Raw genomic sequence first — 576,716 nt, 5'->3', positions numbered from 1 at the left:
GCAACTTAAACTGCTGACTCCATAGCAGTTTTGTTATAAGCATTGTTTTGGGCTCTTCATTTCCCAGATTTTGTAGGCACACAACACTCCATTCTACCAAATGTCTGCTGGTGTCCAGTGAGTTTTTAGATGTGTTGCAATGTTTAAAATAGACAGTTTGAGCCTGCCTTCAGAGAAACACAGGGTGGTTTTAAACTGCCGGCTTTTGGATAGTGGTGAGTACTGGTACTGCACCCCTTTTTGGGATTTAAGAAAATGAATTCCCAACAGTTATGGGTTTGCTTTTGGCAATCAGCATTGCCACTCCCGATGGTTTCAAACTACTGTGTGGGTAGTCCAATGGTGGTTTTAGGCAGTGTCCTTCTGTGCCCATAACATCGGCAAAAATGGGTGGCAGCCTATTCTTCATGCATTTCCCTGTGCATTTTCTGGGAAGCTCTGGCCATCATGATGTTTTCCATGTCAGTACTGCACAGTTTTGAGGTACGGCTCGGATGCATGGGTAAATACATCCCACAAGATCAAGACCTTCCTCTTCAAGGAATGGCTCCTCCGTAACACATAGGTCCACAAACCCTCCACTCCCCACTGTACCTGAGACTGTGACCTGCCCCACATTGTCTCCTCCCCTGATTGCTTGTAGATCCCTTGCTGCAAATTGCCCACCATTGCCCTCCCCTGTTAGCTCACACTCCCCTTTTCTCTGCTTCCCTCATTCTGTTATTCCCCCTACGATTGCAAAGCATTCTGTTGATTCCCGAAGCCAGGTTTGCGCTCACAAAATACACTAATAATATTAATAATAAAAGCATCACCCACACTATCTAATCTAATTATCATCACAAATATCGGATACTGAATGTAGGTAAACGGGCTACTTGGATGTAACCTAACCCCATGCTTCCTATTCTTAGTACATAAGTCACACAAGCGCTTGGAAGTGGTCCCTTGCATGTTAACACATTATAAAACTCAAATATTAATTTGCCCTCTAAGGAATTAGAGAAGACCAATGTCATACCCAGAGTGTCCTACATTATCACTGCTAACATTACTCTATAAGCGGATAGCAACATTGCAATATCATTTACTTGGCCTGCAAGGGATAATGGGCATGGGCTATGCCAGGTATTTCTTGTCTATAGTATTAGGGCAATGGATATTCAGAAAGTAGAATGCTTTTCACACAATCTGCATCCTTTCTACGTGTTCAGGGTTGCATTGGGCATAAACCTTAACAAATGATATTGTAACTCAATGCTATACAACAATGATTTCACTTATCAGTTGTATAATCCTACCCAACAATATAAGGGTGGAGTAACTTGCAAACGATCTTGTTTGCACTGCAAAACAATTGTTTACCTGCAGATTCATGACATTTTCTTAAAATGCATATAATATCATGGCAAGGCACTAAATATGTTTACTTGCAAAGTTCTATGGGTATGCAAATATCCCAATGAGAGTTTTACTGCTACAATCTCTCACGTTTTACAGTGCCCTGTCAACTAGTATTGGAGGCGAACACAGGAGCTGGGGAAGGGTACGGGTGAAAGGGCACAGGATAACACTCCTTTCAAAAACTTTCAAAAACCAAGTCCGTTGTTTTGGCACTACAGTACAGTGTAGAAAATGTGTTTGTTTGCTGAATGAAAAGGAAAGTCTAGTAACTGTCTAAAGCACTGCACTTTCTGTTTCTTTCTATGCTTAGCTGCTGAGGCCATTTCAATAAAACGTGTGTTCTGTGTTTACTCACGTTAGCATCCCCCTGCATCTTGTTTAACTGATAACAATGAATTACAGAGGGAACCCTAGTTACAGAAGAAGTCTCTCAAGCTGTTGTACCTCTGAGCATTGATGCTATTAACCTAAAAGGCATACATTATATGTTTCACTTCAACAGGACTCTATAAGAAACCTCATCAATACATCTCTTATTGAATTTTGTCTAGGCTGTGGTGAGGAAGGGTAGGCAAAACTATAGTCTGTATTATGAGCCCTGTCATTTTACATCTATGTCAGGGTTACAAGCAAGGCTCTGATAAGAATTTGCTTCCTACTTAGAGTGAAATATTTTTTCAGGGAGTAAAAAAAGTGATTAGCTTTGCCAAAAGGGATACTTCATGCTAATTAAAAAATGTTCTTTGCCCTTAAAATTCGTCTTGAGATTGGTCAGAAATATTATTAGAGGTCCTTCCTATGCCACTGCTCTGCTGGTCACTGATGAGAAAAAATATCAGTGGAGTTTTTTGGGCAGAAACCAGGGGTTTGTCCCTATGTGTTCCTTTATTCCCATTATAAATGGGCAAATGTTTCTGTTTTTAGGGATTAAAAATGGGTAGTCTATATGTCTCTTAGCTGTAAGGCTGGTGGTTTTTAGTAACTCACAGGTCAACATAATGTGCATAGTAAGCAGAAGCCAGGGAATTTTGATCATCATATTCTGTGGTACAGTTATTCTGATGCAATTATCATCCTTACACAAATTATGAGAGCCATGTTCTCATGGCCTTTGAATTACTTCATTTAAGTTGCACATGAACTCCTATTGGCATGTTTTCGGACACATTCCTTTTAGTTGCCTTTATTCCATCTGCAAATATTGTATCTGGTCTGATGTTTGATAGCCACATCAGTTATGAAATGCAATATTTGTTTTTTTGTAATACACATGAGTGTTTTCCAGTGGCATAAAGCACACTTTGTTCTCTGCACATGAGTACATTTGCTAGCTACTGTGGTATATCTTGAGGCCTTGAACTGGTTGATGTGTTCTCTTTATAATCAAATATAAAATATTTGTTTTTTTAACCTACGTGTTTGGAAACAGTGTTGTAAGATGCACCTTCTATGCAGATTAGTAAAGAATTGCAGTGGTTTGGAAGTGGCAATTCCTTTCCAAACTCTCTTCGGAGATGCTAGCTCACTAGCTATGCATGCTCACAAAATGGCTTACCTCGTGAGTCAGTTGCGCACATGGAAAATAAAGTGCGCACGAAAAGGCAACCAGTTCCACACTTAGAGAAAAATAATTAGAGGGAACAGTTGTCTTCTACAAAATAACAGTCTGTGAAAGAGATTTGTCCAAAATATTCATTGTGTCTCTGTAGCGCAATTGAAGATCCAATCCGACAATATTTGGGGGCTATCCCTTTGGTTTTGAGTCTGAGGACATCACTGTACCTGAAATTTGTATTTATGTTTTATTTTATTAAATTAATTTCTATAACGGGAACATGACCAACAAGAGCAGCAGGGCACTTCACAAAAAACATGTACAATATAGCAAAAGACACACTGTTACAAAGCATTAAAACAATCAACGCATCTTAAGAAAACAGCCTAAAACCCTCAAATTCACTAAAAACGAGAGATATCAAAAACAGTTGTTTAAGACAGATAATTGAATCCTGTTTACTATAAAGCTTGTACCCAAATCAGTGTTTTTACTTTCTTCCTGAGTTTGAGGTTGTTTTAAGTCTGCCGAATGTCTTTTGGCCGAGTTCAACGGCCACTCCTGAAAACAATCTTTTCTGTGTCAATGAGCGTTTAAAGCCTGGAACCTCAAGCAGCAGAAATTCTTGACTTCAAAGCCCTTTTTGGTGTCCACAGATTTTTTCGTTTTTGTCTTAAGTATTCTAGAAAGTGCTTTATGTACAATGCATAGCAATGTAAATGTTATCCGAAAATCAATAGGAAACCTATGACATTTAATTCAAATCAGAGAAATAACATTAAATGTGAGCGTACTCCGCTGACTATCCAGGCAGATAGCTGCGTTAAAGACTGATTTCAAAGGCATTTAGGTATTTTTGGGAAGCCCAGTTAACAAAACATTACCGGTATCAATTCTAGAACGGGCCAGTGACCGGACTAAAGATGCGAAAGTGCGACTCAGGGATAAATGGCTTTAATGTAAATAGCTGAAAATTCACCTGAAAATGTCATCTTTTGATCAATGCCCAGCCATCCACCTATAAGGGGGTAAAATGATGCTGGAGCATGTGTCTCTCCACAGTATCTTCTCCTGCCATGTGGTTCATTACTCATCCCAACTGATGCTCGGTCATCTAACAATACAGGCAGTTCATGCCAGCAAGATACTTCAGTCCGGGCCCCTGGGTCAGCCCGACAAGCAACACACGCAAGTCTACCTCCACCACCAACAACAAGCTGCATTAGTTAGTAGTAGTAGTGCAACAATGTCCTGTAGGTACATTGTGCACCTTGCACAGTATGCACTGTGGGCAGTAGTACTTGGACACGGTGTTGGACGGAGGAATGCGTGTGCTGGTGTGTGATCCTGTGAGGACAGTGTGAATCAACGTGTTGCTTTCCTCGCTGCTGGACAGTGTTTTGGCAGAAGGGTCACTGGAATGCCTGCTCCATGGCTGGTCAGACCACACTTCCGATTCATGTGCTTGTGTATTACCCTAGCTTCCAATGTGGAACACTTCCTTGGTACACAGAACTTGACCAGGTCCTTGCATATCTTGCATAGGTGTGGCTCACCTGTAGGGAGCGCCTGGGCAGTGCCGCCCTTAATTTTCAGAACCTGCTAGGTCTCAAATATAACACAGCAAAAGGGCGAGTGATTTTAACTCGCTCCATAATATTGCAAATGTCTCATTTGCGTTTGCAAAGAATATAAAAATATTTAAATTGTTTGCAAATACAAATATTGGATGTGTCCGTTATGCCTTGCACAGTTCCTTAGATGGGTTAAGGCTGGCACATTAAACCCTCATGCCTTCACTCATGTAGAGCTCTGTGAAAGAACTAGGCAGACCACCAGTGACATCAGAGCCTTCAAAGTCCTTCTGGGATGCTGGAAAATCCACCATATAAAGGATACTGAATGCCTCTTCGCCTCTCCATCTTCCTACCTGTCTCAGGCCCGGGGGGGCGGGGGCACAAAATGCTGAACATGCCCTCTGCCTGATCCAAAAACGGTAAGGAGGAGGGTGAAGGATGTCTCCAGTCCTGACCCCAAACTCTCTCCCACAAACGTGATGATGCCAGGAAGAAGCCCTTCCTGAAAAGAAGGTCACTGCTGCATCCTGGGTACATTGTTAAAATAAAAAAGGAAGTGTGAGTGCATGCAAGAGTGAGAGAGCGTTTATTTGAATGAAAAAGATGCGTTTGTGTGAGTCAGAAAGTGTATCTGCATGAGATGTGCGTGTGTTGGAGTCAACAGAATGAGAAGTAGGAGTATGTTCTGGGTGCTTGTGGGCATGAGAATTCAGTGTGAATGTTCTGCGTGTGAGAATGATTGGGAGAAGCTGAAGGGAGCATGACTGATTGCGTGAACATGTATGAATGTTTGTGTATATTGAAGACTGGTGGTTTGGGTGCGGCATTGGTGAGCACAGCCAGTAAGCAGAAAGGACATGTTTTCTTACTATGGCATGACCTTTTCATTTACAAAGGCCTTACATGTAAAGCCAAGATGATGAGTGTTCTTACATGGGGGAGTAGGAACCATTTCTGCAACAAGCAAAGGCATGTTTGTAAGAATCTGTGTCATCACTGCGCTGCCGGTAACTGCGGCGACAAAAATATTGATGCCAATTACGGCGCAGTGATCAGATAGATCACTATTCCCCTGCAATACTCCAACACCCATCCCACTTACCTTTACTGCAGTGAACTTCTGTGTGCGCTGCCGACTCCTTTGTACCCCTGCAGCGTCAGTTCCTCCCACTTAGGTGGGGCGGTGCTAACGCTGCTGGGTCAGGGACGTCATTTAGGGGTCACCAGAAGTCACAACTGCAACCTCTGAGGTCTCCCTTGCGACCCCTGTGATCTCCCTTGCGACCCCTAAAAAAAATATTTTTTGGGTTTTTTTTTAATGTTATTCTGGTCAGCACCATGTGGCTCTTTACTGCTGGAGTGGCTGGCTTTATTGTTCAGGCCTCTTAAAAAAAGAAATAAAAAAGCACAGGGGTGCCACAAGTCTAACACTTTCAGCACACTTTCAGCACTGGCCCTAAATAAGAAAGAGTAGGAATACCAAATAATGTGTCTTTCTGGAATTCTACACAATAATGGCTAGACTCATTAAAGGTTTGTTTCAGGCACACTTCAGGGGGTGATTCACTGATTTAGTCTGTTCTTAAACACCTCAACTCAGCCTTTCTTTCTTCTGAGGTTGATAAATATATTTTTTCTATATAAAGTGCTTAAGCATAAGTGCTATAAAATAACACATCTGTATTTAGAAGAAATGACCAAAATGCATTTCATCACACACACCAATTTGATCCTGTAGTGAAACTACGCAAAACTGAGTTGCGACGAGAAATAAGAGCGGCCCGATTACTCCCGATTAAAGATCAGCAGTTAGAGATTAGAAGTGCAAAGAACAAATACAAAAACTGGACTCGAGGAAGACAGGCCCAACTAGTTCAAACAGATAGTGAATATATGCTGTGGACCTTTCAAAATAAAAGCACTGCAGAAATATGGGCCTTATTAAATAATGCAGAACATGACAAACAAACTTTTTGTCAGACCAATGGTGTTAAGGAGTGGCAATGGATACAACACTTTTCTGAACTTTACAGTGATAAAGGTCTAGTAAAATCAAGCTATGCATATCCAGAAGCAAGCTCATGGGACCTGGACTTCTCTCCTTTAATTATAGAAGAATTAATAATGCGCTCAAGTCGATCTAGAGCAGCTGGCCCTGATGGCTTAAGCAATTTTATGTTTAAAGCAAATCCACCCTTGTGGGCTAATATTTTGGAGAGAATATTTAGATTTCATGTAATCAACAGAAGCTTACCTAACTCTTGGCGCACTTCAATAGTTGTACCCATATTCAAAAAGGGTGATAGGTCTAAACCAAGTTACTATAGGCCTATCGCCCTGCTAGATGCACCTGGGAAAATATTCGCAAGAATAGTTCTGAAGGAGTTTAACTCCTGGACAAAAACTTGTGGGAAACGTGATCCTAATCAAACAGGATTCGTCCCAGGTATGGGCACCGCTATTAATTTGACATGTATAAGTGCTATTAAGGGAGAAGCGAGAGCCAACAAACAGCCGTTATATCTAGCATTTGTTGATTTTAACGCTGCATTTGACTCAGTCTCTCTGTCTCTTTTGATAAATAAATTGACAGCAGCAAAATGTCCATCTACTTTAACATACATCATTTTTGCACTACATTCTGATACCTCAATACAGATCAGACTCAATGTTGAAGGGCTTCTCTCACCAGTGATAAGAACAACCAGAGGCTTAAAACAGGGGTGCATAATGGCATCAGTTATTTTTGGTTTCTTCATTCAGGACATTAAAGAGATCTTTATAAATCAAATCAAATCAAATCGTAGATGCACCAAAATTGGGTGGTAGGTCCATGGCTGCATTGTTGTATGCAGATGACCTTGTGCTCTGTTCCAAAAGCCCGGTAGGCCTTCAGAAGTTATTAACTGTTCTATGTCAGTACATTCAAATTAATAAACTAAGCATCAATTTGGAAAAAAACAAAATTCTTATGTACGCCCCGAAGCAGTCGACTCGTAATAGAATGAACTGGGTTGTCCAGGAAGTAAAAATTAACGTGGTGAGTCAATATATTTATTTGGGCATGACGATTGATACCAGTCATTGTAATCAAAGCCACATAATAAGGTTGTAACAAAAATTAGTGACAGCGGTTTCTCAAACTAAAATTATTATGAGAAAATATGGGAAGTTTACAATAATGCCGGCATGGACCTACTACATCCAAAAATGCACCCCTGTATTGCTATATGGTATGGAGGCATTAGATCTGATTGATGATCATACATTTGACAGACTAGAAGCCACCTACTGGAGACAAGTCTTAAATTTACCACAGAGAGTACTGGTTGCATGGATCCGTTATGAATTAGGCTTGATCTCTTTAGCTGCTCAATATCATTGGCGGTTGTGTGCCTTATTCAGAAAGTGCCTCATATGTAGTGATCCATTGACTCTTTTGCATACGTTATCAGCTTACCTGTTGTCATTTAATCACATTTTTCCTAGAAAGTGGCTGTGAAGCATTTACGACACACTAGTAACTGCAAACATCACTATTGATCTTCTTGTCAGCAATCCGACAAAAGCTAAATTGCACATTTTTAACACGAATTGGATACAGACAAGAGATCTTTGTTTGACATATAAACATTTTGATGGCAATTATATGTTACATAAAAAATTCCGGACAATGACATCTTATTTGGTAAAGAGTCCGTCTTTGGCAATTCGCATAGCAATTATGCGGTTGCGATTCAACTTGTGGCCAACAAGGGATGTTTTGGCCAATAGACGGATAATTGAAGAGTCTGAAAATATTTGCAGATAGTCTTTCAAGTAATGAAAAAGAAACCTTATATCATCTAATTATTGAAAGCCCGAAGTTGGTCTCTCTCAGGAAAATACACTTTGTAAATAATTATTGTTTTTTAGCAGAGGTAAATCGCGATTTGCAATGGAAAATAATTGTTTCTGCTCAGTTAGTAAGCATTAGAATAGCTACTGCCAACTATTTGACTGCTTTACAATTGTAGAACAGTCAATTTGTTAAAAGCCAATAGAGAAATCTTTTCCTTGTTTTATCCTTTTCACCTCTGTGTAACTACATTTGTTTGATTGTTTTGTATTATATTATTTGGAATTGTATGATTGATTTTAATTTGTTTTAAAAATTGTAAATAATGATGAGATTTGTAATAAGTTTGATACTAAAAGTTATATTGTAAAAGTTGAATGATTCAACTATAAAAAATATTTAAAAAAACATAACACATCATTACCATTTGGCCATGGACGTCTTCTTGCATTCCCAGTAATTTGGTAATATGGGCCTATACACACTGATCTTAACGATACATATGGCAATCCATTCTTCTGTGAAATGTACATCACATTATAGTGATATTGTAACCATATTTTTCATAGTGTACTTAGGAACAATGCTATGTGATGCTGCTTCCTGTTTTGTCAAGGGGTGAAAGGTCATGTTCCATCACTTCCCGCGATATCACTTCGGGGTGGGGTCAAATTACATCACTTCCTGTGATGTCACCAGAGGTCAAGGGTCGGGTGATGTCACTTCTGCTCCCCTGGCATTTTGGTGAAATGACGTCCCTGTGCTGGGTCCTTTTTTAGATTTCTTTTTCCTGTCCACCGCTTACCGGGACAACCCGGCGACCCCCGACTCCCATTACAGTGACCAAGGAGAGCAGGGGACACCCCCCTTAACTCCCGCTCTACTTGGACGCAGTAAAGGGAGTCGGCATTCTCTAAAATGCTGACAGTACAGTAAAAGCACAGTCAGAATTTTAGAGTCGCAGTGATGGTACGATTCCGCTTTTTACTGTGGCATGGCATATTTTACTGGTGGTAAGGCCAAAGCCGTTCTTACATTTATGGGATTGGAGCATTTGTGTAGACAGCAAAGACATTTTCTTATTGGGCATGGCATTTTATACTGATGCTGTCAGAGCCGGCTGTAGGCATAGGCCACCCGGGCGCCACATCGGCACCCCTGCCATGCCAGCACGGAAGTGGGGTGCTTTTCATTACAATAGGGCGCTGCAGCTAAACCAGCATGGGGCAGCCTTTCAAACTCCCTGTTCCAGCACCGGAGCCAATTAAATAGAGTGCTGCTGCTGATTTGGCAGTGGCGCTCTATTTAGCATAGCAACTGCAAATTTGGCATCCACACCCAACCCTCCTCCCCCTCGGCGGGCGCCAAGGGGGACACCACATTTTGTTTCCTCGCTCCGGGCGCTACCAGAGCTAAGGCCAGTCCTGGGTGTTGTTAAGGGCACACCCAACATGATGTGTGTTCACACATGGAGGAGGGACACGCATTTTCGCAGCAAGCAAAGGCATGTTTTGTTACTGTGGAATGGCATTTTATACTGGTGGTGTTAAGAAAAAAGCCAACATGATGAGAGTTGCTACATGGATTTGGGTGGGGGCATTTGTGCAGACACCAAAGAGATGTTTTCATATGTTTATACTGATTGTGTAAAGGGCAATGGCAACAAAATAAGTGCTCTTACACTTGGCAAGGGGAGGAGTATTTGTCATACATGCCAGCATTCTCCATTCCATTCTGGAGACATTTGTCCAGTCATGGTTTGAACTTTGCATTCTGGGACTCGTAGTCCTGGATTTCCCAATTATAAAACCAGGACTACAAGTCACAGAATGCAAAAATGCCAGTGTCTCTCGAATGGAATCGGTGATCTTGGTATGTATGATTTAGGCAGTTTTCTTACTGTGGCATGGCGGTATATACTGGTGTTTATGGCTGAGCCAATACAATGAGTGTTCTTCCTTCAACTATCCCTCTGTAAATACCTCCCCTCTCGAGCCCTTCGCTCCTCTACCTCTAACTCCCTGAGGGTCAGTCGTTTTTCAAAGATACGTGCTGGGGGTAGATCTCTGTCTTAGGCTGGGGCCTCCCTTTGAAACACACTCCCTCCCACCTTGAAACTTGAGGAGAACCACCTCTGGTTCAGGATGCACCTCAAGACCTTCCTCTTTGCTTCTGCCTTTTCCCCTCTTCTCCTCTGCTGATCTGTTTTCTCTCTCAGCACCGTTCACCTGGCCACCCTCTGTCCTTCGGGCACACGTACCTGCTCACCCTGCCACCTTCCTGCACTGTCTCCTGGCCACCCCCTGCACTGGGGTCTGTATCTGTACCCATACAGTCCCCTACCCACTTCTCTTCTGCACTTATCAGATATACCCTATCTGCTTAACCTAGCACTTGCCCCTTGCTGGCTGCATTACAACCTTTAATTATTTATTTTTATTTATTTATTCTGTTCTCTCCTCTGTTCCGCACTTTCCACTTTCCCTTCCATGCACTTTACCCCTTTTCCCCTTCCCATGCACTTGCGCGTTTTCAATGTCAGTGGGGCTAGTAAAATCGTTGTTTTTGTTCTCCCATGTTCCCCTCTCCATGCCTGGTTGTGCTCTGAAACACTTGTGTACGAGCGCAATATTCATTTAATTTCATTTCTTACATAGGGGGGCATTTCTGCTGCTAACAAAGACATATTTTCTTATTGTGGCTTGGTATTTTTGCCTGATGTAAAGGGCAGAGCCAATAAGAATGTTCTTGCATGTCCACACTGACCTAAACTATTGCAAACAGTATGTTAACAAGTATGTTCTTACATGGAGATACTGGTATATATTGGCAGAGGCTGCCTACAAGTGTTTTCCTATAGTATCATTGCTGGCTAGTCAAATCAAACATGAGTATGTTTGAATACTGACATATATTGGAGCAGGTAGCATGGAAAATTATGTGAGCAAATGTATCATGAACATTGCATCTGTGCACTGTTGGTGACATGGCATCAAAATGTTTTTTTCATGCCTTACCCTACAAAACGGATCATAAATTGAGTGGCTTTTTACCCAATTTTTCACAGAAAGAGTGCTGTAAAATGAACTATTTTAACTCATGATTCAAACATTTTCTGAGGAGAAGGACCTTGTTAAACCCCCATTAGGTGTTTCGGGCTCCCTCGCTGTGCTCGGCCACTCACACATATCCATGCCAAATGGCTACAGTGCCCAATTAAAAGACTTACTAACTGCCACTTGATTTATTTAATTTATTGGATATTTATAATGAGTCTATACACAATGTGTTTCAAGGAGCAACAAGACAAGAGGGTGGGAGAACAAGGAGGACAAAAAAAATGATTCTACTAGGCCATGTGACATTCAGAACGTGCAAGTGCAGTAAGAGAAGTGCAGGGGAGAGGGGAAGGGGGAAGTGTCGGTTAGGGCAGAAGGCTGTGAGGAACAACGAGTGCCAGGGGAGGCCAGGTGGACAGAGCCAGGGGAAGCAGAGAGTGCAGGGAATGGAAGGTCCATGAGCTAAGTGCGAAGTAGGGGGCTGGAAGGGCTACAAGGGTGCAGGCCCAGTCAGGCAAGTGCGCAGCCAGTCAAGAAGGAGGAAGGGACATTAGCAGGGGAGGGGGGAAAAGTAAGGAAGAAGAGAAAAGGTAGGGCTTGAGAAGCTTCCAGAACTTAAGGAGATCCAGCTCAAGTCTTAGAGGGGCAGGGAGACCATTCCAGAGGGAGTCGCCTGCGGAAGAGAGAGATCTACCCCCCTCCCCACTGATCTGCAGAGAGTTAGAGCTAGACGATCGAAGGGCTCTATCAGGGAGGTATTTAGGGAGAGAGAGTTGGATGTAGAGTGGTCCAAGGCCCCAGAAAGCCTTGTGGATGATGCAGAGGGTCTGGAACTTGATCCTCGCTACAACCAGTAGCCAGTGGAGAGATTTTAGGGCTAGACAGATGCAGTCCCTGGACTTGAGGCCAAGGATAAGTCTCGCAGTCCTATTCTGGATTAGTTGACAGGGGTGAAGGGAGGAGTTAGGCAGAGTAAGGAAGAAGCTGTTACAGTTGTCCAACCTGGCGAGGACCATAGCTCTGGAGACACTGTGTTTCTGGGGGAAGGTGAGGAAAGGGAGAATGCCTCTGAGGAGGTGCAGCTGAAAGTGGGCCTTCTTGGCAAGGTCTGTGTTGTGAGGAGAAAAGGAGAGAGAGGAGTCGAAGATGACATCAGGAATGTGAGGGTGAGGGAAGCGGCTCCATGGAGGGTGGCCAAGGTGTGGGAGGGAAAGAGGGAGCAGGGGTCCCAATAAGAAGGATCTCTGTCTTATTGGCATTAAGGCAGAGATGGTTAGGAGTCTACCATTCCTGGATAGCAGTCAGACAGTCAGGAATGAGAGAGGAAGAGGAGAAGGCAGAGGAGGGAAGCATGAAGGAGAGCTGCATGTTATCCGTATAACACTGGAAGTTAGGAGAGAAGGTAGATACCAAGTGGGCTAGTGGAGCCAGGTACATGTTGAACAGACAAGGAGATAGAATAGTGCCCTGAGGGACTCTGCAGGTGGAGAGTGAGATTGTGAAGAGAAAATGGTCTAGTTGAACCTGGGAAGGTCGGTTCAAGAGGAAGGAGGTAAACCATTCCAGAGCCAGGTCCGTGATGCCAAGGGTCTCATGAAGCCGATTTATCAGGGTGGCATCATTGACCATATCAAAGGAAGAGGAAAGGTCAAGAAGGATGAGAATGGAAGTAGAGCTGGAATTGAGAATTGAGAGCAGGTCTTCCCTTGTGTTCAGCAGAGCAGTACCTGTGCCTCTCGCAGCTCTGGAGCCAGATTGGTGGTCGTGGAGACAACCAACAGATTCAGTGTGGTGGATAAGCTGGGAGATGGCCAGCTTCTCCAAGAGTTTGGCCAGGAAGGGAGTAATGGGGATCGGGTGGTAGTTTGCCAGGCAGAAAGGGTCGATAGAAGGCTTTCTGAGGAGAGGGTGCACAAGGGAGTGCTTGAGGAGTGAGGGGAAGGATACAGTGGCAAAGGAGTGATTTCAGAAATTGACCAAAGCTTGAGCAAGGGAGACAATGTTGTCCTTGATAGTTCTGGAGGAGCAGGGTAGCACCTGTTGGATGAGACTTCCAAGTAGGAAGAGAGGCCAGGGGGGGGGGACCTGAGAGTGGGTGAAGGAGAAGCGTGAGGAGTAGAGGGGAGTGAGGACAAGATGTCCTGAGTTTTAGAAATGAATTGAGAGGCCAGAGAAGTGCAGAGTGCCAGGGAAGGCAGAGGAGAAGTGGAGACTGCAGTAGGATTGGCAGGTTCCTTGCAGATTTTGAAAAGTTCAGCCATGTTTTTAGGGGCCGCAGAGATGTAGGCTTGGATATAGGCCCTCTTCTTCAAGCAGATGGAGAGTTTGCATTGCCTTTGGAGCTAGCGGCAGGTTAGTTTGTCAGAGGATGTGCTCAAGGCCTACCACTTCCGCTCAGCCGTTCTGCACTTGTGTTTCAGAACGACCAGGTTAGAGTCATACCAGGAATTGCACTTGGGCGCAGATTTCATGTGGATCCTCATGACAGGGGCAAGGATGTCCAGAGTGTTGGAGTTGGAGAATTGAATGTTAGTAAGGGCTTTGTCAGAGTGAGGGTCAGTGGTAGGAGTAGGACGGGGAGTGAAGGTGGTGGCAAAAGCGTCAACTGACACTCGCTTCATAGGTTGAATGAAGGAGGAGGAGGCTGTAAGTGCGGGCTGGGGCTTAGCCAGGTGACACAGGAGGTCCAGGTGAGAGAAAAGGACAGCATGGGCAGTCCAGGAGAGTGGAGTAAAGAGAGGGTTGTTTGAAGAGATGAGAGCATCCAAGGTGTGTCGGCATGAGTGCTTTGGTTCGGAGGGAAGAATGGAGAGGGAAAGAGAGTCACTGAGGGTGCGACAGAGCCAGAGGCTGCATCAGGGGAGTCAAGGGGATATTGAAGTCTCCAAGGAGGAGAAGCTTGGAGGAGGAGGCAAGGAGAAAAGTGGTGAGTTCAGCCCATTCAGAGAGGAAGTGGGAGACCTGGCCAAGGGCCTATAGATGGTGGCCAGAGTCAGAGAGGGGCCAGGAAAGACACCAGGCATGCAGAAAGGCTTTCGAAAGAGGAGTAGTCCTGAGTGGGTATGATAGTAGCAGGAACCCACTCAGGGAAGATCAGACAAACTCTGCCCCCGGGCCGGTTAGACCTGGGTTTAGAGAGGATCTTGTAGCCCTCAGGGAGGATAGTGTCAAAACCCATGTCATAGCTGGCATTGAACCAAGTCTCAGTGAGAGCGAGGATGTCTAGGTCGAGGTCATCAAGGAGGTAGCAGATGTCAGAGGAGTGTTTGACGGCAGAGTGTGAGTTGAGGGTAGCTAAATGAAACAGGTTGCGACTTTTTAATGTTTTCCGAGGAGGGGTACAGGAATATTGTACACCCGTCGGAGATGGCAGAGAGGCCAGAGAGGTGACAGAAGAAGGAGAGGCAGGAGAGGGGAGGAAGTTGATGAGAGACGGAAGATGCCTATCAAGAAGGAGGAGGTTGGGCTGAGAGCCCTGGACCATGACAGTGCCATTAAGGTCCGGTGAAAGAACGGCAAAAAGGATGTCTGTGTCTGCCTGGAAGAAACATTTACATAGGTGTCAGCGATGGGTAGACCTGGACTGGAGACCAGGAGATCCTTCTTGAACTTTTTCCTTCCAGACGTCGTCAGAGGGATAGGATAGGTGATAGGGTTACTCTGCTGGGTTACTACCACATACATACTCTCCAACACCAAGGTTGATTAAGGCATTTCCAGAAACTTCTGCAGTCTAGCCACAGCTTACATGCCATGCTAGTCCATTAATACTGCTGGGACATCCCATACCTCTCCTGACACCATGCCAATGTCTTATACGACATCTGACAAAAGCACTCCCTAAATGGCTAATTTTGAAGACCTTCCCTTCCCCACTTCCTCCTTGTTCTCCTCCTTCTGTTTCACTGTCAAACCCTTCTGGTCAGTCCTGCCTCCTCTATTTCCTCAACTGTCCCCACGACTCTCCCACCTCAATCAACCCTTGCTGTAGATCTGGATATCAGGACGCTACAACCACAGCCCCTCATGGCACACCACTCTCTTCCGTGGCCTGAATGTGTGAACATCATCGGCTTCCTTGAAGTCATTCTCCTCTTCCTTCGGCACCTTTCTCTTCACATGCAACATCCATTCCACCTTTAAGATTTCATTTCCTTTATGAGGAAGAACAAAAACAGAATGGCTGACTAAAGTAAACAAATGGATTCACAGAAGGATCACAGAGGTAATTGGGAAGGGTTTTCTCTGACACAAAGGATGTGAATAAAACCAAGGATGGATTGTCTGGTTAATACGTAAATGGCGAGAAACAAGCAAGAATGCAAAAGAGAAAAGGATTTTCTTTTTTTCTTTTTTGAGATAAAAGGCAAGGTAGGGGAAAAATTTGAAGAAGTTTGAACAAACACACACCCAAATGAAATCACTAACATCTCCAAAATATCTTTAGTGGATATAGACCACAATTCTGCAGAGGCCCACCTCATGAAAGACCATCTGGAGAGCAAATAGATGAAGACGGTAAGGAAAGCTAGACGGATGGGACAGATAGACAGCAACCACCAGAATGTCTGTATCGTTGTAACTTCAACTATAGACACAGACGCCCATAAAATCCCAAATCGCAAGATATGAAATAGACCAAAACAAATGAGAACATGTCTAATTACAAGGTCAAGTGTCAGGAGAGGGGGGTCGGGTGGAGGTGGCTCTGTAAATACCCACTTACAATGTAAACCTTCAAACAGTTTAGTCATAAAAAGGAAAAATAGTTCAAGCAGTATGAAATGAACAAGGAATTCACATTGAATACCATATCTGATTGCTTTATACAATTTACCAGAGGATTTGAGGTTCTGCGTTATATATGAAACATAACATGTTTATTATTTCTTATATTATCCAAGAACGGTGCCGAAACCTCCAGCACTGGCCTAATGCAGAGCCGCAAAGAGGACAAAACAAGAAACATCCAGAAGTGTAAACAATATTCTACGTGGAAAGGCTGGCCGGTCGGATCTGCACCGAATGCTCGAAATTCATATAGCCGAGGGCTGTGAATCCAAGTGGGCCCCAACGAAAGAAGAGGGAATTAACCGAATAGCACAGAACAGCCCCAGTCAGAACCTATGAATGTTCCCAGGCCAGAGCAGGTAGCAGGAATGGGAGAAAGTCTGGGAGGGAGCGGCGGGATACAAGTGAAAGTCAAAGCATATGGAGAAGAGAAAAAAGGCAAGCTGAGTTACAACTCCATATAAAGGGAAACAGACTTACTTTAAACCCTGGACTGGTGCTCAAACATTTGCCTACAAAAATCGAGCACACAGATCCTTTGGAAGTTGTCCTTGAGAAGACCAAGTCCTGGATCCAGGGGTCTACAAGCGCATCCTTGGTGAGAAGAGTATCCTCCTGGAGTGCAGCCTGGAAACTGCCAGCCTCCAGTGCACGTTCCTGTGAGCCAGAAGATACCTTTTGTGACATATGACAGTTGAAAGAGATGTCTTTGGTTTGTCAAAACCGGATCCCGCCAAGAGTGTGTGGCCTTTGAAGCCAACGGGACACCCGTCTTTTCAAAAGAGGAGGACGAGAATGAATTGTTCCAACACTGAGCTAGAGACACAAGTTTTCAGAAGACCAAAGAGCAAATGACAAGCCTCTTCCTCATCCTAGTTGGGCAAGTTAAAGAAAGTAGAAACAAGTAGAGAGAGCAGCAAGATTTGTTAAAGAAGTTGAAGACAAAATAGCCTGGAAGAGGCTCACAGAGAACTGGGGAGCAAACTAGGAGTCATTCTCCAAGCACCACCTGCATATTGTAGAACGTTGTTTCTTTTGGTTGTGAACTTTGGAACCTCTCCTTTGTCTGCAAACTTTGGAACATTTCCTGAACGTTTTAAGAATGTTGAACTTTGAGAGGCTCATACCCAGTAGAAAGGAGTTGGTAGTCTTGGGTTGTAGAAATAAAATTTTTTTCTTATATTAGGATTTGTGTTTAAGTGGCAGGGATATAACAGGAGTTTGGACTGTGTACTTTTGATTTGGACTATACAGACTTCCAGACTGCGTGGGTTATAGTTAGTTTGAGTTAGGGATGCCACCTCTAGTTAGGGATACGTAGGTTTGATTATCATATAAGTAAATGTTTATAGCAATCACTATGCCACCGTTTGGTCAGACTCCTCATTCCATGCCGCCACAAAGCTAACGGGACACGTGTTTAACTTTACATGCTTTACATGCAGAATCCTTGGCGTTTACATAGAATCTAAGTTCACATTTAGTGAACACTTTAGGAGGAAACCAGAAACCATCTGGCCTAGCCATCTCTCTTCGGTACAGTCTTACCACCGTCCTTCACTTTAAACTATATACCAGGGAGAGTGTAGGAAAGGACCAGATTTGGTCTGGACAGCAGCAACAGCTGCAGTGCATTGGGGTGATCCAGGTGTCAGTTATTTCCAGAGTAGAGACATGTGGTGGTTGGAGCCATAGAAGTCAGTGAGGAACGCTTTGTTTGTTTGATAAATCTGACACCCAAAAGAAAGAGAGGTGAGTGGGGTAGATAGGAGTATAAGTGGCGTGAGGGGATAGCGAGCAGGAAAAATGGAGGGACAACGTGAAGCAAAGGATGAAAAACCAAAGAGACTGGCAGTAAGAGTTCCATGAATATGAGAAGTTGGACATAGAGACGTTCTTTAGAAACAGCAATAATTAAAAGTGAAAATATAGGCTGGTTACAACCAAATATTTAATAGATTGGAAGCAACCAAGAGTGTGAAACAATAGGCTAGTTGGGAACAAATACTTAAATAAAAGGCTGGTAGCAACTAACAGGGGAAATAGACTTGGTGAGGAATTCCAGTGGTACTGCATGGTCCCAATTGGTATCTTGGAGTGCTGACTGCCTGTATGAGTAGATGGATGAATGTTGCAGCAATTTTGAGGTGGAGGGAGGAGAGAGATTCAGGCAAACAGGTGAGACTCTTTGTGTAGCTTCCCTTCACCTGACCACCGATGGGCAGGGTATCATGGGGATTTATATTCCATGGCAGGACCTTGGTCTGGTGGATATGTAAGGACATAATGGAGCAGAGAGATCGTTGTCCCATGGCGTTGCATCTTTCTTCTGGTCCTGGACTGATGTAGATGCTGGGACCCAACAAGGCAAAGCAAGCGGTGACCCATGGCTTTTTGGGCCACACTAGTAGTGAAGCAATAAATACTGAGTGAAGAAGGTACAAGAACTTCTGGGCTTAGCTCGACAATTCCAAAATCACACACATAGTATTTGGAGCTCAAAGAAGACTGAAATTGTCCTCTCCAGTGATGCCTTGTCTGACCCACATGGGAAGATGGCAGTGTTTAACAGGCTCAAAATGGGATAGTCTGGTATGTTCATGTACGTATCTTCTCCCATGAATCGAGTTGTAAGCCCATGGACCTTTAGGAACATGATAAGTCTGTTTCAGCCGCCATGTGAATATGTATCCACTTGACTGATGATCACAGGGTGGTGTATGATGGAGAACTATTGAAAAAACATACTGAACTAAGTTGCCTGATGCTGTGCTCTGTAATAGGGTCCCTCCTGGGGGAGCCTCAAGTGATCCTTCCTAGATGTTCTCTGTCTCAAGAAGAGCTCCCCACAATTTGGAAATAATTGTCCTTTTCACATGCTCTGCACATTTGAGCTACAACTAAACATGCACCATCATGTGGACGGTTCTGTCCAAAACGTAGCAATTTTTGTTATGTTACCTGGCTGGAGAAGCAACTTCTTTAACTACAAGACCAATTGAGGTGAAACACACATGTCCCAGGAGTCTACAATCACCTCCACCTAGAAGTCAGCTGTCAAGGAAACCCTGACCATGGCAAAGATACCATTGAAGGAGCATATCTATTGTAGAGGTTTCTTCTTCGTTGCTGAACACTCCACTCAGTGATAACCTGCGGCTTCAAAGCCTTGCTTGGAATAAAGCTGAACATTGCAGTTTGTCATGGGGGAATTGAGTCTCATCACAAAAATGACCATGGATTCACCTTTGTATTGCTATGAGATATTGTATTGTATTCTATTGTATTGTATTTTTTTATTTATATAGCACTCTTTCCCCACTTGTGGTGCCTCAATGCTGCTTTTCCTTGGTTGAACACCCTTGGTGACCGTAGTAAATGTCGTTGGAGAGTTCTAGGGGGGTTAGTTTAGGAGATGTGTCTGTCCATGTTGCCGTTCTAGGACTTAGGTGGCTGGCCAGGCTCTACTAAGCAGCCCTAGAGAGGTCAGACACATGGGTGGATGCTGTTGAAGGTTAGAGATAGATTGCTATTGTTGAGAGAGTCTATGCGAGGCCAGCTATACCAAATTTCTTTCGGGTGGTGGTTGCTGCATGCAAGAGGTAGAGGTGTTGAGGTACGTCAGGTGTTTAAGTGTGGACGGCTATGTGTGCAGTGGGCACATGACAAATGAAGTCTTTGAATCCCACATTCTTTTGGGCGTAAACCAATTTGCTAGGCCAGTCTTCGGAGCATCAGCGGGTCTGCACAATATTTGGGAAGTTTAAAGACGATGTCACATTTGCATTGACAACTTTGGACCTAATCTTCCTTAAACCCATAGCCGTTACAGGAACATCTAAGCCTCTCATTCAGCAAGGACGAGATTGCTGGTTTCAGTGATGTTGAAATGAAGAGGCAATTGCGGGCGAGACAGAGGTATAGCCAGGATTGTTTAACAAGTGGGGCCTGGAGATAATGTACTACGGCCGACCTTAAAGTGGAGGGCACAGAGGGAAGGGGGTATGTTCTGCCCCAGAAGAATACAGAGGGGAGACTGAGCATAGGGAGGGAGTGTTAACTAAGGTGGGGGGTGGGGGAAATAATGAATTACATTAGTGCATTGTGATAAAAGTGTACAATGGGTTTTGGTGGGTAAGACATGAAAAAAACATGGGATGACAGTCACCAACAATGCACAGGAGCATTTTACAATGCATTTTCATAATGCCCTTTCCCACTAAATGCCAGTACTCTGCAAAGTGTAAAAGCATTTTCATAATGATTATGCCATGCATGTCCATTTTGGAGCAGCTGTATATGCCAGTATTCCCAGATAAGAAAATACTCATGCTTGCTTCGCTCATAATGCTAGTTTTGATAATGTATAACAAAACCTGTTCAGGCTGGCTCTACCAATATATGCCAGTATCCACATTTAAGAAAATGCTCATGTTTGCTTTGCCTTAATTCCGAGTAAACAAAAGCCATGTCACAGTAAGAGAACGTGTCCTTGCTGGCTACACAAATCCCCCCATATAAGAACACACATCATGTTGCATTTGCGCCTTAATGCCAGTAACAAATGTCATGGCACAGTAAGAAAACATTGCCTTGCAGGCTGCACAAATGCACCTGTGTAAGAACACTTATATTGCCTTTGACCTTAACAATAGTAACAAGAATGACATGCCATAGTAAAGAAACATACCCTTCCCCATGTAAGAACACTCATCATGTTGTCTTTGCCCTTAATGGTAGTACAGAATACAATGGCACATTAGTTCCGAGCCATTCCCATTGTAGTAAACCTCCCCACACCCCAGCCCCTCCTTCCCATATTAACACTGAAGTTGTCTTTGTTTTGTCCAAAAACACCAGTAAAATGTGCCATGCACCTTTTAAATAATGTTCATATTCAAATGCCCCTTCCTGTGCACCAGCCTTGCATACACAGACAGACACGCACACACAGATGCACAAGCACAGTCACACACACAAACACACACACACACACACAGACATACACACATAGAGAAAACACACAAATACACACAGACACCTACAGACACACACAAACTCATAGGCACGCATAAACTGACACAAACACGTACAAACACATAGATGCACAGCGCCACACACAGACCTACAGACAAAAACACAGACACACACACACATAAATATATCTACACACATACACGACACACACACATACACACAAACACACACATATGCATACATATTCACCCCAGTCACACAGCCACACAGCTTCTGTCCTTCACACGAGCACCCATAACATTCACACTGCATTCTCATCCACACACACACCCTCACCCATGTACACCACTTCCACTGCATTCATTCATTCATACGCATGCACTTACACCTCTCTTGCATGCATGCACGCATACAATCATACATACAATCCTCACACGCAAGCATACACACAAACATTTTTTTTTAATCCTTACTAGTTTCCCTCCAGATTTAACACACAAACGCCTCCCAGCTACTCTGTAGGCCTGGTGCACCCACGCTCCAAGCAGAGAGGAAGCAGGTAGAAGTTCCTGACAGACGCGTATATGAGAGTGACCCCTGCTGCTCAACCTGTACAGCGCCATCTGTACATTCCGATTCAGTGCTGCTGAGTGAGGATTAATAGGTTTTGGCTGGGCCTTGTTTGTCTACGCCTCTTAAGCGAGAGGCTGGCCCTGGCTGACTCTGCCATATCAGACAGTCTGTAGCAGTTGGCAGTTCACTGTGCATAACATATGCATGCCCAACGTCATGTGGGAGCAGTTGAAAATGGGAACAGAAACAAGGCACATGAAGGTGACCAGTTTGATTTTGTAGCTCAAAACCTCATCGTACTAAATGTTGCACAAAATGTGATGGGAGAGGGATATTGGTGCTGGCGACCTTGATGACAATCAGGAGACACAGGGTTATGACAATAGTAGGGCAGAGTTTTCTCTTTCAGTGGAAAATATCATGGAGGGAGGCATGCGCCTTGAAGTTCTGAGCGGTGTGGAACTACAGTTCAAGATGGCGTGGCTCAATTGTTAGTGTTTGCTTGCGTTTCCATACAGCATGGGGCCTGGCAGATTTTTGGCACAAGACACACGTTGCTGATCCTTGGAGCAACACTACCGCTGTCCCTCCCCACAAGCAGTGACAATGTCCTCTTTCTTTTAAATATCTTCTTTATGTTCACTGCCAACAATAACGTTTCCTTGTGGGGTGAGATGCAACGGGGTCTTGTCACGTTGACGTATCCATGGTTGTTGGGGAGGGGGGCGGGTCCTGGGAACGTGAAGTGACGTTCAGGGAAAGGGATATGACGGGTGGCGGGAGGAGGGATTAAGGCAGTTGGAGTTGGGAACAATAAAGAGAAGACGTGCTGCAAGAGATCTCTGTGTCTGTGTCTTTGTGCGTGCGCTACCCGCAGCGACTCGGCCCCACCCACGCCACGACACTCGCAACGAGGTGGGTGGCCTCCTGCTGCGTCACAGCCCGCTGCCCATACTGCCTTGACGAAAGCCGTATCTGTCGCATGCACAGGAGCGCATGTGAAACGCCAGAGGCCTGCTTTGGAGGGGCGGGGCAAGCAGCAATTCCGGGCTGACCCGAAGATTCCATTCCCGGGCCGCGGCGGTGATTAATGCAGCTAGAGGCTTTCAGCTGATAGGCATGTGCCCCGGAAGAGGAGAGGAGCTGCCCATTACACCGAGCAGCCTACAACATGGTAGGCCAGGGCTCCAGGCCCTGGGATGAAGGGACACATCAGGACAAGGTCCCACCCCCATGACCATAAAACAAGGATGGTGCTCGTGCCCAGAGGGGCAGCCATCCTAAGGAGCTGAGAGAGTAGAGGCTTCCTATCTCAGGATTCTGACTCTGAGAGGGCTGGGAGCCCTGCAAGGAGTGGTGCTCGTGCCCACAGAGGCAGTCACAGCCCAAAGATAAGGTACTAGTAATCCCCATGGGCACAGATAAGCCAAAGACCAGGCGGTCAAGATGTCTGCTTAGGACAACGATCAAGGGGCACAAGCCGAAGTACAAGGGCCACAGGTGGCAGACCAAGTCCCCTATAGACTGCCTGATATGCTGGCAGCCCAGATGCCAGGGGCATTTGATATCACTGAAACCAGCAACATGGGTCCGAGATGGAGCAAGTGGATTAGAGACTTTGACATGTACATGGGGGCACAGGGCCCATTGAAGATGCTCGTCAGATATGCCTGCTAAAGCTAGCAGTGGGCTCTGCGACCCGTTACATCATCAATGAGATGCCCCCCGACTCTATCGACTCCATTCAAGACCTAAAGGACGCACTAGCAGCATATTTCACTCCCCACACCAACGTGGACTACGAAAGACACCTGTTCCACAGCACCAAACAACACAAAGGTGAGGCCATGGTTGTTTATGTCATGCGGCTGCGCACAAAGATGAAGCACTGCGACTTCGCAAACTATTCTAACACCGAAGCGCTAAGGTCCCAAATCATAGCTGGGTGTGAACCTCAGACATTTAGGCGCAAACTACTCCAAAAACAAACCACCCTGGATGAGATACTGGCACTGACTCGTGCAGAGAGAGCCATAGACTCACAAGTGGAGAGATTCAACAACCCCACAGCAGGAGAAAGTATCCACAGACTACAACCTGAGAGAAGGTCCGAGGAACTCTTTTGCTATAAATGCTGGTTTGAGTACCCTCATGCACGGGTCTGCCCAGCTGTTGGTCAGCGATGTGCCACGTGTGGTGAAGAGGGGCACTTTAAGTCGGTGTGCAGACTCTTCAGAAAGAAGGGGAAAGATTGTTCCAGGGAAACACCATCCTGATACAGGACAAAACCACAATGCTCCTCGGGGAGCCACCCTGGTACCTCGTCTCAAGGGCCAAGTGCCCAGGCAAACCCAGACTTTCGAGAACAAGACTCAGGAGAAGACCGACAAAGAAGAGAGAGGAGAGACAGAAGGAGATACGTGATGAGAGCTAGACCCGAGCGACGATCACAGCGTCATGTACGCTACCTGGTGGAGCAATCACCATCCGATTCGGACCACAGCTCCTCGGAAGTGACCAAACAAAAAAGGCCTGCGTCTATGCGCTAGGGAATCCCATGGCCACAGCACACAGCCCCACATTAATTAGCAAACTTAACGAACAGCCCACTGAATTCCTGATCGACAAAGGAGCCACGGTGAATGTCATCAGCAAAGCCGTCTTCAAGGAACTCCCTGCGAGACCAAAACTGTACCCTGTCATGGTAGACATATATGCTTATGGTGCCTAAAGCGCCCCCCAAGTGCCTAGGACAACTTGAGGGCACGTGTAGATACAAGAGGTATGAAAAAAAAGACCTATTCATGTCTTGGAAACTGAAACCGACAGTGGATGTGTGCTTAGTTTCAAAACAGCGGCTGACATGGGACTCATCCACATCCTATACAACGTCATGGTCCACAAGTACATCGACCCTGTGGACATGATTAGTAGCCTGTATCCCCGCATCTTTCAAGGCATCGGGAAACTCAAGAACAGACCCATAAAGTTGCACATGGACGAGTCCATACATCCGGTGGCCCAACACTACCGAGGAATCCCAGTCACAATATCCAGAGGAAGGTGGAGGACGAATTACACAAGCTGCTCGAACAAGACATTATCAAGCCGGCCACTGGCCACACCACGTGGGTATCCCCAATAGTACCCGTTCCAAAAAAGGGATCAGAAGCAGTCAGGCTTTGTGTGGACATGAGGCGCCAAGCCAAGCCATACAGAGGGAGAAACACCTGGCCGCACGCATCACCGATATGATCCATCTCCTGAATGGGGCCAAGGTGTTCTCGAAACTGGACTTACAGAAAGGATATCACCAACTGGTATTAAGCCCCGAAAGCCGGAACATAACCACGTTCGCTACAAGAGGCCAAGCTTCGGAGTATCCTCAGCGGCGGAAATATTTCAGGCCGAGATACACAATGTAATCAGACATATACCAAACTGCCTCAATTGCAGCGACGACATCCTGGTTTTCGGAACTGATGTCAGCAAACATGATGAAGTCCTCATGAAGGTATGCAAAGCCTTGGAAGCAGCCAACCTCGCCCTTAATCGGGACAAATGCGAAATTCATAAGAACATGCTGGCATTTTTTGGACATATATTCTCGGAATCAGGCATGTCTCCAGACCCAGATAAAGTGGCTGCACTGAACGACACAGCGCCCTCGACCAATGTCTAAGAATTGCGTTCGTTCCTAGTACTCGCGAGCTACTGCACGCGATACAGCAAAGACTTTACGACAGTAAGTGAACCTCTGAGACTGTTAACCAGGCAAGATGCCACCTTCCAATGGACAGATGAGTGTCACACTACGACCCGAGTCGTCAAACAGAACTAACGGTGGACGCCAGCCTGGTAGGGCTCGGGCCATATTGGCTCAGGTGGACCCAAGTGATCCCTCGCAAATGCACATCATTGCATATGCCAGCCGGAGTCTATCGGCCACGGAACAAGCCTAATCCCAGGCGGAGAAGGAAGGCCTTGCCGTATTCTGGGCGTGCGAGCATTTCCATCTTTTCCTGTACAGCAAACCATTCCGAGTAGTCACGGACCACCAAGCATTACTATTTCTTTACGGGAACCCCCAGGCAGAAATGCCACCTCTGATAGCTTGCTGGGGGCTGCGGCTGTAAGACTACACCTTTGAAATAGTGCACCGACTGGGAAAAGGGGACAACCCTGCAGACTTCTTATCCAGAAGACCCCGGGAGGGGTGCATACATGAACCCTCAGTGGCGGACAGGTATCTCAGATACCTAATACATCAAGCCACCCCAGCGGGGATAGACATTGGGATGATAGCCTGAGGAACAGAAAATGATCCGGGCTGTCAAATCATCTGCAAGGGTCTTCAGTCAGGCATGTGGAGAAGGACCAGAGAAAAGGGGCGAGCAGCCCAGGGACCCAGTACACACTGAGGTATAATGGCGGGTACAGGTATGAGATGAACTAGCACTCTCAGATGATCATCTTCTGATCAAGGACTGCAAACTAGTAATCCCCCTATCCCTGAGAGCAAGGATCATCGAGCTGGCTCATGAGGGTCACAGAGGAATGGTGTCAACCAAACACATGCTGCGCCAGAAAGTCTGGTTCCCCAATATGGACACCATGGTAGACGAAGCCCTAAAGACATGCCCCACCTGCAGCCTCATCACACCAAACCGTCAACCAGAACCATTGAGGATGTCAGAACTTCCACAAGGGGTGTGGGAAGCCGTGGCGGCCGACTTCTTTGGGCCCATCGAGGGAGGCAAATATGTGCTGGCAGTCATGGATGAGTACTCCCGATATCCGGAGACCCACCTCATATCCTCAACAGCCGCCCATCATGTCATACCCACCCTAGACCGCATCTTCTCCGCATATGGTGTTCCAAGGGTGCTCAAGACTGATAATGAACCTCCATTCAATGGGCACCAGTTTGCACGGTTTGCAACCTACTTAGGCTTTCATTACTGCAAGATAACGCCACTGTGGCCTCAAGCCAACGGGATGATAGAGCGCTTCATGGCCAACTTAAAGAGAGTGCTCCAAATAGCCAAACTAACAGGGCAACCCTATTAACAAGTACTGAACGAGCTCATGAGGGATTATCATAATATGCCTCACAGCACCAGCAGGCAAATTCCCTCAGAGATCATGTTCGGAAGAAATGTCCAAACAAGAATTCCCCAAGCTCCGTCACCAGACCTTGTTGCTGACCTCGACCGAATGATCCGGGATTGAGATGAAGCTGCCAAGGAGCGAATGAAAGACTGCGCCGATCGGCGGAGAGAGGCCCAGCCACCCCAGATAGAGGTAGGAGACATCGTGGCCGTACAACAAACACAAACCCACAAACACACTCCCATCTTTCAAGTCGAACCACTGCTCGTCACGCAAAGGAAGGGGTCCATGGTTACGGCGCAAGGCTCGGGAGGCCCTATTAAAAGGAACTCTTCTCATTTCAAGAGCATTCCCTCGATGGGAACGCATCGACTCAGCAGGCGTGTAGTCATCCCCATTGACTATGCCTCAGATGATGCCTATCAAGGGGACCATGGAGATACCGATGATTCAGACCATGAAGGTCCCCAGGAGCATGAGGCCCGTAGAACCCCACCCGAGTTTGTAAGCTCCCGTCCGCAGCGGGCTACGAACCGGCCACGCCGCTGGATTGAAGAAAAGGGCTAAGCGGCCCACAGCAGACGTTCGCCTGTTGTGAACGTCCATGTTACTGTTTAAAAATGGGGGAGATGTCACTTTGAAGTCTCCATGGTTGTTGGGGGGTGGGTCCTGGGAAAGGGAAGTGACGTTCAGGGAAAGGGATATGACGGGTGGCGGGAGGAGGGATTAAGACAGTTGGAGTTGGGAACAATAAAGAGAAGACACGCTGCAAGAGATCTCTGTGTGTCTTTGTGCGTGCGCTGCCCGCAGCTGCCCGGCCCCACCCACGCCATGACAGGTCCATGGGTTCATATGCCAACTCAATGTCAGTTGCAAAATTGTCGAGCGAGTGAAAGCAAGACATGGTACGTGAGATTACTGTGATAAATCCGTTATTTAGTGCGCAGTAGGCGTAGGCCGGGAGGGACAGCATTCTCTATAACACGCGTCTGCTACCTCAGAGACGTCATTTGACCAAAATGCCAGAGGTAGCGGAAGTGACATCACACGACCCTGGACCTCTGATGACATCACAGGAAGCAATGCGATTTGACCCCACCCCGTCAAGTGACATCACAGGAAGCGATGGAACACGACCTTTCAATCCTTGCCAAAACAGGAAGTGGCATCACATAGCATTCTTTCTAAGTACACTATGAAAAATATGTTTACCATATAACTGTACAGTGATATACATTTCATACAAGAATGGATCCCCATATGCATCATTAAGATCAGCGAGTATAGGCCCATTTACCAAATTACTGTGAATGCAAGCAGAGGTCCGAGGCCAAACGATAATTATGTGTTATTACTTAGCACTTAAGCTTCAGCGCTTCATATAGAACAAATATACATACAATATCACCCAGCCTGTGTTGGTACTCATTTATCAACCTCATAAGGATGAAAGGCTGAGTTAACCTTGCCGGGAGCCGAACCTGCAACCTGCAGATCACATGCACATTGCAGCAGCGATCCCTCAACCAAATGAGCTATCTTGATGCTATAGCTATCAGAAAACCATCCACTCCAAAAACATGCTGCTAGCCACAGTGCAGGATCCTCTTTAAAAAAAAAAGATTATTTTTTTTAGGGGTAGCAGGGGAGACCAACGGGGTAACAAGGGAGACTAAGGGTTCGCACTTGTGACCCCTGGCGACCCCTAAATGATGCTGCTGTGCCATCTTTGGCTCTCCAGAAATGAGCAACATCAATGACAAGGGATCATGTGAGTTGTAATGTGGAGAACCAAAGTTTGCAGTCCACTGCTATATGACACCTCCACCTGCCCATAAATGTTCCTGCTCATTCTGCATCATGTCTGGGATGAGTTAAACGCCACCTAGAGGACAAAAAGGATATAACATTGGTTGGGGATCTTTTACAGCAGGTTGATGAATATTTGGCAAAATGCATTGAAACCGTTTCATCCCCCTTTATCAGTACTGTGTGCTCTAGTTCCAGACTATCCCAAGTCAAAACAGCCATCCAAGCCTGTTATGAGCCCTCCCCTCCTTCTTGGACATCCAATTGCCACTTTGGTCTACTAACTTTGGCGTATTTAATCTATTTAGACTCTCACATTTAGGCACATGGTTTCAGACTACGTTAATAAAGGTAAAGTAGATGTGGACCCCCTGCTCTCTGTCTGGAGTGAAGCTGCACCACGTCCCCACCTCACTGATGATGTCCAACAAGGCAGCCATCGCGGCAGCAACGGTTATTTGGCCTTGTTCGTTCTCAGTAGAGAGGCTCCCACATGTGTGGCAAATTTCTCTGGGGTTTCGCCCGGTCTTAATAAGAGTCTAGCAAAGAATCCTTTCTCGCTGTGTTTGAGGGTCACTTCACACAGTCACACCTTACCATGAAGGCAGGAACGAGTGGCTGGGGTTGCTTTTGGTGCTCTTGTTCAGAACATAATTGCCAAGCACTTCAATGCTGGACCGTTTGTGGGTGGGTCCACAGTGATATGCAAATGATTATTTCTCCTCTCGTGGCACATGGGCTAAAACATGACTGGAGACCTACCAGAGTGTGCCCGACTGCCCGTCCCACAGAACAGGTTAATTAGCAGTGTGTGGCCCCATTCGAGGGGCTCACACACTTTTGGAAAACTGTGGGCGCTTACACTGGGTGAGAACACCCTACTTTAGCAGGAACCAATATATAAGTTGTGAAAGCAGTAAGACGCTCAAAATAAGAGTACATCCATATTTGAAAAAGAAGCCCAAGTGGGTGTTCTACTGAATGATTTATGTAAACACTCTACGGCATATGTACTCCTATTGTAGTTGCAAATAATGTGACTTTGGCTGCAGTTTCTGAGTTAGGGTTTACAAATGAATTCCAGATTTTGATTGTCTTTCAAGCGAACGTGCCCAATTTCTTTTTGTAATATTTCAAAGTAGGTCTCTACATATAAAAGCAAAATCTGGCGCAGTTCAGTCATGTGGTTGCTTTTAATGCTACATTATTACTTTTAGAAAATGAGAAACAGCAGAAGAAGCGAAGCCCTTTCATGTCTTGCTTGTTCAGACTGTATATTATTTTTGTTTTCCGCTGAATCAAACATTGCTCGTAAGGGCACAGCCTATTAACATTGCATTGGACTCCGTTGCTTAAATTATGCATTCAAAATAAGTAAATAAGAGGCAACAGATGAAGTGTATGTGCTGTCATGCAGTCATAGGTCTAATGAGACCCCACACTATGGAGACCAGCCTCCTAAACATTCAATTTGGCACAAGCATACGTTTTACTTTATGAATCACGTTACGAATACTTTTTACTTTATGCATTGATAGTTTTCACGAACAGGAGTATTACTGACAGGGATAAAGTTTCCATGACATGATAGAACACATTTTTCTTGATGGCACTGTCGTGTACGGCGCGCTAGCATGCGCATGCCAAATGACTGCGTGTCTACACAGAAGGGCATTTAACAGGAACTGCTTTATTACTGTGTTTAGCGTGGTTACATCAACTTGTGTCACATGACCCTTTCCTGATGCACGTACCAGTGTCACCTGACACACCAGGCACAACATTACATCTCCCCCCAAAATAATAGTGTCCTACCCTATCTGCTCGATCCCCCGTTGCGGTCGCCGGATGATCCGGCATGGCTGACCATCCGTCCCTGGAGTCCTGGGATGCAGGAGGTCCCTGCTCTGTTCCTCTCCAGGTTCAGCATTTTTCTCCACCTGTGACTCCTCTTCATCTCCCATATACCCCAACTCTTCTCGTGCAATGCTCTTGTCGCCTCTCCAGTCCGACCCTCGCTTTGGTATTCCCCATGTAGCTTCTTGAAGAAGGAGGCGTTTCTTGTCACACGTTTGACGGTTCTCTCGGCTTTGATCATAGAGCTGTTCATGCTAGTAATGGCCATGGGTCAGAGGTCAAAGGGTGGTGTTCCTTTGTGGTAAGCGATCTGCTTATTGAGAACATGGTCCCCTCCCTTTAGGTGTGACTCTCGGACTCTGCGCTTGCGATCTGCATATTCCTTCATCCTGTCTGTTGCTTCTCATCCCTTTTCGGTTGCTCACATCATGGTCTACATTCTGGGGGTCGCGGGGCACTCTCGTTCATATGGAGTGACCAAACATTTGCTCCATGGGGCAGGCTCCTTTGTGGTCAAGCAGCGTGTTCTTGTTGTCCCACAAGAGTTGGTATAGAGACTGTTCTATCGGCATATGGATGACGTTGGATATCCTGATGGCCCTCTTGACTTTGGCCATAAATCGTTCAACTGTTGGGGCCATAGCGGGGTTACCGTTCTGTGATGGAAGCACATATATCGTGCACAGTCCTGGAAGTCATGGCCAGTGAAATGGGGTCCATTGTCCAACTTCACTACCTTCAGAATGCCATACGATGAGAAGATGCGATCTACCACTCGAGTCTCTGCGGCATCTAACAACTCGGCCGAACTCTTTATCTGTAAGGAGCTGGCCAACCCTGCTGCAGTTTCTACCCCTCCTGGTGCCTCCCAGGCTCTTTGCAATGCCCTTGCCTCTCACTTTAGCTCAATAACCCAGGACATCCTGTCCACCCTCTCCACCTCTCCCCCTCCTCTCCCCTCTCCGTCTGTGCTTGCTGACCCTCCTTCAGCCACCCCCCACACTCCTTCTCGTCCTTTCCTCTTTTCTCCCCTGATGAGGTTTCTAGACATGTCCGATATATGAAAGCCTTGTCAAAACATGTTCATCCATGTTCCCCTAAAACCATCAAGGATCACATTCACACCCTCGCTGCGGCACTTGTTGATTTTTGCAACTACTCCTATGCCTCAGGATCCTTCCCCTCCCCTCTAAAGCACTCCCTTGTGCATCCTCTTCTCAAGAAACCCACAGCTGATCCTTCTTGTCCGCTAACTATCACCCAATTTTCATTACTCCCTTTCTGGGCAAACCCCTGGAAAAGTTGGCCATCTCTCAGCTTAACCTTCATTCCAATTCTGTCGGCTGTCTCCATGACCACCAGTCTGGCTTCAGAACTGCCAGAAGTACAGAAACTACTCTCCTGAACATCTGTGAAGAACTGCTCTCCAACTATGACTCTAACATTCCCTCTGTCCTCATCCTCCTCAATCTCTCTTCTGCCTTCGACACGGTCAACCATAGCATCCTGCTCAACCATCTCCGTGATAACCTGGGTATCGCTGATCAGGCGCTGGCCTGGCTGACCTCTTTCCTCTCTGAACGACTATCGCAGGTCCAACTTGGGTCCTTCCTATCATCTATCTTCCTCTCTACCTGTGGTGATCCCCAGGGGTCTTACCTCTCTCCCTGCCTTTTCAACCAATACCTGGCAAATCTTGCCCACTGCATTGCCAATTTCTGCTCAAATTTCCAGTGCTACGCTGATGACACTCAACTCGTTTTTAGGCTGCTCTCGTCCACCTCCTCTCCCTCTTTCATCTCTGATGGCCTAACTGCCATTCAAGATTGGTGTGCCGCCAATTATCTTTGTCTGAATGCCAGCAAGACGGAGATCCTCCTCATTGGCGCACCTTCACCATCCTTTCTCCTCACTCTCTGGCCAGCCTCCCTTGGCCCTCCTCCTGCCCCAATCTGCGATTCTAAGAAACTCAGAGTCATCTTTGACTCCACACTTTCCTTCTCCACCCACATATATGATGTCTCTAAAAAGTCAAACATCCTACTGCACCTCCTCAGAGGTACTCTGCCTTTCCTCTCCTTCTCCCAGGAGCTCATGGTCTCCCAAGCTCTGGTTCTCTCTGGGTTGGACTATTGTAACAGCCTCTTTCTAAATCTACCTGCCTCTACTCTCTGCCATCTGCAACTAATCCAGAACAGGACTGCAAGACTTGTCCTTGGCCTCAAGCCCTGGATCCTATCTCTCCAGCTCTGAAATCTCTCCATTGGCTCCCAGTGGATGCAAGGATTAAATTCAAAACCCTCTGCATTGTCCACAAGGCTTTCTGGGGCATGCGTCCAAAATACCTTCAGCTATCCCTCCTCAAATACCTTCCCCCTCGAGCTCTTCGCTCCTCTACCTTTAACTCCCTCAGGGTCAGTTGTTTTTCAAAGAAACAAGCTGGGGGTAGATCTCTGTCTTCGGCTGGGGCCTCCCTCTCGAACTGCCTCCCTGCCACTCTAAAACTTAAGGAGAACCCTCTCTGGTTCTGGAAGCACCTCAAGACCTTTCTCTTTGCTTCTGCCTTCTCTCCTCCTCTCCCCTGCTGATCTGTTCTCTCTTGGCTCTGTACACCTGGCCACCCTCTGTCCTCCGGGCCCAGGAACCTGCTCATCCTGCCACCCTCCTGCACTGCCTCCAGAACACCCCTTGCACTGGGGTCTGTATCTGTACCCATACAGTCCACCCCCTTTTTTCTTCCTGCACTTATCAGACCTTCCCTGTCACTGCCTTAAACCCATCACTTGCCAATTGCTGTCTGCATTACCACTGTTTGTTATTATTTATTTATTTATTATTATTTATCTGTGTCTCCTTTGCTCTGCACTTTCCACTTCTCCCCCCTTCCATGCACTTTTCCCCTCCCCCTTTCCCTTGCGCGTTCTCAATGTCACTGGGCCTAGTAAGATCGTTGTTTTGTTCTCCTCTGTTCCCCTCCCTTGTCTTGTCGCGCTCTGAAACACTTGTGTACAAGCGTGATAGAAATGAAATATCAATATCAATACCGCCGGGATCACAGCTATGGCTGCTGTAAATTGTAGGATCTTGATCTTGGGGTACATGGAGTACTCGTCGGGGACCATGAGTATGTTTTCTCCTGATCTGAGCAAGTCAAAGAAGTCGATGGCTATCTCTTCCCTTACCCCATCATGGTGTAGTGTTATTTTCAGGAGTTTAGGGGACGACTGTGGTGGCAGGCTGAGGCATATGTTGCACGAACGGGGGGTGTTCTCGATGTTCCTGTTCATGCTGGGGAACAACACTTTCCTCCTAAGCAGTCATTTGGTTGAGACTATTCCCTGGTAGCCTTTGTATGCTATCTCCACCACTCTCTGGTGAAGGGGTGCTGGTAGCATGATTCTGTCCCCTTTGAGGATCAGCTCTGATGGGGACATAGACAGCTCATCTTTCGACCATGTGAGCATCCAGAAGAGTTGCACGTCCACAGCTTGGTTGTGCTGTATTGATGCCTCTGCTGACTTCCATCGCCTGCTGTGAATGCAGGTGGCCACGAGTTCCAGGAGTGCGTTTTTGGCTCTGCAGCTCAGAAGCTCTTCGATAGAGATGGTCTGCAGCTTAGCGTAGTGCACGACGTAGTTGATATATCCGTCCGCTCGACTGTGGTCCTGGTAGTGGGTTGATGGGACAGAAGATAGGCCGGGTTTTCTTCCTTGCCTGGCTCATGCAAGATGTTAAATTGGTATTCCTGCAGGCGAAGCCCCCAATGTGCGATGCGGGGTAGCGTATGGGCTGTAGGCTTTCCATAGATGGTGACAAGGGCTTGGTGGTCGGTAATGAACAGCTTGCCGTACAGGAACAGGTGGAAGTGCTTGCAGGCCCATACTACAAGGGCTTCCTTTTCTGCTTGCGAGTACCGTTATTTGGCTTCTGTGAGGTTCTTGCTGGCGTATGGTACGATTTTCCTCTGGGCATGTTCAATGCTGGAGTTTTGAGCTAGGATGGCTACTAACCCGACTGGACTCGCATCCACAGTCACTTCTGTGTGGGGTTGAAATACGACATGTAGACTGCCACAGTGATGTCCTTCATAATCTTGTCGAAAGCCTTTTTTGGGCTTGCTCCCATGCAAACTAGTGATCTTTCTTTATCAGAGTCCATAGTGGGGCGCTGGTGGAGGTGACGCTGGGGAGGTAGGGTATGCAGTAGCTCACCAGGCCTAGGAATGACCTCACTTGGGTGACATTTGTCAGGCGGGGGGCTTCAGTCTGCATCTGGATCTTGTCAAGGTCTAGTTCGATTCCTTTCTCAGAGAATATGTGGGCAAAGAATGTGAGCATGGTTTTCTTAAATGCACATTTCTCCTTGTTGATCGTCAGATTTGCGTCACTGAGGGCTTTGCATGCTTTCACGATCAGTTGCATCATGGGATTCCTGTGACTTTCCAAAGATGCGAATATCATTACTGTAGTTACTGCAGTGTGGTATGTGGCCTACGACCTTTCAGATTTCTTCCTGGAGTATTTCTACGGCTGACAAGATCCCAAAGTTCAATTGCTTGCAGTGAAATAGCCCAAGTACGCAGTGAACATCGTGATGTAGCGGGATCTTTCGCTCAGCTCGACCTGGTGGTTTCCCTTGTTCAGGTCTAACCTGGAGAAGACCATGGCCCCGTTTAGCAGGTGCATCGTCCCGGTGATGCGCGGGGACCGTTCGTGCTCCCTTAGTATTGCGTGGTTGGTTGCATATCCATGCACAGCTGTATTTGTCCTTCCAGGCCTTTCTTTGGTACCGGTACGACCGGTGAGACCCATGGTGTCGGGCCGGTTGCCAGCTCAATCACATCAGCGTTGTTGAGGGCTAGTAGTTCTTTTTCAACTTGATGTTAAATGGTGAAGGGTATCCCATGATAGGGCTACACGATGGGCTTCACTCACGTGTCAATGTGCAGTTGGATTTTACATCCTGTCTATTTTCCTATCCCTCTGAAGTGAGCTGGGAAGTTCGCTTCAACCCAGGCAGCCGGCGTAATGTACTTGCCTGACATGATTTGATATAGAGTGTGGATGAGCCCGTTTCGATTGCTGATTTGAAATGCAGTATGCACACACAGGACGCTTGGGTGTCAATGATGTGGATGAGTGTGCGGTGATGATTGTCTTTATATCTGCAGGTAGCCGTGAATGCACTAAGACCTAGAAGTGGCTGTTTCGCCCCATACACATAAAGTCCACTCAGGCTTTCTTCAGTCATGACGCTTGTGCTAGCTTTTGGTATTCGCATTCTGGCATCACATTAACTGTTGCACCTGAGTCGACGAGGAATTGTAACGCTTGCCCTTGTATGGTGATGGGCAGTGTTGGACTGTTTTCTGAGCTGAAAGGTTTTCTTAGGGCATATATTGGTCTGTGCTTGACTGGGACTCGGATTCACTCATTGACTGTGTGGTGGTGCGCAGGTGGTGGATACGTCTCCTCCCTTTTTGGTGAGCATCATGGGCGGGGGAGCCCATTGTCCTGGTGGTGTGTCTCTCCCGGTTGTGTCTCCTCTCCGAGTATCCGTGCTTTTCATCTCAGATCTGACAAGGGGGTTCGATCTGGAAGCTTTGGGATTGCGGCACATAGATCAAAAGTGGTCTTCCCATCTGCATGCAGAGCATGCCTGCCCGATTGCCGGGCATGTGCCCTCATGTGGGAACTCATAGCTGCACCAGAAACACTGCTGTTTCCCTGCCTTGTCATCTTCCATCGTGGCCAGCTGAGTCACAACTTTGTTCAGAGATTACTACTTGACTGTGGCTGCTGGAGAGATGTGCATTATACTCATGGTAGACACTTGAAGTTCAAGTGCCGTGGTCGTCCTCTCTAAAAGTCGGATCTCAGTCAGGGTGTGTGGTTTCTGCAGTAATTATTTCTTGAGGGCGACCAATTCACAACCTGCAATTACTTGGGACTTTGTGGCTTCTTTATTGGTGTACAGGTGGAAGTCACAGTGGTTCATCTTGGATCTGAGACGTGTCACACATTTGTCCATGGTTTCACCTGGGTGTTGCATTGTAGTGTGGAAGACCTGCCCTTCATAATCTATGTTTTTGTGGATGGCAAAGTCTTCATTTAGTATGCATTTCTGGTCAAGTTACGTGTATTCGACGTCTTCAGGCAATTCGAAGATGATGTCACTTACTTCCGGGAGATCTATGAATTTGAGAAGGCCAGTGATACGCTTATCATTTTGTGGGCCTAGATCGTTGAGGTAGACATCAAGCAATTTCATCCATCGGGACCACCTGGGGCCCAGTTTGGTGGTGTTCGTCATATCAAATGAGAGAAATGACGGTATATGGAATTAGCCCCTCCCTTGCTGTACCGGTGCTGGCAGGGCCTTGGTCAGGCGCTTGGTCGAACCATCCTCCGTCTTGCGGGTGGAGTATGGCGGTCCCTCTGGGCTGATTACAGGCACTTGACAGCTGTCTGCTTTGTGGGTCAGCTTCCATGTGACTCCAGGCTCTTATTGCCCTGCTTTTATGTGTGTTGCCCTTCTCTATTAGCCTCCCTGACAGATGGCCAATGTTGGTGCGCCCCTGGTGAGCTAGTGCGCTCTTAGCCCCAATTGATAACTCCTGCTGCTGGAGTAGGGGCTCTCACCTTGCACGTGCAGGGCTTGCAGTAGGGCTTCAAATGTCACCGGCAGGGTGGGCTGCCAACTCTTGGTTTCCAGGCAGGGACCCTTCTGGGCAGCAGTCACGGCCTCCTCAGGCCCCCTTTTGGCACTGGTCTGCAGTGCGTGATTGCGTGTGCTGCTGGTAGCCTCAACAGCTCATTGCTGCACGCTAGGGAGCAGCAAAAGAGGATGGCTTCTCACGCGAGGTCGACGGCTCATCAGCAATGTCAGGTCTTAACCCGGGTATGATGTGCTGCAGGGGAGAGCATTAAACAGGAACTGCTTTATTGCCACGCTGAGCACGGTTTCATCAACTTGGGTCACTTGACCCTTTTCCGGTGCACGTGCCAGTGTCACCTGACACACCAGGCATGACATTACAGGCACCAAGCAGAGCAGTGAAATAAAAACAGAGGATCAATAACCCTTCCTCTATCACAATTATTCATGATAACCCTACACATTGTCAGCATTACATGTTGCCTGTGCAGATATAGTATTATCTTCTGACTGAAGAATGCAGGCCACTCTTTGCCGGAATCATGTCTCTGGCAGAGTCTTGCCAGCGTTGCTTTTCTCTCTTCCAAATGTCATTGGGTGCCTTTGCCACCAGAGTTTTTCCTGCATTTGCTGCATCTTTCATGCTGGTGACTCTTTGGCTGCCAACGCGCCCACTTCCCAAAGCGCCAGTGCTCACTCTTCAAGCCCATCCAGAACTGCTGGATCCTGAGATGTCTGCATTTGGGTACCCTCTTTTCTGGGCCCCATTCTGCCTAGCTCTCTGTTCGTTTCCCTAAGCCACCATTCTTTCTTAGCTGTTGTTTGGCCACACGTTCCTCTCTCCCTGCTTCTCCCACTTGCACGCTGTCTGCAGCTTCTCTGGGCACGCCAAAAGCATGTTGCACCATACAGAGATGTTCCTGCTGACTCGAGAAAGCCGGTTATTCAAATACCAGCGTAGTTCACCTGGCAGAAAGGCCCTGTATAGTTCTGTGCACCTTCATATGCAGGGAATAATGCATGAATCCTTCCAGAGCTGTATGACAAGCCACAGAACGATGAAGAGGTAAGTTGCACAGAGAAAGTCTGGGAGAAGCAAATATAGCTCAAGATCTTATTGATGTTATTAGCTGCCCAGATTTGGTCTAGGCAGAGCCATGGGATTAATGTACCATTTCAAGCTATGTTTAGGGGTTCAGCAGCTGGCCCAGTTATGTGCACTGTGTTCGATATTGTTTGATTGAACGTAAAGCTTTAAGCTACACACTGTGAATATACAATGACTTTATGCTGAAATCTCATATAATTCATGTTAAACATACCCAGACCAAAGGTTTTACTCCAAAAAGACATTTGCTAAAGTAAAGGAGCAGCAATATGTATGTTGCCTTGTGTAAAGGTAATATCATGCATTGCCCAGCTTTTATTTTGACATTCTACTAGCAAATGATAAACAGATCACATGAGAGGTTTAGTATACTTATGAACAGAACAGTTTACTATTTTAATGTTATAAAAAGGACAAGGTAAATTACATTTCTGTTACATGAAACACAATCTAATGTAGCATTTATGAAGTGCAACCCTAAGCTCTGAGCTTTGGTTTTCCTGAAAATAAGCCCCATTATTCATTAGTGACCAAGTCATTGGAAAGGCTAATGGCACAGCTGTGTGCACCCAGGAAAGAGGCCTGTTTTGTAAAATACAAATACATGAACATGCATTCCAAACTCAAGGTTTCCATTGTCATTTTTTTCAACGCTTGCTGCTAAGGCCACCTGATATGAAATAGATGAATGCGTGGTCAGTCAGTGATGGGAACTTTAATGAAGCAGACCTCTACACAAACCCAGCCCTCCTATCTGGCAGACCAATAAGGACTTTAAGAGGGATGTGTCATGTAAGCAAGAAAACGTGCAGAGGTTGACTAACCTGAATCAGATGGCAAATCTCTGATGCTGTGAAAGATCCCCCTGAGAACTCTGCAACCCTAACCTGCAACCCTGTCTTATAAAAACAAGAACCAATTGAGGCAGAGACCCCAGGGAAACCCTCTGGGGAAGAAAGCCCTGCAGACTGGATTTGAAGTCGTAGATCTCAGGCCGGGTCTATATCTCTGCTGTCTGGACAGGATCTCCCCTGATTGGATGGAACTGCCTCTGCGTGTCTGTCAAGAAAAGGAAAAGGGTGAGAAGCCCTGATGCGGTGAGAGTACGGCTAGAATGGAAGGAGATATACCTTTCAATGGTAACGCAGAGATCTAATCCTGGAAATGTCCTTGGAACGGATAGGAAGTTCTGTGAGATGAAAGATAAGATTAGAACGAATGCTAGATTGAGGAAACAAAAGGTAATGTCCTTGGAAACCTACTTGGGGTTCTCGCAGAGAATCCTTGAAACTGATAAGCAATACGAAGCAGTTACGTTCTTCTATAAACACGGAACAGCGATATGGCGTTGTGATTGGGGAACGTTATAATTTGTCTCCAAGCGAATTAGATTGTCGATCTGCCACTATCTGTTCCGAAAAGGCTGGTCAGGGTCAGCGGGGAAGACCTTATTGTAAGGCTTGTTGTCTGCTGTTAAAAAACGGTTTGGGAATTTCCATACAGAAACTACAAACTAATAGACAGGACACACTGGTGGTTAAGCTACAGTGGTGGGATGTTGTTTTAAGAATATTCAAACTTGTTTATTGTTTAACATCTATTTCAATTTCAGGTCTGACGACTTTTTAAAATAATATCTCAGATCTTTTATATGAAGTCCCTGATGAGGGGTCTCATATTTTACTGCTGTGTAATTTTAACAGTGAATGTTTGGATCCTACATATTATTTACTGGGTGATCGCAAACAAGCCCCAGCCAATGCTAGAGACCATGGTCATAGGATTAGAAATTAAATGGACTTGTGGGATTGGCAATTGTTGAATGGCAATTTTGGAGATGGCCACCACACTACACTTGGCCCAATGCATACTCAATGCCTACTAGGGACCTTAAGAATCTCTATGTAAGGCTTGATATTATAGAATCTACAGTGAGTGATCATTGTATGCTGTTGTTGGCTATTTCTATACCTAAGGAACAGATTTACTGTGTCCTCACAGCTCTAAATATTGAAGTGAGGCCTAGTGATTGCGGGCTAGTTTGGAGGCCAGCAATCGCTAATCGATTTAATTATTTAATTAAGGACCATTTTGATACTAACTCTAGCAGATTAACTGACCCTAATGGTTATGCAGGCGTAATGCAAATGATACTCGGGGTTTAAAAGCCGGCAAGCAGTTATTAATGTGTTTTAATCAAAAGGTGAAAATGCTCGGCTTTGAAGTTGCGATTCAGGAATTTAAAAGGGAACTACAAAGAAGTTTTCGAAATTTGAAAAAACAAATTTGCACATTAAAGCAGTCATATACTAACTGGCTCACATTCCACAGGAAGGTGATGGCTCATAGAGACTGGGAAATCATGCTATGCTGTATTATGCAGAAGGATGCCAGTGCTTTCTGGACCCTGGATTCTTTGCAAGCTCAACCCATCTCAGCAAATAGAAGGAAAGATCATTTTTCGTCTCTGTATTCATGCCCGCTGATGGAGGGTGCTACTTTTTCATCGGATGCGCTATGGGCTGGTTGCTTGCAACTTAATATTGAGGTTATTTAAATCAGAATACAGAATTGTAAATCATCAAAAGCTCCAGACCCGATGGACTTTCTAACCCACCTTGAAATCTAACCCGTATCTTTGGACTAAAGTTATTTTGGGCTTATTCAATAATGTCATTTTATTACACACAATACCCCCTTCTTGGAAAGGTGCTTGGTTAATTTTGATTTACAAGCACAGAGACAGACTAGAGCCCACCAATTACCGTCAGATCTCGTTGCTGGACTATTCAACTAAGATCTTTGTGGGCCTCATTGCGAAAGAACTTCAAGGGTGGGCATCATCAGTGGGCTGCTTGGACTTGCATCAATCAAGATTCAAGGGGGGTAGTAGGGACCCCCCTGAATTGTTTACTGCTGCAACTGCTTGGTAATGAAGCCTGCTTGGAGAAAAGGCCATCGTATGCAGCTTTCTTAGACATCTCACAAGCTTTCGATTGTGTTATTAGGGACAGGCTTAGGGACAGGCTTAGGGACAGCCTGTGGCATAAATTACACCTACTTGGCTGTCCCCCTGCCCTGCTAAGCATCCTTGATGTACTGCATGCAGAATAAAAGAATTAAGGTTAGGCTTGGTCAGCATGGCACCTACACAGAATGGATCAGAACGTACTTGGGGTTGTTCCAGGGTTGCATCTGTCTCCATTCTTGTTTAACACTCATATATGTGATTTGGGCAATGTCCTTTAGCAAGTCTTGGTGAATCCTCCTAAGTTGGGAGGGATACGCCTCTGGCATTTGGTTTGTGCTGATGATCTTGTTCTATGGGATCTTACACCCATTGGGCTTCAAAGCTGAAGTTGAACTTCATGAAGTCCAAAATCGTATCTGAAAAGGCACTTTAAAAACCAGATTAAACCCAGTTGGTCTATTAATGGTACTCAATTCGAGGTAGCAAAGCACTTTAAATATGTTGGGGTGACCTTTTATGCTAATAAATTTAAACAGATCCAATATAATTCTGCCCATGCATCTGCTACCGCTGCTGCTGCTCAGCTGCGGGTACTTGATTAAAGGTAGGATCCATGCATCTGCTACCGCTGCTGCTGCTAAGCTGCAGGTACTTGATTAAAGGTAGGATCCATGCATCTGCTACCGCTGCTGCTGCTCAGCTGCGGGTACTTGATTAAAGGTAGGATCCATGCATCTGCTACCGCTGCTGCTGCTCAGCTGCGGGTACTTGATTAAAGGTAGGATCCATGCATCTGCTACCGCTGCTGCTGCTCAGCTGCGGGTACTTGATTAAAGGTAGGATCCATGCATCTGCTACCGCTGCTGCTGCTCAGCTGCGGGTACTTGATTAAAGGTAGGATCCATGCATCTGCTACCGCTGCTGCTGCTCAGCTGCGGGTACTTGATTAAAGGTAGGATCCATGCATCTGCTACCGCTGCTGCTGCTCAGCTGCGGGTGCTTGATTAAAGGTAGGATCCATGCATCTGCTACCGCTGCTGCTGCTCAGCTGCGGGTACTTGATTAAAGGTAGGATGGTTTTTCACCTTCACCTGTATTGAGATACTACCACCAGAAGATAATCCTGAAACTTGCAAATGGAGCTGAAACCATGGATTGTACCTTTGATTGGGCTAAGATCAAAGCACTGGTGTGGCGAAAAACTCTAGTCCTCTCTCAGGGTGTTCCTGTAGTAGTGATCCGTCACAAACTTGGCTTAGTATCGTTACAGGCTCGTATTAATTGGAAACTCTTGCAGTTGTATGGCAAGGTACTTTCTCCTCCCTTGGATAGTTTATTTAAAAATGTGCATGATGAATTGAGGGACATTTCCAGTAAGGTGTTGCAGATATAGAGGGTTAAATGTGATTCTGTATTTCTTTCTATCAACTTCTCGAAGGAGGAATTCAGAACCCTCCCAATGAAGGTAAAAAAAAAAAAACTTTTCGAAGTAGACTGGATAACTAATGGAGCATTACTAATGAAATATCATCTCGTTTATCATTTTCGAATGGAAATTAAACCTCCTAACATGATCCCAACGTCTTTAGCAAAACACCCCACAAGGATCTTTTGAAATGACATTCTAACAATGAAGGTTAATTTATGTTCCACGAGAGAAGTGGTAGGAGCAAGAACTAGCACGCCAAGATAGGAGAGACTATGTACATATTGTGACTGTGAAGTGGAGACCTTACGGCACTTATTTATTCAATGTATATTTTTAATTGATTTATGTGCCAAATTGTTTGGGACATGTTTACATAGTGTAGATACATTGTCCACACAGTGTTTTTGGTATCGTATATTAAATGCTGCTATAACATTTTTAAAACAGATTTTAAAATTGATCGATTGTAATTTGATGTTGTCGATTGTTAACTTTGATTTGTTTACATGTGAAATGTTTATTTTAAACTAATGTGCACAACAATAAATTCATTAAGATATCTAAATATTTTATCATGTTTTTTGTGAAACCGTCTGAATTAGTATTTTGTGTCACATTATAATTGTGTAGTGTCAAAAAGAAAGTATTGCATCTCGCATGATTGGTAGCCTGGAGTCATGTGTGGAGGCAAGACAAGGGTGAACCTATAATTAGAATAGGCAGGATGATATGCAGGAGCACATACTTAGAAGTAAATGAGCGGCACTGAAAAGAGACTATTTTTTAATTGTATGTATTCATATTGTAATTAAGATGTCTGGTGTTATTGTATGTTTTTTCTAATTGATGAAGGTTGTTTTGAGGTTTATGCTTAATGAAATAATTTCCCACCGGGCTGAGGCCGCCAACAGCACATCACTGCTCTCTTGCACTTTTCCTGCTTCCTCCCACTAACTCAACCTCCCCTCCTCATTCAGAGCCGCAAGAGCGCCAGGGGACCACTCTGGTGGTGATAGTGCGCGGTACAAATGTCCGTTAACATTAACATTAAAGATGATGATGAAGATGGTGAAGTAAGGTGTTTTTGACAATTACAAATGTTTCCAAACCACCAATATATAGACATCTATCTTCTTCCTAAAATAGGGACAATGGAACCACTGTCCTGCCTATTTTCTACTGTGACGTGGTCAGTATCCTGAGAGGGAACGTAAAACACTCTTGGCAGTGACATTCCTACCAAGGAGAAACCCAGAGCCAGTCCTAACCCTGCGGTGGATAGTGGCAGTTGAGAGGGCCCAAACTACTGCTCCCCCTCTTGTGTCAGTCTGTTTCTGAGCAGCCCACCTTTCTCTCATTCCATAACTCTTCACCACAATGTTTGCCAGTGTGTTTCTGTTTTTTCTAGAGCTAAATCTGCAGAGCCAGAGAACACCAAGAAACATCAAAGCAAGTGCATTTTCACAGACTTAGAGTAAGACTGCGTGCTGACCACCAGCGGACAGCCTCCCAGAGTTCAGCGATCTGATGCCAGCAGAGGAAGACCAGCACAGAGAGAAGATTGCAGCAACAGCATCTACATACGATAGACAGAGAAGGTGCATGATGCTGCTGAGAGATAGAGGTGATCACGCCCATCTGCCGCCGAGCGCCCTAGACCACCAGGGACTCAATTGAGGGCCCCAAGCCCTAACAACCATGGAACCTACGTTAGTAGTGCCAGGAACATGGCACCCTAACATAACAGCAGACCTTCAACACACTGGGTCACCACTGCTGTTCGGCGGTGGGCCCTTACTGAGAAAATGGGTGGGGTTTAGCCCACTACTTGTTACCTTGGCTGCCATCATCACATCCTGGGTGGGGAAGATAGGGCCAGATTGGCAAGAACAGAGAACTAATACAGGGAAAGGGAGGAGGATAAAAGGAGACCACAAGAAGCAGGAAGTGTGGGTTATTCAAGTGAAGTCAGAGAATGAGGAGGTGGATGACAAGAGAATAGCAGGAGGGAGGAAGGAGCAGTGCAGTGCGGAGGTTACTTCTGGATAAGGTGAGGCTTTGGCTAGTGAGCGAATGTGGTACTGCATTGGAGTGTGCGTGAAAGTGTGGCAAGTGTGGTAATGAGAATTACTGTAGGGTGTGAATGTGAATGTGAAGTGAGTGTGTGTGTGTGTGTGTGTGTGTGTGTGTGTGTGTGTGTGTGTGTGTGTGTGTGTGTGTGTGTGTGTGAAAGAAGCGTGTCTGAGTTAGAGGTGGGTGGAGTAGTAGTAGTTGGGTGTAAGAGAAAGTCATAGTGGTGTAAAAGGACAAGTAGTAGTTTGGACGGAGGAATTGAGGCATGGATAATACATGCATACATAATCAAGCACCTAAATACCTATGCAACAATTTCAAACTCAATGCTTCAGGATTTCTGCAAGGAACACATTCCCATACCCATTAGATTACTAACAACTGGCTAGAGTAGGGAAAGTTACACATTCCCTAAGGGACCTTAGTGAGATAAAGCCAAAGCCCTTCAGGTAAACATCTCAGTTCATTTAGCAATTTAGCATACTGAGGGTGAAATATTCTCTATTTACTAACCTGGCTCTAAGGGCATCCCGGTTAGGAAGGAGGTGCATTGAGATGAGAGAGCGAGAATGAAAGCCCTAGTGCTCATTCATATTTCAATAAAAACCCTTTAACCATCTCTCAGATTTGGAGTTATTGTTGTGCCACCTGTCACACTGCATAATTTATTAAAATACACCAGGTCCACACAACAAGCATTTAAGGGCCTCATTACTTTTGAGGGCATCTCTCAGTAACCTGGGGCTTGGACTAAACACAGCTCCTGTGATGCACTTAGGCCCCATCTGTTTGATCTTGCTGGAGGCCGACGCCACAATTATGGAATAAAAGTTGAGTGGGCCTCATTAGGAGGTTGGAGGTAGCCATGGCGCTATGAGAGCCATGGCTGCCTCCAAAATCGTTCCGACTCCGGTCTGGTGGATGGAGCAATTACCGGTCCATTCCGAGGGCGGCGGGACAGGTAATTCCCCATTCACCAGAGCCATTTCCCATTCCCATTTGAGCCCCCATAGGGCTCAATGGGAAAGTGGCAATAACGGTACTGCAAATTGCGGTACCGTTATTGACCCCGGTATCCCTTTGCGGGTCAAGTCCTTAACGCCTGGTAAAACCAGGCGTAAAGGGAGGACCCGCAAAGGGAACTTGTAGTATGGCGGTAAGGGATTACTGGCACCGGTGCCCTTACCGATGCCGGTAATCCCTTACCGCCCACCTTTTTTTCTGAAGCATTTGAAGCTCTCACTCATACACAAGAGCTACAAAGGCTGTAGAAAAAAGGCCTTGGCCTTTAGTGGCCTGCCTTTTCTTCTATAATGGTGGCGCTGGCATCTGCCAGGCACCCCTTTTACTTAGAGATGTAGCGATCACGGGGGTAGGGGCAGCATTTGGGAGGGCCCCAGTCCCTTTCCCCTTCCTTAGGTGCCAGCACGATTGGTAATAGTAGCACTCTTGATCTGTCCATACCAAGGTTTCAAGATGCTGACCAATATTTCTCTGCTTTCCGTAGAAAACTACAATTACCAGCATGCAGAGTTGTGGACCTGCAAGAGACCAGCTCACAGCAGTCTCCAGAATGGGATTACATATTAACACACCCCAACTGGCTGCACCAGGAAGAAGAACCGGTGCACAACACTGTCCAACTGATAACGAGTGTAAGCACATACGCGAAAGGCAATGTCCCGTTCCGGAAAGAACCATGGCTCACCTGTAGCAAAGCCATGGAGTGGCTCATCTGCAAAAACTCTGAAGTGTTGGAATTGCTAATGGGTCTCTCTACAGAACTGATGCCCAATACTATCGAGCTGATTCATGGAATAAATGTGCGCCGAAAAAGGGGAGCGCAAGTGGGAAAATCGCAGCACAAACGCGAAAATCGCAGTGCACGTGTGCCAAAGCCGTGCACATCGATCCATGGAATTAAGTGCACGTGTAAATCCTGGGATGTGCACTAAAATCGTGGTTGGCGCACGTGGGCGTACACGTCATTAAACGGTGTGCGCTACGCGCACAGTGAAAGCGCACATAGCGCAGCGCACACAACAAAAGTGGACGGAACACGGGGCGTAACATGCGGAATGGGGAACAACGTGCAAAAATGTGGGCGTTACGGGGGAAGTACAGTAGGTAAATGCCTGCAATGCCCACACGCGCGCCAACAACACATATTCATGGAATCGAACAGGGGAAAGGCGTGCGCCAAAAAAGACGCGCTAATCGGGAAACACGTACGCCATCAGGAAGCAGGCGTAAGCGGGCCCGCGCAGCATAAAAGTGCGCGCAAACAACAAACAAGCTCAGACGCTACGATGAATATACCGTTCCTCGTAGCAGTGGTCATCGGACACTGCAGGAGGAGGAGGATAGCCAGGCCCCACATTTATTGACCCAGGACCAGCCTTTTTGGGATGCCTGATGACCAGGTGTATGGGAGGTACAGGTTTCCACCACACATAATCCTAGAACTGGTCAGGGAGTGGGAGGATGACCTCACATCACCCACCCTGTGCTCCCAAGCACTGAGCCCCTTGGAAAAGGTGCTCAATGTACTGCACTTCTTGGCTACTGGGTCATTTCAGCGGGCAAGTGCCATAGTGGGGGGTGTGTCACAGGCCATGCAGTCACGCTGCCTACACCAGGTGTTGTCCATCATGAGAACACGCCCCTCAGTCCGCAGGCACATATACATGCCCAGAACACCTGCAGAAAGGCAGGCCGTGGTCCAGGACTTTTACGGGGTGGCACACTTCCCCAAAGTGCTAGGTGCCATTGATTGCACCCATGTGGCGCTACGTCCTCCCAGGGCCACTGAGCACATATATATCGAAACCGCAAACACTGACATTCAATCAATGTGCAGGTTGTATGTGATGCCAAGGGAATAATAACTTCAGTATATGCCAACTATCCAGGGTCAAGCCATGATAGTTACATTTTCAGAATGTCACCCCTAAACCGTGACCTGGAAGCTGGTCGGCATGGCAACACATGGCTAATTGGTGAGTATAAATGCCTCTGCACATGCATGCATATCAGAAACTGAGAAAAGGGGAAACCCCACTAATGAGAACCATAATCACATCCCCAGGGGACAGTGCCTACCCTCTGAGCACCTACATGATGACGCCAATTCGGAACCCCACCATACCACCCGAGGTAAGATACAACACAGCCCATATTGCAACCCGGGGCATAGTGGAGCGCACATTCGGAGTGCTCAAGTCACGCTTTCGCTACCTTGACCTCTCTGGTGGGCAGCTGCTATACGCACCCCCAGTAGTGTGCAGGATCATAGTGGCAGCATGTGTCCTGCACAGCATTGCAACACGCCGGTGCTTGCCGTGGACATGGTGGTGACCCCACATCCCCAACCACATGCACGGCCGCTGCGCATGGGAGGTGAAAGGACACGTGGTGAGGCAGCCCGTACCCAGCTCGTGGCAAATTACTTCACCTAAAATCACACAACCCTGGCACATACCAGCTGAGAATCAATGATGATGGCAAAAGGGACAGTCAATTGTCACAACCATAGCAGCCTGAGATTGTTCACCTGGAAGTGTTACACTGTGTGCATCCCTACCTACTCAAAGACACCCAATGCTGTGTCACAAAAAGACACACATTCATGCAGCATGAAAGATTACCCCCTTGCAAAATACCACATCAAAATACTGCCATGTCACCCAACCCCTCCCCATCTCAGATACCCAACACACCATGGCATGGCATGCAATGTGAAAGCAACTAAATGAATGCACAACACATGACACAAGTGTCACAAAGTGCAATGTTCCAAATGTAAACAGTCCACAGACAATATGCTCTCAGTAATCAATAAGAAACACCACACATAAACAAATACTTACCAGCAACACAATACATTAGTACAGGAAGAAAGCGTGGCAATATAAGACAGGAAAAAATCAAAGTAGTACAAGTATCACAACCTGACCAAGGCAGCACATCGACCCCTTCCAACTGCAGAGTGTTGCTGTCAGGCAAATGTGTCAGTGTGCTGCATACAACATGAACTGCATCTGCAAAGGAGACGGCCTTGTGAAGACATGAAGAACCTACATGTAAACAAGGAGAAAGACATGGATGCAAAAGCACATATCAATACACCATGCATTGTAGAGTCCAACAACAATCCCCACTAGGGATGTACACGCAGTTTTGACTACAGACTGCCCACACAACTCATGGGAGCCCAGTGTCACTGTGTAAGTTACTGTCACTTGGTCACACCCTTTGCAAGCCCATGGAAAGGGGAAGCAGGAGGGGTGTGTGTGTCAGGAAACCAAGCATCTAACCCAAAGACAGGACAAGCCTGCATGTGCCCAGCTGGAATACAGAGTGGATGCCCACGGGAGCCACACAAAGCAACACACTGTAAAACAAAAATAGAAAAAAAATCAAAAATGCCCATGTGTGGACCAGTGGGGGGAAGCCACCCAGGAGGCATGAGGTACAGGGTGCATCCCAAAACCCACATGCATGGATGTTGGAAAAAGAAATACCTACATGGGCTCATGGCCTGCACGGCTACGCTAGAGTGGGAGAACTGCCGTCGCTCTCTTCACCCTCTGCTGCTACATCAGGAGGTGGCCGTGATATGGGAGGCAGCCCACGCAAAGCCCTGGTATGGTCCTCCATGGCAGCAAGCATGCGGATCTGGAAGGTTTGGTTCTGCAGGATAATGGTACGGAGATCCCCATGCAGCACCTCACGGGTTGCCGGCATTTCTGCATGCATGGCCTCGCGTGATGCCCGGATCTCCGCACAGGTTTACTGGAGCTCAGCTGAGAGTGAACGTGTGAGTTGCTCCAGCTGCTGTTCTGACCTAAAATTCCGGGAAGCCTCAAGTTCACTCAGAGTATCTCTGAGGAACCTGTGTTCTAACCTCAGTGTTTCCCTGTGGGCCTGTGACTCTACAGAAATGGCTTCGCGCAGAGCCTCCAGTCCAGCCCGTCAGTCCCTGTTGGACGCCAACATGTCCTCCCTGTGTGAGTGGCAAATGGAGTCTGTTGCCTGCTGCTGGAGCTCCACCTGCCTTTAAGGGGGAGAATGGAAGTGGCCACCCTATCCATTGCCTGCGCCATCATTTCACACAATGCTCCCTGTTGTGCTGCAATACTGTACATGGAGTTCTCCCACACTGTATTGCCTGGTGGCGCACGGCCACCGCGTTGACGGGCACCACACCTGTTTGGGGCAAGGTGATCTGCACCTTGCTGTGATGGCACTGCCTGAGGCTGCAGGACTGCATTCCTCCTTTGATCAGCTGGCCCAGGAACAGGAGCCAACATTGTGGAGTGTGACCCTGCATCCGTAACCGCCACAGGCGGACTTTCCAACACTGACATCCCCATAGAGGGGTCTACCCCTGGTGCAGGTGGGTTGGACAGAACAGCATCCCTGCTAGAAACACTCACCTGCGATGACACATATGTCTCACTGTCAGATTCAGCACCTGAATAATAGAGGTCTGCGGAGGTGTACCCAGAGACATCTGTGGGCAGTGTGATCTGCAGGAGGAATGGGTTTTCACCCACCACCACCCCACGTCCTCCACTGGTGCCCGGTTATGGCTGAGATTCCTCCTGGGTCTGCACCATCTCCTCCTCCTCAACAGCATCAAGTGCCTCATCACCTGCAAAAACATGACAGACAACAAATGGAAACAGGCATGAGCACCATAGCACACACATAGGCCTGACAGAGATCCAGTACATGAATTACACATGTCCCACATGAATATAACTCTGGCATGCATGCACTGTCAATGAGTTGGAATGGGAGGCAAAAAGCACACACTGAGGACTCCAAGATGGAAAAGCAACACATGTGCAGCATGCTGGATTGCACTGGCAGCACATATTAGCCTGTGAGTAGCATGTCCAATACACATACATGACACATGCCATCACACAGATGTCACGTAGAATAGCCATGGTATATTTGACAACTACAGCCATATGTTAGTGAATGAGTACTGTCACCCATCCATGTGAGATGGACATGATGAGATGAAACATGCAAAATAGTGTGACAAAATACACATGTGCCACACACTGCAACACATCCAGTGTTCAATTATACAGTGATGGCAGGCAGATGGATACATAAATGGTTGGTCACTTCAACATGACAGTAGACAACAGTCATGTTCTACATACAAACAGGGCCCAAAAATGATTGTGAGCAGGCCATTACTCAATCAGCCTGAATGATTAAATCATTCCCATAACAAGGTAATGGATGTGGGCCATTGTGGGGTGTAATCTATGACAGAAGCATGTCACATATGTGGCGGTAGGGCAGAAAAATGCATCGTAAAAATGGCAAGGATTGAAACAATCATGCTGAATGAACAGGAAAACATTATGAACAATGTTGTTGCAAGATGACAGTTGAAGGCCAACTGCAGTAATCTGGTGCAAATTGGCTACTGTGGTCAGAATGTCATACCCAAACCCAAGTCCGGGGAATGGTTTGGAGGAAGCACATGGGTGACCCATACCAGTCATGACTACACACCCTCACCTAGCACTCAATCAGAACACATCACCCAAGCAACATACACATGGATTACACAGACATGCATGGGCACTCACCGGACAATGCTTCAAAATCTGGTAGGTCTCCTACACCTCGGATCTGTTCCTCTGTGATGAAGGTTCCAGCGACAGACTCATGTTCAGTGAGTTGGTCGTCCTCTGGTGGAGACCCACCGCCAGTCACCAGAGTAGAGGCATGATTGGAAGCCAGCTTGTTCTTTGCTCTGCGTTTCAGATCATTCCACCGCTTGTAGCAATCATCAGCTGTGCGCCTCACAAATCCAAGGGCACTAATGTGGTCTGCGATGGTCTGCCAGTGGGCCCTACATTGAGCAGGCGTAGTCTTGCACCTTGCAGTCACCACCATTTCGCGGCTATTGCCACCACATAGGCCACAAGTGCATCTAGTTTGGTGTCATTGAAGCTAGGCTTCCTTGACGTGCCGGAGTGTGTAGCCGTTTCTGGGGTCCCAGCCTGTAGTGCAAGAGCACCCTTCTTCTTCTTGGAAGGTGGTGCGGATCCTGAGTGGCTTACGCCGCTCTGGTTGGTAGGGGAAGAAGCGCAGGTGGACTGGATACTTGAAGTTTGCAAAGGCACAATGACCAAAGGTCTCGGTGCAGGCATTGGCTGCAGGGTGATGTTGGTCTGACCAACGTCGGTGTGATGGACTTGGACCGACACTGTCCTGGCTGGGAGACTCAGAGCTGGGGTGGATTGAGCTGCAGATGCCCCTGCAGCCTCCTCACCCTGGCTACTTGGGGCAGCAGATGACATTGCTGCCCCAGATCCACGTGGCCTGGTGACAGCAACTTTCACCGCCACATGTGGTTTAGACTTGGTGACCTGGAAGTCATCCTGGGAGTCATCCTGTGCCAGTTCAGTTGACAAAATGGGCCGTTTTAACAAGGACTGAGCTGGGATGGTGTCGGCTACATTTCCCACAACCATTGGGGGGGGCATAGGTGGCCCCGATTGGTCCTCCACACACTGGCCTCTTGAGGCACCCTGCACATCCTGGCCACGTCCCCTACCGCGGCCAACTTTTGGAGGTCGGCCACCTTTCCTTCCCTAACTGCTTGGTCACCTCCCAACCATGGCACTGATGTTGTTGTGCGCATGGGAGTTGCAGTAAACAATTGTCTTGGGCAATTGGGGTGAAAGGGGTAGGGTACTAGATGGAATTCGTACCCTAGTGCTCTAGCAAGGCTGTCTGTGACCCCTGGAGGAAGATGACGGGTCACGCAACGCACAGGCACCCCAAAAAGAAAAGTAAACGTGCACACAACCCCTGGTAGACCACGTGCGTGGAAAAATGAACCGCACTATGCTGCGGCACCCAGAAACACAAAAATAAGCGTTCGTGTGTTGCACGCAGCCTACAATGACCTCTGAAGGGGTACGCGACACACGGGGGCAACCACAGTTGGAAAATATGTGCGTGACTCACCGTCTGCCTGGAAATAAAACGTGAAAAAGACGCGCGTGTGCGAATTGGCAACACCCCCATCAAAAGAAGAAATGAACGCAGTCTGAGGAAACAGGGACTACGAACTGGAACCGTTGTGAAGTAATCGCGTGTGAACCGACAAGAAGTACAAGATTCACCCGCTCGCTCTCCACAAAAAGCACGTACAAGAAAATGGCGTCCTACACGTACCTTCTAAGCCAGCCCACACGTGCGACGTCACTTGGGCGCCTACGCGCTAAGGGCCTTTCCTCCAATCACACGCAGTGATACCCGGACGTGCAGTTTTTTCACGTGTACAATTAACATGCACCCATGTTGTGGGAAACGCCTGTGCGTCTAACGTCACAGGCGCGCTTACGCGCTAAGAGCCTTTCCTCGAATTACACGCTAACGTGCTGTTTTTTCACATGCCAAATCACTCCGTATAAAGCTGGCCACGCAATAACACACAGAAGACCATGCTCCTGCCCAGAATGCCAAATTACTGCCCCCCAGAGCCCCGAGCACGCTCCCACCTGCCATCTGCTGCTGCCTGCCTGCCTGCTGGCCATGTGCCCTACTATTTGGTGCCTGCACGTCAGCCATCTGCAGGGGTCCAGTTGCTGTGACCACCCCTGCTGGAACAGAAGACTCCAGACTGGAGTACCATCTTGCTCCACAGCCCAGCCCCAGGACCTAGTTGCCCACCCACACCTGCCTCGGGGGTTGCCATGTCGGAAACAACACCATCTGGCACCACTGGCAACCCCCAGCCAGAGAGGCAGAGAGCTACATGCTTCACTGCTGCAGATGTTGTAATCCTGGTGGAGCAAGTCCTGGGGCATTATGATGCCCTCTTTGGAAGTTCACGCGCCGACAATGAAGGACGGAAGAGGATCTGGACAGACATCGTGGCTGCCATCAACTTGGACGAGGTTGCAGCCCGTGACTTGCAACACGTCTGGAAGCTCTGGGAGGACTTCAGGTCCAGGACCCTCAGCAAGGCCCTGCGTCTCCTAAAGGCAAAGCATGCAAAGGGGCGCTGGGTCCGCCTTACCAACATGCAGATGAGGGTCCTGGAATGTATAGACCCAGCGCTCCACTTCCAGGTCCTTGGGAGGCAGACACGTCCGGAGTCGAGTGGTAAGTGTGCATGCATACTGATTGGATGCTGTGCATGCTGAGGTGTGGCAGGTGTGTGCAGGTTGCACATATGTCTTGGAAGGCCCATGTATGGATGTGTATGTACAGGGACATGAGCCTGCCGCATGAGAGTCCAATCATGTGTGAGGCACATCAATGGTGTATGTGTACAAAAGCATTTTGGCCAAATGCATGTTGGGGTGCACACATGTTTACATATCTGTGTGTGTACCATGGCATGGTTGGGGTGTGACACATGGATGCGGGTTCCAACTTCATGTACGTGCATGGTGTACATGTGTTTGTGAGGGTATTTGACATGTGTGCCACTGTGATACACCATGGATGCATGTGACACTGACATGTAGGAGACTGATTGGCAGATGTGACATGGATGCTGAGTATTTCACTGCAACAGGTGGTGTAGATGTACAGATGCATGTACGTCTGGTGGTGTGTGTGCATGTGTTTGCCAATCCCCGTGTTGCATGTGACGTCAGGCTAATCTTCGGATGGTCATGGTGTTGTATGTGTATGGATGGTGCTGGCTGCTGCAACATTCCTGTTCATTTGTGAGTGTGTGTTGCTAGAAATGATATGTGTGTTGGGGAGTGTGAGGCCATGTGTGAAGTTTGAGACTGCCACTCATCTGCTACTGTCATGTGTGTATCAGACCATTGTACAGTGCCCTGATGCCTGTGTTCTGTCTCTCCCTGTCTGCAGCGTCAACTGATGAAGAGGGTGGAGACGGTGCTGTGGAGCACACAGGCAGGGATCCCACCGCCAGCCGGAGAGCAAAGGCCCAGCTCCCCTCCCAGGTTGCCATCTCGTCGGGGAGTGAGGAGTCTGGTGCCGCCTCCGCGGCTGCAGCTGCCGGGGTAGGTCCAAGAGGCGGAGTCGGAGGTGTACTCCTCGGCAGCAGAAGGGGCAGCTGAGACCCCACAGGGCCCTACGGAGGAAGATGGCACGGAGTCATCCAGGTTGGTGGGGGGTTTGGTTGAGGAGGAGGCCGTGGAAGTCACACACACGGGGCCTGGAGGAGGGCATTCCACTGGTGCCAGTGATGCAGTCCAGGGGCAGGCACAGGAGGCAGCAGAGGCCGCCGCGGAGGTGCCTGTGTGTAATCCTGTTCCCGACCATGTGACTGCATCATCCGGCACCAGCAGGGATGCCTTCGTCCAGACCCATTTTCAGGGAGGGGATAGCCGCACAACAACTGGCCTTCCTCTCCCTGAGGACGTGGCAATCCGGGACCAGATTGAGCCTGTCCTGGGTGGGGTGGCGTTGCATGTTCGTGACATTCGGAATGACGTGCGGGGTTCTCGCGAGGTCAGCGCACGTCATTTCGAATGTCTCGAAGACCGCGTCAACCTACTGGGCGGGGTCACCAGTGCTGGGTTCCTCCGTGTGCTGGAGCTTCTGCCGACCCCCCCTCAACTGAACTCCCTATGCGCCAGTCGTCCTCCGTGCCATCTTCCTGCCCAAGTGTCACCCGGGCACCCTGTGGAGCTGTCCCTGACCCAGCGGCCAGGCTGGTGGAGGACACATCCCTGCCACAGTCGGGAGTCGGAGGTCCAGCAGGGGTGGCCACCCCAACAACTGGACCCCAGCAGGTGGATGACATGCAGGCAACAACGGGCAGGGCACATGCACGGCAGCAGCAGGCTCAAGGTGGGAGCGATGATGTCTCGGGGCCAACAACATCAGAGGGGCAGGCATCGGCCGGAGGGCAGGAGGACCCTGGATTGCAAGTGTCTTCCGTGTGGCAGCGGTTGGGCCAGGCCATAGATGCGGGGCGGGTGGAAGAGGCACGGCTCACAATGGTCAGGGCGGAGAACTCCATGCGCAGGGCGCTGAGTCGGGCTGAGTGCCTCGAGGCAATTCGCAGGGAGTTGGAGTTGAACATGGCATCGTCCCTGCGAAACCTCGGGGACATGCAAGAGGCCCGCCTGCAGGACATAGACCAGGAGTTCGATGATGCCCTGGCCTGGGAAATCGGAAAGTGAGCCGTCGGACTAGCCTGCCCCCATTGTATATAGTTTGTAGTGTTAGGTTTCATTTTCATTTTCATTTATTTTGGGGTGATTGGACTATGCCCCACACTTTTGTATATAGTTCTTTTCCTAGGTAGTTTTTTGGATAGGTTTCATTTCTTTCGTTGGGCTCATGGACCCTGGATGAAATTGGTGTACATAGTTGAACAGTGGATTATGTGAGGATTTTATTTTATTAATCACCATGGATCAATGGATTTTTCAATTTACGTTTCCTTTGGATTTCATTTGGTGGACCGTGATATTGGACAAATTTTGTTTTTCATCACTTTGGATTGGTTCTTCATATGTTTTTTTATTCTGTTTTGGACATACATTTCATTTCATGTTTGAAATATGTTTTATGCTTTCATTTCATTTCATTCATTTTGTTCATAATACATTTTTATTTCTTACTTCCATGTGTGGTATTCGCTCATTGGGTTATTGCATGTAAAAAAGTGTATTTAGACAATCACTGGCACCCAGTGTGTGTGTGTGAGGGACATGTTTTGATGTGCATAGTTGACTTTCGGTTTGTGTCATGGAATAGCCATTTCAGTGTGGGGTGGATTGAGGACTTGATTGCCTCTCGAGACTGGGGTGGCGTGCTGTGGGATTTTGGTGGACATGAGTCCCATGATTGTGCATCTTTATGACGTGTTGGGGGGACATGAGTTGGGGCCTGCTGGCAGGTGGCCGTCAATGCTGGGTGGGTGGGGGTGCAGGGGGACATGAGTCGGGGCCTGCTGGCAGGTGACCGTCAATGCTGGGTGGTTGGGGGTGCAGGGGGACATGAGTCGGGGCCTGCTAGCAGGTGGCCGTCAATGCTGAGTGGGTGGGGGTGCAGAGGGACATGAGTTGGGGTCTGCTGGCAGGTGGCCGTCAATGCTGGGTGGGTGGGGGTGCAGGGGGACATGAGTCGGGGCCTGTTGGCAGGTGACCATCAATGCTGGGTGGGTGGAGGTGCAGGGGGACATGAATCGATGATCACTAGTGGAAGGTGACATGTGGGCTGGCTGGGGGGCATGCCTATGGTGGATGGGCTGCCTGCTGGACATGACCAGGGGTGCAGGGTAGTCCCCTGTGGTGTGGGCTGCCTGCAGGGGCTAGGGAGGGGGTAGAGGGCACTCCTGGGAGGACCCACACTGCCAATTCACGTGTGTAACACCCCGTGCACCCCACTGGATACACGTACCCCGCTCTGCAAGCGAAATTGTGTGTGGTAGTACCCACGCACCCCTCAGTATACACGTACCCTGCTCAGACAGCGAAATCGCGTGTGAAAGTTCCTGCGCACCCCAGAAATACACGTACCCCGCTCGCCCAAGGCCTATTGCGTGTGAGACTCCCCGCGCACCCAACTGGATACACGCACCCCGCTCTGCAAGCGAGATCACGTGTGAAAGTACCCACGCACCCCTCAGAATACACATACCCCGCTCTGCAAGCGAAATCGCATGTGGTAGTACCCACGCACCCCTCAGAATACACATACCCCGCTCAGACAGCGAAATTGCATGTAAATGTTCCCAAGCACCCCAGAAATACATGTAGCCCGCTCGCCCAAGGCCTATTGCGTGTGAGACTCCCCGCGCACCCAACTGGATACACGCACCCCGCTCTGCAAGCGAGATCACGTGTGAAAGTACCCACGCACCTCTCAGAATACACGTACCCCGCTCTGCAAGCGAAATCGCATGTGGTAGTACCCGCACACCCCTCAGAATACACATACCCCGCTCAGACAGCGAAATTGCGTGTGAAAGTTCCCGCGCACCCCAGAAATAAATGTAGCCCGCTCGCCCAAGGCCTATCGCGTGTGAGACTCCCCACGCACCCCACTGGATACACGTACCCCGCTCTGCAAGCCGAATCGCATGTGGAAGTACCCACACACCCCTCAGAATACACGTACCCCACTCAGACAGTGAAATCGCTAGTGAGAGTACCCGCGCACCACTCAGAATACACATACCCTGCTCAGACAGCGAAATCGCGTGTGAAAGTTCCCGCGCACCCCAGAAATACACGTACCCCACTCACCCAAGGCCTATCGCGTGTGAGACTCCCCGCACAACCCACTGGATAGACCTACCCCGCTCTGCAAGCGGAATCGCGTGTGGAAGTACCCGCGCACCCCTCAGAATACACGTACCCCGGTCAGACAGCGAAATCGCGTGTGAGAGTACCCGCGCACCCCTCAGAATACATGTACCCCGCTCAGACAGCGAAATTGCGTGTGAGAGTACCCGCGCACCCCTCAGTATACATGTACCCCGCTCAGACAGCGTAATCGCGTGTGAAAATTCCCACGCAACCCAGAAATACACGTACCCCGCTCGCCAAAGGCCTATCACGTGTGCAACTTCCCATGCCCCCCAGGAATACTCGTTCCCCGCTCACGCGATTGCAGTGTAGTGGCCCTGTTAGCTGGTCCAGGGTCAGCACGGCCCTTTGCGCTGCATTGAGGATTTCAATGGTTTTTCCTTGCGCAAGGGGCGTTCTTGGGGGCGTAACTGGCGCTGCGGGATGTTCTCCGCGCCAGCGCTCAAAATGCCTTGGCAATTCCATGAATACACGGTGCGCCAGAATGCTGTTTAGCGCACACAGCTGGCGCACGCTGGCGCACGCTCCCTCTCTGCGCTGCTCGCGTGCGCTGCCTCTGTGCTGAAATCTATGAATTACCCTGTATATCTTTTTTAATCTAGTTGCTTCTAAAAATGTGTTTTAAGACTGAAAACAAACTCCTTAAAGCTGTGTATTTTCAAACATTCAGTGCGGACATTTACACCACACCCTTTGGAAAGTCAGCCAGTCAACAGAGATGATAAGAGATATGTCTTTGTAAAATCCGCTAAACTCTCCAGCAGTGCCCAGAAGACGTTGTGCCCAGAGGCCCAGTGGATCAAAATCCAGCACTATCTGGTACATAGGCTGCACATTGGATGCAGTGTGCTGCAATACCGAGAAGCCCAGACGTTCGATTCTTGATCCTCTAGAGCAGCAGTATTCAAACTGTGGAGCGCGACCCCACAGGGGTCCACGGGTGCATCCCTGGGGGGCCCTGAGAGCTCAGCATGAAATATTAACAAACAAAAAAAATGTTTTTTATTATTTTTTTAGATTGGAAGAAATGGGCAGAGGTGGCTCACATGGTCGGGCTGAAGCATGAAACTGTCTCAGGCAACAATGAAAAAGTGTATGGCGGTACGGTAACAACGGTGCCGGTAAGATACAGACACTGTTGCTACCGTACCGCCATTGTAAGAGTTGTGCTCGTGGGTGCTTGACAGCCCACCAGGTCTGTCCTGGCAGGCCGTGCGGCACCCGCGAGCTCAGCTCGTCGGATGCACCGGCACCGTTATTAACTGTGCCGGTGCATCCGAGCTCCCCATTCTACCGGTACCGGCACCCGCGAAAGGGCAATTATCAGGTCCGCCTAACTCGGCATGACCCGGTAATTGCCCATTTGTGGGTGCCGGACCCGGATGCAACTCCGGCGGCAGCCATGCCAGTTTTACCAGCACAGCTACCGCCAGGGTTGTAATGAGGCCCACTGTTTCAATAGTACGAAAGGGGGTGCTTTGTGTTAAAATGTAAGTAAATTGTGAAATATTCAGCAACAATGGTCAAAATTACCAACTGCATAGTTAAGTAACTCATCAAACTGGTCCACATTGGCCAAAATGGTGGCCCATTTTGACTGGCCCACACTAGCATTTTACATTTTTGGTACAGGCATTGCCCTATGGGCCAGTCGGAGCCTGGCGGCTCATCCATATTGGCGAGGGGGCGCCCACCCAGTGGCCCCTTACCCATTATGGAGGAGCTAAGGAGCCAGCCCAGTGAAACAGTGAGCACTCCCTCAGCTGCTTTTTCCAGCTGATGGAGTGCTCCTGGGCTGGCTTAACTGTCAAAGGGAAACACTGTTTCTCTTTGACAGTCCAATTTAGTTCCCCAGCCCCACATGCTCACCGAGCCATGCAAGTGCTGGGGCGTTTTGCTTAGCCAGCATTGCATAGCTCATTGAAAATGCTGGCTGGGGCACTGCATGTCTGTATGTCCGAGGGGGAGCTCTTGCGCCGCCTCGTACATACAGACAGAGCAGCCTGGAGCAGGGCGTCTCAGCACCCACACGCAGGCCAATGCAGAAGGTACGTTTATGTTCATTGTTTTTATTTAAACATGTGTATGGATGCGTGTATTCTCATGTTATGAGTGAGTGTATGCTGATGGATGCTCGTGTGAATGATAGAGTGATTGCTGTGTGAATGTGCAGCGCCTTCCATATCCACATAATCATGTTGATTGTGTTAGGTCCAATGGGGCCCAGGGGACAGGGATGGTATCTTTATACTGGAAATTTATCATAGATGTCCAGTAAAAAATGTCATGCCTACCCCCTGGACCACCCCAGCACCAGTTGCAAACTGTTTGGCTATTTACCCATTTTTTTGTTAACAGTATGCTCTACAATGCAACATTTCAACCCATTATTTTAAAAAAATTCACAGGGGGAAACCCCCCCGAACCCTCCTTTATTGGTTCGGTCTCCCTAAATATGCTAGTTCGCTATGACATTTTTGGGGGAAATAGTTATGCCCCTCCACTTAAAAAAATCACCAGCCGCCACTGGCCCTCAGACTGTGTTGGGAACGGGATGGGGGGAACTCAGGGACTATGGTGGGAGCACAATGGGCAGGAACCATGGGATAGTGGTGGGAGCAGAGTGGGGACAGCCCAGGGTGTGTGATGAGGTGGGGAGAGACCAGGGACTGGGTAGGAGTGGGATGAGGGAGCCCAGCGATTGTGATGGGACAAGGTGGCGGCACGCAATATATACTGTCCATTTGGCATTTCTGGGGGGTCTCGACCTGCCCAAATTTTGCTCAGGGCGGCCCCGGCCAAAAAAGTTTGAAGACCACTGCTCTAGATATTCATTTGATGCGGATTGCCCTGTTGAATCTTAATGGCAAATGCGGTCCGCGCTAAGCTTCCGGGTGTTATACAGTCTGCTTTGCTCTTCAGCTGGTGCACCACAGCAGCAGCAGCAGTTATATAACATGTCTGGGTTATATACAAAGGTCATGCCTGGAGATCCAGAAAGGAGCTCTGCCAAGAGCAAAGCAGAGACTTGTATTTACAGAGGCCCAGACACCTTGCAAAAGTCCATACATCGCTGGGGCCAGGGCCGCCAGAGCCTGGAAATGAACAATGATGCCCGAGGTTTAAAAAGTGCAGTTTGTTTTATGGTTATTTCAACTGGGATATACACCCCACCAGAACAACCACCTGCCTTGTTCTTACCATAATGTCACGGTTATATGTAGTGCTTCCTGCCAAATTACCGCCACTTCTAAGCGCAGCAATAATAGATGTTATTGCTCCCCAATTCAGTGGCACTCAATTTATCGACCAAGAACGGGTTAAAGGCCTGAGTCGGGGCTAGCAGAATTCACAGGTCTGAAGTACAGGCTGTCCCTGAGTGTGTGGCAGGCATTTTAGATTGTGATTTATCGGCGCAGACTCATCTGAGATGATCGATTGATTATGTTCAGCTCCCTTCCCTGGCAATGCCATGCAAAGAGCACTACAATGGTCATTGGATTACAAAGCGAACTGTAAAATGCAGAACTGATTGATTCTAAGAACCGGTAACGTTTGCAGTCATTTGTCCAAAGAGATTTTTGTTGCCATGGCATGGCCGTTAAAATGTCCACGTATGGAAAACATGAACGCCAAACAGGAAGATTATTTCCAAAGTTGCGCACTCCAAGGCAAGCGGCAGTTCGCTGTGCGGTAGCAGTTTTGAAGTTCCACTCATATGGTTATTTATCTAGTTTCCTTCAGGCAGGGCCGCTTGCATAAGTGAAAGAGAAGGACGTTTGCTCAGTTCACGCCTCACTGCACATATGCAAGCATGATTGTGTTTGTAGTGCACACTAGAAACATTGTGAAATAACCAAAGTCTGTAGCTTTTGATGGATTGCAGACGAAGCCATACGCAAACAGCAGAAAAGAGAGGACCTGCTTTAATATAAACATTCCCTGTAAAAGCTGTCACACTCACTAGCCTAAAGCACAGAATCTCAATAATAAGCGCGGAAATGGCACAAATGCCAGCATATGTGCTTTTTAGAAAAACAATGGCCCACATTACAAGTTTGGCTGCCAAAATCCGGTGTTACCGTGATGGCGATGACACCGGCTCTGGCACCGCATGGATGTGGAAATAAAGCCGAATTACGGCTTGTTGACCACGCACCTCAGCAAAGTGCGGAACTGGTGCCACCGGCAGTACGGTAACACCGACGGAGACGGATGCACCAGCCCAAATGCCTGCGGTACATACGTATCTGCCTTGTGCATGCCGGACATAGCGAAGGTGGAAACACTGGTTACCGTTATTGCGAAAACTGCAAAGAGAGCGGCGGCCATTGCATAAATCATAATCCACTGACATCCTCTGGTACCACAAGGCCCACAGCAAATGTGACAGCCTAAAAACACAGAGGAAGTTGACAACAAGGATCCCAATCCGCCGGCAGTGGAAACCCTGTTTCAGTGAGGCGGAACTCACCCTGCTTATCAAGCACATAGTCGACAATGCTGGGGAGTTGTTCCACACAGACTAGAGGCGCTCCATGCAGCAGAGACGAAAGGCCATATGGGCTGAGGCTGCCCAGAAGGTCTCATCTGTGGGGGTGACCCACTGTTCGGTGAAAGACTGCCACAAGAGGTAGGATGACCTGCGACTGAGGGTGCAGAACTTGCTGGAAGCCCACAGACAGCAATGCAGTGTCACAGGCGGCGGGCCGCATTCCCTGCTGAAGCTGCTACCGTGGGAGGAGAGGTGTAGCAGCATGCTGCACCTCGAAGGAATCAAGGGAGTTGGGGGAGCTGAGGCCGGAGCGGTGACACCTGGCGAGGCCGGTAAGTGAAGAATGTGCAAAGACATGATTGTGATTCAAGGTATACCTCCCCCTCCCAGCAATGCACAGAGCAGAGCCACATATCACAGCCCCCATAAAACTTTAGCACACCCTGCACCGTCATGGGACACCCACAGCCCCAGCCAGCCAGATGGCGTGCACAAAAGTGGAACTCCTGACTCACACACATGACCACAGCACACATCAATGCATGTAACCGCATCTAGATGAAGTTTGAGGAGAGTCCTGCATATAATTGTAACATACACATCCTGTGACACCACTTGTAGCATGCCTTACTATCCCCTACGGGGGACATCAGGTGACGTCAAAGGGTACTGAATGTGCCCATCGTCGGAGACGACAATTGTCATCCGGCGCAGGCACCTCCAACACCTGTGGTGTAACTACAGTCCAGGTGCACAGCGCTCAGGACACCACCATCCCTGCAGCACCAGAAAACCAGGAGACACACCAGACCATCATGCCAGTGAGGCACCAGGGTCAGGGAATGAGGGGTGTACCTCCACACCGGATCAACGGGGCACATTCAGCCCAACGGCCCTCCACAGTCCAATGCGCTCCTCTATGCCATGGCTGTAGGAGTTGACTTCATGCCTGCAGCGCATTGGACAACGTCAGGACACGCTAAGCAGACTTGTGGAGCAACACCTGGAGGAATCAAGGCTCCAACGTGAGGAGTTGCGGTTGCAGCGGGAGAGTAACAAAAGGTCAGTCCACCGGTTATCGCATGCAATTGGCTGTTGTGCAACATCAAACATGTTGATGTCCAGAAGGGTACGATAGGGCAACAGCGTGCAATCGAACATTGCGGAGACAATGTCGCTGCCCCCGCAAGCCTTTATGAGCTGCCTGCCCCCACTGAACACCGCTTTGCCCTCCACCAGCACCACTCCTTCAAGCTTCCTGGCCGGCAGCCCCAGGAGTCTGGACCAACTCCAAGGAATATTCATGGGCCCAAGTGTGGAAAGAAATAGGATGTACACTGAGACACTGCAGCTACACATGATTCCATTGTGTTTTGTGCCTGGGCAGTGGGTGGGTACATTGGGGAGGTGGGGGTGGTCCATAGTGGGGATATCTGGATGGGGCCTAGGTGGTGGTTGGGTATGTTGGGGAGGTGAAGGCGGTTCATATAGGGAATAGCTAGTTGCCGTAACAGTTTTATAACATGGCACACTCCAGCCAGGGACTCCTTCCACTGACAATGTTTGTGTATTTGTGGCACACAATAAAAACACTTTTTATCTTTAGTCAACTAGAGGTTCTTTATTTGAGTAGGCCCCCAACACATCTCGCACCCACCTTAACAAATACCCTGTGTTGCAATGGACCAGAAACCAGGCCGGTGTGTAGCGATATGATAGTTATTCATTTTATGGTCAAATGAAAATTCAAGCAAAATCAAACAATTGGGCAGCAGCCACTTATGTTGTGGCAATACAAATGCAATAATCCCCACAACACAGTTAATTCAAACTCCTAGCACAATATACATCAACCTTTAATAGCAAGCAAAGATAACTCATTTTTAAAAAGCAACAGATGGCATTCAGGTTAAACACTCCCCCTGCAACACCCCCCAAACATCTGCTAACTAAATTCTTTGTGGATGGAAGGCAGTGTCAAGGAGCCAGTATGAAGTGGGAAAATCAGATTTAGGATTCAGCCCACCACCCCAAGATGGGAGGCCAGAAAAGAAAATGAAAACCTTATTCGTGAGCAAAATTGCATAATCTTTTTTCACTTGTTACTCACACAGCAGTTTGCAACGGTGGTGGGATAGCTAGGACAGATATTCGTGTTCTACATCTGAGAGATAAGGAAGCTTACAGACTACTAAGCAGGGCACCAAGGCAACGTGAATGCAAGGTTGGAAAATTGATTTTTGAAAAGCAAAACAAATGCAAAAGCAAACACACGCGGCAGAATGGAAATTTGTTTCTACACAGCACTTGTAATGACAGGCAGCCACGCAAAGGGCTTGGCTGTTAAAAATCGAAAATCGGTTTTCAGGACAAGGAACAGAGGCACATAACAGATGGGATTCTGGTAGAAGGGGGTTACTCTCTATGGGACTACTGTTTGGGTTTTTCTATGGAACAAATGCAAATCGGAGTTGGTAGGAAAGCACACAATACACGGACAAATTCGTTTTTTGTTACACAAAGGTTAATTATGTTGAGGCTATATTTAAATGGCTATAATTATTAAAGAAAGGCACTTGACATGAGGTGGTTGATTTTGAATGTCAACCAACTCAGTGTGAATCTCTTTATAGGGGAATTAATTGATTTACTTGAAATTAATGCTAAGGATGTATACAGAGTTTTGAAAGATTTATGACAGGGATGCACTAACATACACAGGCTAATACAGATTTGTCTATGGAAAGGTGAACAGATTATATTGGCAATTTGGGATTTGAATGGGATTTCAATGGGGTGCAAGAGTCAAAAGAACAGGATATGCAGTTTGGGACTGGGGTTATGTGCTACTTGCAATGTAAGCTTGAGTTTGGAATTCTGGAAAGCCAGAAAGGTCTCTGCACAACGAGGCCAAGGGATATGGTCACTCTGGACGACTGGGCCAAGGGATCTGGTCACTGTGACAGCTGGACCAAGGGAGCTGGTCACTGGGCTCTCCTGGATGGGATGCTGGACAGCTAGGCAAGGTCTGGTCACTGCATTCTCTAGGATGGGATCAGCTGCCTCCTCTCCTTTCTCCCTGGATTCCTGGGTGTGCCTGGATCTGGATGAATGGATGGATCTGCCTGGATGGATGTATCTGGTTTCCTGGATCTTGAATGGATTTTGATTCTTGAGTCCTGAGTGAGTCCCTTGTTTTTCTCTTTCTATCCCTTATATAGCCAAAATGACATCATCAAATTTACCACCTGGGGGAAGTACGCATCAAAAATGAGTTATAGATCAAAACTTCAAACCTATACTAACCACTGCCGTGGGAAGTAGATATGCGGATTCACTTTGTCACAGGGAATTGGACAATCCAATCGCCGACCCTGTGCGAGGTCACATCGCCATTTGGCACATTTTCCCCTTTTTACGAATTGCATAATATTTAAAATCCTGCCAATGACTACACATGTTCCCAATAACACGTTGCATCATCCCACCCAGTTTCATATTTTTCCCATTTAGAATTGTGTGGGAGCGAGGGGCCATCAGGCCCCTCTCGTCCTCTACTTCTCCGTACAAAACTCAGACCAAGTGCCTCCAGTAGTGGGTTCGCCCCTTGCCCTTATGCAATGTTAACCTTGGTTGACTTTCACGTAGATGGGACCACTGAGCAGGACACGGGGCATCCATTTTTGTACCCTCTTTCGACTCCACCTTGGTGACTAGGCCTCACTGCGATAGTACAAAAACACTTCTCTTCCCTTTTCTCACAGCAGCACAGCCAGGCGAGCAGAGCACAGGGCCCCTACCCTCGTTCTCACTCTGGTTGGAAAACCTCACGGGTCCATTTTCACGCTGAAGCCGGAAATGTATATTTACAATTATAAATGTAACACATTGCTCTTCCTCTGAGATTACTGTCCCGGATGTGAACCAGCATGAGCTAAGCACATAGCTTGTCCATCTCCACAAACGTGTTGTACCCCTCCCACACCCTCGCCCCTGGAAATTCACTGCCATTGTGACCCTGTGTCCCTGCAAGATATTCCTTTCATGTGCCAGGCCGCTGACCATGCCATGATGCCCACCCAGCAGATCCCCAACTAACATTAGACCCCTGCTGCAATATATCGTTGCCTACCACTAACAAATGCCACATACCAGAGATTCTTATGTGCACGGACCTTAACTTCAACCAGTGTATTATAGCGGTCAAGACCCTTAACCTACGACGTGTATAATCCTATGTTATTGATAGTTTAGATATATATAAGTGTGACTTTTATAGAGACATGATAAACTACTGAAGGTCTTTGAACAACTTTTATTTAGTGCATGCCTTTTTTGAGAATATATTATGTTAGCTTAGATAGTGACCACCCTGCCTCCCAGAGACCTGACCTTCACCCATGTGGAGCACAGATGACTGACGTCAATCCTCCTGCCAACCAAGCGACCAACCCGGATGAAGAGATGCCACCCCACTGAGACATCGAATGAACTGACCAATCCGGGATCAACGTAGTATCCTATGTTAGTTGCGTCACGCACCCTATAAAACGTAATGTAATGATAATTTGTGCAGAGCGCTCTCAGATATCTCTTGAATAATATTCAATCAGATAAAACCTCTCCTTGAACTATCGCAGCCTGCTCTCTTTGCCTTATTCCCCATCAGGGGTGTGTTTGTTTTATTCTTTTGCACGTCAAAGACGGGGAGGGCACAAACAGAATTCACCCCGAAATGCGTCTTTCATGGCCATTTCAGTTCATCAAGTGCTAGAAACCTGTACTTGGTCTCTTTACATTTGCCTATAAATCACATGGAAAACTGGCATAGTCTTTTAATGTCAATGGGGTGGATTTGCCACATGTGTGGGTGGTGCTGCAGACCCCCAAAGCAAACTGTCCATGCCAGGCTCGGCTTACAACAAAGGACCTTTATAATGCCCTTTGAAGTTTGACAGTTCCTCTTTCAGAGTGGGTGCTGGAGGAAATCGCACCTCTTGGCCATACACCAGCCCTACTGGATTCCATTGTTCCTTCTTCCAGGGCTGCCTGCTAGTCTAGCAGGGCAGTGAATCTTAAAACTCTCTGCCTTTTCATATGTCATTGTGGGCTGGTTTACTCATGGATGTGACTTTGCAGTCGGAGGTAGGGCTGGCCATTAAATGCAGTGTCTGGGCCAAAACCCAGTTTTACTGGTTTCTGAGTCTTTTCTCTAAGTAACAAAGTCTTTGATGGGGACAATATAATGTACATTATATAACCAAACCTCCACCCACATATTCAATCACCTTTCTGTGCAAGCAAAAGCTGTCATTTGACATTAACGTTTAAACTGCATTTTCCTTATATTCAAAAGAGCAGATTCACACGTGTGTTAATTTCCTTTCCTTTCAAGTTTACAAATGCGGTTTCTGCAGACCACAGGATGGTTTCAATTAATCTTCTGGGGGGTTTCGCATATACTGTCAGTTCATGGACACAAACAATGCTAAACGGAATTTCTTTGATATTGACATGGAAAAAGAAATGCCACATAATGTCTTTCATTTACTGCAATTTGAGCGTGATGGTTCACAGCAAAAGGAAACAAAAGCGGTGTTGAGTGAAAAACAGAACTCTGTGCCCCTCGTGTGTTTTATTAGTAGACAGTGCCGTTCATGGGAGGTATTGCTTGACTTTTTGGCAATGAGATGAAATAAAGCACGCAGGGGTGTGTTTCAATGGAGCACACCTATTTGGTGGTGTTTTAAAAGAATGACAGAACTATTGCAGGGCTGTCTTGAATGTTGAATGTTGTGTGCTCACCCCACATGTACCAGGAAAAGAAAAGCACAGCCGTTTTTGTTGCATTATTTCAATCCGTTTTTCAGTTGAAGGGGATTTCTGCTTAGGGCCTTAAATTTACCCACGTTGCAGCCTGGGTAGTGGGTGGGTACTTTGGCAAGGTGGAGTGGTCCATAGTGGGGATAGCTAGTTGGGACGTGGGCGGTGTGTGGGTATGTTGGGGAGGTGAGGATTGTCCATAGTGGGGATAGCTAGTTGGGGCCTGGGAGGTGGGTGGGTACATTGGGGAGGTGGAGGTGGTCCATAGTGGGGATAGCTAGTTGGGGCTTGGGCGGTGGGTGGGTACGTTGGGGAGGTGGGGGTGGTCCATAGTGGGGATATCTAGTTGGGGCCTGTGCAGTGGGTGGGTACGTTGGGGAGGTGGGGGTGGTCAATAGTGGGGATAGCTAGTAGGGGCCTGGGCAGTGGGTGGGTACGTTGGGGAGGTCATGTGTGGGCATTTTATCTTATTGCACTTGTTCCATTTGTTATTTTCTTAATACCCTGGTTTGCAAATGGGAATCACGAGTGGACAATCTTCTCCCGTGTGTGTATGAATCATTTAATGTAAGTGTCACAAATTGAAGTGAACCTTGTGCATTTGAAGTTGATCAGAAAAAATGGTCAATAAGTGCTCTCCGTGCATGTAGTCCATCAATGGCACCCGGCCTGGTTGTACACCCATCCCATCATCATCGTCATCGTCATCATCCTCATCTGATGGCTCCATGTCTCGGGGCAGTGGAATGTTCCTGCATATGCACATATTGTGCAGCACGGCACATGCCAGCATAATTTTGCCTACCTTCTCAGGGCTGTACTGCAATGCCCCGCTGATCGGCTGAGGAAGCGGAACCTGGCCTTCAGCAGTCCAAGGGTCCGCTCTTTCATGCCCCATGTCCCTATGTGTGCCTGGTTGTAGGCCTCCTCATGCCTGTTTCCGGGGCCGTCAGATGGGTGTCATGAGCCATGGCGTGAGTGCATATCCGGCATCACCTGCATGGGGATGACAATAAGGAGACATGTTTGTGTTTGGGGTTTGTTGTAAATTATAGCATGTACAGACTCTCTGAATGAGATCAGCACATAACTCAGTACAGCCTACAGAAGTGCCATCTGGTATGACTCTGAATAACATTTCTGTTCTGCACACTTGGGTCACACATTGCTACAGGGACTGTTTTGTCTTATGTCGCCATTCGTGATGTGCTGCTTGGGAACTGCACATCTCATTCATTGCAAATTACACAATGATGTGTTCAGATGTAGTAGATGCCTCATGTATTGTGAGGTGCTGGCAAGATCTGCGTCAGGCAGATGCAACCCACACGAGTGTAGGGACTACTGCGCACAGCACGATGTGTAGTCATCGCGGACATGTGTGTAGCTCCTATTTATTCACCGGTGGGGATACTCGCACCCACATGTTGGCATTGCATGGTGTGCCATTCCATGGCTAGGGTATTTTTACAATTAGCCAGGGTATGTATTCCCGTGACATGGCATACTGCCATTTGGCTTTTGCAGCGGTAAGCTGGGTGGACTCTGGTGGTTGTTGTTACGCTCACCTGGCTCCCACAGGGGCGTCAATCGGACCCGGACAGCTGCGACCTCCTCCAACGTGAAGCGTAGTGCAGAGATGACAGACTGGACTGGACTGCCTAATCTCGTCTGCTTGACCCGTAGAAGTATTCTCCTGCAAGTGGAGAAAGGGATTTAGCCACCCGTGGATTCTAGTAATGGCACCCCACCGTTCTCCCCACTAATCACCACCGATATCCACTTTCGGTAAGCTCACCTTATGTTTTTAAATGATGAGCTCTCCATCCTGCGTGGAATGCAGGGGCGCGAAGATACCAGTAACTTCACTGGTTTGAAGGCGTTGGAAGAGTTCCGGATGAATATTGACTCTGAGGTTCCAGGTGAGAACCCGTAAGTATAAGTTCAAAGAGTTCAATATGTCCAATGTTCACTCTTGTACATTCCTTTCTTGTGTTGCAGCTGGGTCCAAGGGAAGATTGTCTTGTGGCAGCTGATGGTGTTCAGGTAAGAGTCTGTATTACCCAACACTGTCCGGTAAAAGATGCGTGTATTTAAATTGCTGGTTTCTCTCTCCTTATAGGTGCGGCGTAAGAAGTTGTGGTTTGTTACAGACTAATGGCTCCGGTTGTTTTTATCAGGTAAGTCTATGGTGGAGAGGTTGTATTTGTTGGCTCTCTCGGCTCACCTTATGTTTCTTTTGTCCTCTAGATGGTGGAATTCGGCAAGTAAATGATGGAGGCTGCGCGGATCGAAAAATGCTGTGAGGACTGGTGAGTATGGCGCGGCGCTGCAGCTGGCGATGCGACGTGTGTAGAATAGTGTCCTTTTCAAGTTCGAAGACGTGATGGATCTGGGATTCAGGTAAGGATTGAAATAATATCTGTGTTCTAACCTTTCCTTCTTCTTTCTTCTTTTGCAAGGAGCTCTGGATTCGAGACGGGCGTGGCTGAAGACTGGATGCTGACTGCAGGCACGGTGAGCGGTACGCTGCTGGATGCAGAATAACGCGAAGCATGTGCTGCTGTTCGGGCGTGGTTTAAATAGCCTCCAAAGTAGTTCCAGGTAACAAGTCCCTAGAACCACACCCAAGTAAAAAATAGTCCCTGTAGTAAAATAGTCCCATCCAGGCCTCACGATGGCTTGGATTCATTTGCAGCATGGTCTGCATGAGGTAAGTAATGTCTATGAGCCTGGCGCCTATGGCGCCAGGACTGATTTCTATTATAAGCCTGGCGCCTAAGGTGCCAGGACTGAACCCAGACAGCCCCCAACCAGGGCTGCTGGGATTTTATTGAATATCTGGATGCCTGCATCCGGGGCTGATGGGCTTGAACCGGATGCCCGGCGGTCGGCATCATGACAGTTGTTTATTGCCCCCCTCTCAACTACACAGAGGTCATGCATTGGTAGTTCTGCTCAACCAACAGGCAGCGACACTGTGGTGGTTGTCTATTGCCCCCCCCAACTACACAAAGGTCATGCATTGGTAGTTCTGCTCACCCAACAGCCAGGGACACCGTGGTGGTTGTCTATTACCCCTCACCCAATTACACAGAAGTCATTCATTGGTAGTTCTGCTCACCCAACAGCCAGGGACACTGTGTTGGTTGTCTACCCCCCAATTACATGAGGTCATGCATTGGTAGTTCTGCTCACCCAACAGCCAGGGACACTGTGTTGGTTGTCTACCCCCCAACTACATGAGGTCATGCATTGGTAGTTCTGCTCACCCAACAGCCAGGGACACTGTGATGGTTGTCTATTGCCCCCCCTCAACTACACAGAGGTCATGCATTGGCAGTTCTGCTCACCCAACAGCCAGGGACACTGTGGTGGTTGTCTATTGCTCCCCCCCAATTACACAGAGGTCATGCATTGGTAGTTCTACCCAACAGCCAGGTCCTTTCTCCCGCATAACGTGCCATGTACCCTAGCAACATGGAGTTCCAAAATATCATTGGGAAACGTGCACAGCAATGCGTTAAGAGTTGTTGTGCATCACAGACCATCTGCACGTTGAGTGAGTGAAATTGCTTCCGATTGCGATACACCGCCTCAGTTGCATGTCTGACAGTCAACTCCACATGCGTTCAATCTAATGCGCCAATGCAATTGGGCATGCCGGCAAGGGCATGGAAGGCCACTTTGGGGTAGGGCAATGTGGTCTGACACATGGCTCAGCAGCGCATCCAGTACATGGAAGAGTATCCCTGAAAAACAGGGTTGTGACAGCGCGTGCAGCTTCCCAACAGGGTGCTGATAGGTTCCAGTGGCAAAAAAGTGCAGTACAGAGACTACCTTCAGCAGGGGTGGGATAGCAGTCTGGATGTTGATGAGGCTGCTGCCTTCTTCAGTGAGGGTGACAATTGATAATATTGTGGTACTGTCAAGCCGGTATAATGTGTGTATGTGACTTCGGGTCAGGTTCCAGGGTGAAGCAGGGTATTGCTGGCTGCGTGCGGGGTGGTACCTGCTGTACATTGATGTTTGGGATGGCAACCAGGTTTCTCCTTTGCCTCCTGCGCCTACGCCGCCTACCCCTATGCCTCAGTGCTGCTTCTAACTCCACTGTTGCTTGCAGGTTCCCCATCCCAATTGCTTGTAGGCCGACTGCCAGCATGGTTGTGTTGGAAGGTCGGTTGGGTGTGGATGTGGCCCTTTTGTAGGTTCCCAGTGGCCTATGATGTGCAGCTGGCCTAATTGTGCACACCTGGGGCTTGTTGCAGTTCACCTGGCACTGTTTAATGCCTAGCCACGGTGCTGGTGTTACAAGCGTGGTGTTCACGGTACTACCACCATATTTTCGGCAGTGTTTCCGTGTACGTGGTTATCATAATGTACCCGGTATTATGCTGTGCTGGCAATTGAGAGAGCTCTGTTGAGTCATCCCACTGTTTGCGGTCACGATGCTACCGGGGGTTCGCTTTGCGGAGATGGTGTTTCCACCATCGCGGGTCAGAATGTGCCGGTCCAGAAAACAGTGCCGGTACAGTTCTACTGGCACTGTTGATTCCGGACCGCCGAATTTGTAATGAGGGCCAATGTTTTGCGAAGCATTGGAGGCATGTGTCATAGTGGGCATCAACAGGTTTCTTTAACAATAGCCGTAATTTTCAGTATGCCTTTTACAAGATGTTTCTGTCCCAAACCAGTCCATATGGAAGCAATGGTCTACAAGAAACAAAGTACAAGACTTGACATATGTAAGCATGTTTCATTCACACAAAGACAGAAGGGCAGGTTGAAGCATATAAGCTGTAGTGTCCTGTTTCTATATTGGCATTCTACCTGTCCCCTGTCAATGTCTGCCCCTAGAAACGAACAGTGCGAGGACACATCAAGTGGAGAGGGTTGTATCAGGCAGAGCAAGTTTAATAAATAAAGAAGGTTGCATGTCTGCAAGCTCTGTGTCCCGTATTTATTGTAAGTGCACGCACACTCGAGATCATGAAAGGGCTTGAGCTCTTTGATACTGTAACATTGGCGAAGAGTAAGAAAGCATACCCCATGTGCCGAGAGCTCCCGAGGGGCTCCATTATCATGGAATCAGAAAAACATGTGGAGGACTGTGCTCGGCCCGCGCAGGCCGGGGGGCCTCCTGCAGTGGGTCCTGTGGCACGCCATTTGTCCCACGATCCTTCCTATGGCACAAATCCATTATATGAACATTTAAGGAAGAAGAAGCGTTTGATGGGTGCCCGTTCCACACAATCGATGCTCATTTTGGTGGCAATCCCGATCTGCAGACAGATTTTCAGTCCCAGCACGTTCTCATGCAAGCAGCATAGATAATTTGTGCTGGAGGATATACAGGCTCCAGGACACAGTAAATTATCTACTCTCTCACTACAGTTAAATGTGAGGAGCAGGGCAGCTAAATATATCGCGGCAGAACATCTCAATCCACAGGTCAGGTGGCCTACAGACTCACACAACGTGTCCAAGATTGTGTCAAGTCCTGCCATCAAGACAGCACTTTGAGTATAAGCAAGCCCAGCACATAGTGATCATGTCTGAAAGTGGAGAGCCCAGCGTCAACGCCACCTTGTCATCATTTTCCCCTAGTTTGCCAAGCAGAATTGAGGGGGTCCATGATTACTTAGAGTTACACGCTGTCCCACCATTTGATATTTCAGACACCAGCAGTCTTCCAACACGCTGGAATAGATGGCTAAAAGAGCTATACATTTACATTGCCGCCACTGGAGTTAGGCAAGAACGACGTCTGACAGGATTACTCATGCATTCACTTGAGCCAACAGTGTGAGACATTGGGCTTCATTACGAGTATGGAGGGACCGGCATGGTTACTCCCATACTGGGTTCCAGATCCGGGTCCCGCAAAAGGGGACTTACCAGGCCGTTCCGACCTTGGAGGACCCAGTAAATCCCTTTCGAGGAACCCAGACCCAGTACATCCCCATTCCCAAATGAGCCCCCATAGGGCTCAATGGCAATGGGGAGGATGCTAACAACGGGCCCGTTAATGACGGGCCCGTTGTTAGCATCCTGCACAGCTAGCGGGTCCCGCTAAGGACGCCTGGTCTGACCAGGCGTTCCTTAGCGGGTCCCGCAGCAGTCCTCGTAATAGGGCAGCCCGTAATGAACGGTGCCGGTCCCATATCGGCACCGTTCATTACGGGACCGCCAGGGTCCTAATGAGGCCCACTGTATTTGAGATGACGGAGACTGCAGCGGATACAGTCACAGGAATTATTGACTCATTAAACACCTATTTTGCTCCACATAGGAATGTTGATTATGAGAGACATATATTTCATACCACCAGTCAAGTGAAAGGTGAGACATTGGACATATTTGTGATGAAACTGCATAAGGGGGTCAAGTATTGTGAATCTGAACATTATTCGACAGAGGAAGCTCTAATATCACAAGTAATTGCAGGGTGTGAGTACGCATAGTTCCAGAAAAAAATATTTTAAAAAACCAGGTCTCTAGGAGAATTTCTGATGCTCGCAAGGGTTGATATGGCAATCTCCATGCAGGTAGAGTCCCTGGGGAACATAAAAATACAACAGGCAGCGGCTGCAGCGCCCATATGTCAGGTCCAAGTAACTGACAAATCAGTCAACAAGGAACAATGCAAATGCTATTGGCGTGGATACAATTTTCCTCATGTTGTCCCGTGTCCAGCAATTGGTCATTTGTATGATGCCTGCAGTGGTGACAATCATTTTCAGTCCATGTGCAGGAATATTAAATACATACAACATTCTGCAGACTGCAGAAGCTCGGGCAAGGGTGCATAAAGTCCTTGCTCGATTAAATGTCGGTCTCCCATGTCAAGGCAGAAGGACTCTTCAGACAGACGCCAGGAGTCTCTGTGTAGAACCAGAAGATATACAGAGAAAAGGGCGAATATCAGAGAGTGTCTACTCCAGAAGAACCAAAAAGAAAGTCGACATGACAAAAGATAAGATATATACCCACCTCTCCTAAACGTCAAGATGACTCTGACTCATACTTGAGTGGTGATCGCAAGCAGTGGCGCAGCATTATCAGGAAATTCCCCTGAATATTCAAAAACAAGTAGAGGATGGAATACAATCGCTGTTGAACCAAGATATTATCGAACATGCAACAGGACCCATTCCATGGGTCTCTCCAATTGTCCCTGTCCCCAAAATGGAAAATAGAGGAAAAATGTGAATCTGTGTGGACATGCAAGCACCCAGCCTGGTAATTGTGTCTCCAAGAATGACTGATATGGATGAATCTACTGCATGGGTCAAAGTTGTTCCTGAAATTAGAGCTAAACAAGGGCTATCACCAGTTAGAGCTGCACCCCGAATCTCGCTATATCACCACCATCAAAACACATTTGAGAGTTTTCAGGTACAGGAGACTCAGCTTTGGCGTCTCCTCATCAGCTGAAATCTTTCAGAACAAAATCCATCAAATCATCAAACACAGTGCCACAAATATAGTGATGACAGTTACATTTTTAGGGCCACACAGAAGGCACATGATGACACTCTGCGGCGAGTGTGTATGGCACTGGAGAATGCTAACTTGACACTAAATGCAGTCAAGTGTGAATTCAGCAAATCAACACTGAAATTCTTTGGACACATATTCCCAAGCAAAGGTCTACAGCCTGATCCGTCCAAGGTACAAGCTTTAATTGCCACGCCAACTCCTATGTCAACATCGGCAGTACGATAATTTCTGGGTCTGGCCAGTTACTGCACAAGGTACATTCAAACCTTTGTCTTGTTTAGTACACTGTTACGACTTCTCACTGGCAAAGAACAAGAATTTACATGGACGTTGGAGTGTGAGGAAGCCTTCTGGGAGATAAAATCACATATTTCGTCAGCCTCCTGCATGGCCTGCTACGACCCTGATCTGGAAACAGAGGCAACCGTGGATGCAAGTCTAGTAGGTCTGGGGGCAATACTGACTCAATTCAAGCCGGGCTTGTCATCGCCCTGACACATTGTTGCATATGCCAGTCGAAGCCTATCATCCACTGAATGTGCATATTCACAGCCCAAGAAATTGAGCTGGCTAAGGTCTGGGCATGTGAACACTATCCTGTGTTCCCATATGGAAGGACATTTACAATTGTTACCAGCCATGAGGCACCCCCAATGCCAAGATGCCTCAGCGGATATCACATTGGGGGCTTCCATTACAAGAATACTGTTTTGACATTGTACAAAGGCCAGGGAAAGACAACAACCTGGCTGATTTCCTGTGCAGGGATCCCTTAACTGCGAAAGAAGAAGCCCAGTCTTCTAAAGAGGATCAGTACATCAACTACATTATAGACAACGCACTTCCGAGATCCGTGACCCTTCCAGAGATCATCAAGATGGCTTCTTCAGGACAGAGTTTTGACACAACTCAAGGCCATGGTGACATCAGGGAAGTGGTGTGAATCACGCAGAAGCAATGAAACATTTTCCAAGAGTGAATAGAAACTGCTAAAGACATTTTGTCTACTAAAGGATGTGCTGTCAATCTCTGCACAAGGACTACTGCTAAAAGAAAATAGAACTGCCATTCCTGCATCCCTTCAGTGCTGAAAGGGATCATTTCCACCAGAAGACAGCTCAGAATGAAGGTGTTGTTTCCAAAGATGGACCATAAAATACAAAAGTCATTGGAAACATGCATCATCTGTCAGTCAGTCACTCCTCTCATATTCCCAGAACCCCTGAAAAGGACACCAATGCCCCTGTAGAAGGGGGATGAAGTGGCCATCGACATTTTTGGGCCACTGACCAATGGCAAATACGTTTTAGTGTCAACGGATATGATCTCTCGCTTTCCGGAGGTACATCTAATCTCTTCTACCGCTGCTTATGCAGTAATTCCAGCTCTTGACAAGATGTTTGCCGATTATGGAATCCCATCAAAAGTAAAGTCGGACAATGGTCCGTTCTTCAGCGAACAAGACTCTGCCATGTTTGCAGAATATTTGATGTTTCAACATCAGAAGATCAGCCCTCTATGGCCTCAGGCTAATGGCACTATAGAACGGTTTATGGTCAACATAAAATGCAACATCACCCATGGGTCATTCACGCTAGCCATCTGCGCGTTGTTACGAGATTATAGAAATACACTGCAAAGCTCAATGGGAGTGTGTCCGTCAGAACTAATGTTTGGCAGAGTAGTGAGAACAAGGCTGCCGCAGGTGGTGTCCACTGAGCTGTTCAGACCTGAATCAGAAAGCCAGGATGATGGATGTATGCAAGTAAAAGGAAAATGAATAGGGATGCAGATGGAAGGTGAAGAGCCAAGGAATCGAGCATACATGTGGGTGACTCTGTGCCAGTACGCGAACCTCAAAGGCAGAAAGATGTGCCTGCCCTTGACCCCAGTTCATTGACTGTGACAGCAGTTCAAGGGTCCATGGTGTCTGCTGAAGGTCTCGCTTGTTCCATCACCAGACATTCATCATTCTCTAGGAAACTTGCTGGCGTAGACACTGATCACAGTTGCAGTGATGGACACATCGATGTGGCTGTTTCTTGGAGTCCATCAAAAAGAATAATCTGCAAACCAGCAAGGTGGATTGAAAACATTGGACAATGTGCCATGTATTGATTTATGTAAGGGGGAGATGTAGTGTCCTGTTTCTATGCTGGCATTCTGCCTGTCCCCTGTCTATGTCTGCCCCTAGGAGCAAACAGCATGAAGACAGATCACGTGGAGGTGGTCATATCCGGAATAGAAAGTTTAATAAAAAAAGAAAAAGGTTGCATGTCTCCAAGCTCTGTGTCCGCGTATTTATTGTAAGTGCGCACACGCTCCCGATCATCAATGGGCTTGACCCCTATGATAATATAACACCAGCCCAAACTGGCCTCACCCCCAGATTTCATTTGGCCAAATTTAAGGATTTTAGAACCAATTTGGATCCTGCTCCCCTATGCAGTAGAGCCCTCGAGAGCCTTTTAGAACTGCTTCAATGTGGCACTGGTGTGGAGTGCTTCTTTCACGAGATCGGCAGGCTTTCTGGGATCACACGAAGGTGAGGAGCGCACAAGCGCAGAGAGCTAGAGGTGAAGCAGAATGAGTGAGCTGAGCATGAAACAGGACGCTTGCGCTCTCAGCTCTTCGCCCGTGCATATAAAGGACTAGCATTACAAGAACTATTATATGTAATTATTTAATAATAACCATGTATATGGAATTAAATTAAATGCAGTAATAATCCTGAAGTCCTTTAATGATAGTCCTTTATTGGGAACTTGGAACATAGATATGGTACAGTTATTTTGGACAATGGTTTCAGGCCATATTTGCCCCAGACATCACCACGAAGATTGTAATTGAAATGCTAAAGCCATTGTTGCAAAAGGGGGGTTGCCCAAAGAGTTAATAACAGACAACGGGATCCAACTGACTTCTGTAGAGGTGACTCATGGAAAAGCACAATATAAAGCAAGAAGCTCTTTATCATCCACAAGTGAATGGGATAATTGGGAGAACTAACAGATTTCTAAAGTGACCCAGTCAACTTGCCCCATTTTCAGGCATTAACCGATATGACACAGTTATGGAAGCAATAGCAGCTTGTGTCTGGCTCAGAATGTCAATACAATGATATCACCTTTCCATATGCGGAGAGGCAGAAGAGCAGCATCAACGCTGGTGCCCCTGTGGCTCCTCAGTTTAAGAATTGTTGAGGCAATAAACATGGAATATGGTATATGGACAATTAAAAAAAGCAAGCACCAAATGAAATAGAAGAGCTGAAAGACTTTGGGAAAAAACACAGTCACAAGAAAACAAGGATATATGGAAGACCATAGAAAAATTATATCTGAACGAGATTCACACGTAAAAAAAAAATATTTTAATAACCAAATTCTTGATTCCCAAAATAATTCTAAGAAACTCTTTGAGATTCCAGGCCTTAGTTGTGCTTTATAAATCTTAAATAAATAAATACATTCTTAAGAATCTGGAGAAGCTTAGAGCCCAATTAAATCAGTACATCCCATCAAAAGAAGATTGTGAAGCATTAAAACAGCACATGCTAATATTACAAACAACTTAGCCAATATTTCACCAGCACCCTCTTCAACTGTTACTGATGAACCTTCACACTCCAGTAACCCTGCTTTTTCTTTTAAATCCACTGCTGAAGATTTAATGGCAGAAGTTCTTAATAAAATGCGAGTGACAACATGCTCTGGCGATGTTATCCTGGCTAAAATCGTACTTGAAAATGTTGAACTTTTTACCCATTTTTTTTCCACTTGGCTTACACCACGTTTGCTGATAACAATGTGCCAGATCTGTTAAAAAATGTGATAGTTACCCCATTGATAAAGAACCCTGGTCTAGATCACAAAGTATATAGTAATTTTAGACCTATATCCAATGATCCTTTCTTGCTGAAGATAATCGGCAAACTGGCTACTATACAGTACAGGAACATCTGAACATTTCTGAAACTTAACATCCGAGAAAGTCTGGATTCAGATTGTACCAAGGCATGGAAAGTGCCTTGTTGTATTTGCAAACAGAAATGTAAAAAATCATGGACAAAAGTAAATTGGGGCTGCTGATGTTAGACTTGTAGACCAAACATTGATAGCGCTGAAGAATAGCACAGACAATTTGGGAGCCAAAATTGACGCACTAACATGTAAAGTGGACATATCCGCGGTTCAAATTAAAAAACTATCCGGTAGGATGTCAGAAGCAGAACACCGGATTGGGGACGGAGAGGAAAGAATCGCAGAACTTCAATGGGGAATGACATCTCTACAACAAATGGTTAAAAAAGTGGTGGCCAAGAACGACGACCTCGAAGGGAGGTCGAGAAGAAATAATTTAAGAATTACGGGCGTCGCCGAGTCCACTCCCATTGACAATATGGAACTCTTTCTGAAAAAACTGCTTAGGGAAGTCCTCGACAACCCTCCGGTCACAGATATGTTCATGCTAGAGCGGGCTCATCGTTCACTAGCAGTCAGGCCTCCCCCAGTGGCCCCTGAGAGAGCCCTAATTACCCTCATATTCAAATATCGGGAGCGGGACATCCTGCTTCGAGCAGCGAGAGAAAAAAGGCCTTCGGATGGGGCTCAGCAACAATAAGACTCTTCCCAGATTTTAGCCAACAGGTTCAGGATCAGCGGACACCCTTCCAAACAGCGAAACACATTCTTAAGAAGAAAGTCATATGCTACTCAATGATGTACCCCACTAAACTCAGAGTCGTGCATGAGGGGAAAACTTTGTTCTTCACTTCTCCGGAGTCCGGGGAGCAATATGCTACAGAGGTCCCGGACCCGGGGGCCTCCCCTGCCGTCCCCCTTAGGCTGGCCTGGGCTGGTCCAAGTCCCTCCCATATGCGTAACCCATTTGCGGGACCCCCTGGCTCATCCTGGGACTCTGCACGGCATCTTCTGGAACCATTACTAAGTATGGAAACACCATGGTGAATGTTAAATGAAGTAATTGGGCCTCTTGCCAATAAGAGGCACAGCGGACGCCGGCAAGCCCCATGACCAGCGGCAACTAATTAAGTTAAGGTTTAATGGTTGGAGTTAAGTGGGTGGGGAGTGGGTTACATTGGCCGGTAGGTTGGAGTTTCTGGCGTGGGTGGGGGGAGTTTGAGGGTAGTTGCAGTACCACTCCAGCTGGTACACTTGCTTCATAGGGGAGGGTTGGGTGGGGACTTTCTTCCGGGCCTCTGGGTCCTATGCACATTTAGAAATCATAAAGCACCTAAAAAGCCATTAACCAATTAGAACACCTTAGGCCAATTCTTTAGGCACTAACTACAGCCCAGACATAACATGACACGCACCCAAGGGGCAGTTTCCCCCACAAACACGAACATAACCATGATCACATGGAATATCTGTGGCCTCACCAATGGGTAAAAGACATGTCTTATCTCTAATTACGTGAGGAACCATCACGTCAATGTCCTCTGTATGCAGGAAACGCACCTTGGGAAGGAACACAAACTCCCTGCTTTGGCTAGTTGGGGTATCAATAGATACAGGTCATCTCACACTACCCACTCTCAGGGAGTCCCAATATACATTCACCGTTCATTGGAATTCAAATTACACAAACTGGTGACTGATGACGAGGGCCGATTTTTCTTAGTGGCTGGGGAAGTTGCAGGATGGTCTGTTCTATTCGTAAATGTATATGGTCCTAACTACGACTCCCCAGAATTCTTCCAGGCATGCTCCGAACACCTGCGCACGTTCCCAGAATATGAGGTGGTCTAGGCGAGGGACTTCAACTTAGCCCTGTCACTGGCACAGGACAAGTCCGCATCAGCACAGACGACCCTCACCCCGGTGGCTAAAAAATGGAAGTCCATCGCTGCGGACTACGCCCTGGTCGATATTTGGCATCTCCATCATCCTGACAGCCATGAGTTCACCATCCACTCAAGCCTACACGGCAGCTTCTCCAGGATAGACTACATCCATATATCCCTAGAACTAGCCTGGTTGTCCAACAATGCGGTAATACTACCCTGTACCCTGTCCGACCACTCTCCGGTCCTGGTGCAGTTCACAGGCCTTCCCATTCCCCCCAAGCAACTTAGCTGGAGATTCAGAGCCCGAACACTAGAGGATATAGCTTTCCGCAGAGATATCCATCAGGCCATCTCTGAATTCTTTCGACTAAATATGGAATCCGTCCCGAACCCTGCAGTGGTCTGGGAAATGTTCAAGGTATACATTCGGGGCTCGTGTAAATCACAGGAGGGGGGCATCTTGAAGAGCATTCATTGAGCCATCGCATCCAAAGAAAAAGATATAAAGAGTACAGAGCTCCATCAAGCTTAGACAAACTCCCCCGAATTTCAAGCTGATCTAGAGGCTACGAAACTAGAGATGCACTCGCTGATGGACAGCGAGGAAAGATTCCTGGGTGACCCAGTTGTGGCCACTAGATACGGAGAGGGGGATCGCCCAAGTAGAACGCTGGCCTGGGCCATCAGACAGGACCAACATCTAGACCCCATAATAGAAGTAGAGACAGCTGAAGGAGAAACCACTAGGGACCCAGGGAGAATAAATGACATATTCTGACAATATTATGAGAAGCTGTATGCGACCCACTGTACAGCGGGTCATGATTATATGGTCCGATATCTAGATAAGATCGCCCTGGGATGGCTGGACCCTGAGGTCGGTACACTCCTCAACGATCTCCCTACAGATGAGGAATTCCTTAAAGTAATACGTTCACTCCCTAATGGTAAGGCCCCTGGGACAGATGGCATCACTGCTATATAAAACCTTCCCAACCCTACTAGCCACCTCCTAGTCCATTTCCAAGACAAAAGACATGCTATTTGATAAAGTAACACACTAGAAAATTATATTGACTTTGTAGAGAAAGGTATAGCCTAGGAGGAAGACACAATTGAGAAATTGGTATAGGCTAGGTTGGCGTTAACCAATGCTCTGCACAGGCTGAGTGCCCATGACCATGAGATGTATAGCGGTAGAATTTATAAGAGCTGGACCAAATCAGCCAGAATTTTGATGAACATCAATCATGAAGAAATGCCACAGCATGGCATACACTGTCTCTCCTGTGGAAAACCAAGCCCAGCTCACCAGACACCTGCCTCAGATCCATTGTAGAGGGCTTGGTCCATACCCACCAGCATGGATAAATTGCAATACTCACTGGACTACTTGTCACGATTCTTGTCCCTGACCCCCTGAGGTATCTAAAGCCCTTCACACTGGCCGCAAGAGCCTTAAAACTCCATCAGAAACATATATGGAGTCAGTCCTGGTGCCTTTGGCGCCAGACTCATTATCAGGAATAATGCAATACCAGTTTTGGACCTTAATCCAACATGGAGGCCTATTACACAGCTCAGTTCTTTAGAACCAAGCCATGCGGTCCAGTGTTTTGGGTGTGGCTGGGCCTGGAACTACTTGGTATGGAACTACTTTACCTGGGATGTTTAAACCACACCCAAACAGCAGAACACGCTTCGAGTTATTCTGCACTCCTGCAGCGTAACGCTCATCGTGTCCAGCTCCTGCTCATCTGCTTCTCCGGCGGCCCGATCCTGAAGCCCTAGATCCGGATTCCATTAATTACCTGGAAGAACAAGAACAGCATTAACGAGCAAGAGCGCTTACCTGTGAAGTAACCGGCCTTGAATCCATCCTGCGCTTCGCTTACCTCGCCCATCTCCAGAGTTCGCTGCAACCTGCAAAGGTAAAGAAACAAGGACAGCATTAATAACAATTCTTACCTGGGCATGCAGTGAGTCCTGACAGCACTCTGCGCTTCTCTTACCTCTCCCATCTCCGGGTTTCACCGCAACCTGCAAGGGAGAAGGAACAAGGTCAGCATTAACAAAGCACTTACCTGGGCAAGCAGCGCTTCGATCGCTCATTACTCCGGAACATCACCGCAACCTGTACAAAGAAGAGAAGAGAACACAGGTTAGCAATTAACACCAATAAACGGCGCAGCACTCCGCACATCAATAACTCACCGTGGTCTTCGCCTTCGGCGCAGCAACTCCAAGATCGCAACCATCCCTGTGAAAACAAAAGAGACATTGTTAGGGAACAGCGTAGTGGAACAAGACACAGAGAAGACAGAGGAAACGGAGGGAAAGAGACAGAATAAAGACGGAAAAGACATTATAACTCACCTGGAAGACTGCAAGCAGAGTCGGAGTCACAGCCGGTCTGGACCTGACGTAAGGGCACACGGACCAGTGATGTAACTAGGTCCACGGAACGCCCACACCAACCACCTGCCCCTGCACAGCGACGCAGGATGGAGAGTTCAACGCACAAAAATCTAAGGTGAGCAATAACCCCAAGGGAGGGGATTTGGACCAGAGGAAGTTGGGAGTCCACACATCACAGAACCAGTATCTTAACCCTCCATTCTCCTGTTATAGGCGCTACCCAACGTCTGGCACATAACCAAGCTGAGAGGGGGTTCGGGATAGCGCTTAGACCTCTATCCAGTATCGTGTGGTGCCCCCGTGGATGCCAGATCAGCGTAACACTACTCTTCACCACCCAAACATCCTTGAAAACCGACCTCCACAACAATGTACCCCTATTTTTACTGCTATTCCTGAATGTGATGTCATCCTTTCTCGTTCCCGGTCTCACCCTACTGGTGCTCCCTCCAACCCACTCTCTGCTTCTCCAATTAAAACTGTTTACCCTGAGTTTGCTCTGGTCTTCAGCACTTTTTTTAATCTCTTCTTATCCTTTGACTATTTTCCATCTGCTTTCAAAAAAGCTACTATTATCTCCTTACTTAAAAAACCCTCTCTTGACCCAACACAAGTCTAAATATTTTCATCCAATTACTCTTCTGCCTTATTTGCCTAAATTGCTTGAACACTTAGTTCACTATCAACTCACTGCTTACCTCAGTATCCATAATCTGCTTCCATCTCGTCAATCCAACTTGTAATCGAGTTTCTCAACTGAAGCTGTGCTCCTTTCTGTCTCAAACTCAATCTCCTAATATATTAAACTTGGTCTTGCTTGTTCTTAGAGCAGCATTTGACACAATTTGCTCTCCACTCTTTCTTCTATGGGACTTTTGGGCCCTCATCCTTGGTGGTTCTCATCCTACCTCTCTAAACGTTCTTTTACTATTTTATGGAAGGGTTTTTCTTCTCCCTCTTTCTCTCTTCCGTATGGTGTTCCTCAGGTTTCGGTTCTAGGCACGCTTTTGTTTGCACTTCATAGGTCATCCTTGGCCTCTTTTATTTCTTTTAATTTTCTTTTGCATTTGTTGTACACCCAAATCCTGGGGTATCACGGTGTAGTTACAGACATCTTAATTATGATTCAACAGTTTAAAGAACATACATATTCATTTTCAGGCTCAGGTTGCATAATAAGTATTACAGGTGTTGGTAGTACAGGCATTGGTTGATATGTACATCAAGCATGTTATTCTTTACATCATTAAAGAATTACTTGCCTAAAATTGATTGAACAACCAGGTTTTTTTGAAGTGCTGGTATTAATCTTCATTTTTTATGCTTACAGGCAAGGCATTCCAGTGTTAAGGGGCCAAGACTTGGAAGCTACTACCGCCTGCTCTGGCACTTTTCAAACAAGGAATCGCAAGGAGTCAGTTATTACTTGATCTGCGTGTTCTATTGGATTCTTTTTTACTTATTGCGTTGTTGATGTAGATGGGAGCTCTATTGGTGAGACATTTGTGGATCACACACAGAGATTTAAAAATGACTCTGCCCTTAATGGGTAACCAATGATTCTCTCTCCTGATATTAGATTATGATCTGCTCTTTTTTAGCCAAAGGGCTGCTCATAATGCTTTATTTTGCATGAGTTGTAGTTTGCTTAGGTTGGTATTTCATGTCCCTAGTAGGAGTACATTACAATAGTCCAGTTTGGATAATATTAATGCCTTGGCTAAGGTGATGCAGTTTGTGGGTGAGAGAAACTGGTGACTTAGGGCAATTAACTTCGATGTTGAGGAGAATAGAGCATTCACGTGTTTCGTCATCATCAAGTTAGCGTCTAGGTAGACTCCTTAACATTTTTACTTGTTTTGAAACTGGAATCAACGTGCGATCTATATTGATAGATATATAGTCTGAATGGATGGTGTTGATTTTGAATTGGGATCCCACAATGAGAATCTCCGTTTTCTAATTGTTGAGGCATAGACTGTTCAATGCCATCCAGTTTTGAATTATTGCATATATTTTATTGATGATTATAGTGTCATAGTCATAGTTTCCTGTGATTGGAATGATATGACACCCATAGCATCCAAGGCAGAGAACAGGAGCTCAGTGCATGCATTATATAAGGTCAGCATGCATTATATAAGGTTGGCGAGAGACATGACCCTTGGGGTACCCCTATGGGGACTGGTATAGGATCTGCAGCCTCTTTGCCAATGGATACTCTAGACATGCGTTGAGCTAAAAAGGATTTCACCCAAAGGGTGGCATCTTTAGAAAAGTTAAAATCATTAGCAAGTGTAGTACATAGTTTTTCAGGGTTCACAAGATCAAATGCTTCTGAGAGATCTAACAACAGCAGTATGCAAAGTTTGCAAGTGTCCCTGATGGTGTCCATCTAAATTTTCAGATCAAGGAGCACTGTTTCGGCTCTATGGTTAGGCCTAAAGCCTGATTGTCTAGCTCCCAGGAGCTGTTTTTGTTCCAAATGGGTTTGAATATGGGTGTATGCTATTTTGTCAATGATTTTGAGCAGAAATGGGACCGTGGTTATTGACCGGTAATTTGTGGGTATGGATGCGTCCAATGAAGGTTTTTTCAGTAGGGGTCACCCATGCTTCTTTTATACTCGCTGGTACTATGTTCATATTGAAAGAGGCATTTACAAAGTTGGTGATAATGGGAGTGAGAGTAGGGGCACATAGTTTCACTAAATGTGCTGGGAAAGTATCCCCTTTGCAGTTGGAGGCTTTGAGTTTGGAGATGGTGTCTGAAACTGCGTCTTCGGTAACTGGAGAGAAGTGGAACAGTATGTTTGTTTTCTTGTCTGCTGAGTTAAGAATGGGTTTGGGCATGTTTTTGTTGGCTAAGATTTTTCTTTTGGTGACGATTTTCTTTTGTAGTAATTCAATTTTTGAGGTTAACACATTTTGAATGCTGGTGCACCATTCTTTGCTAGAGTTGACTGTGGTGGTGACTGGGGTTGGATTTTCTAGTTCTCTAAGGATTGTGAAGAGCTCCTTAGAGTTGGAGGTGGCGTTATTAATGCAAGTGTTGTATGCATTAGCTTTGTGAGTTATAATTGGTGCTTTGTAAATCTTATTGGCAGCTATAAAAACATTAGCTCGGTCTGTTGTGGGAGATTTTTTGTGGATGTGTTCAAGGGATCTTTTAATCCGGCTGAGCGCGACTAGTTCTTCATTGAACCAGAAGCTTGTGCGTTTGTCGGCGCGTCAAGTTTTAGTTATGGTGGGAGCTACTAAGTCAATGATATTTGTGAGACACTTATGATATAGATCTGCGAGGTGACAAGGATTATTACTTATGGATAAGTAGCTAGGGCGTTACTGAGTATTGAGGAGAGTTTTCAACTGTTAGCTTGAGGATGTTCCTTGTTTCGAACTTGTCAGTTGTCAGGGTTTTAAGGGTGCAAGGCTCATTATTAATGATGGTGAAATTGATGCAGTGGTGATCGGTCTAGTCAAAGGGTACTATTGACTGAATTGTTACCTGAGAGTTAAGGGTGAGCACCCAATCTAGTATTCTTCCCTTGTTATGGGTGGGTGCCTTCACTATTTGTATGAAATTCATGTCTTGGATTGCGGCATGGAAAGCTTCTGCTTTGCTTTATGATCCTGTTTATCCTTGAAACCCAAGTTCATGTTGCCTAGTATGATACATTTGGTATTGGGTTTGATGGGAGGTGCTAGTAGTAGCGGTATATCTAGGTCTGGGTGGGAGCTGGTAGTAGGTGATCTGTAAATGGCCAGAATATTAGTTGTAGTTTTAGGGCTGGATGAGTATTTTGCTAGGAGAGGTTCGTAACCTGGTATTTCTTCAAAAGGACAGGATCTGATTTGCACATAGTTTTTAGCTCTTTTAGCCACACCTCCTCCTTGTGCATTGGCTCTGTCTGTCTGATAATGTTGTACTCTGGTGGAATGGCAAGGGTTAGTATTGGGCCGGATGCTTGGTGCAGCCAAGTTTCAGTAACTACTAGTAGGTCTAGTTGTTGTTCAATAATGAGGTAATGGATTTCAACAGCATGGGCTCCGAAAGAACAGGCATTTATGAGGGCTCCTTTGAAGTTAGGAAGTGTCTCTGTGGGATGCAGTAGAGTGGTGGTAGGTGCCTGCACTGCTATAGTACTATGGTGTTGTTCAGCGGCAGCGAAGGATGGTGCTTTGTGATATTTGCAGTTGGGGGGTTGTGCTTCTGCCGCATATGCTTATTAGGTGACACATTATGAGGTAAATGGGTCTGCATGGTGCAAGATCTGAGGCGCCATTGTCTAGTGCTGCCCATTATCGGATAAGAGGCATTAGTGTCCATGTTGGTAGAAGTGAGTTTTATGGCGGTCCTTAGTGGGCTAGTCATATATTCTGAAATATTAGGGAAGCTTAAATTATTTGTTTTCAGACCACGTCTTCCAGGTCCAATGATACACAGATTTTGCTTTCCTTTCCACCGTGTAATGATTCTATTCACCAGTAGCTTTGCTAATGTCGTTCTACAGACAGGCGAATCGTGGATGTCCTCCCATTTTTTAATGTCTCAATCAAAAAAAATAATTACATTCTATTTTTTCTGGCTTCTTCCTGAATGTCCTTACATTCTTTAATTTCTTTCTCTCCACTTCAGCTTTCTATTTCTTACCGAGCATGCAATCGCGGTTTTATCTTTGTTTCCTCATTCTCTCCACAGACCCAGATTGGTGTTGTTCAATCTTGCGTTTTCTCATCTCATCAAATCATCATTTGCTCACCTCTGCTTCTAATAAAATTCTGTTACAAACTATTGTCTTACCCGATCTTCATTATTGTTGTGCTCTGTGCGTGGGTCTTCCTAATTATGCTCTGTACATCTTATGTTCTGTCCTACACTCTGAAAAAAGGATTCTTTTTGGTTTACCTTTCCTTAGAATATTTGCACTTATCCAGCATGCCTTCATTGCCTTTGGGTCAAACAGCAATTTGAGTATCAGTTTCTTTGTTTAGTTTTTAAAGTATCCCTGCTCTGGCCCTATCTTTGTTCTGTGATTTCGCTTTATCATCCTACTAGAGGGCTCCTTTCAGCCTCACAAATTCTTCTGTCTGTCCCCTGTCCACTGTCACATTTTCTCTCATTTCAACTTCTTGCCCCAAAACTATGGGACTCTTTACACTTCGATATTGATTCTTGTTCCTCTCTAACCCAGTTCCAAAAGCGCCTATAGCTTTACTTTAGACTGTTTTCTCCCAAATTGTTATTTTCCAGTCCCTTCTCATGTGAACTATCTCTCTGGATCATGTTTGTCTGCTATTATTTATTATTATTGGACTGTTCATTTTAGTTTTGTTTAGAGCTTTGGTTAAAAATGATATATAAGCATTATTAAATAAATGTACACCTCATCATAGGTCTCTGGCAAATGCGGCCACACACTGCCCACACTCATTAAACCTCACTGGCTACTTCTACAAGCATGCATCACCCTCAAAGCCAACTCCCTCCTACCTGGCAGAGAAGGTTACCATCTCTGTTGGTCAGTGCATCACCAGATCTCAGCACTAGGCCGGACTAAAACAGACAAAATTAAAAGACGAAAGAATCGGGAACCGGACATTCTCAGTCTATGCTGCCAGCATGGGCAACCACATACCCCTCAATATCACCCCCCACACATTCATGTAACTCAAAAGAGATTTCAGACCCTCCCATTCGAAAAGCACCTTCTTCACGCTACGTTAAATAACCCCTGACAAATCCACACTACCCCGTGTCACTCTGATGATCACCCGTAATAAGACAGTCCCTTGTTCTTTCCACACATCCTTTCAGCAAAAGTTTACCCATTAATTGTAAATGTTGGCCCAGATGGAATGGTAGAAATAAGTACTATTTGTCAAAGACTGCTCCCCAGAAGCCATCTAATATTTGCCTGTAGCCCCTGCTGATGTTCAGCAATCAGTTGCGCCCTAATGCTTGGTGTGTACCAAATAAAACAGATAAATAAATAAAAGGAGTCCAGTTAGCCACTAACCAGGAATAAAAGTGGTATATTCCAACTAGTTTCGGAAACCGCACCCAGAGCGTGGGCCTGCTGGTGAATATAATACTGTGGCATGAAGTGCAATGTGCAAAGCATGAGGATGGTTAAGGAAACTGATTGGAAATATGAATTATGAGGTTACCAGTAAATTTGGAGGTAAAGAGGTAAGGAAAAGTCCACAAAAATGTCGGATGTAGACCTGTGGCCCGATTCTGGAGTCTTGCATGGAAAGCCAGAAATTACGATGCACGGAGTATCTATCAAACCATTCCACAAACCACCTAGGAGGAAAGAACGGCCCAAAGATTCAACAGTGATTAAATTAACCATGGCGTGACAAAGAAGAGGAGCAATTAAAAATGTCAAAGCTGCAAAACACAAAGCCTTGATGAATCAAGGGGCGTTTTAAACACATGAAGAGAGGGTCAGTGGAATGCCGTTCAGGGCCCCCATAAGCATGACAGCCCGAAGAGCCAGAAATGCAAAATGTCAGTCACTGTTTGGACAGTACACAGGAGGGCCAGTGACATCCACATATGTATACTGATATACTCCCAGACTACCATTCAAACCTTATCCAGCAGACGTCTTCCTGGATACAGGTGCCTCATTGATCATGGATGTGGGTGCCTCACTGGACCTGATCAACTAATGACAAATATCTAACTGCGCAGAGATCAGTAGAGGTACCACGATATGGCAACATTAGCCATGAAGCAAATTTGCATCCCTGAACGAAGTTACACGGACACACATGTGCACACACAAAGAACATGTTTACAGAGTTCTGTAGATAGAGGACAGATACATATAGATACTGTTGAAAGCCTTTATTATTTTTTCTCATTAGCCAATGCAAAGACACAAGAAAAGCAAGAGGTGCAGAGCAAGCTTGCAGCCGTTTATTGCAACTAACCATATGGAATTACACGATCGTATTAGGAATCTGGAAGGACTAAGTACCACTAACCCATAAGGAAACTGATACAATATAGATATATAGAAATTATAGCATAACCATAGTAGAAGACGGAACAAAGGAAAACAGATTTTGCAGCACAATGTCCAGGACTGGTGCTCGCAGCCAAGGTCAGAGATGAGCAGAACATACCTGGCATCGTCTTTCTCATCACCTTGAGAAGGTACACGGAGCGTGGAGAACAGAGCTGGCTCCCATGCCTGGGAAGACCAGCACCAGCCAATCAGGGAACACTAACCCAGGGGTGGATGGCAAAGGGCAAGGGCCAATGCCCACAAGGCTTTCTGGGGCCTGGGTCCAAAATACCTTCAACTATCCCTCCGTAAATGCCACCCCTCTCGAGCCCTTCGCTCCTCTACTTCAAACTCCCTCAGGGTTAGTCGTTTTGCAAAAAAACGATCTGGGGGTAGATCTCTGTCTTCGGCTGGTACCTCCCTTTGGAACAGCCTCCCGGCCACCTTGAAATTTGAGGAAAACATCTTTGGTTCCAGAAACGTCTCAAGACCTTCCTCTTTGCCTCTGCCCCCCTTCTCCCCTGTTGATCTGTTTCTTCTCATGGCATTGTGCACCTGGCCACCCTCTGTTCATTCGGGACCAGGTATCTGCTCACCCTGCCACTCTCCTGCACTGCCTCCAGGCCACCATCTGCACTAGAGTTCTGTATCTGTAAACATACAGTCCCCCTCCCACGTTTCTTCTGCACTTATCAGATATACCTTTCTGACTAACTTCCACCTGCCACTTGCTGGCTGCACTACCATGGTTTAAAGCCCTTATTTATTATTTATTCTATTTAATTATGTTTCCTCTCCTCTGCTTCGCACTTTCCACTCCCCCCAACCCCCTGCACTTCTCCCCCATTTTCCTTTCCCTTGCACTTGCGCTTTCTTAAATGTCACTGGGCCTAGTAAGATCGCTGTTTTCTGTTTTTTCTTTGTTCCCCTCCTTTTCTGCCTGGTCGTGCTCTGAAACACTTCTGTACGAGCGCGATATAAATAAAACATCATTTCATTTCATTTCATTTCAATGGTAATCCTGCAACCCTGCAACAATGTAATAGATAGTTTCTGGGGAAGGCTCAGGTAAAGCCACCTGAGATGAGAGGGCCAGTTAGCTAACATCTATAGGTGATAGCTATAGGCAATACCACCCAATCGTGAATGCTCTTAGGTTTTAAGGGGAAGAGCTCTGACTTGTGACGTCAGACCTCAACAAAAGCCCCTGACACAGGCCCAGGAGCTGTGATTGCTGGAGATCTTGCAATTACCTGTATGATCCTGTATGATCCTGTATGATCCCTGTCTGTTATGGAAAGGACAGTTCTAACTTGCCCTTGGCTGAGTCCTTCGTCTGTATACTGGGGGAGGGTTCATTGGGCCCTGGGTGCTCTGAACAGTTGATGCATAGTGTGAACCCTTTTCCTCTCTGGTATACCTAAACAACAATTGGTAGCAGAGTGATGGTTCACTACCCCCGTTCAGCATAGAGCCACCTCTTCCATTGCAGTGCCTGGAGGGCTATGTGGCGGCTCGCGGCGCGTAAGACCACACATGCTGTCAGGAGCCATCTTGGAAATATCCGGCCCCCGGTCTGTGAGGAGCCCAGCAGACCAGAAGGGTGGTATGGCAGTTTTGGGGAGAGCCGGTAGCCATGCAGCATCAGTGGATCATGGAGTGTAAGTATTGACTCAGCCACACAGCAATTGAGGGGGGTGGTAAAAAAATGTTGGGTGTGGGGTGGTGATAAGTATTGTTGGGTATCGTTGAAGTTTTGTCGAGTATTGTGAAGTAAAGTAGAGAAAGGAGCGGAGGTAGATGTCATTTGTTCATTGTTAGGGAACATTTGATCTTGAAGTAAAAGGTGCAGGCGTTTAGCCTAGACTATTGACTTAAAGGTATGGATGGCAGAAGTTATGTAAATATTGGATTTCCTGTGGATTGGCCATTTTAGCTTGGGTCGTGGATGATGGTATGCCTGTGTATAGGGTTTAGCAAATGGAGCAAGCTTAAATTTCGGAAGGTGTTCTTCTGGTTAAGTCGCCCGAGGCGTTTTATCTACAAGGCAGCACTGTAGGTACAGATTGAGCACAAGAAATATTGGTAGCCCCTGTTAGGAGGCAGGACGACGGCCTTGGGTATATGTTGGCTTTTTGAAAATATCTGTGTAGTGAGACCATATTGTTGTGAGCTCTATTAGTTTTCTATAATTGTATAAGAGCTGACGTCACCAGGGAGGTTTGTGCATAGGAAGAGGAGGGCACGAGGAGGTACAGAATTTGGTTTTGACGGTAAAAAATTGACAGAGTAAGCTGTTCTCGGGTGGTTTGCGGAAAGCATGCGCAAGATTGGTGGGTGTGCCTGAGGAGGCAAAGAGTTGCAGAAGGGCGGTGCACAGGGCACGCCTGAGAAGTTGGTTGGGAGCCAGAGAGGCTTGTGATATTTGTAAGGAACTGGTATCTGTAAAGTGCATGGAAAACAAGATTAAATGAAATTTTATGTCTGAATAACAACAGAAGTGTCGAAAGCCTCGACTTGAGGTCAAGTAAGTATTAAAATGCAATGTATTGTGGTAAAGGTGCGGGGAATACACCACTACAGCACCTATGTAAGGCCCTTCCACCATATAAGAACAAGATTTGTAAATATAGTGTGGAATGGACGAAGAGTGCAGAAAGTAAATTGACTAAGCCATGGCCAAAGGGCAGGAGCTTCTCCAAATATGTGCAGCAACCGTTACACACACACTTACAAGAGGTTTGTAAGGGAAAAAAGATGAGCAATCGTATGGCGATATTTGAGCTCTGGACAATGTTTCAGGATGACGGGGGATGTGGCGAGGCGTCAATGGATGCTGAGATGACAGTAGACCCCGGGCAAAAAGCCCTCTCCCTGTGCTTCCCCACCTCTTCCTGACCATGACAGAGAAGGGGCTGCAGCAGGAGCACAGGGACTGTACCCTATACGAGAATTGAAAGCAGCGGAGAGGTACACAAATCTAACATTTGCACCTTCACCATACATCAACGAGGGGGGGCAGAAAGGGGTCACACCAGCAGGAGGTGGAAAAGGGGTGCACAGCGAGACCCAGATAAGCACAAGGGAAGGGCTGGAGAATATAGCATCAAACGAGTGGGTAGGACGATAAATACTCCTGAAATTAGATGGGAAAACAGCAGGAGAAAAAGGAGGAGCAAATAGGGAAGTGGCTTTTGTAAAGAGAGCAGGGAAGCACGGTAGTGGGCAGGAATAATGGAAGAGGTGAAGAGAAAAGAAAAAGAGGAACAGGGGGAACTCGAAAAAGTGTGAAGGGAAAAACTAAAGGCAGAAGAGAAAGAGCAGGAACGGCGAGAGATGAAGAGAAACAGAGAGTTTGAAGAGATAGAGTGGAGAAGGGAGGAAGATGAGAAGTAAAGGTATGTTATAGTAAATAGGGACAGGAGGACGTGGGAAATATAGCAGCTCACAAGAGAGCGCAATCGCAAGGAGGAAGAGGAGCATGCGATGAGAGACATAAGAATAAGATTGGGATAAACCACTTTTGATGATAACGAAGGAAGGCAGAGGCAAGCGGAGCAAGAGTGCAGCAAGAAATATGATAGGGCAGCTACGGTGCCAGGCAAAACCAACACAGGGTCCTCCGTGAGGCGGGACTGCAAGAACTTTATTGACCTAGAAGGGGAACCACAGGGAGCAAAAGTACAGAGGAGACCGAGATTTCATGACAATTTCAGCAGTGACTTGGGCGACACCGAGTCAGAAGATGACTTGGTGGGGAGTGAGGACGAGGGGACAGGGCGACCTGTTCATTGGTTGGCAGGGAAATACACTGATCAGAGCTCCACATGGGGAGCAGACAGAGATATAGGGGGATTGCGAGGTGACAAGGGTGAGAGACTATGACAGTCCAGGGCTACATCGCACAGCATAGACAACATAACCCTGTATGCACAGAGACTTAGAGATCTTCCAGGACGAAGGAGGGAAGAAATGGCAAGGGCATGTATTGCCACCAGAGACACTGGGAGACTGGATGGGAGGCAGGGCTGTCACAGTTCCCCTTACTGGAAAAGGGAGGGGAGACCTTAATACATACCATGGAAACATACTGACAAGGAAAATTTGAGGTGTAAGTTACCCTTGTAGACTGCGGATGTGGGGAAATGGATTTACAAAATGGAAAGGATGACATCAGGACAAACATTTGCAGTAGGGGACATAAAAGGTTTGCTAGTGGCTACCCTTAGAAAGGCTGCCGATAACATATGGAAAAGGGTGGGGTACCCAGGAGTAACCACCCAGAACATGGTGCATTATGTTTCGCCATTTGCTAACTGCCGAGCGGCCGTATGGCAAGCTCTATGGGCGCAGTACCCAGACACATCAGATATCAGTGCGATTATGGCACACAGAATGGGGGAAGACGAAGACCCCATCCAATATATTCAGGTTATTCAAGAGTTATGGTGCCTAGAAACGTGAGAACCGTGGGACAAAACAGTGGCATTAGCCTAACATATTCTGTGCCAAGGGTTACCAGAGCAGGTGCAAAGGCAACTAAAGAAGTTGGTGTGGATGGAAACAAAACCATGGTCAGAAATATAACTTACAATAGTACATTATAGCAGGTTGATGCAAGAAAGCACAAGGAAAAAGCATGAGGAAAGAAAGCAGGAGGAAGTGATGTTAGTGCAGAAGAAACTGTCCAAATACACCTTGGAAGGGAAGTGTTAACAAGCATGGGAGGGCAAGGGACACCAGAGACACAATACGCATCGCCACCCATGGGAGGAGGGTTCAATGGGTCGGGGGATGCACAGCATGGGTTTCGAAGAACAGGGGGGCCACCAAGAGGACGCGGGTATGGGCACCAAATGCAACAAAGCGAAGGGGTATTTTCAGTAGGGTATCGAGGATATGTTCAACAAATGCAGCATGGTCCCGAAGGGTTCCTGGAGGGTATCAGAGACAAATAAGAGAACCTCCCCAGTGCTAGGTGTATGAACAGATAGGACATATCTCTAAGGTATGTAGAAGCAGGGGGGAGATGCCACAGAATGCGGGGATTCCACAGAATGGGGGATGCAATACCAGCCAGCATATCCAGGGGAACAGAATGAGTTCTATGCCCAGAACCAGACACAGCAACAAGGACAGGCACCAAACGCATGCCCGCAAACACACCTGGCCATGACACAGACACCACAAATGCAGGCTCCAGCGCAACAGTATTCAGAGACACCACAGATACTGCAGATGCAGAATAACACAGCCATCATACACGCACAGCCAAACAACGGGACACTGGCACGCACGGTCTCCATGACAACGACTCCCATTAGGAAACGAGGGGGGGTTACTCTAATGGGGTGCAACCCATTCGTAAGAAACAGGATGTCATTATACCCTCAATAGGGCAGCCCACAGGCGGACCTGATGTGTTCCATCCTATCGATTACACCCAACCCAGTGGAGGAACCACATATAGGGGTGACGATACGTGACAAAAACTTCTCCTTTCTTGTAGACACAATGGCGACTAGAAGGGAAGTATAGAATATCGGGCGATGCCATGAATACTCAAGGATGCTCTGGGGTAACAGAATTGCTTTCATCTACAGACGATATTGCTCTTTCCATAGGAGAGCATGACCTAGTTCTACCCTTACTATATGTACTTACTGTAGATATATACAACCTTAGGGATTAGAATATGAAGATGTCTCCTGAAGCTGCACCTTACATTGCTTGCTTACATTGTGTTGTGCCTTATGGTCGCCAATAGACCACAACTGATTGTGTTCTGCCCTGATTTATGTTGTGCCTTTAGTCTTATGGCCCTTGCCTTTCACTGCCAATTTGATCTTAGGTGGCCCCTGTCTATGTACATGGTTGTTGTGCCACCTAGCTCTTCTCTCTCACCTAGGTGACCAGAACCTTCATCATGCACGTCAGTGTACTCCTTCCACTACTCTACACACTATCCCTTCGACTTGCCCAAGTTCTCCAGCTACCTACGGTAACAACCTCCACACTCTGGGTTAAAATGGACCTGCCTTCTACCAGCATGGCATCCCCACGACCTCTCGCGTCACCTAGAATGAGCCCGGCAGCACCCACTGTAGGCCATACCAACAAATACCTCAACGACCCAGCTTTATGGCTGGATCACTTTGCTAGGAAACCTACACCTAACCAACCCTGCCCCCTCTCTCTTAGAAATAAGAGACTAGGCACCAGATTCCGCCTACGCCTACGCCACATCCGCCACATCACCAGGAAACAAACCCCCCTCTCTCCTGGATCTCTGTCAACTACCACCACATGCAAACCCACCACCACCGAGGTTAAACTGCCCATGTTCAAAGGTGCCCTCATTAATGCCAGATCCCTCACTGCACACGCACTTGACATAGCTGACCTCATCACCACGTCCGCCCTTGACTTCTTAGCTATCTCCGAAACATGGCTTCATGCCGCATCTGGTCCCTTACTAGCGTTAGCCCTACCACCGAACTACGGCATCACACGATGTGACCGCCCCACCGCCTCTTCCAAAGGCGGCAGTGTGGCCTTCATCCATAAAAATACTCTTGACCTAAGAGTGTTACCTGATTCCAAACTCACATCAGCCGAATTGCTGTCTGTCAAACTAGCACTCACACCTAACCAAACAGCCACCATGCACCTAATCTATAGACCTCCAGGACCCGCACCAACCTTTGTCAGTGAAATCTCCTCTCTCCTCCTCAACAATACAAAGAACAATTCGCAAACAATCATCCTAGGCGACCTTAACTTAGGTCTTGGTGACTTAAAAGATCCTGTGGCCTCTGACCTGGAGATCGCACTATCTGACCTCGGCCTTACCTTATACATCCAAGAGCCTACCCATATTAAAGGTAGAACACTTGACTGGGTAGCTGGCTCCAATTGCAATATCAAGGTCCTTAACAATACCCCCTGTCTATGGTCCGACCATCACATTATAACTTTCAACATTGAAGCCACACCACGAATCCCGTCACCATTAGCCCCAGCACTCCCAACTCGAAGCAAAAAAGATATAACCAAGGAGAAACTTCTCCCATTGTTACTCCCTTCCCTTAACACAGCCACCAACTCTTACTCTGATCGAACCTCACTAGCACACACCTACAACCAAACAATGCGAACTGCCATTGATTGTATAGCACCTCTCAAACTTAGAAAGGCTAAACCTCAAGCTTATCTCAATTCATGGTTCACACCTCAGTTAAGATTGCTCCGCAAAGCCAAACGCTGTGCCGAAAATCGATAGAAAAGCCACCCCTCAGACGAGCATAAAGACAGTTTCCTTCTAGCCTCACTCTCCTACAAAGATGCCATCATCACGGCAAAAAAGGAATCTTTCAACAACCGCATTATACAAGCCGACTCGAACACCAAGGAACTCTTTAAAATCCTAAGAGAGCTTGAAACTCCAGTCGCCCCCCCTGACACATGCGTGAAAGATAGTAAATGGTGTGCCAACATCCAAGCAGCCTTACTAAATAAAATCTCCATACTACAAGACAAAATCAAAGATAAACAGGACAGCCTGAACCGCGACAACCACGCTCTTTCCCTCACTAAGGCCCCCTTGCCAGACTCTACCAATATCACACCATTCGCATTCTCTCTGCTTACCGTGGCAGAGGTAGAAAATATAATTCTTAGAATTAAATCAACTAACTGCCAAGGTGACCCGTGCCCAGCCCCTACTATCAAGGACTCAGCGCATGAGTTGGCCCCATTCATCACGGCCTTCATCAACTCTTCCTTTCAAACAGGAATTGTCCCGGACAATCTGAAGGACGCTTGGGTTATCCCACTGCTTAAAAAACCTTCCCTAGACCCTAACATTCCCACCAACTTCCGACCTATCACCACTGTACCATTTCTGCTCAAGATCCTAGACCGTGCCGCATACTTTCAGATCCAAAATTACTTGGAAACTAATAACTTGCTAGGTCTACGACAATCTGGTTTCCGCCCCAGACACGGGACAGAGACCGCATTATTAGACCTTAAAACTCAAATCGAGGTTCTAAAGGATCAAGGCAAACTAGCAATGCTACTACTTCTCGACCTCTCAGCCGCATTCGATCTGGTCAACCATCAGATCCTGTGCGAGCACCTCCATTCAGCTGCCAACTTCTCTTCCTCGGCTGCGGCTTGGATCAAATCTTTCCTGAGCAACAGATCCATGAGAGTCTTTGCCCCATCCGCAGCCGCGGACCCTTCCCCGATTCACTGCGGCGTTCCTCAGGGATCTTGTGTGTCACCTACACTTTATAACATTTTCACGAAACCACTCTTTGATGTGCTTGACTATCTGGGTGTCTCCTATACTAACTATGCGGACGACACCCAGATACTCATCCCCATCAATGGTGATTATCTAGGTGACACCAAGGCCCTTAACGACGTCTACTTGGTCATCCAAGCCTGGATGGCCCAACATCAGTTGTGCTTGAATGATGACAAGACGGAGCTCCTGATCTTGGGCACTGCACAACGCCTGAGCAGACTAGAGCCATCCTATCAGTCATTCAACGTAGATGGTAATATCATTCGTGTCTCAAAAGACACCAAAACGTTAGGTTTCTACCTTGATGCCACACTCTCATTAACCCGACAAACTAATGCTGTCAGATCTGCGTCTGCATACACATGCAAACTTATCGCAGCTTGCAGACCATTCCTCACTACGTCTAACAGCGTTACGCTAGCGAGAACCCTTATTATGGCTAAAATTGATTACTGCAGTGCTCTCTATCTTGGCACCAGCCAAGAGAACCTGAACAGACTTCAAACGACACAAAACAACGCCATTCGTGCCGCTTTAAACATTCCCCGACACCACCACATCACAGAAACCAGAAGTAAGTTAAACTGGCTACCTGTCAAACAAAGAATTTCACTCAAAACACTCGCCCTTACGCACAAATGCCTAGCCAACAAAGCCCCGATCTACCTTGGTAGTCGACTGTCGCGCCACTCTACCTCCCGACCTCTAAGAACAGCCCAATCCCACTGTCTAGCGATCCCCAGATTTAAATTGCAAAAAGCAGGGGGCTCAAGTTTCCCCGTCTTAGCTTCCAAGTTATGGAACTCCCTCCCTGTTTCAATTAGAGCGGAAGACTCTTTCAATACCTTCAAAGCCAATACTAGATCTTGGCTTTTCAACCAGCTTTAAGGCCGGCTTCGCGCTTCTTCCTGACCTACCCTGACTTGCCGACCGCTATTATCACCTATCGGCACTGAAACTACTGTACATATGTATATAAGATCCTCTTGTAAATGTATATAATGATTCTATGTTATACCTGCACCCATGTGTAAATGTTTAATGATTCTCTGTTATGCCTGCATATCTGTAACCTTGTACAAATTGCGCCCTGATGCCTCCGGGCCTGTTGGTTTGCGCGTTATAAATAAATAAATACAAATAAATACAAATACAAATATTCACGACAGACACCAGTAAACATAATGGGGAGAGACATCATGAGTAAACTTAACATGAACATCTCATTTAAGGACAAGGGGATAGTGTGTTCCACACCTGGCTTACACCTTCTAAACGTGAGGGAAATTATTCAAACTTATTATGAATACAGGGTAGAGAGGGGGTGCCAGCAGATAAGGAGCTATTTCGATATGGGACTGAAATAATATTAGCATGGCTCCCATGGATTCAGGGAGAAATGTAGTGCATTCCAAATGAGTACTTGTTAAGGACAGAACTACCATTAGATGAGAAGGAAGGGACAATAGTCCCACTAGAATTAGAGGCAGTAATAGTTGGGGTCGACTGGATAGCAGTACATGGGACAGATGGCACAGGGCGACCATGGTGATCTGTGATCGCTGTGGCAGAAGGGTAGAAATTGACTACAGTTGCAGATGAAGAATTGTTCAAAGACAATCGATCAGATCACAAGGTAGTGTTTGAAATCATCATCACATACTGGGTAAAAATACATTACAGAGAGTTACCACAGAGAATGGTGATGATGCTAAAAGGACCGCCGACATTTCTCGAGGAAGACTTGGCAAAGTTCCGCAGCATTTTATGGACCACACGTCGCTATGATGTGAGGCTTCTGAAAGGGATAGGAGCAGTGAAAATAAAACTGAAGCCAGGAGCCATTTTAGAAAGGTTGAATACGGGTGCACACTTCAAATTCAATAAATATAAGAATATTCTTTACAAACTGTTTATAAAGAATATTCTTATATTTATTGAATTTGAGGTGTGCACCCGTATTCAACCTTTCTACTATTTTGTTCACAAGTTGTCTAGTGTGGCACAAACTATAGGTTGCACCCATTGTCTATAACTATCCTTATCTAGAATGTCTTTTTCGAGACTTAATGAACTTACTGACAAACACGTGACAACACTAGCCTTTAGTGCAGAAGAAGCAACACGCATTTTAGGTCTTATTAAAGACAGAAAAAACATTACAAAGCGAGGATAATCCTGAAAAATCAATTCAAAAACTTGAAAAACTTATTAGATGAGAAATCTCCCAAAAACTACATGCGAGTACACTGGTCGAATACTATAAAGCTAAAAAAATCCCCAGAGGCCTGAGAGTCTATCTTAGACCTACCTTGTGTAGTGAAAATAAAGCCTTCGTACAAAAGTGGGATCAAATTTTGAACAAGTGTTCTCTGGACCTTATCCTATTAACCATAGAAGAATTGTCTAAATCCCTTGAAACTATTGACTCTGAAATCAAAACTCTTCAAGATCAAATATCCAAATTTAAACCGGCAAAGGACCTTACAGAAATTTTGGAGGAAATTAATTTGAAATTGGCTAACTACGTAACCGATATTGAACAAAGAAAACTGCCTAAATTCAAGAGAGACACTTTTGATTATCTGAATGATATAGTATATAACAATATGGCAAGAATATTACCGTCAAAGGAATTTTAACCGTAATAAACAACAAAACAAGGGCCCAACAAACTCTGACAACAGCAGTGACAGCAGCATTGGTGATCATATACAAAGACCTACATCGGAACAAACCATTGAACAAGACTTATCTGAAGACACTAATAGACCTAGAATACCAAGAGTACCAAGTTCCCCGATTAACAAAGAATTTGACGCCAACTCTTCGACTGGGGCTTTTTTAGGTTTAAGAGAAAAACCAGGAGAGGGAAGAAAGCTACAAACAAAAAAGAAAAACAAATAGAGGCCAACAACTTGGTGGTGAACATCTCCAGTAAGTCCCTGTCAATGGACCAACTTAACCTACTTAATAAAGGACTGTCTTTTGTACCCACATGTAATACCTCATTATTTCAGGAGCAAATCTGTCTACATAGGCTACTGAGGAAATTACGATTAAAAATCTTTTTCGACACACAGCCAGAAATGACATCCAAACTAACTCATGATGACATGCTGGAAATCCGTCCAAAGAGTACATTTGATCCACATGTCCAAAATTCAATCTTGAATTTATTTGAGAATAGTGTTCTACAAGATCTGAGCAAAACCAACTATAAGAGAAAAACACCTATCAATATCAAGAATCGACAATTGGACTTAGTTGATGATTTAGCTAAAAGCGAAGAAATCACTATCAAACCGGCCGACAAGGGCGGCGCGATAGTAATAATGGATACATCCTTCTACAATAAAAAATGCACTGAACTTCTCAGTGATACGGACACTTATGCAACATTGGATAGAGATCGATTACCAGAAATCAGAATATCGATAAACAAAACCTTGACAACTGCAAGGGAAAATGAGTGGATTAGTGATAACACATACCAATACCTAACCAACTCTTACCCGGTCACTCCGGTCTTCTATGGACTTCCTAAGATTCATAAGGATAAACACAACCCTCCACTTAGACCTATTGTAGCTGTAATGGAGAGTAGTTTCGACCCCTTGGCTGTCTACACTGACAAATTACTACAACCCATCATACAAGCAACATCAACTTACCTAAAGGATACTACAGATTTTTTGAATGGACTTTAAGATTTTTCAGTCGTCAGTGATGACTGTATTCTATTTAGTCTTGACGTCTGTAGCCTGTATACTTCTACCCCCCATGGCAAAGGCTTAGAATCAGTTGAATGGTTACTGCATAACAATCCAGACATTCAGGGTAACCCACAGTTTGTCTTGGAATTACTTAACTTGATTCTATATAATAAATATTTCAGATATCAGGACAAATATTATCTACAGACTTCAGGTACACCGATGGGTTCATCGATGGCATCTGTCTATGCGAACACATTCATGTTTCGGTTTGAAAGCCAACATGAATTGGAACACCACACACGGTCACCCTATATCCTAACTTGGAAAAGGTTTATAGACGACATCTTCTGTATCTGGTGTGGCACACATGAAGAACTAGATCAATTTTTTGTATACATTAATTCAGTGCACCCTAGAATTAAGTTCACTATGGAAATCGGAAACCCTTATCTCCATTTTTTGGATGTTAATTTGAGAATCATCAACAACACAATTGTAACATCTATATTCCATAAACCTACCGATGCAAATAATCTGTTGCATTACACAAGCTTCCACCCAAGGGCAATGCTTCAAAGCCTCCCTTACAGTCAGATCATAAGACTTAAAAGGATCATCTCAGATCCAGAAGATTTAGTCAAGGAATGTTCTATCCTTGAAGGAAAATTGCAGAATAGAGGTTACCCCAGGGAGGTCCTAGAAGTTGCCAAAAGCAGAGCATCAGAAATTACACGTTCAGACCTGTTAAAAACAAAATCGAGTACAAAGGATACTCCACTACTGTTCATAACGAAGTTCTCAAGACAGAGTTTCCAGATTGCTAGGAGTATAAAGAAACATTGGAATATCCTTCACAATGATCAGACCTTACAAAAATGATTTCCGAGCCCACCGATGATGTGCTGCAAAAGGGGCAGAAATATCCGAGACAAACTAGTCAAGGCTGAAAAAATACCAAAGGAGAGGCAACTCTTCTTAACCACTAAGAAGTTAGGTACGTTCCCCTTCTTGGGATGCACACATTGCAACAACGTTATCAAAGGAGATGTGGTAACTCACCCAAGAAGTGGCCAGAAAATTAAGCTTAGAGATTACTCTACCTGTTTGCCATCAGGAGTGATATATTTGCTGAAATGTCCATGTGGGAAAGTCTACATTGGCCAGACGAAAAGACGTAAATCAAGACTAACTGAACATAAATCAAACATACGATGTAATAATCAATACTCGCCAGTAGCACGCCACTTCAACGCTGAAAAACACTCAATTGCACAAATTAAATTCCAGATACTTGAAGTTGTAAAACGACCAACAAGGGGTGGAAATGACCAATCCCTCCTACTTCAAAGAGAGGCGTATTGGATCGACAGAATGGACTCTTTACAACCATGGGGTCTCAATGAAGACTTTACTTTAAATTGCTTACTATAAATAGGAAACACTAGACTACCAGTGTTAGACCTATGGTTTTTGGAGATGATTAAACTATGTTTATATTATCCAATTGTGGATTCTGTGTCAAGAAGCAGCTTTGTACTGTAATTTGTGTTCCATCAGATATCATTTTATGATATGTCTCACTTATGGTCAAATTGTGTAAGAACACTTGAACATTTTGTCTTAAATTGGATGTACTGTACATTAGTCCATCTAGAACATTCTCTGCATTTTGTAAAAGATATCCATTTGAGTTTTCTGGAAGAAATTTATATTAGCCCCATATAGATTAGGTAGTTTCTCTGCCCGACGATTTGACAGCATGGACATAATTTGGGCTTACCCCATTTTTAGATAGGGTCACATGCTCCATCTTTTGGAGTACCTCATATATCTATTTATCTTTAATATGGTACCTAACACTCTATACCTTCTCTACTTGTTCTTCCTTATTATATTTGCTTTTGCTTAGAATGGGCTTCATATTTTTTCGGACCCTCTGAGAATAGCTACCTCTCCCGTTTTCTGTCTAACTCAGATCACCACTTACACTCCAATATGGCCGCCTTCTAATGTTATTACATCAGCCTAAGATGGCTGCACTCCGACGTTATTCATTAAGTCCGTCTTTTACCGTTACACCTATTTTTAGATACCCGTGAACACGTGCTGTTTCCATAGCTGCATAGGAAAGAGGCCTTACCTCACAGCAGTTGCTGTTTAGAACAGTCCCCCTGGATGCAGGTAAGAACGAGTGGTATTTTATTATCTCCACCCAGGAGAACATATGGATTATAGATTCAACCTGTCAGTCGGGTTAACCTATTGTTTCCTCCTTGCAGGGATCCAGATACATATACAGACAGATCATGAGTTTGTTCACTTGGTTATTTAACACCCGAAAGTGCATATAATCTGATCGGCGTGTTTACAGCCGCTGGGCAACCTGCCTGAGCACCCTGACTCTCAGCGCGCGGAGCGTGACTCCCCGCTCATCTAACCTACTAAGTTCTTGTTTAGGATATAATTAGAAGGTAATCTATATATCGTCTGCTAGAAGTAATTTTTTAACCTAATTGTATATATAAGGAACTTAAGGTACGCCTTTGTTATCCTTATGTACCTCCAGACCAATTTACGCATATCCAATCTTCCACTGGAAGCACAGCTGCCTTACGTTTGCCTGTACCGATGACTGTTCGTCTCTAATTACTCCCGTTACTAAGGATCTATCCTCAGCCATCATTTACTTTCCAGGTATAATCGGTGAGCACGTTTTAGTAGCTTTTTTATTGCTCTTTAGTTGACTATTTTTACACCATCTATTGTTTGTTTGTTTTCTGTTACCACAGTAATCTATTGCTCTCCAAGTTGAAGCATTTTTACCACGGAAACCCATCTTTTCCCAGGAATCGCTATCTCCATTTTTTGGTACTTTGAATTTCGGAAGACACCGTTTCGATTGGTAAACAGAATGTGTTATTTTTTGCCTATTTTCATCCCTACTGTGGGCTATACGGGTCTCTAGAACCAACATTCGGCATAGGGCACATTAAATGGATTTTCTTTCCTCCTTGTCTTTAAATTATGAGATACATTAAAAAATGACATAGATTGTTCAACTAAGGACACAGAAATATATATCTTATGGACGACATTTTAATGCTAAGACATCATTTGCAATTATATACAAATGTTTCTTCTTTTCCTTTTGCTTTAAGAATTTGATTTTGGCCTTTTGAAGAAGGGGAAAATTTCCTCGAAACGCGTCACCACTTCAATTGGATTCTACCACTGTTTCAAAATTGATTGTGATCTGTTGATGCAACAAAAGAATGTTTGCCTCTTTACCTGATATTGTTTTCTTGTGTTTTTTGTGAATGAACATTGACTATATACTTTATAAATCTTTATTCTGTTGTACAGAATTGAATTATATGGTCTACATTATTTTCTGATATTATTCTTTAAATTGAGTAGTGGACTTAGTCCGCACATTTGAAAGTGTGCAGGGGATGGGAGGGTTCCTATACTGAATCCTCTGCTTCTTTGCCAGGAGCCATTTTACCATGAGCTAGGCAATATCCCCTGTTGAGGGAGGCAGATAAGGGTATTTTTGAGACAATCGCAGCACTAGTGAAGCAAAGCATCCTAATATCATCAAAATCTCTGTGAAACACAGCAGTGTACCCTGTCAAAAAGGCGAGAGGGGGGGTCATGGCGTTTTATACAGGATTGCGCCCTCTGATCCTTATTGTAGAAGCAGATTTTCCTTTAGTTCCGAATGCAGTGACATTTTTGTGTATCATTCCCATGGAAGTTACCTACTTCACAGTAATAGATTTGAAGAATGTTTTCTTCTCTATACCTTTACACCCAGACTCACAAGACTAAACTTCATTTGTATATAGAAATAAGAAGTGGAAACATACAAGACTTCCTCAAGGGTACTGCGAATCAACTTCTATATTCAACACTGGCCTCCCAAGTCACCCCCTGCCGTGGCAGCCCCCTCAGCCAAGGACCAGAGGTTAAGGACAGCGTGGTATCTGCTCTTGTCTGCTGTGGTAGCACGTAGCCAGCAGCCAATCGCCTGCTGTGACTGATCAGGTAAGTGGAACCTGTGTGTGTTGTATTGTGCTGTGCTCAAAAACATAGCCTTTTTTCCCCCTCTTGGGAAAGTCGAATCTGTGTGTCTTGTATTGTGTTGTGCTCAAATATATAGCCAACAACTTGCCCCCCGTGCTGCCTCACATCCTAGCTCCCCACATCCTGTTCCGCTCCCCCTTCTGCATTTCTCTTCCTTGCTCTCCCATCTCAGCCCTTCCCTCTTTGCATTGACTGCATTCTTCTTCTCCCGTTTTGTTCTGTGCCTTGTTGACTGTATTGTTGATTGTATTGACTTGGTGTTTGCTCTCTACGGTTGTTGATATTGTGTTCCTATCCACGGTTTGTGGCATCACATTGCAATTGCCTGCATTCTTCACTTCTAGGTTCCCTGCTGACCTCTGTGTTTTGGTTTTGGTCCTGCATTGCATCTGCTTTCTTTACTTCCAGGTTCCCTGTTGTGATGTGTGCTTTGCCAGGTGGGTCTGTACTAAATCTGCATTCTCTACATCTAGGTTCCCACTTGTGCTATTTTCTTTCTAATGGTTCTGTACTGCATCTGATTTGTAAGTCTGTTGTTCTTGTTCTTTGCTGTGCCCCCTCCCCTTCGTGTCCCCCCGGTGATTCCCTCCTATCTGCCCCACTGCTTGTAGTCCCCTACCCCAACCCCTACCTGGGCTCCCTTCTCCTTGCCCCCCATCTTTCCTCCCCGAACCCCCTATGGTGCACTCTATCTGACCTATCTTTTTGAACTGCTTTTCTATCAATGATCCTATCCCTCTCACTAGGTCTGGCAGGAGGAAGTTCAAAGGGGCATCCTGGTCTCCAACCTAGGTCTCCCTATCGCTGATACTTATACCAGTGCTTCCTCCAGACAGACCCTTACCAACATACTCTTTGTTGTTTCCTCTCCAGACCTATGGACCCCCCCATATGGTCTCTGTTCTCTCTCCTTTTTCCTCTTCTCCCATTAAAGGTGGCCCCCTTCCACTCCTCTAAGACCATCATTAATGTCTACTTAAATGGCACCGTCTTGGTCCAGGGCGCTCAGGCCAATCTCCTCCTCTTTGATAGACACTTCCCATGCCTTATCAAATTCCTTTCCACTCCTGCTATCCCTTCTTACCCCTCTCTGGCTCTTCTGCAGCCTCCTTCCTCTGCCACCTCTTCTACACCCCCTGATGCTTCTCTGACCACACTGTTGCCTCCCAATTCTGCCACTCTCTTCTCCCTCTCTGACCACGCTGCCTTCTCTTCCTTCTTCCTCTGCCCATCCTCAGGCGCCTGCAACACTTGCGGAGGGTGTACCTCTGGCCTGTACCCGTCCCCGGAAGTCCTTCAAATGTGGCTACCTGCTCTACATCGCTACTCTCAACTCTCGTTCAGCTGTCAAACACTCCTCTGACATCTGCCATCTCCTGGAAGAGCTTGATTTGGATGTAGTTGGTCTCACCGAGACTGGGTTCATGGCCAGCTCTGTCACGAGTGGATCCCTGCTTCTAAGAATTCCGATGCAGCACTCGTCCTCCTTTGAATACCTGGTCTGCAAGCTCTCCAATTCCCGTGGCCTCTCTCTCACTGTGAGCCCTATCTACAGTCCATCTGGCCAGGTCTCCCTCTTCCTCTCTGAGTGGGCTGACCTCTCCGCCTTGCTCCTTGCCTCTACCTCCCAACTTATCCTCCTTGGAGACTTGAACATCCACCTGTATGCTACCAGCCCTTCTTCAGGATTCTTTCGCAACCTCTGCGATTCTCTCTCTCTCTTTCTCTCTCTCTCTCTCTCTCTCTCTCTCTCTATTCTTCCCTCTGGCCCGACTCACTCTGCAGGGCACAACCTGGATGTTCTGATCTCCTCAGACCTCGCCTTCTCTAACCCTCTCACCACTTTCTCTTGGAGTGATCACTATCTCATTTCTTCCCACCTCTCTCTCTCTTCCCCGCAGGTCAAGCCGACTCCAGCACTGCCAGCTACCTTCTCGGTCATCCGACCAATGAGGTGTGTGTCAATTGAGGCTTTTGCTGCTACTTTCTCTCATTCTCCTGCACCTTTGGCTGACTCACACCCTGACACAGCACTCTCTAACCTTCATCGCTCTATCTCTCACAATCTGGATGTCCTTACCCTTGTCATGAGGATCTGCTTGAAGCTCAAATCCAAGTGCAACTCTTGGTATGATTCTGACCTCGCCACCCTTAAACGCAAGTGTAGGGTGGTGGAGAGGAAGTGGAGGGACTCAGGCGCACCCCCTGACAAACTGGCCTTCCACCTGCTCCAAAGGCAGTACAGATTCTCTATCCTCTCTAAGAAGAGAACCTACATCGAGGCCCATGTCTCTGTGTCATCTAACAACTCTCCAAACTTTTCAAAATCTGCAAGGAGCTGGCCAATCCTGCTGCAGTCTACCTCTCCTTTTCCCTCTGAGGCCATCTGCACGGCCTTGGCCTCTCATTTCACTAGAAAAGCTCAGGACATACTGTCCACCTTCTGTTCCTCTACGTCCTCTTACTCCTCTACCACTCCAGGCCTGTCTTAGACAATCACTCCTCCTCCTCCTTCCCCCTGATCATCCCTGACGATGTTTCTAGACATGTCCAATCTCTGAAAGTCTCATCAAAGCAGGTTCTCACCTGCTCATCCAGAACTATTAAGGGCCACATCGCCATCCTTGCTCCAGCCTTAGCTGATTTCTGCAATCACTCCTTTGCCACTGGAACTTTCCCCTCCCCCTTAAGCACTCTCTTGTATACCCCCTTCTAAAGAACCCCTTGGGCCAATCCTTCCTCTCTGGCTAACTATTGCCCGATCTCCCTCACTCCTTTCCTGGGCAAACTCTTGGAAAAGCTGGCCATCGCCTAGCTTAATCTACATAATGAATCTGTTGGTTGCCTCCATGACCACCAGTCTGGATTCAGAGCTGCCTAGAAGCATGCAAACTGCTCTCCGGAACACCTGTGAAGACTTGCTCTCCAATCTTTGACTCTTATCTCCCTTCTGTCCTCGTTCTCCTTGATCTATCTTCTGCTTTTGACACGGTCAAACATGCCATTCTGCTCACTCATCTCCGGGACAACCTTGGTATTACTGATCAGGCTCTGGCCTGGTTGAATTCCTTTCTCACCGATTGACCCTCTCAGGTCCATCTGGGGTCTTTCCTGACTTCTATCTCTCTCTCTACTTGTTGTGTTCTGCAGGGGTCTAACCTCTCTGTCTGGCTCTTGAACCACTACCTGGCACCTCTTGCCCTCTGCATCGCTACTTTCTGCTCCAATTTTCATGTTATGCGGATGACACCCATCTCTCTTTCAGGCTCCCCTCAGCCACCTCTGCTTCTTCTCTCATACTAGACTGTCTGGCCACAATTCAGGAATGGTGTGCTGCCAAAGATCTCTGCCTTAAAGCCAGTAAGACTGAGATCGTCCACATCGGGACACCCGCTCCCTCCTTTCCTCTCTCTCTCAGGCTACCCACTCTGAGCCTTCTTCCTGCTCCTTCCTGTGAGGCTAAGAACCTGGGTGTTATCTTCGACTCCACTCTCTCCTCCTCTCCTCACATCTCTGATGTCGCTAAGAAGTGAAACTATCAGCTGCACCGCCTCAGAGTTATTATTCCTTTTCTCACTTTTCCCCAGAAGCTCACTGTCTCCAGAGCTCTGGTCCTCCCTAGTCTGGACTATTGCAACAGCCTCTTTCTAAATCTTCCTGCCTCTACTCTTCAACCTTTACAACTTTTCCAGAACAGGACTGGAAGACTTGTCCTTGGCCTCAAACCCAGGGATCGTATCTCTCCAGCTCTGTAATCTCTTCACTGGCTCCCTGTTGCTGCAAGGATCAACTTCAAGACCCTCTGCATTGCCCACAAGGCTTTCTGGGCCCTGGGACTGCTCTACCTTCAACTTTCTCTTCCAAAACATCTTCCTTCGCGAGCTCTCTGCTCTTCCACCTCCAACTCTATGAGGGTCAGACGCTTCTCCAAGCAGAGAGTTGGTGGCAGATCTATCCCATCAGCTGGGGCCTCCCTCTGGAACATCCTCCCTGCCTCTCTCAAACTTCAGCAGAACCACCTCTGGTTCCAGAGGCAACTCATGACCTTCCTTTTCACTTCCGCTTTCTCTATTCCTCTCCCCTCCTGATGCACCTGACTGCTCCGTGCACTGATCACTCTCTGAACTCAGACCCAGGCTCCTGCATGTCCAGTTGCCCTTGCACTGCCTCCGGGATCCCCAGCACTTAAGGGTCTGTATGCAACCCTACAGTCCCTTCTCTCTGCACTTGTCCGCCACCTGCTGGCTGCACTTGAGAGTTAACTGCACTTCCCCCTGGAAGTTCTCTCCTTCCCTCTTCCTCGCACTTGCACGATCTGAATGACACAAAACCTAGTAAGATCATTATTTCATCCTCCCTTGTTTCCCCCTCCTTGTATTGTCACGCCTAGAAACACTTGTGTACAGGCGTGTTATAAATGCCCCAGTATAATATATCATAACAGAGTACTTCAAATGGACTTGGGAAATGTACAATTAGGGAGCACAGTTATACAGTCAGTAGACGACATATTGACTTGCAGCAAGACAGAGACACAGTGTAGAGATGACTCTGCGCACATGTTGACAGTACTAGCAGATAAAGGGTACAAGGTAGACAAGGCTAAATTACAATATTGCCAGACAGACGTATTATACATTGGACAACTGATATCCCAAGATGGGCGAAAAGTGACACCAGAATGCGCAGAAGAAATACGCCCGACAGCCAAGACCACAACCATAAGACAAATGCAGCAGTTTCTAGGACTATGCAATTTCTGCAGGGCATGAGTATTTGACTGCGGCACTTACACTAGGCTCTTATTTAGTGCACTGAAGGAAGCACAAAGAGGGGAGGGTATGTTACAATGGACAACAGAGATGACTGAGGCATTTGACAAGCTGAAAGAAGCAATGTGCACAGCTGCAGTGTTAGGGACCCAGACTATCAAAGTGAATTTTTCTTATTCTCGCACTCTAATAGAGTGGTTATGACTGTAGTATTGACACAAAAGACGAGCTGGGAGCACAAGCCTCTAACATAGTACAGTGGGAAATTAGACCTAGTATTGAAAGATGCATTTCTGCTACCGCATTCGCAATAGACAAATCAGGGAATATTACCATGAGATGCAGCACCACTCTTTATGTGGAGCATGCTCAATATTGCAATATTAGAAAAGACCCAAATGTACATTGACAGCACAGAGAGCTTCAGGGTATGAGGTGTTACCGTCAAACCCAGCTCTCAAGATAGTGAGATGCTCACTTGTCAACCCGGTGACTTTCATCGATGAACCTGTAAAGGAGGGCGACTATGTGAATGACTACACAGCCAATATAGAACAATTCTACAACGCCTCTAAGGTACAGGAAACACACTTGAGCGGGGAGATGTGCTTTATATTGACGGGTCATCAACAATTGACCAAACGACTGGGAAAAGACATGCTGGGACAGCAGTAATGAGATTGAGGGAGGACGGGATGAGCAAGGTTGTGACAAGCGCATTTTTACCTTCACATTTATCATTTATCATATTCAAACAGTGGTCAAATGGCACCCCATTGTCAGTTTTTTGTGTGTATTATCACTGTTTGATTGTATATTGCCAAGGTTTCAGTTAGCATTCCGCAGATGCATCTGTGATTGCTGGCCCCGCTTTGAGTGATTCCCTTCACTCACTTGGGGTTCCATGTGATCCAGCTGCATTTGAGCGGCACAGACCGGTTAGCCGGTCTTTTTCTAAGTTAAGCACTTTAATTGTGATGCACTTTATTCTTATAAAAAATAAGTTAATATTCAATATGAGCTCATGCAGATTTAATATGTACTTTTTACCTAATGTTGAAATAATAATAAAATGATTATAGTTTTTTAAGAAAACAATGTCTTCTCTGGGTTGATCTGATGTACATGTTTTGGGTTCCTTTATTCTTGTCGGTTTTGCCTTGTCCAGTTAGTTTTGTTCCGCTTGACATGACCACTGTTTGAATATTGTCTGTAGCTTCCCCTCTGTCAGTGGCGAAGGAGTTACCCATCCTTCGTGTTATTGCCGTCACATTTATCAGCACAAGCAGCAGAATTACTAGCTTTAATGTTGGCACTGGAGAACAGCAAAGGAAAGGAAGTGACAGTGTATTCGAATTCAGCCTACGTGATATCAACAGTGCATTCTGTGCTGTCACGTTGGCTGAGGAGGTGCTTCATGTGTGCTGATGGGTCACCGATGCAGCACACACTATTATTGGGCAGGCTGATACAGGCTTCAGGACCCACTGCACATAGCAGTGGTGAAGTGATAAGCACGCATGGGCGGACCCTATCTCTAGGGGTAACAAGGCAGCAGATGCGGAAGCAAAATGTGCCGCCTATTTTGGGGACAGTTTAGACATTGATGTTTCGTCCCCAGCACGCAATTGCACAGGAGCAATGATACTAAAGGAAGGATATAACACATTACCAGTGACACAGATTATGGTATTGCAGGGAGCTTCACCCAGAGTAGAAATTGAGTTGTGGATACTGAGGGGATATACAGTGTCTCTAACAGATGCCTTATGGCAGCAAAATAACACAGGAAAAGTGGTAATGCCATTCTCATTATTGCACACTGCACTGACACAATTACACCATCCTAGCCATATAGGGAAGGAGGTGCTTGCTGCTCATATTGGAGAGGATTGGTTCTTGCCCAATTTGGCGGAACACATGGCTGAATTCATGACTAATTGTCCAGTTTGTAAACAATTTACAGCAGGTCATACATTAAGAGTATTGAGAGGAGCCATACATCGCCCAATGGGTCAGTTCCGGCACCTGCACGTTGGCTATGTTGACATGCTCCAAGTATGTCAGGGCTACCGCTACATGATAGTGGTTGTGTGCCATTTTCCCGATGGATCGAAGCCGGTCCTGTTCCCATCCTGATGTCCTTAGAGCAGTGAAATTCCTGGATCAAGAAATATTCCCATGATGGGGCTTGTGTGAGTTCTTGCGGTCTGACAATGGCTGTCACTTCTCCAATAAGATATTTCAGCACATCACAACCTTGTTGGGAATACAACACAAATTCTCTTGTGCCTATCACCTGCAATCAAACGGGGTGTGTGAGCACCTCAACATGCTGATCAGAGAAGGCATCACCAAAATAAAGAAAGACCCTCAAATAGAGTTGGCTACACTGTCTTCCATTAGCATTATTGCGCAATGACCCAGGGTCCGACCACCATTTAACCCTGCATGAGCTGGTGACAGGACGGCGCATGCGACTTCCCCTGGTTCCTCCCACTAGGGCACTGAAAGATTTGGAAAACATTTCTGATGTATTGGGTCAGGAAATGTACAAATACACTGCTTCTTTGATGGCTAGTGCCTCTTCTATTTCTCATCAACTGCATGGACAACGGGAGAGGCCTAAAGCAAGAGGAGAAAACAATGATCTAGAAGTAAATTAGGACCATTTGAAGTCAGCACAAATGTATCTGAGGGATAAAGTTTTGCTTCAGGGTTTCATAAGGTGGCGGTTTAAATTCTGCTTTACAGGACCGTGGACTAGGTCACTGATCGATCAGTCAAATTAGAAGGGAAGAAGACTTGCCACTATCTGGGGGGCAATAAGCCCTGCAAAGCGGTGGACTCTCCAAGCACCAACCACGAAAGGGCTAACGATACACAAGCAGAAGAAGAAAACAATTGTCTCAAAGCATCACAACCCAGCAGAGGCCAACCTATTATTACTCTCTTCAGAGCAAGAGAGATAGGGAAAGGACTTCCAAAACATCCAGAGTGAGGGCACACTGTTTGTTATTTTTCTTTCTGCCCACTGACAGCATTCGTTATGAAAGAACAACTGTTTTTATTGCATTGTCCCATGCTTCCCCTTGATCCTCATGCTAAGACCATTAAAGGCCTATTTGTAAGAAGATACAACAGCGATAGAAGATGCCATCCTTATGTGTTTTTCTGAGCGTTTATAGCTTATCTGGCACAAATATACCCACACCTAGAGATAGGAAACCTGCATGTGCTAGCAGTAGTTGGAGATCCCAGAATACACAAAGTTTGGGAACAACTATTCCTTGTTGCAAGGACCCAACACAGAGTTTGCAGTAATAGAATTAATAAAGCACTAATACAATAACACCTCTTTTACTGCATTTCAGACGGGCAACAAAACATCTTCAAGACCACACAGCAGTTCAGAGGGGTGTAAGTGATGAAGGGCATTATTAAAAGAATGCTTATTGTGTCCTGTGTCTTATTCCCATGTAGTATTTTCACCCTCATCTTTTGGCGAATGTTATATGTTGTTAGTAATATCACTGTGACCTCTAGTAACACAACCCCAACTCCAGCAGGTGGAACGACCATGTCAGTTGGAAAGGTAAGCACTGTAAGTACAGTAAGGAGAGGTGAACACATAAGGAAAGGTAGACGCAGTGCTGATGCAGACATGGTGGGTGGATCTCTATCTCTAATAACATGTGGTACAAGCACATGACTAAAGTAGGTAAACAAACCACAGGGGAGAGCTGCAATGTCTGCTCACCAATCCCCTATGCCATGAGAGCCGTTTGTAGCAACTGAAATACCAGCAGCAAGAGCACAATGCCTTATGTACCTGCCCATGTTTACAATCCAAGGAAAATTCCAAGGGAGAACAGCAACATTGAGCTGGATGTCCAAAGCAACATTCCCCTATGAAGACATGATGGACGAGTACTGGAAAAAAGACCAGGCTATACAATACATAACTGACGGCCCACAGAAGGGAGAGACAAAAACGATAACACTGAAAGAATTGCCATGTCCGAAGAAGGGACCTAAGGAAGTAGGAGGAGAACCAGGATGTTGGGAACGGCCACAGATGCTTTCCAAGTGTACACAGCTGAAGAATGGAAGGAGGGAGTAGTAGGTAGAAAATCACACATGCTCCTACAAGCTCCAGTAAACACAGTACAAGCAGAAAATGATAAATTCCTGAAAGAATGGGATGCAAGCACAAAGTTACTGACTTGGGTGGACAATGATGCTGGACCAATGCCCATAATACCACTGAAGAAAGCAGCATTGTGTTTCCAGAATGATGGTGCAGTAAAGGTTGGAGAAAACAAAGAGTACAAGTTCACAGAAACACATTCAGCAATGAAGGTTGGGATGGCAGTATGAGGGATCATTATTGGGCGTGCGAGTCGAAAGCGTATGAGAAGCTGCCACCCAACTGGGGAGGAGTATGTTCATTGGTACACATCAATACACCAGCACTAATAATACCACAAGAGGACATCAAAATAGATAACTTCCCTAACATGGACAATATGAGAAGAAAGAAGAGGTCAGTAGAAGTGAGTAGAGGGAAAAGTGAGGACTACTTCTCATCAGCATCAGAAGCATCAGTGGACGATGTACCAACTGAATGTCAATTGTTCTGTAGGACAGAGATGTTCTTTGCGCCAGTAGTTCCAGCTGTTCAGACATTCACAAACACAAAATGGCTCCAGATTACAAGATGAGAGCTGATGCAGACAATAAACTCAACTGTAAATGGCTGCAACGCAATAAAAGAAGAGTTTCGAGCAGTAAGGTTGCTGACTCTCCAGAACAGATATGTTTTAGACCGTCTCACAGCAATGGAAGGAGGAGTTTGCACCAAGATCGGGTCTTCTTGTTGTACATCCGTGCCTGCAAATGATGAAGCAAATGGCACACCGACAGAAGCAGTGACAAGATTGTCAAAAATGCATGCCAAAATGGAGGAAGAAGCCAAAATAAACAGGAAAGTATCAAAGCTGGCTGTCGTATATATTCTCATGGATCCCAACATGGATGGAAGACAGACTAAATGTATTACTAGGAGCACTACTATTAGTACTAGTAGCCCTATGTGTGATAAAGATCTGCATCATGCAATGCTGCAAGACAACAGAGAAAACAATAGGGATGAAAGTAATAGTAGGTATAAATACAAATGGTGAAGGAGATAAGATAGTAGAAGAAAGAAAGAAACTAAGGACACAGATAAAGGAGTGCCCGTTGTTCCTGACCGAGATGATAACATTCTATGATCCCGCAGACAACAAGGGGTAGTGGCCAAAATAGGTATGTTGTAACCCAGAAGTAGACTGCAGTTACATGACATGAAGTTTTGATGACCATGCAAATTACTATGGACATCTTGGAGGAATAACGAAGATATGGCTACCAAAAGCAACAGTGAGTAGGTTAGGTGGAGTGGTCGACAAGCCGACCAGACGGGGGACTGAAGAGAGGGTGCCTAGAATTCCCCTCTGGACCCCCATAAGCATGACAGCCTGAAGAGCCAGAAATGCAAGATGCCAGTCACTGTTTGGCCAGCCCCCAGGAGGCCCAGTGGCATCCACATATGCAAACATTCTATCAGACAACCATTCAAACCTTATCCAGATGACGTCTTCCTGGATACAGGTACCTCATTGATCATGGATGTAGGTGCCTCATTGGACCTGATCGACTAATGACAAATATCTAACTGTGCTGACGTCAGTAGAGACACCACAATATAGCAACATTAGCCATGAAGCAAACTTGCATCCCTTCACAAGGTCACACAGACACACAAGTGTACACACGAAGAACATGCTTACAGAGTTATATAGAGGACAGATGCATATACATACTGTTGAAAGCCTTTATTATTTTTTCTCATTAGCCAAACGCAGAAACGCAAGAAAAGCAAGAGGTGCAGAGCAAGCTTGCAGCCGCTTAGTGCAAATAACCATATGGAACTACAGGATTGTATAAGGAACCTGGAGGACCATGTACCACTAACCCAAAAGGAAACTAATACAATATAGATGTATAGAAATTATTGCACAAATATAGTAGAATTACATGAAGCCACAGGCCTCAGAAGACGGAACAAAGGAAAACAGATTTTACAGCACACTGTCCAGGACTTGTGCTCGCAGCCAAGATCAGAGATGAGCAGAACATTCCTGGCCCCAGAGACAAGGAGCCACCTGAAAAATAGCAGAATAAATCCTCACTAATTGCAGACCAGAAAGCTCAATTTTGCGGTCTTCACCTAGGTGGTGCGGCCAAGCCGAACAATGGCCATTCACCGTGGAGCAGTTCCCAGTTAAGTAGACACAAGGTGATAAATGTGTTGTTTTACAGCGTTGCAACCCGGGAGGCACTCTCGAAGGAAAAGTGGATATACTGATGGCAACAATGGGGACACATAACTTTGCCGGTCTGGAAACAACAGTGCCGGTAAGCTTACCAACACTGTTGTTTCTGGACCGGCAAAGTACAAGTCTGCCTGCTGGAGTTGCTGTGCCTGGCAGGTCTGACCCTTCCGGGCACAGCAGCAACGGTAAGCAGACATTCACTGAACCACCGGCACCGTTGATAACGGTGCCGGTGCTTCCGTGTTCCCCATAGCCATGGTACCCTATCGGACTCTATGGGTATGGGGAACAACATTTTACCAGCGCCTGACTTTCCTGACCACCAGGGTTGCAATGCCCCGGTGTTTCCAGTAAGCCAGGCACCAGTATAATGTACAAGTCCGGTGTCAACCTGCAGGTTTCACCGGCATAGTTACGAGGCCCTTAGTCTTTCTCATCACCTTGAGAAGGTACACAGAGTGCTGAGAACAGAGCTGGGTCCCAGGCCTGGTGAGACCAGCTCCAGCCAATCAGGGAACACTAATCCAGGGGTGGATGGCAAAGGACAAGGGCCAATTGTAATCCTGTGACCCTGCAAAACTATAATAGATAGTTTCTGGGGAAGGCTCAGGCAAAGCCACCTGACATGAGAGGCCAGTTAGCTAACATCTATAGGTAACAGCTATACGCAATACCACCCCAACCACCCAATCGTGCATGCTCTTAGGTTTCTAGGGAAGAGCTCTGACTTGTGACGTCAGACCTCAACAAAAGCCCTCAACAAAAGCCCTTAACACGGGCTCAGTAGCTGTGATTACTGGCGATCTTGCAAATTCCTGTATGATCCCTGTCTGTTATGGAAAATAAAGGACAGTTCTAACTTGCCCTTGGCTGAGTCCTCTGTCTGTATACCAGGGAGAGTTCATTGGGCCCTGGGTGCTCTGAACAGTGAACGCGTAGTGTGAACCCCGGTCCTCTATGGTATACCTAAACAACACACATAACAACAGAGATATTATGCATGGCATAATGTGGAAAAAGGGTAGAGAAAAACTGCATGAAAATTCCACAAACAATAAGATAGAAACATGAAGCCAAGAAAGGTAGAGCAGAGAAAGGCACTACAGATTTACTAATGAAATTAGAAGGAAAACATAGTTTTTAAGACTCTCAAAGAGCAGGAAGCATGGTGCTAGTCTAAACTCCCAGGGCAATGAATTTCAAATCATTGGAGCTGCTGCAAAGAGGATTTTGTATGACTGAATTTTGGACTAGCCTCATATTATCCTCACCAAATAGCCACCATAGATCTGAAGGTTGTTAGCTAGATAAAATGGCTGCCCCAGGACAAAAGCGTTGATGGGGATCCAGCACAAGGGAATCGAACGAATGCAGAGGAATACAATGCTAATGTGAGAACATTGGGGTAATATGGGTAGATGTTCCTGCACTGGCAATTCATGGCGCAGCAGACTATTCTTTCCCTGCCACATGCAGTAGGGAAAGAATAGAGTAAGGTTCTCTGGTAATTATAGCATTACAACTATGCAGCCTGGTGACAGTGGAGGCTCGCCCATAGGGGGGCACTAGAGCCCCCCTACTCCCAGCCCCACACCACCCATACATTTTCAGGACCGTTTGGGAGACCTCGGGTGATGTCAGCTATTCAAGATTCCTCGGGGGTGCTGTTACAAATAGCCTGGAGGCATCCTCAGTGGCTCTTCACCCATCCCTCTGACTGTCTGTCCAGGCCTCTGACCCTGTTCTTGGCCCGAAAGAGGAATAGCTAAGAGGACGGGTGAAGGGTGTCTCCTGTCCCTCTTACAACAACTGAATGACATTGGAGGAAGAGGGAGAAATCCTGGGCCTTCCAGATTAGATCACTGCCATGGCCTGCTCTAAGGTAAGTGTTTAAAATGAAAACATTGTGTGTCTGTTTGTATGTGTGTGTGAGTGAAAGAGGGTGTATTCACATGAAAGAAGTGCTCTGGTGAGGATAAGACGGCCTGATTGTGAGCTCTGTGTAAAATAATAAAAATGGCATTCCATGATGGAAATAAACTTTTATTATATTACACAAGGCATGCAATCAGGCGGTGAATGCATGTGTCTGTGTAATTGTTGAGTATAATTGATAGAATGGCTGTATGGGTGCGTGCCTCCATGTGCGGATGCAGTGTATGTGCATGTGAAAACCTGATTGTGAGCTCCATTTAAAATAATGAAAGTGGCATTCTGTGATGCAAAGATACTTTTATTTATTATTTTACGCAAGGCTTGCAATCAGGTGCTGAATGTGAGTGTCTGTGTAAGTGTTGTGTATGATTGAGAAAAAGGCTATATGGGTGTGCAAGTGACTGTGAGGATGCTGTGTCTGTGTACATGAGGGCCTAATTGTGAGATCCATGTAAAATAAGAAAAATGTAATTCTGTGATGGAAAGACACTTTTATTATTTTAAACTTGCTTGCAATCAGGCCCTGAATGTCTATGTCTATGTGGGTGTTCTGGTGGATGCAGAGTGCATGATGATTAAAAGAAGCTGTATAAGTGTGTGACTGCTTGTGTGCATGTGTCTATATGAATGTGTGTACATGAAGAAGTCAGGAACCCAATACGAAACCTTGCAGATCTACTCAATGACAAAACAGACCCTACTGAACACAACTCACATCATGAGAGTAACAAGGAAATCCACCAACAAGACCACCATAAAACAAAACCAAGAACAAAACAAAACACTGTTAAAAATAATACACTGCAATCTAATCAATGCAAGATTAATGTCCAAACATGCTACAGAGATCTATGATCTACTCGACAACAGTGGAATAGACATCTTATTCATCACAGAAACCTGGTTAGATGACAACTACAAAGTCACACTACACAGCTGTCTACCTGACAACTTCAAATGCACCACAGGTAAACAGAAAAGTAAAAGGAGGAGGAGGAATTGCAATAGCCTACAAAAAACACCTGAAAATAAAAACAGATGACCCACTGAACATCAGAAACGGCTCATCACTCTTCCTTCACTTGACAATGAACTCAAAAACAAACCTCACATTCATACTCATCTATAGACCACCGGCCTATGAAAACAACCTTCGTATACACCTTCAAAGAAGCTAGCAGGAACCTCGCCATCAAACACAATCACCTGATAATCCTCTGAGACTTCAGCATATGGTTTGCATGAGTAAAGCATTCTGCTGGGCACCATGCGAATGAATCATTCACTTACTCAAGTAGATGCACATGTTCATATATACATGCACACAGACACACCCATACAGCTTCTCTCAATCATTTAGTGATTGGGAAAACCTGTATGGGGGCATGAATGTGTACATGTATATATGAGCATTTATATCTGTGCAAGTGAAGTGTTCTGGTGGGTTTCATGTGCATGATTGAGAGAGACTGTATGGGTGCATGACTACTTGTGTACAGGTGCATGTCTACATGAGTGTGTGCATGTATGAGGTGCTGGGAGGTTTTAAGGGGCAGGGATGCAATTTCTTTACTGCCCATTTATGATAGATGGACTCTAGAAAATACCATTCCTGACCACTTGTCCCCCCAGTGCTTCTCATACACACAAAACCACATTGATTGTGTGCATGTGGGGTGCTGGTGGGGATGCATGGTATTTTTTTTACTGAGAATCTATGATAGACACCTAGTAAAAAAAATACCATGCCTTCAATCTGGGTCCAGCATTGCCTCACATACAACATAACCACACTGTGTGTGTGTGTGTGTGTGTGTGTGTGAGGTGCTAAAGGGCACATGTGGGAGACATGGCATTGGTTAATGGCCATCTATGATAGATGCCCAGTTAAAAATCACATGCTTGGGCCCCTAGCACCTCGCAACCACATAATTGATAATGGATGTCTGCGAGATGCTGGATGCCCCAGAGTGCAGGCCTGGCATTATTACCATGGCTCTCCCCTGGCACCCCAGCACCCTGCAGCCATAATCTGCCCTCTATGCCCCCTAGTGCCCCACGGACACACACACAGACATAATCTCATTCATAATTAATGTGATTATGTATGAGTATGAGGTGCTAGCGCACTATGGGGCAGGCACAGCATTCTTTACAGGGCATCTACGATAAAGCAAGCATGATAAGTGTTATTACATGGCTAGACTGGCATTTTGGTGCAGCTAGCCTAACCATTACTTAATGTGTCATGACATTTTTTTTTCTTTTTTGTTAAAAATGGTTTAGTTTAAAATTAAACTTTTCATTTTCTGTTACCACTCATCTTTGGAAGACATTTAGACAATATACTCAAATGTTCTCATTTTGTTGTAATTCATCCTATGGAAAATGTATCCATGATCTTGTTCCAAAAATGAGAAATTCTAAAGATCATCTTTTTGTCTTGACCCAACAGGATCGGGGCCCATCTGCCTTCTGTGCTCAGAATTTAATTTCCGTTTTTGAAATAGGTTCTGCAAATGTTTCTCTCATCTTGAAGAGCAGGACAGACCATTATAAGATGAAACAATGTTTCTGTGATGTCTTGATTTTTACAGGCCCTGCAAGGGAGTGACTTTTGGCCTTTTTGGTTTATTCTCGCTAGTCTTTCTCTTGTTGATAATATATTTAAGCGTAGTTTCATGAATATAGTTCTTATTCTTTTGTCTGGGTAGTTTGTTAATCGCTCTCACTTCTATTTCTGGAATCAGATCTTTGTATCAATTATTCTGTGCGTTGCTGTTTATCATGTCTTTGAACATGATCTTTTTCTTGGCGTTTTGTGGTCTCAGTAGTAACATTTCTAACTCTATTTCTTCTTTTGCTAGAATCTGTGACATCTGATATTTCCATTCTGTCAAAACTCTCACACCGATAGCATTTGTCTTGCTTCTAAATATCTCCAGAGTGGCGACTTTTTCCTCGCCTGTTATTTTTCTGAACAGGTCTAACTTTTTCCATGTTACAACTGTGGAAAGGGATTGCAATGCTATTTCAAAGTGGATCCATGCTCCTGGAAAAGATTGTGACAGCCTCATTATTATTCTCCTAAATAGAGCTTAGAGAATAGGCCAAATTTTATCCGGTAATTTTAGTAGTGTTTCACTACCATAAGTCAGGATCAGGATGACTTTGCTCCTGTAGAATGTGATAATGGGTCTGTATGAAAACGATCCATACTTTTCATGGAGGATGTAGCCTTGTCTTGCTAAGGCCATTACTTTGCTTCTTAGTTGCCCCTCTCATTCTTTTTCATCCATTGTATGAGAAATGATGATCCCCAAATATTTATACGAATCAACCACATGAATGAGGGATCCGTTTATAGTTAGCACAGGCTTTCTTTCCTTCTTTTTTGGTTTCATGATGGCCATTATTTTGGTTTTTGATGTGTTTATGTTTAGCTCATTTTTGGCCATATAATCTCAGAGAGCGTTGAGGTTGTCTTGTAGGCCTTTTGGGGTCTTATCTAGAAAAATAATATCGTCCGCATATAACATTACGGATAATCTCACTGAAGTTATTCTTGGCGAATTTGTTAATACTAGTATAATTTCTCTTTGTAGATCCGCAATGAATAAATTGAAAAGTGTTGCAGCTAAAAGGCAACCTTGTTTGAGGCCATTCCATGTCTCTATGTAAGATGTTAGCATTCCGTCTTTGGTTAGCCTTACTCGTATTTTTGTTGACAAATAGAATCGTTTTATTGGCTGTAAGATATGTGCTGGACATTTCCAATTTTCTAACTTATTCCATAGCAGGCAACGGTTGACCGAGTCAAAAGCAAGGTTGAGTTCTACAAAGGCCATCCAGACGTGTTGATTATTGGCCTTGGCTTCGTGTTTTGCGAGGTTCAGCAGGAAGAGGTTTATGTTGGTACCTACTGATTGAACGAAACCCGTTTGTCGTGGGGCAAACTTTTTGTCTTGTGTGGCCCTGTCTGTTAGATCTCTCAATAACATGGTTGCAAAAATTTTCCCTAGAGGATCTAACGGCGCAATTAGTCTATAGTTTGCTGGGTTTTGTTTGTCTCCCTTTTTAAATATTGGTATTAAGATCGCCTGTTGCCATATCGTTGGCATTTGCTGCAGATGGTTAATCAACTCTAGGATCTGTATCATGATTTCAGCCCATATTTACGGGTTGGCCTTTATTTTTTCATTTGAAAGCCCATCAGGCCCTGGAGCTCCCGTGGGATTAAGCTTCATAATTAGTTGCTTTATTTGGTCTTTCGATCTTGTTATTTGCCTTCTAGCCATTACTGGTGTTTCTATGGGTTCTTCTGATTGCCTCTTTCTATATAGTTTGGCAAAATGATCTAGCCAACGGGCTTCGGTAACATTTTGAATCAACAGGTGTTGCGTTTTTTGTAGTGGGTTTAACAGGTTCCATAGATCTCGGGTGTTCCATAGTTATTGAGGTATAAGAGCATCTTTTCTGAGTCGTGTTGCAGAATCATGCTGTTATGTGCCTTTAGCCAGTTACGATAAGTCTGTTTGGCTGCTTTAATTAAGAGTCTGGATTCCTGTGTTTTTTTCTTATTCAATTGTCTGCACAGTTTGTGCAGCTCAGTTTTTTCTTCCTTCTTTCTGTATCGTAACAATGGTTATGTTTCTTGGTTTGATTATTTGATCCTTTTGTTAACTGGTAAATTGGAGTGTATGGTACAGATGGAGTGCCCAACCTCAAACGAATAACTGATAACTGCCATATCACACTACCATGCTTACTCTCTCCTACACATCAACACTCATCTAGAACACAGCGATACTATGACACATTCGGTATAGCGGTTCTCATACTAACACCCGCCGCATACTCCCCATCATCCTGACTAAACATCAGCTGAGCACACAGCTAGCTTAAGCGTCTCCTCAGGCCTAACGCAGCCAAAAATCAGTCTGGGCGTCATCCTCCCAGAATGAACACAATTCTGACCTCTCAACAACTACACCTACCGCTAAGAAGCAGCTAACACGCAAATGCCACGTCGGCTGCACACATTGCTGGTGCACACATGCACCTTATGACCCTGTCCCTCTCTACGGACTTCAGAGGGCGTTCAACCTACCAGCGCTTTGAGATCATTCCAATGATACAAAAGGCGCTATATAAATGCATAGTAACATAACAAAGTAACATAACATTTATCTCTGGGTTCTTTATGTGTTACTTGATATTTCTTTGATAGACCTGACAAGTCAGAGGATTTTAATCTGAGTCTTAAAGTTTTTGCGTTTAATTCCATTGATGGCAGTTTTAACTTTTTCTGTTGACATTCATTTTGAGAGCATGTAAAGGAGATCATATGATGATCACTGTTTGTATAAACTATGTTCTCTGTTTTTGCAATTGTTTTCAATATGTTTGATGAAACATAGATGTAATCCAATATTGCCTTTGCATTTCTTTGAGACTAGGTGGGAATTATTTGAAGATTTTGATCCTGGAAGTTGTCAATTAGGGAGAGATTCCTTGCACTCATTTCTTTGACCCAGGTTTTGGCTCTCGGATCAAGGTCTTTGTTGACATTCCGGCTGCCGGATTTGTCAAAGAGGTGGATATTCAAATATCCACATATGATGACATTGATCATCCTGAACTTGGATATTATCAAGTCTAGTTCTGTTAAAAAGGCATCAATATATAGCAACTTGTTTACGGCTAGCGGGTTCCAGTACACGTTGAAGATGACTAGCTTTGCTGCCTGTTTAAATTTGTCTTTGTTTTGGTGGGGAGAATTTATATTCTGGAGTATTAGTTATTGTGTCCATGGGTTCAGGTTTCTGGACTCTACTGGAGACCAGTTTGAATTTATTTTTGCCAGAATTATCTGTCCTGAAGAAGGTCTGCCTTCGGCAGGATTGGTGAAAACATTGTATCCTTCACATGTAGGAGCATGCGCTAGCCACGTTGCTTGTAGACAGGTGATATGAGATTGCTGGAGCTTTGAGTGAGTTTGCTGGAAAAGGTGACTGTTACCTCTTGTGTTCCAAGAGGTCAGGGTTAGGAGTCTGTTGGTTTCGTCCTCTAGCTGTTATGAAGTTTCTGAGGTTGAGCTGTAACTTTCATTTTGTTGAAAAAAGTAATCTCTTCAAATGCATGCATTCATAGAAGACTCTTGTCTGTAGTAGTGAACATCTTGTGAGCTATAGGACCTTGTTTCTTGTTGTGACTTGTCGTTTCTTGCTGAGTCATTGATATTATGTGCATTTCTTAATTCTCGCCTGAAAGGTCCTTGATTTTCCATTTTCTTCATAGACGGGTTTCATTGTATCCTCTGATCATCGTCCCTCTTTCTTCTGCATTCAAAGCCAATGCATTCCAATTGATCGGCAGTTGTTAAAAATTCTGTCATTATTGCATGGGGTTTTAACTCTATTTCGACTTTGTTGAGATCATGCTCATCCAAGAATTTGACCAGCTTTATGTCCTGGGAGCGTATATGTTTAAATCTGGAATAGCTCCACTTAGTCTCAGAACAATTGTTCGGTTCAGGATTACTGTAGGGTTTGTGAAGCACAAGTGTGAAAGGGTTACCACATATTTTTATTGAACTTTTAAAGGATCCATGAAGATGGGGGTTTTCAACTGCGGATAAACAAAGTTTCTCTCTTCATTGGTGTATGGTCGGTATCCATTTTCCATTGGTTTCCTTTGGTGGTCTTTTGATGGGGGGTTGTTTGCTCAGATATCAAGTCGCCATCTGATATGTCATCACAGGATAGATGTATATGATGTACAGCATCACTTTCAACAGTTGGGTATTGATCCAGCAAGATCATGTCTTTTATGTTCTGCTCTTGTGTGGGTGCTGTATCATCAGGGCTTGAGTCGATGGTATAGGATTGACAGTTCTAGTAGAGCCTCTTGTTGTTCTGCCATTTCTTGATCTATATCTTGGTGACTCTGTATTGGGATCTCCGGCTTCGTTTCCACCATGTTGGACTGTAGTGTGGATTTCTCACGGGGTTTGGGGTTAGTAGTTTGAGGCGTTAGAAGCACTGACGGAAGCTAAGGAGCCTCTGCTGCTCTTTATCGCAGCCACCGCCGCCTCCATTGATCATTTCGGGGAACACGGGCTTCCCCTTCCAGTTCGCTTTTTTTTTTGTAAGCTCCGGTCTGGAGCACATCTCTTCAATTGCGGGCCAATTGCGGGCCCAGGTGGTGACGGACCCGCCTCCTGCTGGGGGCCGCCTCATCTGTTGGGCAGCCCCCCTTTTTCACCTCGCCGCACTGCCCGCTCCTCAGAGCAAGCTCTTTCATGATGCCAGCACACAGCACCGCGGCCATGCCTCCCTTCCAGCGTGGCTGAGGCTGCCTCAGCTGCCTATCCACAATGCGGCACCCTCGCCGCCGCCTCCACACAGCCGATGCCGTCTCCCCATTCATTGCGGCCAGCACCGCATGGGGGCATCTTGTTGCGGTGCAGCCGCCGGAGCATTTTCTTTCTTCTTTGTGGATGGGGGCTCAGCTCCGCACCCGCATGGCAGCCAGGCATGACGCGCCCGAGGCAGCAGGGCAATCTTCTCCCTTCCAGGAAGGGGGCGGGACGCAACCACCACTCCTTTGTACATTCCGGGGACCGCAGGCTTCCTGCAACAGATAAGAGTTCTTTTTCCTGGATCGCGGCCCCAGGTGCTGATGGCTCTGCACTTCCTCAGTGCCACAGCCAACGCCGCTGGTCCTCGGGGCCGCCTCGCCTGTTTGGCAGCCCCCCTGGCACCTTCCTCCATCGCCAGCTCCTCGGTGCGAGCTCTCCTTTACCGGTGCGGGCCACATGGTGTTGCGGCCACCCCACCAGCGGCCACCACTGCATGCATCCTGCGGGCACCAGGTGGCCCATGCCCATAGGCAGCACGGGCCCTGGGCCACCTGAAGAGTGGCAATCGCCACCATCATTCACACAGGCTCTCCGAAACCCGCAAGCCGAGCCCGCAGGCCCCGGACCGCCGTCATCGCCATTGTTGTGGGGCCCGTCCGGGATCACCGGGCGGGCCTCTGCATGTGTCAGGATCACCCCACACGGATCTCCAGTGCTGCGCTCATGCAGCAAACAAAGGAGCAGGGGGCACCCTGCTTGCCCCGGGTTACCGGAGCGGACCACGTGGCTGGGGGCACCCAGCTCACTGCAGCCCCGGCTCTGGGGGCACCCAGGCCGTGGTTGCACCATTCAGCCATGGTCACATGGCTAAACCATTGAGAGGATGGAATTGCCCAGCAGGGGTGCCGACCTTGTGCCAGGCCCCGTCCTTGGACCTACTGCACAAAAGGGTGCACCAAAGAACGACACCGGAGTCTGGTGGAGATCGACTGACGAGCCGGAAATGGCCTGTCCCTTTTATTTGCTGGGTCACATGGTTCCTCCATGTGACCAGGACAACAACACTGGGAGATGCCATGTCTCCCAAAAGGGGTGACATGCAACAAGTCCCATCTCTCTAAAATGTTCTCCCCCTTCTACTTCTCTGATGCACTACAGGCCAGGGAGCTGCCAAAGTGCCACGCAGAGTTTAGACGCTCTCTACACCATAGGCCCTGTGTTAAGAACGAGCCTAGTGAGATGCCGGCCAACGGCCTTCTCCATACCGCATCGCCTCTACCCTCCAAGCTTTGAGGGGGAAATGAATCACCTGCAGGCTGCGCAGGCCTGCCTCAAAACGATGACAGGTGCGGGCAAGGGTATGACTCCATCTCCAACCTCGATCTCCTCACAGACTGCCCTGTCACAAAAGTGCATGCTCTATCTCCTTTCCCGGGGACCTAACACTTCCTACCACTGCGGGGGAGCTGTGCAAACATAATGCTCAAACTCACCACAGCTACCCACCTACTCCCCCTGCTGGTTGGCGAAACCAACACCTTCCATTATATGACTTATGATATTGAAATCCATATTAGCACAACATGGATGAATGGACACTTCATTACAATAACGAAAATAAGATTCCCATCAATATAGAGAATTGAACATACATAGATTAATTCACGGAGATCATGGTAATAAGGAATCACACACAAAACAACCCCCATGAGCACTGATACTTTACAATGCAACATAGAATACACATGTTGCCTTATTAAGATCACATGTCAGTTTTCAAAACGAATAGTAGAACACTACAGAAAAAGAAACAGGTGCACCAAGTTCCAAATGGAAACCTGTAATTTCGTGGATGGTTACATCCACCCCGTCATATGAAACCCTTGTCCCTAAGGGTTAAGGCTACTGGTGAGGCAGCAGACATAATGCCTCACTCCATACCAGAGGGATATCCAACCATGGCGGTATACTCTGACCTTGTGTGTGAATGCTGGAATTGGTACATAATGAAACCTGGACTGTGTGATGTTCCCTCTAAGGGTTTTGTACTGTTCTCCAGAAGCATCCTAACTGGTTGGGCTTCCCGATGAGATCTCCTAAGGCTGCCTGCACTTCGGACTGAGGCGCAGATCCCGTGCCTGAGTTTTCCATCTGTTCTGGGCAATGTCGGCACTTTCCAGTTGTGAGGATGGTCCCTCACTACTGATTCTGTGCTTTGCCTGGAATCCTTGTGAATGCAAGGGAAAGGTTCAGTACTAGTCTCAGTGTGTCCCTGTAACCGGGTTTCAGCTAACTCTATGGATTTGGAAGTCCCTTTTGTTTCAGAACTGTTCTCTTTCCAGTAGACTAGGTTAGTGTCCTCAGAATCTTGGTGGCCCTCTTCCTCATCCCCGGCTTCACCTGTCAGACTCCCTAAGGGACTCTCAACCTCTTCTTGATTCTGTGTCTCTTTATCCACTTTTTTTTATAGGTTCTCTGGACTGGAGGCCATGGACAATGCAGTACTTGGCTTTGTAAATCTAGACTTGATTCCCGTGACCTATTCCTAGTAACCATCTTTCTAGGGGAAAGAGCAACTTTAGTAGCATTCAGATCAATTTCCATATCTGCTCGAATAGGTAGGAGGTGATTCCTGTGAAGCCTCTTCACAAATTGAGGATTAGCCTCTTCTTTTAACCTGAAAACAGGCAGTCCAGGTAAACAACGATCAATGATATAGAGCTGAGGCTCCCAACAATCCCCCAACTTGTTTCGCCTTCTTCTTCCCAAAATGTTTATGAAAACCCTATATCCAGGTTGCAGGTTTGGGAACCTCTCTTTGCCGTCATATCTCCTTTTGTTTTCATCGACATTGTGTTCAGCAGCAGCTTGGGCTAAATGGAAAGCTTGCTTTAGCTGATCCTGAAGGTCATTGACGTATTCACTGTAGTTCTCAGATCCAGTACCATGCGAAAGCACAATTCTATGGGTAATCTGACGTCCCTACCAAACATGAGCTGCTAGGGTGTGAACCCCGTGCTGTCATGTGTTGTCCAATTGTAGGCATGAACTAAAGTGGGCACGTGGTGGCTCCAGCTGGATTTTTCTCTGGCAGTTAACCGCACCCTCATGAACATGCCCATCATGCTCAAGAGGGTGCGGTTGAAATGCTCGGTTTGCACAGCACCTTGAGGATGGTAAGCAGAGGTTCTTGTCTTCCACACCCCAATCAAATGCATCAACTCCTTAATCAGTTTGGATTAAAAGGTGGGCCCTTGATCTGATTGCAAACTCGCTGACCAGCCATACTTTACAAAGAATTTATCTCACAGTACTTTGGCTATGGTGGTAGCTTTCTGTCTTTCATCGGGTATGGTTGGGCATACCTTGTAAAGTGATCTGTTACTAGTAGTACTTTCTGGGTCCAACTGCTGTCTATTTCAAGGCTTGAGAAGTCAACACAGACTAAATCCATCGGTCCAGAGCTCTATCGGTGTTGGAGTGCTGCAGCTAGCCGACTTCTTGGCGGTGCAACGGGCAGATGTGCGGCAGTAGTCATCTACCTCCGGGCCCAACCAAGGCCAATAGAAACAATGTTAAATCAAATCCAGCGTGCGTTCGCTTCCCAGATGCCCATGCTGGTCATGGAGTGCTCAAAGTGCCACTTGACAGAGTGGGTGAGGAAGCACCAAACGGTAAATGAGACAATCTTGAAATTGGCTCTACTTGAACACACCACACCACCTTTTACCACTCGAGTCTTCCATCATTTAGAGCAAGCCCATCGTTCTGCCACATTACTGAGTTTGATGGTCCTTCTGCTCCATTCTCTTTTGCCTTGAGAACCTCACATATATTGGGGTAATTTAACTGGGCTTGTCTTAACTCAGCTCTGGATAGGTGTGGCAGTTCTGGGGCAATCAGGCTGGTAGCATCAGAGTAACTTGCAAGAACTTCTGTAGCGGTCCCTCCCAGGCAGTTTATGAGTTGAGTTTGTTCTGCATGCCGGGAGGCTTCATTCACGCAGATCCCCCTCACTATAGCAGCAGAAGTAGTTTCTTGGTATTTTGCTTCCTCTCCCTCACTGGAGGGTGGCCTTCTCGACAGGACATCAACATCAATATTGTTAATCCCTGGGCAGTATTCCAACTCAAAATGGTAAGCAAATAATGCTGCCAGTCAGCAATGAACTGTGGCATGTAACTTGGCACATTTGAGGATGTAGGTCAGCAGATTATTGTCTGTCTGCATAGAGAAAAGCGCTCTTTAGAGATAATCATGGAGTTTTTCAGTCACAGCCCACTTAAGAGACAGGAACTCCATCTTATGTGTTGGATAATGCACTTCAGATGGACTTAGTCAATGACTGGCTAATGTCACAGGTTCTGTAACACCCTGGTTTTCTTGCTATAGTTATAGCACTGCACCCAATCCATCAATTCTGGCATCTACATGGACTGAATAGGGCCACTGGGGATCGGCATAAGCCAGGACGAGCGCTTCTGTGAGGGTCTTCTTCAACTGGGCAAATGCTCAGTCACACTCAGCGGTACACCACTGTCCTAAAGTCTCATTCGGGTGATACAGTGCTTCACAGTTGTCTCTCCTCATAGGCCTTTCCTTCTGTGGTGCCAGGTAACCCTTGGTCAGGTCGGTCAAAGACTGGGCTATATTGGCGAACCCAGACACAAACCTTCTATGGTAGTTGCAGAACCCCAGGATCTCTCACAAATTATGTGGCTTTGGCCAGGTTATGAGTGCTTCCCTCTTGGCAGGGTCCACCCTAACCCCTTCTGCTGACACCACATGGCTGATGGATTTCATGCTGGTTCTACCAAATTGACATTTCTAGAAGGACACCTTCAAACCTTGCAGGCAAAGATGACCCAAGACCTTAAAAAGACTTAGATGGTGCTGTTCCAGAGTTTTTCAAAAAACAATAACATTGTCGAGGTAAACCAGTACCTCTAGTTAATTCATATCGCCCACAGTGTTTTCCATCAATCTCTGGAAAGTGTCTGGAGTTCCCGATATCCCCTGGGGCATCCAGGTAAATTGATAAAACCCTAGCGGGCAATTGAATATAGTCTTCTCTTGGTCTTCAGGCATCATGGGAATTTCATAGTATCCACTTCTTAAATCAAGAACCGAGAACCACTTGTTTGTTTGTTTGTTTATTTTATTTATATAGCGCTCCAGACCCAGAGGTAAAAGGGCACTTCCAGCAAGACAGTCGAGTGCCTCATGCACTCGGGCATAGTGTACTGGTCAGGAACCGTTCGACTGTTCAGGTGTCTATGGTCTATGCACAGCTGTACCTCATGATTCTTCTTTCGGGGTGCCACTATTTGTGAAGCATATGGATTTAATAGCTCGTTGAGATGACGCCTGACACCCTCCACATCAGCAGGAGCCAATTTCATTGATCTATCTCTGAATGGAATGTTGCCAATAAACCTGATGCAGTGCTCCACTCCATGTGCTTTACTCAGATCCCAATCACTTGTGGAGAATGCCTCAGCGTGCAGAAGTAGCTGACTTGGCAGTTTATCTTTTTCTCACCCGGACAGTGGCGAGCCCCAAAGTTGACCTTTTTCAGCATCTGTTCAGCATTTTCCTGAGTCACTGAGTCGGTGAGATAGAATTGTGTAATCTTCAGACCACCTGGGATATGTATGATTTTGTCTGTTACGTTCGTGATAGGGACATTGATGTTCTTCCACCGTTGGCCATTGTCGGTTACTAGCGTGTGTTGCACCAACAGACTTCCAGGCATGTCTCCACCCTCAGGTGCCTCCATCACCAACGTTCTGTAACTATCCAGGCCCATCACAGTCTTGCCATGGGGTATTTCAGCTTGACCATGTTTGGTAGTGGTCACGTCTCGCACGGGCCCTTCAGGTCGATCATGCTTCTCTGTGCCTCCCTTGAGATTGGCTTGTCAGCAAGCAGCATGCATCTGTAGAGTTCGGCATACTGAGGGCCGGCCATCTCCTCACATAACTTGGCTAATGTACCAAACAGCGCAGATTTCGTGCCCATGACCAACAGCACTTTAGGATTTTGGTTCTTCGTGGTACACACCAACTCCAAGGTGCTCAAGGTGGTGCTCACTCCAGCCACTTCATGTGTAAGATGGATTTTGACATGAAGATACCCAAGCTATCTACAGGCAGCATCTTCTACACCCATCAGATTCATCAGCATCTTTAATCCCATCTGATTCTAGAGGTTCCAGGGGTAGATGTGACATATGCAGGAGATAGTAAGGTTCGTACACTATGGTGATCTGGGATCCACTGTCCAATAAGGCTGTAGTTCTTCGACCTTCAAGATCGACTGAGGCTGTCATGGTGGGCCCAATGAGCCCGGCTGGGAAGCCCCGATGGGTATACTGTTGTGTTCCCAGCCTGGAACAGTCTGCTGGCAGCTCAGCCTTGTTGTTACAGAGCTCATGGACCCAATATCAACAATCAAATGTTGGACCTTAGTTGGACATCTGCTGGAATTGATCCCAGGATTATGTGTCATCTCCGAGTTGTCTGGACTGTTCTTGGTGGGGCTGACTCCTGCTGCCGAGGTTCCACCTGCTCCACCTCTAGAACCTCCTGAGTGTTTCCCAACAAGGCCCTTGCAGGAGAAGGTTTGAGAGCATCAACATCATCAGTGTCTCCCTCACATAGGCGAGTTGAATGATTATCAGCCCCACATCGATAGCAGAATCTCCATGGTGGTAAAGGCGCAGCAGACCATGAGGAAACCTCTCTGGGCTCTTGTGCTGATTCTGCCACTCACAGGATTGTGGATAAGCTCCTCTCCTGGTTAGGCAATGGTTTCTCCTGGGCTGCCAATTGTATTTGAAGCTTCTTGACCAGCTGCTGTAGCTCTTCTATCTGCCTCTGCTGGGCGGTTGTAGTGTTTGGGGGAGGAGGCCTGGCCTTGTACTGGATGACTCTGCACGACAATATCACCAGTTTCCTCTTCTAGCACTCTAATGGACCACAGCATTTCTTCATGGGAAGAGGCGTTATCCAGCTTTTCACATAGTCTCAGTTGCAGTGGTGGAATCGTAGCTTACTTAGCCCCTCTTATACATTTGCATCAACCGACAGTGGTTCAATTTTGAGGTCTCCACCCCTCCTCTTTGGTGAGCAAGGCGCAGGATGTGTTTAGTCCTCACCACATCCATCTCTAACTTAAGTGTGCAGCCCCTAGTGGAAGTTGTCATTTAGGAATATCATGCTATAATGTACCTACAGGGTCGCCTTTGGGTTAAAGCGACAAGTATCAGTACTTTACCCCTTCTCTGTATACAAGATGTGAGCACAATACCCACTGTTCTAAATTACATGAACAGAGTAAAAGCTACTCTCCCTTATAGGATTCACCTCCCCTGCTAACTGCAGACTACCACAAAGACACACACACACAAACACGGGTCAACACATATGTAGCAGATAACCAAACTGGCTCTACACTACACAAAGCGTCCCTGGGACAAGGATTCTAACATACGCTGTCCAGGACCTACATGAGCCAAACCAGCACTTGGGTTTCCCTGAAAGCAACATTTATAAAAGCCAGACCCGCAACCTCTCAAGAGATAGCTGATAATGTTACATTATTCTGCGAACAGCACACCCAATAAGTGAGCAGAGTGCCCTCCTTTCAAATAAAGACAAAATAAAGTTCCCCCATTTCCTCTCTCCCTCACCCAACCAGTTGCTGGTGCATTCTGAATATGCGGATCACAGGAACCCTGTGCCCACACCCCTTCGAGATGGGCAGGCTTCATAACAAGTTCCTCTGCCGCAAACAGAGGCTCCCCTTGAGGGGGAAATCGGCAATGTGTTACCAATTTTCTGGTGCCAGTCTCCAGTCTACCATCAAGCAACAGCCAGATGATGTTGGATGCCCCAAGAGCTAAACACTGAGCGAAAATGTGTATGAAAAGTCTTACCAGAGGGGTTGTTTGCAGAAAACAGTGAATGTGCCTACTCCTCCCTCCAGCACATATGTCATGAGAAACCGTCTGAAGCCTACCTCCAAGTGCAACTTTTGGTACGATTCTGACCTCGCCACCCTGAAATGCAAGTGCAGGGTCGCTGAGATGAACTGGAGGGCTTCGGTTGCATCTTCTGACAAACTAGCCTGCCGCCTGCTGCAAAGGCAATTCAGACTCTCTGTCCTCTCCAACAAGAGTGTTAATATCCATGCCTGCATCTCTGCGTCCTCTAACAACATGGCCAAACTCTTTAAAATCTGCAAGGTGCTGGGCAATCCTACTGCAGTCTCCACCTCTCCTGTTCCCTCCCAGGCCCTCTGTACGGCCCTGGCCTCTCATTTCACCACTAAAACTCAGTACATCCTGCCCTTGCTTTCCTCTTCCTCTCCCCCTGCCTCTCTCAGGCCCCCATTGGCCGCCTCTCCCTCTCCTCTTCCCTTTTCCTCCTTCGGTCTGACAACACCTGACAATGTCTCTAGACAAGTCCGATCTATGAAAGTGTCATCCAAACAGGTGCTCCCCTGTTCCTCCAGAAATTTCATGGACTACATTGCCACCCTTGTGCCAGTCGAGGGCCAATTTCTGCAATCAGTCTTTCGCCACTGAAGTGTTCCCCCTCTCCTCAAGCACTCCTTTGTGCACCCCCCCTCAAAACGCTTTCTGCCGAACCTACATGTCTGGCAAACTATCACCTGATTTCTGTCACCATCTCCCAGCTAACCCTCTACACTGAATCTGTTGGCTTCCTCTGTGACCATCAGTCTGACTTCAGAGCAGCTAGAGGCTCAGAAACTGCTCTCCTGAACAGCCGTGAAGATCTGATCTCTAAACTTGATTATAGCTCTCCCTGCGTCCTCAGCCTATTTGACATTTCCTCTGCCTTTGACACGGTCAATCAAGTTACCCTGATCAACCGACTTCATGTGAAACTGGGCATAATGGATCAAACTGTGGAGGAAGCCCTCGCTTGTACCACAATGTCACAACAGTCCCGAGGCAACGGTACAGTTCCAAACTCTAAGAAAGTAGAAGCCAGGCCGTCAGGCTGAGGGTGGCCGTGTTGTAATGCAGCACTGTCCCTGGTCTCTGGTCAGAAGGTTGGCATGCAGTGGAAGCAGGATAGAGACGCTGCTGACAGGGTTAGAAGCTCTGAGAACCAGTATTACCTCAGCCAAGCTGGAGCCACCAATATCAGTTTGCATGGATGTCGTCTGAAGACGTTAATTACCCTGGGAACTAGAGGAATTGGAGGGAATGTGTACAGGAACATACCTTCCCACGGGAACGTGAAGGCACCTCCTAGGCTCCCTGCTTGACGGAATCTGCTGGCGAAGGCCACACACTTCCTGTTCCCCTCGGTTGCGAAGATAGACATCTGGTGTCCACCACCTGCTGAAGATGCAGTGGACTTAATAGTCCAGAAGCTCCCCATCTTGGCAGGTCTTCAATTCCCTACTGAGGGAATTTGCCACCGTATTGTGGATTCCCAGCAGATGGAAAGGTGATGATGAAGATATGATGGGCTAATGCCCATGTCCACAGGGCTTGAGCTTCTGCTGACAATACCTTGCTTGTGGATGTAAAACAGTTGTGTTGTCAGTAAATACAAGGACCACCCGGCACTGAAGCTGTGGAAGAAAATACTTCAGAGCATAGAACACAGTGAGTAGCTCTAGGACATTGATGTGCAATATTTTCTCCTCTTGCAACCAGAGGCCCCTGGCATGGAGATTGCCTCTGTAGGCTCCCCGACTCTCCAAAGATGCATCTGTAGTGACTGTGACCTGATGGTCAGGCAGATGAAAGGGTGGTCCATGGGTGAGGTTGGAGCGAAGCATCCACCAACATAATCATTGTGAAAAGGGTGTGTCAGAAGAATCCTGTGCTCTTATGTACCCGAGATTTGTTTGTGTCGGGCATTGAGGGACCCTTGGAGGGGCTGCATTTGAAACCTGTAGTGCTGGATTGACGGAATGCAGGAAGACATTATCCCTAGCAAGGACTTCAGCATGTGGACTTAGGCTGACTTCTTCTGTGATAGCAGGAGAGTTTTCACTAGCATTGCTTTCACCCTGTCCTCGAAGGGGAAACGGTGCAGGACAGCCCCTAAGAATTGGGCATTTTGTAGGGGGTCATGCAGGACTTGGCTAAGTTGATAGAGAAACCCAGTGACTTCAAGAAATGGCTCAAGCCCTGTGTGTGCCGATGGGCAAATGGAAAAGTCGCATCGAATCAGCCAATCATCGAGGTACGAGTAGACATGCACCCCGATTGATGTAGATGAGCGGCCACTGGAGCCAGACACTTCGTGAATAGCCTTGGCACTGAGCGAAGGTCAAAGAGCAAGGCCTTGAATTGAAAATGTTGACTGTGACTCGAAGGTACTTTCAGTAACGGAGATGGATTGGGACATGCAAGTACGCGTCTTCCATGCCTAGAGATGACAGGAAATCTTCTTCCTGCAGCTGTGTGTGAACATGCTGGAGGGTGACCATCTTCAAGGTTGGAGCCCGCAGGAACTTGTTGTGGAGGCGTAGATTGAGAATGGACTCCCAACTCCCTGATTTCTTCCATACGAGAAAGTATCTCGAGTACACTCCTTGATTTTGTTGCTGCAGTGGGACATGCTCAATTGTTCCTTTGGAGAGAAACTGAATGTCTTGTAGTAGTAACAGCAAGTGATTTGTGACCTTGGATAAGGGAGGAACAGAGGGTGGGCACCTTGAGGAACTTGTGCTTGTGGCCCTGGTGGATCAGTGATAACACACATTTGTTCGTGGTGATGGAACACCACTGCTCGATGAAGTTGGAGAGTCACCCTCCCACTGGGGTGTGGAAGCAGAGGGGCGATGGTGGAACCTGGTCTGGGCTTTTTAGAGGATTGGCCCCTGGAGTGCGAGGAGCCGGGCCAGCACAGATTCCCTCTGTAGGCCCGCGATTTACCCTATGAGCCTTCAGGTGCGGTGTAGGTGCTAGACTGATAGGACTGGCACCAGTATGATGGCCTGTAGTCGTAGGAAGTAATTGGAAAATGTGCCTTCTCGGACCAAAATGACTGTGCTGTTGTTGCAGTGTGCCCAAGGAGTGTGCAATGTCAGTGTCCACCTTGATGGCTTGAAGTGTGTCGTCCACTTTCTTGCCGAAAAGGATCTTCCCAGTCGAAGAGCATGTCTACCACCTTCTACTGCACTTACTTACGGACAGAAGTTTGTGGTTTTAAGCCTACCGTGATGGCGAAGGGCAGCGCTGTTACCCATCTGCCAGAAGCCAGCCTCTGCAATGTCCACCTCTACAGAAATCGGGACAGGATAGCCATCTCATTAGCCGCCCTGATGGCAGTGGCAGCTGTCAAAATGATGTGATTACTGAAGGAGTCCAGTTGTCTCCCCTCCTTGTCGGGGGGCACTGAACACAGCGAGGAAGGGGTTGCAGAGTTTTTGTGCCACAGTGGAGACCACAAAGTCTGGACTCGGCTGTGTCCTGAGACATTTAGGTGCTGAGTCTGGAGCTTTGTACTTAATTCTCAAGACTGTCCTTTTTTGGAGGGGCAGTGGAAGGATTCCTCATAGTAAGCAGGCCTTCTTCCCAGATGTCGTCCAGGACAGGTATGTCTACCACAGACTTCCTGGTTTGCAGTCATCATTGGTACAAGAAGCCTTCCTTCTTTTTCTGCTCTGGAACGAGGTCAAATAGCTTGACAGCTCTAAATATGAGGGCATGAAAAGAGCCGATTTCGTTCAGAGGAGAGTCACAAAGAGGAGGATCCTCTGGTTCGTCATTCCGAGGAACAACATTATCAATCTCGTCAGTGGTGTTAGTGTGCATAGACACATCACCCTGGGGGGACGTTGGCCTTAGAATCAGTATCTGTAGGGTGGCTGGAGGAGGAAGAGTTGGTGTGCGGGCCCGTGAGTGGAACCCTGCTGGTGGTAGAAGAGCAGGCAGTGGACCCGCTGGGAACTCTTGACACAGAAGCACAGAAGGTGCTGGAAGCCTGCAGTGCTATTCAGATACCAGTTTGCAGTGTGGACAGGCTGTCCAAGGATAGGTCATGGGGCTGCGGTTGAGCGGGAGCCGACCCAGGAGAAAGCCCATCAGGAGTAGGGAGAGATTGCCCAGCAGGAGCAGCCAGAGTAGATGGCAAAGACTCCACATGAATGTGGGTGTGGTCATTGTTGGAGAAGAAACCTCCCTGTTGAAGCTCTGCCTCACTGGCAGGTTGCAAAATGTCCTCTGGTGGAATTATAGTAGGACCAGGAATGACAGGATGGATATCTGGTGCCAGCATAAACAGTGGGTGGGTACACATAGGCCTTAGTACTGCAGAACGTGCAGAAGCAGAATCTCCAGCTGGAGCAATGCCTCACAAACCTATTGAGAAGGAGGCGTGCACTTTTGACATAGACAAGGTCATAGTGGTGATGAACACTGATGGAGTTCATAACACCAAAGCAGTCATCAATTAAGTTATTGGAATCAGTATTGACCGGGTCATCGACGAGGTCATCAATAAGACAGCCGGTTTGGTCTGTTTCTGAGCCGGAGACAAAGACGTCATCGACCGGCCAGGCAATGACAAGTGCTTCTTCGCAGATGTTGAGAGCAGATCAGCAGAAAATGTTGACGGTCATTTCCAGTCGTAGATGAAGCAGTCTTCCTGGACAAAATCGTCACTGATGGAACACAGACCAAGACATAGACGGTGTGGTGGATATGGCAGCAGTATGAGATAGGGCTGAATTACCATTTTTTGCCCTTTTACCACAGGATGGGTCATTGTGGGATCTTAACCACTTGAAGAGGTGCGCTCAAGGGGCCTGCTCTGCCTGAGAGAAACATGGCTATGGACCGAGCCTGTATCAGAGGCTCCACTCCAGCACCATTGTCCAACCATGTCACTAACCTTTGGTGATGGTCTCAGAGAGTCTTGCTGGAAAATGACTGGCAGCTGCAGATTTTATGCTCAGGATAAAGACATTAGAGGCTGTTATTGTGGAGATCCTCCACATAGACGTTCATCAGATGGCACGTAAACCAGGCCTTGAAAAGGCTTTTCTTACTGTTGTCAGCCATAAACTTATGAATGGGACCAAAGCCTAATTGAGGGAACACCAAAATGGTATCTTCGGAGGAGCTGGAAAGCAACAACAAAATCACTGACGGGCAGAGGAAGTTCCTGGCATCATGAATAGTCGAAGGATATCCAAATAAATGCAGAAATGGTTGAAAAATCATTGAAGAAATTGGGAGATTTTTTGAGGACTCCTAACACTGAGCAAGCAGTCAAACAATGAAGATGGCATTCGGGTGTGGAGCTAAGGGAGACTTGTCAATTGGCTGTGAGGCAATATGACCTAAAATGTCTCTAATAGAGTACTAAAGTGACAGCAGTTTTAAATGTAAACATAAAGTGCTTTACTATCACCGAGGATTCCCAGCCTGATGATGGGAAATATTCAAAAAGCATGTGAATCTATGAAAGATCCAATGCTGGAGAATAGCAATGATCTGCTCAGGCGGAGTCATTTTAACCATATCCGGATGATACCCATTGAAAAGCACCAATGTACCTATTGAGGTCTTGGGCTGTTTTATGCAAATCTAAGAGATAGCTCTTCATGTTACACCAGGTTGGTGAGAACCCCAATATAGGCTTTTTTTCTCAGCTCATTAAATTACTTAGCAGAGGACTAAGGTTGGAAAATAAAGTGTTTATCATATGTCTTGTCTCATCAAGGTACCCAGCACAAAGGGAAACGGTTGCATGATTCATAGCTAAATGCATTTCCTGGAACATGAACTTTAACTTGCACCGGTCCCCAAATGAGTTGGCACTGGTGTATGCCACCGTTACAGCTTTCCGGATGCAGTGATCAAACTGGTAGATCTTTTCTTGTGGCTGGTGCTGCCGCAGGGTTTATGGCTGTGTCCCGATTCTTCACTATCTATCTTTTCAGTCTCTCTCATCAACCAGGCTCTACATTGCTCTCACCATCTATTTTTAATGTGTTGGTGCTCTGGAAAGGGGTTTACTGTCGGTCTGGTATCAAAGCGAACCGGCTACTTATACCTTAGCTCGCGTGCAGGGGCTTACTTCTACTTATACGTCAAGTCCTCCCAGCCAGAAACAGGCTGACTGTTTTAATAGCAATAGTCTCAAGATAGAAGAAGGAACAACCTAAGAGATCTAGAACAACCGGGTGGCATTTCCAATATCAATATAAATTGACTAATCCATGATAACGAGTGCAGCCATTTTTATCACTCATATATTTGGCACTCTCTGGCTACTGTTCGACAATGTATCCAGCAAAGCAAGGCCTGGACAAAGTAAGCAAGGAGTTGACATGCCCTGAGCTCAGCTGCAGACACATATTACTATAGTTCACTTGACTGTTATGAAGTCCTGCTGATAAAAGACTCACATGGGAAGTGGGCCCCATCGATGGAATCATGCACTGTTTTATTGTGGAATAGAGATCAGGAGGTGTTTTTATGCCATTGACCAAATTAAATGTGCTGCTTATTATTAGTGCAATACAACAATTGCTGAGGTTTAACTAACCTATAGTACAAATCTGAGTGTCAAGGATGTTACATTTATCTGTACTACCGAGAAACCTTTTACAACTGTTTGATTTCTATTAATTGTGTTCACTCTGAATTTTGTTTTGTTATGGTCTCCAGTATTTATACTGCACCCATCATCACTGCAGTGGTCTTACGGCACATAACCTTCTTCTAGAAGCAGCGGATTGTGACCCCTTTGGTTTTCCTCAGACCATGGTCTGTGGATATAAAATAAGGGTTGGGGGTATAGGAGGTAATAGGAAATGGGATTTGTTAGTGGACAAACAACTTAGTGGGAGAAGACAACCACATGAGGTCATGACGAGGGATCATGGTTGTGTTATCTGGGGTGCATGTTTCTTAGGTGAGATTAGTTATTGTTAGGCATGAGAGGAAGTTTATGCTAAATATTTAATATTACGGTGATGAAACATATATGGTTTCTTGATTTCCACCATTTAATACAAATCGTTGAATAAAAGTGAGGTAATTTCGATACAGCAGCATGTCCTCTGAAAGTAACATGGCTGACCTTTCTATGCCACTTTATAATGCGATCCATGCCCCTTGGTACAGACAACACTGTTTGAAATCTAAACAGGTCTTTAAGGAACTAGTTACTTTTTTGCAGACTTTACAGCGAACAGTTCTTAGAGGCGTTCTTGATAGGGAAAACAACACTGCACCAGCCAAGTCACTTGGCAGGATGGAGAAGGGTTAATTGACCCAGTCAATATGATCAGTTTTTATAGAAGATTGCAATGTCAGCCAATACGATCTGCATCCAACAATGCAGACTGCTCTACGAGACAGTGATTTGGTGCCGCGGCTTTCAATTGCATGTATGTCCCTTTTCAGCAATCTGATTTACGGTGGGAACTTTTGTCGATTGTGTTTTGCTGAAGGTATGCTAGGCCAACTTAGCCCATTTGAACCTGTAATGAGAGAAAAGCGAAACATCAATCTGCCCCATCAATTGGACTGCCAATAAAGCAGAGAAAAAGCCAAATGGTCTCTCCAGCAACTCCGGGTTTACATGGCACTTATAACCACCTATAGCTACCCTCTCAAAATGAATATCTAGCATTACATGATATCCTTTCCTGAGAGCACAAACATACAGGGCACATTTTTTTAGAAAAATGGGGACATGTGACAATGTACAATATAAATATATTTTGTCTTTCAAGCGGAATAGGAGAGGATTTTGAGAGTTGGAATTTCATAATTCTATATTTTCTGTTTAGCAAGGCTCAACTTATCTGCTGGCAATTGAGTGTTGTTGGCCAGTACTTACGAATCAAACTGTCCAATGAGATTTTGGCTTAGAGACTCTTGCTACATCCCACCTTCAGAGGGTCGTGAGTTATCTGTTGAAAACCTTTGCACACCATGTGATGGGATTTAAAAGTCTCACTTCGTATCAGTTACTCGTCTGCAAATTGGAAGAATCAACAAATGCTAATTCAGAATAGTGCAGATGTAGATAAAATGTATGAAAAACTTGATTGTGCGTATTTCATCTGCGTCGATCTATTCCAATGCCTGAAGTGAAAGACAGGTGAAAACATCACAATAATTCCCACGCAGGGTTACCTCACCATGCGGCACCTCTGCATGTCAGGTGCTGATCATTCTGATTCCCAAATACTGGCGAGATTTCATCAGGGTCTGCCAATTTTCCTGTACCAGAAAATTAGCCGGCAAACTCTGTTGAAATCAACAGAACAGTGATGGCCGCCATGATTGCTATGGTGGCCACAATTGCAGATCTTCGCCATGCAAGATCAATTCGGACTCACTGCATCTGTCCGGTGGAAGGTATGGAAAGCCGTGGGGATCCTGGATGCACGTGCCTTTCACTGCATGCATGAAATCACCCCCTTATCCAACTGCACAAAGTGCAGAGAAAGACCAGAATAGGTGTAAAGAATGTGAAGGAGAGGACACGCTATTGGTTGCACCCTTCCGTACATGTGCATGCTATTTTAGCAACTTCCCAACCCATTGCATTTCCCAAACCTTTACATTACCCACTTTAAGGTCTTTATGTTGTTTGGCGCACAGGCAAATGATCAGTCAAACAGAGTCCTGTGGTGTCATGCAAGCTTCGAGATAATCAAAATCATACAAGCTGATCATCGGCATTCGTTGAAAATGCCTCTGACAAACAGACACATCCCAATAAATATTTCTGAACTAGTAAAACTTTAATTAAACAGGGGTTTCCCTTGGCACAGTTTTTGCTATTAAATAAATAAAGCATTTAGTCAAAACGATCTATATTTACTATACAAAATACTGAAAAGCAAACATGTTCAGAGGATGTAGCAAGTAGGAATTCTGTGAAAGGTACCTCTTTTAAAATTCTGTGCTACGTGAGCAGTTATTCTGGCCATAGGCACACGGCAAATGGACCACCATATAGCAAAGGTGTGTATATACATGGCTGGTGTAAAATATTTATTGTGGGGTGTCAAGTTGCAAATACATTTGAATATCTTCACAGATCTTTCTTAGGCACAGCCAGATGAAGCTGCCACAGTGACGCAGTATTTCCTGGTCCAATATCACTGCCAAGGAGTTCTTCAGAAACTCCAAGACCAGATACCCAAGGTTTCCTATTTTCTCTTTAACTTCCTCCGGAAAGAATCCTCTCTTGACTAATTTCCATCAGGCTCCTAGCATGGAGTGGACTGGCAGAGCCTTGGCACATATCATATGTTTGCTCCCATAATTATGTCTGCATACATTCCAAGTACAAGAAGCACCTCCTTTGGTCACTCAAGTAGATGGCGGAGCCCGGATTTCTCTGGTACACTAAGTCACTAGCTCCCACCTAAAGATACGAGCATGCTGATCAGGCCGCACGAGTTACGCAAGGGCAGGTTCAGTAGAGGTCATGACACAAATGGGTCGCTAAGGTATAATGTCTAAGAGAGAACGCAGGCACAGGATCCTTCGGAGCTTTAAACCCCATTCTGTTTGCCATCTTGGAACAAAAGTATCGTCCATGTATCGGACCATTTCTATTCATCCTCTGGCACAGACTGAGGCAATGATCCGTGTAAACGTCATCTTTGTCTTCCAGCAGCGCGCAGGATGCAAAGCAGAGAAGATCCATGGTGCGACTTGAAGTAAATGCAAAGCTGTAACATGACCCTTTCTCAGATGGAATGTACACTGGTGCTCTGCATGCAATAGGATTACATAAGTCCCTTGAATACATCAGACGTTAACACGATAATATAAATAAGCCTATTCCTCCTACTAAACAAATAGATATATTTTCTTGCAGTCGGTAGTTATATCAATGCATATCTACAGATATATATATTGATATATGCACACGTTAAAAATAAGAATACAAAAGCAGCAAAATAGGATTATACGAGAACTTAGTGGTAACTAATGTGAATGTGTGTGACAGATTCATATTTACAAGGCACAAATGTCATCATATAAATATTTTTGGACTTAAAAGGTCAAACTAGGTGTAACAACATAGCTGAAACACAAATTATAATTCCATTTTTAAAAAGCATTCACTCGATTTCATAGAACACAATGCTGGCACATTAAAAACTAAACGACAATGGTGTGTTACAAGCCAGCATCAGGCTGAGATGCAGGTGCAGACGGAAATGAAAATAAATGTTGGTTTCTGGGTGTGCCCCATGTATTGCGCAGAGGATATTTTGCAGGTAAACCAGTGCGTAACGTGGTGGTCACAATAAATGTTAATCGAAAAGGGGATAGGACGGACCAGACTAGGAGGAGGAGCAGTAAGTACGGTATGGTGGGTTGGGAAGAGGGGCGAGAGGACTGGGTAGGAGACTGGAGAGGGGAACGAGAAGGGGAAAGTGGCAAGGGTTCTGGGGTTGCTCCTCCGAAAAGGAAAGTAGAGAGATGGGCGACAAAGGATAGGTGTTTCGGGGGTGTCCTCCATAGAGGTAGCAGGGGAGAGGGGTGAACAAACATTCTTTACGCAACTCCCGCTGTGCAAGAGTCTCACTGCAATAAAAGTTGTGGCAAGGGTGATTTTCACAATAACCCCTTAGAATCTATTTCTGAACTGTATCTGGAAATAGAGACAATTTTCACTTATAGACTGGCTATTATTTTCTCATTAAATAACATTTCACAACATGTCTTTAATCTGAAATAAATGCATGACAAGCCTGGCATCCATATTAGGAACATTTTTGTCATAAAAGTATTCATTTCATGATCATTTGTTTCCCATCAAGACCTGCAGATGTCTCTAAAACTGTATTCTATCACATACTGTACAATTAGGAAGCACAAGTGTTTTGCATAAATAGAACATATTCCTCATGATTTTTTCAAACGCACATTGTGCCACACTTTCATTCTATCAGAGTGCTGAATGTTTAAACAACACAAAAGATAAGATAAAGTGATTTATAATAACCATAGATATTATTGAGAAGATGAAAGAACAAATGAAACATTGTGATATATATGAATGTTCGAAAATACTTCAAGCAGAGAAAAATGTTTGGCCCTAGAGTTCAGTTTCAGAACACAAGTAATACGGTTCCAGACACCTTCCTTCGAATTAAAACAAGACATTATGCTAACGTGGGAGAAGACACAGACTTCTTCAGACGAATAATGAAAGAAACTGTGTGACATTAAAACCACACAAAGGGAACCATCTTGGCATAATTGCTTTTTTAATGCCATAAAAGGTATCAATAATTGATGGTGTATTTTGAGGAGCAACAAAAAAGGATATTTTGCAAGAGAGAGATTGAGGTTCTTTGAATGGAGAAGCCGCTCTATAGACATGATGAGAAAGAATCAGTGGCCATAAGGTCTGCCTGCTTTGCAGGCTGAAGTCTACTCTGCTTTCTCTCTATACATTTCTAAGCAATCCAAATGCTTTGCAATAATTTCCAATGGGTCAGTTGTTTTGGCTTCGTTTTTGAATCTTCAAAGGTTAAATTCCAATCTTTTAAGATTTACAAAAAAATAGCAAGTGGGCACAAGATTGAAAATACCCAAGCAGATAGACAACATTTATTGTGTGCTGAATGACAGAGCTAATTTACAACTGAAAAGTGTCTTTACGGGGTTCCCCATATGAAACACTAGAAAGTAACTTATCCATCCCCATTAAATTACTAACAAAGGGAACTCTACTAGATGGTGGCCTCATGCAGAATCAATTTTTGGTTAAATAGCAATGCTTTAAAAAACATCTAATCTTGAAAGAAAAGTAAATTGGTTGACTGACAATCATCTTCTCAGGATATCTTCTACAACTGGAAACCTCTGGTGGGAAGAAGAACAAAAGAAATATGGCACTCTTTCTCTAGAAATGGTGTCAACACTAAATACATTGTATTGGACAACCATCTTAATTGATTGTTTTCGTACAAGTAAAAATTGTGTGCTGATGGAAAGGAGAGAAAACCAAATCTCTAATCCATCCCTACCTTGTGGAAATAGAAAAGGATTCCTAAAACACATGGCAACGAAATCTGAAAAGCTTGGTTTTTGTATACATTTGAAAGACTGAACATAGTCACTTTAATAAAAAGCAACAGAAAACAGGTAATCAGCTGCCTCCTGCCATTTGCTCGTCAAAATCTCAGTATTATATGGTCATTAACTAGGTCAAATTTTCCGAGCAGAACTTTGAATGAATACAATTGTGTATCAAATCCGTCTCGCCATTGGTTGACCGTCACTTTCCAAGCATCAATAGTGGTCTCTTGCTGCAGCACTCTTTTCATTTCCATGTGTTGCCAGACACTGCATGAAATTAATTAGAGAAATTGGGACCTCATGTTATTTAACAAAACACCTCAGTCTTATTTAAACAGGGGGCAGAGAAAGCAGTTATCCCTGGATGGCAGGGATACTGTGTGCAAGGCAAAACAGAAAATCAGAAAGGAAAGCATATTTTCTAGACCAGATCTGAAGATGCAGATGCAATGGTTAGCATATTTAAACCACAGATATTTATACACAAAATAATGTACCTGAGAATGTGCATGTGCTTGAATAAATGTACACGCGCACACACACACACACACACACACACACACACACACACACGCGTGTGCACACGTTCGCGCGCGCACACACACACACACACACACTTTCCACCTTTAGACACATGAGACATCATTCTTTACACATGCGATCAAAGAAATATAGGGTGGAAAAGTCTTCCACAGCACACTCATCCTGTGTTTGAAAGACATCTCTCCTGTGCCCACTCAGCTCGTAAGTGGTTATCGCTTACTGAAAAATCAGTAAAAAGTAAAATATGCACACACACACACATATTAAACAATGCGGCTAACATACTTGTTTCTGTAAAAGTACTGCAGTGAAATGTTTTGAAACCTGTCTTTCGATCAATGTAACAAATGTGTCCTTGTAGGCGTAATGATAGCTTTAAAAGTGAGAAACGTACAACACAAACAAAGAAATGAAGCTACACAAATGCAGTATATTAAAAACCCCTGTAGCACATTACAATCAATAAAAGAAAATAAAATCTGAATAATACTAGAGGTAGCAGCTGTTTGTATTTTCTGTTATTCTGAGTATTTCGTTAAGTCCACATCTTAGAATGTCACCCGCCTGATATGGAACGGCTTGAGTGCAGAAAGCCGGTGCGCGGCAGACCAGAGAGCGGAGTGTCACCAAGTTGACTAAGCTATCGTTGCTGATTCATAGGTGGGGAGTACTTGTTTGGGAAGTACTTCGATAGCCTGCACTGAAACACAGCTCATAAGATATTGGCTGCCCGCGATGTTAGCAGGCATGTGAATCCACAAATTGTTAAATGAGCTATGCGGGTTCACATCACATAAATAGTGTATGTTCCAATGTTTTCGTATGGTCTCCAAAATATATGCTAGCTGGATATGAGTGGAGTAACAATAATACACGTCACAACTTCATCTGAGGTGACAGAAACATTTTCCTTCATATGGGCCATTTCTTCATTGTCTGGACTGGTTCTCCACTGGGCCGGCCGGGGCCATTTGTTCATTGTCTGGACTGGTTCTCCACTGGGCCGGCTGGGGCTTTTTTTCATTGCCTGGACTGGTTCTCCACTGGGCCGGCCGGGGCCATTTCTTCATTGTCTGGACTGGTTCTCCACTGGGCCGGCCGGAGCCATTTCTTCATTGTCTGGACTGTTTCTCCACTGGGCCGGCCTTATGTCTGGTAGAAGTGGTGATAGTGGTGGTGGTGCTCATGGTGATGGTGGTGTTCATGTCTCTGAACCATGTGCCCAGCGTGGCCTTCATACAAAACAACGCCCGGCCGGTCCTTCACATGCTCCTTCTCCACAGCTGCGGGCGAGGACTGAAAGGCCTTGCACATCTGGTGGGCGTCCTTTGGCCGCTGCTTGTGTTTCTTGTGAGGCTGCTGGGGCTGCATCGGCTGGTAGGGAGGGTTTGGGCCTGGAAGTGCAGTTGGAGACGCCAGTGGAATGGATGTAGCTTGCATAGGTTTGTTCCGTGCCGCCCTCCCCGGTTGGATAGAGGCCATTCCGTTCTTGTTGGGGACCTTCGGAGATCGAACCAAGTGCTTGTTTGGCTCTTGACCGCGCAGCCTCTGCTGGGCGTCCATGACCTTTGTGTGCGCAGGGTCCATCAAGACGAAATGGCCGGGTTCCACAACCTGAGACCTCCGATGGTGAAGGTGGATAATATCCGGTTCGTGAGAGCGTGATCTAGTCTGACTGGAAACTCGATTTTGATGATCATGCTTCCGGGCAGTAGGAGGGGACCCTAAAACAGAAGAACAAAATAATAACGATCCCTCTCAAATAATTCGGATGCAGCACAAGCATATATATATACCTTGTACAAATACTGGTAGACAATGAGGTGCTTCCAAAAACCAGCATCAATATGCCATGCAGAAGTAGTGACGAGGGGACCATGGAATAAGGCTTCCAATGTTCACGTTTGTTTTGATTTGCGATTCAAATTATTCACACACGAGTTCTATGTGCCTTTCCAGTAAATGACAAAAATACACAATTGTTAAAAAAAGAGTGAGTCAAGCAACACAATCTGCAAGTTCGATGGTTCTAGAAGGACTTCCAGTTTTCACATTTTGCCACATTGTGTTCTTGAAAATACTCACTAATTCATAGTTGGCAACTGTGCAGTGAATTACAAATAGACCCACATTTGACTATTATGTACAATATTTTCACTCTTGTTCGCATTAAACTGGCCAGGATAAACATGCACTATCTTGTCGTGCACAACAGGACATTACTATGGAAAGAAAGGCTTCCTCTGCTCACTAAGGGCACAATTGCCGAAGTCAGCAGTACAAGCCTCTTCCAAAATGTGATAAAACTAGACATTTTGCTCGTGGGTTGTTTCAAGGGTGCAGAGTAGGAGCGGATGAAAAGGACGCGGCTTTTTGCTTTGCTCGTTTAATAACAATGTTAATGATCTGAGCAGATTATTAAGCAGCGCTTCATGACAGATTCCCCCTGCTTCAAAGCGGTAAATGTTAACTGTTATAATTGTCCAATTTATGTGAAAGACAGCTCTGGTAAGGGGAGCTGTGACACTATCTTAAGTATCAGAAAGGTGTTACATCTGATTGGATTTAATACAAGACACTATTTGAAAAGGTAATGTTACCCTGCGCTAGGTTATCAAAGTAGCACAGGATCTTTCAGATGTCAATTAAAAATTATTTGCAGGTTAAAAATGAAGTATTGATCATATTTATTTTACACACATTAAAAATGTAATCTTGTCCACATTAGATAAGGAGGGCCATCTGCAAACCTACCCCGTCATTAAAAAAAAGCAAAATGCATGTCAGAGCTGTGCAACGCCTAAGAGGACTGCTCTTGCCTCCATGAATCTATGTTAATGTTAAAGGATATTTGCACTGCGCGCACTATCACCACCGGAGTGGTCCCCTTGCGCTCTGGCGGCTCTGAAACGGCAAGGGGGTGAGTTAGTGGGAGTAAGCGGGAAAAGTGCAAGAGAGCCGTGATGTGCTGTTGGCAGCCACAACACGGTCAACACTGTTCGCTGGGCTTGGGGTGTTTTCCGGTCGGTAGACATTGTGTGCTGTTGTGCAAGTCTATGTGAGGTTTGTTTTGTTGTTGCGGTGTAGTGAAGTGTGTGCGGTTTGCTGTGGTATAGGGATGTTGTTGTGTCTGGTTAGAGTTTGAGAGGTGTAGGCGGAGGGGTGAAATTGTTAGTGAATAGGTTATAGGCACCGTCTATAAGCGATGCGCTAAATTTCTTCTAGGTGTGGCGCGCAAACATCACTGCATGTAAATCTAGCTCCGGCATCAGCCGATATTCATTATCTATCTAAGGAAGCCATATAGTTGGTTTAATCGGGAGCCAAGGTGAGGACATGAAGAATTAAAGCAGCCCAGGAAGGAACACTCCCGTTGAGACAGAGAGTTAACGCGCTGTTTTCTTTGATCACGTGACTAATCCAATGTCAGGCGTCGCATTATTAGAAAATTGGGTTGTGTTCTCAATCTAGTCTCTGGTAGTGCTTCCTGCTTTGGAGTGCCGTCATATGGACTCTTCAGCCCCAGTGCTAGAACACTGGATTTGGGCTGCAGAAGCAAATCATAATGGAAAATGACTTGTTGGCCACAGAAAGACAACTGAGATCAATTAATCGGCCAAAAGGGAAAAATGATAGCTGCATCACTGGCCTCAGACCTGGGCACCCACAAGTGCGTCCCTGTCACTCTAGCCCTATCCTATGTGTACAGGTGCTCATGACCCTTAATTTACATTATTAAATTAAATTCATGACAGGATTAGCACTGCCACAGAGCCACCCAACACCATATTGACTGGCTGGCATTTTTGAATCTTTGCAAATAGCTCTGAAAGACCTGCCAATTTCATCCCATTCAATTGCTGTGTCGAAAAAGAAATCGGCTACTGACCCATTATGATACCGCAATGAGTGACGAATCACATACGAAAAGAGGAAAGACATGAAGCCAAAGTTCACTGTTGTGTTACCTGGTCCAAACTTTGATGTGTAGTTTTCAATTCCTGCCAAGTCTAAGTAGTGGTTTCTCCTTTCAATGTTCTCGTCAACACACTGGCGATAGCATTCGTTCTGCTGTTCCGGGGAAGTTTCGCTCTGATGATGTCTATTGGCGGGAAAACAGCAAAGAACACCAGTGAATCAGCTATGAATAGCATCCCAGTATCCAAAATCAGAAAACAACAGGCATAGCAGCAAACAAAGGACCAATGGCAGGGGAGAAGGAACAAGTTACTTACCTGTAACTGTTGTTCTCCAGCATGGGTCTGGCATGGATTCACATGCTCATGAATATTCCCCGTCGTCAGGCTGGGAATCCTCGGTAAAGAAAAAACCAGTATCAGTTTCGTTTCTGATCTGTCTTTCGTAGTAATAACCAATCACTGGTCTCTGCGTCATACTGACCACAGCCAATGACTGCCCTCTACCTAAGCACCGCCTCTGGCAGCCATCTTCAGATTTGGAAGCACGTGAAGTGGCAGTATGACCAAGTGAAGAGCCGCAGAGGGGTAGGCGGGAGGGTTCGCATGTGAATCCATGCCAGACCCATGCTGGAGAACAACAGTTACAGGTAAGTAACTTGTTCCTTCTCCAGCATGGGGTCTGGCATGGATTCACATGCTCATGAATAAAGAATACATAGCAGTACACACATGCACAACCACGGGAGGTGGCAAAGGCTCAACATTAAGCATCACATCAACTCAACATTAAGCATCTTACCTCCTCACCAGGCTCACCTCAGGCGAACAGGTTGCGCAGCACTGCTTGGCCGACCCTGGACTCCTCCCTGGAATCCCGGTCGACGCAGTAGAATTTCGTGAAGGTGTGCGTCGACCTCCACGTAGCAGCCCTGCATATGTCCAGCAGGGGCACACCAGATAGGAACGCCGTGGTAGCTGCGATCGCTCTGGTGGAATGGGCTCTCGGACGGCCAGGCAGCGGTCGGTTTGCCAACCGGTGACAGTACATGATACAGCCGGAGAGCCATCTGGAGATGGAAGCCTTCGAGAGAGCCTTCCCCTGATTGACAGGTCCAAAGTTCACAAAGAGTTGTGACGTCTTCCGAAAACCTTTCGTGCGGTCCACGTAGAACTTCAGCGCTCTAGCTACATCCAGCGAGTGCAAAGTCCTCTCAGCCGGCGACGAAGGCGACGGGAAGAACACAGGTAACACCAAGGGTTCGTTGAGATGAAAGTCCGACGGTACCTTGGGCATGAAGGAGGGGTGCGTCCTGAGCACTACCCTCGTGTCGTGGAAAGTCAAGTACGGGGCCTTGCAGGAAAGGGCCTGGATCTCTCCCACTCGTCGTGCGGAGGTGATGGCCACGAGAAAAGCTGTTTTCCACGATAGAAACTTCAACGGGGCCGAGTGCAGAGGCTCGAACGGAGGTCCCATGAGTTTGGTCAGCACCACGTTGAGCTCCCACGCCGGGGCCGGAGCCTTCACCGGCGGGAACGATCTGAACAGTCCCTTCATGAACTCTTTCACCAGACGATGAGACCACAAGGACGTCCGGCCCGTGGTTCTGGTGTATCGGGAGATCGCAGCAAGATGAATCTTGATGGACGCGTGTGCCAGACCAGCTTTGGCCAGCGTCAGCAGGTACGGCAGCACTTGGGGAGCCGTAATCCGTAGAGGGTTAATCTTCTGTGCGTGGCACCAGACAGAGAACCTCTTCCATTTGTGTCCGTAGCATTTAAGAGTCGAGGACGCCCTGGCCTTTGCAAGAACCTCTCTGCAATCGGCCGGTATGTCGTATCCTCCAAACTCTAGCGCTGCAGGAGCCAGGCCTGCAAGTTCAGCGACTTCGGGTCGTGGTGGAGGATGGCGCCTCCTTCCCTGGAGAGTAGATCCGCGTCCGCCGGCAGCTTGATTGGCGGGGACGCCGACAAGTCCAGAAGGTCCGGGAACCATATCTGCCTCGGCCACGCAGGTGCGACGAGGATCATCCTGCACCGTGACCTCTTGAGCTGGTTGACGAGCCGGATTAGCAGAGGCAAGGGAGGGAACGCGTAGAGGAACAGGCCCTCCCAGGGGAACGAGAAAGCATCGCCCATGCTCCTCGTCTGGGGAAACCTGCTGGCGAACCTCCGGCACTTGGTGTTCGTCGCCGTCGCGAACAGGTCGATCTGGGGTGTGCCCCACCGTCGGAAGAGGCGATCCACCAGATCCTGCCGTAGTTCCCACTCGTGGCACGAGCGCAGCTCCCTGCTGAGTGAGTCGGCGATGGTGTTTTTTATCCCTGCCAGATGAAACGGCACCAGAAGAATCCCTTGGGCGACGGCCCAATGCCACAGGTCCTGCGCCTCCTTGGACAGCGCTGGGGACCTGGTTCCGCCCTGTTTCCTGATGTAAAACATGGTGGTGGTGTTGTCGGTGAAGATCCTCACCACCTTGCCCTTGAGGGACGGAAGGAAGGACCTGAGGGCCCAAAACACTGCACGGAGCTCCAGGACGTTGATATGCAGGGACTTCTCCGTCGGGAGCCAGAGTCCCCTTGCGTGCAGATTTTCGGTGTGCGCTCCCCACCCTTCTAGGGAGGCATCCGTGGTCACAGTCACCTGGTGGGCTGGGGTCTGGAAGTCCATGCCCGCCGTCAGATGCGCGCGGGTGCCCCACCACCGTATCGCTCGTCGGAAACTCTCGTCGAGCTTGATCCTTTCCTCGAAGCTGCCCGTCGTCTGGATCCAGCGCGCATCCAGGAACTCTTGCAACGGGCGCATCCGGAGCCTGCACATGGGAATGAGGTAGATGCAGGAAGACATCATCCCGAGGAGGGACTTGATGGACCTCACCTTGGCCGCGTCGGCCACCAACATCCGTTGCACCTTGCCCAAGATGGTCCTGGTCCTCTCCTCCGACGGGGAGGCCAGAAGGGACACTGTGTCGAGCCTCGCTCCCAGAAACAGTGCGACTTGCGCGGGCACCAGGTGGGATTTGGCGTAGTTCACGGAGAATCCCAGGTCCGTGAGGAGTTGGACGGTCCTTGCCGTGTGGACCACGGCGAGCTCCCTCGTCTTGGCGCGGATGAGCCAGTCGTCCAGGTAGGGGTAGACGTGAATCCCCTCGCGGCGCAGCTGCGCCGCCACCGGTGCGAGGCACTTGGTGAAAACCCTGGGTGCCGACCACAGTCCGAAGGGAAGGGCTTTGAACTGGTAATGACGCCCTTGGACCACGAATCTGAGGAATTTTCGGTGCCCCTTTAGGATGGGAATGTGGAAGTAGGCATCCTCCAAATCCAACGACGATAGGAAGTCTCCTTCCTCCAGCTGACCCAGGACGTGCTGGAGGGTGACCATCCGGAACTTCTGCGCCTTGATGAACTTGTTCAGGCGTCGCAGGTCCAGGATGGGGCGCCATCCTCCCGTCTTCTTCTTCACGAGGAAGTAACGCGAGTAGACTCCGGAGCCCCGAAGCCTCTTTGGGACGAGTTCGATGGCGCCCTTTCTGAGCATCGCCTTTACCTCCAGGAGAAGTTGAGGGACGTGAAGTTCTTTCCTGGCCACGGGGGGGACGCGCGGGCACCTTCTTTGAAACTCGAGCGCGTGGCCCCGGGCCAGGGCGTCCAGCACCCAACGGTCGGTGGAGATGGACTCCCACACGCTGACGAAGCCCGCCAGCCGGCCTCCCACCGGGGTGCTTCGGTGGGGGCCCGACCCCACGGCCGGTTCAATCCTGCTTGGACGCGGCCTTGCCGCCTTGGCGACGACGGCGGGGGCCGCCAGACTTGCCTCGTCCTCTGTAGGCCTCTTGCGACGACGAGCGGGCCGCTTGACGGTAGGAAGCGAAACCGCCGCCGGAACCTTTGGAGGCGCCCTTGCCTCCGCCGCTCCGAAAGGGCGTCCGCCGTTGCTGCAGTACTCCAAGGGCCCGGGCCGTCTCAGTATCCGCCTTGATGGCCTGAAGGGAATCGTCCACTGTCTTCCCAAACAGGTTGTTCCCGTCGAAGGGCATGTCCAGGACCCTGGTCTGGACGTCCTGCCGAAAGTCCGTAGCCTTGAGCCATCCGCGACGTCGAAGGCAAACGCCGTTGCCCATCTGGCGGAACCCAGTGTCGGCGATGTCCGTCGCCACGGTGATGGCGTGGTCCGAGGCCACCTCACCTTCCTGCAGGATCTCAAGGGCCTCCGCCCTCTTGTCGTCCGGCAGAAAATCCAGCAGGGGAGCTATCTTGTACCAGAGTTCCCTGTCGTAGCGGGCCACGATAGCCAAGGCGTTGGCCGCTTTAATCGTCGTCGCCGCCGACGAGATGACTCTGCGTCCCATGGCATCCAATTTCTTTCCCTCGCCGTCCGGCGGGGAAGTCGACGTGGAGGCCGCACCCCCCCCCGCTTTCTTCCTGGCTGCCGCGGAGACGACGGAGTCCGGGGTAGGCTGCGCCCGGAGGCATAGGGGGGCCGAGTCCGGGACCCGGTACTTTTTCTCGTACCGGTCTCTTTTCGCTGGCGTCGTGGAAGGGTTCTTGAGGAGGGAAAGGCCCTCATCCCAAATGTCGTCCAACAGAGGCACTGCGAGGACCGTCTTCCTCTTGGTCTCGCGCCGTTGGTAAAGGAAGCCTTCCTTTTTCTTCTCCTCAGGGCAGAGTTGAAAAAGCTCGGATGCCCTGGCGATCATTGAGTGGAACGATCCAATCTCGTCGGGCGGAGAAGCCCTGGTGGGAGGCGACGACGGAAAATCCTCGTCGTATGCCTCGTCGTCCGTACCCGTCGCTGCCGTGTCAGTCCCCGTATCATCCCCTCGGGTGGACGGGGAGGAGGGCTGGACGGGGCGCGACGGTTGAAAAGGAGGCGGTGGATGGATCCTTCTTTTCTTGGTAGGGGGGAACACCAGAAGGTCCCGGTTCCGGATCCCCCGACGGGAGAGGTTCCTCCGTCGGTAACGGTAGTCTCGTCCTTATCTCGGAGCATAAGGACTGTATAGCCAACAAAATGGCCGCTGAGTTGTCTTGCGGCGCTGGCAGAGGGGAATCCGACGGGCGAGCAGGGGCCCCGTCGGTATCCTCGACGATGTCGTCGTCGTCACCTGCGTCGGGGCCCATTCCGACGGGCTGGTCTTGTTCCACGCCTAGGCCGTGGCTTAAGACCTCGATCAGTTCCTCTTCTGAGGTTGAGGCCGAATCTACGACGACGCCCTGCCCCCCCTTCTTCCCCACGGAGGGTTTCACGGGGGTCCTATCGATGGGCACGAAAGAAGACTCCCTCCGAGGAGGCAGGGAGATTCTGGGCCCCGAGGCCGCCACCACTGGTGCAGCCTCCACAGGCTGGGCCAGGGCCGCCGCGACCGTTTCGATAGAGGGCTTGGTCGAATGGATCAAGGCCTTCACCACCTTAGGTGCGCTCACCGCCTTATCCTTGAGGGAGGGGGCACTGCCACGCTCCTCCTCTGCCTTAGAGCTCGACCGGGGTCTCTCCAGGAGCTTCGCCGGGTGCTCGGCCTTCCTCTTACCCGACCCAGAGCGTTGGCTCGTGGTTGATGGTGCCGGGGAGGGTGCGCCCTGCCTGGCGCCCGTAGAGCCCGACCGTTCGGCGCTCCCGGTGCCAGCGGACTCGCGGTGCTTGGCCTTATGTTGGGCCCCCGTCGCCGGGGCGCCCTCAAAGGTCTTAGAAGACCGCTCAGATTTCTTCTTCTTCTCGCCAGACGGGCTCTTACCCTCCAGCCAGCTGGCGAGACGTTGATGGCGGTCCTTCATGGTCCGTTCCGACATGTTGCCGCAAAACGCACAGTCCTTCTCCACGTGCGTCTTGTCCCCATGAAGGCAGTAAAGGCAGAAAGAGTGTTCGTCCTCCTTGAAGACGTTCTGCAGCTGGCATCCAGGGCAGGCCCTGAACAGCTTTCCGGGCGTCGAGCTTCCCTTCTCCTGGGCCATCTCCGAGACCGGGCCTGAGAAGCTTCTGGAGTCCTCCGAAGTGTAGCTCGACGAAATCTTCACCCTTGAGGGGCACAGATGAATCCGACACGGGTCCCCGTTGATCGGATGTAGGATCGGTGGAGCTTGAGGCTCTTTTGACCGAAAGAATCGAAGTTTTTGAGAAAAAGCGCGAAAAAATAGCACTAACGCTCGAGAGCAATAGCACGAGGATCCCAACACATGAACGTGCGGTAAAAATCTGAAGATGGCTGCCAGAGGCGGTGCTTAGGTAGAGGGCAGTCATTGGCTGTGGTCAGTATGACGCAGAGACCAGTGATTGGTTATTACTACGAAAGACAGATCAGAAACGAAACTGATACTGGTTTTTTCTTTACCGAGGATTCCCAGCCTGACGACGGGGAATATTCATGAGCATGTGAATCCATGCCAGACCCCATGCTGGAGAAATGTGTTATCGGACTGTTGCATAGTGGGCAAATACGGGTTTAATACTGTCCCTTGTTTAGGTAAATTACAACAACAATGCTCTTGTGAACTTGACTGAGGGACCAAGGGGGCTTTTGTTGCACAAGAGCTTAAACAAACATTATTCATACTACGGGGCAAAGCCACTCCTCCCCACCGCAACCTGGGTCAACACAGCATCATACACAAAGGGGGGTCGGGGGCATGCTCCCGAAGTCTGGAAAAAATTACAAATTAGGCTCCAGCTGCTCTTAATTCAGAGCAGCAACACCCCAATCCAACATACCCCCCCGCCACTCATGCACATGTTGCCACGGAACGCCCCCAAAGATAAGGTTCCTTGCACCCTGCTTTCCCGCTCTCTACTCTAGGGTTGTCTTCCCGCAACAGTCCTCTAGCACCCGTGCTCTCCCACTCTGTGGCTGCGATGCCTACTTCACACCACGGACAAGCTTGTGTATACTTTACATATTGCCCTTGGCAGAGAGAGATGGATAAATGGTTAATCACATAACTATGCTACTACGGGCATTAATGTATTGGGCATGCATCACATCTGTAAGGGTACACTTTGCCTACTGTGATCCATTTCTAAATCCTTTGGGGGCAAAATGGAGAAAGTGCCTTGCCAGGTCAAGCCTTTTAGCAGCATTTTCAGGGGTCTCTCTATATTGTGTTTCCAGCTATGCCTATGCAGGACTAGATACTTGAAACTCACATTTAGCCTCATATGGATATTTCTTGCATGCTTTTGTTCAATTAATCATTGCTGTTATTTCCCACGTGTCATGTCTCCATCCTTGCGGGCTGCAGTTGAGCCAGCACGTAAGTGAGCTGATCCGTGCAGGATGAAGGGAAGCAATGCAAGATTTTGTTTTTGGGGGGGAGGAGGGCAGGATCCATTTCTTTAGGTAAAAGTAAAAAAAAAAAACGGTGGTAGTACATGCCACAGGCAAAAGTGGATGCACCGCTTTCTAAACATGGGCCAACAAAAATAAGCCCAGAGAAGCTAATAAGTCATTTTAGGAGAGTCTAAGATTCACAGGCATTTTCCTATGGGATTGTTCCATTATAAGAACGCTTCTGTGAATCCGACCCCAAATGTACTGGTGGGAATGGCTCTTTGTTTTAAAACACAACAGGTATGCACAGGCTGCTTGACACCACTAGTTGAATGGATATCACCATCTTGCTTTCGGGCCTAGGCCTTGCCTTATATCTAGGAGCTTAGTGGGCACCTTAAAGACACAATCAATAGAGACAAAACAGCAACGTGCAGCTTACCTACATAACTCACACCAGTCCACCCGTTTCTATTGTTCCCTTTCTTAATGAGAGTTGTCAACACTTGAACTATCACGAGACGGCACCATTGCCCGCTCCGATTCACGGACTTCCAGTATGAATACCCATCCTAGACATACAACTCTGGTGCTCCTTTCGTAATGCGCCTCACTGTAAACATGCAAGGGGAGCGGGCACCTTTCTGACACCAACCTCATACTCCGTGGACGTGAGGATCATACAATGAGCATAGTGCTACGTCTAGCCCCCATTAGCAAATGTCCCGGTCTTGCCAAACCCTGCCAGAGTCCACTTCACCGCAGAAATCTACTATGCTTTATTGCACTCACTACCCTGTTTTGTTGGCCACTTTCTGGATCTTAACCTCCTCCTGGGCTTCTGAATAATCAGGCGCCCGCTCCCCCTTCTATTTTGCTCAAGAGGTGCTACAAAGTGACTTTGTTGTAGTTGGCGCTTTGTAAATCACAAATAAATACAAAAAATATATTTTTAATCAACGCAATAAAACTATTCTCCAGTACGCATCTTGAGATGAACAAGAAGTGTGACGAAGCCGATCAAAATCCCTCCTTTGCATTAATTCTGACCCAATTTGAAGCACACTTGAGCATTTATGGAGGGACAAAGTCGAGGGAGTGAACATATTTGGAAGCTGGGGTTCTCTGGGCTCAGCCCTTAGATGTCACTGGGCAGCTGTGTCCTGTGATATGATGATCTCCTGAACTCCCTGAGAGGTGCATAGTGTTAGGAGCCTCAGTGGCGGGAGTACTCGCTTCAGCCATCTTCGTACATCACACAGTGACCAGCAGGCAGCGGTGTTGCTAGGTCTGGAAAAGACCCGGGGCTATGCTGATGACGGAACTGTCAGGACTGGGGGCTAGCTAGCCTTTTGGTTGTAGCCCCTGAGATTCTCTCCGGGACTGCAACCAAAAGATCAGGAGCTATAGCCCCCTTAGGGCCCCCCCCCCAGCAACACCTCTGCTGGCAGGGCCGAGGCAGTCCTTATTCTTCAAAAATTGATCAAATTTGACCACGAAAGTGGGAAACATTAACAGCCCAGGTAAACAGACATGAAGCATTATTTAATAGTCGGGTCCTTCCTATATTAACACGGCATACTGAGATTTCAAACAAACTTGTAACCTTTAACGGAATTGCATAGATGATACGGGAAGCAGGGGTCCATCTTTGAATTCACGAAGAGCGGGGGTTGAGTACAGGTTCATGTTAGCGCCTCGTGCATATTCTAGTCCGCCATTACTTTTGCGACATCCATTCCAAACGCTGGTGTATTTTCAAACTTGTTAACTTCCTTTCCTTTTGTCAACTTGAAACATGTCACCATCATTCCCCGGGCCCATCAAAAACGAGAGGGGCACCGCGCGCTATGAATAAAATAAGAAAGAGCGCAGGATCAAGGGCAGAAGTGTGCTGTACAGCTTCCTGTCCCCGCTGATTGACACAAACCGAATGTTCAGCAAATCGCATTCCTGAAGGCGGCGCGGATCAAGCGATAACAGGCCAGCTTCCCTGCCTTGATCTCTAATCTTACTGGCAGTGACACGACAATGCATTTCTCAGAGGAACCAGGCCCATTCCAGATAGGCATCCAAAATATTGCGCATTCCTTTGGAAGAAGCTTCAAATATGCCGGCCTTATCTAATCTCCAGAGGGATGTAACAGCACCTGCAGCTGCGCGTGAAAGCAACTTCCCTTGAACAGAAGGTATCCGAGGCACGCATGCAAGGGGCCTTGCAGGACCTCGCACGAGATTTCCGAAGGCCGCCAACTTCACGGAGGTGTTTACTGGACGTCTTCTCTTTCTGTTACCTGCGATAAGGCCTCTTAGGGAGCCAAACGAAGATGGCCAGAAGCGGTAGCCCATATTGACCCTTAAGACATACACACCTAACTTAATTGCAGTCGTTCACAGGAGCCCACACAGTGCTGCAAATGCAACTTTTTACACATTGGCACAAGCACCTACAGTGCCATAAACCTTTAGCCCTTTGTGTATTGCATGCATATTAAGAACTGGAAGGACTGCTCAGTGACTTTAAACACTGCACTCAGTCCTGGGGGCAGTCTGTAGTTCGCAAGTTCCAATCCGGGCAGAGCCGACACAGCGGTTCATCCTTCTGAGGTCGATAAATGAAGTACCATTCAATTGGGTGAAACTGCAGGAATAGTTACAGCTCTTAGAAGAAGCAGGAATGGGACATGATGCTCTATATGAAACCCTGATATTATAGTGTATACACATACAATGTTACGTTACAAGGCTTTTATATTGCACCAGATGACAACTATAGCGGCCTCAGAGCAATGTTGGGAAGGCAAGAGGGTCTTCCCAGCCCCATAGTAGGCGATACTGAACGAGAACTAGATGCTAATAGAGTACACCCAGGGAGCTGCACATATAGAGGGGAGCGCAACCAACTTAATTCATGCATTATAAACTGCATGGTAGATGAGGGTGTGAACGCCATCTTGGCAAGCGGCAGCCATCTTAGAAGTTAGGCCCAAGCGCAGCAAACAGTATTTTGTGCATTAGCGTTAAGCCCCTTGCATGAGCGCGAATTCCACCACCACCCGGCCAGGTCTGAGAGTTCCCCAACCTCCTCTATTGTTAGGAAAGTTACAGTCCCTCACACCCTGGGAAGAATGCTTCCTGCAAGGTCATCAGAACGGAACCCAGCGTCTCTTGGCAGTACCATCCCATGAAGCAGATAGCAAGGGCCTCCTGCCCCCAACAATACCCACAGGAGAAATACAGCTTTACCAGGCTGTCATCCCTTGACGCCCTGCATGCCATGGCACTGTCCAAACCCAGACCACCGACCATAAGATTTTACACCCCTCAATCGATCACTAAAATCTAAAGGCAAGGCTATCACGCCTTCAGAAATGGGTCACTTGATTTGTGCTGTGAGGTGCAGGGTAGCATCATAATTATAGCCTAAAACTAAGGTGGAGGACCTTGGGAGTTGGTGATCTGTCTGAGAGCGAGAGAAGTGTGTGTGAGTCAGTGTGACCTCGGTTCTCCCCCGAGACCATCGCTGTATCAGCCAAGGGCAATGTTACAATCGTAAGAATAACATTGTGTGTCAGCGTAACTAATTAATTGTTAGGTCAACTCACTGAGGATGACGAGCCCAGCAGCACGCACGTGAACACAGATGGACAGATAGATGAAGATGGACCAATGGCCTGGCATCCCATGTGGAGTAGGACCTATATCTATAGGCCTCCACCAATCCATGTTGTAGAATTGTACTATATATGTTGACGTCGTTAGTGACGCTTCTTGTGCTTATAAGGACCAAGTTACTTACCTGTAACTGTTGTTCTCCAGCATGGGTCTGGAATGGATTCACATGCTCATGAATATTCCCCGTCGTCAGGCTGGGAATCCTCGGTAAAGAAAAAATTAGTTTCAGTTTCGTTTCGGAACTGTCTTTCTCCTAATAACCAATCACTGGTCTCTGGGTCATACTGCCCCCAGCCAATGACTGCCCTCTACCTAAGCCCCTCCTCTGGCAGCCATCTTCAGATTTGGTAGCACGTAAAGTGGCAGTAGGACCAAGAGAAGAGCCGCAGAGGGGTAGGCGGGAGGGTTCGCATGTGAATCCATGCCAGACCCATGCCGGAAAACAACAGTTACAGGTAAGTAACTTGTTCCTTCTCCAGCATGGGGTCTGGCATGGATTCACATGCTCATGAATACAAGAATACATAGCAGTACACATATGCACAACCACGGGAGGTGGCAAGGCTCAACATTAAGCATTTCATCAACTCAACATTAAGCATCTCTTACCTCCTCACCAGGCCCATGGACTCCACCCTGGAATCCCGGTCGACGCAGTAGAATCTCATAAAGGTGTGCATTGACCTCCACGTAGCAGCCCTGCAGATGTCCAGCAAGGGCACACCAGACAGGAATGCCGGGGTAGCAGTGATCGCTCTGGTTGAATGTGCTCTCAGACGACCAGGCAACGGTCGGTTTGCCAACCGGTGACAGTGCATGATGCAGCCGGAGAGACATCTGGAAATGGAAGCCTTCGAGAGGGCCTTCCCTTGGTTCACAGGTCCAAAGTTCACAAATAGCTGCAATGTCTTCCGAAGGGTCTTTGTGCGGTCCTAGTAGAACTTCAGCGCTCTAGCCACATCCAGCGAGTGCAAAGTCCTCTCGGCCGGCGACGAAGGTGACGGGAAGAAAACAGGTAACACCAAGGGCTCGTTGAGATGGAAGTCCGACGGCACCTTGGGCATGATGGAGAGGTGCGTCCTCAGCATTACCGTCGTCTCGTGGAATGTCAGGTATGGAGGTTTACAGGAGAGGGCCTGGATCTCTCCCACTTGTCGTGCGGAGGTGATGGCCACAAGAAACGCTGTCTTCCACGATAGGAATTTCAACGGTGCCGAATGCAGCAGCTCGAATGGCAGTCCCATGAGCCTGCTCAGCACCACGTTGAGCTCCCACGCCGGAGCCTTCACCGGCGGGAATGTCCGGAACAGTCCTTTCATGAACTCCTTCACCAGACGATGGGACCACAGAGATGATCGCCCCGGAGTTCTGGTGTAGCGGGAGATCACCGCTAGATGGATTTTGATGGAGGCATGAGCTAGCCCTGTCTTGGCCAGCTACAGTAGGTACGGCAGCACTTGAGAGGCCGTAATCCGCAGAGGGTTAATCTTCTGTGCACGGCACCCAACAGAGAACCTCTTCCATTTGTGTCCATAGCACTTGAGGGTCAAGGACAGCCTGGCCTTTGCAAGCACCTCCTTGCAGTCCGCCGGGATATAGTACCCTCCAAACTCTAGTGCTGCTGGAGCCAGGCCTGCAAGTTCAGTGACCCCGGGTCGTGGTGGAGGATGGCGCCTCCTTCTCTGCAGAGAAGATCAGTGTCCATCGGCAGTTTGACTGGGGGGGGACGCTGACATGTCCAGAAGGTCCGGGAACCAGATGGGCCTCGGCCACGCTGGTGCGACGAGGATCATCCTGCACCGGGACCGTCTAAGTTGATTGATGAGTCACAACAGCAACGGCAACGGTTGGAACCCATACAGGAACAGGCCGTCCCAGAGGAATGAGAAGGCATCGCCCATGCACCCTGGCTGGGGAAACCTGCTGGCGAACCCCCGCCACTTGGCATTCCTCGCCGTCGTGAATAGGTTGATCTGGGGATTGCCCCATCATCGGAATAGGAAATCCACTTGATCATGCCGCAGTTCCCACTGGTGGCACGAGCGCAGCTCCCTGCTGAGTGAGTTGGCGACGGTGTCCCTTAATCCTGCCAAATGGAAGGGCACCAGAAACATCCCTTGGCCTCCTTGGATAGGGCTGGGGATCTGGTGCCTCCCTGCTTCCGGATGTAGAACATCGTGGTGGTGTTGTCGGTGAAGATCCTTACCACCTTGCCCTTGAAGGACGGAAATAACAACCTGAGGGCCCAGAACACGGCTCAGAGCTCCAGGACATTGACGTGTAGTGATTTCTCCTCCGGGAGCCAAAGGCCTCTTGCGTGGAGATCTCCGGTGTGCGCTATCCATCCCTCCAGGGAGGCGTCCGTCATCACCGTTTCCTGATGAGCCGGGGTCTGGAAGTCCATGCACGCCGCCAGATGCATGCGGGTGCCCCACCACCGGATCGCATGGCGGAAGGTCTCGTAGAGCGAGATCCTGTCTTCGAAGTTGCCCGCCGCTTGCATCCAATGGGCGTTGAGGAACTCCTGTAGTGGTCGCATCCGCAGTCTGCATAGGCGCACGAGGTAGATGCACGAGGAAATCATGCCGAGCAGGGACTTGATGGACCTCACCCTGGCCACGTCCATGGTCGACAGCCGTTGCACCTTGCCCAGGATGGCCTTCGTCCTTTCCTTCGACAGAGAAGCCAATCATGCCACTGTGTCGAGCCTGGCCCCCAGGAACATTGCGATGGTACCAAGTGGGATTTCGTGAAGTTGATCTAAAATCCCAGACCCGTGAGCAGTTGAACGGTCTTCGGTGTGTGATCGACGGCAAGTTCTCTTGACCTTGCTCGGATGAGCCAATCGTCCAGGTAGGGGTAGACGTGGATCCCCTGCAGGCGCAGCCGCGCCGCCACTGGTGCTAGGCAATTGGTGAACACCCTGGGCGCCGAGTTCAATCCGAAGGGAAGGGCCTTGAACTGATAAGTGTCGCCCTTGGACCACGAATCGCAGGAATTTTCAATATCCTTTTAGAATGGGGATGTGAAAGTTGCCATCCTACAAGTCCAGAGACGATAGGAAGTCGCCTTCCTCCAGCTGTCCCAGCACGTGCTGGAGGGTGACCATCTGGAACTTCTGGGACTTGATGTACCTGTTTAGACGACGAAGATCCAGGATGGGCCGCCAACCGCTGTTTTTTTTCCTTATGAGGAAGTATCGTGAGTACACTCTGGAGCCCCACAGCCTCTTTGGGACGAGCTCGATGGTTCCCTTTTTAGCATCGCCCGTACCTACAGCAGCAGTTGAGGGATGTGGTTTTCATTCCTGGCCACGGGTGGAATACGGGGACACTTCCTTAGAAATTCCAGAGTATGCCCGCAGGCCAGGGCATCCAGCACCCAACGGTCGATGCAGATGGACTCTCACACGCTGATGAAATTCTCCAGCCGGCCTCCCACCGGGGTGCTCAGGTGGGGGCCGACGCTACGGCCGGTTCAGTCCTGCTTGGCCACGGCCTTGCCACCGTGGCCTCCTTGGCGACGACGAGATCATCCTGTCTTGCCGCGTCCTCTGTAGGTTTCCTGCAACGAGGAGCGGGCTGCCTGGCAGTACGACGAGGCGCCGCTGCCAAATCCTTTGGAGGCACCTTGCTTGCCTCCGGAGTTCCGAAAGGACGGCCGTCATTGTTGAAGAACACCCAAGGCCTGAGCCGTCTCCGTGTCTGCCTTGATAGCCTGCAGTGACTCGTCCACAGTCTTGCCGAACAGATTGTTCCCGTCGAAGGGCATGTCTAGAACCCTGGTCTGCCGTGAAGGCTGGAAGGGGGGGGTGAGTTCTCCTCCGCTTGCTTGGTGGGCTTTCCGACGGTCCAGGCGCCACTGGATCGCCGGCTGGGGGTAAGGGCAAACTTGTCCTTATCTCCATACATAAGGCCTGAATCGCCATCAAGATTGCTCCTGAGTTGTCTTGTAGCAATGGCTGTGACGGTTGGGGAGTAGGCTCCGTCCCCTCCACGGCTCGCGGTTCCTCGTCGACACCGCTGTCGCTTTCCTCGTCCGCCTCGTCGGGATCCCTCCCGTAGGACCGGACCTCCTCGAACTTCTTGTTCAGGATCTTCGCGACGCCAGCCAGCTCCTCTTCAGAGGTGGTATCTGTGTCCTTAATGGCCACCGGGCCCCCCTCTTTTTCCGCCTGCGGGTTTAAGGGGGGTCTTATCGATGGACTGAAAAGAGGATTCCCTCCATGGTGGCAGGGAAACTCTAGGCCCCGAGGTCGCCTCCACTGGGGTAGCCTATGCAGGCTTCGCCAGGGCCGCCACGACTCCCTCAATTGAGGCCTTAGCTGGGTGAATCAGGGCCTTGGCGTCTTTGGGCGCGCCTGAGGCCTTCACCTTGGGTTGCCTCTCTCCCCCTCGGCTGTCTCTGTCGGGATCTCCGATTTCCTCTTCACCGAGCCAGAGCGTTGGCTCGTGGTTGATGGCGTCGGTGATAATGTGCCCTGCGCCTGGGAGCCGAGGAGCCCCACCGATCGGTGCTCCCGGTGCCCGCGGACTCGCAGTGCTTAGCCTTTTGTTGGCCCCCCGTCGCCGGAGCGCCCTCAAAGGTCTTAGAAGACCGCTCGGACTTCCTCTTCTTCTCACCTGCTGCTGGGCTCTTCTCTTCCAGCCAGTTGGTGAGCCAGATACGACGATCCTTCATAGTCCGTTTGGACATGTTCTTGCAAAACGCACAGTCCTTCTCCACATGCGTTTTGTCTTCGTGAAGGCAGTAGAGGCATCGAGAATGCTCCTCCTCCTTGAAGACGTTCTGTAATCCGCATCCAGGGCAGCTCCTGAACAGCTTGGATCTGGGCATCGTCTTTCCTTTATCCTGGGCCATGACCACGCGGGGTAGGCCTCAAAGATCTTTCGGAATCCTCCAAGAAGCGAAACTCGACGAAAACTTCACCCTTGAGGGGCGTAGGATTGGAAGTAGAAACGGTGGTGCTTGAGGCTCGATTGACCGAAAAAATGAGGTTAACCTCTTTGAAAAATCGCAAAACGCAGTAAAAGCTCGAGAGCTATGGCACAAGGACTCTCAACACTTGAATGTGCAGTAAAAATCTGAAGATGGCTGCCAGAGGAGGGGCTTAGGTAGAGGGCAGTCATTGGCTGGGGGCAGTATGACCCAGAAACCAGTGATTGGTTATTAGGAGAAAGACAGTTCAGAAACGAAACAGAAACTCATTTATTTTTTACCGAGGACTCCCAGCCTGACGACGGGGAATATTCATGAGCATGAATCCATGCCAGACCCCATGCTGGAGAATGTATCACACATGCCAAAGACCAATAGAACGTTCCGCGGCAGCAGAGTTCTTTGGTGGCGTTTTTCTTTTGTATGGAAATAAAACCCTTGTTACCCTTGAAAGAGTAGCAGGTTGTATTTTTTCTGGTGTGAGCGTGCAGGGGCATGCCTTCAGCACCTAGGATTATCTGGTGGTTGGAGGATGAAATGGAGTCTGAAGAGATACTGACAGAAATGATATGAAGCTTCCTGCTTTCATTCCTATGTTGTGATTCTAATTCAATGTTTTAAATGCTTCAGTTGTAATGTATTATGGATTTTTCCTCAAAATCAAAATAAACGTAAACTGTAATTGAAACTGAGAAGAGAGGAGATAAGAGAAAGAGGAAGCAGGTGACATGCAACTGGCATAGGGTTGGGGTGATGACATGTTCAGTAGTATCTTGGGTGCAAGTGGCTCCATTTGGTTATAATCTTCCACTGGGAAAACTCCTGAATACTGCCAAGCCAGAGGGCCAGACTAGACCTGGTCTAAAATAGACAATGGCCCTCATTACGACCCTGGCGGAATCCGAAAAACGATGGCGGAAATGCAATACCGCCATCGAATACCGCTCGGTGCGACTATGACCCGTCACCGCAAAGTACGAAGCCATTAGCGACACCGTAGTGAACGCCAACGCTAACTGCACCAAGTGCGCGCGCGCGCGCGCCATGCCAAACCGTAAATACCACCATGGCGCAAGGGTACGCGAATTCCGACCCTAGCGGACATGTACCTAACGCCATCAAGCATGGCGGAAAGCACCAATCCGCCATGGTGAGAAGTACGGCATCGCGAATCAACCGTAAACGGCCCCACTGAGTGCCTGTACACCGCTCCCTGCCCACAAAGTACAACTCCCCGTAGGTGCAATGAAGTCACAATGCAACCAGTGAAATGTACAAGTCACCCATGCATGCCAACGAACAAAAGAAACACAAGAGGGGCCAATGGGAGCTGCAGGGCACAGATGGCACGAATACAGAAGCCATTCCAATGGACATGACCACAGTCCCCCCCCCCGAAACGCACGCAAACACAGGCACCTGTGACCAGCAATATTCAGAAAATCACAACATGCCACCAGTCCACCTGGCTGACCGGCATCTGTTACACAAAACCCATTCCCCCGCCCCTGAGCATGACAACATGCAAACAGTCACATTGGCAGCCCCCATCCCTGACCTCACTGGGCTCCATAGGCAAACGCGCCCAGCACAGTACCACGCGACTAAACTCCGAAGCTGGAACCCAATGCAGATCTCCTCACAATACATCGCTCCCCAAATAGGAATATGCCACATCACTCGCAAAGAAGAACGCTACACGGCCCATATCAGAATAGAAATTTAATGCACAACTAAATCACCAAGCCCATACAGCCATTAGTCCATGAACTCCAAAACACATATCACCATTGTGGGCTGCATCCGCAAGGAATGACCAGCTACTACTTGTGTGACGCCCTGTTCCATCATGGTACACAGAGCCACATTCACGTACGAAAAGGCAACATGGAAGCGCACAGACCCGCAGGGCCGTCCCAATGGGGAGGCACTAGTCCAGCTGAAAGGCCGAAATGTTGCTCCGAGCCACTAGTACTGCGTAAGGGCATGTGGCCCATTGGCGATCGTCCCATAAGATCGTAATGCTGCTCCACTGATTAACACGAAGCAGCAGGTGTCGGGAGTAAACGCCATCTGCAGGAGTGGCATACAGATGGCAGTGGCAAAAGGGGAGGAGATACCTGTCAACCAAAAGAAAAGAAAAAGAACAGAATGGCCATCAGAACTACATTCGAACAACTCACTTCAATGATCACACTAAATCCACAGTCATATGCATGCTAGCCCACTCCAAAGGATCATCACCACCCCGAAACCACTTGCGACTCATAACTATCTATATCGAGGTGTAAACACCATCACAAACGAGTGTACCTGTGCATGCGTCTGTCAGAACAGATTCCATCAGATGGGAATGTGAACGTGCATGGACACAAGTGTCTGAAGGCGCGTCGAGACAGGGAGGGCTCAACAAGGCCAGATAGACGATGGTCCCACTATGGCAGCCCTGCATCACATAGCGCAGGGGAGGCGGATAGATTCCAACAAGCCCTGTACATGGCAAACCCTGTATCAAATCACCTGCCCATGCATCCATTCATCATTCCCTCATCCTGTTATAAAAACGCCAGAATATTTACTCACAAAACATTCAAACTTTCCATTGAGTCTGTGCGTTATGCAGCCTGCAAAATCCACAGTGCCCCAGCCCGTAATTCCAGTGTAGTGAAGTTACATGTATTTGGGAACGTCCGGCCTCATCGCCCACGTCACTATTGCGCATCCAAAACTATTCATATCAATCATTGCTTCCTCGCCATGGCCCCTGTCTCAAGGACATCGAACAAAAGAACGTTATATTTGCAGTCAGACCTGTGGGCATCTCCCCGGCGCTAGCTGAAAACCGAAAGCGCCGGCCTTCGAATTCCTCATTTGCAACATCACGTCGAAGAGGCATCTGTGGCCGTTTGAAATCACTAATTAATCCATCGAGTGCGGCTGTGTGTGAAAATGGCAACTGCCTTCACCCACGAATGGGACGCCCCGCCCGTCGTTGCAACTCGGTACAGTGATGCATGAGGGCCCACCGTTACTCGAGTACTACGTCCCACTGACCCATCACAAGTCTGTTCGCGACTGCAAAGATTGTATGTGAAACAATGGGACCATAGCCGAATGTACATATCAACAAATGTTACACGGCCATCGGGTACAAATACATGAATGCAAGAGCAAGATGCCATGCGTCACATTGCAGCGTTGTGTGCGGGACGTGCTCGGCCAAAGGGGAGAGCAGCTTGCACAGGTGGAATGAATCACCACAGGTGGAGGCCATACAGCCTGAAAACACATAAATTGCACACCCAGTCTCCTCCCACAACCACACCCACTCCGAAATGCTACCGGCAGGACTCGCGATGTTGGCCCTGGGGGACCTGATAGCACTGCAAGTGCTCCAACTCCAAGAAGAAGACGAACACCAACTACAACCGGCCGCACGGAGGAGACGCAGGAGGAGGAGGAGGGCAAGGCAGGGCCAGCAAGGGCCGCCAGCACAGCCACTACCACCACGCAGGCAGCCCGCAATCCCACGCCTCCGAGCACATCCGTTCAACCTCACTGATGAGCAGATCCACACCCTCTACCGTCTGGACCGGGACACCATAGCCGCCATCGTGGACATGACACAGGCTGACCTTGTCAGCATGATAGATAGCCCAACCGCCATCCCACCCCTACTGAAGGTGGTGTCTGTACTACACTTCCTGGCCACAGGCACCTACCAGCACACAGTCGGACAGTTGCATGGCATTTCACAGCCACTGTTCTCACGGACACTATTGCAAGTGCTTGATGCCCTCCTGCAGCACGCAGACGACTACATCTCTCTACCACGCTCGGAGCAGGAAATTACCAACACAAAAGTGGGATTCCATGCACTTGCCGGCATACCGGGTTGCATTGGTGCCATCGACTGCACCCATGTGGAATTGGTCGTTCCACATGCCATGGAGGCCCAGTACCGCAACCGAAAACAATTTCATTCCCTGAATGTACAAATGGTGTGTGACTCCAACAGGATCATTACACATTGTTGTGCCCGATTCCCTGGATCAACCCATGATTCTATGGTCTTGAGGAACTCTACTATACCACGCTACATGGAGCGACACGCAGGGAACAGATCCTGGCTACTCGGTGAGTCTCATTCCATGCATGATGATGTGGGGTATGTGATGCGGCAATGAACTGCCAGGAGGGGGGGGGGGTGCGTACGTAGCAATGGCATTCCACATCATACGTTTCTCGTCCTCATACAGGTGATGCTGGGTATCCACTGAAGAGATGGCTCCTCACACCAGTCCGGAACCCACGGGACCAGCATGAGGAGGACTACAACCATGCCCACTCACGTACCCGTGTAGTCATTGAACAGGCATTCGGCCTACTGAAGACTCGTTTCCGCTGCCTCAGCAGGTCTGGCGGGGCACTCCTGTACCGCCATGAGAAGGTTGCAAAGATGGTGATGGCATGTGTCATGCTCCACAACATGTGCGTACGTAGAAATGTGCCCATGCCCCCTGACGCTGAACTGCAAGCACCTGATGATGGTCATGATGAGGGTGGGGATGTGGCAGCACCTCAAGGAGTCTGCGAGGCACCGGAGGGCCGTGACATTCGTCAGCATCTCATTGATGCATGCTTCTAGCACTCACGCCTGGTGGCTGATACATGGACACGGGACTCGTGGCACTGTGTGTGTCTGGTACATGCACAATATGGACTGTACGCCTATGATGGCCTAGTACACAAAGATCATTGTCCACACATCTCATTGGTTGATCGTGCACTGTTTATGGCATATGTGATATCATGTAGAACACCCTATCGACCCGCCACCCAAGTGAGCCCAACACACCCCCTCCACCCTCCTACCTCCCCCCCGAACACCAGTGTCCAAAGAAGCTCATTGTCAGTGGGCTGTCGCTATTGCAAGCCCCCTCTGCGGGTATCAGGGGCACCCCTGCCTGTGGAGCGCAGGTTCCTCCCAGATCTACGTTGGGGGCTGCCCTGGACGGAACTTGCAACGGATGACGTCTCTGCCTGCTCACGTCCATGCATGTCCCTAAGGGTTTGTGAGAGCTCAGTGAGCACACGGCGCACTGCGGCAAGTTCGGCACATACGTCTTTGGACGTCGCATGCAGTTCCCCCCTCAGGCTCTCGGTGCTTCTCTCCATTTGGACTCTCAGGCTCTCGGTGCTACTCTCCATTTGGACTCTCAGGCTCTCGGTGCTACTCTCCATTTGGACTCTCAGGCTCTCGGTGCTACTCTCCATTTGTGCCCTGAGTGTCTCAGTTGATGTTTCTATGTCTGCCTTAGTGCCCCCACATTCATCGGCATGGTCCTTGAGGAGCGTGGCCAGTTGCTGCTGTTGCACGATTAACTGGTCGAGGGACTGTTGCCTCTGCTGGGCCATGGCCATTTGCGGGGGTGTCACAGAGGTGCTGTTGACCTCATGTTGCCTTGCCACAGGGCTTGGGGGGGATGGCCAGTCGTCGTCTTGTGGGTGCCCCTGCGTGGTATCCTCATGTTGTACGGGATGGGACAGACAGGGGGAATGGGACAGGTCATGGATGGATCTGACTTCGACATCCCCGTCTTCTGTGTCGGAGCATGCTGCCATCAATGGGGTGTCACCTATGGTGCTGCTGCCACCAGAGGCAGTGCCTTCTGTGGCATCCGTTGGGGGGACCTGTGGTGGTGGTGTTGTGGGCATGCTGGCTGCTGGGGTGCCTGTTGATGTTCCCCCCTCTGTGCTGCCACCTGATTTGTGCTGCTGCCGTGTCTTGATGCGTGCAGCTGAGGTGGAGGGTCTTTGGCCGTTGGTCTTGGCCCTCTTTGCAGGTGTGCTGGTAGGGGTGTCCTGATGCTCGTCGTTTGGATCGGAGCCTGTGGTGGAGTAAAGGAGGGCGAGGGTTATTAATGGGTCTGTGGGTATTGGAATGGCATTGTATCACATGCATTGGGGTGGTACATGAGGGTGATTTGGGTCGGTGCCTTGGAGGTGCTTTTATTTGTGTGTGGGGTGAGGGTGCAGTTGTTTGGCAGCCTGCAGTTAGGGTGTGCCTGCTGGACGTGTGGTGGGTGTTTTAGGGGTTTTTAATTATTTATGTATTTATTGTGGTTTTAAGGTGCACTATCAGGGCGATGTGTGTGGACGTTCTCCTGGACATGTGTTCCTGTTGCACTATGTGGGCACGTGGTACTTCACATGATTGGACATTGTGGATTTAGCATTGTTTTATCTGGGCCACCTACCTGATTCTTCTGATGTCTGCACTCCTTTCTCCATCCCTCCGACTCCCTCTATGCTCTCCATTCCGATGGTGGAGGCACAGATTTCTTCCCAGGGGGTCAACTTGATGGGTGATTCAGGACCTCCCCCGGTGGCTGTGGCAATGTTGCGGTTGGCAGAGAGTATGCTGCGGACGCGTATCCGCAGGTCGTCCCACCGCTTTCTGCATTGCTGTGGGTTGCGGGGTGCGGTCCCCACCGCGCTTACCCGCTGTGCCACCAGAGCCCATATGGCCTTCTTGTTGGCAAGTGCCGTCCTGGTCATTTGCGTGGAGAAGACGGCGGCGGCATTCTCCTGGAGGGTCTCTGTTAGCACGGTGAGTTCCTCACGGGAGAAGTGGACCTGCCGATTGCGGTCGCACGCTTTCTTCGCTACTTTTCCCATTTTTCTTGGTTTCGCTAGGGTGGATGACGGGTTGGGGTGTGTCTCAGGGTAGTGATTTTAGTGGTTGTGTGGTTTTAGTGGTTTTATGGGTGCACGGCGGGATGTTTCCCGTTCCGGGCCCATGTTTTAACTTCCGTTTCCGTATATTTCCGGTCACCGTACTTTCCGGTAGGCGCACTCTGCGGTGCCCGCTGTGATGGGTGGCGGTATTGCACCTAGGGCGCCGTACGGCGGCGGTGTGGGCCGTTTTGGGTTCATTTCCGCCATCGCGGACTTTGCACTTCCGCCATGCCGTGGTGCTCGTGCCCGATGGGTCGGAATGGGCCGCAATTTGCTCCTTCGTGCAATGGCGGAAACGCTATTTACGCTGTGGCGGTCCGGTCGGTTGATTTCCGCAAGGGTCGTAATGAGGGCCAATGTGTGTAAATGATACTGTCAACCTATTCTGAATCTACTCCATCTGGTGATTTTCAAATGGGAGTCTTTCTTTCAAAAAAGCAAAACTTGGAACCGGGGATAACCTCACTGGCGAGGACAGCTGTAGGGAGTGAAGGAGAAAACATTTCACTGGGCAGACCGTGATCCTAGAATTCCTTACCTCGAGATATTTGCAGTATTAAAAACATGCCGCTATTTGGAAAAAAGGAGAAACCCCTTCCTTTTTAGTCTCTGCTGTTTCCCTTTTCACCATTCATTGTATACTGAAGCGACTCAGGTAGAGCTTAGATACCCTTGTTGTTAGGAGCGGGTGAAGATGTCAAATTCAAGTTCTCTCTTTACTGGGAGCTCAAACAAATACAAAAAGGAACATGTGATAGTTGGCGGGTTCATGCAAGGATGTCACATGATGGGGGTAGTAGTAGGGGTGTATCTTGCTTTAGTGGGAATTCCCTTCCGACATACCCTGCCCACTCTCGGAAACATTCCACATAGGACTCATTACAGACTGTGTGCAATGCACTCTCTGTTGGCACACATGTTGGACCAGGTAAGGGAAGCCGAAATCAGTCTCACTACTGAGATCGACTTAGGGACACTGGGAGGACACATTGGCAGTGGGGACCCGGCCACCCATCTCATTTGGTGCACCACAAGACCAGGAGGGCCAAAATACACTTCTCGGTGGCCTGAATTTATTTGTATGGAAACAAAAAAGAACGTTGCTGCAATTTCTGCAATGGCACACCATCTTTTCGAGGCAACCCTTCTTTAGGAAGAGAAAAGAAACTCGGCTAGGATGGAAGTTGTGGGGCAAGCCCCGATTACCTGATAGATGGACGCTGCTTCTTTTCAGAGCTCCGCATTTCTTCGTTGGCTTTGCTCTCCGTCCGTTGTCGCGAGCTCTGCAGATCTGCCCAAACAGAAGACAATCGTTATCGTCGCCTCTTAAAATCCACTTCAGAAAAGCAGCGGCATTTTATAGGTTAACAAAGGAGAGGCTTGCTTGGAAACCCCATGGAATACAATTTAGACCCACTAGGACCACAGGGAAGTCCACACACTACTCAAGCACCTTTTATTGTCTGTAATGCATTGCTTGACAAATGTCACCGACCGAACACAATGAGGTTCCATGCCATCGCATCTGCTGCATTTCCAACTGTGCATGTGCAACTCTCTTTTGAATGTAGCCCGGATCTTTTAATTTGTTTACCCTAAGAGGGTCCAGATCTGGGTCACATCTACCCAACCACATTTGCACTGGTGCAGTTACCCATATTTCAGTTAAGACAGTGGTCACACTTTGGTCTCCAAAGTCCTGTTATGCCTGAGAAAACGACATCTAAATTTGACTGCAAAGTTGTACATGATTGTAAATGTTATAAGGATATTATACTGTGACAATTGCCACCATAGTTGTGGTACCTTGTAGAAAAAAAACACAAAAAAACTGCACACTGTTCCCCTACCTCGGGAACACAGGACAGTCTATAAAGGACGAAAAAAAGGAAAACAGGGCAACAAGCGGAGGTGGAGAAGCAGCTGGAGGGTGGAGACGTGAATTGTAAAGACTTCCATTATAATTTAAATCGTATTTTAGTGACAAAGGCATGCTATATGCTGTAAGGTAAGTTATGTTTTAGTCATAAAGGCTTGTAATAGGATACTTTGACACCTCGTTTAAGTTCTAGGTTATGGTCAACGAGAGGTATCATTTGCCGCGGGGCACTAGATTCCTGCATTGGCTTTCAGGGCCACAAATGCACAAACCAAAAGGAAATCTTCAAAGGAAACTCTCCAGAAGCAAGAGGCGATGATATGTCATCAAACCCACGCCCCCTATTTCATGATTAAACATCAAACAACCCTCTCCTCGAGACCCATCTCCACTGACCTGAAACCTAGTTTGAGGGGACCAATCCAACTTTGACCATCAACTGCTGAACATCAACCATCTTATCTCTTCTCCGTATGTTGTTTGTTGGTTGACTGCCCATCATCGCAGACTTTACAAGATTGCTCAATGGTTGGTTAAACAAGGTCACGTGTTTGGATGAGAATCTACCAAGCCACCTGGTGTTCCATGAGGCACAGTTTTGTAAATAGTTTCATATTTAAGATAGATAACGTTTCCGTTGTGTAGCATTGAGATGACCACTGACATTCGTATTCAATTTGTCTGAATGTGACAGGAAACTCAGGATGTTAAATGGTAGAAATCGATATTGTGTAACTTTTCTGTCTCTACTGCATTTATTCAGAATCCAAAGCTCAATGCTGAGCTCAGACCCAAAGTTGTTTATGTTGCGGGCTGCACCCCCCCTCCACCCCCTACGCCCCTCTAACTCCTCCCCCACCCCGGCCCTTGTGGGATCCCCCACCACATTGTTTCCATTTCCACCACTGCTGGCATGGTGAAAGACAGAGCACCTCGCACCCAACACATAACTACTAAAGATAACATCACAGCACTAGTCACCTCTGCCTAATCAATTATCATTTAACAGCAAATGTAAAAGGGCGTTTTATCATTCAATGTAATGTAATGTACAGTTTATCCTGCAAGGTTCAGACTGTGGACAAATGAGTTCTTAGCCAACTCAGTCATTCGAGGCAATGACGATGGCAATTTTGTCGCTACGCACATCTCTATTGTGAATACAGAACCAGTTTCAAAGGCTTGATCTACAGTGGCCATTTGGTCCCAAGAGAGCCACGCCAAGAGCTTCTGGGAGTCGGTGAGCAGCATCTTGGAGCATTTACGTTGAAGAAAACTGTAACGCGGTCATTAAGCATCAGCACCCACGTACTGGACCACACATTTTGGATTTTATCCAAAATGAAGCACCGTCTATTTACAAAACCAAAACATTAACGTTTTCTTATAGTATTATGACAGTGAACATCCTGCCACTCTTATCCAAATGAATTATTGAATAACCTATGTTCACCCACAGGCTTCTGTCTAGTGATGGGGCATCAATAAAACCTATGGCCTGTTAAAACCATATGGCATGTACGTGGACACAGAGCCATTCCACGGAGCACAAGGGAACCGAATGAACAGATAAGAAAACTGATATTTCAGTTTGTGAGATGACTGACCGGCATGGTTGAGAAACAGGGCCTTCTTCTTCTGGCTGGCATCCGGTGCCACGGAGAGCTTCACGCGCAGGGTTTTACTGGGGCTCGGAGAGTGATTCACCGATGAATCAACGACCTCGTAGATCGTGTGAAGCAGGCTGGTAATGTCCTACAAAAAGAAAAGCAGACATGTGATGTGTACAGGTTACTACACCAGAGGACGAGGATGAAGGCAGAAGGTTAAGGAATAGGTCACAGTGATGGGGTTCTTCAATGGGCAATGACAGTGGTACACTTCACCCAGGAAGACAGTCAATCAGACCATTGGTTGCCAAAGAGATCTGGTGCAGGTTCGAATCCAACCAGAGACGACTTAGTCCATCATCATTCCCCAGCTGATAAATGAAGTAAACATGTAACTCTGTAATAATGACACCTATTATGATAGTGCTTAGAAGAGGCCGATATCTGGTATGAAGCGCTGTTGACAAAGGGTAGGGCATGTACTGCCCTTCGATGTATGTGAATTTAGTTTAAGGCAACTTTCCCCAAACAAAGTAGAATATATAATGACTTATAGATCAGCTGCTAGATAATGTGAATGCACAGAGAAGTCTCCAAATGATGACTATCACTGGGCATTAGCCCCTGTTCATGCAGAACTGAGACACCAATTAGGAAACATGCATACATTAAAAGGGTTCAGATTGCAGGTTATAGTTTGTCCAATCACTACAGCGTGTGCATAAGTTTACTCAAACTATACCCTCAATCTGATAGATGTCCAATGAATAGAGCATCTTAATTAGTGAATGAATGAGTTTAGTGTGCAGCACACTTAAGGGAGGATGTGTGTAAATGCACAGTAAAACAGCCAGCTATATTGCTAAAACTCACTGAGCAGAGAAACCTTTACCTCATGTTTGTGGTACCCAAGAAAACTTTAGATCAGCTTCCACACGATTATATGACTCATACTCTAAACAATGTAAAATCGGTGTCCATTGGATGGACAAGGAGCAATAGGTAAATGTTGTATGAAGAAAGCTCCTGCTTATGTGTGACGGAATGCTATCTGCAAGGGTGGAATAGCCTGAGCTTTTTTAATTTTGATGTCGGTAATTCTGCTCTGTTTTTGAATGTGAGACCTGCTAATCAGACCCCACTTTTGTAATGCTCTATGCCAACAAGCAAAATACACAAATGTACCTTGCTGTCACCGTTTTCTGACATGTCCTGCATTGATAACTGGGCACATTCCCTGGTCACATGTGCATTCCTGTACACAAGTGTTGGAACTGAAAGTTCCAACAGGCAAAGGAGGCTTTTTAACCGTCTGCACCTCTGGTTGAAAATATTATAATTGTGTACCCCGGGCAGCCTGGTGGCAGTTATTGATACCAATACACAAGAGCCATGTCTAATTTTGACATGGTGGCTCCTAAAATTACAAAATTTCACAGCCAGAAGCATTTGATGGCAAGAATGGTCACCTTGGTGAACAGTGACTTATTCATGACAGGGCTTGGTGCGTATTAAATATTCTGGCCTGTGTGTACCCTTAACAAGAATTATGGATAAAGACCCGGCAGCCTCTTTTTGGCGGACACCTTCCTTCAGGGAACAGGAACCTTCCCCCTGGTGCTCCATTGGAACCAGTGCTTCAGAGACAGTCCTGTCATTACAATGGCCACTCCACAACAGGGTGCTGTCTACAGCAGACCTTTTAAGTTAGGCCAAAAGAGGAAGGGGTGGAGTTAGAGTAGCAAAGAAGAGAGGTTCAGTCCCCAGGGGGGTCTCACCTTCTTGGATTTTGCTACAACTCCAAAACTTTGTGTCTCCCTTACTCATTGCCAGCCGACAAGGCATTCTGGGTATGACATCAGCAGGTAAAGGAATCTACTACAGCAGCCAGGATTAGACCCTTAACATGGGCTTGTGGGGGACCAATGTGCTGTGGAAAATTGCCTCTACAAGGGGGAAGGACCCTCCTCTGAGGTTATTCATATTTGGATGATACTCAAAAAAGAATTCCTCTGTAACTCTGCTGTGGGTACAATCTGTTCAAAAAACAGAGAGCTTCAAGGAACGGGGAAAGCTCTTCTCCCTAACTATCCCAAGGGCTATATTGGATGACCAGCTGACTGGACAAGGCCTACGGCAACTGAAAAACTGGTACCCAGCATACTGCCACTGGAGGTGACAAAATCCTGCTAGTGCTTTCTGCAAACCTTACTGGCTGGGAAAGGCAGATGAATGGACTCACTTTGCCCCTGAGAGCCTGGACTGGGTCTACCACTGATTGCAACGCCCAGAAAGCAGCCCAAAGGCGGTTTACCTTCTCAAGATGTTTTTCGAACCGGCTAAACCATGCTTAACTCACTTCAAGCCACTACAGAACCTGTGGTGCTGCCTTTGGCACTCCAAGTGCACTTATCTGCTCTGTGAGTTGCCCAGAGTGTGTCTCGACCTATTGAAGCAGATTGCTTCAGCTTGACCCGATTGTTGGTCAACTCCATGGAAGCAACTGGTGCTTTGCATCTCAAGCCAACGGAATCATCTTCTTTACCCAGCTCAGACCCATCTCAAACGCCCCCTTGATCCAAGCAGAACCATTGCTTCACACTGTCTTGATGTCTACTTGCCATTAGGAATGCACAAATGGACCATCTCGATGCTGCATAGACTGCGGTAAAGCACATAGAAGCCTGGGTCAATGCTGTTGAGTACCAAATACATCAAATTGAAGGTATTTGAAAAGGTCCTGTGCCCCTGGGCAGCCTTAAAAAACCTTAGTGACTTTTAAATCCCCCTTCTGTACCTTTTGAAAGACATTTGCATTAACTTGGCTTTTTGCTGCTGAAATATATGCCGGAGCATCCTTGTCTCCAAACCCAGAGTCCCCCTTTATTGTAAAGCCTGCTTTCTCCATTTATTTGGTCCAGAAGCATTTAATTAGTTTAATTTAAGATCCTATTTTTATGGTTCATTGGTTGGTCATTTCTTTATTTTTGGTACCACAATAATATTGTTTGGATTGCTTCCAAACCCGGTGACGCCCCTCCAGAAGAGTATTGCCTGTCCTCGGCCCACGTTAACAAAATCGGCACAGGAGGTATACCTGTCGGGTTGTGCCTGTTTCACCTCTATGATAGGGATGCTGGTTTAGTCATAGTGTGCGGCTGAGTAGGTACTTTAGCCACTACACATCCCTGTACTCCTGCAGAACAGTAGTCATTTCGTCACATTCATACTGCTAATAGGACGCCAGAGTTTTCTGGAAGAAACCGGCATTGCTCATGTTGCCAGAACCATGTTACAAACCTGTTAAGGGTACGCCAATGTTTTGTACCTGGGCATTAAAAAAAAGTACCAAACACCAGGGGTTCCATGTGATAATGTCCCTGCAAAAATGTTGTCTGACAAAAATGTCGCCAAAAAATGTCTGTGGTTTGCAGGGACATTCGCACATTGAACATGCGGAGGACACCCCCGCAACCCCCAAAATCTTTTTTTTCCAAGGAGAGCAGGGGCCTCCCCGCATCCCCCGCACCCCTCGACCCCATATGGGATACATTACTCACCGTAATCGTATTTCTGATGCTTGTATCTGCTTAGATCACATGCTGTGCATAGGCCGACATCTAGTGGAAGCTGCAGAGTATTACAGTTTGTTTTTCGAAACTCGAAAATGGGCGTGGACACAGGCGTGCCAGTAATACTATCCCTAGTGTGACGTCCACTGTACCCAAGATCCCTCACGCGTATAGGATCCTCAGATTGTATTTTTTCTGACATGAGGAAGCATGAGGAGTAGCGTGAGTACAGATAATCCAAGCAGTTAGACAGAAAGGTAAGACTACAAGCAATCATGCGCCTTCTCTCGGAGGGGAGGAAGGGTGGGTCGCATGTGAATCTAAGCAGATACAAGCATCAGAAATACGATTACGGTGAGTAATGTATCCCTTCTGAGGCTTGTGGAATCTGCTTAGATCACATGCTGTGCATAGATTAGCGAGCAGTACCAGAAGAAGGATGTGAGAAGGGTCATGAGCAAACAGGTGTCTTAGAACCGCTTGTCCCACTTGTGTATCTGTCTTGGAATGAGTGTCAATGCAGTAATGCTGAGTAAAAGTGTGAATAGAGCTCCAAGTAGCTGCTTTGCAAATGGTGTCGAGGGGAACATTTGCAATGAAAGCCAGAGTGGCCCCAATGCCTCTAGTAGAGTGGGCCCTTGGCGTAAAAGGCAGAGTTTTTTCAGAAAGAGAGTAACACAGCTGTATACAGTTGATAATCCACTTCGAGATAGCGCTTTTAGAGACGCGATCTCCCTCTCTGCCTGTAGCTACGGAGACAAACAGTTGATCTGTTTTCCTTAGCGGTCTGGTTTTATTTACATAGTAGAGGACCGCCCTACGCACATCTAGGGTGTGTAGTTTCACCTCAGCCGAGCTTTGCGGGTTCTGGAAGAAAGCCGGAAGCTCGATGGACTGGTTTACATGGAACTTTGATATAAATTTAGGTGAGAACCTAGGGTGTGTGCGTAAAACCAGTTTGTCTTTGTGGATAGTAAAGAAAGGATCCTGCACTGACAGAGCCTGAATTTCACTGACCCTTCTTATAGAGGTAATGGCTACTAAGAAGGCCGTTTTATAAGTCAGGTGTTTGAGACTACTTTTATGCATGGGTTCGAAAGGGGGGCCCATGAGCTTAGCTAGCACCACATTAAGGTCCCATCCTGGTGGTGGGTTCGAAATAGGAGGGTGAAGTCTCTTTACTCCTTCCATGAAGGCTTTAACTACTGGTACTTTCCACCACGACACCTTGTTATGGGATGTGGTGTAAGCCGAGAGGGCTGCCAGGTGTACTTTCAGAGAGTTAAAAACCAATCCTGCATCCAGCAGGTGGAGCATGTATGTCACAACGTTGGAAGGAGTGCAATCAACAGGGTTGATTTCTTTATTCTGGCACCAAATAACAAATCTCTTCCACTTGTCAAAGTAACAGTGCCTTGTGTTTGGTTTCCTGGATTCTTTTAGGATGTTCATACACCTCTGTGGTAAATTGAGATGTCCAAACTCTATGACCTCAGGAGCCATGCTGCCAGGTTCATTGAGTTGGGTTGCTGGTGCACTGTTTGACCTTGTTGCTGGGACAGTATGTTGTACCAGGCTGGAAGTTTGATGGGCTCGCACACCGCCATCCTGCGTAGGTGTGGAAACCATGGTTGTCTCGCCCACATGGGAGCAACTAGGATGAGCGTCATCGATTCCTTGTTCATCTTGTACACCACCTTCCTGATGAGGAGTTGGTGGAAAAGCGTACGCAAACATCCCTGACCAGTTCATCCACAGGGCGTTCCCTTGGGAGTCTGGCTGGGGGAACCTGGATGCAAATCCTGGGCATTGTTTGTTTTCGCTTGTGGCGAATAAGTCTATAGTGGGGAAACCCCACTGAGAGAAGAGATCTTCTACGATCTCTCTGTGAAGGACCCATTCGTGTTCTTCTGGGAGGGAGTCTCTGCTTAGAGCATCCGCTAGGGAATTGAGCTCCCCTGGAACATGTTGCGATGACAGGAAGATGTTCCGTCTGAGTGCCCATATCCAGATTTTCTGGGCAAGCTTGGACAGATTTGGCGAACAAGTCCCTCCTTGCTTGCTCAGATAGAAAATGGCTGTCGTGCTGTCCGTCCGGATCTGCACCGACAAGTTTAGTAGATGGGGCTCGAACGCCCGGAATACTGCCAGAAGCTCTAGGAGGTTGATGTGGTTCTTGGCTACTGAGTGAGACCAGAGACCCTGAGCTATGTGGTGGAGATGGTGAGCTCCCCACCCAGTCAGGCATGCATCTGCATCTGTAGTCACCACTGCCTGTACTTCGGGATCGTAAAAGGGTTTTCCCCTTGCGAGATTCTCTCTTGTCCACCAGTGTAGGCTCTGTACAAGTGTTGGCGAAACGACCACTAGATCGTCCCACTGACCACTTGCCTGAGACCACTGTTTCGCCAACCATTCCTGCATGGGACGCATGCGCAGTCGCGCGTGGGGGACCAGGTAAATGCATGATGCCATCATGCCCAGTAACCGCATTGCTTTGCGTACCGTTATTTGTTGACCGGACTGATAATGTGGAATTTGCAGTAGTATATTCCGAATTCTCTCTTCTGAAGGGAAGGTCAACCCTTTCTGAGTATCTAGAATTGCTCCTAGGAACTGTTTTGAGGTGCTTGGCACCAGGCTTGACTTCTTCTCGTTGATTGAGAAGCCTAATTCGTGGAGGAGGTCGATAGTCCTTTGAATGTTTGTCCTGCAAATTCCTGGGGTTTCCCCCGTTATGAGCCAGTCGTCCAGATAAGGGTACACTGGGATTGTCTCCCTGCGTAGGTGTGCCGCTGCCACCGCCAGTACCTTGGTGAATACCCTTGGTGCTGAAGCTATCCCGAAGGGCAGTACCTTGAATTGGTAGTGGCGACTGTCCACCTTGAAGCGCAAGTACTTTCTGTGCGCCGGGAGCATGGAAATATGAAAATAAGCATCTTTCATATCCAAGGTTGCCATGTAATCCCCCTTTTTTAGGAGGGGGATTACCTCTTGTAGCGTGGTCATACGGAATTTTTGGGGCTTGACATACCTGTTGGCAGGCCGTAGGTCCAATACTGGGCGCATTGTCAAATCTTTCTTTGGCACAAGGAAGTAAGTTGAATAGATACCCTTGTTTACCTGGTGTCCTGGGACGAGTTCTATCGCGTCCTTTTCTAGCAGAATGGCGATCTCCTCGAGAAGGATCTTCTGATGTTCTAAGGAGTGTACTTTTTGTCGTGGAGGATGGTTCCGGGGACGCTGCAGTAATTCTATACAATATCCTGTGGACACTGTTGACAGCACCCATCTGTCTGAGGTGATCCCTTCCCAAGCTTGGGTGAAGTTGGAAATGCGTCCCCCTACTGGGGTTGCGTGAGAAGGGACCCTGAACTGAGCGTCACTGCTTTGGTGGAGGCATGCCACCTCCCTTGTTGGGGCTGCCTCTGCCTCTCCCACGACCTCTTTTGTTACCCCTGCCGTAACTTTGGGTAGACTGCTGGCTGTTGTTCCACTGTGTACCCTGTCCCTGGGCATAGTTGCCTCTTTGTGAATTTTGGCCGCGTGGGCGACGAAAATTACTGTTCCCCCTCTGGTTAGGGGGTTTGTTGGTTAGTTGGCCAAGGGATTTCAGTGTTTCGTATTCGTCCTTGGCGTTTTTCAGTGCATCTTCGACCGCTTTCCCAAACAATAGATCGGGTTCCACCGGCTTGTCTATTAATGAAGCCTGAGTTTCTGTTTTGAACCCAGACTGCCGTAACCATGCATGTCTTTTGATAACAGTACCTTCTGCTATCAATCTCCCTGCGTTGTCCGCGGCGTCGAAAGTTGCTTTCAATATGCAACCAGACACGGCTCTCCCTTCTGCCGAGATCCGAGCCAATTGGCCCTTTAACGGTTCAGGAGCAGAGGCTATGAGTGCCGCGACCTCTTCCCATTGATGGCAGTTGTAGCTGGCCAACAGGGTGGTGGAGTTAGCAATCCTTGCTTGGTAGGCGGACGTTGAGGCTACCTTCCTGCCAAACCCGTAAAGTTTCTTGCTCTCCTTGTCGGGAGGAGCTTCTGACGAAGATAAGGGTGTTCCAGCCCTCTTCCGAGTGTTGGTAACAACTAGAGAGTCTGGTTTAAGATGTCCTCTTATATAGAGAGGGTCAGACTGGGCTGCCCGGAAAAGTTTTTCGACCCTGGGGTTGACTGCTCTGGTGAGGTTTGGGTTCACCAGGGACGGATCTATTCTTCGTTGGATGGATTTAAGGATAGGGATGGTCTGAGCGACCGGCCTCCTCTCTCCCACCAACTCTTCTGCGAAGTCCCTTTCCTCCTGTACACCGTGGGTGTCGATGTGAAAATGTTCTGCCGCGCGAGCGAGAACCTCATTAAGGAGGGGCTGGTTATCCTCATTAAGGAGGGGCTGGTTATCGACTGGCGAGTCGGTAACTGGGGCTTCGTTCTCTACCGGGGAATCTACTCTGTAAATTTCCTGCTCATCTTCTCCCTCCTCCTGGTCCTCATCATCCGCATAGTATTCCGTCCCGGTTTGTTCCTCCATAATTTCAAACTCCTGGTCCCCCTCAGGGAAAGGCTCTCCTTGGTACCTGGGGTGTGGAGTAGAGTATGGAGTAGAGTAAGGCTGTACCTCGAAGGGTTCAGGTCTTTCGAACCGGGCCCTTTTACTTAGGGGGATAGGATCAGTGGAACCTGAGGGTGTGGCCCCCTGAGGGTCATACGAGAGGAAATGCTCTGGATTCTTGTCGTAAAAATCAGCCAAGGAAGACATCCTTGACATGACCCTGTCTATGTCTTCGCTGGACCATTCTTTGGAACAGGGGATGACTTTAGTAGGCAATTTAGGGGACTTATCAAGGGTACCCTTGCTGGATGTTGATCTCTCAGTAGACTTGTATTTGTCTGTCTGCTTTGGGGGGAAGGATGGTCTTACAGGAGTGGAAGAATGTGCTTTCCGCTGTTTCCCCCCCTCCCCGTGCGTGGAAAAATGTTTTCCCTGTCCCTTGGAGGCCCCGGAGACTTTCGACGCCTGGCGTCGAGGATCGGGAGAGGTATCTGTGTTTTTCGAGCGTGGGGCCTCGCTGGTGTTAACTGCGGGCTCCGTCTCTTGGAGCGCGGCCTGGGGGTGGAAGTCGTCTTCGTCCTCCGACGATCGAACTTCCATTAGTCTAGGGAGCGAGGCACTCTTGGCAAGAGTGGATGATTGCCTTGCGTCATGAGGCGATCTCGATCGAGAGCGCCCAGAGGACACCGAGTCGGACCGTTCTATCTGTGCCTCTTTCCGAGAAGTCGACGTCGTCGAGGTTCGGTTGGACTTAGTGTGCTTAGTGTGTGTAGGGTGTGTAGCGCTTGCGTCGCCGGGGGTCTTCCCCGTAGCCGCCCTGCCGGACGACCTTCCGAGGTCGGGGACCTGCGCTCGGCTGTCTTTCGACGCCGTAATGCCCTCGCCGTCCGAAAGTACGGCGTCGCTGCCATCGCTGAAGGCGCCCTCCGCTGCCATGGCCGCCTGCCTGGCGTGGTGGGCCCAACGCTTTGTCGAACGGTCCTTAAGTGTCTTAGGTTTAAACCTACTACACGCTCTGCAGTTCGCTTCGGGGTGGTCCCTCGGCAAGCAGAGATTGCACGTGGCGTGCCTGTCGACCCAAGGGTATTTGCGGTTGCACTTGGGGCAGAATTGGAAAGGGGTACCCTCCATTCGCACCTTGAGGCAGCGGGCTGATAAGTGTAGGAAATATATAAGTGTATCTATATACCAAGAGTGAAGAGTATGTACCACCCCCCACTCTCCCTACTTGCAGGGCCGAGGCCAGCGGCCTACTAGGCCCGGGCCGAGGCCAGCGGCCTTCCGAGGCCCAGATCCGTCGTGCAGCAGCCGACGGTCGATGTCTTCTCCAGCCGTCGTCGAGTGTCGACGTTGGGGTGGGGAAGGATGTCAATAAAGAATTATAAATTTCAATTATTAGCAAAAGTATGGCTAAGGCCAGGGGACTCCGCAAGATGCTTCCGACCAGTATGGCGGAAAAAAACAATCTGAGGATCCTAGACGCGTGAGGGATCTTGGGTACAGTGGACGTCACACTAGGGATAGTATTACTGGCACGCCTGTGTCGACGCCCATTTTCGAGTTTCGAAAAACAAACTGTAATACTCCGCAGCTTCCACTAGATGTCGGCCTATGCACAGCATGTGATCTAAGCAGATTCCACAAGCCTCAGAAATATGGTTACCATACATAAAGTCGAAACAGACTTTTCCCGGCGACCATATGTATGGCGACTATATATAGGGGGATAATATTACCAGATACCACACCAGGCTGCCAAGTACTGAGCACTCAGTGGCAAGAATGGTGTCTGAAGTACCCAACAGATCAGACAGTCACCCATTCATCTTGCACTCTCAATCTCCAGGAGTTTGGGATTTACTCTTTGTTTAGCTGAGAATGGCCACTGTGTTTTGAACAGATGCACAGTACAAACAGCCATGCATTGCACCATTCCTGGGGTCTTTACAATGAAGTCATGAACGGGACGTGAACCTGGTGGTGAAGGGGGTGGATGGGAATGAGGACATGGAACAAAATAACACAGGGTACATATGTACAGTAGTATACCATTACATTATTTTTACGAGATGGACAAAACATAAACTAATCCTGTTGAGGAAGGTTTGGGGATCGTGGGGTCGGACAGGAGTAAAGAAGGTGTAGCCGTCGTGAATCCTAAAAATGTGGGCATACACTTCAGTTGAGGAGATGAGGACTTCCAGTGGTGGGGGACAAGGAGAGAGAAAGAGCCAAAGGAGGAGCCGGCACATGCTACACAGGTGTGCCGAGGATGCGGAGGGCTTGCGATCGCACAGAGTCTTCAGGGACGGACTAGCGGCAGAAGGAGTCAGACAGATAGGGAAGGGGGCAAGCCCAGGAATTCACGTATTCCTGAAGAAAACATTTGAAGAGGGGTGTGCATGGAGCACCAGCACCCCTGGAGTAGATGGACTGAGGCGGATGAAGATCCGGGGCGCTTGGATGCGCTATGAGAAGCAACGTTCCATACGATGTTCTGGGAGGCAAATGGTTGGATGAAAAAGATTTGGGAATGCGGATGGGGAGAATAAACAGAGAAAAAGACGAAAACCAGATGAAACTGATTTGCACTTTTGTTCTGGCAATCCAAACATGGAGATTTGCATGCAGAGTTCCTGCAGATAGATGTCCTGCATTGTAAGAGGATTCAATTCAGCACTACAGCTAAGTTAACGCCTAGTCTAGAATACTGAATGAAAACCCTTATTGATATATCTTTAGGTCCAGTTCATGCGTTCTGGATGACTACCCCTGTATAACACCCCTCTCTTGGAATCCCCCTGACCCCACTGAGCCAAGAAGTAGTTCTGTTTTGCAAGTTTAAAAGGTTTATTTGATAATTTAAAATAGATATATATATCACGCTTTATAATAAATTAATAATTGAATAGCACACTTAATCTGATATGATAAAGATCAACAACGGAGAATCTGGCACTAGCACACTTCTTATAATCACTAATGAGTTGACATGAAATGGATAAGGTAGCACACTGGTAAATAGGAACAAAAGTATAATGTGGTAGAGGATGCTTTATGTAAGCTCAGGTGGATGCAATATTCAATGAATGCAGTACAGAAAATACTCAATATGATTTCAACCAAACAATGTAATCACTTTTCTCTGGCAATCCCCTCCCCCCCTTGATGCAAGGCAAGGAAATGGAAGGAAACACACAGTTCTCAGAAATGCAATCAATGTAATTCAGTTCAACCCAGCAAGCTTAGACAACAGAAAACAGATAGGAGTTTTGAAAACACAAGCCCAAATGCTTTGATATGTGCTAGCAATGGATGAGAAATATGCCAAATTTGCTTTAATTCCCTTTCAGAGGTTCAGGGTGAGTGGTATCTAGTTAATATTAGTCCAGGCTCACACTAGCAATGATGCAGGGATAGTTAACAGGTTAAACGAATTTCTGGCAAATGGAAAAGCAAAACTGCTGTCTTTTTACACGTGAAGAAATTGCAAATCGCGGTAAAATTCGCGGATGCGTGTTCCGCGATTGCGGTAAAACTATAGGGGGTAGGAATGCGGTTCTAGGTTCCTAGGAAAGCCACGATTCTAAGCTATCAGAGGAAAGTTACTGCAAGTCTCTAGCCCAAACGGTTGCGGAGATATGACCGATTTACTAGAGGTCGTTTTGGGTTTTGCAAATTTTAAACGCACACTTTTTCAGCTTTAAAAATGATGGCAGGATAACACAATTGCTAAGCTGCAGTTCTACTTAGGTTAAAAATGGATTGAATTATATGATTTTAACTAAGAGATGTGTTCTGAGTTTTGCTGAGTACTCACAAGAGATGTTGAACCGGAAAGCGGCTTTGTCACGATCTGGTCAACAGTCTGGTCAGGTCTTCCCGGGTTCTGCTCACAGCGGTCTGGTCTGGGTCTCTCTGGGTACAGCACTGCTTTCTCTCTGCTAGGCACCGGTTCTCTGGGTCGGGTCCTGCCTTCTCTTTGGATATCTCTGTCACCGGGTTCTTGCAAAAGTTCTTGGCAAAATTCAGACGGCTCACCCGGCTGTCTGAAGAGTTCAGTTGCAAAAATATTTTGAGGCCTGCTGACAAATACTCTTGCTGGCAGTGGCCTTTTTGGTTAAGGTTCTGAAGTCTCTGTTTATCTTGGAGTCTAAGGGTTGGCTCTTTGAAGATTGATGGAGGTAAGTATGGATTTTTCCGGCAGAGTGCGTTGCAGCAAATGGAATTGAAGGTCCCTATCTGTCCTGTCTGTCTGCTTTTATGTGTTTAGAATGTGGGTGTGTTCTAGCATCACTGACCCTACCTCTCTCTCAGCTTCTAATTGGTCAAACTTCCATTTATCATTTGATTGGGGAATGAACTGTGAGTCAGAGTGATGTCATTTTACAGCCTGCAGAAAGTCCACTCCTCCTGTCAACTTACACACAAATCTAGATTTGAAACAAATACATGTTTGCAGAGGTACATATTGTTTTAAAATCATATGCACCCATCATGCATTACAGGAGGTATCCCCTGTTCAAACTCTGCTCTTCCTGGGAGCTTGCATTCAGAAATGGCACATATTTCACTTTTTAACTGATTTTGCAATTTCTGACATTGACCCAACTTTACATACATGTGCGCAGGGAGTACGGACATTCACTGATGAAGTTTCAGATTTTTAACATGCATACATTTAGAGTTATCCCCACTTTTCCGCTAAAACCCCCCTGAACACGCCACCGGGTCGAAAAACCTCTTAAAATGTGGGCAGAAAAATCACAAGAATTATGGTATCATTTATAACATTTTCACATGTCCGCTCTATGAGTTATTCATCTTTTTAAAGTTATGTTCTGGCTCCAAAGGGGTGTGGTTTTCGCTCAGCACAAGGTAGAAATACTGGTTAATCCAGTTCTGCCAAGCCAGCTTGCTCTCACAGGCAGTGCCCCTCCCAGCTCCTGCCAAGAGGAAGCTACATTTTACGACTGCGTAATAAAACCTTTGCCTGAGTGAAGAGGGCTTTGTTCACTCTCCTGCAGAGCACAGGTAATTCAATTATCAGATAGATGACATATCCTTAGTGTGGGCAGCAAAAGGAAGGTTGGCCTGGGAACACAGTGGTGACTCAAGTTTCACTCCTGATGGGGGTAGCTGCCAAGCAAAATCAAGTTCCTTAAGCCAGACCTTCAGCTAACTGGCAGGTTTTTTGTTGCTTTTTAACTTAACTTGCAATTTTACACATGCAGCTAGGATGCTGAGTCTAAGTGCAAAACTATGACATTTCAACAGTTACAAAGGCATGTGATACCAAACATAGGTCACTCATTTAATCTAAACATTTTCGATTTTAGTGTCTTTAAATCCAGTGCAACTTAAACTGCTGCAATCCACAGCTCAGCCAGTCTTGTTATAAACCTTCAAGTCACTTCAGAATATCACTTTACATTGTATCCACCTCTCAGTAAGTCTTTCTTTAGCCTGCTTTGGGTTCATTCAGTTTTACACAAAAAGGTAAAATCTGGTGTGGTTTTAAAATGCCGGCTTTTGGATAGTGGTGAGTACTGGTACTGCACCCATTTTTGAGATTTAAGAAAATGAATTCCCAACAGTTATGGGTTTGCTTTTGGCAATCAGCATTGCTGTTCCCAATGGTTTCAGACTACTGTGTGGGTAGTCCAATGGTGGTTTTAGGCAGTGTCCTTCTGTGCCCATAACATCGGCAAAAATGGGTGGCAGCCTATTCTTCCTGCATTTCCCTGTGCATTTTCTGGGAAGCTCTGGCCATCATGATGTTTTCATGTCAGTACTGCACAGTTTTGAGGTAGGGCTCGGATGCATGGGTAAATACATCCCACAAGCCCCCCTCTTGCGATGGCCATTCGGTTTCAATGATGGGACTCGCAAGATCTGGGATGTTTCCTCATCTTCTTCCAATAGATGGCACAGTTCAGCATCTTTTCCTCCATCCGGTCGGATCGATCGGTTCTCCTCGCCGGTCCTGATGGGAATATTGGGCGGTACCCCGAGCCCGTTGCGTCTCAGCTCCCGGTCTCCGGATCGTCCTCCTTGGCCCGTCTCAAGGTTTTCTTTCTCCTAGGACGACAAAGGAAGAGCGGCAATACCTATTCATAGACGTTTTTCCACCACCGTTGAGATAGTGGGGCAGCATATGCATTTCATCATCACGAAACATTACATTCTTATTTTGAAAAAAAAAAAAACAGTATGACTAAGAGACAGTTTCATACAAATCACAGTATGTTAGAGACTAGATGTGGTATGTTTTATGATTGGAACTGAATTAGTCTGATACAGTACCCGCTAGGATTCCAGAGGATTCCTCCAGTTGTTGCAGAGTGTGCCTGGGATGGCAACATTTCAACTGGTTTATGTGGACCCACTTGTCTTCCCCCGCTGCCAAAGGACCTTTGGGGATGTGGATTTTGTAGGCCACAGGGGAGATCTTGTCGATGATCTCAAAGGGTCCCTTCCATGTAGGCAAAAATTTGCGCTGCTTGGCCTGGTTCCTTTGGAAGTTGTATAGATAGACCCGGTCTCCCACCTGATATTCCTTCCTGGAAGTTTTCAGGTCATAATGGGTCTTCATGCTATCAGCTGATCTTTCTAGATTCCGCTGAGCATAAGCAAAAGCATGTTGGAGGTGTTTCCTTAAATTCTCTACATACTCATGAGTAGTGGAGGCATTTATCAGTGTCTGCTCTTGGGTCCTGTAGAGCAAATGCTGAGGAAGCACCATCTTGCGCCCAGTCATCAACTCAAATGGTGACATTTTGGTTGCAGATGAAGGGGTAGATCTGATAGCCATTAGGACCAGAGGTAATCGGATATCCCAACTTGGCCCAGAATCTGCCACAAACTTCTTTAACATGCTCACAATGGTTCGGTTATATCTCTCTACTGCCCCAGAAGAAGCTGGTCTATAAGCAATATGCAGCTTTCTCTTGACCCCCAGTATCTCCCACATCTTTGTCATTACTTCACTGGTGAAGTGGCTACCTCTGTCTGACTCAATCCTTTGAGGTAGACCAAAACGGGAAAAGATGTGGTTAATCATCAAGGCAGCTGCAGTTTCTGCCTTGCAATTTGGGGCTGGGAGACATTCCACCCACTTGGTAAACAAGCATGTCACAGTCAACATGTACTTATTCCCCCTAGCCGAGCGAATCACAGGGCCTACAAAGTCGATTTGTAAATCTGACCATGGCAGGGTCATCCCCCTCTTTTGGAGAGGCGCGCGGTGCGTGAGGGATGATGGCTGAAATTGTGCACACACAAGACACCCCTTCAAGTATTGGTCGAGGTCCTGCCCCATGTGTGGCCAGTATGCAACCTCTCTTAAGATTTCCAATGTTGTGTGAAACCCCCTGTGACCGGCAGTGGCCGCATCATGGGCGTGACTTAACATCAGGCTTCGGAATGAGGTAGGAACCACCCACTGATCGTGGCCAGCTTTGGATTTCCTTACCAGCAAACCGTCTTGGATTCGGAACATTTTTGGACATTTCATCAACACTCTTAGGTCCTCTTTCCCAATATAATCGGTATCCGTCAGGGGAAAGTTCTCAGGGTCCTCAAGGTGCTGGTAAAATTTACCAATTATTGGATCCCCCTTCTGAGCAGTAATCAAATCAGCATCAGGGGTCTCCTTACTCCATTGTGCAATTGAGAGGTCGTTGTGAGCATTTGTCTGGGACCTAGTGATAGCAGTGACCTGGATTTCCCCCAACAGGGACTCAATCTCAATTAGATCCCCTTGGATGGCCCCGGTTTTGGCCAGCTGATCAGCTAAGTCATTTCCAGTTTTGTCTGGTCCCTCTACTTTGGAATGACCCTTGATCTTTTTCCAATAGATGGTCATCTCATTCGAGGTGACCAGATCATCAATGTTTTGGATCAACTTCCCATGTTTCAAGGGTTTGTTGTTAGCACATAACATGCCTCTGGTTTTCCAATTAACCAGGTGCTCCACGAACCCATTCCGTACATAATCCGAATCTGTGATTATGACCAGTTCGTGGAGTTGATGCTGGACAGCAGTGAGGATGGCCTGATGCACAGCCATCAATTCTGCCACCTGACTACTTCGGGGACCAATTTTGTATCCAGCGGAGGGTTCTGGGAACTCATTCACCCATGCATTCCCTACGCCGGCCACCAGTTCTTTCTCCCCGTTGTTGTCAACATGGTAAGAGCATCCATCCACATAGACAGTGGGCATTCCCTCACACTTGTCCTCTTCAAAGACTTTGTGTGGGGAATTAAGGTATGCCTCCGTGTTGTCCTTGATTTTTAGACTTTCGTCCTCGAGACAGTTTTCTCTGGCACAATCATGCAAGTCAGCCAGACCTTGCGCGAGTGGACTCTTCTTGTTTTGGCCATATCTGACCTCCACAGGAAAGCCTTGCATTGACAGAATCCAGGAAGTAATTCGGGAATTACTCACATTTCCGGCCCGGATTCTGTCACTTTGGAGATATTGCAGAGGCTGGTGTGGAGTCTCCACTATGATGTGTTCCCCCTGGATAAACGGGCGGTAATTCTTCAATGCCCACACCGTTGCCAGGAGTGCCTTCTCACAATCGTTGAATTTTTCCTCCACAGAGGATAAAGTTTTGCTCGCATAGGAGATTACTTTATTGACCTTGTCATGCTTTTGGTATAATACTGCCGTCAAGCACGTATTAGAGAACCCCGTCTCCAGGAAGAACTCCTTGTTTCTGACAGGGTAAGCTAGGCAAGGCGCTTGTGAGAGGCTTCTCTTGAGTTGTCTTACTGCCTCGGCTTGTTCTGGACCCCATTCCCACTTGACCCCCCCTTTCAGGAGATGAATCAGGGGTCTGGTGATCTCTGCGTAGCCCTCAATGAACTTTCTGCTGTAATTAGTCAGTCCAAGGAGGCTCCTTAGTTCCCGCAGAGTTGTGGGGTCTTTCAGTTTCTGAAGTGCTTCCACTTTCTTTTCCTGGGGACAGAGACCCTGACGAGTAATCTCATGCCCCAAGAAATTAACACGGGTTCTACACCACTGTGCTTTTTGAAAGGAAAGTTTTGCTCCGGCGGCCCTCAACTGGGTCAGAACATAACGGATCTCCGCTATGTGTTCCTCCACAGATGAACTTTTGATGAGGACATCTTCTACATAAGCCAGGTTACCCCTCGCACCCAGGTCGGGCATGGCCTTATGTAGGAAAATGTTGAATTCATTGCCGGAGTTGAGGTATCCGAAAGGAGTCCGGGTCCATGTGTACTGCTGGCCCCCAAAGGTAAAAGCCAGTTTGTATTGGTCCTCCCTACTGACAGGCACGGTCCAGTATCCATTGGTCAGGTCTATTGCAGTGAATACCTGTGACCCCTGAATCTGGGCCAGCCCTTGGTCAATGTAGGGAAGAGGCCATCGGGAAGTATGGACCCGTTTGTTGAGCTCCCTGAGGTCAGCGCAGAGTCTCCACTGGCCGTTTGGCTTCAATATTCCCAGCACCGGATTATTGAAGGTGCTGTGGACTGGACGGATTATTCCCCGGGACTCAAGGTTCTTAATTATTTCAGTAAGGGACTCCATTGATGCGAGAGGCAAGCGATATTGCTTCACAAACACAGGAGTCATGCCAGGGTCCGTGGGGATTGTTGTTGTGTGGATGTCAGTGCGACCACAGTCATATGAGTCTACCGCAAAGAGATCTTGGAAATCCAAGAAAACTTGTTTCAACTTTTGCTTTTGTTCCAGAGTCACACAGGCATCAGCTAGGTTGACTCTCTCTTCCACCATCTGCCTGAAGCCTGGAAAGACTTCTGGTTTGGCTATTTCAGCGGCCTCCTCCAGCTGGGTGGAGAAGTCCCTGGTCAGAGTGCTGATTTGGACTGGAGGCTTCAGGTGGGAAAGGCAGCCCTCATGGACCTGGAAAATCACCTCATCCCTCCTGAAGTCACAAGTCACATCTTCCTTACCATAGGGGCAGGAAGTGTACACCAGGAAGTTCCCCCCATGCCGGGTAAAAATCCTGTCTGGTGTTGTATTGTCCTCACTGTCACTGTCAAAACAGTCCTTGGGGATTGGTCCTAACAGTTCATTTCTAAGATCAATGGAGAAATGTCGGTCATCAACCGCCATTCCAATAATGGTGCCTGCGGCTAGAGTAATACTCTTTAAGTCGCTGTTATCCACCTCTATTGGAATGGTGTCATGTTCTATGTTGACTAATGGTGTTGGGTTTACCCCCAACCCTTGCTGTTGGAGAGAAGCATTTGGATGTATGTAAGCATCAGGGTTTTTCAACTCTTGTCCTCTTTTAACTTTCACTTCCAGGGAGAATTGTCGGGTCCTTTCTGGGATGGTGACTTCGTCTTTAGTCTGAATTTCAACTGCATAAGGTAGCAATTGAGCTGACCTAAATGCTTTTTCTGGATCATCAAAGCCCATGGGATTATCCGCTAATCGGGACCAAGCTTTGAAGTTTATTAGGTCCAAACTAATGGCAAAGCGATTGAGAATGTCACTGCCTAAGTAAAAGGCGGCAGGGACGTCTCGCACGACCCAACAATTGTGGACTATGCTCTTGTTGCCAGTGGAGATTTTGAGCATACACCTGCTTGGCAGGAGATGTTTGGAATTAGGTGCTTCCAGGTCCATTTCCCATTTGTCTATCAGTTTGAAGGTGGGAATGGCTGGATCTTTTGGGAGTTGGCGGAACATGGCTTCGCTGATGAAGCTCTTACCGTTGTTCACACACACTCGAGCGAGAACAGAGTCCTTCCCATCATTTAACTGAACAGGGATGAACAACTGCTCTCCAATTTGCTGAATATCAGCCAGGCTCTGAGCTGATTTCACCTCTTTCTGGACTATCGGAGTGGGAGTTTCAGATTGTGGATTGGTATAGAATTTCAGAGTGTTTCCTTCCAGCGTGGAATACCACTTTAGACTGGAAGGAAGGTTGATTTTCAGAAATAGAGAGGACCCCCCATCACCAGTCTGTTGTCCTACTGCTATTACTGTCACGTCTGGAATCTGGTTGTTCTGGAAGTGAAACTCTACTTGGTCAGATTTTTGTTCAACCATGTGGCAGGTGCCGTTTAAACTAACATGGTTGACACTCTGTTTTAATTTTATGGGTCGGCTAGTCTGGGTCCAGAGGACCTTGTTTACGCAATCAATTAGGGGTGACAACCTTCTCAGGAGGTCATTCCCTAGTAAACAAGGGGTGCCCTCTGGGGTCACAACTATAACCGGGTGTTTCAGCTTGTGTCGCCCAATTTTAATGTCCAAATCTGCAGTCCCCTCAACGGGAATTTCCTTCCCGTCAAAGTTCTGTAGTTGTCCCGGAAGAGAGGTGAGAGGAATTTGGTAATTCTCTCCCCTTCCTGCATTCAGTTCGTCAAAGGCCCTTCTGGACAGAAGGGTAGCTTGAGATCCAGTGTCCACCAGTGCCGAGATTGTACCCTGCCCCTGTACTTGTACCGGGCATAATATCTTCCCTCCTTCTCCTCAAGGGGGCACAGATAATGTACATTTTTGGACAACTGGTGGGCTAATTTTCTGGTTTTGGACATCGCGAGAGAAGAATTTTGGGCAGAATTCTGTGGAGAGCCTTGGGAATCTGAAAGAAAAAGTTGGCAACTGGAGATCAGAGCCATTGTGGGTTCCCCTGGCTCCGGTTCCGGGCCGCCCCCCCCTTTTTGGAGGCAGTCCCCAGGATGGGTTTGAACCAGGGGATTTTCTTGCTGTTGGTTCTGGGATGAGATGGTGGGCGGCGGTAGCTCAGTCTCCACATCTCCCCAGTCTGGATTTGCATCCCTAGGGACCCATTTTTCTTTGGGAGGAGTTCCCCCCTCTCTGAAGGAGAAGATCCTTTTCCCAGGATCCTCTGAGGATCCCTCTCCCTCAAATTGGAAGACCTGTACCTCCTCCTCAAACTGAGTCTGTTTGGGTCTTTTGTTTCTCCTACCCCCCCTCTGCTCCTTAGGAGGCAGACTTTCAGGGGCAAGAGATTTTGTTTCCGGTTCCTGGGTTTCCAGGGGCTGTTTACAAGTGAGGAAGGAAGCTTCCTCCAAGGCTTTACACCCCCCTTCCCTTTGTGCCTCCTCCCTGGGAACCGGTGTGTTATCGGGGTGCTGCCCCCGTCATTGTTCTGGAGCACCAGGTCCAGAGTTGGGTGCGTTCTGCGCCGGCATGCCGATCTGAGGGTTCTGCTGAGCCCTCAGTATGTGACCCAGATCCCGCGCCATGTTTTGAACCTGGCGCTCTAACTGGGAAACCCGCTCAGGCTGATACGGGGCCCTGTTTTCTCCCCTGGGCTGATCCCGGGAAGGGTAGCTGTCCCTCCTCTGGTAATACCCCGGGTTGGGAAGATTTGGGTACCCCTCCACCCTTGGCCTCCCCTCTCCCGGATTCAGTGGTCTGGGCTCAGGGAATTGGGGAAAGAAGGATGGATGATTTTGGGGCTGAAAGTCGGGTGGATATCTGGGGAAAAAGTTCTGCCCAGGGTTTGGTAAATTTCTGCCCTCCTGTGGGAAGTTTGGAGGGAAGTTCCCTGGGTTAGGTGCTTGTCTGGATCCCCCCCCTTGGGCTGGAGGAGTCCACACATAACCCAGGATGGGTCGATTTCCCTTGTAACGGGGACTTACATAATCAGGAGAGCGAGGGACCCCATTTGTGGGGCTGCCTCCTTGGCTCCCTGTCTGTGACTGACCCGAGGACCTCCTGGGCCTAGCATTATTAGGTGCAGGCAGGTTTTTAGGCCCCCCCATCTCCAAATCCAAAACGGGGGTGACCTTTACCTCTGCCACCTTGGCAGCAGCAGGGGTGCTGTTGGCTTTGGGGTTTTTCTGGGCATTACTTTTGCTATCCACCGGTTTCTGCACCTCATAGATCCGGGTAGCCTGTTCAATGACCCAGTCTAAAGATCTTTTCTCGTGAAAATCCCTCACGAGCTGGGTCATGATATATTTGGGCAAGGCATGGAAAAACGTATTAATAAATTCCCTGCTATCCTTGCGCACCCTTCTTGTGGTTTGCGCAAAAGCATGTTTCAGTTCTTGCACAAATTCTTGTGGGGCCTGATCCTCCCCACATTGCAAATTGTAGGCTGCCTTGCGAGCCTCTTGAGGATTTCTGTGAACAGAAAAATGTTTCAAGATGGCCGCCTTATAGGTGGACCATCTTAAATGATTTTGGTCCTCCAGCCCCGCAAAGAAACTGGAGTATTCCGGGGAGAAGGTCCACTTTACATATTGAATACAGCTTTGGCTGTCCTTCATATGGAAAGTCTCCATCATTTGTTCAAACAACTCTAAGTGCTCCCAAACAGAATACTTAGCGTTCTTATGGTAAGGCGTGATGACGCTCCTGATCGCCTTAATCTGCTTTAAGGGGTCCTTAAGCAAGGCCCTTTTTGCCTTATTGGCCTTTTTGGTTCGGGTAACCCTTGTCCATTCTTCCTCGGACTCAGAGGCACTGCTCCCAGAGGTTCCCGTCTGTTCTTCCAGGTTTTCCCGGATTCTGCAAGCCTGGGAATGGCTGGCAGAATGTGGGGACCTGGTCTCCTGTGTCCTGCGCAGTTCAGAGGAGTCTTCAGATTCCTCCTTGCTGCCAGGATTTGATGGGTACCCCCTCCACTGACCTAACTGGGCAGAGGTTTTCAGGATGCCCTTAATGGGCCTACTCTCCTGGGGTTCCCCATTGAACTGTACTGTACTTGGGTGCCCATACCCGGATGCCCACCCCTCCATTCCTGAGTGGTACTGGCCTATGAGCCCCATACTCTTAGCTGGATAGTAATCTGCCATCCCTGTGGCCCTGTGCTCATGTGCGCCAGGGGACATGGGGGTGGTAGAGTCCAGGGACTGGGGAAGATGAAGGCCCCTGGTGTTAGGGCTCCTGCGGTTATGGTCAGGAGTCTCTCTTTCCCAGCGGACCTCATCTCTATCCGCCCCTGCTCCCTGTTGCAATGCAAGAGCCTGCATTTGTGCTTTCAGTTCCTCTGTTAAGGCCTTACTCGACTCTATCAGTCTCTCCTGCATCGCTACCTGTTGTTGGAGCCTATCATTGTGTTGACAGAGGGCCTCATTTTCCCTCTGTGCTTCCTGGGTGGTCCTGGAGAACTGGGCCAGTCTTTGCTGCAGGAGGGTTACCTCCTGAGCTGTGTCCCTATTGGCCTGTTCCTTTCTTGCTAGAGCATCTTCCACCCTTCTGGTGTGCTCTACCAAGTTCTGGTGTTCTTTTTGGAGGTCACCCAGTCCCTGGCGGGCCAGGTGATTTTCTTCCATTTTTCTTTTTAAATGGCAGACTTCCTGGCCTAAGGCGTCTCTTTCCTGACTAAGAGCCTGCATTTGTGCCGCCAGGTCGTCCCTCTGCCTTTGAAAGGCACCAGCTTTCTGGCGTTCCTGATCAAACTCTGCCTGGGTATCCAGATCTTTCAGAATTAGTTTGTTGCTCTCTACCTTCACTCTATCTAGATGACTTTGCAGGGTGGCTACCTGCTCCGTGCATGCCCTGTTAAAGTCTAATTGTTGCTCCAGCTTTTTCTGGCTCTGCAGTAAGGAGTCCAAACTGTCTTGGTGCTCCTTCTGCAGGGCCAGAAATCTAGTATCCTGTTCTACCTTTTCCTGTTGCAGCACATCCATATCCTTCTTTATTTTAATGATGTGCTGCCTACTATCATCTTCTGACTCCTGGCTCCTCTGCAGCCTCTGCTCAGAAGAGACCAGGTCAGATTGGGCCTTCTCTAACACCATCTGTTGCCTATTTGCCAGATTTTGGCTTTCAGCACATCTATCCTGCATGTCTCCCATATATAGGTACAGGTATGCTGCTATCCTGGCAATCTTATTGTGTTCCTCTTTGGCTTTAGGAGCCATATATAGTTCGCTCAGGGTCACATGTAATGGACCCTGATCTCTATATATATCTGACCCTGTTTCAGTGACCTGTTGTGTGATTGCCTGCAACCACGCATCCTGGCCCTGTTCGGTCCATTCACCTCTCACAAATAGCTTATGCAAGAGGTGCTCTCTGGCCATTTTCATGTCTACTAAGGTCGTCATTCTAGAGATTGGTCTCTGTCCTGACTTACAGAAGTTTGTATTTTATTTTTGCAGAACAGAACTTTTCTTGGAGTGTCCCTTTTGAGGAATGCTTCACAGCGTAATGCAGCGTGGTGATCTGACCGGATGTATGTATCCCGTCAGTTAGCACACTGTATTAAGCTGCACAAGTGGTAAATCTAACCCAACGTCCCGGACGAGCCCCCAATTTGTAAGAGGATTCAATTCAGCACTACAGCTAAGTTAACGCCTAGTCTAGAATACTGAATGAAAACCCTTATTGATATATCTTTAGGTCCAGTTCATGCGTTCTGGATGACTACCCCTGTATAACACCCCTCTCTTGGAATCCCCCTGACCCCACTGAGCCAAGAAGTAGTTCTGTTTTGCAAGTTTAAAAGGTTTATTTGATAATTTAAAATAGATATATATATCACGCTTTATAATAAATTAATAATTGAATAGCACACTTAATCTGATATGATAAAGATAAACAACGGAGAATCTGGCACTAGCACACTTCTTATAATCACTAATGAGTTGACATGAAATGGATAAGGTAGCACACTGGTAAATAGGAACAAAAGTATAATGTGGTAGAGGATGCTTTATGTAAGCTCAGGTGGATGCAATATTCAATGAATGCAGTACAGAAAATACTCAATATGATTTCAACCAAACAATGTAATCACTTTTCTCTGGCAATCCCCTCCCCCCCTTGATGCAAGGCAAGGAAATGGAAGGAAACACACAGTTCTCAGAAATGCAATCAATGTAATTCAGTTCAACCCAGCAAGCTTAGACAACAGAAAACAGATAGGAGTTTTGAAAACACAAGCCCAAATGCTTTGATATGTGCTAGCAATGGATGAGAAATATGCCAAATTTGCTTTAATTCCCTTTCAGAGGTTCAGGGTGAGTGGTATCTAGTTAATATTAGTCCAGGCTCACACTAGCAATGATGCAGGGATAGTTAACAGGTTAAACGAATTTCTGGCAAATGGAAAAGCAAAACTGCTGTCTTTTTACACGTGAAGAAATTGCAAATCGCGGTAAAATTCGCGGATGCGTGTTCCGCGATTGCGGTAAAACTATAGGGGGTAGGAATGCGGTTCTAGGTTTCCTAGGAAAGCCACGATTCTAAGCTATCAGAGGAAAGTTACTGCAAGTCTCTAGCCCAAACGGTTGCGGAGATATGACCGATTTACTAGAGGTCGTTTTGGGTTTTGCAAATTTTAAACGCACACTTTTTCAGCTTTAAAAATGATGGCAGGATAACACTATTGCTAAGCTGCAGTTCTACTTAGGTTAAAAATGGATTGAATTATATGATTTTAACTAAGAGATGTGTTCTGAGTTTTGCTGAGTACTCACAAGAGATGTTGAACCGGAAAGCGGCTTTGTCACGATCTGGTCAACAGTCTGGTCAGGTCTTCCCGGGTTCTGCTCACAGCGGTCTGGTCTGGGTCTCTCTGGGTACAGCACTGCTTTCTCTCTGCTAGGCACCGGTTCTCTGGGTCGGGTCCTGCCTTCTCTTTGGATATCTCTGTCACCGGGTTCTTGCAAAAGTTCTTGGCAAAATTCAGACGGCTCACCCGGCTGTCTGAAGAGTTCAGTTGCAAAAATATTTTGAGGCCTGCTGACAAATACTCTTGCTGGCAGTGGCCTTTTTGGTTAAGGTTCTGAAGTCTCTGTTTATCTTGGAGTCTAAGGGTTGGCTCTTTGAAGATTGATGGAGGTAAGTATGGATTTTTCCGGCAGAGTGCGTTGCAGCAAATGGAATTGAAGGTCCCTATCTGTCCTGTCTGTCTGCTTTTATGTGTTTAGAATGTGGGTGTGTTCTAGCATCACTGACCCTACCTCTCTCTCAGCTTCTAATTGGTCAAACTTCCATTTATCATTTGATTGGGGAATGAACTGTGAGTCAGAGTGATGTCATTTTACAGCCTGCAGAAAGTCCACTCCTCCTGTCAACTTACACACAAATCTAGATTTGAAACAAATACATGTTTGCAGAGGTACATATTGTTTTAAAATCATATGCACCCATCATGCATTACAGGAGGTATCCCCTGTTCAAACTCTGCTCTTCCTGGGAGCTTGCATTCAGAAATGGCACATATTTCACTTTTTAACTGATTTTGCAATTTCTGACATTGACCCAACTTTACATACATGTGCGCAGGGAGTACGGACATTCACTGATGAAGTTTCAGATTTTTAACATGCATACATTTAGAGTTATCCCCACTTTTCCGCTAAAACCCCCCTGAACACGCCACCGGGTCGAAAAACCTCTTAAAATGTGGGCAGAAAAATCACAAGAATTATGGTATCATTTATAACATTTTCACATGTCCGCTCTATGAGTTATTCATCTTTTTAAAGTTATGTTCTGGCTCCAAAGGGGTGTGGTTTTCTCTCAGCACAAGGTAGAAATACTGGTTAATCCAGTTCTGCCAAGCCAGCTTGCTCTCACAGGCAGTGCCCCTCCCAGCTCCTGCCAAGAGGAAGCTACATTTTACGACTGCGTAATAAAACCTTTGCCTGAGTGAAGAGGGCTTTGTTCACTCTCCTGCAGAGCACAGGTAATTCAATTATCAGATAGATGGCATATCCTTAGTGTGGGCAGCAAAAGGAAGGTTGGCCTGGGAACACAGTGGTGACTCAAGTTTCACTCCTGATGGGGGTAGCTGCCAAGCAAAATCAAGTTCCTTAAGCCAGACCTTCAGCTAACTGGCAGGTTTTTTGTTGCTTTTTAACTTAACTTGCAATTTTACACATGCAGCTAGGATGCTGAGTCTAAGTGCAAAACTATGACATTTCAACAGTTACAAAGGCATGTGATACCAAACATAGGTCACTCATTTAATGTAAACATTTTCGATTTTAGTGTCTTTAAATCCAGTGCAACTTAAACTGCTGCAATCCACAGCTCAGCCAGTCTTGTTATAAACCTTCAAGTCACTTCAGAATATCACTTTACATTGTATCCACCTCTCAGTAAGTCTTTCTTTAGCCTGCTTTGGGTTCATTCAGTTTTACACAAAAAGGTAAAATCTGGTGTGGTTTTAAAATGCCGGCTTTTGGATAGTGGTGAGTACTGGTACTGCACCCATTTTTGAGATTTAAGAAAATGAATTCCCAACAGTTATGGGTTTGCTTTTGGCAATCAGCATTGCCATTCCCAATGGTTTCAGACTACTGTGTGGGTAGTCCAATGGTGGTTTTAGGCAGTGTCCTTCTGTGCCCATAACATCGGCAAAATGGGTGGCAGCCTATTCTTCCTGCATTTCCCTGTGCATTTTCTGGGAAGCTCTGGCCATCATGATGTTTTCATGTCAGTACTGCACAGTTTTGAGGTAGGGCTCGGATGCATGGGTAAATACATCCCACAGCATGCATGTGGCAGTGGCACTAATGCATCCAGAATACAGCAGGTGCATGACAATCGTGATGACATCCACATCGTCATGTATGTGCAGAATGTCCACGGAACGAATGCGGCAGCTGAACCGCGGCACACTCAACGCAACTATTAGTCTCTACACTGATTGTTGTGGGGGAGTGAGATGTGGGAAGATGAAAATCTTGTGCAGATTGGATGAGTGAGGGTTACAATAGCATTAGCCATAGTTCCTCCCAACCGTGGATATGCTCTAAGAATGGAGGGATTCAATGTATGTGGGCCAGCGCCACTGGAAATGTGTCTTTTCCATGAAGATTTAGTGCACACTTGAAATGCATCCCTGAATGGGATCTATGATGTGGAGGTGCTGCCAAAGATACCCCAGATGATCACACGATGTTGCATCGGACATACTAAAATCCCAGTAATTCACTTGCTCCTGAGGAGGAGGCTAATAAGAGTACATGCCATGCCAACAATGAGCCACATTAGTGACATTGTGCCATATACCAAAAAAAAGAGATGGATTTACTGCCGGGCAGACAGAAGCACGCGGATGTGATAAGGATGGTCCTTACACTACACATAAAAGAAAGGACTTGTGCCTCATCTGGGTTCCCATGTGCAACTTCTCAGGAAACGTGTACTTTATTTGTTATACCTAACTAGTACATGTGAGTGAATGGCGTAATTTCCCCTTGTCTTGGCCCCCACAATACTTGTATTAAAGGGGAAGGAATTATAATGTATAATTATAATTCGTTATTTATAACGCGCTTAATACCAAAGAGGTTTTTAAGCGCAGACCCGGATTCGAACCTATGTTGCTCTGTGTTGTCTTGCTTTTAAGACGAGACAAGACAAGGAAGGGAGACATAGGGAAGACAAGTCAAACGATCTTCCCAGGCCTTGTGTCATTCATATTATGCAAGTCCAGGGGGGAGAGGGAGAGGAGAAGTGCCAAGGGGGCGCAAGGGAAGGGGGAAGTGCGATCAGGGCAGCATTGCTCTGAGTAAGTGCAGCCGCGGCAGTCGGCTTTGGCTAATGCAAGGAGGCAAGGGACTGTAGGGTTACAGATACAGCCCCTAAGTGCACGGAGGGAGCAGAACACAGAAATATGCTTTTGATAGGTACCCAATAAGCTAGAAGTGTGGGAAGAAGTGGAAGAACAGTTCGGAATGGGGAGAATGCAGAAGGACTCGATACACAATTCGCATAGCTTTACAACACAGCCGGATGTACCTTTCCAACTCTACAGGTGCTTCATGCTGGGTTGGTCCCATTTGCTTGGGCCCCAAATGTAAACATGAGGTAAATGGGGTACAAGAATGTTGTTTTGCAAAAGAGCACACAGCGTTACAGGGGGAGAGCTAGGTATTAAAACACAGTTCTCTTGCAACCACAACTAATACGCTTAGGGTGACATATGATGCAACAACGAATTTGGCAAACTAAGAATCTCTCTACTTTGTGTCCTCTTTTGACTAAATGTTCTTTACCTGGGCGTAGTCATTTGGGGTTTGCCGAGAGTTGTTTTGTGACCTTTCCAGTAATGGGACGATAACAAGCTGCTTAGCAATATGACAAGGTGCTCTGTGACATGAACCTCACATTGCCTGAAGCTCTCATTCCCATGTTCCCTCCCTGTTGCCCTGTGGGCGCTTTGAAACAGAATGCATTTGCTGTACAAGTGCCCAACAAGCAAACAATAAATAAATAAATCGAGATGTGCCATACTGGGATTCAAGCCCTACTTAAATGGCAGTACCCTGCAGTCTAACTGGAAGACTTGCAAAAAGAGATTGCACCTCTTTAAGGCATCCAAATCTTAAGAAACATCATAGACGGTGCCATTTCTATAATTAAAATAGGCTGCAAATTAGTGGAGCCAAATTCTACCCTTCCCCAAACCCCCTTCACTCCAGGAACACTTGTACTACGAGTAATGAGTGCAGGAGCTGAGATGTAGTTATAGTTTTGCTTATTCATAGTTATTGACTTATTTACAGTTCCAAGGCGCCAGAGGGGTACGCCATCACTTCGGTAGAGTTACGCGTCGCAGAGCCGACGGGAATGTGCATCCTTTCATGCACTACCAATCCCAACTCTTCAGCGCCGATTCACAAGGAAGCTACCGGAAGTAACTCTGACTTCCTCCTAGAAAGGGAAGAGTGAGTCAGGATTCAGTCAGAGTTCTTTCCAGAATCGACTAAACTCTCTCCAGGAGTAACTCACAGTTACTCGTGATAACTTCTTTGTGAATTTCTTCTAAAGGTATTCTTTTGCAAAACAAATTGTGCCAAACAAATTATCTATAGTTAACTTTTTCTCTGTGACCATTTGTCGATTATTCACATAAAGCATGTGTTCAGGACCATATGATACATATCTAATTTTTATTTAGCATGTATGTGACCACACCGGACCATGCAAACATAGTCATGTTCATGCTGTTGGTGTCATTGATCCTTTCTGTGGAGGTTACGTCATGGCAAAGGTCAAAATAACTAGAATGTGGACAGGTCATTTCAAGAATGTCATATACATAGCTCCCATGACAAATGTCAGTTCCTGCTATGGCATGAAAAGGCTACTGACCACCAGACCACTTCCAGCAGATAACACAACACTGCAGTTCTAACAGTTTCCTGCCAACAATGATCACAAGCACATATTTCTACAAAACTGAGAGTCGCATAAATAAAACCACTGCTGGATTTTAGCAAACAAATATGCCACAGTGCACGTGACGAGAAAGATGAGATGATGGTGTATTCCGAAATGAGCTACTTCACAACCTCAGTAGGTATATTGAAACCCTAAGGTTCAATTGCCTCTTGGTAGCTTCCATCTGTACCATAAATGTCCACTGATGGCCACTGCAGGGTTCACTGCCATACTGATCATGATATACACATATACATATATATATATATATATATATATAGAGAGAGAGACATTTTGAAATGAACTTATCATCTTATCAAAAGACACCCTTATGAGAGAAATCTGCAAGAAAACAACATAATACAGGATCCCCGATTTTGAATTAATAGAAGAATATCCTAAGCTAAATGGTACTATATTTGAACATCACTCAAACCTTTTATTTTTATTTATTTATTTTGCATTTTTAAAGCACTCATAGAGCCCAGGGACATTGAGGCGCTGTTACAGGAATATGTCTTAGTTGCGTTTTTATAATGCAGTTAATACCCAGCGGTTTCTAAGTGTGGACCCAGGGATTGAACCTGTGTTGCGCCGTGTCTTTTTGTTTCCAAGGCGAGCACATTGCCGCTTAGCTATCCTCCTGGGACTTAGAGGTTTACATTCTTTTTACAGTCACTGATGGTTTCCCTTTATGAATGGGATCTGGCATTATACACACCGACAGCGCCAGTCTGGCTAGAATGTGGTTCCCGAACTTAAATTAGAAACAAAAAGAGCATATTAAGCACTGCTTTTTCAACCATTCTAAATGCTGTGTTCATGAGGACTGGTCTATATTTTTGCTGCCCTATACCTCTGCTCCTCCACTTTCCAAAGAAATGTCGAGCAAGTTAATTTACTTAGCTGTCCTTTGAGGGTTTGCCGCATCCTCACACATAGCTTCAAAGCTGAACTTGAAACCAGAAACATAAAGCGATTCAATGGGCTGCCAAATGATTTGCCAATGAATGTGCCAAGACTTAATCAGCACATTCTCTCGCCTTCCATTATTGTCCTTGGCATCCATAGAGTTGGGTTGTTTAGCATTCGACCTCTGCACTAAACCCAGAGCTTTGGGGCTGTTAGGGACTGTGTGTTAAGATGGATTTCTGAACTCTGACCTGGTGGCCAGAGGTTCAGAAGGCTAGCCTAGTTTCTTGGAACAGGGTAACCTCTGGACAAGCCAGACCAATTAAGGTAGCATTGGCGGCTGTCAAGACTAGTTCTCAGGGGGAGTGAGATTGATCAAAAGCCCACAATGAGCACACACAGTAGACAACACCACAAATTACTCTCAGTCAGGTGTATATAGCAAAAATACATATACATTTATTAAAGGCCTTTTAAATCAAACACACAGTGAAGTCAAAGCAATATTAACAAAACTAACACAACACTAACTTCTAAACATATATACAGTAACAGTGGCCTAAAAGAATATTACACAAGTAGAGATCCACAACCTGCAAAGAAAGGGGTTTCACAGTGCGAATACATTTTAGGCACTCCTTCAACAATTCAAATCCTAACTAATAGGCAGTCCAGTCCCTTAGAACTGTGGAGCCTTGCGCACAAAAGTACATGCAGTGCTGGAGCACTCGATCGTGCAGTTAAGTACAAAACGGGTCTTCTTCAGGGGGCTGCACTGGCTCAGGAAGGTGGGTGAGGTGATGAAGAATAACTTCCCACTAATCAAGAAGGGTCTCCCCAAGAGGACAGAGCAGGTTCCAAGAATTGGGAATAGCTCGCAAGCACAGACTACCTCGATTAAGGAGAGTGGCCCTCAGGGGACACTCACGGGTAAATGTCTATGGATGCGCCAGGGGCCACCGGTACGGGATGCAAGTACTTACCGACCCTCGCACACTCTGGACCAAACTTCGCCAGTCAAGTCCAGTTTGTTCGCAGGTTCAAATCCTGCCACTTTCATGGGCTGCGTTCCGGGGTTTATTCTGTGGCAGGACAGTAGTGATTTCTCCGCTCCTGGTAAAGGGATCAGGCCAGTTCCACTGCAGCTTGTCTTAGAGCACAGTCTCCTAAGGCTCAAGCCGAAACTCGAGACAGCGGCAGTTCCAGGGCAAAGGTTCCGTTTGAGCTGGTCAGTTCACGGGGAGGTCCAGGAACCCTTTCGAAAAGGCTTGCTTACAGGTTAAGCAGCAGGTGCCGAGAGTAGTTAGGTCGAGGTGCCCTTGCAGGCCTTCTGTGATCGATGCAAAACAGGGGCTCCGATGGAACAACAGCGGGGTCAGGATGCCAAACCTTTCAGTGGATCACCAGCGGTTCCGCGGATCTGCATCAGCGGTTCAGGATACTTGGTTTCCTTTCCAAGTTCGGTGTGAACTCAGAAGATCGACCTGGAATGGGGGTAAGGTGCCTTCCCTTATCCAAAATCTCCTTTGTGCCAAAACGAAGAGAAATCATGGTGGTCCCGGTCATCCCAGCACACCAGATATCCTGGCACCCAGGATGTGTATTGGAACTAGACAGCTCTAGTCCACATCCTGGGCGCACACACACCAGGCACGCAGAATCCTATGAAAGCTTCGGTTTGTGCAGGGGTCTGCATGATCAAATAAGCAATTTCCAGGGTTGGCTCGACCTAGCGAAGGCAAAGGGACAAGATGGCCAAAGGACAGAACATAGGACCTCATGGCATGGCCATTTTGGGCACTGGCCACTGTCCTCCGCCAAACGCAGTAAATGCAGTTTGGACCATAGAAAAGAATCAGAAAATGCTTTAAAGGTAACTGCTGCCACCAGTTCTGTTCTGTCCTGGGCACACTTGTACACTTTGAGGGTGTGTCGAGCCTTAAAAATTGATCAACGCCGGATCATTAGTAGCTCATGCCATAGAAATCGCAGACTTGATCCTTAAAGAAGATCTTGATTTCCTCACTGTCACCGAGACTTGGCAACACCCTGCAGCAGGCCCCATGCTCATGCTAGCAGTCCCAGATAACTATTCCATCCTGAGGCAAGATCGCCCCAACTCCAGAGGAGGGGGTGTCGCCATTATACACAAATGCAGTCTGTCCATGAGACTAGCAACCTCCACCAATGTCCTCTCTTGTGAAACACTAACAGTCAAAGTCCCACTCACTAATACCCAAACCCTCAATATCCATTTGATTTACCGCCCGCCAGGCCCTATTGGCACTTTTGATGAAGACCTCAACGCCATTCTATCTAGCAATCTTAAAAGCTCCTCTCAAGTTCTCACCCTGGGAGACTTTAACATGGGCTACAACGACCCGGCAGACCAAACAGCCAGCACTATAGCTAACACTCTTGCTGAACTAGGCTTTGCGCAAAGAAGTGTGGCACCCACTCATTCGAAAGGTAGAATACTTGATTGGGTGGCCGACCACAACTGTTTAGCGAACATCACAAATACCTCACCACTAGTCTGGACCGATCACCACCTGGTATCGTTCTTGTTGTCCACTGACAGACCCCCACCTCCGCCCAACACCACGGCCCCTCCTACTCTCACCAGAAACAAGAAGAACATTACACCAGAAAGACTCATCCCGAATCTACTCCCCACACTTAACACACTCCCCGACAACCTGGATCCAGAGATCCTGGTTGAAGAATACAACAAGGTCATCATGGCTTCCTCGTTGGACCGCATCGCCCCACTTAAACTCAGACCTAGTAAACCGAAAGCGCACCTTAACAAATGGTACACTCCATTCCTCAAAAAACTAAGGCAGCAAAAAAGAAATTGCGAGGCCACATGGAAAAAAAACCCTTCATTCGCAAACAAACTCAAACTCTCCAAACTAACCGCACTTTATAAAAAAGAAATCTACCTGGCTAAACAAACCTCCTTTGACTCTCGCATATCCCAAGCTAAATCTAATATGAAAGAACTCTTCTCTATACTTAAAGAAGTAGAAACCCCCATACTACTCCCTGATACTTGCACCAAAGATAAAACCTGGTGCTCAGAAATTCAAAATGCCTTGGCAAACAAGATCGTGACCCTTCAAAGTAAAATCTCTAGCAAAAAGAGCTGCCCTAAAAAACACTCTCCCTTCCAAAACTCAGGATAAGCGCACGACCACAGACCCTACCCGCTTCAAGTTCTCCAAAGTCAATACTCGACGTAGAAAAAATTATCCTGTCTTTGAAACCATCCAACTGCCAGGGAGATCTGTGCCCAGCACAGCTCATCAAAGATGCCGCCCGCGACCTCTCACCCTTCATCACTAAACTGATCAATGCTTCCTTTAACACTGGCTCTATCCCCTCCAACCTAAAACAATCCTGGGTACTTCCATTATTAAAAAAACCTACTCTGGACCCAGCCATACCCACAAATTACCGACCCATAACCACTGTTCCCTTCCTACTAAAAATCCTCGACAAGGTCGCCTATGTACAAATACAGAAGCACCTGGAAGAACACCACCTCTTAGGATCCAGACAATTAGGGTTCCGTCCTCAACACGGGACTGAAACTGCACTTATTGACCTGAAAGCCCAGATTGATACACTCAGGGACAAAGGGCAAGTTGCCTTGCTCCTCCTCCTTGACTTATCTGCAGCTTTCGATTTGGTCGACCATCCTGTCCTATGCTCACACCTTCATACAGCAGCACACTTCTCTCCAGAGGCCATCACATGGATCACCTCATTCCTTAACGGAAGAACCATGATGGTCTTCTCTCCCACTGCTGCAGCAGACCCCATTCCCATCACCTGTGGTGTCCCACAGGGCTCCTGCGTCTCCCCCACACTGTACAACCTATTTACCAAGCCCCTTTTCGATGATTTGGATAATCTCGGTATCACCTACACTAACTACGCAGATGATACCCAGATCCTCCTTCCGCTTTCTGGAGATTATGGAAAGGATTTGGCCTTGCTAAATAGGGTGTACATCATCATTCAGGCATGGATGGCCACTCATGGACTATGCCTGAATGATGAGAAAACTGAGCTTATCATCCTGGGTACTACGTCCAGTTTAAAGAAACTTAGCCCTGCCTACAACACCTTCATGATAGATGGGAACAATATCAAAGTTGGACAGGAAGTTAAAACATTGGGTCTCTACTTGGATTCTAACCTCTCTTTCAAAAGACAACTGAGTTCCCTGGCATCCTCAACTGCATACACATGCAAATTAATCCGCTTAGCCAAACCATTTCTGTCAGACACTAGCTGCCTCACACTCCCTAGAGCCCTTATACTTTCCCGCCTTGACTATTGCAACACCCTTTACCTGGGAACTTCCAAGGCTACCACCAACAAGCTACAAACCCTCCAGAAGAACGCCCTGAGAGCAGCCCTAGGCATCCCTAGAAGAGAGCACATTTCAGGACTCAGCCAACAGAACAACTGGCTATCCACTAGAGACAAAATTCTCCTAAAAACAGCATCACTTACCTACAAATCTCTTAACAATGCCGCCCCGATCTATTTGATCAACAGATTCCATAGACAAGCATCCTTGAGACCCCTCACAACTGCATACAAAGACTGCCTCTCTGTCCCAAATTTCAAACTTGCCACCATAGGAGGTAACAGTTTCCCAGTAAAAGCAGCCAAACTATGGAACTCTGGAACTCCTTGCCTCCCAACCTTAGAGTAGACATGCCTTACCTGAAATTCCGATTCATGGTAGTTTCATGGCTGAAAACGAGGGACCACCAAGATAGCTAAGTGCCAAGGCTATCTCTTCATGCCATCCGCACACTGTGTAACCTCGTGTGCCCACTCTGTACTCTTGTTTATATTGTATATATTGCTTGTTCTCTTCATTATGCTTTGCTTATACTTCCATTGTCAACATGTACATTTTATATTTGTAACTAAGCTTCGCATATTCTTGTAAATGCTGCGCCTTGATACCCCCGGGTATATCCGCGCATTATAAATAATAAAACAAACAAACAAACAGTGCCTATCTCAGGGTGCAGCAGGGAGCATATGTCCAACTTACACAAATAGACCAGGATGCAGGTAGGCATTTGATATTAGGTGATAAGGGTGGTGGCGTTTTATAGGAGTACAGTAATGGCAGTGCCCCCGCCCCACACCACACTTAACTTTTCTGTCACTGTAAGTTGTTTGCATCAGGCGTCCAAGGCAAACACAGGTAAACATGGAGTGGAGCTGCTAAGTAGGGTGCTGCCCTTTGCCTCTGGCCCTTTGCCGATGGCTGCCTGGGCAAGGCTGGCCTGGGGGCCTTCGTAAAACAGGGCTGGCTTCTGAAGCAAGCATCCAATCCAGTACTGAGTAGGCAGGAGTTGGGAGGAGGCACAGCCAGGAAGTGAATAAGGGAGTGAGGGTTGGGTGAAATCAGGTGAAGCTGCGAGCTGTGGGATAAATTAAACAGTAAAATGCAGGAAGCAGGCGGAATTAAATCAATAATAAAACACGGGGAAATGGGTGGAATTAAATAAATGATTAAAAAAAGCGGGGAGCGGCAGGGAAATGCCACGTACCCTAAGACAAGGCACACCTAGCACAAGGGAGGAATTGGACCCTCTGTGTGGTTGTTGCCAGATATCATTGTATGATGGTTGGAGGCATGCAGTCTTTTAGTGTATCATTTTCCCAAGATTGCTTCTGCACATGCACACAAACATCATTGTTTGTTGAAATTGCAAGGATATGACTGTATCTTCTTTGTGCATTTTCCAGTTCTTAGTTACAATCTGGGCTGTCCATTTTGAGAAACATGTGTATGGGACAACCCTTCTGAGACATTGTGGCGCCATGTATAGGGTTTGGGTTCGAGTACTTCTTCACATGTTTGATATTGAATACATTCCATTGCAGGTCCCAGTTTTAATCTGCATCAATAAACCTGTATTTTCTTTTTCACTGATGGGTGCCCTAGATTACCTTCTGGTCTGCTTGCCTCCATGTTCTGTCTTTTGTCTCATTTTGGGCCTGGGCACCTTCAAGTCGTGGCTGAATTCAGTTGTATGGAATTTCCATCACTTGTTGCAGATTAACCAGCTGATGTCCTCCTTAGGAGAACTTGAGTCTCTCTTTTGATGTGTTTCATGAGTCTTAGGCAGATGGAACAAGTTACTTACCTGTAACTGTTGTTCTCCAGCATGGGTCTGGCATGGATTCACATGCTCATGAATATTCCCCGTCGTCAGGCTGGGAATCCTCGGTAAAGAAAAAACCAGTATCAGTTTCGTTTCTGATCTGTCTTTCGTAGTAATAACCAATCACTGGTCTCTGCGTCATACTGACCACAGCCAATGACTGCCCTCTACCTAAGCACCGCCTCTGGCAGCCATCTTCAGATTTGGAAGCACGTGAAGTGGCAGTATGACCAAGTGAAGAGCCGCAGAGGGGTAGGCGGGAGGGTTCGCATGTGAATCCATGCCAGACCCATGCTGGAGAACAACAGTTACAGGTAAGTAACTTGTTCCTTCTCCAGCATGGGGTCTGGCATGGATTCACATGCTCATGAATAAAGAATACATAGCAGTACACACATGCACAACCACGGGAGGTGGCAAAGGCTCAACATTAAGCATCACATCAACTCAACATTAAGCATCTTACCTCCTCACCAGGCTCACCTCAGGCGAACAGGTTGCGCAGCACTGCTTGGCCGACCCTGGACTCCTCCCTGGAATCCCGGTCGACGCAGTAGAATTTCGTGAAGGTGTGCGTCGACCTCCACGTAGCAGCCCTGCATATGTCCAGCAGGGGCACACCAGATAGGAACGCCGTGGTAGCTGCGATCGCTCTGGTGGAATGGGCTCTCGGACGGCCAGGCAGCGGTCGGTTTGCCAACCGGTGACAGTACATGATACAGCCGGAGAGCCATCTGGAGATGGAAGCCTTCGAGAGAGCCTTCCCCTGATTGACAGGTCCAAAGTTCACAAAGAGTTGTGACGTCTTCCGAAAACCTTTCGTGCGGTCCACGTAGAACTTCAGCGCTCTAGCTACATCCAGCGAGTGCAAAGTCCTCTCAGCCGGCGACGAAGGCGACGGGAAGAACACAGGTAACACCAAGGGTTCGTTGAGATGAAAGTCCGACGGTACCTTGGGCATGAAGGAGGGGTGCGTCCTGAGCACTACCCTCGTGTCGTGGAAAGTCAAGTACGGGGCCTTGCAGGAAAGGGCCTGGATCTCTCCCACTCGTCGTGCGGAGGTGATGGCCACGAGAAAAGCTGTTTTCCACGATAGAAACTTCAACGGGGCCGAGTGCAGAGGCTCGAACGGAGGTCCCATGAGTTTGGTCAGCACCACGTTGAGCTCCCACGCCGGGGCCGGAGCCTTCACCGGCGGGAACGATCTGAACAGTCCCTTCATGAACTCTTTCACCAGACGATGAGACCACAAGGACGTCCGGCCCGTGGTTCTGGTGTATCGGGAGATCGCAGCAAGATGAATCTTGATGGACGCGTGTGCCAGACCAGCTTTGGCCAGCGTCAGCAGGTACGGCAGCACTTGGGGAGCCGTAATCCGTAGAGGGTTAATCTTCTGTGCGTGGCACCAGACAGAGAACCTCTTCCATTTGTGTCCGTAGCATTTAAGAGTCGAGGACGCCCTGGCCTTTGCAAGAACCTCTCTGCAATCGGCCGGTATGTCGTATCCTCCAAACTCTAGCGCTGCAGGAGCCAGGCCTGCAAGTTCAGCGACTTCGGGTCGTGGTGGAGGATGGCGCCTCCTTCCCTGGAGAGTAGATCCGCGTCCGCCGGCAGCTTGATTGGCGGGGACGCCGACAAGTCCAGAAGGTCCGGGAACCATATCTGCCTCGGCCACGCAGGTGCGACGAGGATCATCCTGCACCGTGACCTCTTGAGCTGGTTGACGAGCCGGATTAGCAGAGGCAAGGGAGGGAACGCGTAGAGGAACAGGCCCTCCCAGGGGAACGAGAAAGCATCGCCCATGCTCCTCGTCTGGGGAAACCTGCTGGCGAACCTCCGGCACTTGGTGTTCGTCGCCGTCGCGAACAGGTCGATCTGGGGTGTGCCCCACCGTCGGAAGAGGCGATCCACCAGATCCTGCCGTAGTTCCCACTCGTGGCACGAGCGCAGCTCCCTGCTGAGTGAGTCGGCGATGGTGTTTTTTATCCCTGCCAGATGAAACGGCACCAGAAGAATCCCTTGGGCGACGGCCCAATGCCACAGGTCCTGCGCCTCCTTGGACAGCGCTGGGGACCTGGTTCCGCCCTGTTTCCTGATGTAAAACATGGTGGTGGTGTTGTCGGTGAAGATCCTCACCACCTTGCCCTTGAGGGACGGAAGGAAGGACCTGAGGGCCCAAAACACTGCACGGAGCTCCAGGACGTTGATATGCAGGGACTTCTCCGTCGGGAGCCAGAGTCCCCTTGCGTGCAGATTTTCGGTGTGCGCTCCCCACCCTTCTAGGGAGGCATCCGTGGTCACAGTCACCTGGTGGGCTGGGGTCTGGAAGTCCATGCCCGCCGTCAGATGCGCGCGGGTGCCCCACCACCGTATCGCTCGTCGGAAACTCTCGTCGAGCTTGATCCTTTCCTCGAAGCTGCCCGTCGTCTGGATCCAGCGCGCATCCAGGAACTCTTGCAACGGGCGCATCCGGAGCCTGCACATGGGAATGAGGTAGATGCAGGAAGACATCATCCCGAGGAGGGACTTGATGGACCTCACCTTGGCCGCGTCGGCCACCAACATCTGTTGCACCTTGCCCAAGATGGTCCTGGTCCTCTCCTCCGACGGGGAGGCCAGAAGGGACACTGTGTCGAGCCTCGCTCCCAGAAACAGTGCGACTTGCGCGGGCACCAGGTGGGATTTGGCGTAGTTCACGGAGAATCCCAGGTCCGTGAGGAGTTGGACGGTCCTTGCCGTGTGGACCACGGCGAGCTCCCTCGTCTTGGCGCGGATGAGCCAGTCGTCCAGGTAGGGGTAGACGTGAATCCCCTCGCGGCGCAGCTGCGCCGCCACCGGTGCGAGGCACTTGGTGAAAACCCTGGGTGCCGACCGCAGTCCGAAGGGAAGGGCTTTGAACTGGTAATGACGCCCTTGGACCACGAATCTGAGGAATTTTCGGTGCCCCTTTAGGATGGGAATGTGGAAGTAGGCATCCTCCAAATCCAACGACGATAGGAAGTCTCCTTCCTCCAGCTGACCCAGGACGTGCTGGAGGGTGACCATCCGGAACTTCTGCGCCTTGATGAACTTGTTCAGGCGTCGCAGGTCCAGGATGGGGCGCCATCCTCCCGTCTTCTTCTTCACGAGGAAGTAACGCGAGTAGACTCCGGAGCCCCGAAGCCTCTTTGGGACGAGTTCGATGGCGCCCTTTCTGAGCATCGCCTTTACCTCCAGGAGAAGTTGAGGGACGTGAAGTTCTTTCCTGGCCACGGGGGGGACGCGCGGGCACCTTCTTTGAAACTCGAGCGCGTGGCCCCGGGCCAGGGCGTCCAGCACCCAACGGTCGGTGGAGATGGACTCCCACACGCTGACGAAGCCCGCCAGCCGGCCTCCCACCGGGGTGCTTCGGTGGGGGCCCGACCCCACGGCCGGTTCAATCCTGCTTGGACGCGGCCTTGCCGCCTTGGCCTCCTTGGCGACGACGGCGGGGGCCGCCAGACTTGCCTCGTCCTCTGTAGGCCTCTTGCGACGACGAGCGGGCCGCTTGACGGTAGGAAGCGAAACCGCCGCCGGAACCTTTGGAGGCGCCCTTGCCTCCGCCGCTCCGAAAGGGCGTCCGCCGTTGCTGCAGTACTCCAAGGGCCCGGGCCGTCTCAGTATCTGCCTTGATGGCCTGAAGGGAATCGTCCACTGTCTTCCCAAACAGGTTGTTCCCGTCGAAGGGCATGTCCAGGACCCTGGTCTGGACGTCCTGCCGAAAGTCCGTAGCCTTGAGCCATCCGCGACGTCGAAGGCAAACGCCGTTGCCCATCTGGCGGAACCCAGTGTCGGCGATGTCCGTCGCCACGGTGATGGCGTGGTCCGAGGCCACCTCACCTTCCTGCAGGATCTCAAGGGCCTCCGCCCTCTTGTCGTCCGGCAGAAAATCCAGCAGGGGAGCTATCTTGTACCAGAGTTCCCTGTCGTAGCGGGCCACGATAGCCAAGGCGTTGGCCGCTTTAATCGTCGTCGCCGCCGACGAGATGACTCTGCGTCCCATGGCATCCAATTTCTTTCCCTCGCCGTCCGGCGGGGAAGTCGACGTGGAGGCCGCACCCCCCCCGCTTTCTTCCTGGCTGCCGCGGAGACGACGGAGTCCGGGGTAGGCTGCGCCCGGAGGCATAGGGGGGCCGAGTCTGGGACCCGGTACTTTTTCTCGTACCGGTCTCTTTTCGCTGGCGTCGTGGAAGGGTTCTTGAGGAGGGAAAGGCCCTCATCCCAAATGTCGTCCAACAGAGGCACTGCGAGGACCGTCTTCCTCTTGGTCTCGCGCCGTTGGTAAAGGAAGCCTTCCTTTTTCTTCTCCTCAGGGCAGAGTTGAAAAAGCTTGGATGCCCTGGCGATCATTGAGTGGAACGATCCAATCTCGTCGGGCGGAGAAGCCCTGGTGGGAGGCGACGACGGAAAATCCTCGTCGTATGCCTCGTCGTCCGTACCCGTCGCTGCCGTGTCAGTCCCCGTATCATCCCTCGGGTGGGCGGGGAGGAGGGCTGGACGGGGCGCGACGGTTGAAAAGGAGGCGGTGGATGGATCCTTCTTTTCTTGGTAGGGGGAACACCAGAAGGTCCCGGTTCTGGATCCCCCGACGGGAGAGGTTCCTCCGTCGGTAACGGTAGTCTCGTCCTTATCTCGGAGCATAAGGACTGTATAGCCAACAAAATGGCCGCTGAGTTGTCTTGCGGCGCTGGCAGAGGGGAATCCGACGGGCGAGCAGGGGCCCCGTCGGTATCCTCGACGATGTCGTCGTCGTCACCTGCGTCGGGGCCCATTCCGACGGGCTGGTCTTGTTCCACGCCTAGGCCGTGGCTTAAGACCTCGATCAGTTCCTCTTCTGAGGTTGAGGCCGAATCTACGACGACGCCCTGCCCCCCCTTCTTCCCCACGGAGGGTTTCACGGGGGTCCTATCGATGGGCACGAAAGAAGACTCCCTCCGAGGAGGCAGGGAGATTCTGGGCCCCGAGGCCGCCACCACTGGTGCAGCCTCCACAGGCTGGGCCAGGGCCGCCGCGACCGTTTCGATAGAGGGCTTGGTCGAATGGATCAAGGCCTTCACCACCTTAGGTGCGATCACCGCCTTAACCTTGAGGGAGGGGGCACTGCCACGCTCCTCCTCTGCCTTAGAGCTCGACCGGGGTCTCTCCAGGAGCTTCGCCGGGTGCTCGGCCTTCCTCTTACCCGACCCAGAGCGTTGGCTCGTGGTTGATGGTGCCGGGGAGGGTGCGCCCTGCCTGGCGCCCGTAGAGCCCGACCGTTCGGCGCTCCCGGTGCCAGCGGACTCGCGGTGCTTGGCCTTATGTTGGGCCCCCGTCGCCGGGGCGCCCTCAAAGGTCTTAGAAGACCGCTCAGATTTCTTCTTCTTCTCGCCAGACGGGCTCTTACCCTCCAGCCAGCTGGCGAGACGTTGATGGCGGTCCTTCATGGTCCGTTCCGACATGTTGCCGCAAAACGCACAGTCCTTCTCCACGTGCGTCTTGTCCCCATGAAGGCAGTAAAGGCAGAAAGAGTGTTCGTCCTCCTTGAAGACGTTCTGCAGCTGGCATCCAGGGCAGGCCCTGAACAGCTTTCCGGGCGTCGAGCTTCCCTTCTCCTGGGCCATCTCCGAGACCGGGCCTGAGAAGCTTCTGGAGTCCTCCGAAGTGTAGCTCGACGAAATCTTCACCCTTGAGGGGCACAGATGAATCCGACACGGGTCCCCGTTGATCGGATGTAGGATCGGTGGAGCTTGAGGCTCTTTTGACCGAAAGAATCGAAGTTTTTGAGAAAAAGCGCGAAAAAATAGCACTAACGCTCGAGAGCAATAGCACGAGGATCCCAACACATGAACGTGCGGTAAAAATCTGAAGATGGCTGCCAGAGGCGGTGCTTAGGTAGAGGGCAGTCATTGGCTGTGGTCAGTATGACGCAGAGACCAGTGATTGGTTATTACTACGAAAGACAGATCAGAAACGAAACTGATACTGGTTTTTTCTTTACCGAGGATTCCCAGCCTGACGACGGGGAATATTCATGAGCATGTGAATCCATGCCAGACCCCATGCTGGAGAAAACCAGTTTATCGTATCTGTTTTAGAGATTATGTGACAACTGAGTTGTGTTTCTAGCGTGTAAGCTTTATTTGTTGATTTAATACATTTATTTAAAAAAGCATGCAAAGTCCATGGGCATCTGGGTGCTGGTTACAATGGCATAGAAACAATAGTGTAAGAAGTCACACGGGAGGGAAAGGCAGGGGAGGGGGAGATGTCAGTTGAAGAGGTGGGTTTTGAGCTACTGTCTGAAGGAGTTGTAGGAAGGTGTGTGTTGCGCAGGTGGTGTGGGAGGTCATTCCAGAGGGCGGAGGAGTGGACTGGGAAGTTCTAACACCCCAATCTTTTCTGGTTGAATCTGGGTGTGATGAGGTGATGTTTATAGGCTGATCTTAAAGGTCATGCTGAAGAATGTTTCTTGATATTTTGGGCAAGGCATGGAGGGGCGTCGTTAGAATGGCATTAGTGGGAGATGGACAAGATCTTGAACTTGATTCTGTCCTTGGGAGCAGAATTCCTAGCCTCCAATATACGGTCGTGCTTGCCATAGTCAAGTGCCACCCAGAGGGCATTGTTTTGCATTATTTGTAGTTTAAGCATTTTTTTTTGGGAGGTGCCGCTTAGTAATGAGTTACTGTAGTCAGGTTTAGATCCTATGGGGGGACGGACAACTTGTAGCTGATTCTTGGTGGTCAGGAAGGGTTTGCTGACATTGATGAGCTTGGTGGCGTAGCCAGATGACGAGGCAATGTGGTTGCCCTCATGGGTCATGCTTAGTTAGGAGTCAAGATACACGCCCAGAGTTTTGATAGAGGTAGCAACAGAGATGTTGTGCCCATCCATGATGAAAGTTTTGTAGTTTGTAGGCCTTGTTTTATATTACAAGGCAGGCGGGAGGGCCAATGAGGAGAAGCTCTGTTTTTTCATCATTAAGACAGGGGCTATGTGCGGCAAATCCAGGATTAGCTTCATAGAAAGAGTTTATTCTGAGAGTGTCCATGGAATCGTCACCAGTAAGTGGGATGAGTATGTGTGTATCAAAAATCAAGATGGTCAAACTGTGGCTTTGTGTACACATTGTAAAGTGTGGGGGAGACAGAGGAGCCTTGGGGTACACCGCAAGATGTAGGCGTGGGTTTGGCAACAGCATCCCCAACAAAGACTCGAGAGGATCTATCAGCCAGTCACAAAAACTCATTTGACATCGTCAGAGGAACAATGGGCTGAGGAGATGAGGTCTTGGCAAAGGATCCTGTGGTCCACAAGGTTTAACGCTGCTGAGATGTCAAGCAAAAGGAGAAGTGGAAAGCTGATAGGATGCTGTTGCTATCAAGAAGATTTACAAAGAAGTCAGTGACAAAGGTGTTTCCAGATCTAATGATGGTAGTGCCAAAAAGATCACCTGGGGAATGCCCTTCTACAATGGTAGCTGAACGGTGATGTGAAGATGCAACAGGTTGAAACCAAATATTTAAATAGATGCCTCATCTCCTTCCGACATTTGAAACACATTCTCGAATTAACACGCATACAAAATCTATAGGCTTGTATCCGTTATTCTTGTGCTGATGTAGTTGATAATAACCATTTGGGATTTTAAACAGAGGAATGGGATCATGGAAGACTCTGAAATAAAGATAACTACTAGTTGGCAGAATGTAATAAAAGGACAATATGCTATTTTACTGGGTGGCCATGCGCGTTGCCTGCACCACAATGGCGACCAAGGTTCTACTTCCCATATAAAAGACACACAATGCTAAACACCGGCAAGAATATAATGATGACTTAGTTTAGTTTTTTGAATTTATTTATAGAGCGCACCGAGCCCTAAGGCAACTCTAACATAATTGGCATCACTCAATTATGTACGAATTTGAAAAGCAAGACAGTGGCATATACCTCACGGCCTTTAGCCGATAAGTTGGTTTACATTCAGAAACTGTGAATTAATGGGGGCATGGAGTATGAGTGAAACCAATAGACGCTTACGTCTAAAATGTGAATTCCTGGAAGTGCTGAATTTTCATTAAGAAAACATTAAAGAATAGAATAAAAAGGGGGAGGGCTACGCTTTGCTTACCTCTCGGGTAACTCTTCCGTTGTTATCAAAGTCATACAGTGTGAAGGTCCATTCTTGCCTGTTATCTTCCTCTACAGACACATCACATTCCAATTCCTACAAAACAGGCAAAGAGCAACTGATTATCCACAGCAATGTGCTTACTTTCAATCACAGACTCATTAGGCGGGGCCGAAGAATCGACAGGGCCCCTAAGCATCCACTATGGAGTGCAGGCTTATCCCAGCATAGACAAAGAGCGCGGGTCTTTGAATGCTAAAAACACAAAGCGCGCCCAGACTCAATCAGCCAAGTCAGCTGAACGGCACCCACCGGTTTCCTTTCAAGTCCTGGGCACCCTGAGGCTGCCAGTCACAACATGCCCAACAAGAAAGTTACAGTGCTATTCAAATTCAAGCCACTGTAAGCAGGGGAAAATCAACAGCCCCAAATAGCTTTGGCTCCACACTGCTCAAAATACCTGGTTGATCTGCCGACATGAAACCAATTCCCTACAGCAGTAAACAGTGCCCCGCTTATCCCCTACCGAGTTCAAAGGCAGCCTTCTCCCAGTTGTAATGAGCCCTGCTGAAGGAGGCCAAGTGCCCAACACTCCCGTGGAAACATCGCCTCCGATTACACAAACATTCCCAGCAGCTTTGCGCGCCAAATCACATCCACCTCGCCTTCAGACTTTCTCGTCTTGACACACACACTCACAAATTTTTTTAGTGGTGTAGCGGAGTGGGTGACTTAAAAGGGCATTTTCCATTCTCCAAGGCACCGGGCAGCACTCCTGAAAACCTTTCATTCGCTGGACAAGCAAACCTACTCAACTCTTGGTTTTGTGCCACCTATTAATAGTTTCCCATCCCACACTGCCTAACACGAGATGTTTATGTGAGGATTTGCCCCCGCTTCGTTAATAACATGGCACCCTTCCCCCGCATTATTCATGGCCCAGGGTACCAAGTCCTTATCTTAAGGACAAGCCAGGAACCCAAAAAGAACAAACATTGCTACCGAAGGGTACCACTTCCATTGGCTCCCACCACCTGGCAGATTTCCACGTAGTGAGAAACTGGAGGTGCCCCCGCCCCCCGAATGTCATCTCCAGGGAAAACAAAGGAACGCATAACTCACGGGTGCTCTGAGGGTGTTCTGGTGCATTTGGCAGTAATGCAGCCTCTCCATGGTCAAGCTTTCATCTAATCCTTGCTTCTTCATGTGGCAAAAATGCCGCTGCAAAAAGGCACTTGTCGCTCTTTCAGCTTGATTTACAAAAGCGTTTTCCAATGGGGAAGTCCCTTTGAAAAACGCCCTGTAAATCAGGCCCTTTCTGTTTTATAACGAGCATGAAGTGTGCGACAATGCAGTACTGATTAAGCCCTAGAAGGTTTAGTATGCCAACACATTGGAAAGGTTTGGGAATGCTAAATTTAGCAACGTGTGCCCACATTTACAAACATATCAGAGTGAAATGGTCTGAAGAAAATGGCGACTATCTGACTTTTATGCCACAAAACGCTAGGGGGCACATATGGAGAAGGGCATTAGGCTGTACTCAAAATTAAAATGTTTTAGAGCTGTGTTTTCAACCATGAATCAAACAAAAAAAAAACATTTCCTGGCGAAAAGAAAGCCTGGGGCCCACCCGTGGCCAGGCTTTCGCTCGCTTCCTGTAATGCTGCGATGAAAGGACCCCGCCCTTCCTCCAGGCTTCATAAACATAACATAGGAGCGGGATTCCATTTGTATCTCAAGAAACACGTTGGCAAACCATTAATGTCAGCTTCCAAATTTATGTTTTTAGGCTGCAGAGGGAGTGTTCATGCAATCCCTATCCTTATAAATGTAAATGCCTTGTAGAGACTACACAGTGGAATGTTCCTTACATTACATCCTAATGTTTTTTTTTTAAAACCTTTATTTTGGTTTTTATAACATAATACAACTTCACACCCACTTTAGGGTGGACTTTAAAAACTCTGCTCTGAATTCCTCCCCCCCCACCTCATCTACCCCTCAGTTCAGTGACCTCACTCGTACTCTCCGCACCATTCCAGTTCCTTGTCACATGTAGGCAGAGGTGTTAGATCTGAGTCCTCACCAAAGCGAATTCTGTGTTTCTGTAGCGGCTGCCGGGGAGGAAATTACATCCTAATGTTAATAATAGTGATGTGCCATAGGTTTGAAGGTATGGGTATTGGGTCTGGGGTGTTGGGACCTATTAGTTTTCCCAATTGTTTCCCTGAAAACGATGTGGCCTTATGTTGGTGGTAAAATGAATGAGGATGGTGGTAGATAGCCACGGTATGACCAAAAAAGTGATGGGTGGAATACATCTGAACCACTGGCACTGCTCTGGGCAAACTTCCACACCATCGTTCTTTAGCCCGTCTGCGCCATTGCAAAAGGGGTCCAGCCATATGCAAATCAGTCAGGTAGTGCCACCAATGGGAGCAGCCCAGCCCAAACTGCCAGGCCAGGACCCCTCTGCACGGAAACACAAGTCCCAGACATGATTCGGCCTTATTGGGCCTCATCAGTGAGGTGAAACGTGGCTCCCTATAGCGCAGCGAGCAAGGGACCGAAGTCTAAGGCTGAAACGTGTCTTTTTGCATTTGTTAAGCGCACTAAATCTGAGGGTATCACGACGCTGATACATACAGACATAGCAGAAGTGATTACATATGCAGAGAACATTGGACACTAAATAAGCTCAGACAAGGGGCAAGTTCACAGAAAAGATTAAGATCTTGAGATGTTTCCGGAAAGCCCAGTATGATTGTTCAGCTCTCAGTAACACAGGTAAAGAGTTCAAATTCTTGCAGGCAATGACTGGAGAAACTGCCCACCCCCTCCAATGTTTTTCACCTGAAACTTGGGATGGTAAATTGGCGAGAGAAAGAGGAGGGAATGAGTCTGGTAGACTGAGTTTTGGTGAATTTCTGGGGGAGACACCTCAGTGCTGTATGGGAGAGGCATTTGTGCGTGATAGCTAAGGATTTAAAGATGATGCCCGCGCGGATCGGTAGCCAGTGTGTGCTTCTTTTTGCGGCTGAGATATGTTCATGCTTCGGGATGTTAACTGTCGCCTTGAGGGCATTATTTTGATTGATTTGAAGTTAATGTTGCACAAAGATGTCCCTGCAAATAAGGTGTTGCAAACGTCCAGTCCAAACCACACACAATCACAAACCTACAGCACAACAAACCGCTCAAACTTCACTACATTGCAACAACAAAACAAAAATACACATAGACTCGCACAACAGTACACGACGGCTACCAGCCGCAAACACCCCAGGCCCAGCCAACGGACCCACCGGGTTAAGGCCGCCAACAGCACATCACTGCTCTCTTGCACTTTTCCAGCTTCCTCCCACTAACCACCCCAACCTCTCTGTTTCAGAGCCGCCAGGGGACAACTCCGATGGAGATAGTGCGCGGTACAAATGTCCTTTAACATTAACATAACATAAGAGAGTGCTTGCAATTTTAACAGTTTCAGTAACACAGTTACTATAGTCTGTTAACCACCGTCTTTAGTTTTAGTAAACAAAAGTGGCCACCGATAAATGCGAATGGCTGTGTAGCAGCTTGCAATGTGGTACTGAGGCTGGTAGTCTGATTACAACATCCATCAATGGAGTTGGTAATGAGATGTCCCACCCTGCTTCATACCAAAGCCAGCCACACTTTTAGACAGGGATCTGCAAACTGTGGCTCTCCAGATGTTTTGGACTACAACCCCCATTGTCCCTCATCATTGACTATGCTGGATCCGACTAGTGAGAGTTAGATAGTTAAAGGTTTAAGACCCCTGCTATGTGAAGTACATTGAAAAGTTAAATGTTATAATAACAAACATTAAAAACTCAACATGTTTTCTCTGTTGATGCTTTTTTTGTTTTTTCATCCACCATCTTTGCTCAGATATTTGAGTGTCAGGGGCGTTCACGCGAGGTTTTCCAGATGAAGGGAGTGCAGTAACCACTAGTCAAAATTAGCTGTTGCCTGAAAAGACCAAATCCAGATAGAAAGCTGTCCTTTGCAATCCATGAGAATGTCTCCCAATGCGAAAAGCACAGTCTTCTCGACAGTAAGTGGGATGGGATGCAAAAGCAAAAATTCAAGGAAATATTAAAATCATTAGAATAAGTGAGAGTATGTGAGCAAGGGTGAAGTCAATCATTAAACAAGATCTGCAGGTAATAAACTAAATGAAGGCCGAGTCACACAAATTGTGTCTGTCCCTCTCTCACTGGATTGAATACAGACAGGGCAACCTCAGACTTTCATCCCTGTGAAGCTGATATTATGATGATCATTGAGTTTGAAAAGAATAACACATCTGTTTAAGAGCTAATAGACAATTCAGTTTGTGGGTTGTGCAATATTAATTAGCACTGTACTCAGGTGGCAAGGTATATAAGGCTATTGTCACAGTGAACACAATTTTAACCTTAGAGACCGTGGGGAAAATGTTTAGTATGTCTACAGGCTAATAAATTGATTTGTACCTACAATAGGCAGCTGACGAATCCATAGTTCTCTTTTTAATTACGAATGAAAGAGTGGTCTAAGAGGGTAATTCGACAAATACTCACTTGATAATGAGCCTAGAAGTACACAGTAGACAGTATACTGTTCTTCTCTTCTTTTTCTATCCACTTTAAGATAAGCGGCCCACCAGCGCAATCTAGAATTAGTAATCAAATAGCCAGTATTAGCTAGAAAATCATGCTATCCTTTTGTCTCTACTAGTGGATGTACTTCTAGTCCCTCTTCCCTAATGACCACTGTTTGAATGAGAAGCCTGTTGCTTTTTACCATTGCACAGATGTGTTTTGCCTTCTTTTATGTTAGAAAAAGCTATATAAGTTACCTGCAAGTTACGGAACTTGATATGTATACAATAACCTAAAATGGTATTGGTACAGTTTCAGTTTAATCTTTTCAACAAATTTATGTACTGTAGTGATCAAACATTACATCAGTCACCAACATTGCGCCTTTACTATGTGAAGTTGTTTTTCTGTTGCAAGATTGTACTGGGCGCTATTAAGGAAATTCCATGAACTAATTAGTCAACTGGTGACTGGGGTACCAACCATACTGAGAAGCCAGGAAGTGGACATGTTCGAATGTGCATGTGCTTACCTCCCCGACGACATCATAGAATTCATTTAATGATGCCATAGTCGGAGATACTGCAAATCGGATATTGCAGTGTTACCAGAAGGCCCATGCTATCCCTCTGCCACAATCCGCTCTCTTTTACTGCCATTAGGCTTCCATTCACCTTGCTGCAGTAGGTATAATGCTTGAACCTTCCTTAAGTTCAGAAGTCCACAACAGTAGTGTTGTGAATAAAGCACAATACCATCTAAGGCTGGTTCGGTTAATTAAACTGTTTCTTTCTCAGGCTAATTGTAATACCTTGACGAGAGCAGTACTCATGCCGAGATTAGATAATTGTAATGCTGTCTTGGCGGGGGCAAACAAGAGATGCATTCAGAGGCTGCAAGTACTGCAAAATGATGCAATTTGCATCGTAAAAAGCATCCCTAGAGGTGATTCAATCATTAAACACAGAAGAGACTTACATTGGTTGGCTATTGAGGAGAGGATTCCTTTAAAAATCAGTACCATTACTCATAAGTGCCTATACGGCTCAGCCCCGGTATATCTCTGAGATAGTGTACAACTGCAGCATTCTGCTAGGACTACAAGGTCCAGTCATACCATGCACCTTCGCTGCCCCCGTATTAGACGAGTTAGGGCTGGCGGCCGTTCTTTTCTCCGGTGCAAGCAGCTACAACATGGAATACGCTGCCCATGGAGCTGAGGATGACTCCAGATTTACATCTATTCAGAAAACGTCTGAAAACAATTGTGTTTAAATAAATAGTGTAACCTTTCTTTTCAGACCCGTTTGCTTGCAGCAACCTTTTTGTGCCCTGATGCATGTGGGCTCCAGCACATTATAAGAAGATTAAAAAAAAAAGAATTGTGGCACCCATTTATGACAAGGGACGGTGTACACGGCTTCATGGGGCACTTTGAGGAATCCAGACTCGATCTTTTAATTTTGCTGCTCCTCATTTCACCATGATGAACTTCCTGCTGACTGAGATTTTTCCAGTAAAATGCATAGTTTTGACATATGCCAAGACATTAACAGGATATTCTGAAAATATGCCCTTTTATATAGCATATATTCTGAAGAACACAAGGGACAGGCACTTTGAAAATTTCAGGATGAAATATTCTGGTTATTTGAAATGTACATTTTCAGAAAATGCTGGTAAGAGGCCCATAATATGTTTGTGTTAAGCAAAGACAAAAAACATGAAAAGACCTTAGCGGAAAAGTTGTAATATGTTACTTTCATTGTCCAGAATGTACACATATGGAGAGAGGAAATTAAGTGTTTACACGCTAAAATAAAAGGGGCAAATAATTAAACAAAATAGACAAGCTACATCCATGTTATATAAGAATTAGGCAATCAGACTTATTAATAAATGGGTTGCCTCCTAAATGTTAATGTAGAATTTAGTCACTTAAGTAACATGTGCCCTGTGTTTGAACATTTGTTTTCTGCAAAGAAGCAGATTCCACATTAAAGGCGGCCTAAAGAGTGCATGTCTTCCTCTTTACAACTACATTAGAAGAACAATGATTTTACAAATTGTGTCAGGCAGGGACAAGAATGTTTAAGCCTTGGAAGTGGATATGAATCATCCTCCTGGAGAGCAGAGCAGCATAATAGTTTGTATCTCTGCTGTTTAACTCACCAGCAAAACAAAGAAATATAGCTGTTAGGGAGAATTTTAATTTCTGTGCCAATACCCTTTAACCCTAGTGTCATTTCTGTGCCAATTCCCTTTAACCCTAGAGACCCCCAGCTCTTTTGCTGGACTCAGGGATTTTTTTAATTTCAACTCCTGAGTGTGTGGGACTTTTCCCCCACTCTCTCATGTGTTTTTTCTGACTAGGATTATTGTGTTTCTTACTGTTTAATGGAATCTGGTAAACTCTATATGCATCTGCTTTTGCATTGTGACACACAGCACCTTTTGTGCAGTGCCACTGAGAAGTCCTTTGGACTTCTCTTAATGTTTATCTACATTTTCTTGGGTAAACCACTGTTTCCAAGAATAGTAAGTTGACCCCTGTCTTAATTACCTTTTCTTTTGTGGGTTTAGCACAAACCACCCTATGTGGAGTGCTGGTGGGTTATTATCCCACACCTCATGTAACATTCTGTTACACTAACTCACTAGAAAGGCTGGTGGAGGTGGTTTCTTTTTTACGGCCTTGTGCCATGTATCTGCAGGCTGATACGTCAGCTGCAGTACAGCACCCAAGGGTGACAATTTCCCCAAAATGGTCCCTGTATACTTTTTTTGCCATTTCTTGTCAGTTCATTTCTTCTGGGCTTTTGTGGTCTGAATCGGGTTCGAGTTCTTTGTGTGTTTTGCCTTTGGCGGGGTTCAGCCCTGAAGCCCGCCCGGGCTCCAGTGTTTCTGGAAAGGCAGGAAGTGAAGATGGGCCCCGAAACCTCCCTGTCCTTTGTCTCTAGGTATGCCTGAGTGAAACCAGTTCCGATTGGCCGACTGGCTGTCCTGGAGGACATCCACCCTGCTGGGTGATTGATAGCCTGAGGCCGTGAATGAATGGAAACTTGCTTAAAGGCAAGGTTTTTGGGACTAGACTAAAAAAATCTCTCAACTAAGCATTTAATTGGAGCAGTGTCTTCCTCCCTGCGTCCAGGCTGCTGGGCAAAGGGTCATACATTTCTTTAGAAATTTCAGATTGGGGTTCACTAATGTGGTCTCCTTCAGTGAGAAATGACCAGGCATACTGGTTGTAACCCCCATCACCTGACAAACACCACCCAATTCTGGGATAAACAAAAATCTCATCTGGCCTCTGAGAACAGTAGCTGAGCAAGTAAGAGTGAGGTTTAAGACAGTGCTGTGCATCCCAACCTACATACTAAGGAAGTTGAAAAGGGTGCCCAGAGTCTTCATATCTCAAGCAGCAGTTTCTCTGAACCAACGATTCTTGCCTCCCATAACCATCAGCGCCGGGCTAAGGGATCTGCAATCTGTGGGTCGCCAGGTGTTTTGGACTACAACTCGCAACAACCCTTACCATTGACTATGCTGGCTAGGGCTGATGGAAGTTGAAGTCCAAAATATTTGGCGAGCCAAAGGTTCCAGACCCCTGCTAATGAGTTGAGTTTCCAGGCTGCCCCTTCCCTGGACTGCCAGTGGAGATTGTGTGAGAGAGACAGAGAAAGAGAAACAGAGAGAAATAGAGTGAGAGACAGATAGAGAAAGACAGTGGCAATTTGAGAAAGTGAAATGGGACCTGTCTGCAACGTGTAGTGGTAGGAGCAGAGGGAAGACACCTCGTTATTAGGCGTTCTTCGTCTGTGCTTTTGACTTCTGATGCCCTGTGGTGACTTTTATGCCTTTTTCATGCCTTGTTACGATCCGCTATTTGTGGTTTCGGGACTGTCTGCCCATTGAGGTCTGTGATTGCTCCCCACACCACCATGCTCACACTCTACAATCCAACACATTACACATACCAGCTAAGCCACCCACACATGGCAATTTAACATCCCTCCCAATAGACATCAAACATCAGACCAATGAACCTCCACAACCATCTTATATACCGTACCAAAGGCCAATGGATCCCGCCAGTGTGCACACAAGAGACTTCCCTTCCGACACAAATGTCTCTGTGCTCTTGAACAGAAAACTCATAGAAACTGACCTGCACACAGAGCTGAGAGTAATGTTGTTCTGCACGCGTCAACACAACAGTAAAGCCATCTTGCAATTCTCCTCTCTTCCCACTAACCTCCTCCCCATCTCTTTCAGATCTGTCAGAACGCCTGGACATAAGGCAAATTACAGCAGAGCGCACTATGAATCTCAATAACATAGCAAAGCATAGCATAAAATAACACGAGTGACACAAATGATGAAACCTACAATCCCTTCAGGAATGCTCACTGTAGTGTTGAGAATACGAAAGGGGACTTTGAGAGTGCTGCCACCCACCTGCGACGCTTCATAACTGTAAGAACATTAGTGCACCATGCAGTTCGATTCTAGGCATTTGACTAAACATACACATTCCTATTTCTAGACAGTGTCCACAAGACAAAATTAGGGAATTCTGTAGTCGGTAGCAAAACATTCTCCGCTTAGCAGGAATTCCTTTGCATTACTCTAACAAGGGTTTGGCTGTTCACTTTAAGCACATACACAGACACACAAATACACATCTACTAAAATACATGTGCCAGCCAGCATTAAATCAAGCCGAACAAGTACAGTTATCAACTTCAGCTCGAAGCAATACTAACATGCACTCAAGCTCATGTCACAAGACATTATGCCTTTTGCCACAAAGCCTTCCCAAAGAGTCCACAAAGTACCTAGGAATTATCCCTAGAAAGTGCATGTTGACAGGCCACAAACCCTCTATTTGCAGCACATTCGCTGTAACACTCGGAGCATGCTTGTTTTCGTGTCCCAGGCCAGATGTGCAATTTTCCATACACAGAATCATATTACAACTTCGGATTTGAAATTTTAGCCAGCCATGAACAGGGGAGTTGCATGTTAGCACACAACTAATTAGCCCCTCTAAACAAGACATTCTGGACACGTCTCCCTCTGGCGCAATAGGTGCACATTTATGAGTGCCATTTATTGTTCTAGTAGTGTGTGAGCTAAATCGTGTTAGCACGAATGTTAGTTAAACCTTGCATATATAAACGGGGTTCTTACATACAGATCATGACTGTTCACAAACCCGTGCCACAAATGGAGCTCCCTGCACATTACAGACAGAGAGCATGTTCCGCTGTCCTTGCATATAACAAAACCTCTGTTAAGTGCCAGAACCCATTCCATTGTATGGTCTGAGAGCAAAATCTCATGCCAAGTTAAAGTACAAGACATTCACCTCCTTGTGTTAGTAACTACCCAGAGAAAAAAACAAAATATTCTAATTGCCAGATTATTGCAATACGTCGTATGATTTTTCTGCAAGCGAACATCACTTGTGGCTTCTCACTCACAATGGCAAGTTTTCGATGTTATGCATAGAATAAAACAATGCTACAAGTGTCATTTCTCAAGTTCATTGACTATATTATGTATCGGAATTTAATCTCACCACAAAAAGTTCACATTAATTTAGTCCTCAAGAATTCGAAATTATCTTTGAAGGGTCCTAAGGCACTCAAGAATTAGAAATTCTCTTTGAAGGGCCTTAAGGCACCCATGGCGTGGCACTCCAGATAAACTGCAAGGCAGCATGGTGGAATACTCACATTAGACAATTACTTTCATAAGTCAGATGATGAAAACAAAAAATAAGGCTCAAGTTTCTTACCTGTAACTCCTGTTCTCCAGCATGGGTAGCTTTCATGGATTCACATACTCATGGATATTTCCCGTTGTCAGGCTGGGAATCCTCAGTAATATTAAAGCAGTTTGATTTCTTTGCCAAACAAATGTTTTCTTTGCTGATTGTGAAAGGTTTGTAATAAACCAAATACACTTAATAAAAAAAAAAATTAAAGCAGTTTAGCTTTAAAGCTTAAAAAACTGCTTGTCACTTATATAGCCTATTGCTGTCACTTTGGGTCACACCCCCCCAACCAATGACACTAGACCTCCTTAGCCCCACCTCTGGAGGCCACCTTCAGATTTGGAAGCACATGTATTGTGGCAGTGAGAGACAAGAAGAGCCATAGCGGTGTAGGACGGAGGGTCGCATGCAAATCCACGAAAGATACCCATGCCGGAGAACAGGAGTTACAGGTAAGTAACTTCCTTCCCCAGTATGGGATCTTTCATGGATTCACATGCTCATGAATAGGAATACACAGCAGTATATATATCACAACCAACGGGAGGTGGCACAGCTCCACAGAAGCAATGGCACTCACCTTTGGAACACTCATCTCAAGCAGATAGGTTGTGAGGCACTGCTTGTCCTCCCTGGAATCCCTATCCACACAGTAGAATCTTGTGACGGCGAGAGTGGACCTCCAGGTAACAAGCAGCCTTGCAGATGTCAAGCAAGCGAACACCAGATAGGAACGCTGTAGTGTAAGCCACAGCCTGCTGGAATGTGCTTTAGGTCTACCTGGCAGTGGCCTGTTTGCGAGCCGATGACAATAGGAAATGCAGCCAGATAGCCAGCTGGAAATGGAAGCCTTCAACAGGGCTTTCCCTTTATCACCAGGTCCAAATGTCACTAAGAGTTGTAAGTTCTTGTGAAAATCTTTAGTGCTTTCATTATAGAACTTCTACGCATGGGCAACATCCAGTGAATGCAAAACTCTCTCTTCCGGAGATGTGGGAGAGCCAAAGAACACAGGAAGGAATAGAGGTTCGTTGAGATGAAATGTTGACTGTACTTTAGGCATAAATGAGGAATGAGTGTGCAGCATCACCCTGGATGGATGGAACTTTAAATACAGTGGTTTGCAGGAGAGAACTTCTAACTCACGACACGTCTGGCTGAAGTAATAGCCACTAGAAAGGCAGTCTTCCATGATAGTAACTTCAGAGGAGCCCGATGCAGAGGCTTGAAGGACCTATCAATTTGAAAAGGACGGCAGTCAGCTCCTAAGCTGGGGCAGGCACCTTTACTGGAGGGAAAACTCCAAACAGGCCTTTGATGAATTCTTTAACCAGTCAATGAGACCAAAGAAAAGGCTTGCCCGTCGTTCGAGTGTAACAAGAGATAACAGCCAGGTGGACTTTACAAGATGCATGTGCAAAGCCTGCCTTTGCTAAAGATAGCAGATATAGCATAATCTGAGAAGGCTTGATTGGAAGAGGGTCGAGCTGCTGCAAATGACACCATATAGTAAAACACTTTCATTTGTCCCTGTAGCATGATAAAGTAGATGAAGCCCTAGCCTTCGCTGGGATGCCACAGCATTCCAGAGGCAGTGTGAAATGTCCATACTCTAGGGCTGCAGGAGCCAAGCCGTCAATTTGAGGGACGCTGGGTCGTGGTACAGCGCAGATCCTCCTTCTCTAGAGACCAGGTCTGGAAGAGGAGTCAGGTTGATAAAAGGAGCTACCAACAGACTAAAAAGGTTGGAGTGCGAATTTTGCGTGACCACACCAGAGCAACGAGGATCATCGTGCACCAGCTCTGTTTGATTGCCTTGAGTACTCGTAGAAAGAAGGGATTGGAGGGAATGCCTAGATGAACAGGGCCTCTCATGGAATGGAGAAGGCATCCCCCACACTTCTCGCTTGAGGGTACCTGCTGGCAAACTGGGTGCACTTTGAATTGGTCGCTGTGGCGAATAGTTCTATCTGCAGTCGGCCCCATGTTGAGAAACGATGAAGAACCAGGTCATGACGCAGTTCCCATTCCTGGCAGGATCACAGTACCATGCTGAGGGAATCCACAAGGGTGTTGTGGAGCCTGGACTGATGAAACAGAATGAGAAGCATATTGTGCGATTCCTTGAAGAGAATCGGTGAGCAGGTCCTTCCATGCTTACTAATGTAGAACATGGTGGTAGTGTTGTCTGTGAATATGCAAACCACCTTGTAGCTAGGGTCTGAATAACTTGAGGACCCAGAACAGCGCCCGGAGGTCCAACACATAGATGTAAAGCAACTTGCCCTCCGGCTGCCAGAGGCCTCTGGCATAGTGGTTTCCTGTGTGCGCTCCCCAACCTTCCAGGGAGGCATTGGTTGTCACCATGGCTTGATGCGCCGGTGGGTGAAATGCGTGCAGTGTTGTCATTGACTCCATCACTGTTGAGTTCGGTGGAAGGCCGGGCTGAGCTTGATTTTGTCGTTACAGGAGCCTGACACCTGTTTCCATCTGCTGACTAGGAACTCCTGAAGAGGTCTCATGTGCAACCTGCAGTGAGGTAGCAGAGCAATGTGGAAGACATCCCTAGTAGTGACTTGATGTAGAGAACTGTTGTTAGCTGGAGAGAGGACAGCTGCTGGACCTTGTGGAGTATGGTATGGACTCTCTACTCCAAGGGAGCCACTAGAAATTGTGCTATGTCCAGTCGTGACCCCAGGAATAGAGCATTCTGAGATGGCAATATGCATGACTTTGGAAAGTAGTTGGAGAATCCCAGAGAAGTCAGGCATCGGATGGTCTCTTCGGTGCGCTGCAGGGCTAGCGTCTTCAAGGGTGTGCATATTAGACAGTCGTCTAGGTAGGGGCAGGCGTAAAGGCTTGGACAGTGGAGATGGACAGCCACAAGAGCTAGGCATTTTGTGACGACTCCTGGAGCCAATTGTAGGCTGAAGGGTAGATCTTTGAACTGGTAATGCTTGCCTTGTACCATGAAACCAAGGAGCGTCTGTGCTTGAGATTTATGAAAATGTGAAAGTAGACATCCTTCAAGTCCAGAGAGGAGAGGAAGTCTCCCTGTTCCAGCTGGGTGAGAACATGTTGTAGCGTGACCATGCAGAACGGTTGTGATTTTAGGAACATATGGAGCTACCTGAGGTCGGGAATGGGTCGCCACCCACTGGAATTCTTTCTCACCAGGAAGTATCTGGAGCACACTTTGGAGTCCCAGAGGTACGATGGTATGGCGTCTATAGCCCTTTTCTTTAGCAGGGACTGAACTTCCTGTAAGAGGAGGTACATATGCTGTTCCTTTTTGTTTATTGGTGAAATGGAAGGGCATTTGGCCAGAAATTCGAGGGTGTGATCCTGTTGAAAATGTTGAGCACCCACTTGTCGATGGAGATGTTGCAACACTGTTCGATAAACTGCGATAACCAGCCTCCCACTGGGTTACTGAAGTGGGGGCTCGGATCCTGCCGCCGGTTAGGCTTGCTTGAGTGTTTGAGTGTTGGAGGAGGCTCTGCGCCATCTCTGTGTACCCCTTGAACGCCTGCGATCTTCCTCGGAATACCTCCTGCGAGGTAGTGCGAGCCGGTTGGCGATATGATGGCCGATAATCTCTGATGGTTCTTGGAAATCTTGCATTCCCTGAAAGAAAGTGCTGTCTCCGCTGTTGCAGGGTGCCAAGGTGGGACCCAACCTATACCTCAAGTCTCGGTCGTACTGTGAAAGAATGGTCAAGAAATGTGCAGACTTGGTCGTAGTAGCAGCTGTAGTAATTACCTGCTTTCTGTAAGCATCCGGCTGCTTGCCTTCATTGTCAGGTGGAACCATGTATTGTGAGGACGGGTTAGCGGATCTCTTCCTCGCTGTAGCCGTGACCACAGAGTCTGGAGATGTCTGAGTGCAAAGATATGATATGGCATTTATAACGCGCCTAAAGTGTCTAGACACTTGGGCGCAGTGTCTCAAACTTTATATTTCTTTTCCAGACGATCCTTCTTTGGTGGTGCCAAAAAAGGGTTTTTCATGACCAATAAACCATCGTCGCAGATGTCATCTAGTATGGGGATAGCCACCACTGTTTTTTTGGAGGCTTCACGCCTATAAAACAGGAAACCTTCTTTTTTATGTTCTTCCGGGACGATGTTGAATAGTTTCACAGCTTGTGCTAACATTGCGTGGAAGAATCCTATACCGTCTGGTGGAGAACTTGTCGAGGGTACCTCAAGAGGTTCTCCATTAGCTGGCATTAGGTCATCATAATCATCAGTAATAGCATGCATACTCCTGGACATGTCCGTGTCCTGACCGGTATCCGTGTCCATGAGAGCAGCCACTGGGCCTGGCAAACGAGACACTGGTCGAGGAGGCAGAGGCTGGGGGATTATCTCTTCCCGCACAAGCATTGTTGGAGGGCTCCTACTAGGGGCACTTTGAGGGGCCGTAGGAGGTAAGCGGTGCTGCAGTTCCATCACCAAGGTTTGCAAAGTGGACAAGCTGTCTAATGATCAATCCCTCAGTGCCCATGGTGTTCCCACTGGAACTGTAGGCACAGCAGCGGGTGGAGAAGGTGGACGTGGTGGATACACTGGTTGATGAGGTGCCTGAGGAGGCACTGGTTGATGTGGTGCTGGTAGAATAGGGTCAGGTTCCTCTTCTATCTCCTCCTGATCCGAAAATAAATCCTCCAGAGGCTCCTCTTCTGACATGCTACCCTGCTGTATAATTTGGACAGGTTTTGTTTCAGTGGCCATATGCACCAGAGAAAAGATCGTTTTTGCCTTTGATGGTCATGCCAAAAAAGAGAGTGCTAGCAGCATGTCCCTCTCCACATTAGCACTTTTAGCAAAAGGAGCTCTCACAGGAGTTTGTATTGTCATTGTGGGTGCAGGCCTGGGAGGCAAGGCAACCCTGGAAATGATGGTCATAACAGTAGTGGACGAGGTGGTCGATGATACAATTCTAGATGGCGCAGTCATGGTAGATTTGGACCTACAACTCGTTGGCGAGGTCGTCGGTGGGGCCATCGACGGGTGTGTTGTCGACAAAGGTGGTGAAGATGATGATTTATGGATACTCAGGGCAATGCCTTCGGCCCTACCCTGCAGCTTTCTGCCTACTTTTATTCTGTGTAAATCTCTTATCTACATATATGTAATTGTAATTGGTTATTTATAATGCACTTAATACCCAGAGGTTTCTAAGCACGGACCCGGAGGTAGAACCTGTGTTGCTCCGCGTCGTCTCGTTTCCAGGGCGAGCACGTTGCCCCTGAGTTATCCATATGCATAACCCTACCCACTGATGCAGCCTCCTGCCACCTACCGAGTGTGAGTGAAGGCAGCAGTGGAGATTTCAGATGAACACTTTATACCGTAACATAACAGTACTTGCATTGTCAGACAGTTTTGCTGAACAACTGAATAATAGAGGTTTAATGACAGTAGATGAAATGGTTCTTACTTCAAATTTGAGTTTTTTCTTGCAAGTGCGGTCGTTTTCTTTGTTTGTCTTCTTTTCATCTCCACAAAAAATCCCATCAACCTTCTCAGGGGGCAGGTCAACTGTAAAAAAGATTTTAAATTGAAACATGTCAAAATGTATGCATACAACAGACAAGTCCTTGTGAAGCATTTGCACTCTAGTCACCACATGACATGTCTTGGTTGTTTATATATCACAGGTATTTATGTATAGAGAGCAGACTTAGCCACAGGGGGGAAATGCATAGGGGTACAGGAGGGGGGAAGGTTGGAAACATGTACTAACAAATATTTTAACCCTACAAAGCTTTTGAACCGTTCATAACAACTTGGAATTGCTCTGGTCAACTCTAGAACGATCCTTTTATATCTTGTCTCTACCAGTATAGTCTTGGCATGAGGGAAGAGGCAGCTGATGTGACTGCCACGCTCTCATGGGTCATAAGGGGGGTTTGCTTGAAAAACTGTTGCTGCAGAGCCAACTCAGCTATGAAGAGGGGCGTCTGCTCGCACCTCAGACTCTCTAATAGACCAAAACGAAAAGGTTTTTTTTTAGCGGACTCTGCGGCTTTGCGCCTATTAATTATTGTGTTTGTTCTTTTTCTTCCAACCTCCCAAAACAGATTTGAGAAGGTGAATTTGTGCCCAAGTAGTGATTTATTTGTAGCGAACGCCGGCTATCCCTTGTTCGAAGCACAGGGCCCTACACCCTAACGACTATCCAGTGCCACGTGCCACCTCACACATGCACTAACCTTAAGCAAGCCGAATAAAAGCCCTGAGAAGGTTAAACCCGTGGCAGCTGGTTTTGGTACATTGCAGTCTTATTCCTGTCCCTAAAGCAAGTAGTTCCAACAGAATTCCTGAGCAATCTGCCCTCCCGCAAACAACCTTAAACACATGTCAACCTTTTGGGCCTCCTTAGTGGTATTCGTTCTAGGCCCAGCAAGCAAGGGACCCTGATAATAGGAGGAAACAATAAGGTGCATCAAGCATTTTGCTGGAAATTGAAACATTTGTAAATGTTGATGCACACAAAGCCACAAGTCGCAAATACCAGGCTCAAGCAGTAGTACATTATTGTATAGTCATTGGCACCATATTTCAAGTCCCCGAGACAACGGGTGCAGACATTTTGTTTTCTTAACAGTGGATTTTTTGTCAAAAAACAGATATTCAGGAAACAAAAAGAAGACTGAATAGAATGAAGTACGTCAGCGGGGACAGTGGTGTTCACAGATATTTTGCATTTTTGAGGGACTGACAACCCAACAAAAGCCTGACATCAGCACTATATTATGTGATGTTAGATGGTATTTGTATAGCGCCTGCAGCCATTGCTATGGCCTTGAGGCGCTGTGTGGATGAAGCCCCCTTGGAAGACCTTAGTCTGTGTTGAAAAGTAATGAAAGGAGTGGTAAATTGCATGTGTGCATTTGTTGCCAAGTCGAAGGTGGGTAGGGACTGGCTAGGTCCCTAACAGCAGGCCATATTGCAAAGGCGTGAGGACGGGTGCTGTGCCAAGTGTCAGAGTGTAGAGGAATCGTTAGAAATTGGAAGGGCGGTGGTACTCAACACCGCAGTAAAGAGATTGTTGTAGTAACACAAACAACGTCAGTGACATCACAAACAGCAAGGAAATGATCAAAGTATTTGATGGCTACATTTTGAACTATATTATGAAAAGTAACCAGATTCATAATATATTAATTAAACAGTGGTTACTACGGCTTTTTAACCACACACCAGCAGGACGCAACACTCTCTTTATTGGGAACACCCCAAGACATATTTTTCTTTATCTAGATTTGTTGTCGCCTTGAAGCTATTGGACCCCGAAAGCCATAAACCTTTACACATACATTTGGAACTAGTTTCAGATGGTATGAGGCACATCGGGTGCTACTATTTTCCCGTGTCATGTCGAAAAAGGGACACTTCTCGCTGGAATTGCAATGAGGCACGAAGTCAAATTAGATCAAGCAAAGTTGTTGCGACTTCCAGAGCTCGCCACGCATATAGCCTCAGTCCAAGTAGGGCAACTGTCTTGCTCCATGGAGTTTAGCGTAAAAAGTAACAACATGACACAGGCTTTCACCCCAACTTGATGAGGATTGCAACTTTAGATATCTTAATCTATAAACTGCAAAATACAGAGGCACAGCTCCACCTTACTGATGATGCCCACAAGGCTGAAACACGTGTATGGGGATGCTGTTGGTACTCTTGTTCAGAGGAGAATTGCCTAGCATTTCGGTGCTGGTCTGCCCCGGGGATTTTTCTCCTCTGTGAAAGGAAGAGTGAGCTAAAGACTTGGTTGAGGCTCTCCCAGGGGCCATCCACCCAAGAACAGGCCAACGGCCCGTGTTCGTGCTGGTAGAGAAGACTCCCAGACCCCCCTCTGTTTTGTACAACTTGTAAACTTTTAAATAATGATCTATAAAACAAAGTCCTTCGACTTTCGACTAAGGAGCAAGGCAGATAAGAATATTCATATGGCAGAAGTACTTCTTGTTTTGCATATTGTCCTCAGGGACTCCATGCTGCCAGTCTCAGGGATCAGCCAACCCATTTGCATTAATGTCGGATGCAGCGTTCAATACTCTTGAGTATTAGAACAGGAATCATCAACGCGCCAAGTTGAAACACTTTGTTGAGTTTTCAAGAAATCATCACATTGAATATGTCTGAGAAAAGTTACCACATAATGAATTTCTGGAAAGAATTTCCAAAATCACAACTTGATTTTAATTTTGATAGGTCCCAAGTCAGGTCCTATTTGCAAAAGCTGTTTCCTCAAGAATGACTGAGCCAAATAGTCTGTGGCATTTGCCAACCTGTAAAGAGAACTACTCCTGGAGAGAGAGTGTCCTGCAAGGTATATTCGGGACCGAAGATGCAACAGGGTGGCCCACCAGCTGGTCCTTTTAGTCGCCCAATACAGTGGGAGAATTTCATCTTAAATTTACAGTTGCCCGTTGAAGTCCATGATCAAATATCACCACATGGGAAGCCTGATATATTTTGTCCTGTGAAATATTTAAAATTCCACAGTGATTTCGTTCACAAAACTATATCGAAATGGCAAATATATCATGCATGAAATGGCCCTTTTTCTGTGGTTGAATTGTGATTCATTAGGCACATTTTCTACAAATTCCCATACAAATGTCCCAGAATTAATTCACAGGAATTCACTACCCCTAAATGGTGAGGGCATCCTTACTCCCCGCACCACATTTTGGCTAGTAGGAACCCCACTGAAATTATTACATCTCACAGTGTTTCAAATACAGGGTTGCTTTCAAGTGAAAGGGAGCCTTAGATCCCAAGCGATTTTCTTTTAATTTTATTGTTAATTTATACCGCACTTAGTACCAGCCAGTGGTTTCTAAGTGCGGGAGTGGGATTTGAACCTGTGTTGCACCGCATAGTCTTTCTTCCAAGACAAACGCATTGTCCCTGAGCTAGCCTTCCTCCCCTGTGCCATCTCACTGAACCAGCATCAGTGGAGTTTAGAACCTGAAACCATGGGGCAGAGCAGCATAAACAGACATTTTTGAAGGAATGCTGAATGGCATTTAAATAACAATAATTTAGCATTTAAATAGCGCTACAAACCCTCAGGTATCTAAGCGCTGCTTATTATTACCCATGGTGTGTGGTGCTCATTTATCGACCTCGGAAGGATGAAAGGCTGAGTTTGATTCGCCGGGATTCGAACCTGCATCGGAAGGACCTGCATAGATGTCAAAGCAAGCACTCTACTCGCTGTGCTATCAGACAGGCTAACGGCAGCTTTCCAAAAGTGTAGCTGGCCCGTAAAGCTACACCAAATCCTTAGTTGTGACTCTAGTAGAAACATTGTGACTATTCGTCACCACCTCACAGGAAAAGTAGTGCCTTTAGCTGTGGATGAGATCAACCTCCACTTAAGATTTTTTGCTTAGAAACAGTGAAATCCTAGGCCCACCTGATGCGGCACGTGGGAGTGTATGATTACATAGCTCCGATTTCTTTCACCAAGGTAAAAGGTAACACGTGCAAAGAAATTAGCAGACACTAGGAGCCAGATTCATGCAATTTGTTGCACAATACGAAAGTGACTTTGCACTGCTGATAAGTCACTTTGCACTGCCAACAAAAACCCTGATTCATGGAACTGTGCAAAGTGTATTTTTGCAGTGTGCGTGTTCAAATTGTGGCGGCGACAACCTGCATATTGCATGATTTACAAAGAAAATGCTCTTGTGACAAACAATTTGCACCTGCCACAATTTGCACCCAAAAAGGACCTGAGAAACAGTCACAAAGAGGAGCCATGGGAAATTCCCTAAAGTACAACAAAAACAGCTAAAAAGTGACCAAACATTTTTCTGACCTCTTTTCCTGAATGTGGTGTCAAACATTCGAGAAACTCAATTCACATTCATGGAACCTTGTTGACATGTGTGGCTGTGGATATAACCACCAGGTTGGGATATGGGCAAGTTGCTAAAGGAAAAAATATATATTTTTTTAAAAACAGCTTTGTGCGCATGTGCTATGTTGTTCCATTCAGATTTATACCACATACGACAGCCATTTGCATGGTCTCCAGGTGCTTTGGTGGATTTGGAAGAGACTGTGTGGGTTTGGTTAGAGGGGAGGAGAAGAAACAGCAAGATTGCAGTGCATTGTGTTGAGGTTGTAGATCGGAAGTACCTTGAGCTCAGCAAACTTGTAAGCTTTCTAGGTGAGAAGTGTAGGAGGCATTGAAAGCTTTGTCTCCGGCGGGATGGTCTTGTGCTTATAGTGTGCGTGGGCAGGGGCTGAGTATGTCAGTTGTAGATAAAGGTGTACGTTTGTGTTGTTCAAAGTTTAGGGAGCCAATCTTTTTTAAAAGCTGTATGTGAGTGGCTGGTTTACGGTTGCATGAATTGAGGGTTAGTGAAAAGATGGGGCGTGTTCTTGGGGCTTCTGTAGTGGTCTCAGGTTATTGGTCTCGCTGGTGGTTGTGTTATAGTGTGAGGTGTTTGGCTTTAGTGGTTGATGCGTGAAGATGCCCTGTGTTGAGGTTTACAATCTCTGGGAGACAGGGAAGGTATTCTTCTTTGGTTTTGACGGTGCCTCAATGTGTTATCATCTACTCGCTATAAGTGCCTGATTGTCGTGCATTGTGTTCTAGGCCGATGTTTTGGAACTAGTATGAAGTTCCGTAGGTTGGGTTTCAGCGTGAAGGTCGAATTATTGAGGAACGTCCTTTCAACTGCTTGATGAATGTGGGTTACACTTTCTGCCTGTTAAGGATTGAAGCAGGTTTTTAGACGTTTCATGAATTTCAGGAGGTCTTGTAGGGTGCAGACTTCCTTCATTAGCCTGTTCCAGTGTTGTGCCACCACAGTGGAAAGGGAAGAGCCTCTGTGTCTTTCTCTGCAAAATCTTCAGATATCTAATAGTCCGTTGTTTCTTGTTCTTAGAACTATGGTAAATGGATAGACTGAGATTTTGTTTTGGAGGAATTCTGCTCCTTGAACTTCAACTGCACTATGGGTGATGCAGAGGGCCTTGAAATTGACCCTTTTGAATAGACAGGCAGTGGAGTGCTCCCGACAGCCGGTGCTATGTGTTCCCACCTGTTGAATGTCAGTATTAGTGTAGCTGCTCTGTTTTGGATCAGTTGATGGTAAATGTTCTTTGCATAGACTTTTTGCACGAAAAAGCTTTTTGAAAATATTTTTTATTATTTTTGCGGGGTTCCCCCCAACCCATCCGTCATTTACCCATTTTCTTTATTCCTGACCCCTCCAACCCTTTACATGTCCTTTCCACCTCCCAAAAAAAATTCCGAAACGTTTTTTTCAGCACAAATTGCACAGAAAAACACACTTCCTAAAAACAGGTGTCGATGAAATGACGTCGTACAGCCAGCCCTACCATGGACATGTAAGTGTTTGCCATGGTGCCAAAACTAGATTGAGGGTGAGAGACCGTGATCGTAGGTGAGGGAGTTGCATCGTACACCCGCTAACGTGAGGCAGGTGAGTGCATTTACAATGAAGGTCTTAAAGGGACCATCAAAGCGAATGCATTACTGAACATTTGCACCTCCGTTTTAGAGGTGAAAAGGATACAAATAAAGAAATGCTCCTATGCAGCATGAGCACTTCTATGTTTTGCGGATGAATGCGGCTAGAAACCTTAAATAGTAGGTGTGACAAGCTTCGATAAATTGGGCAATGGTCATTATCCCCAGCTATAACGACCTCTCCAACGGTCTATGAGGCTATCGGCATATGGAGCTGTGCATCTAAAATAGAAGGTGTTTTTACTATAGGGAAAGAAATGCGCTCCCCTGAGTCACTTGGACTGATAATTTAATGAACATGGAAATAGAAGCAACATTCTTTGTACAATCTTGATTTCATTGCCGTTTGTTAATTTGGGAATTTAACAGCTCATGCTCCTCTTTACAAGGGCACAGACATTCGCTTCTGTGCCGTTTGCCAGGGCTATGCTCAAGTCAGAATATTCGGGAGGAGGTCTATAGCAGAGACTATAAAAGGCCTTCTGATTTGCTGAAAGGAGGTCTACAGTTGATTCGATGAGTTAATTAGTATTAGAGAATCTGTATCACGAATAATGGCGATTCTACCGAAGTATCTGTGAATTAGTACCTCGAATATCAGAGAATCAGCAGATTAACCTCCGTAGTACCAGGGAATTATACATAGTTTTATCAGTGAACAAGTACTGCCAGTATCAGGGAATCTAGAGCTGGAAGATCAGCAAAACTGATTTACTGGTAAAAGTACATCTGTATTGGTAGAATAAGGGAATCTGCGTGTCTAGCAACCGCAAGTTCCAGCTCTAATATCTGACTCTCCAATATTCGTGAAACCGCACCTTCATCTCCAGTATAAGAGAATCTGCATCTCCAATATCGCTGGATATGTGTCACTGTTATCAGAGAATCTTCTCCTTGAGCAGGAGCAAACCTATTTCTGCAATCACGGAGAATCGGGATCTCCTCTCTATGGGGAACCCGTATCTTTAGCATTAGAGAGACTGCATCTTGAGCTTCAGCCAATGCATATCTCTCATAGCAGTTCATATTGATCTTGAGGAGCAGAGACTCTGCATTGTAGTTTCAGTGAATCTGTACCACCAGTGTCAGTGATCTGTCTAGAACCAGTACATTGTATCTAGAACAGTGGGCCAAGGCTTTATAGGTAGGAGACACGTGTCCACTGTCCAAAAAGAAAAAAAATAGAAAGAATTCTAGAAATGGGCTGCAGTGGCTTTAAATGCAGTGAGGCAGTCCAATCAAACATGGCCCCTTCCCAGCATGCGCAGTGTGTCACGCTGTCTTTGTTTTCATCGTTATTTTCACACGCGGAGCAGCAGGACCCAAGGCAGGTGGCTCCCCACTTCAGATGCTTTCCCTTCCGAGGTCCCCCAGGTCCCTGTTGGCATCTTTAGAGCCTCTACCCCGCCATGTCGAGGCTGCACGGCAATAGCCCTCTCCCCAATCTACTCTCGTACACCCCATTCCACACCCATACCCACCCATGCCACCCACAATTCAAGAATGTAAAAGTGATTTTTGAGACATGCTGCCCTCTGCCCCAGGCCCCTGCGCATTACAATTCAATGTAACATGGCAGGAGCCTGGAGCGGAGGAGCCTTGCAACGGGGGTGCAGGCTTGGCATTAACGTTTCTCTGCTCCCAAAAATCACTATTATTTGATGCAATGTAGCAGGGCCTTCCCTGGGGCCGGCTGTCCCCAAAATCAGTATATCTAGTGAATAATAGTGCTTTTGAGGACAGGTGGCCCCCAGTGCCAGCCCCTACACAGTACAAAATGTGGTTTTGGGGGCAGGTGGCCCCCAGGGAAGGCTCCTGCCCCCCACCTAACATAAAATGTGCTTTGGGGGAAAGGTGGCCCATGGCAGAGGTCCCTCTGCTTCCCTAACAAAAACTGTGCTTTTGGGGACAGGAGACCCTTGTGCAAGCACCTCCGCCTGATTAACAAAACAAACATGCTTTTGGGGACAGGTGGCTCCCGGTGAAGGCCCCTGGCGCCTCATGATCAAAAACAGTGCTTTTGGGAGCAGGTGTAACCCGGTTCAGACCCCTGACCTTGAATAGTAAAAAATACGTTTGTAGGCAGTTAGTAACCAGTGCAGGCCCTTGACCCCTTCGTATACAATATTTTCTCTAGGGGCAGGTGGAACCTTGTACAGGCCCTTACCCCAGGAATAGTACAAATTGTTTTTTCAGGCAGCACGAGTGAAGTGATTGTCCTGTATTCTTGGCATTTACTTTCAACCAGACATCCCTGAAATATTAAGGCGCTATATTCATAGTAAGCAACACTTACTGGTAAAGAATTTCAGAGCTATGTGAATGGGGAGGGTGACATTTGTTTAGGGTTCTCTGCATAAAGTTTGAAGACCACTGCTCTAGAGTCAAAGAATCTGCATGTCTAGTGGTAGAGACAATGAACCTCTTTAATCAGTGAATCTACACCTTGAGGGTCAGTTCAAATGGACCCCCAGCATAAGTCAATCTGTATTTTTAGTATCTGAGAATTGTTTGCTAATGAATAATGTGGACATTGAGTATTAGAGTTGTTTGATTTTAGTACTGATTATTTTGTATCTCCATAACCAAACAATTATTATTGTTAAGGATGGGGTGTGCGTGTCTCTCATAGGGCACTGCCCCCATGCACACCAATGCAGTCAGATCCCAAGGCATGCAATATATGTGGCATTGTTTCCAATGCTCACACTTCCTGCCCGTCCCTCTTAAATGTGTGCCACTGCCTAATAAATCGGTGCGAGGGGGCATGCATGTTGGCACCGGTGGTTCAGATCAAAGGCGTGCATAACTGTCCCACTCATTGCCAATTTCAGATCTGTGATGAAAGGCTTGGAACAAGGCACGGGAAACCGCTTTACCACTCCACCACAAAGGGGAAGACTCCCCAAGTGAGAGAGGTGGTTTAAACAGCACACCTCTTTTGCCGACTAGAGTGCCAAGGATTAGTGATATATCAGGCATAGTCTACGGTATAGGATGCCTTGAAGGACCTTGATAGAAGACACAGCAAAGAGGACTCCCACGAGACCTTGAGGAGTATGGTAAAGCAAAGAGGAATCCCACAAGACCTTGAGGAGCATGGTAAAGCAAAAAGGAATCCCACAAGACCTTGGAGGGCATGGTAAAGCAAAGAGGAATCCCACAAGACCTTTAGGAGCATGGTAAAGCAAAGAAGAATCCCACGAGACCTTGAGGAGCATGGTAAAGCAAAGAGGAATCCCACTGACCTTGAGGGGCATGATAAAGCAAAGAGAAATCCCACGAGACCTTGAGTAGCATGGTAAAGCAAAAAGGAATCCCACAAGACCTTGGAGGGCATGGTATAGCAAAGAGGAATCCCACGAGACCTTGAGGAGCATGGTAAAGCAAAGAAGAATCCCACGAGACCTTGAGGGCATGGTAAAGCAAAGAGAAATCCCACAAGACCTTGAGGAGCATGGTAAAGCTAAGAGGAATCCCACGAGACCTTGAGGAGCATGGTAAAGCAAAAAGGAATCCCACAAGACCTTGGAGGGCATGGTAAAGCAAAGAGGAATCCCACAAGACCTTGAGGAGCATGTAAAGCTAAGAGGAATACCACGAGACCTTGAGGAGCATGGTAAAGCAAAAAGGAATCCCACAAGACCTTGGAGGGCATGGTAAAGCAAAGAGGAATCCCACAAGACCTTGAGGAGCATGGTAAAGCAAAGAGGAATCCCACGAGACCTTGAGGAGCATGGTAAAGCAAAGGAATCCCACTGACCTTGAGGGGCATGATAATGCAAAGAGGAATCCCACGAGACCTTGAGGGACATGGTAAAGCAAAGAGGAATCCCACGAAACCTTGGGGGCATGGTAAAGCAAATAGGAATCCCACAAGACCTAGAGGAGCATGGCAAAGCAAAGAGGAATCCCACGAGACCTTGAGGGGCAGGGTAAAGCGTTCTAGCTAGAAACCCCTTGTCTTGCTTCCGGATCTGTGCCCAGTTACCTCAGATTCGTCTTATCAAATTCCTTCACTGGGAGCCCTTCACATTGTGCCACTTGTTACTTGCCCTGCATTCTGATATAGGGTGCAGGCAAAATATCACACAACGCAAAATGTCCCCATACAATTCTGGGGCCTTAACAATTTGCTTGATTCCCCACAACTCATAATTTGGAAACAAACCCCATCACAAAAAGAAGAGAGATGTGTAGGGGAACTATGTACAATCCGAAAGATGACATCCGGTTCAGATATGAATGCAATGTGACAATATTCTAATAAAGAGAAGTACTGAAGCATATGTTTTCCTGGAAGGGCTACAGACGGAGGATTGCCGAGTTCCACATGCTAGATGAAGGCCTCACGGCTGTGCCCCTCTGGCAAGAGGCCTCCGAGCTAGCAGAAAGAGCATCTGGCGGGAAGAGCTTAGCACCCGTGGCAATACATATGTTTTTGCTGCAGATTTGAAGCAGTGCCTGGACGAACCAAAGTGGTTGTGAACCTAGCAAAACAGTGCGTTTTGCAAGGGAAATTGTGACGAGACCTTCCATGGACAAACGACCTTTTTTTTTGGTGTAACGATCATCTACTGAGCCAGAAGACTTTTTTTAAGCAGTAACAAAAAAATGCATTTTAAAAATATTCCAGACTACACCAGTCCTTTTACATAGAGGTACCAGGGTCTACTCATGCCACGTGAGCGCCATTTTGGCCATTTCAATAGAACACAATTGCATGTTTTAGGAACAAAATGATGCTCCTGGAGCCCCCCGGATTGAGACACCCTAAAGCCAACCAGCGTTGCCTTTTTGTAAAACAGGCAGAGATGTCCATGTTATCTTTGTCAGTGCTTTGACAAGTCATGATTATTGGGAATAGTCCCTAAAATATAGAGAAGGGGATTGCGTGAGCCAGAAACGGTCCGAGGCAGTGATGGTGATTTAGACAACACAAGATGATACAATCATGCATTGTGTGACAATGACCCTTCACGAATGGTAGTGTCCAGGTGTTACCATGCTCTCTGCCATGTGGTAAGGGTTCTTCACAAAGTGAGAGGTGGGTGGTTGGGGCCCTTCCAAGGCATTCAGCCATATTATTTCCATCGGGCCAACAAAAAGGGATTTCCGGGCATGGGACATAACTCGTAAGAATTACTTGAATCTGGACTTGGAGCAAGGAGGCAGAGCCCGCTCCTATATGGATGTGAGTACAATTGGGAGGTTGTAAAGGGGCCTTTTATGAATGGGGCCCGACCAATCAGTGCCTATGAAAGGTGTCTATGCAGTAGATATTAATGTATCATAATTAAACAAAAGGGTAGTGAGTGAGGAAATCGCATGACTCCAGCATGTTCTTTCCCCGACAGGTAAAAGGATACCCACTAACTTCTTGCATACAGTTTGGTCACAAAGGAAAAGCATTCACAGATAATGTTATGCAGCCAGCACTAGTCGGTACAGTATGTTTAGCAGATGCGGCTGCGACAGCCTGCGTCCAGGTTTGGTGCCAGATGGTGTACCAACTGGCCTCTGGAGGGGTGGAGCAGAGGTGGAGCAGAGGCTGCACCCGAGTCAGGTTCTGAGTGTCTGTGTCCTCGCTCCACCAGAAATGGCAGGGGTGGAGTCAGGAGTAGAGGTGGTAACAGGTGTTGGGAGTTGGTTATGAAGGGACGGAAAAGGTTGTCTTCCCAAAACAGGGCAGCAATAGGCATGGCAACCAACAAAAGAGCAGCAGTCTGGGAGGGAGTACAGTTGTCCCCCTGTACAATACCATTTCCCCCAAAAATCTTCAAGCAATTACAAGATGGCATAAACTTTAAGCAGGATTGCGGAGTGTCGGTCGCTGTCTCCTGGGGATCTTCTTAGGTAAACACATTCATTCATTTAAACAAAAACAGTAATAGTTCTAGATCTAAGCTTGAGGTGGTGGCATAGGCAAAGCATGTGAATCTATAACAGATTCATGCTGCAAAATGCCTTTTCGCCCTCCAAACTAACAGCATCTGCCACAACTACGCGGTTCCACAATTAGCGCAATTCAGCCTCAACTGGTGGAAAAATGACCTACCACACTCTTGGGTAGCACATAATCTCTACCCTTCTGCCCCTTTAATAGCCTCATATAATTGAGTAATGTTCATGAAGTACTATGAGAGGAAGGATAGCTCGAGGGAAACTACAACATGGAGCAACACAGATTCGATCCCCCGGTCCGCGCTTCGAAACCTCCGAGTATCAAGTGTATTATAAATGACCTAATATAATTATAATGAGAGTGCTCTTAGCAACATGTTTGAAATGCTATAATTCTCAGCTCCCTGGTTTATAAATAAAGCCACTCCATGTTTCCCACTCTGTGTCTGTGACTCACATTTATGCAGCCGTGGAAGTTCACAGTCCAGTGCAGGCTTCCCCAGCTAAATTAAAACACGTAGGAATTTCAAAGTAAATGAATGAATGGTAATGCAGAAGTTGAGCTGGCAAATTATATGTATGTGCAAAAGTATTTTTGTAGAAGTCTGACTTATTTCCAGCATGTGAAAGAAGGTCTTTGTAGGGTTCTGCAATTTTCCATGGACAATTCATGGCAAATTACCCTATAAATACAATAATATAGGATACAAAAAAAGCTGTGACATTTCCACATCACAGCCGTCCTTTCAAGCATGTGGGTGGTTTTCCATTTCATCATTTCTAAAGACTAACACAAATTAAAGCGTTGGGTTGAGGCCCAAACTATGAAGAGCCGCATAAATTCAATGCAAGCTCGGCTCATGGCAACAACTTTCTATTCCAACTCTTAAAGGACATTGCTGTTTTCCGACACATGTTTTATTTGGATGGCTTCCTTTCGTCATTTCCCTATACTTTAATATAGTGGAGAAATAAATAAGAAATGGGTGAGACTATTGCTTTCTCGGCTCTTCCTGCGTGAATGACTAAGTGCCCGGTGGCAATGCAGTGCGAGTAAAAAGCACTTTCCCTCAATCAAACAACTCATCAATCGAAAATGAAGAAACCGATCACACACTTTTCTACCTTACACAACCCAGAACAGCTTCACATTGATTGCTGCACCCCCACAAAGCTCTCAAGCTTAACTGGCCCTGGTACAAGGCATCCACACCTTTGATTGACAGAGGCATGGTTGCAGTAGAAGCTAAGACTACCCTCATCTCTGCATTTCCAGATTCAAGATGTACAAAATGGTGGCCTTGTCCTAGCAAATATTCCTTAAATCTGCAAAGCTGCGCCTCCTGATAGATGCGTCACTCAAGATCACTCACTCACCAACACCTAAAGATGTTCTAATCTTCGCTGGTGGCCTTAAACTCCTCCAGTTCTTCCAGGATCCTCCTATCAGCATCAACATTCAGCCTGCGCACTGGCAACAGTGCATTGTGTTCTTCCTTGTGCATTGCTCCTTATTCCACCAAGCACATCAGATACATTCTAGCCAAAGTAATGATACTTGCTCTGTCCATGCTTCCTTTTTCATTGAGGGGAGCAAGACGCAGAGCCATCAGACCATCCTTTGTCCTCTACTGCAGTGCGGTAGATCCTGGCCCAGGGGCATTCTGATGGAAGAAAGGTAGAAGTAGAGCCCACAACTGTCTTCAATGCGCACCGGCAGGAACTTGTGTGCCCAAAGCAATGATAGCGTGGGCACGACCTAAACCCTTCAAAATGATAAGATTGATACTTTAACATTCTGAGACTTCTTTCTTGCTTCTTGTTGTAATTAATTCTTCAATGTGATTATCCTTTTGACTGTAGATGGAATTATAAACACAGGAAGTTTCGATTATTGGATATGCTCCTGATGAAGGAATGCACTCCTGAAACGCGTTGAGCTCACCATACAGATTTCTTTTGTTATTGAAATATTTTTGGGAAATGTATCTTTGAAAAGTGCTCATTTAACTAAACCTTTACTAGAATTGTCTTACCTTTATAATACACAAGTATTCCATTATTTGAATGCTCTCTGCATATCTCCAACTTTGGATAGTGTGCAGGAGACGGGAGTGTACATTAACATTGGACACTCAGTAGTCTAGTACATATACGTCCAGCTTCTGTGCTAGAGCTGTATTTTTCTTGCCCGCGCCTCGAGCGCTTTTTTACTTTGTATTGACCGAGTTTAATTTCTTATCCTACATCTACAATACTGGTGTGCTTCTCTGCTATATCTTGCTCGCGTCTTTCTCGCTGATACAATTCCCTTGTTTGCAAATGTGCATTCATTTTCAAAAGTAGCAACAAGGAAAACGACAGCTTCTATTGCATGCATAAAGTAGAACCAGATTAGTAAGTTGTGAAACTTGCATTTGAACATTCGACAACCATAAAATGAAGCAAGATCGACACAAAGGGGAATGGCAGGGACAAAAAGAAGAAATGAGAAGGGTAAGTAGGATATCAGCACTAGTGAAAATACAAATCAAAGTCACCAATAGTGGAAACATTGTGTACAATATAGGAACTGCAAACCCAAACTTTACTCTTAAAGCAAAATAATACAGCATTTCTCTTGAGCCTATTAGGCTGAGGGTCATTATCATCATATAATGGTCTGAGGAGGGGAGCATTATTTCTATAATAACATGTCACCCAAAGGTAGAATGTTCTGTTTCAATCAAGGAAAGATGAAGAAGAAACCTTGGAATGTTAGGGAAGAAGCCATCATTGAAATCAACCATGTAGCCGAGCTGCCAATGCTCTAATGCCCCTTACACAGGGTTCTAGGAGGGACATTGGCTGTGCTCGATATGATATGGCATTTATAACGCGCCTATACACAAGTGTTTCAAGGTGCCACCTTGGCATGTATACTTCAAAAAGTTAAGGAAATGTTTCATGCAACTGAATCATGGTCTTCTTCCCGCTAACTCAGCATATTTTCACATTCCCTCCATCTGCTAAAGGAATCATCTCGCATTCCGAAATTGTGCAGGTAGAGCTCTTTCTTACCCTCTACCCCATTGCAGGCACTGCCCCACTCCTCTCCATTAGCCCTTGGGCATTGGCCCTTTGGTTCATTCCACTAGCCATCCTATTTTTGGTTGCATATGAGATGTCGGCCAATTGTAGTAGCCCTCCGCCTCCCCGCCTCATTGATGGGGGCATGAGCCAACTAAAGCAGAAGGGCTTTGGTAGGGCTACAAAGAGGAGGCCACACATTCCTCGCGCTCCTGGCCCCACATCTGTGTCTGTATCTTGAGCACTGCCTTGCTTTCATTAGCCACCAGGCCTCTAGCCCAGGTTCATTCCATCGGTAATCCCAGTTACAGTTCCACATGAAAAAGCACACGGCCGAAACATGATTGCCTAGGATCGCTGCCAAAAGTGTGTTTTCAGTTATCTCTGGATGAAAGCTGGAGAAGTGGCCACACCCCTTCGAGGGAACAGCCTATTAAGCTGGAGCTTCTCGTGCAAGGAGAGATGAATCGTCCCTCTGCAGTCTGGCGGGAAAGGGGAGGAGCCATTTTACAAGCCTACACAGCATCCACAGCCAGACCCTTTGCACTCGAGGAGGCGGCTCTTCAGGAACACGGGTTGCAACTTTACTCTTGGCCTTGGCCTACTCTACAGTTAACCTGCCACGGTTCCCAGACACGGCTCATGAGAAACATAACGCCACAGTCGAGACTTCTGCAGGAGTAGGCGTATGGAAAAGACACTCAGTTTGGAAATTAGGATAGACATAAGCCACTCCTCGCTCTCATGCCACACAGCAGCTGTTCTGTTTGAATGATCCAGACATTTGACAAGTGATGTTTTTTTCTAAATGACTTTCAAAAGCATCTCATTGGAGCCATACCACGCCAGGCGCTGGCGTAACCAAGGTCCAGCCGCGCCTGGCTCAATGCCCACAGGCAGCGCCAAAGCCACTGCCAAGCTCACCCACTGCATTTGTTTGACAGCATGGGTCGAGGCAGAGCGCACAAGTGCAGTGACTCGCCATGTGAGGGGTTGGGTGGAGAACTGTCTACAGGGGGCCTGCCCCCCCCACCCTTTACCCCTTCACATGAACACTCCTGTGGTGGTCGGTGCCTGTGTGCCACTTCCCAGGTGCCTTGATAGCACATGGCCAGATTGCCCATGTTTTGATAATATAAAGTAAGCGCAGTCGCACACTGAATAATGTCCCCTCATTTGCATTGGGCAGCCCCCATGCTAATTAGAGGATGCCCCCCAACAGAATCCGCACTATGTATGTATTTGTGATTGAGGAAAAGCCATTCTGTAATACACACCAGCACCCCATGCAACACACACTGCCCGATGTGTCATGTGCGCAGGGGGGACACTCTGTGTTAAAGAGATCCCTGGAAGGAAATAAAAAACACAAGAACTGTGAAGGGAACAGCCAGCGAGACCATGTTTAAAAAAAAAAATCTTTTATTTGAATTGAAAGCATCAACATACAACAGACTGCTCAAAACCATTAGTGCACTGATTAAAAATAATAACAGAAGCTCCCAGAGGGTGTTTGGGCCAGCTGTCCCTAGGGAGGATCGAATGTTGGAAAGTGACACTCGTTTCAGGGGACGAATCTGGTGTGTTACTACTCAGGCACCTGTTGAGGGGATCTGCTGGGGGACTGATGTCAGCATGCACCATTGCTGGGATGCTCACTGTCTTCACGTGCCCCCTGCTGATCTCCCAAAGAACTCAGTGGGCAAATATTCCCAAAACATTTGCAAATCAGCATTCTGTACTCACAGATCTGTATTGGTGCATTCACCGGTCCCTGGACTTACTTCTCCCTATCCCAGATCCACGGTCAACTCAGGAGGACATGCCTTGTGTCTATGCATAGACATGATCCAGAATCAACAGTGTATACACAGTGTGGATCATTCAAAGCAAAAAGAAGGCACCCGCTACAGGCAAACATTCGGAAACTTATTTTAAAAAAGGAATATCTACGGATAGTTTCCAAAACCAGAAACTCATACCTAGGTCAGCAGAACATTAAACACCATGGATCAGCTCTAAGCCACACCAAGTGGATGATCTCAGCGCAGGTGAACCAAATCCCAGCAAGACACAGCAGCATGCCAGGGCGGCACTATTCGGAGGCACAGTAAATGGCTGAGGGACAGAGCAGAAGAGGGAGGATCCTGCGGTAGGCGGCATGGTGGTATCCTCATCAGGCGCTGCCGCAGGTCCTCAGTATGCAGGAAAGGGGGGTGCTCCTCCGTCTTTGTCCAGCGCATCCAAGACCCGGTAACATGGAGGGCCAAGGCCCCCATCTGTATTTTCCAGCCCGCCAACCCATAATGCTGTGATAGGACAGGTGCAGATAGGGCCAGGGTGAGAGGGTTAAGTTTAGCACATTGCATTGGATTTATACTGGTCCCAAACATTGCGGGATACTGGCAGAAAGATGCGCCTTGCAGTTGGGGGGCAGGACTCTGTGCTCTACGATGAGGCAGTCAAGGTCGGTGCTCACCGAACAGTGCTTAACCGGTAGTCGCACAGAGACAGGGAGAACAGAACTGGGGATCTGGTTGGTTCACATAGTCTCCTCATTCCCACAGGACCGTTCTTGAGGCTTGGGGGAGTGGTTCTGCCTACAAGAATGGGATGGGCTTGGGGATGTTGAATGTTTTGATGACATGCATTCTCCTCTGTTGTATTTTTGTAAATAAATGTGGCTGAATGCTTTGCAAAATAACTGTGTCTTGTCACTCTCATTGGCCCTTCCGCCTGAGTCACAACACCCATTGGGCGATCCAACCACAAAAGTGGCCAACAGGTTGTTTTGCTTCAATTTCTCTACAGCCCTGGAATAGAGAGGGCTTTCCTTAGAGCTTCCCAAGTTGCAGCAGTGCAGCGCCGGCCCCGATCCATGTCTAGACATTGCATGCGGGTGTTGGGTCGCGCACGTGGATGCTGGGTCGTGCACGCGGATGCAGGGTCGTTTATGCTGGAGACTTACAACGGTCTGAAGCATCTGAAAAAATGTCTCGTGGTAGTCGTGGAATAGCAGTGGTAAAAATTAAGTTCCAAATATAGATTTTCTTTTTTTAATGGTCGAAGAAGAACAACATTTACCACAGCAGGGGTCATTTCTGTGTTAATTAGTGAATGGGTAAGTTTTTCCCAAGATGTCTTGTGTTGTGTTGCTATAATGGTTTGGCGAGTGCACAATCTGAAACTGCATTGTGAACACTGGAGGTATTTCACAGTAAATGTGTGAGCTTTGAGTATTCTTGGCACAGGTTGTACGCTGCACGGAGCAATCGTTGCCACGTGAGGGGATATCTTGGATAATGCCACTACATGCATGGCAGTTTTATAAAGTGGTTCTAAGAAGGAGGCTGACATTACTACCTTCTTCCACAGTTAGAGACATAAATGAATTATCAGCAATGCCAAATTGGCTCACATGCAGAAATGCAGGACACGCTTTTACATTATCCCACTGATCTGTACACTTGCAGGCAGTGTTTTAACTGCACGTTTTGTTGTCGGGTTCATGTTGAGTAACAGCGGCTATTTACGACTGAATGACAATAATATGCACATTATCCCAGGAGTTCCTAAATTCAAAAGTCAGAAAATAAATGCATGCATCTCATTGTCTTGGGCCCTTACTACCGGAAAAGTTGAAAACAGCAGTTCTATGGGTTAGCCACTTTCCAAAGGTGTTGGGGCTGTAGACAGGAACACATATAATTGCGATCACCCACTGAAACCTTCACCTGAACTGAAACAGGAACATGGAACAGAGGGTTCGAAAATTGAGGGAAGCTGGGAGCTATTTAACTCCTGCCTATAGCCTAGAAGAGACTGGTTAGCTTGAAACCTGGAGCTACTTTTGACTCCTCAGAACAACTGCTGCCGACCAAACACAACTATGTGAATTTAACACTGTGCATTTGGGACAATCTATAAATAAACATTAGGATACATCTATATGACATTTAAAGCATAATGGGTCAATTGTATGTTTGCATTATATGTGTATATTAGATTTGCAGGATGCTACGTACTATCTCCTCATTGCCAAGTGGTAGCTCCTGGTAACTGGTTTCTGCTGGATACCCAGGAGCTGCTTGTAGCTCCTGCTTATCCAGTCTCAATATCGAGCCCTGGAACATTCCCTCAACATTCCACAGTGCAGGAGGACAAGCAGCAAAAATACGAATAAAGTACCCGGGGGTAAGAAATCATGATCCCTGTGTGTTAGAGGGGGAGATAGACAATGTATATTTTATCCAGGCAGTGCTGGTGTAAAAGTGGACGAGACATACAGAGAACATTGTAGCAGCAGACCAACATGTGTCGAAAGCGATTGGCTGATTTGTTTACGTTCCACTGGGATCCCTTGGGATCCCGGGTACCAGGAGCAGGTGCAGCAATGGAAAGTGGATCTGCAAAAATGTATCTCCACCGTTTAAAAGTAGTCCCTTGGCCCCTCTTCAACCGAGCTTAAGTTAGAGAAGGATCTTACTTGGGTATAATTAGCAGCACGGCCCGCAAGGCCCATCACGATTCAATGGCCGTTAAAGTGAAACTGCAGTTGCTCCGCCACTGTGACTTAATTGCCCGGCCGTCTGTCGAGAAGCATAAACCTCTAGCAACAGCTGCCGATGGAGAAAAGGATTACACATTTTTTACAAAGGTAGGGGTTCCAGTTAGCAAGTTGGCCACCCTGTCTTAGCTACTCCTGTTTTTTTGTTGTCCTCTATGTACATTACGTGGAAGGCAAAATAAAAACATGGGACGCGTGATGAACTATGAAATCACCTGCCCTGGGTCTGCAATGATCAATAATAAGTGGTGGAGCATTTCCCGCTGCATGCGCCTAGGTAAGGACCCTGAAGGCCTAGGAACGCAGAATCAATACCAACTAAAAGGCTCACTGCATTTGCCTGACGAGGCCATGCCACGATAACTCAATGATTAAATCTCTTAAACACCAAAATGTCCCGGTCCCTATCCTTGATAGCATTTTTACGTCATCTTTAGAAACATGCGCTGCCTTGAAAAAGACCTGTTTTTTGGTCGAAACTCGTGTTGTCTGTTCCTTTGCAATGATTTAACGTGGCTGCTCTTTGTAATTGCTTTAGTTTACATATGCAGGTTACGTCAGCCTACTTGTCTTTTGGAATCCTTCATTTCGATGTTATAATAAACTAATGATCTTTTGCGTTTTCACACCCACTCCACGCGCATAGCTGCCCTGGTATTTGGTTACTGCTTATGTGAAAGGCAGGTTCGACTTGAGCTACATAACCTCTGCTGCGTCACTGCAGCAAGTCCTGCTGCACAACCACATGTCACAGCCAAAGGAAAGCGTGGCGCCCAACTGCTTCATCTAGGCCTTAAAAGTTTAGTATCCACAGATAGGGCCTTTGTTTGCAAAAAAAAAGGCCAGGGGGTTTTGGCTGGAAGCGGTAGTGGGGGACTCTGATGTAGGAACAAAAAAAAGAGTAGTTCGCTTTTTACTTTCATTATTGCTTGGAAAAATGACTTTTAAAAGGCAAGAATTCCAAACTAGACTGCTGCTGTTGCAGTCTCGTGTTTTCGAATGTATGTTCTGATAAGATGTCCTTCACAGATAAACATATGTCAGCACCACCCTGGACTCTTCACGCCCCTCAACGCAAAACTGTCCACGTGCGCCACAGATGCAACCACATTACGGCTACCGTTTCTAATGCGTTCCCAAACTGGCGCTCTTCCGCTCGCAGCGACTGCCAGATGAACCGCCTTACTTGACCATCGCAGCCCGCACCCCCTTCTCTTACCCCTCCCCCAGCAACACACTTTGATGTTCCGCTCCGAAGCTTCAAAATACCTTTTGGATGAAGATCAGACGGCATTAAACAGAATTACTAATTAATTAAGCAAAGTTAAATTTTAAACACTGTTTGTTGTGTTAGCCAAAAGCCTGAACAGAACAGCCTTCTTTTTTTCTCCTCGAAGATCAAAGACGATCTCTTCCTTCAACCCCCCACGCCCCCCCACTTCCTCCCAAGCTAAAAAAATAATATATAAATATACTATTTTAAAAAAAATGTACTATGCTTTGGCTAGGGTAGTTCGGCAAAGAGCATAAAGGCTTGCTTTTGATCAGCAGGCAATCGAAAAAAAGCCTGGTCAGGATGCAGTCTGCTCTCACAGGCCTTGTCGTGTAATCTAGGGACGCGAACGCTGTCATTTTCACATGGACGCTCTCTGGTATTATCCCTCCCGCGAGCGCTAATTTTTTGAAGACATATGGCTGAACGTGAACACTGTAGCGATTCCAGCCGGTGGCAATTAGGTACCGTAAACAAGAGCATGAAAAACATACATTAAAAAGGAACGCAGATTTACAGCTCCCACTCAAAACACATTGGACTGGCAACAGTTCAAGCGGGCAAAAATGGAAGCGCCATGCAGGGTGTGCCCATGCATGGACTTTGGGTATGTCTGACCAGAGCAAAGCAGGAATGTTGAAGGGTACAGGAATAGGTTAGTGATAAGGGTGTTCTTCTTCTGATTATAGCAATCTCGCTATCAATACCAGGATGTAGGCCACCTCAGGGTTCTGAGTAACCTGATAACTCGGGCTTTACTCGCCTTGTCTATTTCTAGGTCGATTTTGCTGCGCCACGTTCAATGGAGTCCTGTGCAGCATCAACACTGCAATACCGAGAAAGCTGTGGGAGTTGGAATCTGGGGCGGGAGGCCCCCCAAAAGGGATGATTCTGCATTGTGCACATTTTGGGAATGGGGTGGGAGGGACATAGCTGCCTTTGCTACAGTCTTCACCCTGGGTCCCAAGGATTCTGCCCTCTGAATCGGGCGTGAGCATCAAATCTCCAGGATTCAGGGAACACTGCAACTCCTATTGTTCCCGGTGAGACAGAGGCGGCAGATCACAGAGTAGGGAGCATCGCGGTGCGCCAATAGTAGCTGCTCGTGCCGTGTTCCTACAGAGATGAGCTGCATACAGACCATTGTGCCAATACTGACCAGCACATGGGCCAAACGAGGAGCGTGAGCAGCATGGGCCGAGGGAGTAGTCAAGGCCAAAAGAAAAGGGGCCCGGCTTACCTGAAATAGTTGCATGGCGGGAGTTCATGGTGTTCTATAAAGAGGGCAGTCTTCAGTTACCGAGAGGTTTGTTGCAATTGTGGAGTGAGTCTGATGTGCAGCTGGACGTTGAGCCAGAATCAGGAAGCGTAGGTGGATATGGCCAGTCTTATGGGTTTTTTTTTTCTTCTCCTGCAGTTCTGGTTTCGACACTGAGAAATATATGGGAACATTGTGTTGCGCTTGCCTAATGCGATGGTGGCAGATATGGTGGTGGTCCGAAGGTTACTGCCTCAATGACGATCCAGTAGGTCATACCATTGACATGCTGGCGGGGCACTAAGACCCATCTGGAGAATATATCCCCATTGCTGACAGCTCCAAATCTGCAAGTCTACACCGAATTATTAATGCATCTTCATCTCTTGACATCACAGCAATTTGATTACGTTATTAGCCAATAGTTGTTTCATCAGGAAACACGGATTGGCAGGAAACAATGGAAATAAGAATTTACTGCTGCTCTTAGTGCGCAATTGCCCACTCTGTGCGAAACCTCCGGAGACATTACATTGCAGAAACCTACACTTTCCAAAACTAAAGAAAATCTTTCTAAGTGTTGCAACATGTTCCTAAATTCCAGTAATTGCTGCCAGATTTAAAAGAATGCCACTTTTCTTTCTGTAGAACAGTGTAGCCCGATCTGGAACACTTTAATGCTATTTTGAGTAACCGTGGGCTCCATGCCTGCAGGAAGCTCTCAGCTTCTGGCCTCCTGGTTTATTATGGAGCAGAACCCCTAGGTGGCCAAAGGCCTGCTGCCTGCTGTCCAAGCCCGGGTCCTCTCCCATCAGGATGGTTGCAATGCCTCTTTGGAAGGCCTTCCAGTGACTACTCAGCCACCCCTGAGATGTGTCTTGCATGCTTCAGCAGGACTTATCAAAGGACTCCGTAAATACAACGTCAACCCAACTCACATCAAACTGCACTGACTCCCACTGCACTCCTGTATAATCTTCAAATCCTGCTGCATCATCTACAAGGCTGTCACCCTCAAGTCCCTAAGCTACCTTAACGACAAACTCAGCATCTCACGAGGCCTATGATGAACCAGAAGTGAGGATATGGGCAGACTTGATATTCACTGGTGCAGGAAGGAAGGACCCAGAAAACAGGCCTTCTATGTCTACAGCCTAACACTCTGGAACCAACATCAGACTCTACCCCTTGCTCCTCACAGTTAAGGAAGGAGCTCAAGACCCCTCACTTCAAGGAATGGCTCCACCCTACCACCTAGGTCCAAACACCCTGCACTCCCTACCCTACCTGAGACTGGGTGGTCTGATCCCCTCTGTTTCCTCCACTGGTTGCGTGTAGATCCCGTGCTGTCAAATTGTCCCTCCTACCCCTCCCAGGTTGTTGCTCCCCATTCCCTTGTTTCTCTGCTTCCCTCACAGTGTCTTTCCTTCTGTGATAGTAAAGCCTTTTCTTGCTTCCCGAAGCTAGTGTTGAGCTTGATAAATATCCTAATACCAATACTAATAAGTCCTCTTACCTACAGTGGGGTTAGCAGGCAGCCGGCAATGCCCCCTTATTTCCCAGATCTCCTTTTTTTTCCGAATGTTGATCATTGATCTCAACTTTTTCCCTTAATGAGTGGATTCCACCTGTCCCCTCTTGGCCACACATTTTGTCACCAATAGCCCTTACACCTCGCAGATGGTGGGGGTGAGATTCGATATTCAGAAACCGCAACCTCTGTTTGGAATTACCCTTTATCGGGAAAATATTCTTGCGAATACAGGGTTGAACCCGTATGAAGTATGAACATTTTTAACACCCGGGTTACTGTTTTGAGGTGCTATTTTGATGGCATCATTAACCCGTTCCACAGCTATACTGGGCCTAACGTCTTGGTGCGTTCTAATCTCACCTTTGACAAACGATCCACATACAGCAGGATTCTGGGCAAATGTCATTGGCCCTCATTCCGAGTAGGGCGGTAAGGGATACCGGACGGCGGTAAGGGATACCGGGCACCGGTAAGGAGACCGGTGCCGGTAATCCCTTACCGCCCTACTACGAGGTCCCTTAGCGGGTCCCTTCCTTAACGCCTGGTCTGACCAGGTGTTAAGGACGGGACCCGTTAAGGGACCTGGGCGCAAATAACAGGCTTGGCATACGCCGGCCCGTTATTTGCGCCCTCCCCATTCCCATTGAGCCCTATGGGGGCTCAAATGGGAATGGGGAACGGTTTGGTAAATTGGGACTTACCAGTCCCTCCAAGGTTGGAATGGACCGTTAAGTCCCCATTGAACCAAACCGGAGTCGGTAGCGGTATGGGAGGCAGTCATGGCGCAAATAGCGCCATGACTACCACCATACTCGGAATGAGGGCCATTGTCTCCCAGTATCTCGAGATTAAATGGACAAGATGCCCATGCCACGTTCTCTTCTCCACACCTCGTCCTGGAGTCGGCTCTCATTGGGAACTCACCAACCATGCCGTTCTAGGTAGCGCAAATGACGCTCTGCATTAGCTGAGCAAAACACTGTTCTCTGTAAAGCACGCTGCTTGCTCCTTGGCAACTAAGTATGGGTTATACCAAGCACCAGAGAGGTACGCATGCTTTACTGCAACAATGGCAGACGCGGCATTTACACGTTGCAATATGCATTACAAACGACAAGGAAAATGACTCCATAAACAATCGAGAGGGCAGGGGGACTTGAAAACGCCGACTCTGAGAAAACAGACGCCGAGACTCCCCTTTCTCACACTGAAAAGGCCTGATGGAGGGACAAGCGAAATAGATAAGGGGCTACATGAAAGAATCAGAGCTGCCTGCTTTTTAGCATTGCACTCCCGTTCACTTGCCATGTTTATTGACAATGTCCAGAAAAGTCAAACTGCTCCTATGAAGAATGGGGTCTCAGGGACGTAGACAGAAGCGAAATCAAAGGCGGGCGGCCGCTATAAATTGATGAGGCAGGTCAAACGGCCTCTTTCCTGCGTAGCGCTGGGTAAACAAACACAAAAAAGGGCCGGCTCTATTGAGTTCTAACCTCGTGTCAGGGAACAACACTGAGTCAACAGCCCGCTCTCACGGCTTAATGCGTTTGATGTTTACTTTGTTCTTTCTATAGTTCAAAAGAAAGCTTTAATGCACCACTCCTCTCACCGAGCACGGGCTTAATCCCAGGATCCGGCGCCTTTTGCTGTTGGCCACTTAAGTCTGTTAAGGCGAAAAGGATTTCACCGAGCTCCACCTAACGCAGAAAATCGACGGCCGAGATATTTCTTTTATCTTCCAGGCGCAATATCTTATTTAGAATTAAAGTTATTAAATGTGGCAACACAAACAATACATGTTTCTGTCTTGTTAAAGCAGAATCCTTTCCTGTGCACTTTCCATGTTTCCGCTATGTTTTAAGGCATTCCGCAAGAAATCGGCGCACTGTTCTCTGTGCTCATGGTAAAAACGGGCAACAGGAAAAGGTAGCTTGAACAAAAACCAACTTCCCAGCATATTCCTTCGGGCAGGGAGTCGTGGAAAGAGTCGCCCTGCCACTGTTGGCGGGTCTTGTGAGCTCGCTTGGCGCGTCAGGTTTTCAGCGACACATGACATGGTAAATATACACAATGACTATGTTTGAGAACAAATGATGGCTGATGTATTTCGAGTGAAGCTTTGTTCATTATGAAAACGTGAACGGATTCACAATTTGGTGGTTTGACTGGCTGAGTTCTATTTTAAATCACACCAAGAGTTTGATATATTATGTTTCTTTGGATTTGTATGGCGCACCTCTTACGCGGATGACCTAGTAGACTGGCGACACTCAGCTGTAGCCTAAAATCAGTGGCCCCACGAGACATTGCCCACCTCCGTGAATGCCTGGTCACCATCTAAACCCTACCCAAAAGCAAATTATCCTCGGCCAACACCCAGAACCCCAGAGGCCCCACTCGGGCCAAACAACTCGTGTAACAAGGGATAGATACGCGCCTGGAAGGATTCAGCCCGTAGCTGTCAAACTCGGGCCTTCATTGGTGACTGTATCGCTCATGGAATGTGAAGGCTTCACCGGCTGCCCCTCCCCCCGCCCGCCAGGATCATATTCAAAACTGCATGTATCACCTGCACAGCCGTCCCAAATGGAAGACCAATAGACCCGGATGCCACTTCTGCCACACCCTGACCCTCAACCCCATGAGAGGCTCGAAATGCCTCCACCGCCCTCCAATTCCATAAAGCACAAAAACCGTGGCTCGTTCAACAATACCTGCCAGGCGAACATTAATACTGTGCTCCCTCCGCCAACAGTACGGCAGTATTGTATAAAATGCCAAGCCTAAGGCTGGCACCCTCCTACTGCAAAGTAATCGGCTGCTCTCAAGCTTGGTTCGCACTTTAAGTAATAAAAGCAAGCAATACAGAATAAGGGGGTTTTATCAAGCACCCCCATGTCTAGCTTATTTTAACTTCTTAAAGCTTACATACGACAGCGTGTCAGGTTAACATGGACAGAATAAAGAAAAGGGCTGTGCAGAGAGAGTAGATAGCCACTTAAGGTCAAAGGAAAGGGAATCAGACTGAATGGAAAGGTTAGATACACATGGGCTTATTATAAGGTTTTTGGTGGTAGGGTACAGGAGTGAGAGAAAGATCATATGGGTGGGTGACTGAGTTAACACAAGATGAGTGGGATGGTGAGTGGAGTAAAGCAGGTGGAAAATTAGCAAATTAGAGTCAACACATTTGTGGTTGGCGTCCAGCCGTGTTGACTTTACTCAAGTCAATTAATTGTCAAATGATCCGTTGAAACGTTCGGTCTTCAGTATCTTTATGAAGGACCGATAATTTGAATGTTTTCTAAGGGTCATATTTAAACTATTGCAAAGCTTCCGACCTTGTGCTCCGAGGGCTTTAACACCACCCTTTTCTTTTCAGAATCATTTTCTGGCAGAAGTTCTATGATTTTGAGAGACCAAGATTTCTGGCTGGTGTATAACATGGGAACAGTTAGATTGCGTCTTTGTTCCTGAAGAACGCGTCCATGGTGGCACAAATGTTGCCGTTTATTTAGGATGCCGCCGGGAGCTAATGGAGCTATTTCATGCCAGTCTGACGCTGTTTTTCAGGTTCAGGAAGAACCACTCCAGCAATTTGATTTTGGAATCTTTGGAATTTGTCAATATTTTGGCAGTGGTCAGAAGTGCACTACACAGCAGTAGTCAAAACATGTCATCAAGAAAGATCTGGTCATTTTGATCGAATGACTTGTTTGAAGGTGATAGACGATTTTCCATAGCACAGAAAGCGGAGGATTAACACCCTTGGCCAATGTATTGTTGTGAGAGGTAAGGGAAAGCTCTGCATCCAAAATGGCTCCTAAGCCTGCTACCTTCTGAGATGAGGTAGGGGAATTCCCCAGTGCAATAGGCCATTAGAATGGGAGAGTGTTGCATGCTCCTTCCCCCAAAATAAGAATCTCTGATTTTGTCTCATGGAGGTAGAGGAAGCTCTGCCTCATCGAGTGGAAGACATGTCCCCGGCAGTTTGTGAAGTGCCCTCCCTTTTCAGGTTTAGATAAGTGTGTTTTTCCTATGCATACACCTGGAAGCCCTCTAAGTAATTTTCGATTAACTGAGGTAGAGTGTGCACATGTTGATGTTGAACAAAAGAGGCACAAGCAAAAATCCTTGTGGAGCGCCCTGACGACTTGCTGGAAGACGGTTCTCAGGGATCCAAGTTTGATCTTTTGAATATGATATATAAGGAATGATTTAATCCACCACATAGCCATAGCCATCAGTTCTGTTAGTCAGGTGACATGATCTACAGTAGCAAGAGAGGTTGGTGAGTGGTCAAGAAGAACAAGCACTGACCTTCATCATCTCGGGAGGATAGCTCACGGGCAACGTGCTAGCCTTGGAAGCAAGATGACACAAAGCAACACAGGTTCAATCCCCGGGTCCGAGCTTAGAAACCTCTGGGTATTAAGCGCGGTCCGAGCTTAGAAACCTCTGGGTATTAAGCGCGTTATAAATAACCCATCATATCATATCCAGGATCACTGCAATGTCTTTTCTTCTTTCCGCTCAAGCACCAGAAGGCTCTCTGGCAGTCATTCAGCAACTTCTGTTATTCCACATTTGTGTCAGTTCTCCTTTCATTATTTTCCTTACGAAGGGGAAGTTGGAAACCAATCCATAAACAATACAGATTAATAGGACCAACTGCGATTTTTTGAACGAGTGGGTTAATACCTGTGTGTTTCATATACATGATTTTGTGGCCTTTGCGGAAACTATGTACCTGAACACGTGTTTTTACGGAGGGCAGTATACATCCAAAGAACGCGGTTCTGCAGTGGCGTTAGAGGCTTTGATTTTCTTAGCCAATTATCACACTTCTTCCATTCCGTTAAAAAATTAAAGGGGAGCACTTGTAGTGGTTGGTATCGGAGAAGGGTGCAGCAAGAGTTTTTGGGTTGTTTGCTATGTCACATATTTGTTGTTTTTGGCTCAAAAGAGGTGAGTACACAATCACAACGTTTTTGGGAGTTTCTTTTTCATTTGGAATGTTTCAGGGCTTTAGCATTAGTCTGTTCTCAACAGATGTTGAAGATTTTTCATCGTTGACTAAAATAATTTCTCATCTGGTTAGTTAAAATGTCCCTCGTAGCCCTCTAGATAGCTCTACAGGATCACCGTCTGCAGATTTTACATGTGTGTATGTCTCATTTAAGTTCTGATCTCCCCCACTCCCTTTCCAGTTTAACGTTTATCCTTTTTTTGGTAGGCCACATCGAGATTATGCCACTTGTTCATCTTTTTGTTTCTGTTTTGTATTCTTTCAATAACAGGTGTGTGATCAAGTACAGGGAGATGTTGAGGTGAATAGCGTTTAGTAACTTGTGAGGGTCTTTGCTATTTCACAGGCCTAGGTCTCTCGCAACACAGGTGTTATGAAAGACTGTTCATAAGATCCTTAGGGTTCCTTCCAGCCATGGTTGTTAATGGAGCTTCTGAGTCGTGTTCAGAAGCTGAAGAGTATTCAGAGCGATGAGATCTCACCTGCGGCACGATGGAGATGATGACGTTTGGATGTCATCAGGGAAGACGAAGGAAGTGTATGGACAGCCTTGTTATGGACGTCAGTCACAAATGGGTTGAATTCCAGACCAGTCATGTTCTCTATCAACTTTGAGGCCTGTCTATTCAAAGTTCTGCCTATCCACAGACTGAAGTTACCCAAAGGAAGGCTTTGTGATGTATCACTGGTGGTAAAAACTTCAAGCAGGACACACAGGAACCACCAGGAAACCAGTTGTACAAAAGGTAAGTCTTCTTTATTTAGTTACAGCTTCAGTAGGAAGGTGAGAATAGGAGATCAATAGTCATGCTGCCTTCAACCCTGGCTCTCTCCCTGCAAGTCCCTAACCGTCCTCACTGGAACCCTCTCACTCTCCACCTTCCATGCCTCACACCAACATTCCAAGCTCCACTCACAGACCCACAGCTCTCATACCAGATATAGACCGTACACTACTAGGATACAACACTTTGTGCTGTTTGCGGATATTATGTCATATCTATGGAATCTTCAAGATATATCACACACAAACAGTCCACACTTCAGAGAACTCATGCACCCAACACAAATGCGGAAACATACAACGCTTCACAGTCTATTCAAAAGCCGAACAAAACGGTATCTATGTCTTGCAATATAAAGAAATGTTTTGATTAGAGTGAGTATTTTTTTACCAACTTACATTACTCAATTAAAAGTTTCTTTCTGTATCACTATTACAGACATGTTTGAAATGTAAAATTGTGGGGATTCTTATGTTCCCAAAATGTACTTTGCTTGTATGAAAATGGACAAACTTGGGTTCCAAGATGAGATATTGAGTTGTGTGAGAGCCACACCCTTAGGCCACGCCCCCAAACACCTCTCCCTCTAAGGAGGAGATGGTTCTCTTGAGTCATTTTTCCATTTCCAGCACTGCATAGTGGAGAATAAGTGAGAGAAAGGTCCCTTTAGCAGGTCAGAAACCTAGCAATACCTCTGCCTGACTGCTCAGGTGTGACTTTGTTTTCCCCGTCAAAGATGCCACTTAAGCTTTGTGTGCGCAGGTCGCCACAACCTATAGGCTCCGGGATGTCCTGCATGATGATGACTTGGAGCACTTCTCTCACATTATGCGCAATGCCAAGGGACATTCTCTCCCATAGTGTCCAAGATATAGCAACACTCCTGCCCACCCCAGAGATGAAGACTAACGTGGAAGGGCAGCTCATCAGAGGCACTGTCTCCACAGTAGCTCATGCAGGACTTCCTCGTACCTAAACGTAGCAATGCACACACAAGGATTTTTGAAATAAATTTTCCAAACCCGGCCCACGGAGCATTTTTTTTTAAATTTATTGGTCATTTATAATGCGCTTATACAACAAGACAGGAAATGGAATAAGGGAGAAAAATAAACAATGGAAATAACAATGAATAAATAGAAAGATACAGCAGTCCTACTAAGCCTTGTGCTATTCGGAGAATGCTTGCGCAGTGAATAGGAAAAAACAACGGTGGTAAGGGCTAATAGAGTCCCTAGGGGAGGAGGTGCCAGAGGTGCCTGTTGGGGAGGCAACAGGTAAGTGCATGTGTGGAGGCAACCCAGGGAGAAAGTGAGGTCTACCGCCCAACAGGTAAGTGCGGGTCGGAGGCAAAAACAACTGACAGGCGGGTGTGGGCCCAGTGGGCAGTGCAGGGGGGGTGCTGGAGGCGATTGGGCATAAGGCCAGGACCTTATTGGACTCTTGAGGGACCAGGCTGACCAATCTCAGCAACAGAGGGTTGGATTAGCACGGGAGGGGGAGAGGGAAGGAGGGGAGAAGAGAAAGGTCTTGGGTTCTTTGCGGAACTTGTGGTGGTCCGGTTAAAGACTGAGAGAGAGGGAGACTGTTCCACAGGAGGGAGCCAGCTGAGGGGAGAGATTTGCCCCCAGCTCTCTGATTGGAGAAGCATTTGATAGGCAGAGAGTTGGAGCCAGAAGATAAGAGGGATGTGGAAGCAGAGTATTTAGTAAGAGAGAGTTACAGGTAGCGTGGACCCGGGCCCCAGAGAGCCTTGTGGATGAGGCAGAGGATTTTGAATTTGATCCTTGCAACAACCATGAGCCAGTGGAGGGATTTTAGAGCTGGAGAGATATGATCCCAGGGCTTGAGGCCAAGGATAAGACACGCATCCCTATTCTGGATTAGTTGAAGAGGGCGGAGCGAAGAAAGAGGCATGTTGCGGAAGACGCTGTTACAGTAATCTAGCCCGGAGAGGACCAGAGCTCTAGACACATTGAGCTTCTAGGGGAAGGTGAGGAAAAGGAGAATGCCTCTAAGGAGGTGAAGTTGAAAGTGGGCCTTCTTGGCAAGGTCAAAGATGTGAGGAGTAAAGGAGAGAGATGAGTCGAAGATGACCCTGAGATTTCTGACCTCAGTGGCAGGAGGGGGAGGGGTGCAGGTGTCCAGATAGGCAGGATCTCAGTCTTACTGGCATTAAGACAGAGATCATTGGAGGTGCACCAAGACTGAATAGCAGACAGGCAACCAGTGATGATAGAGGAGGAAGAGGAGGAGCAGGAGGAAGAGGGGAGCTTGAGGAGTTGTGTGTCATCAGCGTAACACTGGAAATGAGGAGAGAAGACAGAGATCAGGTGAGCAAGAGGTGCTAGGTAGATGTTGAAAAGCCAAGGCAAGAGGATAGAGCCTTGGGGAAGACCACGGGTAGAGAGAGTGGCGGAGGAGGAGGAGGAGAAGGAGCCCAGGAGCACATGGGAGGGGCGGTCAGTAAGGAAGGAGGTCAACCAATCCAGTGCCGGTCTGAGAAACCAAGTGTATCTTGGAGCTGCTTTATGAGGATAGAATGGTTGACTGTGTCAAAGGCGGAAGAGAGGTCAAGGAGAATGAGAACAGCAGGAGAGTTAGAGTCAAGCTTTGCGAGCAGTTCTTCATGGGTGTTCAGGAGAGTAGTTTCCATGCCTCTCAGAATCCAAATTGATGGTCATGTAAACAACCAGAGAGCTCATCGTGTTGGGTCAGTTGGGGGATGACCAACTTCTCCAGGAGTTTCCCAAGGAAGGGTGTAGTAGAGATAGGTCAACGAGTTGGTAAAAATGACCAAGCCGTGTACTAGCAACATGATATCGCTTAATGAACAAAGTATACGCTATACCGTGAAAACAAGCACTGCTGGTTCCAACATGCCAAGAGCAACTCTCTTCTCTTGTCATCCCGCATTGGGAGAAGGACTACTCTGAAATCCTGAAGAAAGGCTATGGGCCTAATTCATGGAACATTTAGCACTGGTGCAAAGTGACTTTGCACTGCCAACAAACACTCTGATTCACAAAGTACTCTTTGCATGGTGAGTTAGGCCCATTTAGCTGGATGAAAGAGTACTTTTGTAGTGCAAAGCCAGTTTGCTGCACCAAAAAATACACTTTGCACCACTCTGTGAATCAGCGTGTTTGATGGCAGTGCAGTCACTTGGCACTGCGCTGAACGTTCCATGAATCAGGCCCTAAGTGTCATGCGAGTACAAATGAGTGACAAAGTCTGCATGGAGGCTTACAGTTAAAACTTTAATTTCTCTATGCGAGTTGGCATTCTATTAATAAACTGCGGACCTTGCCACAGAACCAATATCCTTCCCCCTCTTTTAATATAGTGAGTAGAAGGGAAGCATTCCTTAAAACCCGACTTCTACAACACAGACATCATAGAGCATGGATTACACAGAGGATGATGAATGTGTTACCTTCTAGATGAAAATGCTCATCGCCAATAGTCGCTCTGCACACTTCTTCGGATGAATCCTGAAATGAAAAAAATAATAATGATTTAAAAACAGGTGCACACAGTAAGCAGGCGAGCATCATCAACAAGGCTCATCATCCCAACCTATTAACTTTTGATTTGATTTTATATGTTGATTTTACTGTAAATGTCAATAATTTAATTGATTTTTATGTAATAAACGGTGTTAAGGACGATTGATTTAGGCCATAAGATACAAAATAAAAAACACTTTTAAAAAGTGAAGCTCATCTTCTCATTTGTGAAAAAATCACGTTACCCTATGCCGCGGCTTTCTATCCCATACACTGATAAGTTGCCATCATCATTCAGGATTTCATCACCAGTGAATACCAGATCACAATGCCTTCTGACAAAACAAATTCTCGCGAGGATTCCTGTGCCACATTCGATGCCTGTCAATCGATTGACTGATTGTTATTATGTTCTGCAGCTAGCGTTTTCAAGGCGCAACCAGGCAAGGGAGGGAACAAAGGGAGGACAAGACAAGCAATCTTACTACGCCCATTGCAGAACGTTCACTGATGGGACTTTGTGGAGCCGTTATTCCTGAATTGACAGTAGGCCACTCATCTGAGGTGGATTGAATACCCATCACGTCAACACTTAGCCCATACTGTATGCCTCTCGCATATGGTCGTTTCCGTGCCCAGTACTTGTCAAAGACTCACTTATGGCTGAATGTATTCAAATCGATTTGGCCAGGTTGCATGTTCATCTCGTTAAATAGAACCAAGTGCCACAGGTGCACCCACACCCCTTCATTTTTCCTACGGGTGCACCGAATGTCAAAGTGTTAAAAAGAAAATCTATACCCATGCAATTTAAAAAGTGCAGTTCACACTTTACCACAGTTAATGACTCGGTCACCTGGGCATAAGTATTGTATTGTTCACTTAAAAACATTACTCTTCTACCCAGTTCTCAAGATAGAATTGTGATGTGGGGGGGTATTGTACTCACTATTTTTGAAAGTTGGGAGTAAAATGATTTTTAGGGAGTAAAAATGTAAGTCCAATTCCCAAAGGGAGTTTTTTATGAGCAAGTAAAAAAAAATGTTTTAGCTGGAAACCAAAATGTTTTGTAGTAATAATTGTTTCTTTGTACCTAGTTATTCATGCACACTAAAAGATGCATGTTTACCTCTGTGTATCGGGCATTAATAATAGACGTGGAACTACCCACACTGCTAGTCCAAACATATCAGTGGAGCTGTGTGTATGAAAGCAGGGGCACATGGTCCTACGTGCCCGTTTCTTATTTTTTGTTGAGAGTATTTGTACTCCCTATTTAAATTTTTTGGGAGTATTTGCCTATTTTTAGGGAGTAAAAGGGCTGCTTCTACCTGTACTCAAATGGAACACTTGGGCATTTGTACTGAAATGCTTTTCATTGTTACCTCAGCACAGTATCCTTCCTGAGAATGGAACTAAAATACTGGGCCTCATTATAAGTTTGCCGGTCCGGAAACAAGGGTGCTGGTAAGCGCGCTGTCACCCTTGTTTCCGGAACAGCAAACTACGAGTTTGCCTGCCGGAGCCGCTGCACGCGGCAGGTTTGACCCGGCCCGGCACCACGGCCACAGTAGGCAGACTCTTCACGGAAACGCTGGCACAGTTACCAAAAGTGCCGGCGCTTCTGATTCCCCACTCCCATAGAGTCCTGGGAATGGAGATTAACATTTTACTGGCGCCTCACTTCCTAGGTCGCCAGACTTGTAATGTTCCGGTGGCACCGGGAAGTCAGGCGCCAGTAAAATGTTACTAGTCCGGCAGCAAGCCTTTGGTAGCACCGGCAGGGTTATCGCCAGACTCATATTGAGGCCCACTAGCTTTTTCATTTACATTGAAAAGAAAAAAATGCATCCTGTCTCCTAGATTGAAATGCAACTTCGTGTTATGTGTACTGAAGTAAATTACAGCCGATACATAAAGCAGCGCAGCCTGCCCTTTGCACCAACTTTAAGTCTCATTATTGTAATTCCATCTAGCACAAAAAGACGCTTCAAGGTGCTAGAGCACAAAAGTCTAGGATTGGCCCTGTAATGCTAAAAGCCGAGCAGCTTGCCACCTGTATTGAAACAAAGCAGACTACCCTGTCGCATGCATAGCCATGAGAGCAGCACCATGCCACCGGTACTGGAGCGAAGCACTGCCACCCAGTCACTTGTAATGAAATAATAGTTACCACCTTACAACATCAGTGAAAAGATGGAAAGAACCATGAAGAGAAATGGCGTCCCGTGCACTAGTGCTTGCGCTAAAAATAAAGCAGAAGAACAACAACCTGTCACCTGCACTGAAATGATGCACAGAACCTGCCGATAAAATTAAGAAAATGAGTCTCCTTCATGCACATGAATTGAATGCCAGCAAGCCAACAGCAAAATGCTGAGGTGTGGTGGGTGGCTGTGGGAAAGAGGGTTAGGGAGGGCATCCGGCATCGGTGACGCCATTTGGTGCAGAAGCTGCTCAGCGCCCTATAAGAGGGAGAGCAGAGGGGCGCTCCTCCGCTTTGTTTTTACGGCAGGCCCGAATCCCTGCACTGCTGAAGATGCAGGGCAGCAGCCATGATCTTTGTGTTTTCCCACCCAGCCCTACGTTTGAGCTAGGGCGGGTGCAGATTTATTTTATTTTTTTACATTTATAAAGCACACACAGCAGACCTTGGGCATTGCGGCGCTGTTACAAGGAAGCTTCCTTGATTGCAAAGGAAAGAACCAAGTAGCCCGTCTGAGGTTCGTAAGGTTACAGGCGAACGTGGTACTGACAAGTACCTGTACTTGAGTTACTGATCACAGAGGAGATAGAAACAGAACACAGCGTTGTAGGTGGTTCAAGGGGTACAGGTGAACCGGCTACTACTAATAAATAGTATTACTTCCAGTGTCTGCCACTCTACCCGTGTCTGCAAATGTTTGGGACCAGTGTAAGTTCAATACACTGTGCTGAACCCAAACATTTGGAGACACTGGTAGAGTGATTTTGATCCTAGTCTGGGGCTGAAGCTGGAGCAGTCATGGCAGGCGGTTACCGAGCGGGGCTGGAAGAACGGGCTGGGGAATTGATTGCGTAACGGGGTCCCCCCATTCTCCCAAGACCCTTCCCATGGGTGTGGTGGGGGATTGGCGGAACCACTCGCCAAATATTACTTAAGAGTAGATTTAAATAATAAAGTAGTGACATGAAATGTGGTAAACAACCCCTTTCTTGTTGAAAAATAACCTTGTGGAACAGTTGCACTCCAGTGTGATGCCTTGGGGGGGAAACGACAGGGCTCCACTTGAATGCGGCACCGGATTCTTTTTTTTAAGTATTGCCACAAAACATGTCCTTCCGCGAACTTCAATAACACCAACTAATATTACAAGATGTGAACAAAGAGTGAAAACGTGTCGCCAGACCACTACACAGCACCAAGGGGCTTAGGTTACTGGCAGAAAGCGCGAACCGCCCGGACCCCGCCCTGCATGCACAGAAAACCGAAAAGAGGCCCACGCGCGCAAAAAAAGAGGGAAAGTCTTCCAGCTGAAGGCAGACTGCACGTCCACCCTGTGTTTTGAAATCATTAGCGTGGTCTAAACCGCCTCCCACCGCTTCTCGCCCCGTAAAACAGTCGGGGTTTCACATCGCTTTGTGGCATTTCTTAACCAAACAGCAGCTTGTGGGAAGCAGATACCTGCAGTGCGGAAACCTCTGGCGCTGCAGCACACTGTCCCAAAAGGCAGCTGCGCCTTTCTTCAAAGGTGCCTCTGTTTTAGCTCCTCAAACACACGCCGAAACGGGACTATTGAACGTTTTCTTGGAGTGATCAACTTTGCGGTAAACTTTGAAGAGGGGTTGTACTTGGGAGGGGGCTTTAGACCCCCTCCTCCCCCCAAACTGCCCAGCGAGCTCCTGATTCTACTGGGTGCACATTTCCCCTCGACTCGTGTTTTCAGATTTGCAACAGGCCCAGAACATTTCAAGGTACACAGCTGCAAACCCTGCAGTAGCATAAAGAGACTCAGGGGCGCCATTTTGCGCTCACACGTTCTCCTGTTCCCTGTGAATCGCGGTCAAAACCTCCACAGGAGTAAGACTTGAGGGGCTAAGCAATGTTTTCACAGAAACTTGAGCACTGCCAGGTGCGATGCGCCAAATTCTTGCTTCAACGTGGTGGTCATTCAGTCCAACTAAAAAGTGATTCTTGCTTCGAAGGTGTGAACGTGCTAAGAATGAGTTTTGAGGTGTCTGCCGAATCGTCTTCGAACCTTCAGAATCTGCTGTTTACATTAGTGATGGGGTTTGGCCAAGCCATATATTTCCTACTCTGCCATACCAGACGTGTTTAGGCGTTGTCCTAAACATGTCTGCCCCGCCTCCCCCCTCAATCACCACCTGCACCCCTTGTGTTTTCCAACATTTTCTGTGAAGTACACCCTGTGTTCACGGACTTCCTTAAATTAGAAATATTTTGTTTTTCACTTAATTTGATTGCGTTAATAATAATAACAAGGCAGAGCCTCGTTAAAAACAGCACCACACTTGGGTAGAGGAGAGGGTCAATTTTAAGACAAATAAAGCACTCTCTCCAAATAAAACACTTTGCAAACCCATGTTTGTAGTCAATTAATGCATTGTCCAACCACAGTGCTAGGACAAGTGTACACAACATACACAAAGTAATAAAAGTAATCAGTCTTTGTCCCGCCCACATGGGAAGTCCAGCACCGAAATGCTATGCAATTCCCTTCTGAACAAGAGTACCACCAGCAACCCCACACACGTGTTTCAGCCTTATTGGGCCTCATTAGTGAGGTGGAGCTGTGCCTCTCAGAGCAATGTGAGCAAGGGGTCCACGTCTGGATGACCCTGGGAAACTTAGGGTGACTAGACCCTTGAAACAATAAAAAAAAATGGTCATAGGCGCCCCTCTGTGAGAACGAACACGGCCCATTGCCCTGTTCTTTGGGAAGGTACCCACTCGAGAGTCCGCAGCCACACAAAGGAGGGTTGCCATAGCATTTTCGGTGCCGCACTGCTCAAGTGGGAGGGACAAAGACTGATATGCAAATATTTATTGCTCCTTTCCGAAAGGCACAGTGAGCTAAAACCTGTGGCTGCGGACTCTGAGTGGGTACATCCCCACAGAACAGGTTGTCATGCCGTGTTCTTTCTTGCAGAGGGGGGGCACCCTGACCTCTTTTTGTATATATGAGAAACGCATTGGGATATCACACATGACAATTCCACGGGATTGCAAAAGGAAAGAAATAATGAGGATGCATCTTGACTTCTTATACTGGCAACAATTCTTAGAACTTGGAAAGCTGAGAATGATCAAACATCCCGCAGCCTATCAATAATTGAATGAAATATTAAACCGCAAGTAAAGGCAGGAACCACACCCCCAAAGCAAATTCCTGTATGGACATAAAGAAAGAGGAGCGATAACTATCTGTTCTTTCACTGAGGCCAAAACAAGTCCAGGGTAAACTTGGGTGGACAGAGTCCCCCACTTTTTTCAGAGGGCACCTTGATATGCTAATTTCTGGTGATGCCACATTCAATTGGTAGGTTAATGACCCCCCCCAATTTTTATTTTAGAACCTGACCCGTGCCACAAATAACCATATCTGAAAATGCTGACAGGCAGCACAGTCCACGGAATTGCTCCTGGAATAGTGACAGATCCAGTGCACCCCGGTTTATCCAGAATGGATAGCCCAGGGGCAACGTTCTGGACTTGTAAGCAAGACTACACAGAGCCGCACGGGTTGGGTACCGAGTCCTGTTTTTTTTAGGCGTGCCACCTAGTCAATCCATCATCCCAACCTGTAGAACCAGACCATTCTTGGCTGGGCTGGGCCTGTGGAGCAACGAGGGTATTTCCTATTCCCTGCCCTGGACCTAGCACTACCAAATGTGTTCCGGGTGAGCAGGGGTGAGGCCCATGGCGATGCCTGCTGAGAGAGCCCACATTCCTTCATTCTCTTTGGGCTGGCAACCATTCCAGCTCTGAGGGCTCCTAGTTTTTGCGGCTGGGGATGCCAAGCATATGCGTTACCCCCAGAGAGGACCAGACTCTGTTTTAATCCTGTGAAACTGTTACAAGTTAGCCATGCTTCTTTTTTATACAATGTGGAGCTCCTATTTTACGATACGTATGAAAGTTATTTTTCTTCGAAAATGTATTGTGGTGTATCCTGAAATGCAGAAAATGCAAACATTTTCTGGAAATCTTGGGAACCCGTTTGAATGATGCCATGATGGCCTTCAAAATGAAATGCACATGAAATGCACAGCGGTAATCCCCCCAAAAAACGAATACAAAAACAACGAGGACGAAAATAGAAATTTTTTTGTGTCGAATGCTTTGATTTGTTTGCAACTTTTTAAACAATAGTCAGGGGAGTTGGGTTAGGGTATCAAAGCAAGGTGGGGTGATGTTGGCGGTGGGGCATAGGGACTTCCCCGCATTAAAAAATAAAAAAGTGCAAACCCCCCTCAAAAAAAACTAGACACTTTGCCACACAGCACGGATTGTCACCTGGGCCTGGCGCCAGAGATCTGCTGTATCACCTGCGCCATCCTTTTACCTGTCCCCACAGAGCAGTTTTCATTGCCTCTTTCACCGTTTGAACCCATAAATATCATCTGTTAGGGTTCTGGGCCCTGTCCAGCTACGTCTTTAAAATCTCACTTCAATTAATCTGAGTAACAATTAAGAGCCTAATTCATGGAACATTTCGCGTGGTGCAAAGTGACTTTGGACTTCCAACAAACACGTAGAAAAGGGCCTAATTCACAGAGTGGTGCAAAGTATTTTTGCGGCGCAAAGTCGCTTTGCACTGCAAAAGTACTCTTTACACCGCGCTAAATGGACCTACTTTGGTGAATCCATGCTCTAACCACTGAGCCGCAGAAAACGTAGATGTTAGCATTTCTCCTATTACATGGTAGTCATATGAGTAATGGAGGAATTTGCACCGGGGAACTATCAATGTCGGTCTCAAAAAATGTGCTGTTCGCTTTCTCTGAGCCATTTGTGCTGGAAATAAAGGTAAAACAATATTTGTATTACAGTAGTGAAACATTACAAATTAAAAATGTGATCGATTTGCTCATGAAACGTTTCGCGTGGAGCAAAGTGACTTTACACTTCCAACCAACACTAGAACCGGGCCTAATTCACAGAGCGGTGCAAAGTATTTTTGCGGCGCAAAGTCGCTTTGCACTGCAAAAGTACTCTTTGTACCGCGCTAAATGGACCTACTTTAAAAAAATACTAGGTAGAGCGGAGACTGCTTTTTTAAAATGAGGCCCATTTAGTGTGGTGCAAAGAGTACTTTTGCAGTGCAAAGTGACTTTGCTCTGCAAAAACACACTTTGCACCGCTCTGTGAATTAGGCCTGGCTCCACGTGTTTGTTGGCAATGCAAAGTCACTTTGCACCACGCTAAACGTTCCGTGTCTGCACAGGCCCTGAATCTCCCTCAGCCACTCACAAAGAAGAGTCCCCAGCATTTGGGAAGCTTTCTACATCACACATGTGCTACCTTCCTTGCGTTTAAGGGAATGATTCGATCACCTTATTTCTGAACAATTCCAGGAGGCAGGGAGCCTATAAGTCTTCTTACTCGCGATTTGCTCTATCAACTGGGCAGATATCTCGCGAGTTCAATGCTTGACTCTTCTATACAGCCCTCAGGCACTTCGCAAGTTCGAATCTCGGTAGCCTGTGATCTATCCAAGGTTGATGTATTGATTATTAGTACCCGGCAAATGTCAATCAGAATGAAACAAACATTCTGATTGGCCTTCGCCGGGGCTTTACCCGGCCGGGAATCCCTCGGCTGGGATTCCATTCCTTTGTTCCTGGCAGGGGGTGTGGCAGCCCCTCAGCTAATGAAGAGGCTTGAAATGGCCTGCAGCATTTCGGAACAAAAAAATGCTATTAGTACCCCGGTCTTGCGGGCCGGAGTACTAATAGCAATAAACCCCTGGCCGCGGAGGCATTACCGAGTCAGGTAATGCCCCGGGGCCCATAGTTATAGGCTTAAGTATTAAACTGGGCAATAATAATATTAACAGCTATTATTACACCACCTATGGCGGGGGAATCTTCCATGAAATGTTAGGTCAAACTTGACATTAATGAGAAGTCTCTTTAATTTAGCTAATGATATTGTAGTTTAAATGTTCTCATCGATCTACCGTGTTCCCTCGAGTGCGCTGCGCGGTTTATCAAGGTTCCACTGCTTAAGGCTAATTCACTGTTCGCTACGGGATCTTCTAGCCCAATACAGAACCCTGCTTCTACGATTCAGTGTCTCGCTGCGCAGTGGACCAAATTGCACACATTTTTAGAACAGGTTAGTCGTAATGGCGGCATAAAAACAGGTCTTGGAAGCTCCGTGGCACCGACATCTGTTAGGTTTTAGGGAACAGAGAGCCAGACAGAGGGTTTGTGGAGGGGGCTGGGGTTGGGAGGGGAAAAGGTATTAAATTCTAAAGTATGGCGTCGTGGCTTCAGACTGAACAGAAAACATTTGCTCAACTCTTTCCCTTTGATGATCTACCAGGGGAGAGTGGGCCTCGCGCCACAGCACAGCCCGGAGTGTTACGTCCCGCAGACGCTGATACAGCCGCAAAGAAGGGGACCATGGGAGCCCTTTCCGGATTCCTTCCACAGAAGGGCAGGTGCCTCTGCGGCCAGGCACAAGGTGGGAAGCAGCGGGGCGTCACCTTCGTGGCTCCTGTGTGCACAAGCCGTGCCTTTATTCTCGGCTGCTGTCCCTTTGCCACACGTTCGTGCAGCTGTTGCACAGCCTCTTTATCAAACATTACAACATTCAGGAACGTTTGAGAGTTCAGGATCAGACTGAGAAATGTCCACAGCACAGCCACGTGACATGGACGCCATGCAGCGCCCCAGATAACATGTCTAAGTGATAGTATTTTACTCCCAACGTGTTAAACTTGGCAGTAAAATTATTTTTCAAGGAGTTACACATATATTTGAACTATAAACTGAAATATTTGTGTAATATTTCTTTACACCTAATTATTCATGCACATGGACACATACATGTTTACCTCTTAGGAGCAGGCCGTAATAACAGCTGTGTCTTGCTATGGCAGGCACTATGTGCGCTACTGCTCCCAACATGGAACTGTGGGGGTGAAAGCAGCCGGACAAACCGTTAGGGGCCAGTTGCATGTTATTTGTGGGGAGCATTTGTACTCCCCATTTTTTTCTTTTTTTGGGAGTATTTGCCAATTTTCAGGGAGTAAAAGTAGCCGATACACCCCTTATTTGTAGGGCGGTTGCCATGTATGTGCACATGAGGTAAAACACCCCTAATATTTAAGTACTGCTCAAATGTGCGTGCAACCTGCAGGTCTGAACCCTGCCGACTCAACCTTTTATCCATCCAAGTTTGATACATTGAATGCCAACCAATTAGAGGATAGTATCAAAGCCACCTTTCAGTTACATCAACCGACTCAACCTTTTATCCATCCAAGTTTGATACATTGAATGCCAACCAATTAGAGGATAGTATCAAAGCCACCTTTCAGTTACATCACTGCAAAATACATATTATGCATTTGGCCTTCCTCTTTTAAATTCGCCCCAAGACTTGTTGACTGAAGCCCTCACTCCACCAGAAGAACAGCTGTGAACTCAAGAACACGTCCACGCAACATCCTCTATTTAGGGCCCTGGAGGCAACGTTCACTCAGAAAGTCATGAGTAACTTTACTGTACAATAATACATCTAATCAATGTTCATATACATACATGTCTGTCCGTCAATTGAAGAGGCCGGCTTGCTGTGCTTTGGTGGATATACAAGGATCCCCCTAGATCAAATCGTGCTTAAGCGACCCAAAGATATCCGCCAAATCCACACTTCTGAGTGAACCCATGGCACGAGAGCCTTTTTGGCCCATGCTGGGGATGAGCCCTGTCTACATAAACCTAGATTGGCGAGTACCTGCAAATCTTATTCTCCAGTTCAAGCACTGGAAGAACCTATGATATAGAATGCCCACCGCAATGCGCGCATGCCTCCTTGCGGGAACATCCACCCCACAAGATTAACTTTCAATCTGCCGCAGCGTTTGCACAGCTCGTTTGATCTAGGATACGTTATAACATCTTTACAATTGTTCTTACCAAATGTTGACTTTCATCTACAAGTCAATGGGGAATAAACACATCAACCTCTTCGTTTGAATTGTTTCCAATGCTAGACGGTGCGATCTGCAGTAGCAGCCCCAATCAATATGCGTCCGGCCCCTCATATAATTCATTTTTTTACTTTTAACACTGTACTGAAACATATTTTTTAAGAGAATGTACATTTTGTTTCACATTAAAGATGACAAAAAGAACATAATGAAAAACACATCCCTCTGCAAGTCCCAGTAAATAAACACATGGCTTTAAAAATGACCTCTACAATTGAAATAGAAAAAATTGAAAAAGCTTTAATATAAAAGTTAAACTTCAACACTGTGAACCTATTCTTGATATGTTATTACCTGTCAAATGTAACCCAGTATCCTCCCGCCCTACGAAATTTGGCTGAAAGTCTCTAGCCTAGTACTCCAATGCACCTGTCATTTTCTTGTCCTCTTTAAGACATGACCAAGCAGGTACGAATTCAGTTCTGGGAAGAATGACGTGGCCGTCTCCAAAACTGTATCCCCCCCAAATAAACCACTAATCGCTCCTATGACTCGTCTCTCCGTGTGATGTACCTCACAGCTTTTTCCGCCTCACGCACCACCGACAATTCCACCCATAAATGTCCACGGTCCCCCTCCTGCTGCAGTCTCTGAAGCAAGGATGCGCGCCCGCTGCTTATGCCTCTTCTTGTCTAGACAGTCCAAGAAACCTTCCATACATCCTATGCAGCTGCCTGGGTGCAGTAGACTATAAAGAAGAAAAGAAGCACGTCTGATCCTGGATCGTGCCCCGCCCTCTCTTCAAGCGTGCCGCGTCATTCAGAGATTTCCACGCACCTTACCAGTCTAACAAAAAGGTCATGGAAAACAGTCATATGTTTCTTCAGACACTGACACCGGTGTTGTGCGTTGGCAAAACTGAATTGAAAACTATGACAAAGGAAAAGGCATTATTTCGCACGTGGTATCACTCAATACCAAAGTCTGAGGACAACTTTATAAAGTGCAAAGTTAGTTGTGAAGCAAAGGGTCACTGCCCATCGGGGATACACCCAGGGGGTTTTGGGGTAGCAGAGGATCTGGGATGGAGGGGGGAAGCAGGTGAGGGGTGTGGGCGCTCCAGAGGGAGAGAATTAGTGTTGAGTGCAGTGATTGGTGGGATGTTCTTTGATGTGTGAGGTCTTTCGGTCCTTCCTGAAGTCTTGGGTGGAAGGGGCCAGTCTTTTGTGTGTTGGTAAATTGTTCCAGAGAAATGCAGCAGAGGAGAAAAAGGCTGGTTTACTGTTTTCCCCTCTTGCTGTTCTTTGTTTCTGGCCTGGCAGTGTTGTACAGTGATGGTGCACTTGGCTCTAAAGATGGTGAGCGTCCTGGCCAGGCAGAATAGCCTTTTGATTGGGGCGCCTGTGTAGGTGATCCAGGCTACCTTGAACATGATGGGTGTGTGACTTGTGACTCCACTCGCATCAGTTGGGAAATTGCCAAAGATGAGAGGCTCGGGGGTTGGGCAGCTTAAGAAGGGAAGGAACGGGGCAGGTCAGATAAAAAAAAAGCATCAGCATCCTTAGCATGTGGACAGGGCAAAGACCAGGTGACCTAGATCCACTTGGAAAAGCTCTGGAAGTAAGCTTCCGAAGATAAGGAGATGGTAAAGGCAAAAAGAAGGCTAAAAGATTAGCAGTAATTAGCAGGTGGCAAGGCCAGAAGTCACGGCACCACTTGCACAGCTGGCCAACTACCACTTTTGATAACATGGGTGATAAATGAACCTCCCATTCCCACACAGACAGCAGGCAGTAGGAGCTCCAAGAATGACAGAGCAGAAGAGCCAGGGGGCAGGAGGCACATGCAGTCATTGCACCACTGCCAACTGCAGGTGGTGCAGGGGTAATCCCCGGGGGCAATGGAAGCAGAAACATCACAGGGGCTCCCTGGGGTTTGGGGGAGCGGGACAGGCAGGTTCCGTGGGGGTGAACAACATACAAGCGACGGGCTTCAGGGGGGGAAACTCATCAACAGGGCATCAGGTTGTAGGGATTGCTTGTTCCCCCCCCCCCCCGGGGGAATGGTGGGAACTGGCAGGGAGGTCCCCCGCAGCAGGGCTTGGCAACACCAACAAAGTCTTACTGGTCACAGGGGCAACACCAAAGAGGGGAGCACACTCAGGGCGAGCGAGCCATGACGGTGTCAAAACCAGCACCACTATGGGCGCCAGGAAGGGGGGGGGGGTCCCTCAGCAGGAACAGCAATGACTACGCAGGGGTGTACAGGGCAGAAACCACGGCTACAAGCATGGGGCCCACACTTACACTGGAGTGGGGGTGGGCATGCAGGCCCAGGCATGCTTACCTAGCATGTGCTTATAGAAAGAATATGCAAGGAGAAATATATTGATATATATTCTCACTGCTGGATTATAGGAGGGTAGAAGAAAGTAAACATGGGAAGAGCGAGGTAACAGAGAAGAATTTTTTTGTCGAGAGGTCTCTGGCCAATTGGGTAAATGGTTTTGCCATATTTACAGCCATACTGCGGGAACAATGTCCTGAGCTTCATTAAAAACGGTGGTCATACCACCATTTGGTTTTAACAATGTATCATGAATGCATATTTGGTGCTTTGTTGGTATACAATGAGAGATTTAGGAGTGCAAAAGCAGGTAATGGTACCTAGGACTGGGATAGTAGGGCAATGGATTTGTGGGCAAGTTGCCCGGCAGCACGCCCATCCTGCAGGAAAGGGTTTATGGCAGGGAGACAGGTGCAGCCCTTTCGGAACTGCAGGCGAGGCAGGGACAACAAAGGGGCGTGTTGGGCATACAACAAATCCTCTTGTGCAAGACCGGTCTGTAAAGTTAAGCATGTTTGCTCATTCGGCGGGATGTCGTGGCACGGGAAGCCAAATGCATCAAGCGCAGCAAGAAGCACAAATAGGAGCGGGGGGCTCGGGGTTCCATCGCCAGGCCTACCCTCACCGGTGCATGTGGACGCGTTAAGGGCTCGGGCAAAAGGGTACCCAAGGAGGGGGGCATAAGAGTGTTAGTGGAAGGATTTTCACAGGGTTTCCCGGTCCCGGTGGAGGGGCATTGGGAACCAGGGAAATATAGGTTGATCCATAACTATTCATTTCCAACAAGGGGCCTCTGTAAATGATGCAATCAATGACGAGCTGTGCTCGGTTAGGTACGCCTCCTTTGATTCTGCAGTAACATGGTTGCGGCAGATGGGGATGCTGCTGGCAAATGTGGACTTTGATGGCGCATTTTATGACAGGTGCTTGCCCATGGGCTGCTCTATCTCATGCACTTCCAGATGTTCAGCATGTTTCTCGAGAGAGTGACAAGGAAGGAATGTACAGGGGAGCAGGTCCTACACTACCTGGATGATTTACTCTTTAAGGGAAAAAAAGGGCCACCGATGAATGCAAAGAGGCACTAAGAACTTTTCAGTAGGTGGTGGAGAAAATGGGGGGGGGGGCATTGGTGGCAGAAAAAACAGGGCTCCACCACCTCCCTGTGCTTTTTGGGCATCTAAATTGATTGTGCAGCGGGCAAATGCCGTCTCCCGGGAGACAAGGTACGGGAGTTCAGGGATGCAGTTTCTGCCTGTCTGGAGGCTAAGAAGGTGACTTTGGGGCCGCTGTAGAGTTTTGTAAACCAGCTGAACTTTGCACTTAGTATTCTTTTAATGGGGAGACCCTCCTCTCGGGTCCATCGCAGGGGCCATGTCGGGCTTGACTAAAACCCATCACCATACTAGGTTGTCCAAGGAGCAAAAGCAAGACCCATTGATTCGGGACACTTTTTTAAAAGATTTCAATGGGGTACAGGCTTGGCCAAGGCAAGTTGAGAACAATGGCCAGTTGGGCTTGTTCACCGACGCTGCAAGGAGCATAGGCTTCAGGGCGATCCTGGGCAGTAAATGGTGTGGACAACGGGGGCCAGACAGCTGTAAGAAGGAGGGACTATGTAGAAACATAACATTCCTGGAGCTTTTTCCAATCATAGTGACACTAACCATTTGGGGTAATGAGTTGAGGGGTAGAGATGTGGGCTTCTGGTCAGACAACATGTCTGTGGTCTGCTCAATCAACAGTCAGAGGGAAGCGTGCCCAATGGTGCTGAGATTCCTGGAGAGATTGGTGTTACTATTTGTGAGAGGAAATATGTGCTTTAAGACTAAACAAGTACCAGGGGTCTTTAACAATGTGGCTGATGCTTTGTCCCAGTTTAAAATCCTTTAGGATTGGGGCAGCCACCACGGCTGCAGATTACGGGTACAGTGAAGGGCAGATCAAGGCAATGGGGTGGTGGAAATCACCCGCATATAAGGGCTACATCCGGCCACAGTTATTGTATTACTATGGGGGGGCTGTCTCTGTGTACATGTAAATACGATGGTAGTATACAGTGAGATGACTAACATGCTGTTTTTTGAGTCAATTTTGAGGCAGTAGATGGCGAAACCAGTGGCGTGGGACACTCTTTCATAAGGATGGAGCAGAGAGTGCGAGAACAGCCGTGGTTGCTGATTGAAATATCTGCTTTCGATATCCAATGGATCTAGTGTGCCAGGTGCCGTCCTTGGTGGAAGAAAAAATGAGGAGGGGACTGCTGTGTTGGTGATTTTGCACATTGGGACTGACTGCTCTTGGTGTGGATGTAAGTATCTACCCACCCTCAGCTCTGAGCTGGGGGTAAACAAGCCAGAAAAATGCCAATTGTTGCCACAATTACCGCCGGCGGTATTACCGTGCATTAATTGTGCCAGAAATTCCCCATTTGGTCCAATGGACCCAATGGGGACTAACAGCACCCAACCCGTGCTCCGGTGGTAATACCGCCGGACGGGTGGCCACTAACGCTAATAAAGTTGAGCGGTATCCCAGCTGGGATACAGCCCAACTCGTGATGAGGCCCTGAGACTTGAGCGAGGTTTGTAGGGTTTTCAGGCATGCATACTACACGTATGTGCCTATTGAGTGTCATGGTCGGATACCCATAGTGGCTGCAGTAGTAGGCTACACCAGGTGCTAAAGGCCAAGAGATGAACCTTTAATGGGGCCTCCAGTGTCTTTATCAACTTGTACAACCCTGCTGCTCAGCCGCTAAAATTATATCCCCCCCCGGGTGTCATGCCTGGGTGCTAGGTTTTCTGGAAGAGAATTGGGGTGCTAACATGCTTCCCTTTCAGTAAAAACCCTGCTGACAAGGAGATCTCCTTCACAAAAGAAAGACAATGAGGCAGGTAAACTGAGCACTCCAAGAAACTGGAGGCAAGTAGACTGCTTGCTATTCGGTGCAATATCGGCTGTTATTGCCCTGATTCTGATCAATGTGGCTGGCTTCCACAGACTTGCGGGTGCAGCTGCACAGAGATCACCCATTTCAACTTTATTCACAGAATGGTGAAAAGCGAGCCTTTTTGCCGATGCCCGCAGCAACCCCAGTGCGCCAGAGAGGAAGAGGAAGCACACATCAAGCGGGGCAGTGCTGCAAGGAAAGGATACCGTTTTTTTGGGGAGCAGTAATTCAGTCTGAATAGGGCTTAAGGAGTGGTATACACGGAAGCAGATTTGGACGCATAGTCAATCCCCTCCTTTTCGGTAAAAATATTTACTGTTAGAAAAGAAAACATTTTAAAACAAAAAATTACCAATCAGAAAAAAGTACTAATTTTCTACAAAAACAAACTGAATTGAAACAGTATTTAGACATCTTTTTACAAAAAGAAACACATTTGAAAAAAAGGTGAATTAAAAAAAGTCCTGTACAAGCAAAAGAAGAAGCAATTAGCTATTCGCGGACCTTAGTCAGTAGGAATTTACTCCCCAGTTCACACTGCAGTGAAATAGACACATTTTCTGATTTAAGAAACCTTTGGCTATTAAGAAAATACGGTCGCGCGACCCTAGTCATGAAGACGCCACAGAAGCATCCACGGTGCCCGATGGCCAAGTTCAATGCTGTGAAGCATAAACGCAAAACGTGGGGACTCTCAGCCACCAGCCTGCTCCTGCGACGGACATGTCTTCTTCCTTCGGCAGCCCCGTCATTTGCAAGTGATATGATGTGACATGTTATTTATAACGCGCTTAATACCCAGAGCTTTCTAAGGCCGGATGCGGGGATCGAACCTGTGTTGCTCCGCGTTGTCTTGCTTCCAAGGCGAGCGCGTTGCCCCTGAGCTATCCTCCCGGGTCTTCACGCCGCAGCACTACCACTATTTCCAGACTTCAGAAGACATGGAAGGGCTATCCACATTCCTTGCATATCGTGGCCTATTCTTTTATCGGGCCGATGGATGATCATCTTCCCAGCTTCATTCAGCCTTATTTTCTGGGATTCATTCAAGCGCGGCAGCTGGCAGCGCACAACCAGGCAAGTAGCACCTGCAGAAAGCGGGGATCCAGAGGAAGTGCAGAATGTAGCTGCGGCGCCATTCGATATTTTATTAGAGCGTGTAATAGCCGACAATATCTGTAACAAAACTGCAAATAATGCTCTTATTACAGTCTCTTGTATCTGGAATAGCCTATTACAGTGCGGCTGTGACGTCACAATGCCTGCTGCTGGAGCCAGCGCAGGGCACATTGCCAGCTGCCCCGGGGGCTCCTCAAATCTGTGGCTAGCTTTTCAGGTGAAGGTCTTGAAAAGTCGCTTCCTGCAACACATGGGAGCAACACTCCATCTGAAATGGGGTAAAGGTGGGCACAACCAATTTATAAGAGAATTGCATTCAGCGTGTAAAAGAATTCTTAATGTTAAATCAATCACATGTTCTGGAGCAAACAGGAGAAAATCCCTAGCACCTGGACGAAACAATCCCAAAGGGACCAGGGAACAACCCTGGTGCCACCTGTTGCTCACAGATCGTACGTTTTTAAGCTATCGGCATATTTGATGCTTTGGTCCATTACTCAGCTCAACAACATATTGCTTTACAAGATACCAATTGGTAAAACTGAGTGGGTATTGATGCCATCTTTGCAAGATGCAGAAGGCAGCACAGAAGCCAATGCATTTGAGAGCGGTCTCCGTCTCCAAGGCCAACATCTGCAGTTAATGAGATCATCACGTGATACTGAGTCTTGTCACCTCACCAAATGGTGGTTGTCGTAAAGCGCTGGCGCTTTGGTTTGAATACTGCCTCGCTTTGGTTTGAATACTGCCTCGGCGCGGGGTCAGTGTGTTGCACTTTTGACATGTGACTGGTGCATTGATTTTATGCACATCCTACTAGCAACGTCTTAGACCCCCCACCCCTTGTGAAAACTAAAGTCCCTGCTTTTTAAACTGGCGTTTCCAAATTTAGAGGGCATCGCTTTTTAATCTTAACTTTTGCCCTCTCTGGGGGCTTAAGGAAGTACCTGGTTGGGAAGGTCCTGGAAGCACCCTTATGCCAAATATAATGAAATATGTTAGGATATATCACACCGAACATGTTGGTCCGATCTAGTTAGAAATAGTACTAAAACAAATTAAATATGCATCTTTACTATGAGTATAATGTTTCTCTAAAGTCAACATTTTCAAAGAAATGTCTGAGGTATGGGAACACCAATTGAAACAAGCATTGGCCAAGCTAGCAGTTATGGCTCATAAAGTGGAACATCTACCAGTTCCTAAGCCGAGGGACAGCGGCCTTGGAGACTCGAGGCGTGCAGCTACAAGATGACTTCCCCCCTGATTCCACTGACTTTTACAGTAGGACCAGTTGAGGTTGCCCGAGCCGTCCAGAGCGCTGCTCCCATAAGCTCCTGGTGACCCCCTACTTCCCAGGCGGAATTCTTTCTCAAAGGGATGGGGCGGAGCCAGAGGAAGGGGTGGAGCCAGAGGAGTTTAGGCAAACTGGATCATGCCTTCCCTCTGCTCTCCCCAAGCCTGCTGGCCTTCCCGGCCTTGCTGCCTTAGACAGCGGGTTGGGAGGTTGGGAGGATAAAGGGATAGTGGAGGCCGAGGGAGACATGCGTCCACGTACTATGCATACCTCCCAATCCTGGCGACTAAGGCGCTGCCACTGGAGAGATGGGCGAGGCATATGGAAAGAAAGGACTTTGTGCTTCTCAGCAAGCTGGGGTGCCTCCCAGACTGGCAGGCTGGGCAGCCCACAAGGGAGCGAGGCACCATGGATAAGGGCCCCAGCCTTACTCTCTTGTCAGCAGACACTTTAGGGCCCATTTTGTTTCCTGCTGTCCAAATCTTGGTGTGATGTTGGCAGCTGGGCAACACAATTCACACCTGACTGGCCATTTAAAGAGAAATATAATGAAAAAATGTGCTCGTGTCCTTGCAATCCACACACACCTATATCTAAAGAGCAAGCCCTGGCTACCTCTAGGTGGCGCCAATGCACTGCTCAGCATCCAAAAGTGAAATTGTTCCATCATTAAAAAGCTTAGGCCCTGATTTTGTTTTATTTATGGAACATTTGTATGGCGCCTATACAGTAAAATACAGTAATAGGTCGACTACACCTATCTTTAGTCCCTGAGGAACACAGGAATAAGTCCAAAGTAATCTAGTTTAATTTAAGATTAGTCAGACCACAACTACTTAGCTTTGAAAAAACAAATTCATTTATTTGAATGCATCCTATACAAGACTTAAAAAAGGCTCTAAAGAAGTCCTATACACAAAAAACTAAAACAACCAAATCTGTGCTATCCACTTACAATCTAAGTGGTATGATAACACCATACCTTTCATAATGAATAGGAACAGAAAACAAATATACCAGAAATAATTCCTAAAAACGGGAAAAGCAGTATAAAATACTGTTGACACAGTTTCGTTATTTTTCACAAATTTGGGGATCAATGACCTTGGTCCCAACTGCATTCATGCAAGCCACAGAGGTCTGTGTAAGCAGTTGTTAATTTCTTCATTTACTGTAACTCTTTTACAACCACTCTGTATTTTTCTAGCATGTCGATATAGGGTATAGGGTCGTGCATCCAACAAAAATACCCTGTATTTGGTTCTTGGTGTCTAGAGAAATAGGAAAAACAGGCGATAAAGATTCCCAAGTATAAAGTTGACCTATGTTTCGGCCCTACTAACTCCTACGGTTCACTCTCTCAGTGCCGTTGGTTATGTTGGTGATGGCCGTCTTCAGGACAGAATAGCAAGTATTTTCACTAAGGTAGTTCATACTTTCCCAGGGGCTTATATTGCAATCTAAAAATAATTAGAAAGAACGATTTTTTTTAAAAGGACTCTTAGACAGAGCTTCACTTAAAAATGGTGGCACCTGACTCCATAAAATGGTGGCACTGCTGCTCACCCAACAAGTGAAACTGGCACCACACCACGCCCGTGTGTCCCTACACATACTAGGGTATGTCTAGTGCGTCTAGGTAAGTGCTGAACGACAAGTCCTTGATTGATATTCAGAGGAAATATAAATTACAATGAACTGAGCCACTACTTTTGGGTCCCATTCAAACATTGAGAGTTCCATCAGTCTTGTGTGCCAATGCTTACAGGTTGGCCTCCTGCATCAGTCTTCTGTGCCTGTGCTTACAGGTTGGCCTCCTGCACCAGTCTTCTGTGCCTGTGCTTACAGGTTGGCCTCCTGCATCAGTCTTCTGTGCCTGTGCTTACAGGTTGGCCTCCTGCATCAGTCTTGTGTGCCAATGCTTACAGGTTGGCCTCCTGCATCAGTCTTCTGTGCCTGTGCTTACAGGTTGGCCTCCTGCATCAGTCTTCTGTGCCTGTGCTTACAGGTTGGCCTCCTGCATCAGTCTTGTGTGCCAATGCTTACAGGTTGGCCTCCTGCATCAGTCTTGTGTGCCAATGCTTACAGGTTGGCCTCCTGCATCAGTCTTGTGTGCCAATGCTTACAGGTTGGCCTCCTGCATCAGTCTTCTGTGCCTGTGCTTACAGGTTGGCCTCGACCCACACTGTTGCCTAATAATGGGCAAGATTTACGATATAACGTAGATGACATTTAGCAGTCATAATGCTGCAGTCTCCTACTCTTGTTGATGTGTATTTATTTATGTTCCTCGCTTGTCATGATTTATCACATAGCTCTATTCAGTAGCTTTTACTTTCTTTCAGTCTCTGTGTTCGGCAGGTTTCCAGACCCCCCCCCCCCCCGCGTGTTGGTAACAAAATGTGCAGGCACAGACACAGTAGACCACAAAACTGATGTGTTGCCTATTACCACTGAAAGATTTGGTGGGCGGTAGAGCACCTGCGTGGTGCCAGCCGGTGTGCACAGGCACACAAGACTGAACGAATGTGCAATGTTTTGCAACAGAAATGTGATACCTGTTTGTTTAGTCCATTTCCATTGGGGTGGGTCAACATAACTGAGATGATGGTAAACGGAGTCTGTTTTCTAGGGCCTTGCTGCCTTGTTTCCATCATATTTCGCGCTCTGAAACACTTGTGTACGAGCGCAATACAAATAAAATATCAATATCAATATCCTCACTGCTCCGGTACTCGACCCTGGAGAAGAGGAAGACAGCGCATAGTTGGTAAAACACAGAAGGAGCGAGATATCCCGGCGGGCGACTGGAGGAGCCTTCTCTTGGGAATCCTCTGGCAAGATTCGGGTGGGCTGGGGGCTTGACGTGAGCTCTCTTAGTCCAAGAGAGGGAGGCGCAGTCACTCAAGTTCACAAGGTTCTCCAACTAACGCCACATAACACTGGCCCTAGGAGAGACTTGATGGAGCTCGTTGGTCACGGCTGTGCAAGCCACCGTGACATTTCACACACAGTGATGCATATAAAACTACGAGAACTGTTTTTATTGGTTTAAGTGGCATTCCAAACTCTTAACGCACATAACATCCAGCTGTCTTGCTGATCAAGAATGTGCACAGGCTAGCCCTCCCGCAAGCACGCTAGCCCTCCCGCAAGCTCGCTTTGCAGTCTATGCAGCAAGCCGGGTTGGAGTCCACAGTGGGGCACTTTTACTGTCTGCTTAAGACCTCTGCGATGAGCAAGCATGATACAATGACATTTAATCAGCGCCTAAATAAGACTGGAGCAAGTTCTTTATGCAGGAGGAATGTCATAATGAAGGCAAATTTACATATTTTAAATACTGATTAGGACCATTTACGGTACTCGAATTCTTTAAAAAAAAATAAAAAAAATAACATGATTGGGGCTAATTGCCAGTTCATCTGTTTTCTCGATTTAGGATGTCCCCGCGCGTTTAAAAATATATTTTTTGAAATTACAGAATTTTTTTTCAATTTTTGTCCCGGTCCGTATTAAACAAATGTGCCTGGTTTCAGGAAAATGCTATAATTACTATATGAATTAACACCCTTTCAGCACATCCACCATGTAGGCTCCCAGGCACAATAGTTGACCCTCTATTTATAATGATCCGATCAGGGTGGCTGAGACGTGGTGGTTTCGTATAAAGAAACACATATGCCGAGTCGGGGATCGCAAGAGATCGCAGGAAATTCTACTCTCTATAACTTTTCTTTTCAACCACTGTGATTTAGTGCCTCCAGTCTAAAGGTGAATGGTGCCCCTGCCTTTTTTGTGAGTACAAGAAAGCGGCTTGAGTGAGTCATTTTCCTTCTTAGAGGAAGGGATGTTTTTTACTGTCCGGTCTGCAGATACCGCAATGTGATTGGGTGGAAAGGAGGACCGTCTGAGAGTGTGAGGGAGTAGTGCTCTGTTTGTCACATCTTGTCCCGTGCCACAAAAGAAACAGACAACCTCCTGGTGATCAAAAGTATGTTGAAATGCCACTGGAACATCAGGCCCCGGAACACCTATGCCTTTGAAGTGGGGAAGGAGGCTTCGCTCGAGTTTTGCTCCAAAGCCTCAGCAGACTTATGTTCTGCCTTTCCCCACCTACATGGTGGGCAGTAGAATGAGATGGGGTCAGAGATAACTTAGGTTTCAACCACTTGCTCCCGGAAAGAAGGATGCTTGCTAGGCTATGAACAACCAGTTCCCAAGTGTTCTAACCTGCCAGCATTGCATCTGCAGGAGTAGAGAATTGATGACGCCTGTAAGTGTGATTGTGCACAGCCCTACAGATAAGGGGTCCATCAGCCACTTTTACTCCATAAAAATAGGAAAATACTCTCGAAAAATAAAATTAGGGAGTACAAATATTCCCAATAAAAAATTTGAATCAAACACGTCGGACCTTGTGCTCCTGATTTCACCCACATGGCTCCGTGGATATGATTGTGCCAGTTGTGTATGCAGCACCACAGGAATAAACTACTACTGTTACTGCCCGTTTGGAAGACGAAAACCGGTATCTTTTAATGTGTATGAATAAATCGGTGCAAAGAAATTATTATTTAAAAAATATTTCTGTTTTCCAGTTAAAACATGTGTTTACTTGCTTATAAAATACTCCGATCGTGAACTGGACTTACGTTTTTACTCCATAAAAATCATTTTACTCCCAACTTTAAAAAATACGGAAATACTCCCACTTCAAAATCTTATCCAGAGCACTGGTTTGTGCATCAGTTTCGCTTGAAGATTTGGACTCCTGGAGCCCTTGCCAGGTTCCGCTGGGAGCCACGGAGAGGAGAAGTAGATACATAAAACTAGTTGTACTTGTGTCTTCAAAATGATAATTGAAAATCATCACTGATTCTGGATTGGGATACGTTAATCTAAAATTCATCCACAGACTCATTATGCAGACGGTTTGCAGTTGTGTAGATGAACTTCATGTAGCTGGACCCCCCAAGAGGCACTGCTTTAGTTCAGACTTCTACTTTATCCAGGCTAGTTTAAGATTACTACCTTCAGCCATTGAGGTAGCTTCCTATTGAATGCACGGCCCTTCTTCTGGCTTCTCGTCGTCGGGTATCAGACTCTGTGCCACTGCTGCTTTTGCGCACAGCAGTTCGCTGTGGCAGTGAACGTATGCCATATTATTTCACTGCAATAGACCTAAACCACCGAGAGCTTGGCCAGTTTTACCCACTACATATAGTTATTTGACGAGTTGGTCAATATTAAAAGCCGTAGCCAGCCTCAATTCTCCCACCACCTAAAACATACAGCATGGCAGCAGCAGGTAGGTTGTTAAAGGTAGCTGTTATGAAATCGTTGCATACGGCTTCTATAGGCATTAACAACTATTTCCCTTTCTGAATTCTGTATCTTCCAACTGTGATGTCATGGCAGAGGATTATGGACTTAATGATCAACTGATGTGACATCACGGGACAGGGATGCAGCATTTTCTTTTCTTTTGCTGTCTGGTGAGGGGGGAGGGACTCTGGTATGTGTATGTTGTATATCATTCCCACATGCCTCCCTTCTGCCATTCCCCCCATACTGGTCCATAAGGGACAGCAAAGGGTCTGGAAAAGGAGGCAGGGTGGACCATACGCAACATGCAATACTATAAATAGATGGGTAGCTTTCCATCGAGGCTTGGAGATCTGAGTGACATCATCAACAACTCGAGCTTCCCTCTTGTTGTCTATCCGATGTCGCTCGGAATTCCGCGGTGCAATACATCTACACAGTTGGTAGCTACCCATTTATAATTCTATATATATTTGCTAATCTTATAACACCCTTCCATATTTGTATCTTTAAGAGAGGCTGTGCCACGAGGTTTCCACAGAGTCACAAAGTTCTAGGGCGCCATGTCACATGGGAAGACTGACAGTAGCATAGACTGTGGAAAGAAGGATGTCACTTCACAAACCCAAAGGACGAACAAGGGGCCTGATTCACAGAAGCGTTGTATAATGGTGCAATCCTATAGGAAAACATTGTGAATTAGGCCCTAGTTGTTTACTTGCCCACGTGCGTGGAATTAATTTTTCTGGATGCCAATAGGTAGGCACGAGTCTGACCGCCCCCAAAAGGAATTTATTAGGTCTGAGGTTTAATTAAACGAGGAGCGATATGCTACTTTCATGAACAAATTTCACACACAGCACTCTGAGGAACCTCCGTACTGCGAGATGGTCCCGCTGTGCCATTGGGAAGAAAATACCTCAAGAGTCTTTCATTCACTCATGTTAAGTAGATGATCTAGTTTCCTATTTTCAGAAGCTCTCATTTCTGAGCCCTTCCGGCTTTTAAAGATTAAAGAACGAATGGCACCGGAAGCAAAACTTGTGGGAATCCTTCTATTAGCTTTTGCAGGCTTTTCACCAAACAGGCGGGGAATTTCCTCAAGAGTTAAAACAAATCCCTTCACCACAACACACGCACAGACTATCAGGTGAAGAATGGGCACAGAAGGTTGCGCTCCCCATGGAATCCTCAGCTCCGAGGTAACCCTTGACCTCGCGGCCCAGCGGGCAGCTGGGCATTCACGTGTTTTCTGCGACTGAAAGACTCCAACCAAACACAACTAGCCTTATCCCGGTCACTATGGGGAATACTTCAACTGCTGTGCCACCCCTTTCAGGAAACTAACTTCTGACTTTTCGTACGATCAAAATAGTAGGAACTTTACCCAAAATAAAAGATGAAAGCACCCTGGCTTTGTACAGAGCCCGTGAAGTCAGCTAGAGCCCTGGCTCGCTGTTCCACGGGAAGCCAAAACATGCGGCTTTAATCAGTTTGCATGAACCACCTTTTGTGTTTGCTCTCACACATGCCACTCCACTCGAAAGGGCTTTTTGTAGCTCGCCTGCTTTTCTCCTCAGCGGGGAGCTGCGGCGCGAGCTAGAGTTGCGCAGCGCCGTCGGCCTCCCCGCTGAGAGGATATCTAGCCTCTCTGCTTTTTTGGAAGCGGGAGCTCTCCGAGGAGCTGTCAGTGGGCGATTGTGCGCAGTCGGGTTTTTGCTTCCGCTGCAGAAGGCGGAGCGCGGGAAGGGGGAAGGGGGGGTTGGCGGCGCAGGAAGGAAACTTGGATCCACGTGCACACGGACAGTACAACAAACCATAAGTGGAAACAGGCCGCATGGGAGAAAGTTGGCTTCGCTCTGGTCAACAACAACTAGTTGCTGTCAACAGAGCATAAGATGGCCACCTGGGCGCCACGGGGCAAGAGGAGAAAGACTGTGCTTTACAAAGACGTTTAAACTGTAAAATAAATACCCTCATTTAAAAATGAATGCGTAGAAAGTACTCAAATGTAAGCCAAGAGCACGTGGTGGCAGTTCATAAAAACGTTTTGACCTAAGTCTGTACGCACTACAAGAGGACTGCGCACAAGTGTGCTATTGAGAAATTGAAAGGACAGGGGAGACGGTGGATCGTTTATAGACGGTTTCTTGAATTACATGGTAAGAGCCCCTCACCGACAAGCTAGATTTCTCAGCCAATCGCCACCACACTCTCGAATGGCCATACGCATTATGGAACCCGATGTGAGCCACGCTCCATATAACAACATATGCCCTTTACACATTTGATTGACCTGACAAATAATATGGGTAAACCAATTATTAGAAAAGTACAACAAAAACATGTTCACATAAAAAACAGGAAGACGACTACTTATTTTCATCAAACACATTTTTTCTGTACCGTATGAAAATCCTGGTGCTGTATACACTAACCTTCCTTAATGGCTTTATTCCTCAATCAATTATAACTTGAACAATGAAAAATCTTATACTGCATGTGCCTGTAATCATCCATCTTATACCGCATGTGCACATAAGCAGGAACCTGTAATCTATATACCTTTCTTCATTTCGTAGTCCTTCCACCATCTGGGAAGCGTTCTGGCCCGTTCACTTCAGCGATTCCCCCCAACTTCAGCACTACCACCAAAGCCTTTCCCAACCTGTCCATCACTGCTGTTCTGCTCACCCCTCTCCTCACTTCCCTTCCTAATACTCACACACCACTGTGTATTCACACACTTCCATTTGCAACTTCATCTCTTCCACTCCCCTCCTTCGTGTGTCCACCACATTTGACCACCCTGTGCGTGTTCCACCTACGACCATATCCTAACACAACATGATGTGTACCACTCTGCATTAACCTCCTTGGTTTAAAATACACTTAGTCTCCTTTACTCACTCGACTCGGTTTCCTGATTCTTACTGCATCCCCTTCTCCCAATTGATGCTCCACTGCAACTCGTTGCCTCTGGTCATACCTTCTCTTATACCATGATTGGTATCTACATACCCTTTCAATTGGCACACTCTCCTTCTCCTGCCATCCATGGAGAACTCATGTCTGATTTCATGTTTCTCTTCCTCATCATTACAAAAGGAGTGCACCCTGTGGTGGCACGATGAGCTGCATCTCTCTCCGCAACAATCATTTCCTCCAGCATACGCTCCCACTGCAACGCTGATGCCAATTCCAATTGTAAATTGTAATTGATTATTCTATATACTGTCTCCACAAGACCATTTCCCTGTGGATGGTATAGTGGGGTCCTAAGTTTTGGCATTCCACGAGCCTCCAGAAATCCCTTCCTCTCTGCAGACACAAACTGCAGCACATTGTCGCTCACAGTGTATTTGGGAAATCCTTCCCTACTACAAACTTCCAACAAAACGTCTATCACAACTTTTGTATTCACTGAACTAGCAAATGTAGCCTCAAACCTCCTCGACGTGCAGTATACCATCACCATCACATACCAACATTCTTGATCCACACTCTCAATGAACCCATCACTTCAATGCCCACTTTTTCCCATTCCTCCAGAGGCACCCCAACCGGTTCAGTGGTACAAGTTATACCCTCGTGGTTTCATCACTTTCCCCAATTGCTTTACAGTTCTTCACTATCCTCTCAACCATGTTATCGATTCCCGGCCACCAGTACCTTTCTCTTAAGCTCCTTTTTGCTAAGCTGCGGCCCAGATGCCCAACATGATTCTTTCGCTCACCATTAGAGGAGGAATGGGCTTCTCTTTCCTCGTCAAACTCCATTCACAAGGGGTTAGTTCATCCATAATCATATTGTACGCCACATCACATTCAAGCTTCTCAGGCCAACCCCTCTGCGTTTACCCTACCACATGCTTAAGTTATTTGTCTTCCTCCATCCCGCTCTTGCACACTTCCTCTGATACCACCACCCCACCAACTTCTGAATACTCGCTACCCACTTGTCCATTTCTTCCCCTACCTCCACACCAATGCGTTCCGATGGCAGTAACCTCGATAAGCAGTCTGCCACCAAGTTGTCCTTCCCCTTCACATGTTCAACACTGAAACAAAATTCCGAAGTATTTGCCAACCATCTTGCAATACAGGGCATAGCCATACCCGGTCTGTGGGTAGAAAACAACTGTACCAACGGCTTATGATCGCTCCTTCTCACAAATGGAACACCCCATAAATACAACCTGAAATACCCTGCCGGCCAGCAACAGGCCCCGGCCTCCTTCTCAATCACACAGAACCTCTGTATCACAAAAGCAATTGGCACCTCTTCCTTTCCTTGGTGTTGGCTCAGAACTGCACCCAAACCTTGCATCTACTGTCAGCACTGTCTTGGCTCCCACCACAAATCTATGTACCGTGGGAGCTTTTATTATCAATTCCTTTATGACCTTGAATGCTTCTTTCATCCAGTCCAAAACACTCAACACTTCCTTCAAATCCGCCATCTTTTCAGAAAGTTCAGAACAAACTTTGCATAAAACTCCATGAGTCCTAAATATGACCCCAACTGTTCCTTATTTTCTGGCCTACTCACTTAATTTATCACTTTAACCAACTCTGATTTAGGTTTAGACCCTTCTTTAGTTACAACATGCCTAACATTCTTTGAACCTGCACCGTGAGCCCTGCCTCCTGCAGTGTTTCCAGGGCCTTCACCAACACTCTGTCATGATCTTCCTCTTCCCACGCACACACCAACATGTCGTCTTGCAAACAATATATGCCTGTGAAACCTTTTTCCCTAATCCTCTGGAAAAATGCAGCCGCAGATACTCATAGAATTTTAGTGAAGTAATACCACAGATAATGCATATTTTATGTGAAGGTTTTACCTAAGAACTGAAATGGTGGCTGTCAATGTCAATGCCTACATTCTAGGTGCAAGAGTGTTTACATGGGAATGAGAATAAATCAGCAATGTTTGGGTAATGGATGGATTCGGGGTGGTGAGGTAGCTTATCCAAAGGGGTTCGATGGCACTGGGTGATTTTCTATATCACGAGATTTAAGAATGTATGTCTTGCTGTCTGGCTTTCCAAAGGTCAGCTCGTGAATGTTTCTCCATATACATCCAGAGGGGCTGCTTGAAATGACACAGGCTGGGGGCTGCAGGGACTTACATGTGGCAGCGCAATAACTAGGATGAGTGAAGGCACCCACCCTGTTTAGAGCTGCATGCCAGGTGTATAGGGTCACCAATAGGAGAGGCCATGCATATTAACAGAGAGGCAAAGAATGATGGAGTACACTTCATCCAGAAACATTACTTCTCACTAGGGAAATCACCTAATATAGAGGTGTGCGACCTCTGGCTCACCATGTTTTAGACTTCAACCCCCACAATCCCTTACCATTCAATATACTGGCTATGGAAGATGGGAGTTGTAGTCCAAAACATTTGCAGAGCAAATGGTTGCAGACCCCTGGGCTATCGCAATTCTCTACATTGCAGCCATCCTTAGCTCAAGTGACACGCACCGAAGCACCTTTTTTTACACGCAGTGCATGACACGCATTCAATAAAACAATGCAGTGTTATGTTCTAAGTGATTCTGTCTTATCAATCACTAGGCCAGGAGCTGAACAACAAGGTCCATCATTTCCAATGCTAGGTTTTTAAGCTTCTCTTGACGCTGGAACGGCTGACTCACTAAACCAGTTCCACTTCTTGTAGCACCCCAAATTATGTCAGCATTTCAATAACCTGTTTATCCTAACATTACAAACTGCACATCAACAATCGGTAAAGGAGACCCTATTTAGCCAGAACCAATCCCTCCCGACATGCTACAGAAAACTGGTGCAGGCAACCTAAAGTTACTGGTTACCGAAGGTAATATGCCAAACAACTCAGGTGTTCCTAGCATATAGGACCGGAATCCTTGCCTGCTAGGAATCAACATGCAGGAAGACGTATCCATGATCTCTGTGTGTGGGGGGGGGAGGAGGGGGGCATCACCAAAAATGAGCATAGCGTGACATTCAGAAAGTCAACACCTGGGTGTGGCTGGCCTCTTTATGCACAATATGATCCATTTACCTGGCGAGCTCAAGTCATCTCAAAAAACACAAAACCCTTTACAAAAGTGACTAGCCAGAGGCAAGGACATGTATAGTGCAAAACTACATTTCAGAGCAGATGCCCTTCCATCAAATGGAAAGGGAATGTACAACCAAAATCCGCCAGACATTCTCAACATATCTTGGGCAAAACTGTGGCCTTCTCTGGACATCATATGCAGCTCCCCCGCCGGTTCAGCAAGAAGCAAACATTGTTGTCGCATCATGTGGTTCTAGGGTAGAGTCACAATGTCACACCATCACTCTCAGCACGTGTGGGAAGTGGAGGATGGCCCTTCTCAAGAAGGACTTGCAAAGGAACGAAATCTCAAGAGGGAGGGAGGGGCCATTTCGACGCAAAGAATCGGTTCTATATGAAAATGTCACCAGGAAAATATAGTTGTGTGAAAAAGTAGTCAGCAAAAAAGTAGTGTTAAATAATGTAGTCATTCAATACAAGCAATGTAAAGTGTGAACATTTTGCAGGAAAAAATAAGCCAAAAAGCTATTTTTAAATGCACAAAAGTACAAAATTGTAACTCTAACAAGGACCGAAACCACTAATGAAACCTCCACAATCACCCTTACTTATTTCCTAAACCTTACCCTAACTCTATTAAACCCCTATTCTACTCTAAACCCTTAACCAACACCAACCCTTCAATGCGCTCAAGTATTTTATTTTATTTTCACACAATACAAAACACAAAATAAATACAAAATGAACAGTGAAGCTAACTCTAATCCCATCACCAGCTCGACACAAATGACATAGCCTTTCCCTAACCCAAACTGTTGCTTTAATCCTTACCTTAGCCCTACTCTAATCAGAACTCTAAAATGTACCCTTAGCTGGTAGGACAGCTCAGCAAGTTAAGCACACACTGCTCCAATCTGTCTGTGATCTCTAAGTCGCACCTTCGAATCCAGCAGGTTGACACAGTCTTTCATCTGCCCAAAGTCAATATAATGAGTACCACTTTGAATTGGATAATAATCATTTTATAGATAATTGCCTTTTGGATAAAATGGCTATATAAAGGACACATTTGTATTATTACCCTGTTACTCCATACTGCACTAACAACTAGGTTTATCCTAACCCCAATTCTACACCAATATCACTAGCCCCCTCCAACCTCCCTACCTCTTTCTTTAACACTTACCCAAAACCATTATTTTATTAGCCCTAGCCTTACCATAACCTCGACCTTAACACTAAACAGGAAATCACAAGCTCACTAAACCCTAGGAGCACAGCATTTTTGCCTACTTTTCAGCTACATTTTTGGAATACTTTTTTCTTGGCGACTTCTTCACTGCCGAGGTATTTTCACCACCATTCGTTCACTGACTACATATTTGCTGGCAACATTTTCACTGGACGCCATAGAATCGCCTTGCAGTGTTCTGGCCAAACCAACCTTCATGAAATGTAGGTAGAGAATGGATATCAATCCAATTTGGATGTGGAAATAAAGTAATAAATAACTTTCCAGACGACTTGATGACACATCGATAATGTTCTGGTCCCGAGGGGGGCAGGGTGGGGTGACAGCAGCCTGAAAACATTCAACAGAGCTTAGCCTGTACACCGACGATCGACCGAGTGAGCGACAGTTCTCATTGATCCGAGGCCAACATCTACTGGATCCCGTCCCACTGCCGGGGGCTGCCTTTTCCAGTATCGGAGGCTGGCGTGCTATCAAAACACTAGCCTCGCGCCTTCGCGAGTTGCGTGCCAACTCCGCAGAGGCTGCCCAGGCCGAGTAAGACAGAAATGCAGATCGGGCAGGTGCCCGGGCTATACCAGAGCTTCCCACATGCACAGACAATTAGAAGAAATCCAACATCTAAAAAAACATCAAATGGGCCTTCGTCACAATTTGAGCAGAATGATTTGCGCTAACAAACTGGATACACATTCTGGGGTGATGTAGCATATTTCTGCTTAGCCTCTTTGTGTCTGGAGGTAACATTCCTTTAATGAAATATGCATATATTGATATATGTAACTGCACATAGATGCTCAACCTCGGATCTTATCTGTTACTTTTCATGCATTGTCAACGCTGGAGGTGGGAATCATAAACGAGAAGGGAAGCGGGCAAGCCAAGGGCTACAGGCTTCTTTTGGCTGTGGAATAGTTTGTCTGGATCATAATATAACACACAGAAAATAAAATGGGGTTATCAAGCAAGATAAGGTCACATTATCTCTCCTGCAATAAGGTTAACAAGTCACATAAAGTGGGAGATGCCCTTTAACCCCCAAACTGCTCAAAGTTGTAATCTTGTTCCTCTCAGAACATATGTTTTTATACTTTCCATGAAAATGCCCATAAATTGCTCATAATGACATGCACAAAAATGCATAGCACCTACTAAATTCTCTTCTGAAATTAAATTCTAGGATTCAGAAAAAAACATTTACCCACCAATCATGAGTTCCAAACCTCACAGACAACTGTGATTGGTGAAACGAGCATGCCACCAAAAATCATGCTCTAAAAAATAAAAATAAACCCTTTATTGCACTGGTAAATTGAACAAGTGTCATAAGAGTACATACCGTGCAGCTTCTACACTCAGATCTGCTGTTCACATTTGCGCGTTTTGAGGCCACATGCTCTAAACAAATGGCAATTAACATAAACTTGCATTTGAAAGTGCACTGATGGTACCAGGTAGCCATAGGAATGAGTTCTGAAAGGTTGTCCTTTTAGAAACGTTGAGGGCAGTCACTCTCAGACCATTGGTTGTCAGCCTCAAATCTCTACTACAGGGCCCCCGATTCCATTTGGAAAAGAAGGAACAGAAGGTGTATTCGAGGTGCGCCCAATGCTGGAAATGGCAAAAATGTATTCTGGGAACCTCCCTCCCCCGTCGTGCACGGGAGCAGGTGAGTCAGATCGGTGTGGGCTGGGCTGAGCAGCAGCTGATCTCCTGAAGGAACTGAATCAAGTGTGGCTGGGGGCTAGCTGCAGGAGGGACTGAATTTTATTGATTTGCATAAAAACAAAGAGCATTTTGGGAACATGAGAATGACCATAGAACTTGGTGATAGCTAGTCAAGCATGGAACCCTTCTGAGCAAGTAATGCAAACTGGGCTCTCTGCTGGGTACTCCCAATGCTCACACTAACAGTAAAATGTCTGTAAACCATAAGCCATATATACACATTTGAACACATTTTATTTGCACGTGAGGCTGGGGAAATGAGCAAAGAAACTTTCATTTCCATAAATACTTAATGGAGCTTGTAAAGTGTATGACATACACAAAGACATCAGTTGGGTTCCCAACTGGTCACATATTTGGAATCTTAACCCAAAGGGAGTGTTCCAGAACAGCGCTCCAGTATGACACATTTTTTCAGAGAAAAGCTCTGTCTTGTTCCTGCCCAAGTCCCTCCTGTGTGACAAAAACTGCTGCTTGTTTCTAGAGCTATGCTCCCAACAAACTTTTGTTTCCAAATAAATCCTGTTAACCTACCATTGGCGCAGTCGGACTGTAAAGACTGTTCTGTGATCCTGCCTCCGCTCTGATATTTTCATCTGCGCACTCATGAGCTCATGCCCATTTAATCATATCTGGCCACTTCAGCAGTCATGATTATTCAAGTGCGTCCTTTCAGACATCAGAAGAGCAAAAGGAAAGTATTAACACCCACTTGAAGTTGATTTTTTGTTGGTCAATAAAGCATGCTGCTTTCTAGGCCAATACACGGATGACCAATAAATGTCGCTCGATGTAGAACATGTCACTGAAACACCGGGAACGGCATTAGCTTCTTTTGGGTTTGTGTCCAATTATCACTGTGTATAGATCCCTTGCTACCAGTCTGCCCGCCTTCCCCCTAGCTCCCTACTCCCTTGTTTTTCTTCTTCCTTCACCATGTTTGCCCCCTAAGATTGTAAAGTGCTCTGTTGGTTCCTGAAGCTAGGTCCACGCTCAATAAATACCCTAACTAACAATAATAATAATAATACAATAATAACAACCAGATGGTTTGTCTTCCAGTGGACATCTTTTCCCAAAACGTATGGTGGCAATGATGGTACCTTTAATGGGATCATAAAGTATATCAATCTGTAGGCCATGTCTGCCAATGACAATGCATAGCAAATGCCTTACAATGCCACCACACTAACCGCCAAGTGACTTCTCTTTAAGGGGGGGCTTGCGGAAAGTGCAGAAAGTGGTTCCCCGCCTTCACAAAACAGAAAGGGATCCAGCGTCTATTTTTAACCGGTGGAAAGTATGCTGGGTTGGGTGGCCAAGGCCGCTGCGCATTCATTCTTCTTTAGCGGAGAGACGGTATTAGCCACAGTGCCACCGGACATCAAAGGACTAGGCTCCACGAGCTAGAAGCATGACGCGGGACCCAGAGAGAGGCTTTCAAGTCACTGTTCACGCATGTTGCCATGCCAACTGGCAGATGACATCATCACGTTTTCTGGGGGAAGCCCAATCCTGAAGATGTTTAAGCGCGTCGATCCCCAATCGTCTTCTGGTGGGCCTGGCAATGCCGGCCTTAGTGGCAGCAGCGCTCCGGGCAGAAAAATAACAATTTGGCGCCCCCCCTGCCGCCGCGCCCCTGGTCAATTGGGGGGAGTGGCGGCTAATGTTTCTTTTTGTGGTGGGAGAACTTGTGTCATTTTAAGATTAAATGCGCTGGCAGGAGCGGCGCATTCAACAATAATAGGGTGCTGCGGCACCCTATTAAGATGATTATCGCCCCACTCACACACCGGAGCAGGGTGGGAATTATCTCAATAGGGTGCTGGCACCCTATTGTTGTTAAATGCGCCCACTCCTGCGAGCGCATTTAATTTCAAAATGACACTTCTCCCACCACCCCAGTTCGGGGTAGCCCTTGCCCCGAGCGGCCTGGCTGACTAATGGCGGCCTGGGGGACTATGGCGCCTGGGCGGTCGCCCGGCCCGCCCTACCCTAAGGCCGGCTCAGGGGCCTGGCACGCTCAGTCATCACATTCCCCTCCTCAACCTCTAAGAAAGGGTTTTATGAATATGGGGGCGCTTACACTGAGGCCTCTGTGTGTGCTCTGCAGGAACATGCTCCAGAAGACATGATTAATTTCCTGACATTTTGGAGTCACTCCTTTTAAACATACAGCATCTGAACTGCACACAGTCAGCGCGCGCGCTCCTGCAGCCGACCGGCCTCACGTTTTTCCCTCCTTACTTCTTTCGTCTTTGTGTCTGCCTAAAAAAATAAAACGGGACATAATGAGTTGTGCTACATTTGACCAGAATAACTCATTCGAATGTTTCCTCTGCATATTCGCAGGCAGAGTTTATGTGAGTTTACTGTGCTCTGACCTTTCATCATTGGCCAAGGAACAAAGTAAGACGTCTGTCAGTGCTGTGCTCTTTTAAAAACAACTCGCAGGCAATATCTTAAGAAAGCGTTTGAAAAAAGGCACAGAAGACGATATGGTCCAAGTCTTGAGGTACTCTACACAGACCAAAGTGTTCACTACAAAACTTGCACATAAGAACAGTCACTCACGTACAGTGTGACTAGACGAGTCGGTTTTGGGGACTGTCTGGGTATTTGCCCCTTGGGCTCGGCATCCTGAGGGTTTTTTAAGTTTTGAATCCACTTCCCGGGATTTGAGCGACGATTTTTGTCAGGAACCGATGAACAAATCCTGAAATCTGGCTGGGCACCGTTCTCCTTGCTCTCTTTTCACGACCACATTTCCTCCCCCCCTCCACTCTGGCCTCTCTCCTCCAATGATAGTTCTGTGGCTGCAACACATCCCTGTACTTTGCGCTGGAACAGGCCACTGACATAGAAGTAGGACTACAGTTTATTGGAGTCATATTTATGTTGCAGGCTTTCTTTTTTGTTTACGTCGGCTAAAACTGTAGTCCTACATCTATGTCTATCACCCGTCCCGTTTTTTTATTTTGAAAATATGGTCCCCCTACTGAAAGAGGATCTTGTTCTACAACCCATGATTAACACTTGGGTAGTTATTACAAAAAAATACCGTAAACCGAAGAACTAAACACATTGGTTAAACTTTAAGTGGACAAGGATCCTAGTTCAGGCCTTTGCTTCACCACTACAGGAGATGGATGATCGAAAACAACAAGTTGCGGTAACAAGACCTACGGTATGGAAGTTCTGTGTCCGACTGCTCTATGACTGCACTGTAACGTGAGACCCCATCCTCCTACTCTGCCTTATAATAAACAGTGTACAATTCTGCACATGGAACAGAAGTAGACTGCACCAATGATGTCTCTGGAGAGAAACATGGCCGTAATTTTAGGGTGTTTGCCCCCCCACGCCCAAACTTTCGTGGCACACCATTTTGTTTCCCCTCATGTGGCAGGGGCCACTATCCTTTAGATGTCAAGTCCCCCCAGCCCCCCACAACATTTTCAGCAAAGATACTCCACCGGTGAGAAATGTCCCACTACCTCTAAATTGTAAGATGCAAGACGATTGTCAGAACCCGATTACTTTTATGGAATGTCAGATTGTGCCCTTACAATTCTGATTATTTTTTCAAGTAGAGTGGCATATGATAAAGCAAGGGCGGCAAGGACGATCACCTCTTTGGCCCAAAGACTCTTGTCTTGGATTCCGAGGTCCATCACGTCTCTTGAGATCACATGACACTGCTTTACTGGGTTGGGATCCGATTCAGGTTTACATGTGAGCATTCGCCGGCTTTATGGACACTGTCCAATGCAAAACAAGGGTTCTGCAAAGAAGTCCTGTCACTGTATTTACATTAAAGCACATGACGGCTCGCGTCCTAGTAACTTGAGAACATTACATAGGAGGCTTCGAAGTGAAACACATAGCCATGCGATCTAAGAGATAAGGCTACAAGTGAGAAGTAGATGACAGTGGAAGCGGGAAAACAAAGGCGACATGGAAAGTGATGCAGGGCCTTGACACACATTGCAAAAAAGGAAGCATAACCAACATGCTCATGAAATTCGATCCGAAAGGTTACATTGTCATCGCCCGCACATGGGGTGTATGTGGGCTTTCTACAATCAACACTGTGGCTCACACAGCCTTGTTTGCTGGGTGTACATTCTTCTAAACACACTGTGTATGTTCTCGTGCTGTACAGTGCCACACAATGATTGCGATACACCCAGTTCAAGCTAGTAGAGGTGGTGGGAAGTGGTGGTGCAGAGCGGTAAAGGGGTGTGTCCTATGCGAGTGTGTTGCTAGGATCCATGCTATGTTATGTTATATGGCATGTGCACTGTGCCTAATGCCATTGCTATGGTCTCAAAGCGCTATGTAGAAGAAATAGGCACCTGCACGATGTAAAGGCATGAAATAATTCCAAGGTGATAAGGGGACACATATATAGGGCGTGGCGGTACTCCAGAATACAAGATTAGCCTTACAGCGGTGAGGAAGAGCATGCGAGGAGAAGAACGTAATGCAAAAACAGAGGAGTGCAGCTAGGGCAGCATAGTGTGCTTTTGTTTTGGTCTTTATTCGAAGAAACAGGAATGCGACATTTACAGATGGCAGAAGCCTTTCCCGGAAGGGTGCTTGTACAAAAACACAAAGATGAGAAGAAGTGATGAGCCAGGTTGTGAGGGTGCGAACAAAGTGAGACATTGAGCAGGGACAAAACAAAACAAAAACAATACAAATATAAGAAACAGGTGATTTACAGAGATTACATCAACCAGGGGACCACGTGCTTCCAACAGTGAAATATACAAAATTGCTCATTTATGCGGCAATGGATGGAGTGGTGGGGTCAAGTAGGGAGGAGGGGGGGAGGGTTGGACGAGCTCTCTCTTTGGCAAGTAAGTGAAGTTTAAGCCGAGCTTTGAAGAGATCCATTGAGGGGTGGCTTGGATTGTAATGGGCAACAGGTTCCAACGGAGCGGGGAGAGTAGGGAGAAAGAGCAGAAGTGAGAGGAGGCATAGTGTGAGGCTGGGGTGCATGCGGCCACTACATCAGTGCATGGTCAAGGAACTGTTATTGGCAAGTGTTGAAAAGTGAAATACGATCCACTGCAATTCCTTTAATAGATCCTTCAATTGGGAAAAATCTGAGAAGCCAAAAAATATTTCTGCAGCTGTGAAACTGAGTTGTGGATTCGAAGACCCAGCTTGTTATATAGCATTAGCTGAATGTTCCCTGTAATTGGTTTCCCGACTCTAATTAAAGGCGTTTTCATCCTGTTCTGTAGCCATCAATCTCCTTGAGCACGACTATGTGGGCTATATTGAAAGCACCTCATTTCCTGGACCTTCTAGTCTTTCCTCTCCACTGCCCTGCTCAGATTTCAGGTAGTTCTAGCCATCCGCCTCTTGCATCTGCTGGGGCCTTAGGCTGCACTTGTGTCAGCCACGTGTATCTGCTGAGGCCTTAGGCTGCACTTGTATCAGCCCCTTGTAACCGCTGGGGCCTTAGGCTGCACTTGTATCAGCCTGTTGTATCGGCTGGGGTCTTAGGCTGCACTTATACCAGCATCTTGTATCTGCTGGGGCCTTAAACTGCACTTGTATCAGCATCGTGTATCTGCTGGGGCCTTAGGCTGCACTTGTGTCAGCCACGTGTATCCGCTGGGGCCTTAGGCTGCACTTGTGTCAGCCACGTGTATCCGCTGGGGCCTTAGGCTGCACTTGTGTCAGCCACGTGTATCTGCTGAGGCCTTAGGCTGCACTTGTATCAGCCCCTTGTAACCGCTGGGGCCTTAGGCTGCACTTGTATCAGCCCCTTGTAACCACTGGGGCCTTAGGCTGCACTTGTGTCAGCCACGTGTATCCGCTGGGGCCTTAGGCTGCACTTGTGTCAGCCACGTGTATCCGCTGGGGCCTTAGGCTGCACTTGTGTCAGCCACGTGTATCTGCTGAGGCCTTAGGCTGCACTTGTATCAGCCCCTTGTAACCGCTGGGGCCTTAGGCTGCACTTGTATCAGCCTGTTGTATCGGCTGGGGTCTTAGGCTGCACTTATACCAGCATCTTGTATCTGCTGGGGCCTTAAACTGCACTTGTATCAGCATCGTGTATCTGCTGGGGCCTTAGGCTGCACTTGTGTCAGCCACGTGTATCCGCTGGGGCCTTAGGCTGCACTTGTGTCAGCCACGTGTATCTGCTGAGGCCTTAGGCTGCACTTGTATCAGCCCCTTGTAACCGCTGGGGCCTTAGGCTGCACTTGTATCAGCCTGTTGTATCGGCTGGGGTCTTAGGCTGCACTTATACCAGCATCTTGTATCTGCTGGGGCCTTAAACTGCACTTGTATCAGCATCGTGTATCTGCTGGGGCCTTAGGCTGCACTTGTGTCAGCCACGTGTATCCGCTGGGGCCTTAGGCTGCACTTGTGTCAGCCACGTGTATCTGCTGAGGCCTTAGGCTGCACTTGTATCAGCCCCTTGTAACCGCTGGGGCCTTAGGCTGCACTTGTATCAGCCTGTTGTATCGGCTGGGGTCTTAGGCTGCACTTATACCAGCATCTTGTATCTGCTGGGGCCTTAAACTGCACTTGTATCAGCATCTTGTATCTGCTGGGGCCTTCGGCTGCACTTGTATCATCCTCTTGTATCTGCTGGGGCCATAGGTTGCACTTGTTAACAGAGCAATTTGTAAACTCCAACCTTGGGCCACGTGTCGCAATGTTGGCACTAGTGCTACACATAGAACAAATGCACTTAGCACTGGTGTTGTAAATTGTTAGTCCCAATTCATATTACATAAAGCGTTCTGACCATGTTTTACTACTACCAGAGTAATATGGAATAGAGCAAATGGAGCTTTCTGCAAATGCAGCCAGTTCCCCAATTCAGACAATATAGAACCAAAGAAAGGAAACGGAGCACCAAAGTGATTGTTCTTTTGTCAGTGCTGTTCCACTTTAAGGCCAGATATCTGACTTAATTTCTGCCCCAGCGCAAAAAATCGGTATGTAATTTGATATGATATGTCCTTTATAACACGCCTGTACACAAGTGTTTCTAGGCGCGACAAGACAACGTAGGAAGCACGGGGGGGGGGGGGGGCAAGACAAACGCTATTACTAGGCCTTGTGCCATGAAGATCGTACAAGTGCAAGTGCGACAGCGCAAAGTGCAGGGGGATAGGGAGAGGGGGAAGTGCTAGGGGGATGGAAGTGGGAAGTGCAATCAGGGCAACAATTGCACTTAGTAAGTGCAGCCAGGGCAGCGCGGCTCTGGGTAGGTTCAAAGAGGTAGGGATTAAGAATAAGGATTGGGACAAAAGATGTTTGTCCCCTTCTGCATTAAAGAAGCAGCAAATCTGGTGCATGTGCTCAGCAGTAAACACTGGTGCAAATGTGAGATACTATGGCCCCCAGCATTTGATAGTTACACAACAAATATACATGAGAAAAATATACATGCAGTGAACATGTATGAGGGCTGTCGCAACAACATATGCTGGATCTGCCATTCTTTCAAGCTTATTGTGCGCAGCGCATACAATGAGACATGTGAATATAACATGCCACCACTACCCAACTTTCACGATGCCAGCATAGTAAAATATGCCAGCATTTCCCAATAAGACACACTTTCATGCTGCCAGTTCCTAGAGTATGCCAGCGTTGATACTGTAAAGAAATCATCATGCTGCCTGTGCGCAAAGCAGATCACGATGCCTGTCAACACAATATGCCAGCACTTGTCCCATTTTATTTGATTGTGCATAACGAACGTCATGACAAGGCTTGCCTCACAAATATGCCAGCATTGCCCTGTAAAACAAGATTTCATGTTGAAAGTGTGCAACTCTATGTGAGCATTGCCCTGTAAAACAGCTTTTCAGGTTGAAAGTGCCCAACAATATGCCAGCATTGCCCAGCAAACAACGCTTTCATGCTGAAAGTGCCCAACAATATGCCAGCATTGCCACCTGAAACGTTTTCATGCAGAACGTGGCAACCATGACATGTCAAAACTCTGCAAAACACTTGCACATGCTGCTGGTGCCCCCACAATAATGCATACCAGCTCTGCCACTGCAAAACACATTTCCACACTACCTGTTGCCCTAGTTCTTCCCTGTTAGTGCTTGCCCTCCCTTACCTCTGTTCCACATTGCTCTCAGTGTCAAAGTTCTACTCAATAGCTCTTACTGGTCTTGGCATGGTCCTGGCTTCCCCTTACCTTGTTTGTTTGTTTGTTTGATTTGCTTGTATAGCATGCCAAACCCACAGGTCTCTGGGCGCTTTTCTTAGGTACATGGTTACAATATTTATACGAAATACAATAATACATGCAGTAGAATATTCAGTAGTAAATATAGTATTGTACAGATCTATACAAGGTGAAGGATATATACAACATGTACAGATTCATAACAAAGCTTGTGACAAAGGTTGCAGGAGGGTTGAGCCCTTGCCACATTCACACACCTACACAAATACATTTTTCTTTTCAAAAATACCCCTTTTGCCTTGTCCCTGAGCTCCAATCTGTTCTTTCCCCCTCTGACTCTCCTGCTACCCCCAGCATGCAACAGCACGCGCTTATGAGCACTTCCCTCCATCAGTAGCGCCTCCCGTAGGCCCATTGGAAGTCAAGCGGAGAGTGTCTAAATAGTTGCCCTAATGGTTTCCTTTGAGGCATGCGCTCTTGCCCCACCCAGTGGACAGAGACCCTTCAGGCGCTGCGGGCCAGTGCACTACGTAGGTCCCTGCAGGGCCATTGTCCTTGTAGGCGCTATATGGCACTGCCATGCACAGTGCTCCACGTGAGGTTTGCTGAGAGGGAAGGAGCACCGCGATGGGCCCTCGATAATGGGAGAACTGTGCCCTTTGCCTATTTTGGACAGGCTGCTCCTAGTAACGGGTAAGATTTGCCCGCGAGCCCCCGCAGAACAAAAAGGGATTACTTTCTATGCTTGTAAATCCAGACCTGTTGACATCACCTGTGTCATTATTGTAGCTCTGCCCTTGGAGTGACTTCTCAATGTTTCCGCATCATAATGTCGTCCCGTTTGCCAGTTTCCCTACCCCCTGATTGGTAAAGAGGTGGCTGAAAGTCTGGACAAGGCGACAACAGGACAACGATCCCCTCGAGGCATCCTTTCAGGGCACAGCATGCTGGCCTTTCCATGGAGGCACATCAGCATGCAGAAACTACGCGAAGAAGCAAATGCCACAAACTTCTGAAACACCCTAGCAGGGGCTTCCTACAAACATCCCCCGGACGCAAGCCCAGGGTCCCCTAGCAAATGGCCCCAAGTCCAGTGACTGCGGGACCCATACATGATGGCCCGAAGGGATGCATCAGGTCATTCAACTACTCCATCTTGCCAAAGCAATCTGTAAGCACAATTGCTCTCCTACAACGTAATGCAGAGATCCAGTCACTTTGATGTATTGGTACATTTTCACACACCTCAAAGTTAAAACGAACACCATGATACCGTTCTCCTACGATATAGTGCAGTGATTACTTCCTTATAATATATGGAACAAGTTACTTACCTGTAACTGTTGTTCTCCAGCATGGGTCTGGCATGGATTCACATGCTCATGAATATTCCCCGTCGTCAGGCTGGGAATCCTCGGTAAAGAAAAAATCAGTATCAGTTTCGTTTCTGATCTTTCTTTCGTAGTAGTAACCAATCACTGATCTCTGCGTCATACTGACCACAGCCAATGACTGCCCTCTACCTAAGCCCCGCCTCTGGCAGCCATCTTCAGATTTGGTAGCACGTGAAGTGGCAGTATGACCAAGTGAAGAGCCGCAGAGGGGTAGGCGGGAGGGTTCGCATGTGACTCCATGCCAGACCCATGCTGGAGAACAACAGTTACAGGTAAGTAACTTGTTCCTTCTCCAGCATGGGGTCTGGCATGGATTAACATGCTCATGAATAAAGAATACATAGCAGTACACACATGCACAACCACGGGAGGTGGCAAAGGCTCAACATTAAGCATTACATCAAACTCAACATTAAGCAATTCTTGCCTCCTCACCAGGCTCACCTTAGGCGAACAGATTGCGCAGCACTGCTTGACCGACCCTGGACTCCTCCCTGGAATCCCGATCGACGCAGTAGAATTTCGTGAAGATGTGCGTCGACCTCCACGTAGCAGCCCTGCAGATGTCCAGCAAGGGCACACCAGATAGGAACGCTGTGGTAGCTGCGATCGCTCTGGTGGAATGGGCTCTCGGACGGCCAGGCAGCGGTCGGTTTGCCAACCGATGACAGTACATGATACAGACGGAGAGCCACCTGGAAATGGAGGCCTTTGATAGAGCCTTCCCCTGATTGACAGGTCCAAAGTTCACAAAAAGCTGTGACGTCTTCCGAAAACACTTCGTGCGGTCCACGTAAAACTTCAGCGATCTAGCCACATCCAGCGAGTGCAAAGTCCTTTCGGCCGGCGACGAAGGCGAAGGGAAGAAAACAGGCAACACCAAGGGTTCGTTGAGGTAAAAGTCTGACGGTACCTTGGGCATGAAGGAGGGGTGCGTCCTGAGCACTAACCTCGTGTCGTGAAAAGTCTAGTACGGGGGCTTGCAGGAAAGGGCCTGGATCTCTCCCACTCTTCGTGCGGAGGTGATGGCCACAAGAAACGCTGTTTTCCACGACAAGAACTTCAACGGAGCCGAGTGCAGAGGCTCGAACGGAGGTCCCATGAGCTTGGTCAGCACCACGTTGAGCTCCACGCTGGGGCCGGAGCCTTCACCGGCGGGAACGATCTGAACAGTCCCTTCATGAATTCTTTCACCAGACGATGAGACCACAAAGACGTCCGCCCCGTGGTTCTGGTGTATCGGGAGATCGCAGCAAGATGAATCTTGATGGACGCGTGCGCCAGTCCAGCCTTGGCCAGCGTCAGAAGGTACGGCAGTACCTGGGGAGCCGTAATCCGTAGAGGGTTAATCTTCTGTGCGTGGCACCAGACAGAGAACCTCTTCCATTTGTGTCCATAGCATTTAAGAGTTGAGGACGCCCTGGCCTTTGCAAGAACCTCTCTGCAGTCGGCCGGTATGTCGTATCCTTCAAACTCTAACGCTGCAGGAGCCAGGCCTGCAAGTTCAGCGACTTTGGGTCGTGATAGAGGATGGCGCCTCCTTCCCTGGAGAGAAGATCCGCGTCCACTGGCAGCTTGATTGACGGGGACGTTGACAAGTCCAGAAGGTCCGGGAACCATATCTGCCTCGGCCACGCAGGTGCGACGAGGATCATCCTGCACCGTGACCTCTTGAGCTGGTTGATGAGCCGGATCAGCAATGGCAATGGAGGGAGCGAGAAAGCATCGCCCATGCTCCTCGGCTGGGGAAACTTGCTGGCGAACCTCCAGCACTTGGAGTTCGTCGCCGTCGCGAACAGATCGATCTGGGGTGTGCCCCACCGTCGGAAGAGGCGGTCCACTAGATCCTGTCGTAGTTCCCACTCGTGGCACGAGCGCAGCTCTCTGCTGAGCGAGTCGGCGATGGTGTTTTTTATCCCTGCCAGATGGAACGGCACCAGAAACATCCCTTGGGCGACGGCCCAATGCCACAGATCCTGCGCCTCCTTGGACAGGGCTGGGGACCTGGTTCCGCCCTGCTTCCTGATGTAGAACATGGTGGTGGTGTTGTCGGTGAAGATCCTCACCACCTTGCCCTTGAGGGACGGAAGAAAGGACCCGAGGGCCCAAAACACTGCACGGAGCTCCAGGACGTTGATATGGAGGGACTTCTCTGTCGGAAGCCAAAGGCCTCTCGCGTGCAGATTTTCGGTGTGCGCTCCCCACCCTTCCAGGGAGGCATCCGTGGTCACTGTCTCCTGGTGGCCGGGGGTCTGGAAATCCATGCCCGCTGTCAGATGCGCGCGGGTGCCCCACCACCGGATCGCTCGTCGGAAACTCTCGTCGAGTGTGATCCTCTCCTCGAAGCTGCCCGTCATCTGGATCCAGCGCGCGTCCAGGAACTCCTGCAACGGGCGCATCCGGAGCCTGCACAGGCAGATGAGATAAATGCAAGAAGACATTCCGAGGAGGGACTTGATGGACCTCACCCTGGCCGCGTTCGCAACCAGCATCCGCTGCAGCTTGCCCAAGATGGCCCTCGTCCTTTCCTCCGACGGAGAGGCCAGAAGCGACACTGTGTCGAGCTTCGCTCCCAGAAACAGTGCGTCTTGCGCGGGCACCAGGTGGGACTTGGCGTAGTTTATGGAGAATCCCAGGTCCGTGAGAAGTTGGACGGTCCTTGCCGTGTGCTCCACGGCAAGCTCCTTCGTCTTTGCTCGGATGAGCCAGTCGTCCAGGTAGGGGTAGATGTGGATCCCCTCTCGGCGCAGCTGCGCCGCCACCGGTGCGAGGCACTTGGTGAACACCCTGGGTGCCGACCTCAATCTGAAAGGGAAGGGCTCTGAACTGGTAGTGGCCCCCTTGGACCACGAACCTGAGAAACTTTCGGTGTGCCTTTAGGATGGGAATATGGAAGTAGGCATCCTCCAAATCCAACGACGACAGGAAATCGCCCTCCTCCAGTTGACCCAGGACGTGTTGGAGGGTGACCATCCGGAACTTCTGTGCCTTGATGAATTTGTTCAGTCGTCGTAGGTCCAGGATGGGACGCCATCCTCCCGTCTTCTTCTTCACGAGGAAGTATCTTGAGTAAACTCTGGAGCCCCGAAGCCTCTTTGGGACGAGCTCGATGGCGCCCTGAGCATCGCCTTTACCTCCAAGAGAAGTTGAGGGACGCGATGTTCTTTCCTGGCCACAGGGGGGACGCGCGGGCACCTCTTTAGAAACTGGAGCGCGTGACCCTGAGCTAGGGCGTCCAGCACCCAACGGTCGGTGGAGATGGACTCCCACACGCTGACGAAGCTCGCCAGCCGGCCTCCCACCGGGGTGCTTCGTTGGGGGCCGACCCCACGGCCGGTTCAGTCCTGCTTCGACGAGGCTTTGCCGCCTTGTGCTCCTTGGCGACGACGGCGGGGTCCGCCTGACTTGCCTCGTCCCCTGTAAGCTTCCTGTGACGACGAACGGGCCGCTTGACGGTAGGTGGAAAATCCGCCGCTGGAACCTTTGGAGGCACCATGTTTGCCTCCGCCGCTCCGAAAGGGCGGCCGCCGTTGCTGGAGAACCACAAGAGCCCGGGCCGTCTACGTGTCCGCCTTGATGGCTTGAAGGGAATCGTCCACTGTTTTCCCGAACAGGTTGTTTCCGTCGAACGGCATGTCCAAGACTCTGGTCTGCACGTCCTGATGGAAGTCAGTAGCCTTGAGCCATCCACGCCGCCTAAGGCACACGCCGCTGCCCAACTGGCGAAATCCAGTGTCAGCGATGTCCGTCGCAATCGTAATGGCGTGGTCCGACGCCACCTCTCCTTCCTGCAAGATCTCTAGGGCTTCCGCCCTCTTGTCGTCTGGTAGGAAGTCCAGCAGGGGGGCCAGTTTGTACCACAACTCCCTGTCGTAGCGGGCTACGATAGCCAAGGCGTTGGCCGCCTTAATCGTCGTCGCTGCTGACGAGATGACTCTGCGTCCCATCGTGTCTAATTTCTTACCCTCGCCGTCCGGCGGGGAGGTAGACGTAGAGGCTGCGCCCCCCCGCTTTCTTCCTGGCCGCCGCGGAGACGACCGAGTCCGGGGTCGGCTGTGCCCGGAGGCACAAGGGGGCCGCGTCCGGGAACTGGTACTTCTCTCGTACCGATCCCTTCTAGCCGGCGTCGTTGATGGGTTCTTCAGGAGGGCGAGGCCCTCATCCCAAATATCGTCCAGTAGAGGTACAGCGAGGACCGTCTTCCTCTTGGCCTCGCGCCGTTGATAAAGGAAACCTTCCTTCTTCTCTTCCAGGCAGAGCTGGAAAAGCTCGGATGCCCTGGCGATCATGGAGTGAAACGATCCAATCTCGTCGGGCGGGGAAGCCCGGGTGGGAGGTGACGACGGGAGATCCTCGTCGTAAACCTCATCGTCTGTACCCGTCGCGGCCGTGTCAGTCCCCGTATCATCCCCACGTGTCGTGGACGGGGAGGAGGGCTGAACAGGGCGTGATGGCTGAAAAGGAGGTGGAGGATGAATCCTTCTTCTCTTAGGGGGAGGGCTCCCAGAAGGGCCTGGCTCCGGGTCCCCCGTCGGGAGCGGTTCCTCCGTTGGTGGTAACGGTAGTCTTGTCCTTATCTCCGAGCATAAGGACTGTATAGCCAACAAAATGGCCACCGAGTTGTCTTGCGGCACTGGTTGAGGGGAGTCCGACGGGCGGTCAGGAGCCCCGTCGGCACCCTCGACATTCTCGTCGTCTCCTACGTCGGGGTCCCTCCCGACGGGCTGGTCTTCTTCCACGCCAACGCCGTGGCTTAAGACTTCGATCAGCTCTTCCTCAGAGGTTGAGGCCGAATCCACGACGACCTCCTGCCCCCCCTTTTTCTTCTCCATCGGAGGTTTCACGGGGGTCCTGTCGATGGGCATGAAAGAGGACTCCCTCCGCGGTGGCAGGGAGACTCTGGACCCCGAAGTCGCCACCACTGGTGTAGCCTCCACAGGCTGAGCCAGGGCCGCCGCGACTGTCTCGATAGAGGCCTTGGTCGGATGGATTAAGGCTTTCAACACCTTAGGTGCACTCACCGCCTTCTCCTTGGGGGGAGGGTCACCACCTCGCTCCCCCTCCGATGGGGCCTTCGAGCTCGACCGGGGTCTCTCCAGGAGCTTCGCCGGGTGCTCGGCCTTCCTCTTACCCGAGCCAGAGCGTTGGCTCGTGGTTGATGGCGCCGGGGAGGATGCGCCCTGCCTGGCGCCCGTAGAGCCCGACCGTTCGGCGCTCCCGGTGCCAGCGGACTCGTGGTGCTTGGCATTCTGGTCGACCCCCATCGCCGGGGCGCCCTCAAAGGTCTTAGAAGACCGCTCGGACTTCTTCTTCTTCTCGCCTGACGGGCTCTTTCCTTCCAGCCAGTTGGCGAGACGTTGATGGCGGTCCTTCATGGTCCGCTCCGACATATTGCCGCAAAACGCATAGACCTTCTCCACGTGCGTCTTGTCCTCATGTAGGCAGTAAAGACAAAGGGAGTGTTCGTCCTCCTTAAAGACATTCTGAAGCTGGCATCCAGGGCAGACCCTGAACAGCTTTCCGGGCGTCGAGCTTCCCTTCTCCTGGGCCATGTCCGAGATGGGCCTGAGAAACTTCTGGAGTCCTCCAAAAGCGTGGCTCGACAAAATCTTCACCCTTGAGGGGCGTAGACGAATCCGACACGGGTCCCCGTTGATCCGATGAAGAAACGGTGGAGCTTGAGGCTCTTTTGACCGAAAAAGAGAAATTTTTTGAGAAAAAACGTGAAAAAATAGCACTAACGCTCGAGAGCAATAGCACGAGGATCCCAACACTTGAACGTGCTGTAAAAATCTGAAGATGGCTGCCAGAGGCGGGGCTTAGGTAGAGGGCAGTCATTGGCTGTGGTCAGTATGACGCAGAGATCAGTGATTGGTTACTACTACGAAAGACAGATCAGAAACGAAACTGATACTGATTTTTTCTTTTACCGAGGATTCCCAGCCTGACGACGGGGAATATTCATGAGCATGTGAATCCATGCCAGACCCCATGCTGGAGAAGATACATGATGCAGTTTAAAGTTGTCACACAGAAAGAAAACCCACACTCACACAAAAATAACAATATCATTGTCAGGAAAATCAAACATTCAAGATAGCCCTTGTAAAAATACTACTTTAGTTAAGATGTAATGTGTAATGAATGGCCTGGTGAAAGGCCCGCTCTCCAACACAAACACACTGCAACACAGAAGAAAATCGAAATACACGATAGCGAGGGAGCATGCACAGACAGAGGGTAGACATGTTGCACAACAATACGCCGACTGAGGGCTGAAAATGGAAGACAAATTAAAATGGCGATCGGCCCCGCTCCATGCTCCTGTCCACACCCCATCCCCGTCAGAATCACACTGCTTCTATTGTTACGCTTCTACCACTGCTTAGGTGCCCCTGGGATCAGCAGCAGCCGTTGCATCGCGCAGGCGCACAATCACAGCAGCAGCAGGGCCCGGACCCGTGAAGCACGCCACGACACAGGACAGTCATTTATAAGTCAAGGTCATTATTCTTGCCTTTCATTCTGCACTCAGTCTTACATAATCATTACACGACCATCGGTCCTTAGTAAGAACCCCTGGAGCTGCAAACGCAAGAGTTTGAACATGAAATCTCCAAAACCTAACTTGGAAAATATCTATTTCTGTACCGTGGGCATTACCACGACTGGCAACACCTGGAACATGCGATGTCTAATCAGTGGCGTCGTGGAATCTGTGATTTGGCGCAAATGGACTATCCTGCTTCCACATTTTTGCTAACATTGTAAAATATCCACCCCCCCATCCTTTCACCCCCTTTTGCCCTCCTCCTCCTTCTATTCCCAAAACCAAGTGTCCTTGTACCCTTTTTGTACCTTTTCATTTAATATTAAGAAGAGGCCACACCCCTGCACCCTCAACCAGTGCATCCACACAAAGTCCTCATTGTGACTTATTTTCTTGTTGCTTCTTTATTCCCCACATGTTCTCACTGTGGCGGTGATAAATCTCTTTTAAACTTAAATCTTTGAAGCTTTCTTTTCGAATTTAGCACTAGCTACCCATTTCTCATTTGTAAAACACATAACTAAAAGGTCACAACCAAATAACAGGCCTCTGTGATGCTTTTCTCTTCATCTATATAGCATGTGTCCGTTTTCTGTCCTTTCACATGACTGCTTATAAATCTAGTGGCTGAAGGCACGCTTGGTTTAGACATTTGTATTACCCCAGTAGCTATTTGCAGGTGTTATTACGTCATTCAATGTCAGAAGGCTGCTTAGAAATGACACTGGCAGGAGAACGTTTGATGTCACTGCATGACAGAGCTAGCTCAAATAGATGCCATAAGGATTTTTTGGGGCACCGATGGCCAGGCAGTGAGTGGGAATGGCCATAATGTTAGCATGTCCATGGGCAGTCAAAAGATAAATAACCAAACAACACCCACAAGCTCTGTGTTCCACCCACTTGCCATCTCCCTGCCATGTACCCCAATGAAAAGTTTCAGCTTAAAGGTGGCGATTAAACTCCTCCATCTTCTAACCAAAACAAAAAAGGACCCTTTCTTTTTTTTTTTAAATGAGTTCATGTCCCTGTTTTCCTTCTCTTCTGTGCAGCGAGACAGGCCAGGCTGCCGTATAGCTGGCACACCAAAGCTTCATTCAGTAAAACCTTTTACCCAGTGCTGTAAGTACTTGGGCTTCTCTCAGAAGCAACCACACGGCCAATGTTTTGCTTGGAGCCTCGGGGAAGGGAGCAGGGAACAATACGTGGCATTGTATTTTGTGGCAGCATTTAAAAACAATAGCTAAAGAAAACAAATGCTAGCTCTTCCAGTCATTGAATTTAAATGTTAATTTAAAACTGAAACCATCACAAACCACACGATTCCGAACTCCAACTAGTGTAACCTGCAGTTCTGAGAGGACTGGCTGATGGTTAGGAAGGAGATCTAGGTCCGGTCGTGGCAAACACAGGCCGCAGTCACTGGGGCGTGCTCTATTAATACGTTTTATTGGTTTCAGCAACAAGACGTACAGAGCAAAATGGGCAATTTATAACGCGTGTGGGTGATCTATCCGTCTGCAGGCTTAAGTACTTATTGGACGGGAAAGTGCGTAAGAGGCCAGGGTGCAGTGTGTGTCATGATCACTGTTGATGTAAAACGTTTCCAGTCATAATCATGACGCACACATCTCTCTTTAATAAAATATCTACTAAAAAAAAGTCCCTGCAAATGCTCTATACATGCACTGTATATCAGCACAGACTGATGTTGACATACAGTGATGAGCTGAGCAACCATAGCAACAAGCCTCGAGCTGGAACGATGAATTGGTCCCGGCCCAGAACAGTAGTGTTGGGAATTTGGTCGCTTCCTTTCACGTTGTCACTATGGAATTGTTACGTGTATGTTGATTGTTTTGTGAGGTTGTGTTGCAGAGATTGTGAAGGAGAATGTCAACCTACCACAACAAGCCACCCCTCGCAGCTCACACGCTTTGAAGTCAGCCCACCCATGTGTCCATAATCTTCAGTGGGTTCTCACCGCCGAAAACGACATCTTCTGTTTCATCCACCCCAGTGACTCAGACGTTGGGAGCTATGACGACACATCCTTCCTTCACTATTTTCTGAGGCTGAGGCAAAGAGAAACCTGACTTTGAAACCATCCCAGCGCAGAAAGACTTTCAAGAAAGGGCTTCCCATTTGTATATATGTTTGGGGTGTTCCCTAATATGAGATGAAGCCCTGTTCATAAAATGGGGTGCATACTACAGAAAAGGGTGAGACGGAGAAAAGCGTGCTGGTCGGCTGGGCTTCAGAAGAGATGTTTACTGACGGGATATTCTTGGAAGGGGGCAGGATTCATTTCCTGCCATCGTCGTCGTGTGCATCTGTAACATGACAGAATCCATCGGGTCCGCACAACTCTGGGAGAGCCCGCTCACGCGGGGTGTACTTTGCATTGACAAGAAACGGAATGTAAGGGGACAGGGTGGCACTCTGCTACGCACTGTCTGCCACATCAGATCAGGAGGCCCACCGGGACATTGCCAGTATTTCATGAAGCATTTCCAAAAGGTCCACTTCTCCTTACTGTGTCCTAAAAGAGTTCCCAGGCAGGGTTTGCAAACAGGGGAAGTCAAGAAAAGGAAAAATGGCCGCTGGGTGTTCCCTTTAACCGTAGAGCGGAATGAGTTAGCGACATGTATCCGCGAGGGATCTGGACAGCATCATACTAGATCTGGACAAAGGGGATAACTAACATGGAGTTATGCATCCTCTAGGACTTGCTGTATTTTTTATGTGTTTTATTGTTCTCCATAGGACAATACAGCAATGATATCACTTTGCGTGATTCTGGATACACTGAAAAAATGTGTAATTGGAACCATAACTTTAAGAGAGACGTCATGCAAATCAGATACTTAGATTGGGGAAAAACACGGCCAAAAGTAAATACAGGCTCCAGATTCTCTATACACACACAATGACAACTTGCTTTTTAAAAAGAGCTGTTACGTGGGTTTTTACCTTTTCATAGTAAATAACAGGGGGCGTGGTTAGGGAAAAGGCAAAGTTATATACATTGCCATCATAACTCGCGAAATGATTTTCAGAGTTAAAATGCAACCCATTATAGAATGGAAACATACTGCCTGCTGATTATACCACCGCCGGTAAACTCTGCCGAGTGCATTTCACCACTGGAGGCATCGGTTACGTAATGATGGCCCAAGTGTGGCAAACTTCCTGCATTTATTGGAACTCAGTTTACTAATCTTGGAAAAACAAGAGTCGGAGTCCATTTGGCAGGATTCCGACGTGTGTCCTGCAGTTTAACCACAGAGCTCAACATCCAGCTCTGCTTTCAATGAGATGTCCGACAACCAACACCAACATTTATTTTAGAATGTTTAACCATGCATAGAGTAAGGCTGGGTAAACACGTTTCAGGATTCACCAGACCACCCTCATCTTGGGGATTTGATGTCCTGAAAACATTTTGACCTTTTCTAGAGATTCATTTGGACCAGTTCAAGGCCACCAAGAGCTACAAAAAGAAGGCATTCTCTTCATCTCTCGGGGAAATGCTCAGACAGTGCTGCTGAGTGGTTCCTTTCCTTTCTGTCGGTTCGAGAATTTCGCAGTCAGTGGGGACAGGCAAGCTCTGCCACCAAACCGATTAGGTGTGGCGTTCCGCAGAGGGAAAGTCTACGCCCACTCTCTTCAAACTGTCCAACCAGCCTCTCTGCACCCTGCTACACCATCAAGGTGCTTTCTTTACCAACTATGCGGACCATTTCCAACTGATCATTGAGGCGACTGGAGATTACTCGGCAGACTCCACCGCCTTGTCCACTACCTACCATCTGATTGAGGACTGGATGTCCTCTAATTGGCTCTGTTTAAACAGCAACAAGACCAAATTACTGATTTTTGATCGCAAAACAGCACGAGCCAAACTCAGCTCTGAATATTCCAGCTTTCTAATTGATTCGAGCATCATCTGGTCCTCAGTAGGGTCAAAAACGTGGGCATCTGTCTCGTGGCATCTCTTAATTCTGACCACCACGTCGACCTGCTGACCAAGAGTTGTAATGACACTATCCACCTGTTAAAGAACATAAGGACTTTTTTCTCTAAGATTAACACTGCTACGATCGCCCGAGCCACTGTTCTGGCAAGACTGGACTACTGCAATGCCCTGTTGATAGGAGCCTCCGGCAAGAACCTTAGAAGGTGCCAATTTCTACAGAACAGCGCAGTGCACATCATCAACAATCTCCCTAGGCACGTGAATATTGCCTCCTAAAGATGGGAGCTGGATTGGCTGCCCATCCAAGAGCATATTAACTTTAAGGTGGCTGCTATCATCCATAAATGTGTACATGGAGGCGTTCCATCCTACCTTAAAAGGCTCAGTATCGCCTGGTCAGAGCACTATGGTCAACTAACAAAGGGCAGAGTATCTGTTCCAGGTTCAAAAGGGAGAAGGGTCTGGGAAGATCTTTCCAGGTCAAAGCTGGCAAACTTTGGAATACCCTTCTGCTTCTCATGATGCGAGACCATAATATTCAGACTTTTAAAAAATCCTTTAAAACCTTTAAAATTCAAGTAAATCCTCCCTCCCGGTCCAGTTTGCTATGAATTAGTCCCAGACTATCTGTTTGTCTGCTTGTGTTTGTGTCACGTCCTGATGCCTGCAGGTGTGTTATAAGTAAATAAATAAATAAATAAAGGCAGGCTGATAGTAGCCAGTATAGGGGCATATACATTCCTGACTTTCTTAATGGGGCCTGACAGTCGGTATAGGACAGTGGGACACGTTACATGGATTTCCATTTTTTTCTCTGTTTCCAGAAAATAGATATAAGTTTAAGCTGGTGTTGGGGTATTGTGGGCGCAGTCGAAGTTGGATGCTGTGGTATCAGGATGCTTTATGGTGTTGTCCGGTTAGGGCTGGTTCATGCTCCAAAATTGATTTACACATATTCCCAGATCATCAAACTTTTGACTCAGTAACCATGAAAACCTGTCAGTCACTTTTCAGGAAGTTCACCCTGACTTAATACAAACTGTGAATTCTGCATAGATGATGGATAGAGATAGCGTATCATGCCAGGACAGTGTGATACAGCTCTGTGCCCACTTATTGGTTATTTGTTATGCTATTTGTCTTTTATACTGCACACATCACCAGAGTAGTGGCCTCAAAGTACTGAGCCTCATCCATGTAGAGGTAAATGTTGACCCCATCCCAAGGTGGCAGCCAGACCATGGCTTGAAAAGGAAATGGGATCAAGGAGTGCAGGAAAGGGAAAAGTGGGAGAAAAAATTACAGAGGTAACTCACAACCGAGAGGGACATGAAAACATAGGGGTGATTGATAGTGATTGCTGGGATGGTAAGTTTCAGTGTTCAGGGGATGCCCAAGCCCCCGACGGGGGCGCTAGAGGGACGGCCCACATAGAGGGACGCCCCTCCCCTCGTTAGTCATCTCCCACCTTTCCTCCAAGAGGAAGGGGCGTCTCCAGGGTGGGAGCATCCACCCAGAGACACCATATAAGGTGGGGGGACTGGAGCTCGGCCTCTTTCCAGTCCCCCCTGCCTGAACACCCACCCACCCACACCCTTCTTGGCTAGTTCAGAGCAGATAGGACCCTGCAGGTGGTTCCTGACCGGGGTAGCGTGACAGAATTCTAATAGGAGACAGTTGTTTAAATTTGTTAAATTTAGTTTCAGCGGATTTCGAGGTGTAAGTTGGTGAATACTGTTTGATGGGTTCTTTACTGTCATAAACGTAAATAGGATCAAAGTATGTACAATTGTTACATTTTGTTTCAGCGGATTTTGATGTGTAAGTGGTAAAAAATGAATGTTCGCTTGTTGTTCCTTTACCTTGTATTAATTGTTCCATTTCTGTCACAGGCAGAGTTTGGGGCAGTCCTAGCCAGAGGAGAGTAACACTGCGGTTTGAAGCGTGGGCTGGTTTCCCGATGGCCGCAGTCGAGCCAAACTCGGACGATGGGCACTGAGTCCCTTAGGGACACTTGAGATTCCTCACCTGCAAGATTCAGTGGCCCGAGGAGGAAGTACTCTGTGCAGTACAATCTGGAGTGTATGTCCGGTGCCTTTTGCGAAAGCCGTGGGTGGCAAGAGGGCATCGTGAACATTCAGAACTATAACATTGCCCTGCTTTTGGGCCACTTTAAAAAACGTATGGTTGTGAACTATGATCTGTTTAGGGCTGGGACTGCCTCGTTTTTTTTTATTATTATGTCCCAATAAATTGTGACCTTTTGTTTCCAAATGTAGAACTATTGTCTGTCGATTATTGGGTAGTAAGGGTATGATCTAGGGTCTGTTACACCCCCACAAGGAAGAGGGGTGGGTGGCCAATGGGGGCTGACACCGCTATGAGCAGATGAACATGTAATCAAAAAAGTGGATGAGCGCTTCCTTCCTAGAGGCCCCTAGCAGCAAGTGTGATGGTGCTATTGTATTAAGTCATATTATAGATGCTTGGGACGTGCTCAAGTTTGCCTGGAAGTTGTGCGGGGCTGCTAGTCAGATAATCATAATGGATCGTGTCCTGCTGATGCCTGGTGAGGGGTGGTTGCAGTGGGAGAGGAGGCCAACGGCCATACCTTATTTGCCCGGGGGCGTCAGGGGGTTCCGGTAAAAGCCCAGTCTGCTATAGGAGGTGCCAGAGCCAGGAAATGGCTGTCTGCAGAACGAGTGCTGAGGCACAGAAGGCGAGTTTGACAGAAAGGCTCGCCGCCATTCGAAACCTCGCCAGGTTAGCCTTGTGGTGGGGAACGGTTTGGTTGTTGGTGATTGGTTTAAATCGTTCCGTATATTATGGCAACTCTTCTCCCTCTGTGCTAAAATCGAAGTGAGGCAAGGACTCACAACCAGTATATGCACAACACAAGTTTGTGTATCTGGCCAGTCAACACCTCTTGCCTCTTAAATCGGAGGAGGCACATTTCTTCATTCCCTTTCTGCCCTTGAAGTCAGGAGTGAAACTACTACTCAGACGCACACTGAGTTAGACGAAAGGGGAAGCCGCCTATTTACCTTCCCCACTGAACAGAGCCCCGAGCTATAAAGGTTCCGCAGGGAAGCATTCCTCGGGCCTACCATGCTGCTTTCTGGACAGATGAAAACTCAGCATGACAGAGAAGTTGGCAAACGCGTCCCCAGCGACGCGTTTGCTTTCATCAAAAAGGTCGCGTTAATCACGACGAACCAAAGCCCTGGGGAAACAATGCCAAACAAACGCAGAGCGGGCGGGAAATGAAAGCAGTCGAGACGGAACTACACGTTTCTCGTTTTCTCCATTTCCGGCCGTGTTTCGGCGTCATTCCAACAAATGCATATATCAGAAAAGGCCAAGCTGCACAGAGAACAAGAAAGTGCAACACAGCTTCTTAATAAAATGCAGGGCAAACCTACACAATGACTGCAGAAGTGAACTGCCCACTGCTCACGCTAAGACAGTTCAAAAACACATAAACGCGGGAAGGAAAAACAACACAAGTGCACTCTTTTCTTAAAATATGATATACCACCAAGGAATGTCAACCTACTCCCAGATACCAGCAAGAACATCTTACACACTGCAGGTATCATTACAAAAATACGCCCGTGCAGCATGTTATCATAGCACTGAAGAGATCAATTAAAGACTTTATTTTTCTCTTAAGTTGAACTGATGGTTCCCTCAGATTCTCACCCTTTATATATTTAATTAAATAATAAAACTACAATGTTACGTGGTCTGGTTGCTGCACAGCAACCGTTTCTGAGAGTTGCAGTGATAGGCGTTCTTGGAGCGCCGCTGTGTCTAAGTTGATTAACATTGCACATACGGAAGGGTTGAATGGGTCCACACGGGATGCGAACATCTGGTTTTGCAGGCTGAACACAGATGCGTGTGGCGAAAGCTTAACTCACCGGGCTACCTCGCCACGGTAACATACTGCCTTACAGCTTAGTTGCTTAGTTCTGTTCATTAAGGATGGAGAACAGTGACCATGGAATGATGTGCGTTGTGTGGGGTATCAAGAGAGTTCATACTTGTGGATGGGGGTAAGTGGTCCTAGTAGTGGCTAGTTGGGTGGCAAACGCTCCCGTAAACAGGCCCATCGTTATGGCGGCGTGTGGGGTGACAGGCCCTCAATTGCCGGCTACAGGTGTTCGATGGCCATCTTGCGCGTCTCACAGCTAAATCTGGATTGGGCAAGAAGGTTTCCGTTGTCAGATCTTAGGTAGCTGGTGACATAGTGGAAGGCAAGCTCTTCTGGTATCCTGGCTTGGAGCCCTCAAATGCTGTGTGGACAAAGCATATGATGTTAAACTTGGTTTTTTGCACCCCTTTGCATCATTGGTATTCTATTAGCACATCTCTCAGGTGTTCCAGCGTCTTTAGATGTGTGCACAGTCTGGCCGCTTGACTTGGATTCATGGATGTCTTTCTTTGGGTTCTAGCATAGGCTACTTGAAATAACTAGTCAAGCACAGTACTTAGAATTTAAACATAGTTGCTCATCATATTGCTCTTGCTACAATAAATATCAGCACTCTTGCCAGGAAACCTATCCCCTTGTTAACACATTAGTAGACCAGATGCAATAACATCCCTTCATCTTGACTGCTCAGGGTGTACTGAAGCAACTCCTGGTAGGGTCCTACCTTCAGCTGCACACGCCCTTTCATCTGTGGCATGCTATTGAAAGGATCTGGGTCTTATACTCAATGATAATCCGCAGCTCCTTGGCAATTGTGCTGGCATCCACAGTAACCTAGTACTTTCTTCTTCTTGCAAACCAGTTCGCCAGCTGCCTGAGGCACCCGAGGCTGCTGGCCAACTACAGCTCAGCAATAACTTGGGACATAAATCTCTATTTGGGGGCAATAGAACAGGATGGGAAAGATAGACGCGGGGAAGAGTGGTCCACAAGAAAGGGGAAAATGCAATCCTGGCGTGTTCGGCTTAAGATATATGAAACTGTGATAGTCGACAGGTGTAGGGAGTGGAGGTCAGGAATTAAGGAGCTAACAATTGGATCTAACACCTATCTCACCTAAAGAAAATCAATTTCCCCCCAGCCGCTACTTCAAAAAACCCAATGGTCCTTGCAGTAGTCGCCTACCACTTGGACTCCTGCAGTAGTGCATACACTAAATTGCCACAGACCACCAAAACTCCAGAAAGTATATGATCTTGCCCGCTAGACTTATTTTCAGTCTGAGGCATCATGGCCAGATCTTGCTGGCGCTGAAATCCCAGCACTAGCCCTCAATCAGGGAAAGAATCCACTTCAAGACCTTGCGGCCAAGCTCTAGGTCACTCAATGGGTGCTCACAGGCAAATCCCTTTGCAATACTTCAATCTTAGCAACTAGCAAGCCCCAGGCCTCCTCATCCATCCGACCAGATGCAAGAATCTCAGGAGTCGCTCCATACATGTCCCGGGATCACCCTCTGCAATTCCCGCCTGTTCCACCTCAGTTCAGAAATGGACTTCATGAAATTTAGGGGAGGTCTCAAGACCCAACTTAAAGCTATGGTCAAATAAAATATAGGTTTGCTGTTACCCTCAACTATCAGCATGAAGGTTGCTGCTCCTCCTGTCTCATCTCCATCTACTACGGGTCAGGCACCAAGACCAGCTTTTATTATCATCTTTACTAAGGCTCTGGGTGGTCACCCCTCACCAGCAAATGCAATATTTTGACTGATAATGGAACATCCTTATTTAACGAGTATGATGGTTGATGGTTTGCCCTCCCCTGCAGTGCCAGAGTTTTCGCCCTAGCTAAAAATATCCAACTGCTCCCATAAACTTGTATCGAGTAATCTTTCCCTTCTAACCGCCAAGCTTCCTCTCCCATTATTCGTCCAACTAACCGGTCATCCATATATCCACCCATCTGTCCACCCTTTGCTTAGCCACCATGTTTTGCTTTAACTATTCATTGATCCGCCGAGGCACCAAAAGTTCCCTTTTGCTTCCTTTTTGACTTCCTTTGGCATCTCCCATTTGCATCCTTTCCACTGCTATTGCTCCTTCTCTATCATCTCTCAATACTTGATTGTGCCTCTCTCTTTTAGTCCAGCTCAGCTCAGCTCAAGCAGGCCAGCTATTTCAGACCTTTCACCTGGAGGTCTGTGACGGAGTGGTCGAACGCTAACATGAAGCCCTAGTGGCACTTTAAAGGTACTGCAAACCAGACCTGGTCATTCTTGGAGCTACTTTAATTTGTTTATGTTTGATCTGGAAATTCTGCCACACTTCCAGAGCTGTGCGGACATAGGCACATGCCTGAGCGTACTAAAGAGCCAACCCTGCTCCCTGTGAACGTCCCAACCTGACGTGCACGCCACCAACTAAAAGAACATAAAAAGCCGGAATGCCACCAAACTCTTTCCTCTTAAGATTTCGCCGACAAGCCCACCACAGACACCCCGATTCATCGAAATACTACCATGGATCCTGTCTGAAGACCAACACAAATTCCCTTCCTTCCCATATTGATATCACACTTCTAGATATGCTATCCTCCTCTCGTTATAGTTTTTATATTCCCTTCCCTGTAGTGGCCACAGCTTGGGTTTATGGTCTGTCAGGACCTGTTCATCCCTTCTCACACTTCTCTGCTATTGCTCAACCACCCCCATGCTGAAATTGACTTTCAAAGATATTGCCAACATTATCTTCATTTTTTAGGGATCTTTAAAGAGCCAAATAACATCTGTTGGCAGTCTACTGGGGACCATCAGGCGCCTTGCGGTACACCTTGCCTTAATGGCAGACTCCACACAGGGTTGTCCGTTGCCCAGTATGTGTACAATGCTTTGTTGTTAAGCCTGGGGGACATTGAGGAGTTAAAACAAATAGACAAATATGTTCCCTTAGAGTCTTTGATTATTTAGCAGCTTGAACTAAAACTTTTTGGAGTTGAATATCTTTTTTGCAAAGGTTCAGGTTCCAAGTCTAAGGACTGATATAGCTGACTTCTTGTTTTATTCCAAGTTCATTATTTCCCATCGTGCCACAAACGACCCACTGAATGTCGGTGAGAAAAACAGAGAGTGAGATCCAACACTGTTTGACACCAGAAACAAATAAAAGGGCCAACGGATGCGTGAGAAATACTGAGTCCAGCTTAATGGGGTTGGAGCATCACCTCAGGGATGTCCACCATAATGAGTGTATGGTCACATTTCTGATTAAGAAAGTTGCAAAGCAATTGAAAGGCAGCATCCTAGCTCAAAATCCTCTGTAGGTGAAGGCAAAAGAGAATGCCTCATCCTTTTTGTTAATCGTATACGTGCAGTGTTATAAGTTGTCGCGCGGCATGTGAATAGCACAACGCCTGCCATTTGTCCTGCCTGCTGACTCTGATTCAAGAGCAAGTTCCTCTTTGCTGCTAGTGGGGTTCTTTACAGTAGCAGACTGTTGTGTGACCTTCCCAAAAATCCCTTGCAGTTGTAGGCAGTTGGGTCGTGTCACATGCTATCATTACCGCATAGGTCGGGAGGAGCATTGGTGAAAGGATAGGGGGGGGGCAGGACGCCTCAGGTTCATAAACTGATGGTGGTCTGCTAGTTGAGGGTTACCCCAAGGAAGGGAGACTTGTTGTTGGGTTCCACCCGGTGACCTTCCCCACCACCCTTACTTGCATATACAGTCGACTCATGTTCCTTGTCACATGACTGCATGTATCTGGGTGAGGAACTGGGTGGGGTCTGGAATTTATTAGCAGAATACGGCCTGCTTCTTGTTTCCAGAGGTGGGCACAAAATTCCAGATGGGGCGTGGGGGTAGCAAAATCAGATTTTGATTCAATGCTTGGTGTGTGTACGCAATAGAGGGCCTGATTGGAGCAGGGACAACACTCCTTTGGGTAGACTGCCAGCCTAGTCTCCTTTCTCTGCGCCAACTTTAATAGCAAGCAAAGATCCGACTGGGCTCTGTACACACTGGATGCATAGCATGCAAAACGCTTAAAAAACAGATAGAAGCCCTAAACCCCAATCTTTCCTGCAGTGGTGTTTTTGGGTGCCTTTGACCGTCACCCACCCCCTTTGATTCCAGACCCCAGGGTTTGGCACGTTGGCCCCACCGCAGAGAAGTTAGCATCAAGTTCAAAACCCAGCTGAGGTTGCATTAAATCATGCTGTAAAAACGAGTGCGGGATCAAAATCGAGAACTAACAGCAACAACAACAACAAAAAATAACTTGGCACCGAAGGCGAATAAAAGAAAGAAAGTATTGTTTTTTTTCCTGTACATTTCTGAAGAGGAAGTTAAAAGCCTGGGTGTTCCGTTTTCAAGTCACATTCCGCGAGGAAACAAGAGAAGGGCTTGAGGTCTTCGCTTTCTCTAGCCAGCTCCGCGGCTTTCGGGCTCTTCACATTTCACTGGGGTTTCTGAAAAGATATCCAGCGGACGCGGGAGTGCGACCTCCTCCGGGTGGGGAAAGCGCCATCAAAAAGGGGCAGCCTGGGGAATGCTTTCTTTGCACCCCTAGCCAACCGCCCTCGACTGTCAACCCACACAACATTATTAGCGGCCCCATTCACTGCCTGCCAAAGCACAGGCCCGCAGATGCAGTGCGCCAGTTAATTAACCCCGACAGCATCCATTAGTGCGGCGCTCCCGCATGGCAGCATTAAATTGCATTGTCAGGCAGTGCCTATGTGCCTGCCCGGGCGGCCTGCCACAAGCAGGCCAGGGAGACCAAAAATGAAAGCCACAAGCCTTCATAATTAAATTCCTTACCCAACAAGGCAACCGAAAAAAAAGAAACATTTCTCTGTGTCTTGGCAGCGATTTTTGGTTTTGTTATCCAACTGCTCTTTTTGTTTACAATTTAGGCTCCTTGGAAAGGACACACTTTGCTATTGCTTCTTTTTTCATGTGTTGAGTGTCTAGCGTCTTTCCGAACTTTGTAGAAAAGCTCTATCTTTTGAATGCCAACAATATGTCATTTGAAAGGGAGTCTCAAAACGTTAGAGCCCCTGTATGTGTGAGGGGTGGAGGGGCAGGGCAACGCATGGCTAAACTGATGTTGTGTATGCGCATGTGGTAGCACAAAAACAACGGTTTTATAGGAAATAATGTTTTAATGCTTGAAAAATCTGAGGCAAAAAGCTGGAGGTGTGTATCCTCTAACTCATAAGTGCAAGGCGTTCACAGGAGGGTGGCAAATCCAAAGTGGTTAGTGCTTCACAGTCCAGGATTGGGGATTAGATTCTGGGACTGTGAGGTGGTAGTCCGATCTGGATCGGGTTAACTGTTCATATTCTGTATTCTGTATAGTTTCTTTAATGGTTCCAGTGGGTAACAAAGAATCAGAGATATTTGCCGCTTGGAAATGCACAGATTAAAAAGAATTCTTTGGCCGAGGGGCCAAGTGTTGAGGGGAGGCTCTTCTAAAAATTCGACACTCATACCATCTGGGAGTGTGCTGGAGCAGTAGTTTACACAATATCTTATTCCTTTCTATTGAGATATTTGTTATAGGTCATGAGAGCCCTCATGACCTGCAGGGTCGACCGGTTTCAATGGCAAATGATATTGGAGCCATCTTCTTCAGGACCGTAGTTCAAGACAAGGGTTGAATCCAGGGGTTTCAGAGTATCTGAAACAAGGACAAGCGCTGTGATCTAGGGATACAGAAAGGGTGCGGGGAGAAACAATTGTAGAGCATGAAGGCTCCTGGGTATAGTAATAGTATCTATGACATGCAGTAAATGCTGGACACCTTACCCAAATGGTAAGAGGAACAGTGTGACTCAAACCCAAGTAATTTCGAGGTGTAAAGTATCAGGAGAAATGAGGTGCCTGATCACCGGTGTCTAAAACAGTGACTCAACAGAGCAGGCAGGGGGTGTGGACAGGGAAGGGGGGGTAGGGTGGTGGATAATCCGGTAGCTGCACGTGTTGGGAGGGAAAACAAGAATGACTACGTGTAGTCAAGGGTACCTCTGTGCAGGCTGGATGTGCTGTAGGAGGGCTGTCGCTGTCTACTGGGTGGCTCTGTTGAGTCACTGTTTTAGACACCGGTGATCAGGCACCTCATTTCTCCTGATACTTTACACCTCGAAATTACTTGGGTTTGAGTCACACTGTTCCTCTTACCATTTGGGTAAGGTGTCCAGCATTTACTGCATGTCATAGATACTATTACTATACCCAGGAGCCTTCATGCTCTACAATTGTTTCTCCCCGCACCCTTTCTGTATCCCTAGATCACAGCGCTTGTCCTTGTTTCAGATACTCTGAAACCCCTGGATTCAACCCTTGTCTTGAACTACGGTCCTGAAGAAGATGGCTCCAATATCATTTGCCATTGAAACCGGTCGACCCTGCAGGTCATGAGGGCTCTCATGACCTATAACAAATATCTCAATAGAAAGGAATAAGATATTGTGTAAACTACTGCTCCAGCACACTCCCAGATGGTATGAGTGTCGAATTTTTAGAAGAGCCTCCCCTCAACACTTGGCCCCTCGGCCAAAGAATTCTTTTTAATCTGTGCATTTCCAAGCGGCAAATATCTCTGATTCTTTGTTACCCACGGGAACCATTAAAGAAACTATACAGAATACAGAATATGAACAGTTAACCCGATCCAGATCGGACTACCACCTCACAGTCCCAGAATCTAATCCCCAATCCTGGACTGTGAAGCACTAACCACTTTGGATTTGCCACCCTCCTGTGAACGCCTTGCACTTATGAGTTAGAGGATACACACCTCCAGCTTTTTGCCTCAGATTTTTCAAGCATTAAAACATTATTTCCTATAAAACCGTTGTTTTTGTGCTACCACGCTTGATTTATATTTAACGGTTAAAAGGAAATCAACGGCTTGTCCGTGCCCTCCCTTGGTATCTCACCCCAACAACATACCCTGTTTGTTGCTATAGTGTATGCTCATGTTCCATGACCCGGCATAAACCCCGCAAAGAAAGTGTGCAGAATCTTTTCCTTGTGCCTTTAATCACAGTCCTGGGGAAAATGTTGTTCAGTGTTTTTTCATTCATTATTTTTTAAACGGATTGTGGTTGTTTCGGAACTGCAGCTTAGTTGTTGCATTGTGATACCCTGATTTTAGATGGACAAACTTATTACAAATCATGATGGTGCTGCATTGTTAACTGTCTGTGTATAGTTTGCATGAAGACATCGAACAGGGTGCAAGGGGGGTAGGATGAGTTTAATGAGGATGGTTTTTCCCACCCTACCCATTGCCACGGGACAGAGCCCGTTTACCTAAATGCCCCCTGCCCCCACGCAGTGCATCGAGTGGGAAGTGACATTTGACTATTAGGCCGATGGTCCAAAGGTTCTTTCATTTTTTGCCACACCAGACTTAGTCGTCTTGGTACCCCTTGGCAAAAACCGCACAATGACCCTCATTGGCCAGTAAGAACTAGCGGGCCAATAGGGCTAACTGGTAATCCATTACTAAGCCAGAGCCAACTAGGAGGTACCTTCCCGCAGGGAGTGAAAACAAGGTAAATGTGTGCGGTGTGTATGATGTAGAGGTGACAACAGAAGCAATGTGAAGACCGTGGTGGGAGTTCACGGACCTGGAGAATTTGGGCTCAGTGAAATGTTGCTGGCACTGGAAGTCAAGGTCCACATTGGCGATGGTGGCATCATTTTGATTGTTTTTCTGCTGACAAGCCATTGGGCAGAAGAGCCACAGCAGGAGATTCCATCACTGTGTGGTTCTGACATGCCTTAGAACAGATGAAGAGGCAGAAAGCAGCCTTCGGAGAGGCCATGAGGGGTCGGATTCTAAGTAATGTCCTGCTCCATACTGCTTCAACAGGATCTCCTCCAGACCAAGCCATTCTTAGGGCTCAGTGTTCCCAGTTTCCTTCAGCCCCATCACCTGAGTGGCTTTCCTGTTGAACCAGTCCATCTGTTCATGGACCCGAGAACAAGTTACAAAAAGTGATTTTCTTCAAAAGGCTTTCCAGCTAAAAACCTCCCTGTTGTCCCAGTCTCCCTGGTACTGCTGTCCTTCAGATAGCTGTCTGCCTTGGTTATCCACCATCTCTTAACACGAAGGGGAATACGTACCTACTGATGATCCTGCATAGAGTTGTCATCATCTTAGCAGTAATGTCCTGGTTCGACATGAGTAACGCAAGATTCACAGCATTGTTCATCCTTGGACTGAAACATTTAGATTACAACACTCTGGCCTTGAAATACCTCCACTGGGTGACAATTGACTTCAATGTGCTTTATCTTACTCTCCAAGCACGCACGGCCCAGCACCAGCTAACCAAACAAACCTATTCAAGCACGCACGGCCCAGCACCAGCTAACCAAACAAACCTATTCACTAACTGCCCGATGCCTAGAGTCTGCTTCCCAAATTTAGTTGATCTCTAGCCAGTCAAGGTACAAAAGGTTTGGGGGCAGATATGTCCATCATAAAGGCTATGCTCTTGGAACCAGTGCCCACTAACACTGGGGTTTGAGGCGGACAGCCAACGTTTCCGGATGTCGCAGAAGATGTGTTGGATTCAAAATGTCTTTGGCCCTCGAGTGCATCATAGGTTACTCAGCCAGTTGAACATTTACCAATGAGATTCCATCGTCTGGTCTCTGTGGCTGGAAGTGGTCTATGCGGCATGTTGTACACTAAAATGCACAAAATAAACCTTAACAAATGCTGCAAACACCTGTACACTATTATGTTTACTACCTAATTTGCATGTATGAACTTCCTGCAAATTCAATGGCAAATTACATGGAAACCATAACAGGATGCCATCCAGGAGACAAAGGTCCTCTTGATGCAAAATAACAGACAAGAGAGCTTAGCGCCTTTGGACACACGAACATCAAGGCACAGATTTGCCAATTGATGGTGTTAGGGCGAGGCTTAACCGGAAAGAGAACAGTAGAGGAGCATTCTCCACCGCCCACCTACCACTAATGCCACCATGGGGGTTCTAACTCCAGTATGATATCAGGTGCGATGTAGGAAGATCCCAATAGCAGGCATGTTATAGTGTGAGTTACAAACAGAGTTGCTTTTAATATTATTTGATGACATTGGCTCTCATTTTAGGTAGGAAAACACTGCTTTTGCTCGGTGCATTCAGATAGCTGGGTGGCAGACCAATACGTAGTATCCCTTGTTACCGCGCCACAACACATTCTTTGCTCTATGTTCATGCATGAATAAAATTATCCATGAGCTGATGACCCCATCATTCGATTAAAAAGGTGTGTCGTTCGTTGCTTGGAAGATATCTGGTGTGATATAGATTGCGAAACATAAAATGTTACATAGGTAGACACTCAAGCGTAAGGACACGTGCCATTCATATTTAAGAACTGCATTCATTATTGTTGATCATTGCATCTATTACAGGTAGATTAGTGGTCACTGGATCCTTATAGTAAACTGCTCACAGCCTCAGTGACCAGACCTTTGCCTCAATCACAAGGCAAGGTTTGAAAAGCCTCCTTGCTAAGTTCAGGAGAGATTTCAGTGTGCACCCATGAGTCCCGGAGACCAGACACTCCAGGTCTAGGACTGCAGAACAACAGGTGGGTTTATACACAGACCAACAATACTCTTCCCTATCGAGCTTAGAGCGGGTGGGGGTGGGGTGGACACTGAGCTGGGAGAAGATGGAAAGCAAAACACTCAAGTCTTACTGTGGGCTCTCATATCCTGCTCTTGGTTTGTCCGGGCACGCTCATCACAGCCCAAGTCACCCCCAAACGAAAATTAAAGAGGTTGGGATACTAGTCATTTTAGAGCGATTGTCGATAGTTGTATTAATTAAAGGGAAATTACTGACCAATCAATGACATCCATGTCTACGAGAAATTGAACACCATGTTAAGAAAAGCAGATGCATCTGATCGGTTTCTATGTTGCCGGGTCGCCGCTAGCCACCAGCTAGTGATAAAGGATTCTTGGTGAGTAAGAAATGATTTGCTGTACGTGCGTGTGCAATGGAGGTGGCAAGAGACGTTTTATGGCTAGCAAGTAGCCTGCAACTTGAAAGGTTGACCCCGGTATATTGTTTCACCTCCACAAATTTGAAAGTCCACTGTTTGGTCGTCGCAATTTTATTGTTGCCATTTAATTGTCTTCTTTCTTCTTATGGGGACTCCCACATCCCCTCTTCTTGCACCTTGTCCACCCCATTTCCACTCTTGCCACGCCCCTGCATACCTCCCGCCCTAACTATATATCTCTTATGCCCTGGCGATTAAATTGGCCCAACCAAGCAGTCCACTAAAAACATGGTGCAGGTAGAAACCTCTGCAGACTATCTGATCGCGTGGTCAAAATAGCTCACATTAATTAAAAGTGTTAAAGTGTGTGGAGGGCTGGCACGCACAAGTACTAAAGTCAGACAGAAGTTTCTAGATGGGACTCTACAAACCAGTTATGACTCGGAAGACCTCAAAAGAACAGGATTTGACTTTAATGTTTCTTTTTGTACAGCAGGGCGCAATTATCACCTTTCAGTACACTAAATGTCATCAGCATGTGCAACGAGACAACAATAACAAATGTTTTTTCCACCCTGCCAAGGTTCAATTGACAAGCACAAACACAAAATTGGCAGGGAGAAAATAGTCCTTGTCTGGGGGCGGGAAACCAGAGAACACTCATTTGTTCCACATGAAGAAAAAAACTGTTTTCCCAACGTCAAGGGCCTTGAAGAATGCACATTCCGCTCCTGTCCTGCTCATCTCTGCTTCATATGACGTTTATGCGTGAAGCTCTGTGCCAATGGCATCTGCAACACACGTGTCAAATGTCCTGGGAGAGTGGGAGAGAGAGAGAGAGAGAGAGAGAGAGAAAGAGAGAAAGAGAGAAAGAGAGAAAGAGAGAGAGAGAGAGAGAGAGAGAGAGATACACACATTGCACGAGCGTTCTGGAACATGCTATTTTGAATGCCCTCTTGGAACCGGCTAACCAGCGATAGCTCAAATTTGGCACTAGGATGCAAAGATTGAGGTGTAGTATTTATAGCGACGCGAGAAAATAGTGGAATGTTATGGATCCACTCCTATCCCAGGAACGGGCGACGAAGAGGTCGCAGCTGCCCATCCTGCACCACACTGTTGGGACCTGAACCACATTGCAAACTCTGCAGCTGCGCTGCTTCCTCTTAGGGGAGCTGCTTTGCCCAGATGCCCGACTACCCACAACATGAAGATGCATCGACTACAGCCCTAAGCACGGGCTCTATGGCTGTCTCGCCCCCTTTCCCTTCATTAGGTAGGTTGCCAGGGCATGCTGCTGTACGCTGCGGCCGGTTTAGCACACTCTTCTCCCATGTCCCAATAGTTGGAGCTTCGGTCCAACATTTTTTGCAAAAATGTGTAATTAACTGGTAGTACGAGCTCTTGCTGCCGGGTAACACCAATATAGAGCCCATGTCATAGTTGTTCCCCCACATACAACAGCCACATTCTGAATTGGTTGGCATTGACATTCATTTGCTCTGGGTGTGGGAACATAGATCCATATAACTATTAAGACAGGTGGAAGATCAACTCTGTACCCACCCCCTGATAAGTGTATGGATTAGGAGGAGTCAGAGATTGCTAGGAACAGAAGAGGAGGCGGTGTGCCATGATAGATCCTGGATCAGCTGCTAGTGGCAGTCTTTCAATGACAGACTGGAGCCTAAATGCAACCCAGGGATTCCCGGGTACCCCACTCACTTTATTTTTTTTTTAATAAAAAACATCGAACACTGAGGTATATGCCGAATTTGCTATGAATTATGTGCTTATTACGAAAAGGCAAACAGGCTGTGCCTTGGAATCCATACTGCACGGTCGGTCTATTGAGTAAATAGCATGCCCCGCCGCCGCCCTCTCACAGCTTTTACACTTATTTCACTGGATCAACCACTGGCAGAATAGGCAATGCTTTCTGTGCACTTCCACTGCAGATCAAATGGGTGGCAAGGATAAGAGATTCATGTCTGGTTTGTACAGAGGACGCCGCCCCTTACCGTTGACTCTTGGTGCGCAAATTCTCCCTCATCTGCAAGCTCGTGCCGGCAGGACCCTAGAAGTTAGACTAGACTTGTTTTCTGAAGCTGCATTTGATTACAGGGCGGGTCAGCCGTCTAAGCTGCTACGCGTTCTGACCGCACAGCGTGACCAGACCTTTGCTGCATAGACTATCTAATAAATCGCAACTGTGATGTGCACAGGCCCTCTAACAGCGAGCAACTGTAGTGTGCATAAGTAGTTCATCCCATGCCAGCAGTGATGGGCAAACATGATTAACACATCCCAAGTGTCATGCGCGCAGGCAGTTAAAGGATCCCAAGTGTGCTGTGCCTAGGTGGCCTAACAGATCGTAACTGTGACATGCATAAGCTATCTAAAAAATACGAACTGTAGTGCATACAGTTCAAGTTATATTCCCAAATTCAGATTTTTAGTTGCTAGACTGTATTTGTTTGATCAATTTACTCATAAAAAGACATAAGGCAAGTTGAGATGTAGGGCCGTGCGTGTCCAGACATTGATTAGTCAAATCCAGCCAGACTTTGAGAATGACCAAGAAGCATACAAATAATCTCCACTGGTAGGGAGTACATGTTCACTGTGAACATCTCGAAATCCCGTCTAGATGTTCCAATGTAATGGGCCAACAAGCCCAGGCAAGAGAACATGTTCCTGACACAATTATTAAATACTCTTCGGGCCACCCTTCAGTACGCCGCCACATCTGGCCTCCATCGGTGCAGCTGGAGGTAGCCACTCATCAGCAAGGCGAACTGGGAAAGATCAGGCCATCTGCAGAAAACCTTCCATGCAATGTGTAAAGTGCACTGAGACTTCAACCAATCTGGAGCTCCGAAAATGACGCAATTATAGTAAGTCCGTGCCCACAATGATTGAACCCTAACCTTCTGATTGCCTTAAGTTGTATAGCCACTCCCAAAGAAAGTGGTCCTGTTTTTATACAGAGAACATAAATACATCCGGTTTGGCTGCAGTCAGTGCCCTTGTCCCTCCGACCCTGTGGACCCAAAGTCTTGGGGGCCATTAGGCAATCTTTTTATTGTCAGAGCACTCTGGGGAACCTGGGCTGGGGAGGAGGAGCACATTCGGACCAGCCACAAAAGAGGAGCAAACTAAGCAGTAACAAGCATGGGCTCCCTTTGAGCAAATCCATTACTAGAATATAATGCATATCTCAAACTAATTTAGTGCATCAAATGGCCCAATTATTTTGTTGGCCTTTTACGCTATATTTGGGACAGTGTAAAATGTTTTGATTCACAGACTCCAAAGTTTACAGGACAGCCTGAAGCCTTCATGAGTGATAGTCGTGAGAAACCGTGACGCTTATTCATAACCCACGTAAATGATCAAGAAACAGCACTGTCTTGGTCCCTTAGAGGTGTTGGCGGGAACAGACGGAAACTGTGTCTTTGCCCTTCCAATCGGCACACGCGGAAATCTTCAAAATCGTGCCCCCTCATTCTGAAGCTTAATGAGCACCTGGTGGCCTACAAAGCTCTTACAAATTGCAATATTTGTACTGTTTACCAGCTCACAGAGCACCTAATGTCAAACGTTGTCTTTAATCCGCGGACTGCCAGCTGTGCAACATCACATCAAATTCCCATTTTACATTCATTAATAGTGTTGATCAGAGTGGCACTGGTGGGAAATGTTATTTTAGCCTTCTGCTCAAACTGCATACAAACTAAGCAAGTTAGGACCAGAACACAAAGGCCGGCCAAGCTTGGGCGAGGAGAGAACGAGGCAACAAATCCATTGATCAGTATTCAAGTGCGAGTTCCCGGAACCCTGGAATCATCAGAATGGCTGACTTGTTGTAATTAGCACTCAAACCTGTTTAGTATGTTTAAGCTTCACAAACATGAAAGATACACTATCTTTTTATGGAAAGTCAGAAATGAGTCTGTCTTCTTAACTTGCAGGTGCATGGTTTTGTTATGGAATGACCTAGTGCTAAAGCTTGTGAGACAAGCCTGTGCAGTGGCAAATTGTGTGCCATAGGTAAGAATTATTCTGTCACTGTTACTGCAGACCTCCACAGGTTATACTGGGAGCTTAGCAGGCAAGCGTTGCCACTTGCAGTTGGGGGGATCCTTAACAGTTGTCCGCTGGTGTCTTTTCTCCCTTTCCATTGCTAAATGCACGGATGCATGCTGGCCATGCTCGTCCTCCTCCATCGCGGTTGACTTGAGGAGCCTTGGCATGTTGGTCTATGTTTTTGCCTACAATTACATTAATGGCCGCTCAAGCATGGAGGCACTCATCGCCAATCTGCATAATAGCACTCTTCTAATGCCCTCCTGTTCCGCGGACATGAGCGATGCGCCCAGACCTCTAAGCAAAGGGCCGCGTTACCACTGCTCTCATTTGAATAAGCAATCCCACACTTAGATCCTGGAGCGCTTTTATTATAAAATAATAATGGTTACGTTGGAGCCAACAACATTTTAGCACATGGAATGAATAGTTCGACAATTGTGCTCTTGGAATCCATGATGGTGTTAATAATGGTCGTAATGTGATGGGCTTGCTACGCGTCCTGATAAATATGTAGAGCTCTGGTGAAATTAAGACAAAGAGGTCGAAGGTGGCCTCCAACCATGCAGTAGCTGGTCTACCTTAATGACTGTTCTTTGGGGGAAGAAAATGGGCTTGTTCTGCAAAATTGGAAAAAGACATTCACGGCAGGCAGTTGCTGTGCTCTCCAAAAACCACACCACACTTGAAAAACCCCGCATTCCAAGCAAAGGCTGAGAACTGACTTAAGAAGCTGGGCTGCTCCCCTGTTCCAGAGGCAGGGAACCTTTCAGCTGTGGGGCTCGTCTTGCAGTTCATCTTTTCAAGAAGGCACTGGAAACATTTGTGGAACTCCCCAGCTCAAAAGCAAGCGCATTCACATCAAATAAACATAAGGGTGACGTAAACCATGACAGCAATCTGGGTTCTGTTCTACTTGCAACTTTTAGCGAGATTCACTGGGCGATTTGTCTGGAATCCTTTGTCACCGGCCCACATACGTGACCTTATGCCTGGGCACATGTGCTTGTGTGCCCCGCACAGGATTCCGTCAGGTCTCAGGCCGTCAAGGCTACCACCCCGACCCTGCGTCGCAAGTATATGCCAGAATCACCACATCACACCTAGAGCGTGAGGAAGCAGGATAAGAACCTTGACCCTGCTAACCCTGGCAAAGAACTTGGAAACGGGTGGAGTTCGGGTGTGAGAGAAGACCATAACTGGGCATTCCTCCAGCTTCTTCGGGGGAGGGGATTGGAGTGGGGTATGAGGCGTGATTTGTTATCACAGGCAGATACATAGCAGCAGATATGCACAATCGCAGCAGCAGAAACAACATTCTCACTGTTCACCTCAACGTTCTACAACAATACTTAATAAAGTATTACTTGTGCACCTTCAGACTCACTGTACCCCCAAAAATGTTAATGTATTCAAAAAGCTTTTGCAAGATCCTTCTCCATCTATCTCCCCCTCTCTCACACTCTTCCTCGCTCTGTCTTGACTTTCTTGGTCTGTCTCGCTCCCTCTCTCTCTCTCTGTCATTCTCTCCTTCTCAAAGGGGAAGGAAGGTGTTTTCTTAAGGTACAGAGGGTTGGAGAGGGCCTGTAGCTATCAGGCATTTCCACTTCCCACGCGTACTTCAAACCGCCTGGCCAATTATGTGAGCACTGGCCCATTTGATGGGAACTTCTGGTAAGGGTCTGGGCCGATGGGCTTTGGATGGAAAACCCTGGCTCTGCGGGGAGTACTGAGAATGTATGATATGATCGTTTATTTATATAGCGCCTATACACAATGTGTTTCAAAGCGCTTCAAGGCAAGGGAGGGAACAAGGGAAAATACAACCACATTCTTACAGGCCATGAACAGTAAGGATGTGAAATTAACTATCGTACTCGGCCTGACGACATTTCAGATAGTGCAAGAACTAATACATAGATAAGGAAGAGAGGGGGAGAGTGGGAAGGAAATGAAAACAGACAGGCAACTACCGTACTAGGCCTGACGACATTTCTGGTAGAGCCGGAGAAAAACAAAAGGTGAGGGAGAGGGGTGCAGAAAGGGAGCAGAGGAACAAAACAAACGACTATCATACTAGGCCTGACGACATTTAAGATAGTACTGGAGAGGTGGTGGGGAGGAAAAAAAAACGTAATGGGAGGGTGGAGGAAACAGACGAGGTTGCTATCATATTAGGTCCAGGGACAATTCTGATAGAGTAAGTGCATAGAAGAAAGTAAGGGGAGGAGATAGGAAAAGGGAGAAGGGAAAGGAGGAGAACAGAGAGTAAGCAGTCAAAAAGAGTGGAGAAGCAAGAGTGGAGAGCGAATACAATTGCAGAAGTTAGTAGTAACACATAATGTTGCAAGCCAGGATACAAGATGAAGATGGGAACAGCATGATTCAGGGCCACCATGAGTACAAGATGCAAAGGAAGTCCAGCATGAGAGTTGAGAAAGAGTGATGCACCGTGAATGAAGTCCATAAAAGTCAAATCCAGCATTGGCCACAAGACGGTGATGGTGAAGGAAGGCACCAGGTGGGCGGGGCTTGCTAAGTGGTGAAAAAAAGCAGCAGGAAGGAAGGCACCAGGTGGGCGGGGCTTAGGCCAGGTGACCTAGATCCACTTGAACCTGCTCCCCATCTGCAAAGGAAAAGAAGCTGGAGGGCTCCTTAAGTAGGGAAACAGAGCGGCAAGCAAGAAGGCACCAGGTGGGCGTGGCTTGCTAAGTGGTGGAAAAGAACGGCAAGCAGGAAGGCACCAGGTGGGCGGGGCTTGCTAAGTGGTGAAAAAGAGCGGCAGGCAGGAAGGCACCAGGTGGGCAGGGCTTAGGCCAGGTGACCCAGATCCACTTGCACCTGCTCCCCATCTGCCATATGCACGAGGGATCATGGGTACTACACGTGATATGTTATTTATAACGCTGCGGACCCGGGGATTGAAACTGTTGTGCTCCGTATTGTCTTGCTTCCAAGGCAAGCACGTTGCCCCAGAGCTATTCTCCCAAGACGAATAGCTGAATATAGCTGGTCTGTGAGAGCAACAGCTGCCATATGGTGTGCCTGCCAGATTATATAATGGTTGTACCTGGGCATATATGTAGTAATCGCTGAACATGGCAACCGCCTATCAAAATTATGTGTAAAAGACAAACATCTTGGCGTTGCCAATGCTGGTTATCATATCTTACCAAGAGTAGAGGACTGGGAACCAAAAGAGGGCCTGGAAATAATTTTCCAAGTGGCCTCATATTACACATTTATTTTCAGCAAGCCCCACCCTTTTCGTATGAGAACATTTGGAAATAAAATAGGTTACCACAAAAAAGGGACCCAAGGTGCAGAAGCCTACCGGGAAATCTCCAGATGTCCCCATTGGCCAGTCCACCGCTGGTTACCAAGGAGATAGCTTTCAACCAACCAACTACTCCACAAACAGTTGATGACACCAAAGAACAATTCGACTGGTTTACAGCAGTAGTGCAATTAACATAAACTGCGCATGCTCGACCTTGTAAATAAACTGCAATCTTCGCTCTGGGAAAGCGACGTGACCCCCTTCCTAGACTATCATATTCCGTTAGGAAACGAAAAACTTCTTTTTGTTGCTCTTGCAACCACACATTCTTGGTAAATTACGCCGACATGAAGGTCAAAAGTGACTGCCTTTTCTGCACCACGGCAAGGCCCTGCTCTGCTCGAGGTCGGAATTGACCAGAGAAATTAATGGACTGTGCACTTTTTTCAGAAAGTCAACAAATATTTCGCCTTTCAAAAAAGCAATGTTGGCTAAAGCCTCGTGAAGTGTATGCTCCTCACAGGGAAAGGATGCCTGGAAAGAACCGAACAGGCATGGATTCCTGCCACACCAGAAGGCCTCAAGTTTCATTGCAAGCACACCTTGCTCTCAATTTCTTCTACCTGGTTTGGAAAAGCGAGGCAAAACAGCTCAGTGATTTGAGCAGCTTCCTTCAGAAAACTGTATGCAGCAAAATCCCGGCAGGACAGCGCGCCTCATCAATCTTCCGAGGTCAACACACTGAGTACCAGCGCCGGGCAATATGGACCCATATTACTGCATGGCTTAGAAATGCGAAGAGTCTGATATGAAATGCAAAGCACCGGGGCTATTTTGAAAGGGTGGAGGCCGTCCCCTTGCGTTTTTAAGGAATAAAAAAAAATAATTATTCTGTACGTGCTTGAAGTGTGCGGCTGTTCTGATGGGACTTAAACCCGGTTCCTCTGTGTGAAAAGCCCAAACTAAGTCTGTATTAAGGCACCGTTAAATGTCTCCTAGGTGTACTTCACTTCCTAGTGTGACGTCACTTCCCAATGCGTGCGTTATCGTCCCCTCACTTTTTTATTTGGGGCTCGAGCCACTAAAACCTTCACTTCAAATTCAGTGACATCGGTTCCTCTCCTGCTGAGGCCAAGTTTATGTTTCAGCATTTAAAAAAAATGAAACCTAAAAGAGTGGGCCCGATCCAAACAAAAAGTATTAGGTTGTGACCTACGAGAACACTATGTTTCCATGTTTTTGGAGATCAGTACGACAGTAACACACTTAAAAAAAAATCACAATTCAACAAAGAGGTGACAGTGCACAAAAGCCCTATTACATAAAGGATAGAGGCTACACCATGGTGTTGCATGAACAAACTCAGGAACCAGGCTTCTAACTAAGCTCTATCACACTACTCAGTTAAGCTGTTACCTGGCCTGTGAAGTCTGTCAAACTGATTATTATTGCCATTAGCACCTCAGGTTTCCAATCCGGAAACACGGGGTGCTGATAGCAATGTATTTTTTTTTAGTGAATGGGACGCCTCGCGGCGTCCTGTTCATTCAAAGGAAATACTGACTTAAGATGACCACCATGGAGAAGGAAGGCGGGGCCCCATGCACAGGCTCCCTTCAAAATCCACCATGGCCAGCGGGCCAGGACGTAGGCAGGAGCGGTGGCGGCAGTTGCTGTTGCCAAAACAATAAGGTGAATAGGGTGAGGGTGGCGCAGGGTAAGAACCGGTGACCGAAGGGGAGGGCAGGGTGAGGGAAAGATAGCGAGGCGGGGAAGCAGCCATTAGGCTGCTCGGACCGCCGGCAAAGACCGTATGATTCAGCTACCTGGTTGGTTGTCTCTCTCGCCAGGATGCTAATGCAGGTGAGAGTTGCTGTGACGTTCTCCCGACTGGTGAGTAGTGAGGTCACAACTCGACCGTAAGGAGAAAACCAGGTACAGATATTACAGGCTTCCAAATATTATACATCTACACAATAGTATGTGTATATTTGTTTACCTAAATCTTTAATGTGTGTCAATGGGAAATAGAGTGCTTCTGAAATATCCTGGTACAAGATTGACGAAATAATTTAACAGCATACCGCTATGTATGTAAGACTGCACGCCCTAGAAGTGATGACTTTTACATATGATGGTGTATGATCAAAGGTGCGTGTCTATTTTATATGCATTTGTACAGTGGCTGCTTCGCAGGTTGGTGCATACCTTGCTGTGCTGCCCACCTTGCCTTGTCTTCCCCTAAAATGTCCTGGTATGGCCATCAGCCCAAACCCCAGCTTGTAGGCAGTGAACCTGAAGCCTGGCAGGGTACGTTAATGCCAAGCGATCAGCCTCATCCTCTTAAAAGTGCTGAAGAGTTGGTGTGGGCCTAATTTAGAAGAACAAGATCCTCACGCTTTGTGTTGTGACCTGAAATCCAAACAAAATTGTTGCATGTTACCCCCTCCTGGGAGCTTGGTAGCTCCTAGGATGTATGTAATGGTCACATGGTGGTTACATGTGACCATCCCAATAAAAAGGATGAGCTGCTTCCGGCTCGTCAGTCTAACCACGAGCTGACTCCGGTGTTGTTGTTTGAGCACCATGCTGGTGCTACACCGCGTGCAGGAGACCCAATGGCGGGTCCCTGCACGAGGACGGTGCCCCTGCTGGGCTACATTGTCCCACTTGAAGGTATGGGCCGTGTGACCACGGCTGTCTGTGCAACCCCGGTCTAGGTGCCTCCAGAGCCGGGGCTGCGGTGAGCTGGGTGCGCCCAGCCCACATGTCTTACAGTGATCCCTAGCTAGCAGGGTGACCCCTGCCTGGTGTCTGCTGCATGATGCAGCCTCCTGGTGCATGTCGTGTAGCCCCGACATCCTTGGCGGCCTGCCCTGGTGATCCGGTAGCAGGCCCCACCACAATGGCGATGAGGAGTGGCAGTCCAGACCTGTGCACACTGGTGTGTGGGCCATGGGAGGCCAGTGATCCTCTTGTGTCTTTTTGTTTGTTTTTCCTCATGTGCCACGTCTGGCGCAGTGAGGAAGAGGAGGAGGTGGCGTCGGCCACTTTTGTAGCAGTGGCCTGGTGCGCGAGGAGGCGGCGGCAGCCCAACAAAGACATTAAGAACAGCTGCGATGGAATGGGGATGTGGCCGGAGTTCCATGAGGCCGGCCCGACGGTAGGAAGCACTTGCTCTGAGGAGCAAACAATGGAGGTGAGATGCAGGGCACGGGGGACTGCTGGTCATCCCTACGAGCCTGCAGGGGGGTGCAGCGGGTCCTCGTGCGCCCGTTTGGGAAAAAGAAAGCATAAGCAGCAGAGTCCGCACTCGAGGAGCCCCGAGGCCGGCTGGTGTCTCCCTGCTGTTCTCAGCAGCAGGGAGAGGCATCCGGCGGGCCCTACTGTGCGCCCGTCTCAAGGCGAGAGGAATTTCTGGAACAATGGAAGCCCGCGGCAGCTCTTCAAGGACCCGGGCCAGCTACAGTGAGAAAAAAAAAAATTTGGAAAAGGAAAAAAACGGAACGGAGACCCGCATCTGCCCCCGGAGGATCAAAGGATGGGGGCGTGGCCAACATTCACTGGGCCCGCAGCGGTCAACAAAAAGGAAAAAAAATGGTAACAGAGGCCCGCGCGTCCCAAAGTTTAGGGGGCATGGCCTGTGAATGCCGGCAGCACGGGGAAGGAACGAGAGCGTGGCCTGACAATACCCGGCGAGGCGGCGGTGTGAAAAGAAACAGAACGGTGCACTGTGCCCTGTGTCAGCCCCGAAAATAAGGGGCGAGGCATATTTACACCTGGGCTGGCTGTGGATGAACAACTGGAGCAGTGAGGCCCATAGCGGTCCGAGATGAAGGGGGCGTGGCTTACTACCACTCGGGTCTGCGGTGCTGATACAAACCAATGCTGGACTGGCCAAATGTAAGGCTGTGGTCCTTGACAGGAGGCCAGTAACCATGCCAGAGTGGCTGGGGGGAAAGAAATATCAGGGCATTCAACACTGCGTGGTGTCAACCACATCAGGTATTCCCCGAACTGCATGTCATCCACCATCCCCGAGGGAAACGACTACAGAGTGCATCCACTTATCAAGTGAGGGGAGAGGGATCTCCATGAAGCATGGCAGCTGTGCCGGCGGCCCGCAATGTGATCCTGGGCTGCCGGGCAGGAGGAGGTGAAGTGAAGGGGTGAGCCCCAACTAAACATCCCAGGCCCATCGGGGGTAGCAACCAAGGTGCTGCAGGTTTGGGAGTCCTCCACCGGTCAGAAAAGCAAGGAGGAAAAGGAGGTGTGTGGCTGCCCACAATCGAGGGCCACCTGACAATGACAAGGATTGACTAGGAGAATGGCAAGTGGGGTTGCAGCTCTGATGAGTGCTTGTGCACCCTCCCATGATACAGAGACTCCTGCCTGGGGGAGCGGAATGTGCAATGTGGCCCTGACTCCCTGTCACCAGTGTCTCCCTGCCAACAGCCCCTAGGTGGAAGGGGAAGTGACAAGGAGAGGTCTGTCATCTGGCCGCCAGTACCCTGCACCAGTGAGCGTACCCCACATATGAACGTGGCCAAGATGCCCCCAAGTGTGTGCTTGTCCCGAACTGTGCACTCGTCTGTCATCTTGTTACCACCAGCATCTTGCCATGGTCTTTGCCCCACCAGTTAAGGGCTATGCTGATGTGGCTCCTGGGTGCCCCCAGGTGCGGCTTTGCCGGCCTTGGAACTCTGAACTGTCCTGCAAAGATTAAAAGGGAAGTCAGACTGAGATCCTGCAAGTGCGGGAAGTGGGCCCAGGAGTCGTACCATTCAAGGCTGGGAGCCCACAGGCATTGGAAATGCTTATAATGGCATATCCAAAATGTTGTGTGAACCTGTGCCCATGCGGTTGTGGGCTGTGTGGTGACGGGTGCCAAGTGTGAGCCATGGGGTTTGTCAGTGGTGCAAGATCCACTCACCCAGGTTAATAAAGGGTGTGCTTTTAAGTGGAGTTTCCAACATGTCATCAGTAATCCACCAACTTTGTCACCCTGTGGGTAACCTAGGCCCCTATGTATGTGAAGATTAGTTGCACTAATAGTGCTAGTATTATTGTTTGTAGTGTGGTGTGACATTATGTTGTTCGGTCGTTATGAAAAAGGAGGAGGGTTGCATGTCACCCCCTCCTGGGAGCTTAATAGCTCCCAGGATTTATGTAATGGTCACATGGTGGTTACCATGTGACCATCCCAATAAAAAGGACAAGCTGCTTCCGGCTCGTCAGTCTAACCACGAGCAGACTCTGGTGTTGTTTGAGCACCATACTGGTGGCTACACCGCATGCAGGAGGCCCAATGACGGGTCCTTGCACGAGGACGATGCCCCTGCTGGGCAACACCATCCAACTTGAAGGTATGGGCCGTGTGACCACGGCTGTCTGTGCAACCCCAGCCTGGGTGCCCCCAGAGCCGGGGCTGCGGTGAGCTGGGTGCCCCCAGCCCACGTGTCTTACTCCAGTGATCCGGAGCTAGCAGGGTGACCCTTGCCTGGTGTCTGCTGCATGGATGCAGCCTCCTGGTGCATGTTTGGTGGCCCTGACATCCGTGGCGGCCCGCTCCAGTGATCCGGTAGCAGGCACCACCACAAAAATGTGTACCAAATCTTACGCAAAACACAAAGTTCTTTCTCCCTTGCACAATATGTTCTTGGTGATAATCTGGAACACAAACCTGTGGGGCTAAGCGCCATTCTAAAAACTTGAAGAGCTCCTGATGCTTGCTAGGAAGATGGCCGCTAGGCTTTCAAGTCAGCCATGCTGCGCCTACCAAGGACCAATCACCGTTACCCCCACAGCCAGCTACAGAGTCTTTTTACCTGAAGTCCACAAAACGTGTTAGGAGTAAATGTCATGTGACAATACGCTGACGCTGCCCTTCTCTGCAGATGCAGGCCCCCAGAGGCTTTGAGGTGGCCCGCCTGCTCAAAGCCAGTGTCGCCTATTAGCACCTCTGCTGCGCATGCTCCTTGCATGTCTCTGCAACGGAAACACAATAGAGCTCGGATCTCAAGCCGGCGGGGTTTCCCGCTCTGACGCGTATCGAGATGAGGCTTTGAGCTTTGAACTGGGCTCACACTGCCTCCATCTGATCGTCACCCTGGCATTGAAAGCTAAAGCTGGCTTAGATGATGTGAAGCACCGAATACTGCCCGTGGATTTGCTGTTGCCCCCTGCACGCATTGCCAGCTCCACGCTGGCTTCCTGTTAAGCGCATTACGGCATTCCTTGACTGGCGATGACCTCCTCTGGGTTGTTTGACCCCCAAGGAGAACATTCTGTTTAGTCTGGCTTAATCAACGGCAAGCTGTCAAAAAGCTCGGAGCCGCTCCACACCACTAAGATCGGATTGCTTGCACTTTCCAGCACCTCCAGTAGGTATCAGGCAATATTGTCCCCATCTATAAGTCGCTCGGAAATAGCATAGGCGACATTGTAGAAGGGGACAATATTCGGTGTAAATGGGAGCGGGGGTGGCGGCGTGTCCCCTGTAGGTTCCATATGATAATGACGCTGCAAAAAAAACGACACCATTCTTGTTTGGCGACATTCTTGTGCGGACTTTATAACATGCAACCCTCCAGTGTACATTCAAGAAATAATGCAGAAGAATGCACAACTTTGGAGTGTACCCCCTGACCTTCCTAAAGTGCCGCCAGCACATGTGGGCAGCACATGTGGGCCAGAGGGCTTACTGCTCCCCACAATGAGGACGCGCACATATTTATTTATTTTTACATTCATAAAGCGCACTAAACCCGGGGGCATCGAGGAGCTGATATATGCCTATGTAAAAACACGCGAGTCAGTTGATCAGCCGCAAACATCCATAATTGTTTATTTATAATGACTACAGGTCAAAGGCCAGTGGTAGAAACTAAACTTTCGAAGTTAGTAAAGGTGGTCCATGTCAAACAAGTCTTTTTTGGGAAATACATACATTGAATTCATTATGCAGCTGTGCCCTCGCCTGAGCTCGAACCCCATCTTCTGAACTTGTAACTCCCATCTTAAGCCTCCGACCTTAAATGAGAATCTAGAGAATGAAAGGCACCCTATTGTGTGCTCTCCAGAGCTCCTCCCTTCCGTGCCCTTCTCCTTCGGGTATTAGGGGCCAGTGCACACCATGCTCTTCGATGCAAAGAACCCCTCGTGGGAGACGCCCGTCCACCAGCTGGAGCTAGGTGTGCCCCCGCGGGAAGACTTCTGGGAATTGAGAGCTATTCCACTGGGCACGAGAGCTGCCTCACACGCAATAAGACATCGAGGCGGAGGATGGGGGATGCTTACTGCGAGGAACTCACCCATGCGCTGCGACTGCCTGATATCCCTCGAAAGTGGGTGGCTCTATGGGTAGTTGATAAAGGGGTCTTCTTCCCTGAAATACTTGCAACCCTGTGACAGATTGTCACCAGGGCTGCGGGGGAGTGGGTAGGTGGGAGGTGGGGGGAAGTTAGAGTCATCTAAGAGTACTTTAAACGGCTGCTAGGACACAGTTTTAAACCTAACCGCTACAGGCCACCTGAACCAGGTGACATGCTTAATTTTATACCCAGCTAGAACTCATTGTGCATTGGAACTCATCACGAGTGAGGACTCACAGGAATGGCGGGCCTAGACTGCGCGGCACCAAGCCAGATTCAAAAGCCCTTTGAAGTTAGAAAAACATCCTTTGGTCGCAGTGCGTTTGCAAAACCGCGGGACAGGCGCTTCAAACAACAGGCCCTCTCTTAGATCACCTGCCGCATGCCAACGGATTGCTGCCGAGTTTAGCTCGAACAACACAGACCTTTATACTTCCTTCCTCACAATATTGCTCTCTGAAAGCCCGCACGGACAGGCTGCGGGTAAGAAAGAGACAAAGGCAGCCCTTCAGGATGAAACGGTGCTACGTCAAGTGGAGGCGACGGGCCCGCGGGGAGAGCTTCGCAACCGAAAGCCGGGGTCACGGGGCGGGGGGAGCTGTTCAGACGCCAGGTTCAACGTGTTCGAGGATGATGTCAGCTAAAGCGGGATGACGTCATGGGGCTTCACTGCATTTTATTTGTGATGCCTTACTCAAAACAGATCCAGAAATCCCTACATGAACCATTCATTGCATTACAGGACTTAATGTCAAACAAAAAAGTGCTTTTTGGCAGGCAACAGACATGGGCATTGCAGGATTGTCAATACGGCCATTGTGGCGGGGGTGATCCTACTCCTAGTTGATTATAATGAAGGCTTCCGGTTCTATGGTATTTATTTTCCTGCCTTTTGCGTCTGTATTTTTCCATATTTATTTTTGGGCTTTTTTTCTGTATTTATCCACATTTATTTTTTTGTCACATAAAAAGCAAATTTGCAACTAATAATTTTCTGCATTTATTCTAATAAAAAAGTAATTTATTAAAGCACACATGCAGCCATATAGGAAAGAAATGCTAGCTCAATAACAACAAACGATTGCTCCTGTGACTGCTGCCGCCTTAAGATATATGCTGTCAGCAATTTAAAGAATTTTAATGCTATTTTTATACAACTTTTACACTCCCCCTGCTGCCAACGTGAGATGCGATTGACCTGTGATGTATGAGTGACATCATAGAGAACCAGACAGAAAGACCCGTTTTTCCTTTTTTTCAATTTTTATAAATAAATACAATCAGAAAGCAGATGGATTTCCGTCTGTATTTATGTGTACAAATCAGTAACAACGGAAAACTGGAAGCCTTAATTATAATGCTGACCTTACCAGTAGCCCAGGGTGTCACCATTTTCTGGCGCCATGACCTCAATGGAACAGCAATTGGGCACAACACAGGTGACCATACTACTACCCCCTTTTGTCCTGCTGTAAAGCTAATCTCCAAGAGGTCTACCCCAGTGCCTCCACAAGCCTCAAGATCCTCCCACACAGTGCACACAGCCACAGAGCAAGATGACCCCCCCCCTTTTCCACTGGTCCCCACTCCACAGGTGTTGATGTTGCTTCTACATAGGTTTGGTTTCAGAATGTTGCTAAAACCCTGCACAAGGTTCCTCATGACGGAAAGATAAAAGTTAGAGCGTTGCGTCCCTGGAAAGTCCCACCAATCTGGGGGTAGCACCCCTTAACCCTTCGCATTCCAACTGTGAAAGAAAAGGTGCTTGGGTGGGGGGATAGGATGGACAGTCCAACAACTCTGCAATCTCTCCTCGGAAGTATCTCTGGGCCCTCGCTCGTCAATGATCTCTGCTAGAGCTCCTTAGGAAGTATTATGCAACAGCTAAGCAATGGCACCAGGGAAAACTCAGGTCTTCCAGATTACGCTAATTTTAAGGGCTGCCCTTAGAGATAGAGCGGGGCTGTCAGGGATTAACATATACACAAGATGGGAGCTGCCACCATAGAGGGTCAACTGGCAAGTGAAAGGTACTGCCTCATCCATTAAAAGCTATTTGCACTACAAAAGGGAGAGGTAGGAGGGAAAGAAAGGCTGACTTTCTCGAATAAGGTGGGATTGACTGATTTGTGCCCTACTATTTACACCATTACACAATTTGGTACAATTTCTGACATGCACGTCAGAAAATTGTCTTTTGCCAGGTGTGCTCCTTTTGGTTGTTTGGTCATCTACCTTCTTGTGACAGGATTAAAAGTGCAGAAGTGAAGCGAGGAACAGTGGACGAGGCCGACTTTCTAGGATAAGGTTAGGTGACTGATTTTTTTCTCCAAATAATGTATACTTTTACACGGTTAGGTATGATTTGTACAATTTCAAATTACATTTGCTTCATTTTGAAGACACTTCAAAAAGCTACGAAAGGATATGTTTTGCCCATGTTGGTGCCATTAGATTGCCTAGTCATTTTCTTCCACCCTATAACAAACAAGCCCTATATGGTGTTGCAGATGTCAACTGCTATATATTGGCTTGTTTAATATTAAGAGGGCACCAATATAATGCTCCCTGACATTCAATTGCACCCCATAATTCTGGGGAAGAAAGAGGCTAATCAGTGAAAAGGTGGGCCCCAAGCTTTACACAGGGGGAAGTCACCACAATATTAGACAATCACAAGCAGCTTGTATACAAAAACGAAAATATCCTTCCTGTATAAATCTCGCTATTTCTTGCAGACATGCACCCATTGCATAATCAAATGATGGACTTTGTGTGCAAGCGGCAGCCCAATTGGGTGAGTGGCTAGTGCACACCCCTTTGACGTTGTTGAAGCGCTTTGTCGTATAGTGTTCTAGAAATACAATACAATATATAATACAAATCTATATTTAATTCTGAAAAGCAATAGGTACTCCACACATAATTCTGCCACGTGTTGGGCACTGTATCTGAACTCTCTTTACTCCAAACATTTCTAAATTAGACATAAGTTAGACAACACATTATTGAAATAATTTTGCTTTGGCCAATAACACCAACAAGCGCTGGAGTTAGGGAACTGTTGTATATATCACATTTTCCATGTAGATATGGTGATGTGAGTTGCTAGCATGTGTGTGCAATTTCAAAGTAGGTTTGTAATGAGATGCATTAGAATTATGCAGGTTTGGGTCAGAAAGGCAGTTATATCAATTTAGATTGCACAGGATGTCAGTCCACCCACCCAAGATAGGAAGATAGTTTTGTGCCTTTCTAATATAAGGACGAGTACTCCTTCCATTTTCCTTTTTGAATCGGGTGTCACTAGTGTGAAGCCCTTTCCCTTTTGTGCAATGTCAAGAGTAAGGAGAGGGTTTTTTACATTGGTTTATTTTTTGTTATAAAGTGGCATCAGGATGGCTAACTTTCTTTCACCTGCTTATTCACTTAACACAATGGCTACCGACTGAAAAGTACACCCATGTTCAGTGACAGAGCACCAGGGGACCACTCCGGTGGTGACAATGCACAGTACAAATGTTCTAGAACATTAACTTTTAACATTAATAAGATATATGACTTCACAGTTTGCAAATTATCCCACAATCCTGGGGATATGGAAATGTTCACACTTGCACAAACCTGGTATCAGACTATGCCTCTAAATACCACAGGATCCAATTGAACTATTACAAAATGCTAAACTGTGAACACTGGGAAGCGTTACCTATTTTGCACAGCTCACACAGCACAGAAAAAGCTTTTTTCTATTTTTTTAACGGTAATTTCCTTCAACTTGAAGCACAATGAAAACAGGATATAGCTCACATTAGCAAAGTACCATTTCTATTCTCTTTCTTTCTACGAGTATTAATTTGTCAATCCCTGCACTATGCACACACAAATGTTATTTTTCTCCATCAGTCAATTATCACTAGGCTCTAACTATATGGGAACTGTTTTTGCATTTCCCACAAAAAACAAATGTTTCTATCTGGAAAGAGCGCCCCATTGTGGAAATGACCTCCCAATTTCCTACCACCTCAAGGACTCGGGGCAATCTATTCTATGGGGCGTCTCGAAATACATTTGGGGAAAATTCAGACTAACTTTGAAATATTTATTTTCAGGCACAAATCTAGCAGAAACCCTCAAGTGTTCCTAGGGAAGTCCTATCCAGTAGGTGCCTCCTGTCACTTCCTCTTTTTTTCAGGTACGCCCTTTCCTGTGTTCTTGCTTTTTAAAATGTGCAATATTCTGGCGATAATATCAGGATAGTGTCAAGCTATTTGATTGGTCAAATCATCCATTGGCTTCCCTCATAGTCAGGTACTCCTATAGAATACACAACCCCAATATTCATTGTTTGATTATAATTTCTGTGCATGTGAAAAGAAAAGGGTGGGGTGCCCATTTGCTCAGAGTCAAATTGAATTCTAAATTTTTTTTCTTTAATATTTTTCTAAAGCAGCACGTCATTTTGATAAAATACAGATTTCTGTATTCATGTTAACCAAGTGCCCATCTGTGTATTTATTCAGAAAAAAATATGAATAGTCTTAATTTTAAGAATTATTAAAACACAGGCAATTGGTTTCAAGAAGAGGTTATCAGTGTTAACATACACATTTTGGATTGTTTGTAACTATTTTGGTTGTAGTTTTATAAGTTAAATCATTTTTAAATGGAGTTATAATGTTTATGTAGATGGTCCATTTATCTGAAATGCCAAGCTCCAACCATAGTATTGTTTCTGCGGATGGATAATGAAATGAATGCCAGCAGGCCTCTCAGCAAATTACTGATATGAGTCCTCTATGACAAGTCTCCTTGTTCTCCTTACATTAGGCTGTCCATCTGATAATGCTTCATGCCTTAATTGATGTCAAAGGAGACCTGATAAGTGCACGAAGATGCGTTTGAAGCTTGGCCCAAGGAAAACAGACCTGATACTTATCAGGCAGCACTTTGGCTTATACTGGTATTTTAGCTTGTCTTTAGATGGACTAGCAAAGGTGGGACTGTTCCTTAACTCAGAGGGTGTATTCACTGGGTCTTTTTTATGGGAATGTAATTGGTTTTCGTGATTTAAGGCAAACACAGGTTATACATTCCATATGGTCAATGAAAATCTCGAGGCAGTCTTAACCTCCCCCACATGGGAGCATGTATGCAGGGCTGAAGTGAAAAATTGATTTTGTCAGTGATTTCACTGTAAAACTATCTAGTAGTGGCCCAAGCAAACACAGAGCATTTCATGTTTCTGTATGCCTGAAAGGCCTATTCACCACCATTGTAATGACAAAGTGTAAGCCAGAACAAAACACCATAATTTCCCATATACAAAAAACAAATATTTGTAATTCTGAATACCTAGAAAAAAATGGCAGTTGGCGGTTTAAATAAAACATCATCCTTTGAGCATATTTTCGCTGGCATAACGTTTAGAATCTGCATTTGGCATCATGTCTTCTATACAGCAGAAAGGTGATACCTTGGAAAACATGGCAACATCCTATAAAGTCACAGGATACATCATTTGACTTTTCTCACGTTGAAAGGCATATTTCTGTAACACCGGGTGTGTGCTTCCTCTAGCTTGATTTCATTTCTGACACGTTGGGACGTTGGTATTTTTTTGGATGTGCAGTTCCATGACTGTAGCGAATAAAGCAGCATTTGTTGAAATATAATGCTGCTCTGTATCTCTCCAATACTTTCAATTTGTATATTGCTGCCAATCATATTGTTTCAGTGTGTCAGGCACTGTGGAGGTTTTAGCATTTCATGCTGACAATTTATAGATATTCAAAACTCAATTTTTGGGCCAGTTAACGTGAATTTTTGGTAAGTGTCTCAATGCCTTTTGTGGGGTGCTGTCTCTTAAGGGAGCAAGTTATTACTTGTACCCCATTAGGGCACGCATGGAGTAGTAGTTGAAAAAAAAGATATATACACTTGGGAATAAAACAAGCCATTTTTTGGGTGCCTCTCAAATTGAGGTATTCTCCTTTTGTGTTTGATTTACCTCAACAATGGTTTCCAGATTTACCTTTGACTGTCTATGGATGACCCATTTCGACAGCATATTATCTGCCTTCTCTTAATATGCAGGTCCTCCAATTATCAAGGGACCCACATAGCTACATCAAGTCACCTCTATACTGACCTGCAGAATGCATTCTTATCCTAACACCTGGACACCAATAGGGATCCAGCGATTCATCTCTATCATGACCTGCAGTAAATATGCCAATCACAATGCCTGCACAGCCACAGACAACCAGTGAGTCACCTCATTCCTCACCTACCACAGTATGCACTCCCACATTATTACCAAGGCACCCAGGAAGTTCCAGTAGTTTACCTCTATCTGAACATGCAGTGTTGTGCGTGCTCAATTCCCACTTCACCAATGAGCCCACAGATCACCAGCGATTCATCTCTGTCCCGACTTGCCGTATGCAGTCCCATCCCACTGCCAACATACCCAGAGAGCTTGACTTGCAGTATGTAGTCCCATCCCACTACCAACATACCCACGGAGCTAGGCAGTCCCACCCGACTACCAACATACCCACAGAGCTTGACTTGCAGTATGCAGTCCCATCCCACTACCAACATACCCACGGAGCCTGACTTGCAGTATGCAGTCCCATCCCACTAACAACGTACCCATGGAGCTTGACTTGCAATATGCAGTCCTATCCCACTACCAACGTACTCACAGAGCTCGACTTGCAATATGCAGTCCCATCCCACTGCCAACATACCCAGAGAGCTTGACTTGCAGTATGTAGTCCCATCCCACTACCAACATACCCACGGAGCTATGCAGTCCCACCCGACTACCAACATACCCACAGAGCTTGACTTGCAGTATGCAGTCCCATCCCACTACCAACATACCCACGGAGCCTGACTTGCAGTATGCAGTCCCATCCCACTAACAACGTACCCATGGAGCTTGACTTGCAATATGCAGTCCTATCCCACTACCAACGTACTCACAGAGCTCGACTTGCAATATGCAGTCCCATCCCACTGCCAACATACCCAGAGAGCTTGACTTGCAGTATGTAGTCCCATCCCACTACCAACATACCCACGGAGCTATGCAGTCCCACCCGACTACCAACATACCCACAGAGCTTGACTTGCAGTATGCAGTCCTATCCCACTACCAACGTACTCACAGAGCTCGACTTGCAATATGCAGTCCCATCCCACTGCCAACATACCCAGAGAGCTCGACTTGCAATATGCAGTCCCATCCCACTGCCAACATACCCAGAGAGCTTGACTTGCAGTATGTAGTCCCATCCCACTACCAACATACCCACGGAGCTATGCAGTCCCACCCGACTACCAACATACCCACAGAGCTTGACTTGCAATATGCAGTCCTATCCCACTACCAACGTACTCACAGAGCTCGACTTGCAATATGCAGTCCCATCCCACTACCAACGTACTCACAGAGCTTGACTTGCAGTATGCAGTCCCATCCCAATAACAACATACCCACGGAGCTTGACTTGCAGTATGCAGTCCCATCCCACTAACAACGTACCCACGGAGCTTGACTTACAATATGCAGTCCCATCCCACTACCAACATACCCACAGAGCTTGACTTGCAGTATGCAGTCCCATCCCACTACCAACATACCCACAGAGCTTGACTTGCAGTATGCAGTCCCATCCCACTACCAACATACCCACGGAGCTTGACTTGCAGTATGCAGTCCCATCCCACTAACAATGTACCCACGGAGCTTGACTTGCAATATGCAGTCCCATCCCACTACCAACGTACTCACAGAGCTTGACTTGCAATATGCAGTCCCATCCCACTACCAACGTACTCACAGAGCTTGACTTGCAGTATGCAGTCCCATCCCAGTGCCAACATACCCACGGAGCTTGACTTGCAGTATGCAGTCCCATCCCACTACCAACATACCCACAGAGCTTGACTTGCAGTATTCAGTCCCATCCCACTACCAACATACCCAGGGAGCTTGACTTGCAGTATGCAGTCCCATCCCACTACCAACATACCCACAGAGCTTGACTTGCAGTATGCAGTCCCATCCCACTACCAACATACCCACGGAGCTTGACTTGCAATATGCAGTCCCACTACCAACATACCCACGGAGCTTGACTTGCAGTATGCAGTCCCATCCCACTACCAACATACCCACAGAGCTTGACTTGCAGTATGCAGTCCCATCCCACTACCAACATACCCACGGAGCTTGACTTGCAGTATGCAGTCCCATCCCACTACCAACATACCTACGGAGCTTGACTTGCAGTATGCAGTCCCATCCCACTACCAACGTACCCACAGAGCTTGACTTGCAGTATGCAGTCCCATCCCACTACCAACGTACCCACAGAGCTTGACTTGCTTGATGCAGTCCCATCCCACCACCAACGTACCCACATAGCTTGACTTTCAGTATGCAGTCCCATCCCACCATCAACATACCCACAGAGCTTGACTTGCAGTATGCAGTCCCATCCTGCTACCAACATACCCACAGAGCTTGACTTGCAGTATGCAGTCCCATCCCACTACCAACATACCCACAGAGCTTGACTTGCAGTATGCAGTCCCATCCCACTACCAACGTACCCACGGAGCTTCAGCGATTCACCTCTGTCCTGACTTGCAGTATGCAGTCCCATCCCACTGCCAACATACCCACGGATCTTGACTTGCAGTATGCAGTACCATCCCACTACCAACATACCCACGGAGCTTGACTTGCAGTATGCAGTCCCATCCCACTGCCAACATACCCACGGATCTTGACTTGCAGTATGCAGTGCCATGCCACTACCAACATACCCATGGATCCTGACTTGCAGTATGCAGTCCCATCCCACTATTAACATACCCACAGAGCTTGACTTGCAGTATGCAGTCCCATCCCACTACTAACATACCCACGGAGCTTGACTTGCAGTATGCAGTCCCATCCCACTGCCAACATACCCACAGAGCTTGACTTGCACTATGCAGTCCCATCCCACTACTAACATACCCACAGAGCTTGACTTGCAGTATGCAGTCCCATCCCACTACCAACATACTCACGGAGCTTGACTTGCAGTATGCAGTCCCATCCCACTATTAACATACCCACAGAGCTTGACTTGCAGTATGCAGTCCCATCCCACTACTAACATACCCATGGAGCTTCAGCGATTCCTCTCAGTCCTGATATGATATACTTCACTTAAAAGACAGGGCACATTGTATTCTGCCCTAATAGTTACTCCTTTCTTGGGCTATCTATCCAGGGGTCTCTAAATCCAGTTCTTAACAACGCAAATCACCTAATGTTTTCATGCTAGCCTCATCAATTAAATCTTAGTAGAGTGAACAGAAATGGACGTTATTTACATGGTCAGTGGTTTTCCTGAAAACCTGGCACGATCGGGTGTCTCGAAAGCCTGGAAATTCCCAAAATACACCCTGCTACTGTAAAACTACTGGAAGCAGTATCCCAAAAATGCGCGTCCATCAGTCCGTTTCCAGACTCAGATGGATATCTGAATAATTAATTTGTCTTTTATTCTGCACTCAGCACCAGAGAATAGTCTCTAAACTCAGACTGGGATTTGAACCCATGTCTCTTGCTTCTAAGACAAACACATTGCGACTGAGCTATCCATCCTCCCAGCCCAGAAAAAGAGCACGTCACAGTACTCTCAATTTGAAAAGATATAAACACGTTGATCGCATGAGCATTTCTTACATGCAACTCACATATGTTCCAGCCACAGTCAGAAATCATCAGTCGAAGGGAGCGGTTCACAACATCTTGTCCCAGTCAGACCATGCGAGAACTTGTCTCCTCGGCTCCCAGCTGTATGGGGCAACCAATAATTATTTCAAAACAACCCCCGCTCTGGGATCGGCTTTCCAGTTCTTGATTGGGCAAATTACGCCCAGGAAGATCAATAGCTTCCCATTTCGCAAGAAGTTCTATGTACACAGTCCATGTTTGAAGTGGCTTCGGCCCAAAAGTCTGTTCAGCTGCTGTCCTCGGGGCTAATCAGGGCCTTTGGGTGGCAGCGATTTCACATTTCCCGGGAAAGGCATTCTGTTTTCAAATGTGTTGCCAAGTTGTACATTTGACCTCGAGTTTTTAGGGTGCAATAGAAATATGCAATTGAACGTGCAGCACGAGCGTCGTCTTAGTGCCCCTTTAATTAAAAATGTATTATTTACTAATTATATGGAAGCCAGCAATTCCAGTGGCCAGGACCACATATCTGAAAGTACTATGGTGGGGATTTGGAGCCTTCTGAAAGCATATCAACATAACCAAACACATGCCTGATTATTTTAAGAGCAGGCCCTTGCCAGTGATGTTCCAGCTGAGCGCCGCTGCACTTTTAAACCAATGTGCTTATGTCATGAGGGTGAGACTCTGAAGTTGGCCGATTAAAAACTTTCATTAAAAAAATGGTTTTGTGAAAAGAAGCCTCGACCCTCAGCGCTTCTGGTGCAAAACCTCTTGTCTGTTGTCTAGGGGGGCGATTCATGGAATATTTGCCCGGTTATAAGTGACTTTGCACTGCCGACACAAACCCTGATTTGTGGAACCGTGCCAAGTGTATTTTTGCCAGGCAAAGTCCGGGCAAAGTCCGGGCAAAGTCGGCGCATGGTCATTTTGTAGTGCAAAATGACTTTGCCTGGACATTTCATGGCACAAATACACTTGGCACGGTTGCATGAATCAGGGTTTTGTACTGCAAAAATGACTGCACTGACTTTGCACAGTTCCATGAATCAGGTTTTGTGTGAGCAGTCCAAAGTCACTTTTCAGCAGAGCAAAATCCCTTTGAACCGTGCAAAAAATGCCATGAATCGGGCCCTTTGTGCTTAAATTAGCTGATGATTAACATATCCTTGAGTGTATCTTGGGTGCCCAAGTCTGGTGTCCCGTCATCTTATGCGGCGGGCCTCTCTTCTGCTGCACTGGCCTCTGATGCTGCAGCATCGGCATCTCTTCTGCTGCACTGGCCTCTGGTGCTGCAGCATCGGCCTCTGATGCTGCAGCATCGGCCTCTCTTCTGCTGCACTGGCCTCTGGTGCTGCAGCATCGGCCTCTCTTCTGCTGCACTGGCCTCTGGTGCTGCAGCATCGGCCTCTCTTCTGCTGCACAGGCATCTGGTGCTGCAGCATCGGCCTCTGGTGCTGCAGCACTGGCCTCTGGTGCTGCAGCATCGGCCTCTGGTGCTGCAGCATCGGCCTCTCTTCTGCTGCACTGGCCTCTGGTGCTGCAGCATCGGCCTCTCTTCTGCTGCACTGGCCTCTGGTGCTGCAGCATCGGCCCCTCTTCTGCTGCACTGGCCTCTGGTGTTGCAGCATCGGCCTCTGGTGCTGCAGCATCGGCCTCTCTTCTGCTGCACTGGCATCTGGTGCTGCAGCATTGGCCTCTGGTGCTGCAGCACCGGCCTCTCTTCTGCTGCAGCACTGGCCTCTGGTCCTGCAGCATCGGCCTCTGGTGCTGCAGCATCGGCCTCTGGTGCTGCAGCACTGGCATCTGGTGCTGCAGCATCGGCCTCTGGTGCTGCAGCATCGGCCTCTGGTGCTGCAGCATCGGCCTCTCTTCTGCTGCACTGGCCTCTGGTGCTGCAGCATCGGCCTCTCTTCTGCTGCACAGGCATCTGGTGCTGCAGCATCGGCCTTTCTTCTGCTGCACTGGCCTCTGGTGCTGCAGCATCGGCCTCTGGTGCTGCAGCATCGGACTCTACTATGCTCCCCCGGGCCTTGCTATTGCTGCATCGTCCATACCTTTCCAATCACATCCCCAAAGAGCTTACACGTGGAAGGGCATATGAGGATTGCCGTCAAATGGACAAAGACTGCAACCCCGTCACAGACTCTATTCTGGAACTATTCATCATCGCCTTTCTCAAACCAGAACTCTCCATTTCACACATCTGTTTTTTAAGAGCAAAACCACCACAAAACCTCTCACTCTAATTGGCCGTCGAAACAACCCCTCAAAACGCCTTTTGATTGAATTCTACGGAATTGAAGAGTAGACTTACTTCCCGCTTTTTAGTTTGGGCTACTAGGTGTTGCTTGTGTCACCTATACGCCGAACCTATTGCATTAATGTGCACATAGGGAGAAATGTCATTTGTGGAAAGACACAAAGCTTGCAGGTGTTGTTTGGTTATTTGGCCATCCATTGACTGCCCATGGCCATGGTAATCCCTATGGCAATACCCACCCAGTTCCTGCCCCTCCCCACCCAGAACTCTTTGAGATCGCTCTAATAAAGTATTGCCATGAAACCTTGCACCTGCAGGCCATGCCATGCCAGTGTTTCTTTTATTTTTTAAAGCAGTGCTCCTGAGAGGTAGTGACTTTTGTGGAGCCCTAAACCCAAACAAAAACGTCTAACCAGATCTTTGTTCAGCAACTTGATTTATAAGCACTCTGCGTCTCTTTCACTGAAGTGCTGTTAAAAACAAGCATTGGCAAAGCCAACACTTTTGGCTTGTGCATAAGTATTAGGCATTTGCCAGGCACTGCTATTAGATGCGCTCCTCCTTGCAGCATTTTGCACCGGACATCAATGGCCAGTTAATACCACAATGGCAGCGCCCGGAAAGTGCTTTTCCATGCCTTCACAAAAGTCCAAACTGTTGGCACCGCCAATGCTTGTTTAATCTGGGATCATGTTGACTGCCCAGTGTCCACTCCTTTATCGCAGCTAGTGGCAGGTGCGTTAGGGGAAGCCCTCTGATGGGGGCAATAGAAGCAGGTTAGTGCAGGAGAGGGCGGGCCCTCACTCAAGCACCTCCTGCCTTTGCTATTATCAGGACAACGCCTGTACCCAGTGCAGAGTCAGCCACAACAGGGAGCAACTCCCTGCATGCTGAACATGGCTGCAGGGATGACCTATTTCCTGCCAAATATATGCATTTTTGCACCATGCCAAACTGATCTCAGTGAAAAAATGCACTGAAAGCTTCTTTTTTTGTTTGCACTAGGGCAATCATCGCCATATCTAGTAATGTGCGAAATTGTAATTGCATCAGTGCCAAGTTTCTATAATGCGGCCTCAAATGTACAACAAGTAAGTGACTCTTTCAAGAGATCAACACATACTGAAAACAGGTTCAGGGGGAGCCACTGCACGGTTAAGTGTGTCATTTGAGTTATTTATAGTAATCATGGGGTTTTTCCCCATAATGGTGCTTCCGCACAATTAGTAAACAAACAACTAAAAACTATAGTGAGAGCGATAAAGACAGCAAAGAAATATGATTTCTCTGGGCATTTCTGGCAGCTCAATGTTTGATATGTGTATGGACTAATGCACTGGTGGGCGGAATCAGGAGAGTCTTTTCCCAAGGAAGTGGTAGCCATGCTGCCTCCCCATCACTTGGCTTGGTCTTGCAGTGAGGTCAGGCTTTGCCACCTTAGGCAACAGCCAGATGTGAACGCTAGCCTAAGTTGTTCCCCCTGGGTAGTCAGTCGTCCCATTATTATCGTGCAGTGTTTCGTAACACTTGTAAGGATTATTACAGCACTCCTGAAAATGTTAGCCATTTGCTACGGGGGATAATGGACTGTTGCCGAGTAAGAAATTGTGTGCTCGTTAAGGTGATCATATTATTTTTTTTAAACGGGACATGCCATAGACATAGAAGTAGGACTAAAGTAAACACAAATAAAACTGGTGTCCTACTGCTTTGTCACTGGCCTGCTGTGGGGGAGGGGAGGCTTTCAAGCACACTCCTCTCCTTAGAGGAGGGCGGCCGGGGAGAGGAAGGGGGAGGAAATGGTGGCGTGAAAAGCATTCACGCCCCCATTCACATGCAGGAAGAGTCGCGCCGGGCCCGATTTCGGCATTTCGCCATTCCAATGCCTGGACACGGTTTATAAAAGTTAAAAACTCCCGGGACCCTAGGAAGTGGGGCTACTTCTCGGGACTGTCCTGGGAAAACCGGTACTTCTGGTTTCCCTAGTGCTTGTGTTTGTGGAGAACTGAGAGGGCGAGTAACTTTTTGTGTCTGGCTAGCAGAGTGGAACTTGAAATGTATACCTATTGACTATAAAGAGGAAGATCAAAAACATACCGTTTAAGCACTTGGATATAAAAAACGAAACGAAAATACTTTAACAAACATTCTTGCTTGAACCAATTTCATAAACAAATCGTTAAACAAACAGAGCCTGGAAAGCGAATATCAGGGAAGTCAGACGGATTTTACTCAAGGCTAAAATGTAGCATTTTGCACAATTTGAAAACAAAATATTCCGAAGAAACTAGACAGGACCCAGGCTGGACGGGAAGAAATCAAAGTACCATTTATTTTTCCGAACACAGATGCCATGGAAAGACCCGACGACTCCACCTGGCGTTAGAAGGAAAGCCGCAAGAAGTATTTAAACAAGGCACGGTTCTAAATGCTATCAAACATTTAGGCAGGCGCATAATGTTATTTGATCCCTTCTTCACAAGAGAACGGCTAGAGCTGACCGTAAAGAAACCGGCAGGCTTCCAATATAAACTTAACGGCATCACATCAAAGAGCGTCCTTCGGGATTAGTCCATTGATTCCGTTCAGTGCGATTTTGAACGCCTTCCAGGGAGCGCCCGGGCTGCTACCTTTCCTTAGCCCTTTCTTACGGGTTCGGTTTACTCTGAAGTTTCCGTGCGTATTTACGCAGACCCACTACTTAAAACGACGCCTGCTCCACCAACGGTACATGCAAATATCTGCCCAAGTGGGAAATCGTTTTTTTTTCCCCCCTTTCAAAAAATGGCGGTTGGGGGCACAGGGATCCTTTAGAAGCAGGCCCAGCAACGTGGATGACTGCCCCCACCAGAACCTGTTGTTTTGAGGGCAGGCAGGCCCAGATGGGAGGAGAGACATGGTCTTGACTCTTATTCCAATCAGTCACAAAGTGGTACTTCTACAAGAAAGAGGACTGAATTAGGGGGCACCCATTTTGCTTTACATCTTTGTGTCAAGGTATGTTGGCCGGGACACATTTCTACTGTCCCAACCAGGTCTTTATTAAAGTAGCGTGGATGGGGAGTTAGAAGATTTTAGGCTGAAGGACGACCTCCAGTTGAGGAGAAAAGGGTTAGAAAGTTTGGGGATGGGGGTGGGATGAGTGCACTGGGAAAATCTGATCCCTGCAAAGAAAATGTCTGCGATAAGCCTCAATAACTCAAACCATTTCTGGCTGCTTATGAAAGAGGAGTCACATTCCCAACATGGATTGGGTTATTTTTAAGCTTCAAAAACATACTGTGAAGCTGGCGTGATATCTTCACGGTTTGCAAGCTATTTTCAGGGCATGCCTGAATGCGGCGCGCCCAACCTATAGGGCATCAATCACGAGTACACTGGCATCGCTGATGACGCCAGAGGGGCGATTAATCACGGGGGATGCCTTCAGCACCAATTTGCAGATTCGTCTTGCTGCGGCCTCATGAATCAGGAAGTGACCTCTCTGTTGCGACGCTGTATCTTGAGAAATGTATTAATACCCATATGGAAGCTCCCAGACACACACTTATCTTTTGCTGGGAGGACAGGGCAACAGCTGCCTAAAGAGCCACCATCACTGTCCACTTGACGGATCAGGGAATTGACGGCTAAAGGGGCTGCACCTGACGCCCCATGTAACAGCTTGTCAACAGCGAAACACTAGCCCTTCTCTCGGGCCTCAACACCCAGGTTCACTGGCACGTTGGGCACCTCCAACCCTTCTGTATGAACTCACTTTCTGGGCTCCCCAATGTAGCCCTCTGAAATGTCTGGCAGCTAAACGGGAACCTCTTTTACAAAGTTATAATCCTACATTTGCCGAATTTTGTAGCACTTTTTCATTTCTCCCTAGATTTTGAAACGGCAGCAGTAATGGGAGGGCACCGCTTAAAGCATTATCTGACTAAAATTGATGGCAAACACCAATGCAATATTTCATGAAAGTTTGTATATGGCTGCAGTTGTGTACTCATTTTGATGCTTAACTGGAAGTCGGAATATTTTTGATATGTCACCATTTTGTCCTCTCTTTCCCTACAGTACATTGTTTTGACTGTTTGCTGTTCATTTTTCTTCTTGCTGTGTCCAGTTAAAACAATTCTTACATGAGTGTCCATTTATTTTAGTTTTTTGTTAATGTGCTCCTGTCGTTTCAAAGTGCTCGGTCTGGGGCGGTTGTGGGTGGGAGAGGGAACAGATAAATGTCCCAGTGTGCTCATATGTAACAAGGGCGGGGGTTCTAATCAAGCTGGAATAGTACCATTTAAGGAATTGGTGGCCCATATCGAGCGATGAACAGGTGTGGGCTCTGTCCCCAAAGATGTCCGCTCGGTCCCCTCTGGATTGCCGGCAAATTTCTTCCGAAACAGAGATAAACAGGGTTGGAGATTTAGAAGGATGGACTTAGAGTGTGGACAGTTCCCACGCCGAAACATTTGTAATAGGCTGGGGGAGGAGGTGGTGAGGCAGTTCAGGGATGCCGACAACAAGCACCTGGATGATGTGCCATGTAAGGGGACGGGCCTTGGTGAGCTAGCCAGGGCGCTTGCCGTGAAGGCTACATGTTTACTAGGCACGCTCATGTCATGGAAGCAATTGCAAGGTGGTAAACGGATTGAGTGAGGGCCTAGCGTATGTTGCGCATGCTGCAGATCGAGAATAAATGTACCTTGGGATGCATTTGACTATTTTTTAAGGCAAATGAAAAGTTCCGGCTTGAGAGCCCTGGAACCTGCTCCGCAGCAATGCAGTGTGATGTCCACCACAGCACGCCTCATTTCCTCCACCTGCAGGCATTCACCATACCAAGGAGGAGAGAGAGATCAGACTCTTGGCGCAATCCTTTGTTTAATTTTTGAGCTTGCGGTCGAGTACAAACGTGAGTGCCATTAGTAATGGATTATTTTTGGTGAAGTTAGCCCTTACCCACTAGCCACTTGACCAAAATCAACAAGTCATTGCACATGGCTCATTAACTATTTGAATGCGCTAAGGACATCTGTACATAACAAGCAGTCTGGTGTTGCCACCACATGCATGCATGAGAGTCCCTATTAGGGGGCGAGGAGCAGGAAGTCATGTGACCCCTGTTTCCTAATCCCTGGGGCGCCCTGCCAAAACACACACCTATATGGTCATATTTTAATTTAACCAACCTGAGCCGATTTGAGGTGGTGACCATAAAACCGGCAAGCTCTATAATCCTGTGGTGAACCATTTTGCCATTCTGTCCTGGCAGCTTACATTCACAACAGGGATACCTAACCCGTCCCACGCATGGCATCCCATGTGCAAGTTAGTAGGGTCTACATGACCAGCAAGGAAATATTTGACCATAACTAGAAGAGAAAACACACAAATTAGGTGGGAGAGGGGAATCAGGAATATAAAAGTCAGAAAGAGATGAGAGCACAGAGCTGTACTGCAAGACGAAGAAAAACGCGTGGAAGGAGGAGAAGAAATCTACTGTTTGGCCTCAAAGTATATAATTCAATTATTCGTGAGTAGAAGGGATGGGGGTGACCACCAAGATAGGATGCAGGAGAATAACACAACTCCACATGGGCGAGTCAACACATCTGGGTGAGAAGGAAAACAGAGATGGGTTTCGGCATCACCAAAGATAACTCTGTGCAGTGGAGTGAGTTGTCAGGTGACTGCTGAAACACAGCTGAAGCACAGGGCGGGAAAGCAGGATCGGGAACAGGTGGGGAGCTATGGGTTAAGGCAGGCGTGTGGAGGAGAGATCATTCAAATGAAAAAAAAGGCGAGGGCTTTCGAACAAAGTGAAAACAGTGCAGTTCAAAATCCAGGTCTGCAATCTTAATTAGGAGAGGTGTCAGACTATACTATTCTGACACAGTAATGTGAGATTTGGACAAAGGGTGTGGTCTTCTTGTAGTTCAATAAAGCATTTAATCATGTTGAGAATTACAGAATCAGATAATTCAGTCAGCTTTGTACAAATGTATGTTTGATGAAAATCCGAGTCAGTCCATTCCATGCTTTGAACCCGTCACCCACAGGTTTCACTGATACCTCAGCAGAAAGCAGTGAATGCAGTGTGGCAAACTAGTAAAGGCCATTCTGTAGCCATGCCGCATAGATAACCTTACCTGCATAATGCAGAACCATTGGCTTTCCCCGATGTTCCCAACATTCCCTTACTAGCACTGAATATCTCTCCACACAGCCCTTCTGTCTTCAAAAGGGTCCCGCGTTCAGGTAGTCACTCTTGACCTGTAGCTTCTGGGTTCTATTATGGTTTTCACAAGAATTACAGGGGGACTGTCCCGCGTTCAGGTAGTCACTCTTGTCCTGTAGCTTCTGGGTTCTATTATGGTTTTCACAAAGAATTACAGGGGGACTGCCTGGTAATGAAGTCTGTTCTGAGCAAGCAGACTTCCCATGTGCCTGAAGCCATCTGCAAAGCATTTCTCTCTTTGAGGAACAGTCGGGAGAGTAAGCCATTACAACATTCCACGGATAATATGAATTTGTGCTTAGTTTAACAGCCATTTCACAGACGTTCTCTGCTACACACTATACTTAGTCACAGCTTGCGCCTAGCTTTATAGGAATACAGAGAGCCAGTTTCTGCACTGTCCGTTTTTTGTTGCAAGAAATTGTGCTCTATGCATAAAACATCTGGGTCAATCTTCCAGCCTGGAAGAGTCCGGAGTAACCCACCGGAATCATGACAAGTTTTTAAGCAAAACTGAAACAGGACTGTCTCGTTTTCACTAAAGTCCACTTGCCTCAAAAAAATCCTTTTTTTGTGGATCTTTTTTCCATTTTCATAACAAGCAGAACCAACGGTTCCGATCAAGTAAACTCCTGTTACCCGCTCCTCTCAACCGTACCGGCCCACCCACCATCTCCACATCCCCTGCCGCAAATGAAAAACCACATTCCCATGTATGGAAAATAAAAATGTCGAACGCTACACTTCAAGAAACCAGAACCAGGTCTATGCCAGGTTATCATGTCTATGAGAGCCTCTACATATCAACTTTTCAATCAAGATTCCTTCTAAGTGTCACCTAGTTCAAGGGGCCATACCTAGTAGTGGATTCTACTCTTAGAAACAAGTAGCTTCTGAAAAGAATGTAACAAACTAGGCCAGGAAAAGTGTGTAAACTGTGCACACTTGGTAAATAATATATGATAATGCCTGATATTGCTTGACATGATAGCAAGAGATGTTGGTAACCCTCTGCTATGTATTGTATTCCTGTCTGCAACAATTCAATGATGAATAAGCTGAATTTACATGCCTGTAACCAATCTCTTAAGCATAAGCGCCTAGATACCTTTGGGTTATGCGCACTGTATAAATGTTCAAATAAATAAAGTTCTTGAATGCCGTAATCAATGACCTCAGACTATCCCATTCTTCCAACACGTCCTGGTTCCCCGTGGCAGAGTATAATCTTCCTTGCTATGGCTGTCGCCCACCATTTTGCTACTCCTTCGACTAGCTGAATCGCTTGAGTGGTCAAGTCCAGTATTGCCAACTCGGGGGAAAGGATGGCGCCTGTAATCAAATGTTCTATTCTAAAAAGAGAAGCTATCGTGTAGCACTCTCATAACACATATATAAAGTATCCCACCGAAAGGGGCCAGCACCGTGACCAGGGGGAACTAAGAATTGAGAACAAGTGTTTTGCCAAATGATAGCTTTTGTTGCGTAAACTAGGCATGTATAAAGCAGCTTCTTTGAAAGTAACCGAGCCCAGATTGAAGGCAAATCTCCTCGCAGGCACCTACTCCATATGGCTTAAACATGTCTTTAAAAAGAAACGTGTCCAATACCAAACACTTAATTTATGGTTTTCCTGCATGTGTGCTTTCGTTTCTCCCCCCTGCAGCCCCCTCTCTGTGCATAGCTTTGAAACCATCTAAGGGCGTCTAATGCTTTCCATATGGCCGCCGCACGGTGACTTTTCATTGTACCAACTGGTATCATTCAGGGATAAATCCCTCGGAATCCACTTTGCCGCTTCAGTATTGGCCTTTTCGTTAATCTCCTCCCCATGGTAATAATAGTTTCCGAAACACTCTCTTTTTTTAGCTGGACGTTTGTAAGCTTCGAAGAACTAGAGGGCCTACAATTTAGCAGATATCCCAAGAATTCAATGACAAGATTGCCATTTGCTTGCATCAGCATTTCGTTTAAGTTATTCGCCGCATGGCATTCGTGCCAGAGCCACGTTAAATTGCAGTATTGGGCAGCACAGAAATTAAAACGGCAAATGCAACTAAAACAGAATCCTGCTCGATAACTAACAAGCAACTCAAAGTTCTAATTCCAAATCCAAAGGCTATCTAGGACAGACCTAGGTGTACACTTACATTTCTTTTATAATTCACTCGTGGAAGGTATACAGGTTATATATGGCAACTAACTTGCACTTCTCAATCACCCTCAATAATTAGTATTTGTAAGTTTATCAGTGACACTTCAGCTGCCTTCCTGTGCTAGGATCCACTTGTAAGTTGTTGATAAGAAAGTACACAGCGTAATAAGGCACGACTGTGCCCCAGAAGGTGCCAAGTATGGCATGCAGCCCAACAGAAAATAAATTGAATTCCTGCAAACTCAATTTGCAAAAACATGGCTTCCAATTGTTTTTAAAATCAACTTGTAAAAAATGGTATGCGAACGTTTCACGCGTTTATCGTGTATGTTTCAGGTATTGCCTTTAGCACACAGATATGAGTACACAAAAGCGCCTTCTTTGGTAGTAAAAGTCTGTAACCGTGGTGGCCAGCACAAAGATCATGCATGGATCAGGAGTCAATAGAGAGTGGACAGCTTTGTGCTTATCCACCTTTGTCCGCATTTTGTGGGTCACGTAAAAGTTAAAAGTAGCTACAACATACAGCGGGCTGACAGAGTCAAACAACATTTTTTTTTGTGGAAATTTATTGTAGGAAGAATGCACTAAAAAAGGAAGTGTTGGGGTGTGCTGCTTGGCTCAGCTAACACTGTTTCCTACATGCACACCCAAGCTGTTCATGGAAAGGTGTGTGCTTCTTTCATACGTACTAGCATCAAAGTAAGAAATTATCGTCCATGCTTGCTAATCCCCAACCACCAAACGTGATTAGAGGAAACGCTAAATAGAGAGTGTGTCTCTTTTTGCAGCAGAATGCATATATTTTGTTGGTGTCTAGGCTGATTTACAGTGAGCCTTTTCAATTAAGCACTATAGCCCACCAGTGCGGGCAATAACTGTAGTTATTCGCCTTGAAGACTGACTTATGGGACTGATCATGGGGACATAAGGAGGACTAAGGCTATTTGCATTGTCTCGTAGTGGCAGATATTCTGCCATTTTCACCTGACTGTGGTCCGGGTGCTAAGCGCTCAGACTAATTTCAGCAATATGAGAACTTTAACAAAAAGACCTTTGAAAAATGGCCACCCATTGCTCGGCGTCATGGTGTGAATGGTCCTTTCTCTACATCTATGCTTTCCCAAGCAAAGGTGTGCGGTAGGAGAGGAGCCCTGAATAGCAGCAGAGGAGAGGTAAAGGAAAAGAAGGTAAGTGCAATGTGAGAAGTAGGGGGGGTGGAGGTGAGTGTTAAACTGACGGGAGCCAATGCCCTATGGGCACTTATTCTCCTTAATCCTGTTTGGCTGCCAGTATTCCAACATTCCACTCTGGGGGGTAAAATTACTAAAGGTGTTCTGGATATGCAAAAATGGAGACTCATTTTCAGTCTTCTCCTGGGCATTATACAATTACTGTGCCACATTTACTGCAAACCCCGAAAATGATGAATTTTGAACCCCTTTTCTCCTGCACCTGCTCAATGGTTTACCCTCGGGTGACGGACTAAGCAAAAAATCTGTCTATGCAAGGATTTTGAGGGCTAAAGCTCCTACCCGAGAAAACAATCCTTTACTTTTGTGAGGTTCAAAGGCAGCCCCTAAACTAAAAGGAAACTGCAGCTATGTTGGTCATAAAATGCAGAGCATTGAAACCACACAGAGATGACAGCCAATTTAAAGGGCAGCAGTTCATTCCCAACTGCCACATCAAAATGATGTTTCCAAAGAAATCAAATTAAATAGGCCTAAAATTGCAGAGATACTGTTTTGGAAAGGTGAACGCACAATTTTGACTGGCAGGCTGAAAGGCCATCAATTCATTTTCAAACTGCAAAACAGGAAAACGCAGTTTCCTTTGATAAAACAGAGAGCATCATGGAAAAATTAAGACCTTTGCATCTGGGATTTAAAGGAAATGCTCACCAGTGGAACCCCACCCAGTACCTGTGCCAGTTTAATATGAAGTATAATTTAAAGATGGACATTGTTGGCATGGTGCAGGAGAAATCTTATATGATTGGAGATCAAATATTAAAAAGCCTCCTGTGTAAAAGAGATTGTAACATGCTAGCTTCAGTTTCTGTTCAGGAGAATTGTCATCAGTTTCTGTTAATGACAAATGGCTTTTAGTTTGTGTCCAGGAGAAATGGCTTCAGGCTCTGTTCAGAACACTCAAACAGTGACCTTCTCCCTATCTTCTATTTATCATTGATGTCTAACATCTTTTGAAGCCACAGCAGTGACCAAGAAGGAATTTATGATGGGTTGGGGCCTGCTCTCAAAGATAAGCAATAAATGATCCCTCAGTTCTCAGAAAAAGAATACTAATGGATTAATTGCAGGCAAAACCAACAAAGACTGCAGATGTCCAGATCTCATGGTGAGTGGGGGAACGAAACTTAATGTGCAATTGAAGTCAAAATACACTTATATGTTTAGAGATTGCAATTAGTTTCGATGGTCAATCATATTATTGTGTTCATTTTCTCAGGAACCATACGTTGGCACAGTAATGGTTCAAGTATCATTAAAAAACAGGCCAATCCGTTGATTCCAAGAATTCGACCTTGGGAACCAGAGTTACAACCTGAAATGTGGTTATGACTTCCCAGAAAATGGCACAAACCAGAGGTTTTGGGAGAAGATAGCTTATTAAATTAGGTATCTGTATAGAAAGTTTTGGGTTGATAACTGTTATAGGGCCTCATTACGCGGTAGGTGGTAAGGGATTACCGGCACCGGTAAGGACACCGGTGCCGGTAATGCCTTACCACCCTATTCCGAGGTCCCTTAGCGGGTCCCTTCCTTAACGCCTGGTTTTACCAGGCGTTATGGAAGGGACCCATTAAGGGACTTCAGCGCTAATAACGGTACCGCAAATTGCGGTACCGTTATTAGCTCCATCCCCATTGAGCCCTATGGGGTCTCGAATGGGAATGGGGAATGATTCCCCAAATGGGGACTTACCGGGTCCCCCAAGGTTGGAATGACCCGGTAAGTCCCTATTTCAGGAACCTGGAATGCGGTAAGGGGGTAGCCATGGTGCTGATAGCACCATGGCTACCTCCTACCTCGTAATGAGGCCCATAATCTTTGAATAATCAAGAACATTCCTCATTCAAACCTGCAACCTCGTGTAATTGCAGGACTTATATCATTAGGTCTGGCATGGGCAGACTTTTTCTGGCATATATAGATGAATATGCTTAACTGTAAAAATAAAATATTTGCCACGTTAGAGTTTTAAGTGCAAAATTGAAATGTGTAAAAATGTAAATTCAAGTGAGTGGCCTTATCCCACCCAAAATTTGGTCTTGGCAACTGAACAGGCCAATCAAAGAGAAGAGGATCGGTTGTGGGTAAGGGGATGGAAAATAGTTGTCCAATCCCTGTTGTTGAGGGGGTCTCAACCCCCCCCCCGCTTGCCGCTAAGATGACAGGTGCCACCGACTGAAGCAGCCCCACAGACCATACCCTGATGACATCACCAAAGTAATCATGAAAAGGTGACATGGCTGAACACACCCACAGAGACATTAGCCAGGTGCAAAACAACACACATGAGCTGCTTGCTCACACCGAAAAAGCGATTATCATCAAAATGGAAGCCATAGCTGCAATGAAAAGAATTGGGAAACCTCAAAACACAGGGCTGAGGCCTCATACGCTGACTTTTCAGAGAGAGAGATGCGAAACAGGCCTGGCAGCATGTCCAGCCCTACCAAGGACACTGGGGATGAGGGCTTGAGTCAGCTGAAAAGATACATCACCTGCAAGGACAAAAAGGCTGAAATCCCTCATAAATTCCACCAGAGAAAATAATTTGTACGGTCCCTGAACATGTGACCTGGAACTGGGGAACAAAGCCCATTTCAGACAGATAAGGTTGTTCCCATCAAATTGAAGACAGAAGAAACAATGCAACACAACATGAGGATGGAGAATGGAGTGTCCTTGCTCAAGGTCTGGGAAGTCAGAGGGGTGAAACAATAGTGGGAAGCAGGCGGTGCTCTGAACTCACCTTCCCCACCCATCAATTTTGCTCACATGCTGGTAAACCTCCTAAACTGACATTGCTTGCAGTGACCTGGGGGGTGGTGCCAGGTGGAGCTACCAGATCTAGCCAGACCAATCAAAATATCTGTCCCCTATATACTGTAATTATGAGCATACTGTTCACCCAATCCCATTTCACCTGCAAGGAATGTATCTTTTGGTTGTGAGGTCACGGCAGCTTAAAAACTCACTGCCCGGAAGTAATGAGATGAGAGTACATCTGGAGCTGTGGCATCCGTGTGCGTATCCCTGCTTGGACTATATAAAGCAGCAATTTGTCACATTTCTGGACTCCTCCGTTTCTGGGCATCGGGGGATTTCCCTCGAGCCTATCTTTGTTTTTCTAACTACAGCTCGCTGTCAAAAGTCTATAAACTGGCATCTCCTAATTTAGACATTTTTTAGGTTTGATTTAGGTGTTATAAGGAGACACACAAAGAAAATCAGGGAGACTGCCTGAAATTACCTGGGCTGGAACTGCTGATAGGATTGCTGGATAAAATCAGGAGGACAGAGTTTAGGGCCTATGACCAAGGGGAGTTGAAACAGAGGGATTGAGCCTGGAGAATATCGATGAATGATATTGGATTCTGATGGTCCCTGTCCTGTACCTGAGAGATGATCTGAGCCTTGATGTCCTTGTTCCTGAGCATAAACCTAAAGATGTAACTTAAAACCAAGTCTTGTGGGGATCCATGCAATGTAATTTCTCCTTTTATGGATTGGGTGGGCCGGTTAAAATAAATCCTTACCATTGTTACTAAATAATAATTGAATTAATTTCCATATATCCAAATTACACTGGGTGATTTTGTTGAAAGTCAAAATCAATAACCGCTCCAATGAAGATAAAATTATAGTTTGTAAAGTAATTGGGAACCCCCGCTTTATTTTGCCACCCCCAAAATTCCTATAACAGGTGAGCGCATTAAAAACTAAATTCCCTACTGCTTCCCATTCCCCTGAACCCTGCCTTAAGGTAGAGGGGTCCCAAAAGATCAACTGAATAACTTGGTTTGTGTGCTGGGACAGAACAGTTTCTTCTCAAAGTTAAACAGAGTGGAGTCGCTGATTTAAAAGTACACCTTCTACTGAAATTGATAAAGTGGCTCCTGAGAGAAGGTAGATTTTGCCTTCCATGGTGGTGAAAGAATAGGGTTTTAAATAAAGACAAAAATTGTTTGTTCTGAAAAGTGTGTTGTACTATAAGGCTGCCAGCATTGATAAAAGCGCAGTGCCAGTTAAAATTATGTTTTCATGTGATTAAGTTAAACAAGGGAGAGCACAGAGATAGAGCGCTGTATGTGTGAAATTGTTTTGCCAATGAAATGTGTTACAGATTACTTAAATTAAACTTCATATAAAATAGAGTGTGACGTTTCTGATCTTGTCATGTTAGTATTAAAACAAGCGAACACTGGGCAAAGTGTTGACTGTACATGTTGTGGGGCTAAAGAATCCGGGTCTGTGTTATCCTGAACCAACTAGCGTTTTCAATTTGTGAGAAAAGGAATTATTAGGAAAGAAAAGCTTTTGGGCCAGGGGGAGGTGGCGTGATCTGTGATTGTACAAATATTAATTTTCCTATTCTGTAACCTATATTCTTTCTGTACACCGACCTGCTCTGTGGCTTATCTGGGGCACAGGGGTGAGGCACCTACATGGTTCTAGGTGAATCACAAGCAGTGCTAGATTGATTATAAAAAGGAATACTGGTGTGGCCCTTTGAATTGGGGGAGGGGGGGGCTGAACTCCCTGTACTGACTGTTGATGCATAAATATAAGTAACACTTTTGTCGATATCAATAGTACTTTGACATGCAAATACTGTACTTCCTTGGGCAATGTTGTTAAGTCTATGGTGGGAATATGCTGGAATTTTGCTAAATTCTTTTATCAAAAAGGTTATTGAAGATGAGCTGAGAGCAGGTCAGTAATGTTTTTGTCACCTGGGAGAGAGGGACTTGGCAATAGGAGGCCACGAACGTGGGTGGCTGCATTATTTCATCTCCTTCGATGCCTTTTCCACGGGCCTGACATTTTATTTTGCTTCGGCTTGTGACCCGGGTCTCTTTCCCCTATTTGCTGCCACCCTCCAGCTCCCAATGGAGTGCTGCACCTCTAAATCTTCCCTTCCCCCCAAAGTGCCACGCCTACACCCTTCCCCACACGACCTACCTGCTTCCTCAATCTCCAGCACAAAGTGTTTCCTCCCAGCCGCCCAACTACTGTGCCTGGAAAAAGTAATTTCTATCATTTCTGTCAGCCATGCTTGTTGGGGTCTCTTTTTATGGGAATTCGGCACACATGAGTAGCGTTGCAGCGCTTTCACATTAATAGGCCTAAAAAGCCCAAAGAAACGAGTACCACTTGGGTGAAGGACCCAGCGTGAAAATAGCTGTAACTCCTGCGTTCAATGGTGGATTGGTTGCTACTGGCCCTGTCTGCCCACGAATGTGGGGAGGATTATCACTGCCACTGCTGTCAGATAGGTCAGTAGGATGCTACATTATAATCAGAAATGGAAGCTAATCACAGAAAATGTAAAAGGTCATTCAAAGATCTTTTCTGATCAGGATTTCCTTTCAAGTCTTTCTTAAATAAAAAATGTATTTCAGGGACAAGAAATTTGTCGTCACTCTTCTCATTCACTTTTGATGCAATTACTAATGCTAAAATCGTAAAGAAATATGACCACAGAAGAAATAAACACTTCACCGACAACACTGTTAGAAGAGTTCCATCAAAACATTTGGCCAGAAAGTCAACTGTCCCAAAATGGAGGCCATGTCACTCATTAACCCTTTGACTGCCTTACCGCCAGGGAGAACAGAGTGCCGGGACGTTTGAGCTTCCCAGTGCAAATTAGGAGGTATGTAAACATCCAACAGCCAAAATGGGGCCACTTTTTTAGGATGTCTAAAAACCTCATTAGGCCACTGACGTGGCTAGGACTCTTCAGGCTTTAAAATGGACATACGCTGCCCTTCGAAGTATTTTGTATTTTTTTCATCAGACATTTTTCAGTTGCTTAAAGGCCTTTTCTGCTCCCTCACAACTCCAACATGAAACCATTGCAAATTGCCCAATTTTACTTAAGCGTGAATGAGGTCCTGTTTGTTCGGGCTACATGGACCATGGAATGCATAACTAGATTTTTTTTATTTCAATCTTCTGATCATCTAACACAGTTTTCTCAAAACGTAGATCTCATATGAATCCCTGCGGGCTCTACACCCTTTTCCAAATCGGTAGTCCTCAAATGAGCAGAGGTGTGCTCATTTGATCTTTGATCTGTCACCTTTACTTATTTCTTTACTTCAATGTGTCCTTCAGTTTGCCTGTTGATATGCGGCTGGTTATGTCACTTTAATTTGAGGCTGTATTCATAGCAACAAAGACACATCTGGGGCAAGTTTACAGAAACTTTACACCGGCGCAAGTGCAAAGTTGCACGGTATTACCACTAGGGCAAAGTTTTACCTATTTCTAAAAAAACTGGGACACATTAGAAAGTTCCTGGGGGCTTATACCATGCCAAACTGCACTTGTCATGGTGCAATGGTTTTCAAATATGTCCCTGTGTTTTTGAAAATAGGTGAAACTGTGCCCTAGTGCTAATACTGTGCAATTTTGCACTTGAACCGGTGCAAAGTTTCTTGCCCCATAACTTTAATATCATCGTTTTCATTAACTTCCAAAATGCACCTGGACGACATGTATGGAATGGGGATTTTAAAGTGCTGCACCCTGAAGTACTTATTGTAAGTTGAAGCAGATATTTAGGTAAGTCCAACGTATCTTTACAAACATGGACATTATTGGGATCACATGTTTTTATTTTTCAGCTTGGCTGATTGAAGGCACACCTAGCAGCTGCTGCTGTGCAGTACATGGTAGTGGGGTGAGGAGATTGGCTTGACAAAATACGGCAGTCAAGCATTCCCTGCTGTGTGTATCCTTTCCACCAGCAAAGGAGTCTGTTTTAAAAGGAATCACGCCACATGGACTGGTGTGTAGTAGTGCGTTCTCCCTGTGCCGTGTGGGGGAGGGGAATACCGCGCTGTACCCTTACAGAAACACGGACAGAAGTACCCTGGACAATAGAAAGCCTTCTTTTATTGATCGCGACAGCTTCACAATACCTGGCCCATATTATGATGTTATGATTGTAATAGCTGGCAAATGGTTGACTCTCAGCAAAGGCATATACAAAAGTCACAACTGTTGGATTTGTTGATGCAGGTTTGCCTTAGAATGGACAAATCACACCACGTTTTCCTCCTATGAAGTCATGTCCACCAGAAAGTATTTATTTGCACTGAGAGAAAATGTGAGGTTCACTATTTTTCTAATACCCTGAAATTAGTTTTTGCACCTAAAGCGCCACCTAGTAGCCAAAACAAGGAAACTTTTCAGCACGCACTTGTCAGCTTTTACCCATCTGATTGACGACTAAAATATCTTATGGTGACACGATCTTTATCGGAGGCTATCCCTCTCCACTTATGCTGCTACTTGACGCAAAAAATCTTAACTTTGCGTATGGGGAACGTGTAGGTCACAGAAGCAGTGCTGGTCATTGGGCCGGCTCTCGGCGGACCCGAGATCCGGCACTAGATATGGAGCCGGATCTCAGGATCCGGCCATAATCAGCCGCCCAAGCCCATGAACGCGCTGATTCCTTTCTGTTGTACACGTAGTGAGCATTGTGCATTACACACCAGTGCCAAAGCCGGGGGTAAAAGGCAATGCTGCCGACGCAGGCACTTTGTTTTCTAAGTATTCCAGCATTGCTGGAGGTCCACTACTTGCCCCGCCCCCTCTAGACCACGCCCCCTTGGGCACCAACTCCTCCCCCACCCCGGGCCTTTGTGTTGTGGGATCCCCCACCGCATTTTTTCCATGTCCACCACTGCACAGAAGCAAGACAACTCAGTAAAGTGGAAGGTATAATGTGTATCCCAGCACTCTGCAAGGATTGAGCCAAAATAGTGACTAAGTACATCTTAGCCACGATCGTATCACGATAGCATGACGGAGATATAGTAGGGACTACAAATAGGGTGGGCAACTCTTTGATCATCTTTCATGGGACACTTGCCCGCAAGGTGGTGATGACGTCACAACGTCATTCACGTTTGACCCGCCCCCCCCCTTTTTTTTTAATGGCTCTTAATTCCTGGCTTAATGGAAATGCAAATGGTTTGTCCTTGGGAGGTGATGGTCACGTTTTTTAACTGCAAACATGACCATCATGACCGCAGGAACAAAGCATTAGCATTTGAATTAAACCAGGTGTCAGAGCGTTAGCAGCTCGATCTGCGGAATCAAAAGGAGCCAGGGCTGCAGAGCCGCCCGGAGAAAGAAAGCAGCAGGCGGCAGCGCCGTACTGTGTACATGGCCACTTCAGTTTGCAGAGTGGCTGTGCGGAACACAGGCTGTCCCGTCGAGACAACCTGCGCCCCGCACAGCCACTCTGCAAACTGCGGGACAGAGTCCCTAATTGCGGGACAATCCTGAAAAATCCGGGACAGTTGGCCACCCTAACTACAAACGTAAATAGTTCCACATAAACTACACAAAACAAGTGCCCCATCACATCTGGGGCCCGATTCATGGAATATTTGCCCGGTTCAAAGTGAATTTGCACTGCTGAAAAGTGGTTTTGCACTGCCGACACTGGTGTCCACAAACTAATCTAAGTAGGGACACTTTCTTATTGGCCAGCAGAGGGCGTTTATCACTCTCTACTGCTCTTCACATACAGAATGAACTGCTAGTGGCCTGGATTGCCCCACCATGGAGTGGGCAGGAGTAAGCAAGGGTGGAAGTCAAAACACATACAGCTGTATAACAAATCCATGCTAAAAACATAAAAAGACCAGGCTAAATGATTAGTTGCACAAACCCAGCAAATTAAATCTCTCGCGCAACTCGCGTCACATGCCTAAGACAATACTTGGAGGCCAATACCATATTTGAAGCTGTATGTTGCAAACTGGTGGGTGGGCCATTATCGCGAGATTATGCCTGGACGAAAAGTTGGGGAAGGGCCATGATACCAAGCAAGGTCTAAAAAGCTATTAGCATACAGGTTTGGGAGATGTGGTGGTGGAGAGGGAAAAATGTAACTTTAATAGTGAGTAAAGTAAATATAAAAAGGGTGTTAATATGTGAAATGTGGTTTTATTGTGTAATATTTAAATAACAAAGTTTTCTTTAAGCTGTAAGCATTTTAATTGTAAACTTACTTAAACCTATACAGTGGTAGCATGAGTGTGCAGCGTGAGTTCAGTGTACTGTAAAAGTGAACAGTGTCGCTATACCAAACTGAAGGCATTGTCTGTGTTTTAGCTTTCTCTTTGGAGTGTTAAATTGGATGTAGGCTTCCATTGAAGGTACAGTGAACTCAATCTTGCTGTGAAGGGTGTATGGCTGTTTCTGGAATGCTGAGGAATGCTTTAGGTTTCGCTGTCTGTTGCTGAATTCAGGATGTTAGCAATGCAGCCAGTATCCGTCGCAATTGGCAGCATTCTGAGCTTTCTGGTTGGCTGACAGGAGATGATCAATAATGACCTCCATCTTCTAATATGAGATAGTGTTCTGCTGTGTGTTGAAATCTGGAGGTAAGCGTAACAGTGATATGAACATTAGAACAAGGTAAGCTGTGAATATTGATGCCAGGTTGTCTGGTTTACAACACAAATCTTGGTTCTGCCTATGCCACATGAACAAAGCACTAAGGGGCCTGATTCATGGGATAACTTGCCCTGTGCAAAGTACTTTTCACCGGTGCAAAGTGACTTTGCACTGCCAACAAACTCCCTGATTCATGGAACAGTGAAAAGTGTCTTTTTGACGTGCAAAGTCACTTTGCACTGCAAAAATACACTTTACACTGCTCTACCCGGATCCATGTAACAGTGCAAAGTGTATTTTTAAAGTGCAAAGTGACTTTGCACGGCAAAAAGAAACTTTGCACTGTTCCATGAATCAGGGTGTTTGTTGGCAGTGCAAAGTCACTTTGCACCAGTGAAAAGTACTTTGCACCGTGCAAAGTATTCCATGAATCAGGCATTAAGAGTTATCATTATTTCAAACTGCATTGCCAAATCACTGGGTTGCTCTGACAAGAGAAAAGGCAAGTTGACAAACGCCATTGAAGTCAAAGTTACCACGATAAAGTTTGCAGGAAAACAGCCGCTGCAGTGTTGTACAATGCTAACAGCCTAAAGAATGAAATACCAAACTTTAAAATCCATCATTGGTGATGGCCCTGTGGCCACTGATATGTGTTTCTTTTGTGTGCCTCGTTTTGCGGCACTTAGACACTAGAGGGCTGACTGCAGACTGTGTTGGAGTGCAATTTTGCATGGTATTAGCACAAGGGCAAATATTACAGCAGTGCACGCTAGGATAATGGCAATGTTTGCAAAATTGCACTTACAACAATGCAATATTTCTCAAACCTTTGGAAACAACTTCTTAAACTGAATGCAAGCTAGATTTCTTAAAATGACCAATGATTGCTGGCATATTGGCATCATCAGAGTAACAATAAAACAGCATTAAAAACCGTTATAAATAACCTATCATATCATATCAGCATGCTGCACTTTCTTCATAACACTCGACGAGTACTGTCCAAAAGGCAACAAACTGACACTTTCACAAAAATGCAAAATGGCACTTCTCTGAAAAATGCCAGAGTGGTGTTGCCCACATGGCAACACATTGATACTTAAACATTCATTAATGCCTGGATCCGTGGGAAAAACTGTTTGTTGAAAGCCAGAGTAAAGAAAGGGCACACAAAGAGGACTAAGGGCTCTTAACAATCAGGAGTTCCCGGGGATCTGGGTACTAATGCTGCAGGGTGAGGTGCTACTGGAAGCCAGTGATTCAGTGTGTGTAAAAGAAAAACTAAGAAAACGGTTCCAACATGGCTGCCGCAGAGGATTCCTATTCCCTGTGTCCAAGCCACAGGTTTGGTGGTGAATAGAGGGGCGCAGAGGAGGTGTGACAGGTCCAACGTGTGAGAAACTCCCAGGAGTCAGCAGTTGGCAAGTGAGAGAAACTAAGTTAAGAGGGTAGTTGTAGAGGAGTGAGGAAAGTGTGGGTGCGTGAGGGGACAGTGAAGGAGGTAGCAGGGAGAGCAGCACCAGATGAGGGTTACAGGGCTGGGGCAGGGCGGCTCCAGAGTAGAAAAGGATTCCTGTGGGCCAAAAGAAATGGTGGCCTACTGGTGAATATTGCGCAGATGCTCTTGCCCCGCAGTGGCCCACAGGAATGCAACATTCGACTCTGGTTGCAGATACCCAACAACAACATAGTGACAGGCCCTCAGAAAGCAGACTGATACTGACGAACAGAGGCGGCTGTCACAGCCCCCATGTTATCAGGGGTAATCATTTCGAGTTGCAAGCGACTAGCCAGACGCTGGCAAGTGGCGACTGCAACATCTGTGCCCCTGTCCTAATTATACTTTTCCACTGCTGCACACTCATAACGCCCATAAAGAACGCGTGATGTTCCCAAAACATTAAACTGATACTATGCCGAAGATAAGATGGATACAACTCCAAAACAGTAGACTGAATTTGCGAGATAAAAGCAAACTATTCCCACATCATAGCTGTGACAGTTAAGCTCCTAACAGCAGACTGACGCTGATCCCTGAAGAGCAGACTGGGCTCAACTATTCAAACGCAGTCTGATGGTGCCACCAAAACACCAGACGTATGTGACCGATAACAGCAGTCTGATACTGCCCGCAAAACAACCGGCTGGTGTTGGCCCAGAACATTTGAGAGATGTAAACACAACAGCATCATACATCGTCTACACCGTAATGTTTGACTGAAACTTCCACTGTGAAAGAACAGCAGACATCAGGCTGGTACTGCCCGATAACAGCAGACCTGTGCTGCCAATGGCTTGACATTTCTGGGAGCTATTTAGCTCCTGCTTCTAGACTAGGGGAGCCTGGTGAGCTCAAAAACAACAGCTACCAGGAACTACTTTTGGCTCCTGATGCCAACTGGTGCCTTGCAAACATGCATACGTCATGTGAGTATTTGAGAATGTTAATGACGAAGAATTAGGACATATCTATTACACATTTACACTTAATGTATCATACATAATGGGTAAAATGTAAAACTGTACCTCATGCGGCATTTAGATTTGCAGTTCTCTCTGGATACGCACTTCTGGTTCCCCAGTGGTAGTTCCTGCCTACTGGGCGATGCCTGACACCCAGGAGCTGAGTTTAGCCATTGCTCATCGAATCTTAATTTCAAACCCTATTGCCCCATTACAGAAGGCAGGTGCCACTCTCCTTTATAATACTGAAAACATCCCCTAAGAGCCGACAGGCGATGTCTCCACAACATCAGACTGCTACCACTTTATAACAGCATACAGACTGCTACCTCTCCTGGAACAGCAGAGTTATATTAACCCCAGAATGGCAAATGTATAGTGCCCATAAGATCAGAAACCAGTCCATGCGTACACTGTCCCATTACAGAAGACAAATATACATATCACAGAGATAATACCCCAACAACATCACACTGAAGCTTTGCCACAATAACACACTGATATCAATGCAATAAGTGCAGACGCATAGGTTATATGTCTTTATACCGAGGTATTACATACCGATTCACTTATATATCGAAACATATACCTTGAAAACCTGAATATTTTTTTTTTTTTGTTTTTCATGTATTTTTTTTGGGGCGCCCCCCAACCCCATTTCTGACTCCTAAAAACCCATCCCGACTGTTTCCCCAAAACAATGAACCCTTTACCCCACCATAAATATATTCGCTATAAAGGTTTTCATGGTATATGTTTAAATATATAAGTGATTCGGGATATCATTTTCGATATAAAAACTGTATACCAACGCATAGTGCCCCCATGAGAGAAAAGATGCTGAAACCACCGCCTCACAGCAGGGTAACACCCCTCTCTAGAAGTAGACTGCCTTGCCAATGTCCAATAGTCTTTCAACTGCAAAATGGCACTGCCTGCATAAAGCCAAACCGATTCTGCTTAAAAAAACAGCACAACAATACAGTTTACAAAAAATCGGACAACACATGCTGTGCACCCACGGACACATACTGTCTCCACAAATCAGCCACGTACAGCATGCCAGGCAGCAGCCTGAAAATACCTGCCTAACAGCCAACTGGCGCCACCTGCATAATGACAGCGCACTGTGAACAGGGCAGCAGATAAAAAAAGGCCCATGCCTGGAAACTGCTTTTAGCCAGGTGTATAATTAAGCCTTCCTGTTAGGATTCTAACTTTCTCCACCCACTTGTGCGAGATGGATCTGGAACGAGATATTGTTGCTTTTCTGCGAATGGGAGACCCCTTTGACTTACTGCTGAGGTGAAAAATAAGCACAAGGCTGTTTTTGGGACACATGCAGGAGGTTGGGCTGTGACTCTGTTTCAAGCAAGCAAAACCACCCCTAAAAGACTAGCTAAATCGTATGGCATGTGACCATGCTCTACTGGCCCGCAATGCCACAACCCCTAGCCAATCCCTAACTTCACTTCCGCTTTACCTCTACAAAAGCGACCACCCCAAGGTATCGATTTAGTTTCCCCATTCACCAGAGGTCCATGCTCAAAAATCATAGAGCCTTCACTAGGGTAGAATTGTTCTGGAAAATTGTAACCTTGAACGCTTTTATATGCTTATTTTCTTCTACAGCAAGGGAGGGGTCAACTGTTGTGAAACTATTTGGTGCCACGAGGTACCCTACAAAGCTAGCAGGATTTCCAACGAGGGGGTTATATTCATCCAGCAGCAAGGAAGTCAACCCAAGTGCTCACTTTCCTGCTGAGGAAGTCAACCCAAGGGCTCACACTCTAGTAACTCTGGGTTCTGTTGGAAGTTCAATGAAGCCCAAAAATAAAGTTTACAGCACAGGTGGTCCTGCTGGGAAGGGATCTGCAAGACATTAAGATCAGAGAACACTCCCCAACACCCCTGAAGGCAAACAGTACTTTAACATCCACCAGAGCGGTCAGTAACAAGTGCGCCACCGCTCCTACAGGGATGTGTGACTTCCAGCAGAAGACCTCAAGGAGCTTGTTCTGGGAGGACTGATACATTTAGCACTAGTCCGGAACAACTCACTTGGGTTGTTGGAGAACCCGACCATGCGTGGGCTTTGTTCCTGCCCTACACAGATTTGGTGGGAAAGCCTTCAGACGGATTTTCCTGGGGGGAACTTGATCACGCAATACTGCCCGCCCACCAACCGGGGAATACATCTTACAGGTTAATTAATAAGCCTTGCCTAGTTCTTTCTGAACACTGTGAAATAGGGTGTACTAAAGTTCATGGCCAGGAACTGTAGTCTTGTTTCGAAAAATCACACATACACAATCAAGACACACATCTAACATAGATTGTGCTCATATTTTAGCATGGGCTGAGAATGTCTAAAAATGGGCTGCAAAAAAAATAAACACACAAAATTGCGGCATTATACACACGAGTGTGGAGCAAATCTCTCCTAATTTTTGTGAGCAGGTTCAGGATCCAAAATGAAGTTAATTTAAGAGACACCTTCACAGCCCCTGGGACTTGAGAGGGCGGCAGGCTGTTCAGTGGCTTCCATATTGGCTCAGGGTCTGCGTATGTCTCCTCAACATGGCAGGACTCTGGTGTGCACTTCTTCACATTCTGAACGGGAGGCACCTTACTTGTCCGTTACATCACAAAATACCAACACACTACATGCAGCAGGGCACTGCCCTTTAGATAAAAACAGGACGGAAGGCAACTCAGACCGTTCTCTGGTCAAGAATAAAAGTAGACTTACAGTCCAAACAGCAGGAACCGCAGATTGGTTTGGGAACCGCAGATTGGTTTGGGAAGCTATATTGGACTAGAAACGTTCACACCTGAACTAATTGTCCAGTTCACCAGTAAAGTAAAGCCAACAAGCTGGTTGGTATAAATCTGTCTACATGCAGGCCGAGTTGGGGGTTAAGAGCGGTTTTGTTATTTATCCGACTGGTCAAGTTGGAAGGCACCTGTGGACATTCTGAGGGCAGGGGTGGGGTGTAGGGATTGGGGCTGAGGAGGTTCCAATGGATGGGAGCGGCTGTTCCAATGGAAGCAGAGCTGCGTGTCCTGCATAGCACATACCTGCGGGAAAGGTTAATTCGGAGTTGAGCCACTTATCAGCAGAATTGGCATCAGGATATGTCCCCCACAACACTCGTGATACCCCCACTTTGTTCCCTCTGTGCTGCACTGTTAGGGGAGAGAAAGGGAGTGCAGAGGGAACTATCCCACATGGGACAAAAGTGGTGTGCCCAGTGTTACAAGTACGGTCAGGTGGGAAAGCTGAGCTAAAAAAGCACATGTCCTATACACGAGATCAGCAACGTGGCGTTGCGATTGCGTTCCCTCTATGAAACAGCTTGGAATGGTCGTTCCTACAACTTGGCAAAACACTATTAACGACCAGTCGGCTTATACGCGTATATGCCTTTTTGTTGTCTGGAGTCTGACGGCGCCTTGAGGACTAAGAATGGTCCGCAGTGAATAGCCTTCGCTGTTAGTCTAATTAACAGCAAGCCCAGGTCGAGCAGGGTCTCTGACTGGACTGAAAAAAACAGCCATGTTCATGCACCGACAGCACGTACTTCCACGTGAAGCCGAAATGCAGTTCTGATTGCAGTCCCAAACCCCCATCAAACACATGAATTACGTTTGACGTTGTTGGCGCATGTTGGATTTGCAAAGGTGGGGGGACGTGGGGCTTCAGTCTGGAATTCCAAGTGGGCGCGTTGCTGTCTCGCTACATTGTGCGCGCACAGAGAGCAGAGGAAGACTGTGGGCGTCCGTATAAAGCGATGCGCCCCCCCTCCCCTCCCTTCCGTAGAAGACAGCGGCTTTGAAGTGCAAAGATGTATCCATCTGGCTTTGGTTAGGCTGCACAGCTCGTGCCATCTCATCGTGGCCTTCTAACATAAAAACACAAACATTGCCTCAGTGAGATGCGCTGAAATGGGTTGCTTAAAAAATTCATTAGGGGTGAATGTGGGGGCACCGGAGATGGAAAAGTACCGACAGCGAACACATCTGCCCAGCACAATCGGACGTTTCTCAAACTACAAAGAAACCCTCTTCTGGTTTCCAAGTCGAGCCCTCAGCCCCGTCTTCTCAAGTTACACGCGCAATGGCCAGGCAGCAGGAAGACGCTTTTTAATTGTCACTCCCTCCCCCCGGACGAAAAGGCACCAGGAACAGAAAACAAACATGAAAGGGAGCCCCCTTCCTCCCCCAGTAGGCTATGAGGTAAGGAGTGACACATGGCAGATGTCAAACAAAGGGCGGCAGAAATGCCTCGCTGACAGGACAAAAACATCACACCGGACGCAGCACAAAGCGACCATCAACGTGACGCTATTTATTGCGAACTTTTGTGATACAGGGTCCTGCTCCAAGTAGATGGAAGACAAAAGGGGCCGTTACACAAAAGTAGGTCCAGGACCCGGTCCAAGAGTTTCACAACAAGGCATGTCAGCAGCAGTCGTGCTACGCACTTGGCAGCGAGTGCCTCCTGTCAGCCGGTGTTTGCTGTGGCCATTACCCGCCTAAACTCTTTCGGACCTTATCGCTCGGCTAATTGTGTAATCACGCAGCGTGCTCCCCAAAAAGTTAATGGGAGCGCGCGTATGTGCGCACAAAGTTCGGGGCGGGGGTTAGGGGGGAGGACTGCCAGGGAGCCCAAGCCTCTAGCATTCTCCGAGAGGTTCTCATGGGCGGCCCATCCCCCATTTCACCAATCCAGAGCCCACTGTGGATGGAAAGACAGGTCACTGGGGTCGGGGGTCCAGAGGCCATGTCAATGTGGGGGGTTCTCATCTACCTCCTTGTCTTTATGTCTTAAAAGTTCCACAGAATAATGTTTCTCACTACACACAAGCCAAGGTGGGACTTTTCGTCCGGGACAATGCCGTTATTTGCCCATTCACTTGCGATGGAGTGCGTGTGTGGGTGGGCGGGGACGGTAAAGAACGTTCACACACCTGCTTCCCACACAGAAGTCCTAGGAGTGTCCAATTAAAAGTACGTGGGAGGGGGGGGGCGCTGGAAGTACCACCCACACAGAACCAGGCACTGTAGTATCAAAACAAATACGATAGGCAAATGCATTAAAGCCAGAGCCACATGCACCCTGGGCCTGGTGGTGCCCGAGCCACTTAAACCACTGGCCCAGGCGCTTGATCAGGTGACGTTTTATTGTTTGGTCATTCTGCAATACTTTCTAATTAACGAGCTTAACATGCATATTACAGGGGCTGTCTGGCAGAACATGCATCGGTGCCAGCAAATAACGGTCAGCTCAACGTGGACACAAACTGGCAACCTCGAGTGAAAGGCAGGTTGTGGGGGCAGCCTGCAGCCCGTACATACCCTGGAGTGGTTGAAGGCGCAGCCAGCCTTATGTCGGCAGACCTGCTGCTGCTGCGGTCCCGAGGAGCCCCCACTGCCCGGACATTTCTGCTTCACCATCCAGTCTTCGATCCCCTTCCGAGATAGGCAGGCACTCACGGCAAAACTGTCCCCTGCGAGAAAAACAACCAGAGTCACGCACATCAGACCCCGGGGGCATCAGCAAGGGAGAAAGTGTGTACATACAACAGCATTTGCCCCACCCCAGCGGCAGACACCGGGGCTCCCCTCTCAACGGACCCCCCTGCACTCCCCTTAGAAACAGTCACCAATTTAAAACAGTCCCCTTTAAAATATCCAGCATAACCAAGTTATTTCCGCCTCCCAAAAGTTAGGGGGCAAATCATTTTTTAAAAACGACAGCATGAGTTTTTGTTTTACAAGCATAGCACCTACGCATTTTCTTTGCAAGCTTTCAGGACCCCATAGGTCCCTTACTTTGGTGATAATATGTGGGCATGGCTGGCGTTTCGTGTGAACTGACCCTTGACCGAGTTTGAGAAGTAAGGAGGCACCAGGGGAAAGACCAGTGACCATGGACCTGCGAGGGGGAGGAGGACTGCTGCTATAAAGTCACATTTTCTGAACACTCGGACCAAGACAAAGTTTGCACTCGAGAGTGGGCGCGTTGCTGGCAATAACAAAGACGTCCTACCTTCAGGGCTCTCTCTGGGTTTGCAAACAGCAGCTGCCGGCGGTCGCGTCCCGTGGAAGAGGGAGATGGGGGAGAAGACGGGGGAACAAGACAAAGGAGGCAAAGTTAAAACTCCGCTTACTGCATGCACATTAAACATCACGAAAGGGCAAGGGGCGGTGGTGGTTTAGGAGAAAAGCAGACGCACTGACCATGTTTGGAATGAAGTTTCCCCATTTCTCTGCATCGGGGTGCAGTTGAGAATCATTGGACTCGACTGTGGTGGGGGATACAATCCAGGGTTTTATCGCCTTCTTTTAGTCGCCGCGTTTCATCCATCCATGCGGGCTCCCCTCGTTCCTTTAGCCCCAGAAGCAAAAAATTGCAAAACATTCATACCCAAAAAGAAAATTAAAAATGCATAATCCGGCTGGTGTCGGCAGCAGCAGCACAGTCCCCTTGTGTTCCCCTGGCCGAGTAGTTCCCTCTCCCCTTCTTCTTCCCAAAGACAGAGGCGGGCACAAAAGAGCTGCCGTCTCCCACCAGGGAGCGTGATTGACACCTCATTGAGATTAGACCACTTGCAGGCAAGCCTCTGCTCCTGCTATTGGGCTCGGGCGGCACATGAAACAGAACAAAGATCCTTTTGGAGTCTCCAACAAAAAAAAAAGGAGCAGCAGCCAGTGCTGCATTTCACTTCCAGCCCGAGCCAGGCTGGAGCAGCCGAGCGAAGAGCGAGGGAGCGCTGCGCAAGGGAGATCCGCAAAGTCTGTACAGCGGCAGCAGCTCCCAGAGGGACCTCATAGGCCAATAGAAATATTTTAGGGTGCGCAGACCTCGCGTGACGTTGCTGCCAGCAAGCCCCAAGTCAGCATACGTCACCTTTCTGTCTGGATTTTGCTGCCCGTCCGGGGGCAGGGAGCGGGTGCCCGAGAGAGCGTTTCTTCTTTATTGACGCAGTTCCTACCAACATTCGCCCGTTCTAAGAGGCAATTTCACTTTCGAGAATTGAATCCATTGCTTTTCTATGTATTGTTCTGCATCACAGAGTCTGCTCAAACATCCACAACGCAATGCATAGGTTATGCATTTGCAAGCTACGCGATTCACCATCTGTGGCCTCTTAGCGTAGGAGAAATATTACCTTCCGGAAAGTTCAAGAGGGCGTTTGCCAATTTGCTGCTGCCCCAACACTCTACCATGATTGTTGATCCAGGGTGGTCACGCTTTGCAAAGTCTTTCATGAGACCTGGGTTTCATTGTGTGAAATTGATGTATGGGGCTGCCATTTTTGAGTTTCACAAGTTTATGCAGAGTTAGGGGTGTACATATGTTCCATGAACTGTTGCAATTGTGTGTGCCCAACGCATGAAGGGAGTTCAGGGTGGGTCTAACCAAAAGTTATTTTTTATAGAGTGAGCTAAACTGCAACATTTTGCAGAACCCATTTCAGAATAATTGGTAAAAAACGAAACCTTAAGCCTCAAAAGAAGGCAGGACCGCAACAAGGCTCTGGCACATTTTTTTACACTGAATCGGTCCAAAACAAATGAGGTATAATTCCAACAATATATGCCAACATTGGCCCTGTAAAACACATGCTCATGCTGCTAGTCCCCAACATGCCAGAATTCACATGCTGACTACGAATAATATGTCAGAATGCCTCTGTGAAAAATGTATGCAGCCTGTACTAAGCAGGGCCAGCAAGCCAGTGTAAAAGCATGTAATCCAGCTGTGCCCAATATATGCCCATATTGGCAGTATACTTACATGTGTGGCATGTCCAATATATACAAGTATTGCAAGTGTAAACTATTTATGTTGGTTATGCTCACTATATGCCATTAATACCCCCTGTAACATGCTCCCCCTGTAAACGGGTTTTCATGCTGGCTCTGCATAATAGAGGCCTATCGCAACACTGCAAACTGTTTTAATTCAGATTGTGCCAACTATATGGCATTTTCCTTCTTATGGTAAATATATGCCAGCATTGGCATTGTATGAAAACATTTTAAACCTGGCTGCGCAACATATTACATTATGCCACTATACACATGTTCATACTTGCTTTGCCTAATGTATGCCAGCATTGCCATTGTAGCATATTTTCATGCTGTTTTTTCTAAGAATAGTGAGCAAGGGGTCCACTTCTGGATTCCCCTAGTAACTTAGGGTGAGACTCAAAGTTACTTAAATATGCAAATTAACAAGAGGGGTGCTGGGAGTTTAACTGAAAATTAGATCATTAGGACCGTCCAGGTGGGTTTCCAAAGTGGCAAAGGCACCCTGATGTCTCATTTCAGCTCTTTACCACATTTGGGCCTGAACACCAGTATCTTTGTTTTATCTCTGTTCAGACTCAGCTTTAGGTCCACACATTTTCTCATGAATGACGCCTGTGATGATCTCAGTCCCTGAGGGGTTGTGGACAGGATCATGGCATTGTCTGCGAAGAAAAGGTGGGGATAGTTCTTCTGGCCCGTTTCTATGACCTCCTCTATATATATGCAGAACAAAAGTGGGGCCAGGAAACATCCCAACCTTACTCCTTTGGTGACATCTAGTTGGGCTGTGACCTTGTGACCTCTCCACCCAACCCCACTCAGATGACAGCCTTGTTATTCTTGTAGAAAGATTCAATGACAGTAATTAAACCTTGAGTCATTCTCCTTTTTTCCAACACTTACTTGCCAGAGGAGATCCCTTGGGACACAGTGAAACGCTGCGCTAGGGTCCGCAAAGGTAGCGTACAATCTCGAATGGTGTATTTTTGGATAATAGAGAAAAGATGAAAGCTCTGATACACTGTGCCTTTGCCACTTTGGAAATCCACCTGGAAGGTAATGATCTAATTTTCAGTTAAACTCCCAGGACCCCCTTGTTAATTTGCATATTTAAGTAACTTTCGGTCTCAACCCAAGTTACTAGGGGAATCCAGACGTGGACCCTTTGCTCACTTTTCTTAGAGAGGCACAGCTCCACCCTACTGATGAGGTCCAACCAGACTGAAACACTTGTCTGGGGTTGCTGTTGGTACTCTTGTTCAGAGGAGAATTGCCTTGCATTTCGGTGCTGGACTGCCCCAGGGCAGGACAAAGACTGATATGTTTGGGATATTTCTTCTCTGTGAAAGATAGTGAGCTGAAGACTCTGGGTAAGTCTCTCATAACCAGGACTAATGTCTGGCAGAGGGACTCCCAGGACACCCCTTGTTAATTTGCATATTTAAGTCACTTTGTGTCTCACCCTAAGTTACTAGGGGAATCCAGACGTGGACCCCTTGCTCACTTTTCTTTGAGAGGCACAGCTCCACCCTACTGATGAGGTCCAACCAGACCAAAACACGTGTTTGGGGTTGCTGTTGGTACTCTTGTTCAGAGGGGAATTGCCTAGCATTTCTGTGCTAGACTGCCCCAGGGCAGGGCAAAGACTGATATGTTTGGGATATTTCTTCTCTGTGAAAAATATTGAGCTAAAGACTCTGTGTAAGTCTCTCATAACCAGGACTAATGTCTGGCAGAAGGACTCCCGGGAACCCCCTTGTTAATTTGCTAATTTTCAGTTAACCAGGACTGGATATGCCTTAAAACCACATTAACAAAGACTTTGCCCAAACTGTCTGATAGAGAAATTGGTGGGTAGTTTGCCGGCTTGTCCTTCCCTCCCTTTTTAAAAATTGGTACTATTTCGGCCAAGTAATATGATTGGGAACAGAATTGGAATTAACACAGTATACAAGAAAGTTAATCACCCCATAATTGTGTGCTCGTGGTCCGGTTTTGTTTTAGTAAATTACTTGCACCTTAAATTGTATATTTCCTTTGTCTGGTTTTATTTTTTATTAAACTTGGAATACTGCATCATATCCCAAGGAAGCAGACATTTAATTGTGCGACTTCTGTGACATATATGTTACATGCACCTTTGCCGCACATGCATTAATGTTTCGCCAATGAATTGGCTTTGTCAAGGCTAAAACTGCAAGTTAATAATCTTTACAACAATGTCTAAGTTTACAAAGTTGCTGCCTTTTACCCAGTGTGTCTGCTATTTTCTGTTTGCTCCCAATCTAGGTAAGTACAATCTGTGCATACTATTTATTTTACACATTCATAGTGAGTCAGTAATGGTAACATAGCATTCATGGTCATTCCATCTGAAAGAGAGAGTGGGCAAGAATAAGACATTGAACATGTGAGTTAGAGTTGGATATGATTAGGCCCCAATGGCTTCCAGTGATAAGACTTAAGGTCAGGTGGTGGTAGCACTCTAAGTGCCTAGGTTCTAGGTGCCCGTTAGAATTCACTGACGTTAGTGCATGAACTTGGGTGTTGGCATTGTGACTAGTTGTGCAGTGCTCAGAAACCTAGGCTGTTTGTAGCCAGTGCTGCCCATTTGGGTTACCTTGTGGTGGGACGGAGGAACCACGGATGTGCTTCATTGGGGGTAGGGGTGGCTAGAATGCAGTGGGTGGAGTGTGCTGGTGCTCAGGGGTGGACGGGTAGTGCTGGTTGTGTCCAGGGCCCTAACTATGATGGGAATAGGCGGTCAAAAAAAGTGGTTGGGAATGTTAAAAGGGATGTTCCCTTAGCAATGCAGCAGTCTGGGTAGTGTCACCATTTTAAAGAGCACTGCTCTCCCCATTACAGACAAATGGTAGACTACCCCAGAATTTAACTGAGTTTACTATGCCCTCCAATGCCTTTAGTGTGTTGTGCGCGTGCTCCTGCTATGGTGTGTGATAAATGTCTAACCACAGATACCAGAAGGTGTCTTTATTCCACCAAAGCACCAGGGCAGATAGTTCCCTATCCCTGTTATCAGCGAGCTTGGCCAGCGTAAATAGACAGGACTTTTTTTTGCTAATCGTGATCCCTAACAGCACGCTAAAGTTATCCAGCACATCTAAGATATGTTGCAAATTCACCTCAGGGTTTTGTATGTATAACAGCATGTCATCAGCATACATGGACACTACATGACATATACCATCTATTCTGATTCCCGCTTCTTGGTATTCACTTCTTAGGAATGCAGCCATTAGCTACATAGCTAGAATGTAGACCATCAGGGAGAGCGGGCAACCTTGTCTAGTGCCTTTCTGTAGTTCCCATTTATCAGAATAGGTGCTGCCCATTCTCTCCCTAGCCATTGGGTTATTGTATATTAGTTTCACCCATATAATGTACTGCGGACAAAAGACGAATTTCCCCCGTGTTGCATAGAGCCAATCACAATGGATGGAATCAAATGCCTTCACCGCATCAAGTGAGGCTACCGCACAGTGATGGTCCCATGCCTTAGTGCTGTGCTGTCAATTACATGATGTAGCCTTCTCAAATTCCAAGGGATGTTTGTACCAGGCACATATCCCGTTTTATCAGGATGTATCAGCTCAGTTATTACTTTCCTAAGCCTATTTGCTAGTCATGCTGGAAGAATTTTACTATCCTGATTCAGTAGAGACAAGGGCCTGTAGGAACCGCAGTCTGTTCCCTTTTTATGGCGCTTAGGGAGGGGTACTATCACAGCTTTTCTTAAGCTACCAGGAAACGATTCTATGTCATACGCTTCCATAAACATTTCCAGCATGGCCAGTGCGAGGCTATCTGCAAATTCTTTATAGAATTCGCCTGGCAGTCCGTCCATGCCCAGTGTTTTTCCTGAGGGCAATGTTTTGATTGTGGCTAAAACCTCATCTAGTGTTATACATTCATCTAACAACTCAACTGACTCTGTGCCTAATTGTAGCAATTGTATAAGGTCTAATGCTTCCTGCAGCTCTGTGTACCATGCATCGCTGGCATCCTTATATAGTCTACTACAATATTTGTAGAATGCGCCGTTCACTTCTACCTGTGTATTACAAGGGAGGCCCTCTTTTTTCTGTACTGAGTGTATTGATGATTCCCTACTGTCGCTCTTGTATAGCCATGCAAAGAGTCTGCTTGGTTTATCCCCTTCTGCATGTAATTTCTCAATGTGTTTTGTATATTTAAATTTACCCAATCTATCCCATTGCAATAGTCAATTTTGTCTCAGCTCTACTTCTAAGTTATCCTCTCTGGCTCTATTTCTTTTCTCAACTTTTGCCAGCTCTTCTTCCATTCTGTCTAGCTCTGAAGTAATTGCTTTCTGTATGCCTCCTAATTTGGCAATTGACTCCCCCCTAATCACTACTTTGAATGTTTCCCATAGAGTGCCTGCTGATTTCACACTCCCCTTATATAGCGTGAAGAATTCTTTTGTGTGCTTGCATACATGTTCCTGAAACATTGTGTCTAATAGGGACTCACTTCAAAGTTTCCAGGTTCTTATTGCCGGTCTAGGTGCAGCTCTACTTCACTTCAAACACAATGGGGCATGATCTGACAAAACCCTAACCTAATATTCTGCCTCTCCGAATTCCCCCATGTGTTCCACCCCAGTGAAAAAATAATGTAATCTTGTATAGACTTTATGCAGAATAGAGTGGTGGAAATAATCCAGCACATTCGGCTGGAGTGTCCTCCAGATGTCCACTAAGTCAGATGATTGAAGAAGGGTATTCAAGACTTTTGCCGGCAGAGCTGGTCTCCTGAACTTGTCATCATATATTTCTACCATAGGGTTGAGAATACAATTACAATCTCCTCCCCATAACAGGACCCCATTTCTGTAAGAACCCATTCTTGTGTATAAAAACCTAAAGAAGGATGTGGCATCATGGTTTGGGGCATAAGTGTTCACAATACATATCTCCCCATTTTCCAGGGTACCATAGATTAGTACCATTCTGCCTTTATCATCTGTCTTGGTTTAAAGAAAGTTCAGCAGGACTGACAGAGCCACCTAAATAAGAACCCCTCTAGCATATGCTGAGTATGTGGATCCTACTACCAGGCCACCTCATTTCTGCACCAGCGTATCTTGCTGTGTCTTAGTGAGATGGATCTCTTGTAATAGGGCAATACCTATCTTGTTCCTACGTAGGTATGTCATTATTCTATGCCTTTTCACATAATTGTTAAGACCTCAGATGTTCCAGGTCATCACCCCAGTACTGTCAGCCATGATTTGAGTGTAGTACTGGAAGATACTGTTTTATTACTGCTTGCCTTTTGTTTCTCAAGGTTGAGTGTCCACAGCTGCCGGGACATCTTAGTACTATAACAGACCTTACCCCAATTCCAGTTAACATTTCCCGTCCCTTCCCCAACAATAACCGGGCTAGCTGTACTATTCATGCTTAGACGTGCCCGTTTCCGCTCCCTCCCCTCCTAGCCAAATGATCAGGCATTTGGTGCCCAACGGGTGGGTACCTGGTAAGTAGTACCCTAAACAAAATGTAAGGGGCAAGTCAGGGTTTGACAGAGTCTAGTACCACCCCTCCTCTGAAGACTGTGTCCTTACGGCCTACACTCCTGCTCAGTAGACCACTGTTCTGAAAAGCAACCATTGTTCTGGATCCCATGTTCAATCTGCTCTAAACAGAAACCCCTCCAACAAAGCCCCCCTAAGACTGAGTTTGTGTCATTGTAATCGGGTTCGCAACCCCAGCTTCCAACTCACCACCGCTAGACAATATTTCCGAAAGGGATCAGGTTGCTTCTGTATCCTGAGTGCATATCAGTCTGTCTCCCGTGCCGTCAGCTGCACGCTGTCCATCCAGTCTTGTGCTTCCTCTGGGCTATCAAAGAACAACTCCCAGCCGTTATGTAAAATCTTCAATCTAGCCTGGTAGATTAGCATGTATTTCAGACCCACCTTTCTCAATCTCTCTTTTGTGGTGGCAAATTGGGGCTGACGTTTCTGTACTTGAAAGGTTTAATCTGGGTAAATTGCCAGTTTAGACAATGCTCTTTGTATTGTTCCTCCTGTTCTTGAGAATTCCAATATCTTCTCCCTGTCCTTGTAATTCAGTATTTTAGCAATGATTGTCTCAGCGGAGCCCCCGGCGGTGGCTTCCTAGCCAGGGATCGATGTGCACGCTCTACCGTGAAACCTTGTGTGAGGTTACCTGGGCCAATTTCTTGCAGGAGCACATTTTCAATGTAGTTAGTGGGACCTGCTCCCTCCATACCTTCTGGCAAGCCCAGGACCCTGATGTTATTCCTACAGGCTCAGCCCTCTGCATCATCCACTCAGTCTTCCAGTAATTTAACCTTCTGCTGCAATACTCTAATATCCAAGGTTGCTTGTGTCACGACTTTGGTGTTATCCTTTACTTGTTCTTCGATTCATCCCATTTGTTCTGCTAATGAGCGCACATCTTGCCTCAGCAATCCCACATCTAAAATCACTGAGTCTATCTTGACTTCTAAGACTGTTTTTAATGCTGCTATAACAGCCAGTATTTGTTGCTCCCTGCTGTCCCCTGCGTTCGCCGTGTCTTCTGCAGACGCAGCCGTTTGTTCCTCCTTCGGGCCATCTTGTCCTTTAGTATACGTCTCCATGGTGGTCTACTAACCTTTCCCTTTGTTGGTCTTGGTCGCCATCTGGGTTGAGGAGCCTCCGTTCACTTCTGCAACCTGCCTTGCTCAGTGTTACTGCCTGTTGTGCCCTACACTGTCCTTGTTTCTTGCAGTTTGTTGGTTTGTTTGTTTGTTTGTTTATTTATATTGCGTGCCAGACCCGAAGGTATAAGGACGCAGGAGCAGCAAGGATATTCTCAGCCTGAAGTGTAAGCCAGGCTTATGGGTACAGCTGGTCTAGACGGCGATTCATAGTTAAACCCTTATAACTTAGCAAGTCTTCCAAATTTGAATTATCTTACACAGTGTGGTTAAGGGATAGGGGACCCACTAAATCCACGTATTGAATTTAGATTCAGGTCGCAGATCACTGGATTGACGGTAATCCGGGAGAGAACCCGTCATGCATAGTAAAAAGAAGAAGAGGAAAAAATGCAGGACATTGCGCCCAATAAGGTGAAAAACGTATTTATTATTAGGTTGGCCCTTCAGTAATGCCACGTGTTTCGGCCCTTATCGGCCTTTTTCAAATCAGGGCTTAGTACATTCCTTGTACGACCATACAGTTAGAAATAATTACAAAATAATAATGTTTAAGATCACATGAGTGTCAAGTCCAATGCCAAGCATTTATCAGTAATATTAAACAAATGTAGAACACATCAATATTTACCCATATCCATGTGTAGAACCAAGGAAAAAAATAATATAATAATAATAGGTCGTGCACCAGACAGAAAAATAGGGATTGGCATTGGGAACGATACAACGGGGTTAGTGAAGAATACATTGTCAATAAGTACAAAAAAGTAATTGCGTCTAAAGTGGGGGTAAGTTTGAGGTGTCCTTAAGGAGAGTGGCAGGGAGTTTCAGTGTTGGGCTGCTTTCACCTGGAAGCTGTTGCCACCCGTTTTGGTTCGTTTGAACCTGGGAACTGAGAGCAAGTTGGCATTGGCGGGTCTGGTAGGTCGGTTGGTGGTGTATCTTTTTATTCTGTCGACTAAGTAGCGGGGGGCTGCATTGTTGAGGCATTTATGTGTTAAGGAGGCTACTTTGAGCAGGATTTTATCGGTGGTACTGAGCCAAATATGGGCTCTTCTGATGTTGGAAATGTGTTCTCTCTTGGAAATGCTACGCGCTGCTCTGAGAGTCTGGATTTTGCTAGTAACATATTTATTGGCACCTGCGTAAAGGGCATTACAATAGACCAGTTTGGATAGTATGAGGGCTCTGGCTAAGGTGGTACAGCTCTGGGTGGAAAGGAAGTGTTTGGCTGCTCTCATAAGTTTACATGTGTGGGCTGTGGAGGAGGCCATGGAGCTAACCTGTTTGCGGAAGGAAAGGAAGGAGTCTAGGTAGATTCCTAGAGTTTTAACTTTCTTGGCTACCTTGATGGAATTGCCATCTATGACGAAGCTAGTGTAGTTGTGATCCAGTTTGTTTAGGATAGGGGTGCAACCGAGGATGATGAGTTCGGTCTTGTCATCATTCAGGCACAGACTGTGGGAGGCCATCCGTGCCTGGATGATGAGGTACACCCTGTTCACCAAGGCCAAATCCTTGTTGTAATCTCCCGTCAACGGGATGAGGATCTGGGTATCATCAGCGTAATTAGTGTAGGTGATACCCAGACCGTCGAGATCATCAAACAGGGGCTTTGTGAACACGTTGTACAATGTAGGGTAGACGCATGATCCCTGGGGGACCCCGCATGTGATGGGGATAGGGTCAGCGGAGGCTGAGGTTGAGAAGACACGCATAGACCTGTTATTTAGGAAGGACTCAATCCAACCAATGGCTTCTTGAGAGAAGTGGGCTGCCGAGTCTAGGTGGTTACAGAACATTTTGTGATCTACTAAATCGAATGCTGCAGAGATGTCAAATAGAAGTATTAGAGCCGTTTTCCTGTTATCTCTAAGGGTGTCGATTTGAGCTTTGAGATCAATGAGAGCAGTCTCTGTCCCGTGTTGGGGTCAAAAGCCTGATTGCCGGATTCCCAGGAGATGGTTTAATTCCAGGTATTGTTCTAGATAAGCTGTCTTGTCTAATATTTTGAGCAGGAAGGGGACGGTGGTGATGGGTCTGTAGTTAGTGGATATAGATGGGTCTACGGAAGGTTTTTTGAGTAAAGGGAGAACCCAAGACTCTTTAAGATTGTTGGGGATGATGCCTGAAGAGAAGGAAGCGATAATAACTTTGGTAATAAATGGTGAGCGGTCTCTTGTCGCGTCTTTAATGATTTGTGAGGGGCAGGGGTCACCCTGGCAGTTTGAGGTTTTGAGACCGAGGATCATTTTTCTACTTCTAGCATAGAGACTTTAGAGAAGCTGAAGCGGGAGAGTGGGTTGGGTGTAGGGTTATTGGGAATCGGGCAGAGGGGTGTTGGTAGGCCTGCAACTTTGTTGGAGAGGGCGCTTTGGACACTGGTGCACCATTGTCTATCTTTCACACATGTGTCTGGGACAGGGATGGGTGTTTCCAGCTCTTTGATGATAGTAAACAGTTCTTTGATACTAGATTTGGCTTGTGATATTCTCTGGTTATAAGATTCTTGTTTAGCGGCTATGATTTCTTTTTTGTATGTGGCAGCTGTTTTATTGAGGATCAATTTGTTGTTGTCTGTGGGCGATTGTCTCCAAGCTTATTCCTTTTTACGTTTCTCTAATCTGAGAGCTTTTAAGTGGGAAGAGAACCAGGTGTTCAGGTGTTTTTTCAGTTTGCTTTTTCTTAGTTTTAGCGGTGCAATGGAATCTAAAGCTGAACGCATGATTTTGTTGTAACCCTCTACAAGGTGGTGAGGATTGGAAAATGCTGAGAGTTGCTTCAGGGTTGGTAGAATGAGGGGGATACATTTTTCAGCTTTGATGTTTTTCTTGTTTCTCGTAGGGATGGCAGTAGCTAGTGGGTTATTGGAGATGGGGCTTGAGGCTTCGAGGGCGAAGGTCAGCAGATGGTGGTCGGACCACGGTTGAGGGGAAATGGCGGTGATGGAAGCCACACAGTTATGGTCTGCGACCTAGTCAAGGGTTCTCCCTTTGTTGTGGGTAGGGGCAGACACCCTTTGGGTAAAGCCTAATTCTGACAGGGTATTGTCAATGAGGGTAGCCTGGGGGTCTTTGGAGTCTTTAAAGCCTAGGTTAAAATCTCCTAAAATGAGGCTCTGGGAAGTATTCTTTAGGTTATTAGTAAGGATAGTAGTGAGGTTTTCCTCGAAAGAGCCTGAGGGCCCAGGGGGCCTGTAGAGTAGATGAATGCTGATGGTTTGGGAATTGGCAGTAGGCAATTTAGCTGTAAGTGATTTGCAAGATGTGAGGATGTCTGTGGTGTCAAGTCTGATGTTGAGGTGTGTTTTGGCAATTATAGTGAGACCTCCACCTCTGGATTCTATTCTGTCCGCTCGGAGGATAATATAGTCATCAGGGATAGCTAACAAGAGAGCTGGGCCAGCGTCTGCATGGTGCCAGGACCCGGTGATGGCTAGAAAGTCTAGTTTTTCTTCTAGAATGAGGTCTGCTATATCAGTGGCATGGGCTACTACAGATCGCGCATAAATTAGGGCGCCTCTAATGGGCGGGGTGATAGTTTTGGTATGGTGGCTGTATTGTGAGTCTTATGCTTGGTCATGGTATTGGTTAGGTTATGCTTAGTTTTGTTGGGGCAAAGCTAAAGGTGAAGCTTGAATCGCTGGATGAGTAGATAAGGTGGAGGATTACTCTCAGCAGTGCTGAGGAGATGCCTGGTAGGTACATTCTGTTGGGTGTAGGTGGTATTATTCGATCTGGATGGCAAGCTTGGCACTATATCTGGTCAGACGAACCCCTGGCACGGAGTTATGGGCGCTGTACACGCTAGCTTGTTGAGAGTTTAGTTAGGGCGCTACTGGTGTGTTAGTTATATGGGCAATTCAATTGGGAACACGGAGGAGAGGAGGTCAAGGTTAATGACAGTTGTGTGTTGTTATAGTATAGACATGTCTATAATCACGGTCTATAATATAATAACGGTCTATGAACAGTGGTCTGCAGACATATTATAAACAAGTAGGCTAAAATCTGGACAGGGTCGGTCTGGGACCGATGTAGGGATGTTAGGTTCAATGGAGGAAAGGTGGGCTGAAATCGATGCAAGCACGATGAGAGCACAGTGAGTAATGTTTAATATGGGCACTAATAAGTTTAGTACAGCATATGCATGGTAGGCAGTATTCATTAAAAGCACATTGGTAAGTTTTGGTAAAAGCACAGTAGGCAAGGGTAAAAAGAGCAAAGGCAGGGTAGATAGAGGCTAGCTGCGACAATCAAATGACAGGGCAGGTAGAGGCTAAATGCAGCAATCAAATGGCAGGGCAGATAGATGCTAAATTCAACAATCAAATGGCAGAGCCGGTAGAGGCTAAATGCAGGAATAAAATGGCAGGGCAGATGGATGCTTAATGCAACAATCAAGGTAATAACAGTACATAGAATCGTAATATTGCAATGCAAGCGTGTGAGCAGAGTGTAACTTACAGGTGGGATTTAGCCAGACGTTACGGCAGATTAAGAGCATTACAATTTCCTTTGTGTGTCTTTGCAGGTGATGCGTAGCATGCGTGCACGGGAATGTTAGATGAGGAGATGCTTATACTGCCCGTTAGATCATTAGGCTGAACAGTACCAGGATTGCCTGTGAGAGTAGGGGCACTGGTAGATATGACCAAGTTCTGTTAGGTAGCTGCAGGGCGAAGTCTGTAAGGGTGCTAACAGGGCCTTAAGTGCGGCGGAGATATAGCAAATGTTTTTGCCAAGTTGCGCACCGGATACAGGATTAGACAAGTTTTGCAGCTTCAGGCAGCGCAGTGATCCAGATGGATAGGGTTTGCATGCCTCAAAATGCACACTTCATACTGATGCTGCAGCGCCCTCGTAGGCTTACCTTTATGAGGTGAGCATGGCCGCGGGTGAGCACAGGCTCCTGCCTAGTGCTGCTGGATTCCGCGGGACCTCGCTTCGCTGGATTCTGCAGTGATGTGTCGGGCCAAGTTAAGCAGGATAGAACAAGGTGGAAGCGGAGGGCTACTGCCTCTCTGCTACCCGACGCGGACAGGCGCAGACAGGGTCCCGCCCTTATGGTGGCCCAGCCCTTGGGGGTGCGCCGGCTTTTGTCCTTCCGGTCGCGAGTTGCTGATGGAGAAGGGTGTTCCAGCCAATCGGGCTGCGAAGGGTTGCTTAGCAACCAAGACGCTCTAGACTGGCCACCATTTTAAAGCGGGCCTGTGTTGCCGTCGAGCATGTTCCAGCTAAGACCCTGGTTGAATCAAGTGAAAGATACAGGGATCTGCTTTCTGCTAGTTCTGCACGGGATGCATTAGCTCGGATGCTATTGCTGGCATGCTTACCGGCATATTGAGGCAATTGCAAGTCGTCGTTGTCGGGGCATCGATGCTCTGATAAAGCATGCAGTGGATCATGGAGTGGGCTCCTGCCCCTCTGAGGTTGCGCTGGATAATGAATACAGGCGTTGAGACAGCTTTAGTTTTTTTGCCACCAGCTTAGTGTGTTTTATTTATTCTGCTTCCGGTTTATACCACCTGTGCTGGGAGGTGCAGCGCCTCAGTCTTTGCTGAATTATGGACTAATCCCTGGGCTTTATCTCCTTTATTTATGCACTTAGGCTCACTTGTCTACTTAGCACACATTCCAGAATGTTCTGTGCCTTCCAGCCTGGAGGCTTTGTTATTCCGGACTCAATGCTCCTAGTCAACCAGTTTATGATAAGGGCGGTGTGCCGTGCTCGCAGTCCAGAGGCTGCACTTTCCTTGTGGTTCCGCCTGTTGCCCTTTGCTACACACGTCTGTTTATTATTTCCCAAGGCACCCCAGGTGTTGTACCAGTTCAGCCGCCTGCCCTGAGAGTCTTGTAGTCCAGCTTTTCAATGAACTCTGTATCCAGAGGCTTTCTGGGGGCCTTCGCTGTGTGTCGTCCGTTTGAAGAATGCCTGCGTTGCTTAATTAGTAACACATTGTTCCCTCGCACATGTGCTTATATGTGTGACTCCAGTCTGTCCACCTCTATATGCCTGCTTGCACCCAGCGTTATTCCCTTATCGGGTGTGCTCATTCTCCTCCAACCTACCAGCAGCTGACTCACTTGCCGGCTGACCGTCGACTCTGATGCCTCAATAGTTCCTGCAGTGCCACCACTCCCCACTGCTGTCCTCTCTGGCACGGCTTTGTGTGCGCTTCCACATGGCGTAAGATCTATTCAGCACTCCATCGCACCAGCCGGACCACCCAAACCCAACGGTAACTGCAGGGAGCATGGTTCCTCGCTAATCGGCTCGTGGGTCCCCCTCCTCACCCTCCTTTCTCAGATGCATCTGCTTCACTCCTCTGCAGTACCAGCTGCCATTTTACTTTTGCTTTCATATTGCTGTCCAATCATGGATGGGTAGTGCTCTTCCTTCCTCACATCTTAAACCTCAGTTCACTTTCCAAGTTGCTCCCTGCTGTTTCTTCTGCTGCGATGCTCGTTCTCGACTTTCAACACCTCAATTAAGTTGCATTTTTACTCGGATCAATGTAGGATCATGCAGGAGCTGCAGAAGGCACGTCTTTACTGCATGGCTGTTGGCCATGCCTCAGTGGTTATGCTACATTGGATATCAGTTTGCACCTTTACCTCAGCACCTAATACCAACTTCCAAAAGATTATGTAATACCTGCTGTCAAGGGCGGATGCAAGACATTCCCACTTAGACTTAAGGTACATTTAATTTTTGCCTTGATTATTTTCTTAAACTCAACTAGTTTTAGGTGTAATAAAGTTCTCTCGATGGTATGCCCTCGTGCCAGGACTCCCACCAATTCTCGCTTTGTAAGGACACAGTCTTCATCATACCAGTGCTTTCTGTTTAAGTTTAGATTTGGTATAGGTTACAACGGGGGTTAGTTCTGCAACAACTCTTCCAAACTCTTCAATGACCTCAGTTTCATTAACACAGTTAGCGACACAGTTAGAGGCAGAATTAGTTAAATCGGTTCTGTAAGGAACTCATGGTGGAAACAGTAAAGATAGACATAAGTGATCACAGTTCAAGAGTGTTTATTAAACTGTATATGCAGGTTGGAAAAACGCCTAATCTAAACCTAAATCTAAGATGGGAGCAAGCTATAACCATCAAATATTAATAAGGCGGTCCTAGTGGCGTCTTGTCAAATAAAAGTGCCTATACTAATAAAAACCTATTGCCAATCCTATTGCCTAAATACAAAAGAGTGTGGGATAGGATTTGCAAGAAAGAAAGAAGTGTTCACAAATGATAAGTCAGGATGTGGTAGCCGCGCATCTCCCTTCCCCACGTTTTGAGCACGGGACAAGGTGGGACTTCTGAGCACAGCACATGCTCAAGCTTCCCCAGCTCGAAACGACAGATCTGCTTCTCAGATATCAGGACCTTCGGTGGTTAAGTCTCTTTTCAATGAAAAGTCTCTGGCCTCCGAGGACCTGATGTGATCCAAAATAATAAACAAAAGTTTTTTCCTGCTTGTACGTTGGGTGATGGCTTTTCACCCCTGGATCCCCCCCTTCCAGGCTCAGATCCAGAAACAGCTGCATTCTACAAAAATCATAACCAAAAGTTATTTTCTGATTGCACTTGGATGATGATTCTTCACCCCTGTGTCCCCCTCTTCTGGGCTCAGCCCCCTCTCAAATCTCAGATTCCCTCTGTCGGGTTCACTCTGTCATGTATTAAAAAAATCTCCTCTGTTGCATTACTATCTTGGTGGGGTGATGGTTTTCCACACTTGGATCCCCCTATTTCGGGCTCAGACCCTTCTCAAATGTTTGTCTCCCTCCGTCGGGTTCACTACAGCCTTCTTCAGAGGGTGATGGCTTTTCACCCCTGGATCCCCCTCTTCCGGGCTCATGCCCTTCTCAAATGATAGCCTCCCTCCGTCAGGTTTACTATGGCTTTCCTCCAATCAACTTCACTTATGGCATTCACAAATATCAATGTCTTTTGTAGCAGTTCTTTGTGGACAGCCCTCTGTCGGGTTCACCTTTGTCAACAGACTGTTCATTGGGACTTTAGGCTTCACCCCTTTCCATTGGCATCTCTCAGTCATGTTCACTCTTGCCAACTCTTGTCAATCACACAATTGTTTCTACTTTCTCACGAAGCTGGATTCTCTTCCCTTAGCTTGACAATCTTCTGTCGGTCAAAGACTTTGACTGTACAGAGGATTTTGCTAGACCCCTGAATGACCACTTTGACCACTTTCTCGCCCCGTTCCCAAGGCCTTCTGGTAACAGTAGTTTCAACAATAGGGTAATCGCCCAGAGTTTCTTGAGTGAGCATCCACGTGGTGCTGGACTCCTCTGCAGCTGGTTTTCCCCTCTTGTATAAATAGTTATTTGTACTTTTCTTCAATTAGCTGTTTGCTACTTTTGTTCAACATGGTTCGGTTTCTTATCAGCTCTCCCTTCAACTCACCAGCTGTGATGAACACTTGGCTTTTCTCGTCTCTGGAGTCAAGGACGGTACCAGGGTGGCAAGTGTCTCTCCCTGGCTTGGTTATCAGCAGAGTAGGGCCCTGTGTACCGTTGACATCTGCTGAAACACACGCTGGCTATTGTTCATGGTCTTATAATTAATTCCACAGAGGCTTCGCGGGCTTGGGTCGGAAAGGGCAAGGTCGCTTTTCTTCTTGTCACCCTTTCGGTTCTCGTTACCTTTCTCACCCTCTTGAACTGCTCTACTTGGATAGCTGAGTCGTTGTGTGGTCTACCTTGCTCATATTGAGCTCTTGTGCTCCACCTTTTATCCCTGTGGGATAAGGAAAGGGCTGTTAGGTGTGTGTGATTCTGATCAATTGCCTGACTTTGCCTGGCCCTTCGGTTGGGGCATGTCAGGTAAACAGTTTCTGTATTAGTCTGTTGTTTTTCACTGTATAGGAAGGTGTTCGTGTTGGAAAAGGAGGGCGGTAGAGTTTCCAAGTATCCTACAGGGTGGGAAGGGGAAAAGGTGTTATATGCAATTATGACCCTCATACTAGGGGGGTTGGTGACCTCAGAAGGGGGAGATTGGTAGTGTCTGGGAAACAACCGGGAATGACTGGGATTATTATCATGAAATGAACATGGGGGATTGTGGGAACGATAGTGTTTTTGTGAATGCCAATTGAGAATTTAGAAAATAATGACCAGAGGGACTTGGAAAAGAATGACTGGGAGTATTTGGGAAAGACACAGGAAAACAGAGATTTTGGGAGACATCTTTTCTGGATGTAACAGGGGTTGGGATCCTAGGGGATTTGTTTTTTATGGAGCAGTCGTTCGATCTGGGCAAGAAAGATTCAATGGGAGGAAAGGAGGCAGGTGTAGTGCAACCTACAAATGTCTTAGGAACCTTGTCCTCTCCTTCCCCAGTATAATACTGCGTCTCACCTAGGGTATTCCCCAGAGCATTATCCTGGGTTCCCCTACCCAGGAAATCCTCCCTTGTTCATCTACCCCTCGGGTTGGGATCTGAGAGGGCCAGTTCTTCCCTGGCTACCTGAATAAGAGATTCCCGGGGTCTACTTGGGAGAATACGTAAAACAGTCGATGTACTGGATTAGATCTTTTATTTTTGTGATCAGGATATGAATGTCTGTAATGAGTCCAAACATTTTGGAGATCTTTTTCTGTCGGGCCTCAGGGTAGAAGGACATTGCTTTCCTCTTAGTCATGACAGAAACGTTTGTTAAACAGGATTATAGAATTAGGTCAAAATTAATACAAGATAGTGCACATTTGTGCAAATCAATATAAATTAGAGCAAGATAAAAATATCAAGACATTCACTAAAATATAAACCTTGCTACCACGCAGTTAAGAAGGCTAATTTAAAATACCAAAACTAAAATTCCAAGTATAAAATATGGCTCTCTGCAAAGAAGGGTTGACTAAAAAAGTCAAAACAGGTGGGTCAGGGCATGCCCGAGTGACTCTGGAGGCTGCCAGAGACTGTATCCTCCACATATACCCCTTTGGTTTGATTAGTTCAGTTTCTCTGGTTCAAATGAAATACAATAGTTATCAAAAGTTTCCTCAATTATCGGCTCAGGCTAATTCATGCACTGAGCCTAATTGTGAACATGGAACAATGGCCCATGAGTAGAAAAGGAGCTCCCACGCTCCCATAGCTTGTGTGGTTAGAGCGTCCAGGTTGGTACACACTGGTTGCAAATCGCAGCAAAGACACCAGCAGCTAGTTCCTCTGACAGATGGCACCTTGGCTCCTGCAGGGCAGCATGCACCCTGCAGGGAGCAAACACCTGCAGCCTTTTCCCCATGGGCTTTGCCCTCACAGGGGATGACAGTGATTTTCAAGATTCTGGTGTGGCGGTGAGCAGGGCTTAATGGCAGTGGCTTGCTGCAGATATGCTCCTTTTGTATTGCTGTGGGGAGCAAACACCACGCCCCTGTCCCCTGTGAGCTTTGCCCTTTTGGGGGATGCCAGTGATTTTCAAGAGACCGGTATGGTGGGTGGGCGGGGTTTAATGGCAGTGGCTTGCCGCAGGTATGCTCCTCTCCTGGTACTGCAGGGAGTAAACACTCGCACCCTTTTCTCCCACAGGACACTGTAATCATGTTTCAAGGTGCGTGTGCCCAATATAAGTCAACAGGCCACTGTAAAACACATGTTCATGCTGGCTGTGGCCAATATATGCCATCACAGCCACTGAAAGAATACATGTTCATGTTGGGTGTGCCTAAATAGGCTATATTGACAATGTGCTTGGTCCTAATATATGCCAAATCTGTCACTTTAAACAGCTCATCCAAGGGGTACCAAATACATACCAGCATGCTACTGTACAAATATATTCTTATGCTGGGTTTGCCCAATATATCCCAGTACTACCACTGTATGAGCACATCCCCATGTTGGCTGTTCAAAGTATATGCAAAAATGCTACTGTCAAAATATATTTTAATTCTGGCTGTGCCAAATGTATGTGTCAATAGCCAAATCCGAATTCCAAATTATGGAAGTGTAAAATACATTTATATATGTAATATGTATCAAATATTAATTAATAGAGAAACTTCATTCAATGTGCTATTAACATTGTATATGCCTACGCCTATGAAAGGAGACCAACCACATGTTTGTCAAATCAACTCCTTATTTGCAGTTTATGCTCACATATACATGAATAATAATTCAACAAGACATATGTGACTCCCATAGAGCAATATAGACCGCTTGATAGAAGCAGTGTGCACAAACACAGACTGGTATAGATTTACAGAGAAATGTACATACAAATATTAACATGAAAACAAAATCAATACACTGCTCCACAAAAAAGCAAAAATAGATACATATTATCCACCACACACTGTCCTTCAAGTTTAGCACGTTGGGAATCCCTAGATGTTTCAATCCCCTAAAATGGGCTGGGCCTTCTTCAGGCAAGGAGGTGGTTGGGTACAAAATCAGAAAAGATGATGCAAATATGTCTTTGAAAAGTTTAAGAAGGTATTGAAGCAACACAAATATCACTGTATTGCACATATAGCGGTCTAATGGGTAGATAAACATTCTTACATGAAGGATGAAGAGTGGAAAAGAGATGATTGCGAATCTTGTTATCTCACAATGCCATATGAGTGAAGAACAGTACATGGAGCAATACGGGTGGGATATTGCCTGGTCTACACAGAACCTTACCCAAAAATAGCCACACAGTGCTCATAAACCCACCTATTGTACTTCTGAAGGGAGGCTGAATTGGTCTTCTAGTTCCTATACTATGTTGTAGAGGTAAAGGGAGGAAAGTCACGATTTATGTATGTATTTATTTAATTTATTGTGCATTTGTAAGGTGCTTGTACATCAAGAAATGGTGTTTCAAAGTGCCCACAGTGCAAAGGGGAGGGAACATGGGAACAAAGGCAAATAGAATAAACTGATGAATGCTTAAAGAGGTGGTCCTACTAGGCCTTGTGAGCATTCAGAACCTGCAAAGTGCAGCTATGAGGTGACTAGGAATCATCTCTTTGTCACCTATGTCGGGGTGATCAAGGATGGTGCACTTTATTGCAAAGTATTCATGTTGCGCACACCATACTGATGGCAGTAGGGGAACGACAGCACAAGTAGGGCAGTGTTGGCAATCCTTATGTGTCAAGTGGAGTCAATTGTAGATGGAATAAATCATTTAGAGTTTATACATATTAGATCTTCACACACGTAGAAAGACACAATATTAACCCCTTAAGTGCCAAGGACCAGGTATCTAAAGATTATAAAACAAAGGGCCAGATAACATTGCAGGTCATCAGAGGTTTTATGTGGCTAGAATAATTAGATAAAGGCACAGAAGTCTGTGGAATGGAGATTCCTATCTATAGTTCACGGAAAAATCATGTTTCAGGAGACCTTCCTCTATTTGCTAACATACGTCAGCAAGACCATGTGCAATCATACGTAAAGTTAATGGTTTAGGCCAGCTATTGTAGCAATGAATTATGTTTTCTATACTAATGCTTAAACCATGTAGGACCTACTATAACAAATCCCAAGAAGAAGGTGTGTTTTGAATATGATGTGATGATAATAATGAAGATAAGCCTGACCAATGAAAATAGAAGAATTGGGGAAAGATGGGATGTCTTTGAAGAGGTTTTGTCTAATCATATTCGGAGGGTTGAGGGTCATAAAAGTATCTGGCAGTGTTTAAATTGTTGCAAAAAGTATTTAAACTGCCTACTAATGTATTTTTGAGACTGGGTAAGTTTGGTCTTGCAACACCATCTAACCGCTCCCCGGAGCTCTTGTACAATAAACCTGCTTTATGTACAACCATGTACTCGCTTATTAAGTGGTGGGCCTGTTTTGGCTGCGGTGATTAAAGGTCCACCCCTGCAATTTGGCGAGCCAGGTAGGAACCCAGGTATTCCTAGACATTGGGGGTCTTCTGTCTACACCTCTCAGCTGCGGCACCTCACCACGGGGACCAGTCTTAAGTGTGCGGTGAAAAAGATGTTTGAAAATGCCATATTGGTTAAAGGTCTGTCTGCTCCCTAGTGACGTGGTGCCGCAGCCTAGCAGTGTGGAACGATTTCACTAAGCACCACATCTGTGCACCACAAGTTCACGTGAGTACACAGTTGGGGGTGCACAGGAAGAGGGGAAATAGGGGTAGAACAATGTCCTTGATTTATGGTGTTATGATATGATATGATATGGCATTTATAATGTGCCTATACACGCATATTTATGTTTCTTCTTTTTTGGGGGGTAAGGGTAGACTTGGGGTAAAGGTGTGAAGTTAGTTGAGGTTGCAGGGTTTGGGAAAATGGATTTTATTTATAGTGATTGCACTGTTTTATGTTCTAATTCCTTTGTATATATTTTTTACCTAGTTTGTTATTTGAGAGGTGTGAGGGGGTATCTTACCCTGCATGGCCAGCGTGAAGCTTGTCCTGAAACCCTTTAGTTTGCTTGTCTGGTGGGCTGCAGGGCTCACTTGAAGGTGGGGTGGTATTTTAGGGTAAATCCAACCGAGGAAACCTTTCAGAAGAAGGCCTTGACATTCTTTTGTGTTTGCCGTGCAGGCAAAGCCCCTGACCTCGGTTTTCTTGGTTAGTCCAAGTATTGAAGGGAAACTTCCTGTAGTCATGAAAAGATGGTCTTGTAGTAGAGAAGGCCGTACTAGTAAAAGAAGAGAGAGCGAGAGCAGCAGTGCTGTAGTGGAAAGCATTGCGCCCCTCCTGTTCTCGCGCAGTGGGGATATCTCGACAATATTGACTGGCAAGTGTTTTTGATAAGATGCTGTCTTCTGTGTAGGAGTGAGAAGTAGAATTGAAGTAAATGGTGAAGTGCGGTAATTGGTGTATAGACGAGTACGGTGAATGAATGTGAAGGGTGACTAAGGAATTGGCTAAGGGGAAAAAGGGAGCCATTGGGTGAACATATTTCATGCCACAGGATTGGTTTAGTATCAGATTTAATAATAATTCATAAATGTTATTGGAGTATGGAGACTCGGTTGAATCATTTGGCTTATGTGTTGCCCGGCTATAAGGCAAACTTTTTCAAATATCATAGGGAAAGGTTGTGGGACACTAAGGGGAACATGATAAATTCTTGGCCTACTGAGGGATCCTATAATTCAGGGATATTGGAGAACCTGCATACCTTTTTAACTACAAAGTACAAGGGCTCGAATTTAGAAAAGCAGTTAAGCATCTCAAATTATGGAGAATGTGCAAAAAAGAGGGAAGGGCCATTATGTGGAAATTGTGGGGGAAGCGCTTAAAAAGGAGGGTGAAGGAATTTCTTCCACCCCCCCCCACTCCATATGGGTGCTTTCCTTTATCGCCCGCAGAGGGGTACACAGACCCTGAGTTTGTACCAGAATTGTACCGCTCAGCTACTCCAGTGGTTGCAAGACAGACACAGGTAACACCTCCATCAGCTACGATTTCTAAGAACTGGGATTCTGTGGAAATTGGAAGGGTAATGAATCCTTATGGTCCCTTTAAATAAGGTAACAAATTGTACGATGGATGGGATGGAGAGTAACTCTCACACCAAATAAGAAGACTGACTCAGGAAGTTGGCAAAATGTATGTTTTATTCTCAATTGTCTAAAACAAGAAGTACAACGGACATCAACGGACGTCTCAAGCATGGTCTCAATGCATTTAATAAAAAAACATTACTTTTATAGCAACAACATGTCATACGTGATGTCATACTACATGGCAAACTACAAAAACCTGTGATTGGCCTAAGGGGAGTATCTAAGTATACTTTCTATAAGGGATTGGATTGTGATTGGGTCTCTGTAGTCAGGTGGGCACACATGCCCCCCCCCTTAGTGCAAGTAATCTTTGACAGTGATTAAAAACACGATATATCATTGGCTCTCAAACTATAAGGCCCTTTGTTATATGGCCCTCTACTATTGGCACGCTTGTACCTTTCTGAAACATTTGATTCTCTAGCAGCACATAAACTGGTACCCCAGGTGCTGGTGGGTGGACTTGACTGTGTATCCCCACCCAATTAGCCCATCATCTCACATCACTCATGCCTTCTGCCATTCAGATTGTCTTTGAACTTGGCCTTGTAGTAGCTTTTCCTCCCTGGGAATATACGCGAGTGTGAGCACATTCTTATCAAGGTTCAGGCTTGCATGCCCACATCTATTTCCATCTTGGACTCACGTGACAGGAGACTGTGAATCAGCCGATTTTATACCATTTAATTGTCCTGAATAAAGAAACTTGGGACTCATGGTGTTCTCTCTTTGCAACTTAACAAGGGATGCCTCTGTGTCTCACATTCAATGTTCTTTAAGGACTGATAAACAGTTTTGGCTGCTTTAGCCTTTGACACCAGGCCAAGCAGTCTTCCTTTGGTCCATCTTTGAGCCTCGGCTTATTTCGTTGCTATGACACACACACAGCTATCAATCCTCCTTTCTTCATGGGTTGAGTGTACTAAAATTGTGACATCAAATTTCAGATTATAGATATATATATATATATACATTGGCGGGACCGCCTGCAGTCTATTCACTACATATAGCCAGCCTTTACCATTAGTCTACTTGCATTATAGCATCTGTACAGTTTTAAAACAACTTGCATTTTCTGCAGTGCTTCTTCACACGTGCAATCTTCATTCCTCACATGAAAGTCTTCTCGATTCTTTACTTTGCCATCAGATTCTATAAGGTCTATGCATTCTCTTCTCTGGTTGTCCTTCTCAGTGCATCACACTCATTTCTTGTGACGTCACCAGCCTTTCCTTTTCACATCTTCACACTTCTTCAGGGCTCTCCCTCAGGAGACTGTCATCTCTCGTGATGCATCATATATGGTTTTCTCCGTGGATACCTTGTCTCAAAGGCTCTTCGTGGTATAGGTACCATTACTGGCGTTCTACATGTCGCAATTTCCGGGTTCCGACATATAGGCAGAATAAGGGTGGGGCTTCCTGCAGAGGCATTCAGCTGCTCCTCGACATTCCCCCCTCTGGTTGATTTATCGACCACTACTTCAGCAGTCTGCACATCTTGGTATTCTCTCTTGAAAAAGTGCCTCTTTGGAGTCCAGACCTTCACCACTCCCTTCAGAGATCCTGCTGATTTTACATGTTCATTAATGCTCCAGGTCATACGGCTGCATTGTCAATTCAGATTACAGTAGATCCATCGTCCCACATACTTCTTGTGATTTCTTGGATGCAGGAACTTCGTTCCCTCTGGTGCTAAGATGCTGGCCTCTATATATTTTCTGATTTCTTCATCTGTCAACTCCTTGGGTTCAAACCCTGACTTGACATTGATCATGATCTTCATTCCTACTGCCTTCTTTGCTGTCTTCTTGTACTGTGTGATTATTATCCTGATCACACAGAATCCAAACATCACCATCATCAGTATTGCTCCCAGGAATTTGAAGATATTCGCCATCCATTGTAGAACCCATGAAAAGATAGATGCAAACCAGCTGTCATCTGAAATATCTTCTGTTTCATCGTCCATCTTATTGTGTAGCTTCATTAGTAACGTTATGGCCTCTGTCAAGGTCCCATTCTCGTCATTGTGAGAAGGTCTGAACGTGCAACATGATTCTCCGATTTTGACGCAAACACATCCATCCATTGCTCTGATCATATCAAGGACATATTTATTCTGGAGGGTCATCAGCCTTATGTCCCTCAATTCTTCCTTGATAATATTGAATCCCATTATGGTAGTGTTGATTGTCTGCAGGTGTTGTCATCTGGTAATCTGCAACCATTTTGCATTGGCCATCTTCTGGATCCCTGGCATAAAGATAGTTGTCAAGATCAAGGCAGTCTTGCGGAATAGCCTATGTTCATACAGAATAGTATCAACGGCTTCTATTGATTTAGCAGAGAACTAATTCTCCCTCTTTGTTCGATTGAGGAATTCAGGTGATCTTCTCCTTCTCATATGGGTGTGTGCTTTTGGATATTCTCCATTGTTCAGGTCGCTTTGAGGAATCACTAATGCTGGAGCATGAATAAGCATTATGGAACACATCCCTCCCCAATCCTTGGCCAGCTTCATGTGCTTACAGATCCACAGGCCCAGTAGTAATCCTTAATGCCTGGTACAACAAAAATTCGGCCACACTGATAATTTACTCCAACTTTCCTCGTGCCATTGTTTCTGAAACACAAAGCTGCAGTGGCCAGAGGTACTATCTGCAACGGTCCTCCTTTATCATCGACCCATGTCAACAACTTCACAATTTCCGGCCAGTGGTGCTTGCATTCATTCTTTCCAGTATCTATAACTTGCTCATAATATCCCATTAGTGCTGCTTCCTTACACACAATCAGGCCTTCCGCCCATCCTTCTGGAGTCACCACGGTTCCTTTGATTTGTAATTGATCTCTTCCCTTACATCTCTGTATCCCTTCTTGATTCTTGCCTTGGTAATCTAGCATCTTGTTTTCTACTCTCCTGATTCCTGTTCCATTCATTCCAAGCTGTTCATATCTTATCACTAAATTCCATATTTCTGGTCTCTCTCTTGTTGTCAAATCTTGCATATAGTTATCTTCTCTCTCGGATGTCTTTTCATTTATCCATATCATGGATGCTGTTCGACCCTGGAACTGTCCTTGTGTCTGGCAAAGTGCAAGATGCGTTAGGCAATGAGCTTTTTGCACTGGCCTCTGTAGCTATGAATATCTTGGAGGTCCATCCCCATAGCATACAGTATGAGAGCATACACATAGCAACTCTCCTTGGAAGTTCTCTCTGCCACCTTTTTCATGTGCTGATGCCACGTGTTATTAACCACATTTGCTGCACTGTCTAAATATGTGTTAATCCCATTATCATTTTCCTCTGCACTTCTCCTGTGCCTTCCCCTTAAAATGTTAGCAGCCCATGGAAACAACTCTAAAGCAGCTCTGCTCTGGGCAGAAAACACCTGAGAACCTGACTTATCAGTAATGGATAAATCAACATTAGTTCCTGGATTGGGGAGACTCAAAGGAACTTCTGTCTCTTTTGGATCATAAAAATAAAAAAGATGAATCATAAGAAACAAAAGGACACAAAGCATAACTGTGCATATGTATATTGCAAACCAACATATTAATCCCCACCACTCATGCCATTCTGTTATCTCTTGAGCTTGCTCATTTACTGAAATTGTACCATTTTCAAGAGTCCTCATTTTTGCTATACTCAATTAAGGAAGGAAAACACTTTTTAATCAGGTATTTCATGATAGGTTTTGCAGCTGCAAGATTTCTTCCCCTATCGCTGTAAGCAGCCTTCTAATCACAGGCCATTCCTAGGATCTTGTTAAAAAGTGTGAATGTCCACATCTCTTCTAACAAGGGCTAAATAAGCTGGAAGAATAATCACAAAGACGGCAAGTAGAAGTCTATGGGCATCTCCATCTGACAGGACCATAGATTCAATTGAACAAGTATTGAGAAAGAAATGAATCGGGATACTGCTCCCTTTTCCAATTATAAAAACCAAATTTGAAATCCAGTTCAGGAATATTTATGATGTATCTACAACTTTCTAAAGTTCATTTTTAAAGAATTCTGTGGCTCAAGAAATGAATCTGCATGCCTGCTATAATATCTATAAGGAGTGCCCTTTAAGAACCACAGTCCAAATGCAAATCTGCATTTATTAGTCAATTTGTTGGTTAATCGTCCTTCTTCCTTGTCATCGATAGAGTCTGTACACGCTGAAATTCTTCTTCTAGTCTTGCTACTGGATCGATCATTGGGGGGTGCAACAGTCTCACCGGTGTAGAGCTTGATGTCGTTGAGGTGAGTTCAAGCTCGTCTGCCTTGAACTTTTACTGCTGAGGGAGTAATGTCCTCCACAATGTACGGTCCGATAAATCTTGGCTCAAGCCACTTTCTATTAAAGATACGGATCAGCACTGTATCTCCAGCAAACAGTTTAAGTGCTGATAATAATTCAGAAAATCCGGTTGCTGAATAGTTTTCATCTATGTTCTGAGACCGACCCCCCTGACGCTTGAGTTGATCTGAAATGACAGAGATACTAGCGGTCATACATGTCAAATATTCATTTAATTAATTTCCTAACATTTTCGCTGTGCTCTGGGCATCACTTCTACTTCTCAATAGAGGAGGTAAAGGCATTTGCATTAATTTTCCTGTCACTAACCTGTGGGATGTGAGGTTGTGGTCAGACCCGTGCTGATTCCTTAGGGCATATAAAGCTAGGGGTAGGCAATATAGCCATCCCTCTTCATTGTCAATTGAAGCTTGGCAACTCTTTCCTTTAGAAGGCAGTTGAGTCTCTCACATACTCTGTTCGCTTACAGATGAAAACTTGTGCTTAATATTCAGCAACAATCCTATTTGTTCAAATACTTCATTAACAAAATGTGGCCCATTATCGGATCTCAGCACTTCACACACTCCCCATCTTGTAAAAACTTCACATACTAAAAACTTTACTCCGCAAGTAGCATCAGGGTGTGGACAAGGATGTCATGACCACTGTGAGGGGGCACAAGTTGTACCACAAGCAGGCTCCTACCAGAACCCTGAGGCCCTTAAAACCACTGCAAAAGGGCTCCTGGAGCCAGTCCTGGCACCCTTGCCCAGGCTCATATGTAGGAAGGAAGGACTGTTCAAACTAGGTCCCATTTATGTAAATGGGCCTTTAAATCCAATATGGAAGCACCCACACAGTCTAGTTCTAAGAACCAAGCCATGCAGTCTAGTGTTTTGGGTGTGTCAGGCCTGGAACTACTTTCCCTGGTACTACTTTACCTGGGCTATATAAACCACACCCTGACTGCAGAACACGCTTTGTGTTTTTCTGCAACCAGCAGCGTGACGCTCACCGTGTCCAGCTCCTGGTCTTCAGCATCTTCCTGTAATCCTGCAAGAACAAGATTATTCTGTTTTACCTGAGAAAACACCATCCAGCACTCAGCATCTCAACTGGGCTGCAATCTGTGGAAACCGAGAGAAGAAGAAACATCACTCACTTGTGAGTACTAGCTTAAGGACTTCCGGCGAACCGCTAGCACAGCTGCTGTTTGAACATTGTGTCCTGCAACAACGAGAAAGGGAAAAACAATATTAGAATGCAAGCTTCCAAAACATCGAATTCCATCAGTCTTACCTGAATTCCATCATGCTACACCACACTTCCATCCGGAGCACCACAGCAACATCTGCAAAGGAAAAGAGACATATTCAGGTTAGCTTTCAATATTAAACAACCGCACAGTGCTGTACTACCTTAACAGATTATGGGGGCCTGTTTTTCATCGCGCTCTCATCCACTTGCAGCATCACAGCGGCCTGTGAGGAGAAGAAGAAAACACAGGTTAGTTTTAAAAGACAATAAAGGCGCTGCGCTTCGCGCTTTCTCTTACCTAGAAACGCACCTCTCCATCCGGCACGCCAGCATCAAGACCTTTGCACCTGAAAGAAGGAGATAAAGACATTAACACATTTCCACCATAAACAGAACAAAGACTTACAATTAACAAACCTACTTATCAGCAGATTCGGGGTCACAGCAGGCCTGGGCCCAAGGAAGGTGTACTGCACCTGTGAAGCAACTTGGGCAGCTCGCCAACAAACGTCAAGCACCCCTGCACAAGAAATGCAGGACGGATAGCTCACCCTACAAATAACTAAGATTCATTATTCAGCACTGGGCAACTACGCATCCAGGGTTCCAGATCTCAGAGCCTTCCAGACGCCCCCAGGGATATCAGGTGAGCGTAACAAAGGACCTGCTTCGATCCACCTGGAGATGGGACATACCACCACTATCAGATACCTGTATCAGATACCTGTATTCACTACACACTTGCAGCATATCAACATAATCAATATGTAAATGTTGAAAAGGACCATTCGATCAAGGAATTACTCTTCTAATCATTCACAGTGTTTGCCCAGCGGTAAACTTTTGACATACAATGCAGTTCACTACATAAAATGCAACATGTTCTAACAGGTTCGGTACAAAGCAGTCTTCTGCAATTGTTGCAGCAAGATTTTCCCTAGTTACATGTGCAGGGTAGTGCAGCTGTTCAAGCGCTACCTTTAACAATGCTACTGGTATCACTGGCTTTCCAGTACTGTCCTGCCGCCATAATGCTTCTGTGGGGGATATAGAACACCCCCTTTGTTTCCATAATTCCTGCTCTTCCTGTGGTGCACTCCCTTGAACCGCCATTAACTGGGCTCTTGGTAAATGATGAAATCCTTCATTCACTACCATAATCGTAACTACCTTCTCCTTAACATCTGGAGTATCAAAACTTGAAATATCTGGTGAATACGCAACCCTCTTGGCTTCTGCATCTGCGGCTTCGTTCCCGCAAGAGATAAAGTCAGTTTATTTGGTATATGCTGCGCATTTAACTATTGCTATCCTGTTGGGAGTTGTAATGCCTTAACAAGTCTGTCACATAATGATGGGTGCTGCACTGGAGTGCCGTCAGCTCGGAGGTAGCCCCTCGTTTTCCAACATCCTAGCTCTGCGTGTATGGTTGACGCCACATAGGCGGAGTCACTGTACACTGTCACTTCCTGCCCTTCGTGTTTCTCAAGTGCGACAATAAGCACCACCAATTCTGCTGCTAGTTCTGAAAAGTGAGCCAGTATTCTTGCACCGGCTGCAACCTCAAATTCACTGTTTTCTCTATACCTCACTACAGCTGCGCCAGAATGCCTTTCCCCACTGGTTTGATCAATCAATAAAGAGAATCTTCCCTCATAACAATGCATTCTCTTTTACACACGGTATGTTGTCATAAAACTCTTCATAGTTTGAGCAGTAATGCACATGTTCGCCCTCTGAAACTGGCTCAGCTACAAAGGTGGCAGGGTTCACTGTTTCACATTTGACAATTTTAATCACTGGGTTTGATATGATTACTTCATATACAGAAGTTCTCTGGCATGTCAAAGTACCCTTAGGTTTCTCCAAAATGGCAAACAAAGCATGCTCTACAAAAAGCGTCATAGAACAACCCATTTCAATGCTTGTACATTTCTCAATTGCGAACACGGGGGCTTTTAAAGACTGTTCACAAGGAACATGCCTTTTCATAACCGGGTCTAAAATTCCACTGTAATATGCCAGAGGTTTGTACCCTAATGTAGTTCTCTGTTTAAGCACTGCTGTGATAACTGTCCCATTTCTATGTGAAAACACGAAAAACTCCTCAGCATAATTGGGAATTCCTCAAACAGGAGCTGAACAAATTGCTTTCTTCGATTCTTCAACCCTTTTTCCTTATTCACCTGTGCTTTCTTTAAAACCTGCAAAAGGGGTCTTGAGTCTGAACTATAGACAAACACCCATGCTCCCACATAATTACATAACCCCATAAATTGTTGCATCTGATTCACTGTGGGCGGTTTTTCAGTTTTCATGATTGCTTCAGCTCTTTCAGGTGTAACCTTCCTTCCCTCATGGGAGATCAACTGGCCTATGTCGAACACTTCTTCTTGACAGTACTGTAACTTTCCCTTGTCTACTTTGTATCCCTTGTCTGCTAGAATAGTCATTAATTGAATCGAGTCTTGTCTACACTCATCTTCTGTTGTGCTGCAAATCAAAATGTCATCTACATACTGTATCACAGTTTTTTCCAAATCAAAATTGCCTAGGTTCATCTGTGGGACTCTATTAAAGATCAATGGGGACTCACAGTACCCTTGAGACAGCCTTGTGGGTTTCTGGTGGATTTGACGGAACGAAAACAAAGTCAAGTCTTGTGAGTCTCTCTGCAACAGGATTGAGAAAAATTCATTTTTCAAATCAATCACCGTGAAATATTGCACGTCTACTGGGATACTGCATAGTATCGTCGCTGGATTAGGAACTAAAGGAAACTCTGCCTCTACAATCTGGTTAATCGGTCTCATATCTTGTATAACCTCCACGACCCTCCCTTTGATTTCTCCACAGGGTACACCGCGGTACTGCACAATGATTCTGACGGTACTAGAATACCTTGCTCCATCAGTGCTGAGATATTCTCAAAAATGCCCTCATCTGCCTCTCGAGACATTGGGTATTGTATTGATAGAGATAAAATCGCTCCTGGTTTCAGCTTTATTTTAACCTCCCTACTCCTTTTAATAGGCCACATCATAAGGGCCTGTAATCCATAAAACGCTTGGCACATTCTCCAGGTCTTCATCAAAAAATTGTGGACGCTGCCCCATTATCACTATGCGCTGTGGGATCTCCCTTTTCTCTATTCTTATCCAATATGTAATGCTCATAAAGAACACCACTTTATCATCTGATGGATCATCTCTAAACATTCCATCATCAGTGACGTCAGTCAATCTGCACCCTTTCCCAATGACAATCACTGTTCTGCATGGCCTACCCTCGTCATCTGTTCCTTCGAGCATTGTCATTTCCCCTCGTACTATGGCTGCATCTAACTCTAGGGGAATGGTCTGCCCCCTCTCTTTGTCCATAGGTGGTCTAAACAAAAATGTATCAGGTATCCTCATAGTCCCTCCCACTAAAACAGGTCGCCATGTTGCCATGTTAATAGAATACTCACGCCATGAAGGGAAATGTCTGGTTCTATTGGCACACCTCGCAGTGCCATTTGCCCTGTGAATGCCAATATAAATTCCCCACATTCATATAGTGTATCCCAGGAGTGGAGCACACTATACCTTTGTCAGTAAAAGAAATCGTCAGGTTAATTTTTGTCATTAAGTGTCTTCCCAAAATATTAACTGGTGTCTGCCATGAATACAACAATGGAACAGACATGTCACACTCTCCTATAGAGACTGGTAATTCATTAGTAAAAGGAGCTCAACTTGTAGCTCCAGAGAATCCTTGAGCATTCATGGCATTTCCCGACATTGCATATTTCCCTCTCGTATACATGAACGAGTTGCACCAGTGTCTACTAAAAAAGAAAATATTTGCCTCTGATCGTCACATCAACCCTTGGTTCCTCTTGGGGTCTGGTGTCACAGATAATACTGAACACATCAGGTCACCCTGTGAGCTGTCCTATTGTGGATACATGCATACCCCTGTACCTGTGAAAGGATTCCCTCCTACAACAGTGACACCCCCTATCCTAGGTGTCAATAATTGTCCTGTGTTTGCATTCAGCTGCATTGGCATGGGGGTGTGCTGCAACTGCCCTTGCAGTGGATTCAATGGTGCTTGCTGTGGTTGCTGTGGTTGTTGTAGTTGCTGTGCCTGTTGAAATTGCAGTGCTTGTGCCTGATACATTTTCTGACCTTGGGGCGAATCCTTCCCTAGCTTGTGAGCTATATTCTGGAGGATAAGCTTTCCACACTCTTGAGAACTGTCCATTTTGTACATACCCTTGACTTCTGCATTTGCATGCAGTGTGCTCTGTCATCCCACATGTCCAACCAATAGGAGGACCCCATATGACTAGTAACCCTTTCGTGAATCCTCCTTGCACACTCTGCTTCTCATTCTGCGCATTCTGAAACCCATTTTGAGTGTTTTGAAATCCACCCCTTCCTCTGTAGCCCATGCCCCTACCTCGTGGTATAAACCTGTTCCCTCCTTGGACCATCGGGTGCTGATTATTCACCTGCGATGCACTCACTGCTTGCTGTACTCCTAGTTCTTCTCTGCTTGTCAATACCACCCCTTCTATGGCATATTTTGATAATTTCTTCTGAACTAACCTGGCTTCCTCTAGCCTTTCACTACGTGATCCCCTTCACGTGGCGCAGGTTCTGTCCTCTTGGTTCCCACTTTCCGGTATTGACCATATATCGGGTCTATACGCAGTATATAATAGCACTTTATTCAGCACTTTAGCCATTAGTGCTCTATCTCTATCATAAAGGTTCAAGATGTTTTTATGAAATGAATTTATATATTAAATGTTTTTTTATCTATTTGATATCAATGGAAATTGTTATATTGTAACATGTGTTTTCAGCTATAGCTCTATTATAATTGCTTATAGCCGTTCATTTGAAGTCTCGTTCAATTTATGCACTGTGGAGTTCCATTTGACACAACTCCCTTTTGGCATTCCTCAAGTTTTCTAGCATCGTCTTTCTTCCTGTATTCCCACTTGCTTCTTGTGTTGTCTCTGTACCTGCTCAGAAAATCCCTGACATAAAATGTGTTAAAATAATGCCACTGTTTTTCCACATGGCTCGCACATTTCAAGAGTTAATGTTAAAGGATATTTGTACCGCGCACTGTCACCACCGGAGTGGTCCCCTGGTGCTCTGGCGGCTCTGAAAGAGGGAGGGGGCGGGGGTTGAGTTAGTGGGAATAGGTTGGAAAAGTGCAAGAGAGCAGTGATTTGCTGTTGGCAGCCTCAGCCCGGTGGGTCCGTTGGCTGGGCTTGGGGTGCTTTACGATCGGTAGTCATCGTGTGCTGTTGTGCAAGTCTATGCGCGGTTTGATTTGTTGTTGCAGTGTAGTGAAGGTTGTGCGGATTGCTGCGTTTTAGGCTTGTGGTTGTGTTTGGTTAGAGTTTGAGCTGTGTAAGTAGAGGGGTGAAATTGTTAGTGGATTGGTTAGTTGGCCTTTCTGTCCTTGCAGTTATGTCTAAGTGTGATGCTTGCTATCATTCTATCATTCATTATTTCATCTGAGTGTTTGGTGCTTGCTAATTCAAAATTCTGTCTATATGTGAGGAGGCTAGTGATCATGATTCCATCCGGGTGTTGCTCTTGTCATCATTACGGTTTCATCTAAGCGTGGCATGTGCTAACATTCATAATCCTGTCTAGATGTGATGCAAGCTAAAATTGAGAATTCAATCTAAGTGTAGTACATACTAATATTCCCATTTCTATCTAGATGCGGCACAGGCTGCATTGAGAATTCCAGCTAAGTGTGGTACATGCTACCATTCACAAACCTGTATAGATGTGACAGAAGCAAAAATGGAGAATTCAGTCTAAGTGTGGTACATGCTAACATTCATTATCCTGTCTAGATGTGATGCCGGCTAAGATTGAGAATTGTATCTAAGTGTGGTACATGCTAACATTCACATTTCTATCTAGATGCGGCACAGGCTAGATTGAGAAATCCAACTAAGTGTGGTACATGCTACCATTCACAAACCTGTATAGATGTGACACAATCAAAAATTGAGAATTCAATCTAAGTGTGGTACATGCTAAAATTCATAATCCTGACTAGATGTGACGCAAGCCAAAATTGCGAATTCAATCTAAGTGTGATACATGCTAACATTCACATTTCTATCTAAATTTGTCGCAGGCTAAATTGAGAATTCCATCTAAGTGTGGTACATGCAGCAAAGCAGATGAAGCATTTGCAGCAAAGCAGACGAAAAAACCAAGAACAGGTTCAAATTTTGTACAGGGCCAAAGAAAATTATTTTGATTCTTATGTGCACCAACGAGTCAGGAAAAGCCTACAAGTTAAATGGGCTGAAAAAAAGCCAGAAACGATTCTACTAAACATTTTTTATCATCAGCAAGGAGAAAGGGTTTAGGTTAGGAAGAAACGTGACCCCCTTGCCAGTACCCGAATGACTTTTGTCTCTATTTCGATTTTCTACAGAGAACAGGGATCCCTGCCACCAATGTCCTCTTCTGCTATGGATGCGCCTAGAAGACAGAAGAAGAAGTTGTCTCATTTTGTTATATTTGTTTCTATTGTTGTTTATTATTTTTTGTCACCTTGGTCTGAAAGTGTCGACCTTAGAAAAAGAGCAAGTCATCTAAAGGGACAAATCATTTTTGTAAAAAGAAGCCCATAAAACATAAGGCCAAAAAATGAAAATGAGACAGGCAAATGTATTTATTGCCTAGAAATTACACACAGGTGAATGTGTTTAATGAAAACACACCAGGTCCTGGTATTAGACAGCATACAGTAAGAAAAAAGTAAATGGGTACGCAAAAGTCACTTTTGCATAAAAAGAACCAAATTATATGATAAAGTTTTGTTTTAGGAGGCAGGGATGTTCAAAAAATCTAATGGAGGTTGTTTAGCAGGAAGGAATGTTTAAAGGTAACACATAAATGGGTTTTAAAGGGTTGGGTTGAAAGGAAAAATATTGACGATAGAGACACTTACTTATTTTTCAAAGGAAACTCATTCTGTTTTATATTACAAGCGGGGAGAAAGAGAACCCTATATACCCGCAGAATTGGCAGCACTCGAACCTATGAGCAGAGAGAAGGGTCAAGGGACCTAACTAGATGCCCATACACAAATGTGTCTGCTGTGTGGTTTTGACAGTGGACAAACTCCTGTGAAAACTCCCATATCGTTGAATTCCCCAAGAAGTGGCTGAACGCTCTCCATGTTTTAAAATGGTATGCAAAAAGACATTAAAAAATGAAAAGTAATGGACGAAGTGGCCTATGTAGTGAAAGTGCCAGGAACTTGCTGCAAAGCACGCCTAAAAAGAGGACAAATACAACCGGACAGACGATCTATTGAGTCCAAACCAAGATGATTTGGGTGGAAGAAATACACAATGAATAAAGAAGAGAGGGAAAATAGACGTGTAAAAATACAAATGGGGAACCAGGAAATGTTATGGGATGGGAGCGATGGAACAAATGTGGAGTATAAGCCACACGTGAATAAAGTGTGACACACGGGCTGGTGCGGTACCTCAAGGCGTGACCTTCTTTCAAATTCTCATAGTGGCTGTAAAATTATCTGAGGCATATAGTTAGTTTAAAGTTAACTGGGTAATAGAGGTGGGATTTAGATAAAAGTAAACAAAGGTATTCTTTAGGGACACATACATGTTTAGACTAGGAGAATATAATGTGTTAGTACTGACATTGTAGAAATGTTGTAGGATACCTCCCATATTAAAATAAATTATATCACTGATTAGGTGATTATATTTTTATAATATAAAAAAGATAAAAAACAAAACATAACGTTCATACGTTCAATTACAAATTACAAATGCATATGTCATCCATCATAAAAGTAAGAAAAATGACACCTAACAACAAAATACAGTGATTCCAATGCATTTGTGTTTAATATCTGAACACCATGATCACAAGCTATTTCCGTGAGAAGATGTATAAAGTGTAAAACAGAGCACATCATGCAATTTTTCGCAATTTCAAAATTTCTAACAAAACATACTGACATTTGTTTGGATCAATGCCACTGGGAGCCCATGATTTTGACTTAGTGGATCTTGCACATGTTTAGGGAAAATGCACATTTTATTGACTTCAGTTCGAGTTCATTGGTGTTCTCCAAGTCCAGAGCCATCAAGAAGTTTGGAGTTCCAATTCTAATGCTGATGGAAGGTGAGGCATGCCTCAAGTGGAGGAAGCCTGAATGGTGTTGTCTTTTCCAAGACACAAGTAAATTGGGTGTTGCATGAATTCAGAGTCTATGGGTCACTTTGTACGAAAGATGGGCATTTCAGGAAATCACTCCATCTCCCAATGTTTTTTCTTTGTGTGATACAAAGCAAAGCAAGGCTGTTGGCAGAGGGCTGGCTTTGAAGGGCATTGGGGACAGTACACCCGAGTATTCCTCCTCCTTCCTTGTTTTGTACACACCTTACATCTTCTGTATGGTTGTGTCTTCCTGGGTGTGTCAGGCACATAATCAGCAAAGTCTCGTTCTTGCAATCTGGCGACATCCTCTACTTCTGCAAAGTTGGGAGTACTCTTAACAAATGATGGTATGGTCACAGAACCCATTCCTACTTGGAATGGATTGAAACAAGGATGTCCACTAGCTGCTTGTTTATATAACTTGTATACCAACGATTTTGAGGAACAAATACAAAATCCTAAAGCAAATCCACCTAAGATTAACAGTGAAGCAATTCAAGCACTAATCTATGCTGACGATATCATCTTATTTGATAAAACTACGAAAGGCCTACAAGAAACCGTGGACAAAGCTCAAGTGTACATGCGAGAAAACGATCTGCAAGTTAACACGGGCAAAACAAAGGTTATGAAACTCTTTACGCAGAACCGGAAAATCCAACATCCCATAAAAATTCTGCTAGAAAGTCAAGAAATATCTACAACAAAGAAATAAAATACTTGGGTGCCTTGATTAACCCCTCGAAAAACGAAAAAGAATGGAAGAATCACAACGAGGGAAAGGCTAGATCTTTGGCAAGACAAGGGAGGTTTTTTCACCTGAAATACGGAACATATTCAGCAAAGGCAACAACCCTGTTATACAAGCAAAAGGTAATTCTGATAATAACCTATGCCAACGAAACCTTAATCAATCAGAAAGTTATCAATTGGTCTTATCTAGAAGGGCTATATTGGCGGAAGACGCTGGCTCTCCCAAAATCATTCCCAATAGCAAGAATTTGATTCGAACTGGGACTACAGTCTATTCAATCCATAGTTTCATGGAAGCAGATGGATCTTTACAGAAAAATACTTTCGGATGATAAGATTCCGTCATTGGAAATACTGAAAGAAAAAGAACAAGCCCTACAAACTTCAGCTCTTTTGAAATGGACTACAGACATTAAAAGAAAAATGCAACAAGAAGAAATATCGGATGAAATGTTAGTCAAAAGACCTCAGCAGGCGAAACGAAAACTAAAAACCAATGATTGGATAAAAACTATAGAGATCCAAACAAGTTACAAACGATATTTTAAATGTGAAAACGAGATAAGAGCTCTCAATGAACTACCCAACTATCTAATTCAATTTCCGGACAGAACGATTCACGATTTATTTTTACGATTTCGATTGAATATATTACCAACTCTAGACTATCTAGCGATGATAGATAAAACAACCATCGTATCCCCGAATTGTAGATTTTGCAAAGAAGCGAAAACAATAGAAACTTTATTTCATCTGATCATGGAGTGTCCAGCATTGAAAGAAACAAGAGAACTGTTCAGAGATTTTTTCAAGATCTCGAAAAAAGCGATGACGACCGAAGAAAGATGGGCAAACTTACTGCAAGGAAAGGACCAATGGCTCATCATTACAGTTATCAAATTCTGGATGGAGATTACAAAAGAGATTTAATGGATTGAAATAAATGAAATGTATAAACACAATGAAAGTGAGAGACAATCATAAATGAAAAGTTTGTAAAATCAAACAAAACATTTTAATAAAAAATAAATAAATAAATACATTTTAAAAAGTTGGGAGTTGGTACATGCACAACGGTCAGCGAAGTTAAAACTGCTAATTCAAACTTCAAAAATGTCAGTTTGTTTTCTAGAGCGGCTGCACGATATACAACATATGCATTATATGTAGCTAGATGCATAAGGTAAACTGCCAACTTCTTGTACCACGTGCAAGTCTTACGCTCTACATGGTATAACTCAAGTAATTTGTCTATTTTGTCTACTCCCCCCATGTACCTGTTGTAGTCCAGAATACACTTGGGTTTTAGCACTTGCTGAGCCTGCCCGTGTACAGTGACAAGGGAAGTACTTTCATCATGAATAGTACTCAGCATGTGCACATCCCTTTGGTGGCAATATTTTACTGCCAACAGTTCATCATGCCGCAATGTCATACATGCTCCCTTGTCCAGCTTCTTACAAACAAGTTGTCTGGGGAAGCCTTTGCAGTTACTGCAGATTCTACCACATGCCAGTGTGCCCATGTGTACAATTCCTTGAACAGTGGTATTCCTGTGTAGAATTTGTCCACATACAATTGATGACCCTTTTGGAACAATGATGTGACAAGATCCCACACAACCTTCTCACTGGTCCCTAAATGGGCTGGGCAGCCGGGAGGGTTTATGCTCGAGTCTTTTCCAGTGTAGACTTTCATGCTGTAGGCATACCCAGTGGTACTTTCACACACCATATAAACCTTGATTCCATATTGTACTCTCTTGCTTGAAATATACTGACTGCTTGAACAGTAGCTGGTTTTTTAACAATAGCAAAGGTTTATCAATGAACATGTTCTGGCTAGGAACATACACCTCAGAAAATCGCTGTGCAAAGTGCTTCAGTAATGGCTGAATTTTGAATAGCCTATCACAATTTGGGTCAGTTCTTGGCAATGCTGCAGAGTTGTCATTGAAATTCAGCATACGTTCTAGTGCTAGGAAGCGGTGCTTGCAATGATAGCTTCAGTAGACCAGTACAGTGAAATAGACGGCATCCTTCTTTGCCCCAAGAGCAGAGTGAGACCCCAAAATGTTCTCATCTCAACACTCGTAGTTGGAACCCAAAGGTATGCTCGGGAATGGGGTTTCAGATTGGCACCCCATTCCCTCAAGAACTGTTCAGCATACAGATTGGTTTGCTCAACCATATCTGAAATGAACCCAGCATCCACAAAAAGGTTGAAAAAGTCAATAGGCTCAAAACCATCTGTATTTTCTGTGCCTCCTGATACTCCAGTGAAAGGTGGCACAACAGGCTGAGCCATTGCTGGAGGCACCCAGTCAGACTCATCAGCCATGTGATGAACTGGTATATCCCTTGCATGTCCCCTCAACCTTGCAGGTGAACTTTGTGTGGGAAGTGCCACATGAGGTGCATGTACCCCTCCGTTCCCTTCCTCATCAGATGAGGAGGTTGAACTAGCCTCAACAGAAAACTCACTTCCCGAATCTACTTTATGCTCACCCTCAGAAGAAGATTCTGTTTCAGATTCTGCTTCTGGTTCTGTGCCTTGCTCTGAGTCAGACTGCATCAGTAAGCCGAGAGCCTCCTCACCAGACATCTGATGTGAAGCCATGACAAAATGTTTACTGCCCAAAGTACAGATACAGACTGAAACACCAAACCAATTAACTTTGCTTTTCAAAGTAAGGGATCGTGTGTAGTAATTGGTCTTCAATGAAATAGACCAAGACCAATTATGCCAAATACTCCCAAATCTTCTTCCAAAATGTATCAGAGCTTTAAAATATAATCTATTCTCAACACGCCAAATAAAGAGGAGTACTACTTGGCTGGCACTCACATGAAATAAAAAAATATGGCTCACTGCTTACTTACAAGAGTCCAGTGTTCCTGAATGTCCTGAATGTAAGCAAGTGGATCCTCATCTTCTTTCATTGTACATGTTGTAAATGCACCCATGTCTGATACATCGGGATACTGTACTCTGAGAGCTCTCCAGACATCTGCCCTACAATTATTAAATGGTGCTCCATCATGCGCTGTATTTTGTGCCGCGACACTTTAATAGCCTGCTCTCATCCAAATGTCATCAACTCTCTCCCCAAGAATAGCTGCTAGGAGACTCTTAATATTTCCTATTGCTAAGGTATTTCCTCCTGTAATTTTTTAGAATGCATAAATCCATTTTCCCGTACCCACAGTTAAACTGGGGAGTTTGCACCTTAAATTATCCTTATCCATCTGTGGCCTTGGAATATACTGTGGTCTCACCCCCCCCTTTTTCCAATAAGGGAAACTATGTAAATCTCAATTCGCAATCAGCTCCCATCGTCTTCCTATCCATAGTGGGGACAATGGTTCCTGATCGCCTTCTTCCTGGCTGCATCTAACTCTAGGGGAATGGTCTGTCCCCTCTCTTTGTCCATAGGTGGTCTAAACAAAAATGTATCAGGTATCCTCATAGTCCTTCCCACTAAAACAGGTGGCCATGTTAAAAGAATACTCATGCCATGAAGGGAAATGTCTGGTTCTATCGGCACACCTCGCAGTGCCATTTGCCCTGTGAATGCCAATATAAATTCACCCACATTCATATAGTGTATCCCAGGAGTGGAGCACACTATACCTTTGTCAGTAAAAGAAATTGTCAGGTTCATTTTTGTCATTAAGTCTCTTCCCAAAATATTAACTGGTGTCTGTCATGAATACAACAAAGGAACAGACATGTCACACTCTCCTATAGAGACTGGTAATTCATCAGTAAATGTAGCTCAACTTGTAGCTCCAGAGAATCCTTGAGCATTCATGGCATTTCCCGACATTGCGTATTTCCCTGCCCTTGTTTACATGTGGCAGTGATTCTCTCTTCTCACTATACAATCATCCTTTAGGGCGCTCTTGATATGCTATTGGATCTGGCGTCCTTTCCTTAGGTTGCTCTAGATCACACCATCCTACTTCCTTGTCTGCCTGCAGACCTCCCTCGGGTGCACACGCCCCTCCTTCCTCTTCCCCACGGAAGGATTCTCTCTCCTTGCCAGATATTGCTAGTCCCCAAATAGTGTGACTCTCATCCCCTTCACCCTTGTCTAAGGTCAGTCTACTTAAAGACAAGGCTCTATTCTCAAGACTGAATGGATAATTCTCTTTGCTTCGTGATTGGAAGACTAAGGGTTTGATCTCCCTTCCCTTGGCTTCCCAATTTGCAACTTTCTCTTAAGTCCTGATAGGCTTTATCAAACCTATCACTGATGCTCTCTATATTGAAGTTCTCTTCTAGGGTCACTCTAGATGGCCCTGATGTTGCTCCCTGCAATGGGAGGAACTCTTCTATACTTCTCCATTGTATTACTGTATCTGGCTCCATTAATTCTTTATTAATGCAATCAATATTGTGTTCCCGCTGTCTCCTTTTTCATTCTAATTCTTCATCTACTTCTCTTTGCTTATTTGCTTCCCATATAACTCTTTCCTCTTCCTTTCTTATCTCATCTCTCCTTACCCCTGCTCTTCTTTCTTACTCTTCTCTTCATCTTTGTATTTTTCTGTCTCTTAATTTCTGCGCTTCCTCCTCTTCTTTCTTCCTTTTTTGCTTATCCCGTTCTTTTATTGCTCTCTGTCTGTTGTCATATTTACTTTGCTTCTCTGCCCTTTGTTCTTTCTTTTGTTGCTCCTCCTTATACATCTGTTCTTGCCACTGTCTGCTCTTCTTTTTTTGCACGTCTTCCTTCTCATTCCCTCTCTTTCCTATCCTGTTCGTCTTGATCTTCCCTTTGCCTAAATTCCTCAATGCTTTTTCCATCTACCTTCAGTGATAGATGTCCTCCCATCCATTTGTTCTGTATGAGCGTTACTTCGTCGGCTTTATATCCTTCTCTCCCTTCCATCTCTTGATCTCTCGTTCTATCTCTGTCGATACATTTTATCGCTCGCTTTTCTCTTCCCTATTCTGTAAGACCTTAAAGATCTCCTCTTTTCTCTTAATCTCCTCTGGACTACCATCACTACTATAAGCAGGCAGTTTGCATATTGGATTACTGTACCCCGTCAACGCTTTCAGTTCTTTTAACTGATACAATCGTACGTCTTCCGTGCTATCGCTTTTTACCCCAGGCGAGGCAAGGGGAGCAGAAGGCTCGACACTGTCCTCTTTACACTGCTTAAGTATCCAATCCTCAGGTGGTGGATCCTCTCTCTCTTCCTGGTACATCTTCCAAAGCTCTAAAATAGCTAACCTTTCCTCCAATTTCTTTCCTGTGTACGCAGCATGCAAGTATGTGGTCATGTGTTACAACACTGCTTTCAACAATGATCCCCCTTGTGGCAATGGCATGAACATCTTATCTGCCATGCCTTTCACCCACTTTGCACTGTACTTATTGAGCTTGGGCAGGTGTTTTATCAATTTCTTACATAAATGTCTCAGAGGAGTAATGTCTCCCTTTGCGACAAGTCTCAAATGACTGTCAATACTTACCAGTGTTTACAAAATACTTTTTATTTATGAAAACAACAAATATGAGCGCGCCCCAACAATCGCCACCCAAAACCTCTATTTTTCATTGCTCTCAGTTTACCTCTGAGTCGGTACCGACAATTTCTCTTGATAGACGCTATGTGTCCTTGACCTTTCCTCAATTCTCCTTACACAATTGTCGCTCTTCGAGATCTTAATTTACCACAATTACACAAACAGACTAGTCGACTCTTCACATTTATCCTCAGTGATCACTCCGTTTTATCTCTGCCCTAATATTACCCTGATCACAGGATTTTAATTGTCATCTTATATGGACCTGACGAATACATAGCCTAGTTTTGCTTCGACTGAAGTGTATAACAATTCCTTCTGAACCCCATGGGTTAGGACTCCCAGGCTTTCCCTCTCTTATTTCTATCTCTTATCTCACTCGTTACTTTTCCCGTTACTTTTGAACTACCGTTACTTCCCCTGTTACTTTTAAACTACTCATTACTTTTCCTTGTTACTTTTAAACTACCACAATCCCATCCCCTCAGTTTGCCATTCCCCTTAGTGTACTCACCATTCGCTCGTTCAGCTCTAGGACTTCGGTATGGACTCCCCCTCCAATTGACCACTTTAACCTTCCGTCCGCGAAGTGCCTGTGGGAACCAGGAGGGATTCCGTCAAAGAGGGACCCGTCCCACCATCTCGATTCTCTTGCAAGAATTCTATATCTGCCGTTCTCCACAGGAAACCATGTGATCTTCCAGCCAGATGGCAGAGGGTGCCCAATCGTCCGAAATACTGGAGGCTTACTGGTCGATAGGTCTAGCTACCAAACCATCCTCTGCTACCGATATATCATTGGCTCTCAAACTATAAGGCATTTTGTTATGTGTCCCTCTACAATTGGTTGGCACGCTTGTACCCTTCTGGAACATTCGACTTAAGCACGTAAGCTGGTACCCCAGGTGCTTGTGGGTGGACTTGACCGTGTCTCCCCATCCAATTAGCCCATCATCTCTCATCACTCATCTCTTCTGCCATTCAGATTGTCCTTGAACTTGGACTTGTAGTAGCTTTTCTTCTCTGGGAATATAAGGGAGTGTGAGCACGCTCTTATCAAGGTTCAGGCTTGCATGCCCGCATCTATTTCCTTCTTGGACTCACGTGACAGGAGACCGTGAATCGGCCCTTTTTATAGAATTTCATTGTCTGGAATAAAGAAACTTGGCACTCATGGCGTTCTCTCTTTGCAACTTAACAAGGGATGCCTCTGCGTCTCACATTCACCGTTCTTCAAGGACTGATAACTAGTTTAGGTTGCTTTAGCCTTTGACACCAGGCCAAGCAGTCTTCCTTTGGTCCATCTTCGATCTTCTGCTTATTTGTTTGCTGCGACACACACACAGCTATCAATCCTCCTTTCTCCACGGGTTGAGCTTACTAAAATTGTGACATCGAATGACCAGATTCTACATATATATACATTGGCGGCACCGCCTGCAGTCTATTCACTACGTATAGCCAGCCTTTATGATTACTTAGTCTACTTGCATTACAGCACCTGTACAGTTATAAAAACGACTTGCATTTTCTGCGGAGCTTCTTCACATGTGCAATCTTCATTCCCCACATGACCGTCTTCTCGATTCTTTAGTTCTCCATCCGATTCTATTCTCTGTTTATCCTTCTCAGTGTGTCACGCTCATTTCTTGTGACGTCACCAGCCTTTCCTTTTCACATCTTCACACTTCTTCAGGGCTCTCCCTCAGGAGACGTCATCTCTTTAGGGATACATCATATAGGGTTTTCTCAGTGCATACCTTGTCTCAAAGGCTCTTCGTGGTATAGGTACCATTATTGGCGTTGCACATATCGCAATTTCCAGTTTCCAACACAGAGGCAGAATAGGGGTGGGACTTTCTGCAGAGGCATTCAGCTGCTCCTCTACATTTACTCCTTCAATGGTTAGGGCTGCAAATAGGTTGAAAATAAAGAATGGGAAGGAGAAAACTTCCCCAAATGCTAGGTTAGTGGATAGATTTGGGGTGGAGGAGCAAGAAAGAGTAAGACCGATAGTTAGAAGAGCAGAGTAAGGCTTGGAATTGAGTGTGAAAGAAGAGGGTAGGCCTCTTCTTGCAAGGATAGATTGCAAAGAGTGGTAAATGTGCAAGAACAGGAAAAGATGAAGGAATCACTATGGCTAGCGGAGGAAGAAATAATGCTGTTCCGGTGGCAGAGAGCTGAAGAGCGGGATGAAGTGAGCAGGCAGGTAAAGAGACGTAGAACGAGGAAGGTGGAGACATTGGCAGGTACTTGTTAGATTGGACAACTCAGTTATCAGAACAGTTGAGGTGGACAATGAGAACAGGGATGCTGCCAGGGGTACAGAGGCTGAGCAGGGAGGATGGGAGATGCACCCTATGGTAGTGCTGATTATGCTTTCATGCCTGGAGAAGGGTTAGCGGATGTAGCAGCTGTAGTAGACAATGAAGAAGGAGAGGAATGGGATGACGAGCAAGGGGATCAGTGTGTAGGCACCCTCCCTCCCTCTCCGGTAGCAGTGATAGAAAGCGTACCATGGAACCAAAGGACACGCCAAGGTATTCACATGACTGTAGTAAGTGGTAGGGGTGAGATGGGGAAGCCCCAGTAAAAACAGGTATAACTCAGTTTCTGTTGCTCCAGAAGGGCCTGGGAAGGGCATATTATGTCCTGTGGTCATATATGGACTGGAATAATTTGATGAAGACACTTCCTTTGCTCACTGTAGGGGCGGGGAAGTGGATTTATGCATTTGAGAAACACACTGCCGGTGTCATGTTGGCCATAATGGACATGAGGAGCTTATTCACGGCCCTAATGGGGGAGCAGCCAGATGAACTTTGGAAGAGGTCAGGGTATCCGGAAGGTCAGTTGGATACAAATACCCATGATGGAGCAGCTTTTAATAATAATAATCTTAGGGCACAGTTATGGGGACCTTGCGGGTTATGTACCCTGATACGCCTGATATCAATTCAATTTTAGCTAAAAGAATGAAATTGGATGATGATCCTGCCGCACACATTCAGTTAAATCAGGAAATGTGGAGGGCAGAAACGGGAGGGGCATGGGACAAGAATGTGACAATTATTTACCACATGCTGAAGAAGGGACTTCCGAAAGAAGTCCAGCATGATTTAGATAAAGTAGTAGGGGTGGAGGCCAAGAGTTGGCCAGAAATTCAAGCACGTATTGTGCATTTACGCAAGAGAAGACAGGAAAAAGAGAGGGGGAAAGTAGAGCAGGCATAAAAATCAGAGGCTGAAACTGTTCGAAAGATATTGGCAAAGATTAGTTTAGAAGGGAAAGTAATTACAAATTCTATGGAGGGACAGCTGGGGCAGCCGGGACAACAAGGACACAGTGAACAGGGTATGACGCAGGGTTGGGTGGACGGGTATGTTCCCTGTCTGAGGCCAATGAGAGGGTTTCTGAGGGGTCGAGGAGGATTTTCTTGGGGAAGTGGGTCATTTGGCGGATTCAGAGGAATATTTCCCCGGTTTAATGGGCCAAAAGGAAATAATTATGGAGGATTTTATGGGACTCAGTGTTGGTCATGTGGAAGGTTGAGGCATGTGTCACAGGATTGTCATGAACGGCCACAGTACTGTAACATGGGAGCTCAACAGACGGTCCCAACCCTGCCATATGTCCAAGATCCTGTGCAATTGCAGCAGGCACTGGTTGAACTGAACCCAGCAACTGGGACTGCACCGACTTTTGGGATCCCACCGACCATAAAAGCACAATCATCAGTGCAGACATGGGACAAGAATCCTTTACCGCAACTAACAGTTGCACACTACACTGGAGCGAGTGTTTTCGGGGGGAATCCTTTTGCTCTCCCAGATGCTAATATGTACCGGGAGTAGGACAGCCCACAGGGATCTCTGATGTGTCCAGTCCTGTCTATTCCACCGATCCAAAAGAGAAACCCCAGATAGGTGTGCAGGTAGGTGACCAAACGTTTTCATTAATGGTCGACACAGGAGCTACCAAGTCTTGTATTAAAGAAGGTGAGTTCCCCTTGTCAGGCAAAATAATGGACATGCCAGGATTCTCTGAGGCTGTCCTGTCACTTTCTTATACTTAAAAGCAATGTATTAAGGTGGGTAATAAAAATGTATCAGCCCCTTTGTTGTATTGTACAGATAGTCCAGCAAATCATTTGGGAAGGGACATTCTGAGCAAATCACAGATGTTGATTGCCTTCACGGAGTAAGGTACTGTATGTACATCCCCAGGGTTGTATGCGGTAAGTGAAGTAGCGCATTTTCAGACCTATTGTAGCAACAGTGCGATTAGGGGGTTCCTGTGCATACAGAATTGTTTCTCTATGGGGTGATGGTTTTGTTGAATTGAGTCCCGGGGATCAGAAATCAGGCCTTGTGAGTACCATTTGAGTTTTTATTTCGGCCTGATGTGCCACAGGAAATAACGCCAGGCACCATTGTTACAATTCTCTTAGAGGCTGTAGTGATTAAGAAGAACAGGACGGTTCTCTCAGGCACAGATGAGGAAGGAGGAGAGTGGCGCATAGTTCTGTGCATTGATCCAACCTTATCGCTAAGGGACGTGTCTGGTGAGCAATTGTTTGAAGACACTGAAGGTACAGGAGAGATGCTCTTTGAAATTGGGGTGCCTTGCCAGATAGCGATAGAGCAAAGGGAAGTATCACAGACCATGCTCACCGTTAAAGATACATCGTCTTTTTGGAAGGAGGACTTGGGAAAAGTGCCAGACCATTTGTGGACTAGCAATCGTTATGATGAGGGGTTGCTAAAAAGTGTTGGAGTAGTGAGGATAAAATTGAAATCTGGTGCAATATTGCCACAGGATAAGCATTACCACATGTCCAAGGAGGCAGACAAAGGGATTTATGAGACCATTATGGCATTGTTAAAGCAAGGCATAATACAACCCTATGTGTACCCATGCAATATGGCTATGTACCTGTGAAGAAGGCAAACGGGTCCAGTTGTAGGATGGTCCAGGATTTGCACCTCGTCAAAGATATTGGTGTGGAGGAATTTCCAGTGGTACTGAATCCTGCCACCATTCTCTGTAACATCACCTACTGAGTCCACCCACTTCATGGTAGTTTACTTAAAGAATGCATTTTTGTCTGTTCCCTTACACCCCGATTCTCAGTACCTCACAGCATATACGTATCGTGGTTAGAGATTCAAACACACAAGGTTGCCCCAGGGGTACTGTGAATCTCAGAACATTTTTAACAGGGTGATTCAGATGGATTTGGGGAATTTACATGTGTCCAGTACCGTAATTCAGTACGTGGACAATTTATTAGTTGAACAGAGAGTCCCTGCAATGCCCCTCTTGACCCCTATAAGCATGACAGCCAGAAGAGCCAGAAATGCAAGATGCCAGTCACTGTTTGTCCAGCTACCAGCAGGGCCAGTGACTTCTACATATGTGAACAGACATTCTCTCAGACAGCCATTGAAAGCTTATCCAGCTGACGTCTTCATGGATACAGGTGCCTCAACACTGGACGTGGTTGACTAATGATAAATATCCAGCTGTGCTGACGTTATTAGAGACACCACGACATAGTGACGTTAGCCACAAAGCAAACCTGCGTCCCTGTACGAAGTTACACGGACACACATGTGCACCTATGAAGAAAATGCTTACACAGTTCTGTAGATAGAGGACAGATACATATACATACTGTCAGAAGCCTTTCCCTTTCATTAGCAAAATGCAGAAATGCAGAAACGCAAAAAAGCAAGAGATGCAGAGCAAGCTTGCAGTCATTTATTGCAACTAACCATATGGAACTACAGGGTCGTCTAAGGAACCTGGAAGAACCAAGTACCACTAACCCATAAAGAAAATAATACACTATAGAAATACATAAATCATAGCAAAACTTTAGCAGAATTACATGAAGCCACAGGCCTTCGAATAAGGGATGAAGGAAAACAGATTTTGCAGCACATCATCTAAGGCTGGTGCTCGCAGCCAAGGTCAGAGATGAGAAGAACATTCCTGGCTCCAGGGACAGGGAGCCACCTGCAAAATATCAGAATACATCCTCACTAATTGCAGACAGAGAAGCTCAATTTTGCAGTCTTCACCGATGTGATCCGGCCGAGCCGAACAATAGCCATTTACCCACGGTGGGAAGACGAGCAGTTCCCAGCGAAGCAGACAAGAACTGATACATGTGTTGTTTTACAATGTTGCAACCTGCAGGCACTCTCTAAGGCAGTGGTCTTCAAACTTTTTGGCCGGGGCCCCCCTGAGCAAAATTTGGGAAGGTCGGGACCCCCAGAAATGCCAAATGGACAGTATGTATTGCACGCCGTCGCCTGCTCCCATCACAGTCGCTGGGCTCCCTCATCCCACTCCTACCCAGTCCCTGGTCTCTCCCCACCCCATCACACATCCTGGGCTCTCCCCACTCTGCTCCCACCACTATCCCATGGTTCCCGCCCATTGTGCTCCCACCATAGTCCCTGGGTTCCCCCCATCCCGTTCCCAACACAGTCTGAGGGCCAGTGGCGGCTGGTGATTTTTTTTAAGTGGAGGGGCATAACTATTTCCCCCAAAAATGCCATAGCGACCGAGCATAGTGAGGGAGCCTGAACCAATAAAGGGGGGTGTCCCCTGTGAATGTTTGTTAAATAATGGGTTGAAATGTTGCATTGTAGAGCATACTTTTAACATAAAAATGGGTAAATAGCCAAACAGTTTGCAATTGGTGCTGGGGGGCCAAGGGAGCAGGCATGACATTTTTTTCTGGATATCTATGATAGATGTCCAGTAAAAAGATACCATCCCTGTTCCCTGGGCCCCACTGGGCCTAACACAATCAACATGATTATGTGTGTATGCAAGGCGCTGCACATTCATACAGCAATCACTCTATCATTCACACGAGCATCCATCACCATACACTCACTCATAACATAAGCATACACGCATTCATACACATGTTTAAATAAAAACAATGAACATAAACGTACCTTCTGCATTGGCCTGCGTGTGGGTGCTGAAACACCCTGCTCCAGGCTGCTCTGTCCGTATGTGCGAGGAGGCGCAGGAGCTCCACCTCGGACATACAGACATGCAGTGCCCCAGCCAGCATTTCCAATGAGCTATGCAATGCTGGCGAAGCAAAACGTCCAGCACTTGTATGGCTCAGTGAGCATGTGCGGTTGGGGAACTAAACTGAACTGTCAAAGGGAAACAGTGTTTCCCTTTGACAGTTCAGCCAGCCAAGGAGCACTCCATCAGCTGAAAAAAACAGCTGAGGGAGTGGTCACTGTTTCACTGAGCTGGCTCCTTAGCTCCTCCATAATGGGTGAAGGGCCACTTGGTGGGTGTCCCCTCGCCATTATGGATGAGCCGCCAGGCTCGGACTGGCCTATAGGGCAATGCCTGTACCAAAAATGTAAACTTCCAGTGTGGGCCAGTCAAAATGGGCCACCATTTTGGCCAATGTGAACCAGTTTGATGAGTTACTTAACTATGCAGTTAGTAATTTTGACCATTGTTGCTGAATATATCACAATTTACTTACATTTTAACACAAAGCACCCCCTTGGGTACTATTGAACAGTGGGCCTCATTACAACCCTGGCTGTAGCTGTGCCGGTAAAACCGGCACGGCTGCTGCCGGAGTTGTATCCGGGTCCCTCCACCCGCGAATGGGCAATTATCGGGTCATGCCGAGTTAGGCAGACCTGATAATTGCCCTTTCGCGGGTGCCGGTACCGGTAGATCCCCATTCCCATCTGAGCCCCATAGGGCTCAATGGGAATGGGGAGCTCGGATGCACCGGCACCATTAATAATGGTGCCGGTGCATCCGACGAGCTGTGCTCACGGGTGCCACACGGCCTGCCAGGTCAGACCTGGCGGGCTGTCAGGCACCCGCGAGGACAACTCGTACTATGGCGGTACGGTAGCAACGGTGCCAGTAGCTTACCAGCACTGTTGTTACCATACCGCCATAGTTGTAATGAGGCCCAGTCTGTGACTAAAGGAATGAATATCCATTTACAACTGCGGGCCACTTTTTCATTGTTGCCTGGGACAGTTTCATGCTTCAGCCCGACCCTGTGAGCCACCCCTACCCATTTGATCCAATCTAAAAAAAAATATATATATATATTTTTTTTTTATATTTCTTGCTGAGCTCTCAGGGCCCCCCAGGGATGCACCCGCGGACCGCTGGGGCGTCGCGACCTACAGTTTGAATACCGCTGCTCTAAGGTGAGGTGGTTATACCAGGGGCAACAATGGGGACACATCTTTCTCATCACATTGAGAAGGTACACAGCCTGCTGAGAACAGAGCTGAGTCTCAGGCCTGAGGAGACACACTCCATCCAATCAGGGACCGCAAATCCAGGGCTGGATGGCAAAGGTCAAGGGCCAATAGTAATTCTGCGACACTGCAACAATGTAATAGATAATTTTTGGGGAAGGCGAAACTACCTGACATGCAAGGGCCAGTAAACTAACCTCTATAGGTGCCGTGTATAGGCACTACCACCCCAGCCCACCCAATAGTGTAAGCTGTTAGGTTTTTGGAGAAGAGCCCCAACTTGTGACAATACATGGCAACACAACTCCTGACACAAGCTCAGGAGTTGCGATTGCTGGAGATTTCTTGTTTCCTGTATGATCCCTGTCTGTTATGGAAAATAATGGACAGTTCTAACTTGCCCTTAGTTGAGTCCTCCATCATTTACCGGGGAGGGTTTGTTGGGCCCTGGGTACTCTGCTGAACGGTGGTTGAGTAGCACAAACCTCGGTCCTCTTGTATACCTATACAAATTGATAGCAGAGGGATGGTTCACTACACCTGTTCTACATAGAACACCTCTTCTGTTGCAGCACCTGGAGGACTGAGAGGCACCCCACAGAGCGTGAGACACATGGTGGTGCACCCCGCGAAGAAAACAAAAATATCCTGCTCGTGGTCCGTGAGGAGCCCATCGGACCAGAAGGGCATTGTGGCAGTTGTGGGAAGAGCCGGTGGCCGAGCAGTATCAGTGGATCACAGAGTGTAAGTATTGACTCAGCCACACAGCAATTGAGGAGGGTGGTAAAGAAATGTTGGGTGTGGGGTGATTATCAGTATTGTTGAGTATCGTTGAGGTATTATTGAGTATTGTGAAGTCTATTTGAGAAAGGAGCGGAAGTAGATGTCATTTGTTCATGGTTAGGGAACTTTCGATCTTTAGGTGAAAGGTTCTAGCAGTTAGCATAGACTATTGTCTTAAGGGTACGGATGACAGAAGTTATGTAAATATTGGATTTCTTGTGGATTGGGCGTTTTATCTCGGGTCATGGATGATGGTATCCTAGAGTATAGGGCTTAGCAATTGAAGCTATCTTGAACTGCAGATGGTGTTCTTCTGGTTAAGTCTTACGGAGGCGTTTTATCCACGAGGCGATGCTGTAGGTATAGATTAAGCACAAGAAATATTGGTATCCCCTGTTAGGAAGCTGGACGACGGCTGTGGGTATATGTTGGTTGGGTTTTTGAAAATGTCAATATAATGGGAAAATGTTGTTGTGAGCTCTGTTAGTGGTTTTTGTCATTCACTTACTGATTGTAGAGGTGACGTCACCAGTAAGGTCTCTGTTTTGGACTAAGAGAGCACGAGGAGGTGCAGAATTCGGCTTTGACAATAAAAAATTGATGGAGTGGGCTGTTCTGTAGCAGTGCACAGAAGGCGCAAGCGTGAGATTGGTGGGTGTGCCTGAGGAGGCAGAGAGTTGCAGAAGGGTGGTGCACGGAGCATACCTGAGAAGTTGGTTGGGAGCAAGAGAGGCTTGTGATGTTGTGAAAAGAACTGGTATCTGCAAAATTGAAGAAAAATAAGATAAACTGTATTTCTGTGTGTGAATAACAATGTAAGTGTTGAAAACCTTGACTTGAGGTCAAATAAGTATTAAAAGGCAATGTACTGTGGTAAAGGTGCAGGATACATGCCCCTATACCATCTATGCAAGGCCCTTCCGCGATGTAAGGACAAGATTTGTAAATATAGCACAGAATGAACACAAAGCACAGAGGGTAAGTTGTCTAAGCCATGGGCAAAGGGTTGGAGCTTCTCCAAATATGTGCAGCAACCATTACACACACAGATAGAAGAGGTTTATGAGGGGAAAAGTTGAGCAACTGTATGGCAATATTCGAGCACTGGAAGATGTTCCAGGACAATGGAGGGGATATGGCGCAGCATCAAGCGATGCTGAGCCACAGGAGACCCTGTGTGAAAAGCCCTTGGCCCCCAATACCCCACCTCCTCCTGAACATGGGAACAAAGGAGCTACAGCAGGAGTCCAGGGATGATACCCTATATGAGAATTAAGAGCAGCGGAGGGTACACAAATCCAATTTTCGCACCTCTACTATACACCGAGGAGGAGGGGCAGAAAGGGGTCGCACCAGCAGGAGGGGGAGCAACAAGTGCCAGAGGTGGAAAAGAGGTGCGCAGCGAAACACAGACCAGTACAAGGGAATGTGACCTGTGAACAGAGGAAAGACGGGAGGCGCGGAAGAATATAGTATCAAACGAGTGGGTAGAAGGACAAATACTCCTGGAAAATTAGACATGAAGACAGCGGGATAAACAGGAGGGGTGAGTAACGAACTAGCTGTTTCAAAGAAAACAGTGAAGCACGAGAGTGGGCAGAGATAATGGAAGCATCGGAGACACAAGAAAAAATGGAAAAGGAGGAACGCGAGAGAGTGTGAAGAGAAAAGCAAAATGCCGAAGCGAAAGAGTGGGAGCAACAAGAGATGAGGAGGAAGAGAGAGCTTGAGAAGATACCGAGGAAAAGTGCAGAAGAAGAGAAGGAAAAGCACGTTTTAATAAAGAGGGAGTGGAGGAAGTTGGAAATAGAGTAGCTCATAAGAGAGCACAAACGCAAAGAGGATGACAAATGCGCAGTGAGAGACATAAGACTAAGGTTGGGATTAGCAAGTTTTAACGATGACGAAGGAAGAGACGAGCAAGTAGGGTGAGATTGCAGCAGGAAAAGTGATAGAGCAGGTACACTGCCAGAAAAACCCAATACTGGGTCCTCTGTGAGGGAGCACTGCAAGAACTAATTGACATAGAAGGGGAACCACAGGGAGGCACGGTAATGAGGAGACTAAGCTTCCAGGACGATGCCGACAGTGACTTGGGAGGCACCGAGTCTGATGATGACAGTAGGGAATGAGGACGAGGTAGTCGGGCAACCTGTTCATCGATCGACAGGGAAGCATACTGATCGAAGTTGGACATAGGGAGCAAACAGAGACACAGGGGGATTGTGGGGTGACAAGGATGAGAGACCACGTTGGTCCAGGGTTACATCACGCAGCATGGACAATGTAAATCTGTGTACACAGATGCTTTAGGGACCTTCCAGCATGAAACAGGGGAACATTGACAAGGGCATTCACTGCCACCAAAGACACAGGGAAATTGGATTGGGAGATCAGGTTGACGCAGTTCCCCTTACTGGAAAAGTGAGGGGGGTGACCTCAATACATACTATGGAAACATATCAACAAGGAAAATTTGAGGTGGCGGCTGCCCTCGTTGACCATGGGTGCAGGGAAATGGATATACAAAATGGAGAGGATGACAGCAGGGCAGATGTTAGCAGTAGGGGACATTAAAGGTCTACTACTGGCGACCCTAAGAGAGGCTGCCGATGACGTATGGAAGAGGGCTGGATACCCAGGAGTAACTACCCAGAACACAGCGCATGATGGTTCACTGTTTGATAACTGCCAAGCAGCCATATGGCAAGCCTATGGGCACATTAACTACCCATGTTAGATATTAGTGAATTATGGAACGTATAATTGGGGAAGACGAAGACCCCCTGCAATATATTCAGACTATTCAAGAATTATGGAGACTTGAAACGCGAGAACGAGAACTGTGGGACAAAACTATTCTATCATATGCTATGTCAAGGGTTGCCAGAGCAGGTGCAAAGGCAACTAAAGAAGTTGGTGGGGATGGAGGCAAAACCGTGGTAAGAAATACAACTAGCAATAGTACATTACTGTAGATTAATGCAAGAAAGTGTGAGGAAAAAACAAGAGGAAAGAAAGCAGGAGGAGGCAAAGTTAGTGCCAAAGAAACTTTCTAAGTATGCCACTGAAAGGGCAGTGTCAACAAGCACGGGAGGACAGAGCGCACCACAGACACAGTATGCACCGCCGCCCGCGGGAAGAGGGTTCATGGAGTGGGGGATGCACACACAACTACAGCAACATATTGAAAGCAATCACTTATTTGGTTCCATGCGGTCAGGTTTTCATGTTCTCCATGGCACTGTGACTGCCTTGATCGATTTAAGAGCCAAGTTATGTCACTCAGGACAGGTTGCACTTTTGATGCTAGTGGATCTTTCCACGGCTTTCAACCTTGTTGATCACTCTTTGTTGTTGGAGAGGCTAGGACACTTGCAAACTGTTCCAATAATGCTCTGTGCTGGATGTCCTCATTTTTGGGTCGTAGATCAGCATGTGTCTCTTCTGGGGGCTTTAAACCACCCGCTGAATTGCTTAGATATGGTGTTCCACAGGGAGCTTTCCTCTTCCTACTCTTTTTAACTTATACACTCGCCCTTTCTTCGATCTTCTTGATAGCATTGGCGTAAGTTACACCCACTACGCCAATGATATTCAGGTGTTGATCAAACTGACTGGCTACTATGACCTAGATCTTATAAAAATCACCTCCATCTATGCTACTGTCGAATGTTGGATGATTAAGAACTCCCTTGCCCTCAATAGTTCATACTCGTCGGTACCTCTCAGCACCTTGCTAAGCTGGATTCCAGATACTCTGCTTTAGACATCTGTGGAGTTTCCATTAAGACCCGTCCTTGGGTCAAGACCCTTGGGGTATACCTTGCTTCTAACCTTAATATGAAAAAAAAACATGTTAGTCAACTGAAGGCCTCTTGTGCCTATACGACACTTCCTATTAGACAAATCAAACAATTTTGGTCCGATTCTAACACCACGGACCTTGCTGTTGCTTTGGTTAACTCTAAATTTGACTATGGAAACAGCCTTCTGACAGGCACCTCACAGTCTAACCTGGCCTGCATACAGGTGGTGCAAAATAATGTTGTTTGAGCAGTCTGTGGCCTGTTGAGAAGGAATCACACCCCCAAAGCATGTAACTCTCTGCATTGGCTTCCTGTTAAGCACTGCATTACTTACAAGGTACTGTCTCTCAACTCTGAGTGCCTTATGGATAAGGCACCATCTTACCTGAAGGCAATCAAGCATTCTCGTACTTTCCGCTCACTTCGGTCCAGTAACCTCAACAAACTTGAGCAGCCACGTTACAGGCTTATTCTCTTGGGAGACTCGAGTTTTGACTTTTTTGCTCCATGCCTCTGGAACTCTCTCTCGCTCTCTCTCTTCGTCTTTGCTCAGAGTTTCTTCCTTATAAGAAATCTCACAAAACATTTCTTTTGAACTCTGATGATGAAACCTTGAAACCTTCTTAGTGATTCTGGCGTCCTCTCTTGGCTTTTCCGTGGCTCCTTTTCCCTTTTCTTTCTTATTACTTGCTGCGCACTGAGGCCTTTGGGCGAGTTGCTCCTTATAAGAGTTGATTAAGATTAACATTAACATTAACATGGGTCCCGAGGAAGAGGGAGCCACAGAGGGGACGCGGGTATGGCCATCAAATGCAACAAAGCCAAGGGGGATCTTCAGGAGGGTATTGTGGATATGGGCAACAAATGCAGCAGATCCCAGAAGTGATCTCTGGAGGGTATCAGAGGCAAATATGAGAACCACCCCAGCGCTGTGTGTCTGGACAGATAGGACATATCTCTAGAGTATGTAGAAGCAGAGGGGGAATGCCACAGAATGGGGGAATGCAAAACCAGATAACATATCCAGGGGAACAGAATGAGTATTATTCCCAGGACCAGACACAACAAGAAGGACAGTTACCAAACGCATACTCACAGACGCACCTGCCATGACACAGACACCACAAATGCAGGTGCCAGCGCAGCATTACCCGCAGATGTCCCAGGCACCACAGACACAGAATAACACACAGCCATCATACACGGCACAGCAAAATGACTGGACACTGGCATGCACGGACTCCGTGGCACTGACTCCCATTAGAAAGTTAGGGGGGCTACCGTGGTGGGAGGTAACCCATTTGCAGAAAAAAGAAAATCATTAAACCCTCAAGAGGGCAGCCCAAAAGACAGACCTAATGTTTTCCATCCTATCGATTACACCCAACCCGGCGGAGGAACCACGCATAGGGGTGACTATAGGTGACAAAACGTTCTCCTTTCTTATAGACACATGGGTGACTAGATCCGGCATCCGGGTGGGGAAGTATAGAATTTCAGGCGACGCCATGAATGCTCAGGGATTTTCTGGGGTGACGGAATTGGTTGCATTTACAGCCGATAATGCACGTTCTACAAGAGAGTACAACCTAGCTCTACCCTTACTATATTTCTGACAGACACCGGTAAACAGAATGGGGAGCGACATCGTAAGCATACTAAACATGACCATCTCATTCACTGTCAAGGGGATGGATAGTGTGTTCCACAACTGGGATACACCTTCTAAATGTGAGGGAAATTATTCAAGCTTATTGTGGAAGCATGGTACAGAGGGAGGTGCCAGCAGATGAGGAACTATTTTGATATGTGACTGAAATAATACTAGCATGATTCCCAGGGATTCAGGGGAAAATGCAGCACCTTCCAAATGAGTACATTTTCAGGCCAGAACTACCTTTAGACGAGAAGGAAGGGACAATGGTACCACTAGAATTAGAGGCAGTAATAGTAGGGGATGAAAGTACATGGGGCAGATGATACAGGGCGAGCATGGCGATCAGTGATCACCGTGGCCAAAGGGTACAGATTGACTACTGTTACAGATTAATTATTGAGAGACAACCCCTTAGAATACGAGGTTGTGTTTGACATTAGTGTTACATACTGGGTGTAGATACATTACAGGGAGGTACCACAGAGAATGGCGATGATGCTACAAGCACCACTGCCATTTCTCGAGGAATACTTGTCAAAGGTCCCCAGCTTCTTATTGACCAAAAGTCCCTATGACGTGGTGCTTCTGAAAGGGATAGAAGCAGTGAAAATAAAACTGAAGTCAGGAGCCTTTTTACCACAAGCTAGGGAGTATCCTCTGTTGAGGGAGGCAGACGTGGGTATTTATGAGACAAATGCAGTACTAGTGAAGCAAGGTATCTTGATACCATCAGAATTGTAGAGGAGCAGCCAAATGCCACTACCAGAAGTTCTGCCCCTATTCTGCCTTTATGTTGAAAGCTGTAAATTGCGACATGCACAACACCAGTAATGATACCTATATAGCGAAAGATCTTCAAAACAAGGTATCCATTGAGAAAGACCTATAAGATGTAGCCGCGGGGAGATGACGTTCTCTTAAAAGATATACCTGAAGATGTGTAAAAAGAATAAAAGAGAAGATGGGTGGCGTCACCTGAGGTGAAGATGACGTACTAAGAAGAATGGTCAAAGAAGAGAATGTATAGACCTTATGGAATCTGATGACGAAATAAAGAATGGAGTAACCTTTCATGTGCGGAATGAAGATTGCACGTGCGAAGAGCACTGAAGGAAATATAAGTCGTTTTATAACTGTATAGATTCTGCAACGCAAGTAGACTAAGTAATCATGAAGGCTGGATATACGTAGTGAATAAACTGCAGGCGGTGCCGCCAATATAAATACATGTATAGAATGTGGATATTCGATGTTGCAACTTTAGTAAGTCTGGAACCGTGAAAGAGAAGGGCTGAAAACATGATGCAGCAGAGAAAACTGCTGAAAATCGAGGAATGACCGAGAAGGAAATCTGGCCCAGTGTCAAGGGTTGGGGCAGCCAAGAACTGGATATCTATTTAAGGAAATAGAAAGAACGTGAGAAGCGAGGCAAGCTCTTGTTATCATTAAATGCTGTTAAGGATTCCAATCGGGCATCACACACTGGACCAGGACACTTGGTCTTAGCCTGGGATGTGGTGCTCAAGAGGAATGTTTTTTCTTTAAGTTCAATTAATTCAAATTGAGCCGGTACACAAACCGTTTCACACCCCCTTGTACAAATACCCAAGGTCACAATGGACCATGAACCAGGCCGGTTGGTGAAAATACAATATTGATTTATTTTAAAATTTGCAAAATCACACAAATTTTAATATTGGGCAGCAATAACTACAATCAAAACTACTGAACTACACTTGGTTAACCTTCTACATGAACATGTCCAAAGCACAATTGAATAGGAGCCCTTTTTGAATTAGGATCGAGAGTACCCAAGTTAAGGTTTCCTCCTGCAATGTTCCCTCAACCCACAAATAATCTGCGTGGAAAGAAGCAGCAGGTAGTCAGGGATAACAGGCAGCAAACAGAATTAAAATCCGACCTTCCCATACAAAATAAATCCTTTGCAAAGGCCTAAAATGACATTCGGATTTTGACAAATAATTAATTATATGTGTGCTTAAATAATGATATACATATATTTTATCACTTGTTTTATCACAGTCTTAGGGAAGTTATTTCACTATCAACCGTAAGGTAAGGAATCACAAAAGCATACAGTTCACAAAGCAAATTGAAATGAAAAACCCAGTGCAGCCAAATTCACACATGGAAAAGTTGCATTTTTTCTAGTTTGCCGTTTTAAATGCCAAAATGTTGTTTTTAAAAAACGGGTGAAAAACACTGAATCGGAATGCGTTTTTTGGGCAGGAGAGAGATGGACAGTACAGGTCCAATATAGAAGTGAAAGGAGGGGTATAGCTGGTGAATTGAGAAAGATTTGGAAGGTAGAATGAGGTTCGTTTTTAGGAAAATAGAGAGTTTCTAATGAGTTACAGACTCATGTGAATGAAAGAATTGCACTAACACCAGGAAACAAGAAAAGGGTGCACAGAACATTAGAACAGTCTATACAAATTATCAGGGTATGGACAGGGTTGCTTAGAGAGTGAACAAAGACAAAATTCAAGATGGGATAAAATATGTGTGATGGGATGGGGATACTCACAGTCTTCTCTTAATTTTAGAATTAGGAACAGTCAAATGGGTTCAGGACTCCATGGCTCAGGTCACCAGGTAATGGCGGACTCTCCTAGCAGGACAACAGCTGGGCCTATCTGGTCCCTGGATAATCAGAACAGCTGGATGACAGGGTTACACCGGACATGCAGTTAGTGGGCAAAAAGTCAGGCTGGTCTCAGGATGCTTCCCAAAAGAATACCACAGCTTTTCCCTTTGGTTATTGGGATTTTGAGTGGGATTTCAGGATTGAGGCCTTGCTGGGGTAGGATCAGCAATGCTTTGGCCTTGCAGTGGAATCAGCTATGCTTTGGCCTTGCAGTGGAATCTGGAATCAGCTATTCTTTGGCTTTGCAGTGGGATCTGGAATCTGGCAAGATTAATGTAGAAGATCAGGAATGCAGGCACAGGAAATACAGGAAAGAGTGTGTCTGGAGTTCTGTCAGCCACTCTTTTTATAGAGCATGGTGACATCATAGAATTATATGGTAGGGCAGGCTTAGCTAAGCACACCTCTAAACAACTGGATTGGTCAGGGGTGGTAGTTACCACCTTCCTCTCAGCTGGTTGGGTTTCAAGGGCACGAGGCCAGATTTATGATGTGAGGTTTACAATGTCCAGAACCTCCCACAGTTACTGTAGCTAAAATCCAGTTTTTACATAAATGGCACATTTGTACAGTTGGGGCCTCTTAACAAATTACGTAAACAAGTTACATATTTTATGCAGAACATGCCAGTCCAACTCTACAATTTGTAAGCCATTGTTTCACCCTTCTAATAATTTTTAGTCATTTTTAGTGCGAAATATTTGGCCTAAAAACTTTATACATGTGTATGGATTATCATTAGGCATGTCAGTATTTAATTTCACATTGGCATTATGTACACTTTTCTTGGACTACCCAATTCGCTGCCATTTCTGTTCCCAAGGTAGCAGTGCAGGCTACAACGTCTTAAATTAAAACCCACAAAATTAAATTAGAACTGTTAACTTTTTACATTCCTGTGAATTTCTGTTGCAAAAATAACCGTCTTCAAAGTTTCTTAATAAAATAGTCTTTTGAAACAAATGGCCTTGCCTTTGTCCTTCACTGGATCATTTTTTTCTTCAGCTACCACCAACTGTCACTTCAGCCCTGTGTGGGATGGGGGTTTCCCGGTTTGATTTAAGGTTTATAGCCCCCTCCACTTCACAGGTTGGTGTCCCAGAACTTCTATTGTAGGAGGCCTCCGCCCAGACAAGAGTCTGCCAAGGTAGCAATTAGCACTTGCATGTTCTAGCATCTACTGTGAGGGGTCTTCTGTTGCTGGCAACCCCTAACCAGAAACCTGTTTGGGGCTGATTTCCCCCATGTAGCCAATGCAATGTAATTCATTATTTTATTTATGTTTTGTTATAAATCAGAATAAAGCCTGATGAATAAGATCTCCCATATGTGTTTCACAGCACAAAACCCCTTCACATTGCTAGATAAGGGCAGGGCCTTATCCAACATAGAGGGGTCATTCTGAGCTAGGAGGTAAGGGAAAAACCATGCCGTTTACCGCTACTGGCTATTGTGACCTCTCAGACCGCTAATTACGGCACCGTAAACTACGATGCCGTAATTATCGGTCTTGGGTCGCGTGCGCGCCCCACCATGCTGAAATTAGCGGCATGGCGTAAACCGGAGCTGATCACAAGTAAGGAGCACACGTAAATAACGGACACCTTAAGCCCGTAAAGTACCTTATTGGCATGAAGTACATACAGGCATCTCAGAGAAGGAGTAAAGAACCCTGAGCAGTGGTTCCCAGAGCCACAGGTGCACACAATCAGCACAGGTTGAGGCAATGGAGTCTGCCACAGCAGAAAAGGAACACACCCACACACCACACCCCCTCCCACACCAAGATGATACCAATAGTGCCAGCAAGGGCACAACCACAATAACTACACCTACAACACCAGGACCCCCCATTGAGGAGACACAGGGGGAGAAGGAGGGGGAGACAGGTCCAGCATGCAGCACCAGTGCAGCCTCCGTCACCACCCCAGCAGCCCCCATTCCCACGCAGCATGTCCGGTCCCTCAAGGAAACCCCTGAGCAGATACACACCCCCTACAAGCTTCACTGTGACACCATCACCACCATAATTGGGCCGAGAAATAACGAGATAAGCGAGCAGCATACAAATACACACTGCCATCCTGGCACAACTGAATGTGTTGACTGTGCCCCACACCCATGCCACAGGCACCTACCAGCACACAGTGGGGCCCATGCATGGCATGTCACAACCGTCCATTACATGGACACATAAACAAGTGCTGGTTCACCTCCCCAGGAACCTAAGGGCCTACAAATCCCTAACATGGACTACCCAGGAGATATACAACACTAAAGTTGGCCCCCATGCATTGGCAGGCATGCCAAATGACATGGGTGCCCCTGACAGCACCCACGTGTCGTAGGTGGACCAGCATGGCATGCAGGTGGCGGATAGCAACTGCAAGCAATACCACTCCCCCCTACGTGCAGATAGAATGCAACGCTACCAAGAACATCACACATGGGTGGGTCCGACATCAAGGAACAACTCATGACTCAATGGGCCAGCTGATCACTACGCTACCTTGCTGCATGGGGTGACATGCAGGATGACGTGCCTGGCTGCCTGGTGAGTCGTCTGACTGTGTCATGCCAGTGCATTGGTGCTATGAGGTGGGTGCCTACATGAACAAACTGGGTCGAAATGATGAAGCCAGTGCACGATGTTCACCCCACCAACCACCCTGCCACAGAGCAGTGCAACGGCACATCAGTACAGATTCCCACATCGATGGAGTAAGGCACACACAAAACACAACATTTCCAACATCTGACAAGGCCAAATCCCACAACACATGCACCACTCATTGGCGGCCACCACAACCGTAAGAGCATATAGGAAGGCACACTGCATATGCACAATGTGGCTGCCCCCAGCATGGCACCACACCAGAGACTCATCCCTGGGAGTGGATTGAACTGAGGGCAGCAGGGATACCACACCACGTCACCGGTTTGGCACACCCATAGGAGTGTTGGAATTCACCATAGTATGGATCAGAGCAGTATGAAGATTACGAGCCACTGACTACATCCAACACACCCAACTACGGATTCACACAGTACACAGCACTACATGGATATAACATCAGGACTGCTGCATGCATCAACGAAGAATGTACCTGAGATGTCCGTGCCATTGTTCATGGACCATCTTGTAGACACACCCCCCTACAGCATTTCATTGAACTGAACACATAATGTGGCCATGAATGGGCAAAATGCATCCATGGGCATGTGCGTATGGCCATCAGTTACACGCTGTCATGTCAGCCAGGTTCAGTTCTCCACCGTGACAGTTCAAACACTTACCTCAATTGGCTAGACATGCAGGTGTTGGTGGCTGTCCCTTGACACCATGGTACATGACCCCTGTCAGTAACCCACAGAACAGGTCCAGGGAGCACTTAAACACTGGCCATACCCATGCATGTGTGGAGATGAATCAGTCACCTGGCTTGCGTAAGGCACATATGAGTTGGCGAAGCTGGACTGGTGGGGGACCCTTCTACTGCTATGTGGTGTCCAAGATCCCCATGTCATGTGTAAAGCTGAACAAATAGTGCATCCCTTGGATTGCGTCTCTGTCCCCTGACATGGGACTGCTAGCAGCACATGAAGATGGAGTGAAGGAGGAGGAGGAAGTGGCAAGATGGCATCATGGATGCGGTGCACTTGAGGGACATGTTGTGTGCCAAACAATGATTGGACATAATAACCAGAACACAAGTCAGCAGAGGGTGGCATTACATGGGCACACATGGCACTGGGTGTGTGTATACTTGTAGACCATGCACTGTCAGACGTCATAATACACATGCTCAATGAGGAATGTCCACAACGGTTAAACTTTGCAACACCAATAGTGTATTGAAAATAAAAGATGAGTATGAACATTCCCTCCAGCCACCCCCCTCCCCCCAACTCCACAACAAACCCTCACCCTCCACCCCCTCCCTCCAACTCCACATCAAACCCTCACCCTCACCCCCCTGCCCCCCAACTCCACAAAAAACCCTCACCCCCTACCCCCTTCCCCCCCAACTCAACAACAGTAGTCCCATGTAGTACGTGAAGGCCACATGTGGCAGCATTGACTATTGATTCTTGTTCCCGGGGCCCGGGGGAGGCATGTCCCTGCGCCGCATGGAACGCAGAGTGCGTCTTGGTGGGCTTGCTGGAGTGGCACCACTGGATGAGGGCGTTTCCTCCTGCTGATGCTGCGGATTTGATTGGGCAGCCTCAAGGGCATTGGCTATGCGTCCTAGGGTGTGACACAAACGGTTTGTGCTGTCAGTGACTGTGTCACACAACCTGTTGGTGCTGTCAGTGAGTGTCTGGCGCATTTCCCTGAGTGCATTGTGCCATTCCACCCTGGCCTGGCGGTTGTCCTCAATGAACTCATTGATTTGATCAGCGAGCTGATTTGCACGACGTGTGCCAAATGATGGTAATCCATCGCTCAATCGACTTGGCCTTGCGTACTCTGGCGAGGACTGTACTGGTGGACTTGGCCCACGATCTTCGTACCCCTGCGTGTTGGTAGGAAGACTACGGGCAGGTATTTGTGGATCTCCAGAGTCACTGCATGAGGCCAGCGGGACATTGCAGGGCTCCGGGGTGTGGACTGTCGGATAGAACTCATCCTTGGACGCCCCACAGATGGATGGAGGGCTGTCCACATTCTCCACGGGGCCTGTAGCTGCAACCTCCCCCGAAATGCTGGACTGTGCTGAGGTTGGGGTGGGCATTGTGGCAGGTGCCAATGCTGGGAGGGATTGGGGTGGTGCGGCCTCCACTGGCCTTTCCGGAGCCGGGGTAGGTGTTCTCTTAGGTGCAGGAATGCGCCAGACCCTGCCACTGACCATGGAGGTGGTTGGGCAGCTGGACTGTGGCTCACCGCTGTCATGATCAGTGCCTGTGGGGGTAGAAGAGAGGGCCAACATGAGTGATTGTATGATGTCCTAATTGCATACATGGCTGCATTCACATTTCTGTCAATTGGGCTTTGTGGCCTTTTGGGTGTAGCAACAGCAGTGGTACATGTGCATGAGTATGACATGTACGCAGGTTTCGGAGTGACTCATCATGGCCTGGTAATGTGCAGTCTGGCTGGCACACTGCCAAACCGGCTGCACAGTGTGCATGATGTGATGTGCAAGTTAATGCACTATGGTTGATGTGCGTTATGTACTTGCACTTGGCCCTTGATTGCGTGCCAGTTGGCTCTGCATTAGTTGGATGGGGGGGTAGAGTTGGATGGGGGGGAAGGCAACATGAGAAGGTGCCTTTGATGGCCCTTGGGGGAGTTTTAATCATGCAATGGCCATTGGCAGTGTAGACTTTGGACACTCACCTCCTTCGGCAGACGACGTTGCCCCACACTCCATGTCGCCGACGCCCTCAATGGATTCGGTACCAATCAATGCGGCACATGTCTCCTCCCAAGGCTCAAGTCTGACAGGGGAACTTGGGCCCCCTCCGCTCTGCATAGCCTGACTCCGGTTTGCGGAGAGGAGGCCCCGCATCCGCACCCGCAGGTCATCCCACCGCTTGCGACAGTCACTGAGGGTGCGGGGGGTGGTGCCTACAGCGCTCACCCTCTGGTCAATTTGAGCCCAGATGTTTTTTTTCCGGATGATGGATTCTCTCCACATGTCAGGGCTGAACACAACGTCAGCATGCTCTGCCAGGTAGTCCACCATGGCCTGCAGTTCTTCAGGGCTGAATTTCTGCTTGTGGAGCCGGTCCGCAGTCTTCTTTGGGGCTTTTGGCATTCTTCGTTGTGGTGTGATCCTTTTCCCCACTTCAGTTTGCTCCCAAGGGTGCTGGCTGATGAGGATTGCAAGGGATTGTATTTTTAAAGATGGCCACCGCGCTCCTTCCCGTTCCTTTGCGATGACGACAATTCTGGTTCTGTTTTTTTGCGGTGACCGTAATTTACGGGATCTGTAAATTACGGTCACTGTTATTTACAGACGCTGCTGCTTCCAAGGCGGTGTTGTTATTTACGTGTCGCGGCATGCCGGTAGGGGGTTTTGCGGGTCGTTTAGTGGCATGCCGCTCGGAAATTTTCCGGCATGGCGGAAAGCACGTGTCTGCGAGGTCGGAATGGGCCGCAAATAGCGGTCTGACGCCAGAGCGGTGTCGTACTTTCCGCCATGCCGGAATTTACCGGTACTTACCTCCTAGCTCGGAATGATCCTCATACACTTTAAAACAGGTATTTTCCTTTATTTGCAAAAGTACATTTAAACATGTGGTGCCTGCTGACATTTCCTTGCAACTCCGGTTTTTCTCTTCCATCTGATTTCCCACATTGTTTTGAAGCCAGAGTTAGTTTCTTGTATGCAGCAATTTGTTTAAACACAGATGCACTGAAATTGACATGGGCCCAGAAAGCCAGGGCCTCTTTGATGCATCAATCTTTGATATTTTGTATCCCAAAAGTAAACAGTTTGCTGTGTAGTTGAAGTACAGCTTCTTTTGATTTCTTCAGACCTGAACAACAGCCTGTCATTCAGGGATACTGCTCTTGTCTGCTGGAGCACAATGTGGATGTGAATGGGCATGGCAGGGTCTCCTTAATAAAAGTAGTGTGATGAGGAATCAGAGGAAAAGACCATTAGAGCGGCATCATTTTTAAATGTAAATGGGCCTCATTACACGTTATGCGGTAAACCATGGTGCTACTAGCACCATGGTTGCCGCCGGTACCATACCGGTACCACCATGGAGAAAAGGGGAATTATCACTCCATTCCAAGGTTGGCGGGGCGGTAATTCCCTCTTTCTCCATGGCCCTTCCCATTCCCATTTTTGCCCCATAGGGCTCAATGGGAATGGGGAAGGGGCTAATTACGGTACCGCAAATTGCGGTACCGTAATTAGCACCAAGGTCCCTTTGAGGGTGCCAACTTTAACGGCTGGTCTATACCAGCCGTTAAGGTCGGGTCCCACAAAGGGACCTCGTAGTAAGGTGGTAAGGGTTTACCGGTACCGGTGCCCTTACCGGTACCGGTAAACCCTTACCACCTACCGTGTAATGAGGCCCAATATATCCCTTTTTCAAATGGGAACTTTGGGCTTGCAGCAAAGCAGCGCTGCTTTTTCACTCCCCTTCTTTTGTACATGTAAGAACACACTGGCAGGTTTTCTCAGTGTGCCCCCTTGTTCCACCCTGCCCAATATGTGCTTGGCAAGATGGTGCAGCCATCTTTTTGTAGTTGCAAAATGCAGTTTTGGTGTGAGGCCTTGGTGCTTAAAGTAGCCAGCACAGCCATTTTGCTGTTTCTGCTGAGGTGCAGCTTTGTTATGGATGGGAGTACTGCTGAGTGGGTAAATATATCCCAAAATGCGAAGAAGGAGCTGAAATGCGGTCTCCTGTCACATGGGGTAGATGGAAATAGAACATGGGCAAGCAGCACAGAGACTTGAAGATAAGAACATGCTCACACTCCCTTCTATTCTCAGGAACAGTGATACTTTGCCAGGCCAAGTTCAAAGATAATACAATTGGCAGAAGGCATGAGTGATGATGGATGATGGGCTAATTGGGTGGGTAGGCAAGGTCAAGTTCACCCAACAGCACCTGGGGTAGCAGCTTGCGTGCTGATAGTGAGTTGAATATTCCAGAAGGATACAAGTGTGCCAACCAATTATAGAGGGCGATGTATTGAAGAGCCCTATAGTTTGAGACCCGATGGTGTGCCGTGTATCTAACACATATTGAGGATGATTTGCACCAGGGGTGGTCATAAGTTGTCCACCTGACTATAGAGACCCAATCACAATCCAATCCCCTACAGAAAGTATTCTTAGATGTTCCCCGTAGGCCAACCACAATCCTAAATATGTATGACATCATGTATGACGAGATTTTGCTATAAAAGTGTTATTTTTTATGTGATGCGATGAGATTATGCTGTGAGACGTCCGTTGATGTCCGTTGTACTTCCTGTTTTAGACAATTGAGAATACATCAAATTACGTTTGCCAACTTCCTGAGTCGGTCTTATTATTGGTATAAGAGTTATTCTGCATCCCCATCCATCTGACAACGCGCTACCTCATTTAAAAGGGCCTAACGGTTCACGTGGTAGCATGTCGGATGGTTCAAGACCCATCAATTAAGTAGAGCTCCAGTATTTTGGACGATCAAGCACCCTTTGCCATCTAGCCAGACGATCGCAGGGTTTCCTGTGGAGAGCTGCCGACATAGAATTCTTACAAGAAAAGCCGAAAAGCTGGGACGGGTCCCTCTTTGATGAGATCCCTCCTGGTTTCCACGGGCGCTTCACGGGCGGAAGATGAAAGTGGTTGATTAGATATGGGAGCCAATACTAAATGCCTCAAACTGAACAAGCGAATGGTGAGTAGACTGAGGGGAATGGTAAATTGTGGGGATGGGATTGTGGTAATTTAGAAAAGTTAATGGAGTTGATTACAAAAGTAACAGGGTTCATTATAAAGGTAACAAAGAGCGTTTTTAAAGTATAAAATAAGAGAAAAGAGATAAGACCTGGGATTCCTAGCTGAAGGAGTTTTAGAAGAAATCCTCTCACACCTCAACTGAGGTAAAATAGGTGGTGTTATGTTAGGAGATGATTCAAACTCTAGTCAGAGTATTTTAGGGGTGAGATGATGAAGATGAGTACCATGGTTTAAATATAAAAGAGTTGACTAGTCTGTCTGTTTGTGTGTTTTATAATTGAAAAAAGGTGTTGAGGAACAACAAGAATACGTTGTGTAGAGTTGAAGTAAAGATAAACAGTTACTCCCTATTTGAGGTCATTTTTGGCACCGACCAAGAAGTAGGCTGAGGTAATTGAGAAACAGAGGGTTTGAGTGGCGAGTGTTGGAGCACGCTCATATTTGTTGTTTTTATAAACGTATCTGTGTAAAACACTGATAAGTATTGACAGTCAATTGAGACTTGTCACAATGGGAGATACTCCTCTGATGCACTTATGCAAGACACTGCCAAAGCACATGCCCAAGCTCAAACTGTACTGTGCGGAGTGGGTAAACGGCACAGCAGATAAAATGTTTATGCCGTGGCCGCAAGGGGGATCGCTGTCAAAAACGGTATTGCAACACATGACCACATACTTGCACGCTGCGGAGAAGAAATTGGAGAAAAGGTCAGCTATTTTAGAGCTTTGGAAGATGTACCAAGGGGAGAGAGAGGATCCACCGCCTGAGGAGTGGATGCTTACTCAGTGCAGGAAGGAAGGTGTTGAGCCTTCTGCTCCCCTTACCTCACCAGAAGTGAATAGCGAAAGTACAGAAGACGTAGGATTGTATCCATTAAAGGATTTGAAAGCGACAAAATGGTATTGTAATCCGATATATGAACCGCTTGCTTATAGCAGTGATGATAGTCCAGAAGAGACCAAAAGAAAGGAGGAGATCTTTAAGATTGTGCAGAACAAGGAGGAGAAAAGTGAGCGATCGAATATGACAACAAACATAGAATGAGAGATTAAGAGATGGAAAGGAGAGAAGGATAAAGCTGACAATGTAACGCTTGTATAGAACAAATGGATGGGATTGCAGATATTACTCAAGCTCAATGGGAAAAGTATTGAGGAAGTCAGGCAAACGGAAGATCAAGACAAGCAGGACAGAAAAGACAGAGAATGAGGAGAGAGATTGAAAGAGGATGAACACAAGAGAAAGAGCAGGCAGAGGCGAGAACAGATGTATCAGGAAGAGCAGCAAAAGAAGGAAGAAAGGGCAGAGGAGCATATAAAGTATGACAACAGGCAGTGAGCAATCGAAGAACGAGATATGCAAGAAAGGAAACGAGAAGAGGAGGAAGCACAGAAATTAAGGGATAAAAGGATGCAGAGACGAAGGAAAGAGTAAGAGCATAGAGCGATTGAAAGACAAGAGCAGAAAAGACAAGAAGAGGAAAGAGTTAGATGGGACATGAGAAAGTGAAGAGAATTAGATAAAGAATTGGAATGAAAAAGGAGACAGTTGGAGCGCGATATTGATTGCATTCAGAAGGAGTTAATGGAACCGAGTCTAGTAATACAATGGGGCAATATAGAGGAGTTTCTTCTGTTAAAGGAGGCAATACCAGGGCCATCTAGAGTAGCCCTATAAGAGAATTTTGACATAGGTAGCATTGGAGATACGATCGATAAGGCCTATCAAGACTTAAGGGAAGGTAGCAAATCGTTAAGATGAGGGAAGGGAGATCGATCCCTGGTCTTCCAATCACGAAGCGAAGAAAGAGACCTGTTCAGTCTCGAGCATAGAGCTTTGTCCTTAGACAGGCTGACTTTAGAGAAGAGTGAAGGGGATGAGAGCCATACCAGCCAGGGGCTAGTTTCAGACGAAGAGAGAGAAACCTTCCGTGGGGAGGAGGGAGGAAGTGCATGCTGCCCGAGGGATGTCTGCAGACAGACAAAGAAGTAAGATTGTCTAATTTAGAGCAACCTAAGGATAGGACTCCAGATCCTGTACCATATCCAGAGCATCCTAGAGGACGACCGTATAGCGAGAATGGAGAGTCACCCCCATATGTGAGTAGGCTGAGGTCATTGCCAGGTAGAAAATGATCAGGAACCATTGTCCCCACTATGGATAGGCAGACGATGGGAGCTGATTGCGAATTGGGATTTACGCAGTTCCCTTTATTGGCGAAACGACGGGCCAGACCACAGTATATTCCATGGCCACAAATGGATAAGGATAATTTAAGATGCAAACTCCCTAGTTTAATGGCAGGTGCGGGACAATTGATTTATTAATTCAGAAAATGACAGGGGGAAATACTCTGGCAATAGGGGCCATTAAGGGTTTCCTAGCAGCCATTCTTGGGGAAAGAGCAGATGACATTTGGACAAGAGCAGGCTATTCAAGTGTCACAGCAAAGAACACAGCACACGATGGAGCGCCATTTAATAATTGTAGGGCAGATGTTTGGGAAGCTCTCAGGGTGCAGTATCTTGACACATCAGATATGGGTGCAATTATGACACGTAAGATGAAAGAAGACGAGGATCCACTTGCTTACACTCAGGACTTTCAGGAGCGATGGACTCTTGAAACCCGTGAGCCATGGGGAAAAAACTGTGGCAGTAGTTTACCATTTTTTATGTCAGCGTTGCCCGAACAGGTATAGAGGCAGCTCAAGAAACTAGTGGGAATGGAAGCGAAGCCATGGGCAGAGATACAGTTGACTATAGTGTATTACTGTCGGCTGTCACAGGAGAAAAATAGGAAGAAGGAAGATGCTAGAGAACTAGAGGAAGCCAAGTTAGTACAGAAGAAATTGTCAACATATGCCATTATAGGGGCAGTATTGACAAGTGGAGAAGGACTGGGAATACAGCAAGCAGTGGATACATCACAGGCAAATAATCTGCGCCAGATGGGCCAAGGAGGGAATGGATTTGTGCCACGAGGCAGAGGAATGGGAAATAGAGGAAGGGCTGGTTTTCAGAATAATCAAAGTGGTTTTCAGAATATGTTGAATAATAATCAGAATGTGCAAGGAGGATTTAATCAAGGGGGGCTAGTTAGAAGGGCTCCTCCGGTATATTGGACGTGTGGGATGATAGGGCACATTGCGCATGTATGCGTGAGCCAAGGGTATTTACAGAATGGGCAATTCTTAAGATGGGGGGCAGCTTATCCCGCAGTAGATAGCTCACAAGCTAGGGGTGGGTTTCCCCAAGATCAGACAGTGTACCAGGCACAAGCACCGCAAATGCAACAGGCATTGCAGCAACAACAAGTACTATTGAATCCACTACAAGGGCAGTCACAGCATTCACCCATGTAGATACAGCAGAAAGCAAACACAGGAGAATTATTGACACCTGGAATAGGGGGTGTCACTGTGGTGGGAGGAAGTCTTTCAACAGGTACAGGGGTATGCATCCCAAATAGGACAGCTCACAGGGCGACTTGATGTGTTCAGTACTGTCCGTGAGACCAGACCCCCAAGAGGAACCAAGGGTTGATGTGGCGATAGGAGGCAAATCTTGTTTTTAATCTTGTTTTTAAGTAGACACTGGTGCCACTCGCTCATGTATACGAGAGGGAAAATATCCAATGTTGGGAATTGCCCAGGGATTCTCTGGAGCTATGAGTCGAGTTCCTTTCACTAACAAATGACCAGTTACCATACGCGAGTGTGACATGTCTGTTCCATTATTGTATTCACGGCAGTCCCCATTTAACATTCTAAGCTGGGATTTAATGACGAAGCTTAACATGACGATTTCTTTCGCTGATGAAGGCATAGTGTGCTCTACTCCAGGGATACATTATATGAATGTGGGTGAATTTATATTGGAATTTACAGGGCAAATGGCTCTGTGAGGGATGCCACTGGAACCAGAGGTTTTTCTTTATGGGGTACGCATCTATTGACATGGCTAACCGGCTTAGTGGAAAAGATTATGAGAATACCTGATGAATTTTTGTTCAGGCCACAGATACCAATGGACGAAAAAGGGGAAGAGACTATTCCCCTAGACTTAAATGTAGCCATAGAACGAGGGGAAATGGCGATGCTTGAAGGAACAGATGATGAGGGCAGGCCATTGAGAACAGTGATTGCCATTGGGGAAGGGTGTAGACTGACTGATGTCACTGATGATGACATGTTTAGAGATGATCCAACAGATGATGAAGTAATATTCAAGATGAGTATTATGTATTGGATTAGGATAGAGAAAAGAGAGATCCCACAGCGAATGGCAATAGTGTGGCAGCGTCCACCATTTTTTGAAGAGGAAAAGAGTGTGAAGCGTTTTATGGGCTACAGGCTCGTAGGCCTACTGAAGAGCATAGGGGAGGTTAAGATAAAGTTGAAACCAGGAGCAATTTTACCACGAGCAAGACAGTACCCCATGTCTCAAGAGGCGGATGAAGGGATTTTTAAGACTATTTCAGCACTGATGGAACAAGGTATTCTGGTACCGTCAGGATCATTGTGCAATACTGTGGTGTATACGATCAAAAAATCAAAGGGGGGGTCGTTGAGATAAATACAAGATATGAGACCGATTAACCAGATTGTAGAGGCAGAGTTTCCTTTAGTTCCTAATCCAGCGATGATACTATGCATTATCCCCATAGAAGCACGATATTTCATGGTGATTGACTTGAAAAATGTGTTTTTCTCAATCCCGTTGCACAAGGAATAACAAGACTTGACTTTCTTTTCGTTCCGCCAAATCTGAGTGAAACACACTTGTTTGCCTCAAGGATACTGTGAGTCTCTGTCGATCTATAATAGGGTCCTTCAGATGGATCTAGGCCATATTGATTTGAAGAGCGTTGTGATACAGTACGTAGCTGACATTCTGATTTGTAGCACTACAGAAGACGAGTGCAGGTAAAACTTGATCCAGTTAATGACTATCCTAGCAGACAAAGGATACAAAGTAGACAAGGAGAAGTTACAGTACTGTCAAAAAGAGATGTTGTACATAGGCCAGTTGATCTCACATGAGGGAAAAAGGGTCACACCTGAAAGAGCTGAGGCGATCATGAAAAAAGTAAAACTGCACACAGTGAAGCAAATGCTGCAGTTTTTGGGACTATACAATTATGTTAGAGCATGGGTGTTTGGTTATAGTTCATACAGAATAACCCCTTTGCAAGCTTTAAAGGAAGCACAGGTGAAAAATGAGAAAATAGAATGGACTGAGGAAATAGAGGGATGGTTTGAAGAATTGAAAAAAGTGATTTGTACAGCTCCCATCATAGGAATTCCCAATTATGCCGAGGAGTTCTTTCTATTTTCACACTCAAATGGGACAGTCATGACAGCAGTGATTACACAGAGGACTATCTTAGGGTATAAACCTTTGGCATAATACAGTAGTATTTTAGATCCAGTTCTGAAGGGACACTTTCGTTGTGAACAGTTGTTGTTGGCAGCCCCGTTCACAATTGAGAAATCTACCAGTATTGTAATGGGGTGTTGTATGATGCGTTTTGTGGAGCATGCTTTGTTTGCTATTTTGGAGAAACCTAAGGGTACATTGACATCTCAGAGAGTTTCTGCGTATGAGGTGATCATATTGAATCCAGCGATTAAAATAGTCAGATGTAAAATAGTGAACCCTGCCACGTTTGTAGCTGAACCTGTGGCAGAGGGTGAGCATGTGCATGATTGTGAAAACTGTGAGGAGTTCTTTGATGATATACTGGACATAAAAGAGAAAGAGTTAGCAGGGGGGAGATTCTCTTTATTGATGTTTTTTCAAAAATTGATCAAACTAGTGGAGAAAGGCATTCTGGCGCAGCTGTGGTGAGACATAGAGCAAACAGCGAATTTGAGGATATAGAAAGTGGAAGACTAGATCTCTCTTTTCAGAGCAAGCGGCAGAATTGGTAGCACTTATTGTCGCACTCGAAAATCATGCAAGGCAGGAAGTGACGTTGTTTGTTTGTTTGTTTGTTTGTTTTATTTCTAATGCACTCCAGACCCATAGGTAGAAGGGCGCAGCAGGTAGGATAATGCGAAGCTTACATCGTTACAGATTATACAGGATACAGTGAAAGTTATACATATTATACAAGTTACAGTAATGGATAATATAGATATACAAATTATACAGGATACAGTAATAGTATACAAATATACAGGATCATTGTCGTACAGGTCGATAAGTTCCATAGAGGATGGTACGCATAATGTCGTAAGACAGAGGAGGGGTCGACATGTCGTAAGGCATGTCGTAAGTCAGAGGAGAGGGACCAGTGTCAGGTCTGAGAATACTATAAACCTGTGTCTAGTGGTCGTTGGAGATAAGATATTGGATGGCATTCCGCTTGAATAGTGGGTACGGCTGATCTGCTCTTAGATTGTTAGGTAATAGATTCCAGGTTTTGGCCGCCTTCACAGGGAAGCTATTCCCACCGACCGTGGTTTGTTTAAATCTAGGTACTACCAGACAGTTAGTGTTAGTAGCTCTCATTGGTCTGATGGAGGTTTTTTTTGTATTTTGTTTGTGAGGTAGCTTGGGGCAGCGTTGTTAAGAGCTTTGTGTGTCAAGGAGATAATTTTTAATTGAATTTTATGGTTAGTAGTTAGCCATTTGTGTTGACGTCTGATGGTGGAAATGTGTGCCCTTTTATTTATGCCCAGTGCGGCTCGCAAAGCATTGTTTTGGAGTGTTTGTAGTTTCTGGATGGTTGATTTGTTGGCGCCACTGTAAAGGGCATTACAGTAGTCGATCCTGGAGAGGATAAGTGCTCTAGCCAAGATCATGCAGCTGTTGTTAGAGAGGAAAGGCTTGCCTGCTCTTATTAGTTTGCAAGTGTAGGCAGTGGTGGAAGCCAAGGATTTGAGTTGTTTATCGAATGATAGTGTAGAATCCAAGTAGAAACCGAGGGTTTTTACTTCCTTGGAGACCCTAATGAGGTTTCCATCAATATTGAAGGAAGAGAATTCCTGAGTTAATTTTTTGGTGTTCTTCTGTGTTCCCAGGATTATCAACTCGGTCTTGTCGTCGTTCAAGCACAGGCCATGTGTGGCCATCCATGCTTGAACAATGAGATATACCCTGTTCACCAATTCCAAGTCCTTCCTATGATCCCCAGAAAGCGGGAGGAGAATCTGTGTATCATCTGCATAGTTAGTGTAGGTGATACCCAGAAGGTCCAGATCGTCGAACAAGGGTTTGGTGAAGATATTGTATAGGGTAGGCGAGACACAGGAACTCTGGGGAACGCCACATGATATCGGGGTAGGGTCAGCTGCGGCCGAAGGGGAAAAAACTCTCATAGTTCTTTCGCTTAGGAAAGATTCTAGCCACTTGATGGCCTCAGGAGAGAAGTGGGCAGCAGAATCCAGGTGTTTACAGAGTACCTTGTGATCGACCAAGTCGAATGCTGCTGAGAGATCAAGCAGGAGTGCTGTTCCTCCTCCATCTCTCAGCTCGTCAACCTGAGTCTTTAAATCAATCAAGGCAGTTTCCGTTCCATGAAGTGGACGGAAACCAGATTGTCTTGTTCCTAGAAGCTTATACAAGTCAAGGTGTTTTTGTATCTGAATATAGGCGGCTTTGTCCAGTATTTTGAGGAGGAATGGCACAGTGGTAATAGGGCGATAGTTGGTAGGGATAAGTGGGTCTAAGGTCTGTTTTTTGAGAAGTGGGAGCACCCAGGAATGTTTTAGGTTGGCTGGGATAATGCCTGTTGTGAAGGAGGCATTGATTAATTTTGAAATAAATGGTGAAAGGTCTCTAGCAGCGTCTTTTATTAACTGTGCTGGGCAGGTATCGCCCTTGCAGTTAGATGGTTTGAGAGAAAGAATGATTTTTTCTACTTCTAGTGGGGAAGTTTTTGAAAAGTGAAATTTGTTATTTGCCTCTGGTGAGATGCTATGTGAAGAGGTGTTAGGGGGGTGCTGGAGATTGAGCATATCTTTTTTTGTTGTATTTTGGTTTGAAGTGTATTGATTTTATTTGCTAGCGCATTTTGAATGTCTGTGCACCAGGTTTTATCCTTGGTGACTAAGTCTGGTGTGACTATTGGTGACTCTAGTTCTTTCAGTATGGCAAAGAGTTCTCTCATACTAGAATTAGAGTTAGTGATACGTTCATCATAGGAGTTCTTTTTGGCAAGGTTCACTTCTTTTTTAAAGTGAGAGGAGATAGAGGATAGTTTTGCTTTATTTTCTATAGAGGAACATAATCTCCAGGAATTTTCACTTTTTCTTTTTAGGAGTCGTAAATCTCTTAGTTGAGGCGTGAACCATTTGTTAAGGTGTGCTTTAGGTTTGCTTTTTCTAAGTTTGAGCGGGGCGATTTTGTCCAGTGTGCTGAGCATAATCTTGTTATATTCTTCAACTAGAGTACTGGGGTCTAGATTGTCAGATAGAGCGTTTAGCGTGGGTAGGATGGCGGGGATGACTTTTTCCGCTATAATGCTTTTTTTGTTTCTGGTTAGACAAGGAGGTGCTAGCAATGGGACAGTCGGAGAGGGTCTGGCTGTAGATAGGTTAAAGGTGATGAGAGAGTGATCTGTCCATGCTTGAGGAGAGATGGAGGTGATGGAGGCTGTGCAGTTGTAATCTGCTATCCAGTCTAGTGTTCTCCCTTTGGAGTGAGTGGGTCTGTTAACTTTCTGAGATAGGCCTGAAGCATTGATGGTGTTGGCTATGTCTAAGGCTTGTTTGTCCATAGGGTCATTAAAGCCAAGGTTAAAATCTCCTAATATTAGAAGCTGGGAGGTGGGTTTAAGGTTGTTGGTAATTAGGCTATGCAAATCCTCGTCAAAGGTGCCGAGAGAGCCTGGGGGTCTATAAATTAAGTGGATGGTGAGGGTTTGTGTATTATTTATCTGGAATTTAACCAAGATATTTTCACAAGATTGTAAGATTTGAGGAGGGGATGTTCTGAGAGAGAGGCTCAATTTGGAGATGATGGCAATTCCACCACCTCGTGTGCCATCCCTATCTTGTCTTGTTATGGTGTAGCCTTCTGGGATGGCTAGCATTAACGAAGGTCCGGCTGCGTTATGTAGCCAGGTCTCGGTTACTGCCATGAAGACCAGGTTGTGTTCTGTAATGAGGTCAGCTATGTCAAGGGCATGGGCGACAAGGGATCTCACGTTAAGGAGTGCTCCTTTGAGTACTAGCGTCTCTTTAGGCATGTTTGCTTGGCTAGGGGTAGTTAGGTTGGTGTCTGAGGTCTTGAACTTTTGTTTTTTGATTGTAGTTGCATTTGTTGTTACCGTTTGGTGTGGTTTTTGTAGGTAATTTGTTTTTGGGTTGGTTGGTGGTAAGGTTCTTCTAGGTGGTTCATAAAATTGTGTGAGTCTTGCGCGAAGTTTAAGATTTCTGTCTGGTAAGGTACATGGGAGGGAGGTGAAGGTTTCACCTCTGGCACTAATATTATTTGGTGGAGAGTTAGTGGAGATATTCGTCATTATGTTGGGCAGCATATGTGGGATCAGGTCTGGTACCGAGGCAGGAGGTGCCGTGAGGATTTGGGTCATGGTGATAAAACTTAGAGTAACAGCTATAATGCTGTAGTGCAATAATGGATACAGCATTTTTCGATGAGTTCAGATATGTGCGCGTGGGTGCTTACGACTATATGCGGGATAGGGCGTTCACTATCGAGGCACGAATGGTCATTCAGTGTCAAGGAGCATGTGGGCATTCAGTAGCGGGGCACATAAAGGCTAGGTAGGGCATTCACTAACAAGGCACAAATGGGCAATTCAGTAGCAAGGCACCTCTAGGCTAGGTGAGGCATTCACTAACAAGGCACAAATGGGCAATTCAGTAGCAAGGCACATCTAGGCTAGGTGAGGCATTCACTAACAAGGCACAAATGGGCAATTCAGTAGCAAGGCACATCTAGGCTAGATGGGGCATTCACTAACAAGGCACAAGTGGGCAATTCAGTAGCAAGGCACATCTAGGTTAGGTGGGGCGTTCACTAACAAGGCACAAGTGGGCAACTCAGTAGCAAGGCGCATCTAGGCTAGGTGGGGCGTTCACTAACAAGGCACAAATGGGCAATTCAGTAGCAAGGCACATCTAGGCTAGGTGAGGCATTCGCTAACAAGGCACAAATGGGCAATTCAGTAGCAAGGCACATCTAGGCTAGGTGAGGCATTCACTGACAAGGCACATCTAGGCTAGGTGAGGCATTCGCTAACAAGGCACAAATGGGCAATTCAGTAGCAAGGCACATATAGGCTAGGTGAGACATTCACTGATAAGGGCGCAGCAGGGTGCGGGCAGTGCTCAGCATAGGTTAAATGTGGTCTAATGGCGACCATAGGGCACAACACAGGGCTCAGCATAGATTAAGTGTGGTCTAATGGCGACCATAGGGCACAACACAGGGCTCAGCATAGGTTAAATGTGTTCTAATGGCGACCATAGGGCACAACACAGGGCTCAGCATAGGTTAAATGTGGTCTAATGGCGACCATAGGGCACAAACACAGGTTAATCAGGTGTGCTCTGTGGGCGACCAGCAGCATGGCACTAATCAACTTGCATTTTTGAGACAGGTGCATCACATGAGAGGGGAGCATACAAGCAGACACAGCAGTGCAGTTGGCATAAGTACACGTGGAGCAACTGCTGGCAAAATAAGTCAAGCAATATAGCAGGGCTCTCTAAGAAAAGTGTGTGCAGGCAGAGTCAACAAGGGATGGTTAATCGGGTAGTACATGTAACTGGAATCATCTTCAAAGGTCAGGGTAGCATCCAAACAAGGTGAGTAGATGGGCGGCTGAGATGCAATATGCAGATAATTCAGAAAGCGTGCAGACTCTTACAGTTTTGAAGGCAGGAGGGGTAGTTGTCAGCCCATCAATACTTCTGAAGAGTGGGACTAGGTGCTGGACCCGTCTGAGAAGTCCGGAGGGCTGGCAAGGCGGCAACCCCGGCAAAACAGGCTCCAAACAGGAGCTGGCCTTGCCTCCCGAGGGCCTTGGAGGGAGAGGGCCGGCTTCGCCTGCCGGCGGCCAATGAGATGCAATATGGGCCTGGTGACCAATCAGCTGGCCTCAGGGGGGCCTGCTTAGGTGGAAGAGGTTGTATGCAGCAGGCTGTCGGCCATCTTGGAAGAGCCAGGTACCTCGTGTACCACAATGGCGGCGGGGGCTCAAAATAGCATTTAGAGAAAATAAAATGCGTTTTTTTTTTTCCTGGGAATCGGAATCAATGTGTGCTCGGCTCGAGTAAAAAGAGTGCTGTGCACCCGATTTTCGTAAGGTTGTGCTAGTGGCATCAACGCTTACCGTATTTCGTGGTGGTCAGGGCTGGGCATCTGGTGTCCTCTGTGGGTCCCCTGCTCCTGCAGGGACCTGACCTGGAGCTCCTGCTCCACAGGTAGGTGGTAGAGACTGCTGGCAGGCTCAAAACAGTACACAGTTGTACATTGACTCTGCCTATGTGACGTCAACCATGCACACAAGATTAGCACATTGGAAAAGGAGGGGCTACCTCTGAGCGGATGGCACTCCAGTGTAAGATGCAGCATTACTGGACAGACTTATTAGGTGCTACAACTCCAGTAGCCATGGCCATAGTTAAATGTGCAGCATATACTAAGCAAACTGACTTTATTTCTCACTGGAACGAAGCCGCAGACATAGAGGCCAAAAGTGTTGCATGTTCGCTAGATATTTCAAGTTTTAATGCTCCAGATGTAAAGTAGTCACGATTATGGTAGTAAATGAAGGGTTTAATCATTTACCGAGAACACAGCTGATGGAAATTCAGGGAAGTGCACCACAGGAAGAGCAAGAATTATGGAAACAAAGGGGGTGTTCCTTATCCCCCTCAGAAGCATTATGGAGACAAAACAGCACTGGAAAGCCGGTGATGCCAGTAGCATTATTAAAGGTAACGCTTCAACAGCTGCACTACCCTGCACATGTAACTAGGGAAAGCCTTGCAGCAACTATTGCAGATGACTGGTTTGTACCGAACCTGTTGGAACACGTTGCATTATATGAAGTAAATTGCATTGTATGTCAAAAGTTTACCTCGGGGGATACACTGCAAACGATTAGAGGAGTGATTCCTCGACCGAATGGTCCTTTTCAGCATTTACATATTCACTATGTTGATATACTGCAAGTATGTGATGGATATATGTATGGATATATGTATATGATAGTGGTGGTGTGCCCCTTCTCCAGGTGGATCTAAGCAGGTCCTTGTAAAAACCCTGATGCCACTTGCACAGTGAAGTTATTAGTACGAGAAGTCTTCCAAGATGGGGAGTGTGTGAGGTGCTGAGATCCGATAATGGGCCCCATTTTGTTAATGAAGTATTTGAACAGATAAGCCTGTTAAAATACAGGCATTTACCCTTTTTCTCTATGTTTAAGGGTGATGGCACGGTGCCCGTTGGCACAAATGGGAACTGCAGTAACACTCTAAGTATTGTGGATTTGGCTGGAGGTATGGCTGCCCTTCTCAACAACTTCTGGATCTGTAGACAGCATACATACAGGCAATTGCCTCCAGCCTGATGAGGTGTGTGCAGTCTCTCTACCCTTCATGTGCCTGTCCTTATAAATCCTTGAAGAGCACTTGATTTTGGCCCATCCAATGCCTAAAATTACATACACCTGTGCCCCCTTCTTCCCCTGTGCCCTTTGCATGGCCTACATCACCATATGAAGACAAATTGTAGACTGGGATTGATGGCAAAAATCCCAGACAATTATTACGAAGGAAAAGGTCCAACTACCACTCAGTAGCATTATCACAGGCCTTAGCAGACATTCCTGATCGATACTGGCTGTTTAGCCACACAGAAACCTTTTTTCCTCGCTCCTGGCAGCTAGCGTTCAGGCAGCAGCAAATGCTGCCACTACTTCATCCCATATGAGTACTCAAACTGAAGCTGTTTTGTTTCCCCCACCAAATTGGCATACTTGTGTGGAGCGGCGGGTAGATTGCAAAAATGGTCAGGGACGAGTTGAGTTGATTCAGTGGAGGAGTATGTCCATATTGAGACCTGGGTAAGAGATGGTTGCAGAGATGTTCCTCAAGAGGATCATTATTTATTAGTTTAAGTATTTACTAATGGGGGAATGTTGGGGTGGCCAAGGAGGGTCCTCTTTATTGCGAGGGATTCATGTTGCGCACACCATACTGATGGCAGGAGGGGGATGACAGCAGAACTAGGGCAATGTTGCAAATCCTTGTGTGTCAAGTGGAGTCAATTGTGGATGGGATCAATCATTTAGAGTTTATACATATTAGATCTTCACACACATAGAAAGACACAATATTAGAGCTGTGAATGTAACACAAACACAAATCCGTACAATGGGGTGTTTTTTTCCACGATTAGTTGTTACACAGGCATTCTAAAAGTAGCAGGAACATTCTTGACAGGAAATTGAATTAGTTACCTATCAATTAGGTTGTACGAACAGGGCAAGGTTCACAGTGCTTGCAAGGGAACAGATGTTATCTGGCCCTTTGTATTAATCTTTAGAGAGGATTAGTCATTTGGAGGTAGTAAACAAGGCCCGAGGCCAGGGTTTGATGGTTAACTATTTTTCCAGGTTATCAGTGGTTTTATGTGGCCACATTAATTAGATTGAGACGCCAGACGTCTGTGGAATGGAGATAGCTATCTATAGTTCAATGAAAAATCATGTTTAAGCAGACTTTCCTCTATTTGCTAAAATACGTCAGCGAGACCATGTGCAATCATACATAAAGTTAAAAGTCTTAGACCAGTTATTGCTAGCAATGAATTATGTTTTCAATACTAATGTTTAAACCATGCACCAACGTCAGGACCTATTGTAACGAATCCCAAGAAGAGGTGTGTGTTGAATATGATCTAAAGATAATAATAAAGATAAGCCTGATCATTGAAAATGGAAGAATTGGGGAAAGATGGGATTTCTTTGAAGAGGTTTTGTCCAATCATATTTGGAGGGTTGAGGGTAATAAAAGTATCTGGGAGTGTTTTACATTGTTCCAAAAAGTATATAAACTGCCAATTGATGTTGTACTGTTGAGACTTGGGTTTGTTTGGTCCTGCAACACCATCAAACTGCTCCCCATAGCTTTTGTACAGCAAATTTGCTTTATGTACAGCCATGTACTCACTTCTTAAGTGGTGGGACTGTTTTGGGTTAAGGTTATTAAAGACCCACCCCTACTCTTAGATGTGTGAGAATAGTAGGATGATTCATTACCAGAGTGACTATAATGCGACTATTAGATTAATGCTACATAAATGCTCTGATTTAAAAAAGAATCCAAGGTTTTACATTGAGAAGAAGGGGATGTTAAATACATAACATAATATGATCACTGAAAATAGCACACCAGGACATTTGGAGTCCTGAAATCAATTTAATAGACCGGTGTGAGCTAATAGCCCAAAACATCCCAAACTTCTGTTTATCCACGTACGGACTGCAATCGAAGACACAGAGTGCCTAGTGCACATGTGGACTAGTCAATTGGTGGAAGAGATGTTGGAAGGAAAGATGTGCCCAAAATGGACAAAGGGAAAAACAAAGAGGTGATGGGTGGAAGGTTTAGATCTTAGCCTCTGGCATTGCTCTGATCAAGCCTCCAGACCATTGTTCTTTGCATGCCAAGCCATTACAGAAGGGGAAAACCATATGCAAATCAGGCCTGGTCGCACCCCAAAAGGGGCAGTCCAGCCTGAACTGCTAGGTCACATCCCTTCTGCATGAGACCACAATCATCCCCAGACATGATTAAGCGTTGTTGGGCCTCATTGTGAGGAGTAGCTTGGGTATCAGGGCCCAGCAGACACGGGACCCATGTCTTGGCATACCCATCCCACTCGGGTTGACAAAGCAAAAACAAAGTGGTGATGGCTGGAAGGTTTAGAATTAATCTTAACCTATGGCATTGCTCTGGGCAACCGTCCAGACCATCGTTCTTTGCCTGCCAAGCCATTACAGAAGGGAAAAACACATTCAAATCAGGCTTGGTCCCACCCCAAAAGGGGCAGTCCAGCCCAAACTGCTAGGTCACAGCCCTTCTGCACGAGACCACAAGCATCCCCAGACATGTTTCGGCTTTCTATGGCCTAATTAGCGAGGAGTAGCTTGGGTCTCTAGGCCCAGCAAGCACGGGGCCCATGTCTTGGCATACCCGTCGCACTCGGTGTGACAAAGCAAAAACAAGGAAGTGATGGCTGGAAGGTTTAGAATTAATCTTAACCTCTGCCCATGGAGCCATTGCTCTGCTACAGACCCTCACCTGTGACACCACGCACAGGACGCCCCCTCCAGACAGGACGCCCCCACAGGCAGCCCCCTCCAGATGAGCCAACACCCACAGGCTGCCCCCTCCAGATGGGACACCCCCCACAAGCAGCCCTCTCCATATTTCCATATTGGTCACCCCCACAGGTAGCCCCCTCTAGATGGGACACCCCACACAGGCAGCCCTCGCCAGATGGGACACCCCCCCACAGGCAACAGGACACCCACCACAGGCACCCCTGTCTAGATGGGACACCACCCCCAGCCCCCCTCACCCATGACCCCCCACAGGCAGCACCCTGAAAGTCTGACACATTACCACTGAAATGCATGTCTGTTGCTCACCTGAACTTCCGTGGTGTGACATTACCATGAATTGCAACATCAACATGTGTTCTGCAAATCCGACCAACTGGAATCACGAGTGGAGCGTCTGCTGACACACCCTTCCAGACCTTCATCATCCCCCAACATACACATGTGACAAGTGAGTGCAAAAACATGTGCATGCTGCCCATGGCACATTGCCAAGGCATCAAAGCACAGTGACAGAATGTGTGCCCACATCAGAAGCAAACATACAAAAAGTTGTTGCAAGATCCACAAACAATGGCCAGGCGTGTCACAGCCTGAGCATGAGTGAGCTGGTTGGGTAAATACCTGTCAGGGAACAATCACATGACAGGTCCATGCATGGGTGATGGTAGGGCAGTCAGAGAGAGGATGACTGCATTCCAGTGGTAGAGGATGAGCAACACATGAGAGAAGGCATTGTGTGACTGCACGTGCTGGTGAAGGTGTATGCACGACATGTGTTTTACACAGCGATAACAAAGTAATGTGATATGAACTTGACCATGGAATACTCGCACTGTGAGCCCACCTCCCTCTACCCCAACCACACTGATGCCAAACACAGAGTGATGCAGCACAGGTAAATGAAAATCCAAATATACAGTGCACACCCATTCATCTGATGGACACACCACCACATGTCAGGCACATATGCATCCTGCCATCTGCATTCATCCCTGTAAAAAAAAATACACAAGCATGCACGCAACAAAACACATGACTTGCAATGGAGAGATGCACTGGCTGAAAATATAACTAGCAAACAGGCTGACACACAAATGAACTGCACGAAGCGTGGAATGTAACAAACAGAATGATATATATTGAAGAAATATGTTCAAAAATAAACTTTCGAAATAAGGTAAAAGTAGGCCATGTAAAATATGCACAAAAATGAAATCCTTAAGCCTAAACAACTATATACAATAAAAACAGGAAAGGAATGTCTGAGTGTATGATAAGTCTGGGAAAAATAATAAATAAAGAAAGGAAAGCTACACCTTAATAACTATGTACACAGGCAGCGGGCTAGTCCGACTCCTCCTCGCCTATCTCGCTCAGGCTCTCTACCAGGGCTGAGTCTAGCACCACGTCCTCACTCCTAAGGCGGGCCTCCGTTCTTGCCTGGAGGGCTGGCAGGGTCTTCAGCCATCTGTGTTTCTATCATCTCGGCTTCCCTGCAAGCGGCCTCCAGGATGGCAGCCCGCCTCCTCGCCCGACGCAGTGCAATGCCTGCCCTGGCCAACACAATCCTCGCTTCCCAAGTCTGCTGCCTCTCTGCTCCGATCTTCTGCCCATATCTCCGGAACACAGAAGATATCCTGTCCCTCAGGTGCACGTGTGCCTCCCGCCTCACACTGCGCACCTGCCGCCGTTGGATGTTCTGCCCTGAGAAATGTAGCCTCCTCCTGGTTGCCAGCTGCTGCCACAGTGCCCAGTGCCTGCTTTGTGTGTACACCCTCTGGGTTGATGAAGATATCTGGGGGCGTACTGCCGTGCCCTATTTCTGGGTGCCTGCTGTTCCTCCATTGCCGGTGCCCCTGTCGGTGCCTGGGTAGGTATGGTGACTCCCTCAGCTGATTGACCTTGGACTCCCAACTCGGGCAGGGATGTTGGCTCCACCAGACTGGGCAATGTGGGTGGGACTGGTGCACAGGGGGGACTGGAGGAATCTGGGATGGAAGGCACACTGGAGGATGACTGGTGCACAGAGGAGAAAGTCGAGGAGAAGGTTGCATCAGCGAACAGCCCATGGAGCACAACACAGAACAGACATGTTGCAAGCCAGGTGATGAGGCGGTATACCTCACTGTGATGATGTGCAAGCAGACTACGTATATCCTGCACATCATCACTGATAATGGCTGTACGCCTCGCCACCCCAGCCTGCAGGGGTAGCACATAGTCCCGGATGGCAACACCAGATGGTAAGAGGGTGTCGGTCTGGATGGACACATCAGCTGACACCAGGTGGTTTGTCTGGGTGGAGGCATCCCGGCAGGGGCATACAGCTGCATCCGATGCCCAGGGACTAGAATTTGTACAGGCACCTCCAGGGAGACCAACACCCGAACCTGACCCCATGGGCTGGGCTGCAATAGCCACCTCCTCCCCCTCCCCCTGCCAACTTGGATGACTTAGGGTGTCTACCGCCATGGATGGTCCCTGTGTGGCATCACATGTCCCCCCCACTGCTGAGGAGTCCACTCCCACCTTCACCTTGACTTACCCCCAGCAGCATTGCCCAATGTCACCGGCGCATCCACAGCCACATTGCTCCCTGAAGAAGTGCTTTCATGGGGGCGTGGCTGAGCCTTGCGCCTCTGATTGGTGGAGGCATCCCTGCTACCATGCTGCACAGTACTGGTTCTGTCCTCTTCATCAGATTCAACTGTGGAAAATGAGACACAGAATAGAAAGATCAGTGTACTGCATCAATTTGTGCATGGCAATACCAACATTCAGATGAACATGACTAGTCAAGGGAACAACCATCAACCTCTACTCACACACACATTGACATGCATACCACATCCATGCAGATATATGCATGACCATCACTCCAGACATTCACATCAGGCAACTTGCCACTGTCACGACCGATCAATTGCGTAGGCTCCACACACATGTATCATGTGCACATGTACATGTCAGCATGCCACAGCAACAAGCACATACACATGTCATGCACACACATCAACAGAGAGGCCACACGCAGTGTGATGAGTAACCACATCAGAGTCCTGTTAACTGTAATCCCTCTACATGACTATGTCCACATCCAAATGCATGTGTTGCATCCAGGCGTGAGTGATGGCCAGTTACACATTCACATCTTTGGCCCATACCCATGAACATCATGCATGCACATGATGCGGGCAACACTACCTCAACTGTTACACTAGTCCCACAGGCACGTCACGGACAGAAGTAACAAAACATGTGCACAGTCTGAAAGACAGCAGTACAACACACATTGCAAGTGATATCTCATTCAAAATATAAGTGGTCCGATGCACACATGGAGACCAATGTCTGGAGCATGCACACAGATATCTGTCTCAGAGGCATACTTGCTACAAGCCTAAGGGGCTCACTGCCAACAGCAACATGTACATGTTGAGCATAGCAACACATGGATACTCACCGGTCAACTCCAGACATTCACGCAAATCGCAGACCTGAGTAAATCATCTCCAGGACCCGCATGTTGTCATTGGACAGCTGGCACCTGCGTGCACAGTGCACCTCTGTGCTGGCACCAGCCTGAATATAGCGCAGGGCCTTGCTGTGGGTCCTCGATTTCAGATCCTCCCAGCGCTTGTGCACGGTCTTGAAGGTCCGGGATGCCACCCCCTCTGCGTTGATGCCATCCGTTATCCCATCCTAGATGTTCTGACATACTCCTTTGCCATGTTGCATCACTGGGTTGAAGAGAGCATCATAATTCTCCTGGACCTTGTCCACCACGATGTCCACTTCCTTGGCAGTGAAGTTGACAGCCCTCTGCCTAGCTGCCATGGGGTTGCTGCCCTGGTCTGAAGATGATGTTGCAGACATGGCAACCCCCGAGGCAGGTGTGGGTGGGAAAGGTGGCCCTGGAGCTGGGCTGTGGAGCGGTGGTGGTGGTATGGCATGGTGGGAGTCCGGTGAAGCAGCTTAAGTGGTCACAGGGCCAAGGACAGGAGCACAGGCAATGGCTGGACAGCAGGCACTCCAAACACAGTGCAGGTGGGCAGCAGGCACACACACTGGACAGGCAGCAGCAGATGGCTAGGTAGGAGGCAGCTCAGGGCAGTAGGAGGCAGGTAAAATGGCACAGAGGCAAGAGTGTGGGTCTTCTGTGTATTCATCCGAGTGCAGCCGGAAACAACGTCAGAGGACTTTGCCTGTAAAAATTAGCATGGACACGTGAAGTCCGAGGAAAGGCCCTCAACGCGTAACTTACGTGACACGCCCTGTGCGCTGGCATTGAGCATGCCAGAATCGGGGATACATAAGTATATGAAGAAGCAACTCTGACCATACATGCAAAGGGGAGGAGACGGATGAGTGGAATACTGCACATTTTGGGGTGCCACACAATTCGTTCCCTTCAGGGACCATACAAACTTCTTATTTTGGTGGGGGATTTGCCTCCACGCATACATGCATCTACTTTTGGATTTTCAGATGCTAACAGTGAGTTGCGTATGCATTTTTCTTTTTACAAAAGCTATCCTGGTCTTGCATACACAATTTTAAAATTTTTGGGGTGCCTGTGCATTACGCATCCCGTATTTATGTCACCTGGGGTACTTTTTAGCCTTGCTGGACCACAGAAGTATGTCTTCCATCACATACACTGCCCCCTCACTCTAATTGCCCAGGACAATTGCTTGGTGTGCCTTCCATTAGTCACTTACACCAGGAACATGCTTGGAAAGGGAAAGGTGGCAGAGGTGGCCGGGGTCAGGGATGTCCAGCGAAAGCAGCTGTCCCAGGCCCAGGGGTCCAGGGATGTGCAGCGGAAGCAGCTGCCCTTGGCCCAAGGGTCCAGGGACGTGCAACAGAAGCAGCTGTCTCAGACCCAAGGGTCCAGGGACATGCAGCTGAATCAGCTGTCCCAGCCCCAAAGTGTAAGGGACATACAGCAAAAGCAGCTGTCCCAGCCCATAAGGGTAAGGGACGTGCAGCTGAAGCAGCTGTCCCAGCTCTGAAGGGTAAGGGACGTTCAGGTGAAGCAGCTCTTCCAGCCCCAGTGGGTAATGCTATGTCCCAGGCCACAAGTGGTCTGCCATCTGGAACCCAGAGTGGTCCCAGCTACACAGGGTCAACACCAACACCACGTGGCAAGAAGGCAAAGCCTGTGCAGCAGGAACAGGCTCGACCCCATGAAACCGCACAGGACACTGGCACATTGAGGAAGAGGAACTTAAGTGATGAAGAGCTCCAGATAGATCCTCATGGACTACGTGATTGAGCACCACCGTGACATGTACCTGCAACCGGAGAGCACACATCCCCCTGCCCATCGTATGGTGCATTGCCAGCATGTCAAGGATGAGATCAACGCCTTAGGGTTTGAGAGGCGCACTGCTGCTGAGGTAGTGAAGAGCTGGAATGACCTCATCCGTTGCACCAAGACCAAGCTGGGTGCCAACCTCGCCTCTGCTATAGCAAGTGGAGTGGGGTCAGCAGAGGAGGAGGAGCTAACCCAGCACAAAGAGACTTTGAGCCAATTTATTCTAATAGAGTAGGTGCAAGGCGTGGGAGGCCTGACAAATTAAGAGGGCATGTCCGATGAGTGACCAAGATTGTGCATCCTGAGTACGTCTAGTGAAGCATAACCAAGATGTATGATTGTGTTGCGCATCTGGCTGAATTTGAATGACTGCCCTGGGTGAACCGGGAGGATAGCTCAGGGGCAACGCATACACCTTGGTAGCAAGACAACGGCGAGCATCACAGTTTCGATCTCCGGGTCCACGCTTAGAAACCTCTGCGTATTAAGCACGTTATAAATAAGCAATTACAATTACACTCATGTCATGGTGTACTGACTCCTGTCCAGTGTACTGAAGAGTGGATACAACCAATGCGTTGTACATCAGTTGAACATGGCTGTGTGACAGTACTCATCCCCCACTAGCATACCCACCCAACATCTACAACATGATACCACAACGTGCCCTCTTGTTAGTTGCAACCTTGATGTCAGTGACTCTGCTTTGCTAGAAATGTGCTTGTGTCTGAAACACGAGTTGCACTTCATGCACCTCAGGCTATTGATTCTCTATTCACACCTGTACGTAGGTGATTCCATGCTACATAGAACATCCAAGATAACAAGCAACACGCCTCACGGCGTGCCATGAGTGAGTGTGCATATGTCTAGACTGCACATCCCCTCTGCTGCTATGACAATGACTCCTGAGTCAACTTGTTGTGAGGCCTGATCCTTGTTACCGTCCCACACCCAGCACACACTCCATGGGTCCATACCCCTGTCCCTCTTGTCAGTCACTGTATGTTCCCCCTATCTCCAACTCCATTTGCTTACTCTCTCCGCTTCACAGACCTTGGCTAGGTGTTACTATTACAGTCATACTTTAACTGGGACTCTTTCCTTTTTTCCACACTTAGGGCATGTTCCCATTGTGTGCACTCCATGTGCCAGGTCAACACCGGTGTTGCATGTGATGGTTGCAGACTTGGATGTCAATATGTGTGTCTGCTTGTTGACATGTTGTGTAATAGCATGTCATAGAGCCACATGACCATGTCCATTTCACTGGTATTAGTCAATAGTTTGCTGTGCCATATACCATAATGTGCGTGCTAATGACCATGTTTATTGGCAATGTGTCCACTGGCTGCATGGCTCTGAGCAGGGAATGTTGTTTGTTGCCAGTCTACATATGCCATGATCAGATGGCTTCTTGTACATTGCGTGTGTATGCTTTTTCTCTCATGGTGACATGCCAAGCATTTTGTTGCATGACAGCAATGTGATACACATGTTTAATGTGGACACTTTGCACATGACTCCTCATGTCTTTTTCTGGCCAAGTGCAGGTGAGGAGGCACCAGATGCAGTGGAGGGGGAAGAGGAGGAAGAAGAGTCAGTGGCGGTTCCGACCACCAGTGGAGGATGTGGGGTGGCAGGCCGTGAGAATCCACTGGTGCTACAGACCATCCTTGGCCTTACAATTCAGACTCTTTGGACTCGAGAAGCTCTCATACTGAATCGCATGTGCAGTCCTCAATGCTGGTGGTGGTGAGTGCACCAATTGTTGGAGCAGTTGGGGCCTGTGAGTCTGCAGGGGGTGAAGTGCCTTCAAAAGGCCAGTTAGTGGTGTCGGGGCTATCTGTGGTGGTTATGAATGCAAGGCCACACTCACTCCCATGTATTTGTGGGATGTTTTGAACCACTTTTGCTCTGCTATGCCGCATCACTCTGCTATGATGAGATCACAATCAGCAAAAAGGCCGCAAAACCCTTATGCGCGCCAAAACCTCTGAAAATTGCGCTTTGCAGTGCACAAAAAGATGGCTGCCCAATCTGCCACACATGTTGTCAGTGGTGGGACAGAGCTCTCACTCCTGAAATATGTCACTGGGCTCCACAACAAGTGAAAATGGAGTACAGAAGGAAAAAGCAGGGCTTTGCTAAATGAAACCCAGAATCTTGCTTTAAATCCCTTTTTCTTTGTGGCTGAAATTTCAGAATGCTGGTAGAGAACACCCCCAAATATCAAAAATTCTTGCTGGGTGCTACAGTTCACATAGTTTAAGAAATCATTGTGAACTTACAAGGTCCTGAAAAGCTGAGAGCATAAAGAAATTTCCACAGCAAAAGTGGCCTGTCTGTGGATCTGTCAAAAATCTCTGGGTGCAGACCCCTGGGCCGCCTGAATGACAGCTGTCAGGAGCCTGCCTGATTAAACTTTAACATGTATAAACTGAAATCAAATGTTTGCTATCATAGAGGTCTGTTACTGATAGTAACCCATGATGTCATTGTTTTGATCCCCTGGTTTAAAATCTTGAATAAGTATTCTAGCTGTGATTTGATACAACAAGTTTGTTTTGGCTAAGGGAAAATTCAACAGAAGTAACAATTAAAATAAGCTTGGCTGGGGCTACCAAACTGGAATAACAGGTTTTCTCACAGAAGGAAGGTCTTTCCCCCCAACAGGAAATCACACAAAAGCGCTAATTATGGGGTTGGGAAAGAACCTGGTCTACAGAGGCATGAGGAACAATGACCAGCTGCAACTAAGGAAATGCGAGGTGTGAGGACAGTCGTAAATGGCCTCTGCCAGGAGCAAACAGGGAGGAGACTGCTACTGGACTGCAGGGAGACAGAAAGAGGCGGACCCAAACAACCATATGTGGCTGAACATTAACAAAGAACACATTTTAAAAAGACAGATAACTTACTGTTTAAAATTGTGAAAAATAAAAAAAGCAGATTTGTGAATCTAAATTTTGGATGTTCTGGAAAGAAACGGCAAGAAATGTGATTTTATGCAAAATGTTTTTCCGCTAGAATTATGAAACTTTATACATCCATGCCCATGTTAAACACGCACACTTGTAGAAATTTGCAGAAAAATTGGACATGTGTTCCTGATGAAAAGGGCAACATTCTGTGAAAAGCAGAGACAAGATCCCACAGCTACAGGGTTTTGAGGAGTAGCTGCTGTGGAAAATATGTAATCTGTATATGTGATTGTTATAGAGGTTGCACATGTGTAAATATGTATTGTGCCAAAAGTAGATTTTGTGTTCCAGGGGCTAGGGGTGGATTCTCAGCCTCATAAAATCACACCATAAAGGTAACACTCTGTTTCTCTCCTCCTATCAAGGCAGAGAGTAGACTCTGAGCCAATCACCTGTCAAAAGGGGCAAGCTTGGGGTAACCGGCCGACACACACCCCTTTTATGACATCTGTTCATAGCATAAATAGACACAGCTCACCACACAAAAGGACAGACAGATTCACTCACTATCCCGATGCTGGCGGAGCACTCTGCTGCTGAACTCCACATCTTCATTGCTACAGACTCCAGAAACTTGGCAAAGCAGAAACCCATTGCATAGCTGAACCATTTTCAGCTAGGCCTCAAATCACAGAACCAGAACCCCACAAACCTAAGGGGAAACATCATAATACAGCCGGGCTGCGCTGTACTGCTTGCCTGCTGAAAATAAATATCCTCCGAACCAAGAAGGGCAGATCCAGTCCAGTCCTGTGCCGTGTTGTGACCAGAGTGCATTGCAGATCCAGTCCAGTCCTGTGCCGTGCCGTAACCAGAGCGCCTTGCTGACGCTGCCCAGTCCGATGTGCCCAGCCATCTGTCCTAAAGCAGTTCCCATTTCCTGACCAGAGTCATGACTGACCAGAATCCTGACGGTTCCATGTAAAAACATATCCAGTGAGTATCTATAGAAAGAATTGTGTCACTGGCATTGTATTTTGTATAGTCAATCCCTATCTTAAACCCATCCTATCTTGTATACAGAACTGTATTGTTAGGAGTATTTTTGAATTGTCTGAACTCTCTATCCAACCCTCCTATCTTCCTCCACAACTAGTATTGTTAAAACTATCTTTGCGCTGATCTTTTCTCATCTGAAGAAGGCGAGTGTCCTCCACAGGCAGTCATTCTGATCAAGTGACTGTGTTCCTGTGTGGTATTCATTTTGTTCATAGTCATCCTCTAGTGTAAGAAACCCTTTTGTCATTTTAAAAGTGCATTCCTATTTTCCCTTCTTGCGCCTATCTCAAAAAATGACCTCTACTAAAACTCCCTCAATTTTTGTGCTAGAAACAAACTTTCAACTTCTGCTTGTAGCTAACATCCACAGCTTTAAATCGCACCTAAAACCGCATTCCAAATTAATACGGTTCTCCCGTTATCGCAAATATCGCGCAGTGAAAAGTTTGCCGCAAATCTCCGGTTTGGGAAATTCTTACACGTGTAAAACATCTTTTGATTGCTTCCGACTTGAATTTTAAGATTTCTAATTGTTTCTTGGCATTAAATCATTGTTTGTGTTTGTGTGCAACTATCCAAAGCAGCTCCCATAAGAATTTGTAACAATTTCAGCAATTTTGACCATATTTGGTGTTTTTGCCCAGTCCATTCTAAAGATAACTTTAAAAGCCATTCTGACAGCTTGACAGTCAATTCCGATTTTCTCTTGTGTTTGGGATTGATCTTCTGTTTGGATTTTGCTTTTCCTCAATACCTGCTCTCTCCTCCTATTTCTTTACATTGCCTATTGGGGGGTGGAGGGGTGTGCAGGGGGAACCTTTAACCACAGTGCTATCCTATCTGAAACCACACACAAGTATTGTTTTCTGTGCTGAATTGTTTTGCTCACTACTTTCTCCTTGTGTATTAAAGAGATTATTCTGCGTTACCTCACCCCATTGGTGAGTGTGGTGTACCTATTAAAACCTATTGTGATAACATTTTAAATACATAAATAAATCTTTACCTTTGAAAACCAGCCTGATTCCTGGTTCAGTGTGACCGGGGGGGTTCCAGGAGAAGGGCGTGATATGAGTGGTATATCGTTCAGAATAAAGAACTTTTAGACAAAAATAAATAAGGATTTCAGTTGTGCACTAAAGGTTAGGCGTTGACTTGGGGGTGGTCCGGATTGAAATCACTTACATATTGGTTTCTGGTCCTGGGGCAGATGTCCAAGGGAGGATTGCAGTCTGCAGCCAGAGACAGTGGCATCACAGCAAGGGCCATGCTCCCTTGGGTTAGGCTGGCTTGGGCCCCGCACACGTGGGAGCAGCAGATGTTGCATTTCGCACACCGACAGGCTGCTGCCTTTGAGAGTTTGGCTGAGGTAATGCGGTCCACATGCCGCTCCCACCAGCTGCACATGGAGGCCATCATCAAGAGCCGATGGGCAGATCCGAGGTCTCTGCAGGCATCCCTGCTTACAGAGGGTCGGGCACACAGGGAAGCCCTGAGTTAAGAGTTGTTGGTCCACAGAGCTGCAATCTGTGAGGAAGAGGGACCCACCAGGAGACTGTTTCAACAGGAGATGCTAACATTGAGGCAGGATATCTTGGTGGCAGTGTGCTGGTGCATTCATCAGTGTCACATATGGCCGCTGCCACTGAAGACCAGGCTAGGGCACTGCATGGTCGCCTCAAGCATCATTACCACCTTCTGATTCAACCCAGGATGGTGGTGCCAGTAGAGACATGCCTCCTGGTCCACCATAGCTGTGCGATCTGTGAGCCCATGGAGGATTTTTATTTTAATTTTATTTTACATCCACCCATCTGGAAGTTGACATGCACCCTGCCCATCTTCCCTCCTGGGTGGAACACCCCGCCCCCTGGTCCATGATGGACATTTTTGATTTTTGTTTTTTTATTTTATTTTTGTTTTTGAATACTTTTGTTTACCCCTGGCCCAGATGTTGGCATTTTATTTTTGAGTTGCCCTTTTTTGGTTTATTTTTCATTGTTTTACTTATTCTTTCCTTGAGGTGTGCAGTTAACATTTCAAGGCCATGATGTTTGCAGTGGTGGACATGCAGGCATGCAGAGTGATGTCAACTTGTGTGTTTACAATGTGGTACACAGAATGGCATGTGCATGCAAATATGGTTTCTGTGTTCAATCGCACATGTGTGCTGTGTGACTGGTACTTCACTATGCCTGATGTAATGTCTTCTCCCATGTTGTTTCAGTAACCTGTAATCTGGCGGTGACTGCTGCTCCAGGGGAGACACCCTGCACCGTTTGAAGTCCATGCTCCCCATGCCCTCCACCAGCCACCGTCCCTTCTGTACCTTATTTTGAGACACAGTTCCGGGTCAGCATGAGCACTCTCATTGCATGTTGATAATGCGTGATTGCTCTGCATGTTTGCTGTGTATGTTACTTAACTTATATGTGCTTTGCATGCTAACATGCCGGTATGGTTATTTAAGTGGTGCTTATGTCACTGTGTTACCTACCTTGGTGAATTCATCTATGGCCGCACCTACTGTAGTGTAGAGCATGTAATTGTCCATGTCCAATCCAAGCAGTGTACGCCTTGATGTGGCATTTCCTTGGGGTCCCTCTCAGTGTCACTCTCTCTGTTGTGGTATGCTGCACTCCTGGGCTGATCACAATCTATGTCCTGTCACCCTCTTGCACCCTGTGGTACTCCTGCAGTGGATGATCTCTGCATATTTTCCGTATCAAATAATGTGTTGTCAGGGATATGCATGTTGTTTGTGTTGTTACTATGCATGTGATTACATTTCGGGAAAGCGTCTCCCGATGGTCTGCATCGTATGCAAGGCAGGTGAGTACCCTATAGAGGTAAGTGAAGGGTATTAGCAGATGCTTGTGTGGTTTTTGCATGGGAATCTAGCACTCTGTGTGTTCACTTGGGAGTAACTTGTCTTGTGGGGCACTAGTACTTCTTCATGTGTGCATGTTTCACAGGGTGTGCTTCTGATGATGGGTCTGGGCATGGTGTTGTTCCGAAGGATTGATGGGTTTCATATTCTAAATTGTGGGCATTCAAACTGTGTGAGCCTTTCATGGCTGGTTGGGAGTGGGTTGCATGGCCGGCAGTTTGTGGCCTGTGACAGGTGTTGCTGGTTGTGCTGGTGTGTGTCTCATGGTACTTTGAGCATGTGTAATGAGTGACACTTCACATCCCTTGCAATGTTTGAGGAGTTATGGATTGACAGCACATTTGGGCTGTCTTGATTATGGATCAACCATTATGATGTGCAGCACCAGTTAAAAGCAGAAATGTGTGGGTATTTATGCACTATTTTGGGATGCTATGTTGTGTATCAGCACATTAGCGTTAGTGGTGTTGGTGCTTTCTCATGTATCTACCATGCATGCTGCACCATGGTGTTTGCCACTTCAAGTGGACCACAGCTGGGTACATGGTACTGCTGAATTCTATTGAATGCAGTATTTGACCAATTTTATGCTGTGACAATGAAGTCTGCATTGACCATGCTCTTTTTGTTTGCATCGTACATTTATCATACATTTATCCTTGTTTGCTCTATCACATTGCTTTGACTTGTCTGCTATGTCTTCCATGGCAGTTCCCTCAGTGGCCAGCATTCCATTTTGACATCGGCCTCTGTGAAGTTATGTGTCAAGCATGATCCTGCCGGGAGTGCAGAGGTGTGTATTTGTGTACTTGCATTCTTGTGGTTTGCATCATAGCTGCATTCTACAGAATGTGCTACCAACTTGCCAACCCATCTGCTGTATCTTCTGCCCCTACTCCTTCACAGTCCCTTTGTAATGCATTTCATCTCAAGTTATTTTAAAAAAGCCAGGACATACTGAACATCCTTGGAAAAGGCTCTTCCAACACAACCCTCCCCCCTCTGCCCCCCTACCACTCCCCCTTCTCCTTCCTCCTTCTCCTCCTTCGCTCCTGTCTCCCCTGCAGAAATCACCAGAGTTGTCAACTCCATGAAGGTCTCTTCCAAACAAGTAGGCCCATGCTCATCCAGAATCATCAAAGGCAACATCTCCTCTCTGGCCCCTGCTCTTGCTGATCTCTGCAACCACTCCTTTGCTGCTGTTTCATTTCCATCCTCCCTCATGCACTCCCTTGTGCACCCCATCCTTACAATACTATCTGCAGAGCCTTCCTGTCCAGCCTACTACCGCCCCATTTCAATCACCCCCTTCCTGGGGAAACTGCTAGAGATGTTGGCCCTCCCCCAAATGAATGCCCATAATATACTTGTCAGCAGTGTACAGTGTGGATTCCAAGCTTCACCAGCCACGGACACTGCTCTCCTGAACACCAATGAAGAACTGCTTGCATCCTTCAATTCCTAATCCCCTGCTGTCCTTAACCTCCTTGATATCTCAGCCGCATTTGACACAGTGAACCATTCCATCCTCCTTACAATGCTCTATGAGACACTTGTTATCTCGGAGCGGCCAATGGACTGGCTTAGCTCATACCTAACCAACCATTCCTACAAAACCATTCTGTGACCTTTCTCCTCCCATACTTCCTCCTCCACCTGCGGCATCCCCCAGGTCTCTATTCCTTTGCCATGCATCATTAACATATACATTTCCCTGCTGCAACCCTTCATTGCCTCATTCTCCCACACATTCCAGTGCTATGCTGATGACACACAACTCTTCAGCAAAGTTCCTACTGACACACTTGCACCTTCATTCATCCATGACTGCCTTCCACCATCCTGGCCTGGTGTACTGCAAATGACCTTGGCTTGTATGCCATCCTTACAGAGAGTCTCCCTATTGGATCCCCTGCAGCCTACTTCTTCCATTCACTCTGGCCTTCCTCCATAGGCTCATTCACTTCCCCCTTCTCCAAAGTCAGGAATCTTGGAGCCATCTTCAAATCCACCCTTTCCTTCATCTCTCATATTCTGGACATTGTCATGAAGTGCCACTTTCAGCTCTACCTTCTCAAGGTAACTGTACCCTTCCACACCTTCACCCAGAGACTCAGTGATGCATGTGCTCTGGTTCTCTCCAGCCTACACTACTGCAGCAGCCTCTTCTTTATTCTTCCTTGGTCCACCCTGTGACCCCTCCAGCTTACCCAGAATAGGGCAGCAAGGCTTATCCTTGGCCTCAGGCCCAGGTGCCGCATCTCTCCTTCCCTATAAAATCTTCACTGTCTCACACTCTCAGCACGGATTACATTGTAATCCCTCTGTATCATCCACAGGGCTATCTGGGGCGGGTTACCACTCTATCTTCAATGCTTCCTGATCAAATACTCCCCTTCAAGACTGTGTTCCTCTGGCAACAACTCCCTGCGTGTGAAGCACTTTGCTATAGGAAGGGCTATTGGTGGATCCATTTCCACGGCAGGCTGCCTTCATTGTAATAGCCTCGCTCTGCCTCTGCGTCTTTAGCAGGACCTCCTTAAGTTCCCAATAACCCTCAAGTCCTTTCTCTTCTCCTCTTCCTTCTCCCCCTTTCTTCCGTGCTAATCATACAGTAGCATGACTGATGTGCAGGGCCCTTATGTGTCCTCGGGCCCTGACCCCCACGTGTATCATCAAATCAACTGTGTATATTCTACACGTACTCATGCTCAGCCTCACCACGGGATATTTATGTTTATCTTTTATTTTCTTAGCACTTCACCCCGACCTGTTCTCCATGAACAACTCAGAGCCTTTTGCTTTACCACCCTCCCCTATACACTTTCACGTTGGGAACACTCACAAGGCATAGTGGGTTTGTCTCCCCTACCAGTTATTGTCATGATTTCTTTGTAATATGGATTCTATTATTTATCTCTGTTAGTAATTCATTGTCTACCTTTACCTGTCCCCACCCTGTTGCCCTCTGTGCACTTTGAAACATTTTGGGTAATTGTACAAGTGCCTAACAAGGGACCAATACATATGTTTGTTAATAATGTGCTCCCATGACTGTGTGCAGTGCACTGTCCTAATACTACGCAGGTGATTGCATGCCTTATCATGTCATTGGTAGTCTTCCATGGTTGTCCCTGCTTTTTGGTGGGATCCATCTGCATATGTGATGTTTTCTCATTTTCATGCAACATTTTGTCTGATGCGTGCAGTGTGTATGTGCCATCGTCTAGTGAATGGGGATATGTGGCATGCACATTTGCTGCATGTCATTAAGGGGGACGGGCAGTGTGGGGGATGTTGTTGTTTGTCAGTGTGTGTGTTTTGTGTGTTTGATTTGGTTTATAGTCATTACATCGAAATCAATAATGTCGATTCTCAAAATAAAAAAAAAGTCGAAAAAAAAAAAGTCGAATTTCTTTTTCATTACGTTTTTTTTTAAATGGGGGGTTCCCCCAAACACCCTTTTGTTCTATTTTTTTTATTTTACCCCTCCTTTTTACTTACTAAACCCAAAAAAAATATATAAATAAAAAAATAAAACATTTGACATTTTTTTTTGGACATTTTGCTTTCGACATTTTTGTCTTTCGAAATTTTTTTTCTCGATATTATGACTGCACACCGTTTGATTCGCATGCAGTGTGCAGATATTTGTGCATGTCTGCTGGGACACATGTTAATGGTTGTCTTGTGAGTTGTTCGCATCTGTTGTATCTCACTGAGGGGTGCCCATGTGTCTTCAATTTTCAGGTGCATGGATGTGTTAGCTGCAGTTCTAGGTCATTTGGTCGAAAATAAATGGTCGACAGGACAAATGGTCGACACCAAAAGGTCGGTCAAATGGTCAAAATTTTTTTTTTTGTTTTTTCACTTTTTTTTTTTTTTTTGGGGGGTCCCCCCCTACTCCCCTTTTTTTGCTAAAAAACCCTTTTTTTCCCTAAACGAAAACCTAAAAAATATATACATAAATAAAAATAAATTCGACCATTTGACCTGTCGACCAAATTGTGTCGACCATTTGTCTGTCGACCATTTCACTAGACACCGTTAGCTGCACTATGTTTCCTTTTGTTCAATGTCTGCAGATCCTTCCATCATGGAATGATGGCCTATTTCATGGGATGAAATTTGACTGTCAACTGCATGCCAAGGGGACAGTTAAGATGTTCATTTATATTGATCGTTATGGAATGTTGAGTAACTTGTGGGTCAATACTGCACTTCTTTTCTACACCCCACAATAGGTACATGTTTGTGCTCATCATGCACGATCTCGGACAGGTGTGCACATCTTTCCAATTCTGCTTGTTGAATTTTGTGTACATGTAAATAGTTGAGGCCATGTATGGCTTGAAGCTCAGACATGATGCTTCTGGATTTAGCAATGCTTACACATTTGACCGGTATGTTAGTTACTCAGATCCACCGGAGCAAAAGGGGACCACTACAGTGGGTATGGTGCACAGTATAAATATCCTTTTACATTATATATGGGATGGTTTTGGTGACACAGAGGTGATTTAATTGAATGGTTAGAATGGTGGTAGTGGGCTACTCCCTCTTCAATGGGTTTCTTTTGGAAACACAAGATGAAATGTCTTTAAGTTCTAAGGGATGCACACAATTTAGCACTTCCAAGTGCACTTTCTCAGGGTTGTTTTGTGGGCACAGTGGATTCACCCATTGTCATCATTGAATGGCACCTGGGATTTAGCGGGATAATGTGCACTCCACAGGAGAGGAATTTTAGGTGAAATACGATTGCACAAGCTGGGTATGTGCATCCTCTCCACATGCCCTTTGCCCAGCCATAAGCAAGCCGTGTGCCTGTGGGTGTGGATGGGGTGCCACCACCATGTACACTGGGTTGCAACATTGTGCAGGATACACGATGCCACAATGATCCTGCAGTCTACTGGTGGTGCATGTACCAACACACCACTAGAGCGGTCAAGGGAGCGGAAATGTGACTTGAGCACTCCAAATGTCCACTCAACTATGCCCGAGTTGCAATATGGGCAGTGTTGTATCTTACCTCGGAAGGTGTGTTCGGTTTGTGTATGGGCGTCATCATGTATTTGCTCAGAGGGTAGGCACTGTCCCCTGTAGAGCTGAGAATGGTTGTCATTGTCATTTATTGGCAGTGTCTATTGGTCTGTGTGCAACATGCATGCATGTGCATGGCCATTCATACTCACCAATGAGCCATGTGTTGCCATGCTTCCCAGCTTCCAGTGCCCGGTTTCGAGGGGACATCCTAATGATATAACTATCATGGGTGCTGTCAGGATAGTTGGCATGTGCTTCAGTAATGATGCCCTTGGCATTACACACAACCTGAACATTGATGGAGTGCCAGTGTTTCCGGTTGTGGTAGATGTGCTCCGTTGCTCGAGGTGGACGTAGAGTAACATGTGTGCAATCAATGGCACCTAGAACTGTTGGGAAGTGCGGCACCCCATAAAAATACTGGCACACACCAAGTGTTCTGGGCATATAGATATGCTGGCGGACAGAAGGATGTGCAGTTATTACTGCCAACTACTGGTGTAGGCAAAGTGACTGCGTGGCCTATGAAATGCCACCGACTATGGCGGTGGTCCGCTGGCATGAGGCTCAGTGCTTGGGAGCACAGGGTGGGTGATGTGAGGTCATCTTCCCACGCTGTGACCAGGTCTAGTATGATATGGGTGGGGGGGGGCTATACCTGGCATAGATCTGGTCGTCAAGCATCCCAAAAAGGCTGATCCATGGGCGGACGATCCAGGCCCTGGCCATCCTCCTCCTGCAGTGTCCCAGGATGACTGCTGCAACAAATGGTGCATTCATTGTGGCTGTATCTGTGTGTTTGTTGATCGTGCATGCTTTTTATGCATTTGTTTGTGTGCTCATTGACATTTACGCCTGCTATTGCGTGGCGTAGGTGTTTCGGGATTTGTGCGTGGTTTCTTGCGTGCCAGCAATCCCTGTTCAATTCCATGAATACAATTTGTTTTTTGCACACATGGGCGGTGCAATTGATTGACTGTGGAACGTCCCTCGTAGCACCCAGGTTTTTGCTTGTTCTTTCTCATTCCACGTGTTCCGCCCCCTTTTTAGGTGGTGATTTTATGTACAAGATCCCGATTTTCAGCGCAGATTATTCCATGAATCAGGCCCTTAGTGTCATCATTTTAAAACATAAACAATCCTCATATTGTAGTATGGTGGGTGGATCCACAGTCTCCATTGAACCGCGCAAAGGGTTTGGAATTGGATTTTGGGGACCTTCACATTCTTTGACAATATATTATCAACAGACATTTTATTGGTTTCCTTATTGGAGGAACATTAGTTGCTGTTTTTTATAGGGATATAGGTATGGCAATTTTCAAAACATAGGGTCGTTTTGTATATAGTAAATGTGCCATACTCACACTTATGCATAGTGCCTGCAAATTATTTATGTAAATTACTTATTTCATTTCTCTTATTTGGGATGTCGGGTAATACAGCTATTAACATTTCTCCCCAAACAGAGATGGCCCAATCACATATTTTGGAAATTAATACATTACTTTACATTCCTGAGATTCATTACTGTCAATGAATTCTCATGTACCATACCTGTCGATGGGGTTTAGGGCCTTGACTCTGAAATAGTATCTTGCAGTCTGGACATGGAACAGCAGGTTGTTTGAAGCCTAAATGCAGATGGTCGATAAATACCCCAAAAACAAACAGTTTAAAAAATAAATGGATGAATTAAAATGCAAAATGAAAGCCACGCAAATGTAAAGTGAAAACACATTAAAAATATATAAAACAAGCCTTTCCTGCAGCTACATACTGTTTCAGGCTCAGGAATACAAAGTCAACCCACTCGTGTAAAGGTTAAACACCATTTTATTTTGGTAAAGGTTCTCTTGCTGTCTGGATTGGCTCCTCATTTGCGTCATGTTTTCAATCGTTCATAGTGTCAGTACTTCAAGTCTTAAAGCTATAAGGTGTTCTGAACTCCTAGGTCTCGCGTGTATCATTCCTTTCTGCTCTGGGGTGTAAAATTCACCTCAGTTCAATCTGGGTTTAAGATTCACTTTCCCAGCTTTCGTCATTTGAAACAATTAGTGATTTCTCAATTGCTCTGGCCTTCAGGAATCAATTTCCTAGCATACAGTGTTTAGCAACGGAAGATTTTTCCTTTTATTCTGGCCCTTAAGATTCACTTTCCTAGCACGTAGCAGTTCAAGCAACATTTGTTGTTTTCTCTGAGCTTTGATTTTCACTTTATATAGCACACTATCAATTCATGATTTTTCACTTCTCTCTGTGCTTAAAGACTCATTTTACAGTTTCAAGCAATGTGTGATTTTTCAATTCACTCTGGGCTTTGAGACACACTTTCCCATTATTCTTTGTTTCAAGCAAAGGATGATGTCTCTGCTCCAGCTGGGCTTTACTACTCACTTTTGCAGCAAGCAGCATTTTAAGTGATACAGGATTTCTCAGTTCTTTCTGGGAATGACCACCTAGTTTACAAGGAGCCAGTGATCCATACTTAGTTGAACAAATATCCACTTTGTCATGGCACAATGTTTTGGCTAGTAATCCAGGTTGCGATAGCCACCTTTTTTCTTGGCTCTTACTGATGTCTCAGCTCACCCGGCATTTACCTGTCAATCAGCCAAATAACGCCACAAACCAAGACAATGGCCCTCATTACGGGCCGGACCCGTAATGATTTAACAGCGCCTGACTTGCCGGAAACACCGGGGCATTACAACCCCGGCGATCTGGTAAACCAGGCGCCAGTAAAATGTTGAACCCTAATTCCCATGGAGTCCCATAGGACTCTATTACCGGTAAGCTTAACGGCACCGTTGTTTCCAGACTGGCACATTTGTAATTAGGGCCAGTGTGCATGAGCCACGTGCCCCTGCATCCATGGGCATCTCATTATCATTCATGAACCTGATGAGCAATATCTGCGCAGCTGTGATACTTATCGGTTTTCATGAAGAATAATGAGCCGGAAGGTGACGGCGTTCATGCCAGCCATGCCCATTCACTGCTCCAATCAGCCTGCATGACGTCAGCACAATGCTACTACTCTTATAAGTGGCAGTGCTGCTCCAGCAGGGTTGGTGGCTCGGGCATCAATTAACTAGTTCAGCTGTCAAGCAGTCATGCATATGCATATGTGCCAGTGTCATTGGTATGTCTGACACATGACATGCACACCACTGCCTCTGCTGCACCTCCGTTGGGTCTTAAACACACCATAGCATGTCATTGCATACACTGCTGTACAGTCACCAGCGCATGCGGGACGGAGAGGCCAACAACAAGTCAGTCACCAGCTAGCAGCCTCATCACAAAGGCAAGGCCAGGAAAAAGACTGCAGCCAAGGCGCCGTGCTAGCTGTGCTGAGTGCTAACTTATACAAGAAGATCTTACTTCATTGTATGGCAGACACATTCATCAGTTTAGTGATTATTTTGTCTGCATTTGTCTATCACATTACTATAAGAAGAAAGCAATTTTTCAAATTTTTCTGTGGATAGATGGTCAGCATTTTCCACTTGCCGCCTAGAATCAGAGGAAATTTATAATGATGATGACAGAAAAGAAGCAGTTAATTCCGTTCTCTCTCATTTCACGACATACCTTACTAGCATGTTATATTATGTTATGTTGATAAGCAGTGGGTGCTGGCGGCAGTTGGTGGCGAGCAGCTGCCTGATGTGGCACAGACGTATTATGACATGTTTGTAGTGAGGAGGCTGCTGTCCGCCTCCTCACTACACACACCCTTGTTGCTAGGTAGATGGCAGCATGCTTCTCTTTTACAGGTTGCTTGGCTAGCGTGGCACTTCTCCATTTTTTCGCTACTATGGGTCCTAAACCATCAGTGTTCTACTGGTTTGCATTACTTTCCTCACCTTCCCTGTGCTGACTACCTCTGTCTGTGACATGGAACAGTCTGTCCGCATGCAGATTTCACGCCACAGATTTCCCCCAGCACATCGGGCAGCCGGGTAACTAGGCCATCTTCTCCCTTTTGCTCTCCAATCCTTTTGATGTCTCTTCAGACTCACCCTTTGCTCATGACAAAAATTCTCTGTGACTGCAGTGGCACTGCTGCATCACCTGACCACTGCCGGAAAGTCTCACAAACGCAGTCCGTGGGCCATCTCTACAGGGCCGTCTCGCCAGGACTCTTCCCCGCTGACATTTAACTTGGACTATATGTCGACGGGGAGCGGACCATGCACCCACGACCTCATGCGCAGCTATCATTCATTCGCTTCCACCAATAAGGCAACACGGGCGAGGTGTGTGTGTGAGCCTTCTTTTTTCGTTATCCTACGTGAGCTGCCTTTCCTCTTCCCCATTACGTCCCACCCCCTCTCTAGCCCAACATCACTTCCCCTTCAACCAAACAGGGACCACCCACATAACGATGAGGGGAGAACATGGGGCTGGTCGTGACATCTCCCCCCTTTTTAACATGCTGTGTCGCTCATACCTTCAACCCATTTCTTCAATGAGTCTCTGGGGCTTTATGTGGCATCGTTGAGGTCTCGTGTGACGAAAGAGTTCCTGTGCTGTCACCTCATAACTTTCCACGTTCTCTTCTCCTTCCGACTGTTCCCCATCTCCCCGAGAAGGGTCATCTGAGGACTGGCCATCTGCAAAGGTGTGAGATTGTCCCCACCTCTGGGGCAAACCGCCTGTGAATTTCTTAAAGTGGGAAGAGTTTCTTGTTATGGAGTGCCAGTGTTCTCCTCTGGCAGTTATCATCGTACCCTTTCTGCTGATTGCTACCAGCCACTCATGTGCGAAGGTCGGGTCTTCCTTTCTCATTTTTGGCTGGCATACCACCACTTGGTCTTCCAGTTCATTTTCACACTCCTTCACCCCTCGCCTTGCGTCAGCTCTCTCCTTCATTCTTTCTTTCTATTCTTGATCTCGAGCTTGGATCAGTTTTACTTGGGGTGTGGTCTGAGACAGAGTGGGGGCTTCAGGTAGTCTCGTTCTGATGACTCGACAGAACGTGAGGTTAGATGGGCTGACTCCGGTGGTGCTATGTGGCGTGTGGCGTTATTCCTGGAGAAGTTGGTTTAGCGGCTGTTCAAATGGTTTATTAATGAGGTTGGCTGTCTCTTGATATTGGTCGTGAACCACTCCATGACGCCGTTGGCTTGTGGCCAACACAGGGTTATCTTTCTGTGTTGTAACCCCATGTACGCGCAAAGTTCTCAAAATCATGTCTCATGAATGGTGGTGTGTTGTCGGACTTCATTCGTTTTTTATATTACATAGTTCAATATCATGCGGTCGAGTGCTGGGATAATGCAGGTCGCCACAGTGGATTCGATCAGTTGCACATCTGGGAATCGAGCGTGTTCATCGATTAATACCAGCACATACATTCCATTGCGTAGCTGTCCGAAGAAGTCTACGACCACTTCTTCCCAGATGCCTTTTGGGAATGGGACATCTGTAATGGGTTCGGGTGTGGTGGATGAGCCACCAGTGCGCAGGTGTAGCATCTGCCAACGATTTCCTCCACTAGGGCATCCAGTTTGGGAAACCATACCTTTTGATGCAAGAGGTGTTTCGTGGAAACCTCCCCCCAGTGGCCTTTGAGCGACAGCATGACTGTATGTTCTCGCAACGAAGATGCAATGACGACCTTGCAGACCTTCATGACAATGTGGTTGTCCACCACTTTCAGTTCATCTTTCACCAGCTCCAGGGACCTGATGTCCTCTTTCACGGATTCCATCTCCTGTCTGGCTTGCTGTTTGATGTGGCCCATTCTGCCCGTCTGAATGCAGTGGGTCACTATCGCCAGGGCTGGATCACTTGCTGATTCTCTTCCCAGGTGGCCCACTCCACTGATAGGGGTTGCAGGTGGTGGATGACATAGTTGATGTATGCGTCTGCGATAGAAGGGCCCAACTGTGGGTAGCCCGTTGGGTGCCGGGACAGGTAGTCGGCAGGGTTGTGTTCTTTGCCTGGGCGATGCACTATATCAAATTTATAGTCCTGTAACCGCAGCCCCCACCTGGATATTCTGGGAGGCATTCTTGCCTTGTGGTCACTAAATATCGTCAGGAGGGCCTGATGGTCGGTGATGACTGTGAATGCCTTCCCAAACAGGAAGAGGTGAAAGTACTCACAGGCCCACACCACTGCAAGGCTCTCTTTCTCTGCCTGCGAGTACGCCTCTTCAGTGGCCATGAGACTCCTACTAGCATAGGGCACGATGAACTTGCCATTCGGGTCCGCGGGGTGCCGTTGTGTCAGAATGGCACTGAAGCCGACAGGGCTGGTATCAACAATGACCTCGAAGTAAGCCATGTCCTCTGCCTTGGAGATGTTGTTGCTAATTGTCTGAAACGCCCGACGACCACTCAAAGGGCTGGTCCCTACCCAGTCAGCAGGTGGAAGGGGTTGCTGACAGTGGCATAGTCTTGCAAGTATCTTGAGCAGTAGCTCGCTAGTCCCAGGAATGACCGTAACTACGAGACGTTTTGCGGCGGCCGAGCCATGTTCAAATCTGCCACTTTGTCAGGGTCTGGCCTCATGTCTTTCTTAGAAAAATGTGGCTAAAGAATATGAAGGAGTCTTTTCTGAATTCGCATTTCGCTTTGTTGAGTGTTAGCCTCGCTGCCTGAAGTGCTGAGCAGATATTTTGCAGGGCCACGTCATGTTCTTCTTTCAACTTGCCAAACATCAGCATGTCGTCCGAGCAGTTCAGGCAGTTCGGGACATGGCGGATGACCTTGTGGATTTCCTCCTGAAAGATCTCTGCCACAGCCGAAATGCCGGAATTGAGCTGCTTATATTGAAATAGGCCCATGTGGGTGACGAAAATGGTGATATACCGTGACTCCGGCGCAATCTCGATCTGGTGGTAGCCTTTTGTTAGGTCCAACTTTTAAAAGAACCTGACACCATGCAGTAGGTGTATCATGTCCGTTATTCGAGGTACCTGGTGCCGTTCCCTTTCTATCGCCTCATTTGCCCTCCTCTTGTCTACGCATAGTCTGATGTAGCCATTCAGAGATTTCTGTGGGACGGGTACTATGGGGGATACCCATGGGGTGGGCCCTGTTGCAGGCTCAATGACGTGTTGCTTTAAGAGCTTGTTGATCTCCTCCTCCACCTGCCTTTGGATATTAATGGGTATGCCCTTGTAGTGTTGGGCAATGGGTTTGACCTCTGGGTTGATGTGGAGCTGGACTTTGTGGTTTCTCAACTTTCCTAACCCTTTAAACAGATTCGGAAATGCAGCTTCAATGTCTTCGGGTCTTGCAAAGTACTTATGGGCCATCAGCTGGTATAGGATGTGCACAAGCCCCATTTCCACCACCTTTTAAAGCTCAGTATACAGCCACTGTTCACTTCCGTCTTGAGAACATACAGCAGGATCTTTGCCGCGTGAGTCTTGTGCGTGCACATGGCGGAAATGACGCCTTTACATGGTAGTGGCATGGTGGAGCCATAGGGGTAAATGTTGACGATGGACTTTTTGAGCTTTGGTGTCTTTGTGAGGGTGTTGTATGCCTCTTCACTGATTATGTTAACCATGGCTCCGGTGTCTATTAGGAATTCCAGCGGTTTGTTGTTCACTTGGAGGGTCAGCACTGGCCTGTGTTGGGTTGCAGTGCTGTTGTTTAGGGCCCAAACGTATCCCTTGTTCCTTTGGTCTTTCACTTGATGAAGGTGAGTCGCTGCTGGATGGGGACCACATTTTGATGTAGCGGATGTAGTGTCTGCGGCCACTCTGTCTGGGGCCTTCAGACGACCTGTATTCCTTTCATGCATACGACTTCCTATGGTCGCGCTCGTGGTGTCGCTGCCATCTTGGCTAATTGTCGGGTGCATCCTCTTGAGGGCTCGACGGTGCTGTCCTCCTGCGGTCACTCATGCTTCTGTGACTGCCTGGGGCCATGGGTGCATTTTTGCACATGCCCCTGAAACGGTTGTTCCTGCCATATGTGGTGCATTTCTGTCCCAGGGAATGGCATTTGCCCGTGTGAGGGTATTCATAGCCGCACCTGTAACATGTGGCGTCTGGGCAGCCGATTCAGCGTGGTGAAAAGTTTGTTGACGGCGTCTGGTTCAGGTGTCTTTGGCTGTAGCATGACTATACCCAGGTTGTCCAATTGGGACTCAACAGCTGCTTCCATGCATGCTAGGGCTAGAATTTCTTCCAGTGATCTCTGTTTCTGCAGAAGTTTCTTTCGAAATGACTGGGAATCACACCCAGCTATGATCTGAGACCGTAGAGCTTCCTCGTTAGAGTATCGGTGGAATTCGCAATGTTTTAGTTTCATTCGTAGTCTCATTACAAGGTTGTCTAAGGATTCGCCCTTGTCTTGCCGTGTGGTGTAAAAGGGGTGCCTTTCGTAATCTGGATTGGTATGGGGTGTATAGTATTCAGATAATTTGGTATGTAGGTGATGATACCATGCAGTGTTGAGACTGATCAGCTCGCCTGCCATGGATAGCGTGTTTTTAAGCCACATGTCATCATTGAGTCCTAGGGCCCTCATGTAAAACTTGAAGTTGCTTAACCAAGTCTTCCATCTCTGGCCCAGATTGCTGGTGTCGTGTATGTCGAAGGCCTAGGGCAAGTGTAGCACTTGAGAGCCTCCGCCTGAGGGGGGCACATGTCCTGAGGGCCCTCCACACGACGCAGACGTGACTTCTTCATCCAACTTGATTGTGCATCCTGGTGGTGTCCCAGTGGCTGGTTGGGCATTAGTGGGTGCCTTCTAGAGTCTCTCGTCTGATGTAGTGGAAGTTGATATAGTATATAAATGTAAGCGTTTTGGGTAGATTGTGCTGTTGTCCCTGTGGTCAGCCTTAGGGCTGTGTTTTCTGCTTTTACGTGTCCCTGTTGGCCTTTGGCAGGGTGGAGCTGTCTGATGTTCCTTTGTACGTGCCACTTGCTTGGCCAGCACGGCCCAATTTGTATTTCATCAGTGGGGGTGGCATGAGGCCTTATGGGAGGATAACAGTGCCAGGCCTCTTGTGTGGGCCTTCCCCTCTATGCTGTTGGAGGTCTTTCCCCTACGCAGTCCGTGCCGGGGACTGCTGAATGTATTTACCGCTCCGTGAGCTCGTGTGGGGGTGTGGCCTACCGTTGCCGGGCCTCCTGTAAAACCTTCCTCTGCCTACGTACCTCTGAGCCTTTGAAGTGGAGGAGGGCCGACGCGCGTGTTGTGTGTCCGACGACACCCTCGTATGCCTCACTTCAGGTGCACGGCCCATCTTCTGGGCCTTGCGTTTGATGACTGCAGGCCAACGTGACTCCCAGGACAGGGCTGCATCTGGCGTGCGGTCATATCGACCCTCATCGCCAATGTCGGCCAGGAGCGGACCACGCTCCCACGACCTCATGTGCAGCTATCAGTTTTACGCCTCCAGCAATAAGGCAACACAGGCGAGATGAGGCATGTGTGTGAACCTTCTTCATTCAATATCCCACGTGAACTGCCTTTCCTCTTCCCTGTTACGTCCCGCCCCCTCCCTAGCCCAGCGTCACTTCCCCTTCAACCAACATGCCCAAACAGGTACCACCCACATAACGATGTGGGGGGAACATTGGGCCAGCCGCTTCACGATGTGACACTATATAGTTAAATTAACTCTCCCTATGTCTACAGAAAAACATTGAAACCTCTCTGCTTTGCTACAACTTATGGAGCCAATTCTTCCTTGACATCTTTAAAAAGACCATAGGCCCGAATAATCGGCTCCTGCAGTAATATAATGAAACTCGTTCCACAATGCACAGATTGCTGCGACCCCATATCAATCCCTCAGAGCGGAGGTATTTTAGGTATCACCCTGCCATTGCAAATGGTGAAGAAAGAGACATGCTGGGTGCTCGGACATAAAAAGTCGAAAGGAAATTTCCTGTATCCTGCTTTGGCGGGAAGTGAACAGAACATCTGGTTCTGTTATGAAAGAGAATTCTCTGCACTGGCTATAATCACAAGCATGCCTCTGAACTCTGACAGAGAAGCCAGGAACTCATCAGGCACCAACTGGTCTAAAAGGCCTGCAGCATGGGACAGAATGTGAAAAGTAGGGATTACTGCAGGCTTAAACCTTGAAATATTGTTTGCCTTTGGGCAAAGGAAGCGTTTTCGAAGAGGGCAGCTCTGGCTTTGAAATATGAAATGCGTGTCTGCTTTTTAGTCAGGGTTGTTTAAGAACACTGGTGATGTTTGATGTGCAAGGGAATCGCTGGAAACGAAGAAAGTTTGTGAGCTGTATTTTATTTGGCATCAGTACTTTCTGGAACGGACCCTTTAAATAAACTGGATTCGTTTTTTGAGAAAAAAAAGGCATGTGGCATGAGGTCACACATTCACCACATGTGGCTCTGGCTGTGCCTGTGCTCTGCAGTAAAAGTCAGCATTCTTAATGGGTAAGAAAACCATGTACATTCCTTGCACGTTTCATAGGAAAAGGTATCCTGAGGCTCGGCAAAGATGCAAATACATCCACAAAATCACCGTAGAAACAGGGGGGCACTTTGCTGCTCTATTTGGGGCTTTGCAGACTTTATGAAATGTTTCCATTTCCATGTACATTTTTCATTAATGCTGTTTATTAAAATGCATCCGATGGAACCACCGCGTCATTCTTTTTGTGCACATCTACAATCGAATATGTGCACCTAGAGCTCGATTCATTAGCCTTGGCGCCTGCGCAATTGAGTTTGTGTTACTGTAGTGAGTACTAATGTCTGTACCACACAAACCACACTCAGACCATCCCTTATGTCAAAGAAACACGACAAGCATCCAGCCACTGACCACTAATTGGACCTAACCCAATGCATTGCTTTTGGTAGATCTGCAAATGTTGGGCTAAGGCCTACTGGAGGAAGAATTTGGCGAACTGAACATGTGTCCTTTTCTTGTTTTCACGAATAAAGGTTATTATTATTGTATTAGAACTTTTACCAGAATCCTGTGGTTCATGGAACCTGATGGTGTCTGATGTCCTTTCAGAAGCAGAGGCTTGAATGGTGGTGTCCCAAGAGCGCCTTGGCATCCGTCAAGAGGGACACGCTCAACATCACCTATTCATTGTGTACCACAGGACGCTTCAGTCTTCGGTCTCTTCTGAGCTGGTAAGATAGCTCAGAAGGTTGAGCGCTCACTGCTGCGATCTGTGTGTGAGCTGCCGGTCGGTGGTTTGAATCTCGGGAAGATGGACTCAGCCTTTCATCCTGCTGAGGTCGATAAGTGAGTACCAACTTCGGTTGGGTGATATTAACTGTAAATATGTTGTATTTTAATGGTTTGGCGAAAGGGCCATATGAATAACTTACCATTAGTATCATTACCACTGCCCTGTCGCATTGCCAGAAATAAGACATGCCCACTGCACCCAATCTTTTCAGCATCATAGCATTGAGGTGAACGTTCCAGAAAAGATGTGCAATCAGTATCTGAACTGTGTCCCTCCCAACACTGGTGTCAATGTGTTCCACTCGCGCAGTGATGCTGTCATAGCAACATACACACAAGGACTGAGCAGGTGCCAGTAACATCCCTGGATTTGTGGGTTCCAGACCGAGGGCCCATAATAGCAGGACCATAGACAACCAGCATCTGAGGACACTCTGCTCAGTGCATGGTGAGGCAGAGGCCTTGCATCACATGGCATTTATAGAGTGCCGTGCCCACCACATGTGAAAATGTTGAAAGTCTTGTGGCACCAGGCTGAATTGTCAATAGTTGTTCTTTTCCTTGGGGCGTTGCTAGGTTAGCTTGTTTTCATTCTCCACTACCTTTGGTCAGGGGAGTTGCTAGGTCTGGAAAAGACCCGGGGCTAAGCTGATGTCGGAACTGTTGGGACTGGGGGCTAGCTAGTCTTTTGGCTGTAGCTCCTGAGATTCTATCCGGGGCTACAACCAAAAGATCAGGGGCTATAGCCCCCTTAGCCCCCCCCCCTAGCAACGCCCCTGCCTTTGGTTATGTTATAAAAACCACAGCAAAAAGACATCGAATGAACCAAACAAAATAAGGAAACTCTTTGACATTGACGTTAAACTTAGTTCAATGTGTGTCTTTTGATTTGCCAGTGTTGATTCAAGTAAATGTTTACATTTCTTCAAGAGCAGCTCCTTTCCCCTCACGTATGACGATGACGTGCTAAACTCCCTCGCGTTTATTGTGCAAACACTTAGCATGGACATATGGCTTCTTAGAAGCTTATGCTTTACCTCAAGCTTGACCCCACTCTATGCAAAAGCCCCTACTGGTCCCCTGCAGGCTGAATCCACCCGATGAAAGTCTTCACGATTCCCAGTGGGAAGAAGGCATAACAGTAGCAAGCAGCACTATGCCCCATTTAGCGCTCTCTTTAGAATGTTCTGATTGTCTCGGCCAATCAGAAACGAAGATTTTTGAGAAATTCCGTGAGCTAGTGACATGCATTTGCTGCCCAATCTAGATACTGCCAGGAGTTAGAGGATGGGAACTATATCACACCCGTTCACCGGCTAGCATGGGCTTGTGAAACACCTGCAATGCTTGTGCTTAAAAGTCCATGGCACGCACGCTCAACCCACCCACACGTCATTCTCATTGGCATGCAGGTATGGTATGCTGCCTCAAGGGCCTTCTTCAGAAAAGCTATGCCTAGAGAGTGCAGAGAAAGTTCACACATGAAGGTCAACCCCGCTGCCACCTGTTCTTTGGTTCCACAGGCATTCTCGACCGCCTGCTGTGCTGGAAGTGGGAAGAGTATGACACCATTATCATCATCTACTCTGCATAAAGTACTTTTCTATGCTGCATGACGCTTTCTATGATGACTGATGGGGCAAGTGCCATCATGCTTTTGACTATTTGCTGGTTCCTCTGTGACTGCTGTGTATGTTGTTCCGAGCTGTGTTTATAATGGTGCTTCACACAGCACAGCATGGATGCGCTGCCCAGCCTGGTCCCAGGCTTCTCACAGTTCAAATCTTCTTGTGCATGAAGACATTTCATGGACATTGCTTATACATTAGAACTGTCAAACAAAAATTGTGTAAACTTCTTATTATGTCCCTCAGATAAGCCATATGTTGGTAAAACATCAAGACCAGTAAAAAAAAGTATGACTAAAGCTTGTACAAGGGTCTGGATAAAGAATGTTAAACTGGAACAGTGTTGGATATTGTGCATACAATCACATGAAATAGGTCTTAATGAGGCTATTGAATAATCCTCCTTCCTATAAGAAATTAGAGATTACCATTGGCGTGCAAAGAGTCAAGGAATACACAGCATCTATCTGTCACACTTTTATGTGTGAGCATTGCTTCAGATGATTAGGATATGCTTATTAATTTCTTGACCATATGATTGTGTAGTGTTTAATCAATGACATATATTACCTGATAGGTTATTTGGACGATTAGATGATGTGAGAATTAGTTTTCAATTCAATGTAAAATTAGAAATTTTATTTTACTTTTATTTAACTGTGTCTGGATACTTTTTACGATTGTCTTCCCATCAGAACCAGAGCAGTAACAGAGAGAACGTTAGAATCTCATAAAGAATTCAGATATCTGAATCAGGATGGAGAAAGGCACACTGTGAGTCCATGCAGTAGGAGCTTGGATAAAGACTACTCAATTGATGTAATAACATTAGATGAAAGTATATAAGATCAAGATTTTTCCAACATGGTAACAGGCACCTCTATGCTCCTATTCCACTCGGTCAGGAAGACGTTGCTGATCAACAGAAGTAGGTAATATAATCTGAGTTCTGTAAACTGAGTTAATTTAGAATATTCTTGCACACGCAAACAATACATTCAGAATCAGTGTTCATTTGGAAGATAGCAAGTAATAAGAAACAAATTTGCTTGAAAGGTACTGTGTCTTTTGAAGTCGACACAAGTTAAATATGGATACATCCAGTGTTAGCATTCTGGAAAACAATTCTAATATGTGAACTCTAACATCATAATAAAGAGAGGGGTCCATTATGAATATTACCATTTATTTTATCAATTCCATTTGTGAACATGCATAGGTGGCAGTTAAAAATATAAGTGATTTTGCCAAACGGAGATAATAGCAATAGAATCAATCTTTATATTTATTAAAAAATAGACATGTAAAAATACTATGTCTATGGAAAAATAACATTTTTTGTTTTGAAGAAAACTAATTTGGAATATATTTTGCCTTGGACTAGAAAGGTCCCTCCCAAAGTTTGATGTTGTAAGGGAGATCAAATAAGAAGGAAAATATGCACTGTGAAGCAATAGGTACCATTTGGGCAGAATGAGTGCAATGGGTTGTAGTGTGGGTCTGGGTGCTGCTGTTACTTGTTGATGATGTATTGCGCTGACAATTTTAGATCAATGATCTGTCACAGAGATAGAAACATAGGAAGGGTACTTTGCTTGATTTCAACACTCTGAACTGTGGTAGACGTAGAGTGTGCTTGTTCCTCCATGTCTGTTCGTTTGTCACTGCTAGTGTTTTGAATAGACTCTGTGACATTTGTGGTGTCAAAAACCCATCCCCGTGTACTATAAAATGAAGGTAACATTCACAGTGTATTTGCCACTCAAAGAAACCAGGGCTTCATGACATAACATGTGGGAACACGTTTGCTCACATCCTTAGTGTGCGTGCACGCACAGACACACACACAATCACACTCACACATGTGCACACACACACTTTTAAATGTGATTAATCTTCATCACCCAACTATTTGCTGTCACATTCCCTGCTTCATTACTGACATATGACTTGGAAACAGGCACATCCACTATTATTCTAATTGTAATTCAATTGTTTAGGGCCTTCCCACATCGCCTCTAGGAAACTTAAACCTGACCTCATCACCCATAACCTCCCGTTTGGGATTATATAGGTGTACCATATCTTTTGCATGTAGACTGTAGAGAAGGAAGGAAGGCAGAGAATGTAGGCCTGTGACAACTAAGACCAGTGCTAATTTTAAGCAATATGACTGTGTAAATAATCAACGTGCAACCACTTTTGCCCTCTTCCTTATGACATGCCATGCAAAATAAAAGTCTTTGACTAACACCCCTAGTCATTCACCCAAATATCATGCTAAAATAACATCCTGCAAAGAACGGGTAGCCCCCTTAAACTGAAGGTGTAACAACACTGCCTACTAACAGGGATAAATAGATTGCATAAAATATAAAGGCTTGGGGCCTCATTAAAAGTTTGGCGGTAGCCTTGTCGGTAAAACTGGCAGGCTGCCGCCAAACTTGCGAATTTTTCTGGCACCCAGGAATGAGCAATTGCCGGGTCATTACGGCTTTGCCAGACCCAGTAATCGCCCATTCCCAGGCGCCGGAAAATATTCTTCCACATTCCCATATGAGCCCCATAGGGCTCAATGGGAATGGTGAAGCCGGATGCACCGGTACCATTCGTGAATGGTGCCGGTACATCCGACATGCTCTGCTCGCAGGTGACGGTACACTCGCCAGGTCAGACCTGGCGGACGCAAAAGCACCCACAAGCAGAACTTGTAGTTTTCCGGTCCGGTAACTACGGTACCGGCAAGCTTACCAGTACTGTAGTTACCGGAACGGGAAACTTGTAATGAGGCCCAAAGTGTGGAAAACGAGTGCCCAACAAATACGTCAAAGAAATAAAAGCACATTTATTCTAACATAAGAAAGCAATTAAAAACGGACATTAATGTTGTAAAATCAAATGATATTTTCAAAATATATATCACATAAAAACAACAAATGACAACCTATGTTGTACACCCAATTATTCAGAATCAAAGTGTTCAAACATTCCTAGAGGAAAACTGATGATCTTTAGTAGAATTGTATGTATGTTCAAGTACCTCTATCTGACAACTAATGTGAAATATTAGAAGTACTATTTCTACTATTAGTATACATGCTTGGATGTCTAAATGCATTAGGGCATGAACCCGACATGTTTCTGTCCACAAAGCCTAAGTACCAGACATTCATCAGGGGTAAACCAGAAGGAATTCAAGTCCTCCAAATTCTAAGACACAAACCCCTGCGGTGTACTGTTTCACCATGTGAAACTAAACATGTTCTTCAATGTGTTAAGGATTTCAATCAGGCGACACGCACACCTGGGTCTCGGTCTAGTATGTAGCGCCTAACTGAGGTGCTTTTCTCCTTATTTATGTGGATTCAATTTCGGGATGATACACCACTCATAGCACACCCCCTTTTCAAATACCCAGGTCACAATGGACCATGAACCAAGCTGGTTGGTCAAATGCAATATTTATTTATTTAAAATTCAAAGAAATCACATATTTTTTAATATGGGGCAGCAATCACCAATGGGGTGATGAATGACAATGCGAATGTGAGCAATGCACTTGGTTTGACTTTTTAATGGAGCATAAACAGCACAGCAGAATAGGAGCACTTTTTTGATTTAGGACAGATAGCACCCAAGTTAGAATTACCCACTGCAATCTTCCCTCAACCTACCAATAATCAATTTTGAGTGGATACAAAGAAGCAGCAGGTACTCGGGAATAAGAAACCGAAAACTGAATCTAAATCTGACCTTCCCTCCCCAAATAACTGAGGAAACTGATTTTAAACCCCTTGCAATGTGGTGAAATGACACTCGGAAATGGGTAAATCAATAATGAATGTGTGTTAAACCTTGGAACAGATACGATTCTTTACTAACACAACAATGCAAAGATACTAACAATCACAAAAAATGGGTTACCAAAAGCATACAGTTCAGAAATAAGTGGAATGTTTAAAACAGATTGCAATCAGATATCGCGTTTAAAATGTACACTTTTTGCAATTCCCGCCTAAAATTACACAAACAGTTTTTTAATAAAAAGATCACAGGTATCAAATGGAATTCAAAGTAAATATCTAGCTGGTAAATTGAAAGAGTTATGCAATACAGAAGGAGGCACGCTTTGAGTAAAATGAAGGTGAAATTGGAAAGGAAATCAATTTGTGAAAAGAACAGTTTACTTTAATTAGATTTAAAGACTAAGAAAAGAGGAACACCACCCGTGAATTTTGTAGGTTATGCTGCAGATGTAACCCTTCACTCAGTGTACCGCTTTTCTTTAAGGAAAATTACTTTATTTAATCAAAATATCGCTAATGACACATGCTCTATGTAAGACAGAAATAAAAGAAAAGTAGCGCTAATGCTTGGAGATTAATGACAAATTGCACAAAGAATTCTGACAGTTGGACAAGTTATCAGGATAAGGATAGGATGACTTATAGAGGGGAATATGGACAATGTAAGGTATAATATAGATTTCTATGGGTTGATGAAATAAAATCCACTTTTTAGTTTTGGGCTTTTTGGACAGTCAACCGGGTCTGGTCGCTACACAGCAGTGCACCTGGCAGACAGCTGTGCAGTTCTGGTCACTGGATACTAAAGGTCATCAGGGTAGCAGGATGGTAGCAGCATGCAGTTAGTGGCAGCAAGACAGGTTGGATCAGGATGCCAAAAGTTACCACAGCTATCCCCTTGTTAATGGGAGATTTAGCATTTTTTTTTAGATTTGAGGCCTTGCTGGGAATGGGACCAGTACTGCTTGGGGCTTGCAGTGGACCCTGGAGCAGGATCAGCAATGCTCTGGCCTTGTAGTTGGAGTCTGGATCTGGAAGACGACAGGAACAGGAATGCAGCGCAGGAAATCAGGAAGAGTGGGTGTCTAGAGTCTTGTCACAGACCCTTATTTATAGTGCATAATGACATCATCAAAGTATAGGCTGGGCAGGGTTAACTTAGCACACCTCTAAACTACTTGGATTGGACAGGGGTGCTATTCGCCGCCTCACTCTCAACTGGTTGGATTTCCAAGGGAATGATGTCAGATTTATGATGTGAGTTTTACAATGTCCAAAAACTCCCACATTTACTTTATTTAAAATCCAATTTTGCCAAAAACATACATTTATACAATTGCAATCTCTTAGCAAATTATATACACAGGTTACACATTTTGTGGAGCACATATCAGTCCAATCCTCCTGTCTGTGGGACCTTGTTCCGCCCTTCTGCTATGTTTTGGTCATTTTGAGCATGAAAGATTCGGCCTAAAATTCCATAACTTTATTCACAGATGCAAATTTTCCCAAGGGATGTTTCTACAAAAATGTATGTTTGCAACATTGATACTTTTCGATTTATCCTCAATACGTTGCCCTTTCTGTCCTCAAGTTGTCAGTGACTTTTATCACGTCTCAAAAGAAAGCACAAAAATATCACTTTTAACCTGCAAAATGTTCCCTTTTTTCAAAGTCTTGCTGCAGAGATAGAAGTCTTTAAAGTTTATTCCTGAAATAGTCTTTGGGACAAAATGGCAGTTCCTTTGTCCCTGGGTCATTTCTTTTCTTTCCTTAAACTGCTGCCACTCTCATTTCCTTCAGAGCATGGTGGGGGTTTCTTCCTTGATTGAAGTTTTATTGCCCCTTCACACTTCATACTTCCTTCCCTGGGAGCTTCATTGTCAGTGTCCCAGCAGAGACGAAAGTCTGTTCAACCCCGTAATTATCAGGGGGCTGTTAGTATCTGCTGAGAGAGAGCCCTCCTTTTGGTGCCACCCCTCCAAGCAGAAACCTGTTTTTCAACTTGCAACTCCAGCCACCATAGTTTTAACCTTTATTTGCTGATGTTAGATCCAGAATTAAAACAGGCCTGTTGCACAAAATAACCCATGTTATATGGTCCCACCAGCAACAAACCTCTTCATATTGCTAAAGACTGGCAGGCTTTCATTCATCAGTGTACTGTTCCAAAACACAGGCATTTGTTTTTCTTTAATTTACAAAGGCCCAATTTTTTTACACGTGTTCAGCTGGCCTTCCTTCTTAAATTCAACTTTTCATCTCCAGCAGATTCACACACTGTCTTGCAGCTATAGTTATTCTCTTGAAATGCTGGAGTTGGTCTGAAGCACGGATACATTGAAACAAGCATGTCTCAGCTAGTTAGAGTCTCTCTCTGAACAGCTGAGTTTTAGATACTTTTGCACAGAACATTAATGTGTTTCCCTTGTAAGTAAAAGTAAAGTTCCTGGTTGATTTTATTTTAGAGTTGGTTTGACAGGGCTTGTCAATTCAGAATCATGCCTGGTTTTGCTGAGGCACAGTATGACACACAGGGCTTGGTAAGGCTTATTAATCACAGTGGCTTTAAGGAACAGAAGGAATTAGCGTCAAAGCCGCATTTTTCTTTAAAGGTAAAAAAAGGGTTTCTTTTCAATGGGGATTTTTCCTTTTGCAGCAAAAGCAACGCTGCTTTTTCCACTTTCTCCCTTTTGTTTATGTCGGAATACACTGGCAATCTCCTTCAATTTGCCCCTTTCTTCCATCCTGCCCAATTTGTGCCTGGCAGAAAAATGCAGCTATTTTTGTTTTTGTTGCAAAATGCAGTTTTGAGCCATGGCGCTCACAGGAGCCAGCGCAGTCATTTGGCTGTTTCTGCACAAATGCAGCTTGGTGATGTGGGGAAATGCCGTTGAGTGGGTCAATACATCCCACAAATGATAGTTGCTACATGTATTTGAGAGAGACACGTAAAATGCAGTGTCCCAAACCACAAGAATGCTGTGGAAGTTGAAGGCAGGCCAAAATGTGGAAGACCCTAGTCAGGGTCACAGTTTTGGACCAGGGAGTCAGCAGACCCGATGGGGGTGCATTGTGTATGCAGACGGACTAGGTGCCCCTGGCAATAACAGGCAGGTTACACTGAAAAGTGGGAACACAGTGAATGCACCACAGTCATTGTAGTAACCAGGAACAGATGTATTATAGGAAGAGGAATAAACTAATTTGCAGCAGGATAGATTAGACAAAATGGACCCGCAAGGCACACAAACTGGCATAGAACCCGTGGCCTGGGAGTACCATTGGATGTAGGACAAAAGGAAGAAAGGGAGGGGTTGAGAGGGAGTTGGAGTAGGGTGCTAGTGTAGACATTGAGGGGGGAATAAGCGAGAAAGGAAGGGACAGAGAAAGAGGGAGCAACAGACACAGACACTGGGAGACAGACAGAGAGACACAGGGAGAAAGAGACACAGGTAAAGGGAGACAGACACAGGGGGAGAGAGAGACAGACAGAAAGACACAGACAGAGAGACAGGGGGGGCAAGGCAGACAGGCCAGGAGCCCTACTGGTGGAAACATATAGCAGGTTGAGGAGGAAAAGAGGGAAAGGATGGAAAGGGAAGGCAAGGGTACTTGTGGAAGGCACCTCCTGAGCTCTGCTGCCCCTGTCAGCACACCACCACCAGCAACCAAAGAGCAAGCACCCAGCCCTCTCGCCACTGGCTTATATAAGACTGTTGCACCATCAACTCTAGGACCAGCCCTCCACCCAGGCAAGTGTTTGTTTGGCTGTTGCCAGGACAAGTTGTGTCGCACCACCCCCACCAGGGTCAGACCCCCACCCAGGCAAGTGTTTGTTTGGGTGTTGCCAGGGCACACAGTGCAGGGTAGGTGGAGCCCAGAGGGGAGGTTAACTGCAGGGCCAGGGGAGATTAAATTATAGAGTGCAGGGCAGTTGGGCCCAAGGGGAGGTTAATTGTTGGGTGTGGAACAAGTAGCTTTCCAGAGTCCACCCATGCCCATGATGGACACAAGTGGAACTTGTTTTGCATGGCTCAGGGAGAAGGACACAGTGGGGATGGATGTTACAGGGCAGGACAAGTGGATAAGAAGGTCAGGCCAGATTGTTAGCTCTGGAATTCTGCTAGTTGTTCAGGCAACAGGTTTAACTGGTTCTTGGAGGAATTCTACACTCCCTCCCCCCACATACCACAGGTGCAAGGGAAAGAGTGGACCAAACCCAATCTCAGCACAGGTTCACATGCCAAGGCACGGTCTCACACATGTGCAAACACACACACACACACACATACACACACACACACACACACTAAAGACACAATGCCAATGATGGGCAGTGTCCAGTGGGCCAGAAACAAAATGCACACACCAGGGAACATGCAAGCACATGACAGAAATAAACAGCGAGCAAACACAGTTCATCGAATATGCAGTCATATGCAGGGCAAGATGGAAAATACATTTGGGAAACATGAAAATCACACAATACATTGGTAAAATGTAAACACACAGTAAATGACAAGTGACATATGGATACTGCCATTTACACAGTGCTTGCAGTTCATTACATAACTGAAAATTAAAAACTAAACAAGCAAAATTGCAACAGGACACTCAATACAAAACAAAAGTTTGCTTTCAATGTGACAAAGTACAGAATAACACCTTCATACATGAGGATCTTGTACCAGCACACTGTCATTACTGTCTGGATCAACTTCTAAGGGAGGGACAATCAGTGAATGGCTTATGTAAATACTGATTCCTTTCAACCAGAAGTCATACACTCAGGAAGGAATGCATTATTAGCTCTAAGCATGATGCCATTCAGCGCTCTCATTAAGCCTGACAAGGTGGCTTTTGGTGAGGAAAATAAGCTTTTGTTCCTGTTGCAATACCTTATGGTTGATAACATCCCAGTTGGGACCCTTAATGTTCATTAATATGACCCATTTCAAATCTGTCTAAGAATGTCCCATGGTGAGGAAATGTTTTACCATTGGTGCTGTTTCTATTTGGTTTGTAAGACCACTTCTATGCTCATTAATGTGTATCTTACATTTGCGGTTGGTTTTGCCTATCTATGACATATCACATGGTCATTTAATCAAATATAAAACATTGGCTTTATTGCAATTAGGGAAATCCTTCAGTTGCCAAACATTTGTCAGACCCAAACTCCCAGCTTGTGTACACATTGTTAACTCACACACCGAACAAGACCCCCACCGATGGAGGCCAATGATGGGATCCAAACCACACATCTCCGTAATGGTGCTCTGCTTGTCTATGGCAAACTGTATGTCGTTGTGTATTACCACATTTCTGATATTGGTGCTTTTTTTTATACGATACCAGTGGTACAGGGTCAATTTTATTAAAACACTGTTTCCAATTTTTATTAATCAAGGATTTTATTTTATAGCAAAGGTGTTGACGAACACCAATCTCAAGGATGTACGTACTGTAGTCACATTTTCATCTACTAGAGCTTCACGATGTTGTTCTAGGCTCGCTTCATGGAGCGCTTCACCAATCTACTCGGATACACTCTACTTTCCAATTTGTTACCTAGATGTTCAGCTTAACATGTGAAGGATTGTCTTGTGCTGCGATTGCTTCTCAAGTGAAGAAATTGTCCAAATGGAAGATTTTTTTTGACATGTTTGGTGACTCCATACTGAAGTAAAACATTTTTGTCAGTTAGTTTGTGGTATGGGCGAATCAATAAGGTACCCATGGAATTATATGGTAATGTCAAGAAAGTTCACTTCAACAGAACTCATAGAGGAACTGAATTTAAGATATCTATTCTGGTTGTTTCACAAACTCACAAACAAACAAGTTGCAGGGCCATGGCAGCCCCCATGGCTGTGCCTTCAACCTGATGGAAAAATTGGTCTTGAAATTTTAAGAAGTTTTTTTTTATTATATAAGTTGTTTTAATCAAGTAAACTTGATTTTTCAACAAATAAAAATTACAGATTCATAAAAAAATTCGCAATATCCTTAAAACTTTTCACAATTAAACAGTTAATAAATGAGACAACCATTAACATTACACATATGCTTGTTTTTAAAAGAATACACAAAATGAGTATAAAATGAAGACATAGGGCCTCATTACACGGATGGCGGAGAACCATGGCGCTATTAGCGCCATGGTTCATGCCGGTAAATTACCGGCACCGCCTTGGCGGAAAGGGGAGTTACCGCCCCATTCCAAGGTTGGCGGGGCGGTAATTCCCCCTTCCACCATTGCCCTTCCCCATTCCCATTTTTGCCCCATAGGGCTCAATGGGAATGGGGAAGGCGCTAATTACGGTACTGCAAATTGCGGTACCGTAATTAGCTCCCTGGGTCCCTTTGCGGGTTGGTTTTTAACGCCTGCAAAAAGCAGGCGTTAAATCCCCCAACCCGCAAAGGGACCTCGTAGTAAGGCGGTAAGGATTTACTGGTACTGGTATTTTACCGGTACCGGTAAATCCTTACCGCCATCCGTGTAATGAGGCCCATAGTAAAGGAATATAATAAAAAGAGAAATAAAGGAAGGAATCACTATTCAATTGCATTCATTATCATAATCATGACATACATAAATAGAACAAGCAACCAAAAGTCTTGTTTCCATAAAGACCTGAAGAACAACCAATCATAGTTTACTTTGAGTTCTTGACTTGCTCGATAATTTCAAGCTATACAAGAATTTCAATATAGCATATCTTATCGCCTGCCTTGTGGAATGAAAAAGCAACTCCCATAATTCATCGCCAGTAATGATAACATGATCTTGGAACAGAGGCTTGAAGTGCACAATTCTCTGGGTGAGTAATGATGGACAGTCAGTGCAAAGATGTTTCAATGTTTCTATGGCAGATTTGCAGAAACGACAAGGCAGTTCACTCACAGGAATTAGTTTGTGTTTGTGTAACAATTCGTGGGTTGGCCAAATGTTCAGAAGGTAGCGCAGGAAATCATCTCGCAGCCGTGGGCTGGGAAACAATGTATGATAGTTTTCGGTTGCCCCATAACGTTTCATAATAAAGGGAGTATCAGTGAATGCACGGTATTGGGCACACGCATTTCTTGTTTTTACCCAATCATACTCCCATAAGCGTTTTTTGGCTTTGTCTGGGTTCTCTAGTAAAAGTGTTGTTGATATAACTGTTTCGTCGATGATTTCCTCTGCTTTCGTCCTCCAACTCAAGGGGAATACATCCACTGATAAGAGGAGATATTTTGCGATGATATTTAGCAGGCCAAAATTATTAACACACATTATACATTTTCTGTAAAATGAACACATTTTCCACTTATAAGAGGCATATAAGGACAATAGCCCCAATTCATGCCTCAAGATACATATATGTTGGGATGAAGGCAAGTTTAAAACTCGCTTCCAATAACACCCCTCTATGACTGCCCAGTATTTATCTGGTTTTTTGATGGTGGTCTCAGTTCCGTATGTTATTACGGGGATAAAGTTTTGCTTGTAGTAAATTATTATTGGAGCTAGAGAGAACTTGCAGTATTTATTCTTGATTAATCGTGCCTGAGATACTGCTGTTAGCACTTTTTGTTTGGTACGATGTTCATCAGCGTTGTAACTCGGGTTATGTGTGACATAGGTACACAGATATATGTACGATGACACTGTATCCAGAGTTGTCAATTGTAATGGCCACCGGTGAGTGCTACCTCACTGAGTTGGTGTGCCAAATTGAATCACTTTGGTTTTCGCTATATTGATGGTTATACAGTTTGTCACTGAATTCCTATCTAGGATCTTTAATAGGGCACGAAGACAATTTGGGGTCTTCGAGAACAACACCATGTCATCTGCATGCAACAGATATTTAATTTGTACACCATCGATTCGTGGTGAGTCTGTAATGATGGATTTGAATTGCTGCCCTATATCCGAGATGAAAAAATTAAACATCGCTGACGCTAGTAAACAGCCTTGTTTTAGGCCACTTGCAGTCTCTATCGATGGTGAAAGTAGGCCTTCGTTGTTTAGCCTAATTTGTATGGAGGTATCTGAGTGTAATTGGATAACCCACTTCAATATAAACCAGGGACAACCTTTGTCCATGAGATGTTTGTACAGTATCTCATGGGGAATGGCATCAAACGCCATACGAAAATCTATGAAAGCTATATATAGGGCTTGCTTCTGTTGGCGGGCTTGATGAATAATTTAGAGTGATTACGTTGACTTCAGTGACCAAGCCAGGAAGGAATCCTGTTTGGAATGGATCACAGAGTTCGTTCGAGTCTAGCCAAGAGTTGAGTTGGTTTAGGACAAGGCATGCAAATATTTTGCCTGGGCAGTCGAGAAGGGAAATAGGGCGGTAAGCTGTGGGTTCAGCTCTATTGCCCTTCTTGAATATGGGAAGTATGATTGAACACTTCCATGAATTGGGTATTTCCCCCACAGCAAAAATATGGTTGAAGATTTTGGTAAGGATGGACGTCCATTCGTATGGATGATCTTTCAACATTCCGTTATGAAGGCCATCAGGACCAATGGCTCGGGATCGACTTAGATTTTTAATACAGTGTAGTATATATCTGTGCAATCCAATGGAAAAGCATGCAAAGTGGTCAGGCTCGGGAGAACCCAGGAAAGATCTGGGAATGGAGAACGATAAAGATCTCTAAAGAGCTCACACCACTTTTCGTTTGGAACAGCAGAAGTAACTACTGAAGTATGGGATCTTAGGGTGGCCACATTTAAACAGTTCCAAATCCCACTTGTTGACTTAGTAATTATTTGCTTCAACATGTGTTCGCCATCTTGCTAGTATTGAAGGCACCTCTTACTTTTCAACCAATTCCTGTGAGCGGCTTTTAGGTGTCTGTCTGACACTGGCTCGTATTTTAGATTACAAATGGCGAGTCTTAGGCTCGCCTTTTTTTGTTGAACTTCCGGGTCATAAATATGCTGATGTTTATATCTGATACTGGAATCAGGCATTTTTATTTGCTTAAAAATGTGCATCATGTCAACATAACAACTTGAAACATTGGTTGGTACAGAATTAAAGGTTTCAGTCAGAATATATTTGTAATGATCTAGTTTTTGAGAATTCCATCGTAGCCGAGTGCCACTGTTGTTCACATGAAAGGAGTGTAAGTGAATATTCTTATCATAGGGTGTGGTTCAGAGGGAAACTTGAAGTGCATAATGAGCTGGTTGTGGTCACTCGCACACAAGGGTGTTACACTCATAGACTGCACCTGAGGCAGGAATTTCTGGTTTACATAAATATAATCTATGATAGCCTGACGCATGTGGCAAGTCCAGGTTGGGCGGGCAGGCACATCACCAGGTACAGTGTCATTCACCTTTCTTGCATGATTTTACACCACATTTGTTCTTCATACGTTTGTTTACTATTACCAACTGGTAAAATGTGCAGGTTTAGGTCACCATGTATAATGGAACAGGCAATACTTTGATCTGCAATTATATTGTCTAGATGCCATGACAGGTGCATAAAGAATAAATCATCTGATAAGTTTTGTCTACTCCAATAAATATTGATAATGGCTATGCTCCTGTTACCTCGAGTTAGTTTTACAGCCTGGAAATAAGGGGAAAGGGAGGGATATTTCGCTGTACTGAAGCCGCTATCATGCTTGACGGCTAGTAAAAGGCTGCCAGAAGGACGTCCCCTTGATTGTTTGACAGAAAATGTAGAGATAACTGTGTGAGAGGCCCAGACCGGGGTGACCGTGAGCCACGTCTCCTGTAATACAACAATGTCAAACTGATTCAACTCACTGCCCAAGGTGTTTAGGAGGTGGCTGTGGCCCCTAGTATTCCAGCAGAGAAGAGCAACCGTTTCTTCTACACACTCTTGTTATGATTTACCCCCATAAACCTGCATTTGTGCGGTTACCGATGTTTGAGAGGGATCATCATTTTAGGTGTGCCACTTTGCTGTGATCGATATATCATTACTTGAGGTTTCTTAAGTCGGTGACTAGTTGAGTTGATATCTTGTGAAAAAATGAAGCCCAAATCAAACAAAATCATTCTCGCCTGCCAAAGCAAATCATATACTAGGCCCGAGCGTATATATATTTTTACTTCAGATAAATCATTTTGGTTTGCAAATTCCACTAGCTCGAGATCAGTGCTGGCTAGCTCCTTCAACATTGGAACGTCAGTGCAGATGTTTAAAATACTTGTCCTGTTAAGAACATATGTCGGAAATGGCAGGGCTCAACACTTCAAATTAAGGGAGTAAAGAGATGATTTACCTGTGACGCGTGAGTTCTGAGTGCTCACAGCTGGTTTATGTGTCTGAGTATCCTGAGCTGTATGTGTATTCTGTCAGTGACTCTGATGTTCATTTCTCATGTCAGGACCTTGCAGTAAAGAGCTCACGTCAGGAAATGTGAGAGCTATTGATGTTTTACCGACCTGATTATCTGCTTGAAACTCATGCAGATAAGAGTCGATAGATGACTTGATAAATTCTCTTAATTCTACCGTGGGGGCCATAGAGTGAGGCATGAATGCTGCATATGCCTTGTGAGCAATTGCAGGGTCCAGTACAGGGTTAGTTTGAATTTGAGGCTGTGTTGAAATTTCAGCCTGGACTGGTTTAACATGATCTGTATGACTGTCAGTAGGAGTTTGGCCATATATGATTTGGGGAGTCTTATCAACATCAAGTTTACCAATTATAACTTGGGAGGGCCTTGTCGTAACAGCCACTACGGGCTGGGTGGGCTCCACATAAGATGGAGAGGCTGTTTGTGATGTAGAACACAGGTGTACAGAATATGCATTGATGGAGGCTCTTATCTCATCCCGAAGCTGGGTGATGATTGTCTCAATATGTTTCCCTGGATCTGCCTGAGATATTGCAAAGATTGACGGTGCAATAGGATCCATGAGGTGAGTTTCAAGAGTGATTGCTGGAGTACCAAGACCCATAGGCTGAGTCAAAGATGATGACATAGAGTTGGTTAGAGAGGCTTGTTTGGATAGAGCCACTAAATTATCAAGTGGTTTGTATGACATTGTGGACGGAGTTGTAAAGGCAATTGTTTCCAAAACAGAAGGTTCAGGAACTTTCTCTGATCGGGACGATATTTTAATGTATTTTTGTGGTTTATCTTTAGATTTAGGACAATGTGTTTTTTGACTCGACTGTTTCACTTTCTTCCAATCTTTGCCAGTTTGTTTATCGATGTGATTGTAGAAGGAACAAACAGCTCAAATATGTTGAAAGGTTTCGTGATAGATAGTTTTGAGCTCGACGTCAGTTCTGTCTCAGTGGACGCCTGCTCAGTGCCCTCAATAATGACCTGAGATTGCATTGAATTCGGGATTTCAGTAGATTCATGCTCCAGAAAAGACTCTGGGCTCCCCTACATTTTGCTGTTGGCGATTTGAGGTTGCTCATTATCGTAAAAACGATTCGTGGAAGCTCCGAACGTTGTGGATGGAGGTTGCATATCGTTTGTGGCGGTTTGGCTGTGGGCCACAAATACAGTGTTATTATTGAGGCATTGTTCTAGGAGCTTTGTTTGATAGGAAACCTTGTTGTCTAGCACCTCGTACAATTTTGCAATGGTCAGCAATGTGGTATTCATTGCACTCACGGTATTATTTAAGGCTGGGGCTTTGGGAAATGAGAAACGCTATGTCTGGGTCTTATGTATGAAAAACTCCGGATCTTGTTTGACTTCTTGAAATCTTGTGCGCCGGGGAGTAGGCGCAATAAATGAGGGAGATTCATCAATGGTTTGATTATGGGATTTATTCAACACTGGCGATGATGAAAGATTAGAATGGTTAGGTTGGGGAGAGGGAACACTTTCGACAGGTATGATTGTGGCATTGTGTGCCAAATCTTTCTGTAACTGAATCAGGTCGCCAGTATTTGAGCAGATGTATAATACATCAGAGGTGGGAGAGGAGGAATTATTAGATAAGGCCATGGAATCATGGCATCCTCCGCTACTTCACCCACTATTCGCAACTGCTCGTAGGCTTGGCGTAATTTTAATTGGGCTGCCACGGAACACCGAATGGTTTCCATGATTGTGGTCGAGATAGCCTCTAGTTGTGCAACGTTATTAGAATGTATGTCACTATATGTGCTGTCCCCCTGGGTGGGGGTGGCCAGTGGCTGGCACGATTGAATCCAGATGGGTGATGGCCTGTATTTCACCCACTAGACAAGCCGACTCCAGCGTTGTATCGGTAACTTCGCTAGTACAACAAACGTTCGGTAAATTTTCGATAAGAGGCAAATTAGCCATTGTCACCAGGAGGTTGATGGAGTTCGATTTGCACAGAGATTTTGGGTATAGTCAATTTGGGATTACAGTAAGTCACTGCAGATGGCAGAGGTGGCATAGCATCGGCGCTCGAGGCCAACGGAATTAAAGTTCCGCTATTCTCCAGCGTCGACACGTGTGCAATGACTGGCTGATGTATTTGCTTTGTGGAAAACACATTGGTACAGTAAGATCAATTGTCAGTTGTGAGAGAGAGTGAGCGCTATGGTTTGGGGCCAGCAGGGTTACAAATGGCAAAACCAATTGCTTAAAGAGAGGGCGGACTATAGTTCCCCGTGATTGAGTCGTAGCAGTAGATTGCCCTGGAACGACACACGGCATACCTGTTTTTAAAGTGAACTTATGAAGAACCATTGTAATCAATGAAAATGAAGTAACACTGCCTTGCTGGCACACACTATAAGCAGCGGGCCTACCTGGGTGCACACGGTAGCGTGGGAGCTGCCTTCGCCGTGCGCTAGTTCGCTAGACAGCGAGACAGCACCACACTTCAGCACCGCACTTCTCCACTGCGCGCGCGACATTGCGCGAGCCCGCTGACAATATAGGATGCCGGGAAGGGAGGCGGGTGCAAGCCTCTGTAAAGCAAATGAAATGGAAAAACTGGTGATTATTGCGTTGACTAATCACAGACGTCTGATGCAGACGTGTAGCCAATGAGTCTCTGGCAATAAGTCAAAGTCACTTGTACCGTTCCAAACTAGCCAATCACGTCGCTCGGTTCGGAATCTCCAGGAAGGCAGAGTAGCACAAATAGCAGGGAAGGGAAGGGAGCGGGAAAGCGAGACAGCACCACACTTCAGCACCGCACTTCTCCAAGATGTTTTAAGTCAGGGCGGTCTCCACACACCCTAAGATGAAACTATTAGGAACTGGATGTTCATCGGTTCTGCCAAGGAGACTTCCTCAACCATATCCAAAGTTACCTGTTGGGAGAGCCCGGTATACAGGGATTCAATGTCTAAACAAATCATTATCTGATGTGTAGGATCAAAATGTTGCCCTTCAGTCGTGCTAATAACACTTCTAGTGTCTTGTACAAAGGGGTCCATTTTGGCTATGAAAGGTCTTAGATATACATCCGCAAATTTGGACAAGGTCTCTAAAATAGAAGAAAACCCTGAAACAATAGGTCTTCCTCAGAGATCAGTGAGAATTTTGTGTACCTTTGGCAGAATGTAGAATATAGGTGTACCTGCACCTTTCTTCACCAAAAACTCTGCTTCCTGCTTACTGATCCACTCATTGGACAACACCCTCTCAAACTCAGACTCAATGATGCCTAGTAGTTCAGGATCTGAGGCTGCTTGTAATTTGTGGTAACTCACTGTGTCAGAAAGTAATCGATCACATTCCTTAATATAGTCACCACGGTTAAGAATAACAATACCTCCACCTTTGTTTGCATGTCAAATAATGGTATGAGGATTATGCCTAAGATTATTCAACAGATTGATCTCATATTTACACAGGTTGTAGTTCTTGGATAGAGAGTCTATAATGAGTCGACATCCAATAAAACATTCTCCTCAAACAATACTAATTCTGACGAGCGGGTCTGAAAAGGAGGACAAAAAGTGGACAGATTTCTGAGTCCAGACACATTGTTGCACACGTAAGTATCACTGTTAGGTAAGAATTGGTGCAGTCCCACTGTGTGAGACTACGCAAGACCTTAGTATTAGGTAACCCACCTTTTGGTATAGGTCTGTACTACACACGTTGATAGTGTGACTGAGCAGCCAGGCCTATCTCAAGAGGGGTAAATGTGAGCTGTAGAGCTGTACAAATGAAATCAGTCAACAAAAGTAACCAAGTAACACTTACACTCTTAAGGTTTCAATTATATATATATATGTGTGTTTATTTACATCAAGTTGTAGTTAAGCATTATTTAAAAAGGCAATTGTTTGTAACAGCCAAGCAGACTTTGGAATAACTTTTCAACAGTCAATAAAGTTGGTGAGTACTCTTTGGATATCCTAATACATTTCTACTACACCCTGAAGTGACTTCAATACAAGGATAGTATTGCATTTATATATAACACCAATGTAGACTCTGAGTTTCAGAAAGGAAGGGTTAAGGAAAAATAGAAAGGTTAGAGCATATTTATTTACAACGTAAAGACAGTTGGGATCCTATAATGAAATCTAGGTAAGCCTTTTCCAGAAGTAAACGTATTCAACAAATCACAGCCTACGAGGGACAAGCAATCCCAAAGTCAATGGATTCAGAGAGGTGCCTTTGGGGAGCCAGGACAGCCAAAGTCATTTGGACAAAATCCATAGTTCTGATGCACTCTTTGGACAAAAAGTATTTTACAAAGTCAGATAGTTCAGAAAATCACTGTAGGAACACAGGCTGTTAAGCCTGTGCAAAGGGGAGTTGAAATCAACTCAGAAAGTTAAACAAGTGCAAATCTCAAGTGAGAAAGCACGACTTAAGGTTTGAAGGTAAGTACCCCAAGCCCAAACAGTACCTCTAGTTAGAAGAAAAGTGGTCCAGCTGGATTCTGTCGTGGTACAGCCAAGCACATACTAGTTCCTGAGCCTCAGTCATGGGAACAAGAGGGAGGACGTCTGGTGGGCTCCTGAAGCAGTACTCTGGAAGGTCATCAGCTCTCTTCAATTCAGCGGCACTTCGCAGTAATAGCACTTCGCAAACAGCACTGATGCAGACCGAATATCAGACCGAATATCTCCAGTTGTACTTTCCATGCTCCGTCAATCCTGGGCTCTGGTGAGGGGACTCTGGATTGAGATGTCCTGCTTCTGGAGTGTCCTTAGGAGGCTCATGGAGAGTCTGTCCAGATTCGTTCCAGGGAAGACATTGCCCTTGCTTATGGACACTGGCATTGGGCTTCTGCAGCAAAGGGGAGGCATTGCAAGTCGGGGATTGTGCCAAAGTAGAGTTCGTCTCCAGGTTAGTTGGTCCCACTAACCCAAGGGAACAAGTCATCCCATTGTGAGTTTCTCTGTCAATACGAAAAAGGAGGTCAGCACAGCAGCAGAACTTCACCAGTACTTTGAGGTCCAGGAGGGTGCCGCAGGCTTCTCTTTACAATTTCTGCTTCGGATGTTTCTTCCAGTGGTCCACTCTGCCTCTAGTCCCAAATCCCTTGCCTTTTAAGCACATTTCCCATTAATTCACAACCTAGGCTGTCAATCACACAGCAGGGTGTCTGTTCTTTCAGGACAGCCAGCTGGCCAATCAAGACTGGTTTCGTTCAGGCACTCCCAGAGACAAAGGAAGGGGAAGTTTCGGGGACCTTCCTCACTTCCTGCCCTTCCAGACACACTGCAGCCAGAGTTGGGCTTCAAGGCTGAAGCCCGCCAAAGGCAAAACACACAAAGGGCTCACACCTATCTCAATGGACAGAGTAACAATCCAAGAAAGACCTCAAAAACAGAAAATGGTGAAAAAAGAAGACAGGAGCCATTTTGACAAAATGGTCACCCATGGGAGCTGTACTGCAGCTGAGGGTTCAGCCTACAGTAAAAAAAGAAACATTGGTAGTAAGAAGTAAACCACTGCCACCAGCCATTAAAGTAGTAGGGTAACAAAAAATGTTACATCAGAAAGTAGGATAAGGAGCTACTAGGTAACCTCAGCACTCGCCACAAGATGGTGTGTGCTGGATCTACAAAGAAAAAAGGTAATTAAGATCAATTTCACCTTACTATTCTTGGGAACAATATTTCACCCAAGAAAAGGTGTTAAGCTTTAAGAGAAATGCAGAGGATTTCTCAGTGACACCGCATTGAAGGTGCTGGGTGTCACTATACAAAAAGCAGATGCCTATGGAGTTTGTCAGAGTTCAAAAACAGTGAAAACATAAAATCCAAATCAGGGAAAAACACATGAGAGAGTGAGAAAAAGGTCCCACTCACTCAAGAGTTAAAACTAAATAGTCCTAAATCCAGCAAAAGAGCCGGGGGTCTCTAAGGGTTCTATGTGTTATCCCCGCAAAAATATCAGCCTCTAGTTTTGGGACTATCGGCACTTCATTGTTGGCGCAATATTAAGCCATGGAATCTGCGGGGGACACCCCCGCAACCCTTATAAGTTTTTTAATGGAGCAGGGGACACTCCCCGCAAACCCCAGTCCCAATAAACCCATAAATAATCCCCACTAATAATATTGCCTATGGCCTTACCCCATGACCATATATATGGCGATATTATTGGTGGGGATAATATTACCTGATACCTCTCTAAGGTGGGCGGATTTTAGCACAGAAATGAAAAATTCTCCCTAACAATCGCTGCTCTTAAATAACTCATGAAGATGAATTTTACGAAGAAATTGGTAGATCTCAGTGCAAAAAAGAAAAGCATTGTGATGTTTTCTTAATAGGAATCCCACACCTTTATTCAATACTCTTTCTTCATCAGGATAGAGGGGGTACGTAGACAGATTGACTACAACCAACTCTGACTCCTTGTTTGTTCACAGTTATGTTGGCATTCTTGTCTCAAGTGGTCTTGACCAAAAAAGGACGGCATTGAAAGTGAGTTATTAGCTTTTCTATCCACTTTTAGATAGGCGGCACACCAGCGCAGCCTAGGACTAGTCCTCTGCCAGGCTGGGATAGTTAGACAATCATCCTATCCTGTTTTCCTGGCTCTGACCCCATTCAGGACAGATGCACTATCACTAGGAAGCTCTTTTACTTCCTCCCAAATTCTGTTTGAATGTGGAGTGTGTTGCAACATCCATCGATCAGGTGTTTTTGCCATTTTATTGTGATATCCTAAACCGAAACAAGGACCTTCCGCTTTGCTTCTGCTTTCTCTCCTCCTATCCCCTGCTGATCTCCTGGCCGAATCTGATACTGCACTGGTTACCTGGCTACCTTCTGATCTCGGGCCCAGCCCCCCCCTTTCAGTTGCACAACTGCACAGCCCCCCTGGCAACCCTTGCACTCAGGACTGTTTCTGTATCCCTACAGCCCTTACTAGCACTTGACGTTTGATGTCTGCACTTACACTTGCACTTGCCACCAGCTGGCTGCACTTTTTAATTTAGTGTCTTTATTTATTTTACTGTTATCCTATGCACTGCACTGCCCCCTCCCCCCGCACTTTTCCCCTTCCCCCCTCCCTGCACTTGCGTGATCCCAATGTCACCTGGCTTAGTAGGATCGTTATCTCTGTCTGCTCTCTGTTTCCCTTCCCTTGCCTCGCCTTGAAACACTTGTGTATAGGTGTGTTATAAATGCCATATCCTATCCTATCATATCATATCGATACACATCCTCACCGAAATTCCTCGATCTTGGAAAGACCACCAGGCAAGAACTACCCATGAATGAGAAAGCCTAGTGAAGAAAACCAAACATCACAACCTGCTACCTAATGGAACCAAAAAAACGTTAAGAAACCCTGCACAACAACTCTGCATGGACGAGTGCCCTTTCCTAAGAACACAACCAAAACCGCTCTATATCTCAGGCTAGTAATCTACCTACAAACTACCTCAACTAGCAGTCCAAAGGCCTTTCAACCACAAATGCAGATAAGAAGCAAACACCCCAGATGTACTTGAGAAAGATCAAAGCAGTAGAATAGAATGAACTAACTTTACCTCACCGTTCGTCACCCAAAACTGTCTAAATGACAGGATTTAACATTACAAACCCACATCCACCAGCAAAGACAGCATCGTCCTGACACACAACCTACTCAAGCTACTCAATAAAGAACTGGAAACAACGATGGTCCACACCACAACCCACACACCAAAGCCAACCACCTTATGCCCTTGAAACAATCTTATGCAAAAAAAGCGAATCACAACTGCATTCCAATTCTCTGGGTCCACCACCTTATGATGCCTTCTGTGATCCATGCTCCGACACAAGGACAGACCATGACATAAACATAACTTCAATTAACAAAAGAAACTAGAAATCCCTCAACACCATGGGTATCAGCACCATACTTGAATCCACGAATCCAACCAATGCCGTCCTGGACACACTCCCAACTGACGAAAGAAATGAGACAACCAAAAATGTATCACTGAAGCTCTAGATGTTTTCATCCACTCACAAAGGAAAATGGCTGCCAGATGGGTAAGGCCGAACCTCACGGCCCTGAAGAAAAAAAACTGGAAACTAGAGCAAATCTGGTGGAAAGATTACACCGAACATGACAAAATCGCATTCCAGAAACAGTTACTGCTCTATAAAGCAGAAATCCTGAAGTCAAGGACATTGCACTATGCTGAACGGACCTCAAAAGCAACAAACACACAGCAAGCAACCCACAGAAAGAGATGTTCAACATCATGATGTGTTAAGAAGCCCCACAACTTGCAAAGATGCACCCACATCCTCACAGAAACTATATTAAAACTTTGCAAATCACTTCAAAAACAAAGGCAGAAACATCCAAAATGTCATCAACATTATGTCTAAGGACTTAAGCAGCAACTTTGCCAATGACCCAACCCCAGAGCCAACCATAAAAGTAAACTGATTCACACTGATCTTCATAGAAGACTTCACTAAACTAGTGAAGAAAAGCAACAAACTGGATCACAGAAGACCCTTGTCCACAAAACATTTACAAGAACATCCTCAGCAAAGAGACACCCACAGAATATGTCTGCAACCTCATGAACCACTCTCTGGCAACAGAAACTGTACAGAGGAGTTTTAAAGCAGACCGCATTAAACCACTTCTCAAAGATCTCTCCTGAAGCACTGACAGCCCCCCATCTACTGACCTTAATCAAACATCCTTACCTGGTGAAATGCCTAGAAACTCACATATGTGGACAAATCTTGATACATGTGGAACTAACCATCTACTGGACCAGGAACGGGGCAGCATCAGGCCTATGAGAGGAATGCACTCAGCACTACTCTCCGTCAATGACGACCTCTAAGCTAACTTGGACTCCAACATTACTCCTGCACTGATAGTGCTAGACCGTTTAGTGGCCTTTGACACAGTAGACCATGCAACGATCATCAAAAGATGTTTTTTAAAGATTGATGAGCAACACCCAACTACTATTATTAAAATTGTTCCCGAAAGAATGGAAGCACCTGGTTACACCCTTCATCCCATCACCTCCCACTCCCACCAGACAGGTACCACAAGGCTCATCTCTCTCACTACTACTTTTCAACATTTACATGACCTGTGAAGGTGTCATGAAGTAAGACACATACAACAGATTCAATTTTCTAAGTAAATGTTTTATTTTACTTACATGTCAGGATGGAGTAAGGCCTAATGTGCCCTATGGTAAGGTGGGGTTTCCCTATCTAAAGAAAACTAAGGATAGTCTATGTCCGTAAATTCAACTCAAAAGTCAGTCTGTGCCCAAAGCCTATACCTGCCCTAAGAACTAAATATATACCTTATGTAGGGATGTCAGAGGCAAGAAATAGTGTTCAAAACAAAGTTCTGAGCTTTTTACAGCTCCTGGCTTATTTTCAGAACAGCTCCAAAAAGGCCTCACGGTCCCCTTCCCCCATAGTTCAACACAGCTTACAAAGTCTCTTGGTTCCCTTTCCCAAGAAGTCACCTCTTCCAGTTTCAAAACAACAATCTGTTCAAATCTGTTGGCTTTCAAAAGAGTTCCAGTTCAACTCCTAAATCTTCCAGGCTTTCACAAAGATTGCTCTCTTTCTGCATTTCTCATTAATTCCCAAGTAACTGTGGCAAAATACAAGCTTCTTTACATTTGCTTTCCTTGGTTCTTTTCAAGTAGGGGTCAATCGGTCTAGGCACAGTTGTCGACTACATGGTCCACCCATTACAGGTGAAAGTGAGCATCCCCAAAAATACAACAAAACACTCCCCAATGAGAAACAATAATGGACACACCCCAGGAGGGAATGAGACCAAGACCAATTGCGGGTGATGGTAAAAAGTAAGTTTTATCCAAAAAACAAAATAGGGCAAGCAGAGAACTCTGCAAACTCCCAGAGCGCTCTGCCAAACATCAGAAAACATCTTCTTTTTGTTACAAAACCATGTCACCTATGACGTGGTAGCTAGGGATTACATGAATCGATGAGATTGGGCAAAAGGGGAAAAGCAGTATATATTCCATAGGGCTGACGCTCCAGGATTAGTGAGGCTCCAAGTGGTGTCACAGTGATGCTTGGAGGTCAGCAGGGCTCATCGGGGTGGAGTGTCGGATGAGGAGATGTTTGAATTGATACATCTTGGCTGTACTGACATTTGCCCTTGTGGCCACACATACTCATTCAGTGTTCATTATAATTCATAATGCCCTGTAAATCCTACAAGTTGTTAATCTAACATCACAAGAGAAATAGCACATAACTCTGGGTGCTTTTATCTCATCATCATAAAAACACTATATAATAAAGGGGCTGCTTATGAGTTCAGGTACTCTATCAGGGGGCACATGTCAGGGATACCTATAGCATTCTGCTTTGTTAGATCTAGTTGAGGACATTTTCATAGTATGTTAGTACAAGAGCAAATATACTGCCACCATGGTCAGTCGGGGTTGGGGTGAGCTTGGATACTATCTGGTCAGAGGGCACATACCTGGTACATCAAATAGGCAGCGGGATGAGAGGCTTGTTGCCTATATTTCTTTTAACCAAGGTCTTGGGGTGTGAAACAAGTTTTATGGTGCTATTGTGGGTCTGGGGGCTTAGGAGAGGGGTGAGAGGTTACAATTACAGCATCACATCGTCAATGAAATAAGGGCCTTTAGATGGAAGCCCAACCTGAGGCGGCAGGAAGTGGGGGCTGAGTATGCGGCGCTGCAGGAGAAAGGAGAGAGGGCCCTGTGGCTTCTAGCTAGTCTACTTTACGGGGTTACATGCACGTCATTTAGAATGCAAGGTAGGATTAGGCCAGTGTGCTTACAGGTCCATGGAACAATATGCAAGCTTATAAACATTCTATAGGTTACACGTTTACGTTTATCATGAGTACCATGTTACAAAGTAAATTCTATCTACAACAGTCTAATAATTTTGCTGTCTTGCATTATATACATTTGGACCAGTATGCAAGTTGATCATATTTGTGAACACACGTATATTTGGAAAACCAGTGAACATCTGGATTGTGTACCTCGTATTCTAACAAACGAGTGAATCAACAGGTCATACATTAGTGTGAGTGTTTCTTAAAAGATAAGATTCGTTTAACAGTATGGGACATATGACTGTAGCTTCATGTGCATTAGAGATAGGTAAGGATTTCCTTGTTTCGATTTCTGAACATAGCCCCTTAATACAAGCTTACATTAGAGGATTTACAGCCTTCACAAAGGGATTAGCAGTATAGGTGAACCAGGGTGTCACACAGGCATATAATCTATATCTGTTACTTCAAAGTGAGAACAAGGTTGGGGGGTTATCCACAGTGTATGTCATAAATGTGGGGTCTGCAAGGGGACGAGGCATATTTGTGGAGATGGATTGTTTTCCTTACACCCAAGCCTTTGCCCGGTCATCCGCAGGTCAGTGATGGACTGCGGAAGGTGAAAGATACAGTGTTTGCCATGTAGCTTGTTCACGCCTAGTCTCCCGTGGGAACAGGCCCTCTGCAGGGACGCAGAGAGGAGGAGGGTGAGGGAGATGACAGGCTCGCTGTGCGTGATTCTCCAGGGGTGAGCTGCAGCTCTGCAGGCAACCTTTCTCTATGAGACCAGTGGTACCATGTATAAAATGGAGCCTAGTTATGGCACAAAATGGAGTCTGGGATCAGCTTTCTGGTCAATGTGTGCATGCATATGGGTCGTCCCGCAGCCTTCCCGCATCCCTGGCCACAGGTGCATGGGTGGCAGGTGGACGAATCATAATCCGTACGTGGGGTTAGAATGGAAGGGAGGGGGTCTCAAAGGACCTTGCCTCCCATACACAGGTCACACAACCGATAACCCTTGGCACTTTGTTATGATTCAGGTATTTGCCAAAACAGGTTTTTTCTCTCCGAACCTGTATCATTGGTCAACACTTATTTCAGATTCTCCTTGGCATTCTCTTGGCGTTGCCTCAACGTGTATCTCACGCAACTCATTCCGTGGTGTTCACCCTTTTCCACCACCTTGCTTTCACTTTAATCAGAAGTGCTCATCACTTGCCTTGCTCTTGTGCTGTATTCAAATATGTTCATCACATCTTTCAGTTAGTTCGGTATTCAATAATGCTTGATGCCCACTCAAAGTGCCTATAATACTTTGCAGCTCGTTCTGTATTCAAGAATACTTATAACACTTTGCATTTTTTTTTATATTCAAAAACACTGACTTTGGTCTTCCATAGCCATTATAATAGTTTTCAGTTAGTTCGGCATTCAGATATGCCAGTTTCCACCCCCCGGAGCACCCAGGTCTGAGTGTTTCCTTCTTTACACTCACCGGTATGCTGCCGCTCCTCCGGGCATCTGAATTATGCTTCTTTGCTTTTTTTTGCTCCACCTTTTCCGTATGGGAGCCACGGCGATGATAGGGGCTAAGAGTTATGTTAAGTAACGTTGTGTCGTCAGCACCACACCAATACCATCTCTTATAGACATTTCTTTAATGAAATACAGCCACCGCGAGATGGGGAGAGGCTGTACAGTGTATGCGTATAGGTAACGAAGAGGCCCGACAGACGGCAGCCACGTTAGAATCTGCACCGGAAATCGTTTGAAGCCAGCAGTAGACAACAACAAGCAAATGGACTCCCAAGGCACAAGTGAGTGAGTCCCTGTGTTAAAGTACCTTCACAGTAGTAGAGGGGGTACACAATAAGATATATAAGTAGTTTCTAACGTTGCATTAAAAATCAGAAAGTCAGCGTTTAGGTAATGTGTGTATACATGCATGATTTCTTCTTCTATGGTAACAACTATTTCTGTCTACAAGTCAGCAAGTGATTTGGACGTACGTGCATTTAGTACAGAAAGGCAGCAAGCTGCTATGCAGCACATCACTTGTACATTGTTGCAGAATATTGAAGGACTTTGGGAGTCTTAACTATAAGATTAAATAATTTGTCCAGTGTGGAGAGAGGATCAAAATACATTTTTACTGAAGAGAGAAAAAAATATATAAATACTTTTAAAATATATAACGATTGAAGCAGCATATCTTCGAGCCCGAGGCATGTCCAGGGATGCCTTACTTTATGATACTGGTCCCAAATCTTTGCCCAATGAAGATCCTAGACTCATCATTACATTCGATACCTCGTCTAATGACATTCGAAAAATTGTGGCAAGACATTGGCATGTTCTCACCCTTGATAATGACTTGAAGCCCATTTTGGGCAACCGTCCAACTTTAACCTATAAACGTGTTCCCTCCCGTAGGGACAAACTTGTGTCCAGTTGCTTACCCCCTGTGGGCAAGATCCAGCGTTCCAACACATGGCTTCCAGCTTCTCATACGGGATTCACCAAGTGCATGAAATGTAAAGCATGTGCCCATGCTATTGCCAAGAAATCTTTCTTGCATCCTATCACACAAACACAGCAACTGATATGTCATTCAATTAATTGTGACACCACTTTCGTTGTTTATGTACTTTCGTGCCCTTGTGTGTGTTGGTATGTTGCCAGCACTACCTCTAAACTAAAACTCAGGATTCTGCACCATCTGAGGGCCATTAAGAATTCTGATCCAACATACCCTATGGCTAAACATTTTAAATCTGAACATAACAACGATGTGAAAATGTTAACATTTCTTGCTGTGGCACATGTACCCCCGCATCCTAGGGGTGGTGATCGTGTTCTGAGGCTGAGACAACTTGAAACCAGATTTATCTTGGATCTTGACACTAAATTCCCCAGGGGGCATAATGTAGACGAGGAGTTGTATACTTTCTTGGGTACTTAATCTTGTGCCCAAGTGTATTTATTCTCTGTTTTTCCTGCCATTTCTGTTCTGTTTTCCTCCATTTCGGGTTATCTTGTTTTCCTGATAGGACGCTTTTTTATTTTGGTATTCCTGCCTCACGTTTGTTGGTTTTGTGCAGGTATTTATTGCTTTAAATTTATCTTTACACATATTATTAATTTTTTCTTTTTTCATCTTTCCTTACCTGCCTGTCTTAGCTGATTATTTTGCTATTTTGGGGGAGCACTTTCTGGTCTATGTCTTGCTAACTTTGGCGGCTCACATGCAGCTTCTTTTTCTATATATCTGTGTCCTTCCCTTTACACTTTGACATTGTTTATTTTTTTCTCAATGTTTTTATGTTACTGATCTAGCTGACTGGGTGTTGTGGATTTGTCATGCTGCTTTTAGCTCTTGGCCTTATGTACCTCCAAATTATGGTTTGCCATTATTGCCCTTGCACTTGCACTTTGATGAACTGGCAGCTATTTTTTGCTAACTTTGCACAGTCATGTTGACGCACTTGCACTTTAAATCATCCTCTCATTTTGAGGTTGGTTCGGCACATAGATGCCTTGCTGCTCCGTTCGCCTATTTGCACTGTACAACTGACATCTGTCGATGTAGCTTTTGCTTTTTGCACTTATTATCTTGCTGGCTGTATTATCATGCTGACATTTTCTAACATTTTAAATCCAGCTCCATTGTTTTTAATCCTATTTTACATCTCATTGTGATTGACCAGTTTTTACTGCTATTGTATTGTTATTGGGAATGACTTGCTTTTTTATGAGGCTGTTTGTTCATCTGCATGGGGTGTTTTCCAATGTAGGTTCCTTTATCTTGAGTGTGGTTTATTACATCATCTATGTTGTGTGGCCTTCATACTACCATTTTATGCACTGTGCATAAATGTCGAGTATGGCCCTTATACAGGTAATTACTTAGGTATAGGGCTTTACCTTATATTGAAACTATTATGTTTCCTATTATGCTGTATACCGTGGTCAGTCCTACTTTGCATGACTGATCATTAACAGAGGTTTTATTTAGGCACTGTGCTTTCCTTTCTCTGTTTTAATATGTATACACACTCCTTTCCAACATGGCCACCTTTGTTTCCTCATGTGCTGTATGAAGTGGTGCCATTGACATAGTGAAGGGACTCCATGTAGGTGTTTGTATTTATCATTGCCTAACCCTCTCCCCCTCATGTGATCAAGCGCTCAGTTTAGCGCGAAACGCGTTGTTTGCAGGCTGCCCCACCTAGGCGTGCTGCTGTTTGTCTTTTATGTGCTGCCTTGTGTCGTGCATTTGTGTGCTGCACGATGCATTTGGTTTTTTAATATTTTGGATTAACCTTAAAGACATAAGTTAACTTATCATTGTGTCTGCGGTGTTCTTCTCCGACCCTCCACCGAACCCGGCACTTGTTTCTATGTACCTGCGGGAGTGCGTTTCGCCCTTTCCTCCTTTCTTCCATATATATATATATATATATTCAGTGAAAAAACTTTGTTAAAGGGATGTTATGGTTAAGTTGCGCTACTAAAAACCTATGAAATTCAGTGAAAACACTTTGTTAAAGGGACGTTATGGTTCCAAGTAAAACCGAAAAACCCCTGAAATTCGCCAGTTATGGTAAGCTAAGCAACCATAACTCACGCCACCACCGTGCACTGCTAAGACTAACACCCACGACATCCAAATGGCATCACAAATGTCATTGATGACATCACTGATGACATCACATGTGTATGTACTTTTCATGAAATATGTGTACAAGGGATTCTTATTATAATGTTGGGAAAAAAGTGTCAAGGATCATTGCAATAAATATCATACCCTAATTAGTGGATTCAACGATGCATTGATATAAATAGCATTCTATTATGGGGTTCTATCTAGTATACTAAGCTACTCTTGCAGAAACATAGCATTGTGTGCAGCGTACAAGATGAAGGTATAATATTCGTAAAGTTAATATGTTGAATAATTAAATGATAATTGTTTTCTTAATAGATTTTTGTGTACTGTGAAATATGTAATAAGTAGCTAATAAAACCCATGTATTACATAATTGCATTACTATAGACAAAACACAAAGAGACAAGAACACATACCAATATGGGTATATACCGGGAAAGTGAAGTTAGCAACTGATTATTTCCATGCAAATAAAGGATTGCTCTGTTTCAAAAGCTACCATTTACCCTATGTATATGTATCACTTGATGTGATTGGACCCTAAGGAAAGTAGTGTGAGTACAATGTATACAAATATGAGCATATACAGGGAAAGTACAGCCATAAAAAAACAACAGCACTATCAGAAAGTGCTGATAAGTCTATTGATTATTTTTATGCTCAAAAAGGATTGCTGTCTTTCAAGCTTGTGTCTTCCCCTATGTATATGTTTCATATGATGTGACTGGACTCTAAGGGAATTACTGTAAGAACCTACTTGAAGGATACGTCTACAAATAATATAACATTTTTAGTTTCTGACTGTTACTGAAGAAAACCATGTGGCCTAGATATGTCAGCAAAAGAAAAAAGAGTGAGCCAGACATGTGATGTCATCTTTGATGTCGTGGGTGTTAGTCTTAGAAGAGCACGGTGGTGGCGCGAGTTATGGTTGCTTAGCTTACCATAAATGGCGAATTTCAGGGGTTTTTCGGTTTTACTTGGAACCATAACGTCCCTTTAACAAAGTTTTTTCACTGAATTTCATAGGTTTTTAGTAGCGCAACTTAACCATAACGTCCCTTTAACAAAGGTTTTTCACTGAATTTCATAGGTTTTTAGTAGCACAACTTAACAATAATAACTTTGACTTTATGTACATGTAATATGGAACATACTGAACCCCTTCTACTGAATTTGATGTCCGCAAACTTTTTTTATGTCCACGGACATGTTCGACCAACAGTACCACTACCTAAAAACTCTGGGAGGGTATGTTTAATTGTTATATCATAACATAGTAACATTTGAAAAATTCACAAAGCAGCACACATACATATTATATGTAGTAATACATAAGAAATGTAACCCATATATGTGACACACACTAACCATTCATTTAAATAAAATATGTTCTAAAATGGAATATAAAAAAAGAAGATAAATTGGCTTCCAACAAAATTACCTCACAGACACTCCACAACTAAGAGCAAGACCAGACCTACAGAGTACTCAGAACATATCTTACCTGAAATAGTAAGCGTACTTCATTTTACTCATATATTTATAAACTTTCTGTATTAGATAAAAAAAAAATATATTATCTTTTTTTTCTCACAGAAATGTCTAGTACTCTGGAATGGCTAGAGGAGCATTTCCCACATGAGGAAATGTCAGAAGATAGTGAAACTAATGGTACACACTTTACAATATAACCCATTTAATTATTATTATTTTATATACATTTAACATATATATTTTGTTTTGTACAGAGCATACCAAAATAGAAAATACCTCTGAAGAAACTGTTACGGATAACACTCTTGACAGCATAAAAGAAAATGTGATATATTGTTGACCAATTTTAATAATTTGAAAACTTTTGTTGAGGAGCATTTTTAAACAAAAACCTCATGCCATTGTCCCACATGTACTTGTCCCCCCTCACCATATCCCAGTCAATTATCCCCAAACCCTCTCCATAACCCAAAACATTTTGATGAGACTTCCATCCCTACTTCACCTGATACCAATCATGTTGAAACCCCTAATTCTCCTATTTTTGTTTCCGTTTCTGCCTCACCTTCTCTGTCATGAATTGTTAATATATGTTAAATAAAGTTAAATTTTTATATTGTGTTGTAATTAGTTTCAGTTTAAAAAAAACAAACAATTTAGCGTGGTTGTTTTGAAATGTTCGTAAATAAATGAAAATGGAGGTGTCCTGAAGAACAGTATACCTGTCTGTACTGTTCGCTAGCAAGTTGAAACTGTTCTAAGAAAACACGCGGTGTTCTGAAATGTTCGTAAATAAACGAAAATGGAGGTGTCCTGAGGACGCTATGTCTGTCTGTATTGTTTGCAAGGAAGTTAAACTGTTTTAAGAACAAACGGTTGTCCGTAACTGTTCGTTTGACATGTGATGCACTTTTAATTACTTCAGGACCCGAACATTGTCCGTGGAACATCAACGCGCATGTGCAAACCAATGTCTGTGCATTTGGTGTCCTGCAGACAGCCGCTTCCTTCGCGAACATGTTCGTGAAGCGATCATGTGACCGCGCCCATGCTGATCGCGTGTTCTGAATGCGGACACTGTTCGTGTCCCCAAACAATTTAAAAGTACATTTTCAAGTAATCCACAATATTTCTCAATAAAAACTCACCATAGCACAAGTCCCACTTACTAATCCTGAGTTTCTACATACTTTTTGAAAGTTTTTGAACCTTTTTTTGCGTTCGATCTGTCAGCGGCCAGCGCGCATGTCTGCGAACCGCGTACAAGAACCCCTATAAAAGACCACGCCCTAGAGCTCATTCTCATTGTGTTTCTGGCTATTCTTCAGAGCACAGCTATTTTTCCTGCAACTTGCAGATTACACCATCATCGAGATGGCATCCATGGCTGCACTACTGCCACCTGGTGCTGCACCTGCTTCAGCAGCACCCCCACCCCCTCCACCACCACCACCTCCCCAAGGGCCTGAAGAGGGGAACAGGAGTGAGGATGCAGAGGAGGAAGAAGAGGATGATGAGAATGAGGTAGTGGAAATCCCTACTACCCGCACTCGGCGTAGGTCTTGGATGTGGGCGGTTATTTGCCATTCATGGGGATGGGCCTAAGGCTCGTGCGAACCGAGTCACATGCAATGAGTGCAAAATGGTACTCAGTCGCGGGAGCCATGGTTCATACAGCTCTGGGACCACTACCATGAAGCGAAAGCTAAGTTCATTTCACTCTGGGGCCATTCACAAGGTTGTACCTTGCGAGGAGAATAGTAGGTTGATTTCCTCTACTTCATCCTCCGTTTCTGATCCTGTCACCACAAGGAACATCTCTGTGGGACAGCGTCTTCCTCAAGCTGCCTCACAAGCCATACATAATGCTGATGACCCTTATCTTTCGAGGGTCAGAGTTGTGTGTATGTACTGCGACACAGTACTCTGCAGGGGGGAGCGACTTCGCAGTGCTTTTGAGACTATCGTCTCAGAGCACGAGAAGACCTGATCACTACCCAAATAAAACCCACTCTACATCTTCCTCTCTCAGCTCGCCCTTTCTTATCCCTGTGGTTGGTGTCCCCCCTTTACCCTCCTTTCCCCTCCTCTCCTAGTGTGTCGTGTATAAAAAACCAAAGAATATATAAAATAACAAAAATAAAAATAAAACAAGGCTCTTTTCAGAGCCGCCTTTCACAGTTAAAAAATAGAAGTGAAAATAAATGAAGCAGGGCCCTTTGTATTTTTTAGTAGTCCGCGGACAGTCCGCAGACATCTAAAATTTTGGGGTGCTACCCTATCAAAACCATTGCAATTTTCTCTGGGAGGAAGTGGTGGCTCTGAAAAGAGCCTTTGGGAGGTGTTTGTGTTTCAAAAATTATAAATACTCAACACCTACTTCAAAATGGATGCTGTCATTCTAAAAAAGCTTGCAATGCATTTTGTATGTTTCTTAGAAAAATCTGATTGCCAGCATAAGTTAGATGTACTCCATCTCTGAGAAAAATGTATGTACTACGAAACATAATATTTTCATTGTGAAAAGAGGACATGCCAAAATCTCTTAGAAAGGCACAAACAGCCTTATTGACATTGTGCCTTGCTTTCTCAATTTGTGGACCAAATGAAGAAGAACGAAGCCACATTTGCGCAATCCGTGAAAAAATGACTTGAGAATTTGGAAACATGTCCATGACCTTCCCATGTCCTTCTTTCATTGCAAATTGCAAAGAAATTCCAGACACATGTCCTAAACTGTTCCCTCCACAATGAATTATAATTATATCTGGATGTTGCTCTGTCTCCAAAGTATCACAGAGAGGTAACAAGTCCAACCACTTCATTCCACGTACTCCATGCCAGTGTACTTCCACATGTGGGAATCCAAGATCTACAGCTACTCCACAGGTTTCTGCATGAACCTTCAACCAATGTATCCACGAGTCTCCCAAAATCCAAACAATCTGTTTTCTGAAACACACAGCCATAGCTATCTGTTCTTCTCTCAGCAAAAAGAGTATCTGAGAAACTCTCTCCTGGCACAACACACCCACTAAACTTTCCTGACCATTCTCATTTGCATGACTTCTGAACCCAAAAATCTGCGGATGTAACACCCAATGTCCGCGAACTACCGCCATGTCCACGGACATATCGTAACATGAACAGCCCTTCTACCATTTCCAGTTTACTCTCTGTGCCATTCCCTCATTGGATGTAGCTAAGAAGTCATATGACCATCCACCAATCACATTCAAGACCTCTACATCTAACTGCATCATCATAGATCAGCACTGCAAATGTACTGTGAATCTCTCTGAGTACAAGTGTCATATCATTGGAAAGCACCATCTACAAGAAATACTGTACAAGTCTCCAAGATTTCTACTTGCAGCTCCATGCATATCCATATGCATGGACACAAACTACAGGTATGCATATTTTCTGTACAGTACATGAACACATTTTCTAACTGACTTTTAGCTTGTATAATCTGTAAAATGAATCTACTGTCTTTTTTCAATCTCCTAAAATCAACTGTCACTTACAAATCTTTATACTATTTAATTTCTTTATACATACACACACACACACTCAAATCATGTTAAACTAATATTTTTGAAATTAAATATATAGACTACATATACTTAAACAAAATTGCATGCACACTCTATGTTCAAATCTCAAACAATAATATTTGTACAATTACATATTTTTTTTTAAATGTCTTTATTTATTTAATTACTTACATTTATATAAGACAAGCAGCCCATAACATTGAGGCACTATTACTTGGAAGAGCTTAGTTACAGGAATAATGGTATTCAGTGGTACATTATGAATTTCACAAGACATAGTAAAGATATTTTGTTTGCTACAGTTGGTCATTGCAATACAATTTGTTCATTAAGAACATATCATATGTATTCAACTGGTGCGACGTATCTTATGATATGATATGATATGATATGATCTTATGTAAATAAGATAGTTTTAATGGTTTTGAGGAAGGCGCTGAGGATTTCAATTAAAAAAAATCAATGTCTAAATTAAAAACAGTGCTATATACAAACAAAATTACTAATTTGTTTCTTTTACAATTGCAGTGAAGACCATTCTCCTGAAAAGAAGCAACCGAATTTGAAGTACAAAGAACAACTAAGAAGTAACCTGTTCATTTTAGAAAAAAAGTAAGTAGAATATCACCATAATATTAATATTATTACTCAAACACACTGTAAGGTTAATTCATGCTATTTCTGTGCCTAAAAATAGAGATTCTGCACCATTCTGTCCAAAAATCCCCATATCTTAAACAGCTATTTACAGCCAGAATGGCCCACAAATTCCTATTTTTCGACACACAAATTACCCCACTCAACCGCTTTTCTATTTTTTGACACACAAATTAACCAACTCAACCGCTCGAATTTAGATGTTATAGAACAAACAACTGTTTTAATTGTATAGCATTAGATATACTATTTATACTTCTCCAAACCACTAGCTTACTTTTTTCTGTCATCTGAACCCCAGTTTAGTAACACATTAATTCAAGAATACCCATCCCTACTAGTTGTAGTTCACAATGCATAATCACACACCATTACATACATCTTTATCATCTTACTCAAACACTCATGCACCCAGCACACATACATTCCAGAACACCCCAACCCATACCTTCTTTATTTTTTTCAACAGACCCTAAAGAATGCCTACCAAAAATCAAGTCCGTAGAAAGCAACGCAGAAGTAGAGCAAATGAAAAAAAAGTGTCCAACATAAGCACCCATCTCTAGCACAATTTGTAAAAAAAAGTTGAAACAAAACAGCTAATACAGTCAGTTAGTGAAACAAAAGAAGTTTCAAGTACAAAAACTTTGCCTCCTCTATCAAAATGTAAACCAAACCAAAAAACAATTAGTAGAAAATCAGCTATCACTACAGATAAAACTGCTTCTTTAAATCTTGATATAGTTCAAAGTAAGCATATGAAGAAAAGTATTTTAGCCAAAATGTTCCATCACAAAGTCCTTCAAAATCTTATAAAAACAGGAGAGAAACCAGGTTCAACACTTAAAACCTATTGTAAGAAATTAATCTTAGAAGCGTTGATAGACAGTGCAATTCTTCTCAAAAGAAAGGTTTTATTTTAGTGTTAAACCAAATGAAACCACTAACAAAACTAATAACTAAATTACAAAAAAGACTTCTCAATAAACGAAATGTCAACAGAAAGAACTTCTTAAGTATCTGCGGAGGTGAATGGAGTCACACTACGAGCACAGAACCATACTTTAATGAAGAAGCGTACAAACAAAAGCAAACAAATATAATTGCCATTAATAGCAGTGGTCAAGGTTATGCAAAAGTTAATAATACCATAATGGAACAAGAAGTACTCCTTACAAAAATATGTCCCGAAAACTTAGAATTACCCCTACATTCAACTGAATCAGAACGTCTAGTGTACAAATGGCCATGCACGTCAATGTGTAACATTCCCAAACAATTTTTCAAGTCTTTATGCCAATTCCTCAATCAATATGTGGAAGCAAAGACAAAATCAAAATTAAACTACTGCAAAATCTGGATACCTCTCCAGTACGCAAGTACACAGGACTACAAGGACATTCATTGGCCTGCATCACAGGACCTACTTGCAAAACCACCTTCCATGATATCAAAAGGATATCAACACATCATTCAACTATAAGAAATCTAGTTTATAAACTATACTATGCTAAAAGTCCTGCTTTAGCACTAGCCAATTTAAATACCATTCTTCTACATGGTACAGCAAAAGACCTACTAGAAGAAATCGACTATATCCAGAAAATTTTTTGGAAGTGAAACCCACTTACAGAATGAAATAGCTGTAAACCAAATTAGTAACAATTCTACACATGGCAACCTTTTACTACACACATACAAAAAAGAAATACTAAAACGTAAAAGTACATCAGCTGAAGTACCAAACCATGTGTGTGTATGTTGCCGCAGAACTTTTTATAAAAGTAACACAAAAACTGTAGACCTATCATACAAAATAGAAGACAATGAAGATTCTAAATGGTTTGAATTAGCTCTCTACCTTATAGCAGAAAACAAATACGAAATAACTGCCCCCGTAAAACTTTGTAGTTACTGCACTACAAAACTTGACAACAACCAAACTCCTTCACGTGTTATCACAAATAATTTGGAATTATATCCACTACCAAAACCCCTTCAACAACTTAACTTATATGAGAGCATCATAATTCAAACAGTGCACCCATTTCAAGCAATAATACTCCTACAACCAAAAACTGCAAAATTACCTCCCTCTCAATTAGTGAAAGGTATTTGTGGAAAAGTAGTGTATTTACCATTAGATCTAAAAGAAAATGTGCACACTCTAGGAGTGCAACGTCCAATGCAACAATCTTTAATTATCTTGGTAAATGGAGTACCTACAAAAGACAAAATAATTTGGCAACAGCTGGTAGATTTACATAAAGTTAGAGAAGCCTTGCAATATCTTAAAGAGAATAATGAATATTACAAAGAAACTAATATTGAAGAAAACTTGAAGGATACAACTGAAATAATTCAAGAGACACAAGGAGCTGGTCAATTTGAGCTCCTAGATCCTGCTACAATATCAAACACTTTACAACACTATACAATTCATCCATTACACTCTAATGACACCATAGAAGATGCACTGGAAACGTACCAAATGCGTCAAACAAAACGATCACCAATCAGCATATGGGAAAAAAGTATAGAAGCACCTGCTTTTCCTCTACTCATTCCTACTGGCAAAGGAGGAAGGTACGATGATAGACCTATTCAAATATCAGCATCAGAATACCGTTCATTACGGATGTATTCTGAAGATCCCAGATTTAGACAAAATGTGGAATACATATTCCACCTACTCTTTGAAAGTGAACTAGCAACTTTATGTTACGGAGTTGCACACATATTAAAATCAGGATCACACTTTCAAAATATGACAGCTACACAATTATTAAAAAAAGTGCAACAAACAGATGAGGTTTTACAATCAAATATTACAAATCTAATAGCAAATATACGTGGTACTAAAGAGTACTGGTATCAACGTCACGGAGATGTACGTTGTATGATCAGAAACCTTGGCCCACCCACTTGGTTTGTTACATTAAGTTGTGCAGAATATGCATGGGAAGATTTACATGATTTCCTACGCATATCAAACAAAAACAAAACAAACATAGATATACTAACACCTGGAGAACTTTGTTCTCTGGATCTTGTTAATGTTTCAAGATTTTCACCATCGCTTCATTGCTATGCTACATTTTATTTGTAATAAAACTGTTCCTCCCCTTGGAGAAGTGCAACACTTCTTTTGGAGAAAAGAATACCAAGCCAGAGGAGCACCACATATTCAAATGCTTTCATGGATTAAAGATGCTCCTAAATTTGGTCAAGACAGTGATGCCACTGTTTTACAATTTATTGAAAAATATGTCACTTGTGAAATTCCATCGGAATCCAAAAATAATGATCTTCATGCACAAAGTTTACAATTTCAAAGACACAAATGTGGCAAATATTGTCATCGCAAATACAAAAACAAAGGGAAATACTACACCAAATGCTGATTTGGTTTCCCTAGACCAGTTACAAATACAGGTCAAGTGAACAACCTCATGTCTTCAGTTAGACATAGTGTTAAAGGAAAGTCACCTAAAAATACATATTACATAAAAAGAAAAGAAGAAGAAAAATATATCAATGATTACAATGCAATCATTGCCCACTTATGGAATGCAAACATAGATGTGCAGTACATTGCAGACAATTCTACCGCAGTTGCATGATATGTCACAGCATACTTAACCAAAGCAGAAAAGACAGAGCTGCAAGACCTCTGGAATGACCTGCCATCAGATAAAACAGTGTCTCAAAAATTATACAGCTTGGGCATAAAAATGCTGTCCCATAGAGAATATGGATCCTATGATGCAGCTGATCATTTAACTGGTACTGCACTGTATGGTAAATCTGAAAATATAGTATGGCTAAGTCTTGGTCCAGCTAAATCTAGAAAAAGAGTTCTAAAATCATACGAAGATATAGAAACAATAGCCAAACATGATCCCAACAGCCAAGACATTTTAAAAAACAATGTATTGGACACATACTACCCAAACAGGAGTACCACTTTGGAAACCATGTGTCTATACCACATAGCCCAAAACTACACATACAAAAATAATATAAAACATGATGAAAAAAACGGTAAATACAGAGTGACAAACTGTGAAGGCAGCTTAGTAAAACTCACCAAACCAAATTTAATTAATCATATTAATTGTCATTAAAGACTCCTCAACATACAGAAGTATATTACATGTCCCTGCTACAACTCTTTAAACCATGGAGAAAAGAAGAAGAAATACTAGATAACAATGAATCATATGAAGACGCTTTCAAAGCAAATGAAAGCACTATAACTGATGTAAACTTTACACAGTACAAAACAATGTTGCACAATTAACAGCAACACGAAGAAGAACTCCAGGCCCAACTAGATAAGGACACTCCTGACAGTAGTCAACCTTCTGTAACAGGAAGCTAAGAACCACTGGGAGAGACACTAATAACAAATGAGGCAGAATTAGCTATGATAGAAGTAGAAATACCATGTGTCAGTATGAAGATAAAGAAGACTTAACTATACTATGATCAAAACTAAACCTTGAGCAACGTAGCATTTTTCAAGAAGTAACAAAAGAAATTGCAGATGGTGTACAACATGAAAACAAAGAATGCACCTGCCAAAATTACAAACCTATACTATTGTACGTCAGTGGTGAAGCTGATTCTGGCAAAACATTCCTAATCAAAATCATCAGTAAGTTCCTTCAACAATTGACAAACAACAAACTGTCAGCTGTTGTCACTACCCCCACCGCTTTAACTGCCTACTACATAGGTGGTGTCACTCTACACAGATTACTACTCCTGCCAGTAGAACACCAAAACAAATTAGACTATTACAAACTTTCTACAGAAGCTGCAATGGAACTACACAGAGTATTGAAACAAATGAAAATGCTTCTAATAGATGAAGTGAGCATGGTGTGCAACCTAATGTTGGCTTTGATTCACCTCTGATTACAAGAAGTACTCAAAACAAACTATGAAGAGCTCTTTGCAGGAAAATACTTTATTGTTTTCGGAGATCTTCTCCATTAAAAGGTGAGCCTATTTTTAAAACATTAGGACACAAACTCTGCTGTAAAACTGTTGGCAGCATTGGAAATGTCAACCTTTAGCAACATTTCCAATACAGAGAATTAACAGAAAACATGCGGCAATCTGCAGATCTCCCTTATGCCAACATCTTAAAAAGTATTAGAGCTGGTATACTTTCCAAAGAAGCAGAAGCAATATTGAAAACCCGGCACATTCATGCACTTTATGGTGATAATGCATGTGCTACAGATGTTATGGAACAATTAGCCCACAAAAATGTAAATTGTATGGCCTTAATGCCAACTCTTGCAAGCTGTTTCAAATTCAATGACATAATGTTAAGTAAAGAAATGCAACCAATAATGGAAATTAGCGCCACAGACAAACTAGATGTACATGGTATGACACTACCCATGTGTGACCAAGCCACAACAAGACTAAATAGTTTAGAAAAATCAATCTCAAACACAGCAGGATTGGAAAAGATATTAAAATTATCCTTAAATTGCAGAGTAATGCTTAAACGTAACCTTGACGTGGACAAAGGACTAGTTAATGGAGCACTGGGTACAGTTGTTGGCTTTCAAACATACCCACGTAACAACAAAATTCAGTTTGTCAATATTCTCTTTGGCAAACTTTCAGAAGTAAAAAGGATAGGATGCTCAACAGCTCGATTCCTTCTCTTCAAAGACATGTATGTACGCAGAGAACAATTTTCTCTAACTATTGCATACGCAGTCACCATTCATAAATCACAAGGTCTTACCCTAGACAAAGCAATGATAGACATTGGTAACACAGTCTTTAAAGAAGGCATGAGCTACGTAGCACTATCACGCTTACGTACACTTGACAATCTTTTTCTAATCAACTTTGATGCAAGTAAAGTAAACGCTCATATTCCTTGCATTTTAGAATACAATAGACTTCGCTCACTATACACCCCCATCTAAACACATATTCTGTACCACAAAAAGTAAAACGTTGTAAAAGAAAACTAAATCAAACAGAAATGCAACAGGATGTCACTGCAAATCCTCCAAAGAGAGTAAAAGAAACTAAAACTTCATCAAGTACCACAAACATAAAAGAACCCATTAGGGAAAGTAAACCAGGTACTTCATCAAACAGGGGAGACAAACTAAACAAAAATCAATCAGATACAGAACTACCTGGTCCATTTAAACTCTCAAATATAGTTGGAGTAAGTTACTACGCAAATGTAGCAATGAATATTCTATTTCAATTGCCACCAATTGTTGACAACATTTACTTACACAGTACAGACCAATTGTGTTTGCAAATGTTAGTACTTCACAGAAATGCAACAAGCAATCCTGATAACACGTATAGTGTTTATGGAATAAGACAACAATTGGACTACGGTGCTGGAATGGTTAAATTCACTATAAACTCACAGGAAGATCCACAAGATTTTCTAATGTACTTACTACAAGTACTGGAAAATAAAAACATACCTATAAATGAAATCTTCCAGATTTCATACATGTGGAAACATACATGCACTCTCTGCAATAATGTGACACAAGAAGAAATCCCCAATGAACGCTTCAAATATATATCAATACCTAATTGTAAATCCATTCCATTTCAGAAACTTGTACAAAATGAAAACCATGGTAGATTATGTACTACCTGCAATTCGGATAATCGCTCCACGTCAGTAATACAAACACATAGTAAATACTAATACTAATGCTTCTACGTTACAATACAGATGGTACAAAAACAACTGCAAGCTGACTGGATTCACACATGGTCAAATATCACTTGGTAAGAAAACCTTCACAACAATAGGTATAATCTACCACGCAGGAGCCACAACCAATTCAGGGCACTACACTGCATATAAAAAAGAAATGTGGATGGTTTGAATGTAATGATAGTACCATTACTCTAAAGCAGAGATTAACAACAAATCTTAAAAACGCTTATTTAATGTTCTTAAAACCAACATTTGATAACTAAACTGTACTTACACCTTAAGTAAACTTACAGTAAAAAAATATAAACTGTTAGAATATTCCAAAAGCTATCTAACTGCCCAAAGATTCTACAACAACTAATCAGATAAATGAATACCACTAAATTAGAGCAAAAAATAGACAGTTAGAATACGCCAATTGGTATCTAACTTTCCCAAAATTTAACAATATCCAAACAGATAAATCAATATCACTAAAATATATAAAAAAATAGACAGTTAGAATACGCCTACTGGTATCTAACTGCTCCAAAATTTTACAATATTCAAACAAATAAATAATATGTTACTGCTCCAAAAAACAGCAACAAGCCAATGTATAAAGCATTAGCCAGAAACAACAAGTGAACACTGAAAACAAACAAACAAATAAACTGTAGCATAACAGAAAAAGGTTTTTTTTTTAATCCAACATGGATTTTATTTCTCCCACAGACCCAATGATTTTAGCAACAAACACAGAAACTGAGCAAATTGCACAGTACTCTGGTTTGTAATCTACTAAATATGAGGGTCCAAAAAAAATAATTGTTGATTATACAATGTAATAAGTCATTACAAAATACTAATACTAACATGCTATTTTCTTTTATCACAGAAATGAACAAGAAATACATGCACTCCAGTTACTAAACCAAACAGTAAGTATATTATAATAAGTACAACCATCGCAGCATATCACACCCATAGTGGCTTATAACTTTGTTCCTTATTAATTTGTTTTTGACTCAAAGTTATAAGCAACTATGAGTGTGATATGCTGCGGTGGTTGTGGCCAGGGCATAGAGTCTTGGGTGCATGGCCAAATGGCCATGCACCCAAGACTCTATGCCCTGGCCTGTCACAAGTGCTGGAATATAACGGAGATTCCTCCAAATCAGATAAGTCTATGTCCTCCTCCCCTTTCTCCTCACCTGTTTCTTCCAGAAGATTCCCTCGTCTGTAGGACTTGCCTCTTGGTCTTTTCTTCTTTGTGAAGAGATAAGGTCGTCCGCGGGAAGAAGCCACCCTGATTCCCTGATAAACAGGAAAACAGCCGGCCCCGTCCCGAAGATGCCAGGAAGAGAGGAAAAAAGCAGCCGCTTAAAAAAAACCTCTAGCCGGATGTTGTTGATAACAAATGCGTGCTGGAGGAGTTGACTGGAGAGTCCGGAGTGCAGGTGAAAGGCAGGAAAGTCTTTCCGAAGCTGTAAAGCTGTAGTCTTTGGAGTTGTAGCATGAGAAGCCCGGGGAACCCGGGATGGAGGAAAACACGCCACTGCCAGATACCGGAACGAGATCCGGAAAACAGGAAGGAATAGAGGAGCCCCGAAAGGCACGGGAAATCAATAGAATGGAGTAAACAGGCAAAAAAGGAAGGGAAGAAGCAGAAGAAAGAATCTCTGCTATAGTTACTGAGTCAACTAGGTAATAGAGGAAGTATTGGAAACACAGTAGCACGGCAACAAAGCGAAAGAAACAAGTTGCAACGCACAGAGCCCAGAGAGGGGCGTGGTTAAATACGGAAACAAGAAAAAAGGCTAGACCGATAAACCAGGAAGCGGAAGGAAAAGTAACACAGAAGAAAAAGACTAGACCGCCAAACCAGGAAGTGAAAAAAGAAAAAACACACGGAACAACTAATGGCGCCGCCAACGCCAAGCCTTCCATAACCGCCAGCGGCCACCAAAGGACGGCGGCATGACAGTATGCCCCCTCCCAAACGGCACCCCCCCCGGTTTACCCGGGAACAGACGGTGAAACCGCTGAATCAATGCCGGAGCGTGAACATGAGACACCGGTTCCCAGGAGTCCTCTGAGTGTGGATATCCTTTCCAGTGGATGAGATACTCCAAGCGACCCTGATGATAGCGGGAGTCCCTGATGGAGGCCACCTCATACTCATCAGAAGGAACCACTTTGGGAACCGGATCATGCGGCAAAGTGCGAAGGTAGGGATCACTCTTGTATTCCCTAAGGAGGGAGGAATGAAACACCGGATGGAGACGGTGCATATGTTTCGGCAACTGGAGACGGAAGGCCACAGGATTGATCTGGCGTAGAATAGGGAAAGGACCCAGATAGCGGGGTGAAAGTTTAGAGGGGTGTAGCCAACGAGGTAGAAACCTAGTAGACAACCAGACCTTGGTGCCCTTACGCCATGCCGGAACCGGCTGGCGCTTAAGGTTGCAGTAAGATCGGTACCGGAGACTGCTAGCTCGCAAGCAACTCGTGGCAGACTTGTGAGCATCCGAGATACTGGTAAGGAGGGCATCAACAGATGGAGTTGTAGAAGGAGGAAAAGAGAGAGAAGGAATAAAGCTAGGATGGAAACCATAGGAACAAAAGAAAGGACTGAGACCAGTGGCACTGTGCTCTGCATTGTTATAGGCAAATTCTGCAGTAACCAACAGACTAACCCAATTGTCCTGTTGGGCATTAGCGAAACACCGAAGATATTGCTCCAGAGTGGCGTTCGTTCTTTCTGTCTGTCCATTGGTCTGTGGGTGGAAACCGGATGACAAAGCTCGTTCCATACCCAGTCTTTCACAAAGTTCCTTCCAGAACTTCGAGGTGTACTGAGATCCCCTGTCAGAAATAATCTTGTCCGGAGTACCATGTAAGCGGAATATTTCCCTGGCAAACACTGCCGCCATCTCGGCTGCAGTAGGAAGACCCGCCAAAGGAGTGAAATGTGCCATCTTGGTGAAGCAATCGACCGTTACCATGATGCATGAACAACCTTCTGAAGGTGGCAGATCCACGATGAAATCTGTAGAAATAACGCACCAGGGTCTCTTCGGAAGGTCCTGTTGTTGGAGAAGCCCTATTGCCTTTTGAGTGCTGTACTTTGATCGACAACATACAGGGCATGACTCGACGTAGGTTGTAACTTCTTTGGCCATCCCAGGCCACCAGAACCTGCGAAGAAGCAACTCCAAGGTGTTCTTTACACCTCTGTGTCCCGCTGTTGGATCATCATGGCACCATTTTAATGCCGACTGACGGGAGATGCTGTCTGGTAGAAATAGTCGTTGTTGTTGAAAACATAAACCACCTTGCATGGATAGATCCTTCGGAAGAGGGTTAGTGGACCGTGTGACCTCACAGACTCTGTCCAGAAACGAATCCACAGAACAGATCACTTTAACGTCTGGTAGCATGAGGCTGGGAAATTCCTTCAGAACCCTGTCTGGTACTGGTCTTCTGGAAAGGGCATCAGCAAGTATGTTCTTGGAACCTGGTAAGTAAGTCAGTATGAAATCATATTGGGAGAAAAAATGTGCCCAGCGAGCTTGACGCGAGTTGACGCATTCCATCTTCTGCAGGATCTTAAGATTTTTATGATCTGTTCTGATCTCAAAAGGATGAGTAGCTCCCTGTAGGAGATGACGCCATTCTTCGCATGCGGATTTCATGGCCAGAAGTTCTTTTTCAATCACCGAATAATGTGTTTGACTGTCGTTCAGTGTTTTGGACATGTAGGCAACGGGATGTTCTAGCTCCCCATGTTCCTGTAGGAGAGCTGCTCCAATTGCTGCAGAAGAGGCGTCAGTCTCCACAATGAATCTTAGATTCTGATCTGGTTGATGAAGTACCGGGGCAGAGCAGAATTCCTTCTTGAGAAGTTGGAAAGCCCGGTTTGCCTCAGAAGACCAGGAGAAGGGCATGGATGACTTCTTTAACAACCTTGTAATGGGAAGAACTCGATCCGAGAATCCTTGGATGAATTTGCGATAAAAATTAGCTAGACCTAAAAACCTTTGGACGTCTTTGATGGTATGGGGTGTTGGCCATTGCAAGATGGCGTCGGTCTTAGCGGAATCCATGCGAATACCTTCTGAAGACAGGATAAAGCCAAGATAGTTGACCTCGGAGACTTGAAAAATGCACTTGTCAGCATTGGCCTTGAGTAGATTGTCTTGCAATCTTTGAAGGACTTGGTGGAGATGTTTAGCATGAAGTTGAGCGTCTTTAGAATACACCAAAATGTCGTCGAGGTAGACGACAGCAGAATGGAAAAGTAGATCGGAGAAAATGCGATCCATGAATCTCTGAAATACAGATGGAGCATTGACAAGACCAAACGGCATAACACAATATTCATAGTGACCGAAGGGAGTGCGAAAAGCCGTCTTCCATTCGTCACCGGATCGTATCCTCAAAAGGTGGTAGGCTCTTCTTAAATCGATCTTAGAGAAGATCTTTGCCCCTTGAACAGCTTCTAGGATGTCTCCGATAAGTGGCATGGGATACCTATCTCTGAGAGTAACTTGGTTAAGACCCCTATAGTCAATGCAAGGGCGAAGTTCATCGGAACCTTTCTTTGGAACAAAGAAAAGCGAAGCCCCAGCAGGAGAAAACGAAGGTCGGATCAGGCCATGATGTGTATTTGCATCCAGGTATTCTTTAAGTGCTTTCTTTTCCTTAAGAGAAAGAGAAAACATCCTTCCAAAAGGTACAACAGCATTGGGCTGGAGAACGATCTGACAGTCCTCTGGTCTATGAGGTGGTAACTTCTGAGGACCATCGTCCGTAAATACCTCCTGGTAGCAGAGATATTCTCTGGGAATACTGTTTACCTTAAGTGCCTCTGAACTAGAGTCTAATTCCGGACAAACATGAACCGTAGTATGTTGGGTCTGTGAGGAACATGAATTACGACAAAAGGCTGATGTAAAGGACAGTTGATTCTTTGTCCAATCTATGGTCGGGTTATGCTTCCGAAGCCACGAGACTCCCAGGATCAATGGGAAATGTGCAGCACGGATGAGGTCAAATTGAATGGTCTCGTTGTGATGTAGGATTTTCATCTGCATAGGAGGTGTAGTATGAGTGATAAGGCCCGAGCTGAGTGGTCTGCCGTCTACGCCCTCCACCTTTTGATCCTCGTCCTTTTGCAAACGGTGAATGCCAACCTTTTCCGCCCAAACCAGATCCATAAAGCAACCGGCAGCACCACAGTCCAGCAGTGCCAAAACCTCATAGGACTGCTGAGAGAGGCTTAACTCCACTCCAACTACCATCAGACGGTTGTCTTCTACTGTGGATGGCGTGGGTGTGACCGATAAAGAGACGAAGGGACCAGGTAATCCCCCTCGGTAACTTGTCCCAACTAGTTCCGAGGATTGGCGTTTCCCGAACGTCTGGGAGGTACGTTAGGACAGTCTCTAAGTATATGTTGATTGGATCCACAATACATACACAGGTTGTTATCTCTGCGTCTTCTTCTTTCTTCCGGGGTGAGTGGCCCTCGGGTAGTTCCAATCTGCATTGGTTCCTCTTTTGACATACAGGTGGAAGAAGGGGGGGGTAATCCAGGATCAAGTGTAGCAGGAAATCCACGTTGTTTACGACGTTCGGACCGTCGTTCAGAGATGCGGTAGTCCAGTTGAATAACAGTAGACCACAGATCGGTTAAAGTAGCTGGTCGGTTAACCCTTGCTAATTCATCTTTGAGTTCCTCCCTTAATCCTCTCCGAAAGATGGTGTACTGAGCGTTCTCTTGCCAGCCTGCGTCAGCAGCCACCCGTTTAAAACGGGAGATGTATGTCAGCAGATCCGTACTTCCTTGTCGGATATCCAGTAGCTGTTCGCTGGCGACTGCCGCAGACTCTTGCCTTTCAAAAGCCGTTTTGAATTGGGCGGTGAAACCGGCATAATCTTGGAGTAAAGGGCTGGCACCGGTCACCAGAGGGGTAGCCCAAGAAAGGGCGTTACCCGTAAGGTTAGAAATTAGAAAACCTATACGGGCTGAGTCTGAGGCATAAGCTTGTGGTCTGAAAGTGAAATAGATTATGCATGCCTCATGAACTCTTTGAAACTAGCCGGAGAGCCATCGTATTTACCGCAGGCTAAGGGCATGGGAGGCAAATCACTCCGGGACTGTTCGAAGTGATCGACACGCTGCCTCAAAGCAGTGTTTTCGGCTTTCACAGCCTGTAATTCTAACGTCACATTCTGCATTGCAGCGAGCAATTCTTGGACCTGTTCCGGGATAGACATAGTGTTCTCTTCTGGGCGTTGCAAACTGTCACAAGTGCTGGAATATAACGGAGATTCCTCCAAATCAGATAAGTCTATGTCCTCCTCCCCTTTCTCCTCACCTGTTTCTTCCAGAAGATTCCCTCGTCTGTAGGACTTGCCTCTTGGTCTTTTCTTCTTTGTGAAGAGATAAGGTCGTCCGCGGGAAGAAGCCACCCTGATTCCCTGATAAACAGGAAAACAGCCGGCCCCGTCCCGAAGATGCCAGGAAGAGAGGAAAAAAGCAGCCGCTTAAAAAAAACCTCTCGCCGGATGTTGTTGATAACAAATGCGTGCTGGAGGAGTTGACTGGAGAGTCCGGAGTGCAGGTGAAAGGCAGGAAAGTCTTTCCGAAGCTGTAAAGCTGTAGTCTTTGGAGTTGTAGCATGAGAAGCCCGGGGAACCCGGGATGGAGGAAAACACGCCACTGCCAGATACCGGAACGAGATCCGGAAAACAGGAAGGAATAGAGGAGCCCCGAAAGGCACGGGAAATCAATAGAATGGAGTAAACAGGCAAAAAAGGAAGGGAAGAAGCAGAAGAAAGAATCTCTGCTATAGTTACTGAGTCAACTAGGTAATAGAGGAAGTACTGGAAACACAGTAGCACGGCAACAAAGCGAAAGAAACAAGTTGCAACGCACAGAGCCCAGAGAGGGGCGTGGTTAAATACGGAAACAAGAAAAAAGGCTAGACCGATAAACCAGGAAGCGGAAGGAAAAGTAACACAGAAGAAAAAGACTAGACCGCCAAACCAGGAAGTGAAAAAAGAAAAAACACACGGAACAACTAATGGCGCCGCCAACGCCAAGCCTTCCATAACCGCCAGCGGCCACCAAAGGACGGCGGCATGACATGGCCACAACCACCGCAGCATATCACACCCATAGAGTCAAACATTTCAACTATGGCCTATGGAAACTTTTAATGTCCGCGACATTATGACATTATGAGTGTTCTTAGAACACTTTCAACTTGCCAGCGAACAATACGGACAGCGTCCTCAGAACACCCCCATTTTTTATTTGCGAACATTTCAGGACACCGCGAGTGTTCTTAGAACACATTCAACTTGCCAGTGAACAATAGGGACAGCGTCTTCAGGACACCCCCTACGAACATTTCAGGACACTGCAAGGGTTCTTAGAACACTTTCAACTTGCCATCGAACAATACGGACAGCATCCTCAGGACACCCCCATTTTGTTTATTTACGAACATTTCAGGACACCACAAGTGTTCTTAGAACACATTCAACTTGCCAGAGAACAATACGGACAGCGTCTTCAAGACACCCCCTACGAACATTTCAGGACACCGCGAGTGTTCTTAAAACACTTTAAATTTGACAATGAACAATACGGACAGCGTCCTCAGGACACCCCCATTTTGTTTATTTACGAACATTTCAGGACACCACGAGTGTTCTTAGAACACATTCAACTTGCCAGAGAAAAATACGGACAGCGTCCTCAGGACACCCCCATTTTGTTTATTTACGAACATTTCAGAACACCGCAAGTGTTCTTAGAACACATTCAACTTCCCATCGAACAATATGGACAGCGTCCTCAGGACACCCCCATTTTGTTTATTTACAAACATTTCAGGACACCACGAGTGTTCTTAGAACACATTCAACTTGCCAGAGAACAATACGGACAGTGTCTTCAGGACACCCCCTACGAACATTTCAGGACACCGCGAGGGTTCTTAGAACACTTTCAACTTTACAATGAACAATACGGACAGCGTCCTCAGGACACCCCATTTCGTTTATTTGCGAACATTTCAGGACACCGCAAGTGTTCTTAGAACACATTCAACTTGCCATCGAAGAATACGTACAGCGTCCTCAGGACACCCCCATTCTGTTTATTTATGAACATTTCAGGACACCACGAGTGTTCTTAGAACACATTCAACTTGCCAGAGAACAATACGGACAGCGTCTTCAGGACACCCCCTACGAACATTTTAGGACACTGCAAGTGTTCTTAAAACACTTTAAATTTGACAATGAACAATACGGACAGCATCCTCAGGACACCCCCATTTTGTTTATTTACGAACATTTCAGGACACCACGATTGTTCTTCAAACACATTCAACTTGCCAGAGAACAATATGGACAGCGTACTCAGGACACCCCCATTTTGTTTATTTACGAACATATCAGCACACCACAAGTGTTCTTAGAACACATTCAACTTGCAAGAGAACAATACGGACAGCGTCCTCAGAACACCCCCCTTTTTTTATTTGCGAACATTTCAGGACACTGCGAGTGTTCTTAGAACACATTCAACTTGCCAGCGAACAATACGGACAGCGTCCTCAGAACACCCCCATTTTTTATTTGCGAACATTTCAGGACACCGCGAGTGTTCTTAGAACACATTCAACTTGCCAGTGAACAATATGGACAGCGTCTTCAGGACACCCCCTACGAACATTTCAGGACACTGCGAGGGTTCTTAGAACACTTTCAACTTGCCATCGAACAATACGGACAGCGTCCTCAGGACACCCCCATTTTGTTTATTTACGAACATTTCAGGACACCACAAGTGTTCTTAGAACACATTCAACTTGCCATCGAAGAATACGTACAGCGTCCTCAGGACTCCCCCATTCTGTTTATTTATGAACATTTCAGGACACCACGAGTGTTCTTAGAACACATTCAACTTGCCAGAGAACAATACGGACAGTGTCTTCAGGACACCCCCTACGAACATTTTAGGACGCTGCAAGTGTTCTTAAAACACTTTAAATTTGACAATGAACAATACGGACAGCATCCTCAGGACACCCCCATTTTGTTTATTTACGAACATTTCAGGACACCACGATTGTTCTTCGAACACATTCAACTTGCCAGAGAACAATATGGACCGCGTCCTCAGGACACCATCATTTTGTTTATTTATTAACATATCAGCACACCACAAGTGTTCTTAGAACACATTCAACTTGCAAGAGAACAATACTGACAGCGTCCTCAGAACACCCCCTTTTTTTATTTGCGAACATTTCAGGACACCGCGAGTGTTCTTAGAACACATTCAACTTGCCATCGAACAATACGGACAGCGTCCTCAGGACACCCCCATTTTGTTTATTTATGAACATTTCAGGACACCGGGAGGGTTCTTAGAACACATTCAACTTGCCAAAGAACCATACGGACAGCGTCCTCAGGACACCCACCCCCTATGAACATTTCAGGACACCGCGAGTGTTCTTAGAACACTTTAAACTTGACAACGAACAAAACAGACAGCGTCCTCAGAACACCCCCATTTTGTTTATTTACGAACATTTCAGGACACCACAAGTGTTCGTATAACACATTCAACTTGCAAGAGAACAATACGGACAGCGTCCTCAGAACACCCCCCCCTTTTTTATTTGCGAACATTTCAGGACACCGCGAGTGTTCTTAGAACACATTCAACTTGCCAGCGAACAATACGGACAGCATCCTCAGAACACCCCCATTTTTTATTTGCGAACATTTCAGGACACCGCGAGTGTTCTTAGAACACATTCAACTTGCCAGTGAACAATAGGGACAGCGTCTTCAGGACACCCCCTACGAACATTTCAGGACACCGCGAGGGTTCTTAGAACACTTTCAACTTGACAATGAACAATACGGACAGCGTCCTCAGGACACCCCCATTTTGTTTATTTACGAACATTTCAGGACACCACGAGTGTTCTTAGAGCACATTCAACTTGCTAGAGAACAATACGGACAGCGTCCTCAGGACACCCTCATTTTGTTTATTTACGAACATTTCAGAACACCGCAAGTGTTCTTAGAACACATTCAACTTCCCATCGAACAATATGGACAGCGTCCTCAGGACACCCCCATTTTGTTTATTTACAAACATTTCAGGACACCACGAGTGTTCTTAGAACACATTCAACTTGCCAGAGAACAATACGGACAGCGTCTTCAGGACACCCCCTACGAACATTTCAGGACACTGCGAGGGTTCTTAGAACACTTTCAACTTGACAATGAACAATACGGACAGCGTCCTCAGGACACCCCATTTTGTTTATTTGCGAACATTTCAGGACACCGCAAGTGTTCTTAGAACACATTCAACTTGCCATCGAAGAATACGTACAGCGTCCTCAGGACACCCCCATTCTGTTTATTTATGAACATTTCAGGACACCACGAGTGTTCTTAGAACACATTCAACTTGCCAGAGAACAATACGGACAGTGTCTTCAGGACACCTCCTACGAACATTTTAGGACACTGCGAGTGTTCTTAAAACACTTTAAATTTGACAATGAACAATACGGACAGCATCCTCAGGACACCCCCATTTTGTTTATTTACGAACATTTAAGGACACCACGATTGTTCTTCGAACACATTCAACTTGCCAGAGAACAATATGGACAGCGTCCTCAGGACACCCCCATTTTGTTTATTTACGAACATATCAGCACACCACAAGTGTTCTTAGAACACATTCAACTTGCAAGAGAACAATACGGACAGCGTCCTCAGAACACCCCCCTTTTTTTATTTGCGAACATTTCAGGACACCGCGGGTGTTCTTAGAACACATTCAACTTGCCATCGAACAATACGGACAGCGTCCTCAGGACACCCCCATTTTGTTTATTTATGAACATTTCAGGACACCACGAGGGTTCTTAGAACACATTCAACTTGCCAGAGAACCATACGGACAGCGTCCTCAGGACACCCACCCCCTACGAACATTTCAGGACACCGCGAGTGTTCTTAGAATGGGGGTGTCACTTTAAACTTGACAACGAACAAAACAGACAGCCTCCTCAGAACACCTCCATTTTGTTTATTTAGAAACATTTCAGGACACCACAAGTGTTCTTAGAACACATTCAACTTGCAAGAGAACAATACGGACAGCGTCCTCAGAACACCCCCATTTTTTTATGTGCGAACATTTCAGGACACCACGAGTGTTCTTAGAACACATTCAACTTGCCAGAGAACAATACGGACAGCGTCTTCAGGACACCCCCAACGAACATTTTAGGACACTGCGAGTGTTCTTAAAACACTTTAAATTTGACAATGAACAATATGGACAGCATCCTCAGGACACCCCCATTTTGTTTATTTACGAACATTTCAGGACACCACGATTGTTCTTCGAACACATTCAACTTGCCAGAGAACAATATGGACAGCGTACTCAGGACACCCCCATTTTGTTTATTTACAAACATATCAGCACACCACAAGTGTTCTTAGAACACATTCAACTTGCAAGAGAACAATACGGACAGCGTCCTCAGAACACCCCCCTTTTTTTATTTGCGAAAATTTCAGGACACCGCGAGTGTTCTTAGAACACATTCAACTTGCCAGCGAACAATATGGACAGCGTTCTCAGAACACCCCCATTTTTTATTTGCGAACATTTCAGGACACCGCGAGTGTTCTTAGAACACATTCAACTTGCCAGTGAACAATAGGGACAGCGTCTTCAGGACACCCCCTACGAACATTTCAGGACACCGCAAGGGTTCTTAGAACACTTTCAACTTGCCATCGAACAATACGGACAGCGTCCTCAGGACACCCCCATTTTGTTTATTTACGAACATTTCAGGACACCACAAGTGTTCTTAGAACACATTCAACTTGTCAGAGAACAATACAGACAGCGTCTTCAGGACACCCCCTACGAACATTTCAGGACACCGCGAGTGTTCTTAAAACACTTTAAATTTGACAATGAACAATACGGACAGCGTCCTCAGGACACCCCCATTTTGTTTATTTATGAACATTTCAGGACACCACGAGTGTTCTTAGAACACATTCAACTTGCCAGAGAACAATACGGACAGCGTCCTCAGGACACCCTCATGTTGTTTATTTACGAACATTTCAGAACACCGCAAGTGTTCTTAGAACACATTCAACTTCCCATCGAACAATATGGACAGCGTCCTCAGGACACCCCCATTTTGTTTATTTACAAACATTTCAGGACACCACGAGTGTTCTTAGAACACATTCAACTTGCAAGAGAACAATACGGACAGCGTCTTCAGGACACCCCCTACGAACATTTCAGGACACCGCGAGGGTTCTTAGAACACTTTCAACTTGACAATGAACAATACGGACAGCGTCCTCAGGACACCCCATTTTGTTTATTGCGAACATCTCAGGAAACCACAAGTGTTCTTAGAACACATTCAACTTGCCAGAGAACAATACGGACAGCGTCTTCAGGACACCCCCTACCAACATTTCAGGACACCGCGAGGGTTCTTAGAACTATTTCAACTTGACAATGAACAATACGGACAGCGTCCTCAGGAAACCCCATTTCGTTTATTTGCGAACATTTCAGGACACCGCAAGTGTTCTTAGAACACATTCAACTTGCCATCAAAGAATACGTACAGCGTCCTCAGGACTCCCCCATTCTGTTTATTTATGAACATTTCAGGACACCACGAGTGTTCTTAGAACACATTCAACTTGCCAGAGAACAATACGGACAGTGTCTTCAGGACACCCCCTACGAACATTTTAGGACGCTGCAAGTGTTCTTAAAACACTTTAAATTTGACAATGAACATTACGGACAGCATCCTCAGGACACCCCCATTTTGTTTATTTACGAACATTTCAGGACACCACGATTGTTCTTCGAACATATTCAACTTGCCAGAGAACAATATGGACAGCGTCCTCAGGACACCATCATTTTGTTTATTTATGAACATATCAGCACACCACAAGTGTTCTTAGAACACATTCAACTTGCAAGAGAACAATACGGACAGCGTCCTCAGAACACCCCCTTTTTTTATTTGCGAACATTTCAGGACACCGCGAGTGTTCTTAGAACACATTCAACTTGCCATCGAACAATACGGACAGCGTCCTCAGGACACCCCCATTTTGTTTATTTATGAACATTTCAGGACACCGCGAGGGTTCTTAGAACACATTCAACTTGCCAGAGAACCATACGGACAGCGTCCTCAGGACACCCACCCCCTATGAACATTTCAGGACACCGCGAGTGTTCTTAGAACACTTTAAACTTGACAACGAACAAAACAGACAGCGTCCTCAGAACACCCCCATTTTGTTTATTTACGAACATTTCAGGACACCACAAGTGTTCTTATAACACATTCAACTTGCAAGAGAACAATACGGACAGCGTCCTCAGAACACCCCCCTTTTTTTATTTGCGAACATTTCAGGACACTGCGAGTGTTCTTAGAACACATTCAACTTGCCAGCGAACAATACGGACAGCATCCTCAGAACACCCCCATTTTTTATTTGCGAACATTTCAGGACACCGCGAGTGTTCTTAGAACACATTCAACTTGCCAGTGAACAATAGGGACAGTGTCTTCAGGACACCCCCTACGAACATGTCAGGACACCGCGAGGGTTCTTAGAACACTTTCAACTTGCCATCGAACAATACGGACAGCGTCCTCAGGACACCCCCATTTTGTTTATTTACGAACATTTCAGGACACCACAAGTGTTCTTAGAACACATTCAACTTGCCAGAGAACAATGCGGACAGCGTCTTCAGGACACGCCCTACGAACATTTCAGGACACCGCGAGTGTTCTTAAAACACTTTAAATTTGACAATGAACAATACGGACAGCGTCCTCAGGACACCCCCATTTTGTTTATTTACGAACATTTCAGGACACCACGAGTGTTCTTAGAGCACATTCAACTTGCCAGAGAACAATACGGACAGCGTCCTCAGGACACCCTCATTTTGTTTATTTACGAACATTTCAGAACACCGCAAGTGTTCTTAGAACACATTCAACTTCCCATCGAACAATATGGACAGCGTCCTCAGGACACCCCCATTTTGTTTATTTACAAACATTTCAGGACACCACGAGTGTTCTTAGAACACATTCAACTTGCCAGAGAACAATACGGACAGCGTCTTCAGGACACCCCCTACGAACATTTCAGGACACTGCGAGGGTTCTTAGAACACTTTCAACTTGACAATGAACAATACGGACAGCGTCCTCAGGACACCCCATTTCGTTTATTTGCGAACATTTCAGGACCCCGCAAGTGTTCTTAGAACACATTCAACTTGCCATCGAAGAATACGTACAGCGTCCTCAGGACACCCCCATTCTGTTTATTTATGAACATTTCAGGACATCACGAGTGTTCTTAGAACACATTCAACTTGCCAGAGAACAATACGGACAGTGTCTTCAGGACACCCCCTACGAACATTTTAGGACACTGCGAGTGTTCTTAAAACACTTTAAATTTGACAATGAACAATACGGACAGCATCCTCAGGACACCCCCATTTTGTTTATTTACGAACATTTCAGGACACCACGATTGTTCTTCGAACACATTCAACTTGCCAGAGAACAATATGGACAGCGTCCTCAGGACACCCCCATTTTGTTTATTTACGAACATATCAGCACACCACAAGTGTTCTTAGAACACATTCAACTTGCAAGAGAACAATACGGACAGCGTCCTCAGAACACCCCCCTTTTTTTATTTGCGAACATTTCAGGACACCGCGAGTGTTCTTAGAACACATTCAACTTGCCATCGAACAATACGGACAGCGTCCTCAGGACACCCCCATTTTGTTTATTTATGAACATTTCAGGACACCACGAGGGTTCTTAGAACACATTCAACTTGCCAGAGAACCATACGGACAGCGTCCTCAGGACACCCACCACCTACGAACATTTCAGGACACCGCGAGTGTTCTTAGAACACTTTAAACTTGACAACGAACAAAACAGACAGCGTCCTCAGAACACCCCCATTTTGTTTATTTACGAACATTTCAGGACACCACAAGTGTTCTTATAACACATTCAACTTGCAAGAGAACAATACGGACAGCGTCCTCAGAACACCCCCCTTTTTTTATTTGCGAACATTTCAGGACACCGCGAGTGTTCTTAGAACACATTCAACTTGCCAGCGAACAATACGGACAGCATCCTCAGAACACCCCCATTTTTTATTTGCGAACATTTCAGGACACCGCGAGTGTTCTTAGAACACATTCAACTTGCCAGTGAACAATAGGGACAGTGTCTTCAGGACACCCCCTACGAACATTTCAGGACACCGCGAAAGTTCTTAGAACACTTTCAACTTGCCATCGAACAATACGGACAGCGTCCTCAGGACACCCCCATTTTGTTTATTTACGAACATTTCAGGACACCACAAGTGTTCTTAGAACACATTCAACTTGCCAGAGAACAATACGGACAGCGTCTTCAGGACACCCCCTACGAACATTTCAGGACATCGCGAGTGTTCTTAAAACACTTTAAATTTGACAATGAACAATACGGACAGCGTCCTCAGGACACCCCATTTTGTTTATTTGCGAACATTTCAGGACACCGCAAGTGTTCTTAGAACACATTCAACTTGCCATCGAAGAATACGTACAGCGTCCTCAGGACACCCCCATTCTGTTTATTTATGAACATTTCAGGACACCACGAGTGTTCTTAGAACACATTCAACTTGCCAGAGAACAATACGGACAGTGTCTTCAGGACACCTCCTACGAACATTTTAGGACACTGCGAGTGTTCTTAAAACACTTTAAATTTGACAATGAACAATACGGACAGCATCCTCAGGACACCCCCATTTTGTTTATTTACGAACATTTCAGGACACCACGATTGTTCTTCGAACACATTCAACTTGCCAGAGAATAATATGGACAGCGTCCTCAGGACACCCCCATTTTGTTTATATACGAACATATCAGCACACCACAAGTGTTCTTAGAACACATTCAACTTGCAAGAGAACAATACGGACAGCGTCCTCAGAACACCCCCCTTTTTTTATTTGCGAACATTTCAGGACACCGCGGGTGTTCTTAGAACACATTCAACTTGCCATCGAACAATACGGACAGCGTCCTCAGGACACCCCCATTTTGTTTATTTATGAACATTTCAGGACACCACGAGGGTTCTTAGAACACATTCAACTTGCCAGAGAACCATACGGACAGCGTCCTCAGGACACCCACCCCCTACGAACATTTCAGGACACCGCGAGTGTTCTTAGAATGGGGGTGTCACTTTAAACTTGACAACGAACAAAACAGACAGCCTCCTCAGAACACCTCCATTTTGTTTATTTACAAACATTTCAGGACACCACAAGTGTTCTTAGAACACATTCAACTTGCAAGAGAACAATACGGACAGCGTCCTCAGAACACCCCCATTTTTTTGTGTGCGAACATTTCAGGACACCACGAGTGTTCTTAGAACACATTCAACTTGCCAGAGAACAATACGGACAGCGTCTTCAGGACACCCCCTACGAACATTTTAGGACACTGCGAGTGTTCTTAAAACACTTTAAATTTGACAATGAACAATATGGACAGCATCCTCAGGACACCCCCATTTTGTTTATTTACGAACATTTCAGGACACCACGATTGTTCTTCGAACACATTGAACTTGCCAGAGAACAATATGGACAGCGTACTCAGGACACCCCCATTTTGTTTATTTACGAACATATCAGCACACCACAAGTGTTCTTAGAACACATTCAACTTGCAAGAGAACAATACGGACAGCGTCCTCAGAACACCCCCCTTTTTTTATTTGCGAACGTTTCAGGACACCGCGAGTGTTCTTAGAACACATTCAACTTGCCAGCGAACAATATGGACAGCGTTCTCAGAACACCCCCATTTTTTATTTGCGAACATTTCAGGACACCGCGAGTGTTCTTAGAACACATTCAACTTGCCAGTGAACAATAGGGACAGCGTCTTCAGGACACCCCCTACGAACATTTCAGGACACCGCAAGGGTTCTTAGAACACTTTCAACTTGCCATCGAACAATACGGACAGCGTCCTCAGGACACCCCCATTTTGTTTATTTACGAACATTTCAGGACACCACAAGTGTTCTTAGAACACATTCAACTTGCCAGAGAACAATACAGACAGCGTCTTCAGGACACCCCCTACGAACATTTCAGGACACCGCGAGTGTTCTTAAAACACTTTAAATTTGACAATGAACAATACGGACAGCGTCCTCAGGACACCCCCATTTTGTTTATTTATGAACATTTCAGGACACCACGAGTGTTCTTAGAACACATTCAACTTGCCAGAGAACAATACGGACAGCATCCTCAGGACACCCTCATGTTGTTTATTTACGAACATTTCAGAACACCGCAAGTGTTCTTAGAACACATTCAACTTCCCATCGAACAATATGGACAGCGTCCTCAGGACACCCCCATTTTGTTTATTTACAAACATTTCAGGACACCACGAGTGTTCTTAGAACACATTCAACTTGCAAGAGAACAATACGGACAGCGTCTTCAGGACACCCCCTACGAACATTTCAGGACACCGCGAGGGTTCTTAGAACACTTTCAACTTGACAATGAACAATACGGACAGGGTCCTCAGGACACCCCATTTTGTTTATTGCGAACATCTCAGGAAACCACAAGTGTTCTTAGAACACATTCAACTTGCCAGAGAACAATACGGACAGCGTCTTCAGGACACCCCCTACCAACATTTCAGGACACCGCGAGGGTTCTTAGAACTATTTCAACTTGACAATGAACAATACGGACAGCGTCCTCAGGACACCCCATTTCGTTTGTTTGCGAACATTTCAGGACACCGCAAGTGTTCTTAGAACACATTCAACTTGCCATCGAAGAATACGTACAGCGTCCTCAGGACTCCCCCATTCTGTTTATTTATGAACATTTCAGGACACCACGAGTGTTCTTAGAACACATTCAACTTGCCAGAGAACAATACGGACAGTGTCTTCAGGACACCCCCTACGAACATTTTAGGATGCTGCAAGTGTTCTTAAAACACTTTAAATTTGACAATGAACATTACGGACAGCATCCTCAGGACACCCCCATTTTGTTTATTTACGAACATTTCAGGACACCACGATTGATCTTCGAACATATTCAACTTGCCAGAGAACAATATGGACAGCGTCCTCAGGACACCATCATTTTGTTTATTTATGAACATATCAGAACACCACAAGTGTTCTTAGAACACATTCAACTTGCAAGAGAACAATACGGACAGCGTCCTCAGAACACCCCCTTTTTTTATTTGCGAACATTTCAGGACACCGCGAGTGTTCTTAGAACACATTCAACTTGCCATCGAACAATACGGACAGCGTCCTCAGGACACCCCCATTTTGTTTATTTATGAACATTTCAGGACACCGCGAGGGTTCTTAGAACACATTCAACTTGCCAGAGAACCATACGGACAGCGTCCTCAGGACACCCACCCCCTATGAACATTTCAGGACACCGCGAGTGTTCTTAGAACACTTTAAACTTGACAACGAACAAAACAGACAGCGTCCTCAGAACACCCCCATTTTGTTTATTTACGAACATTTCAGGACACCACAAGTGTTCTTATAACACATTCAACTTGCAAGAGAACAATACGGACAGCGTCCTCAGAACACCCCCCTTTTTTTATTTGCGAACATTTCAGGACACTGCGAGTGTTCTTAGAACACATTCAACTTGCCAGCGAACAATACGGACAGCATCCTCAGAACACCCCCATTTTTTATTTGCGAACATTTCAGGACACCGCGAGTGTTCTTAGAACACATTCAACTTGCCAGTGAACAATAGGGACAGTGTCTTCAGGACACCCCCTACGAACATGTCAGGACACCGCGAGGGTTCTTAGAACACTTTCAACTTGCCATCGAACAATACGGACAGCGTCCTCAGGACACCCCCATTTTGTTTATTTACGAACATTTCAGGACACCACAAGTGTTCTTAGAACACATTCAACTTGCCAGAGAACAATGCGGACAGCGTCTTCAGGACACCCCCTACGAACATTTCAGGACACCGCGAGTGTTCTTAAAACACTTTAAATTTGACAATGAACAATACGGACAGCGTCCTCAGGACACCCCCATTTTGTTTATTTACGAACATTTCAGGACACCACGAGTGTTCTTAGAGTACATTCAACTTGCCAGAGAACAATACGGACAGCGTCCTCAGGACACCCTCATTTTGTTTAATTACGAACATTTCAGAACACCGCAAGTGTTCTTAGAACACATTCAACTTCCCATCGAACAATATGGACAGCGTCCTCAGGACACCCCCATTTTGTTTATTTACAAACATTTCAGGACACCACGAGTGTTCTTAGAACACATTCAACTTGCCAGAGAACAATACGGACAGCGTCTTCAGGACACCCCCTACGAACATTTCAGGACACTGCGAGGGTTCTTAGAACACTTTCAACTTGACAATGAACAATACGGACAGCGTCCTCAGGACACCCCATTTCGTTTATTTGCGAACATTTCAGGACCCCGCAAGTGTTCTTAGAACACATTCAACTTGCCATCGAAGAATACGTACAGCGTCCTCAGGACACCCCCATTCTGTTTATTTATGAACATTTCAGGACATCACGAGTGTTCTTAGAACACATTCAACTTGCCAGAGAACAATACGGTCAGTGTCTTCAGGACACCCCCTACGAACATTTTAGGACACTGCGAGTGTTCTTAAAACACTTTAAATTTGACAATGAACAATACGGACAGCATCCTCAGGACACCCCCATTTTGTTTATTTACGAACATTTCAGGACACCACGAGTGTTCTTAGAGTACATTCAACTTGCCAGAGAACAATACGGACAGCGTCCTCAGGACACCCTCATTTTGTTTAATTACGAACATTTCAGAACACCGCAAGTGTTCTTAGAACACATTCAACTTCCCATCGAACAATATGGACAGCGTCCTCAGGACACCCCCATTTTGTTTATTTACAAACATTTCAGGACACCACGAGTGTTCTTAGAACACATTCAACTTGCCAGAGAACAATACGGACAGCGTCTTCAGGACACCCCCTACGAACATTTCAGGACACTGCGAGGGTTCTTAGAACACTTTCAACTTGACAATGAACAATACGGACAGCGTCCTCAGGACACCCCATTTCGTTTATTTGCGAACATTTCAGGACCCCGCAAGTGTTCTTAGAACACATTCAACTTGCCATCGAAGAATACGTACAGCGTCCTCAGGACACCCCCATTCTGTTTATTTATGAACATTTCAGGACATCACGAGTGTTCTTAGAACACATTCAACTTGCCAGAGAACAATACGGACAGTGTCTTCAGGACACCCCCTACGAACATTTTAGGACACTGCGAGTGTTCTTAAAACACTTTAAATTTGACAATGAACAATACGGACAGCATCCTCAGGACACCCCCATTTTGTTTATTTACGAACATTTCAGGACACCACGATTGTTCTTCGAACACATTCAACTTGCCAGAGAACAATATGGACAGCGTCCTCAGGACACCCCCATTTTGTTTATTTACGAACATATCAGCACACCACAAGTGTTCTTAGAACACATTCAACTTGCAAGAGAACAATACGGACAGCGTCCTCAGAACACCCCCCTTTTTTTATTTGCGAACATTTCAGGACACCGCGAGTGTTCTTAGAACACATTCAACTTGCCATCGAACAATACGGACAGCGTCCTCAGGACACCCCCATTTTGTTTATTTATGAACATTTCAGGACACCACAAGGGTTCTTAGAACACATTCAACTTGCCAGAGAACCATACGGACAGCGTCCTCAGGACACCCACCACCTACGAACATTTCAGGACACCGCGAGTGTTCTTAGAACACTTTAAACTTGACAACGAACAAAACAGACAGTGTCCTCAGAACACCCCCATTTTGTTTATTTACGAACATTTCAGGACACCACAAGTGTTCTTATAACACATTCAACTTGCAAGAGAACAATACGGACAGCGTCCTCAGAACACCCCCCTTTTTTTATTTGCGAACATTTCAGGACACCGCGAGTGTTCTTAGAACACATTCAACTTGCCAGCGAACAATACGGACAGCATCCTCAGAACACCCCCATTTTTTATTTGCGAACATTTCAGGACACCGCGAGTGTTCTTAGAACACATTCAACTTGCCAGTGAACAATAGGGACAGTGTCTTCAGGACACCCCCTACGAACATTTCAGGACACCGCGAGGGTTCTTAGAACACTTTCAACTTGCCATCGAACAATACGGACAGCGTCCTCAGGACACCCCCATTTTGTTTATTTACGAACATTTCAGGACACCACAAGTGTTCTTAGAACACATTCAACTTGCCAGAGAACAATACGGACAGCGTCTTCAGGACACCCCCTACGAACATTTCAGGACACCGCGAGTGTTCTTAAAACACTTTAAATTTGACAATGAACAATACGGACAGCGTCCTCAGGACACCCCCATTTTGTTTATTTACGAACATTTCAGGACACCACGAGTGTTCTTAGAGCACATTCAACTTGCCAGAGAACAATACGGACAGCGTCCTCAGGACACCCTCATTTTGTTTATTTCCGAACATTTCAGAACACTGCAAGTGTTCTTAGAAAACATTCAACTTCCCATCGAACAATATGGACAGCGTCCTCAGGACACCCCCATTTTGTTTATTTACAAACATTTCAGGACACCACGAGTGTTCTTAGAACACATTCAACTTGCCAGAGAACAATACGGACAGCGTCTTCAGGACACCCCCTACGAACATTTCAGGACACCGCGAGTGTTCTTAAAACACTTTAAATTTGACAATGAACAATACGGACAGCGTCCTCAGGACACCCCCATTTTGTTTATTTACGAACATTTCAGGACACCACGAGTGTTCTTAGAGCACATTCAACTTGCCAGAGAACAATACGGACAGCGTCCTCAGGACACCCTCATTTTGTTTATTTCCGAACATTTCAGAACACTGCAAGTGTTCTTAGAACACATTCAACTTCCCATCGAATAATATGGACAGCGTCCTCAGGACACCCCCATTTTGTTTATTTACAAACATTTCAGGACACCACGAGTGTTCTTAGAACACATTCAACTTGCCAGAGAACAATACGGACAGCGTCTTCAGGACACCCCCTACGAACATTTCAGGACACTGCGAGGGTTCTTAGAACCCTTTCAACTTGACAATGAACAATACGGACAGCGTCCTCAGGACACCCCATTTTGTTTATTTGCGAACATTTCAGGACACCGCAAGTGTTCTTAGAACACATTCAACTTGCCATCGAAGAATACGTACAGCGTCCTCAGGACACCCCCATTCTGTTTATTTATGAACAGTTCAGGACACCACGAGTGTTCTTAGAACACATTCAACTTGCCAGAGAACAATACGGACAGTGTCTTCAGGACACCCCCTACGAACATTTTAGGACACTGCGAGTGTTCTTAAAACACTTTAAATTTGACAATGAACAATACGGACAGCATCCTCAGGACACCCCCATTTTGTTTATTTACGAACATTTCAGGACACCACGATTGTTCTTCGAACACATTCAACTTGCCAGAGAACAATATGGACAGCGTCCTCAGGACACCCCCATTTTGTTTATTTACGAACATATCAGCACACCACAAGTGTTCTTAGAACACATTCAACTTGCAAGAGAACAATACGGACAGCGTCCTCAGAAAACCCCCCTTTTTTTATTTACGAACATTTCAGGACACCGCGAGTGTTCTTAGAACACATTCAACTTGCCATCGAACAATACGGACAGCGTCCTCAGGACACCCCCATTTTGTTTATTTATGAACATTTCAGGACACCACGAGGGTTCTTAGAACACATTCAACTTGCCAGAGAACCATACGGACAGCGTCCTCAGGACACCCACCACCTACGAACATTTCAGGACACCGCGAGGGTTCTTAAAACACTTTCAACTTGCCATCGAACAATACGGACAGCGTCCTCAGGACACCCCCATTTTGTTTATTTACGAACATTTCAGGACACCACAAGTGTTCTTAGAACACATTCAACTTGCCAGAGAACAATACAGACAGCGTCTTCAGGACACCCCCTACGAACATTTCAGGACACCGCGAGTGTTCTTAAAACCCTTTAAATTTGACAATGAACAATACGGACAGCGTCCTCAGGACACCCCCATTTTGTTTATTTACGAACATTTCAGGACACCACGAGTGTTCTTAGAACACATTCAACTTGCCAGAGAACAATACGGACAGCGTCCTCAGGACACCCTCATTTTGTTTATTTACGAACATTTCAGAACACCGCAAGTGTTCTTAGAACACATTCAACTTCCCATCGAACAATATGGACAGCGTCCTCAGGACACCCCCATTTTGTTTATTTACAAACATTTCAGGACACCACGAGTGTTCTTAGAACACATTCAACTTGCAAGAGAACAATATGGACAGCGTCTTCAGGACACCCCCTACGAACATTTCAGGACACCGCGAGGGTTCTTAGAACACTTTCAACTTGACAATGAACAATACGGACAGCGTCCTCAGGACACCCCATTTTGTTTATTTGCGAACATTTCAGGAAACCACAAGTGTTCTTAGAACACATTCAACTTGCCATCGAAGAATACGTACAGCGTCCTCAGGACACCCCCATTCTGTTTATTTATGAACATTTCAGGACACCACGAGTGTTCTTAGAACACATTCAACTTGCCAGAGAACAATACGGACAGTGTCTTCAGGACACTCCCTATGAACATTTTAGGACACTGCGAGTGTTCTTAAAACACTTTAAATTTGACAATGAACAATACGGACACCATCCTCAGGACACCCCCATTTTGTTTATTTACAAACATTTCAGGACACCACGATTGTTCTTCGAACACATTCAACTTGCCAGAGAACAATATGGACAGCGTCCTCAGGACACCCCCATTTTGTTTATTTACGAACATATCAGCACACCACAAGTCTTCTTAGAACACATTCAACTTGCAAGAGAACAATACGGACAGCGTCCTCAGAACACCCCCCTTTTTTTATTTGCGAACATTTCAGGACACCGCGAGTGTTCTTAGAACACATTCAACTTGCCATCAAACAATACGGACAGCGTCCTCAGGACACCCCCATTTTGTTTATTTATGAACATTTCAGGACACCACGAGGGTTCTTAGAACACATTCAACTTGCCAGAGAACCATATGGACAGCGTCCTCAGGACACCAACCCCCTACGAACATTTCAGGACACCGCGAGTGTTCTTAGAACAAATTTAACTTCCCATCGAACAATACAGACAGCGTCCTCAGGACACCCCCATTTTGTTTATTTCCGAACATTTCAGGACACCACGAGTGTTCTTAGAACACATTCAACTTCCCTACGAACAATACGGACAGCGTCCTCAGGACACCCCCATTTTGTTTATATACGAACATTTCAGGACACCACGAGTGTTCTTAGAACACATTCATACTTCCCATCAAACAATACGGACAGCGTCCTCAGGACACCCCCATTTCGTTTATTTGCGAACATTTCAGGACCCCGCAAGTGTTCTTAGAACACATTCAACTTGCCATCGAAGAATACGTACAGCGTCCTCAGGACACCCCCATTCTGTTTATTTATGAACATTTCAGGACACCACGAGTGTTCTTAGAACACATTCAACTTGCCAGAGAACAATACGGACAGTGTCTTCAAGACACCCCCTACGAACATTTTAGGACACTGCGAGTGTTCTTAAAACACTTTAAATTTGACAATGAACAATACGGACAGCATCCTCAGGACACCCCCATTTTGTTTATTTACGAACATTTCAGGACACCACGATTGTTCTTCGAACACATTCAACTTGCCAGAGAACAATATGGACAGCGTCCTCAGGACACCCCCATTTTGTTTATTTACGAACATATCAGCACACCACAAGTGTTCTTAGAACACATTCAACTTGCAAGAGAACAATACGGACAGCGTCCTCAGAACACCCCCCTTTTTTTATTTGCGAACATTTCAGGACACCGCGAGTGTTCTTAGAACACATTCAACTTGCCATCGAACAATACGGACAGCGTCCTCAGGACACCCCCATTTTGTTTATTTATGAACATTTCAGGACACCACGAGGGTTCTTAGAACACATTCAACTTGCCAGAGAACCATACGGACAGCGTCCTCAGGACACCCACCACCTACGAACATTTCAGGACACCGCGAGTGTTCTTAGAACACTTTAAACTTGACAACGAACAAAACAGACAGCGTCCTCAGAACACCCCCATTTTGTTTATTTACGAACATTTCAGGACACCACAAGTGTTCTTATAACACATTCAACTTGCAAGAGAACAATACGGACAGCGTCCTCAGAACACCCCCCTTTTTTTATTTGCGAACATTTCAGGACACCGCGAGTGTTCTTAGAACACATTCAACTTGCCAGCGAACAATACGGACAGCATCCTCAGAACACCCCCATTTTTTATTTGCGAACATTTCAGGACACCGCGAGTGTTCTTAGAACACATTCAACTTGCCAGTGAACAATAGGGACAGTGTCTTCAGGACACCCCCTACGAACATTTCAGGACACCGCGAGGGTTCTTAGAACACTTTCAACTTGCCATCGAACAATACGGACAGCGTCCTCAGGACACCCCCATTTTGTTTATTTACGAACATTTCAGGACACCACAAGTGTTCTTAGAACACATTCAACTTGCCAGAGACCAATACGGACAGCGTCTTCAGGACACCCCCTACGAACATTTCAGGACACCGCGAGTGTTCTTAAAACACTTTAAATTTGACAATGAACAATACGGACAGCGTCCTCAGGACACCCCCATTTTGTTTATTTACGAACATTTCAGGACACCACGAGTGTTCTTAGAGCACATTCAACTTGCCAGAGAACAATACGGACAGCGTCCTCAGGACACCCTCATTTTGTTTATTTCCGAACATTTCAGAACACTGCAAGTGTTCTTAGAACACATTCAACTTCCCATCGAACAATATGGACAGCGTCCTCAGGACACCCCCATTTTGTTTATTTACAAACATTTCAGGACACCACGAGTGTTCTTAGAACACATTCAACTTGCCAGAGAACAATACGGACAGCGTCTTCAGGACACCCCCTACGAACATTTCAGGACACCGCGAGTGTTCTTAAAACACTTTAAATTTGACAATGAACAATACGGACAGCGTCCTCAGGACACCCCCATTTTGTTTATTTACGAACATTTCAGGACACCACGAGTGTTCTTAGAGCACATTCAACTTGCCAGAGAACAATACGGACAGCGTCCTCAGGACACCCTCATTTTGTTTATTTCCGAACATTTCAGGACACCACGAGGGTTCTTAGAACACATTCAACTTGCCAGAGAACCATACGGACAGCGTCCTCAGGACACCCACCACCTACGAACATTTCAGGACACCGCGAGTGTTCTTAGAACACTTTAAACTTGACAACGAACAAAACAGACAGCGTCCTCAGAACACCCCCATTTTGTTTATTTACGAACATTTCAGGACACCACAAGTGTTCTTATAACACATTCAACTTGCAAGAGAACAATACGGACAGCGTCCTCAGAACACCCCCCTTTTTTTATTTGCGAACATTTCAGGACACCGCGAGTGTTCTTAGAACACATTCAACTTGCCAGCGAACAATACGGACAGCATCCTCAGAACACCCCCATTTTTTATTTGCGAACATTTCAGGACACCGCGAGTGTTCTTAGAACACATTCAACTTGCCAGTGAACAATAGGGACAGTGTCTTCAGGACACCCCCTACGAACATTTCAGGACACCGCGAGGGTTCTTAGAACACTTTCAACTTGCCATCGAACAATACGGACAGCGTCCTCAGGACACCCCCATTTTGTTTATTTACGAACATTTCAGGACACCACAAGTGTTCTTAGAACACATTCAACTTGCCAGAGACCAATACGGACAGCGTCTTCAGGACACCCCCTACGAACATTTCAGGACACCGCGAGTGTTCTTAAAACACTTTAAATTTGACAATGAACAATACGGACAGCGTCCTCAGGACACCCCCATTTTGTTTATTTACGAACATTTCAGGACACCACGAGTGTTCTTAGAGCACATTCAACTTGCCAGAGAACAATACGGACAGCGTCCTCAGGACACCCTCATTTTGTTTATTTCCGAACATTTCAGAACACTGCAAGTGTTCTTAGAACACATTCAACTTCCCATCGAACAATATGGACAGCGTCCTCAGGACACCCCCATTTTGTTTATTTACAAACATTTCAGGACACCACGAGTGTTCTTAGAACACATTCAACTTGCCAGAGAACAATACGGACAGCGTCTTCAGGACACCCCCTACGAACATTTCAGGACACCGCGAGTGTTCTTAAAACACTTTAAATTTGACAATGAACAATACGGACAGCGTCCTCAGGACACCCCCATTTTGTTTATTTACGAACATTTCAGGACACCACGAGTGTTCTTAGAGCACATTCAACTTGCCAGAGAACAATACGGACAGCGTCCTCAGGACACCCTCATTTTGTTTATTTCCGAACATTTCAGAACACTGCAAGTGTTCTTAGAACACATTCAACTTCCCATCGAACAATATGGACAGCGTCCTCAGGACACCCCCATTTTGTTTATTTACAAACATTTCAGGACACCACGAGTGTTCTTAGAACACATTCAACTTGCCAGAGAACAATACGGACAGCGTCTTCAGGACACCCCCTACGAACATTTCAGGACACTGCGAGGGTTCTTAGAACCCTTTCAACTTGACAATGAACAATACGGACAGCGTCCTCAGGACAC

General features: G+C 46.1%; 1 protein-coding gene across 2 annotated transcripts; it reads right to left on the bottom strand.

Annotated features, from left to right (window-relative positions):
* Nucleotides 1–147,297: 147,297 nt before the first annotated feature.
* On the bottom strand, nucleotides 147,298–392,993 carry NKD1 (NKD inhibitor of WNT signaling pathway 1). Of its 2 annotated transcripts, XM_069639453.1 has the most exons (10): nucleotides 392,567–392,993; nucleotides 392,376–392,408; nucleotides 391,682–391,833; nucleotides 271,635–271,692; nucleotides 238,693–238,793; nucleotides 222,853–222,948; nucleotides 178,356–178,503; nucleotides 176,076–176,160; nucleotides 152,309–152,442; nucleotides 147,298–150,064 (listed from the first exon to the last, which is right to left on the bottom strand). In XM_069639453.1, the coding sequence occupies exons 1-10, from the start codon at nucleotides 392,589–392,591 to the stop codon at nucleotides 149,487–149,489; spliced, it is 1,410 nt and encodes a 469-aa protein (XP_069495554.1). In that variant the 5' UTR covers nucleotides 392,592–392,993; the 3' UTR covers nucleotides 147,298–149,486. The 2 variants fall into 2 exon arrangements, with proteins under 2 accessions (XP_069495554.1, XP_069495555.1); XM_069639454.1 differs by lacking the exon at nucleotides 222,853–222,948 and having other exon boundaries at nucleotides 148,751–150,064; nucleotides 392,567–392,722.
* Between the last annotated feature and the right edge of the window lie 183,723 nt (nucleotides 392,994–576,716).

Source organism: Ambystoma mexicanum, chromosome 1q (assembly GCF_040938575.1).
Source record: "Ambystoma mexicanum isolate Mex_15411 chromosome 1q, UKY_AmexF1_1, whole genome shotgun sequence".
NCBI lineage: Eukaryota > Metazoa > Chordata > Amphibia > Caudata > Ambystomatidae > Ambystoma > Ambystoma mexicanum.
Note: the sequence above shows the minus strand (reverse complement) of the source record. Positions and strands in the feature narration are given on the sequence as shown.

What these genes read in the sequence shown, in the direction of transcription:
- NKD1 (XM_069639453.1), bottom strand. Translation starts at nt 392,591, where the DNA reads ATGGGGAAACTTCATTCCAAACATG. An exon ending in GAAACTTCATTCCAAACATG is followed by an intron (nt 392,409 to 392,566) that starts GTCAGTGCGTCT and finishes GACCGCCGGCAG; the next exon opens with CTGCTGTTTGCAAACCCAGA. An exon ending in TGAGCATTTTCATCTAGAAG is followed by an intron (nt 238,794 to 271,634) that starts GTAACACATTCA and finishes TCTTTTTTACAG; the next exon opens with TTGACCTGCCCCCTGAGAAG.